A 576,716-nucleotide genomic window follows, 5' to 3' on the forward strand; every position below is an offset into this window, starting at 1 on the left:
GCTCTGTTGTCACACTCTTCCTTTTAAATACATTTTAACCTGTGCAACATTGTTATTTGTTCAGAAATGGGCAATCAATTAGCTTTCAGTGTATTTTTAGAAAAAAGAAAAGAAAAACTTTTAGCGTTTATCCCCATCCGTTGTTGGATCCAAAGTTCCTCATCCCTCCGTGCAGATACCGGTTTCCTTTGTGCTGTGGCTGCTGCCTTGATGACTTAATGTCAAAAAAAAAGTTGATTTGGTTAAATTTCCTGAAATTATTTTCCTTAAACATGCAATTCTCTGGAGAGTTTTGCCTTGGTTTCAGGACTTCTGGATCGTGTTTCTGACCCAAAGGTGATGGCAGCAGTTGCTGCCCCTCATATTACCAAGCTGTCTACGGTTTCAGTTGCCCAGATCATGGACTAAAGCCGTTGTTTTTATCTTAAAGAGAGACTAACAACCTCTCCTCCATTGTCAGTCATGGATGCTCAAGGTGGTATCTTCTCTCAAGTACTTGCTGGGATATTAGGGCTCCGGCTAGGTAGGAGAGACGTGTGAGAACCCTTTGTTGTTATTCATGGTGGCAGATGCCGGGTGCAGGACTTGCGTGGAGATGTCCAGCTCTCTCAGCATATTGTTTATCATGGTTGAAATAGGAAATATCCTTTAGAAGTCATGTTTGAACTGCTTAGTCCCCAGCTGGTGACATTGGGAAAGTTATTGAACCGTTCATCGCTGGGCTTTGGCATTTTATATCTACCTCTACTTTATATTCTCTAATCTCTGCTTCCCGTGTGTGATGAATGGGACCACTCTGCCTCCTGGCTGCCAAGCCAGCCTCATGCTCCTGCTGGCATGCCTTCCCTGCTTTGATGGATTGTACCCTCTCTCCAGGCGGCTGCCTTTGCCATGGTATTCTTTTACGGCATCAGAAGAGTAAGTAGCGTGCTGCTCCCTCCCCACTCTCCCTACTCACTCACTCACTCACTCACTCACTCACTCACTCACTCACTGTACCAGTAGTGGAGGTTTGAATGTCAGGGCATCAGTTCTCCATCATGTCCTTCTTTAACCATCTAGACAGACAGCTAAAAATGCCCAGCTTCCTCATCCATGGGAAGCAGACGATCAACATCATGAACACACGAGGCTTAGAAAAGCAAGGAGCAGCAGAACTCTTGAAAACCACTAACTCCATGAAAGTAGAACATACTATTTGACACTCGTCTTATTTGAGGGTGTCTAGCAATGTCAGCTTTGCTTCAGAATGCAGGAACAAATCTTTTAGTTAGAAATAGGTGCTAGAGCGGTGTAGAGTTTCTGCTTATGGGCTACCAACCTGTTCGCGGTGTGGCACATTCAACTTCTTACTCAGTTATACCACGTATGCTGCCATACCTCCATAAATGTCTCATCCACCCGATGCAGTACACCAGCTCTCAATACTAGACCCCTGCTAGGCAAGTTAGTCAGGGGACAAACTCCGTTGTCCTTGGAAGGAGGCATGGTCTCTGAGTGATTGGTGTTTGATCTGCTCCGTGCTCAGAAATGCCTGTGCAATCTACAGCTGAGCTGTGCTCTTTGAAAACAGGCAGCTCACTGGCCCCCTCTCCTCTGCCCATCGATCTACATAACTTCCAAAGACAAGGCATGTGACACTGGCCGCACAGAGACTGCTTTGATCAGAGGAGAGCGGCTTTCTGCTTATGTTTTTCTGAAGGAAACTTGTATTTTCATGTTGTTATTTACTCAACAGCATAGAGTTCGATGCCTCCTCTTGTCCAGTAGGTGCCATAAGAAAGCCCTGTCTGGAGTCCTCCTCTTCCCTGATCTCTCATGTCCCATGCTATGTCAGCCCCCTGCCCTGTACTCCTGCTGCCCCATCCAGTGCTCCTTTAAACTACTGCCCATTTTTCTGAGACAGGATTTCACTTTGTAGTTCAGATTTAGGCCTGAAATTCACTCTGTAGCCAAGACTTATCTCTGGACTCTGACTCCTCCCATACCAACCTTGTTTTGATTTTATGTGTATTTTATATGGTTACTTGATTTTTTTTTTTTTGATGAATAGAGAGTAGTGACTTCAAGTCTTACACTTCTGTGGTTCTGTTTGTCCATTGATAGCCTCTCTGGCAGTTGCTTTATGAATTTGATGCCATATTATTTGATGCATATGGACCCATCATAGCTAGACCGTCTTCCATATTGTACCCTTTATCACTGGGAAGCAACCTTCATATCAAGTAGTACGTCTTGGTGACATTTCTGCATATTTGGAAAACTTCTTTTAGATTAAAAATAATTGTTGAAAGAAACAAAATAAAAAATGTCACAATCAGCTGAGAGACGTTCAGATATCAATTGTATTCTTTCAGCTTCTCGGAGTGCCTAAAAAACGTCAAGCTGAAAAGCGAGGATGTGTTGGGATAGCAATGTGAAAGCCACCCAGAGTTTATAGTCACATGTGGGTGTAGTTTGTGGGACAGAAAGTGAACAATTTTAGTCGCAAAAGACAGATTTAAACCCAGGACCAACGGCTAGAAAGATGCCTCAGCGTGAAGAGCACTTGCTGCTCTTGCACTGGATCCAGGCTTGTTTTCCAGGACAGGCACTGAGTGGTCCCAGTCACCTGGAACTGCAGCTCCAGGGGACTGCGACTCCAGTTCCCTGTGATGAAATCGTAGCAAACAAACTCAAGAGATTGTTGCAAGGCATTGCAGCAACATGTCGAAATGGGAGACATGTAGGGAGTGCTTGGCCCAAGTGTCATTTGCATCTTAGGATGCTACCAAGAATGTTCAATTGGTATTTTTATACTCAAAGCCAAGTTCTTAGGACTTACTAAGCTATCTCAGGCAAATCACTTGATCTTCTGGGTCTGTTCTTTTTTTTTTAATTTGTGAAATAATATATGTCTTGGAAATTGTTATAATTAGAGTTACTAATAATATGTGAAGTGATTAACAGTATAAGTTTAATTTAAAATCTCACTCTCATTATAGAATGCCAGTGTTACGTATTTATCACTTACTGAAAGCCAGATATTATTCTAAGCACTTTTCAGATATCAAATAGATTAATTCTCATAACAATCTTATGGGATCTCTACAACTAGAGATCTCAGTTTAACTTGTGAGGAAATAGGCACAAAGAGATAATCACTTTGCCCAAAGTCACACAGTTGGTATGTAGGAGAGGTTGGATCCAACTCCAGACCGTCTGGCTCCAAAATCCTTACTTTCATCTGTAACATTGTCTCAATATAAATATTAAAAAGACAGTTTTCTATTATTGGGAGGTTGCTAATTTGATTGGCTGCAATCATTTTGATATAATCTAAAAGTATATATTAGATTTTTCCAAATATTCCATCTGTGATTTAGCTCTCTAGAAGTTTTACTGAATAAGTACATAGAGTAAATAAATCTAGTCTCAAATAAAACAACACAATCAAATAAATAGCAGCAATAAGATCTGCCTGGTAGGTGAAAATCTGCATAAAATGCAGCTAAATATTATCTGCCTAAATTTTAATTGGGTAGAAATTTTCGGGTGGTAAAGACCTTAACAGATTCATCTGTCAGCATGTTGGAATGGGTCTTTGATAGGCAGGGAAGAGACTATTATAGATTCAAGCAAAAGAATCCTCTCTATGAATCATCTCCCATGGTCTCAGGTGAAGTGTGTTGGACAGAAAGCAAGCACCACTGTGATGTTCGCTCTCCCCTAAGGAGAAGAGATACCATATACTCAGAAGTGTCAGTGCATACATGCTGATAAACTGTCCATCTATTGATTTGTCTTGATTATGTCCTCCAATGTAATGTGTTGGAAGCCTTATCTCCAGTTTTATATGTTCTTGTGTTTGGAAATGGGGCCTCTGAAGTCGTGAGGGTTCAGTTCCCATGATGTCCTTAGTTGCCTTATAAAAATGAGTAAGAGAGACCCAAGTTAGCATCCTTGCTCTGTCTTTCTTTCCATGACAAGTCCCCTGTTACATTACGATGTAGCAAGAAAGGCCCTGCCCAGCAATGGAGCAGATCCCAGGGCCATGCTTTTGTGTTTTCTGTCCTTTAGAACCATGAAAGGAAAGCAATGGTTCCCATTCTTTATAAATTACCCAGTATCATATATATGTGTATGTATGTATATATATATATTCTTTATAAATTAATTACCCAGTATCATATTATGTATGTATGTATGTATAAATATATACACACACATATTTTTTTTTACAGATTAGAACACAGATCCCAAGGATTCTGAAAGAAGGGGATTGGCTGTAACACTAAATAGGAAGAGGCCTTTGAAGATGCAGAGGATGAGGCATTTGGGGTTCCCAGCATCGTGTCACGTCCTGTTAGATGGGAAAACCGCTTTGGCTGCTCACACATGCACTGCCGTTTTAAAAGGTGACAGACTATTTGACCAACAAACACTAAAAAGAGATTTTGAGCTTCTGCGAAGTTAGTATGAGGTCACTCACTGTTAAAATATAATAGGGCAGCTTAGATAATGCCTTCACTGACAGGCACACAAATGACCAGTATCACATATCACCTTTATTTGCAGACAGGCCTGTCCCTTAGCCTGTTCTGGCCAATGTCTGATGTTAGCATTGGGATCAGCTTTAGAAAGACCTGGACTGAGGAGAAGATTCATTGGTTGAAGTATTGAAAGGAAGACAAAAAGATCCAGAGTCTGTAATTTTCCCACCCACATTAAGTTATTTGGATAAAACTCTGCTGTCATAATGGGACTGAACTCACTAAAAATAAAATATGTCTGAGAATACTTTCTCAGGTTTGACTGCTCTCTCTGTGAGAAAGAACAGAGAAGTTTGGGGGCCTCTGCAGAATACAGCCCTGTATCAGAAAGTGTTGGCTTTTGTTGAAATTTATTGCTGGAGATTTATCGACTTGCGAGATAAATATTGACCAAGTCAAAGTCAAGGTTATTACTTATCTTCAGGAATAATAAATCTTAGTGTTTTCAGTGACACAAAGTCAATATGTACTTTGCTGCATAAAGTCCAAATGAAGAGTTTCATCGAAACATCTGTAAATCTCTCCATCGTGACCACAATGGTAGCTTTAAAATTTTTATTTTTAAAGAAAGAATGGTCTAGAGACCCGGTGGGAAGATCTGTGCGCTGCTAGGGAGGCAGCCAGGTAGCCCCAGTTCTAGTGTGAAGGAACACTGGTTGGCTCCGTGGTTGTTCATTGGCTGTTGTCACTGATGCCAAGTCAGAAGAATCAAAATTTTCTCACCCTGTGTAGGAGGTAGAGTGATCTGTAGATTCCTGACCACTGGTACATTTCAGGATGAACTATTGTAGCTTTTTAATACATGCAGTGAATTGATCCCAGTAAAATTGTTGGAACAAATTAAATGAAAACAGTCTTGACTCATTGGCGACATCTGTTTCTAGCATACATGTTTCTAGCATACATTTACCTTCGCAGTTCACTCCATCCACGTTACTCAGCAGTCATAGGGTAGGTGCTCCGTAAGTCCATCTATAAAAATAGTTGTGGATGCAGAAAAGTTGAAAATCACTAATTCTTGCCTTGGGAAGTTCTGCTCCCGGGAGCTACATATTGGGTGACTAGCTGAAGGATGCCTGTTAAGTCAGGGATGCAATTACAATAGGCTGTCTTCGCCTGAGTCCTCCAGGTACATGGGGGGTCCAACTGCGTAGCTCTGTCTTATGCTTGGCTTCCCCTGGAGGTGCTCAGCCTGAAAATGGGAGTCCAGCTCCGCGATGTTGCTTACTGCCATCTCTCTTCTGTACTCTCCCGAATGGGTTGGGCTGTTCTTTAGTTCCTATTATTGTTTATTTTCAGGGATGGTGATCAAGCTCATAGCCCTTGTGAATATGAGGCAGAGATCTCACCGCTGAGCGACACTTTAGCCAGCCCTTGCAGTCAACTTTCAACCTAGTAGCCATAGTTTCTTCCACAGTTTCAGCCAGACATACTTCTGTTTCAACCCTTGAGGGTGACTTATGTGTTAGTTTCTTAGGGGGCTAAGACAAATTATAGTATGCCTTTTGTATCTACAGATTCCATGCCTACAGATTCAACTACTGTGGCTTAGAAATATTTGAAACTAATTCTAGAAATTCTCTTTTATTGACTGATTGAGTTAGTGTGTGTGTTCCTTTAAGTTCTGAATCAACAGGGCGCTGGAACCAATGCTTCACAGATGACAAGGAATAACCCTCACACAAGCTGGGGTGTTCTTAAAACAATAATAATATTTTTTTGAGGTATCAGGGGTGTGAGTCTCAAATCAAGAAATCTTCATGACCATGCTCCTGTGGAGATCTTTCCCTGTCTTGTCCAGTTTCCAGTGGTTGTGCAAACGCTTGGCATTTTGTGGTGTGTAGCTGCATCGCTCTTATCTCGGCTTCTGTTGTTTCATAGCGCTTGTCCCTGTGAGAATCTGTTATGTACTCTCTTCTTTCAAGGACACCAGCCATTGGATTATGGCCCATGATAATGCAGTAGGCCTTCATCTCAGCTTAATGATACTCTTAAAAGATCTCCCCTTCACTGCCTGATGTGGTGGCACACATCTTTAATCCCAGCAATCCAGAGACAGGCAGATCTCTCTCTGTGAGTTCGAGGCCAGCCTGCTCTACAAAGCAACAAGTTCCAGTACAGCCAGGGCTACATACAGAGAAACCATCTCTAACCACTCCCGAGAGAGGGAGAGGGACGGAGGGAGGAAGGGAGAGAGAGACAGAGACAGAGACAGAGACAGAGAGACAGAGAGAGAGAGACAGAGAGAGAGACAGAGAGAGACAGAGAGAGACATAGAGACATAGAGACAGAGGGAGGGAGGGAGAGGAAGGGAGATGCCTGCACCTCAATAAACTCCCGCTCAAGGGCACCAAATGTTAGGCCTCAGTCTATCTTTTGGGAGACACCGTTCCACCTACCACCTCTACCCAAGAATGAAATTAGATCAACAGCCTTTTGACCACAAAGGTCTCACCTCCTCTGGTTCCTTCCTGCTGCCCTACACCAGCTCTAGCACTCTCTTATCTCTTCTGTTCCTCAGACACTTCTGAATCTGTACTAAGTCTTTCCCCACCGGTCTTCCCTCTGCTTGGAATCTGTTCCTTTGAGGTACACTCACTTTCCTTCAAAGCGCCACTCCGAGAGAGAGCCTTCTTTGGTCACTTGGTGCAAGTCTACTAACCTTTGCCGTGGTTTGTGTTCGCCTCCTAGACTCATCACTGTGTTGGATTGTCTCCTGCATGATGATGTCAGTTGCTGAAGAACAGCACCTTCCCTGTCTTGTGTGTGCCTTGTGTGTACTTGCTGGGACAGAGTGGACCCTTACCTGAGATTAGCTGATGAACAAATATTAAGTTTCTTCTGGCACAGCCCTGCAGAAAGTCAGCCATGTGCTACCTGGGGATTCGTCCCTAACACTTGGTGACATTCCCTTGCTTTTTTTAAAACCTGCTACACACCTAGCCTATGTCTACACACCAGATAGGTTCAGCCTCTCTGGATTGTTATTCCTTGCAGGCTTTCGGGAAACTGGGAAGAACTTTACACACATGTATCTTGACGTTAAATTTGTGTTTTTATATTGAAAGGGAAATGTGGCTTTAACTAGCCTTTTACTTATGACAGTTTAAGAGATTATTTCGCTTAATGCTTCTATGAGCCCTATGCCTTCCTGGAGTTTTCATGCTTCCAATTATACCATAAAAAGACCCAGGATCTACAGCAACTCAGTGAAGCAAAAAAGGCTTTCCTGGATCTCATTTCTTTGGGACACATTGCAGAGTACTTGGGGTTGGAAGGATACACCTTTAGAAGAACAGAAGCATTATGTGCTCACTGTCAATTTATCCTCAGCACAGACCAGAATGACATTGAAGCCAATGACATCCAACTGCTTCTTCTTCCCAGAAGCAGGAGTGTGAACACTCTAGGAGCAGCTTGGTTAACACTCTCTTTTGGGTCCTTACAAGTAAGTGAAATTTTCAGTCCCTCTGGCCCTTGTGATCTTTGCTCATACCTGGGGTGCTATAATTGGGGGTATGTTCGGTCTCCTGTGAGACTATTGTTAGGATTTGATTGGATTCTCCTTTAGGGGATGATTAGCTCATTAGGAGGGATCAATGCTTTCTCACTGGGTGTGATTTTGTGACAATAGACTGCTATCAAGCAAGGCTGCTCCTTGCGTTATTGCAGCCCCCCTGCACCTGTTTGCTCTTTTAACATCTGCACACTGTGAAGCAGCAGAAAACCAGCACCAGTTATAGGTCTTGGTCTTGGAATTCCAAACCTTCAGAACTGTGATTCCAAAGAGACTTCCTTCCTTTTCTTTATAAATCATTGACTTGGGACTTGGGTACCCTTCTGCAGTGATGAGGGAGTCCTACGTAAAAAATGAGGTAGTGTATTTTCAGTTTTCCTTGCTACACAGATGCAGTTATCAGAGTCAAACAAACTGGAGATCACATGCAAGTGAATGGGCAGAGCCATCTTCCAATAAAACTTTATGGATACCAAAATTAGAAATAGGCCTAATTTTCATATGTCACTCAATATTCTTTTTTTTATATTCTACACCATTTAAGTATATAATGATAGTTCTTAGCACACGTGCCATACGAAAGCAGGTGTTAGGCAAGTTTGGCCTGTGAGCTTGCTCTGTGGGAGGTATAGAGGCACCAGTCCCAGAGTCATTATGGGAATTGGTGGGCATATGCTGTAGCTAGTGCACGGGGCTTAACCCCATGGTGCTTATTCAACAGTGGTATTCATGCATCCCTATGCCAAAGGGAAACAGACTTATCTATTCATAAAGCAGGAACTGGAGGCTGAGTGACCACTTAGTTATAACTGGAGATCTGCTGCTTTTGCGTCCTCCCTCCCTCCCCTCCCCCCCAGGCTCCTGGCAGTTTTCTCTCAGCCACTGATCGAATACCCCGATGGCAAGGCATCTACAGTCATTTTATCTCCTCTTTAGCCTAGTTTTGTTTCACGTTCTCTTCTCCCTCCTCCAGTTCTCCCTTTCCCAGGACTCCTGCATTTCTTCTCTGTAAACTGGAAGATTTCGAGAGGCTAGGTCACCAGAGAGTAGGATGAACTGGAAGGAAAGCCCTACTCTCAGAATGACTTCTGCAAGGGGAAGTGTGGAAGAGAAGCAGTCTAAGAGACCAGAACAGGATACTGTCTGAGTACATGGGGGAGGGGAAAGACATGGCGGTCATTTTCCCTCCACGGAAATCCGCTATATAGAGTTCAAGGCGTAGACACAAGCTCTGGAATCTGCTCTAAGAATACCAGAGTGATATAACTAAAGGGTCTTCCCACCTCTTGCACCTGATAGTCATGGTACATGGCTCTTAATAGTGTGGACATCACAATGTTATTAAAGTGTCTTAAGTAGTGCATGCACACACACACAAAAAAAACTAGTGCATGCACAGCTCTTGGCTACATACCTAGTCTGAAATATTTGACAAATGTTAGCTTCTGTCTCTAATCCCACGACAGAGCTAGAACCCAGGACCTACTGCATAGAGGCAAACATTCTAAAACTGAGCCACGCCAACACCCACAAATGACAGAACTTCATTCTTTATGACTGCAAAAGACTCCGTTGTGTATATACATTGCATTCTCCCCTTCTCTGATTGTGAACACATAGGTTGTTCTACAATATCACCTTTGTAAACAGTGCTGCAATGAACAGTTATGTGCGAATATCTGTGATATGTCGAGTTAGTGTCCTCCCAGTAAGTATCAGTGGTGTTATTTCTGGATCTGGTAGGTCTATTTGTAGGTTTTGGTTGTTTGCTTTTAGAAACATCCATACTGATTCCTACTAGCAATGTTAAGCTCATCAAGTACTTGGCTTGTGTGAAAAGCCCAGGAAGAGAAGCAAACCCTTTGCTAATCTCTCCCTTCATAGAATTTGCACTCCACCTACTTATTAAAACTAAATCCTAGTTCTCACGCCTGCCTGTCTATGAACATAAATATTCCACAGACCATGGAGAACAAGTTTTAGTGCACTCCAAGGTAGAATGAAATGGATAATACTATCCAATACTTGTGAACATGTGGTAGGGTATGTACATTTACATATTACTAGTAACAGTGAAAGTTATCAGAACAACATCTGTAAAAGTGATGGACAATTTAGTCCATTAATATCAATTGGGGATATAACATGAGGAACTAATTCAAAACAGATAAAATCATAAGCATAGAAAAGATCCCTGGAGAGATGATTAACATTTCATTATTTAAAATAAAATGTGAGAGTATAAATTTCAGTTGTCTAAGGCATATAATCCATGACACTTCGTTATGGAAGCCGGAGCAGACTAATTCAGGGGCAGAGAGAAATGAGCTCAGCATATGTTTTGAAATAGAGAATTGACAAACAGCAGTGATATCTACTTATAGAGAATGAAATGAAACCCCGAAAGAAACAGAGTAGCAGGATGTCTGTCAGGTATTCTGAGCATCATTTTCACTTCTCTGTTTCTAACTTTTATGCTATACCTAAAAATGTTTTATATAATATATTGAACTATAATTAATGTCCTGTGTTAGTAACTCATTATTACTGTTACAAAATACCTGACAAAATAAAATTAAAAAAGGAAGGGCTTACTTTGTCTTCTATTTCCTGGATACATAGTCTATCATGGCATAGAAGGTATGGCAACAGGAGCATGAGGCAACTTGTCACAGTATGTCACACTGTGGTCAGTCGGATAACTGCTTGCAACCAACTTGACTTCTCTTTTTTATTCAATTTGGGTACCCATAGAATGGTACTGCTCATGTTTAGGGTGGATCTTCCCTCCTCAATTAGCCTAACCTAAATGACCCCTCACCAGCATGTCCAGAAATCTATTCCATGGTGATTCTAAATGCCATCAAGATTAGCCATCATCTCTTCCCTTGTCAACCTGACACCCAAATGCATCACCTTGAACCCATATATTTCTATCTCTTGCCCCCACAGGCTCATGACAATCTCAAATGCATTCAATCAGACTTCAAAAAAACCTCACAGTCTTTTAAGAAACAATTTAAACATTATTTAAAAGTCCAAAATCTAAGTCTTATCTGAAACTCTAAGCAGTCTCTTACCTGTGTGCTCCTATGAAGTAAAAAAACAAGTTGCATATCTTCAACATACGATGACTCAGAGTAAATATTCTCATGCTAAAGAATAAAGAGGTCATTTCATTCTAAGACCAAACTCCACAGGGAAACACCAAGCCCTACAGTTCCATGTCCATTTGGGGGACTTGCGATGAAATCACTGGGCTCGAAAGGGCTTAGGTATGCCTACTCTCCAGTCCTGCTGCCTCCAGCACACACAGCCACTCTCTTGGCCAGCACACTTCCGTGTCAGCAGTTTTGTCCCATGGTCCTGGCATCTCCTAAATCCAGAGTCGCCCTTGCGGCTTAGGCTTTTCTTTCAAAGCTTTCTACAGTGGTCTCAAAGGTCTTCTTGGCAGGAACACCAACCATGCCATACATTGCCCGACTTCAGTCCTCTTTGGAAAAATGGTGTAAGACTTCATGACTCCAAAACCAATATTATGTGGACAGGGCTACAGTGTTCTCCCGTCAGCTCAAGATGGAGTCTATCTCCTTGGGCCATAATTGCATTGGCCCTTGTGTGCTGACCCTGGGGAAACAGTTTATTAGAAAGTTGTTTTGAGAGAGAGAGAGAGAGAGAGAGAGAGAGAGAGAGAGAGAGAGAGAGAGAGAGAGAGAGAGAGAAAGAGAGAACATGTTCACTTGCTTTTCACTACATGTGGAGGTCAGAGGACAATTAGTGTGAAATAGTTTTCTCCTTCAATCATGTGGGTTGTGGGATTGAACTCAAGGCATGAGGCTTAAGGTCAAGTATCTTTATCCACTAAGCTGTTTGGCCTTAGGTGTTCTCCTTTTACATGAATTTGTATTTTCACGAGGTGAAAATTAGACAGGTGTGACCTCCTTTCCTATTATCGCAGTTTTAACAATTACAGACACATTATTGTTTACATTCTCTTCGGCCCAAACTTGTGATTTAATCTTGTGTCTTTCCTTACTGCGAACTTCATATTTTTCTTTCTTTCTGGTCTCCATTTTGATCTTTGTCCCTGTAGACCTAAAAGCAAGCAGCAGTACCCACAACACAATCTGAAAGCTAACTTGTCTTGAAAATTTCTTCACCAAATAAGTTTGTTTTAAGTTTAACTTCTCTCAAGTTCTCTGGACGTGGCGGAATGTAGCCAGATCCTTTGACAGAAACAGGCCTGGTTTATAAACTTGTTTGCCTCTGAAGCCCCATGAGCTTCGACTGCACTGTTTGAGTTTATCTCAGAATTCTCGACTTCCAGATCTCTGCTAGAATGACCCGTTAAGCTCTATTTACAAAATTCAAGGGCTTTTCTAGCCGAAGCTTACAAACTTTTCCATATCCCTCCCATAAATCAGTTCTAATGGCATAAGAACTACATGGTCAGGTTTGACACAACAATGGACCATACTTTTTTCTTTTTTGTTTTTTAACAAATACTTCTCCACAGTAATCTTTTCTTTTTTTTTTTTAATTTTTTTCTTCAGACAAAAGTAACTAAACTAAGGGTTTTTTTTTATCTCCCAAATTTCCAGGTGGATGTAGGCTGCTGTGACAGGGAAGGCCTGATAACAGGAGAAGGAGGGAGCAGATGATGACATTGGTTCCATGCTCAGAAAATACAGAGCAATGAATCTTTATGATCAGGTCCATGTCTCCTTTATATTTGGGTTGGAACTCCCCACCCACCCACCCACATGAAATGGTACCACTCACCTTTAAGGTAGGTCTTTCTACCTTTATTACCTAATTGAGAGACAATCTTTTGAACACATACCCAGAAATTTGTTTCCATGTCGACTCTAAATGCCATCAAGTTGATTCCCCATAACACATACTTTAAAACTCACGCCCCACAGTCTTTAGCATATTTACAAAGCAGGTCAACCTTTGTCATAGTTGGTTTTTACAGCATGGGTCATCGCTTTCAAAGACACATGTATTAGCAGGTGTTATCCATTCTTTCAGCCCATGGACACTTCTCATGTACTTTTGCCCTCTTTGGGTTTGACTACTCTGGATATTTCATATAAATGGAAGTATACAACTCTCTGTCCTTGTTGAAGTGGGAGTGGCTTAGGTCCTTCCTCATCGCCAGCTCCTGGAGGCTCTGTTAAGGCAGGGGGCAATTTCAGGGCTCACCTGGGTTGTTTCTTGACTTTTGGTGACCACTGACTTCCATTGAGTGGTATTCAATATCTTTAAAACTGATTTTCTTTAAATTTTGTTAACATTGCCTTTTAGTCTCTCTCCCTGCTCTGTGCGTGCACGTGTGTGTGCATACATGTGTGTGCATGCACATGTGTGTGTTTGTGTATGTGTGTGTGTGTGGTGTTTCACATGACAGTTTGAATAACATGCTCTGTAGATGAAAGAAAGGTTGCTCAGTGATGAGTGGAAGGGAATGAGGGGAGCAAAGACCTAGATTTCATTGGGTAAAGTCTATGCCAGAAAGCAAAGTTGAGGCTTCTCAGAACACCAATCCCTCTTCAAACTGGTTTACTTTAGAAACACTTCCTGTGTGGACTCTTCCTCAAAACGCCTCTTAGACTTTCTTCAACCTTTATACCACCATTTCATTCTACCTTGATACGTGATGGTCATTTATTTTCACTTGCATTGTAATTATTTTTATCCTCATCATTCTCTTATCAAAACTCAGAGACCAGAAGAACTTGTTACGGCCTTGTTCTGTAGATTTATCATAATACCTAGCTCCTAAGTGTTTTAAAAAATATTTGTTGCAATAAATAGATTTTTATAAATATCTTAATTTATAAAGTCCACAATATTATAAACTATCTTCCTCTTTCAGTAGAGAGGAAAAAGAAAGCTACAGTATATCAGATCTTTTGCCAGAGGTGTGTGGTGAAGGCATCTGAAGCAGGCACTGGGACCCAGATGCTCTGAGCTTTGCCTCTGTTCGGCTTCTTGATTTGCTCTTGAATAGCACGGAGCCATAGATCCTTCTGTGTTGATGGAAAGTTCCCTATCGGGGCTGCTCAGTGTGGTTGCTTCTAGTCATAGGTGGACAATGAGCACTTGACCATGAGACTGGGGTGTCTAGTATTTGATAGAAACCAATTTGCATGTAAAGGCAAATTGATACCTGTGACCATCGCCACCCATATTGGATGGCACAGCTCTCGGTCATTAAAGTGAGAGTTATTCTATTTTTCAGCCTCTGAACTGTACATGCTCAGTAGAGCGTGCAGAGGGGTTTTGTAGTTGTCTTCTGAAGAATGAAGGAATTATGATAAACCTTTCAGTCAATGTTCTTGCCAAAAAAGAAAAAGGAAACTGTCTAAAGTAAAAGTACAAGTCTGAAATGAAGGGGAAAAGTAAAGCAATAATATCATATCCCAATAACATGGCTGCCTAAACAAGACCTTAAAATGACAACACAGCACACATGGAAACATGGAAGGGGGTATCTCTGGAGGCCCCACCCCTAAACGAAGATGATAGGTATGACTGCTCAGTGAGGAGGAATTAGTCTTTCTCAAGGATGATTCCCCTACTTGGTTATCCAAAATAAAGTGATCTTCCCCCAAATCATATATATACGAACAACACTAAACAGACTCAGCAGGTTGTATTTCTGTATGTATATATGTATGTATGTATATGTGTGTGTGTGCGTGCGTGTATGTATGTCACAATAATAATCAAAGACAAAGAGATCATTAATTTAAGAAGGAGTAAAGTAGGGTCATGGAAAGAGTTGGAGGGAGGAAAGGAAAGCAGGGGAAATATTACAATTACATATTAATTAAGACAAAAATCTAGTTGTAAAAAAAGCAGCAATAAAAATGGTCAAATGAAAATTCAGAAGGAGAGGGTTTCTTAAAAAGCAATCACTTGTACTTACGAGAAACAGTTCGACCAAGGGTCTGTATTTCTTTCTGTCTTGGTAAGTGTATGTAAACAGTTATTCTCACTTCTCTTATGTGTGTGTGTATGTAAATAGAACATAGCCATACATAATTGTGCTATTCAGACTTTTTAAAACTCAACTTTATTCTGCAAGGAGGAATGTCTTCCAGGTCAGCAACCATTCATGTTGTTGGCGAACTTGAATTCTATGACCGTGACCCTGTCATTCTAAACTCTCTCCATGTTAGGGTCACTTGAAAAATCTCCCTCAACCTGCCCAGCTTGTCTCACCATTTTTTTTTAGTAAAAGAAAGTGTGTTAGTTCCTTGGGTTTGCTGTCAGCAACATCGTACAGGGACAGGAACTCTAAAGTCGGGCGGTCAGCAGTGATAGTTCCTTCTGGAGGCTATGGAGGAGCCTAGTGGGTGCAGCTGGGTGTGAAGTTTCTTGGCTGATATCTGACTTCATAGTTACATGGCGTAAGAAAGGAGACAAGGGTGGGGCAGTCCCTATGCATTGAGGATGTCCAAGTGATCCACACTCTTCACCACGCAAAGATGGGCTCTGTGTATATGACCCCTGTCCTCTGTGCCAGTCTGATTCCTTGGAGACTGAGGCATGTGCAGTAGGCATTTAGAAAAGATAGATATGCTGGATAGTTTCTCATCAGTGTGACACAAGCTAGTGTCATTTGGGAAAAGGGACCAAGAAAATTCCTGGGCATGTTGGGTTCTAGAAGAGGCAGACTGAGAAAGCCATAGCAAGTAAGCCAGTAGGCAGCATCCCTCAACAGACTGTTTCAGGTCCCACCTCCAGGTTCCTACTTTGAGTATTTGCCTTGACTTCCCCCAGTGGTGGCATGTGATCCAGAGTTGTACAAGGAAATAAACCCTTTCATTCCCATATGGCTTTGGCCATGTTTTTTTTATCACTGCAATAGAAAGCAAACTAATAAAATAGAATAGGGTACTCTACATCTGTGGACTAGATGGTGAGGCGTAGTACCAGGTATGGTTTTACTTGGGTGCTGAGTGACAGGAGTATCACTTATCCATCCTGCTCTCCATTTCCCAGGTCACCTTCTACCTGAAGTTTACCCTGTGTCTTTCCTTGAAGATGCTGTGGGAACTCAATGCCATTTATTTTTTTCTTGACAGAAGTCGTATAAGAAGAATTGATGTCTCACAACTGAAGTTTTGACTGGAATTCAGAAAATGAATGGGATTAAAGGGAAAGATGGGTTATGGGTGAGGTACACCATGTGTAGTGAGCACCAGCTCAGAGCTTGGGGTCACACTGAAGTTGTGAGAAGGGCGCTTTATACTGTGTCCCCCTAAAAGCAGAAGGTACTGCCCAAAGAACAGGTATTGCTACACAACTCCCACAGCCCAGCTCCAATGAGTAAGACAGGCTTTGTTTATCACCGCCTCCCCACCCAAACCACACTCAAATAAGCAGCGCCAACCTCCAGACCTTAGTCATCAGGCGAGGTAAATTACAAACTTCTAAGAGTGTGGCTTCTCCGAGATACCACATTTTCCTCGTATAATGAGCCTGCAGTTTGTGGCAAAGAATGACTTAAGAACAAGTGAACTCACTGTCTAAAAAGAGAGTTTTTATCACTATCAATTGCTCCCTGACTGACAGGACTGTTATTTCTTTCAGTAGGAGAAAGGGCTAAAATACAGAGAGAAAACCTAGAAATAAACACAGCCTGCATAATGGCAAGGTTTTGTGTTGCCAACGTCAAAAGAGCAAGTTCCTGGGCAAGAGACCTCGCTTACTCCTGTTACAGTGACTTCGTTTGCTTCTGAGTCCTTTAAAGCAGCGGCCACAGCCAGTTTGCCATCAGAAAGCGGTACCCCTGTAAACCTGGAGCTCAGTTGAGCAAGAAGAGGCTGGTGCACGAGGCGTTAGGAATCCACACGCAGAGACTTGAGGTGGAAATTCTGTGGCAGCGTACACGGAAGGCTCCAGGGGATTCATCCTTTGGGGGAGTGTCCCTCAAGGTTTCCCACAAATGACACTGAGGTAGATATGGCACGATGTGTAGGAATAGCCACAGAGAGGGGAGGAAAGTTGTTCTTCTCGGCAGTAACACGGAGGTAAGTTCAGCCAGTGACCCAGAATTTGACTTGGCTGGAATGTAGAGCCCCGCAGGGAGGCAAGAGTAAGGATGAGACAGGCTCAGGGAGCGTGCCGATGCGTGACAGCTGGAGAGGAAATGCCTTGCAGGGTTGTTACCTAGAGGCTGATGTAGCCAGATCTAGGATGTAGTTAATCACTGGCAGAATGTCAAAGGTGTGTGAGGTACGCAGGATACCACATCATCCAGTAGCAAGTTATTCTGGGAATCTAGGTGAAGTAACTTGACGTGACATTGAGGCATGGTCTGAGTTTCAGGAGCGTCAGTAACTTTCCTTTTTTTATAATGTTTGCCCAACTGTTAATTTTGTATTGTTACTAGAAAATTTCTTAGAGGCAGCAGCAGAAGGCACATTGCAGATGGCAGAAATATTTTTCACAGCTTTTGTGGTGGATAACAATATACTTGACATTTTTCTCATTAAATGTGAGCTTTGCTGTATGATTAAACTCGCTAGGCATCTGTGATCTAAAATTACAAATGTGAAAAGCAACAGCTCAAATGTTTCAGTCAATAAATACACAGGAGACAGTCAACATGTAACAACTCCATCATATGCTCTCTTCAAGGGGCTGCTCCGCTGCTCCGCTGACACTGACAATGTTTTTGGCAATGGCCTCACCTTCACACCAACAGGAATAAAAAAACCAAAGTCCCAGACTGCTAATTACAGCCTGGGAGTCCAATAGGAGTGAGTGGTTTCCATTAGGAAATCTCAAGGCTGAAGGCAGACAGAGCTGGGAGAAAAGAGAGGCTTTATTGAGGCAATTAGGGAATTACCAAGAGGGTCCCCAGGGCAATAGAACTACACTGAGCAATTCACCATAATGTAAAAGCATGGGAGATCAGTGGATAAGTCCAGTGAACAGCAGACTGTATACATGTGTATCTGCTGAGGTAAATCTGTGTGTGTATGTGTGTGTTTGTGTCTGGTTCACACTTTGCTAAAGGAAAGATGCCTCTGGGAATTATTCTTGTATACAAATTAGCTACTGAGCCAGAGCCCTGGATCCCCAGTGACATCTGCCACATGTGGAGAATCACAAGTAGAGTGTGGCTGCTGTCATGACCATGACACAGAAAACAAATTGGCACATGCAAGTCCTAACAGGCTAAAGGGAATGCACACCTGGGAGTGACAGTTGAGGGGATGACCCAGCTAAAACAAAGCTTGAAGAAGAAGGATGTATTCTACGGGGCACATCTGCGTGTTCTGGGGACAAGGCATGACATGCACAACGTGTAAAATGAGGGGACCAGATGTGCTACAGAGAGTCAGGATGAAGGAGACAGAGGAATGTGACAAGGTGGTAGAGATGGGCAGCTGGACCAGTGGAAAAGGTCAGCAAGAATATTGGCCACCAGAACACAATTAGATAAAGGAATTTACAACCTGTCCACAGTGCAGCCCCTTTCCTGAGTGATGTTGATAGTAGAGTTTGTCTATTTGGAGCTTTAGAGCTAGGCTGTTGCTTAGAAGCCCAGCCTTGCCAGTGCCATTGTTAAGGTACCTGTATGTGGTGCTCAGGTTTCCATAGCAAAACCCCTCACCTGAGCAACTAGCATACAGGCATTGATTTTCTCATGGACATAGAGGCTGTACATATAAGATCTGGGTGCAGGCAGAGTGGGCTTTTCCTTAAATCTGTCTCCACTCTGTGTTCTCACCTGTTCTCTCTATTGGCTATATTCTAAACAATTCTTAAAGATGTCAGATATTGGGAAAAGATCTTCACCAACCCCACATCAGACAGAGGGCTGATCTACAAAATATACAAAGAACTCAAGAAACTGGTCATTTAAAGAACAAATAATCCAATAAAAAATGGGGTACAGACCTAAATAGAGAACTCTCAACAGATGATCCCCAAATGACTGAAAGACACTTAAGGAAATGCTCAACATCCTTAGCCATCAGAGAAATGCAAATCAAAACAACCCGGAGATTCCATCTTACACCTGTAAGAATGGCCAAGATCAAAAACACTGATGACAGCTTATGCTGGAGAGGATGTGGGGTAAAGAGAACACTCCTGCACTGCTGGTGGGAATGCAATCTGGTACAGCTGCTTTGGAAATCAGTATTGCAATTCCTCAGAAAATTAGGAAACAACCTATCTCATGACCCAGAAATACCACTTTGGGGTATATACCCAAATGATGCTCAATCATACCACAAGGACATGTGCTCAGCTATGTTCATAGCAGCTTTATTTGCCATAGCCAGAACCTGAAAATACTCTAAATGCCCCTTGACCAAAGAATGGATAAAGAAGATGTGGTACATTTACATAATGGAGTACTACACAGCAGAAAAAATAATAACATCTTGAAATTTGTAGGCAAAAGGATAAATCTAGAAAACATCATATTGAGTGAGGTAACCCAGACTTAGAAAGACAATTTTTTTTATGTACTCATAAGTGACTTTTAGACATAAAACCAGCCTATAATTTACAATTCCAGAGACTCTAGACAACAAAGAGGATTCTAAGAGATACATACATGGATCAGTCTATGTGGGAAGTAGAAAAAGACAAGATCTCCTGGGTAAATTGGGAGTGTGGGGATTATGGGAGAGGGTAGGAAGGGAGAGGGAGGGAGGGGAGTGGAGAAAAATATATAGATAGCTCAATAAAAGCAATAAAAAAGATGTCAGCTATATTAGAGTCCCCCCTGACCTCAGTTTAATTTAACAACCTCTTAAATGACCTTGTTGCCAAATGCAGTTCTGAGATACCAGGTGTTAAAATTTTAACACACAAATCAATGGAGCATAATTTAGGTCTTAATCAGTGACACAATGGTACATACCTGTAATCTCATCACTAAGGGGACTAAGGCAGAATCATGGATTTAAAGCTAGTCTGGACTATAAAATGAGAGCCTGTTGATAGAGTTAAGAGATGGGGGAGGGGTGGAGAAGGAGGAAAAGAGAGAAATTGGGGTTGAAAGTTTTTGGTTGGGGATGTAGATCAGTGAGAGTGTTTGACTGCATGTGTAGGACCTAGGTTTGGATCTTGGTACCATACTGAAAATAAGACCCTAGAGACCCCAGCTTCCACACTCTGTGGTTTATTCAAGATGTCCCAGTCATCATTTTTTTTTTTTTAGTTATTCTATAATCTAAGAGATCAGAGCTTAAATCCAAGAGTTCTGAAAATCTCTCCATTTCTTCAAGGGCTGACAGGATGTGGTTGACTCTCAAGACTTTGGGAAATCAGCAAGTAGGAGAGAAATATGTTGTCTAGACCTATAGTTAAAGCTATCAGGGGAAAGAGGATGGGAATGGTCCAAGTATCCTTTTTTCCCCTTGTAATATATATGGAATGTTAAAAAGGAGTGGACTCTCCTAGATATGCTAGGAGTTAAGTGACAAAGATATATTCCTCCCACCAGACCTCACCCATGCTACCTACCCTCAAGTAATTTATCAGAGGCAAAGTCTGGCTCCTCTTCCTGCATTTTCTCATGCCGCCTGAGTAGGAAAAGAGTAACGATGAGACACGCACATCCTTTCAGGCATGTTTTTATTGGGTTAACGTTTCTTATGAGCAGCCCCACCTTTATCTTGTGGTTAGCTCACAGAGGTAGGGTTTAATTTAGCTTGTGACCAAATGAGTAATCGTGGGTTTTTCAGCTCTTGAAGACTTGGGCTGCAGGCTCAGCTGGGAAGCACCGTTATGCCCTCTAGGCGGGTGTTCAAGGGAGCCCAGTTTTTCCCTATCGGAGGGAATACTTTATGGCGTGTTGTCCCAGGATAGGAAGAGTTGTCAGGGATGGAATGTGGAGGTCAACACCTGTCGCTGGCTTTCTGGTCCTTCTGTTGGGAGCCTTTCCTATGTTACCGCGACAAAACAAATCAGGTTAGCGTGTCAAGTGCTATGAACTTACCTCTTACAGAAAGCAGATGCCAACTGTTCTTTCCTTTCCTATCCACATGCAGTTCCATTTGCTTCAGTGGGCCTTTCTCACTGCTTTCTTTGGAAGAGAGATTTCCAGTAGCAGCAAGTTCAAGCTCAAAGAAAAGAAAAGAAAAGGACTTGGCCACGCTTTAGGCATCTGTGATAGAAGACCAGGTAAAAGGACATGGGGATTGAAGAGGTGGGCTGGTCCCTAACGGTCTTGTCCGTGTTCATTCTACTCACATTCAGAATGGGCTGTTGAGATATTAAGTTTAGCATGGTTTTATCCATTGAAAGTTCTCTGAAGACCTGTGTTTAAACTGGATGGATACCAAGAGGTCTTTGCAATGGCCATATGTGTCTCACTCTAACATGTCCTTGACCTATAACTCTGCCTTCTACTTCTCTTCATATTTTCCCGGGTGTACTAGGCGAACTCCCATAGCTGCCCTGGGTATGCCTGCATGCTCCCATAGCCTCCCCTCAACATTGGCTTCTTCCTCAACTCCAGAGATGATGGCTGCTAATTCTCTTATTACCTGTGGGTCTACACGCAGGTGCTACCTCCTCAGTAGCTCTTCCCATCTTCCTTTCTTATTTTACATACTTAGTATCGACTACTATTTTCTATAGTTCTCATATAATTTGCTTATTCTGTGTTTTGTAATTTCTTGTCTTTCTTCTTCCCCATTCATGATCTTCTTTCTAGTTTAAAGACATGTATGCAAATATGCATATCATATCCATATATAAATACACATATATAATTTAAAATTTCATTTCTGCATACAAGAGAGAACATGATTTATTTATCTTTCTTGAGTCTGGCTGATTTCACTTCCAGTTCATTTTTTGCATGTTTTAGTAACTTCTTATGGCATGAAAATAAACTTCATGATGGTAAGGATTTTTGACATTTTTGAATATCTTTTTTACTTATTCCCTGGTATTTCTGTTATTTAAGTAGCAACCACAGATAGAGTGAGTTGCATTTCTGAATGTTCTCAGACAGAAGAGGCCATCAATCCTGATCTGCCCTTGCTGGTCCAACGGTTTAACTGCAGCCGAATCTAAGACCATTATCTCACCCCCATACCTCTGTGAAATTGCCTCAATTACAGGAAAAAGGACTGTGGGCAAAATAAGAAGAGCTGCTTCCTGGGACATAGTAGTGGATATCATTGTTCTGTAAAGGTTTTAGGAGCTATTTGATGTGTTCTCGTGGACATGGGTTGGGAACAAGCGAAAGGAACAATAGGTCCAGTTGAAGATTGCTGAATGTGTGTTTAAGGCAAAGAAATCCGTGAGATTAAAAAATGGCAACACAGAAACAAGATTCTATCTAAAACACAAAACTTTAGCTTCCTGTGGGACGAAAGAACTTGGGTCATCAAGAACAAAGAAAATGGAGCTTGTTGGTAGAAAGCCGGTGGAGTGAGACGTAAAGCATTCTCCTCTTTTCTTTGCATCTGGTGCCAGGCCTAGTCCCTCAGAATGGCACGTCTAACCCATAAGAGTGTGTGTGAGAGGAAATTGGGCAGCGACTTAACCAGTGCATAGGAAAGATGGCTCCATTAAGGCAATAACCAAATCTGTCCTTGACGACTATATTCCCTCTGCTGGCTCAAAGCCTGGAATGTCATAGGTGTTTAATCATTGCTTCTAGAATGAGTTCATGCTGCAAAATTAGACTCCAATGCCATTTTTTTTCTTTGCTAGGCTTTTTTTTTTTCTCAAAAAACTGTAATGTAGAGGCTTGAGGCTTGTAGCTAGACATTAGGTGACAATCTAAAGTACATGTGTGTGAACACAGGTAAGAGTCTGCAGGGGGCTGTGGTTCATTTTTTAAGTATCTGTGTTTCTGGTTTGCTTGGTGGCGTTTTGCCTACGTCACTACTTCCTTTCGTCAGTAAGAAAGGAATAGTCCTTGTGCCTTTGGAAATAAGCAGCACAGGTTCAGATTTCAGCTCAATCTTCCTACCATGTCATCTCAGGGAAGTTACTACATTGCCCCGAGCCTCAGTTTCCCCATTTGTAAAGGAGTACTTTCTGGTTTTACTATCACTGAGTTTGGAATTAAGAGAGACAATCCAGGAAAGGTCCATCGTGCTGTGCTACCGGTGGGAGGTGCTTAATGAGGAGTTGATTATTTTTGTGCTCTGTGCATCAGGTTAAAGGTGTGTAGAACGAATTCTTCACCTCCTCCATGGGGGCAGGAACGAAAAACCAGGTCTTGTCTTTCTAGGCTGGAACTGGAGTTGGTCAGCCTTGGTCTTATCTGGGAGCAGGAGGATGGTATGAAGTTATTCCTGAGGATTTTAAGTGCTGAAGAAATGAGCCGAGGGAATCTACAACATCCCAGTTCCAAATATGAAAGGTATGTTCCAAAGATCCAGACGTACCTTGTAAGAGCTAGGTGATGAGCTCCAAGTCCAGGAGCAAATAGAAGCAAGGAAAAGACTAGGACCAAAAAGGTAGTAGAAGGAAAGACTGGCCCTGCGATACTGCCTAGAATATTGTCACCTACAGATTCCTTGCTGGCTTGCCTTGAGTCAGAATTACTTAAAAGGTCAGAGTCAGGGCATACAATGAGAGAAAGCAGCGAGGCTGGACCCAGGAACTCTCTGGTGAGCTCAGATTTAAATGGCACATGAATAAAACATAGAAAAATGGCATGGCATAATATTCTATGGGGAATATGAGGGAAGTGTGAGTTTGCAACATAGCTTTAGGAATACTAAAGACTGATATGCCCTAAGGACAAAGACTTTCTAAAAGCTACAAAAGAGGCTTAGACAAAGAGCAAAGTGTGGTGGTGGGTGCCGGCTTGATCCTCACACAGTGATACTGATGGCAGAAATGACTGATAAAACCAAATATTAAAAGCAGCAGCAGCAACAACAATAACAACAAAAATCTCTTTGGCCCTAAGTGAAGAAGCCAGTAGTAGTATACTAACATGGGCAAAAAATGAAGCAACATTTTTTTGTTTTAGGGGAAGGATCATGGAGAAAGTTCCAATCCATGTCATTGGTGGATAGAACCTCAAATTTAATGTATAACCCCCAAATTTAGAAATATACATATTTCTTTCTAAAACTCTTCTATTTTCTTACACTATTAAATGGTTTGATATTGTTGGACGCTTAGCACTGGGTCATGAAATCTGAGGTGCTGCTGACTTTGGTCAGGAATCTCTAGTTTCCCAGAGTCTCCCTCCCTCCCCTGTCCACTACTTGGCTCCTATAGACATTTGAGTTTGTGACCCCTTACGTAAGTGCTGGAAGTCTATCCAAGTCCCTGGCTCAGATCCCAGGGGCCCGTGAGACCTTATAAACACTGAACCTCTGTGGGTGATCTTAAAGGAATCCTGGAAAACTGAATTGATGTTATGAAATGAAAATGGGTGGCATCACTGCAATGTTCAAAAAGCAACGGAGTAGAAAATATCCCTGGGTAAACAGGGAGATGCACTAAGCACAAATTCAATTTTTCATAAGCACCAGAGAGAATATCTAGAATATGCCAGAAAACCCATCTTCTTACTTGTCCAGTGATTTGTATGAGAATAAGGGACAGCTATCAAACCATGCATATAACACAAAGCTAGGAAGGATATTCAAGTCACTCCTAGCGAAACCCCATTGCAGCACTGTAGACTCAATCCCACTGACTTTGCAGAGCAGCATAGTGAGAGGAATGTAAGGTTGGATTTTGATCAGAGTAGATCAATAGGGCTTAAGAATTGACTGCCAAAGATGCCAGTGTGATCTCTGACTTCTAGACTAAAATTGAAATATCTAGAACCAGGAGAAAGAGTTCCAGTCTACCGCAGATGTCTTGCAAATGTGGCATGCATTCAGACATTTCTAAGAGCTAAAGATATCCTTGGGTTCTAGAGCATTTACCTAGTGTGTGCAAGACCCTGGGTTCCATCCCCAGCCTTCCAAATGTTAGGTCAGGTTGATGAAGGTGACATGGAAATAAAAGTAAAGCAGAGCGGCATCTCCAGAAGCAGAATATAATTGCTCTTTTAATCAGAACAACTGAAGGACCACAGTCTCTCTGTGGGAGGGAGAGCATGGCGTGAGGGTCTTGGAATTTTAGAGGACAGAAAAAGGGGCAGTTTGGTGTTGTGGAATATTACTTTAACTAGGGAAAGGTGTGTTACATTTGTTTATGCTGCAGGATACTACTTTGTGTAAATGTGTGTCACATTGTTTATGTTGTATTTTCGTAATTATGTAAATATGTGTTGCATTTGTTTCACTTTGCCTGTCTAAGGCATCTGATTGGTCTAATAAAAAGCTGAATAGCCAATAGCTAGGCAAGAGAGGATAGGCAGGGCTGGCAGGCAGAGAAAATAAATAGGTGGAGAAATTGAGACTCAAGAGAGAAGAATGAGAGAAGAGAATGAAGGAGAAAGAGAGGGACATGCCTGGGGTCTTCCAGGCAGCCACCTGCTAGCTAGATGGAGTAGGACAGAAAGGAAGGAAGGAAGGAAGGAAGGAAGGAAGGAAGGAAGGAAGGAAGGAAGGAAGGAAGGAAGGAAGGAAGGAAGAAAAACCCCAGGACAAAACGTGGATGTAGAGAAACAGGATAATTTAAATTATGAGAGCTAGCAAAAAAATGCATAAGTTAAGGTCAAGCATATAATAAGTCTCCATGTCTTGATTAGGGAGCTGGTTGGTGCCTACCCCTCCCAAAAAAGCCTGGTGCAGTTTGGGAAGAGGAATGGATTATCTGCAGGTCAGCTCCCCTGCAGTCTAGAAGTGGAAGATCCCAGCAGGTTTGGTATGTAGCTCTCCTTTCCAGATGTTTCCATAGGAATTATTCAACACTTCAATGTCCAGAGCATCTCAAGCCCCCTGAGGCTTTTAAGTCATTAACCCTTCACCAACAAAGAGGCATTTCTATACTGTTTCGTGTCCCAGTATTTTATTATGAAAAATAGCAGGCTTATAGAGAAGTTGGAACTGTACCATGATGAAAGGTGGCTGTCCATCATTTGCTTATTTTAACAAGTTGCCACATGGATTTATTCATTCATGTACTTGTATATGATTATGCATATCTACATACATGTCTGTATTTAGATGTTTATGTCTGTACATGTTGTTCTTAAATATTTGAAAAGAGTTCACAGGCATCAGAGCACTCATCCCTGCATTTTCTAAAAAGGATGACGTCTAAATAACCACTGTTCTGCCAATACACGGGAGAAAGTGGACAATGATTCCTGAGCACAAATACTATCTAGCCCATACGTTATGGGTAGGTCAGAAACCTTGTCAATACTAGGTAAGAAAGCAAACTCCTGCCTCCTTCCATTTCTTATTGCTTTTAGGGGAAAATACATTTTCTAACATTGAAAGTATTTCTCTCTCTCTCTCTCCTCTCTCTCTCTCTCTCTCTCTCTCTCTCTCTCTCTCTCTCTCAACTCTCTTTTAAAAATTAGATCTTTGACTTCTGGGTAAATTGGGAATGTGGGTGTCATGGGAGAGAATAGAAGGGGGGTAGGGAGGAAAGGAGGGAAGTTGAGATAAATGTATAGCTCAATAAAAACAATATATATATATATATGTATCAACAAACCAAAAAAATTAGATCTTTGAGAGTTTTAGACAGCGAATTTTGATCATGTTTATTCTTTGCCAGGCTCCTCCCAAATCCACCCCCCCTTTTTTTTTGCTCACCCAAATTTGTAACCTGGGAGTTTCATCCTATGAGCTAGCTCTCATAGTGTCTGAAGGTGCTATGCATGCTGCGAAAGGAGAAACATCATCATCAGCCTTACCTAGCTGTGAGGCCTGAGCTACATAATGAGTGACCTAGCAAGACATCTCCACTGCTGCAACGTTGGTTTGAACATCAGGTTCGAACCACTTTCTGATTGGATTTCAGTATCATTCCATAAAATGAAGCCCATACCTGGTGCCATTTTTGCACCAACAAAACAAAACCAAACAAAAAAACCCCGATATCTAGACAGATCATAGAATCTAGGGGCAGAACCTACTATGCTTACTTTGCTAAATGGACATCCCATTAAATTGATTCTTAATGAGTCAATGTTACACCCATAATGCATCTCTCGCCTGTCATCAGAGACGCTTCTATTTTTAGTAGATAATGATCAACACAGGGACCTAAAACTGGTCAAGATGCAGAGAACTGGGACTGGAATGTTAGCCTTAAATAGAGCATTTCCTGTAAAGGCTCAGGGATCGTTGTGGAAGAGCAGATGGAAAGAGTCTACGAATCAGAGGTGGTGGGTGACGTAACGACAGGGAAATGTGCTTTCTAGACATAGTAGGACAGCTACACATATGAAGTCACAGTGGTTGTGACAGCATGCACAATTCCCGTGAACCTCAAGCCAGACCAAATCCCAGCATGGGAAAGGAAGGTGTAAATGAAGCCTCACCTTTAGCTGAGGAGGTATAAGCAATTGAGGAAGGTGTAAATGAAGCCCCACCTTTAGCTGAGGAGGTATAAGCAATTGATACCTGCTGGGAGAGGAAGCACCTGTTTCTTTGGAGTGTTGCCATTGGCAGGTCAAACATTTTCTAGTAGAAGACCACACATGAACATATGGGCAGCACAAATTGCTTTGATGTGTGAAAAAAAAACTCCATAATAGTTTATATTCAAAAGGTTATACTCTTGTCTTGTAGTGTTTTATGTTTTTTCCAGTATTTTCATAGTTTGAGGTTTTATATCTTTAATTCATACTGAGTTGAGTGCATACATATGTATAGATATTCAATTTTCTCTATGCCATTTGTTGGCAAGGCTATCATTTCTCCAGTGCAGGTTTTTGGCTTCGTTGTTAAAGACCAATTGACTTTAGATGTGTGAATTTATTTCTGAAGTTTCCATTCTCTTCTATTGGTCTCAGTACCTAGTTTCATGCTATAGTCATATCATGCTGTTTTACTCACTATAGCTTTGCTGTATGTTTTGAGATAAGATATTGTGATACTCTAGCTTTGTTCATTTGCTTGAGGTTGCTTTAGCTATTTTGTCTATTTGTATATTCTTGTTTTCTTACTGTAGTCCTCATGAGTTTTAGGGTTGTTCTTTCTGTTTCTGTGAAGAATGCCATTGGTATTTTGATAGGAATTATAGTGAATCCTAAATCACACTGTGTAGAACAAGCATTTTAATAACATAAATCTTTCCAATTACTTATCATGGGTTGTTCTTTTATTTTTTAGTGTCCTCTTCTATTTCTTTAATCAAGCTCATGTGTTTTTTTTTCTTGTGAAAATAAGCAACTTCCTTGGTTAAATTTATTCTTAAATTTATGTATGTGCATGCATGCATGTCTGTTATAAATGGAAGCTTTAAAAACTTATTTTATGATAACTTATTTTATAATAACTTATTTTATAATAAGTTTTTAAAGGGATTTAAAAATAGTTATCACTACATGTTGGATGCACATACTGTAACTATTGTGTTTATCACTTCTAGCAGTTTTTTTTAATGATACACTTAGGTTTGACTCTATATAAATCATGCTGTCTGTATACATCCACAGTTTGTCTCCTTTCTCTTTTCATCTATAAGATGAAGGATGTTGATAGGCATCCTTGTCATGATCCTAATTTTTACAGGAAATTTTCAGTGTTTCTCAAACACATCGGCTGTGATTCTGACAGGCAGTCCATACTGTTTTGAAGTACTTAATTCAATGTTAAATTTTATCCAATGGTTTTTCTGTATTTGTTGAGATGATCCCAATTTTTGTACATCTGCTGATCTCATGTATTTGTTTCCAATCATGTGCATTCTTGGGATGAAGTCTATCTGATCATAGGGTATAATTTTTTAATGGACTGTAAGGTTTTGTTCATTAGTATTTTGTTGAGAGGTTTTGCATCTGTCTTCATCAGGGATGCTGTAGCTTTGTTTTGTTGCTGTCACCTTCTCTGATTTTGATGTTTCAGTGGTACTAAACTAGAAGGAGTTTTGAAGGACGCCTCCTTTTTCAGTCTTCAGCAGTAGACGGAGAATAATTGGCATAGGTTTTCTTTCCAAATTTGGTCAAGTAAGCAGTTAGGCCATCTGGTCCTAGTCTGTGGTAGTTTGAATGTAATTGGCCCCCATAATCTCATAGGTAGTGGCACTAATAGGAGGGGTGGTTTTGTTGGAGTGGGATGGTCTTGTTGGAGGAAGTGTTTGACTGTGGGGGTGGACTTTGAAGTTTCCTATGCTCAGGAAACGCCCAGTATCTCAGTTGACTTCCTGTTGCCTCCAAGATGTTGAACTCTCAGAGATTCCTCCAGCACCATGGCTGCCTGCATGCTGTCATGCTCCCTGCCATGATGATAATGGACTGAACCTCTGAAACTATAAGTGAGCCTCCTCAATTAACTGTTTTCCTCATAAGAGTTCTGGTGGCCAGAGTGTCCCTTCACAGCAATAGAAACCCTAATGAAGGCATAGGCTTTCCTTTGTTAGGAGATTTGGGTTCTGCTACTGATTCCATTTTACTGTTTATTGATTAGTTGAGATTTTCCATGTCCTCATGGTTATTTTTTGTTGACTATATCTAGAAAATTGTACATTTATTTTAGGTTTTCCAATTTATATTAGTCCTTGATGATCATTAGTAGTTCAATGATATTGGTCATAATATCTCTTTTTTTCAGTTGGGGTATAATATATTTGAATATTTTCCTTTACTTGTTAAACTTGTAAATGGCTTGTTGATTTTCTTTATCATTTCAAGAAATATTTGTATCACTATTATTTTGTAGCTTTCTAATATCTCAGTTTTGCTATTTTTTGCCCTTCTACTAATTTTGAGTTTTGTTTGTTCTTGCTTTTTTTAGTTGTTTAAATTGTATCCTTAGTTGCTCATTTGAAGCTCCCCTACCCCCTAGTTGTTATTATAAACTTGTTCTTCAATGCTGCTTTTACTGTAGCCTGTAAGTTTTGGTATATTGTGTTTCAATTTTTATTTGTTTCTATACATTTTAAATTTCTCTTTTGATTTCTCATTGATCAATCAAGATAATGTTGTTTAACATCCATGTATTTGTATTTTTAAAGTTTGTTGGTTATAGTTTAACTTGATTTTTGTAGAAAAGATACTAAATTGTATTTTGAAAAAAATGTTGACAAGCATTTTGTACTCTAAAATATCTATCTTGGAAAATGTTTTCATCCACTGATGAGAGGAATGTGGATTCTGCTGCAGCTGGACCAAGTGTTCTGTAAGTGCCTGGTTGATCTATTTGATATACAGCATTGTTTAGCTCTGAACTTTTTCATCTGGCTGATCTGTGCTTTGATGGAAGGGTGTGCTGAAGTCCCCTGAAAGCATAGATTATTAATATTTATACCAGCAAGTATAATGAGACTTTATGCAATAAGTGAGTATGAATCAAATGAATGAGAAGAGGTTGCAGTGTGATAAATTCACTGAGAATTTAATTTAAGGGACTCCTCCTGTGGATGGATCTTGTCCCTCAAAAGTGCTTTTGTTTCGTTTCTGTTGAGACAGGGTTTTGCTATGTTGCTCAGGCTGGCTTCAAACTTATGACTTGAAGTGATACTTTTTTTCTAGATCTCTCAAATAGCTGGAACTGCAGGCATGTACCACCAAGGCAGCTTCTCCAATAGTATTTTGATAAAAGCATAGTTTGGTGTACATGCAAAGCAACTGAACTTTTTATGTCTTAACTCAGCTGAAAAATAAAGCCTGAAAGAAAAAGGGAAAAAAGAAGCACCCAGCATTTACAGTTCTTCTCAATAATCACAGACCTTATTTCTTGGCTATCTTGCTTCATAGTTGTCTTTGTGGTTAATAAATGTCTCTTAAGACCTAAGAGACCACAGAACCAAAGAAAATGGCTCACAATCCTTTGTCCTTAAAAATAATTTTAAAATTACTTTCTTGGTTTTATTAAGCAAATTAAGTCTAATTTTATAAGAATGCACAGCTCACTTCTGGGTGTTTATAAGAAAGCACAGCTCACATGCAGGGTTTTTAATTTTATTTTATTTTCGCCTGTAATTGTGAAGAAAGAGCAGAAAAGGGCGAAATAGCAAAGCTGTGTTTTCTCACACTGACCCAAGAAGAGTTTAATCTCTGTGGACTTCAATGCGTCAAGTGTGGGCTTTTATAATAATGTTAATATAAAAATCCAACTTATGCCATAGTTGCTAAGATTCCCAAAATTTCTAAGTTTTGCCAACTGGAAGCTTTAAAAATGCATTCCCTTTTCTATTTTGTTTGAACTGGAAGTTACTTGTAAAACCTGGTTTTGATCCTTGAGTACTTTCTCCTAGACATTCTGGCCAACAAAGGGGACACTTTCCCTGAGAAACTAGGAAATTCCATGAGGTGTTTTCCTGCCGCCTCCTTCATGCCAGCGAGTGGGAGCTGTCTGGTAAGCAAACACAGACAGCCCTCATGTAAACCCATCAGAGGTTTCCCTTTGCAGTGGAGGATGGGAAACATTGCAGAAGGAGATTTTAATCATGGGGTTGACTCTTTCTGGTCTGGGTATGTGGCTCGATCTGCAACCACCCCATCTTGACCCAGGGAGTAGGTGGAGTGGAAAGTCTGATTACAGCTTCCGGTCCCCAGTCATCACTCCCATTGCTTCTTCCAAGGTGTCAGTTTCGCCAACTCCAATTAATTGAACGACATTAAAACTAAGCCATTAAAGAGTGCACAACCCATAGGACGTGACCTGGAAAATACCCATTCGTCTGTATTTATTGGAAAGCATTACTGTCTCTTCCCTGTGTGCTAGTTGTGTGAAGATGCGTGCAGTGGACTCGTTCCCAGGGTGATGGAGGCTAGGTGAGATTGTCGCTGCGAAGAAGAAGCATTATGTCACTGGGGTGTAGTAGGATGGTGATCTCTGTCGAGTGCATTAGTGAAGCAAAGAAGACACCGAGCACTTTAGTAGCTGTGGTCAGGGAAAGCCGCAGGGAGGAGGTGATATATATAAGCTGGGATAGACACGTTATGAGTAGCACATGGGAAAAAGAATCTTGAAGCGAGTTTCTCAAGTCTGAGGACACAGCAGAACAAAATAAAAGTAAAAAGCCAAAATCAAAAAACAAAAAACAGATATTCTGTGTTGGGATAGTGAGCTATAGCCTCCCATGAATACGGGGAAGAAGTACTGTACAGGCTTGTGTGTCCCACACTGGCATGTGTCAGTGTGTGTGCAGGAGTGTATGTGTGTGTGTGTGTCTGGAGTATGGTATACTTAACGTTCCCCTTATCTGTTGGAAATTCTTCAAAGGAAATTGATTATCATCAGGGAGACAGACAGACCATTGTCCGTCTGTCCAAATGCAGTTTTGCTGATACTTGGACCCCTCTTACCCAACTGTGTTGGATTGTTCCATGTATATGGGGCGAAGCTGAGAATTTTCCAGAATCTCTTTCCTTGAGTAGTTCTGGGCTAGGTGTGGTCAAAGGACAAGTTGGCAGAGGTCTGAAAGCGGGAGTGAGGTGGCGCCATGGCACTGAGGCTGCAGTGCTCTGTTAGGACAGAAGCCTGAGCGTCCCGCGCATCCTCACTCTGTGCTGCACCCACTTTAACATTTTGGTAACAGCAGTTGTTGGCCAACAGTGGCCTGAACCTCATTAACAGAGACCTGTGTGGACCAGGGCAGTAGCTATCAAAGGCACCAACTTCTCAGAGACCTGCATGAGCCCCCTTTGTGATCCCGATTATTGCCTGGACGTGGTAGATTTTCAATTTCCCTACAAGTTCCCACATGCTAATCCTAATGCTAATTAGGAAACGGGTAGTGAAAGCTTGTCCAACTTTCACTTCCAGCTTCTTGCATCCTGGGTGAGTCTTAAATCCAGTATCATGTTAATGACTGCTTCCTCCCACTCCCCCACCCTGGATTGTAAGTGGGAGGCTTATGCTTCTGTGTTAGAGAATCAGGCCTGTCTCCAACCACTGGTCTGGGTTTAATAACAATCTCTGGTCTAGACTTTCTAGCCTATGGTAAAATCTTCTGGCTTGGCCCAGCTGCCACATCCTCCTAAGTTTCTCTCAAGATCCTGATGCAGAGGGTTTCTGGAGGGGGACAAGGAATCTGAATTTTATAACCAGCTATTTTGGCTAATCCTGGTTGTCAACTTGGCTACATCTGAAATAACCTGAAACGCAAGCTGCTGGGTGTTCTTGAGTGATTGTCTTGACAGATTACTTGAAGCAGGAAGTTTTACTCTAAATGTGGGCTGTACCTTCTGCGGGCACCCTGATAAAGACATAGAAGAAGGCACCGACCTCACTTTTACCTGCTTGCCGTCACTCTTGCTGGCAAATCTCTCTGCCGTTCCGCTGTGGCACTCCTTTGCTGATATTAGCACCAACTTCTTTGGGCTTCCCATTTAGAGTGACATCTCAAGCCTTTTCAGGAATCCTTCAAGCCTTCAGCACCAGACTGGGACAGCAGAGGAGTTCTGCCGCATGTACTGAACAGCCACCAGGTTCTCTGCCTCTCCTGTGGGAGACAGCCATTGTCACAGTATCCAGACCATACCATGTAAGCCAACCTAAACTCTCAGCCTCTCTCTCTCCCTCCTTCTCTTTCTCTCCTCCCTCTCCCTCCCTCTCTTCTCCCCTTCCCTGTTCCCTCCTTCTCCTCTCTCTGTCCTATTCCTTTGGAGAGCCCTCATACACCAGGCTCCTTATCTTTCACCACCGGATGATTCTGCCACAATATGCTGGCATGTTCTAAATTGCTCTAAGGCCCTTATTTTATTTTCATCATTGCAGACAAGGGTGCTATGCAGTATCCTCTTGTTCTTGTGTCTGTATTGAGCTGTGTTCACGTCTTGTCAGTCCCTTTTCATGATAAACCTATTTTGTCATTGCTGCTTTTGCTGTTGTTTAGGTGTTTTGACACATGTGCTTACTAAGTAGCCTTGATGGACTGGAGCTTGGATCTGCTTGCCTTTGTGGCACCTCTATAACTTAGAGCATGGTTGCTGGCATCTTCGAGTTGCTACATGATCAATACAAGAAAGACCTTGAAGAAGGAAAAAAGGACAGTTATAGAGTAGGTGTCACCTTAGGGTGCACCCGTGAGGAGGAGGGAGGGAAAGAGGACAACCTTGGGGCTGGACCACTTACCTGAGGTCAGCATCAGCTGCAGAAGGACTCAGCTGCCTTCTCCATCTGCAATCCAGGAAGTATGCCTTCATCTGTGTAGGAAGAAAGAATTTCCAGTTGCTTTCGCTCCTTACCAATCCCAGGAGCTGGAGCCCTCTGAGTATCCAAATGGGACTGGGGTAGCCTACATCGGGGCAGCCTGCCCTAGGATAGTCACAGACTCTGGAGCAAGACAAGTAGTAAAGCTGATATTATCGTAGTACCTCTATGACAAGGGAGGGTTTGAAGGGGGTGACAGGGCCAAGCACAATGCCTGGTACATGCCAGGTCATTCACATTTAACACATCTGTCCATAACCCCTCTAGTGCTGGCCAAGAATACATCTTGAGCTGCTCGACTGCACACATTTGAAACCTATTTCATGTGCACCTTGGTCTCTCAGCTAGCTTCTTGCTTGGGTCTGACTGCTCTTCCTGTCTTTTACATGGGGTACTGGTAGATAGTGGACTGTGGCTTGAAATAGTTTCCATGTACGGAAAAAAATCAGGGTCAGTGTTATCAGGGAGATCTGTGTGGCTGTGTGGTATTCACACTGATCAGATCTTCCTGGGAGTGACTAAGACGTGATTGGTATTATCTGAGTGTGAGCATTCTTCTCTGAAGATTGTGGACTTGTAAAGAATCTCAGTGATAGAGCATTTGCCTGGTTTGTGCAAGGCCCTGGGTTTGATCCCAATTCTTCAAAACCAAAACCCAAACTTTTACATGAACAATCATCACAGGGCTTTCAGACTGACATTGTCTCCTCTGAGCAGATATTCCTTCTCTCTACAGACTCCTGCTGATGGTGAAATAAGGTTGGCACCTTCCTGAAAGACACAGTATCCCACATAGAAGTTTCTGAGGATTCTTCCTGTCTGGGAACCTGAGGGAAAGAGCCATGATCACAAGAATCATAATCCCCTTCAAGCTCCATAAGACAGCAGGTATGTGACAAGGTCCAGGTGGCCTTTAGGAGTGGACAGCTAGCAGAAACAGTGATTGCTACAGCCCATAGCTGTCTCCAGGGCTTCTTTGTCTTTTCTTTCATCTCCACTTTCGGTCCCTGAGATGTTTTCCAGCTTCAGTCTGCAGAAGTCCCATCCCTCTGCATTAGAGCATGCAGCTCTGCACAGCTATGAGCTTGCTCTGGTAGCCTCTGAGGACCGACCCAAGCCTCCTCAGTGCTCAGCTCAATCCTTTCTCTGGAAGAGAGATTCTCATTTGCCTACTCACAAATGCGCAGACTCCTCACCCTGCACCTCCAAATGTTTCTTCCAGGGGAAGAGTTGGGCTATGAGAATCCATCAGGACAGCAAGTACTGGCAGTGGCCATGCCATTATTGTGGGCTGAGGCTCCCATGTATCAGACAGGTGATGTTCAGGTGAGCTTCTCTGTACATTTTCCCTTGGAGGTGGGATCTAGGTCAATGAGGCTTTGGAAATCTCGGGCATCTGTTTATATTGAAGCATCCGTGGACATGCCACGTTGTATCATAGCATCATGTGTTAACTATACAGCTACAAGAGCGGCTACCTGTAGACCTGAATACCAACCTGACATGTACTGAGGTCCAGTCTCATTTTACAGATGCAGCTGTGACCACAATCAAGTTTGTTGTGGCCATAAATATGTAAATAAGCCTTAACCCAAGAACTCTGCCACTTCCCAGAAATGAAGTAGGTCCTTTTTGACATACAACCTTGCATTGTTTTGGATATTTCTGGAGTGTTTACCTCTACTTCCAAATGAATTCTGGTTGTAGAAGTTGAGATGGAATCAGCACTAGGTAGCTTTGGAGAACTGCAAACCCCAGATATTCCCGGGAGAATCAGGGCCTATGTCTTCCTATCTTCATTTGTACTCCCAGCGGATGCTGACTAAGCTGGTTGCACTGGGAGGGGTTTCTACAGACTCCTGCAGTCTTCAAGTCATCCAGTCTAAATCTTCCAAACAGCAATGGCTCATGTGAGTAAGAGATAGGACTGTCATCCTTCCTGGTTCCTCAGCACTCCAGAGTTCCTGTCTCTTCTGAAAACCACAAGAGTGATGATGTTGCCTGCTCATGCTCAGCAGCCATGATGTATGTCTTGAATGCAGGGTGAGTTCCCAAATCAGGCACCTCCTATCCTGCATTCACTGTGGCCACATACAAATACCAGAGCTTTTGGAAGCAACCAGAGAAAGTCTTTTTAAAGGCAACCTAAGTTGTTGTCATGAAGCAGAGAAGAGATCTCAGATCCATTTGCTCTTGCTTTTTAGTGAACCACCAGAAACTTGATGGTATAATCTAATCACTTCATTGTGCTTATGAATTCAGGGATCGGGAATAAGACAGGGCCCAGACCAGGCTCTTTGCTCTTTATGGTGACAGATCTCTGCTAGGAAGTCAGGAATGACATGACTGGAACATCCCTTCTGATGACTTCCTCCTGCACTATCTGCTAACTGGGCCAGGATGGCTAATGTGAGGCTCACCCGGGACCAGAGCATTCATGTAGGGCTATGATTTGAATCGGAAATGTCTCCCACAGGCTCATATTTTAACTGTTACTATTTTGGGATACTATAGGCCCTTTAGGGGGAGCAGAATAGCTGGCAGAAGTGGGTCACTGGGAACAGGTGTTTGAAGGTTAAAAGCCTGTTTCCTTTCCCTGGTCTGCCACAAGTGAACAGTCACTACCACATGCTTTAACCGTTGTCTATGTATTCCTGACAATGAGGGATTGAGACACCCTGAAATCATGAGCCCAAAGAAGCCTTCATTTTCTTGTTTCTTCCAGGTATTGTGGTCACAACAGTACAGAATTAACCAATATGTGTGGCTCCTGTGTGTAGCTCAGGCTTCTCAGAGCATGTCAGCTTGGCCATGAGTAAGAATGTCCAGAGAGGGCATTCTAGGAACAGTCAGTACAAGGGAGATGCACGGACTTTTCTGCCATAGCAAGGAACATCTTTAGAAGCAAAGGAAAGGATACAGACCTAACTGAGATGCTCAAGTTTGAAGGAAAGCATTGGTGTGACAAATATTTTCATGCCTTCTTTGGAAAATTAACCCACATGTATTCTGGACCTAACAATTCTTTCTGATCTCTAGACTACAGGGTTCAACCCAACCTAAGAGGCTATAAGGAGTAGTAGTTTTATAGCACAGATGTGCTGTCTTATTCAGTACAAAGGATGGCCTAGCTGCTTTCTTGTTTTCCATTCTGTAGTAGTATCAATGAGATGTCCTCCATAGTCTTGAGTACTTAAAAATTTGGTCCCCAATTAGTGGCACTGTTTTGGTAAGTTTCTGAGGTATGGCCTGCTGGAAGAAGTATGTCACTGGAGAGTGGAATTTGAAGTTTCAAAGCCCCACACCCTTTGAGTTCACTCTGTGCTTTGTATTTTAGGATCACAATGTGAGCTCTCAGCTTATGTTCCTGCCACCATATTTTTAAGCCACCATTGTGGACTCTAATCCTCCAGAACTGTAAGTCCAAATAAACTCTTTTTTCTGTAAATTGCCTTGGCCATGATGTTTTGTCACAGCAATAGAAAAAAGTAACTACTATATATCTCAGTCTCTTTTTCAAAGATATAAGGTTTATAGGCCCCCCATGTCAGTTTTGCGTGTCCAGAGACTGACAAGGGCTAAGGTTTTAAAGACTAGTATGATAGTTAATGTTGATTATCAACTCTACAAGATTGAGATTCTCCTTCAACATGGCTCTCTGGGTTTATCTAGATTAGTGCTAATCTGTGGGCATGACTGTGAGGGATTAATTTGATGAGGTAAATTAAGGTGGAAAAGTATATCTCCTGTGGATGGCACCATTTCCTGGGGTTGACTTTTCGACTTCTGGACTGCATACAAGAAAGACAGCTGGCATCATATTTTTCCACTTCTTAACTGTGGATAAAACATGACCAGCTTTTGCCACCAAAACTGCCCCACCATGACAGACTGCTCTTCTGAACCGAAACAAACCCTTGCATGTTGAGATTTGCTGAGTGAGGGTCATGGAGAAATGGAAGCTCAGCCTCAACGTATTATTGCAGAGCTGTGTCTTACTAAATAGCTCACAGCCATCTCTGTCAGAACTGGAGTGCACCGGAATTCCATGAGAAGCTTTAGGGCATTATCAGTTGACAAATGGAGCCTGGAAGTAGTTGGGGACTTTGGCTTCTGGGAAGAGACAAGGAGGCATTATGTGTAGAGCCAAAGTGGTTGTCTTAAAGAGATGTCATTCTCAAGGATGTCATAAGCATCTAATTCTCTAGATCCACCCAACTCTCCTCTACCCCTGTGTTGTGCTCCAAGAGGCCAAACAGTGTGAGTTAGCAGTCTGTGTTTCCTTGGCATCATAGTTTGTCTGACTTCTAAAGAAAACAAGGGAGGAAGGAGAGAGAAACCAGAAGTGGCCCCCTTGACATAATCCTCATTATGCACTCATTTGGGTATACATAAGTGTGGAAGCTGTATATCAATACCAGGTTTCTCTGGTTACTCTATAATTTTTGAGACAGGGTCTCTCTCTGAACTTGGAACTTACCATTTCAGTTAAATTGACTAGACAGAGAACCTACAGGATCCCCCTATTTGTTCCTTTAGAACTTGGGGTTGCAGGTATTTGCTGCCACTCCTGGCTTTTATGTGGGTAATAAATATCCAAAGGTACTCATAATTATTCAACAGGCACTTTGCATCTCCTAGGTCCCAAGTTTACCTTCTTTCTATAAGACTTGGCACTAATATTGTTTGTTGTATAAAACCCTAATGCTGTTCATCAAGAGAGAAGAAAGAAAATATAAATGTGCAGGTTTCTGTTGCTCATTAGTCAAGGGTAATGTCATGTACTGAAATCTGCTGTGAAATTTGGGAGATTAGTAAAAGAAAAGTATTTTTATTAATCATTTGAGAATTTCCTATATTTGTTTTATGTTCACCCACACATATTCCTTCACCTATTTAGATCTACCTCACCTCCTTACTCCCTAACAAATTTGTGTACTCTTGTGTTGGTTTTTTTTGTTTTTGTTTTTGTTTTGTTTTTGTTTAGATAGCTCACAGAGTCCACTTAGCACCACTTGTAACATTTTTGCCACTATTGAGCCCATGGGCATCATCTAGCCCTACTGATCATTGAAGTTCATGGGGCTCAGATGAGATGGTTGATGATCTTTTCTCCCCAGAAGCCTGCCTAGTGCTTTCTGGTACTGTGAAAGCTAGCCAGCATGGAGAAAGCTTCTTGATATGAACCACCTTGATCTCTCCACATCCTGTGAGCAAAGTGTGTGGTGTCTTCAGCAATAGGGTCTCACTAAGAAGTTCTGGCAGGCAACCAAGAACAATAGAAACAACATATATTCTTCTGAGGGGTCTCTACCAGAGGTAACTCACATCTGACATTGGACCTTTTACTTGGCAATATATGTTTTCTGGAGAGAGCATTATCCCTGTGAAGGTTAACTCGATTAAACTTTTTATGTGAATATATAGATATTGAGGAAGCTTATAACATAGTAATTTTGCACATGGCTTTTCCAACTATCATTGGTATTAATTATCCCCCCACAACCTTTGCAGCCCTATTCTCTCATCCTTCTTCCAACTTAAGCCTCCATTATCATTATTCTCCCTTTCTCCTTCATATCACCTCCTCTAGGGGATATTTTTCAAATACTGGTTCCATTCCATCGATTGTTACAGATTCTTAAAAATTATGTACCTCATCTTGTTTAGCTGTGATAGATCAGGTACACTTAGAAATGTATCATTATTTTATATTTTCCAGTTGCACGAAATATAAAGTTAAAGTATACCTTATGATTCTTAAAATTTTCTAAGTGTTGGTTATAATTTTGAAAAAGATATCTACCTTTAACTTCTAGTTTGTTAATTTTAATCCTCTTTCTGTCAAGTTCACTAAAGTTTTGTCAAACTTGTTAATCTTTTTATGGATTCAAGTCATCAATTAATAGATGTTTCAATTCCTTTTTTGCTTGTTTGAGATCAGAAAAATGATCTCATCTATTGTAACCTCTAAAATATCTCAGAATAATCTACCAAAAGTAAAAGGCTTATATAATGCAAAGTTTAATACACTAAAGAATGAAATAAGATACCAGAAGATGCAAAGATCTCCTACACTCATTGGTTGGTAGGATTAATACTTGAAAATGGCCATAATACCTAAAGCAATCTACTGAGTCAATACTTTTCACACCAAAATTCTAACACTATTATTCACAGAAACTGAAAATACAATTTCAAAATTTATATGAAAGTACAAAAATATCCTATAGCCAAAACAACTCAACATTTGAAACAAAAAACTCAGGAAATTAAAGAAGAGCTCATAAGAAAGTTTTACTGACAAAGTAGGTCAAATGACAGAGAGACTATTAGGTCTCAAATAGAAGGTAGAGAACTTGGATCACACAGCCAATGAAAATATTAGTGTCAACATCAATAGACCAAAACATAGAACTATCAGGAACTCTGGAATAGTATAAAAAGACAAAAACCCCAAATCATAGGTGTAGAAGAAAAATAAGAAATCCAGATCAAAGGCAGAGAAAATATTTTTAACAAAGATCATAGAAGAAAAATTTCCAAAGCTAAAGAGATTTCTGTTGAGATGTAAGAGGAACACCAAATAGAAACAGAAAAGAAATTACCCATATCACATAATAATTAAACCCCTACATGTACAGAAATAAAAAGATCAAAAGTTGTAAGAAAGATAAAGTCAACTATAATGGCAGATCCATCAGAATATAACTTTTCAAAACAAACTTAGGTAGGCAGAATGATTTGGACAGATGTTCTACAGGTTCTGACATAACACAGATGATAACCTAGATTCCCCACATGACAACTATTATACCCCACAAAACTATTAGTCATAATTGAAGGAAAAAATCCACAAGAACAATAGGCTAAAGATATTTATGACCATTAAGACAGCTCTTCAAAGGCTGCTATGAGGTATACTTCAACTTGAAAAGAAGATTAAACACACCCAAGTGTGTTTATCACCAAAAGTAATAAGCAATTCCAGCACAGTTGATCAATGGAGGAATAAGAAAATACCACCATTGGAGTCAGTGACTTCCACAGGAGCCTGCCTGAGCCAGAGACTTCTGCCAAGCGGGCCTGAGGCCGCTATCTCCACAGGAGCAGGTACAAGAGGGAGACTGCTGAGGGAGCAGGCCTGAGTCAGAGACCTTGGTGGGGCCAGTCTCAAACCAGCGACCTCTGCCAGAGCAGGTACAAAGGAGCAACCTCCATGAGAGCAGGACTGAATGAATTGCAGAGTGACCCCTGGGACCAGGGTGAATAGAACTGTGATTCTGACTGCTCCATGAGGAAGAAGCATCTGAGCCTTGGATCCACTGGCACCTGGAAGATTGATCACCAGAGACACAGCCCCAACTATACCAATCAGAGGAAAAGATGGGTAGACAAGGTAAGAACACATTCAACACCACAAAGAGCAATACGACATCAACAAAAACTAGTGATCCTACAACAGCGAGACTTGAACACCCAAATATAGGTGAAGCAGAAGAAAATGACCTAAAAAATAACTTTAGGGGAATGTTTGATGCCCTTAAGGAGGAAATGAAAAATTCCTTAAAAAGAAATGGAGGAAAAGACAAACAAAATATTGGAAGAAATCAACAAATTCCTTAAAAACATCAGAAAAGAGCAATCAAACATATGAAAGAAACTATTTAAGACTTGAAAACTGAAATATAGATAATAAAGAAAACACAAACCAAGGGAATTATAGAAATAAAAATTATGAGAAAATGATCAGGAACTACAAATGCAAGCATAAACAGCAGAATACAAGAGATGAAAGAGAGAATCTTAAGCACTGAAGAAACAATAGAGGAAACAGACTCATTGGTCAAAGAAAACATTACATCTAACAAAAGCTTAACACAAAATATTCAGGAAATATGAGACACCATGAAAAGACCAAATCTAAGACTAATAGTGATAGAAGAAGTCCAACTCAAAAGCACAGAAAATTTATTCAACAAAATTAGAAGAAAACTTTCCCAAACTAAAGAAAGATATGCCTATGAAGATACAAGAAGCTTATAGAACACCAGATAGAGTGGATAAAAAAGAAAAGTCCCCTCGCCACATAATAATCAAAACACTAAACATACAGAGTAAAGAAATAATGTTAAGAGCTGCAAAGGAAAAAGGCAAAGTAACATATAAAGGTAGACCTATCTGAATTACACCTGACTTCTCAATAGAAACAATGAAAGCCAGAAGGTCATGGTCAAACATTATGCAAATCCAAACAACTCTGAGATTCCATCTTACGCCTGTAAGAATGGCCAAATCATAAACACTGATGACAGCTTATGCTGGCAAGGATGTGGGGTAAAGAGACCACTCCTCCATTGCTGGTGGGAGTGCAAACTGGTACAGCTTCTTTGGATATCGGTATGGAGTTTTCTTATAAAATTAGGAAACCACCTACCTCATGATCCAGCAATACCACTTTTGGGTATATACCCGAATGATGCTCAATCATACCTCAAGGACATATGTTCAACTATGTTCATAGAAGCATTCTTTGTCATAACCAGAACCTGGAAACAACCTAAATGCCCCTCAACCGAAGAATGAATAAGGAAAATAAGGGACATTTACATAATGGAGTACTACACATCAGAAAAAATAAGGACATCTTGAAATTTCTGGGCAAATGGATGGATCTAGAAAACATCATATTGAGTGAGGTAACAGAAAGACAAATATCATATGTACTCAGACCTAGACCCAGACCCAGAAAGACAAATATCATACGTAAGTGACTTTATACATAAAGCAAAGAAAAACCAGCCTACAATTCACAATCCTAGAAAACCCAGACAACAAAAAGGACCCTAAGAGAGACATACATGGATCTAATCTACATAGGAAGTAGTAAAATACAAAATCTTCTGAGTAAATTGGGAGCATGGGGACCATGGGGGAAGAAAGAAGAAGAGAGGAAAGTGGAGAAAAAAAATATAGCTCAATAAAAACATTTAAAAATGAAGGGGGAAAAAAGAAAAAATTCCATCACAAAAATAAGAGGAATTACAAATATTGTTCAACAATACTTTCAATATCAACAGTTTGCATTAGCAGATTGGGTTAGGAATGGGATTCATCATTTTGTTGCTCCTAAAAAGCACACTCCATCATCAACAATAGACAGTACCTTAGAGTAAAAGAATGGAAAAATAAATGGTTGTTGTGGGAGGGCCCATCCCACTGTGGTAAGTGCCACTCCTGGGCAAGTGTAAATATTTAACTGTCTGACAAAATAGACTTTAAAGTAGAGCTACCAAGAAAATAATTGGGAAGGACATTTCCTACTCATAAAGGAAACACCACGAAGTGGGTATTATAATTTTAAACATTCACACACCGAACGTGGAGGTATCCAGTATAGTAGAAGAAATAATATTAGACCTAAAACCAGAGACTGAGCCCCAAACAGTGATGCGAGTAATTTTGATACCTCGCTCTCACTAATAGACATGTCATCCAGTCAAAAATTAACAGAAAAAACCTGTAGTTAATGATATCATAAATCAAATTCCTAACAAATATCTACCCGTATACCAGAGATACATATTATATTCATCAGCCCATGAAACATTCCTCCAAATTAGCTATATATTAGGACACAAAGCAAGTCTCAGGAAATTTAGGAGAATTGAAATAGTATCCTTCCTTCTTTATGATCATCAGTGAATGAAGATGGATATCAGCAGCAATAGTTCAGATAGTGCACAGCCCTGTATAAATAAAACAGCACAGATGTCCTAGTTGGCTTCACTATTGTGGTAAAATACTGGCAGAAACTAACTTGGAGGTGAAGGTTGATTTGGATTACACAGTTTAATCAGCAGTCCATCACCGAGTGACATCAGGGAACCATGAAGGAAATCTCCTTACTGACTTACTTTCCATGATTTGCTTAGCTAGCTTCCCTATATAAGCAAGGGCCACTTGCCCAGGAGTGGCACTTACCACAGTGGGATGGGCCCTCCCACAACAACCATTAATTAAGAAAATGACCCACAGACATTCCTCATGCCCACCATATGAAGGCACTTCCTAAATTGAGGTTTCCTCTTTTATGGTGACTAAGTTTGTCTTAAGTTGATGAAAGCTAACCAACACAATACTACTGAATAAAAATTGTGTCAAGTGAGGAAAAAAGAATGCAATTAAAAATTCCTAGAAATGAGTGAAAATGAAACACAACATACCAAAACTAAGGAATATAATGAATAAAGTCCTAAGAAGAACATTTATTAAGTTTTGAAAGAAACTTTTACATGTAACAGTGGCTGGTCTAGATCTTATTATGTAAGAGCAGGCTGGCCTCAACCTCCACTTGTTAGGATTAAATATGTGCCCCGCCTTAACCACCTTCTAAGAGGAAAGTTTATAACACTAAGTGCTTACATTAAAAACTCAAGTGATCCCATCTTAATAACTTGGTAATACACCCAGTGGCCTTGGAAAAGCAGCAATAACACCCCAAAACCATAGACAGACAAATATCATCAAATCACATCTAAAATTAATGAAATAGAAATAAAAATAGTACAACAAATCAGTGAAATGAGTTGAGTATTTGAAAAGATTATGAGGACAGACAAGTCTTTTGCAAAGTTAACTGAATGAAAGAGGACCCATGTAAATTTTGTCAAAGACAAAACCAGAAACATTACATCATATGCTGAAGAAATACAGCACAGCAAATCAAAAAGATATATTTTAAAACTTTACACTTGACTAAATTTGAAAAATATAAATGAAATTTTATATTTCTAGAAATATATGATCAACTAAAATTAAATCAAGATAAAAGAAATAATTTAAATTGACTCATAACAACTGTTGAAGTCTCTCAACTAAAACAAAAGAAAACAAAAACAAAAACCCTCAGGGTTAAATAGACTGAACATGGAATTCTGCCTGCTCTTCAAAGAAGAACTGATACCAATACTACTTAAATTATTGCATAAAATTTAAAAGGAATGGACATTTCCAAATTCTTCTTCTGAGGCCAGAGTTACCTGATACAACTAGACAAAGATACAATAACAGAAGAAAAAAATCTTTCTGACAGTCATACACAAAACTTCTCTGTAAAATACTTACAACCAAAGTCAAGACTACATTAAAAGGGACCACCATGATAAAGTCATTTTTATCTTGGAGATGAGGTATTGTTCAACTTATGCAAGACAAGTGAATATGATAAGGGGGGTACAAATAGGAAAAGAAGTCAAAATTGCTTTCTTTTCAGTTGGTAATGTTCTACACATAAAAGGCCCTAAAGTTTCCCTCAGAAATCTACTACAGTTGCTAAATATATCCAGAAAGCAGAAAGGTACAAGACTAACACACAAACCCAGCAGCCTTCCTAAATACCAACAACAAACAAAGTAAGAAATTAGAGAAATAAGTCCATCCATGATAGCCTTAAAAAAGAGAGGCTATCTACTCTCCATTTTCCAGCCCTACCTCACTGGGCTTCACCAAGTCTTAAGTATATTTGGTAGGGACTGTCCACTCCTCTTGGCCCATCTCCTCTTTCTGGAACTTGCCTGATCCCAGCCAGCTGGCTACAGGGGACTCTAAACAGAATTCATGGTGCAGATACCCAGATAGGCTACTTAAACTTCCTTTCCCTCAGCCCCTCACCATTGGATTGTCCAAGTCCCATTTTTGCTTGCTAGGTTAACTCCCCTTGGGGGCTCACCTGATCCCAACACCAGGGCACTTTCTAGCCACTAAAAGTGACCCAGAGACCCATATACTTGCCTGATGACTTGGATCCTCTACCTGCCCTCTATGGCCTTGAGACCCAGGAGCATTCTACAATAGCAGGGGAAACTTGTTCAAAGCTCTCTTAACAGATTGATGAAGGAACAAGAGTGTAGCAGAGAAACTGAAGACCTTTGATAGACACTCCAATCCCATATACTACGCAAAGGAAAATGAGGTCCCAATCCTGCTACAAATTAGCTCCCTCTGAACATTGTAAACTGCTCTTCTAAAAGAGTAAAGGTGATCTGAACAAAAAAGAAAATAAGTCAACCAACAAACTGACTCTAGATGCACAAATACCAATGCAGAAATAAAAAGAAAAAAACATGAAACCTAAAGAAAACCAAACAAATGCTGGAATGAACAATTCAATAAGCCATTTAAAAACTCAGTGAGTAGTCCCACAAATATTAGATTGAAAACAGAGAGTCGTGAATGATAGGAAAAAGTAGAGAAATTGATTCACTTAGTAAAGGACAATGGGAAATTTAAAAATATATATATGAGAATATAAGAGAGTTTTTGGACACAATGAAAAGAGCTAGCCTCCAAGTTATGGGCTAGAAAACCACACCAGTGACATAGAGACTATCTTCAGTAAAGTCATTGAAAAGAATTTCTCAAGCTTAGAGAAAGAGATACCCATCCAGATAAAAGGTTTATAGAACACCTAATAGATAAGACCAGTTCCTAATAGACAAGTCCATTCCCTGTGGAGGGATACCTTGCTCAGCCATGATACAGGGGGGAGGGAATTGTTCCTGCCTCAACTTGATATGCCAGACTTTGTTGATTTCGCATGGGAGACCTTATCCTTTTTGAGGAATGGATTGTGGGGGGAGGGGGGTTGAGTTAGGGGAAGCATCCTAAAAATATGCTTACACATGTATGAAAGGAGTTTTCAATGCCTTCCACAAATACTGTATCCTGTCAAATAAAATGTCCAGTGCCTGGTATGGGTTATCCATTTTGAGCTTTTGGTCACTGGGGTCTCTTAGACCCCCTAAATAATACTATTACTTTCTAGACATGATAGTAAGACCCTATTATTGAAAATACCACATTCTCGAGTCATGGGACATGGGGAAATGAAGCTGGTACTGGCCTAAAAGCTTCGTTTCTACTGCTTAGCTTTCATAATACAGGAAGGTGCTATGTATGCTACTAGGAAGAAGAATAATCAGTCCCTTACCTGTGAACCCAGCAAGCTACAATAATGAGTGGCTTGACAAATATGCTGGTCAGTGCACTAGTGTTTTGTAGGGAGCGGTGGGCTGCGTTCTTGTCGCCCTGGCTCCCGGCTGCCTGGCTAGCTTATGCCCCAAAATAATTACATGGGAACTGTATTCTTTTGAACACTGCCTGGCCCATTAGTTCCATCTAATTGGCTAACTCTCACATCTCGATTAACCCATTTTTAACAATCTGTGTAGCCCCACGAGGTGTGGCTTACAGGGAAAGATCTTAACCTGCATCTGTGTTGGGTGGGAGAATCATGGCAACTGATTGACTCGGCTTCTTTCTCCCAGCATTCTGTCTGTCTACTCCGCCCACCTAATTTTCTGTCCTATTAAAGGGCCAAGGCAGTTTCTTTATTAACCGATGAAATCAACACAAAACAGAAGACTCTCCCACATCATTCCCCCTTTTCTGTTTAAACAAAAAAGAAAGGCTTTCACTTTAACATAGTAAGATTACATATAACAAAACAGTTATCAAGCAAGAATTACAGTTACAATAGTTATATCTATTTTATCCTTTATCATAACTAAGGAAAACTATAACTATAACTAACCATTCTTCAATTCCATCAAAGACTCCAGAAGGATATAATATTACCTAAGCAAACAAGAAGTCCAAAGCTCTAGAAATGACAGAGACATCTCACTGTCTGGACAGTCACCCAAAGTTCTTTAGTACTGTTGGGACATCCATCTTCAGCCTACAGGCCCATAGTATCCAGCAGACTTTTCCATGAAGCAGGAAATTTCAAAGACAGTTCAGTCACTTTTTGCTGTGTCCTGCAGAATATCTCACAGACTCTTTCATGAGTCATGAACCCCAAAAGACCGTCTCACCTTTAGGCAAGTTCAGCAGTCCTCTCTCTGAGGGTTCTCTGTTTCCAGTTTATGCATCAGTCCAGGCCAGAGCAGTTTCTTGCCCAAATGGCTAACCAACTCCATAAGGATCCTCTTCAATGCCCATCTTCCTCTCAAAGTAGATTGGTGTTGCTAGGAGCAGACGTGTCTCATTGTCATGAAAAGCCCTAAGTTATTAAAACATTAAATGCCATGTTCTGTAGTCTTTGAAAGATATGAAGAATGCCTATCTAATTGAAATATATCTCTATATATCTAGAAAATCTAATTAACATGACTACAAGCTTGACTATTTATGATTATCCATCAACAACCTATATTTCCTAATTATACATTACATTTTAAAAATGAACTACACAATTACAATACCTTAATCAAGATCAGAAATACATATAACAAAATTGACCTTAAAATCCATACAGATGCAAATTATTCATATCTATATTATATCCCCCTTTAAATGTAAAAGAACATTTATAAACAATATTTGGGAATATGGGCACAGTTATTTCTCTCCAAACTGCTTCCTGCTGAATGGGGGCGCTGTTAATTATATCTTTCATGGGGTAACCTGTGTTCCAGGTTCGTCTCAGTCGGCAGTTGAGTGAAGTAATTTTTTTTAAATTTATTTATTTATTAAGGATTTCTGCCTCCTTCCCGCCACCGCCTCCCATTTCCCTCCCCCTCCCCCGATCAAGTCCCCCTCCCTCATCAGCTCAAAGAGCAGTCAGGGTTCCCTGACCTGTGGGAAGCCCAAGGACCGCCCACCTCCATCCAGGTCTAGTAAGATGAGCATCCAAACTGCCTAGGCTCTCCCAAAGCCAGTACGTGCAGTATGATAAAAAACCCACTGCCATTGTTCTTGAGTTCTCAGTAGTCCTCATTGTCCGCTATGTTCAGCTGAGTGAAGTAATTTTTTGAAGGTGTTCACAGCAACCTTTCAGGAGGGTGTGGTCTATCATACCATATTGGGATAGAAGCGATCCACATGGTCTCATCCTCTGTGAAAATAAAAGAAGACCCTCTCCAAAGCATCATATCCTTAGACCCAAATTCTGAAGTCATAATACCCTTATGATATCCATTCTGGTTCCACTTGGCAGCCCATATAATGAAATGTCTCTCTGTACTTAGCTCCTTCACAGTCAAAAATTTTAAAGAAAACACAGTAATACAAAGAATCCAGACTCTCTGTGAATTTTCCATTTTTACGTGGCTTATTTTTCTTTATTTCTCTTAATCTATAACTATCTGTACTCTGTCTCTTTAAAGACTTTACCCTTTTTCCTTAAACCATTAACTTTATTCTCTATATTCTTTTTCTTCTCTCTCTCAAGCCTACGTACATTCATCCAATACTGTGATCCAACTAGAGGTCCTCCATGTCTGAATCTGTCCCATTGTGAATCTGTAATTCTTTACTGTCCAGGAGCACTTTTGATTTGTGCCTTTAAGTCTCTAAGCACTCAGGAATCTAAGCTGTGACATTCTTAGGTCAAAAACAGGTACTGCCTGCTTGTCCCGCCCAGTCCAACATGGCGGAGCAGCTCATGACTGAATCAGTTGTGTCTCTGAGCAGCAGAGCAGAGGGCTGCTGTGAATGTTGGCTCCACCTCTCTCCAATATCAAAATGGAGGACTACCATTTTCTACTAGCTCTGGGGCTGCCGGGTAGGAGCCACACTCAGCACTTTAACTCTGAGACTGAGTGTGCGGCACAGAAAGTCTTTTCATCCAAGTTACAGCCAAATCTGACACACAGAGCACTGCGCAGAAGTACAGCTTTCCACTCCAGAATGGCAATTGCCACTTACGTGGACACAATTTAGTGTGTGAGTCTTGAATTTAGGGCCTTTGATCCTGTCTCAGCTAGAAGGTGTCAGAGTTGTCAATTGGAGGATTACTTATTATGTGTGGGATAGAACCCAGAACCCATGCCTTTGCTCAAAAAAAAAGTCTATGCTATTAGAGTACAGGAAAAAACAATATGCCTTCCTGAGAGACTGACATTGCAGATACCAGATAGCTTAGACAATTATTTTCTCCTCATTCTGGATTCTTGGAGAAGTATGATTGAGGATGGAAGATACTGCCTGAATTGGCAGCACAATTTCATGGATTGGGGTCCTAGACTGAATAAAAAAGAGAAAGCAGTAAGTGCTAACATTAATAACTGCTTCCTGACTGTGGCTGCAGTGTGTGACAAGCTGTCTCGCTCTCCTCCTGTCATACTTTCCCCACCATGATGGGCAGACCTTCAAACTGTGAGCCAGAATAGATGCTTTCTTCCTTTAGCTGAGTTTGTTAAATATTTTATCATACCAACAAGAAAAGTAACCAATGCAAGTCCCTATTTCCAAACAATCCCAACAGACGCTAGAGATGGCACTTATCAATGGACACAAAAAAACCCATAAAAATAAGCTTGAGAATGTTTCAGTTCCCAAATTATAACACACCAGGTATGTTTGTGTGTTTGTGTGTGTGTGTGTGTGTGGTTGTACTCATTTATTATATATCAAAATTAGATAATAGTTTATATCAAAGTTTGTAGATGACATACAGCCAGCATGGATTTCATTTTGGCTTTTCCAAGATGTCCTATCATTTAATTGTATCCTACTTACTATCTTGAATTGGGACTCCCTCCTCTCCCATTGTTTATAGCTTCATACTGCCCAGAGAAGTGAGTCTTGAAAACAAACATCATATATCATATGTGTCAGAATGAATAGAAGCCTAAGAATTTTCGATTTAGGGTACCATGAGTGCTGAGTGGGGTTGGAAGCAGGTGGCAATCCAGGATAGCACAGAGACACATGAACAAGTGTCTGTTTTTGCATAAGTTGAGTAAGCCACTTGGAAACTGTTGGGTTTGGGCAGCGCGTTTCTCACAGAATGCTAGCTGCCATTATTATTTTTGCCAGTGTTTTGTTGGTTAAGGAAATAACAAGGAAGCAAATGCTGGAATTGGACACAGGATTGGTCAGTGTACTGTGCGTATTGGCAGGTGCACAGCTGAGACTTTCCAAGGGCTCTTTTCCATAGGCTCACTTGCCAACAAAACCTCTGCATAGGATGTGTCCTGAGGGAATGTTTCCAGATCCTCAGAGAGCAGTCCTGGTAGATCTAGCGCATGAGAACCTGATTCCACCCTTTAAGACAGTTGTTTTGAATTAGACCTGAGCTAACATGCCAACAAGATACTAATAACCATGATTTCTCTGTATTTCTGTTGCTATTTTATTTCCAGAAACTGAATCCAAATCTTTTTAGTTGTTTGGTTTTCCACTGCAATTTACTGATGTTGTCTGCTGGCCAAATTGCTTTTTGGTTAGGTTACAGTGACTAACTTCCTAGCTCTCAAGAGCCCTGCTCTTATTGCAGAAACCTATAGAATGAAGGGCTTAGGTTCCTGTTGGGAAATGTAAGGCAGGAAACTTGAGCTTTCCTGGTGATACTGGTTTTGTGAGTGTCAGGCACTGTTGTGCTCACTGAGGTCATGTATGTGTTTATTAATTTAGGAGTAGTCATTGCCTGGCTTTACAACCAACCCTTTGTCATCCTTTGTCTTTGCCACCCCTCATTTCTGTAAGTGGCATAAGCCATAGTGATTTTTAAATTCTTTATAGCGGAATATATGTTTTATTGTTATTTTTGACCAATTTCTGAATAATATTCTCATAAACTACCATATAAATGAATTGCCAAAGAAATGGAGTAAGGCATAAAAATGATATACACCAACTTTTCATTATTAGATTCAACAGACATAAAATTACATTTAAATATGTATAATAAGAACAAATACAACATGATTGCATTGAAAGTTTCTGAACATTCTCAGTATTCATCTTAATTGTAGCTTGGAAGCAGCAGGTCCTGGATCATGGTGTGCATAGATCATGCCTGAGATCTTTCTATGGACTTCCCATTTTAGGAAAAAGTATTTATGACACAACCAAGATCCTTATTGCCAGTTTAGGCAATTTTTTTTTCTAGGTAGTGTTTGGTTGGAATTAGGAAACAAGTTAGGAAGCTGTTCAGTTGTTAATCGAGTCCTGGCTATTTGGTGCTGTTTGTTGCATTGATTGTGCTTGGCTTCCATGACTGATTGCTTAGCAAGAGTAGACTGGCCTTCAGCTCTGTTTTCTGCAACACAGTATTTTGGTATGTATGCTCTGTCCATTTTTTCATATTTAGCATCTCAGCAGGAATTAGAGTAGGGACCAATAAAGGCCATAGATTCGAGCTGCAGTTGTCTCAAAAATAAAATAAAATCTCATATAGAGGTTGTATAAATGAACAAATGAAGTCATATGCAGAAGGAGTCCAGTAGCAGCTGCTATAACACTGTTGGGAAGAAGAGGCTATGGAGATGAATGACTCTAAGAAGCATCTTTTTCTAAAAACATGATCTAGACAGAGAGTCCAGATCTGTAAGTCGATGGCGATGGGGTTGGGGCAGTGATCATCAGGTCCTGGCCTGTGTTCTGATAGGGAACTGAGGCAGAAGGTTCAGGGAAGGCAGCCAGGCTGGAGTGATGAACAGTATGGAAGTGCATCCTTTTGGGCAAGACTTGTCTTTGATGTTGGTACTTCTTTTATAAGACAAAGGGTTTCATGATGTGAGTCAAAGTTCTATCTTTCCTTCCTTATGGGGAAAAGTGCTCATTGTCTGTTGGGTTATAATATGAAAACTGGAATTATTGCAGGATGGATTCTGTAAGCCCTCACAGACACTTTCTGGGGATGGTGAAAACATTACCAGGTCCCTGCAGGGGAGAGGAATACATCTAATCTGGCTTACAATGTTGTGAGTCAAGGAGGGAGCAAGATGCCAAGGAAAGTGATGGGAATTTGCTACTTCCAAAAGAAGTAGAGGGGGCCAACAAAGGTTTCAAGGCATCTCAGATTAACCCTCTTCTTAAAAAGAAACGGAGATAATTACTATACCTACACAGCCAACATAGACCTAAGCAGAATATGCAACTTGCTAGAGAAACAAAACTCCTTATAAAGACACCAAACACAGCACGATCATAAAAATTAATTTTTATCTCTCTAAAAAAGCTTTGAAAATAACCAAGCTTAGTACTTTAATAACAAATAACAAAGCTACACAAAGACAAATACAATATTTTAAAAATTACTTTTATACTTTATGTACATTAGCCTTTGCTTTAATTTGGTATTGCTTAATTAGAATCAACACTAAAGAACACAGGTTGTAGACTCTCATTTACCTGGATGTCAAAGCAGCCAGCCTCAGGAAAACTCTAGTGTCTCTTCCTGATAATGAGAGGAATAATAGGACTTGGTGCTTAGGGCTCTTGTGAGGTCACATGAGGTAATGTGCCTTGTGTACCTTACATGCCCAGCACATTTTAGCTTTTATTATTATTGAGGATAAAACCACAAAGCGAAGTTTATACCCTGTAGGACATTTGATGGCTTTTGAGGACCAAGTCTTGATCTTGCTAATATCTCTTTGACCACTTATAAAAGAGGTGTGTCTAAATCTGAGTGTCATCATTATGAAAACATGGCTCACAGTGGATCGTGTGGGTGGTAGCCAGACACTGCGTCTTTGTTTGGTCATTTAGTGATGTAACCCTTGAAAAATCCTCTCTCAGATAATTCTGTTGGGAACAGTTTCCAAGCCATTAAAATATTATTCTTGCAAGTCCTCCTGCATGGGCAACAGGAGTGGAGACAAAATGCGATGTCATTTGGGCTTTGCCTAAAATTAATTGAACCCTTTCTAGTGTGTGAAATTGATAATAAATTTTCTGAAATCAGAGCTATGGCTGGCTGATGTTAATGTCAAGGGTGCAGGTAGAGGAAAAGCTCATTAGCACAATCTTCATGAATTTGGAAGTACAAATAATTTCAACAGCAGTCTGGAAGAGATTACTGATTCAGGGACCAGTACTGGAGGAGGAGTTCCCTAAGAAATTGGTACCTATTGATAGAAATATTTCATAAGATACATTTACCTTGGAGCATGAAGCATTTGCAGGATATCCATTTACATGGAGGTAGCTGCTAATTAGTTACAAATAATCCTTATCTGTTTTTCAAAGCAATTTCTCTAGGGAGAAATCCTGAATGGATTATAAAAGGTTATTCTATGCATAAGATGAAGTTTTCCAGCCAGAAGAATAAATTAAACCAACTTTCTAATTCTTTATGCAGTAGGAGTCAGGGAAGTGGGGGCTAGCCTGCCAGCGTTGCTGCAGTGCTGACAGACAGAAGCCTGGAGCAGGAAGGGAATAGAGGCTTCTCTTCTGACCCTGATAAATGTATTGGAAAAGGGTTCATAGACAACTGTGAACAAAGGACCCTGACATCATCCAGGAGCATGAGGGTCCTGGTCCCTGCAGCACTAATTACCTCTAGCCCCATGTCAAACTTACTTCTAATTTTAACTCCTGGACGATCATACTAATGAGCTATTTATCTATCTGCATCCTACCAAGAGAGGGCATTTATGGACCACTGTCTAAATGACCAATTTGGCACACTGAGTTTATTTTGGCTCATGACTTTGGGGATAGATATAGTCATCATAGAGAGGCATCTGAAGACGTTCTGTCAAAAAGTTCAGCTCCACATTTGTTATATACCAACTCCATTACTGATGTGTTGCAGCTAGAAATTCACAGTTGAGTATAATTATATTTTCTCAGAGCTTCAATTTTATTGGTGGTAGATAACTTATAAGACCCACTTTCTGTTAATAGAAATGAAACCTTGGATTTGATCCCCAATACTACATAAATTGAGCATGGTGGTACATGCCTGTCATCCCAGTACTTAGGGGCTAGAGGTGGAAGGATTAGAAGGTCAAGATCATCTTCAGCTACATAATGAGTTCAAGGCCAGTTTGGGATACAAGAGACCAAACAACAACAACAACAACAAAATAAGAATACACACAAAGACACATGCACACACTGTTTTTAGAATAGTGTTACTAGTGCATAGAATCCTAGTTTGACTTGTGGGGATGGATATCATTCAGCTACTTATATTATTCTGCACTGGCTTTAAAGTGTATCAGCCAGTCTATAATAGCCCAGATATGAAAGCAGGACAAGAAAGTCAGTTGAGCATTATTTGTTTAGAGTGCTCGTCTCCCTCCAGGGATTTGGTTATATGAATTTACACTTTCAAAAGGAATATTCTGTATGTTGATCCAAAGCTGCAACATTGAACATTGACACTGAAAACAGCAGAAAAGGATGGAAGCAGCCTGTCCACTGCTAACTATAAAAATGTTTGTACAAAATCATCTAGATCCTCCACTTTTCTCTAAGCAAGAATACCTGGAGTATACAATGACAGTTAAGAATAGACTGAAAACTCTTTGAGACCTACTTGTGTAGATATTGGAACTCACATTGGAAAGGTTGTCAAGGGAATACCTGCTTAATTTTATTGAAATGATACCTTTTCCTAACCAGAAGTGTGAGTGATTTTGCTCAGCTGGCTCAGAGCTTTCTTACTAGCACCAGTGACAGAACTGAGTGTAGGGGTGGCTGAGTTACTTGCCTCATTGCTACAACAAAAAACTTCCCACAACAACATCTTAAGAAGAAATGGCTGATTTAGCTTCACAGTCCCACAGTCTAGTTCAGTATGGCAGGGGAGTCATGGGAGTAGGAGTTGACCAGTCATATTGTGTCTACAATTAAGAAACATAAAGAGATGAATGGGAGTGTTCAGCCACCTTTTTCCTTTTTATGAAGCCCAGGGCACCAGACCAGGGAATGATGCTGTCCACAATTAGGGTGGGGCTACCCATCTCATTTAACCTACTTTAGATAATCTCTCATAGGCATTACCAGAGACTTGTCTTTTGGGTTATTCCAGGTCTTGCCAATTTGATAATCAATTTTAAGTATCACATGGATTTTTACAAAAACCGTAGGACGAAAGGTATTGTTGAAATTGACGTGAAGATGGTAAACTGTCTTCTTCTATGTTCTTGGGAAATGGGGAGATCCTTAAACACTGAGATGTAGTTCAGACAGCCTATTGGTCTTCAAAAAATTGAATTGATTCCTTATCTGGCTTCAAGAGGACTCCATTTGGGGATAATAATAATCTCAAAGGGAGTCTTACTGCTTTAGGTTATCACAGGAAGATTGGGTTATTAGATTTTGTGCTGCTTTTTTTAAATGTTAACTGGACAAGATGTAGAATCAACTTGGAGACAAATCTTATGACATCTATGAAGGATTTTTACAAATTAAGCTAATTGCTGAGCTCAAAAAATGAAAGAGCAGGCTGAGCAGTCATTGCTCTTTGCTTCTTGACTTTTTGTGGACAAAATGTGATCAGGTTCCTCCAGCTTCTGCTAATGTGGCATCTTCCACAATGATAAATTGCACCCTTGAACTATGAGCCCAAATCAACCCCTTCTTCTGTAATTGTTTTTTGTCACAGCAATGAGAGAGGTAACAAATATAGAGAATTGATAGCTAGGAATGTGATTGTTGCTGAGTATGGGGTACCTAGCCTTCAGAATTGTTTTGTAGGAAGGAGCTAGAAGAGTTTGCAACTGGGGTACAAAAGCCCTAGAATGCTACAATTAGAGTTAAAGGGGTCTCTCTGGTTGGAGTGTGGAAGAATAACAGTGTTGAGATTGATATGTAGGCAGTGGAGATCTGGCTCCTGATGTTTTAGTGGGGGGAGGACTCTATTAGAAATTGGGGTAAGGTCTAAGTATGTAACACGCTGGAAGAGAATCTGGGTACATTCTACATATGTTCTGAGAGTTTGAATAAGGTTAAATTTAAGGCTTAATCTTGTGAAAATGAAATTCATTTGGGAGGAAAGTCTAAACTGAGAGCACCATGGAAAGGGTTCCCTGACTCTCAGAAGTAATTTCACAAGGAAGTATTAACCCAGACTCTAACTGTGCCCCAAAGATTCCAAGTTTTATCTAGAGCTAGCAGCAGAATTTGGTAGCATTGACCACATGGTACTGGTTTTGCAGGCTTTAAGTTGTTTTGGGTTAGGACTGTCCTAAATACCCCAAACTTCCAGTCTCATCCCTTGACTGTGAGAGGTACGAGACTTTACCCATACCATGACTATAAGAAGAAGCTGGTATCTTAAAGATGGTCTTACACCTGTCAGAATGGCTAAAATCAAAAACACCAATGATAGCCTTTGCTGGAGAGGTTGTGGGGAAAGGGGTACACTCATCCATTGCTGGTGGGAATGCAAACTTGAGCAACCACTTTGGAAAGCAGTGTGGCGGTTTCTCAGGAAATTCGGGATCAACTTACCCCTGGACCCAGCAATACCACTCTTGGGAATATACCCAAGAGAGGTCTTATCATACAACAAAAGTATATGCTCTACTATGTTCATAGCAGTATTGCTTGTAATAGCCAGAACCTGGAAACAACCTAGATGCCCTTCAATGGAAGAATGGATGAAGAAAGTACGGAATATATACATATTAGAGTACTACTCAGCAGTAAAAAACAAGGGCTTCTTGAATTTTGCATGCAAATGGATGGAAATAGAAAACACTATCCTGAGTGAGGTAAGCCAGACCCAAAAAGAGGAGCATGGGATGTACTCACTCATATTTGGTTTCTAGCCATAAACATGGGACATTGAGCCTATAATTAATGACCCTAGAGAAGCTAAATAAGGAGAACCCAAAGAAAAACATATAGGCATCCTCCTGAATATTAACCTTCATCAGGCAATGAAAGGAGACAGAGACAGAGACCCACATTGGAGCACCGGACAGAAATCTCAAGGTCCAAATCAGGAGCAGAAGGAGAGAGAGCACGAGCAAGGAACTCAGGACCGCAAGGGGTGCACCCACACAATGAGACAATGGGGATGTTCTATTGGGAACTCACCAAGGCCAGCTGGCCTGGGTCTGAAAAAGTCTGGGATAAAACCGGACTCGCTGAACATAGTGGACAATAGAACTCAGTAGTCATAGAGGACTACTGAGAACTCAAGAACAATGGCAATGGGTTTCTGATCCTACTACACGTACTGGCTTTGTAGGAGCCTAGGTAGTTTGGATGCTCACCTTACTAGACATGGATGGAGGTGGGGGTTCCTTGGACTTCCCACAGGTCAGGGAACCCTGACTGGTCTTTGGGCTGAGGAGGGAGGGGGACTTGATTGGGGGAGGGGGAGGGAAATGGGAGGCGGTGGCGGGGAAGAGACAGAAATCTTTAATAAATAAATAAATTTAATAAAAAAAGAAGAAGAAGCTGAAAAGAAGAATTAGAAAGTTTGAATAATATGGGCTAGGATACATCTCATTTGGTAAAGTACTTTCCTCGCACTCACATAACCCTGGTTTGATCCCCAGGACTTCATAAACCGGGTATGGAGCTGCACACCTCTAATCTTAGTACTCAGGAGAGGGCTGCACAAGGCTCAGGATATCACTGTCATCTTTGGCCAAGTAGTAAGATAAACCATGGGATGCAGAAGATCCTGACTGGGTACAAACTAAACAAAATGCATGATTATTAAGCTGGTGAATATACACTCCTTTCCCAGCAACTAATCCCCCCAAAAAAAAGAGATGCTTCAGTACTATACACCAAATATTTTCTTCATTTTTGTCTTTTTGCTTTTTTGAAACAAGGTTTTTCTTTGTAGCCCTAGTTGTCCTGGAACTTGCTCTGTAGACCAGACAGGACTTGAACTCACAGAGATCCACCTGCCTTTGCTCCCTAAGCGCTGTGATTAAATGCATTTGCCACCACCACCTTACTCTAAATGACTCCAAATAATTTTTTTTTAAAAAATAAGATTTGATGCGTATTTCCTTGCTCAACCCAGACTCTTCCCGACCCCCTTAGGGATTCTGACTGATACAGACTGAGGTCAGCAATCTTCAGCCTAGTTCTGATATTCGTTCAACCATCTCCAGGCTACTACTGGGCCTGAGGGACACTGACTGACCAGTGTGAGATCAGAAACCTGTAAACAGTGACCCTGTGTCCAACTACATAATCCTGCTGAAACCCAAAGGGTCTCTGATGGCCAGTGGGAGTTCAGGGACCCATGAACTGTGACCTTCCCCTCACACATCTCCGCATGCCTGCGGGACTCACAAGGACTCTGATCTACCCTGTGTGAGATCGGATGAGGTCAGTGACTTAGACCTCTATTCCCTCTACCAGCTCCAGGCTCATGCCAGGACTTCCAGGCACTCTGCATAGTCTTATGTGAGGTCACAGATACCTAACCTCAGACATCGTGAACCCTGTCCCTAGAGATCACTAACTTTGCCATCTGATTCCAACATTGGCATATCCTGTGGACCCCTTTTGAGAGATCAGAGAGTGTGGGGATGGCCTCAGTTACTCATCTATGAATCAGCACTGAGTATTTCCACAACTGAACTCCAAGCATCTTCCAGCCTAATCAAGACCAAGTAAACTGAGGAAATATAAGATACCAATCCAACTGGTGTACTAGAAAAGCTCTGCCAGTGAACTAACTCCTGATGTATAAACCCCAACACAGTAACACTACTAACAGCTGTCCGACCAGAGTCCATGCCATTATCAGAGGGCTTTCTCTGGCAGCTGATGAACGTGGAAGCAGAGATCCACACAAAACATTAGGCAGAGAGAGAGCCTAAATAGAGACCTCCATAGGGTCCCTCCCCTCAGAGTTTGGGGAACCCAATAGAAGAAGAAAAGGAGCAATTATAGGAGCCAGAGGGGCCAAGGACACCAGGAAAAATGGCCAACAGAATCAATTAAACAGTGCTCATAGGGGCTCACAGAGACTGAAATAGCTATCACAGAGCTTAAATGGGTCTGTGTTAAGTCCTCTGCAAATACGTTATGATTGATAGTTTGCTGTTTTTGTGGGACCCCCTAACAGTGGGGATGGGGGCTATCTCTGACTCAGACTCTTGCCTGCTCTTAGGACCATTTTTCTCCTACTGGGTTGCTTCACCCAGCCCTGATATGAGGGTTTGTGTCTAATCTTACTATAACTTGTTATGCTATGTTCAGTTGATGGCCCTGGGTGGCCTGTTCTTTTCTGAAGGGAAATGGAGGAGTGAACCTGGGGGAGAGGAGAGAAGGGGGTTGGAAGGAGTAGAAGGAGGGGAAACTGTGGTTGGGATGTTGTATAAGAGAAGAATATAAAACAAAACAAAATGAAACAAATAAAAATAAACAAACAAATAACACAACTAATAGAAAAATGTTGATGGGATTCAAAGAGGACATGAATAAACACCAAAATGAATTTAAATAGGTCAAGTGTGTGCTCCTGAACAAATTCCAATTGAACAGAAGCAAAGAACTAAATGAAATTAGAAAATCAATTCAGGACACAAAAATAGAATTCAATAAAATAGTAGAAATACTAAGATAAGCCAAACTGAAGTGAAGCTGGAAATAAAACGTCTAATAATTCAACTAAAATCCTTAGTGGAAAGCTTGCCAGTAGAACAGATCATGTGGAAGATGGAGTACCAGGGTCTGAGGACAAGGTAAAGGAACTGGAGCATTCAAGTGAAGAAAATGACACATTAAAAAATGTCAATGGAATATACAAAAATTTTGGAATACCATGAAAAGACTAAACCTTTGAATTGTAGGCATAGAAGAAGAAGCAAAAGGGAAGAATCACAGACCAAAGGCTCAGTTTTTAATAAAATCATAAAAGAGGAATTTGCAAAGTAGGAAAAGAGATGATCACCCAGGAATAAGAGTTATATAAAACATCAAAATGATATAAGTAGAAAACAAGTTTCCCACACCAGGTTATAGTCAAAACACTGAATAAACAGCTCAAAGAACATATATTCTAAGCTGCAAAGGAAAAGGGCAGGGTCACATATAAAGGAAGTCTCATGAGATTAACAACTGATTTTCTACCCCTCTTCAGCACAATTCCCTGATTTTGGGCTAATGTTTGGCTGTGGGTCTCTGCATCCGTTTCTGTCAGTTACTGGGCAAAAGCTCTCTGATGATAATTATGGTAGTCACCATTCTATGAATATAACAGAATATTGATAGGCATCATTGTATTGACATTTTTTCCTCCAGTCATGTTTGATTCTACCAAAGATCAGAAAAATAACTTGATGATGCCCCTTAAGTCCTTAAAAACAACAAGAAGAAAAAACCCCAAAGGCATTGCCATAAAGAACATTAAAGATCAGGGCATGAATCAGTGACATAAAAAGAAAGAAAATAATAAACACAATCAATGAAATAAAGAGTTGGCTCTCTGAAAACATAAACAGGACTGATAAGTGCTTAGCCAAATTAACAAGAGATAAAAGGCCCAAGTCAGTGAGATCAGAGATGACAAGAGAAACAACATAACACCAATGAAATTCACAAAATCATAAGAACATGCCTTAAAACCTATATTCTACCAAATTGCAAAATTTGAGAGAAATGAATTTCCAAAGGCATACAACATATCAAAGTTAAGACAAGATGACACAATTTTTAAACAACAAAACATAAGAAAGTAAAATAAGATAAAACAAAAGCCATCATATCAGAGTTGGACTAAGACAAACCAACAAAAGGAAAAGAGTCCAAGGGAAAGTATAAGAACCAGGGATCCATTCATTTGCATTCACACACACAGGAATCCCATAAAAATACTAAACTGATTTCTGCCATGGGACTGTCATTGTATCCAGTTGTGTATCTACTGACTAGGCACTGGACTCTAATGGATATAGTTCCAAACCTCGTGGTGAGTCAGGCTACAGAGTATGATCCCTACCCCTAAACTTTAATGAGCATTGATTGTGCACACACACACACACACTCGCATAAACACTCAGAGAGACAGACAAAGACACAAAGAGAGACAGAGAACAGAGAGAAGACAGACAGACAGGAAGACATGGGGTAGGAGCAGTGCCAGTTTGGAAGAAGGGAGTCAGCCACATTGGGAAGGGACAGGAGAGGGTAATGCAGGTTGACTATGATCATGATACTTTCTATATATATGTGTGTAAATTTTAAAAATGAAATAATTTTAAAAAGAGAGGATAAAGATACATGGCAGCAAAAGACATGATAATTCCAAGTTGAATCTTTAGCCCAATAAATGTTATTTTTATTATTGGAAACATGATCATGATAACTGGTGAAATTTGAATAATACCTGTAGACATAAACAATAAAATATTTTTTCTTCTTATATGACATTTTAATATTAGGCTCAAAAAGAAAAACATAAACCGATGAGGAAGAAACAAATTGAAATAGCTTACAAAATGATGCACATTCATGCTTTTCATGAAGGCGGAAGGTGGACCAGATAGGGTGTCCTCAAGGCTGTAGCATCCTTCTTTATTCCAGCTTGCACTCCATATTCTACAACTCACAGTTCTGATAGTTTTCCTCATTTCTTCTTCCTCACATGTACCTTTTCCTACTACTCCCTCCTCCTTCTCTCTTTCCTTCTCCTCCCCTCCTCTTTCCTTTCTACTCTTCTCCTCCTCCTACCTCTCCCTCCTCCTCTCCTTCCCTCCTCCTTCCTCTTTCTCCTTCTCTTTTATCTTTTGTAACTTCTTCCGTAAAGTTTAACAAAGATTTTAAAATTATACACTCAGATAAAATGTGACTAGTTTCAAGGTCTTCCACTCCAAGGGTTTCTTCAGGCACAGTATATAGCTCTCTTGTTCTCAGGAATTTTAGGACCAGAAAACAAAACAAAACAAAAAGTCACAAAGAAAAAGGAGTCAGGATTATTTGGTTCCGACACCATTGTGTATGTCTTTGTTAACTCTTCATTTGTGAAATATTTAATGGGCTCAACGTGAAGCTCAAATTAAGCACAGGTTAAGAACTTCATTGTCTACCAGATGCTTCAGAAAAAGTTTATCATATTCTGGGACCTTGTCACTGCACAAGTTGCCATTCTTAAAAACAAACAAAAAATTCGTAAATTCTTTTAGGATCATTTTTTTTCCATCAGCCTTGATATTTATTCAGTTCCCCCAGAATTTCTCCCCCCCCCCCAGCTTTTATTAGTTCCTAAGGAGTTCCATACAATATATTTTGGTCATATTCATCCCCTTCCACAACTCGCAGATCCACCCCTCCTTCCAAAACCACCGAAGTGTGTCCTCATTTAATTTGAAACCCATCAAATTCTATTTGTGCTGCTCATATACTCTTGGATGTGTGACTTTCACTGAAGCATGATCAGCCCACCAGGGGCTCCACCCTTAAAGAAAGCTGACTGTCCCGCTGCCAGAAGCTATTAATTCCCACTAGCTCCTTAGCTGGGGATGGGACTTCTTTCCCACCTCCCCTCCTCCATGCTGGGAATTTGTCTGGATGCAGCTTGTGGAGGTTTGTGTACACTGTCACTCCGACGGTGAGTTCATATGTGCAAATGCCTGGCCATTTCCAGAAAACACTGGTCTGGTCTGATACCTCTGAGTCATAGAATCTTTTTGCCCCCTCTTCTGTGATGATTTCTGAGCCTTGGGAGGAGGGAGGCTGATATAGATGTGTTGTATACTGATGAGCATTCTGCCATCTCTTATTTTCTGCACCTTGACCAATTGTTGGTTTCTAAGTTAATTACCACCGACAACAACATAACAAAAGCCTCTTTAATAAGGGTTGAGAGGTATATCAATCTATGGGCATAATGATAAATCCTTATGAGTCATTTTAACAGTATGTCCATTTAGCAGAATAATCGTGGACTTCTCCTTTAGGGTCCATGATCCATCTAGTCACAGGTTCTTGGCCCCTCTAACAGTGCCAACTATAGCATTCAACTTGTGGGGTGGGCCTTAAATCTGATCAGAAAGTAGTTGGTTAGTCCCGTGAAATTTGTTCCACTATTTTACTAGTGGCTAAGTCTTAATTGACCATTTTGTAGATCACATAATTTACATTTGGATAAGATTGCTGAATCCTTTTTTCTTTTGATAACATGCACAGCACCTTCCAGAACTTTCGAAACTATCCAGTAGGAATGAAAGCTAGCCAGTGAGGACCAACTTCATGCCCCATATTCTGTGGCCTAAGTCTGTGGTGTCTTCAGCAATAGCATCATACCATCCAGTTCTGGATGGTGACCAATATTATTGGTAATAGCTTGTAATATTGGGGGAGGGGTGTCTATGGGACCTGACTGACTGACCATAAACTCCAAAAGCTTGCCTAAAACTCAGAAATTCATTTTCTTAATGTTTCTATTCATATTCTACTATTGGTTACTATTCTGCATTAATGATCTCAAATGACTTGTCTAATGATGACAGAATCAGAATAATATGCAGCCTTTCAAGACTGTGGACTTCCCCATAGAATCTGGCTTCTGTCTGTGCCCATTTGATTTGAATATGTATGAAGGATCTTAACTACCCGATACAAGAATTTTATGTATCCTGTTGCTGTTTCTATCAGACCATCAAGCCTTTCTTGAAGGGCTTGGAGAACCTGATGGTTTTGCAGTGTCTAAATGGCCAACTGGTACACTGTGATTTTTCCTCATTATTTTAAAATGCTTTTTAAAAAACCATACAAGATCTTGATAGACTTCAAACTGTTCCTCATTGTCAACATCCACCATCTTGTAAGAACTTTCTGTGGCTAGTACAGGATCCAGGAATCTAGAATTGAACAGGTCACATGGGCCATGAGAAGATGTTATGCCAACATGAGCAGTAGGCACTAAGAAAGACCTGAGAGCCTACCCTGTTGCTCGTATACAAAATTTTCCATTTTTCCAGTTATATTTCAGGTACATAGATTGTCCATCTGTTGGCAGTGGTTTAATGAAACATACATCATAGCATTTAGGGAAAGCAAATATGTATTCTCAAATGGTTCAAAAATAGAAAGCAATACATCAGTATAATAAAATATTAACAACAGGGTAATCTAGATAAAGGCTGTTGTGATTTGAATGTGGAATGTCCCCATAGTCTTGGCTACTTATTTGTGCATTTGTTCCCCAGTGATGGCTCTGTCTGGGGAGGTTTTAGAGATATAGCCTTGTCACCGGGGGCTGGAATTTAAAGTCTTGCTTCCACCCCAGTTCTTTTTCTCTGCTTCTGGCATGCGTTTGAAAATGTGGTCTCTCGCCTTCCTATTATGAGTCCCTACTGTCACACCTCCCCTACCAGTATGGACTTTTTTCTTCTAGAAACAGAAGCCAAACTAAGTAAGTTGCCTTTGGACATTGTGCTTTATCACAACAATAGAAAAATAACTAATACAGCTGTTGTGAGAGCTCTCTCTGCTGTTGTGAACTTGCTGTAAATTTGAAATGATTTCAAATGGAGACGTTTTTTAAATGTCTGAAAGTGAAAGATACCATTAAGATAGCATCCCGTAGAAGATGATATTTGCAGTGTGGAAAGCTGACAAAGAACCCATAGCTACAAAGTCTAAGGAACACTTGCGCATCAAACACCAAGACAGGACAGGGATTACAGCTCGGTGCTTTAGTACCTGTATGGAATGTCTAACTTCCTAAATTCAATCATTGCACATCTATTCATTATTGCACACACACGTGCGTGCATACACACAGACATGTACACTTATGCAAACCCACCACAGTATTAAAGAAAAGGACAAGAATACAAGAAAATTTGAGGCACTTCATAAAAGTGGATATTCAAGCAGCTAGTAAATAAATGGGAAAAAACCTCCATCTCACTAACAATGAAAGAAATGAAAATTAGGATCATTTGAGATGACACTATTCACCCACAAAATGACCCCCATTTTAAGTTCTGGAAAAAATGTATTGGTAAAAATGCAGAGCAATGAGAATTCACAGATATTGTTAGTGGCAGTGAATGTTACCATAGTGATCTTTATAATAAAACTGACAATGCCTATGAAAAATCAACAAACTATACATTATTTTATAAAACTATATTTATTCATCTAAGTAATTTACTTGGGGTTACCCTACACAAGGGATAGTGTTCCTCTTAGATATCGTAGGTTACCCAATAAAAAAACCTAATGCCAGCTGTGGAATACATCACTGCAAGTTATTGGTAAAGGGTGTCCCAGAGGCCCTCTAAACAGTACAGGATACTGCTATTGCTCTTGATTGGCTACTGGACCTGATGGTAAGAACCCGTGGTTGTCAACATCATGCACTTTTGTCATAGGACATGGAAAAATCAAGTTGGTGCTGCCAGGAAGCTTCCTCCCTTGAAAGCTACTTCATAGTGCCAGAAAGTGCTATGTCAGTTGTTTTGAGGAAAAGTCCTTGTCTATGAACCCTGTAGACTAGAGCCATGATCAGTGTGGCAAACTGTGCCCATGGGTTCAAAGTTCAAGACTGGCAATCATTTGAGATTTTGGAAATGATTTATAATGCTGATTGGAAGATTAACACCACTATGCTCTTCTTTTTTGGTCATCTATACTCTTCATGGGTTAATTGAACACATGTTCTTAATGTTTTGATATTTCATAAACATGTATGGCTTGTTTTGTTTTCATTAACCATATTAAACCAAGAGTCATTTTTTTGAGTGGTCAGATTATTTCTACAAATTTAGAAATTCTCTGCTACTATTTTGTGAAATATGTTTCCTGTTACTCATGTTACCATTTTAATGATATTCCTAACAATATATTACAGTCTCTAAATCTATCCTGCATGTCTTTTTTTTTAAAAAAAAATTATGTGTATATTTGTGTGTGCCTGCCTGAGTTTGTTTATACCTCCAGCTTGCAAACTCCCATAGAGGTCAGACAGCACTGAAGTATATGGAGTTGGCATTATAGGTGGCTGTGAGCCATCTGATGTGGGTGCTGGAAACCAGAATCCTTTGCAAGAGCAGCAAGTGTTCTCAGCCACTGAGCAGTCTCTCCAACCCTGACTTCTTTATTTCTTCTGTATCTCTTTAGTCTGAGTTCTAGATATATCATTCATTACTAACTTCCAGCTTTCTAGTCTCTTTTGGCAAACACTTTAGAATTTATTCAACAAAAGTTCATTTGAATTTTAAATGTGTATACTTTTTTACTTCTAAGATGTTTTGTTTGTTTTTATATGTACCATTAGTTTTTTTTCCCCCAGTTTTTCTTTAGTTTACTGAAGTATAGTTTATATAAGTCATTTCAGTTTATGGTTTGATACGCTTTTGGCAATTGTTGAGTCTTCTGACCACCACCACCACCACCAAAATACCCCTTTGCAGTCACTCCGTTTCCCAGACTCAGCCTACAGAATAACAGCTGCAATTTCCATTACTGAAGTTTTTCCCATTTAAGGACTGAAGATAGAAAAAAATCATATAGTATAGATCATCTTTTGCTTTTAATTTCTTTTCCTTTGAAAAATGCTCTCATTATTTATTATTTTTTGCATGTACCTTTTTTATAATTTAAATTAAAATGTTTTTGATAGTCTTACAGACAAGGACTGATTTATACCATCTTCACTCCTCTCTCTCACTATCCAGTTCCTTCCCTACTCACTCTAAAATTCATATACTCATCTTTAATTACCAATGCTACAAATATATGTGTGGTGTGTGTACAACCTATTGAGTCTGTTTAGTGTACATATAGACACACACATATATGCATCTCTTATATGTTCATAAGCTACTGAGTTCATTTTGTGTTGTCATGCTTACATGTGTTTAAGGCTCTCTACTTGGGACTGGATAGTCTTTTAGGGAGTTCACCCCTGGAGAAAACTGAACCTCCCTCTCTCAAAAGTCACTGTTCTTTCATCTAAGGGTGGTACTTCTGAAAGTCCCCTCATCCATGTAGGCATCTCAACTGTTGTGTTCAACATGCAGGCTGGTTTTAGGCAACTGACTTGTTGAGATTTCCTCGGTATAACTTCTCTCTCATATCTAGACATCATGCATTTATGCTTATCAGCGCTATTGATCTGTAGTTTTCTTTGTTGTTTTTAACTGGCTTGGGTATGAGAGCGAAGGACTTTCAGAGTGCTTCTTCTGTTTCTTTGTTTTTCATCTTTGAATAATTTAAGAAGTACTGATTGTAGATATCCATTGAAAGCCTAGTAGAATTTTGCTGAGAATCACCTGGGCTCTTTTGGTTATTGGAAGGCTTTTCATTTCTGTTTGATCTTATTCATTATGTGTCTTATAAATTGTTGATCTTTTCTTGATTTGACTTTGGTAGTTTGGATCTTGTCCACTTCTTTAAAATTTTCTAATTTAATGTAGGATATGCTTTAAAATTATTCCCTTATAATATTCTGATTTTTGCTATTCATTGTAATGTTGCCTCTTTCATTTCTGGTTTTGTTAATTTGGGTCATTCTTTTCATCAGTTGGGCGAATATGCTGTTTATTTCAATCTTTTTTGCTTCAAATGTTGAGATTTGTAATATAATTACATCATTTTTCTCTTCCTTTTCCTCTCTCTAAACCCTCCCATACACCGCTTTTTCAAATTGATGTCTTAAAAAAAAAAACACGTCTTAGATTCATTGATCCTTTTTATGGTTTCTTTTGTTTCTGTTTCATTAGTTTTAATGCTTAATTTTTAAGAAAATATTTTCTTTTTAAAATCTATTTTTAAAATATTTAAAAATATTTTCTTTCTGTCTACTGGAGTTGGGTTTTGTCTGTTCTTGTTTTTCCAAATTCTTGAGCTGCGTGATTAAGTCATTTATTTGTGCTCTTTCTAATTTTTTAGAGCTATATATTTTCCTCTCCGTGTGGCTTTTAGTGTGTCCCAGAGGTTTTGTTGTGCAGTATTTTAATTTTCATTTAAAATGAGGAATTTTAATTTTTCTTGATTTCCCTTTTAACTCATTCATTATTTAGTATTGTGTTGTTTAATCTCCATAACTTTGGTAGTTACTGGAGATTTGTTTGTTGTTGATTTAAAGCTTTGTTGCATTGTGGTCAGATAGGACACACAGATTTATTTCAATTTCCAGAGTTGGTTAATATTTGCTTTGTGTCACAGGTTGTGATCTTCTTTATAGAAACTTCCATGGGAAACTGAGTAGAATGTATGCTCTTTGGTGTTTGGCTGGCATATTTACTAAATCTCTTAGGTCCACTTGATAAATGTCACCACTCCACTCTCGCACTTCTCTGTTTAGGCTTTGTTCAGATGACCTGTCTATTGGAGAAAATGAAACCCTGAAATCACCTATCATGGCGGAGTTTATCTGTATCTTTAAGTCCCATAGTATGCTTTTTATGGAATTGTGGATGCCAGAGTTTGGTGCATGTATATTTAGGGTTAGGTGTCTTCCTTCCTTGACTGGATCTTTATCTTTGTCTCCTCTGGCTTGTTTTTGTTTGAATCTATTTTGTAAGAAGTAGGAGAGTGACACTACCTGCCTCCTGGTCCCATTTACTTGGAATATCTTTTTCCATCTTTCATCCTTTCACTCTAAGGTGGCTTGTGACTTTGAAGGGATGATGACTTTTTTTTTGGTTTCTTAATCCATTTAATGAACTTGTGACTTTTAGATTAGGGAGTTGGGGTCATTAATACTTAAAGTTATTATTGAAAAGTATGTACTGATTATTGTCTCTTTTTTGCTATTTTGTGCTTCAATGAAATATAGCTTTATTTGTATTCTTTCTATAATCTCTAAGCTATGCTTATTCCTTTCTTCAGTCTGAAGTATTGCTTCCAGTAGTCCCAATAGTGTTGACTTAGTGGACATAAATCCTTTTTAGTCTGTTTATATCCTGGAAAGATTTTTTTCTCTCTCAAGTACTGCAGATTATTTTCCTGGATACAATTGTCTAGGCTGCCGTTAAAGGGATACAGAATTATATACCACTAATCCCTTGTATTCTATGTGATCACAATGGGATAAAAGAGTTCTTAAAAGATGGAATGCAAATGGCTGAGAAACACTTGTTAAATTGTTCAACATCCTTTGTGATTACGGAAATGTAAATTTAAAGTACTTTGAGATTTCAGCTGACCCCAATCAGAATGGTTAAGATAAAAACAAACCTAAAGATATCAAATAATGGAGTAGATGTTGAGAAAAAGGAACACTTAATCACTGCTGGTAGGAGTACAAGCTGGTACAGTCAATCTCTATGGCAATCAGTATGGGGGTTCCATAAAAATTTGGAAATAGATCTCCCTCATGATCAAGCTATAGCGCTCATGGGCCAAAGGGATCTACATCCTACCAAAGAGATACTTGCTCATCCATGTTCATTGTTTTCTGTTCACAACAGCCAGAAAATGAAACAGCCTAGATATCATCAAGTGCTGAATGAAAAATGAAAATGTTCTATATTTATAGACAACAGAATATTACTCACTTATTAAGAAAAATGGAATTACAGATGAAAGTATGGAGCTGGAAATTATCATTCTGAATAAGGTAAACAAAGAAAAACACCTTTCTTTCATTTGTGGACATTAGCCTCTAATTTTTGAATGTATTCATTTCATTTGGAATATCTACAGAAATCAGGATATTACTAAGAGCTCTTGGAGAGGAGTTTTCAGGGGAGGGAGATAGAAAACTCTAGTATATATGGTTTAAAGGTAATTATGCACAGGAAGGCTGAAATTGGGTTGGGCAGGGTAAAGCAGAGTACAATAAGGGAAACTTGGAGGGATAGATAATACTAGAGACTTTTCAAAAAGTTCATATGTAAGCCTATTGTAGTAGAAGCTTCTACATCTACACACACACACATATAAAAAAGAGTTAAAAATGGATTCTCTTTTAACAAAGAAGCATTGTCTTTAATAAATTCCAGAGGCTAATAAATAAAATGCCCAGGACCAGGAATGGTAACTTATTTTGGAGTTTTGGCTAGAAGGGACCCAAAGGCTCCCAGACACAGGCTATTAAAAGCCCTCTGATTACACCCCAGAACTGGAGAGTAGGGCCATATTGCTGAAGCCATCACATACATGAGTCATAGGACATAGAAAAATCAAGCTGGTATAGAGCTGGAAACTTCATTCATACTGGCTTCCTTTCATAGTGCTGGAAGTTGCTCTTTATGCTACCAGAGGAGAAAGGTCATCAGTCATACTCAGATGGAATCTTTGCAGGCCATAATAATGACTGGCTTGCAAGACATGCCCACTTCTGAAATAGTGGCATAAATGTTTTGGGAGTAAGCAATACTTAATGATTGCATTTAGGACCCACTCCCCAAGATGAAAGCTGCACCTGGCATCATTATTGGGCTGAGAACCTATGGCTAGTTGGGTCACAGGCCCTAGGAGAGAATCTATTGTTATTATTCTGATAAATGGATATAATGCTTTACCAGTATACCTATAAATTAAGGCACCCCTCAACCATTATCAGAGAAGCTTCTGTTTGTAGTGGATGATGATCAACACAGAGACCCACAGTTGACCAAGGTGTGGAGAATAAACCAATAGAGAATGTTCACCATAAAGGGAACATATGTGCCAACCATGGTTCTCCAAATGCTCAGGAAACATTGAGGAATAGGAGGTTGGCAGGGTCTAAGAACCAGAGGTTGTGATGACTACAAGGGAAAGGTCTTCTGGACACAGTAGGTTGGCTGCACTTGTGAACTCCTAGTGGTTGTGACAGGATGGACAAGCCCTGTGCCAGCCTAGCCCAGACTAGATTTCAGAATAGAGAGAAGTGTGAGACCTGAAGTTCCACCCCTAATGATGGAGATACTGATAATTTTTAGCTTTTGGGAAAGGAGGAGTGTTGGAGGAAGGCTGCTTGTTGGTTCCCAACCACCGGGCTAGCTTAGACCCAAAATAATCACACAGAAACTGCATTAGAAACCGTATTAGTTAAATCACTGCTTGGCCCATTAGCTCTAGCTTCTTATTGGCTAATCTTTTACATATTAATTTAACCCATTTCTAGTAATCTGAAGTCAAGATACCTTTAGAATATATATGCTGGTTTAGTTTAGCAGCCCATACAATGAAATGTCTCTCTGTATTTAGCTTATTCACAATCAAAAAATTTCAAAGATAACAGAATAATATACATAATCCAGACTCTCTGTGAATTTTTCAGTTTTACATGGCTTATTTTTCTTTACTCCTTTTAATCTATGACTATCTGTATTCTGTCTTTTTAAAGACTTTATCCTTTTTTAAAATAAAGCATTAACTTTATTTTTTGACTCTCTATACTCTTTTTCTTCTCTCTTCCAAGGCTATGTACATTTATCCAATACTATGACTCATCTGGATTTGTCTTTATTGCATATCTGTAATTCTTTACTGTCCACAAGCACTTTTTAAAATGCTAAGCACTTCTTAAAACTTAAGCTGTGTCATTACTATGGTATATATAGTACTTCCTGCTTGCCTGCCCAGTCTAAAACTTAAGCTGCACCATTACTATGATATATACAGAATTACCTGCTTGACCCAGCCAGTCCAGCATGGTGGAGCCACTTGCACCTCTGAGCCGTGTACACCGACCCACTTCCAGGCACACAGCCAGTCCAAGTTGCCACCAATGAAGCTGAAGCACACTGCTCACAAACCCCGGCCAAATGCTCAGCTTTCTGAAAAGAGTTCATGCTAGCAGCATGGTCCATGGCTAGGAAGCTGCCATTTTGAAACCATGTGTCTGCTACTGCTGAATCAGTAAGACCTCTCTTAAAGGAACCATGCCTCTGTTTGCTTCTGGCAAACAGAACCCACCCAAGAAAATGTTGCTACCAAATCATGCTAACTCTGTTCTTTTGTGTCTAGGATTCATTTCTAAGCTTTCTCAGGTTTTACATGGATTTAGTTCACCATGTTGGCACCAATTTGTTGGAGAAGAGAGCCTCTTGTCGGTCCCAGCTGCCCGGCTAGCTTAGACCCCAAATAATCACACAGAAACTGTATTAATTAAAACACTGCTTGGCCCATTAGCTCTAGCTTCTTATTGGCTAACGCTTACATCTTAATTTAACCCATTTCTAGTAATCTATGTATCATCACATAGCTGTGGCTTATTGGGTAAAGTTCCCAGTGTCTCTCTCCAATGGGCTACATGGTGTCTTCTCTCTGACTTCACTCTTCTTTCTCCCAGCATTCAGCCTAGCTTTCCCTGCCTACCTAAGTTCTGCCTTCCTATAGGTCCAAAGCAGTTTTGTTATTCATCAATGGTAATCACAGCACACAGAAGGGACTCCCACATCAGAGGGGCTTTTATTTTGTTTTGTTTTTAGAATGTAGCCACTGTTGTTTCAACCTCACTCCAGTAGAAGACCATGCATCTGGTATATAGGCAGTACAATCTTGATCTTGATGGGGGGAAAATATACAAAGTTGGGTGGGAAGAGAAGGGGGTGGGTCTTAAAGAGTTTGTGGAAGGAGTGTAGACATGATCAGAACTCATTATATAAAATACTTAACTAATAAAATGATAAATAAGTAAGTTTAGAAGACTGCAAATCAACCCTAAGAGAAACCTTAGCACAGTTACAATCACATAATGATTAAACAACACACTACTGATGATTTGTCTGATCAAAATCAACCTGTAAATAAATTCACACCTAAAATTGAATGAAAATGGAAACACAACATACAAAACTTAAGGAATAAAACTTATGAGAACAGTCCTAAGATGGGTGCCCATAGTTTTTAATGCCTACATAAGAAAACAGAGATCTCAAGTAAATAACTTCTTGATACTTACTGCCCATAGTTCCGGAGAAAGAAGAACAAGCCAAACCACAAGTCAGTTCATGGGAAGAAATCATCAAGATCGTGGTAGAAAAGTAATAAAATTGAAACAGACATGAAAGACAGTACAAAGAATAAAAGAGTTGGTTATCTGAAAAAATAGAAAGAATGACAAAACATTTAGCCCAAGAACCCAGAAGAGAGATAAGACCCAAACTGATAATAATTAGACATGAAAAGAGAACCATAACAACAGCTGCCAGTGGAAGTTTAAAAATCATCAGTTCTTATCTTGAAAGCATATTCCGCTAAGTGGGAAAAGCTAAAGGAAATAAAGAAATTGTACATACTTATGACTTACCAAAATTCAGCCACAATGAGGTAAGCGATTTAAATAGATATACAGTGGAAAATAAAACTGACACTAATTAAATACCTCCCAACTAACAAAAGTCTAGGTTGAATTTTGCCAGACTTACAGGAAGAACGAATGCTAGTGCTTCTTAGATCACTCTGTAAAATAAAGAAGTAAAGGGAAGGGAGAAATGATGTAATTATATTATAATCTCAAAAATAAAAGAAAAAACAAAAATAATGCTGCCAACCTCTTTTTATGGAACTAGTATTATCTTTATGCCAAAAGTGCATAACACAACAAAAAGCAAAATAATAGCTTCCATGACGAACTTAGGCCCAAAATGTCTCAATGAAATACTTGCAAACTGCATCGAAGAATGCAACAAAATATCATGCATCATGATCAAGTTGAATTTATTCTGGCAATTCAAGGATGGTCCAACATACATAAATCAATAAAGGATACAAATTACATGAATGAACTCATGGACAGAAATCACATAGTTATCTCAATAGGCACAGAACTATTTCTGACAAAATCCATTATCCTTTTATATAAAAAAATGTCTTAAGAAATTCAGAATATATTTCAACATAATAAAGGTTATATATGACAATTCTATCACCAACATTATATTAATTGGGGAAAATTTCAGAATATTTCCACTAAAATCAGTAACAAGGCAAGGGTGTTCACTATCTTCACCTTCATTTAAGTCTTAACTCAAGCAACAAGACAAGAGAAAAGAGATCATGTAGATACAAATAGGAAAGGAAGAAATCAATCTACCTCTATTTGCAGATGGTAAGATTCTATATATAAAAGACTCTCAAGAATATAATAAAAATTTAGAACACTGAAGAAAGATACTGAGTGTGATACTAGAAGCTAGAAAGACTTCCCATGCTCATGGGTTGGAAGGATCAGTATTGTAAAATGGCTTTTTAAGTAGCTTAGAAGATTTACTTGTTTTTATTTTATATGTATGTGTGTTTTGCCTGCATGTGTGTCTGTGCTCCACAGGTATACCGTGCCTCTGGACCCCAGTAGATCTGCCGGAGCTGGGATTACAGATGGCTGTGAGCTACTCTGTGGGTTCTGGGAACTGAATCTTTACAAGAGAGTAAAGTGCTGTTAACCATTGAGCCATTTCTCCAGCTAGAAAATGACTACTGAAGAACAATCTACATTTTCATGCCATCCTAATCTAGACACCAGGTCTTTCTACACAAAATCGATATGGAAACACGAAGGACTTGAGTTAGCCAATGTGAGCCTGAGGAAGAGGGGGAACACTAGAGGTATCACCACACTTGATTTCAAGTTATACTAGAGAGACACAGTAATTAAAGCAGCATAGCACTAGTACATAATAGTCCATGTCAGTGGAATAGGATAGAGGACCCAGTAACAAAACCATACAGATACAGTCAGTTGGATTTTAATCCAGATGTTAAAAACATACACTGGAGAAAACAATCTTTTACAAATGCAACTGGTAAAACTGGATATTTATATCAGAATGAAACCTATTCCATATCTCTCAACCTACACAAAAATTAACTCCAAATGAAGTAAGAACTTCAGCATAAGACCTGAAACTTGGTAAAAAAAAAATAAGAGTATGCTTCAAGATATAGCTGAATTCTGAATTAGTCTCTGACTGCTTATGAGAAAAGGCTAATAATCAATAAATGAAATCTCATGAAGTGAAAAATCATCAGTTTACTAAAGTAAACTGTCAAGACACAGCTGCATATCTGACAGCTGATTAGAATCAAACATATCCAAAGAACCCAAGAAACTAAACATCAGAACCCCCAAGCACCCTAACTTAAAATTCGAGCCATGAATCTGAACAGAGAGCCCTCAGAAAGGAAGATGGCTTGAATGAGAAATGTTCCCCATAGGTTCTCGTATTCAAACACTTGGTTCCCTGTTGGTGGTGCTATTTGGCAAGGTACAAGGTGGTGTGACCTTGTAGGAGAAAAAATGTCATTGGGGAATAGGATTTGGGATTATGTAGGCATACCTTACTTCCTGTTCACTCTTTCTGTTTGGTGCCTGTGACTAAAGATGTGTTCCTTTAGCTTCTTGCTCCTGTTGTCATGCCTGTTTGTTGACATGACTCCTACCATGATGGACTCTTGTCCCTATGGATCCATAAACCCAGATAAACTCTTTCTTCTCAATTCCCTGCCTTCCTTACTATCAACTCAGTTCATCAGAGTGGTTACTAATAACAAAAGATAAGCTGCCTTGATACTTCATTCTCAACCAAGATCAGATATAACCCTTGGTATTGTGTATTTCGTTAGTTTTGATACTTTTTTAATGGGATGTGGACATCATGATCATATAGGCTAGTTAACACCTCTAGGAAGTCATTGCATTCTGCTTACTCTTTTGGCTGGCTCCATGATTTTGCCAGAATGTTATTTGGTTAGAATCACATGGTTGGTTGTCTTTTCAGATTGGCTTCTTTTATTCAGTAATAAACATAATCGTTTTCTCCTTCTCTTTTCACAGCTTGGTAACTCAGTTCTTTTTAGTGGTAAGCGATGTTCCATTTTCCAGCTTTGACAGGTTGTCCATCTATTATTAAAAGTAATCTTTCTGTCTTTTAGATTTTGACAGTTACAAATAAAGCTGCTCTAACGATCATATGCAGGTTTGTGGGTGGACATAAAATTTCAATTCATCTGGTTAATTACCAGAGAGTGCAGATGCTGAATGAAATGGTGAGAGTAATGTGTTCTATAAGAAATGAACAGACTATCTTCAAAAGTGACCACTCTTGCTTTCTCACCAAAAGCATTATCAGTATTCTATGCGGTCAGTCTCAGGTTGTGACATTCTGGCAGAGATGTACTAGTGTGGGCTTCTGTTTAGTTGCAATCTCCCAATAATAGTGCTTGCCAATTTTTAAAAGTAGGAGACTTGCTCTCTCTAATTTCTTTTATATGTATACACATCCATTTATAAATGTGGGTGTGCAAGTGTGCCTATATATCTGTGCACAATCATGTGGAGGTCCAAGGTCAAACTTGGGTTTTATTCGTCAGGTTCTATCCACTGAAATTTTTTTCTAGACTCTGAGTGTTACTCCAGTGATCTTCTAGTTTGTTCTTATGCAAGTTTCACATTATCTTTTAAAATATCTTTGACAGTTTTACATATGTGAACAATACATCTAACCATACCCATCTCCAACTCCACTGTCCCACTTCTCCAAAGCAACCCTAACATGTCAGCTCTCCTATTTCATGGCCTCTTCTTTTATTCTATAATCTTCTGGGTCCAATTAGGGCCTTATGTTGGAACATTTACTGATCATGTTCGCTTGGTCTTGTGAAGGTCCTGTCCAGGTAATCATAACTGCAGTGAGTTTATGGGTTTGCTAGCCATGTCCATGCCATTTAACGGAACTCTCCCTAATCTCTGCCCCTTAAATTCTTTTTGCCCCTTATTTCACTATGTTCCTTGAGCCCTGGGGAGGAGGAATGTTGGTGTATAAGCCTCATTTAGGGCTGAGCACTTAGTAGACACTTATTCTCAGACCTTGTATCAGTTATGAGTCTCTACATTGACTGCTGGCCACTGCAAAAGACTTGCATCTTTGGCCAAGTTTGCTATCACTGATCTTTTGGATACAAAAACAAATTTGATAAGGTAGGTTATGAGCATGTCAATTTTTCAAGACAACAGTTGTAGGCTCCACATTAAGAATTATGACCTCCTGAGCTATGGACTTTGACCAAATTTATACTATCAGGGTTAAATATTCTTAGGGAGCAAGCCTCAAAAGCAAGCCCAAAGTGGTTGGTTACCCATATAACCTTTGTGACACTTTAGCACTAGTGGTCACATCTTGTTTGGCAGGTTGGTATTATAGTATTCATTGTTCGCTGCTTGGCAATACCTTTGATGTCTTCCCACCCCAGTAGCCTCCCTAACACCTTCTAGTGCCTTGAAATCTAGCCCGTAGGGAGGAGGTTTCCCAGTTTTTTTGAGATTGATTTCCCTGTTCTGCAATCAAAATGTGTAATTTTTCAGCAATATGGTATTACAATGTTATTGTAGTGTGCAACCAAGAGAAACACCAATAGCCTGGATAGAACACCTTTCGCTATCACTTGATAGCACACTCAAGCTCCGATCAGAAACTTACCTACCCCCTTCATTTTTTGTGTTGTTTCACTTTCAATTTTATTATTCTTTTATCTATTTAATGCGTGAGCGTGCATGAATGTAGGTGCACATGCTACATAATACTGGTGAGCTCAAAGGATCACCTGCAGGAGTTGGTGCTCTTCCTTTAACATGTAGGTTATCAGCCTTGGCAGCAAGTGCCTTTATCTGCTGAGCCATCTCACCAGCCCCATTTACTTATTTTAAACCTAACTGACTCCCCAGATCAACTATTCTAAATATATTTCTGACAATCAGTTTTGGCATTGGTATTTTTTGACATATTTTTCCATGGCTTTTTCCTTTAGAGGAAAAAGCACGCTGCTATGGCTCTGTGGATTCCATTCTAGGTTTCGCTTCTTATTTGCTACATGGATTTGTAAAAATGTTCAGTGTTTTTGACCCCCAGGTTCCTTTCCTGCAATGTGGCTATCAGAATGATAGTTGACTGCCTGCTTCTGCTAGGTCAAGTGTAAAAGCTAGGGATCACAAATGTTGAATAACCTTTGAAAATGGTGAGACTGTTCAAAATATCACATGTCACGTAGCAAAATCCTATTATTTAAGCTTTATAATTTAGAGATTGATATTCAGAGAGGCCTATCACGTAGGTAAATGAGTCTGAGCCTAATTAAAAGGCAATGTTCCACTCTCTGAACTTCTCTGCCACTCCAATCAGAAAGGCAGGTTTCTCCATTGGCATTCTTGGCTCAGCTCTGAGAGCTGTGTTTATGCTGCATGCCACTCGGGACAGTCTCAAAGACACAGTATCATGGGAACTGAACTGGATGACTGGAACATGTGATGGTAGGAAAATAGACAAGCCCAATTTTTCCAGTTTTATTTGCCCCTCTTTTGCCCCTTAGATTGAGTCAGAAATTAGTGAATGTGAAGTTCATGTTTGGACCACGTGATTTATTTTTGAAATAGCATTATCTCAAGTAACATCACACAACTCCTTATGCATAGCATTTAAAAGCATTGCTTTTGTCTCTTCTGAGGTGAAGGCCAAGGAAGTGTTGCCACATTGGTAGGCGTGGTGTTTCCAGCTAAGAGCTGGCCACATCTCCAAGCTTCTCTTCTATGAGACTGAAAAACGACAAAGTCAGTGCTTCTATATTTTTCTCTTATTTTCTTGGCACTTCACATTTCAATCTGTTTAAGACAATATCTTCAGTTTGTTGCACTTCATTTTTCTGGCAACTGGCACGCTTAGCAAAACACATGGCCCAACTCATCTTCAGGTTTAGTCTAGGTAGTAATTTTTACCTATGCCATTCTGCCAACATTTCTGGAGACATGGCCTCTGTTTATCATGTTTTCCTTATGTGTACAATACTCCATCTCTAAAGCAAGAATGAATGGAAACCTGATGGGGAAAGAATTTGCAACCGCTGTACTGAAGCCTCAGAGAAAATAGTGGGAGAGTTCTCATAAATATTCATTATGCTCACTGAGAAGGCGGAATGCTGAATAGGATGACAAATGAGACTTCCCATCTTAAATGGATAATAAGCAGTTCTACAAAATGACTTTCAACCAGTCCTTACTTGGTAGAAATGCTGAACACTGCCCCAGGAATTCTAATGAGATGTGTGTCCATATTTTTGCTCAAAACCAGGTGATGTGCCACATAAAAGACATTCTTACCTGCATGTATGGTTCTCCTTCAGAATGTTCACAGGTTTTCTGATGCTAAGAAGCAGAATTTTTGGATCCAGATTTTTGGTTCTCATCTGAGACTTGGGCATTTGATATGGGAGTACTGGAAGTCCAGAGCCTCAGGGTGAGTTTTGGTGATGGTGTTCTTGCTGGTGGACTCCTAAGGCTGAGCAAGGAATGCCAAGTATGCAGGTTACGTCCTTTCCTTATGCAGCAAAGAGAATTCAGTCACAGAGACCATACTCTAATAACCTGATGTAATTTTCATTGCTTCCCCAAAGTCCAACTCTAAGCACACGACCAGATCAAGCGTCCATGCTCTTAACACCTCACGCTAAGGATTAAATGTCAACATGAGTCTTCAGAGGGGAAACACCGTATGTAAGACATAGAGCCCACCAAGCCATACTTGTCAGATTCCACCTCTCGCAGGGGGCAGCACAGTGTTCAGGTGCAGTACACATGGGTTCCAGTGCTCTCAGCTCCTAGGCGTCATTCCTGGAGTCACACATACTTCCGAGGTGATCTGTATTAACTCTTGTCCTTGTTCATAAGGACTGGATGAGATGTTGGCTTTGCGGTGCTATCAATTCTGTTAATAGTCTCCTGACAAGAGCATCTTCTTTGAGCATTTTGTACTTCCATCTCTAGTGTTACTACATACAGGAGCTGTGATCCCTTGCCCCCATTTTCCCTGATCTTTTCTATCTTCATATCTAAAGCCATTCACATCACTTTCCAACTTGTCACCTGTTTCCATTTCTAGTCCCCAAAGCAGTGAATAACTCTGTATGTACTCTTGTGCTTAGGATATATGATATAGACACATGCCCCTCTATATGGGCATTTCTTAGACAGAAAATTGTTTATTTTTTTTCCTTGTTCAAAATCAGGTAGATCCTTTCTGAAGTCATTCTTCACCTACTTTTCTGAATCTCTCACTGAACCTGGAATCACTTTTTTAGCAAGGCTGACTAATCAGGGAGCATAAGGGATCTGTCTGTCTCTTCCTCTCCAGCACTAGGACACTACCACCTGGGTTTTTCATATGAACAACGAGGGTCTGATCTAAGGTCTTCAAACTTGTATGACAAGCACTCTTCAAGCTGAGCCATATCCCTAGCCCTGGAAGAACTTTGTATGAAGTCACATAACATTTTAGATTGAGCAAGTGGTCTTCTTGATCCAATTTGTACAAACTAGAAGCAGTTATACGAGGGACTATCTTTGTCCTTCTTGATTTAGTTCTGTAATCTTCCCTAATCTAAAGGTTCAGTTTCTGTAATTTCAGCTACCACACTCAATCATAGTATAAAAATAACTATCTTGGAAATTTAAAAAAATTCTTTCTTGAAAAACACTCAAACAATTCCTAGGTTTTAAGTTTCACATGGTTCTAAGTATTGGATGCAATCACACAGCATCCCTCTGCCTCTAGTACGGGATATGATCATTCACTTGGGGTATCTACACTGTATATGCTACCGGTTCATTTGCCACTTAGTAGCTTACATGACTGTGTAACAGACTGGTGTGATACCACAGCCCTTTCATTCAAGCAACCCTAATTATACTTAATAATGACCCCCAAATGAAACAATGAAAAATGCTTGTAGTTTAGATATGCCCAAGAGAAGTCACTAACACTTCTCCTTTCAATAAAGAGGTGAAAAAGAAAAAAAAAGACAGCATGTAAAGTATTGATTTATGTAAGATTCCCCTTTGTATGCTATGAATATGTTTTCATTACCATTGGTTAATAAAGAAGCTGCTTTGTCCTATGTCAGGGCAGAATATAGCCAGGCAGGAAATCTGAACAAAGATATAGAAAGGGAGTAGGCAGAGTCAAGGAGATGCCATGTAGCTGTGGAAAGAGAGAGACACCAAACAGAACCTTACCTGGCAAGCCACAGCCTTGTGTCAATACACAAATTAATAGAAATTGGTTAATTTAAGAAAAGAGCTAGGTAACAATATGCTTAAGTCACTGGTCAAACTGTTGTAATTAATATAGTTTCTGTGTGATTATCAGGGTCTGGGAAATGAACTAGTGGCCTCGGCATACAAGTGTCACCAATGTGTGCCAACTAAAACCTGAGAGAGCTTGGGAAGAAATTCTAGACATGAAAGAATAGAGTTAAGCACAACTTCTTGGTAGCAGCATTTTCTTGGGTGGGCTTTGTTTGGTAGAGGCAAGCAGTGGCTCGATTCCTTTAAGAGAATGTAGTAACAGCAAAAGCTGTACAGCTCCTTTAAGAAAGCTTCCTGGTTTGTGCTAGTTACATGAATGTCTCTGGTTCTTTTGGGAGGTCCTGAATTTAAATGGGGCTTGTGAGCAGCATGCTATTTGTTGTTTAATTGCCACATAGACCTGCTGCAACTCTGGAACTTGGGTAGTGAGCATGGCTTGCAGAGCTGGCAGTGAACATACCTCTGCCATGTTGGACAAGGTAGAATCATTTAGTCCTAGCCATGCTGCTTAGCATTTTAAGAATTAAGAAGTGCTCCTGGTCAGCAAATGATTACAGATATACAATAAAGACAGTTTCAGACAGAAATAAACTTCTGAATGGGTCATCATGTGTTTAAATAATGTACGGAGACTTGAGAGAGAGACAAGAAAGAGTATAGACAGTTAAAAAAGAAATAAATAGTTTTAAAAAGAAAACAAAGTCTTCAAAGAGACAGTAAAATAATATAAAAAAGTAAGACAGTCATAGATTAAAGAAGTAAAAAAATAAGCCATATAAAGATGGAATATACACAGAGAGTCTGGATTATTCATACTATTGTGCTTGCTTTGAATTTTTTGACACGTTTCTGAGGGCTGCTAGCTAAACCAACATATATATTTTAAAGGTATCTTGACTTCAGAATTTGGGTTTAAGGATAAGTTACTTTGGAAAACAGGTTCTGCTTTTGTTTCCATAGAGGATGGAAACCTGTGGATTCCTTCCGGGCTAATGTGGTTAGATGAAACAAGACCCCCTGAAAGGTCTTTGTGAACCCTAAAAATACTTCACCCAACACTCAGAAGTAAGCAGATTGGAGAAAACTATGCCCAAATTCCCAAAATGATTGTTTATAAATGTTTGTTTTCATTTAAAGGGGAATATGATATAGAAATAAACCACTTTGCATTGGTGTGGATCTTGGCCTATTGTTACAGATTTAAAGATAATTTTGTTATATTATGTATATGTATGTTTCTACTCTTAGTTAAAGTATTATATTTATACAGCTCATTTAAAAGTGTAATGTGTAATTAAAAATTATGGATTAGTAATAGTCATCTATTACTAATAGTCAAACTGCAGTCATGTAAGTTATATAGTTAGATTTTCTAGATGTACAGAGATATGTTTCAGATGGATAGGTATTCTTCAGACTTTTCAAAGACCTACATAATATGGCATTTAAAATGTTTTAAGAACTTAGGTTTTTCCCAATAGTGAGACATAACCAATTATTTCAGAGAGGTTGATGGTAATTGAAGAAGCTTGTTAGGGAATTTGCCTTCAATGTGACAAGGCTGGCCATTTGGGTAAAAAAACTGCTCTTTCATGGAATGCTTGATGGTATGCCCTATGAACTGGATATGCAGGAGCCACAGAAAAGAGCATTCCAGAAGACAGGATGGTTCTTCAGGGTGCCTGCTTCACAGAAGAAACCTCCAGACATTCTTCAGGGTACAGAGAAAGTGACTGACAAACTGCCAAGATAGGTAAAACAACCTTTCAAATTTCCTGCTTCATGGAAAAGTTTGCCAGATACCATGGACCTGTAGGTTGAAGATGGATGCCCCAGTGTTACAGAAGGACTTTGGGTGACAGTCCAGGCAGCAAGCTGTCTCTGTCAATTCTAAAGTTTTGGAAGTTGCTTACAATGTACTTCCTGTTTACTTAGGTAATATTATATCTTTCTGGGGTCTTTGAAGACAGATAGTTATAGTTTTCCTTAGTTATGATAAAAGATAAATTAGATATGAAACTTTAAAGTCCCAAAGAAATATTATAACTGTAATTCTTGCTTAATATCTATTTTGTTATATGTAATTTTACTATGTTAAAGTAAAACCTTTCTTTTCATTTAGACAGAAAAGGGGAGATGATGTAGGATTTCTCTCCATATATTATAAATGTGTTTTATTACTATTGGTTAATGAGGATGCTGCTTTGGCCTATTACAGGGCAGAATAAAGCCAGGAGGTAAATCCAGACAGAGATATAGAGAGAGAGTAGGCAGAGTCATGGAAATGCCATGTAGCTGCAGAAGGAGAAATACACCAGAACAGAACCTTACTTGGTAAGCCACAGCTTCCTGGCGATACACAGGTCAATATAAATGGGTTAATATAAGAAAAAAGCTATCTAGGAATATGCTTAAGTCACTGGCTGAACAGTGTTGTAATTAATATATTTTCTGTGTGATTTTCGTGTCTATACATTCGGGAAGCAAAGAGCAGTCTCTTTTTACAAATTGGCTACTAGAGAAGGTCTTATACATCTGTAAGAGGTCTTAGAATGGTTGCCCATACATGCGGTAGTGATGGGGCTAATGTAATTTAGTGCTATTATTTAAAAGAAGCCTTTAAGTCGTGATTGAGGAGCCGGATGCCTGCAGGTGTTGCATGGTATTTGGATCTACTCATCTAGGAATGTATGACACCATAAACAAGCAGAACACTAGGGCCACCAGCTACCAGAAGAAGTCTTTCTTCAGGCAACCCCCCTCAATGTGATCCACATGCTGTACAAGGTATCGGCCCTGTCCAGAATTTGCCTTTTGGACTAGCTGTAAGTAATATTACATTTACAAGGGTGGCACTGTCTGAACCTTATTCTATACTGACATGTCCCAGGCTCTCTTTTAAATCTCCCAGACTCCATGAGCCAGAGGTGATATAAAAATCAACTACAGGTACTGAATTCTGAGCACCTGCCTTGGCTTGATGTGGCCTTTGGGTGCTTTGCACAGTCGTGCTTTTACTTCTGCAATGACATCATTGACAGTTATTCTACTTTGTGATTGAGAAAATTGAGGCTGCAGGTGATCAGTAAATGACCCCGTGCACCACAGTGGTTGGCAACTCTCAGCTCTGCCTTGGCAGCTCCTGACCTCCCGTGCATTCACACTGTTTGGGCAGATGCTTTATAGAACTCTGCCTTGGTACTTGCAGCCTTGATCTCAGTGTATGGGGGTGAGGCAGAGATAGGAAGCTGGTGTTTGATCTGGACTGAGAGGTGCTGGCTTGGTGTGCCCTTCCCTGCCCACCATGGCTGCTGTTGCATTTTGCTTAGCACCTTGCTCTAGCCTCATCTAATACTGAGCCCAAGGAAAGGGTAAGCCCTCTTTCTGCTGCCTGTTATCAGAGCCCGTTGGCTCAGCCAGGGACAGTCAGCTAGCAGGAACTGGGGTGCCTGCTGGAAAGAAAGCCACCCCCTAATTTTCTGAGACACCTCTATCCCATTTGCAAGTGCTCTTACATTTTTTTTCCAATTTTTTTTCTTTTCTGTATTTTACAAGGTAATTGACCTTTCTCTAACCCATCTGTGGTTCACCCTCCATTATGCATTCAAGCTTTATCTTTTCAGAACTTAGCTTACTCTTTCATGAAACAACACAAGCCTCATTTTCATTAAATATTAATATCAGTGTAATAAAACTGAACCATCAGAGTTTTTAATCATCCCACTTTCAATCATTAAATCTCATTTGAGTTATTGATGATATCAGTACAATGACATGTATAATGTATGTTGCTGGAGTTTTAGCATCACAAAAAATTACATTCTGCTATGATTCCATCTTGTGAGTTCTACATGTTTACCTATGACACAAAAAATAGATCAGAATATAGATTTTTACACAAAATTCTATTGTGAGAATGTGCACAAATCTACATTTGCAAACCAGTACCAGTTATAAGACACAGTATGCTGGGTCCAGCGGTAGGTCGATCCTGAATTTCCTGAGAAACCGCCACACTGCTTTTCAAAGTGGTTGCACAAGTTTGCATTCCCATCAGCAATGGATGAGTATACCCCTTTCTCCACAACCTCTCCAGCAAAGGCTGTCATTGGTGTTTTTGATTTTAGCCATTCTGACAAGTGTAAGATGGTATCTTAAAGTTGTCTTGATTTGCATTTCCCTGATCACTAAGGAAGCTGAGCATGACCTTAAGTGTCTTTTGGCCATTTGAACTTCTTCTGTTGAGAATTCTCTGTTCAGCTCAGTGCCCCATTTTATAATTGGGTTGATTAGCCTTTTACGGTCTCGTTTCTTGAGTTTTTTATATATTTTGGATATCAGACCTTCAATGGAAGAATGGATGAAGAAAGTATGGAATATATACATATTAGAGTACTACTCAGCAGTAAAAAACAAGGACTTCTTGAATTTTGCATGCAAATGGATGGAAATAGAAAACACTATCGTGAGTGAGGTAAGCCAGACCCAAAAAGAGGAACATGGGATGTATTCATTCATATTTGGTTTCTAGCCATAAACAAAAACATTGAGCCTATAATTAGTGATCCTAGAGAAGCTAAATAAGGAGAACCCAAAGAAAAACATATAGGCATCCTCCTGAATATTAACCTTCATCAGGCAATGAAAGGAGACAGAGACAGAGACCCACATTGGAGCACGGGACAGAAATCTCAAGGTCCAAATCAGGAGCAGAAGGAGAGAGAGCACGAGCAAGGAACTCAGGACCGCAAGGGGTGCACCCACACACTGAGACAATGGGGATGTTCTATTGGGAACTCACCAAGGCCAGCTGGCCTGGGTCTGAAAAAGCCTAGGATAAAACCGGACTCACTGAACAATAAGGACTACTGAGAACTCAAGAACAATGGCAATGGGTTTTTGGTCCTACTGCATGTACTGGCTTTGTGGGAGCCTAGGCAGTTTGGATGCTCACCATACTAGACCTGGATGGAGGTGTGTTGTAATAGAAGCGGTGGGGCTGCGTCCCTAGCACCCCGACTGCCTGGCTAGCTTATGCCCAGAAATAACAACACACCAACTGTATTCATTAAACACTGCTTGGCCCATTAGCTCTAGCCCTTACTGGCTAATTCTGACATCCCCAATCAATCCATCTCTAATAAACTGTGTAGCACTGGTCTTACCAGGGAAAGATTCAGCATGTCTGACCTGGCGGCTTGCTTCATCGAGTGCGTCTGCCCGGGAGAGGGGAGCATGGCGTCTCTGAGCTCACTTCCTCTCCCTCCCAGCATTCTGTCCTGTTTACTCCACCCACCTATGTTCTAACCAATAAAATGGGCCAAGGCAGTTTCTTTATTTTTTAACCAATGACCTTCTTCACTCAGAGGTGGGTGGTCCTTGGACTTCCCACAGGGCAGGGAACCCTGATCGCTCTTTGGGCTGAGGAGGGAGAGGGACTTGATTGGAGGAGGGGGAGGGAAATGGGAGGCGGTGGCAGGGAAGAGACAGAAATTTTTAATAAATAAATAAATGGGGGAAAATTTTTTTAAAAAAAGACACAGTATGTTTGTATCTGGTAAAAGCAAGTGTTCACTCATTTCTCCACACTCAGGGTAATGGTGTTACCAAGTATCCAGAATAAACATGTTATGAGGAAGAAAGGTGTGTTTGGGTTTCAGAGGTTTTGATCCACAGTCACTTTACCCTACCACATTTGGTTTTTTGATAAGGTAGAACATGAAGTCAGAACAAAGTTGCTCACCTCATGGTGCCTGGGGAGTAAATAGAGGAAGGAATTTACATCTAAAAACCCACTCCAAGGGCATGCTCCAGTGACCTAGCTCACTTCCTCTAAGCCATATACCCCAAAGGGTCCAACCCTTCATGGTTCCATAGCCTAGAAGCAAACCTTTAATAACTGGGATAGTCCAAGATCTATATATAGCACTAGTTTTCCATTATGGCTGGTGCCTGAATTGGGAACTCCCGAGGCCTTCACACTAGGAGATATATGAGAAAGAACAAAAGTAAAGAGGAGAGGAAAGACAAAAATGTTGCGGTTAAAGTAAAAACACAGATCATACACCTCAGTGCTGGGGAATCTTGTTGGAGTTTCAACAGCAATTAATGCTTGCAGCTTAAATGTTTTTCAGCAGTAGTGTTCCCCTGTCACAGATGGATCTATCTGGGTCCTATTTATGCTATAAAAGTAACTGTGTGTTTCCAGAGTACACACCAAGATGGCTGGAGTTCTACAGAAAGCTCAGGCAGTAAATCACAGCCCAAAGCTCTGACCAACAAATGACTTTAACCCCGAACTGCCATATGGGCAACACTAATGGGGCGCAGTGGGTTTCGTGTTTTTTTAAGAAGAAGGAAGAAAGAAGAAGAGAGGAGAAGGGGAGCAGGAAGACTCAGAACCGAGAGGGGGCCATGTTGGGGGATTCCAGGAAGGGTTGAAGGGAGAAAAATGGGGAATGAATATAATCATAACACATTGTGTGCGTGTATGAAATTCCCAGAGAATAAATATAAAGTATTTTTTAAGATGACAAAAATCCCAAACAAACCCAAACCTCCAGCTGCCTGGCCACCCGGCTGCCTGGCTGTGAGGTGAGATAGGGAGCTGCAGTTTATACACTGCAGAGTGTGAGGATTTGAAGGGATAAAAATGTTTAAATACCTTAACTGATGAGATGCAAATACCAGGTGCCCTGGCTGGGCTGTTTCCAGAAATTTTCTATGGATAATTCAAGGCTTCAAATGCCTTCAAAGCCAAAGTGCTTCTTTGGGGATTAGAACAGGAGTAAAGCAAAGTAAATCCAGGATGGCAATCTCATGACAAATTGATGCCAGCTTTTAAACTTGATAAAGATCCACCTGCCAAAGGATAAGAAAAAATGAATTTGTTATTTACTCTGTAAATACATGTTCCTTTTAAACTTTATCACTGCTGGAAATGTTCATTGAGTGCCAACCGCATTCTGGATACTAAGGGCGCTAAGTAACACACAAAAGTTAACATGCTGAATTAGATAAAGATGGTGTCTGCTTCTTGTCACTCATACTGGGCAGACAGACATCAGTCGAAACTAAGAATTTAGGATCCCTGAGTTCTGTTTTTGATAATTGCTTAGGACTAACTTGGTTTCTTGACCAAGTTAGGCTTAGACATAGAAGTTCTCTTGCAGAGAGTCATTGTTTGCCCAAATGCAAAGAGAGTGATTAGTGCTAGGAGCTGTCATAGCTGTTGGTTGGTGGAACAAGACTGGCTGGGATTTTCCCATAGGATTTTCTCCTATGGATTAAGTACAGTGGTATATGGAGGAGCAGGAAGGAATGCCAGAAAGTCAATGATCGCAGAGGACAGTTGTACTAACGGTGAGAGGACAGACGTTCTGCAGTGGCGTGCCTTCGTACATGAACCTGCATGCTTGGTAGTTCTTTTACACGGGTCTCTGTGCCTGACAGAAAAATTTAAAAGTTATAAGCAGCCAGTGTGGAGGCTGGAATTAGCTTTGGGCTAATCGGCTCTGGGACCCAACTTTTAATTACAGATGTAAAAGAAGGCTTGTCCATTCTTGAGAGAGAACCGACCACAGTCAAGTCACATGAACGACAGCCTCGTGATGGCCAACTGTGAGATTTAAAGACAAGCTTTGGGCATTTAAAGAGTTTTTAGTAATTGCTTTTAATTGTACAAATTTATGGGGTATGTGGTGATGCCGACTAATGTCTCAGTGTGCAGTGATAAATCAGAGCAGCCGATGTTGCCATCCTCTTAGGCAGTTTGAGAAATTTTTGATTGTCACATAGTTCCTCATTTATGAAGCTGAATGTGATATTTTAGCGCACTCACACTATGTGCTGATCAAATCATGGTAATTAGCATTTACATACTCTTACCACTTTTTTTTTAGCTCCTCTCCTCTCATTATTTATAAAATGTCTGATACATTATTATGATTTCTAGCTCTCCTATTTTGTAGAATACTAGAACCTAGCACTTTATTCTACACTTATTTTTAGTTTTGTTGGCTTTTAAAGTTATTTCCTTGGGATTATTTGTATGAAAACACTACTTTGCAAAGTGAAATACTGGTTTAACTAAGCGTTCAGTGAGTAAGGAGGAGAACGTTTGCTATCTGTTAATGGCTATACTCAGCCCTTCACATCTGGGGCTTGGAATTCTCCAGTCCAACCAACCTCAAGTTGAAAGCATACAGATAAACAAGTATGCTTTTCCCTTGTCATTTTGTCCTAAAGAGATAAAATTATTCTTGCAGAATTTATGTTTTACTAGATGAATGATCAAGACAGTACTGAAAACATATGAGAGATATTGTGCACCTCTTGTTATGCATAAATATTAGGTCACTTCACATATGGAATTTGTGTAGCCAAAGATTTTCGTATCCAGAAAGATCCTGGTTGCGACTTCATGCAAAAACTGAAAGATGATTGAGCATAAGTTGGAACTCAGGGCTTTCAGGGCTGTATGATTCCTCAGCCTCAATCACAGCAAGGGGGCATGTGGTATGGTGTGTGTGTGTGTGTGTGTGTGTGTGTGTGTGTGTGTGTGTGTGTAAAATACAGTTGTTTCCCATGAATTGAAAACAAATCTTGGGTTCCCTTGTGATTTGATACTTAGAATGCAGTTGGAATGTATTCAGATGATGGTGAGAAACCTGGCTCCCATATCCCACGGTCTGCTATTGCTAAATCCTAGAATACACAGATATAATTCAGAACTGCTGACCCACAATAAACTTCCTACCTAGAGTTCAATATTTATTCACACTTCCTTCTTTAGCCTGGGGTTATATAGTCACAAGAGCTTGGTCTCAGGATACCCTTCCCCACTGTACCCAGACTGCAGAAGCTCATGACTCTTACATGAATGGTGCAGCATTTGCATGGCCCCTGTGTATGGCTTATATATTCTGGATCACTCCTAAGGAAATGCTTTTTAAAATTGTTACCATTCTTTTCATAGCAGACCTCCATTTATAAGTAATAATTGTATGTTTCCAGCTTGGGATATTATCTATTAACTATTATTTATTAATGCCCTACTACATGAGATGTTACAACACCTAAAACATCATAGGTATCATGCAAGCAGCTGTGCTACATTATTTAGGGAATATGACAAAAAAGTCTGTGTTCAATCTAGACACAGTTTTTGAAACTAAGAAAATTTGAAATTAAAATATAATCACTCTGTTTTCCCTTTTCTTATGCTATCCTTCTCATGCATCCCTTAGTCTCTCTTAAATTCATGACCTCTATCTCTTTAATTGATGATATATAGATATAGATGATATATAGATATTTAGGTGTGTGTTTACATAAATATATTTCCTAAATATGTAAATACAGCCTCTCAGTCTGTATAATGTTTTTTGCATGTATATGATTTCAAGGTTGACCACTTGGTATTGTATAATCAATTTGGGGGTTCATCCTTGGGGAAGATTATTTTCTCCCTTTGATCTTAGCATTCCTTAGTTGCCTTTAATCCTTTACCTAGAGCGGAGACCCCAGGAGATTTCTCCCTTCCATTCAACGTGTCTATTGGTGTCATCATTGCTCAGGCCTTTCTTGGCCATTTAATGAGGCTTCATGGGTATAGCTCTCTAACACGGGTAGGAGACAGAATCTCACAGCAAACCCCCTGTCCTGCTGTTCTTCATAGTCTTCCTGCCCCCTCTTCATCTGTGATCCCTGAGCCCTAGATTCAGGAATTGGGTTGTAGGTGTATCAGTTGGGGCTGGACACCACATGGCCTCTGTTCTTGGCATTTGATGAGTTGTGGCTTTCTGTAATGATCTCCATCTGTTACAAGTAGATGTTTCTTTGATGAGGGTGAGACCTATACTTATCTGTTGGTATACAGATAAATATTTAGAATGTTGTTAGGAATTATGCTAGTTTAGTAAAGTGGTGGTTGTAGGTTCTCCTTCAAGATCTATGACTTCACTAGCCTTGGGTAGTTGGTCAGGCTTCCAGTACCAGGCATGATATCCATTTTGTTGAGTGGGTCTTCAGTACAATTAGAGACCTCTTGGTTATCACTAAGGTATGTGTGCCACTAATTCATCCTTAGAATTATTGAGCCGTGCTGGTCATTGTTGTGGTCCATAGGCATCAATGCTGAGTGGGACTATTGGTTGCCTCCCTCCTTTGGAAGCTTGCTTGGTATCTCTGGTACTATGACAGCTAGTTGTCAGAGTGGAGACATTCAGGTTAGTTCCAGCTCAGGGGCCTCTGTTTCTGAAGTGCTTCTTCAGCCATAGGGGCTTACCTTCCACATTTGAAGTCAACCATGGACAAAAGACTCCATGTCTGGGGAGTCCCTTGGACAGCCATGAACAACAGCTCAAAAGAGGGCTTCTCAGGTCTGGTATCGGGGTTTTGTTAGGTGATATTTGGCTCATGGAGGGAGCAATTGTCAGCCCAAATGGGAAAAAATCATTAAGACTATATATGCATATTTATACATGGTATTATGTGTATTTTATTTTTTAAATAGTTAATAGTATAATTTCTAATGACTTTTTCAGACATCATTATTGTTATTTTACCTCTTCCCCCTTCTATATTTACCTTCCACTTTCATAAAGAGCCCCCATTTTCCCATTTCCCTGATCAGATCATTTGCTGTTCCCCTGTTTATTGCCCCCAATCCCCCCCTATACCCCATTAATGGATCCTTTTTACTTTTCTAGTTTCTGTAGTTGCTCCAGGACGTGTACTCACATTTGAAGATTTGGAGCTAGAAGCTTCTGATAAGAGAGACCATTTGATGTTTGTCTCTCTGAGTTTGAGTTATCTCACTCAATATAATCTTTTCTAATTTCATCCTTTTAACTGCGAAGTTCATGGTTCCACTTTTTTCATAGCTGAGTAGTATTCCACAGTGTATATGTATCACATTTTCATTATCCATTTGTCAGTTGAAGAGCAGTTAGGTTGTTTCCATTTTTCCTGTTATGAATACAGAATCAGTGAATATGGCTAAGCAAGTATCTGTGGAGTGTGATGCCAGGTCCTTTGGGCATATGCCAAAGAATTGTATAGTTGGGTCATATTGTAGACTGAGCTTTAGCTTTTTGAGAATTCTTCACATTGATTTGCACAGTGGCTCCAGTCTCCAGTTCTACCAACAGTAAATGAGGGTCTCCTTCCCTCTTACCACCATCATGTCTCCAGCATTTATTGTCAGTTGTTTTAGTAATCTTTGCCATTTGGACTGGGTTAAGATGAAATCTCAAAGTTGTTTTGACTTTCATTTCTCTAATTGCTATGGATGATGATCTTTTTAAATTTTTTTAGATATTTCTTGGCCATTCTTCTTCTTTTTCTGAGAAGTCTTTGTTTCATTCCCAGGCCCATTTTAGAACAATTCAAATGACTTGTTTTTATTTATGTATACTTGGGCATATTTTATATGGTGTGTGGGTCAACTGGAGCTGGATTACATGTGGGTGAGAGCTACCTGGTATGGGTGCTGGAAACTAAACCTGAGTCCTCTTGAAGAACAGCAGCTGTTTGAACTGCTGAGCTGCCTTTACATCTTCAGGTCTGTCTCTTGACTGGGGGAATGAAAACCATTCCTATTCAAGGCTATCGTTGAAAGGCTTCCCCTTTTCCGTTGATTATCACGAATAAGCTGCAGGGTATAGTAATCTGGGTTAGCAGTTAAGCAGATCGAGTATAAAATTATGTACTCTCCAGAATTTTAGGTTTTATGTTGAAAAAAACTGGTATGATTCAGATAGATTTATCTTTACATGTGGCTCGGTGTTCATTCTTGGCACTGGTAGTATTTTTCTTGTTCTTCATGTTTCATGTGTTGACTGCAATATGGTGTATGAAGCTTCTGTTCTTGTTTTATTTGCCTAGTGTTCTAAATGCATTCTGAACCTTGAAAGGGAACGCAACAAATGAAGGGGAGCACAAAGTAATCCCACACTCACTCCGAATAGGGTATAATAAAGGGTTCTTTATTTAAAAAGGAACTCACAAATCACAATGGGGAAGAGGAATGGAATCTAGCATCCAGGTTTGACAGGGGAGGGAGGGAGGGAGGGAGGGAGGGAGGGAGGGAGGGAGGGAGGGAGGGAGGGAGGGAGGGAGAGAGGAGAGGAGAGGGAGACACACACACACACACAGAGAGAGAAACAGTGGGCATGCACCTTTTGATACCCAAAGTAATGCCCAACCTGGTCCAGCCTCTCAAAGGCCATTGACTGAAGGAAGTTCCCCATCAGAGCCTGGCTGGTCATCTCTTTTCTTAGATCTGGGAAATGTTTTTATGCTTTTAGCTTAAAGTTTTTCTTCTGTTGGCTTGATTTATAAGTTGATCATTTAATATTGTCTCATAGATCTTGTATGTTATAGTTACAGCTTCTTGTCTTTGTAGATGTCTGAATGTTATAATTATTCTGTCTTGTCTTTGATCTCTTTCTGAGGCTTTCTGCTGTGCTTTTTACTTGAATTGATTTCTAAAGTTTTTATTTTATATTTCTCTAGTATTTTTATCTCTTTCTTAAATTTCTCTTGATATTTGATCCTCTTATTACATTCAGCTGTTTATGTGTGTTTTCTTTTAATTCATTTGGGAGTGTATTTGCATTTTCTTTGATTTAGTTGAGCAATCATAAGTATTCTTTTGAACTCTTTGTCTGGACTTTTATCTAATTCATTCACATTGTAATTCATTGCTGTGGAATTTATTATTTTGGAGGGTCATAAAACCTTTGTTTTTCTTCTTTCTTATATTTCTGCATTGCTACTTACACACTTGGAGTTCTTCTAATGGTTTTAAAATAAGTTATAATCTTCCAGTAGAGGCACTTGCAATATCTAGGTGGGAATGGTTTGTAGTAAGATCAACACTACAGTCTAGTAGCTAAATTCATACTCCACATGCTCAAAGTTCATGTGGAGTATGAGTATTCCCTCCACAGTTTTAGGAATATATTATATATAATATATGTAATTAATATATAGTATTAATTACAAAAGCAACCACAGCCACTGGATAGGCCCACTATGCAAAATTATAGCTGGTTAAAACAGTCACCCTTATAACCTTATTACTATCGAGATCAAGGGAGGATAATATGATCTAGACTCAGATATTACTAAGTCAGGAATGGAAGGGCAGTAGCTTGACTAGGGTTAGAGAGTAGTGTTAGATCATCTGAGAAAGAGCCAGGCGATGGTGGCACATGCTTTTAATCCAAGAACTTGGAGGTAGAGTCAGGTAGATCTCTGTGAGTTCAAGGCCAGCCAGAGCTATTACACAGAGAAACCCTGTCTTGAAAAAACAAACAACCCCCCCCCAAACACTCCCCCCAAAAAACAAAAAACAAGCTAGAAAAATATTACACAGAGAAAAGCAGATGGAAATGGGAATTTGGGATAGTGTTTGGATAAACAAATTTCAAACCTAATCAAAACTCTGGAAGGTTATAGTCAAGAAATCAAAAAGGTCAATGGGGTGGGAATAAATGAAAAAGGACATGTATGTACAGGAAAAATAAGGTATAAACAATAGAGTGGGTGCAGAAATATGAAGAACATACACCGAACAATAGAAAAAGTAGAACCAGATCATTTGTTAAGAGCTGTTTATGAAGAAGTGATTAAAGAAAAAACACAGTAATGTAAAGCAATAACATGAAAAATACAAAGTACAAATGAGATGCCCCTGCTTTGAAATTTTTGGTCAGTATATAGAAGAGATGTTGATTTTTAGTTTATTTTATATCCTGCTATATTGCTGAAATTGTTTACTAATGCTCAGAACTTTCTGGTGGCTATTTATGGTCTTTTAAATTCAAAATCATGTCTTTTACAAATAGTAAAATCTTACAAATTTTACTTTTTAAAACCAAGTTTACTTTTTTTTTTTAAAAAAAAGGATTTATTTTACATAGGGGCACACTCTATGCATGCAGACCTGCAGACACCATTAAGTGGTGTTAGATACCCCAGAACTGGAGTGACCAGAGTTATAAGCCTCTTGATGTGGGTGCTGGAACTCACTGGGTCCTCTGCAAGAGCATCAAGTGCCCTTTAACCACCTCACTAGCCCCAACTTATTTTTCTCTTATTTGTAGCCCTTAATTTTTTTCTTTTGCCTTATTACTTCATCTAAGACTTCAAGTACTGTGTTGAATAGTAGAGGCAATGCTGTCCAGGCTTCTTCATTTGCTGTAACATTTTCTATGGATTTTCTGTATAAACATTTTTATTATGTTGAGGTGTGGTCTCCATTTTCATAGTTTATTCAAGGCTTTCATCTTCAATGGGTGTTCAAAGGTCTTTCCTGTATCTATGGAGATGAACACGTGAGTTCTGTTCTGAAGTCCATTAATTGACTGCATTGCATTTGTTGATTTGGATATGTTGAACCATCTTTTCATCGTTGGAATAAAATCACCTTGTAATGGCTTAAGCTGGAATCTTTGTTTTAATATACTGTTGAAATATTTATTAATAGCCTTTACTTGCGTTTTTTTGCTTATCAGTATTGCCACATGATTATCAGTTACATTTTTTTTTAATTCTTTATTTTCTCAGTACCCACTCTTAGCCATGTTGGAGCCTGGAATTTTCTTTGAGTTTTCTGTGTTCCTATTTATCTTGAGACAGACATTAGACCAGTGGTTTTCAATATGGCTTCTTAGCGTCTCTCTTTGTGTGTGTGTTCTAGGACTACCAATATGCCATTAAAAACTGACGTAGGTGGTGCAATGTAGGAAAAATACAAACATTTCTTGTAAACTTTCCCCTCTTCACTTGTCCTTAGTTAACCTCCAAGCACGTTGCTGGTAGAAATCCCCAGACTCTATCCCCAGCGAGGTGCCTTAGAGCCTGGGGTCTCCTGTGTCCTCTAATGACAAGTGGATAAAGTCTCCTTTAGAAAACGTGTCTGATGGTGGTTGTCATTCCACTCAGGGAGAAAAACTAGCTGGTTTAGCAGCAGCAATATCCTACATGTTATGAAACATCATTCTAATTATACTTTCTAATTTCTCTTTGACTTCTTTTTAAGAAGTGCATTATAAAGAGGAGTACTGCATCACCACAGGTATTTGGGGACTTTCCTGGTTATTGTTCCATTTTCAGATTTTTCTACCGTATTTTTAAAGTGGTCAGAGAAACAGTTTCAGAGGTATCTCAGACTTTCTAATTGTACTATTACTCTGTCTTTTTTTGTTTTATATAGCTTAGGTCCTGTTAGATTTTATTGCCTTAAATGTTCTTTCTTAATTCTTTGTTAAAATTAGTTTTTATTTTTAGTTATGTGTATTTGTGTGGATATGTGCATGTAAATGCTGTTGCCTATGGAGACCTCGGATCCCCTGGAGCTGTATTTACAGACTGTTGTGAGTCACCTGACCCCAGGCCTCTGCAGGAGCTTGTGAACTAGCCCCCGGGACCATCTCTCCAGTCCCCTCTTCGACTGTTAAGCATAGATGGATTTGGAGTCTGCATAGCATGGACTTGGTGTTGCCTTGTTTGGCTTGTGTTTGTTCAATTTACCCTGTTATCATTTTACTTTGAACTTTTGGTATCTTTATAAATGAGAAGTCTCACAATTCTGTAAGTGTTGAAAATTCAGTTTGATAACTTATTATTTAACTTGGTAACAGTTGTTATGCTTATATTTACTGTAATTAATGATACATTAGTATCAGTAACCAGGAATTTAGCGGCAGCTTACTACTTAGTATTTCTTTTCTGTCTCACCCCTACTTTCCATATTTCACTCTCTTTCTTTTGGATTAATCGTGTTATTTGCTAGGTATCTTGAATATCACAATAAATATCACAATAAATCCAATCCTGTTACTCTTCTTTTGTAGTTTTTATGGCTCTTAGATGCAGGTGATTTTTTAAAAATCATAATGTGTATATTGGTTTGTACTTTAAGAATTGAAATCTTATTCAAATACACACATCTATATCAGGAGTGGTGATGTCCATCTGAGGCCCCAGCACTTGGGAGGTAGAGGCAAGAGGATCAGGAGTTCAAGTCCAACCTTGACACACAAGCCCGAGGCCAACCTAGGCTGTATAAGACCATGTGTTAAGAACAAACAAAATAAGGAAACCTGAGAAAATTACTTAAAACCACTTATTCTTCTATCCATATTTGATGTTGATATTTCAGTGTTAAATGTTCCTTGGATTACTGAATAATTTTATATTCATTCTACTTGCTAGATTGTAACCCACTCACATGATGTTTTCTTCCTGTATTCCCATGCTGCCATGGAGATCCATTTCTGTCTGGGTTTCTGTATTTCCTGGAGAACACATTGTCTCAGGTTGGATCATTGGTAGGAAATTTTTTCCAGTGTTTTTTTTTTTTTTAAACAACTTCCTTATCTCTTGGTTTCCATAGTTTTTCTCTGGCTGCTTAGATGGTTTGTTCTGCCACCTTAGCAGTGGTTTTGTGTTTGCACGGTTTTCTCTTTAACTATGATGCATGTGTGTGCATGTGTATGGATGTGTTCATGCATTTGTGCATCTTGGTGTTCATGGTGGTTGGAATTTTGCAAATTTATAAATTCTGCAGCTTAATTTTCTCGGCAAGTTTTTGAAAACTGTTGTTGGTAGCTCTTTAAGTCTTCCTACCCTTTCTTTCTTTTGTTTCTTTACAAGATATCAGGTATGCATGCATTAAATGTATTTCTTATGTGCCTTATATTTTGCATGTATTGTCAACTCATTGTTTTTTTCCATTGTTCAACTTGAAACTATCTACTGAGCTTCCTTGAGTTCCAAGAATGTTTCCATCTTGTGTTTATGTGATATCTAACTCCACTGAAATGAAAAGAACATCCGTTTTATTGATCTTCATAGTTTTTCTAGGAGGAGCTTCAGTTTTATTTAAACTTGCAATTACAGTTGTTGTTATTTTAAATTCTATGGCTCATCTCACAACTGTTGCTTGCAATTGTCATCAAATATTAGACATTATTTACAAAGGGTTGTTGCGGAGCCAGATGTGGTGGTGCACACCTGTAATCCCAGAGACTGGAGAGGCTGAGACAGGAGGATTGTACATTTACATCCAGTCTGGGTTACATAATGAGACCTTTTCTAATAATAACACTGTAAATAGGAACAGCAATAATAAAGGCAGAGAGTTGCTGAGGCTCTGGAAACAGTAGCTTCAGGAAGGGAAGACGTACTGTCTTCTACTTCACAGATAATGAGCAGGAACACTTTGAAGCTGTATGCTTTTCTCTGTTCTGATCTGAACTCAGTATGTTATCTGCCCTTGGGTTTTATGGAAATATTAGAAATATAAGAGCAGTGTTCCTTTTCCTTGCTGGGTCTTGGAATCTGATTTTTCTCCTGAGCACCACAGGACCTGCAAATTTCTTGCATAGGACTAGTAGCATGGCCTGGTATCATCTCAGAGTTCATAGCCTAGAAGCTATAAACATACCTTTGATGGAAATTACATGCAGAATGTCAGGTTCAGTTTTAAAAATAAAGGGATGTAGCAATAACAAGACTCCCAAAGACATTCCGCTATGCTCATAGACCAGTGTTTTGCTCAGCCATCATCAGAGATGCTTCCTGCTGCAGCAGACGGGAGCAAATGCAGAGACCCACAGACGGGCAATGTACAGAGAGTACAAGAATCTGGAAACTCCATCATAAATGGGATGTCACCATCACATCTCTCTTTTCAGAGTTCAGGGACTCTGCAGAAGAGGAGACACAGGTTGTAAGAGCCAGTGGGGACAGAGGACACCAAGACCAAGGAAGCAAAGCCTCCTAGGCAAAGCAAGACTACTACACGTATGAACTCACAGACTGTGGCACCATGTACAGGGCCTACAAAGGTCTAACTCAGATGGGGTTCCAACACAGAGAGGGGAAGTAGACTCAGCTCGCATCTGTGGAAACCTCTCACAAAAAAAGAGTAGTTTTCTCGAAGGAATTCTCACTGGGCATACAAACCACACTTAAGGGCAGGGCTCATGCCCAGTAGTAGATGACCAATACAAAACAAACTCAGTGGTAGTTTTGGAAGTTTTTTGTTTCATAATGCTTTGACTGGGCATTGTTTTTCTTTATTTTTTTAACCTTTAAAGTCTTTTGCTTATATATTATGATTTCCAATTTTGTGTTCTTATGGGATGTCTGTCTCTGTCTGTCTCTGTCTCTCTCTGTCTCTGTCTCTCTCTCTCTCTCTCTCTCTCTCTCTCTCTCTCTCTCTCTCTCTCTGTGTGTGTGTATGAGAAAGAAACAGACAGACAGAGAGAATATGTTTGTCTATGTGTCTATATGTGTTTCTTGTGCTTTTTCTTTGACTTTTTTTTGTGTTTTGCTCTATTTTGTTTTGTTTTTATTTTATCATCCTCATCATCATCTGATTGCTTGTTTTCTGATGAGAGAAAGGTTGCGGATTTGGGTGGGTGGGGAGGTAGGGAAAATCTGGTAGGAACTGGGGGAAGGGAAACTATAATCAAAATATATAAAAATAATCTACTTTTAGTAAAAAAAATGCCCCTAGTCTATCAACTTGCTCCCTAAAGTTGGATGGGCATGAAGCAAGTTCTAAGACACATTTTTTTTGTTTGTGCTTTTGTTTTCTTGAAACAAGCACTTACTTTATAGCCTAGGCAGGCCTTTAACTCACAATTTTCCTGCCCCAGCTTTCCAACTGAGTGCTGGGCTCTCAGAGGTATATCATCATGCTTGGTTTAAGACGCCATTATTTTTAATGTGTCTTGAAAATTAATTTATCTATTGACAATTTTGTATATGTGTATAATAATTCTGTTCACCTTCATCCCTCTACTTACATTTACCCTCTTCCCATTCCCACCAAATCCCCATTCTAATTTCATGTCTTTTTGTTTTGTGGACCATAGGGATTCAGCAGGGTTACCCCTGTGGGCAGGAGCATGACTAACTCACCAGTGGCCCCATCACTGAAGACAATGACTTCTCTCTCCTGCAGCCTTCCACTGCCATTAGCTCCAGTGGGTAGAGAGGGCCCCGTGAATCCATCCCTGTCTATGCATGTAGCCCAGCAGTTGTGAATTCATGAGTACTGTGGCCATGTGAGATGTTGGATTGGTTTTTTTTTTTTAATTATTTTATTTTGTTTTTTGCTAAGACCCTTCCCTGAACCGAGTGGGAACTGCTTTGCCAAATGAGGCTCACATCAATATTTTTTCTTGTTGTAAAGATCCTGCTTTTCCAGATCTCCTCTGTTTTCCCCAGAACCATTGCTCTTCTCTGACAGCAGTATACGTGGTGGGTAGTGGGCTTCACTCCAATGTGCAGATACAGGTGTGTGCCAAATGAATTTCCCATAGTGAGTCTCTGCTGCTGCTGGTAAGAAGTCAATGTCCTTTTGTTTCATTTTTAATGAACACAGTTTTAATTTAGAACATTTCCAAGTTGTTTTTTTTTGTTTGATAATATAATGGTTCTAACTGTTTTGGAGAGAAAAATGATAAAATGTCCAACTATGATTGTGGATGTGTCTATTTGGTCGCTTCTGTGGTACCATGAATTTAAAAACCCTCATTAGGTGCATATATAGCTAAGATGCCTCTTTCTTTGTGATGGATTGATCCCTTATCATCATGCCCCTGCTTGACTCATCCTAATACCTAGTTTTAAAATCCACAGTATAGATACAGTTACTCCCAGGTCTCATGACTAACCATCTTTTTTACTTTTACCAAACCTGGATTTCAATCATCAAAATATATTTCGTAAGTTAATAATTATCTACTTCTTTTCTCCTTGACTTCCTGAAAATGTATAATTGACAAAGCTGTAATGAGAGGTTTTATATATATATAGTGCATAGTAAGGTAACTAGCTGAAGTAATATAACATCAGGATTTTTAAATTTTTGTTTTTGTATCCAAACCAAAGTATCTCCTCCCTCCCTTTTCCCAATTCCTCTCCCCCGACTTTCCCTCTACCCCACCTTTCCTTCTGCACTGTTTCGCTTCAGATACATATGAGCCTTCCATGGTTATAGCCAGTCATGGTATATCAAGTCACAGTAAAACTAGACACCACCTCTTCTATTAAGGCAAACCAGTAAGAGGAATGGGTCCCCAAGGCAGGCAGCACAGTCAGAGCCAGCCCCTGCTCCCACTGTTAGGAGTCTGATAAAAAGACCACATTATGAAACTATAATATATATGCAGAGGCCCCAAGTCAGTCCTATTTAGCTCCCTGGTTGTCACAGTCTCTCTGAGTCCCTATGAGCCCAGGCTAACAATATCAGGATTTTTAATCTCATGGACAACTTCTGACTTTGTAGACACAGAAATTCTTGGGTCATACTCTGGACCTGTTGAACTGGGATATTATAGCGATTTTAGTTTATGCTACAGTTTGAGGAAAAACTGCTTCCAAGACAGTCACAGATGTGCTTGTGATGTCATAGTCTACTTTCAAGCATGCCACTTGTTATTTCATTCGTGATGTGAGACTTGCCACACTGGAATCTGTTGCCTTCTTCCTCTATGCTGTGCCTTTGCTTCCAGATGTTCTAAAGCTCAGAAGATATTGCCGCGCTTTGCTTTAAGTGGTCTATTGACTATTAAATGGTGTGTGTGGCAGTGTGTATGTTTGAGTATATGTACGTGTTTACGCGTGTGTGTATCTGTATGTGTGCGTTTCAGCTGGGTATCAAATTCAGGGATTTGCACAGTTTTGCATTCCATTTCTCCACATTAAAAAAAATTTTCTTCTGAGATAAAGTCTAGCTAATAACCAGACCCTGGCTTCATACCCACAACGCTCCTGCCTCAGGCCCTTAAGTGCTAGGATTAAAAGAAGAAGAAAAAAGCCCTGAAAGATCAAATGCTTAGAATAAATATTTAAGATAGGCCTGTCTTTCTAGCTTCTATCATTTTCATTCTGTCTGAAGAATTTCCCTTCAAAGCAGTGTTAATCTCTAAGGGAGCAGAATCCAGTTTTGTTTACCATCTTTATTTTACCGTTACATTTTGAACATATTTCCATTAAATGTTGTATTGTATGTTGATAGCTCTTTCTCTTTAAATATTTAAAGAGGACAACAATTCATCTTCTGACCTATTTTGCTACCACCTTACCTGCTCCTGCTGTAAAATACCCCGACAGATGCAGCTTTAAGAGAGAAGTAGTTCATTAGGCTCACTGTTCTAGGGGATAGCCCATTACGGGGGGACATAAGGCAGGAACCTGAAACCACAGGTCACATCTGCCACCAGGGACAGAGAGTGAAGGTTCCCTCACCACTCAGCTCAGCTCCCCTACGTTTGTACAGTCTGGGACCCAAAGCCAGGGAACGGAGCTGCTGCTGGGTTCTCTACATTGGTTAAGATCATCAGGACAGTCCCCACAGACCACATTATCCAGGCAGCCTCCCAGATGTGTCCAGTTAACACTTTACATCCTCACAGCTGCCGACGAGACCTGTTATCCTTCTTCTAGTTCATCTCTGTATATGTGCTTCTGTCTTTCTCATTAGTGCTAAGTTTTTAGTTTAGTTTTGCTTTGCTAGATTAATTTATAAATGACTTGGTGTCCCTGATCTGAAGGGCCTGAGACCCCGAGGCTGGAACTCCTAGGCAAGAGTTGATCTTATTCATAGGGGACCTTCTTCTATAGAGAGCCTCTATTCTGCTCTTAGTGCCTTCTACAGACTTGATCAGACTCACTCAACCCGCCTAGGGCAATTCTTTACTAAGCATTAACTGCAGTTCTGAGGGGTTTATACCAATGATTTCAAGAGGTGTGTGTGTTCATCTAGCTTTTTAGTTTGTTTACTTGGACCCACGGCAGCTATTATTAAACTGAGAAAATTGGGGCCATATTTTTTTTCAAAATTGTTGTGTATTCCTTCCTTCCTTTCTCCTCCTTACTTCCACATCTTTTTAAAATTCCGAAAGATACAGCCATGAGTAGAGTCTTTGATGTTGTTCTACTGGTCACTGAAGCTTTTCTCTCCTTTCTCTTTCTCTCATTGCTTTTAGTTGGTTTGTTTTGTTTTTGATGTTGTTTTTGGAGATAGGGTTTCTCTGTGTAGCAGCCTTAGCTGTCCTGGAACTCACTTTGTAGACCAGGCTGGCCTCAAACTCACAGAGATCCGCCTGCCTCTGCCTTCCAAGCGCTGGGATTAAAGGCGTGTGCCACCACCTCCTGGCTGGTTTTTTACTCTTTGCTTTAGCTTAGGTCATTTCTGTTATTATGCCTCAAGGGTCACACATCTCTGTTTCTTAAGTGTTTGACTTTAATCATTTAGTGATTTTTCTACTATTTATTTTACAAAATTTGCTTCTTTATCTTATTATTTTGAAATTATTTGCAAGTATTTTGAGCTTTTGAGCACATATGTAAAAACTTATAATAATTGTGTAAGGAGTCTTGTCTGTTAATTCCTGTGTGTGGACTTGAGGGTATGTACGTATGTATATGTACCTGGATATACATATGCATGTGCCTGCGTGTATATGTGCTGTGTATATTTGTATGTGTATATGCGTATGAATATGCATGCATATGTGTTTATGTATATTGTGTACAGTGTATATGTGTTGTGTAAGTGTGTAGGTGTGTATATGTGTGTGCTGTATAAATGTGAGTCTGTGTATATCTATGTGTGTGTGGTTGTATCTGTGGATATGTGTGCATATGTATGTGTGTATATTTTTGTGCACATGTGTATATGCGTCCAAATGTGTGTATATATGTGCACATGTGTGTAAGTGTATGAATATGTGCATATTTGCATGTGTATTCATGTGCATATGGATATATGAATGTATGTGCATATGTGTGTATGTTATGCATCTGCCCATGTGTGCATATGTGTATGTGCATATGTGTGCTTGTGTTTATATGTCTGTCTGTATATATGTGCATGTGTATGTATATATGAGTGCATATATATGTATGTGTGATATATGTGTGTGTGCATGTGTATTTGAATGCATATGTGTGTATGTATACCTCTATGTATATGTAGGTGTGTATATAGGAGTACATATGTGCATGTCTGTGTGTATGTGTGTGTATGTGGTTTCTTGTCTACTGACTAGGTTTGTGCATGTTTGCTTTACTGCTTCATCTGTCTACTAATTTTGTTTTGATTCTAGATAAAGGAACCTTTAAGGGCCACTTCTCAATGTCTATGAATACAACCGGCCATCCTCCTTCTGTTGACAGAACTGGAGCTGTTTGACTGGCTGCTCCCCGATCCTTCCATGTGGTTATTCTGTACTGGCATCCTGGTGTATTCCCTGGGTGCACCTGATAGCATCTGCATTCAGGGGTGCACACCTGCACAGGGCTTTGCTACTTCTCTGTCTAGCTTTCCTCTCTCTCACCCTGCCCTGCAAATTCTAGCAGAGTTGACAGAGCTTGGTCCTTTCTTCTGCCCAGCAAGACAGCTGGGTTCTTTTAATAATAATATTGGAGTCTAAGAATTCCCTTCCCATAGGAAAACAGAATTACCATGGATTTACCTTCTTTCTACCTCTCCTTCCAGGCATCGTGGTTCTACGCAGCTCAGGTCTGACTCCCTCGGAAAATATTTCGTGTGTTTTTTCACTCGTCCGTTTATACTGGGAGGGTAATCAGACAGTCTTATCTGTGATGGTGGAAAGCATACCGCGCTTTTGTTGACATTAGTGTGTTAACTTGTGTCAGAATCTGTAAAAAGCAAAAAGTCTGCCATTGCTGTATTTTCAGCCAATTTTGGAGGGAGATCTGTACAAGGCTTGTATGCTTCCAGATTTAAATTCCTTCAGAGTCATTGGCCCAGTCTTTCTAAGACACTGTCCTAGGTGTTACTCTGACTGCGGACTCAGGGCACACATTTCTACTTTTTCTTAATAATAGTTACTGTCACCTGACAGGAAAAGCTTACAAGACAAAAGAACTCTTGGATCCATTTTAGAGAATGGTCGATTCTCGGTCCATTTGGGAATGGAAGGCACACTGACGGCAGTGAAAGTATATGTCTGATCCTCCCCCTGTGGTAGCTAAGAAGCAGAGAAGGTGCCAGAATTAGGGATCAGACAGTAACCTTCAGAAGTACGTACCTAGTGACCTATTTCTACCAGCTAGGCACCACCGCAGCCTCAAGGTTCTTGCTTCCCCAAACAGGGTAGCTGGCTGGGGATCAAGTGTTCAAAGCATGAGCCCATAGAGAAGACTTCTGTTAGACCATATCACTTTCAAAGCCTCTAGTGCCCATGGGATTGTTTTACTCTGATAGGCCCAAGGCTGGCCAAGGCCCCCCCACACACATCCATCGTAGAGGGCATGGAGTGAGAGCAGAGCAAGAGAGGGACTCGAGGAAAACAAACGTAATGTTATTTGAAGAGGACAGGTGAGGAGCAAACCCGCACACATCCCAGCCTGTGGTGAGGGGAGCCCAGACAGTCCTGGCCTCCTTGTTTGCAAAACATTTTAAACAATATTGTGCTTTCTGGAGTCTCTGTCTCTTGAGTTTTCATCTAAGGGTTTTCTCTCAGACCCATTTATGGTTGGATATCTTTCGTGTTCTTGAGATTAACACCCGATCTGTAAGCTCTTCTATGTGCCTTAGAGAAAATGGTCATTCTCACCATCCTGCATCTCCTTCCCCTTGTATCCCTAAGCACTGCCCTCAGAGCCTTGTTGGGGGCCTTCTGAGGCGTAGTGGTTTCCCATGTAGGGCCTTGCATTCACTCCTGCACCCAGGCCACCTCTCCTTCCCTTCTGTCTGCCCAGCAAGGGGCAGCTGCAGGTTAAATGTCATCTTGATGAGAAGGTTGCCTGACAGTCCAGGTGGCCGAGACAAAACCCTCTAAGGAATTACAAAGCTTCACAAGGGATGGAATTCTTGGGCGTGATTCACAAATGTAACTGGGACCTGTCAGTGTTCTTTGCACATACAGCCTGGGTGCTTGGAGAATAGCTAACCTCTGAGCCGATTGCCACATTAGACAAATTCCAGTACAGTTCAAAAGCTAAGTACACAGACTACGTGCTCTTCAGCAGAGCTATTCCAGAGCTGCACAACATGGCCGGAATATCCAGGCCTTTTATGCCTCAGTTTCCCCCTTTGAAAAGCAGAGAGGTACTGCATGTCATGAAGCATTTAAGGGCTGAGCATAGCACCTTCTTCCCATGTCCTTTGTCAACAGGCTTTGGCCATCATGGTTAGCTGTACACAACAGACAGTGAGAGCTGGCAGGAGCCTGTGGCGTCTCGTGTCACATGGTTCTTGTTGTCTTCTATGTCATACACACGCTGTATGCTTTGGTGAGGACACATGAAGAGCATGTCCCTAACAGTGGGTTGGCCTGGTGCGTTATGAAATAGAAAGGTGGTCATTTATTCTACCTCCTGTTCATCGCTCCACTTCTCACGTGTGTGACTTTCAACTGGGATGACAGACGGTGTGAACATGGCCTTTGCCTTAGGTTCAGTGGGATAAATGGACAGGCCCCAGAATCCACTCCTTCAGGTTAGGAGAATGAGTGTCCTCAAGGCTCCTGGGGCCCTAAGCGCTTACTCACCCCCAGTTCTGGAAAACAAAACCTCACAGTTCTTTTTTAACTATTAAAATTAATTGAAGTTAGAGCCTTTTCTCTAACTAATGAATTTTGATATTTTTTAGCCTTTTCTCAAAAGGCTAAATAGCAAGAGTACAATTAGATATTACCCAGCTATGTGCACTTTTGAAATTTTGATGGTTGAGCCTCTTGGCCACACATACTTACCTAAAACCTATCTCATCTTTCTTTCTTAACAATTAGAGAACAATCTCACCATCAAGACTTCACATATCTGTCTTGTCTCTAAACTAGAAGCTTCCCAAAGCACGGTCTGATTTAACCGTGTCCTTTAAAGGCAGTTTTGATAACTGCCCTGCTCTTGCATTGGTTATCAGATTTATAGAACAGCTTGGCCCTTGGCTTGGGAGTGATAGCTAATAGACACTCGCTTTGCAGATACATGAGAGGATAAATTAGATTGTTAGGGACTAATCTGATTTTAAACTCATTCTTATACTAGTATAAATAATGAAGGATGCTAAGATGCTTCCATATATTAGGTTGGATATAATTAAAATCCCAAAGGTTGTGGTTTTTAAAAGCTGCATTTGCCTGTTGCCTGCTGGGAGTTGGAGGTCCTGGAAAACGAGGGGGTTTCTGTCTTAGTCTTTCCTCCGCCTTTCCTGCTCTGCTCTCCTTCTCTCACTTGGTGCTCTGTCCTTCTATTAATGTGCTAATTAAGTGTGCAGTCCATAACCTTGAGAGCCGAGAAGGGCAATGAGGTGACTCCTGCTCCCAAAGAGCTGAGTTAGGGAGCAGCCAGATGAGAGAACTGACTGAATAGAACATGGTAAGTGACAGATGAGGCAGGATGCCACAGTCTCTGTGAGGGTGCTTAGCCCCGCTAGGTAGGATAAGGAGTCAGAAAGGCATTCTGGGAGAGGATCCAGCTCAGTTCATGGGAGGCCAAGTCAGCTTTTTGGGAATTCTCTTCAAAGATAATCTCTCTCTCTCTCTCTCTCTCTCTCTCTCTCTCTCTCTCTCTCCCTCTCCCTCTCCCTCTCCCTCTCCCTCTCCCTCTCCCTCCCTCTCCCTCTCCCTCTCTCTCTCTCTCTCCCTCTCTCTCTCCGTCCCTCCCTCCCTCCCTCCCTCCCTCCCTCCCTCCCTCCCTCCCTCCCTCAAAAGTTTATCTTGTAAACAGCAATGTCATCTCACTGTTCCTTTTCATACTAAATTCTGTCTCTCTGTAATCCCAAATATCCATTCACTCTTCCTCTAGGTCTCCACCAACACTGAGAAGGAGGAACAGCTCATACTCAAATGTAAACAGTGCTAAGATTTGTTTTTTCTTTGGTGTACTTTTACAGGTGAGAAAGACACCTAAGTTATATGAAAATATCTTTTGTTAAGAGAAGGCTGTCTCAAAAGCCAGGACATAGTCCTACAACTGAAGAGAAAGAGATACCAGGAGAGCTGTGTCTACCATCATCATAAAACTGTTAGGGCCCTGGCATCTCTGTATAGGTATCAGAATTCTGTAATTAAAAAGTGATTTGAGGAAAGCTCAAATCAAGAACATCAAAGCAACTGAGGCAAGCTTACGTTCAAAGTTGAGGTCTCTTTGAACCCTAGGAAGGGTCTAGTATGAAAAGGGATGATTTCATCAGAAGTATCTCATGCTAGCCATGCCTGAAAAAAGCAGGCTAACTATAATATATGTAGTTCTAGACCGTGTTTATTTCAAATGTTCTTTACCTTAACATATCTTTGCATTTTTTCCAGCCAGCTAATGCAAGTACACATCTGACTTTATCGAGCTCCAGTAACCTGACTAGCATTTTGGCCTTTTTTAAAATTGTTGGGCAAATAATATGATTTACAAGCAAAACCCAATAGAAACATTCCCCTAGGAATGAGCCCTCAGAAGCTAGATTTTCTTCTAAATGTTGGGGTTTCGGTCTTCTTCTTCAAGTTCTCTGATCTTGGAGGTTTTTTTTCCCTTCTAATTTTAAAAGAAATGATCACCCACTCCATTTCAGAAGGCAAGCCACCAATCCTTTGTTTAGAAATTCTGAAAAGAGAACGGCAAGTCTGAGGATGGAGGGCAACAGGGCCATCCTCTTGGTGACACCTCCGAGCACCTGGAAAGATGGAGTTTCGCACAGGGAACCCATGTGAAGTGTGGAATAAAACATAATACCGTTGCTTTGTATGATAACTTCTCTAAAACAAAATACACACACCACTTTGAGCTTCAGGAGTTGTGAAGAACAAGTCGCTCACTTCTCTCCCCTCCCATGGTGACAGCCCCTCTCATTCAAACTTGCTCCTCAGTGTCAGTTCACGGCCACCATATCAGTGTCCCTGCCTCACTGAGAGTATCAGGTACAGTCCTCAGAGTTGGGGGAAGGGCTGAATCTCTTCCCTTGGAATGCCCACATCCATGTTAGAAAAACCAGGTGCTTCACAGTGTCGGCGTGTATGTGCATTTGAAAATAGTCTCATAGTCTCGCCAGCCACCATGTATCCTGCAGACTTGCTGTCCCCTCCCCGCGCCAACACACACACACAGAGAATTGAAATATGGTTCTGAGTAGGAATGTGTCATTTGACTGCTAACCATGTCTTGATTCTTTTTTGTTTGTTTTTTCCAAGACATGGTTTCTCTGTGTAGCCCTGGCTATCCTGGAACTTTCTCTGTAGACCAGGCTGGCCTTGAACTCAGAGATCATTCTGCCTCTGTCTCCCGAGTGCTGGGATTAAAGCCATATGCCACCACAGCTGGATCATGTCTCGACTATTAGTGTGGGCAAAGCCAATGGCAGGTCTTGTTTAGAAGTCCGAGAGGACGATGGCCGGCCCAAGAACCTGCATGGGAAAGTCTGCTGTCAACCTCTGCTCCGTGATAGAGATTCTGCGTGAACAGAGGGTGAAGACTCTCAGCACCCAAAGATGCTCTCCATTTCAAATGTGTTACCCATGCATGCGGAGTTTCACCTCGATCATCTGTCACAACCACAACAAAGTAGTCAGTACTTCCATCACGTCACACGTTACCATTTCTACATCCTGGGGGCCTTCAGACTTCTCTGGTGATGTGCAGTATGCACACTAGCTGCAGATGACTGGAGACTGTGGTCACCTGCACTGTAGAACTTTAGACCCAACTCTTCTTGCCTGTAGCCGTCTGCTCTGAATTTGCCTGTTGATCTAGAACGGATGCAATCAGAACCTAGTGGAAGTTAAAGTTCCAGACTCCCCTGTGCTCCTGGTGGTGTGCTGTGTGTATTTCTGTGCATTACATTTGCAAAGACAGCAATGGCTTCTTTAGGCTCTGACCCATCTCCCACCCCCAGCCCGCAGTTTGCTTGTGACGAGGGTGCACTCGGGAGACATGTGAGCACAGGCGTGGCGAGGCATAAGTTTAGTTCCCCATGGCTCAGTGGTGTGCTAGCTGTTGTGCAGGAGTAGAAGACACTTCCAACTCATCTGGCTTCAGCTGGGTTCTCTGCTGAGGAAGCCAGGAGTCCTGCCCACTTTCTTCCAGGATTCTTTGGCTTCTTTTCCTTTGTTTTAGGGACAGCATGCCTCTAGACCAGTGACAATCTCAGGGAGTCCAGCTCCCTCTTCTGACAAAGAGAAGCCTTCCAGGCATTTGCACACTGTAGCGAAGCAAGCGATAGAGAGTCCACATGGTTGTTTTATCTTTGGGTTTAGGAGTGTGACCACCTGTTCAGTAGCTCTGGAGATGCAAGAGCCTTATTTTATCAGGATTCCATCTTTCTGTCTTCAAGTACAGGCCGTTGGAGAGGCAAGAATCTGGCAGGGCCATCTGGCTCCCTTGGGGCAAACCAAGGTTCTGAAAAGTACACAAGCTCTTTGCTCCAGGTGTGGTCATGTACTTCTGTATCCCTATTTCTTGATTTATGAGGACAAGCCCATTTCAGACCATAGAGGATGAGTTCAGTATAAAACTTGCAACACTCACTCATGGTCCTTTTTCTCCCTCTATAAGGATGTGATACATGGTTCCCAGCGCTGTTACTCTTGTTCAGGGAAGAAGACAGATGACTGGTTAAATTTTCACAGTGGGCAGCACACTGCTGCCCAGTGGTGCCGGAGCCATTGAGATGATGGGAGCAGAGGAGGCTGCAGTAGCTGAGGCTGCAGTAGCAACTCTACCTTCTGTGGGTGACTGCTTTGTGATGCCATGGTAGATAGTGCATGTGTGCAGACACTTGGCTCCGTCAGCTGGCAGGTGAATGTGCCAATTGCTATTGGCTTCTATCCACTCCTCTACTCACTGGATGTTACTAAATGCTTAGTCTTGGTCAGGCTCCAGGAATATAGCAATGGACAAGACAAAGTCTTAGCTCTACAGAAGAAATTGGAAACTAAACAACAGAGCAGAGAAGCAGTTCAGGTAATAGCGATAGCTGTAATAACCGTAGCACAGGATGAGGGATGGCCATCACTGTACTGGGGAGCAGGAACACTAGGAGACTGCAGGAGGGCCAATGGAAAGGGTATTTGACAAGGGCTCCACGTGGCTCAATGGAAGAAGAATGATGAATTTATGGGCAGCCCTTCAGACCAAGGAGATAGGGACCACCAATCCCAAGTAACTGAACTCCTGTTGATACTAACATGATACCAACAACTTCCATTTGTTCCAGGGCCTGCGGTCCTACTTCTCCCTCCTGTCTACCCTTTACTCAGCCTTCATTTGTTGCAATTCACATCAATTCTCTGTGGGGATTCTATAGCTAGCTACAATTTAATTAACCAATGAGGCTGAAAAAAAGAATTTCAATCGCTGGTCTCTTCTGACTCCTGTAGAAGAAACTAAAAGTGGAGGGGTAAGGCCACAGAATAGCCCAGGGTAGCTTTGAATTTGCAACCCTCCCGCCTTGGCTTTCTAAGTGCTGTTATAGATTAAGTGCACAAGACTTGGCCTATGAGAGAAAATGTTGAGCCTGTAACATAGGTAAAAAATACTGTTAAATTTTACAGTGTTAATTACATTATGGCTATGTGGCCAGAGATCAACCATTGGTTTCTGTTTATAGAAATTTTAAAGCTAAGGAGAGATGCAAAGACCAAGGGTGAAATAGGAAATTATGTTGAAAGGGATAAGAGTATTGAGCCATGCCCGCCAGGCTCCTCAAATGTATAATATAATTAAATTCACAGTTTTGGCTTAAGGTAGTCATATTGGGAGCTCACTTGTTTTCTCTCTGTCTCTTTTTCTTTCTCCTTTCTCTGGTATAGGAGGTTCTTCTGTCTATGTGTTGCTTTCATTGGTTGCATAAAGAAACTGCCTTAGCCTTTTGATAGGGTAACACTTAGGTAGGCAGAGTAGACAGAACTGAATGCTGGAAAGAAGAGCAGAGAGATAGCTGCCATGGAGATGCCAAGTCAGACATGCTGAATCTTTCCCAGTAAGCTACGACCTCAGATTAATAGAAATGGGTTAGATCAAGATGTGAGAGTTAGCCAATAGGAGGCCAAAGCTAATGGCCAAGCAGTGTTTTAATTAATACAGTTTCTGTGTGATTATTTCAGGTGTAAGATAGCGGGGTAGCTGGGCCGACAAGCAAGCCCTCTCTCCTTACAACATCCCTCTCTCTCTCCTCTCTCTCTTTCTCTTTCATTTGTAATCTTGCTTGATATTGATGGCTAAAGAGTTATTAAGACATTATTCTTAGGAAGGAAAAAGCCATAACAAAAAGTATGGTTACTAATATCTTAGTTAACAAGATGATACTGAAGCTAACCAGGTAGGGAAAGGAGGAAACTAAATTCCGAAATAATAATCTTGGTTATTTATCAGTGTGAACAAAGAATTTTGTCTTAGGGGTTGTTAAAATATAACACGTAAGCATAGAACCAGAGTCAAGATTGACAAATTTGGTTGGAAAATGATCTAATGACATTTCTTCTATAAAACAAAATCCTAAATTCAGTATCATCAAAAAAGTTGAAAACGGAAATGAAAAAAGATAATTTTAAAAGTGAAATTTAGCTACATGGCTAAAAAAAAGTCCTTTCTAAAGTATCATAGGGCTGTACAGATGGCTAATGAGTAAGGGCCTGGTTGCTTTTCCAGAAGACTTGGGTTGTAGTTCAGCATCCACAACTGCAGGTAACTCTAGTTCCAAAGAACCGAGGAATCCAATTCCTCTCCTAGCCTCTGCAGACCCTACATAAACAGGGTACACAGACCATGCAGACAAAGCACCCATACACACATAGTAAAAATAAAGGTTTAAAAAAAGAGTATCACATAGATCAAGGTATCTCCTATTGATAAAAAAATGACATCCCATCAAATACACACCAATATAACCAGCTAACAAGAAACACTGACATTAACATTACTCAGACAAAATACGGTTCTATAAAATTTGACATATCATACTCTGGTGTGGGAAGTCCTTCTGTATGTATGTTGCTTTTATTGGTTAATGAATAAAGAAGCTGGCTTGTCTGGGTCTTCACGAACGTCTCCTTGGGCATCCGTCTGCCTGTGTTGCATTCTGATCGGGAGCCTGGGATTCTCTTTTCAGCTCATGTAATTGTGAGTAAAACTCAAGTCCAGCCTTCTGCACCTGTGTGACTAAGTCCCTGTCTTCCTGCTGGCTCTAAGCCAGAAGCTGCTGACAGTTCTCAGAGGCTATGTATGTGTCCATGCTTGCTTGCTGTGTGGCTGCTTGCTTCCTCAAGCTGTGAATCAAATTTTAGACACGATTCCAGTCTCTCGTTTCCTTTTGAATAGGTAGGAGTGCTCTCTAGGAGTGCACGTGCACACCTTTGTTCCTGTGCCAGCGTCTTTTATTGCCGAGGATGCGGTCTAGAGCACCGTTCCTCTAAGGGATGACTCACCTGTGAGTCTGCTCTCATTTTCATTTCACCACCTCTAGGTTGTCATGATGTGGTCTCCCGACTCCAGTAGGTTCACTGTATCTCTTCCTCATCCTACACAAACAGAGGTTTTCTGCTGTTACCTTGTCAGTTATAACTATTCTGTTTCCTCTCACTACGTTTCCTCTTTTTTCTTTCCCTTGGTATCTTATGCACACACAGTTTATACGTTCTCTACTTCTCAGACATTTTGACTTTTCCATTCTTCTTTCCTTCAGGACTCCAGTTGCATGTATGCCCTAATATTTGATATGTTCTGAAAATCCTGGAAGTTGTAGTTAGTTTTTCAATCAGATTTAAAGTCATCTATTAAAAAGTCACATGACTCCTTTTGCTATAATCATTATTTGACTTTAAATTTTATCCCATGGTGTTTTTATTTCAAATGTTGCGTATTTTTTAATTATAAAGGTACCATTTTTTTATTTTTTTATTTTTATTTTTTGGTTTTTTGAGACAGGGTTTCTCTGTAGCTTTGGTGCCCGTCCCGGAACTAGCTCTTGTAGACCAGGCTGGCCTCGAACTCCCAGAGATCCGCCTGCCTCTGCCTCCCGAGTGCTGGGATTAAAGCCGTGCGCCACCACCACCCGGCCGCTAAAGGTACCATACTCACCCATAATTTTTCTGTCTTTGCTGTGATCTGCTTGTTCATAAATTACAACCATATTTTCATTAGGCTACTGGGAACAGATGTCGTATCTACTTTGATGTCCTCATCCACTTAATCAACATCTGGATCATTATGAACTGAATTCTGTTAGCTGTATTTTTTAATTCATTGCATATTGAATAATTTTGTATTATAGTCAGATATTGTGAATTTTATGATATGAAAACCTGGAATTTCATTATATCCTTCCAAAGAAGATTAGCTTTGTTTAGAATGCAAATAACTTGGCTAGACCCATGTTGCCAACTACCTCTTGAGAGGGAACTTAAATCTCAGATCCGTTTTTAGGACTTCATGGGGTTCAGGACACAGCCAGAGCTGCTGTCCAGGATTTGGATTCCTTTGTCTGGCTCTGTCCTTCATAGAATAGCCTCTCATTTTGCAAAGACCGAGATAATCCTAAATTATACACTTTAATCCACCCAAAAACTGGCATGGAGGTTTTCTGTTAGAGGTTCAGCCATCCTGTAACATGGAGGTAGATGCCACCTGCATGCCAGAATCCTGTAGCTGAGAAACACACTCAGGGCCAATCCATTGTTCTCCCTGTCAAATCCCTTCCAAAACTTGCCACTGTTTATTCTCCACAACTTCAAATAACTGCTTAGTAGATTCAGCCAGACATAAAATTATTATTATCCACAAGGTCAGTCTGACAGCCACCTAGCTACCCCAAAGAACATTCTTCCTTACTTCCTGAAAATTTAAAGATTTAAACATTTATTGTTAGCAGGTATAAATACATAACTATTTCATTATATATTAAAATTTTATATATTTTATTATAAATTCAGTATATTGAACTGTTTTATGTAATTTTTATTGTAAATAAAATGTGATTTAACCTGTATATTTATTAAAGTTGATTTTATTTCTTCACAACATAGCTACTTCATCATACATTTTTAAAGAAGTTACATTAGTAGATTACATTGTTAGAAATCATAATTTGCACAGTAGAAATAGCAGGGTGAATATATAAAATCCTTATTTTAGTTCTTTTTACATTTAATGGTGTGTGTGTGTCCCCTTCCATGCATGTTTGGGGTTCAAACTCAGATTATCAGGCCTGGCAGCAACTGCCTTTACTCACTAAGTCATCTCATTAGCCCCTAAAATAGTTACTTTAGAAAGGATTATGGGTGGGCATGCTAGAGTTGAGCAGCTCATCAAGAGACTGTGCTAATAACCAAGAGATTATGTCCTGACTTCCAAACAGAGGTTGAGCCACTGGGGAGAGGTGTGGTGGCAGACCAGTGCAGAGCAGTGACAGAGAAAGAGGGGGGGGGAGGGAGGGAGGGAGGGAGGGAGGGAGGGAAAGAAGAGAGAGAGAGAGAGAGAGCGCTCCCCAATTCAAAACGTGTACTGAAATTCAACCCAGGAGGTTCTGCAAGACTCTGATGCTGGAAGGTCCTATTACCCAGATCTCCATGGCCAAACTAGACTGGACAGAGTAACAATAATACAACAGCAGACTAACCTGGCAAACTCACTGGCATGGGGTTTTAGAACTGGTTAGAGTCATGGATGCTATCTGTAACTATTAATAATACCAAGTAGAAATGATAACAAACAATAGTGCGGGCAAAAGTCAGAGAGCTCGCAAGTGGACAATGGGTCCCTGAAACTTTTGTGTTGACAAGAGATTTGCAAGTCACACATTTGCTGGACTCTCTCCACAGCTCCTCTGCCTCTGACCAAGGGCCCCAGGCAGACAGGCAGAAACAGCAAGGAAGACATTCCCTCCAAAGACCCTTCTGATTCATTTCTTTCTAGAAAGATCTCTAGATAAGAAGGAGTCTATGAAACTGTAACTATCACTAATTTCTTCCTTGGTGTGAGTAGCTAGGCTGCATACCAAAGCAAACCATTATCCTGGTCAGAGAATTTGTTCTAATGGCCAATGGTCCTTTCCTGAGACTCTTGTGCAGGAGCGGGACCGCGGTGGAATGTGTTTCGTGTGGGAAACATGCTTTGGGTTTGGCTCATGTGGGCTTGCTCCCAACTTTCTGCTGTGCTTGCACCTCTGTGGGCATGATGCCTGCACTAAGTGTTTCCTCGTGTCCTGGATGAGGGCAGACCGTGTGCACTTGTCTCGCAGAGACACTGTGGATGGATAGATGGAGGAGTGTGAAAAGCCTTCCTTTGCCAAGGCCACGCAGCTCCCTCTCACTATGACATCGAGCTGGGATGCCTTGGACATCACCACCTGCTTAAGCCTTTTTAAAAGAACAGTTGAGCCAGCGTTGTTCATTCTTTTGCTTGGCTGCTTAATCCATTCTTGCCAAGGACTCCCCAAGGTAGGCAGAGCCAATGAGCCTGAGAAGATGCCAGCTGGAAAAAGACATCCCTTCTCCCTACCCCCACTCTCTCCACTTTGCTGTTATTTGTGTTTTGATAATTCCACGTTTATGCTACCGGTTTCCACTTCATTAAAAACTGTTCTACTGAGCAAAGCAGTCATGCACAGTTGGATGTCTGACTTTGGAAAGCTAGAGTTGCTGCAGGTTGACCCAGACATGGGTACCTGCTCAGTCAGTGGCAGCCAAAGCAGGCCTGGCGCCTGCTCCTTATTGTGAACCTATGCGAATCCGTAGGAAACTTTTGAGGCACTCTCGTGTTAGGAACCTCCACGTTTTAATTACCAGTAAGCTGCCGCAGCAACACATCCTTTCTTGGCAGCCTGTGAAAAACATACTTTTACAAACTGGAATGCCGACTGCTGGTTTAACATTTCTTTGAAAAGAAGCTCTACGGTGCCCAGAGGGAAACACCGCTTTAAGCTTCCCACAATGTACCACGTTGCATAGCAGGGCATTCCTGTAGGCTCTATAGCTCGCAGGCACTGAGACCTTCAAAACATAGGGTGAAAAGTCGGAGATGTCTCGAAATCTTTCAGGAAGAAAGTGTTTGAACTGACATCTTGGGGCAAGGAGGAGAAGGAGGAGAATTCTAAGAATCCCTTGGACTCCCTTTCCCAGTTCGTGTGGTGGGATACAGGCAGGGTTTCTTTCCCTGCTTCCCGCTGTCTTCATCAAGAACTTTATTGGCAGGATTGTCTCTCCGACTCAACCTGGGACTGCCAGGACACCCCCAATCAGTGAGAGCTTTGACACTTGCCTTGCAGAGACAACATAAATAAAACCTTTTCCAAAGCAGACGCTCGGGTGATTCTTTGAAAACATTCCATCCAGGGTGTTCCAGTGAACTGTTGCGTGCAGGGGAAGAAGGCTGCAGGCGCCAGACAACATCCAAGTCTTCAGGAGTGAGTCGAGGCAGATTAAACCGCTGCGTCACAGTGATGACCAGTGGAGGCCCACAGAGCATCAACCCAGGGAAGCTCCACGGTGGGGGAAAAAGTGTTCAGCTGGACCAGGTGTCTCTGACCTGCTGTGCGTGCTCAGCAGATGTGGCTGGAGACTGGAAACATCTGCTAGAGTTGACAGGGTATTTGGAATGATTTGGAGACCAATATAAAAATAAAAACAAGGCAGGCACCAACCTGAAGCATAATTAATAAAAACTCAGAGAGAGAAACTGGAGTTCACCCTGAAGACCCAAAAAGCAAAGCAGTCAGCTACTGGGTATTACCTCAACCTCAGTCCGAAATGGCCATCCTGCCTCCAGGAATCCAGAATGAGAGCTGTTTCCTCCCACCGTATGTATAATCCTCTCTAGAGCTGGAATAAAGGCATGCACCACTAGGATTAAAGGCAAGCACTGCCCAGTTTCTATGGCAACCAGTGTGGCTACTGGGATTAAAGGTGTGTGTTACCACTGCCTGACTGTAAGACTGACCCGTGTGGCTGTTTGACTCTCCTGATCCCCAGGGAAGCTTTATTTATTAAAATACAATTGAAATGCCACTACACCAACCCTCCCGTAAGGATTAGATTATGTACGTATACATGTATGCTTATGACTGTACGTGTGTTTAGGTATGTTCCCTGTGCATGTTGCTCTCTGGTAACTCTGTTGATCGCTTGCCACTTTATTATTATTGTTATTGTTGTTATTATTTAGATAAGGTCTCTCATATTCTTGTTGTTTTTATTTAGATAAGGTCTCTCACTGAACCTGGAACGCATTGTTCCAGCTAGGCTGGGTGGCATGCTAAGAAGTTCAATAAAAAGGACATCCTGAAGGAGATCAGCGTGGCTCAGGGGGCCAGGAAGCCTGCGAGGGCCAGTCTCTAGGTCATCTTTTAATGGGTGACCAAGCTACACTTCATATTAAAGTTGACATAGCTCATTGGAACCCTTCTCCTTCTCCAAAACTGGCTCTGGTTATGAACCTAAGACCAGTCCCCTCTTTGCCTTCTCCTGTGCCAGGTGAGATAGCTCACCCTGCATGATGAAGCGGTCTCTTCCCTGATACTTTCCAGTTAATTTTATACTGGGTTTTACGGAGGATATTAGTTGCTCTCGTTGAAGAACACCTTCCTGATTTTATTCTCACATCAGCTAGAAAAAAATGATCCTTCGCTCTCCTTGATAGAAAGAACATTTCAACCTCGAAACCTCTGCGGACCTTCTGTGAGTAATGAAGGTTGTGGTATCATCTGGGGACAAACAGGCACCTTAATGAGGTGGGAGCCCTGGTCAAGCAGGAAGAACACGGCCTGGGCATCAGATGCTCGCAGCTCTTTGCTCACTGGCTGAAGGATGCTCTCAGTCTCCCTTCCCTCATTCATAAAACATGAGTTGCAACAATAGTCCCGTTTTCAGGTCATTAGCGGAAGAACTGACAGCAGTGGAGCTTGCTACAGTTCCTGGACCTTATTGATGTAGCTCTGTTAACAGCACTGGTGACAATATAATATTATATTAATATTCCCATATTAATAAAAATATTAATATTCTCATGGCCAGAGACATTCAGTCGTAATAAATACCCGAATCTGAGAATTCTAGAAGCAAATTCTGAGAACTGGAATGGCCAGGAGTCAAGGAGCCTGCCGATAAGAACAGGAAGGTGAAGGTCTGGTCTAGGCAAGACAGAGAGGCAACAAGGGAAACAGATACTTCCATTGTGATCCTCACCCAGCCACAAGGAAGCTGGAGTCACCCGGAACTTCAGTTATACCCTTGTCGTGAGTGCCTGTGTGCCCCAATGAGAAGGGTAGGCAGAAAGGTCAGAAGGTTTGGGGTCCTTCTAGGCTAACCTAATGAATAGGCGTCTGCTTGGAGTCTAGAAGGAGAAATCTCAAAGTATTCAGGCCCTAGGACAGTGGAGCCAACCCTAGCAGAGAGGGAGGTGGAGCTGCCCACAGCAAAGGGAGTATGTGGAAAGAACTAACTAATGGCACACATCAATGGCATTAGCTAACCTGGTTACAACTCACATGTGAGACAAGGAAAGACTGTGACGCGTGACTTCTCAAGGCTAAGAGAATCAGTGAGCCTAACCTCCGCATAACAAGGAATATTGGCAGAAGATGCACTGCTCCTCCTTGTGCAACAAGAACAGAGTCAATGGCAGAGGGAGGAAATGTCAGCATCCATCGAGGATGACTACAGACATGTGGGAAAAGGGTAATATAACAGAAGCAACGGCATGAAGCTTCTGCACGAGGCAACCTCCTTGAGCAGGATGGGGCTGGGATTGTGTCTGTCTTGGTCGTGAGTCTGCATCCTGAATCCAGAAGTGGAGAAGGCCATTCCTGTCTTGGTGCTCATAGTACAGGGACTTGGGATGTTCAGAACCAGAGAAACTGGGGAACTTCCACAGCAAGGAAGATCAGAAGGGACTGAGTCTCAGAGCACAGGGTAGTCAGGAACCAGCATCTGTAGTCACCGAGTCTAGAACACAGAGAAGCCTGTGTTCCCCAGGTGTGTTCTTGTCACACCAGGGCATTGGTATGCCTAACGAGTCTGTCCTTTCTCATCTTTTCAATCTTGAGTGCTCAGGTTTCAGCCTTTCCCCCAAGTGAGGGGAAACAGGATAGACCTGTCTTTGCCTGCACATTTCTCAGAGTTGGGCAATACTGCCCTGGAGGTTGTAGACTTTTTGCTTTAGGTAAATATAATAATAATTTTGCTCAACTTCATTTTAAATTTATTATTATTATTATTATTATTATTATTGTGTGGGTGTGTGGGTGTGTGTACATGCAGAGGCCAGAAGATGTTGGCATTCACTCCTCTCTACCAAAAGTTCTGAAGATCAAACTCAGGTCCCGGGCTTCTGTGGCAAATGCTTTTCCCACTTAGCCATCTTGCTGGTTCTTAGTCTTTGTCTCCTTAAGATGAGGAGATGAACATTGTCCATTTGTCAAAGGAGTCATGGGGTCACATTGTTCCAGGTCCTGGTGGTGCAGTTTCAGGGAGGGTTTGTTTTGTTTTCACCTCAGAAAGTGAGATGTTTGGACTGGGAGTGGGTGGAATTCTTGACTAGCATTCATCAAATCCTGGGTTTAATTCTCAACACCCCATGTTCTAGGTACGATAGCACCTGCCAGCAATCCCAGTACCTGAGAGAGGTCGAGACAGGAGACTCAAAAGTTCAATGTCATCCTCAGCTATAAGTCCGAGACCAGACAGCTGGATTTTTCCACTCCGCTTTAACTTGTTTTCAAATTTTCACACTTCAATTGGTGACTTTGGCGTTTGCTCCCTGACAGCTCTCTACATACTTTCCTTTTGTTTTCTTCAGTTTCATGATTTCCTGAAATGAATACTATTTTTAATACTATTTTTAAAAATATTGTTTTCCCGCTGGAGGTTTGCAAGGATTCTGAAATGGGGAAATGGATCTCTATACTGAATAGGACAGACTTGCTTCCACAAAACTCCACATTCACCTGGAGAATCGTGACGATGACTTGGTTTGTAAACTAATCCCTCTTCCAATTTGGTTGATTGACAGAAAATAATTTTACAGTGAGCTCAACAGCAATATTTTGGGGAAACTAAAATGTGTTAGCCACGCTTTGGAAACTGACCTGAGTTTATTTCCAAGCAGAGCAGCGGAGGTACGGGAGGTTTTCTCCTGTTGCCCAGCAGAGAGAGTGGGAGAATAAAGGAGGAAACTCAAGGAAGAATCTGCTAACCAAAAAAAAAAATTAAAAAAAAAAACACGTCAAGCTGTCTGAGAACCCGCAGGCGTTAGGAGTTGGCAAAATGGACATCTTTCCTCAAGATTTACAAGAGCTAGATGCCTGTAGATGCACCGACTTCGGATCTCCAGCATCCAAATATGTGACCATGTTGTTTGAAGTAAAAAAAAAATATGATAATTTATTATGGAAACCAATACAGTGTATCAGAAAGCCTACCATCCTTTATCTCTTCAGAAGGGGGTCCCGTTTCCCTTCCTCGCTCCTGTTGGGATGTTAGTCGGGCTGAGCTGCCCTTCATCATAACAGAGTTTGAGTTTCCTCTGCTCACAGGTGTACCACAGGAATGAGTTCTTCCTCCTCAGGTTACAGATCCTGTCCATGGTGAATCTTACACACTCTTAAACCTATTGAACTTTTTGCTTTGTTTATTCTAAGTTGTGTTGAGAGCCTGTTTGTTTTGGTTTTGGTTTAATCCCAAGTCTGTTCTGGCATCATACTGCCCCACTTCCCATGTGCAGATGCCAAGTCCATCCGCTAAAGCTGTAAGCATAATTGGTGGTAGGTTTTAGCATGCAGCAATTTCTTCGGCAGGTTGACTGTAGCTGGGATATGGGGTGTTTTACCTAGATCCTGTATTGAAGGCTTGGCCTCCAGCTTGACACTGTTAGGATGCAATAAAAAAAGAAAATCCTTAACACGTGGAGCCAAGGGGAGTTTAAGGCTGTTGCATAATGAGCCATTGGAGGAAGCTACCCAACACCGGTTCCCCCCTCTTTACCTGTTCTCCTCCCAGCTGTCCTGAAGTGGGCAGCCTGCTCTTTCATGCCCTCCCCATCATGACGTGCTTTTGTCTCATCACAGGCCCAAAGCAACGGGGCTGATCCATCATGGACTGAAACCAGGAGCCCAAACAAGCCATCCTTTTTTAAGCATCTCAAACGGGTTGTCATGGAAAGCTGACTGGCAGTCTTTGAAGTTTTCTCTAGATTGTTTTCTTCTGTTGTCTCATGCAATCCAGTTTCCATCTATGGCTGGTTATCTTCCATGTTTATAAGTGTATTTTCAAAATAATTAATAGAAGGTATAGCATGAAAGCAGCTCTCTCAGAAAATGTCCCATGCCAGGGGACTTGGGGACATCGCTAACCAAAAACCGCCATTTATCAGAGGGAAAGCTCTGAATGACTAGACTCCCTAAGTGATTGAAAGCTGTTTTATACTTTCCACCTGGTCCTCTGATGGCATCCACCACTCTCAGGGTGACCCTTAGGGGCTTCACTCAATTCAGACACCTCCCATTAGACTCCCAGCCTAGTGTGCACATACGACAGACTCGTAGTCCTGTGTTCCGTAAGAACCTTGACAGCTAAAGTATTGTTTGAGGAAACTGATCCAGGACCAGAGGAGTTTCCCTGAAGGGACAGTGCTTCCTCATTACTTCCAGGTCTTGCTTGTTTCTTGTTGCTTCCTTGTTTCTTGGTGTGAGGGGTAATTCTGTCTATGTGTTGCTTTTATTGGTTAATGAATAAAGGATTGCTTTGGACCTATAGCAAGGCAGAACTTAGGTAGGCAGGGAAGATGGAACTGAATGCTGGGAGGAAGAAGGCAGAGTTAGAGAGACACCATGGAGATGCCAGTGTGAGACATGCCAAATCTTTGCCAGTAAGCCACTGCCACGTGGCTATATACAGATTAATAGAAATTAATATAAGAATTAGCCAATAAGAAGCTAGAGCTAATGAGACAAATGGTGATTTAAATAAAATAGTTTCTGTTTGATTATTTCATGTCTAAGCTAGCCAGGGTGGCCGGGAAGAGCAAGCAACCTTCTCCAACAGTTTCTAGGAAGAATGGCTTTCAAGTGTCCTAGGGTTTACTCTGAGAAGCAGTAGGGCCACTGCAGGATCGAGTCCTCAGCTCTCCACACCTCTGTGTGCAGAGCATCAGCCTTGGAGTCAGCTCTGCAGTGGAAGCCTCTCTAAGCCGTGCTGGTCTCTGTACGTTGACAAGGATGTTCAAGCTTCCTGGCAGGAAAGAGTGAAAGAGACCCTTGGCCTCCTTATTAGCTATGTGAACAACAGATTCCAAGCATTTGGGGATTCTCACCCTAGGAGAAGGAAAAGACTGAAGCCTGCCACCAGCCTGAGGACTTACCTCTCAGGAAAAACCTCACAAGGTTCTGAGCACTTTGCAGAAGAGAGTGGAGCAGAGCCAAGAAGGGGTCAATGATGGGAAGACAATCATGGCCGGCACAGCTTAGTTACCTGTATGTCTGGCCCTCTACTTAAACGCAAGCCTCCTGTTAGCACTCCAAAGGTGGACTCATGTCACTGAACTTCTGTGTTACTCTTCTCATAGTGACCACATTGAAAAAAATTCTCCTCTCTCCCCTTCACCATCACCGGACTCTTGAATTGGTCTGCTGAGTACAGCCCAGCTGCCAGAACCCATGCTTTGACCCTAAAACCTTCAGCTGATGGAAGGAAGTCCCTCAAGGTTCAACACCGCTTCCTCTCCTTCAACAATACACAGGACAACCAGAACGCAATTTCTAATTTTACCAAATTCTTCTCACGTGAGTGATAATATCCTTTCTTTACAATAATTCAGAAACCCTTGAGACTTTCCTGACTTATGTAGAACATGGGTGTCTCCCGCGAACCTTTTCTTCATCTGTGTTCTACTGCTGTAGCGGGAGTGCCAAGACTCACTAATTGATTACGAATATCAAGGTTTATTTTAGCTTGTCATTTCGGAGGCTTGGAAATCTAATAGCATGGAGCCAGCAATTGACAAATGGGATCTCACTAAATTAAAACACTTCTCTGGAGCAAAAGAAACTGTCAATCAAGTAAGGACCCAAAATGAAAGACCATATTTGCCAGTTTTACATCTGATGAAAGGTTAGTGTCTACAATACACAAAACACTGGGAAAAAACCCAACTGAACACCAAGAAAACAAACAACCCAATTAAAAATGGCTATGAATCTGAGCAAAAGTTCTCCAAAGAAGAAATCCCAAATTCAGGGTAAGCTGGCAGACTAGAAACCACATTGAAATGAGTGGCTGGTTATTATGTGAGAAAGTAAGGGGACTGGGATACTTTTTGTTGTTGTTTTTGTTTTTTTGGGACAGGGTTTCTCGGTGTAACAGCTCTAGCTGTCCTGGAACTAGCTCTTGTAGACCAGACTGGCCTCGAGCTCACAGAGTTCTGCCTCTACCTCTCGAGTGCTGGGATTAAAGCTGTGAGCCACCACTGCCCAGGCGGAACTGGAATACTTTATCACCTCATTGACTACTTCTCCAGTCTCTGAATTGATTTCTTCAGTACCTACAATAAACCTCTTCTACCAATGGACTCATTTACTTTCTTTACTATCAGACTGGATTCAAGGCTGTGAAGGGTGCCAATACAGGTAGTGTGTGGCTGGCCTTTAGCCTACATAAAAGACTTATATCAGGGGATTTACAGAAACTGCATCAGCAGGAATTTCACTGAAAGGGTTCCAGCAACTTCTACCAAGATACCCTCTATGCTCCATCAAGGAATGTGAAGCTCTGGGACTTAAGCACAAGCTTTAAACTCCGGGCACTGATCAGCCACCAGACACTGGTTCCTATCAGAGGACAGCAACCGCTGATGGAGTTTGCCTTATCTATTCATGGCTGACAGAGCAGAGTCAGAAAAACTCCCCAAACAAGAAGAGCTGGGAGGTCACTAGAGAAGAACAGGACCACTAAAAATCAACAGAGCCAAGGAGAAAAATCAGTGGCTCTGCCAAGGGGGATGAAAAAAACATCCAGGCCAGCAATCTCATTTTCTGGTATCTCCACCCTGTTTTCCTTCCCCACTACAACTAATCCTTATCGTCTAGTGGTTCCATTATCTCACATCTCCACCCACCTCCCCACCCTCTCCTACAGCTAGTTCTTATTTATATAGTCCAGCAGGTCATTGTTGCAGGCCAACACTGTCCCCTGCTGTCCCAGACCTTTTACCCTTTTACTCTCTTTTTCTTTCTTTCTTTCTTTCTTTCTTTCTTTCTTTCTTTCTTTCTTTCTTTCTTCCTTCCTTCCTTCCTTCCTTCCTTCCTTTCTTTCTTTCTTTCTTCCTCCCTTTCTCTCACTTTCTTTCTTTCTCTCTCTTTTCCTTCCTTCCTTCTTTCTTTCTTTCCTTCCTTCCTTTCTCTTCTGTTTCCTTTTTCTTTTTTCTGAATCCATTCCTCTTACTGTCACATCTTGCAAATCCCAGAGGCTGACCTGGTTTATGATATCTGTACCCATCCATTTAGTCTACTGTAAACCAGATCCCCCACACAGCCGCGCCACTTTCTCCTTTGCTTCAACTATTTTCAACTATTCCCACTCTTGCATGTCTTCCTCTTTAGCAACTGGATACACGTCTTTATCACTAGTCTCACCCAGACTGCTCACCTCTTCTCTTCCTCTCCACTCACACTAACTTATCAGCACACACAGGACTATCAGGGTCCTTAACTCTCTAAACAAATTGGTACTTGACAAGTGTTTATTTGTATTCACCTGCTATTCTTTTATCACAGGATGTTGAGTACTAAATAGTGACCATTGCTATAGATAGTACTTAGCCTGTGTGGACAGAGTCTGGTGCCTGAAACACCACAGAAGAAAACATCCTAGTTCTACTACAGCCTAGTCTTTTCCGAGCACTACAGACACGTTCTCTGAACAAAGAGAGTCAACCTGAATTAAATCACCTCAACCAACAGGCTAACCCCCTATGTGCAGATACCAGCTCAAAAATATGAGCAACAAGAACACTCAAGACAGACTGTTTCCTCTAGAATTTACCAATCTCATAATAACAACTCCAGGTAGAAGTAACACAGACAACATGCCAGACACAGAATTCAAAATATCAGTTATAAGCATTATAAAACAACTCAAAGAGGACTCAGATATTTTCCAAGAGAACACAGACACATAAATAAATGAAATAAGGAAGCCCACTCACAATCTGAAAATATAATTTAATTTAAGAGACAGAAATGCTGAAGAACACCTAAACTGAAGTGCTGGAAATGAAAACACAATATAAAGAAAAATTTCCAAATCTAGGGAGAGAGAAGCCATTCATGCATGAGAGAAGACAGATCACCAAACAGACAGGACCACAAAAGACACTCTTCATGTCATAGTCAAAAATACTAAGTGGACAGAACAAAGAACGTATATTGAAGGCCACAAAAAAGAAGAGCCAAGTTACCTGCCTACAAAGGCAGGCCCATAAGAATGATTACTGACTTTTTTTTTTTAAAGAAATCTAAACCATGAATGCAAGAAGGGCTTGGATTGATGTCTCTTAAACTCTAAACATCATATTTGTCAAGCAGTCTAACATACCTAGAAAAACTGTCTAGTATAATTGAAGGTGAAAGACAACCTTTCTGTGATGACAGCATGGTAAAGAAACGTACAGCCACCAAGACAGCTCTACAGAGGACGGAGAAAGGACACTTCAGTCCAAAGAGGAAGGCAGGAATACGTAAGAGAGTATATAGGAAGAAAAAAATAAATGATGTCAACCGCTTATTAAACAAAAGAAGACTGAGAAAGTCTAAAGCACAGCAATATGAAAGGGAGTAAGTCCTACCTTTCAATAATAACTCTGAATAACTCAGTGGTCTCAACTCATTCTAAAGAGACGTGGTGGGTTAGCAAACAAAATCCCTCTTTGTGCTGCCTCTGGGGAAACACGCCCTATCACCAAACATGTACACTATCTTAAGGTAATAGGGTGGAAAAGCATTACAAGCAAATGGAACTATGAAACAAGCAGGTGTAGCCACTCTAATATCTGAACAAGCAGAGGTCAAACCAAATCTTTTTTTAGAAAAAAAAAATGAGGAGGGTTACTTCTTACTAATCAAGGGAAAGATCCAGAAAGAGAAAATTACAATTGTGAATATATTGGCTCATCTAATTTTATAAAGCAATTACTACAGATTTACAATTATAGATTGACCCCAACACAGGTATATTGGGTGACTTCAATATCCTTAACACTTAATGTTAAACAGATTCACTCTACAAAGAATTAAATAAGGTGGAACAAAGAAACAACTAGAGTCAGGGGGACCTAACACATATCTACAGAGTATTCCACCCAAATGCTTAAGAATGCACATTTTTCTCAGAAGCCCATAGAACCTTCTCTAAAATAGATTACATATTAGAACACAATGTGAGTCTCCATAAATATAAGACAACTCTCAATGGAGGAATTGATAAAGAAAATGTGGTACATTTGCACAGTAGAGTATTATTGGCCTTTAAAAAAACAAAATGAAACTGGGCGGTGGTGGCGCATGCTTTTAATCCCAGCACTCAGGAGGCAAGAGCAGGTGGATCTCTGTGAGTTTGAGGCCAGCCTGGTCTACAAGAGCTATTTTCCAGGACAGGCTCCAAAACTACAGAGAAATCCTATCTCGAAAAACCAAACCAAACGAAACCAAAAACAAAATCAAGAAATTCACAGGAAAATGGATAGAACACTAGAAAAAAGTTATCCTGAGTGAAGTATCCTAGACTCAGAAAGGCAAATGCAGTATTAAGTCGATGATAATCAAACTACAAATATAGAACCACAAAAGTTAGGTATAGAGGAAGTGACTAGAACGCAGATAGAGCTCATTAGGAAAGGGACATAGAATAGATAGATATGGATGGATGGGGTGCCTGGAATGAAAGGATCAAGTGAGGAGAGGGAAGGAGAGGGCAAGGGAGGGAATGTGGGGAGAGACATATAATTAATGGCTATTTGAAGGGTTTTTGATCGAAGTAGAGAGCCAGACATACAGGTAACTAAGCTGTGTGGGCCATGATTGTCTTCCCATCACTGACCCCTTCTTGGCTCTGCTCCACTCTCTTTGGCAAAGTGCTCAGAACCCTGTGAGGTTTTTCCTGAGAGGTAAGTCCTCTGGCTGGCAGCAGACTTCAGTCTTCTCCTAGCCTGAGATTCCTAAGGAAACCCAAATGCTTGTAATCTGTTGTTCACATATTTAAATGGAGGCCCAGTGTCTCTTTTTAGCCTCACTCTATTCTTGCCAGGAAGTTTGAACATCCTTGTCATTGTACAGAGACCAGCACAGCTTAGAGAGGCTTCCACTGCAGAGCTGACTCCAAGGCTGATGCTCTGCACACAGAGGTATGGAGAGCTGAGGACTCCATCCTGTAGGTCACCTGCAGTAGCCCTACTGCTTCTCAGAGTAAACCCTGGGACACTTGAAAGTCAGTTTTCCTAGAAACAAGCAAGATCTAGTAGTAGCGAGGAAGCGCCATCCCTTCAGGGAAACTCCTCTGGTCCTGGATCCATTTCCTCAAACAATACTTTAGCTGTCAAGGTTCTTATGGAACACAGGACTACGAGTCTGTCGTATGTGCACACTAGGTCGGGAGTCTAATGGGAGGTGTCTGAATTGAGTGAAGCCCCTAAGGGTCACCCTGAGAGTGGTGGATGCCATCAGAGGACCAGGTGGAAAGTATAAAACAATTTTCAATCACTTGGGGAGTCTAGTCATTCAGAGCTTTCCCTCTGATAAATGGTGGTTTTTGGTTAGCGATGTCCCCAAGTTCCCTTGCATGGGACATTTTCTGAGAGAGCTGCTTTCATGCTATACCTTCTATTAATTATTTTGAAAATACACTTATAAACATGGAAGATAACCAGCCATAGATGGAAACTGGATTGCAGGAGACAACAGAAGAAAACAATCTAGAGAAAACTTCAAAGACTGCCAGTCAGCTTTCCATGACAACCCGTTTGAGATGCTTAAAAAAGGATGGCTTGTTTGGGCTCCTGGTTTCAGTCCATGATGGATCAGCCCCGTTGCTTCGGGCCTGTGATGAGACAAAAGCACGCCATGATGGGGAGGGCATGAAAGAGCAGGCTGCTCACTTCAGGACAGCTGGGAGGAGAACAGGTAAAGAAGGGGGGAACCGGTGTTGGGTAGCTTCCTCCAATGGCTCATTATGCAACAGCCTTAAACTCCCCTTGGCTCCACGTGTTAAGGATTTTCTTTTTTTATTGCATCCTAACAGTGTCAAGCTGGAGGCCAAGCCTTCAAAACAGGATCTAGGTAAAACACCCCATATCCCAACTACAGTCAACCTGCCGAAGAAATTGCCACATGCTAAAACCTACCACCAATTATGCTTACAGCTTTAGCGGATGGACTTGGCATCTGCACATGGGAAGTGGGGCAGTATGATGCCAGAACAGACTTGGGATTAAACCAAAACCAAAACAAACAGGCTCTCAACACAACTTAGAATAAACAAAGCAAAAAGTTCAATAGGTTTAAGAGTGTGTAAGATTCACCATGGACAGGTTCTGTAACCTGAGGAGGAAGAGCTCATTCATGTGGCACACCTGTAAGTGGACAACACTTAAAGTCTGATACAATGTGGGGCAGCTCAGCCTAACATCCAACAAGAGAGAGGAAGGGAAACGGGATCCCCTTCTCAAGAGATAAAGGATGGTATGCTTTCTGATGCAATGTATTGGTTTCCATAATTTACATGGATATCAAGAATCTAAAAAGAAATAGATGAGGTTCTAAATGCACACAACTACAAAAGCTAAACCAAAATGAAGTAAATAATTTAAACACATAGATAACCACCAATAGGATTAGCAGCATTAATTTAGAAAATCTCCCATTTAAAGAAAAGAAAACCAAGACTAAAAGAATTCAATGAAGAATCCTACCAGATTTTCAAAGGGAGGTCCTTCTGTCTATGTGTTGCTTTTATTGGTTAATGGATAAAGAACCTGCCTTGGGCTGTTGATAGGGCAGAACCTAGGTAGGCAGGAAAAACTGGACTGAAGGCTTGGTGAAGGAAGGCGGAGAGGGAGAAGCAATGGAGCTTCCACCAGAGTCAGACATGCCAAAACTTTGCCGGTAAGCCACTGTCACGTGGCAATACACAGATTAATAGAAATGGGTTAAATTAATATGTAAGAGTTAGCCAATAAGAAGCTAGAGCTAATGGGCCAAGCAGTGATTTAATTAATAGAGTTTCTGTGTGATTATTTCAGGGCTAAGCAGCTGTGAACCAACAAGTGGCTCTCTCTCCCCTCCTCCAACACTAAGCCAATACTAATCAGATTATTACATAAAGTAGAAAAGGGAAACTTCACAATTCTTCCCATTAAGCCAGTATAACCTTAATACTAAACTGGGCAATGAATTGTCATAGAGAGTAGCACAAGTGTATGGAAGTAACCAACGTCTTAATGATTAGATTTAAGGGCCGTTTCACAGGAAGAACCACACATCTGACAGAGAACCCATGTTGGGAGCTCATGGTCTCCAGGGGTAAGTCTACTGCTATTATTGTTCTAACTGGACATAGTATCAATCTGCTCTCTAAATTCATATCTCTGTTCCCATATAGAGTTCAGCTCTCAGACCTCATCGGAGACGTTTTTGTTCAGTGAGCCACAGTTAATGCAGAAACTCACTCCTGGTTAGAGCACAGAGAATGTCTGTGGAGTTTTCAGCCAAAATGGACCACCTGTACCACACCTTTTTCTCCCATGGCAGGTAATGTTATGGAAAGGGTGCAGAGTGATGGTGAGAGCCAGTGGTAAAGGACACCCTGAGTGAAACAGTGTCATCTAGATAGGACTGGCCTGCTATACTCCTGGATACACAGCATCTATGGTTGACTGTGCAAGATCAGGCTAGGCACAAGGTCCTCTGCCTGTATGTTATGGCTGTTAGCTTGGTGTTTCTGTGGGACTCCTGACAGTGGGAGCTGGTGCATCTCTGCCTCTTTTGCCTGCTTTTAATCTCTTTTCCTCCCATTGGGTTGCCTTGTCTAGCCTCCATGCGAGGGCTTTTTACCTTGTCTTATTGCATCTTCCTTCTTTCTTTTTTGGCTGTTGCTTCCTGGAGATCTGCTCTTTTCTGAAGAGGAAATGGAGAAAGAGTGACTCTGGTGGGGAGAAGAGGTGTGGAGAAGCACTAGGCTGAGTGGAGGGAAGGGAAACTGGTTGGATGTACTCTATGAGAGAAGAGTCTATTTTCAGTTTTAGAAAGGAGAATACAACTAAAGATGTCATTTCTCCCTGAGACCTCACATGGTGTTTCCTTCATGAGCCTTTATATATTGATCTCTTATCATAAGGATAACATGATGCTTTATATAAGAAATATTTTTCTTAAGCAAGGGCTGCAAGGTTGCAGACACTCTAAGATAAGGCAAGAATCTCCTCATTGAGGAATGCTATCACTGTGGAGAGAGAGAGAGAGAGAGAGAGAGAGAGAGAGAGAGAGAGAGAGAGAGGGAGGGAGGGAGGGAGGGAGGGAGGGAGGGAGGGAGGGAGGGAGGGAGGGAGAGAGAGAGAGAGAGAGAGAGAGAGAGAGAGAGAGAGAGAGAGAGTTTAGTTTGGGGCAAACTAGTTCAAAGCAGGGCAAAGGACCAGGAGGAGACTAGATTGAAGGAAAAGTACAAGTTGCCTTGAAGGGACTTGTCCCCTTGGCGTGATTTTCACAATTTGAGAAGGTTCCTTAGTAATCTGGGGACTCACAATAGCAGTAGGAGTTCCCTCTTGGAAATAAAAGCATTAAGATGAAATATCAATGTTTTACAACATCCCATTGAAGTGTAGACATATGGGTGAAGTAACAGTGAGCTTCCTTCAGCTATCATCCTAATGCCCATGTAATTAGTTCCATTTCTCTTCTTGAGCAAAATTCACTGTGGTGAGCTTGAGTGAGAGGCTCCAGAGATCATCCAGGATTAGAATCTGTCCACAGTGGCCCAGACTGAGAATGGGTCTGCCACTCATATAAGCAGTAGGCTTTTGTCCTTTTTTATTTTTAATCTTTGTTATGACAACTGTATTTCTATGTGTGACACGCATGTCAGATGCTCCAGTTCAGCACTCAGAGGAGGAGTTTAGGGAGAAAGAATGGGATAAGTTTTAAATTTATATAAGCATGCAAAAATAAGGGCACACAAAGAATGCTAGATTGTCTTTTTCCGGATAGTAACCACTGCATTTGTAATATATGCAATCTACATGATGCCAATAGTATAATGCCTAGTATAATGAAGATGATTGAACAAAACTTTGCCTAATATCATCCTCAGCCCATTTCTACTGTTTGCTTACCCTCTATGTGTTTATTCATTTGTCCTTCCTTTCTCCCTTTCCTTCCTTCCTTCCTTCCTTCCTTCCTTCCTTCCTTCCTTCCTTCCTTCCTTCCTTCCTTTCTTCCTTCCTTCCTTCCTTTTTTCCTTCCTTCCTCTCTCTTTTTCCTTCCTTCCTTCCTTCCTTCCTTCCTTCCTTCCTTCCTTCCTTCATCGTTTACTTCCTTCCTTTTTCTAAACTAAGTTCTAACAGAAAATCATTAAGTTGTGATGTTAATATAGTTCAGTGGTAAATCATTTCACTAGTATGTACAATGCCCTGGGTTTTCAATCCCCCAGTTTCAGGGAAAAAAGAGAAATGAAAAGGAAAGTAAAACTAGTGAAGTTGAGAGGAAGCTATCACACATCTCAACACAAATCCCTGTGGTGTGAAGCCTTGATATCTCCTCAGGACAAGAGAAGTTCTCTCATGTGATCACAATACACAACACAGCATCAATACCAGATACCTAAGTCCATATGGTATTTGCCTTCCATCTGTAGGCCAGTTTTGCACTTAACTCAGTAATGTTTGAGAATTTTCTCTTGAGCTGGAGAGATGGCTCAGTGGTTAAGAGCAGTGCCTGCTCTTCTAAAGGTCCTGAGTTCAATTCCCAGCAACCACATGGTAGCTCACAACCACCTGTAATGAGTTCTGGTGCTCTCTTGAGGAAGAGAGCTGGTCAGTTGCCCTCATCAACTTAAGCCATAAAACATAACATGGGCAAACTCAATAGAACCGCCATATATGGGTTGCCCATGCATGTTTCAGCATTGCCAGGGCATAAATTTTTAATTTCAGTCTTGGGTTGAGCACTGCATTCGTGGATCTGTCTCTCTAACCCTAAGTCAAGCTCATTTCCAGCCTTCCCTCATCTTTCATCCAGTTGACATATGTGAACCTCTTTTCTATCCATTTTTGAATGACATTTATGTATTTACTTATTTTACTCTGTGTGTATGTATATATGTGAGTGTTTATGTGTGTGTATATGTATGTGTGTGTGTGTGTGTGTGTGTGTGTGTGTGTGTGTGTGTCTGCTTGTCCATAAAGCACTCATAGAAGTCATAAGACAATTTATGAAATCAGTTTCTCTTTCAAGCATACGGGTCCTCATGTTGGTGTCAAGTGTCTACCTACTGAGCCATCTCACCAGCCCTTTTTTACTCCTTCCAATAGTATAGTTTTTATTTTGGTTGTTTCCTCTGATCAGAATCAAATTGTGTGTTTCTCCATACTCATCTTAGGCTTTCAGCATTAAGAGTCCTCCAATAATGAAGTAATTGATAAACTATAGATTTATCATTAGGGGAATGTTTTTGCATTTCCATTTCCCTGGTGGTTTATAATGCATTACTGCGCGTGATTGGATGCACAGATCAATGAATGCATTTGGCCAGCAGGAGCCCCTTCTGGCTGGATTCCACATCTGGGCTACACTTTGGTTTGAGGACACTTTCTTTCTGGTCTATCACCACTAACTGATTTTGACTCAGCCTACCTTTCTTTATCCTGAAACTGACTATTTCTCCAAAGTAGACTTAAACTTAGAGGCCAAGTTTGGGCTCCAGTGATGCTAGACTCTTCTCAACTTTTTGGTAGACTGCTAAAGGACCTACAATTATAATCCACAGCCTTGGGGGTCTTTATTGCCTCTCCCATTTCATATCTTAATGCTATTCTTCCACAGTGAGGCTGTGATCCCTATCAACCTGGGGTACTCACCTGTTGTTTATCCTGTAGCTATGGACCTGGGTTTAGTGTTGGTTTGCCCTCGCCACCACTATAGCCCATGAAAGTTCAGCATAGCTTTGCAAACCTTCATTCTGTGACATTTGCTCAACCAGAGGGAGAGATTGAAGTTACTAGAATTCATGTAAGATATGATTGTTGCTCTAGAACCATTTTGCTATGATGTCAACTTCCAGGAAAAGGAGGACCCCAAACTGGACAGTGGCAGAGGAGGATATGTGATGTAATCTTATGTGGGTCATGGACGAGGCACATGACAGCACAGTTAGGCACCGAGTATCTTATGGGCTATGCAGGAATGATCCAATGTGCAAATAATCTTGATTGTTCACAAAAACCACTGGCGTAAAATTTTATATCAACCCCACAGAAGGCGTTGAGTGGAATGGCTCACACAGACTTTTCTAATGGAAAGCTGCTACATTGCTTTGTTCCTCCACCCATCTCTCCATCTTTCTCCTTAAATAACATGTCTAGTTTGAGCCTGAAAGGACCGTAGCACAGATAGAATGCTGAGGAACAGAGTGTGAGCACTGAGGGCTTTAAGGCGGTAGCGTATTGGGACATCTATCTCACTCCAGGTCAGGAAAGGCAGGAATGGTGATGATTTCATTAAAAATGCTGTTTAGGCAAGACATCATGGTGGAGTGAAGACTTTCAGTCACTCAACAGGAAGAGTGTTTCAGGAAGGGAACAGTGTGTGTCCAGGTCCTGAGGTAGGAACAAGCTGCATGACCAAGGTGTTGGGTGTGGGCTGAGGTCAGCACATTACACGAGGAGAAGGGGATGAGGATTTGCCTGCCAGGAACAAGCACTTCCAAGTTCACCCTCCTCCACCATTAGAAGAAGCAGAAAGCTCTGAGGGAATTTCAAGCAGGGGGCTTCTGAGATGGAGATGCCCTGTTGACAGTAGATGGAGGTGGGATGGGCTGTGGCAAGAAAAGGAAGCAGAAACGCCAGGCAGGAACCAGCCAGCATTTGTGGCTATGGATGGGTTTGTGCCTCAGTCCCAACAGATGAGGTGGAGAAACAGCTGAGCCTTGGTTCTTCTTCTGCTAGCCTCCACTGGAGCCTCAGTGATGCTTGGGAATCCAGTCTGAATGAACTCGCATTTAATATGCTTGTTTCTGGTGCCAGAGCTAGCTGTATACTTACTATGGTATTTTCATGTATATTCAGTTGTTATCCACTGGAAACTGGCTCAGTTCTTATCTCATATCAAAATATAGGGAGACCCAAATCTCCTGTGCAACATGGCATAGCATGAGTGTGACATGCGCACATGCTTCTCTAACTTCAAGTCATCTTTGGATTACTTATTTACCTAAAACCCCGTGAAAATTATTACTATGGAATATTGTTTAGGAACCAGTGCCGAGAGGGGAAAGTCTGTATGTTCCTCACAGACACAATTTTTGAAAATATCAAAACTGCAGTGAGCTGGGGACAGGGAATCTATGGATACAGGGAACCTATTATTGTTCGTGTAATGCTTGTAGCAACCCTGTGAGGGATGTATGAGTGTTGTCCTTACTTTTCCACAAGTGGGTGCTAAGAGTTAAAAAGGTGACGTATCCCTGGCAAGGGGATTCTACTGTCATTGGCAGCATTGTCTCTAGAGCCCTGTTCTTGATGGAGTCATACCCTCTTTCCCTCCCCACACTAGGAGCAGAGACTTATGGTGTGCACCCCAAAAAATATACTAAAGTTCCAACCTTCAGAACCTCAAGATGAGGCTGGATTTAGAGCCAGCATCTACAAATGTGATTAAAGTAAAATGCAGTCATTTATGTGGAAGCAATGCCATGTGGCTATGGTCTTTAAGACAAAGGGACAGGGCAGAAATATTGATATATGTGTGCCCAGAGAAAAGACAGCATTCTAGAAGCCAAAGAGAAAGTCTCAGAGACTAACATCTTGAAATGGGATGCTCTAGCTTCCAGGATGATGAGAAAATAGATTCTGCTGTTGCAGTTGGCCACTTTGGGGTATTTGTTCTCAAACCTCTTGGACACTAACATGTCACCCCTTTGATCTTTAGCATTTCTACCTCACAGGGCCACAGGTATCCCACCAGCTCCTAAACCTCTCTGTGAGTTAATTGTGGTATCTCTTTCCCTGAAAGGAAGTGCCAAAGGCTTTGTTTGAAATTCTATTTTCACAACAAACATGGTATTGTAGTGTTTATTTGGGGTGGATTGAAGAGACTTGTAGAGAGATTTGGGAGCCAAGAAGCCTGTGGCTGTTGACATAAGCTCTTCCTGAGCACAGGTGCGCGTGCGTGCGTGCGTGCGTGTGTGTGTGTGTGTGTGTGTGTGTGTGTGTGTGTGTGTGTTAGGGGATAGGAATGCCACAGAGTAGTTATCACTACAGCCTTGGCCATACAAGTTTCCCACAGCCATCCCAGAACAGGAATCCAATGAGTAGGATCCCAATTCCAAGTTTTAATAGCATGCCTTATGGATTAATGTAGCAAAGCCAAGTTGAGCACGAAGACTTGAGATGCTACGATATACTTCTCCCTGCTTTCCCATCCCCAGTCTCTCTGGTGAGATCTTACTTTTCCAGATCGAGGGGCCAAAGTCTTAGAGATATATTTTCCAAACTGTCATCATGTGCCTCTTGACTCTTTATGACTTTTCACTATGATTTTTGACATTTATCCCACATAAAAATATGACTTCACTTCCTAGGAGCCCCTCAAAGACTCATTCCATTCCAGCCTCAGGTTAAGGTTGAGGAACAGATCTCACCTCCATCAAGTTGACATGTAGGTGAGGTTCCCTGAATTGAGCTCCTTATGCATTATCCTCCCAAACTGAAAACCCATTAAGTCTGAGTCGACACATGATCTGTACCTCCCACTTGACGAACATGTAATTGTGGGGATGGACTACATTAACTGCCTTTAGTTAGGTGGTTGGTGTCCCTAAAATATACATGGCAGTCCTAAATGCTAGAAACCATGGTTGTGATTTTATTGTAAAGAGGGTTTTTGCAAATGTCAGCCAAAGATTTCAATATAGGACCATCCTGAATTTAAGGATGTTTCCAAATTTGGTAAGTAGGTTCTTAGAAGACAGTGTCTTACGAGTCCTGCACCATGGAGAACCTGATGGCACCAGAAGCCAGAGCAGACAAGAGAAGTTTCTCATTTGTCGCCCTCAGAGGGAGTGCATTCCAGCCAATACCTTGGCTTTTCTCTCTGGCCTCCAAACTCTGAGAGAATCTGTCTGATTGTTTAATGGCACTTCACTCAATAGAATTTGTTATAGAAAATTAGAAAACAAATAGGCCACTATTAGAGTTCTCACAAAAATGAGGTGCTGTGTGATGGCTGGTCTTGTCAACTTGATTAGACTGAGAGTCATTTGGGTCAGCTGGAGCTCGCCGATGGGGTGTATCTTGGGAGTTCTCAGGAGGAATAACAAGTGGGACCCTGACTGGGGAAGAGAACTCTCCTTCATGTGGCAGTACTGTCGAATAGGCCAGGCTACTGGAAACGCATTGGAGGAAGAGGAAGCAGTGCAAGCTCTTTCTTCCTAAGCAACTGTGTCTGTCATGGTTATTGTGCGCAGTTATCAAACACAAGATTCTTTGGCTTTCAACCTGGATCTTTTCACACTGTGACATGACACCGTTATCTACAAATGTGGTGGACCACATTCAGAGCTATCCTGGGACACTTGTGGCCTGTGGCTGCAGATTTGACACACTGGAAATATTTACTCTCCAGACTTCTCTAGAAGAAGTTTCCCCCACCTCCCTTCATTTAAGAGTCAAGCCTCAATCGACTGTTAGGCCTATAAATAACCACTGTATCAGAGCTGAAACTGTATCTGGTTAGGGATGTGGTTCCCTGACTCACCAGTGAGGGGACTTGAAGGCTTCTGTGGTGGGAGATTTGGGTAGAGCATTAACAACTGGAACCGTAGGGTGATGGTAGCTCCTTCCTTGTCTTGAAAGTTTTGTTTTGTTGCTGTTTTTTTTTTATTGTTTTCAGTGTTGCGGGTCGACTACAGGGCCTCATGCATGCCAGAGAAGTGTTTTAAAACTGAACAACATCTCCAGGACAATTGGTGGTTTGTTCAATGAAAGCAGGATGTTTGCAGAAACTACAACATGGGACTTGGAAAACAAAACAGGAACACTGAACACCACACATAAACAGAAACCCACACTCAACACTCACACATAGAAACACATATATACACAGACACACATGCCTACATACACACACTTACACATACAAAGACACACATGTGCACACACACAAAGCCAAGAAGGACTTCAGGGTTATACAGTCATCAGGATGAAGTACCTGTTCCCCATAGAGTAGGTATGTTCACAAATCTGTGGAATTTTATTCACAATCTTCCTATCGTGATCCAGCACCATGTTCTAATACAATATTGAGCTTGATCCCAATGTCCTAGTTGGTTTTATTTTCAACTTGACACAACTTAGACACACTTGCGAAGAGGAAGCCACAATGGAGAATTGCCTCCATCAGGTTGCTGTGTGGGCTTGCATGCCTGTGGGGCATTTTCTTGATTTCTAACTGATGTACAAGAGACCACACGACTGGAACATTCCTAGGCACATGATCCTGGGTTATGCAGAGAGCTTGCTAAGCGAATCAAGCAAGCCAGCCGATAAGCAGCCTTCCTCCACCAGCTCTGATGCAAGCTTTTGCCTTGAGTCCCTGCTCCAATTTCCCCCGGTGAGGGATGGTTACCTGGAAATGCACAATGAGATAAATTCTTTCCTCCCAAAGTTACTGTTGATTAGTGCTTATTATAATAAGTTAGAACACCTGTATGGGTTTGAGAAACACATAAGCACAACTGATTTTTTTTTTTTTTTTGGAATCAGGTGACTAGAACCTACTTCAGGGCCATTGTCAATAAGGCTGGAATTTTTCATTCCTATGGCTTTTCTGTTGCCAGGAGAGCTGAGGCATCACACCTGGTACAAATGATATCATTGTCAGATCTAAAGTGAAGGCAAAGTCAATAAAGACCGCAAATGGGGGACGGGATCAGCATCTAGGATCCAATCCTACACTGTTCCTTGGAACCTATGAAGTACAGCCTCTGGGCTTTTATCATATTGACCTTGAAATGGCCATGAAAGAGCAGCATCAAGGCATCCTCGGGGCTAAATGCTATCTACTTTGCAGTTCCTCTGAAGATCTAGAACTCCTACACACAGGCTATCGGCAGAGTTAGCTGGTAACCAATTCAAACAGTTTCACTAAGGAAACTATTTAGTTAAGTGAATTGGAGTCTTCCAATACACACATTTTCTAATTTCCCTTTGCATTTACTATAGTTTCTTGTAAACATTCAACAACATTTCAACTGGCCAGGGCCTCGCTTTGTATAGATAACTTATAAATTTTTTTTTTATAAATTCCCTGTTTTCAACATTTCCTAGTTCATTTATCTTCATGGTTTTGTTTCATTTGCACAGAATTCTGGGAATATGAATTACTACACAGGAGTTATGCCCATTTTAACATGGAAATGCATTTTTAAATTGTTCAGTTAAAGCACGGTAACAATCCATATTTTCAATAGTAAGTGTCTGAGATAATACTAATCTCTGAATATGTTCTATAACACATACTATTTTGCTTTCATTTGTTTTAATTTGTATTTTAACAAATTCTCCCACAATACTCATTCTGTGATCCTACAGTCATAGCCACCTAGGATTTCCATGAGAGGCTGCCTTCTGTCAACTGTCCTGTAATTGGTAACCTTCAGGTGTCACTAAACTCCTGGTCCAGCCCTGAGACTTCCAGGTCCCTAAGAATGGCCGGATCTGGACAGCATTAACTTTGTGTCCCTACTCCACATGTGACCTAGGTCTGCCAGAATCTGCTTTCTCCCCTGGCTCTCAGCTCTAAATCTTCTGGCTCTTCCTGACATACAATTTCCTTGCCTGCTGCTGCACCCAGCATGGGGTCATTTTCACATATCTCTTGTATCAAGGAGAGTCCAAATCCCGGCTAGGCCCTGTCTTCGTCCTCTGTCTGTCACCAGTTACTTAATGTTCCAATGAGTGATCCCCATTATTGTCAAAATTTCTGTAAAATAAAACCCGAAACTGTTAAGTTTTTAAAAATTACATTCTCCTATTTCTTCTCAAACGTATAATAATGGGCTAGACTTCTCTTTTAGTGATTCTAGTGATGTTATGTATCCAACTGTCCCCCAAAGACTCTACAGTTTGGGGTACAGAGGTATGTGTTCTGTCCTTCCCACTTGCCAGTGGCGACACTTCTCTTTCCTGTGTCTTAATTTCTCCATTTTTAAATGTCGTCACTCAGAGTACTGATTTGTTGTTGTTGTTGTTGTTGTCCCTTCTTTTGGTGGAGAGGATGGGACCTACAGCAGGCTAGCTGGTGATCACTAGATTCTATCTCTCCTGCTTCTCTGGGTACTTGTGAGCATCAAATGCTCGCATTGGTGATCGTCTCCTGCACTACTCACAAGAGAAACAACCGTATCTCTCTGTGCCTTCTTCATTTATTATTATCACAACCAGATTCTCTCTGAACAGTCTAGGTGCTCATTATTACATAGTAGGAGATGGCCCGTCATTATTCTGCATGTGTTCTCTCTACTCTACTTCTTCCTTAAAGCTGCTTCCAGGACCAGGACCCTGCCAGCGACCATAGCTTACAGCAAAGCTAAGAAGCAACATCAGGCAGACAGAGGTGCGTCCTTCTATAGGTGCCCAAGATGCTAGGCAATGACAACAGCATCTGAAGTCAAGTTTAAAGGAGGGAGTTCTGCATCTACAGCTCCCGTACATCTGTGGGAGTAACTGGGGCTGTCACAACCTTCTTTTCTGCAAACAGCCCCTGACACCCAGACACCAAAAAGCAGGAGCCTTCCAGTGACTCTGCTGTGGCAAGATAGAGGCATGCTGGACAACAAAACCCCGTCTAGCAACTGTGAAAGGTAATTTTACATGGCATCTTGTAGCCACAAGGTGCCAGATACCTGGCTAAATATTATTTCTGGATATGTCTATGAGGAAATTTCCAGAGGACACTGAAGTTTAGATGAAAGATTGAGTAAAGCGGATCAACCTCCTTGATGTAGTTGGATCTCATCCAATCTGTTAAGGGTCTAAATAGAATAAAAGACTAAGGAAGTATTTTTTCTCTGCCCCTCTTTAACCTAGGCATCACTTTATGAGATCATGCCTTCAGACTCAAACTCCAAATGGGTTTTATACCATTGGCTTTTCTGAGTCTCTAATTCTCAGCCTCCATGATGACATGGCCAATTCCTAATAGTATCTCATCTCTCTCTCTCTCTCTCTCTCTCTCTCTCTCTCTCTCTCTCTCTCACACACACACACACACACTATACAAACATATCCTCTTGACTCTTCTTTGGCAGACCCCAACTGATACTTATCTCCTTAATTATCTCCTTAATAATGGAAAATCTTATAAAAGAAAAAAAAACGAAATGAAAATAGGGGAAGGACTACTTGAGAGAAGAAAGATCATGGGGGGGGCAGTAAAAGGTTTAAGAGAGGGTAATGAGGAAGTGAATTTGATCAAAGTATATTATACCCATGTATGAAAACGTCATAATATGATCAATTATTGATACAATGACTATATACTAATAAAATAATGGAAATAGATATGTATTTGACAAGTAAATTTAAGCAATATTATATAAAAATGCAGTTCATATAAGTATAGACTTCAATAAGCGAAGTCATATTGCATTAGAAAAAAAATGAGAAATCCATGGGATCATAAGAAACATATTTACCCTTCATAAGCTCAGTGTCTTCTTCTGTATGATGAAACTTTCATTACACGGAGACACGCTAAAGGGTTAAGTCATAATTAGCACTTGTGTTGGTCCCTGGTAGGAGCCCAGGAAAGCAGGGCTTTTCAGAGGCTCCAGAAGCACATTAGAATGCACAGAGCATTTCAGGGGCCGAGACCTCATTGGATCCGTGACTTAGAAAATCTCCACCTCCTGCCACTGGATGACTTGGGTCCCACTGACGAAGAGCTGCTGGCTCAATCCCTCGTGTGTGCTCCCTTCCACGTCCGTGGCAGAGTTACCTGTGCACTTACACGTAGAATAACTATGCACATTTTTTAGTCCCACCCCCTACTGGCTGAATCAGAACGCTCTGGCCAGGAGCCAGGGAATTTGCATTTTTAACAAGCTCCCCCTGGGTGACTCCTAATGCAATTAAAGTCTGAGAGCCGCTGCCTTGTGTCCTGCTGAGTCCCCTCACTCCACACAGACATAATTAAGCTTCTTAATTACACTTTTTGCCAAGAATTAACAGCATCTTAATTATCTGAGAACACTGATTGACAATAAAAGGCACGGGGTAGTTTGGTGTGATTCAAACTGAAGGCAAAATCTGAACATCCAGGGCAGTAGCATCTCCTGGTAGAAATGGAGGTTCCTTGGCAGGACACTGGTCATTCCGGGTGGCTCACTCCAGTCTAGGTAGATAGGTCCTTGGGGGATAAGCTGTGGTTGCTCGGGACAAGTCTACAGACCCTTAAGATACTTTCTGAGCAGTGTTGTTATCTCTCTGTTTTTTCAAACTGACACGTCATACGTCATCCCTAAAATCGTTCCCATTCTGATGTCTGCAGATCTACCCGAGTATATTGTCAGTATCTAACACTGTGGCCTATAGGTAGGTCTAACTGTTAACCATTTAAGGAGGCTTTTGTAACCAAGACAGCTTTCCCCAGTCGCTTCTTCAAAGAACAGAGGAGTGGGCCACTGTGTCCTCTGCATCTGCCTGGTGGGGAGAATGGAGATGCTCTGTTAGTTATTTCACAGGGGAGACTGAAGGTTGCATAAGCCTTACTGTGAGGCTCACAGGGACGTTCAGCTCCTTAATTTCCACTGTTGTTTTTATCTGCTCATCTTTGCTCCAGGCTTTGAGGCCTGGCTGGTTTAGAGGTTAGAAGCAGGGAAACTGGGCTCCTAGGTCTGGCTCTACACATATCCCGTGAAATACCTCACTGCCCATGTTGACTCGCCATCTACAGCCCGTGGTGACTGTCTCCTGTATCATTTGGTTATGATTGATGCTTCTGGCCTTGGGAGAATTGCAGACACCCCGGGGAACCTAAGTACCATGAGCTATAGGGTTCTATTCTTCTTAAATTGCACTTAGGTTCATCATTTATATTGAATCAATAAATCACTATAGAAGCCTCTTAACGAATGGGGCAGGGATAGAATCATTTAGATGGGAGTCAGGGAGAAGAGAAAGGTATAGGGCTTTGTGGGCACAATCGCTGGCTGAAGCCAGGGTGAAAATGAACCACCCCGCAGCTCATAGACCTCCTGAGAGCCACCTTGGGCTTCACCCTGATTCCTCTTACCAAGCAAGCCTGCCTGCCTGGGGTCACTGCAATCAGAGGTTCTCACTCCTGAGTTCTGGGTCTATTATCTTTTCCTTCAGATTCTCAGTGACTGCTGTAGTTTGAGTAACTATCAAAACTCACGCGAAGACTTACTTCTCACTTGTGAGGTTGGACCACAAGGGAACTTTAAGAGATGGATATGTGCATTTGTGCTGGGCAAATACCGGACTAATTCACTCATGGGCCAAAGGGATAGAGAACTGAAGATTCCTCCTAGTCGGACGCTGGTAGAGAGAGCTCCTGCAGAGCTCTGGCCTCTCTGTATCCTTGTCCTGGGGCACCAGATGCCCCCTTCTCCTTGTACTTACATCCGTCGGCACTCCATGCTCTACCGTGCTCCCTGTCCCAACATCTCATCCCGGACAGTCTCCCAGAGCAAGAAGCAGAGCAGCTGCAACACTTACCCGCTTGTTTTCCTTCGATAAGGATTACTCACAGCTCGTTGTGGTTTAGTGTCTAGAAAGCCACCGCTGCATGTGTCAGTTTTCTGTTCTTTCCGGCAGGAGGAAAACCCGTTTCTTATAACAACATCTTGATTAGAAGTTTGCATGTGAATTGAAAAGATGTAGAAATATGTGACTTACTGTCATTCTGCTAAGTGTAATAAATCAGGCATAAAAAAACAAATGACTGCACAATTCTACTCACGCACACAGTACGCTGACCTAGTAACACTGACAGCACACACTGTAGAGTCTGTCTGTCTCTGTAAATGTGTAACAGCAAAGGAGAAAGACTGTTTGGGAAGAAGAGGTCCATCAGGAGCAAGGAGAAAAAACAAGAGGTTTGGGGTGAACAGGACTGACGTGCACGATATACATGTTTGAAACTTCATAATGCAATCCATTGTTTTGTACAACTCTACATGTATAAAAACAGACCAAGAGCAGAATGGTGGTTGCTAGAGTCTGGGAAACGTAGAAAGAAAAGGGGTGAGGGTAAGTTGATAATGGCACCAAGAAATAGGACTAGGAAGGTCGGGGGGGTGCTACAAGTCACGATAATGTACTGAGTGTTTGAAAATGCTTGAATAAAGGGTTTTGAATATTTGGGCCATAAGGAAATGTTGTATATGCCTTTTATTCCAGCATTTTAGAGGCAGAAACAGGAGGATTTCTATGAGTTCAAGGCCAACCTCATCTACATAGTGAGTTCGAGGCTAGCCAGGGCTACATAGTGAGACTTTGTCTCCAAAAGGATCAAAAAAAAGGCAAATAATTGAAGAGACAGATAGTTATTTACCCTGAGCTAAACATTTTATAATGTATAAGTACACCGAAACACCACATTGTACCTCATAAATATGGAAATTTTCTATGTTGTGTTTTTAATCACTTAAAAAATTTAAAAGCAGTCAGATATGATTGCATATGCCTTTGGTCCCAGCACTTGAGAGGCAGAGGCAGGCAGATCTCTGTGAGTTCAAGGCCAGCCTGTTCTACATATCTAGTTCCAGGAGAGTCAGGGATACACAGTGAAGCCCTGTCTCAAGAATCTTTTTAGCACATAATGAAATATGACATGAATAATATGAATGACCAAACATTAAAAAATTAACAATTAATAAACCCAAGATGATTCAAGTATCTTGATAATAGAAGAAATCAGATGGATAAACAAAGCAAAATGCAACTCTATTTGGAAGACATAGCTGCAATGAACATAATCCAAGTGAAAGTCTTGGCCACCATGCTGAGTGAAGAAAAGCAACATGCCAGCAGGGCTCATTCTCTTGGTAGCTGGAACTGATACATAAGGCCTGTTCACATCACCGAATAGCCTTCCTTTGCACATACTGACCCCACAACTCCCCGCTCTGGCACCTCATGTCTTTGCACGAATTTCCTGGGCAGCCAGCATCTTCTTTGGCCATCACGTGATAGTGTGGATTTGCTGGAGAATTAATATCCCTGGGAGTAGTCCTCAACCGTGATAATTGGTTTGGAGCATGCAAGAGCACAGCTTCCTCGCTCTTGGACAGGAAAAGCTCTCAGCATACACGGTATGCCAACAGCTGGTGTCCTAGGTCCATGTGCTCCATAGTGTTAACACAACCCATTTACTTGCTTCCTACCCTGCTCTGACTTAGCTTCCCTCTCTCGCATGCACCATTGTGTTCTCCACTTACCACCTCAGCCACTTGCATCTCAATCTTTGTTGCAAGTTCTTACTCAGAGAAACCCAGCAGGTACATTGAATACCAGAGCAGTGACTTTTGTGAAGTAGAAACTGGAGGGGACATAAGGGGAAGCAGATCAAACACAGAAATTGCCCTCAGTTTGAGAGAGATCAGGTAGACAAGACATTTCTTAAGGCACCAAAATATGTGAGCCACCAAGTAGTAGATTACATTTTGTCAATACAGCATAAGAATCCTGAATTAGACAGGGAACACACCTTCTTCCAAGACCAAGTGGAGTTTTCAATAAAGTTGCTTACATTTTTCACACATACAAAAACTTCAAGTTGCTCAAACAAAAACAAACAAAACTTTGTTGATAATAGATAATTATGGCCATAATATAACAATGTGAAAATTAGTAACATTTTAAAGGTCCAAGAGCAATGTAAATATAAACCTAAAGCAGTTAGAAATTAATTGTTAAGGTTTGCTCCCTTTTTCTTCCAGTGGCCATTTCATCAAGCAAGTGTTAGTAAGTAGATAACTCTTTGCACAAAGGGAAAGATAAAACTAAATCTTAGAACTTCTAGAAAATAACTGTAATGGAAATACAGTTTATCAGAATCTAAACTGCACAGCAGCAAATACTTATTTCAGTAAAATGAAGACAGACATTTTGCCAATTCAAAATACTAGAAAAAAATATCAATAAGAGAAAGTGGAAAACAAAATAAAACAAAACAAAAAAAGGCAAAGAAAAGGTCACTAACTAAAGGCAGATTTAAGAGGGGGAGAACTCAGAGCCCAGGAAAGAATATGAAGGACAGAACACACAAGCACACGACATAAGAGCTGGGAAGAAAGCAAGCAACAGAAGAGAAGAAGTCGGGTTAAAGTAACACAGAGACTCGAGTGCAATCTCTAGAAGTCTTGTTTAAACAGGTGGGCATGGAGGTGCCCGCTCGTAATCCTGCCAGAGTTCAGAGGATTCCTAAGCTCGCTGGCCAGCCAGCCAAGGCTACTCTGCAAACTCCAGGCCAATCAGAGCCAGGCTGAAGAGAGATGCGGTTTCAGAACTCCGGGTGGATGGCTCTGAGGAGGTACCTGAGGCTGACCGAGCTGCAGGTGCACTGCACTGAACACACGTGCAGACCTAAACACATGAATAGTTTTTAAAAGAAAGTGATAACAGAGAAGGAAATAAAACCATGCACTTAGTATAATATTCTACAGATGCCCTTAACATCTAGATAACAATGCACATTTTTGGAAAAATTGTATTTCCTCAGGCTTGACCCTAGTAGAGATGAAAAGTTTCCTCGGGACTAAAGAGAGAAATTTTTTAAAATGGGTCTTTTCAAGTCCCATGGTTAGAAGCTTGCCTGCCTACCTGCCTTCCCTCCCTCTCTTTTCCCCTTCTCTTTGATTGTTAGTCTGTTTTGACTTTGGTTGGGGATGGAACCCAGGGCGAATGCTCTACCACTGAGCTATATCCTCTATCTGACCAGATGTTTTCTTAGCAGAAGTCTGACACCACTATCAAAGAACTGCAGTGCTACTTAAAAGAGTCTACCATTTCAAAAAGGGAAGATAGGACGTATGTATAACCTGGATTCTAAAGCCTATAGACGTAGTATGCAAAAAATAGCGATAAGACAGCTATTCATTCACTTCTATCAAGACAAAATGTGTTTTACAATGGCGAGTAGAATCCAGCATTTCATTTCAATATGAGCTCACTGGGACTCCATGGCACTTCCTGTAGGAAGAAAACGGTGATGCAAGGTGAAGGAAGAGTGGCCACAGTGGCCCACAACTGTAACCCCAGTGCTCTTGGCAGCTGAGGGAGGAGGGTGTTAAGTTTGAGGCTAGCCTGGCTGTGGAGTAAAACTCACAGATTCTCCCAACCCAAACAAAACCAACCCCAAAACCAAGGCTTGGAAAATACAGGGGTCCATATGGCTGCATATGCACATGGACCCATGTATATCATGTGTCTTTTGTATATATATTATAATTTAGTGCTCACTCAATCAAAATTCCTATTTTTTTCATTGAAGCTCAATAACTTTATTTCAAAATTTATCTACAAGAATAAGAGATCTCACTTTGCAAGGAAATTCTGAAGATAAAGGACTATTTTGGAGGCCTTGCCCTCCAAATATGGAGAGATAATAAGAAGCTGTAACCAAAACATGTCTAATGAAATATTTACAAACTATTCACATGATTACTGCTTATTGACTTATCAACATAAATACCTCTCAAGCTGATTGAAATTTCTGGTAAAAATGGGCCAAACATTTGAATAGTACTTTAACGATGGTTAGTGGTCAATACGCTCTTAAAATACCCAGCCGTGGCTTTGCAGACGTTGCCATCCCCTCTTGCCGCTTGGTGCTGCCATGGTCAACCCCACCGTGTTCTTGAACATCTTCACCGATGGCTAGCCCTTGGCTGCGTCTCCTTCGAGCAATTTGCATACAAAGTTACAAAGACAGCTGAAAACTTTCGTGTTCTGAGCACTGTAAAGGATTTGGATATAAGGGTTCTTCCTTTCCCAGATTTATTCCAGGATTCGTGTGCCAGGGTGGTGACTTCACACACCATAATGGCACTGGCGGCAGATTCACTTACAGAGGAGAATTTGAGCCTGAGAACTTCATCCTGAAGCATCCACGTCCTGACATCTTGTCCATGGCAAATGCTGGACCAAACACAAATGGTTCCCAGTTTTTTATCTGCACCACCAAGACTGAGTGGCTGGATGGCAAACACGTGGTCTTTGAGAACGTAAAAAAGGCATAGACATTGTGGAAGCCATGGAGCGTTTTGGGTCCAGGAATGGCAAGACCAGCAAGAAGATCACCATTTCCGACTGTGGACAACTCTAATTCTTTTGACTTGCGGGCTTCTTACCCACCAGACCATTCCTTCTGTAGCTCAGGAGAGCAGCCCAGCCCCATCTGCTCGCAGTACCCTGTAATCTCTGCTCTCACTGAAGTCCTTTGGGTTCCATATTCTCCTCATTCCCCTTCAAGTCTAGCTGGATTGCAGAGTTACGTTTATGATTATGAATAAAAACTAAGTAAAAACCAAAACCCCAGCATTATTAAATATGAAAATGTGAATTAAAACAAAATTGAGATACTACCATCTACCCATTAAAATCTCTAATTCTTTAAAAGTTTAAGTCTAAAACTTTAAAAAGTTTAATAGTTAATTTTATATGGCAGTGTGGTCAAACATTATTCTAGAGCAGTGGTTCTCAACGTTCCTAATACTGTGACCCTTTCATACAGTTCCTCATGTTGTGGTGGCCCCCAGCCATAGAATTATTTTGTTGCTATTCCATAACTGTAATTTTGCTACTGATATGAACTGTAATGTAACTATCTGCCATGCAGGATAGCTGATGGGTCGTGACCCACACCTTGAAAACTACTGTTTCAGCTGCTCCTTTGAGAATACTTTTGTTTGAGATAAGCGCATAAATTGGTGGATGCTGAGAAAGGCAGATTCTCCTCTGCAGTGTGGGTGGCCGTCATCTAATCGGCAGAAGGCCTGAACAGCACAAAGGCCCAAACTGCCCCGTTAGCAGAGGTGACCCTACGGAGGAAAGCCAGAAGCACAGACAATTGCATATGGACATCTGGAGACAAATGGTCAAAAATGAAGTTCTTTGTTTTTATAGCACAAAAGGAAGCACTTAAATGGAAGGCTAGTGATGGGGACTGGAGAGAAGGGTGGGGTTCCCGAGTTCTCCTCGGGTTTCTGACTCACGAGATGACGTGGGTGCTTGTACTCTATAATTCTCACTTTTAGTGTTCCCTGGAATACAGCAAGTTAGGGAAAGTGATTTTAAAATATAGCAAACTGTAACAAATATCAACACAATTTAATTGGTAATGGTGTTGCTTTCGTGTGGATGATGGGACGTGTGGCGTGGTGTATAGTAGTTTACTTCATTTATGGTGCAGACTTTCTTGATCGTGGACAGCATTTCCCGGTGAGCTGACATCTGCATTCCCCTTCTAACACTTTCTGGGTTGTGCTGCATGAGCCCAGCTGGGTTAGCCTGGCAGCCTGCTCACCTTTATGGGAGACCACCTGATAATTCCCATCTCCCCTCACTGCTTGGCCAGCTGGGGACCGCTTCCTTGGTCTGCTTTTATGCTTGATCCAGTGACACTCACCCAGCGTTGTTGGCAGAATGAGAATTCAAAATGAATCCTGTTACTCCCTCTGGAAACGTTCTGTGACTTCTACTGCACATCAAGATGATGTCAAAGTCTACGACTTGAAAGTGCTGAATCTTCCATCATCCTCTTCAAATGTGGTATTGGGAACCTTCACACTGACTCTAGCTTACTCTGGCCTTTCAGAGCAAAGAGTGACCTGCTGGAATCTGGAACCGCTCATTCTTTGGTCCACTGAGCTGTCAGCCTGCTGAGGACCTTTCTTGACACTGTTAACAAGAGTTTGGAGTGTGTATCTCAGGTGTCTGTCTCACTTGCACTTACTGACACACCTTTGCACTTGTCTCCACTCCCAACTGCCTGTGAAGAATTGCAGCTTTGGCATTTTATGACCAGTGTGTGCACTTGACAGCCTTCAGTGAGATGAGGGGCATTGTAGTAGGAAGGCCACTTCTTTGTTCCCTGGCTGCCCAGACTCCCAAAATAATCACACAAAACTATATTAATTAAATCACTGTTTGGCTTATTAGCTCTAGCTTCTTATTGGCTAGCTCTTACATATTAATTTAACCCATTTCTATTAATCTGTATATCGCCACGTGGCAGTGGCTTACTGAAAAGTTTCAGCATGTTTGTCTCTGGCAGTAGCTCCATGGCTTCTCTCTAACTCAACCTTCTTTCTCCCAGCATTTAGTTTGGTTTTACCCACCTAGCTCTATTCTACCCTATCACAGGCTCAAGACAGTTTCTTTATTAACTAATGTGGTATTCACAGCATACAGAGGGGAATCCCACATCACCTCCCTTTTCTGTTTAAATAAAAAAGAAGATTTTAACTCTAACATAGTAAAATTACATATAACAAGAGAGTTATCAAGCAAGAATTATAGTTACAATATTTATATTTTCTTTATCTCTTATCATAACTAAGGAAAGCTATAACTATAAGGTCTTCTGTTGTGTGGGCTTCAGGCTGCTTCCCACCACCTGGCTAGCTTTACCGAAAAAAATTACATGGAAACTGTATTCTTTTAAACACTGCCTGGCCCATTAGTTTTAACCTCTTATTGGCTAGCTCTTACATATTGATCTAACCCATTTCTAATATTCTGTGTAGCACTACGAGCTGGATTACCGGGAAAGATCTTAACCTACATTTGTCTGGAGTGGGAGAATCATGGTGACTGCCTGACTCGGCTTCTTTCTCCCAGCATTCTGTTCTGTCTACTCCGCCTACCTAATTTTCTGTCCTATTAGGGCCAAGGCAGTCTCTTTATTTTACCAATGAAATTAATACAAAACAGAAGACTCTCCCCCATCATTTCCCCTTTTTCTGTTTAAACAAAAAAGAAAGGCTTTCACTTTAACATAGTAAGATTACATATGACAAAACAGTTATCAAGTAAGAATTACAGTTACAATATTCATATCTATTTTATCTTTTATCATATCTAAGGAAAACTATAATTATCTATCCATTTCTTCAACTCCATCAAAGACTCCAGAAGGATATAATATTACCTAAGCAAACAAGAAGTCCAAAGCTCTAGAAATGACAGAGACATCTCCCTGTCTGGACAGTCACCCAAAGTTCTTTTGTACCATTGGGACATTCATCTTCAGCCTACAGGCCCATAGTATCCAGCAGACTCTTCCATGAAGCAGGAAATTTCAAAAACTGTTCAGTCACTTTTTGCTGTGTCCTGCAGAATGTCTCCCAGACTCTTTCATGAGTCATGAACCCCGAAAGACCGTCTCACCTTTAGGCAAGTTCAGCAGTCCTCTCTCTGTGGGTTCTGTGTCCAGTTTATGCAGTAGTCCAAGCAAGAGCAGTTTCTTGCCCAAATGACTAACCAACTCCATAATGAGCCTCTTCGATGCCCATCTTCCTCTTGAAGTAGATTGGTGCTGCCAGGAGCAGACGTGTCTCATTGTCATGAAAAGCCCTAAATTATTAAAACATTTAAATGCCATATTCTGTAGCCTTTGAAAGATATGAAGAATGCCTATCTAATTGAAATATATCTCTATATATCTAGAAAATCTAACTAACATGACTACAAGCTTTACTATTATCAATGATTATCCATTAGCAATCTATATTTCCTAATTATACATTATACTTTTAAAATGAATTATACAATCACAATACCTTAATCAAGATCAGAAATACATATACATATAACAAAATTGGCCTTAAAATCCATACCAATGCAAATTATTCATATCTATATCATATCCCCCTTTAAATGTAAAAGAACATTTATAAACAATATTTGGGAACATGGGCTCAGTTTTTTCTCTCCAAACTGCTTCCTGCTGAATGGGGGCACTGTTAATCATATCTTTCATGGGGTAACCTGTGTGCCAGGTTCATCTCAGTTGGCAGTTGAATGAAGTAATTTTCTGAAGGTGTTCACAGCAACCTTTCAGGAGGTTGTGGTCTATCATACCATATTGGGATAGAAGCGATCCACAGGTTCTCATCCTCTGTGAATACAAAAGAAGACCCTCTCCAAAGCATCATATCCTTAGGCCCAAATTTTGAAATCATAATACCCTTATGATATCCATTCTGGTTCCACTTGGCAGCCCATATAATGAAAAGTCTCTCTGCACTTAGCTCCTTCACAGTCAAAAATTTTAAAGAAAACACAATGTACATAATCCAGACTCTGAATTTTCCATTTTTAGGTGGATTATTTTTTTTATTTCTTTTAATCTATAACTATCTGTACTCTGTCTCTTTAAAGACTTTACCGTTTTTTTAAAAAACCATTAACTTTATTCTCTATATTCTTTTTCTTCTCTCTCTCAGGACTACGTACATTCATCTAACACTGTGATCCATTTATAGGTCTTCTATGTCTGAAATCTGTTATATTGTGAATCTGTAATTTTTTTTAGTATCCAGGAGCATTTCTTTTTTTTTTTTTTGGTTTTGATTTTTTTTTATTGAGAAAAGGAAAAAAAAAACAAGTTTCTGCCTCCTCCCAGCCTCCCATTTCCCTCCCCTTCCTCCCACCCTTCTCCCCCTCCTCCCACCCTTCTACCCCTTTCCCCCCACTCCTCTCCCCCTCCCTCTCCAGTCCAAAGAGCAGTCAGGGTTCCCTGCCCTGTGGTAAGTCCTAGGTCTTCCCCCCTCCTTCCATATCTAGGAAGGTGAACATCCAAACTGGCTAGGCTCCCACAAAGCCAGCACATTAAGTAGGATCAAAACCCAGTGCCATTGTCCTTGGCTTCTCATCAGCCCTCATTGTTCGCCATGTTCAGAGAGTCCGGTTTTATCCCATGCTTTTTCAGTCACAGTCCACCTGGCCTTGCTGAGCTCCCAATAGATCAGCTCCACTGTCTCAGTGGGTGGGTGCACCCCTCGTGGTCCCGACTTCTTTGCTCATGTTCTCCCTCCTTCAGCTCCTCATTGGGACCTTGGGAGCTCAGTCCAGTGCTTCCAGGAGCATTTCCTAAAATGTTAAGCAGTTCTTAAAAACTTAAGTTGCATCATGTACAAGTAATACGGTACCACCTGTGTCCTGCCCCGTCTAAACCTTAACTGTGCTGTTATTACAGTAATTATGGTAGTTCCTGCCTGAGACCAGCACAGTTCAGCATGGTGGAGCTGAGCCACTCCTGCCTCAGAGCCATTTGGTGACCCTGAGCCATGCACAGTTCCAGGTACACAGCAGTCCATATTGCCATCAAGCAAGCCGTAGCACTTTACTCCAAATGCTCCATTCAAAAGCTCTGTCTCCCGTAGGAGCCATACAGAGATCGCAATGGCAGCACAGCCCAGAAAGCCGGCATTTTAAAACAGCCAGTTTTTTCCTGCTGCTGAGTCAGGAAACTTTCTTTGCAGCAGCCACCCACAAACAGCCAAATGCTGTGTTAAACTTCTCTCTCTTCCTTTTTTTTTTTTAAAGCCCTCTCAGGTTTTTTAGTGGATTTAGTCCATCACGTTGGAGCGCCACTCTGTTGTGTGGGCTGCAGGTTGCTTCCCACCACCTGGCTAGCTTTACCTGAAATAATTACAGGGAAACTGTATTCTTTTAAACACTGCCTGGCCCATTAGTTTTAACCTCTTATTGGCTAGCTCTTACATATTGATCTAATATTCTGTGTAACACCACGAGCTGGATTACCGGGAAAGATCTTAACCTGCATTTGTCTGGAGTGGGAGAATCATGGCAACTGCCTGACTTGGCTTCTTTCTTCCAGCATTCTGTTCTGTCTACTCTGCCTACCTAATTTTCTGTCCTGTTAGGGCCAAGGCAATCTCTTTATTTAACCAATGAAATTAATACAAAACAGAAGACTCTCCCCCATCAGTCTTCAACGCCATCAAAGAATTCAGAAGGATGTAATATTACCTAGGTAAACAGGAAGTACATTGTAAGGTACTTCCAGAACTCTAGAATTGACAGAGACATCTCACTGCCTGGACAGTCACCCAAAGTTCTTCTTTTCTTAGAGCATCCATCTTCAGCCTTCAGGCCCATAATATCCCAGACTTTCCCACAAAGCAGGAAATTTCAAAGATAGTTCCTACTATATTAGCAGTTTGTCAGTCACTTTCTTCAGTGTCCTGCAGAATGTCTGGCAGACTCTTTCATGAAGCAGGAACCCCAAACGACTGTCTCACTTTTTGGCAAGTTCAGCAGTCATCTCTTTGTGGGTTCTGCATGCCCAGTTCACACAGCATAATATCAAGATGTCCAGGCAAGAGCAGTTTCTTGCCCAAATGGCTAACAAACTTCATGAGGAGCCTCTTTGATGCCCATCTTCCTCTTGAAGTAATTGGTGCTGCCAGGAGCAGATGTGTCTCACTGTCATGAAAAGTCCTAAGTTCTTAAAACATTTTAAATGCCATATTCTGAAGGTCTCTGAAAGATCTGAAGAATACCTATCTAACTAAAATATAACTCTATACACCTAGAAAATCTAACTAACATGACCACAAGCTTGACTATTATAGATGATTATCTATTAACCTATATTTCTTAATTATACATCACATTTTCAAATGAGCTGCAGAAACACAATACCTTAATCAAGAGCAGAAATATACATATTACAAAATTGACCTTAAATTTATATCAATAAAGCAAGATCCATTCTAATGCAAAGTATCCATCTCTATAGCATATACCCCTTTAAATGTAAAAAACATTTATAAACAATATTTGGGAATTTGGGCATTGTTCTCTCTAAACTACTTCCTGCAGTTTATTGGGCGAAGTAATTTCTGGGAATGTTTAGGGTGACCTTTTGGGTGGGGTCTTGGTCTATTAAACCACATTAGTCTGGAAGGATTCTACAGGTTCTCATCTTCTGTGGAAACAAAAGCAGAACCTCTTTTCCAAAGCAACAAATCCTTAGACCCAAATTTTGAAGACAAGATACCTTTAGAGTATATATGCTGGTTTAGTTTAACAGTCGGTACAATGAAATGTGTCTCTGTACTTAGCTCATTCACAGTCAAAAATTCAAAGAAAACACAATAGTATACATAATCCAGACTCTCTGTGTGCTTTTCATCTTTACGTGGCTTATTTTTCTTGCTCTATCACTTTTTCTACAAGTTTACTCTGTCTCTTTTAAGATTTTATTTTTTATAGACCATTTACTTCCTTTTATAACTCTCTATACTCTTTTTCTTCTCTCTCCCAAGCCTACATACATTTATCCAATACTGTGACCCCTTGAGAGGTTTTTTCCATCTGTATTTGTCTTTATTGCATATCTGTAATCCTTTTCTAACCAGAATGGCTTTTTTAAAATGCTAGGTGGACATGGCTAGGGACAATGTGACCCTGCCTGCTTGTTCTGCCCAATCCAATATGCCTGAGGCAAGTTTGTTGCCTCTGAAAGCAAAGCACATTGCCCCATTTTTAGGCACACAGTGGGTCTATGTCTCCATTAAGCAAGTTGTAGATCTCTGCTCACAGATCCCATTTAAATGCTTGGTCTCCTGAAAGAGTCAGAGTTTGTACTGGCAGCACGGCTCAAGAAACCACTGTTTTGAAACCTCATGGATTTTTTTCTGCTACCCCTGAATTAGGAAGACCTCTCTTAAAGGAGCTGTGGCGTGCCACCAGCAAAGAGCAAGAAGCTGTGTTAAACTTTTTTATGTGTGTGTCTAGAATTCCTTTTCAAGCTCTCTCAGATTTTATGTGGATTTAGTGAGCACACGTTGGAGTGCCAGTTTGTAGTAGGAAGGCCACTTGTTTGTTTCCCAGCTGCCCAGACTCTTGAAATCATCACACAGAAAACCATATTAATTAAATCACTGCTTGGCCTTTTAGCTCTAGGTTCTTATTGGCTAGCTCTTACATATTAATTTAACCCATTTCTATTAATCTTTATATCGCCACGTGGCAGTGGCTTACAAGCAAACTTTCGGCATGTCTGTCTCTGGCAGCGGTGGCCCCATGGCTTCTCCCCAACTCAGCCTTCTTTCTCTCAGCTCTACTCTATCCTATCACAGGCTCAAGACAGTTTCTTTATTAACCAATGGCATTCACAGCATACAAAGGGGAATCCCACATCAGGGCACAACCTAGTTTTGCCTACTAACAGTTGACTTTTCTCCAGGCATAGTCTCTTCTTTCATTATCAACAGCTCCATGAAAAGACTATTTGGAAATTTCTGGTCCTTGCCTGGTAGATTCTAGCCTTGTGGCTGAAAATTCCACTTTGCTCCTTGATGTGGGAGGTCATTCTGTCTGTGTGTTGCTTTTCTTGGTTATTGAATAAAGAAACTGCCTTGGCCTGTTGATAGGGCAAAACTTAGGTAGGCAGGGAGATGAAACTAAATGCTGGGAGAAAGAAGGGTGGAGTCAGAGATGCCATGGATCTGCCACCAGAGATAGATGTGCTGAGACTTCGCTGGCAGGCCACGACCTCGTGGTCATATACAGATGAATAAAAATGGGTTAAATTAATATGTAAAGAGTTAGCCAATAAGAAGCTAGAGATAATGGGCCAAGCAGTGATTTAATTAATACAGTTTTTGTGTGATTATGTTGGTTCTGGGCAGCCAGGACAAGCAAGCGGCCTTCCTGTTACAGCTCCTGAATTGCTTCCCTTTGTAATCAATGTGTAAGCAGTTCATCAATATTGTCTAATTTCTTAAATATTTTTCTCTTGGAATTTGGGTCTTGCCAAGCCCCAAGCCTAGACTAACTTGTTGAAACATCACTAAACATCCGATTCTCCCTCCAACCTTCCCATTCAAGTAAGCAGGATAAAGTGGGATAAAGCTAGAGTTATTCTGGGTTTTTGGTCATGTGCCTTATTAATTAGGTAGGGAAGTGAATTCATGATTACTCTGAGTGAATGATTACTATGGATATGGAAATTTGTAACTGGTACATGAAAACGATTAAACTCAGTTTTGCACTGAAAGGGGCAAATTCACACTGAGTTCAGAGTTTACTTGTTTATTCAAAACCACCCTTTGTACCTTAAAACCCCACTCTTACCAAAGTGAAGCACTGAAGCATTGTTTACTTTGCCTTACCCTAATTAGGCACTAGGTAGAGTATTATATGTGCCCATCTAGAACTTATTTCTATCCTCTACTGTCTACCTGGAGAATGACTCTTATGGATCCAGGAGGTTGACCACCATGGAACCTACAGACTGACCATTGTGGAACCTACAGACTGACCATTGTGGAACCTACAGACTGACCACCATGGATCCTACAGACTGACAACCATGGAACCTACAGACTGACCACCATGGAACCTACAGACTGATCACCATGGATCCTACAGACTACCATGGAATATATAGACTGACCACTATGGAACCTATAGGCTGACCACCATGGAATTTATAGACTGACCACCATGGAATCCACAGACTAACCACCATGGAACCTACAGACTGACCACCATAGAACCTATAGACTGACGACCATGGAACCTACAGACTGACCATTGTGGAACCTACAGGCTGACCACCATGGAACCTACAGACTTACCACCATGGAACCTACAGACTGACCACCATGGGACCTACAGACTGACTACCATGGAACCTATAGACTGACCACCATGAAACCTACAGACTGATCACCATGGGACCTACAGACTGACCACCATGGAAGCTGCAGGCTGACCATCACAGAACCTGGAGGTTGACCATCATGGAACCCACAGACTGACCACCTTGGAACCTGAAGACTGACAATTGTGGGACCTAGAGGCTGACTATCATGGGACTTGGAGGTTGATCATTGTGGGTCCTAAAGGCTGGTCATTGGGGTTGACTGTCATGGACTCTATAGGCTAACCATCATGGACATAGGAATCTAACCATCATGGACATAGGAAACTGACCATCATGGACCTTGGAGAATGATTACTGTATATTGCACTGACCATTTCCCGTCTTGTCAATTCTAGTTGGGTCTGGAAGGAAAGTACTAAAAGGGCCAAGGAACTAACAAGCCAAAGCACTTCCTGTCCAGCCAGGTTGAGGTGGTCAGCGACTGATTCTCTAAACACACAAGCCTATCTCCTTTTCGAAGAGTTGCTGAGCACAGAACCCTTGTCAGGCTATGGTGACTGTCCCTTCCCTTGCCTTTTACTCCAGGACCCACAACTAGACTGGTTTGTTACACTCATCCTTCTGAGAGCAGTTTTGGAATTTGTCTTCCCAAGTCATGCACCTAAATGAAGGTGTTTCTGGATCTTGGTGGATACAGTATGAATTCTAGAACACCAGGGCTCTAGAGAGGCCTTGGCGAGCACTGTAAACTCCTCATGCTGTGAAGAAGCTCACTAAGAAGAGGTGCTTGTCACACTCTACAGATCCTACTGCCAGAAAACCCATGGCCAAAGCCCAGGGCTTAAGTCTTCTTGTCACATGAGCACTCAGAATGATCCCAAACAGCATGAGTCAGATAGCTGGGCACTCCTGCCTTTCTGTCTTCACTCTCTCATCAGGGGAGGTTGTGAGGCCGTGAGTGAATTCACTCATCACCTTCTGGTCTCCAGATCTTCCAGCGATACAGGTGAGGAAACCCAGTGCCTAAACTGCATCATCAACCACATGGCCTGGGGAATGCGTGACAGGCGGGGCTGCTTCTCACCTGGATCTAACAACAGAGCTATATTTGAACTGTGTTGCCACTGGCTCAGCCCAATCCCATCATGTGGGCTAATCTAAAATCAAAGTAGAGTTCCGGAGGCCAGACCAAATGGCAAAGGGTGTCTTGACTATGATAGCTATACAAGGGCAGAAAGTAAGGTATGAGGTCACCAGACTATGGCTTACATAGATTGCTTCATTAAAATTAAGCCAGAGGCTATCTTTCTCTTGGAGGAGACCCTGGGGAAATGGGCCAAGTGCTGATAGTTGGAGCTGCTCTCACGACTTCCTGAGCAATGTTCACAGGCAGCCCTAAGGTCCAGGATCATGCTGAAGTCCAGACTCAGAACTGGGAAGTTGTTAAGTTCACTGGAACTATTGTCCCATAAAGTCAGGGGCATCTGGGTATGACTGTACCAAGATCTGGCCTTCCAACCCAGGGAAGCTCAAAGAATTATTTGCATACAGGTACTCTGACAGCCTCCTGTAGCCAGGATGTAGCATGAATGCCTACCTAAGCAATTCTGCCAGCGGAGGCCCTGCAAAAACATTCATCACCTTTAGGGAAATGCAAATCCAAACCACAATGACATATCATCCGACCCCGGGGAAGGGGCTGTAACTGAAGACTCAGAAGATAACACATTCTGTGTGAGAAAGCCTTCAGTAGAGCTCTGTTAGAGAAATGGACAGTCAGAGCTGCTATGGAAACCACAGAACACAAGTAGATCCAGTATGTGATCTATAGATCCCATTACTGAGAGAATGGTCAACAGAAATAAACAAACTCAGTACTTCTGTGTTTATTACATTACTGTTCATAATGGCCAATATATGGGATCTACGGGTGTTCATCCATGGATGAATGGTTAAAGAAAATGTCACACACACACACACACACACACACACACACACAGAGGAATAGTATAGTATTCAGTTATAAAATGAAGTCCTTTCATTTGCAGCATCCAGATCCATGGATTAATCTAGAGGACGTCATGTTAAGCCGGGCACAGAAAGACAGATGCTGCGTGATCTCTTTTACATGTGGAAAGAAAAAAAAATGCCACTGTTTTTTTTTCCCAGAAGTAGAGAGAATAGTGGCCACTAGAGGCTCGGGAGGGCGGGAGGAATAGAGACAAAGAGATGAATATAATCAGTACCACAGTAGAGTTCACCACGAGGGTTAAATTCCAGGGCTGTGCAGCACAGCAGGGTGACAGCATTCTATAATTTATTATACGTTTTATAAAGAACGAGGAGACAGGGTTTGAAGGTTTCTAACATAAAGCAATGCTAATTAACCTAATCGGATCATTTTACACTGTACTTATGTAATGAATGCTCAAATTACATTCCATAAATATCTCTGATTAGAAAAATAAAATGAACCTGGGAGTGGTGGTGGCACATTCCTTTAGTGCCAATCTTTAGGAAACAGAGGCGGGTGGATCTCTGTGCGTTTGAAGCCAGCATGGGCTGTACAATGAGTTCCAGGTCAGTGTCAGGGGGGCTATGGAGTGACATTGTATCTAAGATCTAAGAGAAAAAAAGATCCCTGAGCAGTGGCAAGCGTTGGGAGTCCTGGCTGCTCAGGAAACTAAGGCAGAAGATCACATGAGCTTCAGAGTTCAAGCAAGTGTAGCAAGCAGCCAGGGCCTGGCTGAAAAAAAGCAGTCATGATTTTAAGTGACAAAAGTTTTCAGGAATTCTGCATAGCCATGCTTCTTGCCTATTGTCCATAGGATAAAATCACTGCTTGCTTAATAAAGAAAAAGCTGGAAGTAGTGGCATAAAGAAAAGGAACCTTTCGGGCATGTTGCCACGCCGTCCACCACAGGGGACAGTCTGGGACAGCTATGTCTGGAGGAGAGATGGCTGTCTTCCCTGTGTCTGGCAGAGAGTCCATCAAGGAAGCCCTGCCACATCCCACTGGGGCTCACACCCACAGCCGGGCTTGCTGCCTGTTGGTCCCTGAAGATCCCGGAAGCAAAAGGGGACCAGACACTGACTCGCAGCCAGCACACTTGGCCTTCACTCAGTTCGGTTGCTGGTGGTGCCCTCTGAGGCGAACCGTGCTGTTTCTCTCATCTGTAAGGGAAGAGGCAGACTGACCAGATCAGCTCCGCGTTTCCCAGGATGCTCTGTCTTGTGGCTGAGTGTCTGCTTGGGGAGAAAGCTGAGAAAGCACACGCGTGTGAAGAGAGCTGGGTGCTCAGCCTCTCCCCCTGCTCAGCCTCACCTCAGGCCTTGCAGTCACATGATATTGGTAGTGGCTTCTTGGCCTCAGGTTTGAGAGTCACAAGTACCAGGCAAGCAGAGTCAGAAGGCCCTTGTGGGGGACTCTAGGCCTGATGGCACCTGGAAAACTTCCTCCCAGGCCATACTTGGCACCTCCCCTTGGGTATCCTTTAGGTTTTCGTTTCAAATGCTCTCAGGAATGTATATGCTGGGGTCTATGCTGAACTCTCTTTTCTTGTTCTCAGGTGAGATCTATAAAAAGTTAGGTCCTTACAGCTCAAATGCACCCAAAGATGCAAGGATCAACCAAGGGCCCAGCAGTCTTGACTCGATGCTGCTTGGGTGTTAGGAAGTCTTAGTGAGGAACGATGGCCCCCCATGAAGTTCCTGGTTCAGGAATCCTGGTAACAGAGGGCCTGCCTACCCTCTTCAGCTGTGAGACAAACTCATATACACATATACACATTGATCAGGTGCAGCTTCGAGTACATGAGTCCAGCCAATGAGAAGCATTCATTTCTCCTGAGACTGGAGCTCTTCCTAGGGTACAGTGGATGGGGAGAGACTCAGATTTGGGGCTTAGGCCAATGTCAGGGTGAACTCAAGTGTGACCATCAGCAAGTCACTAGATATCTCTCTGCTTCGGTTGGTAGGAAGAGAGATCTGACAAGGCCAGGGTTTGGCTTTCTGAGATAGATCCAGGAAACACTTGTGATCTCCACATTGCTGAATCAGGGCAATGCTTAAGAGGCCCCAAGATGCTTGGTCTGTTAATTACTCCTTTTTGTCTAAAGAGGAGAAAGGAGCAAAGCAAATGAAAGAAGAGGGGAGTGGTGGGCCCTGTCAGCTGACCCCTTAACTCCTGTGTGGTCAAAGATGTCACAGGGCTTTGGTAGCATCCCCCACCCCAACTCATAAGAAGGGGCCTTAAAAGCCCACTCAGAAAATGGCACTGTTTTGGTCAGTATCCATGATGTTACTCAAGAAGATCTGGGATGGTAAATGTCACGGTGCCATCGCAGGACGACTTTGGTTCTGTGAAAGTCCTTTACCCCAAGGCATACTCCAGTCTGCTTTCTAAGCTGAGCCTTAGTCATGTGTGACTCACTCGCTGACTCCCAGCAGCTTCCTCATTCACACAGCCGGATTCGGAGTGGCTTGTGGCCATCTTGTTCTAAGCCCCACCTCAGCCAACTCCTCATCCCCAGTGCCAGTGGCTTTCTGCCCAACCTGGGGCTTGGCCAGCTGTACCCTTGAGTTGGAAACCTGCCAGCAAGCCCATTCTTTGTCCCGTCCCTGGCCACTGCTATCCCTGCAGGCTGGAGTCTTTCCAAGGCCTCTGAGCCGCCCTGCAGGAACACTGCAGCCTCCTTCTCTTGGGCATCTGCCCACTAGCCACTGGCCAAGCAGGTCGTCAGGAGTTTTGTATTCAGAATGTGCTGCCAGTCTGGTTGGGGCAGACTCTGCACCATCCATTCAGCGAATGCCCATGGCATCAGTCCTGTGTTCTCAGACTTGACACTCCCACATGAATGGGGCCCACAGAGTTCCGGGTCACAGACGCCAATAGACTCCATTGAGAAATGGCCATAGTAACAAGAAGCATGGCATTCCACAGGGGACTAAGTGGTTATAAGAGGCTTTCCTTGGGAGGTGGTTGGGTTCTGGAGGATCAGTTGGCGTTCTGATAAAGCATGGTAGAATGAGCCCACATGGTATTTTCAGAGACATCAAAGCTGCTGAGGTTTAAGAGGGGCAGAAACTGAGGAGCAGCAGGAAATCTGAAAGGCCACAACCGAGTGGAGGGGCACCAGCCGAGCTCAGCCTTGAGCAAGCAAGGCCAGGCGCACTCTGGTCACAGAGTCTGGGTACGAGAGTGTTGGCAGGGCTTAACGCTGCTGCTCTCAGAGATCCGGTAGAGGCGAGGGGGAGAGCCATGTGTGGTCCCACCTGGACCGACAAACAATTTTTTTCTCCTTCGTGCGTTTCCAGCCTCTGCATCTAGAGGAAGGGTCTGCGATGCAACTCCAGAACGCACAGTGCATGGCTCCTCAGGAGGAGTATGCCAGGCGGTATGAGGCAAGCTGCTGCCACCTGCGCTCACTCGGCGCACACCCCAGTTGGGAACACGGCCAAACCACTCATGAGCAGGTGCCAGCATGGTTAATCGCTTCTTGATCTTTCCGCTTTGAACACATTTGTATTTCTAGTGGAACACAGGAGTGGGTGGCAGCAGCCTCAGCCCCAGGAATGTCTGCAGTGGAACAGAGCCCCGGTGCAGAACCTCTAGTCTGAGTCCTCCGCCGCGGCCCTGGCTTCCCCGGGCCCTCTGGCTATGCCCTGCTCTATTAACCTGCAAAGGAGCCTTTCTCTTGATGCTCCTGTGAGGGGCTTCCACCGCAGCCACCCACCAGGAAGAGCCTCCAATCTTTGCCCCACTTCTCTTCTCCCCCAGGATACTTGTTACACTCTTGATTGGCATTTCCATGTGGCTACTTGCCAGCAGGCTTACTGGAAGGCAGAGACACTAATTTGTAATTGTTTCAGGCACCCATCGGGGATTCCAACTGAGAGAAGCTCTTCTAGTATTAGATGGGAAGAGAGAAGGGAGAGGAAAGGAATGAACCAAGGAAGGAAAGAAAGGAGGGAGGGATGATGGATGGAAGGAAGGAAGGAATGAGGGATGGGGGAAGACTGAGAGGAGGAAGGGAAAAGGAGAAGGAAGAAAAAGGGGAGGAAGGAGAGAGGAAAGAAGGGGCAATGGGTGTGCCAAATGTCTCTGTACCCTTGGGTTGGGGGATTGATCCTGAGAACAGAGCCTCAAGATGAGGCGGAGCGGACAGAGGCACAGCACGGTGGTGATTTGGGCTACCTGCTTTCTCCACCTGCTCTTCTTCCCTCCCTGCCTCAAGAACATCTGTCATGCTAGCCGTCAGCCTCCTGGATCTCTGCAATCACCCGCCCTTGGCCTTCTGGCCCTCTTCTTCCTGGTTTATGGACCAATCCCCCTTTTGCTGACAGTGCAGTTCTCTGTTATAACAAACAAAGAGTTATCAGGAAAAATACATCACTCTGATGGAGTATTAGAGGAAATGCCGGGATCAGTCGGTACCCGGATCCTCTGAGTCCAGAAACAAACATGTTTTTGCCCACCATGGTGGTCCCTGAAAGAGTACTTTCAGCGAGCCCTAAGGATCTCAACTTGTACTTCTGATGGCTTCTGGTCCTGGAGAACATCCCAGCCCTTTCAGGAACCAGGATGTTTTGAGGAGAGGAGAGATGTCCCCTGGCTCAATCCTCTACTGAAGAAGAAAGTGACACCATGGTAGGTTCCAGAACTGCCCTCAGGCCAATCGCTAGTGTGTGCTCCTGTGCACTGAGCTTACCTGCTCCTCTAGTCAGAGTGGAGGGATGTGGCCGCACCCAGGCATAAGCTGGGGTAGGAAACACTTATTTTCTTCCTCTTTCTGAGCCATGTCCATGGGATGAAAAAGGACAATGGAGCCATTGATCCTACTAATTTGGGAAGTGACTCTATTTGTTGGGCTCTTTTCTTCCTTTGTGTTTCTGTGATGGAGAAATAATGCCACACTCTTGTCTAAATATTTTGGGTTCCAAACCAATGGGTATGTGTCCCAGAAGTAAACACGATGAACCACACACAGCACAGTTGCTAGCCGCGAGAGTCAGCCCGACCAGCAGGCACTGTGAAGCTGCTGTTGAGCCCAGGGGTCAGAATGCTGGCTCCATATAGGCCTGGAGGTCTAAGGAAGGTGCTGTAGGTAGAGGCTGGACCTTCAGGAAGCTGGTGTAAGGGGAGCCATGGAAAAGCAGCAATGGGACAGATACCCACAGTTATGGAAGGAGAAAAATCACAGAATTCAGTGATTAGCAAATGTTTCCTTGTCTTTCTGACTTGGAAACCACTGAAGTGAGCCACTCAGGAGGCGCAGGCACAAGGCCCAGACACACACACGACAAAGTGGGGTCATGGTCAAGTGAGGCGAGTTGGCAGGACACACAAGCCAGCAGCCTTCCAGATCGGGAGCTGAGCTGAAGGGCTTTCCAGAGGCCTAGAAAGGGACTCTATTTGTGTAGTAGAGATGCTCATAGCAGGACTTCTGGGATCCGTCACTGAAGAGGCCGCTTGGAAAGCAGAATGTGTTAGGCAAGCTGTCAATGGCCTGCCTTCTGAATCAGAGTCACAAACAACCTCCTTCTTGAGAGTCCATCAGCAGGTTTTAGAAGTTAGATCCATCAGGAAAGAGAGGCCAGGGTTTTTTTTTTGTTTGTTTGTTTTTGTTTTTGTTTTGCCAGGCTACTAGCCCTGCAGGGGTGCCTGTAAGGACTTCTTTCAGGAGGCTTTCTGGCCATAACTTGCCACACAGAGGCGGCAAACAAAGCAGACAAACCTCAGGCAAGAGGTGAGCCTGAGCTCTGATCTCCTCCACTCATCTGGGCTTTCCTAGGAGATCTGAGGCATTCGCTAAACCTTTACTGCACTGTGTGGGCCAGACTCTGGCAATAGATGTCATGGATTTTATGAGCTACATTGGGATATTCTGGGACTGTGTTTCCTAATTAGCCGGGCAATGACTGGAGCCAAGCCACTTACTTCCTGTTTGAGATCGCTCACCTTTTGCTCTCTGCCTCTGTGTTGTGCAACACGGCTGGAAGGGAGTGGCTAGATGTCTTCACAGGCTTCCCGCCAGGACGATGACCTGAGGCTTAACCTCTGTTGAGGTTTCCCTGGATGAACTAAGTCTTTCCTGCTCCGTGCCTGGAGGCTCACCTAGCGCACAGCGGATGGAGGCTGAGAGGAGACACGGTGGGAGCATGGAGGTGTGAGCATGCTGGAGAGTTGTCTAGGACAAGGCTGGAGGCTCCAGCTGGAGGGGATGGCTAGTGGAGGATTCTGGGCATAGCAGGCAGGGGAAAATGATATATATATATATATATATATATATATATATATATATATATATATATATATCTCAAAATACATACGGTCTCAGGATCTCTCAGAAAAAGAGTGGTTGGATGTGGACAAAGGGAACGGTGGAAAGGCTGTTTGGACGCAACGGTAAAAGGCCTGCTTTCTAAAATCAGAGCGTCACGAACAGCTTCCTTCTTGAGGGCTGATCAGCAGGTTTTAGAGGAGGAGAGATAGAACCTATGAGTCTGGTGGGCTAACGAGAGAATTCAGATTTAACTCTGGGCAACAGGAGTCCCAGAAGGTTGCTGCAAGAATGTGAACCACATGATAGACCTGTCTAGTCATCTTAGCCTCCAGTTTGCTCATCCGGAAGTTGGTGCTTTGAGATTTGGGTTTATTAAGAAGAGGAGACAAAAGTAACTATGACAACACTGAGAAGAGACCGCAGCATGAACCGGGAGGCTGTGATTATTCTCTGTCACCTCAAAACCCGAAGGCTTATGTCCTTGGAGGAGCAGAACACAAGCACACACAGCTTCACACTGATCCACATGAACAAAATTAACTAGAGAAGGGGGCCCCTGTGCTCCCCAAGGACCATCTCTGGACCTCTCAGGTTTGGCCGGGGAACACGGCTTCAGTGAAAAGGGTTCCAGACAGTTCACAAAGACCTGTAGGGGTTGGGCCTGAAAGGTGCTCATTCGCACTGTTCTTCCATCTTCTACAACAGCCTCTTCCCCACTCCTCTCCCCTAGGATGTGCCTCCAGAGACCTTGTACTCGCTCTTCTCCCTGCCTTATTTATATCTTTTCATTCAGTAATTTTCTCAAACCAAGGCCTTTCCCCATCACCTCCCTTTGAGTCTGCTGTCCCCTTTTCCTGATGAGTTTTCTCTCTTCTATAATCTAACCTATATGATTATGATGGCTTTGTCTATTGTATTTGCTGGGACTCAGGAATCCAGAAAGATTCAGTATAGTTTTGACTTTGAAAGGCCCCCAAAGGCCTGTGCATTAAAAGGTTGGTCACCAGCCTGTGGCACGATTGAGAGGGAACCTTCAGGAGATGAGGCATAGCGGAAGTTAAGTAAATGTGGTTACACATCCGAGATATCTGGGAGAGAGAGAGAGAGAGAGAGAGAGAGAGAGAGAGATCCCAGCCCCTCCCCTGCCTTCCGTATCATGCCACTATAAGGTGAGCTACAGCACTCACGTCTGTCAGGGTGTGTTGTGTTGCCAGAGGGGCAGCAATGGGGCCAACATCTCTAAAACCAGGAGCCAAAATAAACCCTCTTAAACTGTTTACCTCAGGTGTTTGGTCACCGCGATGGAACACTGATTAACACAGCAGCCAACGTATCTGTTGGCAGAATAAATTAACTCCTCCGTTTTGCAGGCAGGACAATACACTGTAGCATGAAATCCACACGACAGTTACAGGATTGGATTTGCATTTATTTGTGGCACTAAGAGAAAGAGCAGACAGCTGTGACTAAGAGCAATTGGCTGGCAGCTCTTGCCTCACTGAGAAAGTTTAGCAATGGTAATCATACAGTACCAAGTCCCCATTCTGCCCGGCACCTAGATTTGAAACAGGGTGAACCAACAAAATGATTTCATGTATATATATATTTTCACTAAGGCAGAAATTTTGTATCATGAACTGCTTTTGACTTCTATTGCTGTCATGGTTTTCTCCATATAAGAAAAGGTTTAAGAGACACATGAAAAAAAAGAAAGAAAGAAAACCACAAAACTTCCTGCTGAGCATAAATTCTTTAAAGATGGTGTCTACACACCATGTGCTAAGACGGTCAGATAATACCAGAGCAGCTGCTGGACCATGCTGAAGTGTGTCAGGATAAAATGTAAGTCACAGAATACGCAGCACAATCTGGAGTGCTCTTGGTGACATGTAAGCACCCAACCCCGTGCTCCTTGGCCCTCTGCAGGATCTCTGAAGGCTAGTGGTGAAGTCTCAGGCTCCATGCAAGGCTCCTTCAGAGTGGCCTGCTGCACTTCATAGCCTGCTGGGGCACTGGGGACAGCTATACAAGTGGGACACAAGCCTTAAGAAAAGGGACAACCCTTCCAGTGTTTTGATCTTTGCTTCCCATCATCTCGTAAGGAGGCAGGAATGTCCTGCTCACAAAGTCAAGGAGGGCTCCTAGTCTGGGCAACACTAGTTGAGTGTTAAAAGCTTAGTTGGTCAGATCATGGTCTAAGATCTTCTGTGGTGTGAGGATTCACTGTGTGAGGAATAGAACTCTTATGCTTGACTATCCTGCAAAAGCCATCCCGTGGCAGCCTTCCTCCATCACTCTTCATACTCCAGAAACTGAGTTTCATGTAGCATGTGATAAAATCTAACTGTTTCTGTTGATTTATGCTTTTATCCACCTAGAATTGAAAAGATCTTAAACAAGTGATTTTAACCACGGGTATGTGGTCAAAGTCTCAAAGACACAAAAATCAGTGTAAGGCATTATTCCTTGTGCCCATAACTATACTCAAGTATGAGTGTTGAATTTCAGCCTGTGTGTTCCCATTACTCTGCCAACAAGAGCAGTTTATTGGCAACTGTGAGCATTCAGAGGCAGATCGCATGTCCTTGGCACACAAGCCCCACAGCAAAGCACCATCTCCCCTTGGATTATTATGCAGGAACACCGAAAAATCCACTGTGGGCATTGGCCTGGAGACAGGGAAGTACCACTTCTTGATGGTTTCATTTCCTGTCGCGTGGATTCCTTTAGTGATGATCCTGGGAGCTGTACAGGTGGTTTCTGCAGCCGAAGGACCTCACACGAGCAAGGGGACCTGCAGTGAAGATGGGGAGAGTCACTGTCTCTGTGGACAAGTGTACAGAAGAGAGATGTGCATGTGTTGGAGAACCGAAGTCTTGAGGAATGGCCATGCTGCTTACTGTCCCAAAGAGCCTTTACAAAATACAAATATACTGTAATCTTCCAATGACTTGTGAGGAAAGAAAAAGCATTGTGGTGTCCATAGATATTTGTTTGTAGGTCTCTCCCCCAGAACTATACTCATTGCTTCTTGTGTTGGAGTGAGGAACCCTAGCAGGCTTACTCACTGCCACATATGTGAAGTGCACGCCCAGTCTGTGATGTGGATGAAGGAGCAGGGAAGTTCATCCTCTGTTTAGCAGGAAAGGCCACAAAGCTTCTGCTGGCTCAGTTCTCTCCTGACAGACCAACAACAGGAAATCCTGGTCTAGGGGACCATCTCTAGTGCCTCTGATCACGTTTTACAGAAATGGATTTCCTATGAAGTAACCACTGTCTTTCTCCTAGAGCATCAAACTGGGAAACAGTTTGGACGGTGCCGGATAGAGAATTCAGCATCGTGCTCTACCTTTTTAGTTTATCCACCAAAGCAAATACTCAAAAGACACAGATTCCTTCAGAACTAACACAAGCACACTGGGTCGACAGTACCCAACTTAAGTCCAGTGTATCTGCTGTGTGCCGGGTACCACGTGTACTGCACTGGTCTACCTGCTGTGTGCCGGGTACCACGTGTACTGCACTGGTCTACCTGCTGTGAGCCGGGTACCACGTGTACTGCACTGGTCTACCTGCTGTGTGCCGGGTACCACGTGTACTGCACTGGTCTACCTGCTGTGAGCCGGGTACCACGTGTACTGCACTGGTCTACCTGCTGTGTGCCGGGTACCACGTGTACTGCACTGGTCTACCTGCTGTGTGCCGGGTACCACGTGTACTGCACTGGTCTACCTGCTGTGTGCCGGGTACCACGTGTACTGCACTGGTCTACCTGCTGTGTGCCGGGTACCACGTGTACTGCACTGGTCTACCTGCTGTGAGCCGGGTACCACGTGTACTGCACTGGTCTACCTGCTGTGAGCCAAGTACCACGTGTACTGCACTGGTCTACCTGCTGTGAGCCGAGTACCACGTGTACTGCACTGGTCTACCTGCTGTGAGCCGGGTACCACGTGTACTGCACTGGTCTACCTGCTGTGTGCCGGGTACCACGTGTACTGCACTGGTCTACCTGCTGTGAGCCGGGTACCACGTGTACTGCACTGGTCTACCTGCTGTGAGCCGGGTACCACGTGTACTGCACTGGTCTACCTGCTGTGTGCCGAGTACCACATGTACTGCACTGGTCTACCTCCTGTGAGCCGGGTACCACGTGTACTGCACTGGTCTACCTCCTGTGAGCCGGGTACCACGTGTACTGCACTGGTCTACCTGCTGTGAGCCGAGTACCACGTGTACTGCACTGGTCTACCTGCTCTGTGCCGGGTACCACGTGTACTGCACTGGTCTACCTGCTGTGTGCCGAGTACCACGTGTACTGCACTGGTCTACCTGCTGTGTGCCGGGTACCACGTGTACTGCACTGGTCTACCTGCTGTGTGCCGAGTACCACGTGTACTGCACTGGTCTACCTGCTCTGTGCCGGGTACCACGTGTACTGCACTGGTCTACCTGCTGTGAGCCGAGTACCACGTGTACTGCACTGGTCTACCTGCTCTGTGCCGGGTACCACGTGTACTGCACTGGTCTACCTGCTGTGTGCCGAGTACCACGTGTACTGCACTGGTCTACCTGCTGTGAGCCGAGTACCACGTGTACTGTGCAAGTCTTAGCTCATCTGCATGTCAGCTCAAGGTAGAAGTGACATACTGTCACCGTCATTAGGAGTTTTGCCTCTCATATAAAGGCAAGGTGAACTGTGCTTCAAGTCAAGTGCTCACATATACTTTTTTCTTAGCACAGGTCTTCTGTCCACGGGCATATACAGCTCTAATTTCTTTTGTTTTTTTTCACAAGCACCAGTAATCCATCCCCTGCAATCCGGGACACTGGACATTGTCCTCATGGGCTTGCCATCTGGGAGAAGTCACCATATGCAGTTCCTTCAGCTATTTGCCTGTGGCCTCGTCTCTCAGCAACAGACATGGTGGGAGATACTGCCAGCACCATCAGCCCCAGAGCTGACCTAACACGTGTGGCATGTGCGGATGAAGGGGGTGGTGTGGCCCTCTGCTTCCACCTGGGATGCAGCAATGGGGGCAATGTGTGAGTGATGACCCTGTGGGGGGATGGCAGCGCAACAGGTGAGGTGGATATACCAGCTTTGCAGTCAAATGAATACTTTCTGTATAGTGACATTCGATCAGAGACCTGTGGTACAGACACAAAGCACGTTCAGCTGGGAGCCTCTGGGTCAAACGCTCACATGCAGCTAGCTCAGTGAGTCCTACCCAGAGCACAGGTCCTCTGACCCCTTGCACGTACCGCTCAATTCCTGTTGTCTTCATGTGGGCCCAGTAATACCTTCCTAGCTCTTTCAGCATTCTCTGACCTCTGGTGCCTCCACATTCTGGGTCGGCCTTCCTGGTGAAGCTTGGGAGCAAGGAGATGGAGGTGGCAGCCCTATTAACACTACCAAGTATGCAGCTGTTCAGTGTCCCATAAAGATATAAGCCACAAAGGAAGCTGAGAGGGGCTATGAGTTAGGAAGAAGCTGAAGAGGCAGCTCCAAAGGCCATGGATGGGCAAGGGTAACACCTCATGAAGGATTCTGGCATAGCCAGGAGGACAGGCCAGCAGGCAGGCAGAGATCTATAGGCTTAGAGAGTAGGGAGCCCATTCTTTATAACAGTGCTTTCCTCCCAACTCCCGAGCCTGCCCTCCGTGCTCCTCTAGCCAGGTTTCGGTTGTTAATCCAAACCCACAGAATAAATTCAGAGTCTAGAACATCAAGAAGCCAGGAAAACTGGGTCCAGAGGGTCGAGAGAAACACAGGGGGACACTTCTTTAAAAAGTGCCCAGTAAACTGCTCAAAAGAGTTTCTCTGATTCCCTGTGGTGAAAGCCTGTAGGGTGAGAAGCATCCATTAGCTTTGTGGTGACCACTGGGGTAAGCGGGGAAGGGTCCTAGGAAGAAGAAAGTCCGGAGAAGACGGGTACTACCAGGGCAAGAGGGCATGCCAGTGGGGAAGGAGAGTGTGGTTATAAAGAAATGACGACTGTAGTGACAACTGAAATATGACACATCATCTCTCTCAGAGATAGATGGTAGACAGAATGTGTGCACACGCACACACACAAACACACGCACACACATTCACACACATTGAAGACAAAGTCTCAGTATGTTCTTGGCTGGCCTGGAACTCCTTATCTAGACCAGGCTGGACTATTACTTATAAACAGTTCGGGGGCCTCTGCTGCCCCTAGTGTTGGGATTAAGTTGTTATGTTTTAATAACACATGGACTGCTGGCACCACAGCCACAATCAAGATCACAACAGTACTCTCAAGATTTCCTTAAAGTCCCTTCAGTCCTCAAATGCCACCAATAATCCAGCACTACAAAGGAGTTTATAGTTTCCAGAATTTTATAGCAATCAAACGATATGGCATGTGCTAAGTTTTATGGCCAGGTTGTTTTCAGCGCAATTGTCTTGACGTTCATCTGTATTGCTGCAGTCATCCACGTTGCTGTTATTGCTGTAATTACAGTAGCTAACTGTATGGACACAGCGTATCTGATGATTGCTTGCTGATAGGCAGCTTTTCACAACTTTGAGGCAGTTAGAAACGAAGCTGCTGCAAGCATCGTATGCCAATGCCAATGCACCCATCTCCATGCCCTCCTCTTTTGTTTTCCTCCACAAGCGGTGAAGAAAGTCAGATAGAACAGGCGCTTTCTGACTTTTTCATGTTCTACTGTCACGTATGGGCTAGCTGCCACTTTTCACTGATGGCCTTTATCAGTTTGAGGAAATTCCTTTCTTCCTGTTTTACGGAATTTTCATGAGAAATGAAGTATACTGTCAAATGCTTCAAAGGAATCTATTAGGATGACTTAAAAGAATGGTTCATATGGGAATAGACTCTAAATGTTAGCGAGCCTTGCACTCCTGGGACACATTTCTCTGGGCCACCATACAGCATCATTTTCATGTTGTTTTTTCTTACCTGTCTTTGTCTGATAGTGGAATCTTAGGGGATTCATAGGATAAGTTGGGACCTGCTCTCCTCTTCAGCTTTTGGGATGAATTTGTTTAAAGGTCTTGTATTGGGGAAGATATCTAGGAAGTTTGAAAGTACGTATGTAGGTGTGTGTCTGTGCACGCACACAAGCGTGTATATGTGTGCTCGAGTGTGTGAAGGTTTTTAGTAAAAGCCTTATTATTTAGTTTCTTTACCAGACCTGGAGCTGTTCAACTTATGTATTTCTTTTGGAGTTCTACATTTGTATTTTTGTAGTTTGAAGCTGGATGTGTTTAAAGTAACATACCCATGGCATGAAGTCGTGTATGATACTCCCTTTGGATAATAGTCTCTTACAATGTATGCAGAATCCATGTGATGATATAAATGTCTCCTTCCCAAAACTGACAAAGAATCTTTTTCTCTTGATATATCCTATGCCAGTCTTACCCATGTGCTTTCAAAATCAGTTTTCTCTTTTATTTTATTGGTTCCTGCTTTGATCTTTACTTTTTCCTGCTAACTTTAGACTTTAGTTTCGCTCTTTTTTTTTTTTCTAGTTTCAGAGTGAAGAACATAACCCAGCTACAGAATAGCAAAGCACCATGGAATTCTCTGGAAAGCACACCGCTTAGCAGCATCTATACTTCCAATTCACAATCACCTCAAACTACTTCCTCATTCTTTTTTGTCTTTTGCCCATGGGTTATTTAATTTAGAACTATATTATTTCAATACTTGAGATTTCCCTGAGGCCATTTTGTTATTAATTTATAATTTAATCCTGTTATGGTCATGAATCACTGTTTTCTAGTATCTAGGTTTGTTACGGGGCATGTCTGAGCCATCCTCAGTGGCTAATACTGCAGGCTGGCTTTCCATTTGTTACCTGATCAGCTTTGCTTGGACGCCAGACAGTGCTAATTTTGCCTCGAGTGTTAAATGATTTCACATTCATATGTATATCCTTAAGCTTTGTTCTGAGATGTGGTCCTGTGGAGTTACTTTGACCCCTGTTGGAAAGATTTGGGGACAGTACGGGACCATGTAAACTGTTGCCCAATGCTGAGTCCAGCTTCGGAAGACTCGAAGGCCCTATTCTCTGCCTACGAGCGCTCCAGATTCTCCTCTCCCAGTCTTTCTTGGTGGTTCTGTTTGCAGCCTCCCTTGTATGGGCTCGATACTCCAGCAGATCCTACAGGTCTCTGGACTTCTGTGTCACAATCTCTTCAGTACTGGCTGTGCATGCCAACTGCCTTGGTGTCCTGGGACTGCAGCTTTGCATCTCAAACAAGGAGTTCATGGGTGTGCTGGATAGTTTTCTGTCAACTTGACACACGCTATAGTCCCCTGAGAGGAGGGAACCTCAATTGAGAAGACGTATCCATAAATTCAGACTTGCAAATTAAGCAAGCTTGTAAAGTATTTTCTTAATTGGTAACTAATTAGCAATGTGGTAGGGTCCAGCCCATTGTGGGTGTTGCCACACCTGGAACGGTGGTCCTGGATTTTATAAGAAAACAGTCTGAACAAGCCACGAGGAGTAAGCCAGTAAACAGCACTCCTCTGCAGCCTCTGCATCAGCTCCTGCCACCCAGGCTCCTGCCCTGCTTGAGTTCCTGTCCTAGCTTCCATCAATGATGAACAGGGATGTGAAAGTGTAAGCCAAATAAACCCCTTCCTCCCCAACGTGCTTCTGGTCACTGCATTTCATCACAGTAGCAAGAACAATGGGCCTGGGTCAACACCATTTCTACATTACAGCTGGGGAAGGAGATATTGGATGTAGGCCTCACTATCTGCTATGATGTCTCTCAAAGACCACGGACCTTGTGACTTAATGGTTATTTATTTTGAAGTCACAGTTTCCTAAATGTTTAGCTGCTTCAGGAAGGCTGATAAATCCAATCCCTGAAATTACCTTCTGTATTGTCATAGCTCCCAGAGACCCATTGAGTCTACTTAAAAAGCTGTGTCTTCCCTCCTGCAATTTGATTCTACTGGCCCACCTCCCCTGTTCCAGGTTAGCAGTCTCCCAACTATACCAGATTGTTTTGCCCTCCCCACTCAGCCTACACAAAATATGCGAAGGCAGAAGCAGGCAGTATGAACAGCTATAAATTACACACACACACACACACACACACACACACACACACACACACACACATGCATATCCTGGCACACCTGTAAGCTCTATGCTTCTTGAGATTCTTATAAAAAAACTAATCTCAAGATGGTTAGGATGGAGTCCCACTAAAATGACCCGTGAGCTCCTTAAATGTGTGCATAGCACCCTATGTATATGTTCACCTGAAAAACAACTGTACAAAGCAAACTCCAGTAACATGCAGGTGAAGTCACCCAGGAGTCAAGTATGCTAATGTTTTCAATATACTTCCACTGCACACAAGTAAAATCCTCAGCCAGGTGTGATGGTCACACGCCTGCAATCCAGCATTCTGAAGATGAGACAGGAAGATCTTGAGCTCAGTGCTAGCCTGGGCCACACAGCGAGAGCTTGTTTCAACAACAGAAGAAACAGTGTGTGCAGGTAGGCAGCGGGGTAGAGAGTGAAGATGGACACGGTGTGAGATAAAACTGATATAGCAAGCTGTCATCAAAAGCTTTGGGGGCTAGACACGGGGATGTTTGCTGCACAATTATCTCAACGTTTAACATGTTCAAAATCTTTCCTATAAAAAAGGATAAAAACTATCTCTCATGCAAAAACAAAGAAATGGAGCTTGCTCAACTGCATTTTATAGAAGTCAGAGTAAGGAATGGCTGTGACGCCTACGCAGGCTGTCAAGAAAATCCTCCAGCCAGTTTTGAGATAGTTTTCATTTTAGAAAAATCCCACAATGTAAAACAACAATGTGTGTGAGTGTCAGGAGCACACACTGTGGACTGTGGACTTGTACCTTGGCTGGGGGAAGCTCTGAGAGAAGCTCACACCCTTGTCACCCCTGTGTCTTCCACTGGTATGATGAGAGCGAGGTCTCTGTTATAGCGTTGTCAGGTGGCCAAGATCATTCCACAGGGTGCCCAGCACAATGGGATGGCCAGCATACCTGCTCACTCTGTGGTTCCGGGGCACTTCTATGTTGGCATGCTTCCCCACACATTGCAATGGGCTGCTGTGGCTCTTGGTTTTGGAGGTCTCAGCCCATAACTGGGTCAGCCCAAGGTTTTAGGTCTATGGAAGCACATCCGAGAGGCAGCATAGGATAGGTAGGGCATGTGCGGCAGGGTACATGCGTTCCTTTCACAGGAGAGAAGCAGAGAGCAGAAGGAGCTGGCCAACAATGACTAGAACTCCCATTAGGCTTCTCTTTTGGCATATGGGCTTCGGGAGAACATGACAGGCACAGACTACATCACCCCCCAGGGCCAGGGTTAGTGATCTGTAATGAGGGTTTGGCATGGAGCCACAGGCTGAGCGAGCACTCCCAGAGTGCTAATGCTAGGATACTTGAGCATTTTTCCTGGGGTATGATGATACCTTACCTAGGAGAATCTCTCAGGACACACGAGGATAAGTGGGAATGGGGCAAGCTGGTGTGACAGAAGGAGAAGGCAGACAGAGGAGGCAGGGCAGCTGCCCATCCTTGGCTCTCACAGACAGTGTAGAGGGTCTGGAGGTCATGTCCACCATGATGATGCAGCATGGGTTGGAACAGTTCTCAGTATGTTAGGAAAAAATTTGGAGGAGGGAGTAATGCTCATACTTTCTATTTTTTGCATATATAAAAAGAAAACTGCAAAGGAGAGCATGGGAAAGATCTAGCTAGACTGTCACCGAAGCAAGTTTAGGGAGGCAGGTACCTGTCAATGAAGCCTGAGTTTCTACTGACAGTGAATGATGACAGCTCAGGCTTCAGCTACACCGCTGAGTTACTGCCATCTAGATGGGCGCCAGGGATGGTCCACTGTTGAGAGTCTGCTTCTGTGGCCAGCAGGCAGCAGTAGCCTGGGAGACAAGTGTGTGTGCACGGAGGAGAGAGGCGGTGCCAACAGAGATCAGTTCGGATGCCACACGCTAGAACCTCCTCCAAGACTCATGCTTCCTAAAAGGGTATCGTATTATTTTGTTTAGACAAGAAGAAAAGTTCTTCAGGGGTCACTAGAGAATACGGGAAGCTACTTTTACTCTTCTTCCTTACCTGCTACTACCTGCCAAGGAGATGGAAAAAGGTGAAGTGAACAGTGCTTCTGGGAATTCTGGGAATGCTGTTGCTGGAGAATGAAGTGTGTGTGTGTGTGTGTGTGTGTGTGTGTGTGTGTGTGTGTGTGTGTTTTGTAGAAAGAAATCACCAAGAGAGCAGGAAATTCTCTAATTAAGTGCTTTTCTTCCAGGTTGGGTGGACAGACTCTAGGCGCTGAGGAGTCTAGGGGAGACAGCAGCTGACTGACAGCTGAGGGTGCAAACAGGCCAGCAAGGAAGACTGGAGATGTCCTAAGGTCATTTCATTTCCCCCAAGGAAAGGAAGGTGTGAACTTCCAATTTGAATCGGATATCTGGCAAGATTTCCTACTGATTCTCATGGGCAGTGACCTCTTGGTGTATGGACAACAGGATGCAACAGGAGGGCTGAGATTTGCAGAACACCATGAATGAGGCACAGTCTTCCAGTTCCCTTTTCAGCTCGTGACCAAGTGCCCACTCTATGCCAGCAGCTGCTGATGGGGCTGCGGATACAATGAGGGGTGATCCTGGTTGTGTAAGGCCATGCTGTGCAAGCAGAGGCCCGTATCCAACAGGACTCACACTAGTTCTCAGGAACTCGGAACTGTGACCTGCATTATGAAGGGAAAATGACATAGTGACAAGGTGGGAGAACAGAGCCAGCCTGGGGACTGAAGGAGCCTTCTGGAGAGTTTAGAGTGTGTACGAAAACAGGAAGGATGAGTGCACCGGGTAGTTGCCTGACACGCTTTACTCCAGCTCCACTTTTAGAGACAACAGGTAGTGTGGGGGAGCTGTCACAGGAACATCTTGACTGCCTGTCTTGAGGCCATTCCAATCTAACTACACATAGCTACGCTTACACATGAACAACCTGGGCCCAGTGTTCAAAGCAGCTGACTTAGAAGTCAGGTCTGTGCTGACACAGGCTTCTGTTCCCTAGTCCCTGGAACATAGCGTTCCCTTCAGATGCAAAGGAAGAGGTTTGTTTTTCTCCTCCCTAGCTTGGGACCTCCTGATTACGTCATATGTCTAATCAGTTCTTGGGGCTTCCTGTTGAGGTCAAGAGGCATGACATGCATGTGTCTGCATCTGTGATTCCTCTAGTGGGAAAGAGGGCACCTGTGCTGTGTGAGCTCAGCGTGGCTCGTGGGCCTTTGCCAAGGCGGCCAGGAGCTGATAAGATGTCTGGGCATTGCAAAGGTGCTGACCTAGGAATGCTTTGCCAGGAAAACTCGCAGGATATCAGCACCCCACTTGCCTATTTATCAAATGGAAGCCACAGCCTTTCCTCCCAGGGGAACAGAGCGGGAGCCGGCCATGTCCTCTCTGTGCGGTGGGGTGGGGCTTCTAACCACGTTTTTCAGTGAGTCTGAAAAGTTATTTCTCTCGTTTTGTGTCTCTGACACAGTGCTCTCTGTAGGCACAGCGAGGCTCCATTCAGCTGTCCCTGTGCCAGCATCCTGGAAGGTGCCGCTGAAGGCTTACGGGATGAAGCACTGCCATGAGCATGTTTACATCTACACACAGACAAGAAGAAACGGTGTGCGTGCGCTCCAGGCCCCCTGACACAATTCCTTTAGCACACACAGATCTGCTGAAGCAGATGGGTGCAGAAGGCTGTTTTACCTTCACTGTGAGTGAAGGACTGAAAGGAGAAGGAGGAAGCTACCGCGGGGATGAGGTTGTGCACTGAAACCTATCTTTGGGAAAAGGGGGCATCCTAGGAAGAAACCTGAGTGGTTACAGCGGCGCTGCATGTGTCCTCGTATGGAACGAGAAGCAAATCAGGCAGCTGGGAGCTGCACTGGTAGCTGTCAATAGCCAGAGATCTGGGCCACTCCCACCATGCAGGCAACTGTGAACGCTGAGAAACAATGATGTCATCTTTAAGATATTTATTCTTTCTCCATCAAGCTGACCTTTTTGGATCACGGGCAGCATCTTCCCAAGGAGCCCGGCATCACAGTAGGGTGAACAACCATCTCACTTTGCCTGACATGGTCAGTTTCTTTGTTCTTAAAGTTCTAAACGTTGGGGAAGTCTCCACTCCAGGATCTGAGCTGAGAAAGGGCTTTCTCGGTGGCAAAAAGCATCCTGCCGTGTGGACTGCAGCCTTTTACAAAGTCCTGGAGAGCTAGATTCAAGGACCCATTTGATCAGGAGCTTACACAGATCACCCAGGCGTGAAGAGCTACACAGATGCCTAACTGTAGAGAGCTCAGTCCAGGCTGCAAAAGTCACAATCTTTCTGGATTTTCCTCAAGGTCAGTTGGATCAAAGAGGGGAAGAAAGTGAAGAAAACAGTAAGAGAGAAAGCCCGTGTGTTTCACACTCCAGAGCCATCAAAGCCTGTGGTCCACACAGCAAGAAATCAGCACCTATCAGCTTTCCGAACCCATTACCCTAACTGTGAGCATTTTTCCTGATGCCCAGACCTAGTGCTCTACAGAAAGCTGCAGGGGGAAGGCAAACCAGTGCCCCTAACGACCCAGCACCTGCCCAGGAGATGGCTTTGTAGCCTACGAGCACCTGCACTCCCTCCCCACCAAAGGGGCTGCTGGGGGCTGCTCAGAAGGGTATGTCATCCCATCCTGGCTTCCTAAGTCACATCCTGCAGCAGGTGGCAGAGGTCATCTGGGCACAGTAGTGACAAGAACCTGTTCACTGTCATCTTGCCCCACATCACCCAAGACCCAGCTTCAAGTGAATTCATCAAGGTTGTGGTCCTTTGGGTTTCCCATGTTTATGGAACTGGTACACTTCTGAACCTCTATCATGAATGGCTCAGATGGAATCATGGGAGTCAGATGAAGAACTTCCCATATCCAAGAGGCCTGGGCAACCACAGAAGTCAGTGATTTCACAGGATAGTCCCGAGCTCAAACAGAGCTTGGAAGCCAGGTGGAACTGTTCCTGCTTTGGAGGCCATTGTTTTTTTTTTACAGGGTCTCCGTGGGAAATAGATATGCAGGCTTGTATTAGACCGCACAAAAAGAGACACGGGGGTAGAAAAAAGTGTCTGCTCCGCTGGGAGACTCTGAATTCGCTATGAGCCCCCAAAGCACCTTGTAAACAAAGAGGCCTTATAAATCCTTAAACATTTACTGACCCACACTTTCCAGAGCGAATAAGGGGAACCCAAGAGCTAAGTCAACCCAAGGAATAATCAAAACCTGGTCTTGTGAATTCCATTTAAGCAGCTGACCGAAAGCTGAGATCATGTGAGAACTGGCAGCTGTGGCTCCTGCCCCGGCGAGAACATTTTAGCTGTCCTGACTTTTCCTGCAGGCATGCCTGGGGTGCACGCTGGCCAACTCCCTCCTCACCTCCAAACCTCCAGGTGCTTGTCAGTGCAGACCTCCTCATTCCGTGTCCTTCACGTCTACCCCTAACCTCCTTAACCACTTAGTTTCTTCTTTCCGACTGTTTCAGCCTTGCTTTTTTTTTACCTCTCTGCAAAGCAGAGAAAATCGGTCTCAGAGAAAGCAAACCTGAGTTTTAAAATTGTACACTTATTATCTGTACAACCTTGGCTTCCAGCTCCTCTTGACCCAGTGTCCTTTGCATGACCGCAGGAGAAAGTAGCAGCTATTGTGAAAAGCTTCAACTATCAGCCGGTGAAACACTGAGAACAAGTGTGTGCGCGCGCAGCCTTCACGTCAGCAGTTCCCTCTCCATAGCTTCCCCCGGGGGCTTACAACTGTAGCATGTACCAGAGTCTAAGTGCTGTGCTTTCAACTAGACCCACACATCTCTGAGTATGAGACGTTTGTATCACACATTAGCACCGGGAGACATTGAGAGCTATAATTCTAGTACCCATTTGCTATAAGGAAAGTTAGCTATAATTCATCAATTGTTATTCCTGGAAATTTCTACTTAATAGTTTCAAACCATGGTTGACTAGCTCACTGATAAGGCAGGAAGGGAAGCCTCAGGTAGGTTATACTTGGTGGTTTTTTTTTTAGCATATTATTAGAGCAGTGAACAAGACACATAATTACCCCAAACCTTAGAGCAAAATCCCTTGTAGACAGTTTAACTCAGCTGACACATGGGTTCTAACTTCTGAGAAGTAGGATTCAGGACTCAGGTGTTGCATATAGCCTTTCGGGTGAAAAACATGATTTTGGGAGCTCAGAAACAAAGACTGGTGACGGTTCTCACTCAATTACTGAGGACTTCCCCAAAGAGGCCCAGAACTACCAGCTTGGGAACGGGGCTCTGCAAAACAGCTGTCAGGGGCCCAAGGGGCCTCGGAGCTGTGCTCACCTTTATCTTCCTCCGACTCCCAGAATTCCATCTCAGCCATTCACGATATAAGTTCAGAAATACACCAATTCCATAGGCATGGGAAACTCAAAGCGCCCTGAATGAAGCCCCTATTCCCCTTCCTGAGGAGCCTGCTTGATGTGTGTCAGTCTCCAGTGCTGCTGGAAAGAAGACTGAAGTGGGCTATGCCTCCAGTGAAGATGGACTACATCCTTTCATCTTTCTATCTGTTGTTTCATTGGTTAAGTAATAAAGAAACTGCTTGGCCTCTGATAGGACAGAAAATTAGGTAGGCAGAGTAGATAGAACAGAATGCTGGGAGAAAGAAGCTGAGTCAGGCAGTCACCATGATTCTCCCACTCCAGACAGAAGCAGGTTAAGATCTTCCCTGGTAAGCCACCTCATGGGCTACACAGATTATTAGAAATGGGTTAGATCAATATGTAAGAGCTAGCCAATAAGAGGCCGGAACTAATGGGCCAGGCAATGTTTAAAAGAATACAGTTTCCGTGTAATTATTTTGGGGTATAAGCTAGCCATACGGGCGGCCGGGTGCCGGGGATGCAGCCCGCCGCTCCCTATTACAATAATCCTTGATAAGAAAGGTCACACCTGTACATCCATGGCTGTCCTCAAAACGGGACAAGCCCAGGGAGGTGGGGGCTAGCCAGGGAACTGAGCCTAGTAGATTCTGAGGGAGCTTGGAAAAGTGCAACTCAGGGGTACCTGTGAGACTCTGGCAGAGCAAAAGAGCTGGTGGCCTGTGAGTGTCGATGGAGCTGTGCCGAGGGAAGAACAGATTTTTCACAGCCACATGTCCTAGGGACTGTTCCTCTCCTCTAAGGAGATCTGTCTGTCTGATTCATGACAATAGCAGCCTTATATGAAAGTAGCCCAGCCTCCGCTTCACGGGTAACCTGCTTTCCTTAGAGGATACAGCCTGGGCAGCAAGTACCTTTTGTGCTCAGTGCAGTCCCTGTGTGACTAAGCCAAGGGACTCCGGTTCTCTAGCCTTGTACATTTCACATATGAAGTGAAGATTAACTTTCTACCGACCTCTTCAGGGACAGCACACTTCAGGATGCAGAAATGATCTTTTAGAAAACCTAAAATTCCCTAGCTCTCTTGTTATTAGCATAACTTCCCATATCCAGGAGGCCTGTGCAACCACAGAAGTCAGTGATTTCATAGCGCAGGTCTGGCCTGAAACAGCCTGGAAGCCAGGTGGAACTGTTCCTGCTTCAGGGCCTCTAGTTTTCTGCAGTGTCTAGGTGGGAATTATGCCGGCCTGCATTAGACCGCACAAAAAGAGACCCAAGGGCAGAAAAAAAGTGTGTGCTCTTCTGCGAGACTTTGAAGTCCCTAAGGGCTATGCATTATGCTGGCAGAAAAAGGCAGACAAAGGTGGGTAAGGGAGGCTAGGTGATGCCATTGCAGCCTACGGTGCCGCTTTCCTAGTAGAAACTCTAGGAAGCACACAGTACATCCTCAGCCTGTCCCTTCCTCTAGCACTGATTTTGGGTTAGGAGGGGTACAGAAGTGGGTTTAGCCTAAAAGTTGTCACACGGGCAGCAGTTAGTATGGAGAGCTGGCTTTCTCCTCAGTCAGTTCCTTTATTGCCCTTCCCTCCGTGGTGCCCTCCAGAAGCTGGGCTGCACAATCATTTTCCATTTCAGCTACCCATACCAACACCCACCTTTCTCAGTCTTGCAGCTCCTGTGCCTGAGCGAATGGCATCCATCAAGGCTTGCCTGGCATCCACTGTGTTGCTGAGGGTGCCGGTGCTGAACCTAGAAACCGTTACGGAGGCTGAGGGAGGCTGGGAGGCTGCAGAGGGTGGTGGGGGCAGGACAGGTGGAGGTGGAGGACCATGGTCTTCTTGTTGAGCTTTGTCTAGACCTGGGGCCAAGAGTGCAGCATCTCGGAAGCTCTGGAGCTCCTCAGAGGCAAGGGATGACACCTAAGGAGACAGTTACGAGGTTACTAGAGTTGAGTGCTCCTGCACCCCGTCTCATCTGTGACACCCCATGGTGATGACACTGGGTGACAAGATCATGAATATGGAACTCCCATGAACAGAATCAGTACCCTATAAAAGAGACCCCAGAGAGTTCCTTGAACCTTCTGTCATGTGAAGCCTTGGTGTGAAGGTACATTGAGCCAGAATTGTTCAGACAACCCCCTGAATCACCAGTTCTGTGGCTGCCATGATCTTTGACTTCTAGCTTTCAGAGCTGTAGGAAATAAACCTCTGTTGTTCCTAAGCCACCCAGCATACAGTGCTCTGTTACAGCAGCCTGCCCGACTCAGAGAGTTACAATCTGTGTAGAGGTCCTTTCCAAGAATACAGCACACCCATGTCACAGTGACCTGCAAACGGCTCCTTAATGATGAACTACAGGAAGCAGACATCTGTCTGCTGATGACTCACACATATCCCTGCGCTCTCCCAAAGCATGCTCAGAGGCACCAAGTGCGGCAAGAGTACTCTCTAACTTCCCTTCAAACGTGAGGGCAGAAACAGAAGCCAGGCACACAAACTTGACTAACTGGGGGTGGGAGTGACACCCACTGAAACCATAGGGGAAATGCGCAAGTCACATCAATTCCTTAAATCCCATGCGTGACAGCCACAGGTGCACTATCTGGCTCAATTAATATTCTGCCTATAGTACATGTTCAGGGCTGGCTTCACACAGCTGCCTCATTCTGTGGATTTGGGTGCCAACGTGCCAAGCGAGTGGAGTTTGCAGCTCTGATGGTGGCTGCCATCTAGTCAGAGTAATGAAAACTTGGCGGTACTGGCCTAGATTGCTGGGGAGAAGGGTAGGCAGGATTCTAAATAAGTTATGTATGGGAGGTCCTTTTCCTCACCTTCCTCAGGCTGAGAGTCCCACTGTGGCCCCGGATGGCTGCCAGAAGGGCAGATCGCTCGCTCTCTGTCTCCATGTAGGACGGTTTCTTTGGCCTTCCTTCTGAGGTGTGTTCTGCAGTCTAGAATATTAATGAAGTCAACATATTTCGTTCAGACAATAAGGAAAGGCTAACTCCATATCAGCCGAGGCCTACAGCATCAACTCCACTCAATCTGTCTGCTTAAAGGTCTGTTTAGAAGGTCCCAGAAGAGCTTTCTGCTCAGCCACAGTATCAAAGCACATGCACACACTGATTTTCTTTTCTAGTTTCAGCATAGTATTAAAAAAACTATACTGAGTCATTCAACACATTTGTAGAGCAGGGTTTGCACAAACGTAGGTTGATATAAATGTTCTGGGCACATGCAGGGAGGTGGGACTAAGGCAGCTGAGCTCAGTGCATTAAGGCTTTTCAACTTAGGGTATCTTCAACTTTCTATGACTACCATGACATAATCCTGTAGTAAGTTGAGGGGCAGCTATCTGAGGATCAAAGGCTATAGGTTTGGGGTTGCAGCCAATGTTGTCTTTTACTATGAAACTCTTCCTGCTATTCTCCCAGCTTTCCCTAGCTGACATGTTGTAAATCTACGGAAATCTTGTAAACCTGGATGAGAAGGTTAGTGGGTGACATTGGGCCAGACCACTTAGACTCTTCCTACCTTGTTTTCACTGAAAAATAGAAGAAACAACTCTTCATTATTAGCACTGGGTTAGTAATAATATTTTGATGTATTAAATGAGGCCGATAGTGGAGAAGGTCCACAAAATTCTTGCTTTTTTACTGTAGAATGACAATGGCATGCCTTCACATAATGTTTCAGTCAATAATAACCACACTGATGGGAGGAGACTCACAAGTCTGGAAAGACATGAACAATTCCTGTCTCCCGGTGACACTGGAACCTTACTACTGTCCTACTGCAATGAACTTTGGGGGTATTTGGGGTGATGCTGGTGTAGACAAGCCTATGCTCCATACTGGTAGACGACACACAGTTACATGCAGTTGTCACTCTGAGTTATGACACAGGTGACTTTGTTACTGTATAATGCACTAACTATACGATCGGTCCTATGCTTATGCTGGCATGAACAACTACTTTTAGGAAACGCTTTTATTCCTTTATCTTCCTCCAAAATGATGAGGCCTGCTACGCCAGCAGCATCCTTGTCATCTGTTCTTGATGTCATTTGATGTAACAAGAAGTTCCTGCTGACTGCTGGCCTGTTGCCATGTAGGCTTGTGTGACACTCCATGACATTCACACAACAATGAAACCAAATGCCATGCAGTTCTCAGAATGTGTAGCTGTGTGTATCAATACATGGCTGTACAGAAGCAGTAGCCATGATTGAGTCTTACTATCTCAAAATGTCAAGATGCTCTCCAGAAGCTCATGAGGCATAGTCCTCAGCCTGTCACCATTAGGAGCTGGGGGAGACTTTAGGAGGTGGTACCTAGTGGGAGGTCCAAGGTCACCGGAAGGAGATCTTTGAAGGGGATGGTGGGACACTTGTCTCTTCCACCTCCCTGGTTATGAGGTGAGTATGTGACTTGCCATGTGTTCTCACTATACTATGTTGCTTTGGTATAAGCTCAAAAGCAATAAGCTAACTGATCATGAACTAAATCCTCCAAACCTAGAGCCAAGATAAATCTTTTCTTTTTCTAAGGTTTTCAGATATTTTGTTATAATAACACAAAGTAGACAGAGTGTTTCTGGACCAGAGTAGACAGTCCCACACCCTGACCTCACTGCTACTCTGTCCCAGTGGATGGAGGTTTATTGATTGACAACTTTTCTGTTACACTTCTGGGCTCTGACAAGCTAAAGCTCATCAGCCTCTCTAGTGTCTTTCTTCAAATGCCTTAAAAGAAAAAGACAGAATGCAGTTAAAATGAAACCCACAAACTTGCAGCTCTGGCTTTGCAGTCTTCCCTCCCATCCCATTCTCAAGATCTGTGACAGGGATGAAAGCCCTGCTCAGGGAGCTCCCTGCACCCAACCCCTGATGCCCACCACGTTTACCTTGCGGAGCTTGTCCCTCCCTCCTGATGAGTGGATAGCTTCCATTAGGGCACTATGCAGAGATGTGTCTTTTGGAACTGGCCTTTGAACCACAGGCTTGAATTTTTTCTTTGGCCCAAAAATGCTGGATGATGGAGCATCCTCTGTGTCTTGAACATCTGTAGTTAATGGACTAGGCTTTTCCTCTGTCTGCAAGATGATGTAGCTGGTAGGGCTAGACTCTTTTGGACCGTGAGGAGGCTCACAATTTCCTGAGGCCCGTGCAGAACCATTCATCAGTATCCTCCCAGAGTTACGGGCCTCTGCCAAGAGCAGAGGGGGCGGGGGCGTCCTTTCCGGTGCCTGTGTGGGGTTAGATGGTAAGCTCGTCTTTTGGTTACTTGTAGTTTGCTTTCCATTGAGACCACAGCTTGGTCCCACAGAAACACGATCCCTCTGGGAAGATCTGACTGGGAGGAAATTGGAGTTTCTGTGGACAGCAGCCGGACAGTCCTGAGTCGATGACTTTCCATATGAGCTGCTGACCCTGGGATGGTCCCCTGCGGGCATCTGCACACCAGCGTTGCTGGAAAGGCAGACAGAGCCCTGGTCTGAACCATGCTCAAGCTGTCGCACCTCTGAGCACAGGTTGGGAGCATCACTGTCTTTCCCCATGGGAGGTGGTCTAACCGGCTTTGGTTCTTCGTGACCCTTTTCAGCAGTCTGCTTATGTGGTCTCACCACATCAGCATAGACTTTTGGAGGCCCCATCTTCTTGGCAATAGCAGAGGCCACGTACTGGCTGGACGTTCTTCTCTGAGGCTTGAGGAATGTAACTTCTGTGGGGTGAGCTGCTGGCACTTTCACGTGACAAGAGCCTGCTGGGCGTGGCTGGCTGCTCTCTTCCTCCTGGTGTGCCCCATGTTCCTCTGGGGCAGGCTGCTGCTGGGGAGTGGGCAGCATGAAGGCTGCCTTCAGTACGTTATCCTGCTGCGGTCTCACTGGTGTGGCAGTGGTAGTGATGGAGGGGGGCCTTTTGGCTCTACACTCTGCCGGCCCATTGAGGCATTTTTCCACTGAGTTGAGCCTCCAGAACTCTTTGACTTTTCCAATAGGCTGTGCGTCTGTTTCGACAACTGCGGATGAATGGGATATGGTCCTGCTCCCATTCATGTGAGGACTCACCAGATTCCCCAGTTCGTCGATCTTAATGGCACCAGTGGAGAGGGACACATCCCTGTCATAATACCTCATCTCTGATTTGGGAGGAACAATTTTGTATGTAGTCAAGCCATGCCTGAGTCCATAGCTTCCCCCTGAGGTCTGACCATGATGAGACCATGGTGGTAGTGCTGACTTGGAGCTTTCATGGTCACTGTCTTTTTGATTGACTGGTAGTGAATTTACCCTGTGGCCTGCCTGTGTCTTCTCGCTCTGAGTAGAACCATTCACCTTGCCTTTATCCTTCACTTTTAGACCATCTATACAAAGCTTTGAAACATATGAAGTAACTCTGGGGTCTTTTTCAACTGGATTCTCGTCTTCAGATGTGCTGGCGAAGGCTGAAGACTGATTTCTCTTTCTGATCTCTTGGGAAGGAGGGGAGGGGTCAGGCTCTTTTGTGCTTGTCCTTACATATGGCTGGTTATGCTCCGTCTGAAATGGGGACAGGCGAGATCTGTGGTTGGCCATGTCTCCTATGGTAAAGGCAGCAGCACTGTTGCTTCTGCTGGAGAACAGTGCCGAGTCAACAGGCTCATCGGGAACTTCCCCGATAAATGTAACGGGGATGTCATCCACGCCATTATCAGGGATTGCAGCTTCTTGCAGGCTGTGGTTAGACACACCATTTGTAGAGCTGGTTAGGGAGCTTGTATCTGTTTCATAATTGTCTTCCATTCCTACAGAGAAAGACAAACGTCAAGTGACCAATTGGTGCCCCTTGTAGTATTTCCAGTGAGTTAAAGCGAGCACAGCCAATACTTTGATTTCCCCAGGTATTATTACTGTGTTTTTTTTAAAAGCATGTATGCTAAATGTTATCTTGATTATAATCTCTATCTGCTTGAGACCAGAATCGCAACTTTCACCATACAGCAGAGAGCCATTTGCAGGCCATGACATTTAGTCACCACGTCTTGCCAAGTCATCCAATTATAAAACAAATTCCTACATTTGATACTCTGGAAAATGTTCTCAAGTGCCCTGAGATTTTACCCTTCCTATTTCTCGTGCCCACTAGAAGCAAGATATGGAGAATGACTTGTCCTAGCTTTCTTTCTCCAAGAGAGAATAAGTGAGCTTTGATGTCTTCAGTACCACACTGACTCCTCACAGCACTAAAGGACGCAGTGGGTCATGTGGTCACAACGTGTGGGAGACTACACAGCCGCTACAGATTCCCAGCTGTGTCATCCGAATACCGATGAGAAGAGACAGAAAATCGAATTAAACGAACTCAGGGTCGGTTTGAATGCCTGATTTTCATCCCTGTCTTGTTTCTCTAGTTTATTTTTGAGTAGGAAAAAAAGAGTAGTGCAGCTTTCTTTGTCTAAAGGAGTTCCCACTACTTACTGAAGTCCACCGCATCAGCCTTTAACTTATAGTGTTATTTTCCAAGGAACATATTAAAGGAGCAGCAGGGCCACGGGGTGCTCCTTGCTAAGGCTGCTTATCATGGACAGAAGATTGTGTATTTTACCAAGTACGGAAGAGTTAGACGTTTTAATAAAGACAGCTGCTTCTCTTTGTGCCATCTTGTGTCTCTCTATGTCATTTTGGCACCCTGGATATTTCTGTCTTCAATGTGTGTAGACTACTACAGAACACACAAAAGCAGTATTGCGAGTCACATATTTTGAAAACTACTGAGACACTTCCTTAATACTGCAAAAAGTAGACATCAAGAAGAGCCCTCACCCAAGAGAGGAGTTCAGCCCTTACATACAGGCAAAACACATCCGAACCAGGCTGCAATCCCGAGACTTCTTCCTTGTGCAGTCACACCAAACTACTCAAAAAAATGACTGCCTAGAAGGTCATATGGGAGGCTAGTGAAGTAGGAGGCTTGTGGCTGTTACCTTCCAGGTTTTTATCAAGCTCTGCCAGGGTTTGATGGAAGTGTCCGGTAATGAATAGGTCTTCATCATCATTTGGAGGCATGGTGACTTTCTCGTTTCTGAGGAAGACCAAAGAGAAAGGAAGAGTGCTTAATTTCCTACTATGATTAGTGCGTAGTACTCCATTCCAGAAACTTCAGTTCATATTCAAAATTAAGTAGTCCCCACATTCACCGGGCCACCGCTGTCTTTGTCTACACAGACAGATATTTGCATGAGTGATGTTTATATACATGTGTATTGTATAAGACATGCAAGCTATGTGTGTCACAGATGATATATTTGGAGTGTTATGTTAATATTAGCCCCCAAAATGTTATCAGTGCCTGAACCCCATGTATTTGTAATGTAGTCCACATGTCTCCATTCTGCTATTCCAGCCAAGTAAACATGCTGGTAGGTTTCATGTACATATTTAAGTTGCACCACACCTGGAATTCTAAGAAGTGAGGCACCTGATGACCAGCTGTATGTCATGATGCCAGGGCTGTGTCTCCCTGCTAGACTTTAAAGGGTCAGCCTGTTTCTGAACATGTGCATTTTACCAGTGTTCCTCGGGCTGCAGTCACGTGGGCTTCAGCTCTGGCACAGGACACTTTTGAACTTCCTGTGCTGCCAGAGAGACTCTCAGAGAGGAGCACATGGGGCTGTATGAAAAGTATCAGAAGGCCTTCAATTTTGCAAGCCCAGTGCCCCTCTGCAGCAATCCACCTATAAGATTTGGAAAGGGAGGAACAAGCCATTCCTCTACAATCAGGGACTCTCAAACTGTCTGGTGTGTCTCTTTTTCTTCATATTATTGCATCTTAATTCCTGCACTGTGCATAAGATGGGAATTATGAGGACTTGGGAAACCTGATTGTGCCACCCACAGAGGTGAACTACTTTTAGATTTTTTTTTTTGTAACCATAAAGACCATGGCAAGATAGACAGAAAACATTTTGCCCACTGTAACAAGAAATTGGTCATCAAAAGAACAAATAATCCAATAAAAAATGGGGTACAGACCTAAACAGAGAACTGTCAACAGAGGAATCTAAAATGGCTGAAAGACACTTAAGGATCATTTGATCAACATCCTTAGCCATAAGAGAAAGGCAAATCAAAACAACTCTGAGATTCCATCTTACACCTTAGAATGATCAAGATCAAAAACACTGATGACAACTTATGCTAGAGAGGATATGGGGTAAAGGGAACGCTTCTCCATTGTTGGTGGGAGTGCAAACTGGTACAGCTTCTTTGGATATCAGTATAGTGATTTCTAAGAAAATTAGGAAACAACCTAGCTCATGACCCAGTAATACCACTTTTGGGTATACACCCAAAAGATGTTCAGTCATACCACAAAGACAGGTGCTCAACTATGTTCATAGCCAGAACCTGGAAACAACCTAAATGCCCTTTGGCCAAAGAATGGATAAGGAAAATGTGGTACATTTACACAATGGAGTACTACACAGTGGAAAAAATAATGCCATATTGAAATTTTCAGGCAAATAGGTGGATCTAGAAAATATCATATTGAGTGAGGTAACCCAAATATCATCTGTACTCACTCATAAGTGGCTTTAAGACATAAGGCAAAGAAAAACCAGGCTACAATTCACAATCCCAGAGAACCTAAACAACAAAGAGGACCCTAAAATACATGGATCTAATCTACACAGGAGGTATAAAAAGACAAGAACTCCTGAGTAAATTGGGAGCATGGGGACCTTGGGAAAGGGTATAAAGAGAGGGGAGAGGAAGGGAGGGGAGTGGATAAAAATATATAGCTCAATAAAAACAATTTAAAAAATACTAAAAAAAAAAAAGCTACCATTCCTGGCCATCCTTGTGGCTTCCTTCTTGGAGGCCTTTCATAGGAAGCTCCAGAAGATGGCAAACCTCTGTGTTAGAGGAGCAACTGTTGCCTGCTGGACCCTGAATAGAGATTGTTTGCATGAATCACCTTATTACAACCCTCAGAAATGATTTATAAGGTAAATCGCATTGTCATTGCCATTGTTCAGACAGGAAACTTTCCAGAGAGACCAACCGACACGTGCAAGGTCACACAGCATTCAAAGCCAGGTGCACCTGCTCCAAAGCCTGAGTAAGGATCGGCTGCCTTGACCAGGTGGCCCAGCCATGTCTAGGGTCAAGAGGGACAATGTGGCCCCCTGTGGCATGGGGCATCCTAAGATATGTCATCCTGCTGCTCAGGAGAGGGAGGTCATGATTTATTTGCGTCACGGGGACAATGGCATATGTGAGACAACCGCTGCCAAAACAATTTGAAAGCCGCCTCCATGAGGGCCTTTGCATCTCTTTTCCTATTGTGCAGAAAACACAGACATGTCTATGGCCATTGTCTGTCTTCAGTGAAAGCTGAAGGTTCCTTTCCGCTGATTGTTAGAATCGAGGACCAATTTCCATCGTTGCTAATCAGGCCCAGATAATGATGCATGAAATGTGCCTTGTACAGTCCTCACTTACGCAGCAAAATTTTTATTCGAATAAATGAGTCTTTCTTTCTTAGTGACTATGTCCGTTTGGGAGCCAGGAGGTAGCTTCAGGATCCGTCTCGGCTAATGCTCTCCGACAGGCTAGACAAAAGGGGCTGGTCGGAGATGTGTGTGCATGCAGACCAGTTAATAAGGACGGCAAGAGGTGCCCAATTGTCCTTCCCATGGCTTTGCTTTGGGCCTGTAATTGTTTCAGTGCGGTTTACTAAAGCTGTTTCTCTTTCAGGGAATGTGATGGAAAAAAAATACATTCAAATATTTACTAGACTATATGGCAGAGAAATAAAATATGGAAATTTCTAGGCAAAATGGTATTCAACATGTAAAGCAGATCACTTTTTAGATTTTTACTTGTAGTTTAGAATGCTTAAAGTCCAGCCAAAGAATATTATATATAATAAGGATATATATTCTTCTATATCAAAATATTTGTCTTTGAAGAATGTCTGGCTCTATCACTCAGGAGACAGTGAAGAGAAGGTTCTCGGGAAGAATTAAAACTAAATTCCACCAATTTATTCTAAATGTTAAATTAGAAAAGAAATCACATGAAACTTCAATGAATAACACACACACACACACACACCTGCTGTTGATTCTAAATGAAAAAAATATGAAATCATATATCTTTATCTTGGTAAGGAAATAATTCAGTGGGAGGGGAAAATATCACGACAACAGTATTCATTGTGTTCTGTGAAGAAATCTAAACTATTCAGCAGCAAAGAGAGCTGCCTACGTTGTAAAGGGCAATACGATCAGTAATTCTGACATCAGTGAGCCTGTGGAAAAATACAGTCCAATCAGTAACCATGACAATCAGAGAGCCTATGGAGAAATACAGGCTAACGCTGCTTCTAGCACAATGCATGAAAAAAGCCCAGACACAGCACTCTATGTAGGGTAACTGGGATGGCATGAGAACACCACAGACACCTGTGAACAGGGCAAGCAAGGCGTGCGCCTGTGTGCTTCACTGAGGAGGGTTTATGGAGGCTGTTTACCATAAAGCACCTTGTATGATAAAGCTGCTTTTAAAAAGGGCATGCTTACATATCTCAGCGCTTTTATGTGCATGAGTGTGAAAGTCTGGGAGACTGGACCTCTCTCTAGAGTTTTCCATGTAGGCTAGACTGTCTGGTCAGCGAGCTATGGGGATCCTCCTGTCACGCCTCCATTGTGCTAGAAATAAAGACACATGTCATCACACTGGGCTTTTTTTTTTTTTAAGATGCAGGTTCTGGCGATTGGGCTCAGTTCTTCATGATCATATGACTGGCACTTTACTGACCTGTTTCCCAGGACTGATGAGCCTACTTTAGTGAGCAGATTTTACACTGCTTTCAGACTCTAGTTAAACATTTTTTGTTGTAAATGAGATGAAATGTTTCCCACAAAACTGGTATGTAAGGTCTTCTTTCCTACAGGAGCCTCCTGGCCATCCGTGAGGGAGAAGGCTACAGTCGGTTTTGAGTAGGCTCTGTGATCATCACACTCCCCCCCCCTGCTAGGATCAGTCCCAACTACTCTAGCCATTAGAAACTCAGCTCTAGGTGTGTGGGCTTTCCCCGCTGGTTTCTTCTCTGCATCCAGACCAAATGTCTTGCTCAAGTCTGAGGTTCCAAGCTGCTAAAGCTATCCCTTCACCCATGCCCTCTTGCCCTTGACCAGTGCTTTTCCTCTTACTGCCTCATATAGACTCACAGACTTCCTTTTCCACTCACTGATGTTGGCACCCAGTCTCAGACCCTGTCAGCACACCCCTATCCTCCATGGTCCTGGCCTTGCTCTCTGACACTTGGATGGGATTTGTGTTCTAGGGTCAGAGTTATTTGGGAAGAAGTAGACATATGCCAGTAGGAGCCAACCTGGGTGCCTTATGGAGCTCACCAAAGTCTAACCCTTGCCAGGCCCTTGGCTGAGTCCCTACACTCTCTGAACATGGTAGCTGTGGGTCTCACTGCTTCTTCAGCTTGTCTGAGTTTTGGTGTACCTCAAGGATTGCTATTTCCTGGGCCTGAGCATTTGCATGGAGGGCTATCTAGTCAAGGTCAATGTCCATGTCAATCTACCAATTTTGTTTTCCTAGCTAAGGTTTCTGGGGGGCGGGTAGGGATCTAGTGGTGTTTGCTTTTCCTCCATACCCAACTCCATTGTTGCAAAGGGTTACACCAAAGCACGGTATTGCCATTCCTCTTTTAATCTTACCTGGACTTAATCACGGGGCCTAAAGAGTAGCTTCCTGGGCTTCCAGGAGAGCACAAGGCATGTAGCACTGAGCAGGGTATACTGGGCAGAAGGCAATGCATCTGCTGACATAAAGCCAATGTGCACGGATGTTTCTTTCCCAGGCTTCCTCCCCCCACGCCCAGCAATGAGCAAATCTTTAGATACAGTTCTCATTGGCAGTTTATTGTGGCTAAGGACCAAGAAAACAGAAAGCCAACAAACATTGAGTGGGCATTTTGCTATCAGCCTTCCCATGTTAAATAAACACAGCCGGAGCTGTTTTCTCACACAGATCTGGAGGTGATGGCTGCAGAGCCTTGTTCATGCCACTGCTGCGTAAGGCATGAGGGACAAGCCAAGAGCACTGGGGACTTCCAAACCCATCTGTCTGGGAGGCTCATCTGCCTCCTCTGCCTCCCCTTTGGGAACTCAGAGTGGAGAGAGAGGGTGTGCCTCTTATCCAGCTGGGGCAGCTTTCGCCCAGCTTGGTCTCAGCATTTGTTTGTGTGGCTCCAGGCAGATGAGAGGAGGAAATTGTCCCGTCTATTCAGTGCTAGGACAAATAGGAGCGTGGTGAGTTTTTCTTTCCATTTGCTATTGGGAAGAAAAGGTGAAGAGCATGATGAATAGCACTGTTCTGACTCATCTCGAATCCTAAGAAATCCACAGCGCATTGTTGTGTTTGCTTTTGATTCGGCCGAGCCTCGCTAAGAAATGTATACGATTGTGGAAAATGTCAAAGAGGAAAATCACGATGTTTTCAGAGAGGAGCTTAATTTGCTTATGGAGACCAAAGCAACCCTGCTACTGCAGAATGATAAGGGCAGCCCCAGAGCAGGCAGCCCGAGAGCAGGCAGCCTGGGAAACTGGATGATTGCTGCATATGCTGACCCCTCGTTGCAGCTGTAAGCATTCCCCAGCGATAAGGCTTCGGAGTCTGACACTGGTGTTTAACACATCGGGGGTGGGGGGGGTCATATGTGTAATTTTACATCTTCTTGCAATCCTGTTTTAAATGAGAGAAGTGAATGCAATTTTCATTACTTTAGTTTTAGCTTTATTTATACATGTGATTAAAACATTTGTTTACTGGGTACTAGATTTGTTTCTTTTCTACACATACAAATTATTTCAGCTTGGATGGTCATGTTTAGCAGCTAGTATGATTAGGGGCTACAGTCGGGTACAGCACTCCACAATTTTTTCTGTAGTGTTGGTGATCAAATCAGGGCCTCATGTAAACAAAGCAAGGACTCTACCAAATGAGTGTTGTCCCCAAGGCTTTCCACATTCGTGTGTATTCTAATTCTCCATTGACAGACTCTACAATATATAACATGCCTCTAACTGCTCCTGACGCTACCGAGTGCGGATGGTGATGAACGCTCAGGGGTCTACATGGTCATGGTGCAGTTTATAAATGCTCCTGTGGCCCCATGGTTTCTAGACTCTAGGTATCATGGTCTGTGCTACATGAATGACTCCTGACACTTCTGTGACCACCGCTCCTGGAGTTCTGGTTTAAGGATCCAGAGGCTGGATGAGGTAGAATCCAGGGTCCAAGTCCCACTCTAGTCTCTGTCTACATGCAAGGCTGCTTGGAACCACGTGCCCTGCAAGGAGGGGAAGAATTTCTCTCAGACTGCAACTATGAACCTCAGTCCTACCATCCTACATTTACCAACAAGCTGGAGCTAGGAAGACCCTTAAAGGGTTGCCAGCTAGAGTACAGACAATGGATGGGATGGGAGAGGGGTCCTTCCTCACCACAGAAACAAAAACTATACTTCTCTTCACACATATACACTACTTTTAAGTCCTCTGAAAATTCCATACATTTTGACCGTTTTTACCCCATTCCCTACTCTCATCCTCCTGATACTTCTGCTGATTCCTTCTTCCCAAGTCACCTCCACTCTTAAATATTTTGTTTTTGTTATTATTTGTGACCCACTGAGTTTAATTAGTTTAATTAGTATGAATATGGATGGGGGTTGTTTATTAGAATATTAATAACATATCAGTAGCCACAGCACCGAGGAAAGTGAGCATCACCACCTGTCAATAACTCCTGACAAAGTGAGAGGTATGAGGTTTCATGACCCCTCCTGTAAGCACGTGGATGGTGGACAGGCTCCATTTGGTGCAAGTCTTTTGTAGGTAATTACAGCTGCTGTGAGTTCATGGGTACAATGGCCGTGTCATGCATAGCAGACAGTGTTTCCCAATACTCCTCCTCATCCTCTGGCTCTTACATTCTTTCCACCACCTTTTGTGAGGCTGAAGCGATAATGTATTTTCTACTTTGAGAGGCTCTGCATGTGACTGGATTTGGCTCCACCATTAAGAAAAACCCAAACCCACAGAGTCATCTCTCTTAGTCACACTTTACAGCATTTTGCCTTACTGAAGTTCCCCCCAAACACCTTAGAACTCAGTTTCGTGATGCTGAATAGAGACAGACTGCCTGATGACAGCCAGATTGTTCTGGGGATCCACTGCTTAGAAACATTGCTAGCTCCACTCTTGGTCCTCTCAGGGGGGGGGCAGCATCCCTTTTGCTCCTCCCTTCTCTCCCTATTATTTCTATTTAGACAAAGATGTGATAGCTGGAAGAGGAGGCAGGCAAGCAGAGCTAGAAATGATCGCAAGGACTATCCAAAGAATCCTGCTTCTATTACTCCCCTAGGACCTGTAAACAAAAGCAAGAACAACAAGAACAGCATCGCTCACCGCTTTTGAAGGCTAGCAAGCCATATGCCGGCACCATTCTAAGAGGAAATGTCACGTATCTCAACTTTACTGAGGAAGAAATGGAAGGGGGAAGTGAATTTGCAGGCTAAAGACACACATTTGCCAAGCTATCCTGTAAGAATAAAGAATGTTGGCCCGGGTCGTCTACAACAGACAGGTGTAAGAGATTTATAAGTCCATCCAGAATGAATTATTGAGCATTTTCCTAGGGCAAAGGTACTGATGAAGCTCAGAGTGGCACTCCTGGGTGTTCCCAGAACAAGGGACCACCGCCATATGCATATACCACTTTAGGCCAGAATTCCTCTTGGGAATTTATTTTGGGTACCTGGTTTAGAGGAAGACAAGAGAAAGGTGATGTACCAATTTTAGGGTAGAGTTTGAATTCAGGACAATGAAAACTTTGCCACTGGATCTCATCAATTGAGCTGATGGAGAAGTACCCCCTTTTCAAACTGTATCACATACAATAAACTGGAATTATGGCCAACCATCCCCACTTGCTTTATTGTTTCAGAAGACCGAGTTTTACTACTGATGTTCTTCAACTTAAAACCTAGGCTCCAAGGATGCCAGGTGCTATTCAGCAATACAAGCAGCAATGAGGAAGCAGTCCCAGTGGCAATGAGCTAAGTTTCTACCCTCAGCCATATCAAATCAGAGCAGTAAGTCTACCACATGACTGCACAGTAGGAAAAACAAACCATAGCTAGTAGCAGAGGATGGCTCTCAAAATATTCTTGGATGGGTGCTTGGGAGGAAATAATATTTGTACCTAAGATTTAAATATCTAAACCCAGGCAATCCTATACCCCAAATACACATGCTATTGGCTACAAAAGAAAGGAGATACCTGAGAAAAGTGGACCTTTTGGGCTTTTATGGGCCACGATTCGTCTTTACATGATGTTTAAACAACATTTAGTGACTTTCTGAGTATTGGAGGTGCGGCAACAGAAGACCTTGTGCTAGTAAAGTGGAAACCACGGGTAGTCCTTATGCCCCTAGTGACTGATCCCATACTGGAGACTTTCTGCACAGTGAGGTATCCGTGGCAACTTACTGGAATCTACTCTCATCCTAGAGTCCTGACGTTGCTTGTTATGGCAAAGGGTAACCTCTGATGCCCCTACATCCTAGAGTCTGGCAACAGAGGTGACAGGAGGGACATAATATAGCCTGGTCTCATACCATCATTATGTCTCATAATGGGAACACAAATAGACATATTAATATTAGTTGCAGAAACTAGGCATTGGTTTGGAATTATGCTGGGTAGAGGCAGGAGTTTGGAATGAGAGACAAAACATTAGCCACCCAGAGCAGAGTTCATGCCCTTTGGGTACATACTCAGGTATAAACACAGTGGGGGGAAAAGTACTACGAGGGGCAAGAAGCATGCCTCCCGAGGAGGTTGCCAGGAAACATATTCCTTATTACTTTCATCGACCACTATTTTCTGTTCTTTATTATCTTTCTCCCTGTCTAAATGGCCAAGGTTAAGGCTACAGTCCTGTGAGTTCTGTTACTTCACAATGTTACCTCGATTCTGGGCCACTATCCTTTGGAATGGGCTGTAACTTCCCTAATTCTGGCCCCTCCCAGCTTTGGTATCTGGAAGATGCCTGCTCCACCAGGCCCCACCTGCATTCTGCTGAGAAGTCAGCTTACTACAGTTTGTGGGACCCTCAATCCTGCCCTTCCTCTTTACAACCCAAGTTTTCGGTGTGGTATTCTGTGGAACTGAACACAAAACCCATCATGGTTTTTAAGGAGTTTATTTCATGTGTATGAGTGTTTGACTACATGTATGTATGTGTACATACTTACACATACAAGCCTGGTGCCTGTAAAGGTGAGAAGACTGTATCAACTTGCTCAGATTATAGTTATAGATAGTTGCTAGCCACCATGTGAGCACTGCGAACTGCAATCATGTCCTCTGTAAGATCAATAAGAGTTCTTAACCATCGAGCCAACCTCCCAGCCCCAGAGCCACCGTTTCCATTAAGAGAGCCATTTTCTCTCTAGCCATGTGACTCATGCACCTGCATCTTCACTAAGTGTGAATCCCAGCAGGAAGGTGACACCGAAGAGTTTCCAAACAGTGATTAAGGGAGCACTCATCCTAAAGACCACATGGAGGCCTTTCGTAGAGGGATGTTTAAACCCGTGGCCTTGTCTGCAAGGTCTTCAAGAGCTTGCAGAGATTCACAGCTAAGCTCTGGGATGAGTTCCGCATGTCCAGGTGAAGAGAGGGAGGAGGGATTATAGGTGCAAAGGGGAGGGTTAGATCATGATAGGGGAATCCACAGAGACAGTTGACTGGAGCTTATGGGAGCTCACAGCCTCTGGACCGACAGCTGGAGAGCCTGCATAGGATCAGACTAGGCCCTCTGCATGTGGGCGACAGTTGTGTGACTTGGTCTGTTTGTGGGGCCCCTGCCAGTGGGACCAGGATCTATCCCTGGTACATGAGCTGGCTTTTTGGAGCCCACTCCCTAAGGTTCGGGATGCCTTACTCAGCCTTGATGTAGAGGGGAAAGCCTTGGTCCTACCTCAGCTTGATGTGCCAGGCTTTGTTGATTCCTGTGGGAGGCCTTATCCTTTCTGAGGAGTGGATATGAGGTGGGATGGGTAGGGGGACTTGGGGTAGGAGGCGGGAGGAGGAGAGTGGGGGGAAACTGTGGTTGGTATGTAAAATGAATTAAAAAAATTAAGAAAAAGATGTTCTAAAAACCCACTGGGGCTAAGAGGAGAATATGGTGACTTCCCAAATATATTTATACATGTACTTATTGACGTGCTATAGCACAGGAAATATCTGAATAGTATCTGAAAGTTTACAGATAGGCATTCAGGTAAAAGTGCTTCTATAAGAATCACATAATAGTGAAGGCATCCCTATATACTTACTGAAGGGCATACCTGAGGGCTGACCACAACTACACATCTGTTTAGTCTGACTGTGGATGCTCAGATCACTTAACAGCATTTTAAATTTGTGAGATGTGAAATACCAATCTAGATGTCTGGTACATTTCAGATACTGTCCACAAAAGGTCTGTATCCTCCTTGCTAGGTTATGTCCAGAAAAGGGCTGCTATCTTCAGGTGAAGCCTGCAGGTACTTCACCCACACTGTCTGCTCCCTTAATGATGCTCTTTGGCCTCACCCCACGCCAGTTCCAGCACTTGAGTTTCAACCCCTTCTGACACTACAGACATTGCTTACAAGTTACATGGCAATGCTCTGTATTTCATATTCAGAAACACACACACGGTATACCGTGGTCTGAGACAGAATGATGTTTCAGCTGACAAAGTTCTGCCAAAAACCTTCTCCGACCTATTTCCTGAAAGGAGAGACTTGCGGGAGGCCATCTCTTCAGGGGATAACTTAGTGTATCAGTCAGGATTAGAGATCACAGATACTTTTCTTCTTCACCCAGCTGACAAGGTGAACAAGGTCAGAGGATGGCGATAGGAACTAGTGCAAAGCAGTCCAGGGTGATGTAATACCGAAACTTGCCAAGTGGATCCTGTTTAAAAACCAGTCTCTTTTCACACCATGCCTGAAAATGAACCACGGGTAGAGGAGCACCCTGGTGTAAGCTAGCATTAGTGTTTCAGCCAATTAAGTCCTTAGGTAATAGGAACAATCCCTTACATATGCAGAGACTGTAGCAGTTGGAAGGCAAGGACACAACCAACCATATGACATAAGGCAATTGTTGTACAATTTAAAATAACAAAGTTTAATTTAAACTTCAGACTTAGAAACTCCTCATGGTTAAAAAGCCAATGAAGAAGTTACCAATTTAAAAATGGCAAAGCACATAATTTTAAAAAAGGATAAAGTCCACAAAAACAATACATAAAAAGTAAGATTAAATAATAAACAAATTGTATAGTCATTTTTACTACCCAAGGACTATGAATTGAAGATACTTGAGATGCCATTTGACACCCATGGGATCAGCAAAGCTTAGATGTCTACTAACCACAAACACTAGTGTAGACATGGAATGACAGGGTACCATAGATACACAGAGCATCTATTTGATGATATTCCATGTAGCTGATGAATTTTCTGATGATCTAATTTCTCCTCTGGAAAATTCTCATTATTAAACAAAAACATATATGTAGTTTACTTATTATTTCCAGTCCTGAAAATCTGGAATAACCTAAGCCCATTAATATGAAAAAGGATAAATACATGAATGGACAGTATATGAGTTATCACGGGTGACTTTTAACATCGTTGAGTAGAAAAGTATGCCACAAGTACAGTGCCTTTGGATCCGGTGTCAAGGCACACTAAGCATTCTGATGCATGGCTTACAAACATATTCATGTCTACACGCAGCATGAAGATAGGACTGGAGTTAACAAATTGCTAACTCCAGGGTAGGACACATCCATGGAAGGCACATAGCACATGATCATTATTTGGATCACCCTGAAAATTAGGAGCTATTCCACGACTCACCTTGGAATGGAGTTCCCAGAGCCATTTTTCCCCCACGATGGGCTCTTTTGGGGACCAAGTTCTGGAGTTCCAGCTAGGTCCTGGTCGCTGCAGTCCTCCTGGTCGGTGGACCATTTGTCCTTAGATCTCACGCTGTCTTGCTGCGAGTCCAGAGAGATGACATCTGAGGGAGAGCTCATCACCCCTGAGTCCTCGGTTGTATCCTCTGACGCAAAACAGCTGCCCACAGATGCTGTCTCCTCAGCCTCTGGTGGCACCTGTGAGACTCCACCCATACTGCAGTGGCTGCCAGGCCCCAGGGGCAGGCTCACTGGAGAGGACACATAAAGACAGGTCAACACAAGCCACTCAGGGTGTCATGCTTCCTAACACAGGCAATATCCCTTTGACCTATCTGAAATGTGTGATTCAGGGAGATTTAAGTAAGGAAGACTCTCTGCCAAACCCATAGCACCCTCTGGAAACATATTAACTCTGAAAAGGCCTTATGCATATGCATAATTGAATGCAAACTTTCCCATAAAAACTGGGCACTTGATTAATTAGTCTTTTTGTTTATTTATCTTTGTGGTGCTGGGGATTTAACCAGGGCATTGCACATGCTAGGCAAGTGCCCAACCAAGGAGCTACATCTTCAAACCCTTAATTAGCCCTTTAAACATGCATCCTCCAGGCAATTATGGTGATTAAATATTCACACTAGTGATAATGAATGCAATTGTTTGTAGTCTGATTATTGACTTAAAATGACTTCATATATATGCACACACATATACACATATAAGTATATAACAACAATAAATGGAAAAAACAGGGCTATGCACTTGAAAAAGAGTAAGGAGGGGTATATAGCAGTGTTTGGAGGGAGGAAAGGAAAGAGAGAAATGAAGTAATTATAATTTCAAAAATTAAAGAAATAATATAAAAATGACTGCCTTCCACAAGCAAACAAAAACATTAAGAATAAACAGAAGTAAACCATTCTGGTCTGGGGGCCTTCTGACCTGCAGCTTCACAGAATGATGCTGGAAATGTGGTCTACATGGTCTGCATGCTCATGGCATTCCTCTTCAACATTTGGCCCTGTCTTCATTTGTAACTTGAGATAATATAAGCTTTTGTGTGAGAGATGAGCTTGGAAGGGAAGGTAAAATTAAAAGGTATCAGAACCCAAGTATGAGTGGTTGATTGATGCCTGTGAGCATTACGAAGAAATACACAGGGAGATGATGTGCAGAGTTGTGTATGACCTTCAGCTGACTTTAGAGTTTGTCTCTGTTGAGACCTGGTAGGGAACACCGCCGTCATCCCACTAACTGGAGACATGTTAACTATCCATAGTGAGGATGTCAGAAGACTCCATGCATAGAGCTGGAGACTGTAGGACTGCAGTTCACCACTCTAGACTAGCTGTACTCTAGGGCTGCAGTTGATTTACAGGTTCTAGATTTAGAGATTCAAGGCTAGAACCAGACTCTGTGTTCCAAAGTCAATCCCTTTCCCTTATATAGCCCCTGGACTTGTGATGTTGGTGTAGGCTGTAGGTGTGTGCAAGTGCACACTCCAATGATACTACTGTGTGTTAATATGAATCGCACTCTGCATCTCTAGACATCCTATCTCAACAACAACTAACAGCCAACAAACCGGAGGAAAATCTCTTCATGTGTTACTTTATGTGAGTTTTGAACAACAAAAAACATGAAAAAATAAACACTTATAAGAATATAAATTTCACAAAAGAGCTCGAAGCAAGTGGGAACTACAGAAGGAGTGGAAGAGACACAAATGCAGAAGGCAATGCACTAAATTTCAGAGCACCGCTGAACAAAAGTTGTTCTGATTCCTTTTAAGGCTAGTCTGGAACTCAGCATCCTCCTGCCTCTGCCTCTTCAGTGCTGGGATTGCTGGTGTGCAGCACTATGCCAAGCTGCAAAGCTTAGCAGACTGAAGACTAAACAGTATCTGTACCCCAGTGGCTAATGTAAACTTGACAGGACCCAGTATCTTCTAGGAGACAACTCAGGGCATATCCGTGAAGATCTCTAGACTGGGTTAAGAGCAATAATTGAGGCAGGCAGACCCACTTTAACTGTAGGTGACATTACTCCATGGGTCAAGGTGCTAGACTGGATAATAAAATCACAACCTGAGTACCAATGTCCATTTCTCTTTTCTGAGTCCTGAAGTGAAAAGTTCAGATATTTCATGCTACTGCTGCCATGTTTCCCCCATCACAATGGGCTATACCCTAAAACTGTAAGCCAAAACCAACCAATCCTCCCTTCATCCCTCCCTGCTGCCTTTTCAGGAATTTCACCACATGAGAAAAGTAATTAACACACACTGACGTACATAGCCTGCAATTCTTCCTGCCCGTGAGTTGGTAACAAGCTTTATGATTCTTCTCTGCTCTTACCATGCAGCCCTTCAATTAGCTCTATGTCACTTACTCCATACAACAATCCCCACTTGGAACTCTGATTCTCTGAAGCTATCCAGTCAGACTCCAGGGAAGAGTCGGCCAGCTGCCATTCATTTCTCCCTTACCCTGACTTTCTTGTTGCTCTTTTTGGTCCAAGGACTCAAACTCAGGTCCTCATGCTTGTGTAACAAACATTTTACTGATTAACTGAACTTTTTTTTAATTATTTGACATTTTAAATACATGTACAAATGATGAAAATGCATGTATAAAATCATCAACCAAAATACATGTATAAAAATTAGACCATTACTCTTAGTCCTTTACTTGTCTTGTTCATTTATATATAACTTTCGCAGAGTCATTGGGGAAAAATATCAAACCCTATATATCAATTTCTTCAATCCTTAATTGCTGATGATTCAGTTTATACATTTTTTTCAAATCTAGTATGGTACAAAAATGACAAACATTCATTTGGAATGACATTTTGAATCTCAATCACTGTTGGGGGTCCCTGCTGTGGTCCACGGCTCTCTTGTGATGTTGCATAGCAACACTGAATAGCAGCTCCCAGTTAGTCACAGGCTATGGAAGTAAACCATGGATACTCAGCATCAAATGGTGTTAGACAAGCTAGAAGGCTTGAAGGTCAGACTTAACAAACCCATTTCTACTTCTAATACTTCAAATTTCCTTATGTTCCTCAAGATGAAATACCATCCATCAAGAAGAATCTAAACTTACAATGGATTCATTTTTTTCATTGTTTGATCAATAAAGGGAAAATGTTACATAATATTCTTTTGTCACTAGTCATCAAGAAAGGAGAGTCCTCAAGAGTTGATTTCACAATTGATGTTTGTCCTTCATTTCAACCTACATTGTCTTAGTTCTTTGTGCTGTATGTCCTGGGAACAAAGATAAAATAAGGCAAGTGCTTCTGACAGAGCGATGAAAATTCACACGATGCTTTTCAAAATGTTTTTTTATGTATCTTCAGAATAATTCTAAACAACCACGCTCCTCTTTCCTTTTGAAAGCAACACTTGAAAATTACCATCTTGAATTGAAGGGATTACAACAAGTTGCAGCAATTCCACTGGATTATAAACATCAGTGCTTTCATAAAAATGTTTCACTAATTAAAAATTGCAACCCAAAGACTCAAGAGGCTACTAACTATGTTTTCATGATCAGCACCTTCTGTAGAAACATGAACAAAAATTTTTTCCTCTAATAGGAAAGGCTTTAGGCCACATCTATTCCTCCTTGAATTAATTCCTACTGTATAGCCCAATAAAATCTACTTTAGCTGAATATACTTTTTGCTCAAGATATATTTTAAATACATTTTCTGTAAAATATGCTCATAAATGAAAGATATATTTTATATCTTTTCACTGTAAGGCAATGCTATTCAATTATTTTTTTGTCTACTGAGATATTGCTTCAGTGATTAGCAGTCAGGAAAAGCAGCATAACTACCTCTTTTTTTTCCTGTAATGCTGGGCATCAACTTCAGGGTCTTTTATATTTTAGAGAGGCAATCTACCACTGGCGCACACCCCCAGCTACACAAACACACTAAAAATGCTGACATTTATTAAAACAAAATGATAAAATGCTGCAAATGGATCAAAATTGAGGCTTTTTCTCTCCCATTCATTGCTTAGAAATATCTGGAGTCCTTACTGTTAAAATGAGGCATTTTAGCATAAATTCAATTCATAACTTTCATTTTTATCAGAGACAAGGGCCAAAAAAAAAAGCAGAGGTGAAAGAAGAAAATTATCTGATGGCTACATCATTCCACTCAATTTTAAAAAGCTCTTCTTATGTTATATGCCAAAAATAATGGACCTGTCACAAAAATTATGCTTAATGATCTATAATTGGGCAGCATTGTTATCATATCATCATAGTCCTTTATAAATCTGGTGGGAGAGGAGAACTGGAAAATGCCTGATATTCAGAAGGATTTGTCATCACTAGTGTTCTATATCTGCTCAACCATATGTCAGTATCTCCACTGGCTTAGTTAGGTCCTGAGGGAAAGACTTGTCTCCTGCACCCTAGTGAGGTTCTCAGTGGCTAAGGAGCACGTCTGTAATATAAAGAAGAAGAGCCTTTGCAATGCCTGGATCTGGGAAGGAGACATGGAATGATGCTAGAGTTTTCAATACAGCAGTTCTCGAAAAGGTAGAGAACACCTAGAGAAGGCTCCTATGGAAGTCCTGGAGATCTCCAGGGGAAACACATAACTGGTTAAAGCTACATCTAAGCACAGGGCTGTAGCTGAAGATCTGAGGTGATGAAGTCCATGGTTCTCTATGTCAGGAAATGTAGTGAATGGAACAGTCATTCTAGATGGGGAAGTCATGAAGCTGACTACTGAAGCAGGTTTTGGAACAAGCTTGTTGGAAGGTAGAGATGAGTTGTCTGATGAGAAGTGGACAAACCACAGGCATCTTGGGAAGTGCTGGGTGCTGCTGAGTGGCCAGGGTTGCAGTGTCTCATGTATACAGGGCTCAGCATACATGGCTGCATGCGCACAAATGAGCAAATATTCTGGGGAGGCTAAAGGAGGTGGGTTTAAGATTAATCTCTGAGATACCCTCTGCTATCAGTGCTACATGGAAAGTGTTGTGCTCTCTTTCTTTCTCACTAATTCTCACAGTTCTCATGAAGTCAAGTTGACCTATTACTCTTCAAAATCATATCCTCTTTATTTTGATAGAAACTGTTTAGTATCTTATCTTATTGTCCTTGTCAATTAATTCATCCAGGCCTCTGAAGACCATCCCATGGTGAAGGTAGCAAGTATAGGAAACTCAGCATAGACTATGGCTATGTTGAGGAAGAAAAGATGATGAAGACTTGGAAAGCATAAAAGAACCAAAAAAAATAGAGCTGGTTATATTGAGTCAAGTATCTTTTTCTTTGCACCAATCTATCCTTATTCCTTCAGAGCATGAAATATGTCTAGCCCTAGAATCCTAATGTACCTATTAGAATATCAGCCTGAGGAAGCACAGACTCACTTCATTATAAATCAGAGCTTAGTTTTCACTGATGCGAACATTTTGTAACCTAGTTTTCATTTTCTGGGTGAGTCCATTGCTCCCATCCTACCCTAGTCACAGAAGGTGGTAAGAGATGAAACACACGTGGCTAACGTGAAAAGAGTGACTAGTCCAGTGATGTATGTGTGTTTGAAATTGGGTGTATCAAAATCTTCTCAAAACCTCTCCATCAGAGCTCTTAAGGAAGCTGGTTCCATTCATCCAGGACAAATGGACTGGGAGTGAGTTCTAGATAAGTGTTGGCCGTGTTAACTGGCACATGGTTTCCCCACTAGTTGGAAACAAGCATAGACTAAGAAAAATTTCACTTCATGCATGGAGCTATCATACATATGATAAAGACTGATCTAATAGAATTTCAAGTGATATAAGCTAAACATACATAGACACTTTCTGATTAAGTCATTCAAAATATAGCTGTTTCTTAGAATGACAGACTTCTATCTAATAAACGTTTACTTTTATCTGACTGAAGAAACACATATTCTTCATGATGATGCTTCTACTGAAGAAAGCTTTATTTTCAAAGTCTCCTGACTCATGCCTTACATTTCCTAGACTTATTCATTTGTATCACACATGAGTATAATCCAATTTAGGATGTGCTTGAGTAAACCTGGAGAACATTTTGGCAGCCTTCCTTTGTCAGACAGTGAGTTCACTGACTCATTACCTCAACTCTGTGTATGGAGCAATCGCAGTATGACCTAGAGGCAAATCTTCCTTCCTGGCTTCTCACTTTTTAGCACCTTGCCCAGTACATAAGAACCTGTGTGCTAATATGATTTGTTTATACAATCTACATGTAGAAGGTTGTAAAATTTTCCTTCTTAACATGTGGGCATCAAAACTTTGACCAAAAGGTTTCTATGTGTATATGTTTTGAAGGATGGATATATAATTACTATGAATGTTTTTTAAAATTTATTTTAAACTTTATTGTAAAAATAAGAAGGTGAACCCAAAGAAAAATATATAGTTATCCTCCTGGATATTGGAAGTAGAGAAGATTGCCAGGCAAAAATTGGGAGCTTGGGGGTGGGGGTGGGGTGGGAGTAAGGGGAGATGGGGAGAGAGAAGGGAGAAGGGGAGGATGGGGAGAGCTTGGGGGAATGGGATGGCTGGGATGGAGGAAGGGTGGATATGGGAGCAGGGAAGTATATATCTTAATTAAGGGAGCCATTTTAGGGTTGGCAAGGGACTTGACTCTAGAGGGGTTCCCAGGTGTCCAAGGAGATGTCCCCAGCTTGTTCCTTGGGCAGCTGAGGAGAGGGTGCCTGAACTCGCCCTATCCTATAGCCATACTGATGAATATCTTGCATATCACCACAGACCCTTCATCTGCCGATGGATGGGGATAGAGACAGAGACCCACACTGGAGCACTGGACTGAGCTCCCAAGGTCCAAATGAGGAGCAGAAGGAGTGAGAACATTAGCAAGGAAGTCAGGACCGCCAGGGGTGTGCCCACCCACTGAGACGGCAGGGACTGAGATGGCAGGGCTGATCTAATGGGAGCTCACCTAGGCCAGCTGGACTGGGACTGATGGAGCATGTGATCAAACTGGACTCTCTAAACGTGGCTGACAATGAGGGCTGACCGAGAAGCCAAGGACAATGGCACTGGGTTTTGATTCTACTGCATGTACTGGCTTTGTGGGAGCCTTGTCTGTTTGAATGCTCACCTTCCTAGACCTGAATGGAGGGGGGAGGACCTTGGACTTCCCACAGGGCAGGGAACCCTGACTGCTCTTTTGACTGGAGAGGGAGGGGAAGGGGGAATAGGGGGAAGGTAGAGGGAAATGGGAGGAGGTGGAAATTTTTAATTAAAAAAATAAAATAAAGAAAAAAAAGAACTACAAATAAAATGGTCCTGTGACTCTTGGCTGTCTTTTACATGCTTCAGTGAGGGTGGCGGCATGGGAGGAAGTGGGTTTCCTTGGTACTCAAGAATTTCAGTGTTTCCTTACTTTGGTACAAAACGTCTAAAGACAGCAGTCCTAGATGTGGCACATGAACCCACGTTGGACTAACTAGACTTCTACTGTGCTGAAAGACAGTTTGACTTCTTGAGGTGAACAATGCATTGATAGAGGTAGCTGGGTTTCTAACTACAGTAGCCACAGTGTTGGTGTTGGTAGCCGGTGCTTGAAGGCAGTTCTCATTAAAGTAAGGCTCCATTTTCTGTTTACAAGCTGTCCTTGTTGGTTTTTTTTTCCCTTTGTTTTGTCAACTAGACACAAGCTGAGTTTTCTGTGAAGAACCTCATTTGAGAAAATGCTTCCATCAGAGTGCCTAACTGCAAGTCAGCCTTGCATTTTCTTGGTTAATGATTGATGTGGGTGATGCCATCCCTAGGCTGATGACCCTGTGTTATATAAGAAGACAGGGTAAGCAAACCATGAGGATCCAGCTAGTAAGAGCATTCTTCCACGGTTTCTGCTTCAGTTCCTGTTTCCAGAGTCCTGCCTTGAATCCCTGCCATGACACACTTCAGTGATAGAGCGTGACATGAGAATTGTAGGATGAAATAAACCTTTGCCTCCTCAAGTTGCTTTAGATTATAGTATTTTATCAAAGCAATAGAAAACCTAACTAAGACACATATCTTCTTTAGCACATAGCCAAGCAGGATTCCTTTTTGGTGGTAATGCCATGGCTTTGAGAGTCACCTACAATATTTGAGTATTGACTAATTACTATGAGGGAGAGGCCAGGTCAAGACATATATTTCAAAGCTTCATCATAGAACTGAACCTTTGCACTCTGTATTGTTCAAGTGGCTGGCACTTATCTATCTTCTGTTTAATTCTCATGATACTTCCAGTGCAGACACCATGATTCCAATTCTGCAAATTGCACAAGAAGCTCAGAGCTAGAGAGATGGATCAGCAGGTAAAGACACATGCTGTCAAGCCTGAGAACCTTAGTTTGACTCCCAAGACCTGCATAATAGAAGGAGAGAACTGACTCTCGAAGCTTTCCCCAGACCTCTTCAAGTGTGCTATGGCATGCAGCCCCTACTCACATGCAAACAGAGAAAATAACTAAATGGATACAACATTTTAAAAGTTCCATCAACAAATTATTTTATCTACCCTCGAGGGTACATGTAACAGGTACACTCTGCTAGGCTCAGAAAAGGGGCAAGCACATTTAAAAAAAAATCACAAAAGTTTACTTAGGCAAGTTTTCAATCAAGCAAGGTTCTTCTTTCACCAAGAAAATATACTCAGAACTTTACCAGAATATTTGAATTTAATTTTTTAAAGCTGAATGATCTTTTAAATTCAATGAACAAATTCTAGTCACAAATAGCCAAGATTTCCAAAGTATTTGAAAGTATTTTTTAATAAAAATGTTTCAACTCCTTAAGTACTTTTGTGGCCTCGCCTCTGAATGGAACAGGAAGACTGGGAGTGGAGGGCAGTTGCTGCTGCCAAGAACCAAAGGAAGCCTTCGCTTCCACTGTCAAAATAGAAACCCTGTCTCCAGGTCACCTAGTGTATGAAAACTACGTGACTTTTATTTAATCAACACCTCAGAAAATGGACCTTTGGGACTTGCCAAGTTGCTAAGGGATTCAATTTGGAAGTAAGTGACTGGGACTCGGGTTTGTCACAGAGCAGGTGAGTCATCCGGCCAAGGACAAGGCAATCTATGAAAAACATCACCCACTGCACTTTAAGTTTCTCCATGGTCTATCTCTCTTCATTAGGCCTTGAGGGATAGTGTTTGGGGCCCAGTTCTGCATAGTTTCCCATAATACACCACAGAACTACCACTTCTGACCTCAATTTAATATAAAATCAGCCAAATAGAGAATATTTTTGCATGTTATATTGAACTGTTAAAATATTCCTATCCAAGATTTTTCTAGGCTTGAATAATAGTTATAATTCCTTTTAACATCCACTGCTATTTAGAAATAAAACAGATTTTCCCAATAGAAAAAGAGGAGTCAGACAACCCTCTCACAAACATTATGCACCTTTGGGTGTCCTCTCAAGCATCCTTGCCTGTCCTCTGAGATGGAAGGTCTAGAACTGTAAAAACAAGGGCACCGCACCTGGGGGCTGGGTACCCCTAGTGAGGAGGCCTCTTTCTACTGCCGCACCATGAGCCTTAAGTTTATGATGAAACAAAGAGTAATTGACACGTTCAGTAAGTGGAATGCATACTATTGGTTAAAATGTGAGAGTCTGGACATCAAAACCTAATCTTCTGCATGACTAAGGACATAGAGTGCTGTGAGTCACCTCACACAGCTCAGGAAAGATGACAAGTAACCTGCAATGTCACTGTGAAATGGACATCTCAGAGGCTCCCATCCATGGGTCTACGTGGCCTCTCATGTTCCTGAGAGTCCCATCTGGCATCAGGCCAGTCATCCCCTCATCTCCACACCCCCACCCCCCCTTTTAGTTGTACTGAGAGTGAAGGCCAATCATTACAGATGAATCTGCCCCTGTATATCTTTAACAAAACCCTTCATTTGGTTTTTCAAAAACAAATTAAAAATGCAAGGTGACGGCTGTTTTCTTTTAACATAGATTACATTTTTTTTTACCTGTTCCTTTTATTTTCATATTGATGGCTTCTTAAGTATTACTATTTATAAGTCTATCAAATGCAAGGAGCTTTCAAGCTGTTCAGTAGAGTAAGTACAAGATGTTCTAGCTCCTGTCTTGGATTCGGACCACATTATAAACCTTATACTGAACAGAGCCATGTGGTGGGCTCTTGCCACCTGAGTGAAGATGCATAAGGGGCTGAGAAGTTCCAGATCAATTAAGATTATTACATTGCTTTTTTTCTTCTTTTGACTGGCTGGCCTAGATGTGAGTGACTTCCTGAATTCTGGTCTCCATGGCATTCTCCTGATCTAGTGGCGGATTGTCCTTGCTCTAGCTCTAGAATCTCTTGAGGTCCCTTCCCCTGCTGCCTGAGTGGCTCTGGCTCTGCACCCCATCACAGACCCCTAGGTAATGGAGACAGGCTTTACCCTCGAGGAGCCCAAGGGATATCAACATCCATATCCTTTCTCATGTTTTCCTCTTCTTTTCACCAGACGCATTAGAAGCAAAATGGAACTTACCCTTTCCTTAAAACTTTCCATTTCCAGCTATCAGCCCACTATAGGTGTCAGTGTGGGGCCTACCAACACTTTGATTTTGGATATCTGTCCTCAAGGTCTTAGAGGCAATGCATGTTCATTATTCTACCCCTTCCCTCAAAATACGTTGCCATGGTGGTGTCATGAAGAGACATATAAGAGCAAGCAGGCTGCAGGGAGATTAAGGGATGCTGAATGGCTGTTACAGCCTAGGTCTCTGGGGATTACCCATAGCACATCACCGCCCACAGCTGCAGCCTCATCAGCTTAGCTGGCCAGCTCATTATTTTGCCTTCTTTTTTGTGTACATCGCCTAAAGTTTGGGACACACAGACTAGCACAAACTGTGAACATGACTTATTCAGACTGCTGCCTGGGTCTGTGCTCATGCATAAAAGCATATGTATTAAATATGGAAAACCACTTTGACAGGTGTTGTTTCAAGACAAGTTCCCTCCAAAACAGCATCACAGATCCCCAAAATAAAAATATACCATAAAATATGCAAAGAAAATCTAAGTGACTAATATTTATGCTCATATAATGTGTTCTTCTATAACACAATATACCCTGCAAAATTACCATCCCAGGGCCACGCAATCCCAGAGAGTGGTTAGCGTACAGACCATGAAAAGTCACACCGTGATTTTCCCACGGAGCCCTCTTGCCACTCCAGCAGGTTTGGTGATGTGTATCTGCTTGTAACGGCGACAAGATCAGCATCTGAGCCCATCATTTGGGGAAACTTGTATAGAATTGTTTCTAGCTCTATCCAAAGTCAACAGACTGCACAGCCAGTAAATTAAACGTTTCATACACAAACCACCTGTCTAACACACAATTATGGTGGACCAAAATAACTCAGCTTTATTGGTCAGAAAACACTCACCTCAGCAAAACTACCAATCCCCAAAAATAACCTGCATGGATGCTGAGGTCCAGCCCCAAGTTTTCAAGGTCAGTCCTTAGGACTTGAGGCATCCCTCACTTTCCTGAAAGGAAAGTATGGTGCACTAGCACCAAATTTTACCTGGTATGTTTCTATTCGGATTCTCTCTCTCTTTTTTTTTTTTTTGGTCTTAAAGTAAGTATGTTTCCCCTTTTGATTAGAAACTCAAGAAAATCCTAACAATTGGTGGAGTAAAATCACTCATCTACTCATTCTTAGGATAATCATTGTGATTTATATTTGCTTGCTTTTACTGCTGGCCTGTTTTTTTAAAGGACACATACATAAGAAAATTTTATAGTGTATGAAGAAAATTCGATATATTACCCCACAATTAATATATCCACCTACTCTATATTCAACAGTCTCAAGGCAATATTTTTGCACTATTTTTTGTGTCAGTGATGGACTCAAGCTTCTTGACATCCTGGTAGAACTGTGGTCTTTTGGAGATGCAGATAGCACTGAGGTAAAATATGGTGCTGAGCACACCTCTCCAGCGGCTACATGTATGGGATCAGCATGCTGAGCACAACTCTCCAGCGGCTACATGTATGGGATCAGCATCCAATCCATGATGCTCTCCTCCCCCAAGCTGGGACTCAGAGGGTGGAACTGAAGTGGTATCATCTACCATCATCCCCGAATTACCCACTAACAAAATTTCTGCTTCCTTCTCTCTCACCCCTTTGCTCTGCAGGCTTAAGGTTCTTCACCCTAGAGTTCTATGAGTAGACACAACAGTGATTTCACTGAACTGAAATTTAAGACTTCTCACACCATCACTTTGACTCTTCAGATCATTGAAGGCTAAGAAACAGTGAGAATAATGGCTTGTGTAACTAATCCAGACTGCCCACGGAAAACTGGACTGTACCTCATAAGAAAAGTAGGAGACAAAATCTCTCTAGAACACAGGCTGTCCCTTAGGGCAATTCTCAGAATCACAATGTCCTATGATTAAGGTCAGTGGAAAACTATCCTAATCCATTCCAGGCAGACTACTAATGGCTCAAACCCTTCAAGAATGAAGGTTTGGGTTATTTCACTAAATAATCTGCCAAAACTAGTCTAGGCTCTTAATAAAGGCCAAGAAGGGTTATAGAAAGAAGGTGGATGCTGGAAATACCAGTTCATGCCATGAACAATGTTAGAGAAATGGCTACAATCACACTTCTTAGGAATATGCTTCTAGTCATACACAAATTATATAAAAATGTATTCCTTTCTTCTGGTCTTCTTTCCTTACCATGTACTATCACTGACATTTTATGTCAGTGTATAAGTATTATTAATTTTACTCCAGGAAAGAGTGAGACAGGTCTCAAAGGTGTCGCTGCCCCTAGAGGAAGGGAGGACTAAGGTTTTGATATTGTGCAGTAGAGCTGCATTGTGTTACTTGATTTCATGACCTTGTCTGTATCTATATGTGGAGATCAAGTGTGGTTTAAATATACCCATGTGGTCTGATGAGTCCAAGCATGGGGACTTCCAGGCCTCATCACCTTCAGACAGCAGAGCTCGTGGTTTTAGGCCATTTACACTCAAACTGACTCACATCTCTGGTGTTCTTGAGGCTGTTGCCTGCTGATGGCAGATAGTAGGGTTTTCTGGTCTCCAGTTACACATGAACCAGTCTCTATTTTAATTCAGCTTCTCCTGAAATAATGAGTGTGTAAAATACATGCAGGTATCTCTTTGTGTCACGAATAAAGCATTATTATATTATATTATTAAAGCATTCGAGACTGAACATGTATAGATTGTTTGTCATTTCCTTTAAACAATACAGCCATTCATATGATACTTACATTATATTGAGTATTGTAAGTAATCTAGAGATAATTTAAACTATATATGAGAGGTTGCGTAGGTGACATGTAAATACTATACCACTTCACATAAGGAACCTCGGCATCCAGAGTTCCCTGTGAATACTTGGCGTGACTGCCTAAGTCATTAGGGCTAAACAGTAGTCAGGGTTAACATATCCCTATTTCATAAAAACTGTATTATGCTCCTCACGCTTTGAAATTGTTCAGAAAAAGAATTATACAATTAGCAGTGGTGCGATTCCTCCCAAATCAGCTTTCCCAGGGTGCAACCCTAACTGCATATCCAGCATGGCTGTTTGGAGCAGCCTCCCTCTTTCCCTCCCTTCCTGCCTCTTTCTTCCGTCCCATGAGAGGTACAGGAGTCACAGCCATGGGAACATGCTTGAGGACTCAACTGCCTCTCTGTAGCTTGGGGAATCCTCTACTCTGGCCAGACACTGGTGGACGGTGTAGCAGTAGAGCTGGCTCAGGCTTCACTTTTAGGCTTTGTGACCAGCACTGAGCCTGCCTATAGGGACCGGGAGAGAAGCTTCCAATTAGTGTCAGTTGTGTCTCTGAAGTGGCAAGAAGCGTCCACTCTAGGTATCTCAATTAAACACTGGCTGCAGTGCTCCCAGGGGATACCAGGGCTAATTTATCCCTGTGTTTTGTTGCTGAATAGAAAGACTGGTGCTTGCTCAGGGGCGCTGAGACAGCTGGGAATGTTCTGCAGTACAAAGAAAAGTGGGTACAGACAAGTACCACTCTTCAGCTCCTATCTGCCAAGGACATGCTATCCAGAATTCACAGTCATAGTGGGAGTGGGTGGTGGGACATTAGGTTCTCTGAGAAGTGGCAGGAGCTCCCCAGGTGCAAGGCATTCATTTTGAAGAGCAGTTAAAGATACTTTAAGATTTCTCTCAAAGGAGACATGCAAAGACAACATCTTAAGAAAAAAAGAGAAAAGCAATTTCACCACACATTTCTCAGGAAGGGGTATGAAGAAGAAAATGTTTTATTTGGGCTTACTTCATAATAGGATCAACATTTTTCTTCTGATTTTTTTTTTGTTGTCTAGAGAGAGGACTTGAGTTTCTTACTCTTTCTAGTTTGCAGAAATCTGAGAACAGAACTTAAAGAGATCCTGTGAGTGACAGGCCAAGGGTCAGGAGTGACAGGGCGCAGAGGCTATCCCGAGTGCCAGTAGGCATCTACCAGACACAGGCATTGCTGTACCCTAACACTGTCACAGAGACAAGCTGGTGCTGCCTTGCCCCTTTTTCTCATAAGAAGCAAAAACGTCTAGATTTTAATGTATAATTTCTTGCATCTTGTATTATAGCCATTTTCATACTAAATATGATTTGTTCGGTGCTGATTGTTGTTCTAAATGTCTCTGCATTTATTTGCTTGTGTAATTTTCAAAAGCAGCTTTTTTTTCATAGAAACTCTGGAAGAGAGCAATTCAATTGCTTGAGATTATCCAACAACAGAGTTAAAAGGTTAGTCCAACTAGTATGACTCTAGCCTGCTTGCCTATCTGGAGAGACTCCAGTAGACACAGTTGGGGTTGCTCGGCATCATTTTACCTCTCCTGTTCGGAGAAACAGCCTAGTTTTCCAGCACAGGGATCCTAGTGACCCAATCCAGTCTTACTGTCCTTGTTATTGCTTGGTCACTGCATTCTGGTCTAAAAGAACATCTGCATGGATCAGTCACCCTGACTCTAGATCTCTCATGAGACTTACTTTGGGTTAAGAGAGCTAGCTCCACCTCTAGAGTCAAAGTTCCTGGAAGTGGCTGAGACAAAAGGCATACTGAACGACATTCTAGCAACCCATCTCTGGATCTGTATGACAAGCAATGGAAGCATGCCTCTGAAGAGATAATTGTACATCCATGTTCCCCGGCATTATTCCTGACGAGAAGTGTAAACAAATTAAGTATCTTTAAATGGATGAATGAAGAAAGATAACATGGCATATACAAACAATGGGAGTGGTTGAGTCTTCATAAGGAAGGCAGTTCCGCTTTATGTTACCATATGAACAATTCTTGAGGGTGTTATGCTAAGGGCAATGAGTCATTGGCAGAAAGACAAACACTATGTGGCTCCATTTACATGAAGTACCCCGAGTATCACATTCTTTGAAACAGAAGGTGGGACTGTGGTTGACAGAGGTTGGGGAAAAGGGCAAAACAGAAGTTAATGGATGTAGAATGAAGCTCGGAAGACGGCGAAGACCTGGAGGTCTGCTGCACAGCCCTGTGAATATCTCAACACCATAGGACCATGCACTGGAAAATACCCAATGTTACACATTTTGTGTCATTTCTTAAAGTTATAATTAAGAGCTACTAACTGATTCAGCAGTTTACTCGAACAATTTAAGATGCCTTGCATAGGTCAAGCAAAAACAAGTCTAAGCAAAACATAGAGGCTGCCAGGCCCTGGAGCAGGGTCTCGAGGGCCCTTTTGCCTGCGAAGTCTGCAACACAATCTGTGGCTAATGGTTAATATCTTGGCTCAGTTTCCTCAGAAGTCCTGTTAGCTGGGAGAAAGCGGTGACAGTGTGGTAACCTTTAAGATGGATAGAATTCATTACAGCAGAGGAGTGTGAGTAACTGATTTCAGGAGAACATTTGGAGGTTTATAAATATGAAGCATCTTTACAATGCTCTGCAAAGCACAGGAGAAACAGGAAGTAAAGGTTGAGATAACTATGAAGATAACTATGAGACAACTGTGAAGGGTCAAATGCAACCAAGACCCAAGACAGATTTCAACCGTGGTGTGTGTGTGTGTGTGTGTGTGTGTGTGTGTGTGTGTGTGGTGTGTGTGGTGTGTGTGTGTGTGTGGTGTGGTGTGTATGGTGTGTGTGTGTGTGTGTGTATGTGTGTGTGTGTGGTGTGGTGTGTATGGTGTGTGTGTGTGTGGGTGTGTTGTGTGGTGTGTATGGTGTGTGTGTGTGTGGTGTGGTGTGTATGGTGTGTGTGTGTGTGGTGTGGTGTGTATGGTGTGTGTGTGTGTATGTGTGTGTGTGTGGTGTGGTGTGTATGGTGTGTGTGTGTGTGGTGTATATGGTGTGTGTGTGTGTATGTGTGTGTGTGTGCACCAGCACACAAGTGCGAGTGAATTTACAAATGCTTGAAAGATGCAAATGGAGGCTGAGAAGTACATGGGGGCAATGGGGTGGCACAAGCAGAAGCAGCTTCTGATGTAAGTATGGTGTAGGGTATCCCAGTTCCTGATTGTTTCTGGAAGCTTGTCTTGGGATTGACAGGTTTTTTTTTTTCTGATAGTCAGTGGAGAACTCAGTGTTATCAGAATTGCAGACACTCTATAAACTGTCAAAGAGGATGAAATTAGTCAGAGCAAAGTCAGGAAAATGGCTACTTCAGGGACAGGGCATCATAGGCCATGCATGACAAATGTGGACAAGATCAGCACAGCTAGTATCTGGAGAGTGACAAGGTACTGACACGGAAAAGGGCCCAGGCCCTACAGTCGGGGTCTAGTACTGTTCCAAGATTACACATGGGTATATCATACTCTCTGCAGCCTCTATGATCTCCTTAGCAACCACAGGAAGGTGACAGCAATTGTTATGGTCCAAAATTTGTTCTAAAAACCCACAGCTGCAGCAAATTCAGAATGGGACATTATGTGGAAAAGGTCTTTAAAGGAGTGAATAAAAGTCAGGATAGGCCTCATGGGGTGAGACAGTATGAGTAGCATTCTTAAAAAATGAGGAGACCAGAGCCCAAAACATAGAAGAAAGAGCTATGAGGGCAAAGAGACAAAATGACATCCATGAGCCAATGAGACAGCATCCAGAAGAACCAACCCTATTGACATCCTGATCATAGGCTTCCAGCCTTCAAAGCTGGGGGAGCATGGATGGCTTGAGTTGCCAGTGTGCTATGATGACATAGCAGCTCCAGCAAGGCAGAAGACCATTGGCTCTGGAGACGAATCTAGCCCAATCTCGTCTTGAGAGGTGTCCACATGTGGGAAACTATGTGAGTCTAGTGCCTCGGCTCATTTCTGGACTTGTTCTTGGCTGGAGTTTTAACACAGCGCAGCTGGTGGCGGTGGACTCAAGAGCTTCAAATATGAACACCACCACTGCCCGTAGCTGCCATCCTCTGCATCTAAGAGGGGGCAGTCAGAGTGGATGCACCACACCTGGCCACACACTAGCAGACATAGTAAAGGGGGAAACAGACACAAGCTCAGTGTGTGGGACCTAACTGGCAAGGAACAAGGCTTGGCTTAAGTGGGCGTTAACTTGTTTTTTGGCCCAGACAAGTTACTTATCTTTGTGCCAAAGTTTTCTTATTTGTAAACTGAGGATATTAACAGCAGAGCTGCTTGCTAGGGCTGTGGTAAAGACTAAAGAATTAGCCCATAACCTGTAGCTACTTTTATCTCATACTTTTACTCTATAAAGGGTGAATCCATGGGGCACACTGCTGCCCATTTCCAGCAGGGTTCTTTCTGTAGACCCACTATAGGCCACCCTCTCTGTGTCAGGTGATCCCCAGATACAACACAGCCAACGGATGTAGATATAAAAATGAATGGTGAAATACGCATATCAATATGGCGGCAGGAGATTCTGGCCCCACCCAAAGCTGTATAACTCTCCATTTTAGCCATTTGATCATGTTCTCCTCATTTGTTTTTTTTTTTTTTTTGGATTTTTCGAGACAGGGTTTCTCTGTAGCTTTTGGTTCCTGTCCTGGAACTAGCTCTTGTAGACCAGGCTGGCCTCGAACTCACAGAGATCCGCCTGCTTCTGCCTCCCGAGTCCTGGGATTAAAGGCGTGCGCCACCACCGCCCGGCTCTCCTCAATTTTTAAATCTCCTTTCAGTGGCAAATTAGGAACCATGGTGGTCTGATACAAGACGTAATATTTTCCTACATATTTCAACACATGGTCCCGGGTTCGAGGCGCTCCTTTAAAAACTTATGGCACTTTAGGAGGCTTAGCCTCCCTGGAGGAAACTCTCATTAGGGCTGAGCCTTGGTGTTCTGTAGCTGACTCTGCTTCCTTCCACTCTTCGCATCCTAACCACAGAAGCAATGTGACTAGTGCCTCATGCATGTTCTCTGCCACCATGGACCATCTCCCTCAAAATGTGCTCCAAAATATTGGCTTCCTCTTCTTACCTTCCCTGAGGAGTGGACGAGGGGTGGGGTGGGGGCTAGGTATGGGGAGCTGGATGAGGGGAGGGACTAGGAACTGGGATAGGTATGTAAAATGGGAAACTATTGTTTTAAAAATAAATAAATAAAATAAAATAAAAAATGAAACAAAGGCTTCCTCCCTTAAATGCCTTTTTGTTGAGTATCTGGTCACAGCAGTAAAAAAAAAAAAGGACCTGAGACAGACAATAAAAGAGGCCAACAATGATTTCTGGGAAAGCTAAATGAACAATGTCACAGTTCTTACAACCAAACACAGGTTCATGAATATCGTGTGTGAGGTGAACTGGCATCCACAAGCTAAGAATATCACATACTATACTAACCTTATATACTGACATGTACACATACAATTCACCATGTCTTCTATATGGTTGTATATGTATTATGAATATATATGGATATAGTGTGTCTACAACAATGATGTATACACAGGCATGTATATGGTATGGATACCCATATGTGTTGTGCGTGCATATTCATGTGTTTACAGTGTATACCAGTGTATTTCTACATTATGCATGTGTCTATGTATACATTATACAGAGATACAGCAAATAAACATGTATACCCCCACAATGCACACACACATGTATATATACACACATACATAATGTTCCCAAATACATGATCTATTATTCACCCCAGCAACAGCAGATGGAGACTCTACCAAGCTGAGTACAGGCCTTTCCTTAATTGTGTGATTTTTAGGCAAATCAGTTGATTCTTTTGGCTTCACTTTCTTCTTTGTGTGACTAGAGAAGGATCAGCTTTAAGACTGTAGTCACCAAGCCTGCTTGTTCTGTGCGACTGGCTGCAACATAATACTGGCATAAAAGCAAAGCCCTGGTGTTTAGTTTTTGTATCTTTGTTTCCATTCTGCAGAGCCGTCCATCAATGGGATAACTAGAGCTCCCCCTGGTGGTTATACATATAAGCAGATAAAACCACTTGTTTTCCAAGATACCTTAAATTAAACCAGTCCCTTAGGGACCTGCCAAGCTTGCAAAGAATGAGGGTTGATCAGCAGTTGGTCCACACTGGAGCCTGGAAAGATTCTGCCCTGGCACCAGCTCTACAAACTCCTGAGATGGTCAGAGGGAGACTGGTTGAAGCTAGCGCTATCAGTTGGCTGTCAAGTTGGGTTAGGACAGCAAAGAGGAGGTTGATATATGTATGAGAAATGCACTTATGCTTTCTTGGCAGGAGAAAAATGACACTAATAACACTCTCCTGATTCCTATGGAAACGGACAGGGGGAGAGAAGGCAACATCTTGTGTGCATGCTTACACATCTGCATTTTCATTTAAAATAACATATCCAGATGACTACACAGACTGTAACAAGCCAGACTCGGTTTTCCTTCTCCCAGATCAAGACAACTTTATCATTAAGGACATTAATTTCAACGTGTTATAATCTACACTTCAACAATCTCCTAGTCAGAAGCTTTACTAGGATGGAGCTGTACTTCTTAATTGATTTACAATGTCATTATAAAGTATGTTTTGCTCATTTCCCCATTAGATTTATAATACTGACATAAGGTGATGTATGTAGATATATACATGATGCTTTATTTGTGCACAAAATACACATAATACTTGCAGAGCAAAAATGGCTATGCATAACAGAAAGGGATGTTTGAGGAGCTGTGGTATAGATTAAGAGGAGTTTGCCTATTTACGAGAAGACTAGCTAGAAGAAAGAACGGTGGGGAGAGAGGCTGTCAGTGAGGTGCTTCAGGGTGCAGACAGCATACAGCAAAGAGAAACTGGCCATGAGAACAAAGGTTCTCTATTGCTACCAAGAACCACCCATTCTCCTGTACAAACAGCAGCTCTATTAATAGCATATGCTTAATTTTACACCTCTGTCCACCTACGGTCAGACAGTCAGGAGCCTGATGGTGAGACACAATCACACAGTCACTCTTTAATTCTCTTATTGGAAATGCAGCACCTCAAGAGACCTAGGTGCCAATATGAATGTCGGGGTCAAGGGGACCAGAAGGTTCCCAGCCTGTGCACATGGGCACCTGCTGCCCAGGTTCCCTGGAGGGGCACAAGTCTGTGAGGAAGGCTTCACATACCCTCTAGAGGAACTAGCACTCCACGTTAAAGCAAACTTTAGCACAGGAATAACTGAACAATGAGGCCATGCAATTATACCACATATATGCTTTCTTTACATTCCCAATCTCTTTTGTTTTGTGATTTGTGTGAGGCAGGGGACTTTTACATTTCTCAAGGCTACTTCTTGCTATATCCCATCAGAGGATATATTTGTTCTTTAATCTTGGTCTCTTCTAGGCCCAAGAAGGACGTGTGGCATGCATCAGTTTTCCCAGCTGGACTCAGGTCTGGGTTACTTTTCCCCACTTCTCTTCCTTCACCCAATTTATAAATCTGGATACACTCTATCCAGTCTACACAATCCTCCTCTCTGTGTCCTCTTGCCTTTTCTTTTCTTTTTTACTGGAGAATACTGGCAGTCTCTGACTCCTATGGAGTTTCATGCATTATGATAAAATGCACTATTTACTTAAGAAAGGAGAAGAAAGGGTCAGAAGTCACTGCAGTCACTTACAGATAGAATAAACAAAGAAATAATGATATAAAGGAGACTACTCAGTCAATAGTTACTAACTCCATCCAGCTACTGAAGAGAAATATGACCCCCCCCCCCCGCCTGCCATCCCAAAAGGGACTGCTGAGCTGCATAGTCTCACTATTTAGGTCTTTGGTTTTAGTGAAATGTTTGAAGTTTGCTTGTTGTTTAACCATTGTGACTAATGAGGGGATACTACTTTGAGCAATTTCCCTGATCCACGTTCCTCGGGTCTGAATGATGCTACAGTGTGCGCACGCACATACACCCTCAAGGAGGAGACATCTGTAATAGATGAATTCCAAAGCCTTAACAATGTGTAGCTGATTGTGGTGTCTGAATACACCTTGCATCATTGTGTGGAAGGCCTTTACCTGCCGTTTTCACTTTTGGAAAATATAACCCTGTCCCTATCTCAAAAAGTCTGTTTGGTTATGGGAAATGTTAGGCCTTTGCATAGAAATATTTTGAATCTGATTATATGAACTATAAAAGTTGTGAACGAACTGAATCATATTATAGATCCAAATTAACACGAAAACTGTGAAAATTAGCAGCTGATAAGCACCACAAACACAGATGCAATGTGTGATTGATTATAATGGGTGCGAAAATGAAATACCAGTGAGTAAACAGTTGGAAAATGTCTCCAAATTATTTCAGCTGCAAAATTAGCAGCTTTTACATAAAACGAGAAGATTTCAGAATCAAGAGTGGAAACCCATGCAGTTTCCAGACTCAGTGTGTCCCACTGTCCACTGACAAAACCCGGAGCCTTTCAGCTGATTATAATTTATGAATAATTACAGTTAATTTTCTTTTACCTGAGCATTTGCTGTGGAACACATATTCTCCAGGGTGCTTTCTTTTCCGTGAAAGTGCAAGGGGACAAGCCAGTTACCAGTCTGCTTGATTTGTGGGTCTCCGTTCGGGACATGGGAACTCTCATCTTTTACAGATAGCATGCACAGCATTATGGAGACTAGATATCAACATGTTTTCCCTCCGGCTGGCTTATCAGAAGGCCCGACCCACAAAGTCATGGCTGGGGTCTGGAGTAAGTCAGAAATGCAGATGCTCTGGGGCAAATGAATGTTTCTAATCTGTAAAAGACTCCAGTACAATGCACGGCAGACGCTAATCTGCCTGACTTTAACCGAACGGTTCTGAATAATGTTGTAGAAGACTTTTAGGTAGTCTGTCATAAAGGTAAGTTGGGGATTGTCAGAGATTGCCCATCCATGTCTCAGGTGACTTTATGATCGAGTAAGCGGAGTCTGTGCAGTCAAGTTGTGCTTGTCACGTGCTGAACTCCTCTCCGTTTGTGGGGTGTGTGCACACTCTACTTCCACTCATCTTCAGTATACTTTTCACCCTGCCTCTTTTGCTTTAACCAGTGACTTCATAAGCACTATCACCCTCCCCTTTTGTACTCACGTTTTGTCTTGAGAATCTTTGCTGCCATCTTTCTTAAGCATAATAGCCACTTCTCACACAAATGCTTATTGCTGTAATTATATACAATCTTCTACAAGCTTTAATGTCTGGCTCATAAATCCTGATGCTTTCCCAACATTTTATAAACATTACCTTTTCTTGTTTAGATTTTCTCCACTTAATGATCTGAGGTCAAATGACTGCTACTTATCAGACAACAGTCCTTTATTTCAATGCAACAAAAAAAGAAAAGAAAAAGAAAGAAAGAAAAGGGAAAAATGAAATGAAAAAAGAAAAAGAAAGAAAAGAGAAGGAGAGAAAGCATTTTCTAATGTGCATGTGGGTGTGGAGAGAGACAGAGAGAGAGAGAGAGAGAGAGAGAGAGAGAGAGAGAGAGAGAAAGATTCCTATCATTTTTTGGCTCTTCCAATTCATGGCACTACGTTGGTTTTATGTACTTCTAGCTTGTATTTGTTTTATCACATATACGAGCACCTGTTATGATCGTTCCTGTATTTGTTAGCTAATGTTTACATTACTATCATCAAGAACAATTGCTAGCTAACGTTTTCATTGCGATTGACAAGAGCAATAAAAATTCCTCTAAGCAACAATCTTTTAAAAGATTCGGAGAGAAACACGAAAACCTCTCTAGATCAAATGTGTCTTTGAACACTCATAACACTTAACAAAAGCAGGCAAGGAACCTTTGCCTTTTCTGCTTAACCTTGAACCTTCCAGTATGATGACCCTTACCTACTCTTTCTGGACTGACAGAGGCGACAGGAACAGAAGTATGATGACAGAGTTTGTCAGTTGAGGCATCTCGGACTCCGTAAAAACCCAAAACATTCTGTGTAGACATACTTGTTACACTCTCTGGTACCTTTGGCATCTGTACAAATCTTAGGACTAGTCTTTGTCAAATTGAGCCACTGTTTTTTTTTTCCCTTCCACAGCTAAGTAAAACCCATGTGTTTGGTATCTACTCTTATCTTCTGGATAGCGGGACCATGCCTAGCATCAGGTAAGTGCTTGATGAGTGTCTAGCAGGAAAAGGATGAATGTACAATGAACAGATGAAGAGAGAAACAGCTCCCCTTCTCCCTTTTTTTTTTGGAAACTAGTCAAATGGCAGATGATAGAGTAACAGAAAAACTGGAGACACACCAAGGAGTTGGGCCCATGAATGCCCAAGTGGGGAGGTTTATATCCTAGGTCCTGAGTTCACATGTTCAGCACTTTGTTTTACAAGGTAGATAGACTGTTTCCATCCTTCCCGAATTGAAAATACCAGACAAATCATGTATACAAACCTACTTTTGAGGAAAATGGAGACTAGCTTCTAGAAAAGAACCCCAAAGAAGAAAAGTATGAATCAACAGTAAAGTAATGGACTTCGCAGGAACAGATGCATTTATCAGTGAAGGTCAAATAAGTCAATATTATCAATATTACCAACTTTAAATTTATATCTCAAAGTCTTTCCCTCCTTCAAAAAAATATGAACCTTAAGCAAATCTTTGCCATTTTTTTCATTTATATGTAAATTCTAAAGAAAGTAAAGGGGGTACAAATGAGCTTTTTTTTTTTTTTTGTCCTGAAAGTGGAAGGACGTAGAATGACAGCAGCATCAGAGCCGGGACAGCAGAGACACCAGGAAAAGCCTGAGGCCGGAAGAGGCCTGTCTATCAGGAGCGCTTGCCATGAGCAGGGAACGCAGCACAGCAATAAACTGTAGAGGAAATAGATGGCAGAGTGAATGTCAAGTCCTGGTAGAGCAACCGCCTGCTGACACCATGCACTTCAGCCCCTGGAGATTCAGCACCGCCCACGGAGTGGTGCTGGCCAATTGACGTCAGCATTGTGTGACAGCATTGCTTTTTTTAGTCTTTCCCCGGTTTGTTGTTAGACAGGTCTATTGATCCAGCAGTAGAATTCTGTCTCCAGTGAAGACAGTGTTATAACTACCATTATCGTTCACTGTAGGTCTTTCAGGTCACCAAATAGAACAGGCAATAACACCTATTAGTTGGAAGGAAAAAGCTATACCTCATTTATTTTATTTTAGTTTTTTTATGGTTTAAGAATTTCATACATGCTTATTAAGAGTATTGATCAAATCCATCGTCCCCATTTCATCCTTTTCAACTCCTTCCTCTCCTATTCCCCCACCATTTTTTTTAATTTCAACTTCCTGTATCCTTTAAAAAATACTGTTGGGTTCACTTAGTGCTGCCAGTATGTGCACGGGTATAGGACCATCCACTGGGGGCATGGATAGCCTCCCAGGAGATGCATCCCTGAAGAAAACTCACTCTGTCACTCCCAGCAGTTCTTCATCAATTGTCAATAACTCTTCAGCTAGAAGCAAGACTACCTCTTGGGGGAAAAAATGCCTAAGATACCTGTAGAAATAATGAAAAACAGATTGTATTGTTTTATACTGTTCTTGAGTTCAGATACCCCTTCTTGATGCTGGTGATACTGGGCAGAGAGCAAGCATAGATTCAGAGGTCAGAGTTCACTGAGTTGGAGATAGACATGAGGTGTCGGTGCAGGTTGAGGCAATTTTTGAAAGGTCCTGCTATTTCCTCTAGGACAAGAATGACTTGTGATAGAAATAACAACTAAAGGGAAGTAGTTTGAAGCTTTAAGTCTTATGGTTAGGGACAGAAATCAAGGACTTAAAATTTATACCATTGCACATGGCTCCCTAAGCCATATAGAAATGCCAAGGTTATTGTGGTAGTTTGAATGTAATTGGCCTCCATAATCTCATAAGGAGTGGCACTATTAGGAGGTATGGCTTTGTTGGGTGGGTATGGCCTTGCTGGAGGAAGTGCATCACTGTAGGGGCGGGCTTTGAGGTTTCCTATGCTCAGGATACTGCCCAGTCTCTCAGTCGACCTCCTGTTTCCTGCAAGATGTAGGACTCTCAGCTACTCCAGCACCATGTCTGCCTGTGTGCTGCCATGTTCCGCACCATGAAGATAATAAATTGAACCTCTGAACTGTACACGAGCCGCTCCAAATTTAATGTTTCTTTTATAAAAGTTTCCATGGTCATGATGTCTCTTCGCAGCAACAGAAACCCTAACAAAGATAACCATGGACCTTATTTATTTTTAAATAATAAAAGAAAGCAATATTACTTAATATTTTTCTCACCATTCCTGAAAAACCATATATCCATTTCTTATTTCTTAGAAGGATTTAAATTTATATGAATCCAGAAAGAAGTTCTTATGATACTTCATATTAAAAAAGCTGTATTCCTAACTTAATTTCATTCTTCAAGTTAAGAATTTAAGACACACAACCATAGTTGTAAAGGTATAATTATTGAGCCAACGTGGTGCTTAATTAACTTGTAGAAAATTTAAGATAAACTTGTCTTTAGCTTTCCTAAACAATCTTACTTCTTTTCTCCATCTTATTTATATCTGCCATTTCTTTCTCAAGATATGATGGTAAATAATAACCAGCTGTATAGAAGCAAAAGCATAAACAATTATAAGTTTTGTTAAGGATGGAAAGCACAATATTTATAAGAAATAATGAGATACATAATCCCGCTTTTATAAGTTTTATATAATCAATTGATTCTGATTGAATGCTTTCATTAAGTTTTGTCAAATTCCTTAATTTATAGCAGCCAAAATATAATTTGATTTTTTTTATTCTTTGTATCATGAACAATTGTGTATCTCTGACTTAATCACCATTTATAGCAAAAATAAGCTTCTCTGATTAGGGATGAGAGAGGTACTAATTTGTAGGTATAACAGTAAGTCATACCCACCAATAAGAGTTGGTTTAATATCTTGTGAAATACTGGTAGGTCCTTCTCTAGGACCTAGGCACTGTTTAGCCATAGGCTTTCAATAATGGTGCCAGGTATGGGTTTCATCTTGTGGAGCAGGCCTTAAATCTAAACAGAAAATGATTGGCTCCTCATTTGTGCCACGATTGCAAGTATTGCAGCCCAGTTATTATTGTGGCTTGCAGGAGTCACAGCTGGGTAGTCCTGATAATCACTGTTCTCCTCTGGTGTCATGCATCATGTACCTTCCAGCGCTATGAAAACTAGCTGGTAGAGATGAGGCTTCAAGGTGAGCACCGGCTTGACTTTTCCATGTTCTATAACTCCAATTTGTGATGTCTGCAGCAACAGGATCTTACTATCAAGTTCTTCAGGGAAACCAAGAGCATTGATAACAGCCTGTAATCTGGGGTCTTTGGGGCCGCATTGGCTAACAATTCCAAAAGTAATAACCCATACCTGGCACTAGGCTTCTTATTTGTAAGGATATGATGTCTAGCAATGGAATTGCTGCTCTGTTTCAGAGTAATCCTTTTCAAAATCTTTATATGTGTGTATGTATACATTTTAAGAGGTAGTAGATTTCCTATGACTTCGTTGAAATAGCGTTAGTGTTGTTCTCCTTCTCTATATTCCCTCCTTTACCCTGTTCTTCCATCCCTCACCCCATTAATCCCTTCCTGTTCATTATCCCCCACTATTCTTTTATGCCACGGTGCTCTATACTTTCTCTCTTTATATCTTCTCAGCCCTAAATGGGATATCTACATGACACTGCTTCCTCCCAAAACTCAGGGACCACTGTGGAAGAGAGAACAGAAAGACAGCGAGAGCTAGAGGCAGGGGATAACTAAACGGAAACCGTTTCCAAGACACAGCAGGATGGCTGCACACATGAACTCACAGTGCGCACAAGACATGTGTGAGCGCAAGCCAGGCCACATCCCAGCAGGGAGACAGTGGAGGTGGGCAAAAAGGCCCATCCCTAGCTAAGGAGTTTTCTTGACAACCAAGAGCTGCCAGGAAAGTCAGTTTCCTTTAAGGTGTGTCCCCTGGTAGGTTAACTACATCCCAATGAAAGGCCACAAATCTAATATTATATGGACAGCACAAACTGTACTTGATGGGAATGACCAACAACCAAAAGAGGAAACATTTTGATGGGCACATGGAAGAGGAAGATCTGGGAGGATTGGGGTGGGGGGATAAGATCAAAACCCATTGTATGAAATTCTCAAAGAATTACTAAAAATTTCATCTTTAACAAGCTTCCTTTTTATTAATAATTCTACTTAGCAATTTGCTTACAAAATTACTGAAAATTTAATGTTATATTTTCATGATCTGACACAGGCCCATGCTATTTATTGCACTGGCAATTAATTCTTGAATTCTCTTTCAAATACCTTATAAAGTGCTGAAAATGATAAGCAACAAGAATTGAGCTCCTAAGTTTTTTGTTTTCCCTTACTGCTGTATACAGACTGTAGCTTTCCTTGAGTCTATATTAAAAAGCATCCAATATTAGCTCTAGGTGGGGATAATAATGTCCGAGGTACAAAAATAACAGTCTGAAAATCTAGTCAGGGACAGGCTCTGCTCCCAGAGTCAATAATTTCCTGCTGTTTTACGGAAAAGGCTATTCGTTCATGATCTATTTCCTGTTTTCCTGGATGTTCTGCCTTTTCCCATGGCAGCCGGAGCAGCTGTGTAGCCAGCTCCCTTGCCATGATCAGGAAAGACAGAAATCAATAGGAAAAAGGGGTAAGTGAAGGTTCCTGAGCCAGCTCCAATCTCTACCCACCTGTGGACTTAAGGAGCTTTTCAATGAATGGATTTGTTTTTAAAAGCAGAAGGATTTTGTATTTAGTAGTGGGAATGGGTGGATTTTGGAACAAGAGAATAGGTGACTTAGGACCACTGATCCAAATTTAATAACATCTACCAAAGTCTTGCTTCATCTCACCAGTTTTGGGCTCTATGTCACCAGCCAGCAGCCCTCTGGGAGCATCTGTTCCCAAAGTGCAGTTAGATTAGAGGCAGGCATCTACAAACTACCACAGTGTGCTCCGAATCTCTCTGTGCTTAGCTCCTCTGCTGAGTCACTTGCCTGGAGTATGAATTGTTATTGTTAATTCTGCATCAATCAAATTCAAATTACCAACTTGTAATTCAAAATGGTAATTCCTTTCTCTAAATTCTCCTCCACATCCTCCTCCCAGTTCAGAATTTCCATAATGTGTTTTAGAACAGGGCTTCTATTCAAATTTAAAGGAGGATTCTACACATGATCTTAACCAAAAGACCCAGAAGTGATTGCAATTTAAAATCAAAATGCTAGAAATAACACGAAGGTGACTGCCACTGCTGAGAACAGGGGAATGACCTATTTTTTCCTGCGCCGTTACAATTCTTTGCCAATTCTCTTGTAAACATACGTTCAGAGAAAGACTTACTTCCCCCAAGCTATGCACAAGAAAATGTATATGAAAAAGATAGTCATTTTAAATTTACTAAAAAATAAAATATTTAAAACAATGCTTCATTATAAAAGCTTTATGTGCTCTATCTTCAAATCCCCAGGGCCTTCTAACTGGAATTTGTAATTGAAGAGCCATTAATAGCCCAATTATGATTGTACTGTAAATCCTGAAAACAAACAATTCAGTGCAACTCACGGGATGATTCCACAAAAGTGATTCAGAGAGCAGATTCAAATGTTAGCAGAACGGAAGCTAGTTAGAAAGCTAGGGAGCAAAATCCAAATGCACACGTTATTATTGGTTTAGACATGCATTCAAAGAGCTTGCATGTGCAAGTGGTGTAAGTAGATACCTAATGGGGAATATAAAAGCATTGCTATGAATAAGATTAAAGAATACAGAGCAGAGACCTATTAGTCTCCTGCTCTTACAATTATGTTAAGAACCATTCACACGCAGCCATGTTGGAGATGAACTTGGTAACATGAGGCTTTGGGAGGCTATACAGAGCTTAATCACATTTCTTCCACACACACACAGCCATGTTGGAGATGAACTTGGTGACATGAGTGAGGCTTTGGGCAGCTACAGAGCCTAATCACTTTTCTTCCTGCGTCATCCATCCCTGCGGAATCTGAAAGATGTTTTGACCATGAAGGGGCTGACTGCAAGGCTCATTGAGAAGGAACCTTATCTGTACGTACAACAATGGCTGGTAGAGGGGAGAACTTATTCTCTGGCAGAGACAACTTCACATGTGCCTTCTGTTGGCTTTTCAAAGGCTGCGTTTTGATTATAGTAAATTTATTTAGGAATAGGAAAGAATGTTTTCTAAAGCAGGAAGTAATTTTAAATGACACTCAACATTCTTAGGACTCATGAGTTCGACACACACCCTAACCAATACTACTTTTCTATTTTCTTACTACTAAGATTTTCTAGAAGGCAAACACTTTAGTCTCTGGATACCGAAAAGGCATACAGTAGCCTCCTCCATCCATAAGGAACGTGTTTTAAAGCCCCCACCAGATGCCAGAAACTCCTGAGAATATTGAAGTACTTACTCGGACATAGATATATACATGTGCATGTTGCATTTATTTTACCATAGATCTTAGCAATTTCAGCATATGGTTTACTTTTCTCTTTCACTTAAAGGGAGCACCACTCCACTCCCACTTTGGGGACATCGTTAAGGAAAATAAGGATTACTTGCACTTGGGTGCTGCAGTATCCTGACAATCAACCTTAAAACGCTGCCAAGTGACACTAATGACTAGGTAGTAGCAACAGTGTGGACACAGAGACAAAGGCGTGATTCAGGTCCTGGGCAGGATAGAGACGAATGGTATGAGATTTCATCACAAGGTTTAGGAGAGTATGTCATTTGCAATGTATGAATTATGTCTGGAATCTTCCAGTTCATTCAGATAATGCAGCTGAAACTATGCCACAGATTAGTGCAGGTGAGGAAGGATGTCTACATTCTGATGCCAGGAGGTCTATCAGTATTTCCTCTGCTCTGTAAAAGCCAAAAATGAGATATACAGGTAGATGCCAAGTCTGAGGTTCCTTGTCTTGCATGACTGTTGCTCCTCAGGAGGACTGTTCCTGGTGATTTGGGGCTTTCAGGTTCTTGGATGTGATGCCGTTGAGACTACCCTTTCATGTGTCCTTTACCAATAGACAGCACCTTCTCTTTACACCCACTCACAGCATACCTTATGCACACAACAACCAAACTGAAGGCTTCTAACAAGCATGGCGGATACCACTGACTGTATATGCAATGTTAACCACATTACCCCCCTCGCCACTCATCAATTTCCACATCCCTCAAGGAGAGCTGGTTCAAACCCCTCTGTCTATATGAGCTTGGTTCATTTAAGGTGATATCATTTGAGCCAGACATTGGGGCACTGCATTTTCCAGTGTGATCAAAGAGATGGATAAATCCTTCTGAATTTGCTTCCTCCTACAGAGGTGATTAAGAGAGATAGTCATCTCCTTCTGAAGAGTCTGGTGTCATGATGTATCCTAGGAAAGAACCACAGACCTCTTCTTGAGGCCTGAGAAGGAAATCACCCCAAAAGTAACAAAGAAGGGGCAGAAAGAACCTGGATCTCTGGTTTGGGCCAATCTTGGACACTCCTGCTCTGTGACATGACTTTCCCTCACTGGGTGGCACCAGCCCTTGAAGATAGGCTTCATTTCCTTGCCAATTGTCTTGGGTATCCATTGCTACTGCACAAACTGCCCCAGCATTCAGAAGCTCAAGGCAATGACATTTCTTTCTTCATTGCTTTGTGGTAGGCCTGGAAACCAGGCACATGTAGTTGGGTGACTGTGGTGTAAGATCTCCCACAAGAGATACATCATGAGGCTGGGGACTCACATGCAGGCTCTACCAGCAAGATATCTTCCTTCACATTGACCGAGTGGGGCTGCTGGCAGGATTTATTCTTGTGTTCAGTGGACACAGGGCTTCAGTTTTTGTCCAAAGTAGCTTGCCTATGGCAGCCAGGTCTCTCCAGAAGGAAGGAATAAGGGATGTCCAAGATTAAAGCCATAGCCATCCTCTATGTTCATTTTAGAAGTGACAAGAGTCTCCCTACTACTTTGTCACATTCTCTTCATTGGGAATCACTGGGGCCAGGAAAGGAGATTAATAAGTAGGACATTACTAAGGACCATTCTAGAAGTATTCACTACATCTGAAGGACTAGCTCCAAGTAAAGAAAAAATAAGCAAGCAGAAATTGGTGTACTAAACTCTGCTGAGATGGTCAATCTTTCTTAAGTAAAATAGACAAGGTCTTTTATGACCGTGGACTCACTGAGGATATCCTAAGATACAACTAGGATGGTGTTCATGAATTCTCTCTACTTTCAAGTGATTTTCACTTTAATGAAGCTGAATGGAAGAATGGTTTCTACTACATTAAGCACCAAGTTGAAAAATGAAAAAAAATGTAAGACAACAGCCTCCAGCTACCTGAGGCGCATACCAGATACACGGAAAATAGGAACTGAAAGGGTGAGCACATAGAAACAACAAGAAAAACTCAAGCTAGAAGGCTGGCAGTGTTGTTCCTAGACAGCAGGGTGCACACAGAGAGTGCTGTCTGTCTGACACTCTGGAATGTACAGAGTTCATATGCATCTGGATCTAGGCTGGGATCATCTAATTTGGGTTAGAGAACAGGCAATGACAGAGGGGTCCTTAAAGCAGAACTCATACATTAACATATGGCTACTTTCTCTTGCTTCTGGAGCCCTTGATTCCAAATACATTCAAAAGTCCCAAATCTGTGTGAGAGCAAACACATGGATACTGTCTTTCCATTTTCCCCATTACAGGTTAGTGTGGTTTCATGGCCATAGATCAAATATTTATAAAGGCTAAGGAGGAAGTGAGGGAAAAGCTGAAACAGAAAGATAGAATGGGAGCTATCAAGACACAGGACAGAGTTAGAGAACCTATCTCGTGTCTTCCCATTGCCTCCCCACATCTGCATACCCATCCATCACCTACTAGCTTTGGAAATGTTCTCAAGCTTAGGAAGGGCAGTTGAGCTTACTGTTTCCAAGAAAGGCTAACACCTAAGTGATATATACCTCTGTTACACAAATCACAGAGGGTAGTCTAAAGTCAAAGGTGTCCCATAGATGATTTCAGCACAATGAGAGAAAAGAGCAGGGGACAGACAAAGCGAGAGAGGGTCTGAGACACGATAGCGAGAAAGTTCATTGCATTACTCAAGGCATTCGAGCTCAGTTCTCTATGGTGGCAGAGCTAGGGGAAAGTCCGCATGAGACCTTGTACATGAAGGACCATCAAGCCCTCAGAGATTCTCAAGGTAAATTCCCAGTGAGGGTAGGGGAATTCCTTTAAAAGAAATGAAGTTTTGAGAACTGAAAGCAGGAGAAGATACAGAAGAGCTTGAAGCTAGCATGGCGATGTCTCTACTGAGCATTCATGTAGCTCCCAAGAGCCAGAAGTCTGATTGGGAGAGCAGGTGAGAAGCATATGATATGGACATAAATTAATACCAGACACTTTATACGCTCACCACTTTTGCCTTTCTTGAGACAGGTGGGAGGAGTAACTAGATATCTGCTTTATGGAAAGAAACAGAAAAATACAAAGGTTTTATTTTCTCTCATTTTTTGAATCCCAAATCAAAGAAGGCAAGTTGTAGTCTGCCTGGTTGGGCAGGTGATCCCAGTTTTCAATGTCATAAACATTAGGCAGACCAGTTTTGCTAGTTAAGCTCTGCATTGGATGCCTGAGATTCTGGTGCACATACAGTCAGGAGAGAGGCGTGGCCTCAGGCTTCCTCCAAAGGGTTGGACTGAACTGAGGGCCAAGGGTGACTGAACAAAGTGGCATTTGTTGACTCTCATCTAATGGATTCTGGGGCCTCTATCTTGGTCTATTCTTCACTCTGTTATGTGAATCTCTGTGGGTAAGGAAGGGTGGAGGAAAGGTGATTTATGATGTGGAGGGCTAAGGAAATGCCATCCTTGTAGAAGGAATCTCAAAGTCAGATGGCAGTGACCAAAGGATGAGAAGTAGAGCCACAAGGCCAGAAGAAATCAAGTCTGATGCTTTGCTCCACACCCTTCAGACCGCCTAGGAAGTCTCAGGGCAGGCTGGGGAATGTCTTCATAGTGCCACCAATGAAGGAGGAAGTTCTGTAAGGGCTTCTGTAAGCTCATCCCAGATCCTGTGTGCCTAAAGCCTCAACCTGCCTGCTGGATGTGGCTGAAGAAAAGCAAGCAGGGGAGAGGACCTGGGTTTTTACCTGGCTCTCCCACCCTTTGTAGAACACTCCACTGCAGATCTTGTGGGTGTTCCTTCTTGACAACATGAGCTCTACTGTGCTCATCAGCTATTCTTGTCCACTTGTCCCCACAAGGAGATGTGAATCAGGAAAACAGTCACGGAAGTGGCCTCTGAAATCATTGTGTGCCTTGGTGTGAGGGGGGGCGAGAATACCCCTCTCTTCAGAGATGCCACCATAGTCATTTCACTGACTGGTGTCTAGTCGATCTTTTAAAAGATTTATTTTTAAATGTATGAGTAGTTGACTTGCATGCTGATATATGCACCATGTGCTTGCCTGGTGTCCATGGAGGCCAGAAGAAGGTATCAGATAGTTGTGAGCCCCTGTGTAGGTGCTGGAAACTGGGTCCTCTACAAGAGCAAGATTGCTTTTAACCATTGAGTCATCTCTCTAGCATCTCTAGTTGATTCTTTTTTATTTCCTTCTTTGTTTTTCAAGACAGGGTTTCTTAATGTCGTCTTGTCTGTCCTTGAACTAGTTCTATAGACCAGGCTGGCCTGGCACTCACAGAGATCCACCTGCCTCTACCCCCTGAGTGCTGGGATTAAACGTGTGCACTGCCACCAGCTGGTGCTAGTTGATTATTAATTATCAAATACCTTATAACAACTAATTCGTATGAAGAAGTATGTGCAACATAAAGAAGATGAAAATAATTGGTGCGCACAAGAACTATTTGTGGAGAAAGGTAAACTGAGTCACCATTACTTTGGCTAAAGAAAGGAGGTAAGATAGTGAGCCGGCAATTGCCATTTCCAAAGTCAGAAAGAGGAAAATGCGATGGTGGAAGAGCACACACTTCCTACGGAGCACAGTTATACGGAGGGTGGCAGTTGGGCTGGTTCGGAGTGACACGGCTCCACTGGAGTACGCGGGCTGTGATGTAGGCTGCACTGTCACAGGCCTGGCATGAAGGTGATGCCTTCCTTCCAATCGTGTATAGCACGTTAGTCTCTTATCCATCTCAAGGGGGAAGTGCTATACATATTTATTAACGTTTATTGAAAGAATCCCAAGAGGCTGTGAGTGTAGATGATGCAGGCGCAATAGAACTCTAGTTCTGACGATGACTAGACAGAAGCTGCTTCCTCTCTGGGTTTCTCATTTTTTTTTTTTTTACTACAGAGAAGCATTCCAGTGCCTGCCCATTGGCCACGAGTTTCACAGTTGACTTACAAGTGGTGTCCTCCCAGTTCCTGAGCACTGACTGCCCTGATACACATCCATAGCCATCCTGAGAGAGCCTCAGCAGAACGGCAAAGTTTGTTCTGCCAGTGGCTGTTGCTCTCTGAACACATTCTGAGGAAACTCCCAACCCCAAGAGCATCAGCTCCTCCCTAAATGTATACCCACAAGCACATCTTCAGCTAAAGTCTCACAGAAGTAGAAACAACTGCATCATTCTTCCAGGCCACTGTGTGCTATTCACAGTGCCTTCGCTCTGAAGCTAGATGCATTGCATTGAGCATTTGGAAAGAAATTTGGAAAGGAAAGAAAAGTACAGATGTCCAAAAGCAAGAAGGGAATGTCTGGAAACAGATTCATATCAGTAGTGACCAGAAAGACAGATGGGTCAACACACAGCTGGAATGGAAACAAGAGGCACGTACGTTTGGGTCTCAGCTCTGAGGTCTCGGAACCAGCGCCTTCCCCAGGAAAGGTGACAGGCTCTGTCACATCTGTGTCAGGAGGAGGGTAGGGTGGGGGCGGGGGGAGCACTAACTGGGGTGGGCCCCGGGCTGTGCCTCTGGGAGGCTTTTGTGGCACCTGACGTCCAACACCTACATGGAATCAATAGGAAGGATTCAAAGTTAAGCCAAAGGATGTCCTGTCTTTTAACCATTGCTATTGCTCCCCAGATGCGAAACCAGTCACACTCAACACCACAGCCCACATCATTCTGCCCCAAACCAGCCATATGCAACACCAAAATCTAACAACAAAGCAGACACACACAACATCAAATTTTATACCAAAGTGGTCACGCCCAACACCAAATCTAACACTAAACAAATCACATCTAATTAATACCAAGTCAAATACTAAGGCGCCCACATTCAATTTCAAATCCAGCCTCAGTCTGCACCAAACCAGCCACACCCAATGCCAAATCCCAGTTCACGCTACATCAAGCCAGTCATACCCCATATCAAAGTCACTCACCCAACAGTGCACCACAGCCAACCATCCCCATGCTAAAACATTTCATGTACATAGTGTTCAGCTATAATTTGGAAAGATTTGCTTAGTTGGCTGCCATTTGTCTCTTTTAGGCACAATTCCATAAATTTCCTGAAACAACTCAGGAAAGCCTGGAAGGCAGCACAGTCATGTTGAAATGAGACTATTCCTCCCATTGGCCTTTTCCATGCTCACCGATTTCATTCACCTACTATTAACAGACAGTCCAGTGACTTGGGTTATCTCTTAGCCCCACCTCACTATCAACGTCTTTCATTTTTTTAGGACCAAAGTCTTCAATTTTTTTTTTTGAAATGAGATCCAGGTTAGAGAAAGTGTTCGGGGTTCTCAGACCATCTGTACTTTGCATTAAGGATCAGACATTTATAATTTTATGTGAAAATAAACTTATACTAATGATTTTGTGAAAGTCAATAACTTAGGTTCATAAATGACATAAATTATCATATATTCATGATTACTATTGTGTTTTAGAAAATACTTTCTTCAAGATGTACAGTTTAGAATCTTCTAATTATATAGCCTATGGTTTGTGCCTTTCAGCTTCATAACTAAAATATTGAGAAACATCCTCTTCAAACATGTGTATCAATACATATATATATTATATATACATACATATATAATATATATGTATGTGTATGTATGTATGTATTTACTCCTTCTTTGGATATGATTCTCTAGATGTGGGAAAATACTGACTTCTTTATGCTAAAACCATTTCCTCTGCAAGTGTAAATCAGTCTGTGTGGTGCTATTGATGGTCCCTGGTGGGCAGCCTTATGTGGGAAGGAGCACACCTAAGGTAGGACTATGGGAGCAAGGAACACTGGAAGGATGCTCCCCCATTCCAAGATTTATTTGTGATTTCCAATAAATTATACCTTTGACCCAAATGTGGGCAACTGAAATATTGTTTTACTTCATGTTACAAAAACAAGTCTTCCTTTCCAAAATCTAGATGTCTGAGTAGAAAAATCTTCAACTTTGTGTACATGTGTATGTGTGCATACATGTGGTACATGTTTGTGTGTGTGTGTGTGTGAGAAAGAGAGAGAGAGAGAGAAGTTTCTATCTCTCTTCTAACCTGATACCTAGATTTTACTGCTGAGTTTTGTGGGGTGCTGTCAATATCCTCTAAACTCATGGGTTCTTCTGAATGGGAGGGGGTTCAGCTTCTCACTGCCAACAAGACCTTGTCTACCAGTTCCTGCCCTTAAAGGGTAACATTACTTTTTAGTAATAAAGGTTTCTGGCTTCCCTGTATCCACAAAGAAGTTACAGATCAGTTAGGAGGAAGAATGGAAAACTGCCTCTACCCATGTCTTCTCTTTGCACCATCAGTGAAGGGATGTTAGTATAATTCTCAGTTCTAGATACCTACTTTATATCTCTGCTGGCATCTATGGGCACCAGCTGATCTCATGCCCAGCATGAGTCTCAGGTTATTGCATTTATCTGTTTATTTACTTATTTATTGTGTATGTGAGTGTCCACACACATATGCACGCACATGGGTCCGGGCATGAGTGTCATGTGGGTATCAGAGGACAACCTGTGGGAGTGCTCTCCTCCTACATGTGGGTTCCAAGAGTCAAACACAGGGAGCTAGGCTTGGTGGTAGGAACCTTATTTCTGCGCTGTCTCTCCAGTCCTTGTTTTTCATTCTGATATTATATTCCCCTGGGAAATGTGATGAACTGACACAAAATGCAGGTTATTACTTCTTAGGATAATTGATTCTTAGGCTGTGAAATACCAGGCATTAAAAATAAAGTACTGTCAGCAAAAAATGCTGACAAACAGCCAAGTCACCCTTATTAAAATTTCAGAACTTGACAATGTAACCAATTATCTTGGGGAGTATTGTTCCTTTGGGACCACAGACACATTGTCAATAGAGAAGCAATGGTTTGCCTGAGTCAGTGATGGGCACGGTTGCCTCATGGCTTCAGCCAGGGCTCTGATGCTTTTTTAACCATGGGAATCTCAATAATGGGAACAAGTAAATCCAACGCTTCAATTTTTAATCCCTCCTTTACAAGGGCTAGTCGTATTGTTACTACAGTGAAACAGCAGATACTGAAAGATTTTAAAATAAAACGACCCTCCTAAAGTTCATGGACCTGGAAATCAAGCCATTAGCATCTTCCCCCCATGATCTCCAGCATATGAGGGTGGGGTATAATGATTTCACAGGTTACTCCTTGCTTATAGGTGTCAGGACTCCAGCCTAGTTCTTTTGAGTTTTCTTACTCTCAACATGGTGGCTTTCCTAAATGCATAAACTGTATATACATGGGGGTTATTTTCAAATAGGAAATTACAGGTTGATCTCCAAGTGCTCAGAGACAGATGTGTTTTGGATTTCAGATTTTTCTAATTTTAGAGCATTTGCATATACATGATGAGGTATCTTGGGGATGGAACTCAAATCTAAATATGAAATTCATTTATAATTCATATACACCTTATATATAGAAGCTGAAGGTAATTTCATGTAATTTTTAAATAATTTTGTTCCTGAAACCAAGCTCCATGGTGCAGGATTTTCCACTTGCAACATCATGTTGATGCTCAAACACTTTCAGATTTTGAAGAATTTCAGATTTCAGACATCCAAATTAAGAATGCAAAACCTGTATATACCACGAGGAGTCTAAGATGTCTTTCAAATGACAAACACTTTCTAAACAGCCTCTACAGACATCCTTCAGAGACACCTGCCATAGCCACTCACACCACGAGGTCCGTCATCACTCTCTCCTGGGGTCCTGGGCTCTCTAACCACAAGCCACTCTTCCTACTATCCTCGCCTCCTCGACGCCTTTCTCCATATAAATAAGATATTAGGGGAATTCAGAGCTAATCATTTCCAGACTTTCTTTCTTTAGCATACATGCTTTCTGGGTTAATGTAATTAACAAAGAGTCCACTGGCCAGGGTTAACAACAGTGCTAATGAATGACCTGTGTTAAAGCAGGCATCCCAGAGACATGCACACAGCAGGCCACACTCACTTACCCATTGTGCTCTTCCTGTTCTCTTCTTTATCCTCCATACGATTGGGAACCACAGGACTTGGTGGTGGTGGCTGCGGTGGAGGAGGAGCTGGTGCCCGCCTCTTCTTCTTCTGTAGATCAGCCTGTGAGCTGAGTGAGGTCTAGGAAACACAATGAAGGATGAAAAGGATTAGTTCGTCTGTATGAGGTCATACACATGTGCAACACGCCCTTCCGGAGCAGGCTCTGTGTGACATGGCCAGGAAAGGAATGCTGTGTCGCACTGACTGTCCAGGTCTGCTTCTCTCGAGCAGGCTTAGAATACCTGGTGTGGTCCTGAGGTGGCAGAGAGATGCTTTTCAGTTCCCACATTTGTACAAAAAGTGCCCATTTTTTTAGGCATTTCTAGAGAATTATATGAGTGAAAAAAATGACCCCTTGTCCTTCCTAAAGTATCAGAGATAACTTATTCATTTGTAGGAGTGACCAGTGTGGCTCAAGGCTCAGGTCCCTTTCCGCCTCTTCATGTGGACATCCCAGGACCAGCACGAGCCACATTGTGCCCACTCTGCATCTAGCCCCACAGTGAAGCATTTATGTATAGGTTCCTTAGACCAAGATATGGGGGACCAGTCTCATATCCAGAACAGAAGAAACCCTGCTCTGGCTCAGAGATGTGACATTGAAATTCTAACGCTGTCTATCAGCAGCTCGGGAAGGTTTCACAATTGAAAGTAGAAAACGTTTTTGTCTGTAACCCACTGACTACAGTTCTTTGCTCCTGAAGGGCTCTATTCTCTTTCCTCCCTCCTTGCAGTCAAAGTTATCATTAGTTCATTCTCAATTGATTGGAATTCATTAAGAGGAAGGGCCTAGGTGCAGAGGATGACGTCACTCGTATGCCTTCAGTTGTTCATAGCCAAGTCCTGACCAAACATTACTAGACCTTTCCAGGGCTGGAGCCTGATCACACTGCCACCCTCTAGTGCCTTAGGCCCACCGTGGTGCTCTTTGATTTAGTAATTCAAGCATGCTTCATGAGTACTAGAATATAGTATCTATACAGCACCATGGTACAAAAACTAACCCCCTTTTATTGACTAGAAGTGTGTGTGTGTGTGTGTCTGCAAAACAGGTATAAATTTTATCAGTAATATACTTTTATTGCAAAAAGTTTAAAATGTATATAGAAACAAAAAGGAGAAAAAAATAATTTTGTTCAGATAAAGTGCTAACAGTTGACATATCTTTTCTAATTTCTAGTTTTCTCTTTTTAACATGATTCATGATGCATAGTATACTTGTAATATACCACAATAACCTCCTATGGTTTCAAATAGGAGATTTGCATAAAAAGTGGGCCAAACATAAACTCACAACAGCCCTTCAAAGCCTAGTTGTCAGGGGGGTCTTGGTTACCACTTCCACTTCAACAGCACCCACAGCAAACACTTTCCCTTAGAGGAATCCACTAGTTCAGTGGTGTAGAGGAAGGCTCCTATGCTGCTTTGACTTGCATGTGGTAGAGTTCTGCCTTTCTGCTCCAGAAGATGAGGACTTAGTTCTTACACACATGGGAGGAGGTTGACTTTTCTTCTACATTATGCCCCTGAAATTGCAGCCTGAAACTTCGATCTTCATCTAGTTTCTAGCGACTCAGTACTCCGTCCTTACCAACAGGTTCAGTTTCTGTTACCTGAACTCAACTGTAGTCTGAAATTCTTAAGCAGAAAACAAGCAGTTCTTAAGGTTTCCTCTGGGCCCGGCTCTGATGACAAAGCTCACACTGTCCTATTGCCTCCTGCCTGGGACAACTGGCTTGCTACCTAACTCTCTTTTCCTAGCTGAGCTTCCTGAAAATCAACTTTTTTTCTACTCTGTTCATCCCCTGTTTATGGAACAAATTCTACATGAAGAAGATTGTTCAGATTTTGACTCTAAAAGCATCTTTATCCTATTACATTGTACATAGATACAGAGGAGAATAACCAATTGCAAAATACTAGAAACTTAAGGCTGACCACTTTCAGCCTGCTTCTGTGCCCACTGGATGCAAACATCACCAGGGCTCAGTCTTCCCCTGCTTTTGGCTTCCCTGCTGCCGACCTGGAGGGTCCCCTCCACTCTGTGTCCCAATATTCTGTGCACTTTTCATCCTTTCCTGAGGCATTTCTATTCCCGAAACCTGCAGAATTCTCCAGTTGCACCTTTCAGCTTTCCCTTACTTTCATTTTCCCTGTTTTTCCTCTCTGAATTTCAGTGGGTTGAGTACGACAGATTGTGAAGCAATTTGCCTATTTTTCTCTAGTGTTCTTGCCTTCCTCTTGGTAATTTCCTCTACTTGATTGCCCAGCTCTTTTGAGTGTTAAAGTATGCTACGGCATATGTAATTTCCAAGATTTCTACTTATTTTAAAATCAGCATTGTGGTCTTCCTTCTTGGGTATAGTTTTTTTTTTCATTTTTCTCCTTGACAGCAGTATGTCTATAGTATTTTTATTTTTGTTATTTTAAACTACATGTTGCATTTTCCTATAAGTCTCTCTCCCCTACCTCTTCCTCCCTCTCTCCCCTTCCCCACCTCTGTCTGTCCCTGATAATTTCATTTTAACCTGTCTTCATATATCTGTGCTCCTTGGCTGACTGCTTACACTATCTTGTTTTGGAGGGGAAAGTCTATTCACACACTTACAAGATCCCCTAGAGTATCTGGGCCAAAATCTGGTCAGTTGACAGGAAAGAGCCCCACATAGCCACCTGTACAGGGTTCTCTCCTAAGTCAGCCCTTCCCACATAGAATGGTTCTCAGGCATCCTTGCTAAAGGTGCACTCTCAGAGTACGAAGAGGAACAGGATGAGAAGGCCCCAAGCCTCCCTTGCAGCACATGGAGCTCTGACTTAGCCATGTCTGATGTCTGGAGCCACCTTTCAGAAGCTGGAAGTATGGCTGTCTGGGAGAAAGGGTCACATGGTGTTCCTGCGCAGATATGCAACAGTCAGTCACCCGCTCATTCCGTACTCTTGGGTGCAGTGGAGTCTACCCCAGATTCTGTAGCCTAGTGGAGTTCTGGGCCAGCCTGATATCAGTCCTATCCCTAGGAGTCAATATTTAGCTGTTCTCACTAGGCTAGGCGTTTACCACAGGGCCTCCTGAAAACCGCTATTGTTTCAATTCCTATTATTGAAAACTATTTAAGAAATAATTTTTGCTAATTTTAATGGGGTTTTAAAGGAAGAGACATTGATTTGCTTTATAAACCATATCTCCCTTTATTTTCAAGTTTACTGAAGTATAGCTGATAAGTAAACATTACATACAAACTGATGGTTTGATACATGCATACATTATGAAACAATCATACACTACTTAACAAATCTAAACTCTCACATGCTTACTGTTTTCTATGTTCATATTCTCTTTTCCCGTCCCTCCATCCTCTTATCTTGTATGTAAAAATTCCAACATTTTCTCAAGTGCCTGTAACTCAGCAGGCGAGACGAGCCATATGAAACTGAGGCCCTTTGCCTTTAGTCGAATATTAAGAATGTTTGCCTTGATTATTACAAACTGCGTTACTTAGAGCACTCTCGTTTCTTTGCCCAACATTTATCTCGTACTTTCTTCTTCTGAATTTTCATTAAGTCCCATTTATTTATGTTTGACTTCTCAAGATGTGGAGTTCAGAATGAAGACAACAGAGTCCGGAATTACTTATTCCAATTTCAAAATCCTTTGCAGCGACGAGACGGAGGGGCTATGAAGCCCTGGGCCTTGTTCTATACAAGCGATGACTTAGCATCCATCTGCAGCCTGAAAAGCTCTAATGAGACTTCCTGTGATCAGCTAGGCGCAGCAGCACCCAGGCCACTCAAGGGAGAGCGGGCTCATGAACATGAATAAGAAAGCCAATTCACTTCAAGTACCTCATCCCTTCCCCCAAGCCAGCATGGCTCAGATCTCCCTAGGGAGGAGAACAAAGGAATCAGAAGGCCTCCAGCTCTGCAGATTTTAAGAAGGCTTGCGTAGGCAGGGACTGGCTCTGTCCTCGGTTACAGGAGAGCTCTTAGGGAGCTGATGTCATTTAGATGTGGGCAGATGGCAGGAACTGAAGAATAAAAATCAAAGGCTGGCTGCTCCAGCGCTCAGAGACTTGGTGGCAATCCACCAGTGGAGGCTGGTACAGGAGGCACCATCGGGAGTCAGCACCAACTTACGGGTTATCCATCGGAGGATGACAAGAGTGGGAAGGGCATGCGATGCTTCGGCTTTCTGTATAGGTTTGCACGCTTGAAAGGTTTTGGTCATAGCTGACTGGGAGTAAGGAAAGAAGTGATGTATTTCTGATATCTGTTATTTCTATGCTCATATTCTCTTTCCCCTCTCCCTCTACCCTCTTATATGTACAATTTCCAGCATTTTCTTAAGTGATTGCTACTCAGCTGGACAGATGAGTCATATGGAACTAAGACCCCTGGACTTTAGTCGAATATTAAAAATGTTTGTCTTGATTTTTACATACTGCATTTCTTAGAACACTCTCAAGTTTCTTGAAGAAATGATGGAGACCTAGAGTCCGGCCCCAAGGTCAGAGACCTGCAGTACCACAGACAAACACCAGAGGGAGGAAGACATTACAAGCTTCTTGAACAAAAAGAAATTCACAGACAACTCTATCTGGTAATACAATCAGGTTGGGCCAGAGAAGATACAAACACAGACAAAGCTTGAAATGTTCCAAGCTCTGCAGATGGGCTTACTACCCTGATTGACCTATAAAATGTTATGCTCTAAAGTCTGGGACAATGAGCAGTTTTGGATTTTTTGTTTGTTTGTTGTGATTTGTTTTTTTCCCAAATGTACAATTTATAGTAACAAATAAAAATAAAAACTATATTAAAAAGCCGGAAAACTGTTTCCTGAGAAAAATAACAAATTAAATCTCTAGAAAGCAGGCCCAAAAATATGGAGATTGATGACCTTAAAAAATTAGAAGTAACTATCTTAGTAGAGTTTGACAAATTATAAGAGGACAGAGAGATAGATGAACATGCAACATAGTGAAAATTGTATGTGAACAAGTTCAAGGATCAACTCAAAGACAAAAGCTGGGAAAGAGAGAGGGAGAGAGAGAGAACGAATGAGCGCTGGAGCAACCAACGCTGAAAGGCCACTCTAAGGGTTACTTAGTAAACCTGATCAAGCAGAAAAAAGGTTTTGCAAATTTAACATGCCACTAGAAATGACCAAGTCAAGGGGCTTCCTAAGGAAGAAGGAAGATGAGGGATGAGGGTTCTCTCTGAGACTGCGTCACAGGGAGCAATGGATGCATGACAGAAGTCCCAGAAAGAGAAGAAAGAGAAGAAAGGGAAAAGGGTAGCACCTATGTGGAGAAATAATCAAAATCATCCTATCTAACAATTCAGGGAGATCCAAGGATTCAAACTGAAATGAACCCAAACCACACTAAGGACCCCTGGAGACAAGGAAAGTATCCAGAGGCAAAGGCAAAAAGAATCAGTCCAAAGTAGCAAGAAGGGACTGTTAAATGCTGCACTCGAGTATGTTATAGCTTGTTTCTCAGAAGAAACTGTGGAGGCCAGAAGGGATGGGGTGGTATGTTCGGAGTTGTGAGGGGAAACAGAATGACAACCAAGAACACTCTGGCAAAACTATCTGCTAAAAACAGAGATCTTTACCAACAATAACTGCCCACACTAATGTCACCGAGTTTTCTTTGTATATTTTCTTCATATAATTTTATAATTCAGGACTTATACTTCTAGGCTTTTAAAGCCATATTGAGCTAATGTTTGTGCACGGGGTAAGAGAAAAGTCCAATTTCATTCTTCTACATATGAGCGCTCGGTTTTTCCAACACAATTTATTGAAGAAACTCTTACTCATTGGTGACTTTGCTGAAAGTCAGGCGACTGAAAACTGGTGAGTATATTTCCGACCTATCTCATTCGCCACTCATCTATTTTTATGTGATCTTCTGCTGCTGTGATTACAGTAGCTTAATAACACATTATATTGTATGTTGAAATCATGGAGTCTTCTCTCCGGCTGTTTGTTTCATTGGTTTTTACTCAAGGGGTTTGGCTTATTTGGGGGTCTTTTTGCAGTTTCATGTGAACCATAGGATTGTTTCTTCAGCCTGTATGAAAAACAACTTTGGAATTTTGACTGGATTGAACCTGTAGATTGCTTTGGGTGTTATGGATATATTAATAACACTAATACTTTTAATATTTAAACAATGAATATCTTTTCATTTATTTGAGTCTTGTTCAGTTTTTATTACCAATGCTTTGTACTTTTGCACTCTTTGGTTAAATTTATAAGATCCTAAAAGCCAAAAAAAAATATAGTTGCATTGTGAAACCCTATCTTAAACAAACAAAAGCAGTTTTTTTTTGTTGTTTCATATAGCAACAAATATACGAAAACTGGTCAATAATGCAAATCATCACAGAAATGGCAACTAAAACCACACCTTTTACAATGGTTATTATTTTGAAAGATAAGAGAAGCTGGAGAGGATATAGAAAAAAGCAGTATTGCTCACTACTAGAAGAAACTTGAGTTAGTAGTCATTCCCAAGAAAGAGCATGTAGGCTCATGAAATATGAACTAAATGACCTAGGTAGTCCCATTCGAGGTACATTTGCTAAGGAAGGGGCATAAGTGAGCTGAAGGGCTATCTGCTCTCTCAGGTTACTCACAAGAGCCAATACAGAGATAATCTACATGTCTGCCACTGTACAAACATAGAAAGAAGCTGTAGAATACATAGGAGGAGAGAATACAGAGGAGGAGAGAAAGGGAGGTTTAAATCAAAAGATGCCATTTTTCGGCTAAACTGGAATAAATTTTCTTGTTGCCTGGTGGTAACCATGGTTCCTAACACTCTAGTGTACATTACCAAATTACTTAGAAAATAGATGATTAATATTTTTCACCCCCAAAAAGACAAATTGTTGAGGTAACAAGTAAATTGATTAGCTTAACTATTTCTACAATGTATCAAGGGTTACACGGCACGAATAAACACACACAATTGTTATTTATTTAAAATAATCAAATCTTCAAACCGAGGAAGGAATAAAGACCTTGCCGGAAAACAAAAGCTGAGGGCACTCATCATCACCAGACCTCCACTAAAAGATTGTTGAAAGTGCTTTCTTACTTGAGCTGAAAGAATACTAGCTGGATAGTGAGTTTTGTGAGTCTACTGGGGACGTTTGAGTGGTATTTTTGTGTTAAAAATCTGTGGTGTCTGATCATCTGAGATTAAGAATCAGCCATAATTAACAAGAGATTATCACAACTAGAGTAAAATCTTTGTTTTATGGGGACAACTGATTCTGGTCAGCCAAGGCTCAGAAATCAGATGCAATTAAATGGAGGCCAGCATCACTGAGGTGAAATCTTCTGGGAGCATTTCCTCAGGGTCAGCACATAGAAGCTGTGGTATAGAGGGGGACGAGGCTGTAACTCATGCTGCCAGCTGAGCCTGGTATAAGAATCACCAAGGTGGTGCTGGTTTTGAAGGCATGAAGGGGTCATGGAGAGCAGCTGAGGGTTGCCACGGTAAGTGGCCAGGAAAGACTGTGGGAGGAAGCACAGCTTCAATCTCAGCAGGTTCCCGAGAGCTCATGGAGAGAGGTTGAGGTTTCACATCACATAGCAGAGTCAAGTCCCTGAAGAGAGACCAGGAGAAGCTACCAGTGAAGGTACAGCCCAGTTGCAGAGAACCCAGAATTTTGCAGATGGCAATACCATGGGACAACTGCCAAAGGACATCAGCAGCAATGGAGGGGAGCCAGCCTGAGACATGTTTCTGCCTTGAGTTCCAGCCCTGATTTCCTTGTGATGTGGATGTGGAAATAAAATAAAGCTTTTGCTCCCAAGAATCCTTTGGAAATGGTGTTTTATCCCAGCAATTGAAACCCTACCTATAAGACAGTAAGCCACTAGAGAGGGAGAGACAGTAAGGGATTGTAGTTACTGTGAAAGTAGACAATGGGGATACTGGGGGTGGAAGGCCGCAGCAGAAAGGGATGAGGGGCTATAGCAGAATGGGGAGGGGAAAGTTAACACAAAGGAGGGCATATAGAAAACCATATGAAAATCTACAATTTTACAATGCAATTTAAAAATATATGTGGAAGGATAAAGGAATACATGTAGTGAAAAGAAAGAGGCAAAACCGGGAATAAAATAATCAAGTGAGGATGGGGGAACAGGGTTTGGGGAAGAGGAGAAAACAGTGGGTAGATTAGCCAAAACTAAAGATATATGACATCACACTTTGTAGTCACTAGTAAGCTAATTCCAAAATATAACTTAAAAGGGGATGGGTCTGAATGGAATTACCCTGTATAGGTGGATAATACCACTTCCAAAAGACTTAGATTAATGAAAAATTACACTGCAAGGCCTGAGGTACCTTCCTAGAAGTTACTGGTAAGGGAGGCCCCAAAGTTCTCCAAAAAAAACAAAGGCTATTGCCATTGCTCTTACTGTAAGTACTCTATTGATAAGGCTCTATTGCTGAAGACAATGAAAAAAGAAATAAATCTCCAACTGATCTCAAAACACACATGCTAGCCAGCTTTCACAGTGCCGGGGAGTGGGAGACAAAAATGGTCTTACTCAATACCGACCTATCAGGCACGATGTGCCCACTAGTACTATAGTGGCATTGACTTATTGGTTAACTAATCACATGATTGGATTTGAGGCCTGTCCCAGAAAAGACAATGTGTGATACACATAATTCTGATAAGAAACGCCCACAGCTGAGGTAGTAATAGGCCCTAGAGTAAAAACAGCTATTGTTATTTTGGTAAGTAGCCATGGTGTTAAATTGTCCTGTAAATATTCACATTTATATTAATAGACCTGGGCTGCTCTCAACTTCTCAACTTCAGCCTTTGTCAGAGAATATTTTGTTGTTGCTGTTGCAGCAGACAGTAGTCAAGGCTTAGTGGTATAGACAGTCCAAGTACTAAGAAGAGATGACTGAGTTCTCTGTTCTGAATATGACATATTTCTCAACCTACCCCCCAATCACCCACAAGGCACAGGGAACAAGAAGGAAGGGGCAGAAAGAATCTAAGAGCAGGAGGATGGGAAGAAGTGCTTCGAAATGCAAACTTCTGGACTCAAAACAAGTCTACCACACTCAGAAACCTACACCAGCCACACAAGGCCTGCACATGGTCACATGAGCAGCCCAACTAAAATCTGGGAACTGATAGTGGAAGTGCTGTGTGGCCTCATTCTTTACTCAGATGTTATTGGCAGTTGATAGCTGCCAGAGGGAAGAAAAGAATTCATCTTCCTCTTTAATGTATGGCCACTGGTAGGTTTCCCATGCCCCAGTGGATGGCCCCACGCCCATGAACATATGGACAGCACTAATTGGACTTAGCAGGTTATCAACAAAACAAAACATGAGGTTGGGAGCAGGCCATGTTGGATGAGAGGAGTTGAAGGACGGAAATGAGGGAATAAGTGATAATTCTTCATTGTATACACGTACAAAATTCTCAAGAATAGGAAATACTAATACAAAAACAATGCAGTAATTATGAAAAACGTATGTTAGCTCCTCAAATAATTAAAATAGAATTACTATGTAATCCATAATCTTATTTTTGGATATACATTAAGAACTACAAATAAGACTGAAGTAGGATTTGCAATAAATATGTGCATATCCATATTCATTGTATCATTGTTCCAAATAGCCAAGAGTCATGCACAACCTAAATTTCTGATGATTATTAAATATATTATGCAAAGTATGTTCAGCCTCAAGAAATAAGAAACTATAAAGCATGTTACAATATGGGTAAGCCTTTGGAAAATTCTGTTAAGTGAAACATGTCAGTCACAAAATGATAATGCATGATTCCATTCACATGGGATTCCTGTAACAGCCAAAACCCTAAGTCATGGAAGTAGTAGTTGTCAGGGGTATAGGGAATAGGGAAAGAGAGAGATGAAGTAGTTAGAAAGTATAGCTATCTAACATGAAACAGTTTGAGAGATCTGTCCAGGGAGCAGATACAAAGCTACAAAGATTTATCGTTTTCTATTTTTATATGCATGCACCTGCTTGTCTGTATATGCATGATGTTCATGAAGGTACCTGAGGAAGCCAGAAAAGGGTGTAGGATCTACTGGAACTGGAGTTACTTATAGGCAGCTACAGCTACCTGATGTAGGTGCTAGAAATTGATGGTGGGTCCTCACTAATGCACACTTAAGGGTGATGAAGATTCTACTTTCGTGGTTTTGTTTTTATCACATTAATACTATAAAGAACCTTTGCTAGATGGTTAGCTCACACTGAGTTTGTAAAATGCCACCAGCATGTTTTCAAATGAATGGACAGCAAACCTTGCAATGTTTCTTCAGAGATCAACTATGGTACAGTATTCTAACTTCTAAGGCCTGCATGGCATTGCTGTTATGGTGAGTCAGCACCCTGGAGCAGCAACTTGCCTCGTACCCAATTAGTGGGATATTTGTAGGCAAGACTGTTTGGTCTTTGGCAGCAATTCTGTTTTCCACCCACTGAAGTTGTTGCTGCTAACATTGAAAGCCATAAAGCCTTTTGGCCATAAACTTCATCGTCTAGGCTTAACCAAACCCATTCATTAACTGTGGTTATTCAACACCGTGGGTTTTCATATCTACATTACTTTCTAACCCACACATCCTAATATTTATTCATTTTCTTATGTTTTTGTCTTGAAATTTGGGTCCCTCTCTGTAGCTTGGGTTGCCTGGAACTCAGTATATATGAATATTCCTTATTATCCTCCTGCATCAACCTTCTAAGTACTTGGATGACAGAGATGATCAACTACATCCTGCTTCTCAAACACTTCTTCAAATACAGTGAGACTTTGGTACAAGCCATTATTTTATTAACCTCTTCAATTAATCAGCAAGAAGCAGCTGAGTCGTTGTTTCTGTGACTGACTCCACAATAGATCCAATGATACATACAATCTCCAACCTCAACATGTTCAAGGCTAGTGGAGGACGGGTAATTCTGTAAGGTTTATACCATTTCCTGGGATGGAAATGCTACTGCCCTGAACTGTGATTTGGGGGTCTCTGTTTTCTTTTTTTCCCCCTGTAGTCCACACTGGTTAACAGAGGTCTCTACGCTCCCAGTGATGTCTGTATAGCGGTATGTTCTAGAATTTTGCTGCCCATCCGCAGTAGGTTGGAATTAATTAGCAGGGAAGGGGGAAACAATTCAGGCTTACCCGATTTGGAAAAGCAATTTCACCTGCTGAAAGACAGCCACTGCTCCCTCCTCATTACGGATCAGGAGAAGCATTAACATCCGGAGCCCCTGCCAAAGCTGCCTCACGCCACCACTGAAATGCTTCCGCAGAGCCAATCCTTCCCACTCAGCCAGCACTTGTGGAACAGCAGGTGCCTTCCAGCCACAGGACCACTCATAGTAAGCTAATTAAGACAGCGTGCTCGCAAAGGGCTTGGCAGAGTCTGAGGCTCTCCAGTGAAGATAAGTCCTAATGGGAAAGAGCGCTTTCCCGAAGCTTTTGGAGATTTACCATGCTCAAACAAAGGCTTTCAGCAGAAAGGTTTATAGACTTCAAGAAAACACGAACAATGGCACCCACAAACATTTATTAGACATTTATTGGAGTTGTCAAGTGTCTCTCAGAGGACCACCCAAAGACCCTTTCTGAAGAGATAGTTACTCTAACTCTAAAAGTATTCATCATTATTGTGTGTATAGGGGTTCTGTGACACGTGTAGAGGCGTGAGTGTGCCATGCATACAGTGGAGTTGTTTCTCTCTTTCCAGGGTTCTGGGGCGCAAATTCAGGTCATCAGGCTTGGGTCACAGTGTTTTTAACTGCTGATCCATCTCACCAGCCCTTCTCTTTCATTTACAGAGAACAGAAACGGAGGCTTATGGAAGATAAACTCACCCTTGCTTATACAGCTAACAAAGGGCAATGCTGGCATTCAGCCTTTAAAGGACACAGACTTCTTTGGCTATTTCTTTATATTGTCTACCTGGCCAGGGGCGAGTGGCTCAGGGTCAAATACCTGAAGCTTGAATGAAAATATGTCTTCCAGTGATATTGCAAGCTATTATAACCCACTAGAGTTCTTTTTTATGCTATTTTTTAATTATGATTTTTAAATTTATGTGCACTTGTATTTTACCTGCATGTATGTCTATATGAAGATATCAGATCCACACACACTTGAATTACAAAGAGTTTTCAGCTGCCACGTGGGTGCTGGGAATTGACCTGGGTCCTCTGGAAGAGCAGCCAGTACTCTTAACTGCTAAGCCATCTCTAGCCATTCCCACTAGAGTTCTTAATGTCCCATATGGTAAACATCTGCTGAATAGACACCATATAAACCAGTTTGTACTTGAAAATGTTGCTTTAGAAACACTTAAAAAACTTTCATACTCTCATTAGGGTATTCTTTTTGTTTGTTCTTCTCTTATATATCTTGATGGCAATTTCCCCTCCCTTTACTCCTCTCCAACCCCCCTTCCACATGTCTCTTTCCCCCAGCTCCACCGTTTCTTTTTCCCTTCAGAAAAGAGCAGGCCTCAGAGGGATATCAACCAAATATAGCATAATGAGATGCAATAAGACTAGTAATAAACACCATAGCAATGCTGGGTGAAGCAACCCATTAGGAGGAAGAGAATACCAAGAGCAGGTGAGTCAGAGACATCTCCACTCCCACGGTTAGGAGTCCCACAGGAACAACAAGCTGAACAATCATAACATATACGCAGAGAATTGAGTACAGACCCATGCAGACTCTGGGAGCCTCATGAGCCCTGCTTAGTTAATTCTGTGGGCTGTTGTTCTCCTGGGGTCCCTGGCCCCTCTGCTCCTACAGTCCTTCCTCTCCCTCTTCTTAGGGTTCCCTGAGCTCTACCTTCATTAGGGCACTCTTTGAGGAACACAGACTACAAACACCAGTTCAGTTCTTCTGTGGAGCTTGCTTCTGTTCTCTTTCCTCTCTGGAACCAGAAACTGGAGCATCTTGTTAGAAAATGAATGTTTTGCATCTTCCCACCAAGCTCATGCTGAAAACCTCAGCCCTGACATGATGGATGGTATTAGGCTGGTATGCTGTGGGACTGTAGGGATGGTAGGTTGTGCTGGTAGAACCTGTATCGACTGCATCAGAAACCGTATAAAGTTTCAGACCCCGGACCGTCTACCAGTTAAGGACACAGCAAAAATACAGATGTCAGACAATCAGGAAGGGGTCCCTCATCAGATACCAGGTCGGAAGCCCCTGGCACTCAGCCTTTCTAGCTCACACCTTCCAGAATTATGAGAAATGTCTGTGGTCTAAGTAAATTTGCTATGGCAGCCTAGAGAGCATTGGGCTGCTCAGTGATAGAAAGCACTGTTCCCTTGGGCCTCTTTGGTTACTTAGTTTCTTAATCTCATTGTGTCAATTATATGTAGCACCAGACTCAAGTTCCAAAAGCATCTCAGGGGGAGCAGAAGTTAATTAAAAGATGATAAATATGGCTTCTCGCTATGAGACACACAGCGTCATGCTTCTCACCTTGGCCCCTTGCAACTTTGCTAGGGTATGATATTTTATAGGAACTTCATACAAGATGAGTAAATGAACAGATGGCGTCTTCTGTGAGTCTGGATAGCTTTCATCTCTACACAGGTATCGTGGTTTGAATGAGAATTACCCCCATAGGCTGGCAGATTTGAATGCTTAGTCCCGAGGGAGTGGCAGGCACTATGTGAAAGGATTAGGAGCAGTAGCCTTGTTGGAGGATGCCTGTTACTGGAGGTGGGCTTTGAGGTTGTCAAAAGCCCACGTTAGGCCCAGAAGCTCTTCCTTCCTGTTGTCTGCAGGCCCAGATGTAGAACTCTCAGCTACTTCTCTAGTCCCATGCCTGTTTGCATGCCACCATGCTTCTTACCACGATAATGGTCTAAACTTCTGAAACTGTAAGCCGGTCCCAATTAAATGCTTTCTCTTATAAGAGTTGCCTTGCTCATGGTGTCTCTTCACAGCAATATGATACTAAGACAGCAATTATATGTGCATTCTTAAGGAGGATGGAAACATCCCTTTGAGTCTCATGTTTGACACAGCTTTGAAGAACAATGGACCTAAGGGGCCACAAACATTGTGAAGCAGAAGGAACATCATCATACATCCATTTATGTGTTTTCTTATCATTTTATCTATTCATCCATCTGGCCATTCATCCATGCACAAATGTGCTTAGTGCCAAGAAAAACCCAAAGAAGAAGAAGAAAACAGTGAATTTCCTTCTAAAATAGTTTGAATCCACAGACTCAATGTAATGGGGGTTTTTAGGGGCAGATAGGAGAGGGACATGATATGGTTGATAAGTCTAGTTTCATTTATGCAAGATGAAAAGGGCTGGAGATGCTATCATATTTGCACCTGTGGTCACTAACACTATACCATGTGCATGAGGACTTAATATGGGGAGAAATATCTTTTAAAATAAAATTGACTTTAAATGTGACTCAATTTGCCAAATTGAAAGATTGTATGAGTTTTAATCTTCAACAAGTGTTGGCGCCCATTCTTGTTTTTATCAGAATATATGAAAAGCATTATACAGATAATGACCATTGGGATTAGCAATTTTAATAATTACCATATGTTTGTGTGAGCCTAGAAGAAAACTGTTCAAATGCTCATAGAATGACTACTATATATATATATATATAATTTCCTTTAAATACTCTATATTCCTAAGACTATGTCCATAAATACTATGCACCACAATAGCGAGGAAAGACTGAGCAAATGAGGGCCTGGCCTGATGGTAATCATACTACCAGGCTTAGAGGTCTGTATCTACTGGCCACCAACACTGAACAAGCCACTTAACTAGGACAGAAATAGTACCTGGCCGTTCCAGTCCCTATGATGACCAAATGGGAATACAGGAAACACAGAGAATAGGGACCTCTCAGGGAGCTGATGCAGAGTTCTTACTCTCAGACTTGGCTCTTCCCTACCAAGAGCCTGTAGCCTTTGGGAACCTGGACACCCAGAGGACACCTCAGCATCAAATCTGCGCTGCCTTAAGTCAGAGTTCCTAAGGGAACACAGAGTTCTCAGAGAACAATATTTGCCTCTCTATTTTGGTTAACTGAGCTTAAGCACATTGATAATACTATTCTATAGAAAACATGGTTTATATAGCTGTTGTTTTCCGTGATGATCTCCATTTGCTGCAAAGAGAAGTTTCTTTGATGAGGGGTGAGAGTTACACTTATCTGTGGGTATAAAATTTAGAATTTAGATTAGGAGTTATACTGATATAGTCATAGAGCAAAATGGCAGCAGTAGATTCTCTTTTAAACCCATGACGTCACTAGCCCTGGGAAGTTGGTTAGGTCTCTAGTACTAGACAATATTTCTTTTCTGCTGAGTAGGCCGTAAGTCCTATCAGATAGCCTTTGGTCACCATCAATGTGTGCGTGCCACTTGTTACAGCTTTCTGGGTGTCCTAGCATTTCAGCTTCTCTGTAGTGCATAGGCATCACAACTGTGTGGGATTATTAGTTGCTTCCCTCCCTTGGCAGCTTGCAGAATATTTTCTGGTACCATGAAAGCTAAAGGAGCTTATAAAGTTAGAGCAAATTCAAATCATCTAAGTTCTGTGTCCTAAGTGTGTGGTATCTTCAGCAGTAGGAGTTTACCTTCAACCTCTAAGAGGTAAGCAAGAGCAACTGCAATTGTCTATACTGTTTTAGGAGCCACTGAATTACCCTAACCAACCATTAGAAAAGAGGTTTCTACACTCAAGGGCAGGCCCATGTCCAGCGGTAGAAGGCCAATACGAAACAAACTCAATGGTATTTTTTAAGTTTTATTATTTTTTTTTTTGGTTTTTCATTGCTTTGTTTGGACATTTTTTTAACCTTATTTGTCTTTTTGTCTTTGCCTAAATGTTACAGTTTCTTATTTTGTGTTTTAATGTCATTGTTGTTTGTTTGTTTGTGTGTGTGTGTGTGTGTGTGTGAGAGAGAGAGAGAGAGAGATACTATTTGTTTGCATCTATTTATTTAAATTCTGTTCTTATTTGCCAGTTTTCTAAAAGAAAGAGAAGAGGAAGGCATGGAGTTAAATGGGTGGGGAGTTGGGGATGATCTGGGAGGAGTTAAGGGAGGGAAACTGAAATAGGAATATATTGTGTGGGAAAATATTTTCAGTTAAAAAAAGATTTCTTGTGCATGGTTCTATTGCTTTTTTGGTAGTCTATGTTTTTTGTGGGGAACACTGCCAGCCCAGGTGGCATGATTTCCTTTAAGATATACACATTTTCTCTCTCTCTCTCTCTCTCTCTCTCTCTCTCTCTCTCTCTCTCTCTCACACACACACACACACACACACACACACACACACACACACTTCTAGGTGTTATTTGTCCATCCTCCTCCATCCTTTTCTTTTTGAATTGTCCCTCCCAAAATTATAGTCTCACTGTCCTCCCCATTTTCCATTTCCTACTTCATAAGCCTCAATGGGTACATCTCCACTACAGCATATGCATCCACAGTGGAGGGAACATCACAGAAGAGGGGCAGAAAGACTGTAAGAGCTGGAATACAAAGACGTCTGCTGCAAAACAGGCTCTCCTAGAAATGGCTGCATAAACAAGATTATCAATAGACATGCTAATTTGGAAGGGAGGATCTCATCGGGTTCCCTAGAAAAGAACTATAGGCAGGCAACTAATGACTGCTAAGGGAGGAGATTTAGTCTCTCTCTCTCTCAGGGATGAGTTCCTAATTTGTTATAAATACAAAGTGGTCACACAAACAAGAAAAATAGACTCAGAAGGTTGTATTTCTATATTTGTGCACATTCATACACGCACACATGTAACGATAACGAAGAAAGAGAGGCTATCAAATTGAGAGTAAGGAAGAGAAGATATGGAAAGAGTTGGAGAGAGGAGACTTTGAAGGGGTTGGAAAGAGGAAAGGTAAGGGAAAAGTGACATAATTATATTTTAATTAAAAGCATATTTTAAAAAAGAAAAAACCTAAAAGAAAAACAAAGAGCTCCATGTTGGAATCAGCCTACCTGGGCTGTGACCTACTTCTATGTGTCTCGGTTTCCTCATTTTAAATGGGATCATGACAGCACTCACTCCACAAAGCTAATGTAAGAATTAATGAGTCAGAAAGGTCCCTGGCTGCACAGGCTGTTAGAAAATGCTATATGTGTGCATGTTAAATAATTGGGAAGTCAGCTAAATGACTTGAAAGAAACACAGGGTCTCTGAACCAGACATGTATGCTGTGTTTTAAAGGTAAGAGAGACTGAAAGATAGACCAAGGTCACATTATCCACCTAGAATATGAGATTTCTCCCTTCACCAGCCTGTTTTGCAGAGCCATCATCTTGAGGCCTAGATGGCTAATAAGTTTGCCGAGATCCCTCTCTTAGTTAAAATTGTCTTGTAGGAACCAAACTGAAATACTCTTGGGTGAGAATGGTTTTCTTTCCTGGAAAAAGAAAAAGGGGCAGTGCCCTATCATAACTTTGATAATCTTGGAGCATCTCACCTGGCAGGGTTGGGTAAGTACCAGGAAAGACAGGGTATTCACCCTCGTCACTGGTGGTACCTAGCAAGAGATTCTGCAGTCTGAACTTAAGAATTTAATCTTCCTGTCAGAGAATATGCCTACATTTTATTCTTTACACTGTTGTTATATTGCAATTTCCTTCCAATTAAAGTATTACTTCCATGAGACTCAGCAGGTAAACAAAATGTTCATGTCTGGAAGAACAGAAATTTGGAACATCTACTGGGGAGGAGACTTGGCAGCAGAACTACAGAGAGAAGAGATTCTTAGCCTGTCAAGCTGCCTGCAAGTGGTGGGTGCTGAGACCTTCAAGGTGGCAGCTCTCATAAGCTGTCACATGTGCTGGGGTGGGCATTCTGGTGATGCACCTGTTTTTGAGCCATCTCTATTCATTATAATAACCTCTCACCCATATTCCTCATATAACCTAATGAACACTCATTGATCCACCCTACTGGAAACTGGCATACAATCATTACTTTGGTCTGCCCTTGGTCTCTCTCTCTCTCTCTCTTTCTCTCCCCTCCCCGTGTGTGCGTGTGTGCGTGTGTGTGTTTGTGCACTGCGTCTCCCAAGAATGGTCTGTCACACAGTAACTGCAGACAACAGAATAACGATTTGTGTACGTGGACACACGACAGAAATAGAATTCCAGAAGTTTCCATCTAGGAAGATGGATAAGGGATGATTTCTAAATTAACTGATGAAATTATTAACCCTGAAGCAGAAAGTAAGAGGACTTGTGGGACCTGAACACATTATCTACCTATCCCCAGTGTGGGGAAATGAAAGCAAAGAGTTCGATGATCTATTACAAAATGGTTGAAAATGACTGCATTTTCTTCATGCAAAATCTAGGCTCTATGTACTATTTGGGGACTCTGCTTTACTTATAGGTTCCTTTGAAAGGCTGGAAAGAGTCTAAGTAAACAGCAGAGTGCTATCTTGGTTGTCTAAACCACACTTAGAATTTTTATAGGTGGGTGTAGGCATGCTGGCAGGGAAAACCACGTCTATCACCACAGTCTTTGGTAATTCAAGAAAGAAAAACACAGGACATTCTTCACAGAATGTTATGAGAATAACCTAAATGTTAGCGAACCCAGACATCCCAAGAAACCAGCCCTAAGCAAAGAGGACTAGAAGCAAGGCAAGAACACAATTACTGGCTGGGTATCAGAGACAAGAACATAGTCACACAACATGGGCCACACACTAACCAAGCCCCATTTTCCCTCCCACAAGAAGAATAAATCCTGTCATGTAGTGTAAGCCACACATGTTCCATGCCCATCTGTCACATGGCACAGGTAACACATTAAAAAGACCTGCTTCCCAGAAGTGGAAGATCTCTCCTTCCCTAGAAAACCACTGAAGAAGTCACTTTGCTTTGCCTGAAAGGTGTAGGAATGGGTGAGATGAAAGTGTCTACATCAGGTTTTACCTATAGCATCCACTAACTCTCTTGCCTAAAGGGTTTGGCTCAGTTCCCATTCTCCTTTATTGCCTCCTCTTTCTGTTCCCTAAACTACAAAACTGAAGTTGTCTATTAAGTATTTTCTTCTTACATGACTTTAGAAAATGCTTAAGCACAGGATAAAAATGTGTTCTTAGCTCTTAAATGGATATTTAATTCTAAGTTTCCTCCCTACTTCGCATCATAAACCAGGACTGAGGTTTTTTATTTTTATATTCCCTCTCTTTCTCTCTCTCCTTGTCTCCTCCCTTCCTCCCTCCTTCCCATCTTCCTTCCTTCCTTCCTTCCTTCCTTCCTTCCTTCCTTCCTTCCTTCCTTCCTTCATTCCTTCCTTCCTTCCTTCTCTGTACCTCATCTAACATTTACATGGACATATAATAAGAGCATCATCTCTAAGGTTACAATGGCTCTGATATCACACCTTTAATCCCAGCAGAGATTGGGAGGCAGAGGGAGGTGGATCTCTGAGTTGAGGTCACTGTGGTCTACAGTGCAAGTCCCAGGACAGCCAGGGCTACACAGAGAAACCATGTTTTAAACATAGAAACAAGCAAGCAAGCAAACAAAAAAACCACTACCACCACCACCACAACAGCAAAATCTCTGACCTATATATTTGAATACTTGGTTCCAGATAGGCAGAACTGTTTGAGAAGAATTGGGAGCTGTGGACTTTTTGGAGGCGTGTCACTAGGGATGAACATTGAAGTTTCAAAAGATGTCCCATTCTCTGTCTCTCTGTCTCTTTCTCTGTTTTCTACTTGTGGATTAAGATGTGAGTTCTTAGCTGTTTCTGCCCCCGTGCCTTTGCTCCTCAGTCATAGACTCTAACCTTCTGAAGCCACGTGTCCCAAACTAAATGCCTTTCTGAATAGGTTGTCTTTTTCCCTTACTTTATTAACTTTGGTTATCTTGGTCAAGTTGTTTTATCACAATAACAGAAAAAAAAGCAACCCATCATTTTCTTCTCTAATTGTATAGTACTGAATGGGATTTCTTTATGCCCAGAAAATATATGGAATCCTGATTCTCCCAAGTCTGACCTTTGATCTCTATTTGGTCTCTAATGATATTTGGTACATGGGAAAGAGATAATTTTAAGATTCTCTGGAAAAGCCTCCGTATCCTAAATGTCAACATATTTTCAGGGACACGTCTCAGTTTCCTGGGGTCTGCACGAGAAAGCATCTGCAATCCAGGAATGAATACAAAATCTTTTCAACCACCAGAAGTTCACCAGCACTGGCAAAGAATACATCATGTGATTCTCACTGGCTCCTGGCCAACTTCATAAACATAAGCATTTGGCAGGCTGCCAGCTTTCCTTACAATTTTATCTGTCAGCCTTAAACCCAGGAGAATGTTCTGGGAGAGCTGTTTTACTGCTTGCATTCTGACCAACTTTGTGAGTTCTTGAACTGTGAATGGTGGGGTTTCCAGAGGCAGCCGTGACAATTGTGGGTACCTCTGAGCCCTGTTCACCCTCAACCTTAACTACTCTCTTTATTTAAGTTTATTTCCTTTGTCAGCCACAAAACTCAGCCAGCCTTCTTTTGCTTGTGTTTCTTTGATTTTTCTTCCTACTTCATTTGTGACTAATTTATGTCTTTTTATTTAAAACAGGTTCCTTATGATGGTATTTTTTACCTGATCTGACAATCATTTTTTTTTTAAAAATGCAAGTTTTAATCTGTGAACAGTGTAATTGTGAGTATGGGTGGAATCAAGCATTTGGGTATCATTCCTCCTCCTCCATTTTCTCCTCTTTTTGCTCCAATGTTGCTTTTGTATTTAACATTTTGTTCTCTTTCGCTTAGTTGACTAAGCAAGCGTACCACGGATATAATATTATACGCCTTTAAATTCTAATTCCATTCAGATCAAGCATGCTGTAGTAGGTCTGTGACAATTTCCACAAGTCTAGCACTAGTTAGAAGGTCTCCAAATGATTTACATATGTGAAAATATTTTCTAATTTTTAAAGCACTCTTATAGATAAACACATTAGTCCTTCAGTTGATAAAGCCCTTCACTGATAAAGCATGTCTTGTTGATAAACACAAAAGCTCTTTATCATGTAGACAAGCTATTTTACTTCATGGAAACAGAAGTCAGAAATGTTGACTATTAAGTCCTTTTGAATGACTTGTCCAAAGTTGTAAAAAAATGCATGGATGAGAAGAGTACCTCTGAACTATTAAATTTAATTTTAAATTTAATGTCCCTGTATGTATAAGTAATGCATGTATGTATGTGATGTGTATGTATGATGTGTGTGTATGTGTGTGAATTTATGTGCATGAAGATAGGTGTGCAAATGTCACAGCATTTGTGTAGAGGTCAGAGGACAACCTTAAGTGTTAATCCTCACCTTTTGCCTTAAGACAAGGTTCCTTTGTGTTTTTTTTTTCTATTGTACAAACCAGGATAGCTTGTCCTCTAGGTTCTGAATTCTCCTGTCTTCCCCTCCCATATCTCCGAAAAAGTGCTAAGATTACAGATGCTCATGCTATGTACTCAGCTTTTATGGGTGTGTTGGAAATTGAAACGCAGATACTGATGTTTGCACAGCATATCCTTTTATGTACTGAGCCACCTTCCAGCCCACTCTGTCACTTCTCAATTCATTGCAGCTACCTCAGCAAAGATACACTACATGCTTCCAGGGTTCCTGTTCCAATAGGGTTTTTTGGCAACATACACACACACATTTTTGTGTGTGTGTGTGTGCGTGTTTATGTGCATATATATGTATGTATGTTATGCATGTGGAAATGAATACATTAAATACGGGAGTGCAAAAACAGAAAGAGAACAGTAGCTTTTTAAAACTCACATTTATCAAAGAAGGGATCAAAGTTGTGCTGACAAATGTAACAATATACAGAGAGAAAGAGAAAGGTAGGCAAAAAATATACATAAGTTCTTACACTGGAATGTGTACTTCCCAAAAATAAGTAAAAGCATTTTACTGAAGATTATACCTTTTAAAGGAAGTGTTGAAATCATTTAGTTTTATTTGTAAAAACCACACGGGATTTACCATCCTAACCATTTTTACATGAGCAGTAGTGTATGCTATACAATTAGTCCTCAAAACTCAAAACTCTTCTCTCCTTGCAAGACTTGTTCATTCTTCTCTCTCCCCACATATGACAGCCACCACTGCGCTTTCTGCATCTATAACTTGACCACACTGGGTATCTTCTATAAATGGCATCACATTGCATTTATCTTTTAGTGGCTAGCTTACTTCAATTAGCATAACATCTTCAAGGTTCATCCACATTGATCCAGGTATCAGAATTGTTTCTATTTTTAACGTTACTAATTCATGATACAGGTACACTTCATTTTCCTTATTTATTCATCTATCGATGGGTTATTGGAGTCCCTCTCACTTATTGATAACAACTAATATGATGAGTGTCTAATATCTCTTTACACCCATGCTTTCAATTCTTTTGGGTAAATACCAGAAGGAGAACCACAGGACTCAAATTTTGATGTTCAGAGTAACTAACAAGCTCTTCATCACAGAGACTGTGGCATTTCAACTTTTTACCAAACGGATACACAAGTTCCAATCCACCTACATTCTTGGCGTTTTGCTTCTTCCTTTTCTGTTTTTTTTTTTAATATTAGTCATCCCAGTAAGTGTGAGTTCATACTGTGATTTTGATTTGATTTCCCTAATGATTAGTGATACTGAACATCTGTTCACGTGTTTGCTTTCTCTCTATTTTCTTTTGAAAATGTCTATCAGTGCAATTATAAATTTTTACTGCTATTCTGTTTGCTGTTGCTAAATTCTAAATTATCTATAATCTAGATGCTAATCCTTTATTAGATATAATTTTCAAATATCTTCTTGAATTCTCTAGGCTGCTTCTTCATTTCATCAGGCAGGTCCTTTGTTGTAAAAAGTAAACGTCACAGACACTAAAATTTCATGAGATTGGTTGAAGAATAAACCAAAAGTCTCAAAACACAGAGGTGATTTAACTACTCCAAACCCAAAGCAGAGATACCCGAGTCCAGAATGGAAGTTTAATACAAGATAATCCTGGTAACTCAGAACTTGGGTTCAGATTCCAAAACAGACCATGCATCCAAGAAAGAGAGTAAGGTACTTTCACTGCAAGTTTAAAGTGCGGGTTTGTATTCTTCAACTCACTTTTCCTAGTGTTGATTATCAAGGTAGCTGGAAAGAATCATGAAAATACTTAGATCTAAAGAAGCAAGGGGGATGGAGAGATGGCTCAGGGGTATATTGGGCAACACACACCTGCACAGAGCTCCAGCTGCAGGGAATCTGATGACCTCTTTCAGACACTAAAGGAATCTGCACTGACATATACGACCCTTTCCACACACGTATACACACAGTTAAAAAAAATAAGAAAATAAACACGAAAGAAGCAAAATGTGAAGGTAAGAAAGAAAATGAAACCACGATTTCATTTATCTCTCTGTTGAGATGGTTGACAGGCAAAACCAATGACAAAAACGAGAAAGCACAAGCCAAAGAACCACACTGAAACTGCCCTGCTTCCCTTTTCCACCGCCCACGAAACTGTTTCCCACTGGGAAATGGGCATTGCACCTCTCATGTTGGTTTTAGCCGAGGCCTCTCTAGAATGCCACACTTTAATGACAGCTAAAAAGAAGTAAAAATCTAATCTCTTTCAAAGCTACAGTTGTTTCTTTAACAGCAAGTGTCAGAAAGGAAAGAATCCACAAACAAAAGGTAGGTGTCCAGTAGCAAAAATAGCTGCCATTTCCTTCCACAGTGCACTCTCAGTATGGCCGCCCCGTTGTTTCCACTGAGGAACTTCCTCTGTGGCCTCTTTTCCCAGGCTCTGCAGTGGAAGGGAGACGCCCAGGTTCTTAGGGATGTTTACGTTGGAAAAGAGCCCATCTTCCGCCATGCCGCTGAACACAATGCTGTCTGCCCTCACTTTCTCCATCTCCACAGAAGAAGGAAGCCTCCCAAACACCAGAGACATCTCTGCACTTCCACTGACCCAACACTTTTTGCCATGAATGTTGTGTTATATTTCCATATTTTAGATATCAATGGAGCCTCTACTAGGGTATCCATACAAACGGAATCATCACAAATCCAAATAATTAGTTTTGTGCTAGTTTGGTTCATTTCCTAAAAAGAGATAAACTTAACACCTGGGACATTTAAAGATTAATAACATACTTCCTTGTAGAATGTGAACCCAGTGATAGTTAGGCTAGGTCCAAAGAATTCTGCTTCTTTTATTCTGCATTTCTGTCAAGGTTTGTGAAGTTTCTAATACCATATGAGTACATAAACAGACTTGGAAGTTGTGTGGAGTCGTTAAATAAAATGAGCAGTTCAAAAAATACAGAGAACTACATTTCAGCTACTGTAGTAGATATATTAATAATGCATTTGGCTAGCCCTACGGTAATGGCTTTAGAATGTTATGCTTTTAAATGTGAGCACTTTGTGCATATTTCTACATATTCAACTAATTTCACTGAGTTTCACTTTTATATGATGCCTTTTATCTTTCATTAGTTCTCATTACATAAATTGAAATACTCTAATAAAAATAGTTTTAAGAATAATATGAGCTTAAATTCTTAAATTTGTGTAACCTTGAAACCAGTAAGTCAAATATCGTTGGATACATTTATTTAAAACAGTTCTCTCAAGAGTCCAGCATCCTTCATCAGCATTATGCCAGTACGAGCTAATGTTTTGACAAAGGATATACATGGAGGTGAACTGATTTTTATCCTATTTGTACCAAGTGTTCTCCTAGTAAGTTTACTTCTAGGACTAAAGAAATGAGCTACTGAGAAAGTTCATGGCACTGACAGCAGAAAGAAGCTGTTTATGAAAAACTCACGAGTGATGTGAAATGAGGAGTAGAAAGACCATCTTCCTCCAGCGTTTATGGAACGTCCTCATCTTGAGGGTGCTTGACCCTCAGACAGCAAGCACACACTCTCCTTGTCAGGGGTGAGTAAGCAAGCGTTTCCATTTCAAGCATCCCATAACCCTCAGCATCTCCCTGACAGGCAGGTTCATGGGAAGGATATTTACCTCAGAGGTACAATGTTCTTTGTTCTGTCACCTCAACAATGTCAGAGCTGGCAAAGGATGCAGCTCAGACTCACCCCAGCATGTTCCTCACTCAGTCAACTGACAGCTACATATCTCTGTGATGCAACCGGCATTAATTCTAATGGCTCTGTGTAAGAAAGACATCAGGTAATCTATACTGTGTCACTGACTGGCACGGCAGTTGCCCCATGATCTCATTTCTTCTTTCTAAGCTCATTGCCCTTATTGGAAAAATGAAGACAATAACTGTACATTGTTTAAGAAGGAACAACTAGTAGGCTACATGAGATGGTGGGCGTAAAGGTCTTTGGACTGCCACAAAAGATGAATTGTTATTAAACCACCATAATTATGTGTATGAGACCTGGGGCCAGTTAGATGCAGGGGAATTTGCTGCCAAATAGTTACAAGAAAGTACTGCCATTGGACATTTGTATATTTGTGATTTATCTGGCACAGCAACCAGCTTGGACTTTTGGGTTTTAGTTTCCTTTGTACTTCTTATATGATAGACTGAAGATATTAGTGAAGAAAGATACAGATTGCTTTTTCTCCTAAGCCTACATGTTGGGGGCCAAGAGAAAACTGAAATCAAGGGACAGAGCATAGAATGACAAGAGAAGACAGCTGTCTTGGTTTCTCTTCCTGTCACTGTGATCAAAGTTCACCCAACAGCAGCAGCACAAGAGAAACCGTTGATTTCAGCTCCCAGTTCAAGGGTATAATGTGTGAGCTTAGAACAGCTGCTCACATCGTAGCCAGCATCAGGAGCAGAGAGTGATGAACCCAAGGGTCTACTCTCCTGTCCTCTGTTTATGGAGTCCAGAATGACAGCTAGGACATGGTGCCACATAAAGTGGGAGTGTCTGCACACCGCAATTAATGCGAGTTAGATAATTTTCCACAGGCCAAACCAGAAGTCCGCCTCTCCAGTTACTCTGGAGTCTATGAAGTAGATAGCACCAACCATTTCACAGTAGCTGTGCTAGTCCTATTGGCCAAGCTTATAGCGACTCCATAGCAGCAGGATTCTAGAGCCCATCTCAGGCCAAGGTGACCTCTCTGGAGAGCAGACAAAATGTCTTGCTATCAGAGGCGGCCTTGGGAGCCATGCTTGTAGAGTTTTCCCACTAACCCAGCCTACTTTTCTAAAGTCTAACCTTCCCTTCCCCCTTTCTATTCCTTCTCTGAACAGTAGACAAACTATATTACACTGCAGCTCTCCCCTGTACTCTCTCTACCTATACTTTTGTATGTCTTAATCTCTACAACCTCCTTTTAAGGAAGCCATGTCCATATTCTGGGTTTATCTTATCTTTCCTCCACAGTGCCTCTCTTCCTTATGGTCAAGAATACATTAAAATACTGTTATTAAAACCAACTTATGCTTCATAAAGAAAAGAAAATCGGCCTCTAGGGCTAAAGATGTGGAGTTCTTGCTTAGTATGCATAAAGCCCTGAACTGGAATGTGTGGGAGACATGCCAGTAATTATAAAACTCAGGAAGTGAAGACAGAAGGGTCAAGAGTTCAAGGCTACCCTTGACTGGTCCAACATACTGAGTAAACTGGAGGACAGCCTAGGCCATGAGACCCTTTCTCAAACAAGCAAGTAAACAACAAAAAGAAATAGTCTTTAAATTTAATGATAAAATAGACACTTCACTTCTTTATGAAGTATTCCTTCGGAAGTGTCCTCAGCAGTTTTATGATTTTCAACCACTAAATCAAAGAAGTAGAGAAGTTATCAGTCAAGTTTCTGACCTCTAGGATCACTCTGCATCTTCACATAATATGAGATATTGTGTTTCTATGTGCATACCTCATGGAAGCATGAGAACAATAAATGGCAATTCCTGGTCTTAGGGTAGAGCCTTGTATTTCATCAGGATTTACTGAACAAAGAAGCAACACCATCACAGAAAACCTTACTTTGGAAGATATTAATACCTGTTCATAACACAAGCCTTTACATTTTGTTCTTATAGTCAACATTGCTAATTATTTTGAATCCCTATGGCGATGAGCCCAAGATTTCATCCAAAAATCTCTGTCATGCTGGAAGTTTCCAGTGCTGAGCATTAGAATACAACATTTCAAATAATATGATGTAAAAGAAAGTCCCAGTAGCTTTAAAATATTTTCTTTTTTATCATAAAAGAAGAGATATATAGTTTGATGGGTATGGAAGTAGGTACATAATAACTGTATATTTACATAAGAAAGGAATAGTTGTTCGTTATGTATTTGTGTATAATGATAACTGAAATGAGACAACATGATCTAGTAAACTTCCCCTGGTTGTTTCCGATCATTTGATGGAGATAAAACAACAAAATGAACTTCTCTGTGATGTGCACAGCTATGGGGAAATGCAGGTGTCAGCAGACCTTGGGTGGAGGTTGTTGCTGTAGTCTTTACTGGGCAATGAAGCCACCCAGAGAAGAATGTCTTGTTAATAGTATTCTACCCAGCTTGAAGACCAGGACATGGGAGGAAGGGCAACCCTTTTCTTCATAACTCTCTGAAGGTACTGAATAGTGGGTGGTGGGCCTGTCCTTTGTGGTTATGAATCAACCATAAATTATAATAAAAGGCACACATATGTTGAAGATTCATAAGACTGATCAGCTTATGAGAATTTCTAGATAATGGAGAACTAGAATGTTGCAGGTGGAAAGCTGACATTGCCTTGGGCTACAGTAGTGCATCACCCACCCCTATCCGACCTAACATCCTTTTGACAATCAGACAAAGTTTCTGGAATATATTCACTTGGTTTCTCATCAGCATCTTAAAGTTACAGCAAACACTTCCCACTTCACTGTACCCACTTACTCAATGTCATCCCTACCAGTGTATTTGCAGAATGATTATGATTTTTTTGTTTAATGACTCTTTTTTAGAATTTAAAAAATATTTTTGTTTTTTCTTTTTTTATTTTTTAGATTAAAAAATACCAATCCAAGTTCCCACTCCCTCCCCTCCTTCCATTCCCTCCACTCACCCTCCCACCCCACCCTCATCCAATCCTCAGAGAGGTAAGGAACATTGCTTTGGGGAAGGTCCAAGGCCCTCCGTACTATATCTAGGCTGAGCAACGGATACATCCATAGAATAGGATCCCCAAAAGCCAGTACATGCAGTAGGGATAAATCCTGGTGCCACTGCCAGTGGCCCCTCAGTCTGCCCCAGCCATGCAACTGTCAACCACATTCAGACAGACTAATTTGGTCCTATGCTTGTTCCTTCCCAGTCCAGATGGAGTTGGTGAGCTCCCATTAGCTCAGGTAGACTATTTCAGTGGGTGAACACATCATGGTCCTGACCTCTTTGCTCATATTCTCATTCCTCCCTATCTTCAACTGGACCTTGGAAGCTCAGTCCAGTGCTCCGATGTGGGTCTCTGCCTCTGCTTCCACCAGTTGCTGGATGAAGGTTCTATGGTGATGTTTAAGATATTCATCAGTCTGACTACAGGGCAATTCAAGATTGGGTCCCCTTTTCTATTGATTAGGATCTTAGGTGGAGTCATCCTTGTGGATCCCTGGGAATTTCTCTAGAGCCTGGTTTCTGCTAATCCTATAATGGCTCCCTCAATCAAGATATCTCTTTCCTTGCTCTCATCTCTGTTTGTCCTCCATTTTGACTATCCCATTCTCTCAAGTTCTCCTCAACCCTCCCCTTCTCCCCTCCTCTTCCCTTTTTTCCCTCCCTTCTTTCCCAACGCCCCACTCCCCACCCCCGCTCCCAATTTTGGCAGGTGATCTTGTCTGTTTCCAATTCCCAGGTGAGTCTATATATGTTTTTCTTTGGGTTCACCTTATTACTTAGTTTCTCTAGGATCATGAACTATAAGCTCAATGTCCTTTGTTTATAGCTAGTATCCACTTATGAATGAGTTCATACCATATTCATCTTTTTGGGTCTGGATTACCTTACTCAGGATAGTGTTATATAATTACATCCATTTGCATGCAAAATTCAAGATGTCATTGTTTTTTTTACCACTGAGTAGTACTCTAATATGTAAATGTGCCACAATTTTCTTTATTCAGTCTTTGGTTGAGGGGCATCTAGGTTGTTTCCAGGTTCTGGCTATTACAAATAATGCTGGTATGAACATAGTTGAACAAATGCTTTTATAGTATGATTGAGCATCTTTTGGGTATATGCCTATGAGTGGTATTGCTGGATTCCCAGTTTTCCGAGAAACCTCCATACTGATTTCAAAGTGCTTGTACAAGCTTGCATTTCTACCAGCAATGGATGAGTGTTCCCCTTACTCCACATACTCTCCAGCATAAACTATCACTGGTATTTTTTACCTTAGTCATTCTGACAGGTGTAAGATGGTATCTCAGAGCTGTTTTGATTTGTATTTCTCTGATGGCTAAGGATGTTAACATTTCCTTAAGTATCTTTTGGCCATTTGAGATTCTTCTATTGAGAATACTCTGTTTAGTTCTGTACCCCATTTTTTTAATTGGGTTATTTAGAATTTTACTGTTTAATTTCTTGAGTTCTTTATATGTTTTGGAGATCAGTTCTTTGTCTGATGTGGGGGTTGGTGAAGCTCTTTTACCATTCAGTAGGCTGCCTTTTTGTCTTATTGACTGTTTCCTTTGCTTTACAGAAGCTTCTCAGGTTCAAGATGTCCCATTTATTTTTTGTTGCTCACAGTGTCTGTGCAATTGGGGTTATACGTAGGAAGTGGTCTCCTGTGCCCATGCATTGAAGATTACTTTCTACTTTATCTTCTATCAGATTCAGTGTGGTCAGATTTATATTGAGGTCTTTAATCCATTTGGACTTGAATTTTGTGCATGGTGGCTCGTGTAACCGATTTCACAACGAAATGAATAATTTGGGGCAACTAGAAAACATGTTCCCAAGTCATGGTCACTCCTATTTGGTTTAGAACAAACTGCCTTATTTTTTTTTTGTTCCTTTTCTGAAATGACTGTGTTTTACATCAACAAAGCTGAGAAAGGAAAACATCACTAAAAGGGGAAAAGATGCCAGAGTTATTTAGTACATGAATATGTCCCAGGGTGACATTTTAATCATATACCTGGCATTTCATAGCCATAAATATTTGATTTTAAGTATGTTTGGTCTAACTCTGGCTAGACCCCCACATCCCTCTCACGACACCCTTCAATCCTTCAACCTCACCCCCACACAAACTTCTCCTGCACCTCCTTTGTACACTTTGCACCCTTAGGAACACAGGCACACAGGTGCTCTTCCCCCAGGCCCCTCATTCTGACTATTCAAACATGATCCTGCCAACACTGCTTATTGTTTTCATTTTACAGAGGTGGACACTGAGGAACAGAGAGAGAATTAGGGATAGATTTCAGTCGAGCATGTGTCTATGCTCATAATCAATCAATGCTTTGCACAAGACAGCTGTAAACCAAATGGGAAAGCTATGACTAGACAAAAAAGAAAAAAAGTTCTCCCCGGGGCATTGCTGAAGACAGTACTCAAGTTGTAGCCCAAAGACAGGTACAGAAAGCTGAGATCCCATCAGACTCAGAGCTGAGGTTTGGGGACAAGCCATCGCAGCATCAGGCGAGGGGTAGATGAGACATGGATTTCCCAACAAAGAGGTAGGAGAAGGAGAATGGACATTTTCTTTCTGCTTGATGAATATTCTCAGATCCCAGTGTGCACCACTTTTGAATTCTAAAATAAAACTCTAGGTGTCAACTTCTACGGTAGTTTTTACAGGTGTCGCTTGGTATCCATTTTGTATCCACAAGGATACAAAAATCTGCCAGGGTTCAAATCCCTTATTCAGAATGGCAATGTATTTGCATATGACCTATATGCATCTTCCTGTATACTGTAAATTATGTCTAGATTACCCAACAAAACAGAAATGTTACGGAAATAATATTTTTAGGGGACAATAATAAAAAAGAGTGTACGCATTCAGCAGAGACACAATGTTTTCCCAGTTATGCTGGCTCAAGGTTGGTTAAATCTACAGATATGTAATCTATGAGTATGTGAAGCCAATCGTACATAATGATTACTTTAAGGTATTTTATATTTGTTCATGTTGAGATCAATTTTCTGCTGCAGACTTTCTCCCTACATTACACTGATTGGTCAGGATCCTGAGGGGAGACAGTCAGTGGTAGTTTGCAAAGCGCCAGTGTAGAAAAACAGATGTGCTGAGGTGAAAACGCTCAGGTTCCTCCCGGACTTTATGAATGAGAATTCTGGTGTCAGAGCTTAGAACATGTGCTTTCTACCCCACTCTGTGTCTATTCACGTTCGAAAAATACTGACTCAGCACCTAGTGCAGGACCCACATAATATATGACCTCTACCTTAAAGTTCCCCGTAGTACAGCCAATGGGCAACGTACTGGCTTTGTGGGAGTCTAGGCTGTTGGGATGCTCACCTTACTAGACCTGGAAGGAGGTGGGAGGTTCTTGGGCTTCCCACAGGGCAGGGAACCCTGACTGCTCTTCGGGTTGATGAGGGAGGGGGAGTTGGTTGGGGGAGGGGGAGGGAAATGGGAGGCGGTGTCAGTGAGGAGGCAGAAAGCTTTAATAAATAAATAATAATAATAATAAAAAAATACTGTGGCTGAAGCAATGGGCTCTGAAAAGAGGACCCTCTTGAAGGGTGCATGCCTTTGTGCCCACTCATCTCAAATGCTCCTCAGAGAAATTTGCATAAAGGTGGCATTGCTTACTTTCCAGCTCCAACATCTCCAGGGAAATCTCTTGAGAATTACCTTTAGACAGAAATACTGAGAACCAAGTCACAAGTAATTTAACTAAGTAATGAATACATTATAATTATATACTTTTTAAAATTTCAGATAAAATGGAACAACACAAAATTATTCTACCTTTAAGGCACTGTTATGTAAAATTTTAAATTCACCACCTCGTTGATATGAAAAAGAAACACATAAAGATGAAAACCTAAATATTCTCCTAAGCTGGCCAAGTCCTGAAACTAAACATTTTCTCCGTATTCAGGATTTTGGTTTTTGTAGTAGCTACATATAAATAGAGTTTTCAAACAAACAACTTATCTTTAGATGGAAGGAAATTCATTAAAAGGAATTGATGTTCTTCCCAACAACCACAACAACATAGTTTTTTGAGTTCCTTTCTCAGAAACTGGTAAATAACAAAATATATTTCTTTTAAAAAAGAAGCATGTTCATAGGAAAGGTTTCAAGGCAGTCTGTATTTCACCCACACAATTAAAAAAGAAGATGGTTTCCAGCAACCAATTTCCCGACTCAATCTGTGCCAAATAAAACAGATTTCAGTAGAAGCTTTTACTGCTGCAGAGGGAACTCTGTTCATTCTTCAGGGGAGAATGGACTGTTTATTTTCCATTTAAAGTTCCCAATTCTCCAGTTACTATATGTTTTTCTGCTCCAGCAGACTATCCAGTACGAGTAACTAAATTAAATTCAGGAAAACAAAACACAACATCTTTGTATAGAAGACAACGTTGAAATGTCGACGTAACGTCTGTGCTCCATCACATTAAGGTTTCTTATTGAAGAAAAGTGTTTACATAACCCTGATCCCGGAATACATATTTTTTTCATCATAAAAGAAGTATCTATCCAATCCAAAAGGAAAAATGACATCTCAGGGATACCTGGAAATGGCTAATGTTATCAATATACCTATGTGTTTTGAAAAAGTACAGAAACTAACTGATTAAGAGAAGAACTATGGTCATAGGAAGCAGCTTCACATAGGGGTTATATCATCCCACCAAGTGTGGGACAGACTGATGTACCTCGGTGACTAAATTTACTTTAATCAGACAGTGGCTGCAGCATTACAGGAATCTCAAAAGAAATGAGTGTTTGAGACAGAAAACAAATCAGAACATCTTCTCTAAAATGTGCTGTAGTATAGGATTCTGAGATAAACCTCTAGTGACACAAATAATAAGCCTGCCTGTAGAGGTAAGATGTGGTCTCTGATAGGCAAGGTTAAGAAGGCCTCTGAAAAAACAGACACCTATGGACAGGTATACAGACAGGCAGATAAGGATGCTGTGGTGGCTAATCTGCATTGTCAGCCTGATCTCATTTGGAAACCCTCTTCTGGCTATGTCTATGATGTCATTTCCAGAAAGGTTGAGCGGAGGGAAGAACCATGCTGAGTGTGGATGGGATCACCTGATGAACCGAGGGATTGACTGACGAAAAAGGAGAAAGAGCTGAGCATCAGCTCACCTCTCCCTGCTTCTTGATAAAATGTAAATAGAAGTCCATTCTCCTACTGCTATGATTTATCTGCCATGATGGACTGCATCCTCAAACTGCAAACCAAAACGAACCCTTCCCACTTTAGGTTAATATTTGCAGGTATTTTGCCATAGCCATGAACAAAATAACTAACACACATGTTAAGGAAGATGTCAGGACCCCGTCACCGTCATCTGCAGCTGTAATGAAGACCCAAGGCAAGGCCTCAGATCTTGGTGGAATGGACACTGTTTCTAGCATACCTAAGTATATTTTCAGGGAAAGTCATGTAATGACTAATGCAAAAATGGTTCAAAACTAAAGCCTGTCAGTGCTGTTGAGAGTTAGGATGCAGGGACAGAGCAAGGGACACCAAGGCATCAGGCAAGAAGGAGGACATGAAGTCCATCAGGATGCTCAGCGGCCTCATGTGATGCCAGTGTTCAGGGTATGCTTTCTTCCCCTGAAGCTGGGATACAGGGCCAGTTAAAACAAAGCAGTCAATGAAGAAAAAGGCATTCTTGTTTTCAAATTGCACCTTAGCAGATGGATGATGATGCACAGCTTAGAAGAGCCAAAAAGTATGAGCCTCCCTCGGGTACCTCAGAAGTGGTCTCCACACTTCACCCAGTTGAGGATGTGTTTAGAAAAGTAAAATTTCACGTTTTTTTCCCTCTAGTATTTCCTTCAGAGCTTGGAAAAGAGGAGTAGTAGCTAATCCTTGCCACAACACCTACAGAGGACATAGATTTCAGAGATGCCTGAAACCTTAGTACCAAACTACACACACACACACACACACACACACACACACACACACACACAGTGCTTCCACATATATACTTTGAGTGTCTCTTTGGCAAATATCAGTTGCTTCCATGCTTACATTACTATTCTTTGCTCTTGGGCCACAACTAATTCAAAAAAGAATTATATGACTATAACACTGTAATACGATGACAATTAGTCATAAGTGAGGTAGCACTTGGTAACTAATAGACAGGGACTACATACAATATAGACACCCTAGTCAAAGGGATGGCTCATTTCCCAGAAGGGTGGGTTATGGCTCTGAGATTTCATCATGCTACTCAGAGGAGTATGGGAGTTAAATATATAAACTACCTCCAGAACTTTCTATTTAATAATTTTTTGGAGCGTGGTTAGCTGTGAGTAACAGAAATTCAAAAAATGAAATTATAGTTCATATTGTCACATGGGTCCCTACTCCTCGGAAGAGAGGGCTTGACATTTCAGGCATCAGCAGGTAGCTGAAAGAAAGAGGACCACTAGAAACCATGAATCATGGAATTCACTGCTGAGGATGTGATCTTCAGGGCAACATCTAATGACAAAAACCTTAGAAGGCTCTGCACTGCTCTGGAGACATACAGAGAGTGGGCTTCTTAAATATCGGACCAATGAAATAAGCCCTATAACATATTAAAAGCAACACAATACCGAGAAGTTCCTGTTTTTCTGTGAGTCTGAATAATTTGAGGCATCTAGGTTACATACTTTGTCTCTTTCACAAGCTTTAGCTTTCTTGAAGTACCTTTATTTGCGCAATTTCTCATATGCAATCTCTCTGACACCCTCCAAAACTTCAGTGCTAAAATAAAACACACGCCAATCTACAAGCACTGGGTCCTTAAGAACCAAAGACCCGAAAATAGTTTCCTACCTTAGTAAGTGACACAGAGCGATGTCTCACCTTCACTTCTAAATAAAGCTCAGATGCTCACCCTAAACACAGCTCGCTAAAGCCACACGAGTAAAGAATTCAGCATTTTCAAGGATCTGCAGTGGGGTAACTGGGTCAGTGAAGAAATGCTTTGGCCATGAGAGGTGCATCCCCTACCTTTTCTGATGCTTTGTCTTGACCCAGGAGTCCTGGACTCGGAGGAGGAGGGGCTCGGCGCTTCTTCATCTCTGACTTCATAGACACTCCAGAGATGTTGCCCAGTGAGAGGGAGGGACCCAGTGTTAGGGACCGAGAATGCAGAGATGGTGAGTTGGGTGTTGTTATGGAGCCCTGTAGGGAAAGAGACAGACAACACCTCATCAATAAGGTGACTTCTCTCTGTTCAAATGCCCAAACTTTAAACAACCCACTCTAGTTTCTAATGGCATCTAGTTATACTGGTAGACATGAAGGACTGAAGCGAAACACCTATTACTATTCTCCTAGGCAACTTTACAACATTCCAAACCTATGCAGTAGGGTCTACTTCTTTAATTTTACTAATTTTTTTGAGGATTTTATGTGAGCCTATAGTAGTTATATCATTTGTCCCTTCTCTTTCCTCCCTCTAATTTCTTCTGTGTTCCCTCCATACTCCTCAAATTCATGGCATCTCCTTCTTTATTACTGCTACACACACACACATATATATACATATATATGAACATAAATTTACAAATACAGCCTGTTAAGTTCATTTAGTGTTGCTCATATGTATCTGTGCTTAGGGCTGCCTGCTTGGGATTGGATCATCTATCAGAGGTCATCCCAGGAGCAGATAGATTCTCCCTCTCTCAAAAGTCAGTCACTGCCTATAGATTCTCATTACAGGTAGGTCCTTGTGTGATTTCCCCCATTCACATTGGGATGTCAGTTGGTATTATCATTTTCAAGTCTTCTTTAGGCATCCATACTGTCAAGATATCATGGGTATGGCTCAATCATGAAGCAATCAGCAGATCTAAACCTTTAGCAACACGTAGGAGCTAAAATCACTTGACATTTCCATTGAAACTGTAGGCGTAAGTCATCTATCTTAAAACTTTAACATGTCACATTAGCCATCTTAAAACTTTAAGGTGTCACAGGAATGAGCTCTTAGAGATTACAAAGGAGGGACTGCTGAAACAGTGTATTGCATTGGGGAGGAAGGGTAATAGTTTACCAGTGACAAATACTTCACCCGTTTTCACTTTCTTCTAACCTTCAAAAGTTATATAAAATATGACGGTGTATCCTAAGCACTATGCTTTGAAGACTCTCAGACCAATCGCGTAGAACCAGGACGCAGCATGACCAACCTCCCACCTGCGCACCAAGACCAGCACCTGGGGCCATTCTTGTGCTTAGATTCATTAGCAGATTATTTCTTCAGGGATCTGACCTGGCTTTATGCCATGCCTAGCTCACCTAGCTCACGATCTTAGGAGAAAAGAAAAATACTCTAACCAAAAACAAAACAAAACAAAAAACCCAAATTTTAATTTACATACTCTGCAACGTTGCCATAAAGGTTTAGACAGTGTTTGAAAGACCTGCTAGTGTTTGAAAGACCTGCTAATGTCTGAAATGGTAAGGCTGCTCTTGTGATATTAATATTCAGGAAGGACTGGCTAGGCACAGGGCATGGACACAGTGGACATGACTAGCGCTCTAAGGCAGTTGTGAATTTCTGGTTCAGGAAAGAATTTCAGAAGAAGGAGCCATGTCAACTGCAAGGCAAACAAAAGCCGCTCTCTCTGCCACAGTAGAAAGGTGTTTATATCCACAGGCTGTGTAACACTGCTCTGACTTCTACCTTTCAGATGACCCAGGTATTTGGTACTAATCAGATGGAGTCAGTGGCAAGGTTCACCTTCCACCCTTCCCTCCAGCTTCATGAAAAGCTCCTGCCAGCTGCTCCAGCATTTATCCTTGCAGAGGTCACTGATTCTGTATAGAAACCATCTCTCTCCAACATCTTTTTGAGCACACTTGCCAAACCAAAAGCAAGACAAAAAAGGAATAAACCGTGAATTCGTATTTTCAAGGTTCCCCAGGTATTTCTTAGCGCTGTCAAATCACTGCTTTAAGCTTTCTCACTCATCTCTGGACTCCTGGAGTGCTATTTTCTGTTGCTAAGGAGAAGCTGGTGAAGGCCAGAAATATTCTGAAATTGAAAGCAGCTTTGTACACAGGCTAATGGATAGCACTAATGAGCTTGGAGACAGCATCTTCTCCCCTCCTGGAATATGGATGCAGGGCAGACTTGGTGGCCTTGAAGAGACAAAGGATGCAAATGGACTGAGGAGCAATTCTGTTTCTCTGACCTAAAATGGAAATGTTCTGGCTGACCCACCAGGATTCTGCAGCTCAGACCTTCAGCTATGGTTGGACTACAAGATTTTTCAGAATAGACAGGCAGGACCAAGAGAACACAAGATAGAGACCTCATTCCTTGAGGAGCATATTTTTATATATGCTGAAACCCTTAGGGAGCTACTGTAGTTTTGTGCTCATAATACTAAATTCACACACCTGTAGAATTGACTGTGGATTCTAGTTTTGTCCTCTTCTGTGGGTCCTGGAATATAAGGGCCTTACCAACTGATGGAAACAGAGGCAGAGACATGCAGCAGAGCACTGGGCTGAGCTCCCAAAGTCCAGTGGATAAATGAGAGGAGTGAGAATATGAGCAAAGAAGTCAAGACCATGATGGGTACACTCACTGAAACAGTTTACCTGAGCTAATGGGAGCTCACCAACTCCAGCTGGACAGGAAAGGAAACAGCATATGTTCAAACCTCTGAATGCTGGTGAGTTATGGCTGGGGTAGATTGCAGGGCCACTGGCAGTGGCACCAGGATTTATTCCTATTGCTTGTACTGGCTTTTTTGGAACCTATTCTCTTTGGAGGTATACCTTACTCAGCCTAGATATAGTAGGGAGGACTTTGGACCTTCCCCAGAGCAGTGTGTCATGCCCTCTCTGAGGATTGGATGGGGATGGGGTGGGAGAATAGGTGGAGGGGATAGGAGGAGGGGAGGGAGTCGGAACTGGGATTGGCATACAAAATGAAAAAAAAATAGTTTGTTTTCCTTTTAAAAATAAAATAAAGAAAAACTGGTCTTTCTTTCGAGGTTATATTACTATACTTCTTGATATATTACTTTCAATTTGCTAGCAATTAAGTATTATCATTAACAGGAAGCTCAGCACATACTTTTTACATTACACTAGAATGACAGAAAAATCTGAAGGAATTATCTATACTCTGAGACTAAAACATTTGTAAACATTATCCCATCCTACTTATCTGAATAATAATAACTCTTTACTGAGATGCTGCCTGGAACTACATCTTTTTTAATAAAATAAGATGTTGAATATGACTTAGCTTATTGTTGTTCTAACAGCATGTTCAACAAGTTAAAACCATACAGGGAAATCTTTTCTTCCCACAAAGTAAATTAACAAAGAAGCTGCTAAACTCAAACTACTCTTTCCAGTCTTCCATGTTCTTGTCACCAGGAAAGGAAGGGTGAGGGACAGCAGAGGCAGACAGGGGAAGGAGGCCTCAGCAACTTTCGTTCACAGAAGGGTAATGGTGGTTCTGCTAGCTATGCACCCAGCTCCCCTCCCTGCATTTTATTCCAACCTCTGTGCTAAGCTGAATGCTATCATTTTCCAGGCTCTCTTGTAACTGCGCACACCTGTGTTCTAAAACGCTCTCCAATAAAACGGACATGTACTGCATGTTTATCTTCTCCAGAGTAATACCTAGCCATAGTCACTAACCACAGTCACCAAACAGAGCCACCCTGGCCCTGTGTTGTGCTAAAAGGCTGTTGCTCCCGTGTCTACCTCCCACAATTTTTCAATAATGGTGAGTGTGTTAGATCAAAGCCTCTGGATTTTGGAAACTTGCTATAACAGCATCTTTCTCTACGAACATGGCCACTATGAGAGGCTATTTGTATGCCACGGATGTTAGTCTAGAAAAGAAAGCCTGAAGGAGGGCTACGGCACAATTGTAAGTACATCCCTAAGCAGAAATTTGTTGAGGCTGTTCACTGGATCTGAGAACAGACCAGCAACTGTGAGTCACCCGGGATAGACCTCATGGGTAACAAGCAGGTTAGGCCATGAATTAGGCAGGCTTGAGAGCCGCAGAGAGAAGGTGGCACAGTTGTCATTGCAGTGTGCAGTGGAGGAGGTGATATTTTAAAGGGGACAGTAGACCTGGGAGGTGGTATTTAAAAAAATCAATATCCTGGTGATTCAACAAAAACATTAGGCTGAAGCTTTTTCCTCCTCTGCTTCTGCCATATAAATTTTCTGCAGGACATGGGATATCCTTTTCCTCTTGAGAGTCAGCATTCTCAACAATGCAGTGAAACTGGGGTCATCGGCGATATCTGCGCCTGGTCATCCTGACCTCCACCCCCATGGGCTGGAGATGGCGGATCCTGGAGAGGAATGGGCACTCACCATTTTCCACAAACACCCAGTAATAATTGAGTGTACTGCTCTCTCCTTTTAAGGAGGGAGCCTTATTCTAGATCTCAGCATTAAAAGCTGCTTTGCAACTGTGACAGACGTTTTAGCATTAATAAGTTATTTCTTTTTCATGTGCATCATAGCTTTGCTAAAGCACAGTGATCTGCTTTGGTGTAGAATATAAATACTAACAAATTGGAGCAGAAGTCCATTTCGCTGGCTGTACTTTGAACACGGCATTTTTACATGTAACTAATGGCTCTGCTCTACTTTCCAGCTGCTCTGTCTAATGCAACCTGAATTCATAATTGTAAGACTAATAAGAAAAAAATTAGTAAGTGGTACTTGTCCTTTAGAGTTAAAATCATTTATGTGCTACCAAATAACTCCAGTGTTCAAAAAAAGCAGGCTGCAATTGGTTGTTGAAGTTGGAAGAAAACCTCAAACACAGACAGCAGAGGTAGATTTTGACATAGTCAAATCCGTGTAGATGACTGGAAAGAGGAAGTCAGAATCACTGTTTGGCAGTGTCATTAGATATACAGTACATAGACGATAACATTTTAATAGTAGTGACAATGGCTGTATACATAGTTTATGGGAGTTCACGGCTTTTTATCTGCATAGTCCAAACTCCCTTCCTTACCCCAAATTAAAAAATAAATACTCAGGGGAAGATGTCTACAGAGTAGGACATACTAAGTAGGGTCAATACTAGATTTAATGGAGCATAAGCAGACCACCCCCTTTCTAGTAATATTTAAGTCAGCTATTTTACTTGTTTATATTTTACTTGAGGGCGTCTATTCTGTGTCCAATTAAAAAGATGTCTATGGAGGGCAGCCTAAGTCAGTCAGGAATTTTCCAGCATTCAGAGTAGCTCATCTGAATATGACTAAAAGGAAGTAAGAATGGGAGGAACCTCACAACTTGCACACACACACACACACACACACACACACACACACACCGCTTCTAGCCCATCTAAGACAGAAATCCATTATGCTAAAAGAAAACAAATATCAAAGACAACACAGTTATCTTAGGAATTAAGATTAAATATAATAGTTTTACTTCCAAATACTTAGATTAAAAGCCTGAATACATATATTAACAATAAATAACCACTATTTTCAAGTGAGAAAGCCAAACAATTCCTTTCTTACACTTTTAGTTTTCATGTTTTTTCTTCCTTTCAGGAAAAAAAAAACTCCCCAAAATATCATGAAGTTCAAATTTACCATATTAGTTCAGTGCGAAGCTCAATGAATCCCTGAAAGCTTTCCAGAAAGTTCATCCTGGCTCCACCTCAAAAAAAGACTTCCAGCTCCAGGGAGGCCATGGCAGGAAGTGTCACACAGAAGCGTGCAGGTTTATGGGAGGCCAGCCTTCAAAAGAGGCATGCTTTCTAATTACAGGTGCATCGCTTCCCCAACAGCTGGAAGCACTCTTAGCCATGACTAGGGAGTCATTATGACTGTGATGACGTGAAACGTCTTTCTGTACATGTGCTGCTTTTATTGGTTGATAAATAAAGATGTTTCAACCAATAGCTTAGCAGAGTATAGCCAAGTAGGAAATCCAAACAGAAATACATGGAGAGAGTAGGTGGAGTCAGAAAGACACCATGTAGCCTGCCAAAGGAGGCAGATGCCATGTAGCTGCCCAAGAAGCAAGAGGTAACAAATCACAAGTCTCATGGTAGAATACAAAATAATAGATACGGGTTAATTTAAGATATAAGAGCTAGCTAGAAATATGTTTGAGCCATTGGCCAGTATTGTAATTAATGTAGTTTCTGTGTGATTATCTGGGTCTGGACATCTGGGAAACGGACGAGCAGTTTGCATTGTGTAAATGTAAATATAATTTACTGCTTACATTGTGACACGTAAAGAATTACTTCATCCTTCTCACCACACAGTGGAGGTCATATACGAAGCAATAGGTCCTATGTTCAGCCTATCTCTGCATGCTTTCAGTAGGAGCCATTAAAAACCACCCTTTATATACATATGTACATCCCAGGTACATGCTCACACATGGGCACACATGTGTACACCACGGCCAAAGTTAAACACATAGGATGAGCTTGGTAATCACAAAACAATATGGCTGAAGAACTGGACACTTTACGCCAGAGCCTTTCTTCTCCGTTTCCTTTAAACTCTTCTACACTTGAGCTGGAAGCCCAAATATCCCCTTAAGTTGGAGTTTCCCTCAGGATTCTCATGGAATTTCACAGAATAGTTGATCTTACATTTCCAGGCCTTCCTCCTCTCTTACTAAGAGCAACTCACAGCAGTGAGGAAGTGGACGGTCAGCATGTAGGATGGGCTTCCATCAGGGTACCATTACCTCAGGCCCACAGCATCAGGACAGGCTCAGTTTGTGCCAGTGAGGGTCATGCCTGTGTGCTCAGTGCTGCAGGGGGAGCCTGAATGATTTTCTGCTCCTCACTGTTTATCATTTCCTTCAAAGGTTTTCCCATCCTCCCTCCCTCCCGTCCTCCCCGTTTCCATCCTTCCCATCTATTTATCCCCTCCTCCCTCATCTTTCTCCCCATCAATACTAATTGGTCTTATTCCATGAATCAAGACCTGACATAAACCATTACTTCAGAAGAGCTGATTACTTTACATCATGATGATTATATGTTCTATATGCTGGAAAAGTGCTGATGGAAAATATAAAAGGTCTAACTATGAAAAATACGATGTAGCAGAGATATTACCTTTGTTCAGCTATATTATAGGGTGTGTTTGTATGGAAACATTATCTTATACAGAAAAAGTTATATAATTTTCATTTATCAGTTAAATAAAGGAGTCCTTATTTGTTAAATTATATATATATATATCCCTTGTACTGTTTATGGACACCTGTTCAGGAATAAGTGTTTCAAAAGGGTTCTTACCTTGGGTGGGGGAAGGATGCTTCAGAGGGGTCATTACCTCAGGGAGGGGAGCATGAGATGGGCTAGGCTTAGAGGGGCAACAGCATTTGTATTTTCTGTGAGATTAAAATAAATACAAACATAATACAATATAATATAAATATAGCTAAACATTAAGCCCTGTGAGCTTTGCATGAAGGATAGGTGGCTTTGTCCTTGGCAATTCAGTATGAATTAGGGCTAAGAGCATTTCTAAGATGCAAAAGGACCCTCAGGTGCAGAGTGAAGTCCTGAGTGCAGGAACAGGATGCTGAGGACCTTCAAGACTCCCCAGTCATGAGTCCACAGCCATGGTAAGAGACAAGGTCAACAAGAGATTCACTTAAGATGGAAAATCAATAAAACATAATTTAAGCTGGAAGTCACAGCAAAGGCTGGCCAACAGGAAAGGGCATGTAAAACAAATGGAGAAGCAAGGAATTCTGGGTCTTTTCAAAATGCTCCGGGGGTGGAGACAAATATCACAAGATACCTGGTCCAAGGTCCTAAACAACTAGATGTGATCTCATTCCAGGACTGCAAAAAAACAGGGGCGAGATGCTCCCAGGGAGCCCATAACTGCAAGGCCTCACCCATCTGCTTGCTAAGCCCAGGGAGAAAGTAGACAAGAGGGTTGGCACAAGAGCCAACACCTGACAGCTTCAGGAAGAAATAACTCATTGTAGAAAAAAGCACATGAGATCATAAGTATGTGCAAAGCCCAGCTGGCCATGTGCCCACCGGTCAACATTCTCAGGGTACAAACTGAAAATAAATCCAGGGGTTTAGAACAAGGTAGCAAGAGGTCTGAGAGAGCACAGGTGCTCAGCAACGAGTAGAACAAAGACTCTACAATTATTTGAAAGGACATACCCAGGAGGAAATCACAGTCTAGGAAGCCTGTCTCCACACAGATCTAGATCAAGGCACAGCAAATCTGCACAGAAAAGATGAGGCTGAAGAAATGAGGAGGTCCCGGGAAGACTCACACCCTTCTTAGGCAGCCAGACCTCCAGGGCTCAAGGAGGCTGCAGACAGCATCTCTCCAGCTGTTAAAAGGCTGTACCAGGACCACAAACCCCCAAAATCAGGAGGTAGCTGCAAAACTGTGCTGGGAGTTGGGGACATCAGCCTTGGCAAGATGGTGTCACAGAGGTGTGCCACAACATGCTGTTCTGTGGGCTCCCTGAAGGTAGCAGGTGACCTGACAGTGGGTCACAGGTGGAACAGTAGACAAAGGAGGCAAAGAGCATCCTAGCTTTCTGTTTAGGCACAGGGAACACACAACTGCCACTTCCTGGATAGAAATGATCATGGGTTCATTACTCTGCAAGTCGCCCCTCCCTAGCATCTGAAGCAACTTAAGCCAGTCAACATGGAACCAAATGAGAGTCTAGTTTTGTATCCATCTGTTAAAGAATAGGGAGAGAACTAAGGATGTGAGAAACATCAAATCACACGTAGAGGGAACAGAGAGCAAATCAGTGTGTTGAGAGAGACATTTTCTGCCCCCAGCATCCTTACAAATATTGTGTTTTCAAGAAGTTTAATATCTGTGCTTCCAAGCCACTGTCATGTACAAGTAGGGGGCGAAGAGAAGGGAAAGAAAGGGAAAAGCTGAATGATTTGAGCATGATGGGGAAAGGTTGATGTGAAGACTCAAAGGTGAAGGAACACCTGAGTCCATGGTGAAGTCCTGACCCATGTTGCCACTGAGGGCCATGTCTGGGTCCGTGGTCATGAAGCAGCAGGGGTCTGTGTTGATGTCACCACTAAAGGCCATGTGGACATCTCTGGTCTAGACTGTCCCCTGGGACCATGTTGATATCCAAGAGCTGCATAGAGCTGGTCCCACCCCTCACCAGCTGCAGCACTCTGGAGAGTGGGCCCTGTACCTTGCCTGGACACAACAGTAGACGTGGCCCTGGTGGTATGGGTGAGGTGGCCCTGTGGGTTTGAGAACAGGAAAACGGCCCTGCCTCTTGCTGCCTGTGGCACTGAGTGAACTAGCCAGGCCATGCTGGAGAGCTCTCTCTCTGATGGTGAGGATGAGGGAGAGTTGGCAGGCTGACCAGCCCAGCTACCACTCAGGCCTAGAACTAGGGCTATGAGTTGGCTCACCCCAACTCCACCTTATCTATGAACTGTTGGAACATGTGAAGGGGTGGTCCTGCAGACCCAAAGCCCCAGGATCTCCACGACACAGGGCAACAAAGGATACTCAAGATGAGTCCCAGTGAGGGCCCATTATTGATAGTGTAGCAGAAGCCGACGGACTCAAACCAGACGAATGACTCATTGCAATGAACACTCGCAGGTAATGATGTGCGGGTCTACTGTGTGACTCACTGTGTGCTGACTCACTACAGCTTTCAGGACGATATTTTTTTTCTTTTAAAGTTTATTTTGTTTTGTTTGGGGGGGGGTGTTGCAAAGGCAGAGCGTGGATACAAAGAGACAGGAAGATGAATAGGAACAGGGTGCATGATGTGAAACCCACTCAATAAAAAAGAGTTAACGACTGTCAATCAACCTTTCAGGTTCTGTTATGTATTTTAAGCTAAGCATCTGCACTTCCTGGATGTGGAGTATGCCTGAGAGTCCATGACTTCGCTCTTAGAACCTAGTAGGAGATGCTGAAACCTTCAAAATGGGGGACTAATGTAAAGATACTGAAGGAACAGCCTTGATAGGGACATCTGAATCTCATCCTCGTCTTTCTTGGGTTCCTGACCACAAGATGATCCGCCTTCTCTGCCACACACTTCCCTGCAATCTGCAACCTTACCTAAGCCCCAGAGCAACAGGTTAATCAACTATAGATAGAGACCTCCAAAATGTGAGCTAAGATAAACCTTTTTTTATGTGGGGGGTGTAGGGGGACAATGACAGAGACAGTGAGAGAAAGCATGTGTGTGTGGTGTGTTTGTGAAGAAGGCACCCAGGATCATGCACACAGCAGGACACACGGGTGCTCTATCACTAAGCTATATTCCAGAACGACTTAGATACTTTTCTTTCTAACCTTACCGTGCAAATGTGTGGGTTTGCATGCAGAAAATACACATGGATGGCAGGCAGGTATCTTCTTCTATTGCTCTCTGCCTTATTTTGGGGGACCTGGTCTCTCACTGAACTTGGAGTTCAGAGAGTCCCCGGATCCTCCTGTCTCTGCCTTTCGGTGCTGGAATTACAGGCACGCATTGTCACACTTTCTCTTTTTCCTTCTTCTTCCTTTCTAAATGGCTGTTGGCAAGTCTGAACTCAGTTTTTTACGCCTGTGAGGCAGATACTTTCCCCACTGGGCCATCTTCCTAGCCTCATCTTAAGATCCTTTGCTTTGGTAACAGATGCTGATGAACGCAGCATCTCTAATTGGACAATTAGAAATCTAAGAAGCGCTGACATTCCAAATGTTTTGGGTGTTGACATGATGCTTATGTTTCCCATTGTGAAGCCTTTCAGATTTTGAACTTTTGAATTAAGGACTATCAGCTGGAAAACCAAACACAAATGCTGTGGATACTTCTTGTGTCAAGTATTTTGGATAAAGGGCACTAATTTGAACTTTCACTGCAAATGCTTCAGGAGAAAAAGCCCTTGAAGCTTTAAGTATGAATGCCTCTCTGGCAGCTCCCCCATTGGCCCTAGGAAGGGCATAACACGACTATTTTATTTTAACATAATTTTCCGTTTATCTGTTTCATGGGAGGGGACACAGATGTGGAGGTCAGACAGAGGACAATTTGCAGGAGTCGCTTCTTTGTCTATCATGTAGGTCCCAGAAAATGAACTCAAGTCATATACTTGACAGCACGTGCCTTCACATGCTGAGTCATCTCATCAGCCAAACGTGAACATTGTAATTACTCTTTTTTACAAGTACACGAATAAAAAGACTCTCAATTGCATATTGAGGTCTATATACCTCCAATGTATAGGAGTTTTACAACTGAGTCATGGGAAAAAGAAACAAAAAACTGAGCTGATTTGCAATGAATTGGTACTTGTTTCTGGCAGGAACAGGAATGTGCCCTTCTGGGAATCATCGTAGTAACATAGTCTTGCGAAAGCCATAAAGTTCCCATATTCGTTGATTCACTAATTCTGCTAGATTCGTTAAAACAACAGCTGCCTAGTGGTAGTGGTGCACGCCTTTAATACCAGCACTTGGGAGGCAGAGATAGGTGGCTCTCTGTGAGTTCAAGGCCAGTTTGGTCTACAAGAGCTAGTCCCAGGACAGGCTCCAAAGCTTAAAAAAAGAAAGCCAAAAAAAAAAAAAAAGAAAGAAAGAAAAAAATCACAACAACAGCAAAAACAAACGTCCCAGATGGAAACAGTTTTGGAGACAATGGTGGCATAGCAAGAGTGAGACACTAACAGTAACAAGTGACAGATACTTGAGCTTTATCCAGAAATGACCAAGAGCCTGCACCGTGCTGTTTTCTTAAAGATGCTGGGTGGTGGTGATTTTAAATCTGCCCAACACAGGGAAACACAGGGCTTTATGAGGTAGGAGGACGGTAAGTGCTTAAATCACAATCCAAATTCAAACAGACACAACCGAGAGTCATTTTCTTTTCTGTGCTGCAGACAGAACCCAGAGCCTGGCATGCAAGGCAATGGCTTCCCATGGAGCTGGACTCCCAGCTTCCTCAGAGCCTGGCATGCAAGAAAATGGCTTCCCACGAAGCTGGACTCCCAGCTTCTTCAGAGCCTGGCATGCAAGAAAATGGCTTCCCACGGAGCTGGACTCCCAGCTTCCTCAGAGCCTGGCATGCAAGGCAATGGCATCCCACGGAGCTGGACTCCCAGCTTCCTTTTACGGAAATGCATCCAGCCCTTTTCACTATAAAGATAGCAGGGCAAACATTTAAGTATGTAATTTTAAATGGGGGGAGGGGAGAGCAAATCTGCCACTCTCTGTGTGTGTTAGAGTGGCTCTATCACTGAGAGAGAGACCGAGAGAGGCGCGAGGTGACAGGAAACGTTGGAGACTAGAAGCGTTGATGTGATTCCCAGTCTACTCATGCACATATGAGCAGCACCAACTAGACTCAGTGGATAAAAAAAAAAAAAAAAAAACTAAAAAACAAAGGGGAACATTAAGTTGGGGAGAGAGACATGGTGTTGTGATCTTGGAAGAGTGAGAGCAGTGGAAATGATCAGAATATACTGCATACGTGCATGAAATTCCCAAAGAATAAATAAAAATACATTTTAAATTGCCATCTGCTATTCATTTTACAATACTGAATATATAATGTAAAGATACAGACTATACAAAATTGATTTCTAGCAAAAAGTTAGCTCTACCCTAAAAGCACATTGCTCAGCCCTCAGGGTATATTTTCTTATTAGCAATTTGTGAATGTTCCAGAAACAGCCTTCTTGAGCTTTTCCAGGCTAGGGCAAGGCTGATTCCTTGTACTTGTGGGAACACTGACACCCTGTGGTAGAGCCAGCACCGCACACTTGCTTCCAGCAGCCTCTGGGAGCTCATTGTCTTCACCTAGCCCAGTACCAGACGGGAAGGAAGACGGCCACAGAACATAGGAAATGTGACAGGATTTCCTTAAGATGGTATTTCTAGTGTCATTTCCTACGATGTCCTAGTGTCCATGGGCTTCCTTCCTATTTTCTGGAGTCCTAAATGGCTAGGCTTGTGGGCAAAGACTACAGGGAGTTTATGGGGGCTTTGAATATGGAATCCACTGCCAAGCACAGCAAGAGGTTCCTTCTCTCCAGGGGAGTCAACGCCAAGGTACCAGTTTTCCTCACGACCCCTACAGGGCAAGAAAATAAACTGCCTCTAGTTTTAATTTTATGTATTTATGTTTTGATCCCTGATTCTTTAAGTCATTCATCAAAAAGTCTTTGACTTCATAGTAGCAAGACATCAGTATCAATGATAACGAATTTTAGATTGGTGTACTTACAGGAATTTTTTTTTTTAACCAAACGATGGGGCCTATTAAAGGTAGCTTATTTCCTCTGGTAAATGCTAGAAAGGTCAGTATGCCTTGCTTGGTGTACCTTAGCTAATGACATATCCTCTAAAGCACATTCTCTCCACAAATATAGAAAGAGGAGTTTCCTGGAAAATGTGGGATTCCAAGAAAATCATTTGAAGCTATTAGAAAAGTACTGGGTATAGTTAATTTGATTCAAATAACAAAGGAAGCTAAATCTTGGAATAAGGTAAACTTCCGCCTATGGGAACTGAATTTACCTGAGAAGTAGGTTATCTGGACCGTTTGTCTCATAGATACGATAACCTACTTACAGCTTCTCAAGAAAAATAAAAGCAGTCATATCCGCAATCCCTCTGATAAGGCTCTACTCAACTGTGTTCAGCATTTCAGAAGAAAGGCTTCCTGGTGGTGGTGTTAAGTGAGTCATGCAAGGCTAATCCTTACACAGTGCTCTCCTGTTGTAGAGTTGGGGAAGTGAACATGGACAGGCTCCCCTGCTGGGCTGGAATCTAAAGCTCATTTCCTGACCTTGAGGGAGGTACCAGTCCTTGGTCTCACAGAGATTTGACCCAACCCCCTCTGACCTCCACACTTCTGACCTTGAGGTAGGTACTTTTCCTGCGTCTCTCAGAAACTGGCACTCCCCCTGACCCCCACCCCCACTCACTCACACACCTCCAAGCAGTCTACTTCCTGGAGCTGGAAAAGTTATATAAAGGCACAGGGCAGCCTGATGGCAGAGGAGTTCTCAAGAGTCCCAAAGCCACCACCTCCCAGCCCTTGTTCTTAAGGAATGCCGTGTCACTTATACACTTGGCAAGCGAGAGACCATACTAAACACCCACAAAGGATTCAACGAGTTCAACAGATTGGATCAGTAATCCACGGCTGGAAATAGGGTTTCTCTGTGTCTGCAAAAGGAAGAGTAACCTGATCATATCACTAAACTGACCACTGAGGCCACACAGGGCTGAGGTAGCAGCTTAAGTCACCTGTAGTGACAGTCACCATTTTATTACATGTCACCATATCCTAGGACTTGAATTATGTTCTAAAATCAGTGATTGACCTTGCATATCAAGGCTTCGTGTACAGACATTGCTTTACATTAAAAATAATTATGACTATTTTTTTCTAGTGGAAAAATATATATCCCAAAGAACATTCCACATCAGTAGGCAACCATCATTTTCTTACCTTCACAGTTGTGCAGGAAATCATACTGAATCACGGTTGTTGAACCTCTCACTCTGCCACTGAGGGGCCTGTGGGTGTTGTTTAGCTCTTGCTATTACAAATAATGTCATAAGAAATGGCCTCCTATATCACCACAGACTCTAACAAAGGAGATTGTATGATAGATTTCTAAAAGTAGAATTTCTGTGGCAATGAATAATAAATCTACTTATAGTTTGGCTAGATAGTATCAAAACCCCACTTGAAATGCTAAAGCAGTTTGCTTTCTGCTTAGTAACACATTTGAGAGTCCCACAGAGGCCAATGACAGTGGGACCAGGATTTATTCCTAGTGCTTGAATTGGTGTCTAGGAGCACATTCTCTTTGGAAGGATACCTTGCTCAGCCTAGATATAGGCGGGAGGGCCTTGGTTTTGCCTCCAAGTGAAGTGTCAGACTTTGTTGACTTCCCATGGGAAGCTTTACCCTTTCTGATGAGTGGATGGGGGGGGTAGGGAAAGGGTGAGGGTGGGGTATGAGGAGGGGAGGGAGTAGGAACAGGGATAGCTACATAAAATGAGAAAAAAAATGTATTAAATTTATCTTAAAAAGGATAAAAACAAATGTTATATGATACCCCTCCCGAAAAAAAGAGTACCCACAGATTAGCCAGCACAAGTGATGAATAAACTTCCAAAATTTTGCCATCTAATAGGTAATGAGAGTTTGCAGTAAGTGTAATCATGACTAAGCTATGCTCAATAATTTACATACCACATACGCCAGTTTTCTTCCGATATCGTCTATGCATTCCCATCTACACATCAACTTCAGTCTGCCTTCTCTATTCTAAACGCCCTCTCCCATGCAATATGTGGAGTTTTATAGATTTATTACTAGTCTCATATTCATATCGTCTCCCCCCTCTCCCTTTTCTTTCTCCTGGATTGCTTCCTTATGCCTTGATTCTCCATCCTGTCATGCAAGATGTTTTCCCCTACAGTCCAATTTATCGAATTTCTCATTAGCACACCTTGAGTTTGAGCCACAGTTAGAAAATTATTCACGTGTTTTCTGCTGGCCACATGCCTGGTTTCAATACACACACTTAGATTTTGATCTCTGGATTTGCTGTGTATGCTATAAAACATGCACAATTTTAATTTTTCTTCACGGTCATTCCCACCTGCTCAGCTGTTGAGGGCTTGCTGGACTTTATTCCATTCTCCTGTACAGCTGACTCCTTCCTATTGTGTCACTCGACTACCTGTTAGAGTCTTCTTCAGAGCTTCAAACTCTACTTGAAATAATCAAAGGGTTTTTCAGGTTTTCTTGGCTATTCCTGTTTTTTTTCTTATTTTTCCAACTAAACTTTATAATTAACTTAATTAGTTCTAAAACAAAACTTAACTGAAACAATGGTACTGAATCAGTCTGTCCACGAATATGGCCCCTGCTTCCAAATAAACAGTTTTATTGTTACATATATTTGTAGGATCTTAATTTTTTTTCAAAACTGCTTTAGATATTTCAAATGAAGTTTTTCTTAGATTCTGTCACCTATGAGTCAACCATCCATCCTTTATCCACTTATCCACCTTCCTATCTACTAAACCGGCCAGCTAGCCATGGGCATCATGACTAGGCTCTTACGCTTCTAAGCACACAAAATCACTCACCCAAATTAGCAATGCTTACTGCGAAATTAAGCTACCATTCAATGATGTAGAAAGAGTTTCTACTTGGTTACATAATAGCCTCAAACATGTGAGATGCCAAGCCCTTGGATATAATAGGTTCCCCACTCATGTATAAGCAGTTTGTTTATTGAATGTGTGAAATATTAGAAGACTTTTTTTTTTCAACATCTCCGGGATAAAACAAACTGATGAAAGACAAGCTCAAAAGACTAGTGAGTTTATAGGCATCAAAAGCCATCCTCTGTTGATTTAAGTCTGTCTAATAGCAAAACAAACATAATGCCTGGCTGATTTGATTAGTTCAGATAGGAACTTACTTAAGATTACACCAGAAGAGGGTGCCTTAAAATCCTTACAGAATTCTATTCAGGCTGGGCTGATTTGTATGGGAAAAGGCACGAACAAGTGTGTGTCCCTGTTCACTCCGGCTCAGGAGAGTTTCTGGGATTGTATTAAATCCTCAAAACTGCAAACATTCTTACTTGCCAAAGAGAAGTGGCTCCAACAAAGGCGGAAGTCTGGTTTCCACAGCGCATTAATAGGAGGCCATTGAAAGGAGGAAACACTTAAGTTCAGAGCACTAAACTTGCGTTTTCAAGTGCATACACAGAGAATTAGTGCGTCTCAGCACAGCTGTGGTTAGAGGCAGACGTGACATAATTACCTCGGGCACATATTTATTTATTTCCTTGAATTTAAAAAATGTAATCAGGCTTTTGTACTTAAGGTAAATTTGACTTTTTCTTAAGCCAACAATAAGGGCTTCTTGCACCAGTTAATTTAGATAACAGGCATTTCCTACTCTCTGAAAGGGCTAACTTTCACTAACCCCAGTCCTTGACAAAAAAATAAGCCCAAGGTCATTTTCAAATAAAATCCCACATTCTTAACAACAAGAAAGGACTTGCACTTCATGAAAATGCAAGTCATTAAGAATCTGTTTGCAAGAATTAGTAGAAAGTAAGACTATTACAAAGATTTCAAGACTCACAAACATAAGGTTAGAAACTACTCATTGGTAAAAAGTAAAAAAAAAAATTGTGAGTATGACAAGCACTGGATAAATACTGACACAGATTTTTCTTCCTTTACACTTCCCAGGGTGACCACAAATCTGATGGCTCCCAAGTTTTGGCCATGAATAAATTTGGAAGACAAAATTTGTTTACTTGTGCCTTGGGGCGCATTGTCTGGAAAGACATCAAAGAAGTAAAAGGCGCTGATGTGACAGAATCGCTCTACCCTTAGAGACTATTTATAGAAAATGCTCCGCAGTTTGGATCAGTGGATGTGGAAAGATGTGCTCGATTAATACTGAGGCTTTTCTGGGTAAGTGCAATAGGTGAAAGACAATCCATCTTTCACTTTATGAAGAAATGTCTTTGCACTCGGCGGTGCTGGCGCACATCTTTAATCCCAACACTCGGGAGGCAGAGGCAGGTAAATCTCTGTGAGTCTGAGGCCAGCCTGGTCTACAGAGTGAGCACCAGGACAGTCAGGGCTGTTACATAGAGAAATTCTGTCTCAAAAAAAAAAAAGAAGAAAAAAGAAAAGAAAAAGAAAGCAGTGTCTTTGCAAGAAAAATTTACTCCTCATGTTTAATAATTTGTTATCAACAAATGTAATATCATTATATTATCTTGAAAATTTTTAAGTTATAAAAACTTAACCTACAAAAATGTTTTCTAATTAAAAGCTATATAACCCCCGAAATAAAACAAATCTCAGATGGCTATTTCTCCACCAGACTTTACTTCAAGTTGCTATTAAATGTTTTAAAGCATGAAGCACACAAGGGATAGAAGATTTCACATAGTGATCGATGTGGAACTAAGAATGACGATGTAAAATTATTACTCATACAGAAAGTTTGTCCAGGTAATTAGTGTGTGCATGTATGCATGTGTGTATATGTGTGTGCACGTAAGCATGTGTGTGGGAGATAATGAATGTGTTAAGTAGGAGCCGGAGGAGCACACTGGCCGTCCTTTGTCACTGACCATTTTGTTTCTCTGAGACAGTGTCTCTCACTGAACCTGGAAACTTCTATTTCAGCTAGCCTGGCAGGCCAGTGAGCTCCCCGATCCTACTCATTTCTAGCCTCCAATCTGGGGTTACAGGCACACAAAGCAGCCATACCTGGCTTTATGTGGAGGTGCCAGGCACCGAGCCATCTTCCTATGCCCTATCTAGACAAATTTTAGAGGCAAATGTCAGATCTTCACTTAAAAACATTCAACACATAAGCACGTATATGATGCAATGAATTATACTGCTGCAAGTATTTGAAAATTATAAGGAAACCTTCTAGGTGCCGATTATGAAATGTGGGTAAAATGGAGTTTGAGGAGATTCCTTTCCTGGTTCTGTGTACAAAATGTAGTTACAGAGCTCACTAAATGTTAGCTCTGGGTAGCCAGTGGCTATAAACTATCAGCCTACTCCTGGTAGTATGAGTAAAACTTTAGAAAGTGTAGGTTCACCTAACCTAATTCAGGGTTCTCCTGCCCGTGCTCAGTGGAATAGAGAACAGAAGCCTAAATACCGAATATTATCCAAATAAGTACAAGCAACCACCCGCAGCTACTACAGAAACCAAGCAGAGGAGCAAACGGAAGCTGATCTGCAGTTTTGTTATCTGCAGTGAGAAGTCCCACCTGGCTAGCAGAAGCACACACTGGATCAAGTACTCACGTTCAAGTCACCTCCAGACGCTGACTTCAAGGGGTCCTCATCACTATCTGCACCCGACAGCCCGAGATGCTCAGCCTAGAACACAGACATGCACCCCACCATCAACTCCAGGGACAATGAGCTCCAAGGAGAGCAGGCATCCATAGCAGCTATTAAAGCAAAAACACCGGCATGGCAGGGCCAAGCTTCCCAACAATGGAGAGTGTAGAGAACACAGCAATACGGTTCTCTTCACCTTATGAGATGGAATGCTGTCTGAAAATAGCTCCTAACCAAAGCACTCCCTCACTCCAAATTCACACTGTTGAGTCCACAACTCATGGGAACAACGCCACTTTGTCCTTTTTTACTTCCCTGAATGCATTTCTTCACTTTAGAAAATACTTAATTTAAAAACAGTAGGGGCCATGAACTGACAAGTTAGGCCAGCAAATCAACTGATTAACTAGGTCTTGAAGATTTCCCAGTTTTAATCTCTGCACAGTTAATGAACTGAGTGTACACAGAAACCATTTATCACACAGCTAATTCCCTTCCTATCCATAAAAGGCAAACAATAATACATCACCAGCCACACGATCAGGTAGGGAGAGCTAATTAGAAAATTCAATTTCCTGACTGCCTAATGAGAATCAGGGGACATGACCCAAGAATTCACAATTTCGATTATATCTTAAGATGATACTTGGGTATGTTTTGAAAACAACTGGTATAAGAGAATAAATGATGCCAAAGTAATACAAAATTGGTATGCATTAATAATTAAAATGTAAAACACTGGACCAATGTTATTTCCCTCACTTACTTGGACCAAAATTATGTCCCTTTAAGGTATACACTTTATTGACATTTTCTGGACATAACATTCACTCACCAATATACACCTTATTCTTTCTTTCTTAACAGCAACACACTAGAATATAACTTCAGTTTGAATGCTATTCTGTACTGAGACATGTATATGCCTGTCTGTCATCATATCACAGGAGTTTAAGAATCGTTTTAAGGTTACTTCACGTGCTTTTTGTAGATAAGGAAAGTTTTGCTAAGCATTATACAATGTGAATGAGTTATTATCATAAAGGACTTAGAAAGGTGTTCATTTTAACATTTATTAAGCTATAACTGACTGAATTACAAAGGCACAACCATATTGACCTGTATAATGCGATGATAATTCTTCTCTCCCAGGTCTTTAGGGATACTAGGTAAGGAAGTATTTAGCATGCAAAAACCTCCAACTATAACAAGGAGAGAGTCAAAGTGCTAGGAAGTGTAGGCATCAGACAAACACAAATACACACACATATACATACGCAGAGTGGGTAACCCAATAAAGACAGGCTGAGTCAGTGGAGGTCTAGAGCAAAATATATTTAAATAAGGCAGTAATAAATGAAAGATGAGGTATATAGAAAGTGAAAAATGACTTGGAAGTCCAAGACAGAAAAGATGAGGTCCTTATATGAACAGAACAGATTGTACCAGCACTGCCTTTCAGTGACAGTCATGGGTTCCTGGTGTCAGCCCCTTTCTAATTGTCAAAAGTTATATGGCTGTCTCTGAACCTCAAGCTTTGGTGGCTGCCTTACTGGCTAAACCAAGTGTATCTTCTGGGGTTAGCCTCACAGAATGACAGAATTGCAGAATCAGCTAGATCTAAGGTGAGGGATGGGGAATGGTGGTTTCATTATGAACTGATAACCAAAGGAACAGCAGAAAATGCAGTTCCAGCAAGCTCATCTAAACAATACGGGGGACAAAAACACAATTAAGAGCCCTAAAGAATTTTGATTCTTTAATTTCATTTATACTACACATGAGAGGAAAAGAGGCCAGGAAAGGAAGAGGAAGAAAAGGAGTAGGGGAGTGAACTACCCAAGGCTAAAAAGATCTCACTAATGAGACATAGCCTGAGCACACATTCTCAGCTAACACAGAAAAGCATGGTAAGGAGCACAAAAATATACAATTATATACCCCATCATTCACAAATCAGAATGAGAAAACCAGCCCAAGGTGTCACAGGAAGGAGGAAAAGACTGTGAGATCTCTAAAGACATAAGGGTTTTGCTGTTAGGAGTTGGAGTTCTATGTAGCCTATGCTTAGTGGAAGGCATTGGGTGCCTCCACAGCTGGACAGACCCTGGCATCATTCAGGCATATTGGCAAAGCAGGTTATGTTTCTAAGTTTTAGCACCATCACCAGCAACCACAGGGAGAATCATAATTTTAGGGTTGCAGGTTGAAGAAGGAAAGAGCAGGAAATGTCTATGTAGCATAGAGGTACAGGCCTACAAAGTAGAGCTGAAAGTCTTCCTCACTCTTAAAAAGCCTGTGCCAACTGAGAACATGGTATTAATATTAGTTACTTACATTGGTCATTTCTTTAAGGAAAAAAAAAACCCAAAACGGTGTGTGTGTGGGGGGGGTTGGAATATGTGTTTGTTACACACATGTGTCTGGTTTTCTATAAGGAGCTGGGAGCCCAAACTCAGGTCTTCATGCTTGCACAGCAAATAGGCTTACTCACGAAGCCATCACTCTACCCTCAACTTTGAATGTTTGAGTCATAATTATTGGCAAAGAACAGACATTACATGATAGTAAAATACACTTATTAAAAGAAGAGTGTTAGTGTCTTCTTTGCCAAGTAGCTAGGCAGTATTTACATTTTTGAGGCTCTTCTGAGTAGTGAAAAGCAACAAAAACAAACAAAAAGCCCGTCACTTTAACTCTTTGTAGTATGACTTTGTTATTGTACAATATTACATCTATAATACACATATAAAGAGTTATTTAACGAAGAATAAAAAGATCAAAAACAACTTACAGTGTTCAATGATTTCATGTCATGGTAAGAAGGTAGAAAAAAATTTAAAAACTCTAGAAAACGGGCCAGTTCCAGACAAATACAAATGGTCTTGAGTGCAGCCCTCCCAGACTGCCTACTTTAAGTTGGAAGGGAGACTGACCAGGTATATATTTAGTAAGGCCAGACTCACTCATTCATATGCCTATGAGCTGTGTGCTGAGTCTTGCAGCATGCTGTGAGAGTGTGGGCACCCAGCAGGGTGTGGCTCACCTTGATCTGGGGAGTCCAGAGGTTTACCACTCTACCAATGACTAAACATCTTTATCTGAAATAACTGCCTGGAGCACAGAGTGAAGGGTCGGTCAGGACCATTGAACAGAATTCTTTAGAAAACTCTCCAGATAGGCTCACACCTTTCCACCCCAGAGTCACGCGCACTTGGCACTACCTTACTGCCGCTCCTTTTATTGACTTTGAAAAATCCCAGAAACTTTTTCTTCTCTTTATCTGTCTCATCATTGCCAAGTGATGATTTCCTGAACATTTCTGGAGAAGAAGGAGAGAGAAAAAAAAAAGAAGTTGTGTTTTTCAGCATTTGAAAAAGGAGATTAAGTACTTCACTTGTTAAAGCCTTAACGGAATCCTTTAATCTGTTAGTTCTAAGGAGAAAGTCATCACGATTTCATTCAAAGCCTTCGGCGCTACCTCAAAGCCCTCTGGCCCACAAGAAATCACATGGAGTTCTTACACAGGTTTTTAGTATTAGGCGGCATTTTCTCTGAGAGTGGCTTGGTCCTTGTGGAAGATGAAAAGAAGCAAATCAATGGAAGCTCAACGGTGATGCTCTTCAAGAGAAGGCGAAGATGAACTGTGTCATTTTACATTTGCTAGCAGCTGCATTAAAAAAACTTAGCTGTGGTTTTACCTAATCAAAAATAATCAAAATATTACAATTTTTACCACAGTTAATGTGAATGTGACTGATCTTTTACACTTGCTTTGGTACTGAGTCTGCAAAGGCAGTGTTCACCCAAGACTGACAATGATTTTTCTATTTGGACTGACTGCTGAAGTTCTAAGAGCAAGAGGCGGCCTGTTGCTGCTCAATCAAATTATACTGCTGCAAGATTTGTGACATGTGAAAAAAAGAAAAACCAGTCTGCCTTATAAGCTATAAGCAAGGTTTAAAAATGCTAAATAAAACATGAACCCCCCTGTTCTTTCCTAGAACATGGAGGAACAGTGCAAGAGATTTGGGTAGTATTTAAACCAGACCCCCAGGGGTACTGGTTATCATTCTTTCACCATAATCTTTCCTCTATATTCAATTAAAATCCAGTTCATTTTATTTTACATGTATTAATGTTCCCTACAATGTATGCTTGTGTTCTGCATGCAAGTGTGGTGTCCACAAAGGCCCAAAGAGGACGTCAAGTCTCCTGCAACTGGAGTTACAGATGGTTGGGAACAGCCATATAAGTTCTGGGAACCAAACCCAGGTCCTCTGAAAGAGCAGTAAGTGCTCTTTACCACTGAGCCGTCTTCTCTCTAGTTGCAAAATATTTCCTTTTTAAAATTACATTCTCCTATTTGCTTATTTAGGGCATTTACCCTGCCCTTATCTTCCAACACAATGACAGAGTTGGGGAACACGAAAAGCAAACAAAACCCAAAACGAAACAGGTAATTTGTGAAGGGTAGAAAGATCAACTTTCCCAGATCCAATTGCAGGCCAGCCAGACCTCGAGACCACTGGTGGAAATGCTTCCTGGTGGGATTAGACAAACTGCCATGAGTATATCAACCCCAAAACATCCATTAATGTTTGTATGTAATAATGTGTGGTTTCATTATCTAAGTTAAAGAACATAAAAGTCAATGCATTTAATAAATTTGTAATGAAATAATACTCTCCATTCAACAAAGCTAAACCCAGGCCCAGTGATTCTTAAGCCATCCTGCAGGATGCAGGGCCTTTGTCCTATTTGGGCAAGCCAGAACTCTTAATGACATGCTTCTAAGGAGATTAGTGGGCTTTGCATCACACAGCAACCAAAGGACTTGCTCACGTGATGCAGTTGTACAAATACGCATGCACACACATAATTATAAGTTAGTCACATCAAAACCATCACACAGTGTGGAACTAGGAAGAAGAAAATACTTATAGCACAAAGTAATATCATGTTTATGCATTAACATGTACATTTCTAGTTTATACTGTTTTTTACAGTTGAATGGTATATGACAAGGATGCATTAAAACTGATAACACTGTAGAACCCCATAGACAAACAAGAAAGAAAATATGTTGCTGTCATATAGGCCAAACTATAATACCCACAAAAATGATAGATTGTAAACAAGTGGAAGTTTTTGTTTCTTGTCATGAATAGAAAGTGACTGGCCACAGGACTGAGGACACTCCATGAAGAAGGGTCATGTATGGTCCTGGCACTAGAACCACAGTGTTTGGACAGGTGGCATTTCATGCCACTGTCCAACAACTGTATGGTATAGCAGGGCCTCAAAGTTTACACCCACAACCTGGGCCTCAAACTGACGGCGTATTTCTAAAGGCTTTACCTATGGACCTATGAGAGGTTCCTGACACTAGACAAAAACCATAGAAAGGCTAGAGCTGAGCATCAGAGATCTCCACATACCTTGCTGTTCTGCCCGGGCACTGAGCTGTGGACAGACAGCTTTCCCTGGGGAGATGTAGTTTGAAAACTGAAATCATTTGAATGATCATGCGTGTGAACATTGTACTTATTTTCAAGGCTCACACTTAATCTCCAAGAAAGCAATCCCTATTTGGACACGTTAAAGTGAAGGACACATGATAAGAGTGAGCTGAGAAACACAAGAGGAGGAGAAAGTGTAAATGCCCCCGAATCTAATCCAGAGCACCTCTTTGTCTAGATGGGGAAAGTGGAAAGGTGGCAGTTCTATGACCAGAAAAAGGCCACCAAACAAGTCCGTGGAAGAGAGAACACGGGTGAGTTCCCACATGGCCCACGTGGGCATTCTCATCATAGCCTGTCCTTAAGGTGCAGACAAAGGCAGTAAAGGAGGATGCAGTAAGTTTACCTCTCTCCAGTCCCAGTCCACCCAAATCCCCAATCTCCCAGAATGACTAAAGCCTTCACGTGTCACGAGCATTCAGAACAATGGTGTTCCTTAAAGAGAATGCTTGTGCACGAAATCCTGTTGTTGATGAGGAAGGTCAGCTATGGGTTGGCAAAAAGGACACTCAGCCCCTGATATCACTCAGATCACCCATCACAACTTTGGGCTCCACGCAAATGTTGCTTTTCCTTTCATTAAATGCTTTTAAAATAAATCATCATTTATTATCTTTTAATAAATACTTTAGCAAAAATGATAAACTTCCTGCCAAATGCAGAAACTCATCGGAATATTAACTTTTCTAATATGTATGTTCATATGGGAATGCGTACAGTCTAAAAGGCTCATTAAAACCACAATACATATATGTTTATGTTTGTATATGCTTATGCAAATATGCACAAATACATGCATGTAAATATTTGCACTCTCTTCATATATATGAGAATGTACATGTATATACACAGAGACTTTCTAAACAAGTGCCAGACTTGAACTAACCCTTTGCATACCTATATTCCTATGATACACGGGGTTTAATATCAGTCCCATACTGCCACATACACTGCAGCATGGAGGGCGGATCTGGGCAGGAAGCACAAAAGTCAGAACAACAGACAAGCCAAGGCAAAGGGACCTGGTGTCATGTTAGAACTTCCAGCTGAAGTTCTGAGCCACAGGCTTCAACAGTCTCAGCCATTTCTACGAATTAAAGCAACACAGCAAATTCTCACATAGGTACATTCTTGTCTACAACAACTGGGAAACTAAAACCTTAAACCGTAACCTCATGTCAACCCAGCAAGCCTCCATCCCATGCCCAAGGGGCCTCAAGCCAAACTCAGTTCCTCTGGGGAACACACACATCACCTCCGTGCACCCTCCCATCGGCAGCCATGCAGAGTGCAGCCTGTGAGCTCACTGTACCTTGATAGCTCAGGGAAGGCTCGGACTGCGTTTTGGTCAGAAGAACTGGAAAAGGCAGGCAATGAGAGGATGAGAACAGCTTGGAGGTCGGCAGCAGCCCAGACCAAAACTCTAACTACTCCCTCAGCCTTAAGGGTGGGTTACAACGCCCACAAAAGTGACAGGGGCATATTCAGCTGGCCTCTTTCTGCAAGACTGGACTCCTTGCCCCAGCACAGGCTGCTAGACCTGCTGTGAGCACAGGGGGCAGCAGAGCCTTGGGATTCTTCAAGCATGCATCAGAGTCCGGATGGCTGAGGCATTGGCCAACATCATTTAAGCTCTTGCTGCCGTCTCCCCTTTCTCCAGCAGCTGTAGGACTGGAGGAAAAGGGGTTACTACCTGCTCCTCACCCTCTTGCAAAGGCATCCCTAGCAGCCCTGCAGATAAGCTTCAAAAGAGAGAAGGGTCCTCCACGACACCCTCAGGAAAATGCTCCTCTTTTCTAGATGTTTGGGGGTTAGCAGGATGAGATGACAGACATCAAAACAGGCATGGTACTGGTGAAAGGCATACGCTTGGCTTTGGGCTGGGAGGTGTCCCCACCCCAGGGTCAGGAGATAGATTGTCATGGCAGAGAGTGAGGTATTCTGGGTCTTTGGAGTTCTGGTCAAGAGTGGAAAGGCTAAATTGGTGCATTTTATGTTTTGAAGCTCCCCATGGCCCTGCTAGAGCTGTGTTCAGTGTCCTGGCCCTGCTGAAGGTGTCAGCTTCCATGTCTCAGACACCTGTGAGCAGCGGGGCTTCTCCTTAACAGAGAGGCAGACTTAACGGGACTTCGCCAAAAAGCAGCTTGGCATCTATTCTTTAAGATATGTCCAAGTGAAAGTGTGTAATAGAAGTCTAGGTGTTCAAGCCTTTCACTCTTACATTCCTTTCTTTCTTTCTTTCTTTTTTTTTTTAGGATTTTCTTTTCCTTTTATATTAGAAGACACTTCCCCCCTCTAAAACACCCTATAATCTAAGTTTAAAAGTAACCAAACAAACATACCCTCAGCAATTGGATCTATGTTGCTGACATGGGAACACAGAAGCACTCCTGTCTGTGCTTCTGACCTTGGGAGCATTCCTGTCTGTGCTTCTGACCCTGGGAGCACTACTGACTGCTTCTGACACTGGGAGCATTCCTGTCTGTGCTTCTGACCCTGGGAGCACTACTGACTGCTTCTGACACTGGGAGCATTCCTGTCTGTGCTTCTGACCCTGGGAGCACTCCTGTCTGTGCTTCTGACCCTGTGAGCACTCCTGTCTGTGCTGCTGACCCTGGGAGCACTCCTGTCTGTGCTTCTGACCCTGGGAGCACTCCTGTCTGTGCTGCTGACACTGGGAGCACTCCTGTCTGTGCTGCTGACCCTGGGAGCACTCCTGTCTGTGCTTCTGACCCTGGGAGCACTCCTGTCTGTGCTGCTGACACTGGGAGCACTCCTGTCTGTGCTTCTGACCCTGGGAGCACTCCTGTCTGTGCTGCTGACACTGGGAGCACTCATGTCTGTGCTTCTGACCCTGGGAGCACTCCTATCTGTGCTGCTGACACTGGGAGCACTACTGACTGTGATTTTAAAAGATACTGGTTGGAAGCTGATGCATGAGGTCCGGAGTTCAACCTCAAGTACCACAAACGTGCAGCAATAAACTTGATTAGCTACAATGTTCTAATCTTCAGAGTACCTTTTCCAGGAGTCTAACTACTCCATGTACTTTATACTATTTGGAACTAAAACCCTTTCTTCCATGTCAAATGGGGGAATGACCCCAGAATCCCCAGAGAGAGGGTGGATTGAGATAAGGCAAAGTATGGATTGGACCCAAAGAAGACACTATGAGCACTGTTTTCACAATATATTTGCCAATGAAGGAAAACACATTTTTATTAGAATAAATTATCTTAAAAGTTGTATTTGAAAGGCTATAGAAGAACATATAAAAGACCAACTGTCTACTTTTAAAAGTCCAGTCTCTCTGGAGAATAAATAACAAGGGCAGCAGTAGTGTTCTTCCAACCACTATCGTGAGAATCCCCTGCAGGTAATCGCAGCTGCTCTGACTTAATGGTAGCGACAGCTTGGCCTTGACCAAGGGCAGAGCTCCACAGACAATTGAAAGTCCATCTTAAAACTACAACGTTAAGGACTATAAATTCTGTTTTTTCCTGATAGCCATTTAACTAAAACTTCAAACCCTTATGCCAGCTGTAAAAATCTGATTACATATTTCAGTGCCAGCATTACACAGGGGCTGCCACTCATTTACGGCATGATGATCGTGCTACATCTACACCGTAGGTGCAGCCTAGGCAATAAACTGTGTAAAATTTGTCTGTAGGACTGATCACGGGAACCAGAATTGGTTGATTTCAGAAGATAGTCAATGTTCTTAGGGCAAATGATTTTAGATACAAGCAGAGGCTAAAGTCTAGGAGCAATGACAAATGGATCAAAACTCAAGCAATGTTGTAAGTGGTCTCTGAGTGGGAAGGTGTACTTTCCCCTCACCATTTCTTTTTATTTGCTATTACTCAAAGTCAGAAAGCCAAAGTCATTTGCAGAGGTGGGAGGGAGGAACATAGTTAGCATCATAGAATATGGCAAGAAGCCAAATTCCTCTTTTGCCTACTTCACTATTGGCCAAAAACCAAGGTGCCTGAAGCTTCCGATACCCATTTCTAGGTGTTGCTACTGAGAGCTGCAAGAAGAGAATACAGGGTTGTGTTCAAATCTCATGTCCGAGGCACTATGCATCAGGGTATGTACATCATGGTGAGCCTCACCTCTTCTATTGTCCCAGGCATACAGCTCCTTTATCCCTAATTCATTCAGGGACTTGGACAGCTCCAGCTCCTCCCCAGCGACATTGTCCCTGAGCAGAACCACATGATCTGGGTTGACCTCACACTTTGCACAGATGACTGGCAGAATATTCTGCAGTGGCACCTCAGGGCTCACACGCACGACGGCCTTCTGTGTCCTCAGGTAATTCACTACCAGGCGCACGGATTTCTGCAAGAACACACCAGACACAAAACTTCTATGATTGCATCTTTCTGTAATTGCTTTAATTTCTGCTTTAATTCTAGAACTAAGTATGGCAGGACTTTCCCAGCCCCTGGTCATTCTTCCACAGAGTTGGTGGGTTTGGGAGAAAAATAACATAATGAATACTGAAAAATAAATGTATGGAATATTAGATATTTACTAGGTTCTCTCTCATAATTAGCAACTACTAAACAATAGGAGAAACTGACCTCAGCGAGGCATTGAAATTCAAATCCTATATGTGTACAATCTTTTGCAGATTCTGCTTAGACTTGAGCACATGAAAGAAAACACTCTGTAAAAGGTATGAATAGTCTTAAGACTAAGTCTTACAAGACAAAAACGCTTTCTTAAGAAGTCGAAATATCCACATAAACATGTGAATATATGTTTATATATAAAGGCATTATATACACTATTTTAAGCCAGAAATAGGTTTAGTCTTTTTCAAATACCAGATATAATACTCAGAAAAAAACAATTATAAGTACCTACAGTGACACTAAGTGTCCCATCAGGAACCTGTAGGAGTCCAAGCTCCATGTGGACTACTTCAGTTCACGCTCACTGCTCTCCACAGGGTGCAAAGACCTTGCAAAGGTCAAGGTAGCTTGTGAGAAGAGTGACAGATAAAGGTCATGGTCCCTCTGAGCTCTGAGTGGCAGGCTTGGTGGACTTAATGAACTGTAAATTAGGGCAAATATGGGGCACTGCTCCAGCCTGGGTTTCTTTAAGAGGAACCACACACATAATCTGGACTTAACTCTTGGTGGAGTCTAGGCAGTTAAGAAAAGCCAAAGGATATAAAGAGGTCCTTTCTCTATGAAGTACTGCTTTTGTTTGAAGTATAATTGAGATTCTCTCACAGATTTAGTGTGGACAAGCACCAATTAAATGTTACTAATCACTAAAAACTAGAAATTAACTGCCAGTTTTGAAAGCAAGAAAGCTGAGTATATCTTCCAAGAATCTGATCCAGGTAGTACTGCCTTAACTAGAGCCTAAAGACCATCCTTAAAACCATATTACAAAGCACTCTAAGAATTTGGGATTAATTTTACTTGATAATTAATGGCTGCAGTAAAATGACAACTAAGATATTCCCTGAACACAACAGTCTAAATATTCCCAAATTTTCCTAAAACAATCTTTAAATAATATATTTTGATCATATTCTTTTCTTCTCCCCCAGCTCCTGCCAGATCCAATCTACTTCCCTATACACCCAACTTCATGGTCCTGCCCTCTCTCTCCTCTCTCAGAATCAAAAACAAATAGAAAAGAATAAAAATTAAAATTTTCCAAAGGGCCTATCCTTTCTCTCACTCCTAGACAGTAAACTCTTTTATGGAGCTCTGACTCTTAGGGCTAAAAGACATCTAGAAATATGTGTGCCAAGAAAGTGGTCACCAATTAATTAAGTAAAATTCAGCAAAACTGAGAAATCAATTTCTTGATTATACAGCTACATTTCAAGTGCTCAGTTGTGACATAGGACCTGTGACTATCATGCTGGGAAATGCAGATTTAGGAACACTTCCATCTCCAAGGTAGCTCTGACGGATACCTTGCCCTACAACAGTTCCAACTTTATAAGAAGAAACGATCAATATTACAACAATAAGCATTAGTAAATTTGGAAAGTTCTTATTTCCTGTAGCAAATCCAGTCAGTACCTACCTTCACTTGACATAGAAGAAGAAACCTCAATAAAGCACTGTATGTTAGGTACTCAAACCAAGAACAAGCTTGTCCTTGCTAGCACTTCTGCACATTGTGCACAAATCTGTCTATCCTCAGACAACACACATGCACCACTGACCTCAGGCACCTTGGGTTGGCCAGGCTTAATTTTGTCTTCAGGGACTTTTTCTTTCAGAAGTACAGTGTGTACATTCAAGGACCCAATCAAAGTATTTGGCTTAAAACTCAAGGGTTGTTGGGTCTCAGAAGACCAGATCTCCAGGACATGATGAGAAGGATTCAGGTGGTTCTGAAGGCAAAGGTCAACCAGGAGGTCCATCATTGCATGGCTGAAAAGGAGAAGACAAATCATGGTTATCAAGACTGCTGTAGGCTCCTTTCTGTCTAACTGAGTAAGGCAGAACAGACAGACAGTGAATGCATGAGAAAGCCCAGAGAAGAGGAGGAGGAGGAAGAGGAAGAAGACAAGGACGACAGCAGCAATTTAAAAACTTTGAGTTCTTATTCATGGTTACATGATGACGTGTCAACAGTTTCAATGCTAACCAACATTACTAAAAGAAAAATAAAATTTTAACAACCTTTCAAAATCATAAGAGATGAAAATAAGAGTTCCATTTCTAGCTAAATCCATGGATCTGCTAGGTTTACTATCTAAATTCTAGAAGCAAAAACTATACAAGCTATGGTTCTATGGCATTGGTTTTTCAGTTATTTGTAAATATAAAGTATGCAAAGACTAAATTTTAAGTTGAAACAAATTGATAGTACTTTGATGAACAATGAGCTAACAAATAGAAACTGATAGAATCTACCAAGATTGAATCAAAGAGAAATGAGAATGTTGAACATAACAATAACAAATAAAGAGATCGAATCACCTCACCAAGTTAAACCTCACCAAAAAGGAAAACTTAAAACTAAAAGGTACAACAGAAAATTAAACAAAATAATCAAATAACACACCAATGTTTCTTAAACTCGTTAAAAATAGTAACAAAAGAATTAACAATCTCCCTACTACAATATCAGCAAACCACAGGTTGCCATCCAAAACAAACAGGGAGGAAAAAATATCTTCAACAAAATACTAGCAAATATAATTCAATAGCATAGCAAAAAGATTCGTCCCATGAACAAATGGGATTTATTTCTAGAATTCAAGTCTGGTTCAATATATAAGGACAAGTCAATAAATAATGTGATATATCATATCATCAAAATTAACCACAGAAACATATATACATCTCAATTCATATTAAAAATATCTTACAAAATTCAATATCATGATTTAAAAATCTCTAACCATAATAGATACTAAGAACTTACTTCAAAACAATAGAAATCTCTCTCTCTCTCTGTCTCTCTCTCTCTCTCTCTCTCTCTCTCTCACACACACACACAGAGAGAGAGAGAGAGACAGAGACAGAGACAAAGAGTTAAGAAAATGAAGAAGAATGCACAAAGTACATGCTTAATTCAGAAAATATTACAGATGACTAGAACAACACTTCCTGGTCCTCCCTCCTTGGCTCTGAGCAAATACCATATCAAAAGAGTCTCCGAAATTCCCCATTCCGCATTCATTTATTCATCCATTTATTGTACCTAATGAACATCCAGGACATCTGATTGATCCAAAGAAAGACTCAAGACTGTCTCCAGGGCAACACTTACCACATCTTCCTTCTAAGAAGACGCTAACAGCACGCGCCAACCAGTACAACAATAACTCACATGAAGCTGGTACCCTGTGTTCTCCCAGACATTGGGTAGGAGGGACCAGGACACCTTCAGCATTCACACATACACTAAGGAATGAGCAGGATAAGCCGGGCTGTGAATTCTGATTCTTCCAGCTTGGATACACACTCACTGCTCTCCCTACACAGAACTTAAAGTCAAAGGAGAAAACACACTGCCATGTACCATAGCAAAGCCTTCCACAAAAGAAATCTCTTCAAAAAAATACTAAAATAACCATGTATTTTTTTTTTGCTGGTATTTTTCTGAGTTTTCTTTTTTTCAGCCCTGTTCATTTGGATGGCAGTCTGTGGTGTGCTGATATTTGGAGATATCCATTCTTTGTTGCTGTTGTTGAGGAGTTTAAGAAGCATTGGCATGTTATTCTTTTTGTTGTTGTCTGTTTGTTTGTTTTTTCGAGACAGGGTTTCTCTGTGGCTTTGGAGCCTGTCCTGGAACTAGCTCTGTAGACCAGGTTGGTCCCAAACTCACAAAGCTCCACCTGCCTCTGCCTCCCAAGTGCTGGGATTAAAGGCGTGCGCCACCATCGCCCGGCTGGCATGTTATTCTTTGAATGATTTTCTGTTGAATCCTTTGGTGCTAGGGTTTTCTTTTTGGTGGCTCAATAAAATAAAATAAGGTCAGAGGTGAAAGCTCATGGGCACAACTCTTGACTACCCTGAAACTGGCACTGTGGAAAGATAAGCTGTAATGGAACAATACAATGGTGTCATCTTCAGGCTGAAGAGATGGCTCAGTGGTTAGGAGCACTTGCTGCTCTTGTACAGGACCTAGATTCCCAGCATCCCTGTGGTGACTCAACCATTTGTAACTCCAGTTCTAGGACACTCTCTTCTGGCCTTAAATAGCACCAGGAACATATGCAATGCATTTAATAGACGTGCAAGCAAAATGCTTATATACATAAAAATGGAAATAAATCTTTAAAATAATACTAAATTCCCATTCACTGTCTTTCTGGCAGCCTAGGGCTACTTACTATAGATTCACACTTAGTTCTAGTATGAGCAATAGGAAGAGTCATTCTGGGGTTTCTACAAACTGGTAGTGCTGGGACTCAATTTATACCCATGCCGAAGGATACTGATTCCAGCTTTGTCTCAGCTAACCACACTGGGGAATCTATTTACACCATATAAACATATGAATACAAACTATCAAAGAACACAAAAAGCACACAGTCAGTAACTACTGTCATCCAAACATTGATGTCTGAAGAACAGTCAGAGTCCTTAGAAACATATCTGAAATGCAAAGCGCCATAAAAGGGAGCATGCAAGGTTTGGGGCACACCTTTTTGCCTTCACAACACCGGTACATGCCACTCTATGTATTGACAGTGTTTATCAATTAGGTCGAAGCAAATCACTCAGTGTGCAAATCTCAACTTTCTATGACATTCTAATATCACCTGGCCTAATACCTCTGAAATACTGTCTTCCACCCTCCCAAATCACAAAAAAAAAAAAAAAATGTAGTTTTCCCATAGAGTGCTTCATCCTGAGGAAACTGAAACTGCATTCCAGCATTTGAGGGTTGGAGCAGTAATCAACAACCAATAACCCACCTACGTCAACCTATCATTAAGTGGAGGGAGAAGCACAAAAAACCGAAAAACAAACCCTAAACCCACAAAATACAATACACTAGACATGGCTCACTAGGCATGCTACTCAGAGAACACAGAGTCATTACTAACTGTCTTGAGAAGCAAACAGGTTCCCACGCCTTCCTGGTGGCTAGAACCTGTACCCAGCACAGATCAGTTTTTATAGAAAGGTGAGGAGGTTTGGGGGGCAGATAGGACTGAAGTCTTAGTAGCTGCCCACCGCAGTCAACTCCCACTACCACTAGGAGAACCCTGAGGGAGTTTTCTTCTGAGGACTGATTTGGTTGTAATAGGAACCTGGGTGCACATAAGAAAACACAGGATGCGGGGTCAATATACTATGTGTCATGAGGGGGTTGACACTTTGTTTAAAAAGAGGACGCTCACTGGCAGGACTTGTGATTTTACCACTATGTATTTCTCAAAACAGAGTGTGAGTGGAGCCAGGATTTTTCCAGTTTTTAGCACACCTGTTAAACTGCTACTTGGTGGCATTCGAGAAACTCTAAGAAGCTCCTCGGGTCTCTAAAAGCTCCTTTGATCCTCCTGGAGAAACCTGTCCAGGTAGGGAAAGACAGTTCTCTGCATAGGAGCAATGCCTCACAGTGAACAGAGGTACTAGCTGCCTACAGTCCACTACAGATCCATCGGATCCCAGCTTGCCTCCTGTTGTCTATGAACCAAGAACCGATGACTTTGTTAACTGAGTGTTCTGTGTATGCCTCCACACGGTCTTAGTAAGTCCTGTATCTGCACCACAGAGAGTTTTCCAAAGGCAGGCAAGGCTGCTTGGTCACTCATCATTCTCACAACCTGCTGAGTCTGGCCTCTCCTCCTCCCCAAGATGATCTAGAGAAGTCCTGGTGCCTGGTCCACAGCTGTCCTGACATCATCCTCTGGTGGGGGACTGGTGTCTACCATGGCAGCGTTCTTTTCGTGATACTCATATAGTCTGGTTGTGTGGAATCCTAAGATCACTATATGTGGCCTCTCTGACCCAGGGAGACCACCTGCACTGCTTTGTGCCTCAGTTTCCCCACAGGAAGAGCATTAGGCTAGAGTCTGCCTTTAGATGGTTGCTGGAGACTCCACTGAATTAACACCTTCAATACACTAAACATTGTCAGCTCAGATGCAGGCTCCATGCCACGGTTTAAGTAAATGACAACTCACTGTTCTTTTCCATGTGAATTGTATACTGCTCTGGCAGAGGATTACAGGGTATGTGAAAGAGTGCCACCCTGCTCTCAGCAAGTGACATCAGACTCTTGAATTGCAAAACAGTTTTCCCTAACTCCCAAGGAATGAAACTCAGCAATCAGAAAGTCAAAGACAGAGTCAGGAATGTTAGGGAGTTACAAAGTGCTAGAGATCTTGCCCAGGTGATGATGTCATAGGAACACTCAGGAATCTGAATAAAACACAAAATCTCCCTCTGTACCATTTCTTTATCTAATCACCCATCTAAAATTAAGGTGAAGCCACAAGTTTAATAGAAGAGTAAAAGTTCTCACATAAAGCAGGAGCAACCACCTCCCAAAATCAAGTGAGGTGAGCTGGAGGGCTCACTTATAACTTTCAGTCTCTTAATTTTTTTCCTCCCACTGATCCTCCATGGCTTTATTTGCTTTCTGCTGCCCCACACTACCTTTTAATATTCATAACACAGATGAAACTGTTTCTGGGCATTCTAATTATAAACTTGAAAAGTGAACAGAATTTTTACAAACTTCTTCCTCTTAAAAATATTGATTTCTGCTGGGCGGTGATGACACACGCCTTTAATCCCAGCACTTGGGAGGCAGAGGCAGGCGGATCTCTGTGAGTTCGAGACCAGCCTGGTCTACAAGAGCTAGTTCCAGGACAGGCTCCAAAACCACAGAGAAACCCTGTCTCGAAAAAAAACCAAAAAAAAAAAAAAAAAAAAAAAGAAACAAAAAAAAGAAAAAATATTGCTTTCTGCCAGGCAGTGGTGGCCTTTAATTTCAGCACACAGGAAGCAGAGGTTGGCAGATGTCTGAGAGTTTGAGGTCAGCCTGGCCTTCAAAGTGAGTTCCAGGACAGACAGGAAACACTATCTTAGGGGAAAAGAAAAAAAATGTTTTCATATAAATATATGAAATATATTTATTTTTCACACACACGCACACACACATATTTTTTCTAAATGTATACAAAGTTCAAAAATCGATTTTTTTCTGACTCAGTGACTTCAATAAGAAACTGGTCTTCTGCTATAAAGCATATAAAGTCATATAAATGACTGTTTTCAGAGTCCTACTAAGGGACTAAACAAGAAATGAAGGGTCTGTGCCACCACCACCACTATCCCTATGCTGGTGGGTCTCTCAGAGGTCAGCAGACCAAAGCCAGAGGGGCCACAAGTTAACTGCCTTCCTGGACTGAAGGGACTTTCTGTCTAGATCGCAGCCTGCTCTTATACCATTCCCTGAGACAGATGGAAAGGCACTGAAGACGCTCTGTCTGGGAGATAAAGATGATGAGGCCCCTTTATAGACTATATAGACTCCGGTCTCCTTCCTCATGGCATCAGGCCAGGAAGAGCCCAAGTGCACAGTTAGGACACAGTGCCTGGCCAAGGGCACTGCCCAGAGCTTGCTGTCAGCAGATCTCCCGATGAGGATCCTGTCTGAACCTTTAGGACTGTGGAGACACAGTTTGGTAGACCCCACCCATGGCATTCTGATTCAGCCAGGCTTGGGTGGGGCTGAAAAACCTATACTTCTTACCTGTTCCCTGGTGACGTCAATGCCATAGGTGTAGGGGCTGACCTTTAAAATGTCCTGATACTAATATCATGCCATGTACACCTGGGACCTATGCTGAATGAACAGTAACCGGGTGCTAGGCGTGCAAAGTGCTTTCAGGTATATCCCGGCAGTCTTAAAACAAACTGAATTTACAGGCTTGGCCAAATCTCAAACTGTTCCAATGCGCCCTACTTTCTTATATGGACCAAGGCCAGCATGTGGCCCCAAGCTCTGGGCGAGGCATACCACAAGGTCAATAATACAAATCCTGAGAGAAAGTCCAGTTTGACAGGTTCATGCGGCATCAAAGAGGCAAGGCAAAATGTAATCAAGGTCCTTGGCAGACAGTCTGCACTGAGGATTTTCACCGGGACAAGACACAGAAACAGTTAAGAACAAGATAGGAGATCACAAAGAGGCACATCAATAGGGAGGTCGGATGGCCAGAGGCAGGATTTCAGATTGAGGCTGGAATCTCTAGCAAGAATGCAGTTTTGTGAAAGCCTGGGTCCTGGTTAACAAAGGCTAGAGACAGAACAATGGAGTAAAATTCCGGAGACTTATCTCTCGGGGCCATACAGCTGCTGCCTGGCCATAAAAGGTCTAATAATTTGGGATTAGAGAGAGGTGCAAGTTGCTATCTGGATAGAGCCTGTCTTCTTAAGGCAACTGAACTAGAAAACCATCTGAAAGCAATGTTGACTGGACTCTTTCATCTGAAGAGAGGAGATAAGCTGGGAATGCTGGGAAGCCTGGTGTGTGTCCTGTCCAGAAGCGATCCCATATGATGTGGGTTATGGGAGCAGGTGTGGACAGGTTCTGCCCCAAAGGTATCCCTTTTCTGACCGCAGTAGCTCTTGTCCTTTCTTAACTCTGTCCTCCTGTTTTTCACCCGTGTGTTACAAGTTACCTTTCTTCAGAGCCTAGAGCAGTGGTTATCAACCTTCCTAATGCTGTGATTCTTTAATTAATTTGTGGAGACTTTCAGTGGTTCTTAGCCTTCCTAACAATGTGATCCTTTAATACAGTTCCTTATGTTGTGGTGACCCCCAACCATAAAACTATTGCATTGCTACTTCATAATTGTAATTTTGCTGTTATAAATCATAATGTCAATATCTGATATGTAGCAGTATATAGATATGAGACCCCCGTGAAAAGGTCATTTCAACCCCAAAGTGACTGAGACCCACAGGTGGAGTACCATTGGTCTTTTGCATTCTGTGTCCAGCTTATAGGAGAGGCATGTGTCTTCTATATGATCTTCATTCAGAGGATATACTGTGGCCGACCTGGACACAAACTACCCTCAGAATAAGGAATTCTGGTTGTCTTAGAAATTCATCTATAGTCTACTTGCCACTCAGCATGTTTGTTGTTCCTGGGGTTTGAAGAAAACTGGCGCTGCAAAGTCAGATTTCTTATAATCTGTGTAGGCTGCAGAATAAGCACTGCATGGCCTGGCAGGCAGTTTAGACTCTGTAACATGGACCTTCCTTATGTGGGCTGCTCAGCAAACGTTCCACTTTCCCCTGTGGGCTGAGAAACTCTCTTCCCAGAGACTCGCATGAGTTTGCAATTCCTTATTTATTTTGCTTGATGGATAATTGAACATTTTAATATTTAGTAACCTATCAGGAGCCCACAAAATGATACTTCCCTTCAGGAGGGCTGGAATAGGACCACCGTCCAAACAAGCCCAGTACCCTCTGCAGACTATCAAGCTGTGTGTTTGTGAAAACACTCCTCCTTTCCCAGGACAGCATGCTCCTTGCAGTTTAAATCTCAGACCCTCAATCTTGCTACTTCCTCACAGAAAAGACAGTGTCCTTTATTTAAAAGGAAGGGGAGGCGGGAAGGAAGAAGGGAGGAGGAGGGGGAAACTGCGTATGGAAACTCCTTTCATAATGATGTTCTTTAATAGCCTCTGCCATAAGCTTAATAACTAGGAAGTGGAAGTCCTTCCACCGCTTTACAAGGCTCGTGACCTGGAATTCCCTGCACACGTATAAACTTGTTTATTCTGTGTTGTTTAGGGTATAATCGTTCTTAGGGGTGGAATCACAGGACTCAACACTGGGAGCAATTCCCTCCGCTCTGAAGAAAGAAACATTGCCTTTCCCTGCCAGAGGTCCCTTAGCCGTGTGAACCATGTGGATGTGACTAATTTTCTACACAAAAATGACACAGCCCAACACTGTCAACACTTAAGAGCCTTTTATGAAGCTCCCCCGGGGCTGAGGGTACTGTGTCTTCAAAGATATTCTCTTCACTTGTGCTCCCAATTAAAGCAATGGGGCTGCTGGCTCCCTTCCCACCTGCCATGCAGGGAGCTGGCAGCCGCACTCCTAAAGGCCTGCCAGGCCTTCTCCCTTAGTCAGGAACTGTTCCAAATCCCATCCGTATGTCTTAATATTTAAGAACAGATAGGGACTTTTACGTGCGGTTTTAAATTCCAAAGCAGCTCAAAAAAAAAAATTGAAAACTATAATTTGCAGAATGGGGTCATAGGCAGTCAGTCACTAGCTTGTTTTCTCTAGTAGATTCCTGTCCATCAGGAAATACAAGGTTCACGGCTGGCTATGTTTTGTAAGCTGCTGTTTAGGGCATCATGAGCATGCTCTTTGCTAAAGCCATTGCTGAAGCAGATGAGAAAAAAAAATGTAACAAAAAAGCCAACAAGAGTGAGGAATCTGGCATCCAGTGAAACATGCTTTCACCTGTAGCACCCAGAGGGTGGCCCAGGGACAGAGGCCTCCAGGCCGAGGCTGGCTCTTCCTGACTCTAAGTTTCTCTATTTAAAGAAGAGAACGTTATCTGAATCATTTATAAGGATCTTCCTAGACTCCACAGCAATCTTACAAACTGTAATGGTGATAACTGTTGCTCTAAAGGGAAGAAGAAACTGAAGGTACAGGGAGCACAATGCATCCACTTGAAAGGATTTTCAGAAATATTTCTACTCTCTGGAAGGAACCCCACCTTTCCTTGTGTTTATCAAAGAAGATTCATTGAATTACTACCCATCTGCCACAAGCTAAGAGAAGAAAAAGCAGTAACTATCAACTTGGAGAAAATATAAACGTGGTAAATGTATATTTACTGGCAGAATAGCATGCACTCTAAAATAGTGTTTAAACTATGATATGACAGTACAACAAACTCCTTACTTTGTAGGAAATGTGTGCTGAAGATTATGACTGCTTTATAAAACAACTAGACACACATAGAAACTCTTACAACTCAGTCTCTGAGCTGGGCCTGGGGAAATGCCACCAAAGGTATCAGTCTCAAGTCCAAGAACCTTCTTTGAAGCTAATGTGAAGATCTTCCTACACCTGTGACAATGGCTGCAAAGAGAAATCCTACTGAAAAATATCTTCTTACACTGTGCTGGCATTAAGAGCTTCAAAAACAACGTGATATTACCTATTACAACTAAAGGCATGCTATCTTAGAACACAAGAATTCCAGCCGTGGATAGATATTGAGGCTGGAACCAATACTCATCAAGATTTTGTTTAATTATCACATAAAATAAATTGTAAAATGTATGTATCTCTACACTTTTCTCTGAGCCCAAACTCTACTGGGATGGGCTTTTAGCTCTGAGTCCCCTAAAGATTCCAGAGAGCCTGCCTGGGTCAGTCGGGCCACACTTTCCAGTGGGACTTCTGGATCTGGGAGGCTCTGATCTTGGACCAATTCATAGCAGGCATTTTAACCTGAATCAAATTCAACATGGAACTAAATAGGACATGCCCACACCATTCTTCTTTCTCTTCCCACATATGTGAAGAGGTACACAGGAACTCTCACCCAGGTACCAGAATCTTACCTTCCACTGACCACGCTCTGTTTCTCCAGTCCACTGGGCAGAACCACAGTGATGTCCAAGGTGCTGTTCTGTAGTGACTCCTTCATTTGGACCAGGCTGTGCTGGGAACCCAGTGTAGAATCATGAGGCAGTTTCTGGTCACTGTGGACATTCTGGGAAGCAGGCTTTCCAGGAGGTGGTGGAGCACGGGCCTTCATCTTCTTTCTTGAAAATGATAACACAGAAACACTAGGTGAAGGTTTTATGCTTGGCTCCAGATGATTCATCCTTAAAAGCATTCATGGCTTGCTTCAGAAACACCTTGAAAGCTATGGAGACCTTTCAAAGCAGTTATGCCAGCAGTCTCCAGTACTAACAGATAATATCTTCCACAAGCAAGTAAAAACAAAGCACTCTCAAAGAAACAGTATGATAAGCATTTTTGAAAGTGTTTCTGTAAAAGAAACATCCTAAGAATGTGGTACCCATCTGTAAGCAACATGTCTTATTTTCTACCCATCCTGGTCAAGGTATAGGTGTGTGCAGCTGAGTTTGTTGGTCTGACCCTTTCTGGATTATACATGCTGGCTCATCACTAGTAAGGAGGTGGTCATCCCTAATTTTCTGCAAAGCTCCTTCCTTTCCAGGAATTAGGATGAGATCTAAGCGCGTGGATCTATGAATCTATAATACTGGATGCCCTGAGACCAAATTGAGCCATCTAATATTATTCAGAAAACTCTAGTCCAGTACCACCAATACAACTGCTGGCATGGATGTGGCTGTGGGTAGCAAAGGGATGTAAGTGGTAGTACCCCAACACACAACCCCATTGTTTTTCTTTTCACCTTATTTTGAACTGTGGCTGGAATTCTTACTTAACCTCGGAGGAAATTCCCAGTCCCTGTCAACAAGACACTCCATATAGTGAGAAAGGCTGCTCGCAATTCACTTCAAATATTGAATATATGATAATGTGTAAACATCATGTGTACATGCATATACGTTTATATAGAAAAATGTGTTTAGAATTGAAGATCCAGATATTAATCGACACACACCTATGAATACTTGATTTTTGACAAAGAAGAAAAAACTAAAAAATGGAAAAAAGAAAGCACATTTAACAAATGGTGCTGGCATAACTGGATATCAACATGTAGAGGAATGAAAATAGATCCATATCTATCACCATGCACAAAACTCAAGTCCAAATGGATCAAAGACCTCAACATAAAGCCAACTGCACTGAACTTCATAGAAGAGAAAGAGGGAAGTACATTTAAATGCATTGGCACAGGAGACCACTTCCTAAATATAACCCCAGTAGCACAGACACTGAGAGAAACAATTAATAAATGGGACCTCCTGAAACTGAGAAACTTCCGTAAAGCAAAGGACACGGTCAATGAGACAAAACGGCAGCCTACAGAATGGGAAAATATCTTCACCAACCCCACAGCAGACAGAGGACTGACTGATCTCTAAAATATACCAAGAACTCAAGAAATTGGTCATCAAAAGAACAAATAATCCAATAAAAAATGGAGTACAGACCTAAGCAGAGAACTCTCAACAGAAAAATCTAAAATGGCTAAAAGACACTTAAAGGAAATGCTTAACATCCTTAGCCATAAGAGAAATGCAAATCTAAACAGCTCTGAGATTTCATCTTACACATGTAAGAATGGACAAGATCAAAAACACTGATGACAACTTATGCTGGAGAGGTTGTGGGGTAAAGGGAACACTCCTCCATTGCTGGTAGGAGTGAAAACTGGTACAGCTGCTTTGGATATCAGTATGGCGATTTCTCAAAAAATTAGTAAACAACCTTCCTCAAGACCCAGTAATACCACTTCTGGGTATATATCCAAAGGAAGCTCAATTGTACCACAAGGACATGTGCCCAACTATGTTCACAGCAGCATTGTTTATTATAGCTAGAATCTGGAAACAACCTGAATGCCCCTCAGCTGAAAAATGGATAAGGAAAATATGGTACATTGACACAATGAAGTACTACACAGCAGAAAAAAATAATGACATCTTGAAATTTGCAGGCAAATAGATAGATCTAGAAAACATCATATTGAGTGAGGTAACCCAGACCCAGAAAGACAAATATCATATGTACTCACTCATAAGTGGCTTTCAGACATAAAGCAAAAAAAAAAAAAAAAAACCAGCCTACAATTCACAATCCTAGAGAACCTAGAAAACAATGAGACCCTAAGAGAGACATACATGGATCTAATCTATATGGGAAGTAGAAAAAGACAAGATTTCCTGTGTAAATTGGGAGCATGGGGACCAGAGGAAAGGGTTGAAGGGGAGGGGAGAGGAAGAGAGGGGGAGCAGAGAAAAATGTATAGCTCAATATAATCAATAAAAATGTGTTTATAAGCATATATAAAACTATGTACATATCTTTGCAAATGCACAGGCATTAATTTATATACAGGAGTCTTAATTCATAAAGACCCTGTGTGTTTTATAATAACTGTAGCCACAATTTACTCAGCACTTCTCATTTGGGGGATGCTTTATAATAACCTTCACAATTTATTTAATAACTATCTATTTATTCAAAAATCACTTTCCAGATTCAAAATATTTTGCAGCCCAGTTTGATTTGGAGCTCACTTAAAGACCCACAATCACTCAGGATCAGGCAGAGGCAGGAACCCCAGTGCTCCTACTGCTTGCTTCTTCCCCACCCGGCACAGCCCTAACCACAAAATCCATACAGAGGTCATGAAAGCCCTCCACCCATCCTGAGGTCTATTACCCAAATGACCTTTGTAGGCATTTTAGCATGAGGTTTCAAAGATAGCCAGATAGGCTTCTAGAAATTTTTTTTTTTTTTAGAAATTCTTTCTCAAGAAGTTTGTGAGACTATCCTATGAGATATGCTGTCATAATTTCTAATGGTGGACAAACAATCTAACCACATACCAACCAATAAATTAAATAACTAATAGAACATATCAATAAAAATTAATAAATGATTTTATAATAGTATATTGGCACCAGCATTTAAAAATCTAAAATTAAAGGAACAATAACATTTTAAAGTAATTTTTTAAAAATTAAAAATTTCAAAATATTTGCTTAGGAGAACATGTTTAGAGAGAGCTACATTCTAGTAATAGCCTCTATGACAGTCTAAAAAGACCAGTGGTGGCGTCTGGGCGATGCCAGATATGACATGTGCTTTGCTACTGCAATGTGTGTTACTTGTAAAACATGAGCCATCATTTAGAAATGTGAACAAGCAGTAAATGGGATCCAGAAGTGGCTGTAAGCTTCCAGATGTCCCCACCCTAGTTAACAACACTGAGGAATGGCACTCTCTGCTGTGGTATGTAAGTAGTTATAAATTTACTTAAAAAATAAAAACATAAGATTTATATAATAGTTGTATGTTATGCTATATTTTAATTGCTATTGCTTATTTCTTTTCATCCCTAGACATGAAAGTAAAAAACATTCAGAAATAGTGGCACATTCATATAACCTCAACAATCAAGAGGCTTAGGTAGGAAGGTAGCAAGTTCCAGGCCAGCCTGAGCTACACAGTGAGTCTCATGCCAAATCTGGGCTATATAATACAATGAAAAAACAATTTAAAATAAAAAATAAAGTAAAATCATGAGTATCAGAGAGCCCATTATTTCTTAAGTCATATTTCTACCTGTGGCACTTTTAAGGGACAGACTTTTCCTATGGTACAGACAATAAAGGGGCACATTTCCGCAGCGTGACAAAGACGTAGAGCTATGCTACCCTCAAACCCACATAATTTTCACAGTGTCCGAAATTTTAACCACTACATTATTGAGTCTCTTTGAAGGACAGTTGTTAATCCCATCTTGGAGATTAAAAAGATGAGCACAAAGAAACATTCACAAATTAGCCAACTTCAAGACAGAAGTCCGGCAAATGAATTACCTCCCACAGGGGCTTACACAAAAACAATTTTGTTTATTTTGTAACTTTCAGAAAAGAAATACCTTTTCCAATTTAGCAGAGCCGAGTCAAGCAGGAATTATCTCAGTGGTCTGTGCTATCACAGGAGCACAGTCCTACCGTGAGGTAATGGGTTTCAACCGTTCCTTTACTCATCGCAAAAGCAATCCACCACCGTCTTCTAGATACCTGCGATACCGCTGTATCCACCCGATTGTGCTCATGAGCCCAGTTGCCCAGAACCTCACAACCTCCAGTCACATAACCAGCTTCCCTTCCAGTCATTTACACCACCCTAAGATTTTTTCCACAGCATTTAGGGAACATGATCTGAGGGCTGTTCCTCACAGCATACCCCACAAACTACCTGGCAGAACCCACTGACTACAGCCTGATACAACTTGGAAGGTTATAAGTACTCAGTAGAGCTATTTGCTCAGGACAGTGGTGTATGTGTGTGTGTATATATGTATACATATATACACAATATGTATACACATGTAATAGAACATTTCAAAACCACAATATCATTTCTAGTTATTTCTGTTAAAGAAGAAACACCACAATGCACTGAACACACTCCCAGCAAAGGCAGCTGTGTCCATTCAAGAGACTGAGGGAGTTTCCATCTCAGTGACATCAGCCATCCTTGTCCCAGCAGACTATACTGATAACCACACCTTTGGATTCTTGGTCTTCAGCCTCTCTCCTGGCTCTCCCAGGGTCAGCAGTTTTGTCAAACAGCTAGTCGGCAGTTTGGAGCAGCCCCATCTGTATGAACCTCACAGCACTCTGCCCTCGCCCTTCTCTTTGACTTGTTCACATCTCTTGAAGACCACAGTTTCCGAGTGCTCACCTCTGGGAGAGACAGGCCTGGGAAAAGACCCATGACCTAGATAAAGAGTCTCCACATCTCTAGACTCGACCTGAAACCCCATAGGGAGCTGAAAATGCCCTGTGCCTGTCACTGACCAGTTAAGTCCTAACAGCTGAAGTGTATGGATTGTAATCAAATGTTGAAATAGCATTATTACAGCAACAACTTTTATTTCATTTGGCAAAAGCAATTAGTATACTATAGAGATGGAACACCCGCGCACTGCTACTAGGGCTCTGAAGTAGCACAGACACTACAGGATACAGGAAAATGACTCCTTAAAATTAGGTGCAATTATCACATGACTAGCGAGTCCTTCTAAATATAGATGCCAAATAACTGATAAAAGAGGCTTGACTAGGTATATTTGTTCATCTATGTTCATAGCAGGTCTGATGAGCAGCCTATCTGATGAAGCAAGGGTGCTAAGCCTGAAGAGGAAGAGGGGAGAGATTTTAAACTCTTATGAGGTCAGAGGTAGCATGAGTTCCCCAGGAGGGATCCTGACGGAAGGGGTGGCGGGTGTCTCAATCCTGGCTCCCTCCTGATCCATCTTCCATAAGGGACAATGTACTGTTGCAGATAATTTTGTAGTCAGGCTTGTCAAGGATGTGTGCATTAGGGAGAAGATATTTCTAGTGTGGGTGAAGTACACAGCCTTAGGACAAATTTGACTTTCCCTTCTCCATGTTTGCAGGCATGTATTCTCTGAATGGCCTCAACAGCATGTAGTCCTAGCTTGGCGTGGTGGCCACGATTTTAATCCCAGCAGTTAGAAGACAGAGGCAGGTGAATCTCTGCATTCAAGATTTGCCTGGCCTACAGATGGAGTTCCAGGACAGCCAGGGCTACACAGAGAAACCCTGTCTCGAAAAGCAAGCAAGCAAACAAAAAAGCACACAGTCACAATGATAAAGAGCCTCCTACACTTTTGAATGGCACAGAGAGAATCACTGCAGTTGAGACAGAGAGCTGTGAACAACCATGAACTCCACCAAGTAGGAGGCTCTTTCAGATCTATGCAAACTGTCCATGTGCTGAAGCTAAGAGTCAAGGGTGTGGGGCACAGGACAGGGTCAAGTTTCTGCCCAAGTGCCACCAAGTCCTAAGGGTTAGGGCCTTGCCTGGCTCCTCCTGGGCACACCCAGGACAGGTGCTGATCAGCTGTCACCAGGTAGGTCCCGCCAGGGCTCTTCAAGGGATGAATCACTAGCACACAACTCAACTCCTTCCCAGCTCTCCATTAAAATGGTGGGTGTGCCTGGCAGGAACTGTTTACAAGGTGGAAAGTATATTACATAAGACAACATTTCTGGCATTGCCAAGTCATCGACTGTGGCTTCATATGATGTGGGACCATCATACAACCCAGCTCCTGAGTACTGACTAATTTTCTCATCGGTCCATGGCTCCCAGCTGGGTTTTATTTCAATGTAGAAAAGAGTGCGTGGAAACTGTCCCCTGAAAGCTAGAGGACCTATGAAGACATGGCCTAAATGGTCCAGAAGCTGCAAATTTCAGGATCTCTGCAGACAGATGAATTAAACCCAAATTCCACAGGAGATGAAAGGCCGTCACTCAGACTACAGGAGGCCCAGGATGAGGGAGTTCAGGATCTGTAGACTTAACATGGAAAATTCATGCCTCTCCCAGCTCTCTGTAGCCCCAAGGCCAGCATCTAAAGGGTATCTACTTTCGTATTTCTCCTGTCTCTCCATCAGAGACACCAACTGAAGACATAGAGTCATAAAATTTCTTGAGATACCCAGGATCCATGGACATAGAAGTTAAAGGTTTGCTGACACTAATTCCCCCAGAAAAACACCAAATACGTGATTCCTGCAATTTACCAAGCCAGATATCCTGCCTAGCTGATGCTAAATAGCACATGCTCATATAACATTTTAGTGGAACCAGGTAGAGCTGCCTGCCTGCCAATCACAAGAAGCAAATCAGCATCTGTTTATGGTGCAGCCACAGGGGAGCTTCCGTTCTCTCCTGAAGGTCTCTCTGAATTCCTGTCTTTGCTTCCTCCTGGAGGTGAGCCTTTGAGTGCAAAATGAGCTGTCTCTGTTCTGTTTGGGTGTCAGTTACTAGCCATAGCTCTAGATAGCAATTCCAAGAAAATAAAGACTTCAATATTCTGGTTTCTCATTGACAAGCAAAGTGCTAAGTCCAGGGAAGACTGCTCAGAAACCACTGTGCCAAAGAGCGGCTATAGGAATAAATCCTCTGTGATCAGCTGTCTTGTGCTCAACTTTACACAAAGGGTTTCAGGAACCCCACTCTCACCCCAAGTACAGTCAGGTGCCAAGAAGTTAAGAGGCATCCTAATGTCTGGCACCAACTCCTGCATCTACAATCCATTAACAGCCTGTTTACTAGCTACCATTTCCCTGAAATTTATGAATTCATCATCAAACTGAACATTGCTTCTTTCTTTCTTTTTTTCTTTCTTTCTTCCTTTCTTCCTTCTTTTCTTTTCTTTCTTTTTTTCTTTTTTTGGTTTTTTCAAGACAGGGTTTCTCAATAGCTTTGGGAACCTGTCCTGGAACTAGCTCTGTAGACCAGGCTGGCCTTGAACTTACAGAGATCTCCCTGCCTCTGCATCCTGAGTGCTGGGATTAATGGCATGTGCCACCACCACCCAGCTAAACATTGTATGTTTCCAATCCTCACAGCAATTTCATGTGACAAGTTCTTTCTCTCCAATCTGATAAGGCCCTTAAGGACCCAATAGATTAGTCAATGTTCTGACAAGCACACAGCTAGAATAACAGAATTCCAGATGCAGTGTTTCTGAACCTTGGGTGGTGCCCTTCTGTATTTGTGTTGCTTTCACTGGTTATTAAAGAAGCTGCCTTGGCCTAGTTGATAGGGCGAAACTCCCGTAGGTGGGGAAGACAGAACAGAATTCTGGGAGGAAGAAAGTAGAGACAGGCAGTTGCCATGAATCTCCGGCCTGAGATAGATGTAGGTTAGAATCTTGCCGGTAAGCCACAGTCACGTGGTGATACACAGATTTAATAGAAATGGGTTAATCAAGATGTGAGAGTTAGCCAATAAGAGGCTAGAGCTAATGGGCCAGGCAGTAATTTAATTAATACATTTTCTGTGTGATTATTTCAGGTGTAAACTAGCCAGGCGGGACAGAACAAAGGGGCCCCACGCTCTTCATAACACTTGGGCATTGCACTAGCTGCTATGTACACTACACTGCCTCAAATAGTTTTCAAAACCAAACAACCCTCAGCTAATGTAGAAATGCAGGCCTTCTTCCCTGTCTTAGGTTACTGGGACCCTGCAGGGAAAGGGATTGGATTAGGGCCACCCTTTGACAAGGTTTCCAGCAAACAATCAGATACATCCTCTTTAATAAAGGCTATGGCCAAACATTGTAAACAGAATTGGGGTTCCCTGAGAACTATACCCACTGTGAAAGCTCCATGTGGCTCAGACATAATGTCAGGATCTTGTGTCTCCTCACGATGGAGAAATGAATGGACTTGCAGAGATGGAGATACGTGCCCTAGGCTGATGACTGGCAATTGAGCTGAGGCAGGCCCCAGTTAGTCCCGAGGGTTCCTCAATGCCTCTAGGGACAAAACCTTCACTGAATATATAACCAAAGCCGTGAAACTTCTTGAAAACAAGATATATCAAATCTTCTTCCTGTAAACATGGTTTTTATAAAAACAGGTTGTCTCTCGGGGACCTCCAAATAAGAAATCCTGTTAGACCTTCTCTCAGGGCTCAGCAATCCCAAAACACAAGGTATTGCTCCTATGACAGGATTGTCTTCTAATGCTAGAAAAGACAAATCAGAAAACTACTACCAAAGCTTTCACAACTGTTCTTGCCTTTCAAAACAGAACCCAAGTCTAAGAAGACATCCAAGATCCAGATAAACAAAGCCTAGAGTGTGTCTGTATGAAACAGACAGGCTAAGAGACCACATTTAAACTACAGCTTGCAAATGAGCTGTTTAGAGGTGCTGTCTAGCACACTGCTCACTGAACGCAGGGATATAAGTACACCCATAGAAATACCTCATATCAGGGCAACAGAAGGGGACTCTCTTTTAGAAATCAGCCCCAGGATACCCTCTTGTAAGTGCAAATCAAGTACTGGGCATGGCTCCCTGCTCAGGAGTCACTAAGTCTGTCAGGTCAGACCCAGCAAAGTCTCTGACGTACTGTGCATCCTCCAGCAGGTGGCTGTATTTGGAGAAACCATTGTAATGTGTAGGCCTGAGTAGAGCTGAATAGAGAACATGGAGGTTTACCAGGTACTGTTTGCATGAGGATTATATGAGATGACTCCTATGGGAACCCAGGTAATGATCAATGACCACTACTTGACCACAAGTATTTTTACTCTTTGAAATGGAAGGAAAAACCTTTTATCAGTGTAAGAGTAGAACATTAGCCTATTCTTCCAGACACAATGAAAGCTCACTTACGCAGTAAACACACTGAAAACTAAGAAATGCTATTCACAATAAAATTTTAGTTTTGACCTAGGGTGGAGGAAGCTTTCAGTAACTCACCATAAAAAGATGGACTCTCCTGATAGGATTCTCTGCAACACAGTAACAAAAGCTTGGAGCCCCTACCAGCCTCTGAGCTCCGGGACCAGTATATACAGGAATGTTGGTATCTCACCAGATATCAGGTAAGTATTCACAGAGGAACATTTGAGAGCTGGCTCTCATAGCTATTACTGAACTCTCTAGCAAGTTAAGAAAGCCGGTAGTGTGCATGAGTGAGCTATCAGCAAACTCTCTACTCTGGGGTTGAGGATCGGATAGAAACTAGAGTTGCTGTATTGTGGAGTGTTACAGAAAAGGAGTAACTACTTTCCAAAACTGCTCAATACTAGTTTACAGAGGTTTGAACATCCTTAGCAAACAAAATGAAGTAAACTGGGAGAAAACTCATCGACTCCCAAACCATTAGCCCATACATGCATACATCTCAGGCTGTCCCTTGCCCAGGCCGGGCGACTTGCTCATCTTACTTACAGGTGAGCATGTGCTTTCTTTGGTAGTCAGTGCAGTCTCAGCAGATAAAGGAAAGCTCCACTGGGCTCAATCAGGCCTGGTGGAGGAGCACAGTGACATTTTTATGAGTGCCACCTGATGTGGTACTTCACAGATGAGGAGGCTGCTGCTGCCTGTGTTCCCAGCAAAAAGCTAACAAGGCCTTTTGCAGAATGACATCACTGGAATTGTGTCCCATCCCCCGCCCCCCGACACCCTGTTTAGACCCATAAAAGCATGAAGGAGAATACAGGAGTTATGCAGGAGAAAGGGCAGAGTCCCTATGGGATGAGGATGTCTGGTAGCACCTGCTTCTTCCTCCCAAAGCGTGTGCAAACCTCTGGGAGTTGGCAGTGTGGGCTCATAGGTGTTCCCACGGGGAAGATTCCTAAGTATTCTTAGAGAGATGACTCAGCTCTCCTAACACTGCCAGCAGGACTCATGTGCTTAAGCTTTGTTGAATTTGCATAGAGAAATTCTTCCCATAATCTTCTCAGCTATGATGTAGAACGGTCTCCTGAAGGAGTTTTGGCTTTTCTTCTTTCTAAAGCTATACAACCAGAAGCTCGTTATTTCTTTGTAGTCTGTCCTTAAGGGACGGTGCATTTTTTTCAAGCCCGAAAGATACATTTTGTTCTACGCACAGTCCTGTCCCAGAATCACAGGGACTGCTGCTGATCCAAAGAACACATGCAAGCAGGTATGCCTGTGAGCCTGGTGAACTCTCAGATCTCCTGTGGTCAAGGGTTCAAGGATCCCAGTGAATGCACAGCAGGTTTCAGGATCTGGGCATCTGGCCATCCTCTCCAGCTCTCCTCTACCTCTGATTGTCACCTCATCTCTTTGTCTAGTGCTGTGTAACCAGAATCAATGGCATACCTGGCTGACAACCTTCACAGCTGTGATCAGCCTCTCTCATCCCCTAGGGACCTAGGGAAGTACAGAGTAGACCTCTAGCATCTCCTCTAATCTTCCTCATAACAAACACCCAGGACACCAAAGCACCCCCTGGCCCTGCATATACATGCACCATGAGGATCCAAGTCTGTAGCACCCTAGCCCCTAATGATATCCAGACAAGGACTTCCTTTTAGTCCTGCCTCTTGTCTCTTCAAGTGTTTCATCATCTGCTCAGGGTTCAACCTCACACACTCTCCTCCATTTTCCCCTTATATCCCCCAACATGCTTCCATTCCTTTCCCTGGGTCCAAGTTGCCAAGGCACTTTCCCTGTCTCTAAAGTCACAGATGCTCTAACTTTCACCTTCAGACTCTAAGGGTAGACCCTACAAAATCTCCACCGTCTGCCTCACCAATTCCTGAGTCCCATCTCAAGCCAAAGATGGATCGTCTCTAGAAAATCTTTGTCCATCTATCCTCCATGATAGAAATGTCTCAGTCTCCACTCCCTATGTGGTCCAGATGGGTCTGTCTTGTAAGATTCCAATATTATTTCCATCATTCTCTGCATCATTCATGACAAGAACCTTGGTGGTTCTATACACAGATGGGTTTGGGGATTCAAGATCTGTCGATCTTTGCCAATCCCTTCTAGCCTCCACAGAGTCAGTGGAAAACAGAGTCACAGGATGGACTGTAAAAGTGTTCCACAGTGAGAGATGAAAAGGGAAATCAGACCCCGAGGAAGTGACAGGGGAAAGGTTAACATGGATTGGGCTCTAATCTCAGCACCATCAGGAAATGCATGGTCTAACACCATATCCTATGATGGTCTCTCTTTCCCCTCTGTATGATGGGGATGATGGCCACTCCTTCACCCTGGGATCAAATAGTGACTGCAAAAGTCTAATCTTCAAAGTCCATGGCCAAAGTCCAGTTCCTGATGCCTAAACCTTTAGAAATGACCCTGCAACACAGTGCAAAAGTGAAGGAGCAGTCTGTGTTACACACTTGCTGAAACCTACAAGCTGACTCAGAATCCCATAATCAGAAGCTAGGAATGTGCTTGCATGGGGAGCCCTGGAAAGCAGCAGCAAGAGGCCCGTTCTTTTCTAGCATACTACAGAGAAGATAGGACACCAGACCGCCCTTCTCACTTGGTGCTTCTCCAATTAACCCACAAACAAGTGGGATTCCTGGTGACCTAGTTAGGGCTGGGCAGGAAGGGGCCAGCAGACAGGACACCTTTAGGCTTGGAGCATCAGCTTGGTGACAAAGGCCTCTGGGATTCAGGAGTGCAAACAATACACAAACACCACACATTATTTTCAAAAACCATTCTACAACATCCCTTCTTCCTCTCTCTACCTTCTCTACTGTAACAAGCCTGGGAAGCCCGGCACATCTCACAGAACCATGCCTAGTGCTCTAGTGCTCGGTGAAATGATCAGTCAACCCTGATGATGTAAGTACTGTCTCATTGGGCAATCATCACACTGTTTTCAAGGTTTGTTTTTGCTTTTGCTGTTGTTAGTGGTCATTGCTTAGACTTCTTGTTGCAGATGTTATCTGGGAAGTGGGTGAGGAGAGCTGGAGCCCAAGGTCTGGTATCTCCCAAGGTTCTGAGCCCTGGGGGTGGGTTGCAGGAATTCTGAGGCGGTGGAAAAAGAGCCAGAGAGGCTGTGTTGCCTGTTCCCGCAGAGCCTGTTGGGCTACTGAGCTCAGGTTTCACCAGCCCAGACATCTGCTGTGAGGCCCAGTCTCTATTTTGAGAAACAGCCACAGTGAGGTTATCAAGTGTCATATTTTGAACAGAGAATTAAAAGGTACCCAGTCTTTGGCTCTTGGTTCAGAAAATGTGCACAGGGAATCAGAGTGACTCTGGGTTGCTGTGTTTTCACACTGTCTTTCCCTTTGCTCTGATGCTTTTGCTGGGGGTATCTTGGATTATAGCATGTCCCTGCCCCCCATGTTGTGTCTATTTTAAGTAGTGGAAGCACTGTTTGAAACAACAGCAGAAATAAGACTGGGTGGTGATTTGATTAAATTGTAGGTACGTTTATACACAAGTCTAGCTGTTTTTGGACTAATTACATAAAAGCTAGCATATGGCAATGTATATCAGAGTGCTGGTCTAGAAACAAGGACGGTCCGTAAGACACGGATGTGGACCATGTGGACACTTGTTTCTTTGACCCAGGGTTATTATATGAGTCTCTAACCCCAGGCGCAGGGAGCTGGCTTCATTTTCCTGAGAACTTCTCTGAGCTCTGTTCCGTTCCCATCAGTTTCTAGTTGTGTGGAAAGCTGTGTAGTCAGATTTCCCTGCTTTTCAGTTATTTACAAAAGTAAATAGAAAAAGAGCTGGCTTATCAGTGGGGAACCACAATATGTTTCAGAGTATATGGCTTCCTATTTAACTCTTGGCTCTGACATCTTTATCTTAAGATTCCCACTCCACTTGGTTCTTTCCTTTCACGCTTTGTTAGAAGGAATTTAATACAGCTCTGTTATTTTTTTTCTGCACTGATTGGGGGAAGAGTGGATCTTCACCGTGTGGCTTATTGAAAACAAATGACTATTTTTAATATTTTCCTGATGTATGGGCGTGACAATCTGTTCTTTCTGAGACATAAGAAGAACTGACTTTTGCCCTCACTAGCTCTGTGAATGGATATACATTAAAACTGTTGATTTTACTGTAGAATTTTAGATCTAAAATGAGTGCCAATTCAGCCCACATATCTCCTCTGGGACCAATGTGATGATAAGAAGTAATTAGAAATTGGCCATGCTTCCAAAATTTGATGAATTTTATTTTAGTTAGGTTTGTAAACATTCGTTCTGGTACATTCAATAACTTAATTGCTGTTTATATTTATTTTTGCCAATCCCTCTTGTGGCTTGTTTTCCATTTTTATAGTTATATGTTGTACAGTTTACTTCTGGTGGTTTCCTAATTACCTACTATTGAACACTACAATGCCTTGGTGGTTCCAGAGGATGCGGCTGGCAGTGGTCAAAGTAGCCTGGGAGGAAACTGGATAAGTGTTCAGGAGGACATCATTTCAAACTGGCTTGTTAGGCAGCATACCTTGCTACCCAGACTTCAGCTCTGGGGGCAGTGGGTTTACTTTTGGAAACTGGAGAAGGAGCCGGGCGGTGGTGGCGCACGCCTTTAATCCCAGCAGTCGGGAGGCAGAGGCAGGCAGATCTCTGTGAGTTCGAGACCAGCCTGGTCTACAAGAGCTAGGTCCAGGACAGGATCCAAAGCCACAGAGAAACCCTGTCTCAAAATACCAAAAAAAAGGGAAACTGGAGGAGGGAACCCTGCTGCATTATGGAGGGCTGGACTACAGGACTAACGGTTATGTCTGTCACTCTTCTCTCCCGGAAGATGTCTGGGCAGGTTCTGTGTACTACCAAAATAGCCCCATTTCTCAGAAGGTGAACATGCAGCCTGGGCTGCTCCCACCATAAACTCCACAGTTGCAGCTCCTGCTCTTGGCCTCCTCCCCTCGGAGTTCTATCTCCATGGCCCAGGGGGGACATGGAACAGGGGGTATCCTTGGCTGATGGTTTCTGTATTTCTCTTGCTGGTAGTCTGGCTGGTGCCCTGCCATGTGGGAACACCAGGAGCTTTGTTAATGGAGCTTCCCGCCAGCCATTTCCTGCAGGATGTTTGTAAACCTATGATTTGATGTTGCTGCCGTTCAGCTATTATTCGTTATTTTACTTGGAAGTTCTATCTCTCTGCTTTGTCAGGGTGTCTGCCAGTAACTATAAACGGCAGCCTCAACAGGCCTTCCCCAAATGATTTTTGCTGGATACTTAGAATATGATTTGATGATTGCTTGCTATCTCTTACCTGCGATCTCTTACCATATATTCTTTTGCTTGGACTTGTTTATGTACTTAATAAATTCACTCACTTAAAGGCCAAACTATGAGCACCATGGATCATTCTCTAGACCTTACCAAACACTCAGTTCTCCCTCACCTCCACATGCATGCTTCCCAGAGCTGTCTGTGAATTAAAAAGGGCAGCTTTCTTCAATGCAGCAGAACCGCTTTCAGCTCAGGGGCACAGGACGAGCTGCACTCCCCCGCTAGAACCTCCAAACCAGCTGTCATTTGAGAAAATGAGCCAAAGACTTGGTTCAACAGCGAGATGGGGAAGAGTTGGCTTGTTTTTTTTTCTATACCAGGAAAAGTACACACTCTTCTTACCCAGCTCCCTCCACTTTCCCCCAGCACAGTCCAGTAACGGCCCTCACCCAGCCCCAATCCAGTCTTTCACTCTCTCTCTCTACTCTTCCAATAGACAGAACACTTCAGTATGCTGGGCCCCCTTGTTATATAGGAAAAGTGGAAGCGGTTAAGTTTTCAAGTGTGTTCCCACCCTTATATAAGTAGAGGCTTAGCCGCACCTTACTTGGTCCTCTAAGACTTCAGAAAAGTAGCATTTCTGTGAACTAGCATTCCAGTCTTCTGTGGCAACCCACACGGGAACTGTCACCTTACTTAACAGATAGGAAAACAGAGGTTTGCTGTTTTCACAGGGATGGTGGGAAGCTCTAAAAATAGGGAAATCTACTTCCTGTCTGCAAGTGACTTAAAATAGATTGGGGATTCAGACCTGGAGCAATTATGGTACAGAACAGTAGATACCAGACAAAACACGTGAAATCTTTCAAGAAACAAAAGAAGAGACAATCCAAATGCTCTCTCCGGAATTAACAGAAGCATGAAGGATTTATCATACAGTCTTCTGGGCGGTTGAGGGATAATTCTGGGAGACCTTTCCTATATGTTAAAGATAAACAGAAAACTCCATAAGGCCCTTACATCTGGGCAGGGATGGAACCCTACAGCTACAAAAGACCATTTTTTCAGGGAGAAAATCACTAAAACCTCATACCGGAGACTGAGGGCTTACAAGTTTCGCTGGAAGAATGACCCTTAGAACCAATGGCTTGATCCCAATGAAAAAGAAAAGATAAGATCCTATCCCGGGAAAGACTATTGGTTATATTTCATTAGCATGTCTAAGAGTTCCTTTCAGTGTGGTTAGATACTCTCACCAATCAGGTGGGGGCCTTCCCTCAGGACAGAGGCCTCTGAGGTTTAATTCAAACCTTAATTCATGAAACATCTCAAGATCTGGACAGCTATGTAGTATTTTACCACTGTCCATGGCAGTCAAACTGACAAAGAAGTGTAATTATCATGGTGTAATGATGAGACATGAAGCTCATGGATGCAAGAGATTATGATTACTAGAGGAAAAAAATGAAACTTCATAAGCAGGAGAGGTGGCAAGAAAGGACAATGACAAGTGGCAGGGGCTGTATATTCGGAAATAGGCACATAACTGAGAGCATACTGGAGCGGTGGGTAGAATAGTGACTTGTCTTCTCCAGGCGTACAAGATGACTGATTTCTTACTAGCAAACCGAGTGCTCCCTTTCACAAGCAATAGGTCAGGTCTCATGGGGCCTAGCCTCTCTTAAAGCCACTTGCTTCTGTTCCCCGTGTGGCCTAGTGCCAAACCCTGCGCTCCCTTTGCTTTCTCCCTGGCTCTCTGCAGGGCACTGTGGGAAGAAATGGGATCTCCTTCCAAATGCACACTTAATGACTTCCAAAGACAAGCGAGGTCCCCTGACTGCTCCTTCCTTTTGCTGCCAAACCTCTTACTGACCACTAAAGCTCTGCCAAGATCCTCTCCTGAGCTCTAACCCCCACGCTCTCATCAACAGAGCTTAGCAATTTCATGCAGGGAGTGCAGAGCCCAGGAAGGAAAAAGAAAAAAGCCCTTTACTTGTTCAGCATCTCTAAAAGTCAGACTTCTATCTCTCCACCTTGACTGGTCGGATAGCTGACAATGGCCAATCTGTAAGAAGTGATCAGGGTTACATACATTGTCCCCTCCCAAGATGGCCTCTCTTCCCCATTCCTCCTGAGAGTCTGTCTCTCACACCTCTTATAGAGTGCAACAAAAACAGTAGCTAGCCCTAAAACACCACCTCATATTTTTTAACCCTCACCTCCTCTTCATTTCCACCCACTCCTGTGAGAACGAGAAGCCATTTCTGCAACCTTCCAACTAGGATACCAGTTCTGAGCTTCTCAACACTTTCCTCAGAACTCTGCAATGTGTGCTCTGACCAACTCGGTCCCAGGTAGCATAAGCTTTGCCTTCTCACCAAGTTCTGCACCAATCAGAAGAGTCAAGAGTAGCTAGCTGAAAATACAAGCTCAAGGCAGAACTGCCAAGTGAATTAATTACACCCATAGAAATGGCATGCAAAGAGCAGAAAATTCATAAACATGGAAAGCTGGCTTTCTGAATATGGGTGCGCGACATCCATGAGTTAATCAAATACAGAGTGAAAACATTTTCTTTTTTAAAATTACAGCTGGGTGTGATGGGGCCTGACTGGAACCAATCCCATCACTTAGTAGGAAGAGGCAGGAGGACTCAAGTTCAAGTCCACCTGGACTACATAGCAGACCCTTTCTCAAAATAAAAATAGCATCTGTACGGAACAACAAGCATTTCCCTTATCAAAATTATTTAAATAATGAACACCTACATACATAGAATTTACACTGTCATAGGCATTACAAGTCATATAGAGATTACTTAAGCTTTATAGGAGCACTGTATAGGTTCTGTGCAAAGACTGTCTCATTGTATGCAAGGGCCTGGGCATCTGTAGACTGGTATTTTGGGGGCTCCTGGAACAAATGCCTTATGAATGTGGAGGGATAACTCTTTAGGACTTTGTTATTTATGGACAGCCTGTGATGCAAATGTTGTATTGTTCCAGATGTTTTGGAAGCCAACAGTCTATTGGAGATGATAAGAAAACACACTTTAGTTTTAAACTGGAAGAAAGCATGCAATTAAGTGATATGAAGTAAGGAAGGCAGCAGTAAGCCATACGGCAGGATTCAAATGTGAACATTTAAAAGAAATTATTATTAGTATTAAATTATGCAAAAGAAAGTTAGATGAAAAAACAAAGCTTGCCTGCAGACTAACTTACAATTTTGCAAGATAATTATTTTGACATAAAGACACATTACCCAGAGGGTTAATTCTCAGTATAACAAATATCACTGCAAATATAAAATAAGGTATCTATCAGTTATATCACATACTACCATGTGCTATTAACTTTAAGTGAAAATATTTAGTAGCACTTAAAGAAAAACTCTATCATTCTATGAATTTGAAACAAGGAAAGAAAACTCAAATACCCTATCCTCACAGAAAATAATCTAAGTTATCTAAATTCTCTATTTGAAACAAAGGGGCTATATTCAGAATACAGGCATTTCATTGCATAATCTGGATGAAAGTGATAGATAATCTACACTCTGTCTAGGCAGGAGCTACAACAGCAATGATGGCTCTTCTCTGCCAGCTTGGGATCTCATGGTAACTGTGGCTACAGGGCACCAAATATGTCCACTCCTCCATGCTCCCTGATAGCCTTCACTGGTCATCTTCCACCATGAGTCACTGCACAAAGCTATGTGAGTGAACTGAGTCTCAGCACACATCTCAGGCATTATCTCGGCCCCACCCTTGCATACTTTGGCCCAGCTCTGAGTTCTAGCAATGATGGGGACAGACTCCTATCTGTACATAACACAGTCCAGCACAAGGTGTGGCATTGGATCCAATAAAACACACTGAATGCTGATTAATATATCATTAAAGTGTTTATGATATAAAAGTTATCATGGTTGTTATTCTAGATCGTTCTTGACTTGTTCAGATACCCAATAGACAAAAATCACAGGATTTGAGACTTCAACACCACCAGCCAACAAGTCCTTCAAATTACTCCCTGACTGGAACTGACTCTAGAAATACAGTAAACTTGGGATTCAGTTCCTTCAGAGCCATTTGCCTTCTTGCTAGCATTGAATTATCCTGATACTTGCAGGCTGTGGGGATCATGTACTCTTCTTTCTCTCAAAGACTCCCACCCCCACTGGACTTTGGTATGAGACTGCTTGAGGCTCTTGATCTCTGGGTATAAAGGGTAAATAAAGCTATTCCTCCTTTAGGAGAGCTGCTATAAAGAAGGGAAGATTCATTTTTGTCAGTTTTAAACTTGAGACAGTACTAGACAGCTAGATGGAAGATGGTATGTGTGTGTGTGCATGAATATGTGTGTCTGTGTGTGTGTATGTGACTGTGTGTATATATGTATGTTGAAAGGTATATGTGTGTGTTAAAAGAAATGCATATATATTATACATGTGTGTCTCTGTGTGTGTATTTATCTTGAAGGAAATGTATTTTTTTTTCTTGCCGAAGTTAAAGAGATCTTATACAAGAAAGGTCAATTAAAAGAATAACTCAACTTTGACCAAGTTGATTAAGAAGAAGCTCAATGGCCTGAGTTTTCTAATATACAGTAGAATACTAGATTGATTATGATTCCTAAGTATGCCCTTCGCTAAAGTTGGCTGCCTATTTATCTAAGTTCACCTCTATCCTCACCCAGTAAATTTAAATGAGACATCTTTCCAACCAAGTTGTATGCCTCTCATTTGTCTTGGGCTCTTTGTGACCCACAGGATTAAGAGTATGTTGAGAGAAAGGCTCTATTTCTAGAAGACAACCAAAGAAAAACATGAATACTGTATCCTGGAATGGAATCTGTAATAGAGAAAAGAATACATGAAAACCACAAACTAGCACAGGAAAAGCTTAAGCCTGCACAGGGCCTTCCTGGACATATACTCTCATCATGTGCTCCACAGAACAAAACCCTAGAAAGAAAGCATAACACAAGTCCATTTTTATATAATAAATTATACTTTCAATAAGGGCAGAACACAGAATCCAGAAAAGACTTCCTTAAATTCTTCAAGAGTAGATCATCTGAATTCTATAAAGATAACAATGTTACTCCCTTTACATTTTTCTTAATGAAATACATTTTGCAATGTCATTTCTTCAAGCAAGATACATCCACATTTCTGTCACAGCTTTTATTGTTACTTGATATATTCCTCTCTTTTAACTTTTGTTTATCAGTGAAGGCTCTTGTTGCAGGGGGCCACTTGTTTGGTTCCCAGCCCACCCGGATAGCTTACACCCAAAATACACAGAAACTCTATTAATTAAAACATTGCTTGGCCCATTAGCTCTAACTTCTTATTGGCTGACTCTTACATCTTAGTTTAACCCATTTTTAGACATTGTGGCTTACCAGCAAAGTTTCATCACATCTATCTCTGGCAGCGGCACCATGGCATCGTCTCTGACTCTGCTTTCTTCCTCACAGAATTCAGATCTGTCCTCATCACCTACCTAAGTTCTGCCCTATCAACAGGCCAGGGCAGTTTCTTTATTCATTAACCAATGAAAGCTGAACATAGACAGAAGGACCTCCCACACCAGACTCTGATTTCTTTTTGCACCTTTGATATCCTGCAGGTTTTCATTCATCAGAGTAGTGGAACCAGCAGACCTAGCCCTAAGAGGAATCCCATGCTCTCTGCACAGGGTTGGGTCTGACTGGGAGCTCCAGCTCTATCGAATGAAGTGCAGAATGGGCATTCTCTTGACCAAAGTCCACATGCAGCAGGCCTATAATCATGGCTTCTTGTCTCGAGTGAGCAAAACCAAAGTCCCTTCAATCCATCACACCCAATATAATAGCTGACTATTATAATTGATAAAGCAGAACAGGTTGTGTGTACACGTTCATCACCACCAGCTGTCCATGTGAGCAATTATGTAATTTAATTAAATATCAGGTAAAGTAATGAGATTTATGTTTAACAACTCTGTTAATTGACTTTTCCATCACATGGGCAAAATAATACATACACACACACACACACACACACACACACACACACTAGTTTTCCTAGCTGGCTTTCCATTGCTGTGATAAACATGACCCAAAGCAACTTGGGGGAAGAAAGAATTTTTTTTGGCTTACTCTTTGACTAAGGGAAGTCAGGATAGGAATTCAAGCAGAAACCTGGAGACAGAATCTTGAAGCAGAGACCACGAAGGAATAGTTCTTACTGATTTGCTCCTTCTGGCTTACTCAGCTTCCTTTCTTAAAATAATCCAAGCCCTGCCTAGGGATGGAACCACCCACAGTAGACTGGACCCTACTACATAAATTAGCAATTAAGAAAAAGTCCCTAAAGATCTGCCCACAGACCAGTGCCATGGAGGTAATTACTTAAATGACCCTCCCTCTTCCCGGCTATGTTGTCAACTGAAACTGTGACAGCAAGGCAATGAACGACAGGGTTTATCTATTTCACAGTTTCAGAGATTTCACCTTGTGGCTGCAGGGCTCTGTTGCTTTGAGCCTATGATGGCACAGTTCTTAATGGTAGAAGCTGGTGATTGAGGACCTCATGATAGTCAGGAAGCAAGAGGAAAACCACAGGGTGCGGAGTCTTCATAGCCACTTGAAAGGTGTGCCTTTAACAGCATACCTTCCTTCCACTGGATTCTACCACCCTCAAACACCACTCTGAGGACCAAGTCTTTAACCATGGGTCTGGGGGACATTCCAGACCCAATCTATAGCAACAACAAAACTGATAGTTGTCTGTAAGATACTGTGGACAAATCTGACAATCATTATCTTTATCTTTAAAATATTCTTCCTAGAAGTCATCAAACAAACTACAAAAGAATGAGAATTACTGAAGTGAAAAGTCATTCCCTGCTGATTCTGTCGAAATGCTTTTTACTGTCCTTGTCCCTTGTGAAACTAAGAAGACAATCTCAAGTTCTTGCATTAATAAAATTGCTTAAAAGATGCTCTTGAACCTTAAATAGTAAATCCCATGACAACTAAAGGGGACTTGATGTAATACAGGAGAAGGAGTCATTCTCCATGCCAACACCACAGGCATACACAACCGTAAGCAGAGATACCTGCCCTAGTAGCTGGGCACTCTGAGAATTCTGAAGATGAGAGCCATTAAAAATTCCATGCACACTTGGAGAAAGGGCCTTACTCCTGCTGTGGTTTGAAGATTGATTGTCCCCTCCAAAATGCATGTTAAATTCCTGCATGTAAGAACTTGTAAGAAGTGAACAGACCATCAGGATGGATGCAGTGTTTTCAGGATGGGATTAGTCACCACAAGGACTAATGATTAGTGAATACTGGTAAGAGCAAGGCCATGCTAGCACTGTGTTTTGTTCCACATGCTCACATGTCTCAGTTTTCTATTGGGTTATGATGCAGTATGAGATCACCATCAGGTACAGATGTTGATTTTGGACTTCTATACTCCAGAGCTGTGAGCCAAAATAAACCTCATTTTTTTTTCTTTTTGAGACAGGGTTTCTCTGTGTAACAACTTTAGCTGTCTTGAGACTCACTTTGTAGACCAGGCCTCCAACTCCCAGAGATCTGCCTGCACCTGGCTCCTGAGTGCTGGGAATAAAGACGAGCACTAGCACTGCCCCCCCCCCCATTCTTTATAAACTGACAATCCTCATGAATTCTGTTACAACAACTGAAAGACAATCCTATTCTGAAGAATTTACCAATAAATATATTCTACATATTTTGTTAAAATAAAAATACATATGTGTGGTATTTCTTACTTTAGGTGACTTTTTGAAGCAGCTGGCCAAGTATTGGCATTGCTGAAGATGATTTTTTGAGCACTGTTAAAACTCCTCAATGGCAGTGATAGTATTGCAGTATATATTCAAATTTTAAAAGATTAACAACATCTTAAGCAGTAACCACCCTATAAATGGCACGCGAGTGGTAGAGGACCAGAGATAAGCATGCAAATTGAGACAAATGCCATAAATGAAAGAATAGGCAGCCCCAAGAAAACGTATTAGACACATCAGATATCTTATTTTCCCGTGTGCTTCATACCTCTGTTCTCTAGGAATTCCAAGCACACAATACATTCAACAGTTCTTTCTCTCACGCCATTGCAGGGGTAAGAGTAGAATGTTAACATGGGAAACTGCTGGAAATAAGCGGCTCTGCATCCCTACTTCAGGATGCTACCAACTATGTGAAGGAGCACTTAAATCAGTTATATGCAATCTTTCTTGAAGCAAGCATCTCTCAGGCGTGGAGAAGAACCCTAGTCAATTCCATGACCCTTTCAGACCTAAGCAAACAATACTTACTGCTCAATTTAAACTCAAGATTCTCAATTGTGCCCAAGCAATTCTTTGGAGATATTTTTTTCAGTCTAAAGCACAGTCAAGTTTCAGGCTCTGTGTTTTATTGCTAGACCCTATTTAAATTAGAACATTCTCCCCTCTGTCTTTATTTTGTGCTGTAGTTCTAGCATTGAATTTTTAAAAGCAGCTTTATTGATATATACATATGATATGATTTTCCCACTGACATTGTACCAATTCAATGTTTCATAAATTCACAGCAAACAATTTTAAATTTTTATCAACCCCAAAGAAACCTATATGTCTTAGTAACCAAACCCCTTGCTCCTTCCAATTCCTTAGATCTAAGCAACTATTGGTCTGCTTTTTTTCTGGATTTGTCTATTATGGGAATTTCATATAGATGGAACCATACGCCTCATGGTCTTTGTGGCTAGCTTCTATCATATAGCATATATTTTCAAATTGTCTGATCATTACTGCACCATGTGTCAGCGCTTGGTCATTCTGAATGCTGCAAGATATCCCATTGTATGAACAGGTCACGCTATATTTATGAATTCTGTAGTTAGTAGACATTTCAGTTGAACAAGTTTTTGTGTGGACATGCATTTTCAGGTTTCTGTTTAGGTATAAATTGCTGTGCCATGTGGCCAACCCATGTTTAATAATTAGAGGAATTGACAAACCATTTTTCAAAGTCACTGCACATTCCCACGAGCAATGCATGAGGATTCTAGCTGCTCCACATTCCTGCTGGCATCTGTTACTGACTTTCCTATTACTGCCATTTTAATGGGTTTTCAGGGGGGGTTCACATGCTTTCATTTGAATGGACTCAATCACTAACAGAAGCAGGCATGTCTCATGTGTTTATTGATGATATGGATATCTCCTTTGGTGAAATATCTGCTGAAACCTTTTTTGGCAATTTTCTAACCAGGTTGCCGTTTTACAACAGAGATAAAAAGAGTTCTTTACAGATCCCAGAATCAAGTGCTTGTAAAGAAATGGGCAAATATTTTAATGCATTCCATAGATTATATTTGTACTTTCTTTATGGAATTCTAAGAAGCACAAATGTTTGTATATCTAACTTAACCATGTTTGCTTTGGCCTACAGTGTACTTGCTGTTAGACTTAAAAATCTTTTCCTAATTCAATATCTCAAAAATTTACTCTTGCTTTCTTCTAAGAATTTTCTCATTTTTAACTCTTAGATAATGGTCTGTGATCTTGGGCCAGCAAGCAACATGGTAAAGGTGCTTGTTGCGAAAGCCTAGCAACCCGAGTTCAATTCTTGGAATCCATGTAAAAGTGGAAGAAGAGAACTGACTCCACAAAGTAGTTCCAACCTCCACCACATACCCATACTCAACTGCATGTGTGCATGCATAAGGTAATGGTAGTAATACTAATAAATTTAAATCAAAGTGTGTGATCCACTGCACGTCTGTATAACACAAATACTGACTCCAACTTCATTTTTGTATGTGGGTCTACAGCTGTCCTGGCAGCACTGGTTGCCTGGCAACACTGCTTGACTGGCAGCCCTGGTGGGAAGGCTCTTCTTGCTTCCACTGAAATCAGGTATGACAAGTCTTGGCATGCTGTCTGCTGCTCTTTCTCGGGTTTGCTTTGGCTGTCCTGGGTCTCCTGCATCTTCACAGGACTTAGGATCATGACTCCGAGTGTTATGAAAGGGCTTCACTGCAGCTCTGCTGAACAGTCGCAACTGTGTTATAAGTTTCATACATTCAGACTGCAGTTTTGATTTTTCAACCTCATGATTCACTCCAACTTTGGCACTGTCTTGTTTTCTGAATATGTAAAACACCTTATATCTCAAGATCAAAATTATATGAAGAGGAATGTTTGAGAAATTCTCACTTCTATTTTCTTGAGACATTCTTTTCCAACAGGCATCTACATTTCCCTTTATATGTTTTTTCCCCAAAGAAAAATAATATGTGTTTATCCCATTTTCCCCTCAATTCTTGCTCCAAAGACATACATCAAGCAGCATCTGAATGCTTTTTTCTCTGGCAGTGACTATTAGAAATCACTCTGGGTTAACCGGCAATGATTTTTGTCTTTATTGTTACGGCTTCTACAAAGTCCTTTAGAAAGCGAGCTAAGACTTGGTATGAAAGAATAGAAAAAGCAGCATCTGCCCTCTGATAATTAAACGTGGTACTGTCACTGTAGAATGAGGTGTTATTTGTATTTAATTGGATCCTAAATTCAAAGCAAATGGGAAAATGCATTATCTATTTACAAGTAGGCAAAAACATGTTTTCAACATTGAATTGTGAATTGAACTAAATCATAGAAGAACAGCTAAATCCTATCATCCACACAGAGCTCTGTATTCACCTTCTTATGTTCATTTTGAATTCCTTTTCCATTCACCTCCATTAGGGTAGTCAAGTGGCCTATTAAAGGCTCTCCAAGAATCCTCCAGATCAAATATTAGAGCTGTGAGTAAATAGAATTCTCTAGACAGGGGTCTACTAGTTCTTGGGTTAATGTGAAGGCATGGTCTTGTATCCCATGGGACCTGCTTTATTTTAGGCTCCCTGTAGTCTTGCTCAGACCTCAGCACAGTGCTAGATGAGCGTTTGCTTCAGTGGTATCTTATTTCTCAGTGATAATATAGAGGTCCCGCCTACATTGAAAAAGTATTGACATGTCCTATCTTGGACTTAAATATCTATGGATTCTTACTCACTTAACTAAAAGTACTTTGTCAAGCTGTCAGCCAAACATTTATTTCCCAAAATTACTAATAAGAAACTCAACCACAGGATTTCTGTAAAGCCTGAATTAATCTGAATATCTTATGCTATTTCTGAGCCTGCTGTTTAGAACATGCCATATTCCTTTGTCTAAAAATAAGGATTTTAAATGCACATTCTAATTAAAAGAGGGATCATCCCAGCTATCTCACATGGCTGCTACTGTGAGAACAAAGTGAGGAAATGTCTTTAAGAGTGTCTGGGGTACTTCTGGGTGCACAGTGACATTCAGCCCGTCTATGAGAGCTTTTCTTCGTCTTTCTCTGGGAAAAGAGCCAAGCAGTCACACTGAAGCCTTTGCCAAGTCTCCTCTGAACAAACTTATTGATGGCCAAACCTCAGACACTATAGGAAATGGCATCATCTGGGCCTTAATTATTGCCTGGTAGACCAGTTGCCTTGTACTTGTGGCATGTGCATTCATAGGAGGTTCACAATGACTCATGACCAGAGCTCTGTTGTCTCATATCATAAAAGACTACAGTTAAAGGAGAACTGTCAAGCTACCAACACAAGGGCAATTCAGTCTCTAGAGGTGGCCTTACCCCTCACAGTTGCTCAGCTGACCCGCAGGAAATCTAGCCCCAGTCTGTTTTATTCCCTAAGCTCCTGCACAGCTGGATGCTCACCTCCTATCAGCAAGTCTACAATACCCTGACAATGGCCTCAGACCCAGGGCCAGCATTTAGCTACCTTTCTATACAGGGCTAAAAGCTAGTTTTATCCACTACACTAACATTATTATTCTTGGTTAGGATTTCTCAAATGTACTCTGGAAAGCCACGAGCAGGATTTTGATGTCGTGTCAGTTGCCAGGACAAAGGCAGTGTTCCTATGCAGTAACAGAGCTACCTGGAATTTAAACTGGCCCTGTATCATCCTGCTTTGGGTACTTCATCTTAAAAGAACAAATTAGTATTCTCCCTTGATATATACTTGAGAAGTGAGCTAAATAAAAAGCTGAAGCCAAAGGTACAAAGATGCAGTCACAAAATTTGTGCAGGGGCCACTCCAACTGCTCTTCCCCAGGATCTTTTGAAATCAAGCTTGCAGGGATACAAAACAGCCTTTGTGCACCAGAAAAGCCCACTGTTGGCATGCATAGTCACTGGGAGGCAGAACCCAATCTTAGAACATGACGGAGATTCAAGAACTGCATCAACATTGTTTTGAGTTGGAATCCCGAAGCCAGAATCTCTGGGGAAAAGTATCATGGGAGCTGCCTGCCAGTGGTGTCATTATTGGAGCGCATATCTCTCCTCTAGCCAGCCTACTTTTACGTATTCTTTCTAGTACATAGACAGTTCGAGGTATAGTCTACTCAAAATGAGCCCATAAGGAGGCAGACTGAGCATCACTATTATTACCAATAACAGGAAATACAAGCCTAGATGAAGAAGCTAGGAGGCTTGATTAAAGTGGCCAACTAGTTCACAGATGATAGGTACACCACAGAGAAGTTGTATTACCTCATAGTTGTTTGGCTTAAAATCATTTCCTGCCTGACAACCCGCTTCCCTGAATTACTGCTGTAGGTAAAGAAGCCACATGTTTCCTGGACTGGGATTTTACCATTACTATCTTCATAATTTGTCCACTATGTTGTACCTAAAACAGACAAGGGTGTGAAAGGCCCCACAATGCCACAAATTCTTCAGTCTCTACAGAAGTAGACAGGACTCCTAAGCACTCACAACAAAAACATCACAGCCAGAGTCGAGATGGAAAATCCAGTGCCCTGCAGAAGCATACTGCAGAAGGCCCTTGTAAGAGGGAAGACATGGTGAGATAGAGGGAATCCCAACCCCAGTAGCATGCCAAACAGAGAAGATACCTAACTCCACAAGAGCTCAAGATAACAGAGTGAACATTTGCTGCCTAAGGAAGAGAATGTGGTCCCTGGCAAAAATCTGGAGGTGCTGGTTGATCACCTGGGGAGAAGGGTGTGAAAAGAGGAAAAGATGGGAAACAGCTAGACATATGAACAACTGAGCTTACATGTTTGGCTTCAACTTAGAATGCAGAATGAACAGCCAGACCACTAGGGAAGAGACTCTGGAAGCAGAGACATAGTTAGGAGGTTAACCTAGAGGTTGTGGAAAACCCTTGGAAGACAACAGTAAGACTGTATTAGCATTTAGTGCTGACTTCCCTGGAGGATGTCGCTGCAAGGTTCAGAGCACATTCTACGCTTTTCCTTAGACTCTCCTGGAGGTATCTCCTAAGCTTTAGAAACTATCTACATCTATTCCTATACCATTTCTCCCGTTTCCTACCTCAACTTCCATTATTTCTCCTGTGGCTCAATTCCACGTCCAAGCTCCTGGCTTTCCTAGTCTTAAGTAGACCTACCAAACTCAACTGCACCCCAGAGCATTGACTACTCTGCACACAATAACGGCTCTTGGAAAATCTCTGTAGACAGTCTACTCAAACAAAACCCTACAACCTCTTTTCCATTTTCATATGTTACATCAGTATATCTTAATACCTGTTTCCCCCACTAGAATAGATGGAGATGTCAGGTTTAAAAGAGACTTTGACATAGTATCTATGGCGGTCTTCCCAGGTGTTAAGTTTGGGTGAGCAATGGATCCACAATGACTATCTACTAGATGAATGAACAACACAAGTGTGAAAGGCCAAGGCACTCACAGTGACTTTGAGCATGCATAAGTGTACTGACTGAATAAAAGAGTGAAACCTAAGACAATACAGAAATCCAAGATGACTCTGGCACCTCTTCTTGCCTGCAGGAAAAGGAGGGGGCCAGGGATAGAGATGGGTAAGAATTCCAGACTCAATGTAGCCAAGTTTGGTTCTTGTGTGGCGCCATCTGGGAACATATAGAGAGCAAGTCTGCTTAGAAAACAGCTGAAGGGGGAAATGAGAGATGAGAGGGGGGAGCTGGGGAAGCCACGTGGCTGTGCTTCTAGACTACAATGTATGTGCTGTGATGTATCAAGGTGTCTAATTGAGAGGTGTACAAGGCTTTTTCTTTGGGGCCAACAATCAGCTCCAAAATCACAACATGGAAACCTCTTATTAGTTATAAGTGGTTGGACCAGCTTAGGCTTGTTTGTGTCTGGCTCTCTTAAGTCACCTGTTCCTCTTTATCTGCCTTTTGGTTCAGGGATTTTTACTTTTCTTTCCTTCTGTATATCTTACTTTCACTGCTTCTTGTGTCTGCTGGTCAGCATCTGCCTGGCTTCTGGCCCTGGGCATCTCTCTCATTCTCTCCTCTCTTCTTCTCTTGTTCCTCTCTCAAGCCTAGAGTTCTCCTATTTATTCTTTGCCCACAAGTCCCACCCATCCCATCCCTCTTCTGCCTAGCTATTGGCTGTTCAGCTCTTTATTAGACCAATCAGATGCCTTAAACAGGCAAGGCAAAATAACTGCAATACATCTTTGCATAATTAAACACACATCTTAACGTTGTTAAACAAATGGAGTATAAACAAATGTAACACACCTTTATGCAGCGGAAGTGATATTCCACATTATAAACAAACGGAACACATCTTTTCCCAATTACAATACTATTCCACAACAGAGAGGCCTTGTCCCAGAAACAGCAGGAAGAGCTACAGAACATTGACCTTTGTGTTCTCAGAAGGTCACATCCCCGGGGACTAATGTAAGAAAGAAAAACTGTGTTTTCTTTTTTCAAGAGTTTTGAGAAAAGAATGAAGAAGGTTTTACCCTACAGAGTGAGGCCACAAACATGGAAAATTCCAGCCGAAAGTTATACAGGACAGAACACTGAAAAGCCCTTCAAGAAGTTGGGGGAAAAGGATCTCAGATGAAAGAGTCCCAGGCCATGTGTATACGGAGCAACTCAGCATTGCCCTGAGCAAAACAAGATGAAGGCAGCAACAGGAGGGGCTCAGGGCTCACATCAGTGGCAACAATTAAGATAATAAATAGCAGTAGGGTGACAGCGTATAGAGTGATTACTAATTCACTGGACACTTCCCAAACCCAGAGAGTGGCCCTGGGATGGAGTCCTATTTGAGAAATCACTTGTCACTTTCATCCCCACTGGGGCAAGGGAAGAGAAGCATGCTTCCCCTCAGGCTCTGGTGAGCATGGACCACACGACATGAGAAGCTCTGAACTGGACCCTAGGACCCTTCTCGGATGTTACATTTGAGTGGAGCACTTACACTGTTGAAAAGGAGGGGAGATGAGAAGGGTGTGCTTCAGGAACTCTTCTAGCAAATAGAAGATGGGTGAGAAAGTTGGAGCTTGAAGCAAGAAAGTCTCAGAAACCCAAGGAGGAACTGAGAGCCAGGGCTGCACAAACCTTACAAAGAGAATAAGATCACGGAATAGGGAAATGCTGGAGGAGACCACAATGAAAGGGATGAGTGGATGAGCAGAGGGGCTGGGACTTAAGGAGGCCACGGCCACTATCGGCATTTTCCTCTCCCTACATTATCTGGGTCACAACAACCATGGCAACCCCACACACTGCCCCATGTCACTTCCCTACCTGGGCAGAGTAGATTTCCACGGTCCCTCCAAATCCAGGCTTGGATCCTCACCCGCTGCAGATTCCGAACATGCCTTAGGATCCACACCCTGTGTGGAGCCAGGGCTTCTCGGGAGACAGACCGAGGTCAGCCACCCCAACTAGGGTCTGAAATTAGTCAGCACTCCACAGACTACTCAGGGACAAATTCTGCCAGAGGGGAAAAGTTCACAGCTGGATCTATAACTTCTTCCTGAACAAAAAGGGGTGTGTGTGTGTGTGTGTGTGTGTGTGTGTGTGTGTGTGTAACTAGCAGGCGACCTGCTCATGCAGCAGGCAGAAGGCTCTGCTTTAGGGTACATTGCAAGAGGCACACATTGACTCTTAGATGAATCTTAACCATCCTTTAAGCAGAAATTTCAAAAGCCACAAGGATAAGAACGCCCAGACACGGCTGTGAGGCTCGGGCTTCAGTTCTGCCAGCCTGGCTCTAAGCTCCAGGACTCTGGTTGAAGCCTGGGAGAGAGAACCAGCCAGACTGGTCTTGTTAGATTGTCCCTCTGATGGTGACACAAGACTAATGTCACCAAACACCTTTTTGGCGACTTCTGAACATTTCGTAATCATTTCTATGCAGAAGTATCTGGCCTTGTAGAGTTACCCTCTTTTCAAAAGAGGGAGAGGAGATAACTAATACGGATGGAATGCTCGCGCTCACTCTGAGATAGTCCCGAGATTGGCGCCCAGACACATAGTCTCCTTAGGTTTTCACGCCAACCCATCAGAGAGGGGTCACTTCCCATTTTTTATAGATGAAACCAAGACTGGGATTAAGTAACTGTCAAAACACAAGATAGCTAGCAAGGGATGGAGCCATAACTCCAGCTCAGGTCTATCTCAGCTCAGTCATCGGGGGATGCTCACTGCCAAACAATGGCGCATGATAAGCGTAATCCTAACATCTGAGGCAAGAGGAAGCAGACAGGTTCACTTTCCTTAAGCTGGTGGCATCAAAACACACTAGCTGGGGTGGGATAAATGTGGATAAAGTCAAACACACTTGTTAAAGGATGCACAACAGGCTGATCACACTGCACACACACACACACACACACACACACACATGTATGCGTATGCACATGCCGTGAAACTAGATCATATAACTGTAGCAAATGTGTCATAAATTATCTGAAGCAATCCGAGCGTTCGGGAAACCTCGTCTCTTACATCAATCATACTCTTGCATCTCTAGTGTCCCTCATAAAGGGTTACTTGATAGTGGCCTTAAACCTTCTACATAAAAGAGTCCAACTAGGAAGAGAAGTCGCAGGCAGAACCTCAGAGGTAGGGACATTCTTACTCTTCCGTCACATTCTCAGCATCCTGTTTCAGCATCCCTTGGTTGCTCAAGGCTAGGGGTATTTGTATCCTGCACCCTCTAGAGTTCAGGATACAGAGTCAGTGCAGAACTTCAGAGGGGATGGTCCCCAACCACCGACTCCTGCCCGTTTCTGCCCCACAGATGACCACTACCAACATTAGGGCAGAATGCTCATCCGCTAGTGGCTGGAGGGCACAGCTGTCATCCGGCTCTAGCAAGGACACAGATGAGGAAGACGGAAGGGGAAACTGCAACCCAGCCAGGACCAGCTCTGGATGGAATCCTGTTCTCTTAGTAGTCTAGTGGAGGCTCCTACTGCTCAGGGCAGGAGGATAGGAATGAAGGCTGGCACTTACAGCTGAGGGGGCACAGCTTTGTTCTTATTTTTGTTCTAAGTTCCCTTCCTACTATGGTTCTCAATGAGCTCAAAAATTTATTGGTAGAGTCTATGTGGACTAGCAATTTTTTTAACCATATGTTAAAATGTCCACTAATACAACCTAAGTATCTCTATACCTATAATTAAAAACTAGGTCCACACGGGATTTAGTCTACCCATTATTCCATCTATATTTTGACTCGTGGTTTCTTTCACAGTAATTTATAATCTTGCAAGCCATCTTGAGTTAATATAATACCTAGTATTTGATATTCTCCAGACACCAGAACAAACTGTAGCATTTCAAGCACCTAATGACACATGCTGTGGAAATACTTCAATTCGGTAGTTAATAAACCTTGTATATGAACAAATTAATTGCAAAATGATAATTATCATTTTCTGCAACAGAAAGCAAATGTGTAGTTAGTACAGATTGATATTTAATTTTTCATTATAAGCTTTGGCTTTTGTTTGTTTGTTTTTTTTTAAAGGTCAACTAGTATGACTTTACAGGACAAAGTCAGAAGAGGTTTTTCTACTGGCTGCTTGCCAGCCCTTTTGCGCATGTGACTCCGGTGCAAGGATACCTCCATTCTCCAAATACAAATGGATGGACTGTTGGGCAAAGCACAAATATATTCCTGTTTTATGACTTGCTTCTGGGTGCTGTGGAGTGTACACTATGGAGAATTGTGGTTTTATTCAGAAAAAGTAACTCACTTGCCTTGGGAGGTATATGGAAAGGGAAATTTGCAAACAGAGTACCGTTTTAATCTGCCCTGTTCACACCATTGTAACCCGTATTCATTCGTCTTTTCAGTTTCAACCAGGGATTTATTACACAGCTAAATTAACTACAAAATAACTACAAAAGCAAAACCATTTTAACTTGGGCCGTGGTTAAGTTTCCTAATGAGTTTGGGATAAACCTCAAAGGAGTCAAAGATGTCCTCTCAATTTATCAATCTTCCTTCTGGAACACTGACTCTTCATATAAACAGGGGTGTGTTAGTAGGAAAACCAATAAAAAACTTTATCCCAAGGTGGGCAAGGAGGTGCACACTTTTGATGCCAGTTCTAAAGACACAAAAGCAGGAGTATCTCTGTGAACTTAAGGCAAAACTGGTCTACATGATGAGTGCCAAGCCAGATGGGATTACAAAGTGAGTCTCAAAAATAACAATGATAATCGTTATCCTCATCATCCTTTTATTTTCTTAAATTTGACTTTTCATGCCAATTCTGATACAGTAAATAGCCTGTCTACTTAGGTAAGTTCTCTGATCTGAAGGGTTGTTGGCCCTTTTCCACATACTAGCTGGAGACAAAACAACCCCAGGGGTCCAATCCAAGGACAAAATCCATTCCTTCTGGTCACCAAGCAAGGTCCACATTATGACTGCATCTGAAAAGGCTTTATGCCACTACCTCCATTTCTGTACATTTGATTACTTATAAACCATAGGCACATTATTAGTATACTGTGAGCATTACAAAAATCACACAAAATAGATCTTTGGAAAAATAAGATAAATACTTTGTGAACAAAACCCAGTTGGATCACAAGGCACAGGCAAGGATGCTATACTAACACTCGGGAGAGCACAACTCTAACAAATAAAAAGTAAGAAACCAATGCTTGGGTCTTATGGTGGAATGATAAGGAACTTTCTTCTCCCTTCTTGCCAAGGACAGGAAATGAGTGTTTCAGAGCCAGGAGTTCAAGAAGCAGCAGCCTGAAAGGCAAATGCATCCCTTCAGGCATGTTCCAGAAGGCTGCTGGGTCTCTAGGCAACCCACAGCTGGAGGGCTGCTCTAAGGTCATATATTCAGTGGCTGCAGGAAAGGAGAGTGCTGTGTGGTACTACAAGGACCTGCTTGTTACAGTTCTGTAAGTAACAGAAGGAACGGGATGCAGCCACCACCCAGGGCCCCTGGCTGGCCCAGTTTGCAGGAATGTGAGGCATGTATTCAAGTCTGGGTGTTGCCTTACCATACAGGGCGGGGAAGCACTCAGGAAAGAGCCCCACGTCCGCCTCACCCCACTCCTTCGGCTTAGCTCTTCCATGGAGGATTCCAAGTAAGCGGACAAAACCTGCTCAGTTTAAGGCAAGGAACAATAAATGCAGGCTTCTTGGTCTCATCATAATTCTTTCCTCTGAGACAGTCAGAGGCAGGAAAGGGAAACCACTTTTCTGTGGGTTCTTTATCAACCTCTTCTATGTCTGTGCATCTTTTTAATTAGAAAAATCAATGTTCAGTTATATCAACACTCGCCATGGAACAGACAAGGACAAACACAACAAAACAAAGAAAATCCCAAGATAGTCGAGATAGTCGAAGGTTGTCCTGAAAAGGGGTAGAGAACACTCATGGGCAGCTTCTCCTCCCTTAGGGCTAAGCTTCAGTTAGCAGAATGAAAATACGCTGGTGCCCAAGCCTTTCTGAAGTGCTGGGTTCTGTCTGGAGTCTACTAACACAGCCAGCTTCCAACATGAGCACAGACATAGCCTTGTATGAATGCACCTGTGGTCACGCAAATGTTTCCACCAAGCAGAACCTGCAAAGGAAGCATATTCGGAGCACCTCACAAAGCACACAGGGTTGAGCTGAAACAAGATGAAAAGCATCGTTTTCGGAAGGGAGGAGAAATTTGAAGTTTCTTCCTTCAGCTGAAAGAAAGCAAAACTCTGAGCCAGGACCAGTTCCGAGGTGGTGAGAAGCAGCAGGCCCATTCAGAACAACTTCAAAATGGGGCTCCTTCCAAACTCGGATTCCCGAATTCAGTTCCAAATTTCCTCAATATGCTCATTCATTCCCATTTAATATGTGCTTACTGGGTGCCAAGCACGGCTTTCAGGAGACGTGTGGCAAAGTGAGGGTAAGAAAGCAAAGCCTGAATTCTGGCAGAGGGCAAACACATCTGGCTTGCTTACACTTCGGATACTATTAAAGGAGACAGTGCCTTTTGCTGGACAAACTTAATCATGCAAACACAAATATCCCTAGGAGGCATGGCACACAAACATAAATTTAATAACTTACTGTCAGATTTCAATCTTTAGAATGGAATTTAATAGACTATTTCTATAGAATATGGGAGTGTGAACAGAACAGAGAATAAATATGGAGACTAAGGTTTCATAAAAGGCGGGCTGAAAGATTCAAACACCCATTCACCTCAATGCTGTCTTAATTAATAGTAGTTTACTAGAGAATGACCAAGCATACAAAACACACGTAACTATTAAGACAAGATTGTAAGATTTTATAAATGTTAAGCTGGCAAGGAAGATAGCTCAGCCAGGAAAGTGCCTCCTGCACAAGCACGGGCATCGAAATTTAACCTCCGCAACCTCCGACAAAAGCCAGGCATGGTAGTACACCTCATAATCCCAAAACCGGGGAGCAGAGGCAGGGAGATCCTGGGGCTGGCTAGACAGCTAACCTAGTCCACTTGGTAAGCTCCAGGCGAATGAAAGACTCTAAGGTGTGTGTGGGGGGTGGGGTGGGGAGGGAACATCTCCAGAGGAATGAGACCCAAGGTTGACCTCTGCCTTCCACACACACATGTACATATGTCCACATGCACCCACACGGCCATGCATGCACACATATACACAAAGAGAAGTAGATCTGCTCCCAGCACACAGGGCTGAAATCTTAGCCATTTCTTAAATGTATACATGTGTACACGACATGTGGCAGGGCATTAGCTGGGGAGTGCGACCAGGCTGGCCATCCTATGCAGCAAGAACGGGGCTCCCGTGCATCCTTCCCAGTCAAAGACGACCTGCTGCTGCCAGGCCTCAGCACAGGCACGATCAGCCCCGAGCACCTCGACCAACAGGGCCGGCACACGGGCTCACAAACTTTGGTCTGTTCCCTGTGGTAGCCGCAGACCTTACAAAGAGCAGGTTTGCCAGCACATTGGACTCTGAATGTCTAAAGAGCAACCTTGTTAATGCAGTGCCTGCTTGAGAACCACTAGGAAGCAGGTTTGAAGGAATAAACAGACTATCTCTATATCATAGGTCTAACCTCTACCTTCTTTCTCTAACACTTAACAGACATTTCCCTAAAGAAGATAAAGGGGTGTCTCAGATCGCGAGGCGAGGAAAGGTCTTTGAGATCTGAGTTCCATTCCTGGGACCCATGTAAAAGTGGAAGAGAACCAGCTTCAGAAAGATGTCCTCTTATCTTCACATGGACAACATAGCACCCCCCCCCCACACACATCTTACATACATGCACACAGAGTAAAGAAAATTTTAAAGAAAGAAGATATACACATGATAGACGTATAAGAGACATCCAAGACATTTCCCACTCACCAACATGCAACTGATCTAAAAATGACTTGGACGTTTTTAAAATGCGTTGGTGAGAAAACAAGAGAACAATATTTCCTGTTACACATTTCAAGAAATTCAAGTTCCTCTGCCTATCAACAAATCATCCCTGGAACCCAGCCACAACTCATTTATGAACTGCTCAGTGGCCATGGATGTCATGGCAGAGCCAAGGAGTCCTGCAGAGACAGATGGCCCACAGAGCTGGAATCATTTACCACCTGACCCTCTGCCAAAGTGCTTGCTGACTCCTGCCCCGCTGCGTAGAGCACGCAAGGCTTTCCAAGACATGGACTGTCCTCTTCCTGCCACTCTCGTGAACCACTTCCTCAGCTCTGTCTGTCAAAGAGCTCCAACCAGGCTCCTTCTGCGGCAAGACTGTGAGGTGGGGACATACCACTAAAAGCCAACTCTGACATTCCCAAACAGCTCAGGCCAGCAATGGAATAGCTAGTCACACTATTTAAATAATTTTTGCAGTGAATAATATCTGTAAAGAGGCAGTAGAAGTATTTTTACAAAAGTTCCATTTGAATGTTTAAGGAAAACCTAGGCGAGCTGCTAAAATGATAAACAAGTAGAGAGATGTTTACCAAGGTCGCAGAGAAGGAGCTGAAAGACTGAGGACCGATTCTCAGACTCTGCCATGTGGCTTGCCGTTCTTAGGTGACATCAGAAACCCACAGAAATATATGCTGGGCATAGCCCTCTATGAAAGGACCGCCACATCCACTGTAAATGAGCTCATGTAAGTGAGTTCTTGCTAGCACAGAGAGGGCCTAAGCTCCCTGCTGTTTCAGGTGTGCATGGCTCACTCAAGCTGGGACTTCTTCCACTGGGGTAGATTTTGTTCCCCTTTTGCACCTTGATTATGGGTTTAGCCTGACACAGTCTCACAGCTCAGAGGCAGCACCTTTAATCACAGGCAACCTGATCTGATACAGCATCCTTTTCTTCAAGTCTCTATTACTTGCACTCTGAAGAAACCCAAATCACATTTTTTTACAGATAAGAATTAGAAATATTTAGCCCGTTGAGCCCTCTACCACAGGGGGGGGGGGACCAACTTGCTTTAGTTTGAAACTTCGAAAAGAAAATTCTGATTACTAAGAACAAATTAATTCAGGAGATGATTAATTCAAGGGTCACTAAATTCTAGTCTACATCCTAAAATATCAGTGAATATTTTTCCAGTCGTCTAAAACATTCAAGTATGCATACACTGTACAAGCTCACAGATCAAGGGGAGCCCAGTACGCACACGAACGCTGTCTAGGGCAGCAGCAGCTGTCCCTGGAGTCCCAAGATGTCCAAACAAAAGGCCACAGCAGGCATGTGAGCTCAGAAAACTATTCACAATCCACTGCCTATGGGAAAGAGGAGATGCCACAGGACAGACCCCTTTCCTCACTGTGTGCTTCCATTAAGGAATGTCACACGAGCAGCAGCAGAAACAACAACCCAAACAGTGCCTTTTCCTGTTTTAGAATAAATCCAATGAAAACCAATCGAAAAGCCATCTCAAAACACAAACCTATCTCCAGCTTATGAAGGCGCTGGAAAGGTGTCTGCTGCAACGCGAGGAATGGCCCTATCTAAGATTCTAGTTAAATTTATCATAAAGGCAGCTGGTACCTACAGCGACATTTCTGAGGAAATTCTTGCAGATGACAAACTGGATCAGGCTTACTTCCTGCCACAGTCCTCCGCTTTATACGCTTTAAACTGTCCCTCCATCCTCAGCTCGTCCTGTCTGAGGGCTGGGCAGCCCATCCGCTGCATATTTATAGCGGCCTGGTCGAGCTGGCTTTTAACAGTCAAGATTCTAAATCAGAATGTCAGGCTTCGCCAGAAGAGACAAACTAATTTTACCGCTTTGAAAATAGTTAACTTGCCTAAATTGTTTGATAATCAAAACCAATTCCTAAAATACTTGATCACTTCAGTGGCCTTGGAATCCCAACATCTCATAAAACCTATTTTAGATGTTTATTTTGAAGTGTCACCGAACCCATCCCAGCTCCAGCATCCAGCAGTACTTTCTCTGGTGACACCAGCTCCACCTATTTGTGATTGGGATTTGTGCCAGTCAGCTGTTTTTTCTCATTTTATTTTTTATTCTTTGTTTCTGGTGTACATGACACAAGTTACAGTCATCTGGCAAGAAAAACAAAACCAAAAAAAAAGCAAAAACACCAGTTAAAGAATTGCCTACATCAGACTGGCCTATAGGCCAGTCTGTGGAGCATTTTCTTGGTTAATAGTCAATGTTGGAGAACCCAGACCACTGTCGGTGGTGACACCCCTGGACCTGTGGTCCTCCATGGCCTCTTTCGGTTCCTGCCCCCACATTCATGCTTTCCTCTCCCTCAACGATGAACCTGCAAACTAAAACCCTTTACTCCCCAGTGTTTTTCTTGGTCATGGTGTTTATCAGAGGAGCAGGAAAGCAAGCAAAAGCTAGGACAGGCCTGTGTTCCTTGTGAAAATGCAGTCGTCCTCGGCCACTTGTTCACAGTTCTCGTCCTTTTCCTTGTGTCAAGGACACAGTGGCCTCCTTCACAGTGGCATCTTTACTACACTGTGAGATGGCCTTCCTCTCTTCTCCAGGAAGGCCTTCATTTTGCCGGAAATGCACTGTCATGTTGTGCCTTGCACTCAACTGCCCCTCCAATATAAACAGACTTCTAATTCTTACCAAATGTTATTTTAATGCCTTCCCTAGCAAATAAATACAATCCTCAACTCCATCACTGTGCCTCAGATAAGGGACACCCTTGAGCAATTACCCTGGCTCACCCTCATATCTAAGTCCCCCAGGCCTGAGGACGGCATTGACTGCAAGACCTATTAACACGTGCTTTTCGGCCCATGCAATAGCTTCCACGCCCTCAAATTCCATGCCCTTTTTATCTGCTTGCTTTACTGTAATAGTGGGCTCCAAACTGCCTTCCACTTCTTACTTCCTTGCTTTCAAACAAAGGAACCAAGTTGAGAGCATTAATTATCTGGGAAAGAAGAACAGAAATAAGCCACAAAGAAGACTCTTACATCTGCATGGTGACTTACTCTGGAAAGCTCAACCTACAAAGCCCCACTGAAATCTGTCCCTTGGCAGGCTTCTCTGCACAGGCTCAACACAATCTCTGTCTTGCACAGCAGAGGAGGACCGGTAAAAGTAAATAACGTTCCTGTAAGAATTCCAAGGTCAGGGACTCCTGCCTCCAACATCAGAGTCATTTTAGAAAACACTAGTTTAAATCTCTGTTATTTAGTCATATGTTGAAATGCAAGGCAGTGTTTTGACACGTTGTTAATAAAAAGAATTCTTCTCTGACACCAATAATTTGATTTGATTTGAAGATCTGCATGCTCCTTATGAGACTCTGAAAGGAGAAACACCCATGGTGACAACAACTTAAAAATATAAACAATCTGGCCTGAGCTCTTGGCTGCCTGAGAGTCCATCTCATCAGGGACTGAACCATGAGAAGAAATGTGCACAGGGCTGAAGAGAGAGAATGGCAGAGACAGGGTTGACAGGACTGGTAAACAGCTGGAATAGTTACAGAGATGACTACACCCCGCCAGACACTTGAGAGCAACAGCAGAGGCAGCTCACAAAGAGAGGGGGCACGAGGGTTGCTTCAGGAAGGGCCTTGCCTGAAAGGTAGACTCCTTGGGACATTATGTATATATAAATGAAGCAACAAACATTTCACCCTCTAGGTTTTTTTCTTTTTCTTTCTTTTTCACATTCAGCACACTCCTGCTTCCAGATGTGGCAGGGCCGCCCACACAGAGACATCATATGGAGGGTTCTGGCCCTGTTCTCCAACTAGAGAGATCATGTACTGTTCAAGGATTCTGGCCTCTGCAGTTCAAGAGGCCAGAATCCTTTATAGAGCACATTGGCCAGGAAAGAGAGGCTGAGGATGAGACCCCACCACGGCAAGAGGTACCTTCAAGAATGGAGAAAAGACTTTATGGAGGAAACACACAAAGAAAAAGATATCCAAGCACGCCTGCCACACAATGCAGACTGGATCGAGAGCCACAAGTGTCCTCAGCCTCGGCATCTATTAGTCACCAAGAAACTTTCCGAAGCTACAGATGCCCAGGGCACCAGGCAACCACAGACACGGACCCCATGGTCAGTGGCTAGTGCTCAGAAGAAACTGTACCATCCCACTTGGCTGTGCAAGGGCACAAATGCAATTACACATCGCTCCTGAGAACGCTAACAACCGCAGCTTCCGCCTCTCAGTGGGAACCCAAACCTGTTCTCAAAGCTTGACAAACACTGCAGCCCTGTTCTTCACATCTTTCCCTCTTCCTTTAACCTTCCAGTTGAGATCGGAAGTGTCTACTTTAATATAGAAGAAATTGTCCTTTTTACTCCCTCTTGAGTAACAATCAGCCCCCATTCTTTTCTCTACAAATTAATCTTTGCTTTCTCCAAATAAAAAGTATACTTTATACTTTGGAGAATCTACTATAAAGACAGGCTTCAAGGCCACTCAGTACCTTTTTGTTAGGGTAAGAGAGGAAGTATAAGGAATCTCTTTCCATTGGTGCTCAGCCCCTGCACATCCTCTGAGCCTATGCAAGAAGGTCTCGGACCCCATCAAGTCTTTGTTTTGTAGAACATGAGGCATGGGACTCCTTGACTAGCTACAACTTCTAGACAACTCTGGGCTCTGAAGCCTATGGGAATGGTGAGGATGACGCAAACTTCTGGGAAAGGAGACACTACCCATAGTAGCGGCTGGGTCAGGGTGGCCCCTGCTTGGTGATGTCATACACTCAGCCACAGATAGTCTGGCTTGACTTCAGGGATAGTCCATGCTGGACTTTCTCAGCAACCTTGCCAGCAGCGGCTCTTCTTGTTTTGTCAGAAGACTTCAAAGAACACCAGCAGAAAGCCAGAGACCACACAGGGCAAGGAGGCCCCAGGAGTACATACTGTCCTAAAGGCTGTGGTGGAGCCTGAGAATGAGCATAGAGGCTAGGGGTCAAGTGGGCTGAGCAAGGGCGTAGGCAGTTGGGAAGGAAGATGCCTCCAGAGCAGGGAGGGAAAACTTCAGGTCACTGTTGGCAAACAGGAGGGGAAGGCTGGACACATGTCAGCCAAGCCTAAGTGCACCTGGGCCCAATACCCAAGAAAGAACTTGGATTTTACCATAGCAGGGAGAGGAGTCATCTGAAGCCACTGCTTATACATAAGCCAATAGGAATTGACCAGTGAGAGTTATGAGATACAGCACAGGAAACCAAAGGTAAGGAATGCCCTGAACCTCCAATGAGCACACATGGAGACCCTGAGGTAGATATTGTTCATGCCCTCCTGGTTCTGGCCTGTCACCAGCCTGTACAAAGGCAGCAGCCAGGCAACAGGACCCCCACTATGAAATAGTATCTCACTTCAATGCAGGGTGAGATACTATTGTCAAGGCCCAGGAATGCAAGCCTACGGCTTCTACCAAGGCCGCAGATGCTCTGGAGTCCAAGTCCATGTCATGCTGAATACAAAAGTGCCAGTTGTGCTCTTAAAAAGCTGGGGTCAGTCAGCCAAGAACAGATCCTACCCCTGCACTTTCCCACTGTTTGAATGATGCAATGATATTTAATTTGGCAGCACCGGGTCTTAATTGTGAGCCCAGATTTGTCTATCTGTGGGTAAGCCAGCAGATACCTGCACACAGTCACTCCCCATCGGGCAGCTGTATGAGGGCACAAGGATCTGCCTTCTCTACATTTTCTACAGATAACATCAAGAGCAAGAATTCTGTAAGAGTTTTGCTGCCCTAGGGAAGCTGGTGATGAGAGGGGGTGAGTAATTGATAATGATGTGTCTCTGGCCTCTATTTATCCCGATATTTTTATGTCTAAAATATTGGGAATATATGTATGGGTTGCATGGCAATGTAAGGTACAGAGATCAACAACATCATCAATGTTTTAATTATTAAAACCAGAATATAAGATTTCTAACCATTAAAAGTCCAATGTTCCAAAGCACATTTTCAAAACTCTGTAGAACTTTCACATATCAGTACAATCACTGTTTGGGGGAAGAAAGCATCCTTCTCCTAGAGGAATCTCCTCCATTCATACCTCTGTTCTCCCTTCTTTGAGGAGCACTGGTTTAGAGGTTAAAGGGAAGGTAGGTCTGCAAAAGGGCTAAACACGTACAGGGGACTGAGAAAACTATGCAATTCTATGGAAAGGACTAGGAGCCGTCCTCTCAGTGCCAGGGAATGAGTTATAAATATGGAGTGTGGGAAGGCTGGGAGGGACAGTGTTAGACTGAGACATAAGGGTCAGCGCTTGAATTAGTATATCACGCTCCGAGATAAAAGTGAGTATGTGTGCATGTGTTACACACGTGAACCAATTCATGTGCAATGAGGAGCAGAAGAGAGAGGAACAGAGAACATTATATCCACGTGAACATCAGGAATATATGTAGGGAGAGTGCATCAAGATTCTCTCTGTCTCTCTGTCTCTCTCTTTTGTTTTTTTGAGACAGGATTTCTCTGTGTAGCCCTGGCTATCCTAGAACTCATTCTATAGACCAGGCTTTCCTTGAACTCAGAAATCTGTCTCTGCCTCCTGAGTGCTGAGATTAAAGGTATGTGCCACCACTGCCTGGCTCTGTTTAAGATTCTTGAATCACACAACTTCCGACAAATTTGATATTATTCTAAAAATATAAAGCAAGAAAAGGGAAATTAGATTGTTGATCCACAAATATAATTTCTGTTTATCAACATACACATGTGCACATGAACCTTGCTAACCTCTCCCTTCAGACCACTTTTTCGCACTCTCATTAGCGCTCCATACCAGCTTTGGCCTCAATCCTCTCTGCCATCTGTCTTAATTATGCTTGATTTGAAGCAATTTAATTATCTTCCATAGAAGAAGTTTTAGTCATATTTTAAAATTTTAACTGTGTGGTGAGTATGTTGTTGTTGTTTTTTTCATTTTTTTCTCTGGGTAAAATAATGATTGCTGATATATATGTATGTGTGCGTGCATGTGCGTGTGTGTGTGCGTGTGTGTGTGTGTGTGTGTGCATGTGTTTTATTCTCATGAGTTGGTCCTCCTTAATTACAATAAGATTATGTAATCATGGCTAATATTTCTCAGATGCCTACTGTATCTAACCATTGATAATCAACACAGTAGAGGGGAAACAAGGCTAATGGAACAGAACATCCTATCTCCTGCAAAGTTCTGAAGGCCAAATGCAGGTGGAAAGATCATAACCTAAGTGTACACAGGCTTGCACCACTAACCAAGAAGCTATCTGCAAAGGAAAAATTAGTCTTATCCAATAGAGTCTCAGTGAATATATTCACAACACTTCATGGAAAGGCTCATGCCCAGCAGTATATGGCCCACACAAAGTAGATTGTTTTATTTAGAGTTTTCATTGCTGTGAAGAGACACCATGACCATGGCAACTCTTATAAAGTAAAACATTTGAGTGACTTACGGTTTCAAGGTTTAGTCCATTATCATCATGTGGGACATGGTGGCAGACTTGGTGCTGGAGAAGGAGCTGAAGAGTTCTATGTCTTGATCCATAGGCCAAAGGAAGTAAACTGAGTCATTGGGCATATCTTGAGCATAGGAGACCTCAAAGCCTACCCCACAGTGACACACTTCCTCCAACAAGACCACACACACACCTACTCCAACAAAGCCATACCTCCTATTAGTGCAACTTCTTTTGGGGGGGTCATGTTTTTCAAACCACAACACTCTATCTCATATAGCTTTGTTAGGGCTTATTTTTGTCTTATTGGTTTACTGTTTGTATATTCTGGTTATGATTGTGTATGTGTGTATGCTGTTTGTTCTTTAAAGAGAGAGAGAAAGTGAGTAGAACTGGGCAGATAGGGATGCAGGGAGAATCTGGGAGAAGCTGAGAGAGGAAGAAAGCATGATCTGAATACATTGTATGAAATTTTTTTTTTCAACAAAGAGGGGAGGCTGTTGCAGAAAATTGCACTGCAGTCACCAAGGAGGCAGCATGCAGAGAATGATCAATACTAACTTCAGATGGGGAGACAGGGAATCCAGCCCAGCATGGGCTCTCAAATGCATCCTGAAGTCTCAACAATATTCTAGGGTCCCTTCTTAGCATGCAGGAAGTGAAGGAGCTGTCTGTGATGCAGGCAGCTCAGTCTGACATTTATGAAGGAGCTGTGTCTCTGATGCAGGCAGCTCAGTCTGACATTTATGAAGGAGCTGTGTCTCTGATGCAGGCAGCTCAGTCTGACATTTATGAAGGAGCTGTGTCTCTGATGCAGGCAGCTCAGTCTGACATTTATGAAGGAGCTGTGTCTGTGATGTAGTTAGTTCAGTCTGACATGTATGAAGGAGCTGTGTCTCTGATGCAGGCAGCTCAGTCTGACATTTATGAAGGAGCTGTGTCTATGATGTAGTTAGTTCAGTCTGACATGTATGAAGGAGCTGTGTCTGTGATGTAGTTAGTTCAGTCTGACATTTATGAAGGAGCTGTGTCTGTGATGTAGTTAGTTCAGTCTGACATGTATGAAGGAGCTGTGTCTGTGATGTAGTTAGTTCAGTCTGACATTTATGAAGGAGCTGTGTCTGTGATGTAGGCAGCTCAGTCTGACATGTATGAAGGAGCTGTGTCTGTGATGCAGGCAGCTCAGTCTGACATTTATGAAGGAGCTGTGTCTGTGATGTAGTTAGTTCAGTCTGACATGTATGAAGGAGCTGTGTCTATGATGTAGTTAGTTCAGTCTGACATGTATGAAGGAGCAGCTGTGTCTGTGATGTAGTTAGTTCAGTCTGACATGTATGAAGGAGCTGTGTCTATGATGTAGTTAGTTCAGTCTGACATGTATGAAGGAGCTGTGTCTATGATGTAGTTAGTTCAGTCTGACATGTATGAAGGAGCTGTGTCTGTGATGTAGGTAGTTCAGTCCGGCACACATCTCTGAACTGCACCAGAAGAAAAACATGTCTGATAATCCTAATTGTACTAAAACAGCAGCAGCCTACAGTATTCAAATACAAGAACATAAATTTCTTATCGAATGACAAGGACATGTAGTAATTCCCCAGGTACAGACTCATACACGCCCACCAAAAGGGCCATATCTGATCAGGTGAGTAGAACCAAGAAACAGGCCAGGCAAGGGAGGGAGGGAGGGTGGGCCTCCTCCCAGGCCAGGGGACAGAGCACCCAGTGGACAGTCACTCCATGGCCCCTTCTCTGGCACTAGAGACAGCAGGGTTATATTTAGACAAGTCCCTGACTCTCACCTTCCAAGTCAGTGGGTTACAGCCTCTTCATGATTCATCTTTTCCAAAAGCAAAAAAAAAAAAAAAAAAAAAAAACCAGAAAAAAAACCCAGCCCACAAACCAACAACAAAACTATAATAACAATGTGAAAATGACAATAGAGAACAGGGATGGGAATGGTGAGCCTGTCTCTTAATGTGCACTGTTTGGTTTTGTTTAGTTTTTCTGTTTGGTTTTTTGTTTTGGTTTTGTTTGGTTTTTTTTTTTTGAGATTTCAATTTGGAAAGAAGTGGTCATTACAGGCTCTACACGGCTACTGCACGCCCTGCCTGTGACTGTCCCAGGGCTGTGTGTGATGACTAATTGCAGCGCCCACGCAGCCTCAGGGCAGGCGACAGGGAAATGCTCTCCTCAGAGACACTTGTGTCCTATAAGGAACGGTACAGCTGTTATCATTCTCAAATTACTACCAAGCCCCACCCTGTGTGCCAGCCCAGCAGTGAGAGATGAATAAACTGTCTTAGCTCTTAAAACCCAGTGATTCACCAGGGCAGCATTTGGCAAAGTGAAGATCTAGCATGTTCAAAATTATCTCTTAGATTCTGGAAATTCCAATAAGACACATAAAAGCAGCCCACAGTCATATCACGGCACCTGAAGAGGAAAGGGGACAGGCTACATTATGCTTCCAAAAAACACATACTTCTTTTTTTTTGTTGATAAATTTAATGTGCTTTAAAGCGAATGAACTGAAGATTTCAACTACAATTCCTAGGCATTCCAATATTTTACTATGCAATCTTTGATGTACGTATTAATTTTAAAAAAAAAACATAAATGGTTTAGGAGTTTTAGGTTTGCAATGAGTTTGGAAAGGAGGTGCAGAGGTCACATATGCTCGCTTCCCTCGCACACGCACAGCCGTTCCCACCATTGACACTCTCCTTTATAGTCCTGCATTGTTAAAACTGCAGACTGTAACAGACATCACTATTACCAACAACTATGGGACCACTACATTTCACTCTCAGTGCTGGACGTTCAGTAGGCTGTACAGCAAACAAAGAGGCAACAGCGTAAGTCACCACTAGTGTCCTACGAGTGATTTTACTGTCCTACAAATCCCTTATAAGGTGCAAGTTTGTCCACTTTCCATCTCCTTAATCCTGGGACCCCCCCCCCAATCTTTTTTCCTTCTCCATTATCTTCTTCTTTCCAGAAGTAGTTGGAAGGATACAGTCTGTAGCTTTTTGAGACTGATGTCTTTAGTTCAGGAATACCCACAGTTAACAGTCCCTCAAAAGTTCTGTCCTAGCTTGACTCATTATTTCTTCTTAGTGATGAATAAAGTTTTATTGTCTGGAAATGAAGGGCACATGAATTTTCAAAGAAAAAGAAGAGTGAGTGGCTCAAATACAAGGAATGTACTACTTGTTCAGTGCAGCTATAGAAGCCGCTCAGGGTACAGAGCCACTACATGAGCTGTGGAAAATGAACAATGGTAGATGATCTGAGAACAAAATCCAGAATTCAAAGTACCACCAGCTGAGTTTGCCACTTCTTTTCCCAGTCCTGGACTCAGCACACCATGAAACCTGGGGCAGGCAAGGCTGGAACAAGGACATCTGGAGAAGTACCACACAGCCACCACCTGCCCTCCCCCAGACCTGGCAGAAAGACTGCTCTTCCAGAGGACCCAGGGTTCAGTTCCCATCACCCACATGGCAGGTCACAGCTGTCTGTAACATCAGTTCCAGGGAACCCCAATATACCAATGGCAAAACACCAATACACATAAAATAAAAATAAATTAAAAAATTTTAAAAAGACATCTATAAAGCATCTACAGCTGTTTTTCTTTTGTTGTTGTTAAAAGACTGAATGTTTTCCCACTGAGATTAGGAACAAGATAAAGATGACTCTGTCAGTACTCTTACTCAACCTAAACACTGGGCAATAGGAAGCAGAAAGGATTAAAAGCAATAAAGCTTAGACCAGGGGCGTGAATCCATGCCTGTTTTCTAGCTAGTCATATAAATTCCAAAGAACCTTCAAATAATATAAGCCCACAGAATTAATAAATTTAGCAAAGGAACAGAACAAGGTTCACATGCAAAATCAATTGAATTCCTAGACTGTCAATCAACAATTTCAAACTCAAATTTTAAAATATCACTGATACTTTTGATTCCTAAAGAAAAAAAATGTTTAGGTATAATCCTCCTGAGCACTGATAAAATTGACAGACCATGCCGGTGGGAGAAATGGAGGGGACTTAGAAAAATTGTGGCAGATATTCATGTATTGGGAGACTGAAATTGCTTTACAGAGTTTGCATAATTGCAGACATTGTCAATTTGATGATTTTGTAGCTATGGATAAACTTATTTAATAATTTGTATGGAGAAGCAAAGGAAAACCAGTCAAAATGGTTTTGAAAAACCATTTTGTATTAAACTACACCATTTTAATCACTACTATGAAGTTGTAACAGTCAAGCAGTATAGCACTTGTGAGGAGCAGCTATGAGTCATTAAACCAATTAATCAAGAAATAGATCCACACAAATATGGCCAGGTGATTTTTTGACAAAAGTATGAAGTAATTATGTAAAATCAATCAATCAAACAAAAATGGTTTTTTCAATCGGTGGTGATAGAATGGCTGAACCCTGTGTTAAAAGGAGAAAGTGGAGAAAAAAACAGAACTTTGACCCAAATCCCACATCTTATTTTTTTAAAAAGATCACAAAATGAGATGCATGTAAGGAAGCATAAAACAAAATCTTCTGGTTTAGGAGTAGGCAAGAGTTCATAGGCATGGTGCCTACATATGGCGAAGATATAAAGTTCAAAGGAAAGAAATGTCTTCAGTTAAAACTTCTATTCTTCAGAAAACAATGATTTAAAAAATGAAAATACAAGCTATAGACTGGGAAAACAAATCACATACAGGGCCTAGAAATGACTCACATTAAATAAAGAAACCTCAAAAGCCATACTTTAAAAAAAAACAGGCAAAAGACTTAGACATTCTTTTACTAAGTAGATGCATGGATGGCAAAGAAATGAAGCTATGAGTCATCAGGTAAATGCAAGAGTAAACACATTCACCCTAGCAACACAACACCGGACAGTGCACACAAACACATACCTGCGAGAATGCTGACAATGGCTCTACAGCACAGGCACAACACTGGACCAATGAGGGATGGGTGAACAGATTAGTGGACCCACACACATGACAGACGAGTGCTGAGCGACAGAGAAGAAAAAAACTGACACACACAATCACAAATGGTAAGGGAAGGCTCAAAGGAATACACCATGTTGCCTAGCTTTCTATCAACTAGAAACAAGCTAGAGTCATCTGAGAGGAGGGAGCCTCAAATGAGAAAACTGGCTGCAGGCTGTAGACTTGCTTACAGCCAATTTTCTCAATTCTTAATTAGCAGTGAACATGGCTGCATGGAGAAGGAAGGGCACAGGATCCCCTTAAACCTGTCAGTGCTACTGACAACTGATGACCGCCCATGAAGAGCTAGCTTTCTTTAAGAATATGGCCCCTAGTAAGTCTACCATTCTCCAATGGATGGCCCAATGGAGTATACTGATATCACAAACTGAACTCAGTGGTGGTAATTTTTAAAACTGTGGGAGAGGCATGAAATTGTAAGGGGACTTAGGGGCAGAGGTAAACCTGGAAGGAAATGGAGGTAGGGACTGTGCATGCATCATAGGCACGTTTGATAGAAAAGGGCACATAACAGTCACTGCATCTCTTCCAAGTTTGCCAACTGCATCTGTGGTTCAGAACTGGATGAACCATGAACAGACACCACGACGGTGCTTTTTCTTTTAGCTGTCTAGAATTTGGGGCCATCCATGTGGGAACAGTGCTTTTAAGACTACACCTGTTTCTCCTCTGTCCTCACTTCACACATGTTTCCTCAGAGACTTACAGTTGGAGAACACCACGTTCCATCTCAGAAGAGAACGGCAGATTTCACAGACTGCAGTAACAGCACTGTAACCTGAACTATGAAAAGTCAATGTTTATGTTCCCCTCAAAGTCCTCTATTGAAACCTAATGCCCAAGATGAAGATGTTTGAAGGTAGAGCCTAAGTAGGATCATAGGCCATGAGTGGAGAGTCTAAAAAGTGTGATCAGTACACTGTAAGAACAGACACCAGAGGGGTGGTTCTTTCTCTGGCTTTTTGTCTCTGTCTCCCTTTGCCGGTGTTTCCCTCTCTCTCACTTCAGGACATTAAGAAGGATGCCATCTGTAAGCATTATTGAGGTGATTTGAATGAAAAAGGCCCCCATAAGCTCACAAGGAGTGGCACTTTTAGAGGGTGTGGTCTTGTTGGAGTAGATATGGCCTTTTTGGAAGAAGTATGCCACTGGGGGTTGCTTTGAGGTTTCAGAAGCTCAAGCCAGGCCTAGTGGCTCATTGTATCTTCCTGCTGCCTGTGGATCCAGACGGAGAATTCCCAGGTACCTCTCCAGCACTCTGTCTGCCTGCACCCTGCCATGCTTCCCACCGTGACAATAATCCACTAAGCCTCTGAACTGTAAGCCAGCCCAAATTAAATGTTTTCCTTCATATGAGTCACCATGATCATGGTGTCTCTTCACAGCAACAAAGCCCTAACTGAGACAGGAAGAAAGCTCTCACCAGGAATCAGAGCCAACCATGTAGGCACTGTGATCCGGGGTTTCATGGTATCCAGAAATTGTGAGAATAAATGTTTGGTGTTTAAATTGTTTCGTCTATGATATTTTTAGCTTATAGTGGCAGAAAACTGAGTCAAATACATGATAGGACATAAAGCAAAAACTTAAGATGCCTCATTCAATGTGGACTTCAGATAAACAATGAAGAGTTAGGATATGTTTTTAATTCTTAGTTACCTGGGCTTCCTGAAAGTTGAGAAGCCCAGGATATGGATGTGGGGTGTGTGTGTGTGTGTGTGTGTAACTTGTGTGGGCTGCAAATGTAGGTGTATGTGATGTGTGTGGCGGTCAGAACTTGATATCAGGTATCTCTCTCTATCCCTCTCCCCTTTCTTTTTTCACACAGGATCTCTCACTGAACATGAAACTCACTGATGATGCTTAACTGGCTAAGCAGCTAGCTCCTGAGGTTCTCCTCTTTATATTCTGCCTTCCCTTTCAGTAAATGGGTCACACACCTATGACCAGTTTACTATGTGGGTTCTAGAGATCCAACCTCAAGTTTTCACATTTGTGCAGCAGCCCTTTACCTACTGAGAGATTGCCTTAGCTTCCAGGCCCTGGGAAAATTCTTAATCCTCCATGTCACAGTATCCTTAGGGAAGAGGAAGGTGAGACCTACCAGATAGACAGGCGATAAAAACGAGACAGACAGTGTCAGTTTCCACTGTGGCTTTAGCAACCTTTAATCAGAGTTAGTCTCTGGCCCACTGGGCGATCTCCAAGGTCCTTCAGGAGCATGGACACCCTGTAGGCACCCAGGCACTACTGAGCACTCCAGACAGGCCTTGCTCCCCAGAAATCCATTGCATTCTCAGTCCACATGAAAGCTGGTACTTTGATCCTTACCCCAAACTGATGGCTGAAATTACAAACCTGCTTTGACAACCACTATGGCCCAGGATGTTGGCAGCTCCTGCTCTAGGCTGGCCTCCACCACTATGGCATTGTGACTCAGCATGAGTCTCGAGGAAGTGAGGTTGAACTGGACCTGCCCTATCCTCTGAAGAAGATCATATATGGTGATACTATCACGCTTGCAAAGGCATTTACAAAGAGGTCTTAAAATTATTCTCATGGGCTCATGACCAACCAAGTCATAACATGCAGAACTCAAAAGTCCTTTTCCTTCCCTAATTTGCACCTGCAGTGGGTCTTGCTCCATCAATGACAGGCATCCTGAATCCCCTCACAATTCACAACCTCCTTCCTGGGGCAGCTCAGAACCTCTGTATCCTCCCTCTATGCCACCACTGCCATAGCCCAAGTCCTTGTCTCCCAGCATCCCTGACTGCTACCAGAGCTAGTTTTCTAAGATGGAATCCAATGATCCCTCAAGTTCTTCCAATGCCTCTGGCCAAGGCTGTTGATGGGCTATAGAGCTGTGTGGCCTCAATGAGGGATTCTGCCCAAATATTCTTTCTGCTGGCCTCCCTTCATGCAATGCCAACTTTCTTGCCAATCTCATCAGATGCCTCTGTCCCTTGCTTCAGTTACGTTACTCTGCCTTTTCTATTGGAAGTTTCACCATGACAGGCACTGAGCTCAACACAGGCAGTCTCACGCTCCCGACTCTGATACTCAATGGAGCCCTGTGCCCATAGCAGTTTGTTCCACAAACACTTACCCTGCACCATCAATCACTTATTGCACTCCACACGCAGTAGGTGTACTTAGAGAATCTGGAAATTCTGAGTAAACCTTTCCATCAAGCCACAGAATGGATGGGAGCACAGTGACCTAAACAAACAACTGCAAATAATTGGCTTTTAGTGCCAGGAAAAGTTATGTCCTACTTTCAATAATTGGAATAATGACAATTATTGTTTCTCTTATGCTCAGCCTGTCAGAAATACCAAGACAAAACTGATGCTCAGTCAGGGCACACTGCTTTGTGTTCAGAGTTGAAGGCTCTCTTCACTGTTTGTTTGTTTGACTTGATCTGCTATTTTTATTACCGTCCTTGCATATGGACCCTATTCAAGCCTTGGGGAAACAGATGGCGTATAGAAGAAAATAGCAGCACAGAACAAAGAGCATGGTCTTGGGAGGCACCCATTCAGAAGGGGCTGGGAATGAGCAGCATCGGCCTCACCTCAGAGTGGCTGGAGATCCGTCTCAAGTGGAGAAGCAATGTTTGCTCAAAGCACACCCTTACACTGAAAAAACACAGTCAAACACAAACAGCAACACGAAAGAAGGCCAAGTCACAATGTCGTTATATATGTCATGGGCTGTTGACTACCAGGAGACAAAGGAACATTTCTTGTCCTTGGAAATCTGGTTATTGATCTCTGGGACACATTGGTTCCAAGGGACTAAGCAGACTAGAACACACCCACCCCAACCCCCATCACTAGGATCTTCCCAGCAGAGATCATGTGAATTACAAAATGTCACAGTTCAAGGAGCCTGTTTTAGAATAAAATAAAATAAAAACCTGTCAACATAATTGAAAGATTTGTGTTCAGTCTTGCTTGAAATCCTGTCTTAAGCAAAAAGCTGAACTGTTCCTTCACCCATACAGATAAGGATAAATCCAAAGAGAAAGGGCACTGAGGAGTGTGCATGCCGGCTGTCTTCCTGAAGCTAAACTAAAGCTCGTCCTCAGCCAGCCGGATCCTCTGGGGGCTCCCCTACCATCCTAGACTACTCCCCAGTAACACTCCTCACAATCAGCCTTTTCTTCTCTTTTTACATTTCAGGAGGACAGAATTACCAAAATAATAACACTAACCATTAATATGTGAATGGCACTTTCCTATAGCTACTGCCCTGACTGTCTGCTGACAGGCACATACCACTCCCCTATTCCCAACTCCGCAAGTGTACACTAACCTTCTGAGGAAGCCCTGGGACACTTCCCCTAGCAGAGGCCTTCCCTGAGGTTTGACTACCTGTCCCTCTGGACACATCTCACCAGCGTCAACAGCACAGAACCTGCATGACTACAACCATGTCTTTCTTCTAAAGAGCCAAGGCACCAACATCTAATACTGAATCCAGGCAGAGCAGAGGCTAGGATAATGTCCAGTGTGTGTGAATCATCAGCTAGATGACCAGCACAAGGAATACTAGAAACTGGGAAGAAGAAACCTTGACTCAAGGAATCAAGCCACTTGAGAATTAGAGCCACAAAGTAAGACTGATACTTGACTCTATATGTGGGAGGAGAGGGCTAAGTCTCACACACTTTTGTCACACAGCCCATGCTTGGGAATGAGGTGCCCTTCTAAGCAAGACTACCGTCTTTCCAAAGAAAGCTACCAAACATACATCACATCTCAAATCAAAACACATGTAAAATGCAATAGGTTTCATATACATTCAAATAGGGGAGAAACTGCTCAGCAAATATCATTCCTGTGTATAGTTGTGGACTGTATAATAGCCTAGAAGCTTTTTTAAAATGTTTTTTAAAACATTCAAGGCACATCGACCATGTGCCCCAGCCCTTGCTCTCCCAAGTATTCACCCAAAAGGAGGGAATATGTGTCAAATGAAGCCTGTATGTGAATGGTCACAGTAGTCGCACCTATAATATGAAATCTGGAAATCATCCAAACGTCTGTCAACTGGAGAATGGTTGGACAAACTTCGACAAGTTCGCGCATGGATGAGTGCCTGTCAATAAAGAGTGTGAAGCCAAGAAGTACCACATGAGAGTGCACAGCAAAACCATTGTGTTCAGTAAAAGGGCATAACAAAAACAGAGTCCTGTTACACAAAATGCTACATACACACACCCACATATAAATTGGCAGGAGCACTGGACAGAGGAACGGGGGAGGAGGGAGAGCAGAGGTGCATACCTGAATTTCTGGCTGCAAGATGAAACACTCTACACGGTGACCATGAGATGAAACACACATCAAATTTCCTAAGATGGCCTTTCACAAACCTAAACTGGATGTATCTGGGTCCTACACTTCCAGCAGAACTGGTCCTCTAACCATGAGTAGTCTTGAAGCCCTTTGCACTCCCCCAACTCGCAGTCCTGGTCTTAACAGCCATGCATACACCTCAGTGCCCTTTTTCTTTGGATTTATGCGTATCTTTGTGAGTGAGGGAGCAGTTCGACTTTCTGCTTAAGACAAGATGTAAAGGAAGACTGGACATTGGATACTTCAACAGCACTGGGAGATTCTCTCTCACTTCTATATTTTCGGCTTAGTCAGGATAAGAACATCCAAAGTGCAACATTTAGATCCAAAGCAACAATTGCTTTACAAATAATCATGATCCAATTACTAAGTAGTTTTTAAAATCATAAACATTAGTTAAAATGGATCATTTCTTTGTTAAGCCTTTATAATATTCAAAGAAACCTGACCAAACAAAAACAAAACCCACTAAGACAGAGACAATCAAACAGACATGACTGAAATTTAAAATTCATCTTAAGATGTAAGATGACTGATCAAATAATGGCAATCCAAACAAATTTAGGGATTCTATTGCTGTGATAAATCACCATGACCCAAACCAACTCAAGTATAAAGAGTTTATTTCATCAATTTGTGTTTCATTATCCGGAGAGGTAAGCAGTAGGAACTTGAGACAGGAACCGATGCAAAAGCCGTGGAGAAGCACTGCTCACTGATTTCTCTGGCTTGTTCATTCCCACCTGCCTAGGAATGGCACCATTTACAGTAGGCAAGGCCCTCTCATGTCAGTCATCAATTAAGATAATGTCCTACCGCCTACAGGCAATCTAATAGAAACATTTTCTTAGCTAAGCTTCCTCTTCAAAGATATCTCTAGCTAGTGTCAAGCTGACCAAAAATGAAGCAGTATGGGGGTGTAGCTCCATAGGAGCATTGGCTCTTGTCATATATGAGGTTTTGGGCTCCATCCCCAACACTACTGACCCAAAGCTTTTAAAGATTGTCTTTACTTATTTTGTCTTTTTTCTTGTTTGTATTTATCTGAATTTTATTCTATTTTGTTTTGCTTTATAACTGAAATATTATTTTATACAAATTACTTATCCCATGACTTTTTTTGACTTAGGAAAACTTTGTTTACAGACAAACAATTCTACAGGAAAAGAATTACCTAATTGCCATGGAAGTATTTTTACACAATTCTTGTTTCATGCTGGCCACACAAAACAGAGGTGCAAAGGCTTTATACCTATTTTATACCTATTTTCATATTGCTGATTATCTAGAGAGTGTTGACCCTATCAAAAGCTTGGCAACTGCCTTTTCTCTAAGCAACAGGAATGAAGCATGTGAAATGCATTAAAAATTACAGCAAAATGAACACTATTTGGAACGACATGTGGGTAACAAGCATAAACGGACTGTCCCAAACTGATATACGTGGTCACTTTTCAATATCTGAGGGTTCTGTTGTCCTTTGTTATTAACAGTAGCAAGCTTTCACCATTTTGAGAACGTTTATGTTAAAAACAACATATATTCATGTAAAGAATATTATCATATGCAGTTCTCTGTACACAGAGAAAACAACTATCAGAATGCCTTGTGCCAGTCCCATCACAAGTGGGATTTGGTTATAAAAGTCTCCTCTTTGGACCCCTGATGGAAGTTATTAATGGATTATCAATAGGGTCTTGACAGAGTTGCTTTGGAGAAAGGCAATCCAGCTGATTGCCCCATGAAATTCCAAATCAGGTGTTCTATAGTAACTGCCCCAAAAAACACCCCCTGGCCTGGTTTGAACTTAGTAATTTGTTTGTAACCAATAGAATTCAGAGCTATCATGTGTAATTTCAGAGGCGAGGTCACAAAAGGCCTTACAGCTTCCTCCTTCATTCCCCCAAGTCATTTATTCATCTGCAGGTGTCAGGTACTAGGTGTGAGGACATCGAAGCATATGGAGAAAGATGACCACATGGCAAAGAGCTCAGATATCCCACTGAAAGTTAGCAAAGATGGAGCCATCTCCTAGATGTTTTATATGAATGACTACATGTAGCTGCTACAATGTGGGAGCTTATATAACATTTAGAAAAGTGTTCCTGGTGCCAGCTGCACAGCTCTAGGACACAGACACGAAATGATGGATCACTACTATCTGTAGTCTTAAACGCAGTCACTTTCCTTTGTGATCAGATATGATTTCATCACAGCAAGCAGCAACCATCTACACATACAAGCTGCCTCCCTAGAGCCAGCTCCAAGGTGCTCCACAACCCAGCACAAAGGCAGATATCTCAGCAATGTGATTACTTCATCACTCTTGATCCATCTGATGTTTATTAGTTTGGAGATGGGATCTTCCTCTGTAATCCAGACTGCCCTGGAAACTCACTGTGTAGGACAATCTGGCCTTGAACTCAGCCCTTCCCAGTGCTATAAAAAACCAGATGTGAATCATAATAGCTGGCCTCCTTTGCTGTCATTAGTCAGTACATTGGCCATTCTCCATCTGGAAAGTAGAGAATGAAATGCCTTTCTGAAGAGTCATGAGCTTTATGAAAGTCAAGTGAAATGTGTCAAGTACCATTAAATAGACCCCCGTAGTAATAGTAACAACCCGAATCACTAGGTCAGAGAGCATCCTGTACAGTAGTCAAGACCCCAGACAATCCACACCTGTAAGCAAGCTTGGCCTGGATTGGTTGTGTAGAATCCGGTAGACTCTAGTGCTCCAATCCAGTCAACTCTTCCCAGTATAATGACTCATTTCTGTCATTTCAGATCTCCTACACTTACCCCTAAAGACCCCCCTCCAAGACTCTCCCACCACAGTCAGAGTTCCTGTAGTCGGGAAGAACCACCTGAATAGAGTCGCTTATGGAACAAAGGGTGTGGCCAAGACAAGACAGCTAGAGGCAGGCACTGCTGAAGAGCATGTTTTATTCTGCTCCTGCCTAAGGCCTCAAGCTTATATAACACAGCTGTCAGGAGCCAATTTCCTCCTAAAATCATTACAGGAACCATCACCCTGGGGAGTCTGCAGAGAACCCCACACCCCTAATTGTGTTAAGAATGGTTCTATTGACAGAGCCTACCCCACACCCAAATTGGTTGTTAATGAGAGCTATCTGTTAGCGGAACCCACCCCACATTCCAAACTATCTAGGGAGCTAGGTGAGCCAGGCCTACTGTGACTTGACCGAAGATAACCTCCTGCCTACGTGACCAACTCGGACCATGTGACCAACGTGAACCACGCGGCAAGAGCCCAGAACCCTGTGCCCATCCCCCCAACTCCTTACCCTATAAAAGGTTGTATCTCGTCCCTAATAAACGGAGGCTCTGACAAACTTTGCATAGCCTTCTTCCTCTTTCTTAGCCCATTATCTTCCAGGTAGTGCCTCTCCGTGACCCTGGAATAACTGACCTGCCAGGCGGGCTACTAACCCTAGACTAAGTGGCCCGCCAAGGCAATCGACACACAGCCCCTCAAAGACCAGTCAACACAACCTTAACTACAGCTCGGCTACATTACTGCATTTCTCAGTATCTTAAGAATGCTGAGTCCCGTGAGAGGTCTGCACACACACACACACACACACACACACACAGCACACTTCTAACAGACCTCACTACCTGGCTTCCTAGAAGGTATAACGGTATAATGTTTTCTGTAAGAAAGCATTACATTCTCCAAGGACACAGCATCTTCCAGATACCAGAGTGCTGATGCATATATGACCTCAGTGAGACTGTGATGGCATGTATAAGACCTGTATGAGTTCAAGCCAGATGACATCCCAGCATGGCTAAGAGGAAGTAGGCACAAAGTCTGGGTATGAGGAAAACGTGATCAAAATGTATTGAATACAAAACACTTCTAAAAGCTAAGATTTTTTTTTCAAAAAAAGATATTTTGCTGTGACTTTGCTGTGGAACCAAAAAGAATAATCATCAAAGATCAAATAATCTAGATTTTACTCATCGTTTTCTGTCTGTTCCTATTTCTTCCCAAAGTGATAAGCTTAAAACCCCTGCAGCACTAATGAATCCCGGCACCCGAGCATTGGTTTCAGGGGTACAAACCTGTGGCTTCCCCAAGCACTGCACATAAGGATGGGGCTTATGGCTCTGGGTCAGTGGAGGTTGGTGATCCCCTTCAGAGGACAGACAGTATTAGCAACACAAATGCTGCCCAAGGACGGAGCATGGGACTGCTTCCATGTTACCCAAACTAGTGCTCAGTCTCTCTGAGTCGGTATGTTCAGCTCCAAAATGGGGAGGGTAATGGTCCTGCATTCAGATCTACTGAGATGGATGAGGGACAAAATCCAAGAAAAGCACTCGATGACTCAGGTGGCCTGCTCCGGGTCTAGAAGACCAAAGATGTATGTATCCTTCTCAAGGAAGCAGCTTAACCTTATGGTGCGCCTGGGTGTCTCCACATCTCTGCCTGGAAGCCCACTAGCTTCCATTCATGCTGGCTTTATTTACACATGTGTTCACGCTTGCTTTAAGTTTCAGACACCCTGCTTCTCAGAGAGCAGGCTGCACAGTGTACTAGAATAAACAGTGCACACTCACATTCCTTGGTCTATGTCCCTGAGCCTGTCACCACATGACTCATTTCTGTCATTTTAAATATCCAACACTTACCCCTAAAGACCCCTATCCAAGACTCTCCCACCACAGTCAGAGTTCCTGTAGTCGGGAAGAACCACCTGAATAGAGTCCCTTATGGTACAAAGGGTGTGGCCAAGAAAAGACAGCTAGAGGCAGACACCACTGAAGAGCATGTTGCCTTATTCTGCTCCTTCCTAAGGCCACAAGCTTATATGACACAGCCCCTCAAAGACCAGCTACTGTGTGCTGCAGTAACAGGAGGTAAACGGGATAGATACCTTCTCGGAGGAATGAAAGAATAAACTAATAAACTCCAAGACAACCATGCAAGGACCAAGCATTGCCTAATCAGACCCAGCCTTACCCCCAGGTCATCTGCCTTCCAAGGACCTGAGTGAGCTGCCACTGCTCTTCCCTCATCTCCTGCTTTCCCCTCCGACTGCAGCACGTTATCCATGAACATCCGAGCAGGGCAAGAGATTACATCAACATAATTAATAGGCGAACGTATCAAGTTAGCTATCCTTGGTCACGAGAGTTAACTCTGTGTTTTGCAGTCCTCAATTTTAATATAGGATTAGAACCAACCCCACAAGGCGTTTGTGAGGGGTAAAGGTGAGAACACATACGAAGACGTTGTATATCATATACCCCCACCATGCTATCCCCTGGAGCAGCTGTCCCTGACCCCATGGCCAATAATAAAGTTTATCAATCCTCAAGGAAATAGAGGCACCTGCTGATAGTCACAACTGATGAATATTAATCCTGTGGTCAGAATACAATACACTTATTCCCACCATAGTGGAATGAATGAAGCTTTTCAGAGCCTGTGCTTCTGCCCAGTTCCCATTATGTGATCTTCCCAAGACACCACCACCACCACCGTTAAGGTTTTAACCCTCCCAAATACATACACTCCCTCCACCATGGCTGTGGAACAGGGCAACACCCTACCACCAGTGACTCATCAGACTAGGGCCACTTCAGGATACCAACCCTATTATTAATGAGACAACAGGATCAAACCATTGTCACCACGACTCAGCTAACTCCACCTTTATTCTCCCCACTCTCTCTCTGGAATCATGAAATATTCTAAGAACATCCTTTGTCCATTACTATCCTGTTGTACTCAAAATGCTGGCCCGATTCCCAGCTCATCAAGATAAAGCCACGCTCTGCATCGCCCACCTGCTGACCCCCCACAATGCATTCCTGATGCAGACATCCAAGTCATGGTATCTGCAGCACACTACCGACCTATGCACTCATGGTGGTGACTATAGCCCAGGCTTTCATCTGCCCTGTGGCTGCTATTCACGCCAGTTACAACCCTTCTGCAATCCCTCTAGCTGTACTTTATCTGATTTTTGAGCTCCAGCTCAAACCCTTACAAGCTCTAACACCCCTCCTAGCTCCACAGAGGCATCATTTCTTAGTAATAATAGCCAGGCCTTGCCTTTGATTGCCTTTACTGCTCTTAACTGCCTCAACCTCCCCTCACTAATATTCCATTCCTATATTCTCTCTCAGGACACTAACTGTGCCTTGTGCTAAAAGGGCCCTTATGAAAAAACTTTAGAACACGGGTAAAGACCTGGCCTCACTCTCTGCAGAGGAAGTTTGGAAGAAACCAGTGAAGAAAGCAAAAGCGTCCTTCCTAGTGCTGAACCCTGACAAGAAGCTCCGCTCTCAGACAGTGTTATTGTAGTAACCAAATGCCACAGATTAGGAAATTTACAAAGAATAGAGATTCCCTAACCCCATGATCCTGGAGACAGAGAAGCCCAGAGCATGGCACCCCACATTTGCTTAGCATCTGATACAGCTGTGCCCTGCTTTATTGTGCAATAAAGCAAAGTTTGTGGGTTAACTGGGTTCTTGCTACCTTTTCTGAAAAGCCACTGCTGCAAGCATGGAGTCACCACCCCTATGATCTTAAATTCCCATTACCTCCCAAATACCTCTCCACTAAGATAAGAATTTGATAATTTTAAATTTTCAACCTATAATGATTGGAGGACACTTTCAAGCTATAGCCACATTCTACTGCTATATAAACTGATAAAGGTATCTCCCCCTAAAGTATCAGAAATGTGTTGATAATTAATCATGCTTTCAAACTATATATAGGGCCCTAATGTGGGCTCATTCCACCTCTTGATTATTAATTTCTACTGCCAGTTTGCATCTATCTTTAAAAGGAGCATCACATAGAGCACCAAGCATGATTATTAGAGTTGACAAAGACACCTGAAAGGCAGCAGGGGAACCAGGTTTTGGCACATCACTAGTTCAGTAGTTCCAATGTAATGCTAAAACTCTGATAACATATACCATTCACAGACCTGCATTTTCAAATGAGCTATTGCTTCCATCACTGCCATATAACCTACACTGTATAAAATAGGATAGTTAAAATACTACAATAGACTGATGTTTTTTTAAGCCTCCTTACAGGGTTAATGCATAACACTATAATTTCAGAGTCAGGCTCTGATATTCATTTGCAGAGGGCAAAGATATGGATAAATGCTTTTTACCCTCTATAAAATCTGAGGAATGAGAAAGGAAAAGTTCACTATCTAAAACCATACAATCAAGTCACTGTGCTGTACCAAGGTGGCACCATCCCTGGTGGAGAGGACACCCTGTCGCATCTGGACAGTGTGGAGCCTTAGAAAGAAAAAGGAAAGGGCATCTTATTGATGACTCTTAGATGTTCTATGTGACAAGAACAGATGCAGAACTACTGTTCACAGATTAGCTTAGTTATTAGTCCAACTCCCAACAAGACACGTGCAAATATCCTCTGGAAACACCTATACTCATGTGTAGTATTTTACCTAATACTCGCACACTGATGTTTAGGTAAACCATCCTGATCCTTGGTGCTTCTTTTCAGAACATTACTGCAGACCCATCTATTCTATTCTATTCTATTCTATTCTATTCTATTCTATTCTATTCTATTCTATTCTATTCTAAGTCTTTGGTTTCCTATGTCAGTAGCATTGGCTCTGTCTCTCCTGTGTGCAGACAATGGGAACTGTAGAGGATGTCTCCTTACAGACATGCTCAGGGACAGGGTGCCATATTAGTGCCTCAAGTCTGTTCCTTTGTTTGGCCTGATGGCTTGCTGGTACAAAAGAACAACAGAGGGTAAAAAAGGAACCACCATATGGCAGGCACTCCACGGGGTCCTTTTATCCTTGTCAAATTATCTCATGAATTCTACAACCCGGGCCAGCAAGATGGCTCAGGGATAATCACTTACCACATAAACCTGATGGCCTGCGTTTGAGTGCCCAGCCTTACAGTAGAAGGGAAGAAACAACTCTGGAGAATCATTTTCTTACTTCCACATGCACTGGTGCATGCGTGCGTGCGTGTGCACGCACACACACACACACACACACACACACACACACACACACACCTGCATACACCTGCACACACACACACTAATAATAATAAATAAAAATGTAAAACTTTTTAAGAATCTATAATTTATGTAATTCCCCCAAAATTAAGAGGACCTGGGAGCCAAGGAAACTAGCCAACTGGTTCAAGTTACACACGTCTCAGTGGCAGAGGATGGTTTGGAAGATCTTACTTTTCCACCCCACAAGCTCTGCAATTTGACATGTTCAGCATGAAAGAAACCAGAACTGCAAACCGCAGCCACAGCTCTGCAGCAACATACCCCATTCTCCCAATGCCTGAAAGCACCCACAGAGCAAGGCTCTATCCCTTCTATCACTAACAAAAGAAAGAGGGATTGGTGGGAAAAATCTTTCAGAAAAGTCATATAACACTTAGACACTTTTAAAACAAATAAACAAAAGACAGATGTTTTCAAGCCAATAATTTTTTTCATTACAGAAACACTGCCTTTCCTAAATAAAAATGTTATGCAAATGAGTGTATAGCCCTCCTCTCAGGGCACAGGAGTTTATTATGAAGGCTAACTTCATTTAAAGGCAAACAATCTATTACTTCCCACTAAGCTCCATGTTAAACAGACATCGCTGCCCTAAGAAACCTACATAGTTTTGATAAATCAGCGCCAAGAAAACATCTCAAGCATACAATTTTCCTCCGAGGTTGTTGCTCAGATGTCCTGTCTAAGGAGAAGGGTTTCCCACAGGCCAACAGTTCAAACAGAGTCAGGGGTACACTCTTCCTGCTTCGCTTGTCTGTCTATAGCAACTGGTTAACACCGAAACAAGGGTTCTGCTCGTGCTTATTGATCCAATATCACCACAATAAACAATTCTGCTCAAAAAGATAGGATGAGGGATGTTCCATGTGCACAGACCCGCGCATGTAATCTGAAAAGGAGATTCAACACAAAAACAACTCAGGCTAGGTGCCGAATGCATTAACCATGAAGAGAGCATGGTTTTCCACTTTTGTGTCTCTTAGTGGGCAATGTAATGTTCGGATATGGAGAGTCTCAAAGTCTGGTATTTTAATGGCTTGGTCTTGAACCTGGTGTTACTGGGGCATGGCATAATTTTAAGGAGATGAGCCTAGATGGTGAAAGTTATATCACTGGCAACCCTGCCCTTTTGGTCTCTGCTTCCCAACCAGGATGATCTGAGCAGCTTCCTCCACTGCATGTCCTACCGTGACGTACTGCCACAGGTCCAAAGGCAACAGAAGCAAAAGACCATGGACTAAAGCCACTGAAAACCATAGCCACAAGAAATCTTTCCTCTTGATAAGTTAATTGTCTTAGGTAATTGTCACATTAATAAGAAACTGACTAATAAAAATAAGAATCAGGGAACTGTAGGAACGTACACAGAAGCAGGAACAAACCAGCAAGAGCCACACCCAAAAGCCATACACTATCCTTCCCTGTCTAGCACGTCCATGCAGGACACCAGCCCTTAGAAGCCCTAATAAGTGCCAAGTACACTCTGTCAGTGAAGCCCACTTACCAACAACAAAGGGGCTATTAGAATCACCCAGCTCTCACTGAATGTTACCTCAAGTTATACACAAGAAAACACAACTAACAAATTTACAAGTTAAGGTTCTCCAAGCTTCTACATTGAAGGAAGTACATTTACTGAACAAAGCAGAATTCTGTACCTCTATCAAATGTATCATCACAAGACACAGAGAGCCAAGTCATATCAGTACAAAGGAAGGCTTTTCATGTTTATTAATTCATTAGCCAGGATCAAGGCAGAAGCACTTGCAAGATGGGAGGCAGAGACTGGGCCCAATTTTTATTAATTCAGCCATGTTGCAAATGCATCCACCAACTTCTGAGTGAGGTCGTCTCCTGCCACACATGCATACTTCTTTCAAAGCATTAAAGTCCCATTGAAGAGTCCCAGGGGGTGTGCTTCCTGGAAATGCAGCAGGACAGATGCATCCACCAGGTGACGGATTTCAAGAGGCTTCATGCGGATGCCTGTGGGAGACTGTTTCTTTAGCAAAAGGCTGCTGAGAAGTTATAGCACACCACGGATATCATATCATCCTGCAGGTAGCAGAAGAAGCCCCAGCCGAGGGGACTTCGGAACCTCAGTTCTGTGTTTCCAGAGAGTGCAGCAGTGTAACCAAGGGATGAGGAGTAGGGGCCATAAGCCAGGCTGGGAATTCACAGGGCAGGAGAAAATGACTATTGTCTTTCTGATCGGGGCTAGCCTGAAGAGTCAAGCCTTCACAGAGCATCCAAAGACTCAACATAACCTAGAGTACATCGCCAAGATGGTAACACCTAACTGATAGCTTGTAAACACTTCTGTTTCCCTCTCAAAACAAAAAACATCAAAAACCTCTCATTCCAAAAAAATGTGAAATTCTAGGTAAACTGAAAAATAGTAAGAAAATTTCTCAAATTGAAGTGTCGCTTCCAAATTAGTCTACTTTACAAACTAGACTTCATTACCCCCATCTCATATGTGTGTGTGTGTGCACGTGTGTGCGTATGTGTGCATGTGTGTGTGCGTGTGTGTGTGTGTGTGTGTGTGTGTGTAGATGTGTGGGGGAATACTGTCATTTGTGTGAGTGTCATTCTGTGTGTGTAGAAGCCAACGATCCATGTGAGGTGTCCTCCTCTACCACTTCCCACCTTCTTTTTTTTTTCACTTCCCACCTTCTTACTTGGTTTAGGGTGTCTCACTGAACCCCCAGCTCAATATTTCAGTTTAAGTCTAGCTGCTAGACTGACAGAGCATCAACTCCCAGGGATCAGCCTGTCTCTGTCTCTGACACTATAGTTTACAGATCCATGGCCACCACACCCAGCTTTGACTTGGGCACTGGGAATTGCGAACTCAGGTTCCCATTGTCTATATAGCGAACACTTTACCCAGGGAGCCATCATTCCAGCCTCTCATTATGGTTCTTGATGTTGTGAAATTTGCACGTGATCCTCATTTGGAGCATTTTCTTTGAAAATGAATCACTCCGTGAACACCAGTCAAAAACATCTCAGAAGTAACTATGGATAGGAATTCAGAGGGCTGGTGTAGCATGAGAAACACTGAGCTTTCTATAGCCCAAATAACACTCTTGAAAAGATGTCATACGATATGGTAAGGGCCAAAAGAGATCTCTAATTCATTCTCCATACAAACAATGCTGTTAGAGAATAAATGACCACTACAACATAGTAAGTGATGTAGGCGCTGAGTAGAATGGACAAGGTTTTACTTCTACCTTAAAGCTGAGTCAACAGAAAACTATAGGCAAGAAGACGAATGATCAGACAAATGGGGACCTTGACAAGGAACTATTTGCTGTGGTCAATGTCTAGATTCTGCCTACAACACACCAGCCTTTTTCAAGATAACCATTTGTTTAGTGACTATTAGTAAGTTTTGTTCTTAATTATTAAGGCTCTAGTCACCTGAAAAAAAAAAGTGTTCACATTTCTGAATTAGCACTCCCAGACAAGCCTATTTTTAAACAACTCCCAAACTATTAAGTTTGGGGAGACCCTGCAAGGACTGATTGAGGAAGCTATTTAAGTATTTAATTGCTCAGATTACGTACTCAAAAACTGCGTAATCAGTTAACTGGTTACAACTCAGTTTTAGTTCTCCAACTCTTCCAGCCACTCATAGTTTTTAACATGATGAACTTTCTAGACAACCCCCATCACTGGAGAATAGGTACTCTTCGCTTAGCCTGCCTTCTCTCAGGAGCAAGGCAAGAGGCTCCCCAACTTTCTCAGACACAGCTAGCCTATGGCTGTGGCTAGGAAATTCTCTTCCAATCTGCTCAGGTTTAAAGTGCTTCACACCATGAACAAAAAGTAGTTGGAGTTGGGCAATGGTGGCACATGCCTTTAATCCTAGCACTCGGGAGCCAGAGGCAGGCAGATCTCTGTGAGTTCGAGGCCAGACGGGTCTACAAGAGCTAGTTCCAGGACAGCCAGAACTATTACACAGAGAAACCCTCTCTCAAAAAGGGGGGGGAGGAGAAGGAGGAAGATTAGGAGGAGGAAGAGGAGGAGAAGGAGATAAGGGAAACGAGAATCATAAAAGTTAAAGCATGCCAGTGCCCTGGCCTCTGACAGCCAGAAAGGTCTGGTTGCTTCTGTCCTTTTGGGTGACTGTCTAAATGTCAGTTCCTCTTGGGGATGGACAGGGAACTCCTGTGCTCTGGGTCTGTAAGATCCTGGAGAGATGGCAGGGTGAAGGGTCTGCATTTTTTTGAACACCCAGGACTGATGTGGAGACTAGCATCAGAAGCAGCAGCTGCAAGAGGCCTGAATTGGGCTGATATATAACCAGTCAGTGAAGCTCAGGCCCACTTACCACCAATTATAAGCTGAGCAAAATAAGGATACATTTCTCAGAACAGTCTAGAAACCATCGCCACACTCCCTGACAGTTGACTTCTGAGGCCCCTACTAGGAGGCAGAAGAGTCACATGGGCATTAAGATCACCTGCCCCCATCAGTCTAACGTATCAAGCTCCTCCCATCCCTCGCAGACCATGGTCAGGGACTGTGTCCCACTATGTCATGTCTCCTCTTAATGACTGTATGATGGGAGTTGGGCCAAGACCATGTGTATAAGAGGAAACATGTACAACTTGTGTCACAAAGGAAAGGGCAGGTGATTCTCCTGTGTCCTGCTAGAACATGGGGAAGCCACATATTGGCCATGACAAAGCAGCAAGGCAGGGAAGGAGCTTTGTGGTAAGCTGGGACCACAACCCCAGCCCAACCCACTGGACAGTCAGTTAAAAAAGGATACATTGTCCCAAAGCCACCATTTCTCCTTGTTCCTCAATAAGGCATTTGACACCTCTCAAGTCACTGAAGAACAGGGGACACATGGCTGGCAAGCTTCTCCAGAGCAGAGAACCTTCAGTGCCAGCTGATCTGTCTGTTCACACACAGTCTGGCAGAAGTAAAGGTAAGCGAAAATTTAAGAAAATGTTATTTTTTATTTTCAGAGAGAGAGAGAGGCATCCAGGACATTCTGGATTACTGAATCATATAACACTGGGCCCCTTTGAGTTCTAAGGCTATCTGACCCAGCCACAAATGGTAAGGGGAGCTGGTTTACTGGGTGACAGCTGTCTCCTGTGCTACAGGCAGATGATACTAACACAGAGGAGGGTGTTTACCTCTGGGGAGCTCTGACTTCAGTGGGAAAGAGATTAGCAAGCTAAAATCACAGTTCCTACAAGGGTTCTGACAGGGGAAAGTGTGGAGATGCGGAAGGAAATGCCAGTGAACTAACTTTTGTAAAGTCACTGGAGGCCTTGGATGGAAAGCCCACATAGCCTATGGGCTGCCAGGAACCGTCTTGGGATAGAAGACAAGGCTTCCGGGGCCAGGTGATGGGGAAAGAGTGCAACAGTGGCAGAGCTACAGGGAAGATGCTGCAGTGGTCACCAGAGACTGAGAAACCACAGTCAATAACCTGGCCAGTTTCCTGAGACTTCCAAGCCACACAGAGTAGATTTAGAATGAATTGGAAGGACAGATGAAGAACTCTGTCGATCAGGTGCCCTGATGGCTCACACAGGGCTGCCTTGCTGGAGGGCAGTCACTCTCTCAATTCATACAGAGCCGTGTCAGGAAGGCTGCAGACTATGCTATCAAAGGTTTATGTTACCACCAGCACCTAAATCTCATTCCAGTCTTCTCTCTGCTTCCCACAGGAGAATAGAAGTAAGAAGCAAAAGTCCTGGTCACCTCAATGGTATCCACTAGCCCCAACCTTCTCTTAATGCAGAAAGGGGAATGGGTACCCTTGCTGCCTTGTGTCTGGAGCAACACGGGGCTTTCCCTAGAATAATGGCCCCTTCACTGGGTTCTAGAACAGGAGACTGGGTAAGAACGATGTTGGGAATAAGGTAAGGCAGAGGAGTAGGACTTCTGAGTTCAGTGACTTACAGTTGGAAAACTTCAAAGGGATAAGGGTTTATCTTTTTAAAATAGAATTCTCTAAATCAATTCAAGGCAGTCTTTTGTCGTTGTGTGCTGGGTTTGTTCGTTTGATTGGTTTTAGGTTCTGGAGGGTCAGGGTGGGGAGTTAAATCACTGAGTAAGGATTCTAAGAGATCATCTTAGGCCACATTTCCACCTTTCCTTTTCACTTCAAGGAAGAGTCTAAGTTGCCCAGGCTGGCCTTGAACTCACTCTGGAACCCAAGAAGACACTGGACTCAGTCTATAGCTCAGACTGGCCTAGAACTTGGGATCCTCCAACCTCAGTTTTCCAAGTAGCTGATATTGCAGGCTGTACCACCATGCCCAGCTTCAGCTGCAGTCCATAAAATGAATCACTTGGTTTGGTGTGGGTGGCAACTGGATCGTCAAGCCCATTTATGTGAAAGCACCTGTGACCTGGGGATGCATCTCATCAAATGACTCTAAGTACAATATATTTTGACAGTTGATCTTAAAGCTTCTTCTTTGATTTTTTTAATAGAAATATGTTTGGCTAAGGAATTTATTTTAATTGGACTTGGCCTCTGGAAGACATCATCCTAGCCAGGAGCAATTTACCTCCTGTTCAGGAGGGACTAGACAGAAGAATCTAAAATCCTAAATCACCAAAGGGTGCTGTTGGCTGGGGGAAAAGATTATCTTATAAAGGGACTTGCTGAGAACCATGGGAAAGGTCCTGGGGCTAGCCTATGGGGAGCACACACACTCTTGGGGAAACACTGTCATTTGCTACTGGAAAGTGCATACCCATGTGGGTCTGGAGTGACGGGGACAGTCTTGAAAGGAACCACCATTCTTAGCTTTATAAAAGGCAACTGACCCCTTATCAAGCCTATATCATGTTCTCCTAGCAAGAGAAAAGTTGGAAATATAGAAGAGTGGAAGTAGGGAAGGCAAAGGAAACCCGTTCAGAGGCCTTTAACAATACATGGGCAAGACAGAAGGAAGACAGCACACACGGACCACGGGAAGGGTAAAGGCTAAAATGGACAACTCATTTCTATAAATGAAAAATCATTTTAGAAGATACATTATCTATATCAACAATACAAGTCAATATGAAAGAGATAAAGCACAGGAAAGTACAAATAGGAGAAGATATCTAAGTTTTCAGTGGGTCATGCAATATAAGAGCTGTGCTCTATTGCAGCACAGAGGAAAACACATCACTAAACTTAGATGATAGATAAAACCCACAAACCCCAGAGTTCCGTGTGGATGGGGCCAAAAAGACACATAACAAATACACTGTCTATTTAATGTGTTTACTTAGTTCAAGTCTAAATAAAGCCATGTTTGTGTATTTCAAATCTCATTTGACAGTAAATATTTCTGATCAGCTTTTAAAACTGTTGATGAGTTGCAAAAGCAAATATAATTGTAAACCTAATCACAAAGTTCAAAAGGCCTAGTATCTTAAGCCAGTTATTATGGGATACAGATACATCCTATAATCACTGTTTTCTTAATAATTATAGACATATGATTGGGTGCACACAAGTCACGACCTCATTTTTGCAAGTCGCAAATTAAAGAGGCCACAGAATTCAAGCCTGCATAAATGGGGATTGTTACATTTTCAAGGTCACAGTGCCACCCAATAATAATCTAATATGCCCCTGCATGGACGATCATGAGAGAAAAAAAAAAACAAAGGACGGTCTGCATTCTAGAATCCCAGAGATAGGAGTGATTCAACAGTTTGCAAATATCTCTGAAGCAATACTCATGGCCATTCAGATCCATCATCTGAACACAGCTATTCAGACGCAAGGGAAATGACTTGTGATTATTTGACACTACAAAAAGTAAAATCCCAAGGAGTAATCTCCACATCCAGAATCTTAACATTATTTAAGTGGGTGGATGGAATAAAGACGAGCTCAGAGTAATATCTTTAAGAATGTAGCTCGTTTAGTGTTGAGGTTTTGTAACAGATAATCCTTATTCTCTCCTTCATAAGGATCTAGACACTCTCCAACACATTATCGAAAAGCGAATCTAAATGTCTTATGATATATATTTCCTTATGATCAGAACACTTATGGTTTGGTGATATTCTCATCAAAAGAGATAAGCACTCTTTTGTGATACTGTGTTGGTTGCTGACAGATAAGAGGGTCTCACATTGTCTACTTTGAGCTGGGCATAGTGATACATGCCTGTCATCCTAGAGGTCTGAGGCAGGAAGATCACAAGTTCAAGGCCAGCCTGGGCTACGCAGAGCTGTAGCCTGGTTGCAATGGGCAAGGGCTTGAACGTTATAAAGTTTGGATTAGTGAAGGGACAGATGGGTTCTGTAGTTCTGTGTTGGGCCCAAAGCAACAACAACAAGACACCCACTTCATTTTTTCAAATCGTTTCTTGTTCTAGTAAGTCATTAAAATAAATATACACATACAAGTAGCAAACCTACATCCTTGTGAAGTCCACTGATTTGTATTAATGACTCAGCCTTTGCTCAGGTGTACCCAGCTTTGAGAGTTCATGTCAATGGATACTAATTCCACACAATTATGCATTTCTCAATAGAAAAAAAAAACCCTCAATATCCACCATCTGCCAAATGCCAAACACTCTCTCCCTTATGCCCATGGTGTTCAGTACAGAACTCAGTCTATAACAACCAACTTCTAAGATGGATCCCATATACTCAAACAGATACACCAAAATACATTAAGTACGGGCTTAACTATATTTTCAAACTTTACCAAAAGGCAATTTGCCTAAATCTGTATTCTAAAATATTCCACCAGCTATCAGTTCTGACTAGTCAAAACCTGAGGCGGGAACTGACTTCCAGGTTGTCTTCTAGTCTCCACATATGCACCACAGCGTGTGTGCAGCCAGTCACATATACCAACGTTCGCGCATGCGTGCGCGCACACACAGACACACAAACACATTTAAAAATGAGTTCTGGAATTACCTAAGCAACACATCAAGTCTACACACAATCTCCTTCCTAAAAGAAGGCCTTCCCCAGACAGACACTTGTCACAGTCGCTGCTTTAATGGAATTACTAAGAAAAATATGACTTCCAGTAAAATTACCATCTGTGTTCTTAACAAAGAAAACACTCTTAGCGGATGGTTTTCCATCAACAAGCCCATCCGTGCCTTTACTAATCCATGCTTTATAACGTTCAACCGCGTGCTCAGTGCAACCAGGCTGCACAGCACAAGGATGACTGAGGAGCTTTTAATCAATAATAACAAACTCATCCTGCCAGGTGACCGCTGTCACATGGGAAAATGATAGTTTACACAAAGTTTAATCTTATAACTAGCCTCTTTGGTATCAGATAGAAAACAAACTTGACTCGAGCACACCGCAAACACCGATGATTCTCAAGAGATAAAGAAAACAGTAATTTCAAAGACAAGCCAAGAAAACCTAATTGCCACCGATAACACCGTGAAGCCCAACTATGTCACAATCCTTTCTGAGAAGCAACCAATACAACTAAACAGTATAAAATATCCGAAATCTAAGTGCCATTTGCTTCTTCGAATTAAAAAAAAAATACTCTGAACACCAAATAGTTAACATTGAACTTGTAATTTTTGTTGAAAAATAAAGCCTATTCATTCTTTCTTGGTGTTTCTTTACTCAGAGTATAAACAAGTGACAAATGGCAATAACAGACGTTACAAAAATAGATTGACATGTCTTGGACAGAGAGGTTGAAGCAGGCAATATATTTGGGGGTACAGGGGCTTCAAGCCTCCTAAACTCTGCTAGCACACCTATGGTGCAAGTCCTTGGTTTTCCTTTGTGACCAGCAGTAAGGAAGGCAGACCTGGGTTGGCTGAAGAAGGTGGTTTCACTATTACCAGACTCCTTCACTGGTTTCTTCAGAGACTCTAGGAAATTTTTCAGGCCTCCTAAATAGTCCCTGCATATTTATTTATATGAAAATGTGATAAAAAATAATTCAATTCCCTTTAATAGACTTATGAAATAATCCAGAAAAGCCTCGCATTTAAAAGCAATTTTGTTTACAACTCCCGGGTCACTTTGGGCTTTCCGGTTACTGAGAAAAAAGTATTCCTGTATTTATTTTCTTTAAGGAGCATCTATTTAGTCAAAGAAATTATATAACTACACCTAAGTGTAGTGGGGTTAAAGTCTTTTTTTTAAAAGAAACATTCCTTGGCTTGAGTTATAAGTTACTAATGTAGCTTACTTTTTTGGAAACCTCCAGGGGAGATTTTAAGAAATAATAAAGAGCTGCTTTAGAAGGGTTTTATAAACACTTGGGCAGCAACATCCATGGGCAAAGGACAGGGTGAGTCAGTGGGACATAACTGCAAAAGAAAAGAGATTTGTTGTCCCCAATGCTGCCTCCGAAAACCCAGTTGCTCAAGTGGAAAGTGGGCCATTCCAGGAGCAGGTGCGGGCCCAGCCCACCTCATTCCATTCGCTACACTCATGACCAATTTGCTCCAGAGAGCAGAGGTCAAAGGTCGGTCCCATGGCACTCTCTAAAATCTACCTAGTCCACAAAGGTTGCCAAGTGTCCAGACATGGATGGACACGGATGAGCACGATTCTGGGGGTGGGATTAAAGGGCAAGATTGTTTGACCCTGACCCGTGTTGGGCAAGTTTCTCTGTCCGCAAGTAAAATCCTCAATGTGACAGGAAATCTCTGCCGACAAGGTGTGGGAACAGCAAAAAGAAACTAAAAAGGTTGGGAATTTGAGAATACTAGAAGACAGGGGTGACAGCTCTGTTTTCCTGGTCCAATGAAGGTGTCTTCTTCACATTTTCGGGTCCCGATACAGCCAAGGGAGGCCCCAGCAGGAAGAACAGTGTTCATGAAGTCCCTTCCACATGACCATGAAGTCCCTCCCAAGATCGCCTGGCCACATGGGCCTCCCCAGTCCCAGTGCCCTCCTGTCATGAGGCAGGGAGCAAGTCGGCCACAGGGCCTGCCAGGGGGTAGCTGGAGGAACCCACACACTGGACCAGATGGGCACGCTGGAGTCCGAGGCCCGGAGTTCTGTTGTCCCCTCGACTTGCAGTGGCCACCATCGCAAGGGACAGGAGGCAGCTCCAAGTTGAGGTTCTGCACGGAGGGACCCCCACCCCCCACGCCCGGGACACGGACACACACACACACACACACCAACACCGCCCGCGGAAAGTACTCCCGGGTCAGGCCTGCCACGGTTACCGGTGCAATCACCCTGGCGCCCCAAGTCCTCAGCACCTCACGGAGACCCGTGCCCGCCCTTCAGCAGCACCCGCTTACCCGCTGGGGGGCTTGGCCGCCAGTGCGCGCGTCGCGTCCATGGAGCCGGCGGGCTGCGCGCGGGGCTCTGCCGGCCGAGTGAGGCGCTGGCTGGCGGCGTCGCCGTCCTCATTCACTTTTTCCGCGCTGACCCATCGTCCTCCCACGCGGGCCTGGTGAGGACAGCGACCGTGCCGAGAGAGGACGGAAGCGACCGGAGGCGTCCGGCCGGGCGGGGGCGCGGGGAGGGACCGACGCGGCCGGCCCGGGCGCGGGGAGCAAGGTGCGCCGCGCCCCCGCCGAGCTGGCTCAGCCGCGCCCACCGCGGCACCGCCCCGCGCCCGCGCGCCGCTCCCCAGCGCCCGCCTCCCCGCGCGCCCCCGCCGCCCGAGCGCACCTGGGCGGGGCGCGCACCCCGCGGTGGGCACCGGGTCGCCTGCTGGGGCGCGCTGTCAGATCAGGGCAGGGGAACACCTTGCCACCTGTGGCTATGTGGGGCGAGGCGGGCCGACTAGCTGGTGAGAACTGAGTTGAAGGAACAGACAGAGGAGTGCCTGGGGTCCCCATTTCTGCCCTGGAACCTAAAAGAACCTTTGTCAGTGCCACAGAGCTACTGCATGGGGCGGACAAAGTGATCCATGAGGTTCTTGATGTGTGCAGCACCGGCGACTGGAGAGGGATGCAGTTTGGGGTACAGGTACACGTTTCTGAGAAGTCAGAAAACCGTAGGGTTGGCTGCTTGCCAGCATGGTTGGCTGGATAGGAATGGACATTATTGTGGTGATTCCCCGTGCCGACTGGTGGGCAAAACAACCAGCAGAGGCAGCAGGTGCTGAGGCCACCGGGCAAGTCAACCTGAAGGCCCAGATCCACCATACCTCACCGCTCCACTCTGCTAATTGACCTCAGAGGAACAGGAAAAGAACCTGGTTCTGTGAAGTTCAGCCCTACAAATACAGCAGTTGTGCTAGGTTCTTAGGATTGGAATAAAAGACTAGTAACAAGATTTTGTGACTGAAGTTGCTATTCAGAAGCCAGCCTAAGCCTTTCTTCCTCGGAGCCCCAACTTTTTGTTTAAGGAAAGCGGGAAGACCAGACTTTGTGCAAAATCTAAGTCCTGCAGTGGCTGCCAGGCCTTGGGGCCCCAGCCCCTGTGTCTACTCAGAACAGGTGAACCCTTGCACACTTCCAGCAGAGTCAGGCCTCGATCTGAGTGCAAATACTCAGATCACTTTCCCACCCAAGGGCCTCAAGGCTCTGTATGTATCCTCTTGGCTCTGCTCAAATACCTCCTCATCCAGGGGGTCTTTTCTGATCCGAGGTGTTAAAGCACACCCCCATTGTCAGTTCCCATGTGCTGCTTGTCCAGTGTCTTGAATTTTGTTTGGCATTCTTGCTCATTGTCTTGATGGATGTTTATTTATCATTTTAGTGTGTGTGTGTATGTCTCTGTGTATGTGTGTGTGTCTATGTGTATGTGTGTGTATGTCTGTGTGTGTATGTGTGTGTGCCTTTTGTGTCTGTTTATAAAGTGCTTCCTTGTATATGCGTATAAATTTTATCTTTATATAAATATAGGCATATGAATCATATATACATGGAATATAAATATATGCATATGTCCATACCATATTGGATATGGTTTTTGTTAGTTTCTATGTGTTTGACATGACTCAGTGAAGAGTGGATCTTGTTGATTATTTTCATTACTCTCAACATTTGGGACAGGCAGTGAGGGTGGATTAGGGCTCACTATAAAAAGAGAACATTGAGTGGATGAGTTTCTAGGCCTCTTTCCAGGTCTGGGTGTGGCTATCAGAAGCTCTGTCCTAGAATCTCTAAGATCTCTCCATGCTCCGGACACCATTGAGGGAAAGGGTAGCCTGGAAGAGTCCAGGAAGTAGGAACCTAAGCCCCAGGGAATATCCCAAGAAACAGCAGTGGCTCAGATGGCAGGCAGAGATAGCAGCTAGACATCATGAGCACTAATTGCAGTTGGTTCTCAGAGAGAGAATACCACACCAAAAGATTTAGCGGAAGGCAGACACTGTCCACCTCAAGACTGACCTTCCTATTTCTGTTCTAAGAAAAAAGGCCTGGTAGTGTTAGACTTGGACAACCTCCAGTTCTAAGGAAGCCACTAAACCTCACAATGTGAGAAACCAAAAAGGGAAATGGAGTGGGTGGAAGAACTGGGAAGACTTATCAAAATGAAGCAAAAGGCAAGGTTGGGGCTTAACACCCGTAGGAGGGTCTAAGCTCCCAACGCCTCTGCTTGGAGCATAAATAAGCCAGCCCTGACAATCAGGAACTGCTTCCCTTATGGAAAGCATCCCAACAGATTCATCTCTGTACAGTTGTTTACGAAAGCAGAGCATCCAACAGATAGATATATGAAGAACTAGACAGGGAAAACAGAAATAACAGGCAGAAGGCAGAGCTCTTCCAGACAAAGACTGAAACAAAGGTCTGAGGGGGACTGTGCACAGGATCATGTGCCAAGATCACTTGACCTTTGTGGTCACTTTGTGGTGATACTTTCACGTACTCCTTGATCTAAGTAGAACAAATAATATCATGGCATGTAAGGACACTGATTTCAGGAAGATGATTCCCCCATTCATACACTTTAGAATGTCTGGCAACAAGCCAGCATTCTCTCAAATATTGACCATCACAAAATATTTTATAGAAATCCAAGATGTCCTAATAGATATCTGTAACTGCTGGGGTGGGTGAGGATGTAGCATTTGCCAGTTTGCATGGTGTGTCTAGTCCATAAGACTGATGATGGCAGGCTCCCATCAAGGTTTCCAACCAGGTGCCACTTCTTCAGAGCTCAACGTCCCATATGCCACACAAAGGCTGCACCTCTGTCCCGTTCATCAGTGAGCACAGCTAAGCACCTGCTGTGCATCTCATGGCTGTCACTGGTGACCCTGGCTACCTCACTGAGCTCTTGACTCAGGGGAAAGAGCTAGCACCAGAGTACAGATCACTTGAGGGACTTCCTTGTCATCGTCTTCTGTCCCAATCCTCCATTTTCCTTCTACCTCTTCTCTCAAGTCTTACTTTTTCTCTAGTAGGGATGCCTGGGACCTCAGAGACCCTACTAGTGTACAAGGTGCCCAGGATCACATCAAGGACACATAAATATGGGGAAGAGGACAATCTGGCTGTGTCAGTGCCTCCTGAATTTGAATGTGTAAAGAATGCCGAGTCTTATCCAGTCAGTGGTGCACTTGAGAACTCAGGGCTGCAAAATTTGCTGGCCCAGGACTGAAGGTCACACATAGTAGCTTCTGGATTGATCTTGTACTGACTGGTAGTGTTGCCAGCAGCAAATCCCTTCTCTCTGAACATTCATTTCCTTCTGTGCACTGTCAGAGCAATCTAAACAGATCCAGGTTTTGTGGAGTCTCCATCTTTTTTACATATAATAACATGGTTGATATAAACTGTGATTATAAGGTGGTTATTTATTATATGGATTGAATTTTGGTGCCTTCTAAAAATAATCAAGTCCCGGTTTATAATGCACAGTATTTGCAGAAAGGCTCTAGGGACATAAGATAAAACAATAGCATACCGTTGAATCTCTAATCCCATATGGTAATGTCCTATAGAAAAAGGAGAAATACCAGCATTCTTTGAGTATGTGCAACAAAGGCCACCTGAGGACTCAGAGAGAGGGTGGAGGTGTGCAACCCAGGAAGGAAGCCCTCACCAGAAAACAAGCCCAGCAGCGTATCAATCATGTCTGTTTCAGCCTTCAGAGCCATAAGAAAATTAATTTCTATTTTTTTAAGCTACCTGTTTTCATGGCATTTTTGTTATGACAGTCTGAAGAGACTGACAAAGATTTAGAAAATAAACCATTAAAATAATTATTCAAAGTCGACACAGCACTACAGGCAGGGAGGTTGGTAGCATATCAATAAGTCAGCCGCCAAGGGTAAGGATAAAGAGTAATATTTATCTCACAGGTTTGGGTAAGCATTAAAGAAGATATCACGTATCAACTGCTTAAGGTAGCACCTGGCAATTGTAAGAAATCAATCCACTTTAATTCTGATTGGACCGATAAGATATTCGTTTTTTTTTTTTTTTGTGTGTGTGTGTGTGTTTTTTAGGTACATAGTTTCCTTCAAAAAATGTGAGACCAGACTTCCAGCCCCTTGAACCATTGCTAGGACACAAACAAAAGTCACACCCCAGTCATTTGGCTTTGGTAGGTGGCCAGAACTGGGCGGTGACCAAAAGGTTATATTGGCAGTAAACATTGCCGGAGTGGGGATGCCTTTCTCCTTATGTGAACGAAGGTGAAAGAAGTGACTCGAGCCTGAAGTCTTTTCTTCAGTCCTCTTGCTTGGGTGCTTAAAGTCGTAGAAACCACTTTCCTGGGGAAAGTGTGAGTTCTACAGCTGACACTGCTTGGTATTTCTGTTCAGCTTGTGGTCCCCGGGGGTTGGGGGTGTCTTCAACAAGGGGTCCTATATTTAGGCCCAAGGTCTCTTGAGAAGAGACCTGATGACCCACGTCCTGACATCCACTTTGTTATCGCTTTCTCAACTCTGCTTCAAGGAGAGGGTTGAGTTGCTTTCTCTTTGGGATGGCGTCTTCGATGATAAATTTTGTGTGTCAATTTGATTGGATTGGGAAATGCCTAGGGGATCAGTAAAATGCATCTCTGGGCGTGTCTGTGTGGACATTTCCAGGGAAGGAAAGTTAACTGAGTGGGGAAGACCTGCTTTGAATTCACTGTCTTTGTGAATTAAATAAATTGTGAAAAGGAGAAAGTCAACTAAGGCTGATGACATTCTGTCTCTATAGGTGCTACAGTGGGGTTTGTTCTGTTCATCACATCCTCTCCACCACAGGGAATGGTGCATCGGAAATCCTCCTTCCCTTAAATTATGTCATGCATTCTGTCACAGCAACTCAAAGGCCAGCTAGCACAGTGTGACTTAGCTGGTTTTGTGTGTCCTATAACAATACTTGATACTAAGCAATGTGTAAAAAACAGAGGTTTGTTTATCTGTCACAGCAACTCAAAGGGCCAGCTAGCACAGTTTGTCTTAGCTGGTTTTGTGTGTCCTATAACAATACTTGATACTAAGTAATGTATAAAAAACAGAGGTTTGTTTATTTCATAACTTTGGAAGCTAAAATTCCAGGATTATGTCACCTAATCCCAGAAGGCTGGCTATATCATAATGGATAGCATTACAGAGGAGCAGAGAGATGAAGGTGGGAAATGAAGAAAAAGAGGGGCCAGACTAACACTTTTATAACACTGTACTCTAAGTAGGATAAACCTGGTCATCCTAAAGGAACTACATAACTCCTTTCTGAAGCTGGTATTCCATGAACTGATTAACTTTTAAAGGTTCCAGTATGTCAACACCATTGCACTAGGGACAAAGCTTCCACCACATTAATTTTTGGTGGCAAATCATATCCAAAGTATAGCAGAATCAAGTTATTTAAATGACCTATTTTACATGGTATCATCAGTTAATGATGGCCTAAATATGTATATAGATTGCTTTACTTGGATAGAGAATATCGTTTATATTCCATGAAAGGCATCCCTTTTCATGTATACAGTTTGGGACTGGTGAAACAGGTCAGTTGGGAATGTGCTTGCCAGACAAACATGAGAAACTGGGCTTGATCACCAGAACCTAGGCAAAAAAAAAAAACCAGCATGGACAGGCATGCTCATAATCCCATCACTGGAGAACAGAAATGAGCAAATCTTTGAGGCTTGTTGACCAGCCAGTCTAGCGGAATTGGTGAGTTCCAAGCCATGTGAAAAGTCTTGCCTGGAGAAAACAATGGAGTGCAACTAAGGAGTGACATACAAGGCTGGCCTCTAGCCTCCAGGTGCACACACACACAGCAAAAAAAAAATAAAGAAAGAAATAAAGAATATAGTTCAGTAGGTATGTGTACGTACATAGGCCTATGTAACAACCATCACCATCAGGGCTGGAGAGATGGCTCAAAGGTTAAGAGCACTGACTGCTCTTCCAGAGGTCCTGAGTTCAATTCCCAGCAACCACATGGTGGCCCACAGCCATCTATAATGAGATCTGGTGCCCTCCTCTGGCATGCAAGCATACATGGAAGGAATGCTGTATACATAATAAATAAATCTTAAAAAAAAACAAAAAAACAACCATTACCATCTAATCTCAGAACATTATATTCACCCCCCAAATAAGTCCTGTATCTGTTGGCACTCATTGGGACCATTAATCGCTCTTATTAATTTGCCTATCCCAGAAAACTTATATAAATGATACCTTACACCACATGGTCTTTAATGACTAAATTATTTTACTTAGGATAATATCCTCAAGATGTATCCACATTGTAGCATTGTGTTAACCTATCTTTTAATACTCAAATACTACTCTAGTGCACGGACAAACTACATTAAGTTTAACTGTTGATCAGTTGACAAATATTGATTGCATTTCCACTTTGGACATTATAAATGCTGCTGTCATGCTATACATATCGAAAATTTTGTGTGGATGTATATTTTGGTTTATTTTGGGTATAGGCTTAAGAGGCATTGCCAGACCAATAGGTAACCCCATGCTTTTTCCTTCCAGGGTTCCCTTGAGGAAGCGCAAAGCTGTTTCCAAAATGGTTGCACTATTTTACAAACCCTTTAGCATCCATCGGATGAGGCTTAGTGGAAGAGTTCCTAACTTACTCTACTTTAAAATCAGTGTGTGAGCTGAAATCCACGTCTCCACTTTGCATTATATTTCCTTTGAACCGCACCCCCCAGCAATTAAACAGACACTCATTTGTCTCTTCCTTTCTTTGAGAAATAATTATAATAATTTCATGTACCCAGTGAAAAATACCCAGTGTTTCTTTTTTTTCTTCTTTTTTCTTTCTTTCTTTTCTTTTTTTTTTTTTTGTTTTTTTGTTTTTTTGTTTTTCAAGACAGGGTTTCTCTGTGGTTTTTGGAGCCTGTCCTGGAACTAGCTATTGTAGACCAGGCTGGTCTCGAACTCACAGAGATCCGCCTGCCTCTGCCTCCCGAGTGCTGGGATTAAAACCCAGTGTTTCTTGAACCGTAGCAAACATTAACATTTAGAATCAGTGGCTCTCGGGGCTGGTGGTGAACATTGTGAGGTCCAGCATGTGAGTGAGATTCAGCATACAACACTGCAAAAAGTAAAACAAAATCAAGTTATATGTTAATTTGTTAACTAATCCTAATCACTTAATGTTTAAAGTGACCCCAAAGGGGCTTCAATATAGCTCAGTGAAGGGTGCTCATCCGGGTTCTACCCCCAGCATTGACCCCTAAGGGAATTCACCACAAAGCATAGGTCCTATTGTTGTCACCATTTTACAGTTGGGAAGAATCAAGAGTTGGGGAGCCTCACAAAGTCCCTCATGTTTGCACACAGCACGGGCTTGATCCCCTGGAATCTGACCCTGCACACAAGGCTCTTCACCAGCCCCAAACCATGCTTGCCCTCATGTATGCCGACCGCCCAGCTCTTCTGATGATGATTCAACACACAAGTAGCGCCAACACTTCGAGTTTGTCGGAAAGTGTGTGCTGCACTTGCTGCCAAACAGCAAATGGAGAGAATGTGTAGGTGTGGTTCTCCTGCCACGTTGTCGTCACGAAGCTTTATTTAAGCCACCAGCTGTCATCATTTGTCTACTGATGAGATCATTCTGGGAGCCCTGCTTCTGGTTGAGGGAAGCATCGCCTGGCCGTTCTGCCTTGACGTGCATGTAGTCTGGGTGAACTTATATAACATCGCACCTCCACCCTCAGCCCACACGAGGATTATGCAACCGCGTGTAGGATTCCTTGCAGGGTTTTCCAGAAATATGAGGCCGCACAGAAAAGCCATCAAGCAGTTCTGACTAAAATGGATTTTCCAACCTGGGCCTGTGTGTATTCTGTCTCTGTGAAGTATTTTGCTTCAGAGAACTTGTCTGGTTAAAAGTCAGTGGAAAGCAAATATCAGTAATCAACAGATAAGTATGTTCCCTTTGATAGCTTTGTTCTGTTCCATTTTAATGTTATTCTGAAAACCAAGGCTGGATTTATCAATGTTCCATCTTATTCATCTCCTTCATTGCCACAAAGTCTCCTATTTACCAACCCCTTCATTCTTGATCAAGTTAGGAAAGGAACTACATTCCAAATGTTATTTATAGTTTTTGAATACTGGTGGTGGTTTGTACCAAACCATGAGATTCTAACCTAAATGAAAAATGCCATCTTTCTAGTAAGCCAAAACTCTACATTTACACAAAGAAGAAAGAAGAAGGAGTTGTTTCTGACTTCCTGCATTCTTGAGTATTTAATATTTAACAGGGATCCCAGACAGCACCTCTACTTTGGCCTCAGGCTGGATCAGGCATACCAAACAAAAGAAGGAGTTGGGTTGTCAAGACACACATGTCGTCAGGAGAAGCTGGGGAACCTTCTAGAAGGAGCTAATGTCCAGGGTTGACGGAGGAGGAGGACAGGGGAAGTTCATGGACAGCTGGTGCTCTCAGCATCAAGGGTGGGGATGTGAAAGCACAGACCGTATCAAACACATTGTTATTTGCACCAGTCTTTCCTAGTTCCAGCAGGGGTGGGGCAGATCAACATCCGAGCATCATCATCTTATGGTGCAGCTGTGGAGGGAATCCCTAGCATAGGGTTTCATCAGAGGCACCAGCATCAAGGACAGTCATTGACTAAATGAGAGTCTCCTGGGAAGCCACCACTTGTGGCAGGAACACTGGTCTGTGAAGTATGGAGCAAGCATCTAAAAGGGAGTTTTGGAGATGTGGGTGCTTTGGATTTCCTTAAGAAGACTAGGAGAGAGAGGCAGAGACATTCCCCTATGGTACGCTAGTTGGGCAACATTTTCACCCATTACCTAGGGCAGCCAAGAAAACCTCAGTTGTGAAATGAACAATTTCTCCAGGAATATTTTTTTAAAGGCCTTCAAGACTCTGCAGATTCATAATGACAGTGATGGAGGGTCTCAGCCTCCTTCAGAACAACACTGCAAGGGAAGAGGGCTCTCTAACATGTGTGCAAGCTTTCCCCAAAAAAGTTCACTGTGGAGCTGGCAAGCCTTCAAGCACAAACAACAGGCAGAACTGAAAGTGGTTTTTTTTTTTTTTTTACTGTAAAAGCAGCTATGCTCGCTAAGTCAGAAATGTCATGGCTGAAGTCCCTGGAGATGATGGTGTGTGTCAACAGCTGAGGGCTTCCCCTGGTGCACATCTCATCCCTGCCTGGGTGGAATCACACTTTCCATCTTAACTAGATCTTCTGGGATTTTTAAAAAATGAAAAGGCAGGCTTTGGAATCTCGGTTCAGGAAATGTCACAGCCTATTATGCTCAGCTTCTAATCCAGTGTTTTCCTTTGTTTCACTCATTAAAAGGCAGAGCGTTCTCATGGAGGGCATGCCAACATCAGCATGCTAGGCTGCAGAAATAGCTGTTTCACACACTTCCAGATGAAAACGTATCCCAAGAGAAGAGATCTTAAATGCAGGCAGCTCTGTGGTATTTGCTCTTCAAAATGTATTACTTTTATTTTTCCAACTAATCACATGAACATCACAGGCCCTTTTGGACAAAGTCAAGTTTCTTGTTGTGAGGGTCCAGCCCCTTTTGAATGTTCCAAGCACCCTGATAGAAAAAACCTTGCTTAGTTAGCATCAGCCTCCGAGGGAGCTGCAGATCAGTGATGAAGTGATATATCCCCATCAAGCAGTGCAGAGATGGGTCCTGGGGATCCTGTGCATCTGGGTCTTCAAAAGCCGGCTGTTGACTGATGGTACCAGGACTTCTACGGCAGACTCATGAAGATGCTTATGTTTATACTTCTAGGTGAACAGTTAATGTTAAAGATGTTCCCAGGGTACATATTTAGCCTTCCAAAGCCAGAAGAGAAAATGAAGGGATGGGATCAATTCTTGAATTCTGGAAAGGAAAGACCTAAGATCATTTCTCTGTCCATCCTCATCTCTCCTCCAACCAGGGTGTCATAAGAATTACAGCCGCTCAAAAGCACAGTCCTGATAGTGCTGTTTCTCCGAGGTCAAAGGCACCTGATGTCCTACATCTGCACAACTAATGAAGCCATTGATATAATGCTGAGAAGAATGAGACAGCTAATTCTCAGTGACTCCATACCTCTGTTTGGGTCATACTGCCGCTGCCACCCTTTAAAAAGCAGAAGGTAACAAAGCTGCTTCTGGTCACCCAAGGGATAGTGATTGATTTTGTTGTCACTAGTATAAAAGTGGGATCATGACTTTATCATTGTTGTCTAGGGACCGGGGAAGCAAGGCAATGACAGGGGCTCTGGATCAGATGTTCAGGGTCTTGAATCTGCAGTGTAAGTGATAGAAGCTAACATGGAAAGGCAACAATAGCAAGGATTTACTGACTACATGTCAGCTTTTTATCATTGCGACAAAATAAATAAAATAATCAACTCATGAAGTAGAATGTTTACCTGGGATTTCAGAGGTTATGAGGACCTCTTGTCTTGGGCATATGGCAACACAGTGTATCGTGAGAGCAAATGGCATAGGAGGCTACTCACATCATGACGACTGGAAAGCAAAGACAGACAAAAAGAAGCCAGAATCTCAATGATCCCTTTAAAAGCACGCCTTGAAGAATCTACGTTCCTTCTGCTAGTCCTGAGCTCCTAAATGTTCTACCATTTTGCACAAGAGACATGAGTTATGAGCCAAAATTTCAATACATGGCCTTTGTGGACTTTTTCACAAAATGTGACCTTAAAATTTCATACTTCATTTATTTTAAATTGTGTTTTTTTTTTAAAAAAAAACAAAAGATGGTCGGTATCTTCATTTATTGATTGATTTCCTTATTTTATACTATGAATATGGATATGGATGTTTTATCTGTGTGTATGTTTGGGTACCATGTGCCTGCAGTGCCCACAGAGCCCAGAGAGGGCATCAAATCCCCTGGGACTGGATTCCAGCCACATGAGAGCAACCGTGCAGGTACTAGGAAACAAACCTGGGTCCTCTAGAACAGCCAGTGCTCAGATCACTGAGCCGTCTCTTCAGCCTCTGAGGCTGAAATGGTCACAATTTATTTGTACTTTTGTTTCACACTGGTGATTGCCAGTGGAACACCTTTGTAGGAACCTCACCTCTTCTTCAAGGATCACCAAATATCATCATCCAATTTCAGGGAGGTCAGGAGTAGGGCCTCCCTGAAGCTTAGTCTAAAATGAAACATGGCCCATTCCCAATATTTGGACAGGAACATTGAAGGTTCTGAAAGTAAAAGCTTTTTCTTTTCTTTTCTGTATGATTTCTCTGAACTTGTCATAATGATTTCTACTTGTTCATTGTCATCCCTAGTGAAGAACATTCTGAAACTTTAAATCCTGAACATGAAGTTTTCTTTTGATCATTCTATTGTATAATGGTGCTTTTAAATGAAAAGAAAGACAGGGACAGGAGAGATGGTTCAGCAGTTAAGAGCACTGACTGCTCTTGCAGAGGCCCCACATTCAGTTCCTAGTATTCACATGGTGGCTCTCAATTATCTGTAACCCCAGCTTCAGGGGTTCCTATGCCTCTTATGCCCTTTTCAGACTCCTACATGCATATGGTACACATAAATGCACATAAGCATGAACACACAAATACAAAAGTTAAAAGACAAATTGTCTTTAATTTATATTGGGCCCACCAAAATGACACAGCATATATTTTATAGCTTTCATGTTTCTTGTTCATGCCAGAACTTGCTAAAACTTCAGAAAACTAACTTAACTGCTTTCATTTCATTTCTGTCAATGACTGTATGAGGGAAGACTAAATGAAAAAGAAGTTATGAGTTGTCTTCATTTCCCCCTTTCCTTCTTTGTCAATATCTTCAGCTTTGAGTGGCATACGTACTCCAGCAAATGCAATGAGCAGAAATTCCAGAAAAGAAAAAAAATCTCATGATTTCAACACTGCTCAGCACGGTTTAGATATTATCAACTAATCCAGTTACTGTACTAACCAAAGAAATAATGTGTATGTGTGTGTGTGTGGTGTTTATGTGTGTCTGTGCTTGTGTGAATGTGTGTATTTGAGAATGTGTGTATGTGGGTATATATATTTGTGTGTATATGTATGTGTGTATACATGTGTAAATGTGTTTCTGTGTGTGACTGTTCTTCCCACCACACTCACCCAGAAGTGGAAGAGCGTATGATAGTTCCTAATTTGTTCAGGGACATCAGAATTGTTCTGATATCAAAACCATAGAGAGATATAACTCAGAGAGAGACAACAACCAACACTATCATGAATAAACTATGCAACCATAGATGTACAATCAGTAACTGAAGATTCTCTTGAAAAAGAGAATCAATAAGGAAGAGGGGGTATTTAAAATAATTGCTTGGCTTACATGATTACGGAGTCATGAAATGACCATGTACCATCTGCAAGTTGGAGGGCAGGGAAAGTCACTAACACAGTTTCAGTGCACACCTCAGCATGTGGAAACCAGAGGAGTCAATAATGTAAGTCCTTGTCTTGATCCAAAGGTTCCCCAAATCAGAAACAGAATAATGGATTCTCCAGAATAAACAAAGGAAGGGATTTGTCTTTCTCCTCCTGTTTCTATCCAAAGCCTCAATGGATTGAATGATACCCACATGCATTAAGGAGAGAAATCTCCTTTACTCTGCCATCTCATTTCAATGTTAATTTCTTTCCCAAGCTCTCTCCCAGACTCTCTAAGAACACATCTTTTGGATGAAGGGATGGCTCAGCAGTTAAGAGCACTTATTGTATCCATCAAAGCGCAATTCCTCAAGCTCCTTCTTTCCCTCCAGGCCTGGCAGCTACCATTCCTCTTTCCATGAATTTGATGATGGAGTGAAAGTTAAATCATCTAGCGCCGCTCTTTTTGTGAGTGGGTCATTGCACATAGCCTAGCATCCTCCGTTTATGTGTATTGCAGCACGTGTCAGTATACCCTATTTTAAGCTGAAAGGACTCCGTTGTGAATATCTGCTGCATGGATTACTGCCGTTACTTTGCTATTGTGCATAATCTTGTCAACACAGGTATAGCTCTCCCTTTAAGATCTTACTTTTAGGAGCCACCAAGCCTGATGACTTGAATTCAATCCCAGAGCCCCACAGGGTGAAAAGTGAGAACCCATTCCTATAAACGATCTTCTCACTTCCACTCAACTACTATGGTGCACCACTCAACCCACAAAATAAATAAATAAATTTTTAAAAGGCTAGTTCAGGTGCAATCAGTAATGTGGGGGTGGGGAAACAGAGAGGAACACCTGATACTCTTCCATACGACCATAGTTCAGAACCCTGCACACATTGTACAATTCATTGTCATCTGTTACTCCAGCTCTAGGGAGTCTGGTGACCTCTTCTGACCTCCAGGGGCACTAGCACACATATGTGCATGTGTGTACACTTGTATGCATAGCATACGTACATACACATAGAAGTGAAACAACCATAAACATATCATAGTTTGCCAGATATAAAGACAAACAGCTTACTGAAATAGTCACATAAAGGAAACAATCTAAAGCTTACCTCTTATGAACTTGGAACATATTCACATCACTCTAATTCAAGTTAAACCTCCAAATAAAGACAATTATAAAGTTATAGCTAGACCCAACATAACCCAACTGCCCCATATCCAACCAAAACTGACTAATGCCTTCCCGGAATCAACAGTAAAGACCTTGAGTAATGTTTACTCTTCTCCTGACAGTCTATAACGTTAGTGCTATGATGGAAAACTGGCAACACTTAAATGTTGACTTATATAAAATAAGTACATTTTCCCTTCATGTTACTGGAATAAGACGGGAGCAAAACCAAAGAGGCTTGCTAACTAAATGTACATGAGCATGTTCTCAAATAAATAAGGCTATTAGAATCCTCATTTCTATAACTGGTCACATGGTCACAGCTGACATTTTTACTCTTCTATCAGCAAGTAACTTTTTTCTTTACCTGGTGGAATAGCTCAGAGTTGCATTCTTGAAGGGTTGTCAGATATCCCGCCTGGATTGAGAAGTTGCAGTTTTCCATTGACCTTAATCACAGGGCATTGTAATTCTGAGCAGTGTTCTCAGAAATGGCCTGTGCTTCAGAAACATGTCTTCCACAGCTCCATTGTGAAATAGCAGAACCGTTTCCCCCTTGGCAGTCCAGATCAATCACCCTAGCCAACATAGCAACTCCCTTCTCAGTCTATTGACTCAGAGACACAACGAGCCCAAAGTGGCCAGGTGGCAGTGTCAACTTCGAGTTCAATGGACTCATTGTTTTGTTACCTGGTGGAATAATTCTTTGATCTGTAACCAAGAACCTTAGACCAACAGAGCATAAGTCTGTGGGAACAGGAAACAAACATTTTTGCTAGCAGGTTAATAGCGGTGATGGTGTGTGGTGCCCCTCCCAGTCCCACCCCTTCATCTCCGGCTCCATGAGTGTCAGCTATGAGAAAAACAACACCATAAAATAGGACGTGATTTGCATGCAAAATTCGAGAAGTCATTGTTTTTTACCGCAGCGTAGTACTCTAGTGTGTATATATTCCATACTTTCTTCATCCATTCTTCCATTGAAGGGCATCTAGGTTGTTTCCAGGTTCTGGCTATTACAAATAATACTGCTATGAACATAGTTGAACAAATGCTTTTGACATGTGATAGAGCATCTCTTGGGTAAATTCCCAAGAGTGGTATTGCTGGGTCCAGGGGTAGGTTGATCCCGAATTTCCTGAGAAACCGAAACACTGACTTCCACAGTGGTTGCACAAGATTGCATTCCCACCAGCAATGGATGAGGGTACTGAGTGAGGTATCCCAGACCCAAAAAGAAGAACATGGGATGTACTCACTCATAATTGGTTTCTAGCCATAAATAGGGGTCACAGAATCTACAATTGGCGAACCTAAAGAAGCTAAGTAAGAAGGTGAACCCAAGGAAAAACATATCGTTATCCTCTTGGATAAGAACTTTCATCTGGCGATGGATGGAGATAGAGACAGAGACCCACACTGAAGCACTGGACTGAGCTCCCAAGGTCCCAATGAGGAGCAGAAGGAGGGAGAACATGAGCAAAGAAGTCGGGACCACGAGGGGTGCACCCACCCACTGAGACAGTGGAGCTGATCTACTGGGAGCTCACCAAGGCCAGCTGGACTATTACCAAAAAAAGCATGGGATAAAACTGAACTCTCTGATCATGACGAACAATGAGGGCTGATGAGACGCCAAGGACAATGGCACGCAGTTTTGATCCTACGCAATCTTCTGGCTTGGTGGGAGCCTAGCCAGTTTGGATGTTCACCTTCCTAGATATGGACGGAGGGGGGAGGACCTAGGACTTACCACAGGGCAGGGAACCCTGACTGCTCTTTGGACTGGAGAGGGAGGGGGAGAGGAGTGGGGGGAAGGGGAGAGGGGTGGGAGGAGGGGGAGAAGAGTGGGAGGAGGGGGAGAAGAGTGGGAGGAGGGGGAGGGAAAGGGGAGGTTGGGAGGAGGTGGAAATTTGTTTTTTTTTCTTTATTCTTCTTTTATCAATAAAAAAAAAAGAAAAAAAAATAGGACGTGATTCAGAACATAAGCAGCCTTCTAAAGACCTGTGTCCAGTTTGCAAGACACGCCACAGAGCAAGTGTTATTATCCTCGGAAGCCATCCACTGTTCTGCAGATTAGTTACTTCAGGGTGCTAAAGTTCTTATTAAAATTCCATGAGTATGACACCGATGCTATACTTTCATGGCTGTGAAAAGAGATTTATGATCAGAGCTAATACTGTGTAGCACATCGTGTTTGATAAGGCTTTCTATAACTCTAAGGATGGCAGTTAAAAAAAAAGGCAACGTAGGCAGAAAAGTCAAATCCAGGTTTTAATAATATTTAGTAAGAATGAAATGATATTTCTCCCACTAAGGAAGTGATATAGTATCTTCAAACAAATTCAGATACTGTCTGCTCACCACACGGAATAACATCATGCCAGGGAAAATGATGTGGCTGGAATTAGTTGGTCATTGCACACCAGATGATGATGGAGGTGTCTAGGGAAAGAGGCTGACACTGGGGTCCACAGAATGGGTCACCTTATACACCTGATTGATAAAATCCTCCTTTGATGAGCGTTGACATGGATGCACCAACACCTTCTTGTCCCCCGTTCATGAAAAAGAACTATAATCATAGATCTTTTCTCCAAATTTCTTTGCCACCAATTTTCAATCACTTTCTTATTAATTTTGTTCAGCCAAACCAATGAACTGAATTAAGCTCCTGAATATATCCAAATATCTTACCATTTTTCTCCTAAGCATGTATATTGCTCTAGGGTCTTGTTATGTGGAGGGCTTCCCTCTACCACCTTGCCTTAGAGATGTGACAGAGGGGTGTAGTGCTGCAGACGTGTACTTAAGGTAGAGAAGCTGCATACCACAAGGAGCCCTTTGCAAACAGGCTTCAGTTCTCTCTTAGTCTGTCAAAGTCAAATCTATATCCCTGCTTGTAGGGAATCCTTAACAAGGTGTAGAGTGAAAGACAGAAAGCAGTGTATCCAAGTAGGAACCGGGGTATTTGTTTTACTTCCCCATAGCTTAATTATACCTTCCGAGCCTGATCATTTACATACCACTCCATTGATGATGGAATATTTCTGTGAATGTCAAAATTTATAGCTCGATGATTCAGATAATACCCAGTTTACCGAGGACAGTTGCATAGGAACTTGGCGGCCCATGATTATGATTCTGTTTTCAGTAAGGCACCATAGGAGGTCAATCATTCTAAGAAGATATCTTAGGTGATGGCAGGGCCTTTTTCCAAAATCATAAGGCTCTGTGTTACTATAGATGGCTCTGTGTTCAACTAGAAAGGCTTGCAAATGTTCCAAATCCCTTCTATATCGCCAGTGACAGTTCACAGCCATTGGATCTGTCATAACACTTGGCCCAAACAGCTGATTAACTCATTGGCAGCAAGGACTTATGCAATACCTCTGCAAGTTCTGGAACCCATTCAAAAATAGCAACTTTTGTGTTTATCTGTTATATGGAAACAGAGAGTAGTCCGGCCATATGTGAGATGCATTACCTACACTGTTCCATGTGGCCCACTGTGCAATGAGCCCCCTTTTCAATTGTAAGAAAGGATAGCTACAGAATGGATGTCTCTCCCTGCTACAGGAATCCCGAGTATTTGTAGAAGGCTCCTGAATTTTAATAAAATATGTCCAACCCTGGGATATGCATTATCAACACATCTTGAGTAGCTTCTTTTCCTTGATTATTAATAGAAAACACCATGGTACCATAGCAGGAATGTACCATGGCGAATATTATAGAGGAGAAAGGGAGCTAAAGTTCCCTTAGAACTAAATGCAACAGAATTGTAGTGTTAAGAGAGAGAAAGTACACTGCTAACCTTTTCAGCTCAAACTAAACTTTTGGAAGTCTTGCATAATGTATATAGAAAGAGCATTTGTCAGATCAGTAGCCGCACACCAGGGATGTGTTAATTTGTTCAAGCAATGAAATCACACCTTGTACACAAAATAAGATCCCAGAAGTAAGTCTACACACATCCGGGCAACTGACTTTTAGTAAAGGGTAAATTTAATATAGAAAGAACACACCTATCAACAACTAGTACTATAATAAGAAAACATTCATATTTTTAAATATTGATGTGGATTCTAATTTTTGAAATATACAAAATTTATCTCAAAATTGCATAAGAAACTTTGAGGAAATAACACATAAGAAAAATTTGTGCTTGGGGTAAAATTTATTAGCTATAACAATAAAAATACCAATAAGAGAAAAAAATAAAAATTGAATTCTACCAGAATTTAAAATTCTGCTCTTGAAAGATGGAAAAAATCCTCCAGAATGTAAGAAAACATTGGCAATGCACCTCTCTGTCTTTATCTCTGTCTCTGTCTGTCTCTCTTTTTCTTACACACACACACACACACACGCCAAAGACAACCTAACTGAAGCATTGGTGGGAGATTTGAAACGCATATCACAAAGAAAGATGCATAGGTTTATAATAAAATATTAAAGATGCTCAAAACCTGTTAGCCACAGAAGACTCAACAAAACAATACAATGTGGGAATTAAAATAGCAAAAGAACAGAGATTGATTTTACTGGTAGTGCTGGGATAATAATGAACTGGCACTCTCAGTGACTTCTAGGAGTGTGGAATGATGCCAGCTTAATACAAACCTAGGGCCACCAGGGAAGAGGAAAGTTCAGTAGAGGAACTGTCTCCATCCCTCAGCCTGTGGGCAGGTTCGCGGTGAGTTTTATTAGTTGTTCATTAATGTAGGAGGGCCTCAAGCACAGTGGGTAGTGTCATCTCTGTGCTGGGTAAGTAAGGTAGCTGAACTTGAGCCTGGGAGCAAACCAGGAAGCAGCATTTCTCTGTGGCCTCTGCTTCTGTTTCTGCCTCCAGATTCCTGTCCTAAATTCCTGCCCTGGCTTCCCTTGATAATGGAATATAACTTTAATTTGGATCTGTGTTTTGTCACAGAAACAGAAAGCAAATTCGAGTAGATTCTACCTGGAAGACAGTCGAGAAGTGGCATATGTTTACCACGTGACCTAGCCATTCTGCTTCTAGGTATTTGCCCAACAGAGATGGAAACATATCTATATTATATATAGACCAGGGTTCTAAGGAGTTTTATTTGTCATACTCTCAAGCTGGGAACAACTTATGTACACAACAGGCAAATGGAAAAACTCATAATGTTCTACACCATTTTATGTTACTTGTCATTCAAAACAGTCTGAAGACTAAACCTAACATACTTTCTAACCAAATATATAACAAGCTGCTAACTTCAGTCTCTGAGAAAAAGGAATGATGGAGGTAGCAGGTTTCCATGTTCAAGGTTATTACTCTTCTCAGTATTAGCCCAACCATATCACCTTTCAGTGTAAGGCCTGGCTGGAAGTCTGAATCTAATCAAAGTGTGTGATGTATGGTGTGGTAGTGATGGTGGTGATTATGTGTGTGTGTGTGTGTGTGTGTGTGTGCGCGCGCGCATGAGCGTGTGTGCGTGTGCAAATATAATCTCCTTTTGACTCCCTGCCACGTTTCTTGGACTTGTTCTCACAATGATCGCTGATAAAGGAAGAACTGAAACCCTTGATACAAATACATATTAAGTTTAACCTATATCCTGTTTTTTGAAGAACGTAAAAGGAGGTTTCTTAACCAAGTCCAGACATGCCTCCTCCATGGTCCATTCCTTATCTCAGTTGGCAGCAAACTCATGCTTCCTTTGGTTTTTCGTGTATACTTCACTCAGCATTTATCATGATAGCCTTCCCATGCTGTGTACTAAGAACAGACGCATCTACAATTAGATCTGAGGAAGCTTGTTAGTGGCCCTGGGTGCAGCATCCTCAGGCATAAAGGGAGCGCCGTATCTCTGGATCACATAAAAACAAGCAAAGAAAGAAAGAAAGAAACAATAAGGTGGGAAAGGAGTTATTTCCCACTGTACAGGAATTAACACTTTTTAGCAATTCACCAAGTAAATGGGATGCCTACTGGTTTTCCAGTCATGATAAGTTTAAACTTTTGTATAAATTTAAAGGAGAAATGAGAACCCGTTCCATGTGTAATTGTCTAGAAGAAGCGAACTCGGGGATTACAAGGCTAGTAAAAGGGCCTAGCTAAGGCTCACACTGTATTCTACCCAACTTTGCTGATCTCTTTTGCCAGGGCTCCATGTTTAAACTGCCACAGAATCCAATACCTTAGGATTTATGCCCTCTGCTAAGGCATATGTATTTGATTATACATTGGAAATACGTATCAAAAGGTTGCATTACGCCCTGGAAATTTGTAGAAATGTCCTAGTCCACTAAAATACAAAATAAAATGAAGAAGTAATTGGAAGACAATACCATAATTTAAAAAAAAAACAGGAGGATTTATGATTCAGTAAATTCTTGTTGGAGATGTCAAAATTTAATTATGTCCGCTTAGAATAGAACACCAAAGGAAACACACTTACTAAGGAAGGAAGTGCAATAAACAGAGCCTGGGTGACAGGGTGAGTCAGTACAACCTTCAACCTTTCTCATCCTTACCTGTGTGCGTGTGCAGAGATTCCAATGATTACAGGCTATGGCATCTGATTTGCATGGTTGTTAAGACATGGGAGGGAATGTTGTTTTAAGTGTTTCCACTAAACAAACAAACTGGAAGCCATCAAGCTTTTTCTCTTGAGACCCACCAGTTATATTAAATTATGTTACATGAAATTCTCAGCTGACTTCATGGCGAACTGTGGGAGCCATTCCTATGAGTCCCCGTCCGTTCTTATCTTCTCCACCTGCTTCTCACCGCAGCAAAAGCGCGGTTCTGCGCTTTGTTCAAAGAAATTGGATGTGGTGGCCGTAAAATACACTGTAAGGGAGAGTGAAGTCATTTAAGCCCATGGCCTCTCACCTGAAGGGAGTCCAGGAACTGCTCCGTGATTGCATCTCCCCAGTGATGTCACTGGTCCACCTTTCATGACACCATCTGATGTCTTTTGAAATTTCCTACGACCTCTGCACTTCTCTGATCCTTATTGTTCATTGCTCTGATAGTTAGTTATATGTTTTGACATGACTAAGGGATATCTAGATATTATGTATTTGCCTATATAGTCAATACAGACAAATAATTTTTCTCATACTTTTAAAAATATTTCTTTATTTTTATTGTATGTATATGGGTGGTTTGTCTGCATCTAAAGTCTGTGCACCTTGTGCAAACCTGGACCCGTTGGAGTCCAGAAGATGGCTTTGAAATTCTGCAGCTGGAGTTACAGACCATTATGAACTGCTTGTGTTGCTAAGAACTAAACCAAGTCCTCTGTAACAGCAGCAAATGCTCTAAACCACTTAGGAATCTCTTAAGCCTTGTTTCCTCTACTTTTGACCCAATGAGTTGAGTTCATGGATGCAGAAGCCGAGGATGTAGAGACCTAAATGGACTAAATGGACACGTGTATCTGCCTCTTTCTGTTCTAGCTCTATGAAAGTTCTGACTAATAGAGCTACCTACCTCGGTGATTACAACGTAAGTACAGTTACTCCTAGCTGGGGATGAGTTATGCATTGACAAACCTATCATTACCTTCAAGATACTATAATCAGAAAACGCATTTACTATATCTGATGCTTCACATCCTTGCTTAACACCAGGGCATAACAGAGTTTTGGTTAATAAGCCACACTCTGGAGAAGCTGACTGAAGTTATGGATCTCTGCCTTACTCTGCACCCTGAGGGAGTATAAGCCAAACAAATCACCATGTTGAAAAATGTCAACATCCAACATCAAGGAACCATCTCTGTTGCATGCATGCTGTTTTCATAACATCATGGAGTCAGGCCACTAGAAGACAAAGAATGCCTGCTATCAGAAAAGCCTTGCATTCTCTTCCTAACCATATGGTGACTTGCCTAAGCACCTATCTGCTGCCCTCTCACCTTGCGAATGGCCTCAAAGTCCTAACTCCTAAGGCTACCTACCTCTCTTTAACTTAGGGCTTTGCTCCCCCAACCTTTACAAAGCCATACTCACCTTTTTGTTTTTTATTTTCTATTTTTGGATCACTCCGGTCACCAAGCCCATGTTTCAGCAGAGTCCATTGTAAATGTCCACAGCTGCTGGTGTTTTGGTCCCCTTTCATTGCTGGCTTTCAAGATCAATTCCTCTGAGAGCACTTTCCATGTTTACCACTGCCTGCTCCCACCCATCTCCTCTTCAGGCCTGTGCGAACCCCATTTCCCTGCCATAATTATGGGTACTGCATCCTGCATGCCCCCAAAGCCAATGGCCAGTGTTTGGTCTTTTCCTTTCATGCTACCCTCTTTAAATCGCACCTGTTGACAATCATAAAACTACAAACGAAGGCTTCAAGAGCCAAGAGGAAATTTAAAATTGTTTTAAAAACACGTAGACTTTTTAAAGAACTGAATTGAAATGAGTGAGGTTTTAACATTAAAAGTAACATTTCAAATGTTTCTAAATAATTTTAGACTTATTAACAATTCTCAAAACAGTACAGAAAGTCCACAGGTGCCCTCAATCAATTTCCCTAGTTAATATCTTATGTAACAATGGCATCATTATCCAAACCAGGAACTGACATTGGCGTAAGGCTATTTATTAACCTACTGCAGTTATTTAAAACTTGCCAGTCTCTCTATTATTCTTTTGCTATCCCGAAATCTACTCTGGGGTCCCAGGAAGCATTTAGTAGTGACTTTGCCAGAGCTCTCTACAACTTAAGATGGGTCTTTAGTTAAACTTTGATGTTTTCTGACTGATGCAGTATTTTTGTCTTTACTGAAAACATAATATTTTATTGATTCTTGGGAAATTTCATACCATGTACCCCAATCCTGCTCATTTCCCAGTTTCTCCATATCTGTCCCTGACCCCTGTAGGTTCCCTCTCCCCAAAAATTTTAAAAATAGGAATTGAAAACACAACAAAAAAATGAAAAATAAACCCACACCGCTTTGCTTCTGTCTTTTCCACCTCTTCTATACCCTTTTGTCCACTCAGGTTTACTTGCAAATGTTCATTGCAATGACTTCTTGTTCTGGTTCAAGGCCTCTTTCAATACTGGACCCTCACCAAAACTTCTCTTGGATAGTCTGCTGTTGCCCTGAGTCAAGGAGATCCTGTCACTATGGGTCTTCAGGACCAGTCCCTTCACCTTTTCGGGCAGGTCATGGGTAGGGTAGATGTTGGGGTGGACCAACACAAAGCCCTTGAAGATAGCTGATTTCGTCAATTCTGGCCATTGGGACTGTCTCCCTCAGGTATGGGGCAGGGCCAGCTCTTCTATGCCCTGGTCATGGGGGCTAGCTCTCTCATGCCTGTGGTGAGGCATGGAACCATTTCTTCTGAGTGTGTGTAGGGCATCTCTCCCGTGAGGGTTGGGGCCTGGTCTTCTTCTGCAGTGGCCAGGAAGGAGCAGGGGCAGCACTCCCAGGGTCAGCAAAGGGCAATGCCAGCTCATCGTGGCCTTTAGATTCAACATGCATGGTTTCTATGGCCCCTGTGGTAACATGGGCCATGGAGATCGATACAGACTCCAGCTGCAGCAGGACCACAGACCCAGACATGGCCCTTGGCAGGCCCATGGTCCTGATGTCATCACGGTCCCAGTAAAAAGCATATAGGTTGAGGAAACATAATCTGAAAATCTGAAATCTAAAACTTTTTGAGTAACAACGTGACCTCAGAAGCCATAAATTGCACCCCTTGAAGTTTTAACACACAAAATTACTTAAAATATTATGTAGACTAAATTTGGGTTGTATAAATAAAATGTAGTATTCATATATAAATTATAAATATGAATAAATATGCATATATTTATTAATAAATTTACCATCTATAAATTAATCCTACATTTAGATACTCCTAAGTATCTCAGTATGTATATGATGATAATACTCCCAATTTTTTTCTTAAATCCTGAGGAAACACTTCTCATCTCAACCATTTTAGATAAGACACACACACCCTTTAGATTTATAGATTTGCTTTTAAGGTGACTGACAATATCCTTAGTGTTTTCAAAAATATATTAATCAGCTGGGCGATGGACACCTTTAGTCCCAGCACTCAGGAGGCAGAGGCAGCCTGATCTACAGAGCAAGTTCCAGGTCAGCCAGGGCAACACAGAAAAACCCTGTCCTGAAAAACCAAAAGAATAAAAATTTTAAAGTACTTAAAATTCTCAAACTAATCTTTTTCATTTAGTTTTACAAATGAAAAAAAAAACCTATGAAATTAAACAGCTGCCCAATCACTACATAGCACGTTTATTAAAGGACAATGTGGGGGCATATGCCCCTGCTATGTTCCAATTGCCTGTGTATGTCTTACCGATGACTGGTTACAAAAGTGGATGGGAATCTAGTAATTTAGTGTTGAACAAGAGAAGGAAGAAACTGCTTTACAACGCTTTTTTTTTTTTAAATCATCTGTGTGCGTGGTGGCAATAGTAAGTGTGCTTTTGACACTGAGTTTCATTACGCAGCTCTGGCTGACTGAACTGGCTGTGTAAACTGGCTAGCCTGGTTCTTCTGTTCCTGCCTCCCTAGTGCTGGAACTGAACTTTTGCACCAATATGTATGGTCAATCTAGAGAGGAGAAACTTCTAACACCACCACTAAAAGCGGGGCCAAGACATCTGTAAAGTCCCTGAAAGCCCTGGAAAGGAAGATCTTCAAAACATCACTTGACATGTCGAGTTCAGTCAGCTGTGTGAATTGATGAGCAAGGAAAATGAAACTCCCTGCTTTTTCTGCTTTCTTTTTTCCCTTTCAAGATTGCAGGCTATACGCAGACACAACCTCAGAGACTCTCCAGGGAATAATCAGGTGAAGGCTGAAAACTAGTTATCAGAGAAGCAGCAAACACTTTCAACAGATGGGGGGGGGGGGGATGCACATCCAGTGCAGCAGGCGTTAATAGAAAAGACACCGGGAAAAGCCTTCTCCCACAGAGCAGAGGCAGGACGCCATTTTAAAACCACTTCTGCAGCTGTGGCTCTTGACAGCCCAAGACTCTCTGTGAACCATACTCCCAGGAAGTGTTTTAGGACTGTTGCTGGAACCCGAGCAAGAAAATACAGAGCAACCGAGGGAAGGAGGAAGGGGAAGAAAGAGATCAGGTCTGTACTGCATTCAGCGAATTTAAAATCTGGTGGTAGCCAAACTGTACAGGGTCCTTCATACAGACAAGCAGTGCACAGGCCAATGTAAGAGCTGCACAGGGGCAAAGACAATGTGCCCTAAGGAATTTGCAGAGATGCACCACTATCTGAGACTCCACCTGTGAGGCACTGCCCATGGATCACGTGACAGCATCAGGACTCCCACCATCCAGAGGAAGATTAAAGTGTCAAAGGAACCACTTCATCAAAGAGGAACTCCCAGACATGAGACCCGCATCTGGGAGCCAGGGAAGGAATCTGAGAGACTCCAGAAGGAATTCAGCTACCAGGCCAATGAGTTTCAGTTCCTACATCCTCACCTGGCTCTCTTTCTGTCTACACGTTTCATCTTTGTTTAACACCCAATGTTTATCTAGCAGGCCAGCTATGCTCTTGCCTTATATGGCCCCCCCCATTCTTCCCTTTTTCTTTTTCCTGGCCTGGTTTTATGTGTCTCAGTGCCTTAGCTTCCAAGAGAGGAGATTACTCTATTCCATAAAAAAAAGAGATTACATCTTTTTTCAAGTCTTTCCTTTAGCCAGACTTCACTTCATATCTTGCAGCTTGTGCATGTGTGTGTGTGCGTGTGTATATATGCGTGTATGAGTATGCATGTGTGTGCATGTGTGTGTGCCTCTGATCTGACAGTTCCCCATTTCATTTGTGTTCCCTCTTCTACTATCCCAACACTAATCACTAGTCTTGCCACGTTTTGCTTTCTTTCTTCCCCTTCTCGTCTATAATAACTAAGACATTGGCACATGCAGTACAAGTGGTGAACCTTTACTCTATAAAATTGTTGATGCTTTAGGAGAAGTTGTTTTGCAGTTGATTATTACTCTGGTTTCTGAGTGGAACCCTCCCTGCTGAGTAACAGCTATTACAGAGCACAGTCTATGATCAGTGAAGGATGAGGGCTAGAGCCTAGTGCCCTGGATAACAGCTTAGTAGAGGAAATGACACTTCAACCCTACTACAAATTAATCCCTCTTGAAAACGGCAAGCTTTTTCACTGAGAGAAGAAAAATAACTTAAATAAAAGAATTCAACCAACAATCTAACTCCTGGTGTGCAGGCCCTTATGTAAAAACACAAGTAATATGAAAAACCAAGACTACAGGACTCAACAAAAGCCCACAAATCCCAGCATAAAGGCTGCTAATGCAAATGACTTTGATGAAATTATGGACAATGAATTCAAAGGAGTGATTATAATAATTTCAAAGAAATAAAAGAGGGCATGAATGGACTCATGAATAAAGTATAATGAAACAAATAGCTAAATGAGATAAGAAACTCAACATAGGATAAGTAAAAAGTATTCAGTAAAAGATTTAAGTACTGAAAAATAAACCAACTAGAAATTTGAAAGTGAGAAATTCAGTAAGTAAAATACAAAACTTCACTACAGAATAGACCAGTTGAAAGATTCAGTCAAAGACAACAAATATATGAGTGGAATATGCAGGATCTTTAGTGCACCATAAAAAGACTGCATCTATGAATTGTTTTTATAGAAGAAGAATTCCTATCAAAGGCATATAAAATATTTTTCATTAAAACCATTACAGTAACTTTCTAAAATGTAGGAAAAGGCCCATGCAGGTATAACTATTAAACAGAGCACCAAACAGACATAATGGGAAAAAAGTTTCATGTGCCATATTATAGTTAAAACTAGACACATGGAACAAAGATAACACATTGAAATCTGCAAACGAGAAACATTGCGTAGCTCACAAAGGCCAAGTCCGTCAGAAGAGCAGATGAGTTCTTAAGCAAACTTTGAAAGATGAGAAGTCTTAGAATGATGTTATTTCAGTTCTGAAAGATGACAGCTTCTGTAGTGGTTTGAATGAGAAAGACCTCCATAGGATCATAAGTTTGCAAATGTAGTCCCAACCTGGTGAAACTATTTGGAAAGGATTAGGAGATGTGACCATGTTAAAGGAGGTGTGTCATTGGGGAGGGAGTTTTGGGGTTTAAAAAGACTCATGTCATTCCAGTGTGCCCTCTCTGCCCTCTACTTGTGGTTCAAGATGTGATTTCTCAGCTGTTCCTGCCACCATGCCTTTGCTCTTCCATCATGGACTCTTGTGCTCTGAAACTATCAGCCCAACTGAACATGTTCTTTTATTAATTGCATTCATCATGGTGTTTTATCACAATAATGGGAACCATAACTAACCAGGAGGTGATACTAGGATACCAGAAGGCAGCTCTTGCTGTGACAGACTTGACTTTTTTTTTAACTTTAGTGCTGTAAGTGAAGCCTCTCAGTAGGTGCCATGAAGACTGCGGAGGCCAAGTTGATGAGGTTTCAGAGGCAAACCCGATTAGCAAGTGGGCTAGAGACTACTCTTGTGAAACCTTGGCAAAGAAAGTGACTGTCTTCTGCCCTTGGCCTAAGGATTTTCTTAAGGCTACATTGAAAAGTACTGTGCTAATTTCTTTGGTAGAGGAGATTTTGGGACAGCCTAGAATTGGTTCTTTTTGCATTGTTCCCAATATAAGGCTTGCGTAGGTCTACAATGAAAAAGTAGAAGTGGGACAAAAAGAAATACAAAATATATTATTTGAAGAGAAAAAGAGCACCAGGAAAGTTGATGTTGGAGTCACGCTTGTTCTGGAAATGATAAAGAGATTAAAGAGAGGCCTGATCCACAATTGGTTAGAGAGGAGTGCCCTTGGAGAAGACCCCACCTAGTTAATCTTCCAACTTGTGAAAGGAAAAAGTCTAAGAAATTTTATGCTCTTAAAACACCATAACAAATAAAAGTTGCTACAAATGTGATCTGGGGAGGGGAGAGGTTCCATCACAAGCAAGTAACTGAACTTGCGATCCTGTCATAGAAGATGCATGACTGAAGGAGCGGTGGAATCTTCCTCCATGGTGAAGAACTGGTAATGTCTGGCAATGTATGACTAGCCAGTTCCTATATAAAGACACTGAAATGTCATTGCATAAGGCTGTGAAAGTGAAGCCAGGATTGCACTGGAAACCCTAAGATGTTCAGAGGGCCAGAGTCATGAAGTAACTGCCAAAGAGAGCTCCACACAGGTAGTGGAACCAGCCCAAGAGATGTCTGTTGGAAGCGTCGGAGCTGAAAGAACAGAACCATCTAATTTCTTTAAATCAGATACAGAGCTAAAGAATATGAGTTTTATCTGCTAGATTTTTGTCTTGCCTTTGTTCTGTATTTTTTTTCTCCATGCCCTAATTCTTCCCTTTTGTATTGGTAATTTATATTCAGTGCGATTGTATGTTGGAAGTATATAATATGGTTTTTATAGGGGATTATGATGTGGGATTCACCTCTGTATGCTGTGAATATCATTGGTTAATAAAGAAACTGGCTTGGCCTGATAGGGTAGAGTAGAGCTAGGGTAGGAAAACTAAACTGAAAGCTGGGAGAAGAAAGGCAGAGTCAGTGTAGCCCCTTTGGAGACAGATGTTGGAAGTTTACCCATTAAGCCACAGCCTTGTGGCCATACACAGATTAATGGAGATAGGTTAATTTAAGATATGAGTTAGCCAGAATATGCTTAAGCTATTGACCAAACTGTATTGCAAATAATATGGTTTCTGTGTGATTATTTCGGGGCTGAGCAACTGGGAACAAACAAGCAGCCATCCTACAACAGGATTATAATTAAAAGAGTTCGTCAATTCTCAGAGCAAACTTTGAACTTTGGACTTCTAAATTGTTTATATTGAAATACTATGGGGACTTTTGAAATTGGACTAAATTAATTTTGCATTATGATATGGATATGAGCCTATGGGGGCAGAGAGTGGAATGTTACAGTTTGAATGAGAATGGTCCCTACAAGCTCATTTTGAGCACTGGAACTCCAGTTGATCAAATTATTTGGAAAGGATTAGGAGATGTGGCTTTGTTGAAAGAGGTTTATCACTAGGGGTGAGCTTTGAGATTTAAAAAGTTCATGTCATTCCCAGTGTGATCTGCCTTCCTCCTACTTGTGGTTCAAGATGTGAATTCTTAGCAGGGCTCTTGACATGCCTTCATCATGGACTTCAACTGTCTAAACCCATAAGCCCAATTAAATTATTTTTTCTTTTCTTTTTTTTGCAGCGAATATTTATTTTTACGTTATTTTTTATTGACTTTATTGAGCTATATAGTTTTCTCTGTTCCTCTCTCTTCCTCTTACCACCCTACAACCCTCTCCCATGGTGCCCAATTTGCTCAGGAGATTTTGTCTTTTTCTATTTCCATATAGATTAGATCCATGTATGACTCTGTTAAGGTCCTCATTGTTGTCTAAATTCTTTGAGATTGTGAATTGTAGTCTAATTTTCTTTGCTTTATGTCTAAAAACCACTTATGAGTGAGTACATATGATATTTGTTTTTCTGGGTCTGGATTGCCTCAGTCAATATTATGCTTTTCATATTTATCCACTCGCTTACAAATTTCAAGAGTCTATCATTTTTCTCTGCTGTATAGTACTCCACTGTATAAATGTACCACATTTTCCTTATCCATTCTTTGGTCGAGGGGCATTTAGGTTGTTTCCAGGCTATGGCTATGAAAAACAATGCTGTTATGAACATAGTTGAGCACATGTTCTTGTGTCATGATTGAGCATCCTTTGGATATATACCCCAAAGTGGTATTGCTGGGTCTTGAGTTAGGTTGTTTCCTAATTTCCTGAGAAATCACCATACTGATATCCAAAGTGGCTCTACCAGCTTGCACTACCACTAGCAATGCAGGAGTGTTCCTTTTACCCCACAACCTCTCCAGCATAAGTTGTCATCAGTGTTTTTTAGCTTGGCCTTTCTTACAGGTATAAGATGGAATCTCAGAGTTGTTTTGGTTTGCATTTCTCTGATGACTAAGGATGTTGAGCATTTCCTTAAGTGTCTTTTAGCCATTTTAGATTCCTCTGTTGAGAGTTCTCTCTTTAGGTCTGTACTTTTTTTTTATTGAATTATTTGTTCTTTTGATGACCAATTTCTTGAGTTCTTTGTATATTTTGGAAATTAGTCCTCTGTCTGATGTGTGGTTGGTGAATATCTTTTCCCATTTAGTAGGCTATTGTTTTGTCTTGTTGACAGTGTTCTTTGCTTTACAGAAGCTTCTCAGTTTCAGAAGGTCCCATTTATTAATTCCTTCTTTCAGTGTCTGTGCTGCTGGGATTATATTTGGAAAGTGGTCTCCTGTGCCAATGTGTTCAAGTGTACTTCCCACTTTCTCTTCTATAAGGTTCAGTGTAGTTGGCTATATGTTGAGGTCTTTGATCCATTTGGACTTGAGTTTTTGCATGGTGATAGATATGGATTTATATTCATTCTTATACATGTTGATATCCAGTTATGCCAGTACCATTTGTTAAATATCCTTTCTTTTTTCCATTTGATATTTTTTGCTTCTTTGTCAAAAATCAGGTGTTCAGAGGTGTGTGGATTAATACCTGGGTCTTTTATTTTGCTTCCATTGGCTCTCCTGTCTGTTCTTATGCCAGTACCAGGCTGTTTTCAGTACTGTAGCTCTGTAGTAGTGTTTGAAGTCAGGGATTGTGATGCCTCTCCAGAAGATCCTTTATTGTACAGGATTGTTTTGGCTATCCTGGGATTTTTGCTTTTCCATATAAAGTTGAGTAATTTTCTTTTAATGTCTGTGAACAATTTTGCTGGGCATTGAATTGACTCTGTAGATTGCTTTTGGTAAGATTGCCATTTTTACTATGTTAATTCTACATACTCAAGAGCATGGGAGATCTTTTTATTTTCTGGTGTCTTCTTCAATTTCTTTCTTCAAATATTTAAATTTCTTGTCATACAGGTCTTCATTTGTTTGGTTAGAGTTACTCCGAGATAGTTTATGCTATTTGTGGCTATTGTGAAGGGAGATGTTTCTCTGATTTCTTTCTCAGTCATTTATCATCTGTGTACAGGAGGACTACTGATTTTTTTAAATTAGTCTTGTATCCTGTTACACTACTGAAAGTGTTTATGAGTTGTAGAAATTCCTTGGTAGAATTTTTGGGGTCTTTTATGTAAACTATCATATCATTAGCAAATAGTGAGAGGTTGACGTCTTCTTTTCGTATTTGTATCCCCACTATCTTCTTTTGTTGTCTTATTGCTCTAGCTAGGACCTCAAGAACTACATTGAATAGATTTGGAGAGAGTAGACAACCTTGTCTTGTTCCTGATTTCAGTGGAATCTCTGGGAGTTCCTCTCCATTTAGTTTTTTGTTGGCTGTTGGCTTTCTGTATATTGCCTTTATTATGTTTAGGTATGTTCCTTATATCCTTGCTCTCTCCAAGACCTTTATCATGAAGGGATGTTGCATTTTGTCAAAGGTTTTTGCTAGCATATAATGAGATGATCGTGTGGTTTTTATTTTTCAGTTTGTTTATATGGTGAATCACATTGACAGATTTTCATATGTTGAATCATCCTTGCATCTCTGGGATGAAGCCATCTTGATCATGGTGGATGATGTTTCTGATGTGTTATTGAATTCGATTTGCCAGTATTTTATTGAGTATTTTTGCATCCATGTTCATGAGTGAGATTGGTCTGTTTTCTTTTGTAGTAATGTCTTTATGTGGTTTGAGTATCAGGGTAATTGTAGCCTCATAAAAAGAGTTTGACAATATTCTTTCTGTTTTTATTGTGTGGAACAATTTGAGGAGTATTGGTGTTAGTTCTTTTTTAAAATCTTGTTGAATTCTGAGCTGAAATCATCTGGTCCTGGGCTTTTTTTGTTGGGAGACTTTTGATGACTGTTTCTATTTCTTTAGCAGTCATAAATCTATTTAATTTGCTTATCTGGTCTTGATTTAATTTTGGTAAGTTATATTTATCTAGAAGGTTGTCCATTTTCTTTAAGTTTTCCAATTTTGTGGAGTATAGATTTTCAAAATATGACCTAATGATTCTATGTATTTCTTCTGTGTCTGTTGTTATGTCCCCCTTTCCATTTCTGATTTTGTTAATTTGAATATTCTCTCTCCACATTTTGATTAGTTTGGATAAAAATTTGTTTCTTTTGTTGATTTTCTCTAAGAACAAACTCTTTGTCTTGTTGATTCTTTGTATTGCTTTCTTTGTTTCTATTTTGTCGATTTTAGGTCTCAATTTGATTATTTCTTGCCATCTAGTTCTCCTGGGTGACTTTGTTTCTTTTTGTTCTAGAGTTTTTAAATGTTCTACTAGTCAATTCACTATTGTGGGATTTTTCCAGCTTCTTTATGTAGGCATTTAGTGTTACAAACTTTTCTCTTAACACTGCTTTCATTGTGTCTCATAAATTTGGGTATGCTATGTGGTCCTTTTCATTGAATTTTAGGAAGTCTTCAATTCCTTCCTTAAAATCTTGATGTTTCCGGTAGAATTTTTTAATTTTCATGTGTTTGTGGACTTTGTGGAATTAATGTTCCTGTTGAATTCTAATTTTAAGCCATGGTGAATTGATAAGATACATGGGATATTGCAATTTTTTGTATCTGTTTTTATGAAGCTAGGATCACTGTGATATCAAATCATATCAAAAAACAAATTTACAGATTAATATCTCCAATGAACCTAGATGCAAGACTTCTCAATAAAATACTCAAAAACTGAATTCAAGAGTAAATCTAAAATATCATTCACCATGATCAGGTTGACTTAATATAAGAGATGCAGAGATGATTCAATATTTACAAATGAATAAATGCAATATGTCACATAAATGGAGTGATGGACAGAAAATCACACAATCATTTTTTCTTCAGAAAAGGCCATTGGCAAAATTTAGAATGAAATTCTGAAGAGACAAGAAATGAGGGGAACATATCTTAACACAGTAATGACTTCATATGACAAGCTTAGAGCCAGCATCATGCAACATCGAGGAGGATAATAAAATATTTAAATTAAAATGAGGAATGCTGTGGGACAATGGTCTTTTATCCTGTCACTTATATTATTTTTAATAAAGTGCTTATTGGCCAGTAGCTCAGCAGGAAGTATAGGTGGGGCAATGGCGGCCAGGCAGTAAGTAGAGGTGTGGCAATGAGAATTATGGGAAGAGGAAAGTTTCAGTCTGCAGTCATCACCCAGACAGAGAGGAATCCAGACAAGGAATCCAGGCAAGGAAGATGTGACTGCCTCACCGTAAAAGGCACCAAGCAACATGGTTAACACAGACAAGAATTATGAGATAATATAAGTTATAAGAGTTAATAAGAAGCCTGAGGTACTAGGCCAATCAGTTTGTAACTAATGTAGACCTATGTGTGATTTCTTTGGGGCTTAACGACTGTGGGACTTCATGGAACAGAAACCTTGGACAATACAGGAACATGATGAGGGCATCTATTCTTCTACTCTCCTATCCATGATGGTGATTAAAGTCTTAGCTAGAGCCATAATGGCCATAAAACAAAAGAAAGAAATGAACGGGCTAAAAATAAGAAAGGAAGAAGTCAGTTTCTTTACTATAGGTGATGATCAGCTCTTTGTGAAGAGTCCACTAGAAACTCTATGTCCAACTTAACATCCCTATGACTATTGGGTCAATCCTTTGAAATGTAGAAACAAACCACTAGGTTCTACCAACCAACAGTCTTAAAATGGCTTGAGACAGCATCTAGGTCAAATATCTGAGTTTCCCCCATTTTTCTGTAACCTGCTCATCTGACATTTCTACCAATGTATGTGAAAAGCATTATGATTTATGACTTTCTTTATTCTGTTACTAAAAAATTTCTATGAAACTGTTTCTATATGTGAGCATAGAATTTGGGGTAACTTGAATCTCTCTTCTCGGGCCATTGCTATTCATATTTGTTTCCAGGATAAATTGACTCTTACTCACTTGGAGGTAAGAGTTGTGCTTTTGTGTTGTTAATAGTCTTGCTCAGCTGTGGACTCTTCTGTAATACTACTTACTTGTCAGCAAAATATAGCCACTGTTCAATAGCTTCGTGTCTATTATGGGGATAACTAGCTACTTTCAGATTGGAGATGAGTTCTATTGCATGGGAAGGAACTTACATTTGGTACAGTAAACTCAACCAGAAGTCTGTGGGTCCAGAAGGCATAGGCCTTAGTCAAGAACCTAGTAGTCTAATTTTCATGTGATCTTACCATCAAACTGCATTTTAAATAATTGTGTTTATAGGACAGATTAGTGGCGGCGTAGCTTTGGTCAAAGAAGCTTCCTTTTCAGAGCATAGCAGTTGACATGATATCAACCAGTTGGCATAACCAGTGACAGTTGAATGTCAGCTGTAAATGGAGCATCTATATTATCCAATGTAAGACTCAGGAAACATTGCAGAAAAGAGCAGAAAGGACGTCAGAGCTGGGGGAAGGAGTCATGTTTTGACTGCTATCATCTATGCTCAATGTAAGCATTCTACTAATGAATTCACCGCAGCTGTGATTACCTGCACAAGAATTCCATGAGTTGGCCACCGTTGATATTCTGTCATAGAGGAGAGAAGAACCCGCGAGGCCCCACTCTCATGGTTATACACAGTTAATGGTTGGCTAGGCCCAGAGACTTCTTCAGCCACTAGCAAAGTACATTATTATATGTAATTAATATGTGCTAAGGGAAGTTATCTAAGCCCAAATAACTTATTTCAGTATGTTGTTAAAATTTTCTGTTCATTATTATAATTTTCTACTTCTAGTTATTATTCATTCCATCTTGTGCCTACACATAAACCATCATGGGTAAATACTTTATTTGTAAGGAATCTTCAGATGAAATTGTCTAAGGTTTCTTCATTCTTGAGCTCTAACTCTTTAAGGTGTGCTTCTCTTGCATCTTACTTTTTTCTTAAGATATACTTATGACCTAGTATGATTTCACTGAGTTACAAGCTGCTAGATAAGAAAATAAAGGCTGGAGATATGGCTTAGTTGCTAAGAGTGTGTGCTGTTCTTGCAGAAGACCTGAGTGCAGCTCCCAGCACGTATGCTTTGCAGCTCACATGTACTGTAACTCCAACCCTGGGACTATTTGCTGTCCCTGGACTCCTCAGTGACACCTGCATTCAAGTGCACATGTCTACACACAGATATACAAATACTCCTAACCAAAGGTAATAAAAATAAATCTTAATAAAATGAAGAATATTCTTTCTAAGGGGAAAAATACAACTAGGATGAGACTGTTATAAAACCCATCAACTCTGTGCCATTCCTGAAAATTAATCAGAATGTACTTGTTAGGGATATTCTGTCAACAGTTCCTGGAGCTTGTTCTCCAGCATAGAGCAAAGGCTACTTACTCAGCAGTGCCCCCTTATGCAACCGTTAGTTATTTTACTTTCTTTTGCATAGAAGACACAGTAATAAACACTCTTTTATGCATAAAATGATTAATTATCATATTAAATATTAATCTACAATGATAATTGTGCATGGATATTGGCAGATCACTGTTTCCAGATCACAAAATTCACCAGGTGGAAAATGCACCTCCCACATTACAGGTTGACTGGTCAGGGGTCAGTACTGGGAGTGGCTATCACCTATCAGTGATACCTGGAACTAGAGAGCAGGTGTTCGCCCAGCCTGGGTCCGGCATTCCTTAACAGCTTTATCAATGACCTGGTGAGATGTCATGGGAATCATGACTTCCTATATTTGCAGAGGATGCAGAGCCACACGGGGACAAAGAGGGCTCTGGAAGGGATGGCTGTAATTCATATTGGCAAAAATAACTATCACTATTTAGGGCAGCAGTGAGTGTGATACAACATCTACGAAAGAAAGACGTAGGCAGGCAACACTCCCCCAAAGCAAGAGACACCTGTAAGTGTACAGTGGACAGTATCTCTTCACAGCTCCCTGGTGGAAAGGTGAAGTGGCTGAGTTGGGCAGGGGAAATGGGCCAGGTGTGAGGGACTTGATAGGCAAATAGGAACTCAAGGGTATCTGTGAGAAGGTGGCCCACTGCAGAGGGCCGTGGCTTGATTAAAAATAAATCGGGAAGAAAGAGAAAATTCCAAGCTGTGTGCGAGTGAGTGTTAAAAACTTCCAATAGGAATTGTGACTTGTGAGAGCACTGGAAATCTTGCAGCTGGGGAAGGCAGAGCGGCAAACATCTGTTTTGCTGTGAGTTGGTCTTTATGTTATATACATTGCGCCTAATATGAAAGTTCAGCAAGCAAGAAAACACACACAAACTTACAAGAATGCTTTTATAAGTAAGGTTACACATAGTGGGATTCCCTTTGGTACTTGTCCATTGAAATTTAATTTGTGTATCTTAACATTCACCCCCTTTAATGTCTCTCTTTGTGTGCATGTGCGTGCGTGTGTGTGCACGCGCGTGCGCACACACACACTCACACACAGATTGGAGTGCACTACCTAAGATGATAAACCCAATTTGTTTAGCAGGAAAACTATACCTCTCCACCTTATGGAGAAGGTGTGATTTGGAACAACACTGTTCTTAACAGAGGCCATGAAAGTCCCCTTTCATGGGTGTCATTTGGCTCTCCTAAGTCAGTTCTCTGTGTTGTGTTGAGAGGCGTAACTTAGAGATAGTCCATAAATAGGAAATCAGCAGTCATTAGCCATGTGGGCTACTGCGTCCTGTAAATGTTTTCTCTGATTGTACAAAATAACCAAACGAGCAGCTGCAGCCTCTCCTGCTCATCAATGGACAGCGATGCTCCGCGGTGGCGTTTGCTTCAGCCTCTCCTGTTCATCAATGGACAGCGATGCTCCGCGGTGGCGTTTGCTTCAGCTGTCACAATGAAACCAGATGGCATGCGCCAGTGCAAGCAAAATACCAACTCTTTTGCCAGTGGACTGAGAAGTGAGCTGCTGTCAATCTCTAATAACCAGAGAGATGATGAGTATCTTCCCATCTTTGTCCTCACTCATTGCAATGGGCTCCTAGCCCTGGTGTCATGCCCTGCAATCTGACTACACAGAGGCTACTCTTCAACTCTGTAAAGAAACCTCTATGTTGCATCATAACCATTTGAGAATTTTTCTATAGTTCTGGTATTTTGAAGTCATGAATACAAGGCAATCATGCTTATTGGACATTTCTAAAGGATATTGGGCTATTTCCTTTCAATTTAACAATTGCTCCTTGATTAGCCTTTAATATCTGATGTATCTAATCAAATTCTTTCAAAGAACTGCAGACAGCAGGTGGTTGTAATACGTTATTAAGAGCCCAGTAATACATTTCCATAAGAGAGTTTGCATATGCCACTAGATGAAATATGATGTTAATATTAAAATACGATTACTGCTCAGGTATCTTAACTATGCAGTTTTTGCACATAAAGTTTTTTGTAAATGTGTTTTAATGGAATGATGTTCATTATCTTTTTTTATAGCTCAGATACTATCACATCTGTGTGCCCACAAATACTTGAAGTGCCATGAGCATTAAGAATGATTATTTCTGTTGGAATTTGTTGTAATTTTATGTCTATACAAACATGTAATTCCATACATACGGTATATATGAATTCTTATAAAATTAATTTAAAACAGAACTTAAAAGTATTAACTAAGATTCAGGCCCATTTTAAATGTAGAGCAGTAAGTAAATCTCTCAGTATTCACATCCTGGTAGCCATACCCACATAAAAGCATGCTTTATTATAAAAATTCAAATTCCTCAGTCCTTCCTAGTGCTGGAGATTGAACTCAGAGCTCCTTACATGCTAGGCAAGTACTCTACAACTTTCGTTATACCTTTGTCTTAATTTGGCTTTCATTTTACATCTGCATTTGTGAATGGGCACATTACCAATTCTCTTCCCCTGGATTGAAGGGAACTGGAGCAGATAAGAGGACATGAGATCTCTGGCTTCTTTGGCCCAAGATATAGTAATTAAATTCCATTTCACTTTCTCATGTAGATTCAGGAATATCTCCGAAGAAAAGAAGAATTGAGTTGATTGGACAGAAGCAGTTCTTGATTGACGAATCAGTTTTTATTGATGGATCATAAAAGAGAGAGTCTTCACAGCTTCCCACTGCTTCAGCTGTGGTCACAATTACAGTTTGCGGGTATCAGAGCGTCAGCCTGTACGCTGAAACATATTCAGTCCACTGCTATCTAAGCCAGAGACTCCTGAGCAGAGTCTCCCAGAACGAATGCACGAACACCTAGCGCGCCTGGGCCCTGACGTTCCCAGGACATACAATACAGCCTGTACAGCAGCCGGGCTGCTTGGGTTTCAAGTTAGTGTGGTGAGAGTCCCTTCCAAATAGGGAAGAGGATCGGTTGGCCGTGTGCTGTGAAGGCAGGCGTTGGGTTTCAGTCCAGGAGGAAGAGTGTATGGGATCCCTGGTGTCAGGTTGGCCCTGGCATCTTTCCCTTCTTTGCCTTCCGGAAACTTCAGACACTCACGGCAGTGCCTAAATTCTCTGTTTCCAATGTTTTCCTAGTGTGCAGAACTCATATTTCTGGGATACAAGGGTAGAGCATATACAAAGTTCTGTTTTAGGCTTTTGTGTGTGTGTGTGTGTTTATCTAGATTGCTATCCTTCCTGACTGTGTCAACCAAATGCAAAGTGTTATAAAAACATATTGGGCTAAGATTGTCTATAACTGTGAAAAGACTAGTATAACAAATTTGAAGTTAGAATCCCCATGATTCTAACACATGACAAACAGCTTGTAGTTGTCAGGAATGGAAAGCTAGGACATATCGCTTCAATCTGAACTGATATTTAATCTATAAAATAAGGGTAATACCATTAATTAGAAGTTTAGGTTAATTAGAAGTTATGGTTGTTAAGAATTGACAAAATCCACGCTCTTGCTTCATGTTTGCAGTTTGCTGGCCTCTGACCATTGGCTCAGATAGTGAAACACCCTTAGGCCACTGGTTTTCAAGCCCAACCGATCTAAGAAACCACTGTATGGCAAATGATATGCAATGTAGCTGATGGCTAAGAGAGAGTCTCAACAGAAGACCCTTAGGAATCTTGCAAGAAGAGACGAGCCATATCTGTACATACAGTGGTGTCTGTACATATCCTTGCTCTGCTTTATGGAAGTATGTAAATTTTAAGCTTATTTCTTCTTGAAACCATAAACTTCAGGCTGAAAGAATTCTCGAATAGACATCTTCTCTAGTCTTCCCTATGTGCTTAAAATGTACAGATTCCATAGCTTGCTTGGAAAAGGTCAATTGCTTGGCTTGAGACCAAGAGCTATTTAGTGTTGGAATAAAGAGACAATTGTGGGCAGTGTACATGTTATTGTTTCGCGAGGCACTCTTAAGAACTTGGACATCAAGAGAGTCCAGCAGATAGTATTGATGAATAATTGAGGGGCCTCAGAGCTTATAGAAACTGCCACAAAGGATGTACAGGTCTAAAAGGTGTAAAACTCTGTCTTGTGTAAACTGTTTTCTGTGCAGACTTTCCCACAGAAGCAAGAAGCCCTCTGAGTGTAATTACTATCACTTCTTAAGATCGACATGTCTTCGTCACAATTTATCAAGTGGCTGTCCTATCCCTCTATTGTTCTCTTGTGTATTTGGTTAATGGGATTCTTTTTTTTCTGAAACAAATTGGTATTAAGTTCACATACACAGGAAAATTTTCCCGTTGAAGGCTATAGACTCTTAAGATCCTGAATTTCAAGGATTTGGCAATGCTGAAGAACCATAAGCTGTCAATCACGCACCGCCTTCACAGGCACCATCCTGCAGCTTCGTCAGAACCACACTACCAAACTCTAATGTAGGATCCCAATGTTTGCATTCCAAGAAGAGCTGTGGTAGCACTAAATCTTCTCCTTTCTCCCATTTCTCTTCCGATAACACTAACCTCTTCTGCTGTGTGTTTCCCTGAGCCTAGGGGTGGCCTACTCAGGTAGACGCTGCCAGACTGTGAAGTCGGCATGAAAAACAAATCATAGCCACACAAATGCACTCAGAGGTGGCTGATGAGCCTGAAGGCACAGGTCTTGGAGTTTCCATACCTGGAGACTGAGTGAGAGTTTCGAGAACCTGTTGCCAGCCCTATTCTACCTCTGTACATGACAGTCACCCTGACGTTCTTTGGATGATCATATAGATGTGGTTGCTGGTGTTTTATGATTTGACGGCTGCAGCCCGAGAAAACAGACATATGTGCTTGTTTTTGTTTATATGTGTTTTTAGTTTGTAACAGCCTGTGAAGACAAGTCTCTCAGTCCATTGGATGACAGTGTTCTTGAGTGGGATGCCATTTCTCAGAGTAGCAGTATATGGGAAAACTTCACTGGGGTTCATTCTACCTGTTCTGTGTTACGTGAGTCTTTTTTAACAATAGATTGAAACTGCTAGACCGTGAGGTCACTTTCTAGTTTCTATACTTTCCCTGCAAGGCAGGTTTCACTGGGCTGGAGAAGTTTGACAAAGGCAGCTTTTATTATCTTCTGTGGGAGTTTCAGGTTACTGTTGTTTCTTTGGGGACTCCTGAAACTTTGGACCCAATCCAGAATTTCTTAATTGAATTCATTCCAAGTTTAGAAGGCTTCCCAAATGTATCAGATTTATACAAATTGAAACAAGTTGCAATGGAGCCTTGGTTCTACCTCAAATATAAACTCCTTGAAAATTAAAGAAATATTTGTCATGAGAGAGCATGCTGAAAAAGCATCATTTTGCTGTTTCATCTGTTGGTTTAAACTAACTTCTGTGTTATTGGATAAATACTTGCAGATTAATTCTATTTTTTAATTACCAATGTTTTATTGTATGCCTACTGTTTTCCAGGAAAAGTGTCTAAGCCCAGGGTTAGACTGCTGCATAGATTTGAAATAGTCTCTTCCTCTCTCTCTCTGTCTCTCTCTCTGTCTCTCTCTGTCTCTCTCTCTGTCTCTCTCTGTCTCTCTCTGTCTCTCTCTCTCTCTCTCTCTGTCTCTCTCTCTCTTTTCTGAGAGACGGGGCTTCTGCTCTTTAGGAAATTTTCATGATTCATCTCTTTAGGGTCTGATATCCTGTTTTCAAAGGAAATGGGTCCTGTTTGTGTGATAACATTTTAATTTTCCTTGCCGAACTCCACTCAACATCCACTTAAATTCTTTCAGTTTTGCTGTTTGTTATTTGCCATGCTCGCCGTCCGTGCTCTGTTGTTGTAGATGTATAGTTCCCTAATCTTCCAAAGTATATGCTTCTGTGTTATCACCCTGAAAGGCAGGATAGAGAACAAAGAATATTTTTAGGATGTCTGATGTTCCTTTCCTGTGTGAGCAGCCAAAGGAAAGGCTATGTGTTCTTGTGTGGCTTTTTCTGACCATGAACTTTGTCTCTGGAGCTGCATGGCTAGCTGTTTGCTCTGCATGTTCCATTGCATGAATACATTTGAATTCATTTGTCAAATATAGTAGTAATTCACATATGAGTTGCCTTTTTTTTTTACTATAAGATTCTCTGTCCATTCTAGTGCACGTACTTGTATGGAATTGTATAACTGCTCCCCTTAGTGTCTTATCTAGGAAATGAATTGTTGAATCATGGGGAAGGCACCTGCTCAACTTTAGATGCTACTTTTAGGTTCCCAAGGTGGACATGCCAATTTAAAGTCTCACCAATGAATTGTGAACTAGTGCTTATTCCTGAAGAAGCAGTATAAAAACACAGGGCAAAGTAAGAGGACATGGGAGGGGAAATGAACCATTACCCTGGAACCTGATTTAAGTCTCTTGCTGGCTGAGATTCAAGAATTTCAAATACAATGAGCAAGAACAAACTCCCTTGTGTTGATCACCTATGTAGACACAATCTTCCTTTCTCTTTGAGAGGTATTTCGAATAAGAATGTTAAAATAGCAACGAACCATGTCTATAGTAAAAACATACGACCTGACTTCTTTGTAGGGTAAGAATACCTTTTACACTTTTGATCTATGCTTCCTTTTTATTGGCCCATAAACTTGTGCAATTAGGTTCTATTCTAATCTTATTTATTGTGCAATTAGGTTATATTCTAATCTTATTTATTATGGTGCACTTTATTAAGCATCTTTGCCAACACTCATGCTTATATCCACCTTGAATCTGTTTTCTTAATAAGCTTCAACTTTGTCTTATTCTGGCTTGCCCTGATGCTCTTCTTTCCTGTGGTTTAATTTAAAAATCCTAGCTTCATCTGAGTAGGTTTCTGACGAGAGTTCCTTAGATTGTGCCGCTGGCAACACTGAGCGGGGTTTCCTGCTAGCATAGATACCAATCCTTGGAATGGCAACTCTTTTCTACTGCAGCTCTGATGGCTTGTATGAACAGAGATCTCACTGCAGATTTCATTCCGTTCCCTGATGATGTCTGCTCATCACAATTAAGGCAAAGCCCAGTCTAATTTCTACATGCGACTCTTGTAAATTCAGTTAATGCAAATCATTGTCTTTGATCAAATCTGTGGCAGGCCATATTTGACATGCTGAGAATAAGACCTTGGACTCAGATAATAGTAAGGCATCTGTGAGAGGGCCTATGCAAATGGCTATGACCTCTATCACAGACAAAGATTATACTTACTAGAACTATATGCTTGTCAACTGTCTATTTGAATCTTAATTCCCTCCTTTTGTTGACCAATTTCTTCACCAGGCATTGTCTAGATACTGGATTTGCTGTGGTATCCTTGTCTACTTAAAGTCCTACTATATTGGTCATTCATTTCTTTATGTGCGTGTGTGTGTTTATATGTGTGTGTGTGTGATCATAGTTTTTATTATAAAGAAGCATATTTTACACGTCTCTTCTGTGGTAATTGGTTTTGATTAAGTGTTCCATTTCTTTTGGGATCAGTTTTAGGGAAATATGTATTTATTTAAAAATTCAAGTTATATCTAATTATAAAAACTATAACTAATAGAACATAGACTAATGCATAAGTTTTACATTTCTCTTTCTTATTATTTTATTTTCAAATGCTTGTGTACATATAGTGTGTGATCACAGGGGTTTACATGGGGAGCCAAAGGTCAACTTCAGATGTTGCTCTGGGGACATTTACATCTCTTTCTCAGCCAGGGTCTCTCCTTGACCTGAAGCTCACTCTAGGTTGGCTGGCTATTAATTCTTAAGTATCTACCGGTTTTGCACATCTAGTGCTAGGATTACAAATGAGTGTCCTGGAACCTGGCTTTTCTTTTGCCATGGCTTCTGGGGATCAAGTTCAGGTCCTCAACTGTTTGGCAAGTACTTGACTGAGTTATCTCTTCAACCGTTCTCTGTCTATTTGAACATGAAACAAAGACACGCAATGGGGCCAAGTGACCTTGGTTGAAATTCTCAAGGCTGCCCGTTTCCCTTTGGCCTTGAGTACTCCATGCTCTTGCTCCTAGAGGAACAGCGGTACAGGAAGCAGTCTTCCCACACCAGCACGTACCTAGCCTTTGTTGGCATTTGAGTCACCACTGAATCTTGAAGCTTCAGCTTTGCTTCTGCATTTTCTTCATCTATACAAATGATGAAAGGATTCAGCGTTTAATGTCTATCATTGACGCTTAGGATGATAACTATTAAAACTGAACTGAAATAAATCCTGAGATGGATCTAAAACATTTATCTAATTCTACAAGATTCAGTATTAATTTCAACACCCGAAACACCAGTACTCCAGATGTAGCTTAGTGGCAGAGTGCTTGCCTACCACATGCGTAATCGTGAAGGGCATATAATGCTATGTAAGTACGCTATTCTCTCCTCACCCATGTTTTTTTCCCCCCTCTGGTTTCAGTAAGCCATAGTCTTACTGACTAAGTAGGTATTTTCATACTATAGGTATTTGGAACATTATAGAAATAATCTATATAGGTTTGAAATACTTTCTTTTGGCGAAGAATTAAACTATTTGTTTTATTTTATTATTATTATTGTCATAAATATTTTTACTGTGCCAAATGTATAAATTACACCTTTTAATAGATATGAATATATAGTCAGCCTTTCAGACTTGCAAGTTCTGTATCCACAGATTCAGCCAACCATAGGTAGAAAATACTTGCAAAAAAAATGTCATCCATACTAAACACGTACTGACTTCTCTCCTGTCAATATTCTCTAAGAGTAAGATTAACAGCTGCTTACACGTGATCGTCGGTGTTGTAAGCCATCTACAGATGATTCGGAGGACGTAGCACGATACTGGTGGCTTACAAGCAAATACTCTGCAGTTTGATGAAAGGGACTTAAGCATCTTCTGACTTTGGTCACCGTCGGGTACTCTATAGCCAGTGACCCTCAGAAACCAATTGACAACTACAGAGGGACAAAACAGCCAGTAGAAACCTTAGCAAATCTGAGGTCTCAGACATCCCCTGAGGTTTGAACACAACCTCTGCAAACAAAAACCGGTGACTGTACTCCATGTATAGATCATCTCTGCCTTGCGGAATGCTGGAAATTTCCACCTGGCTGAAGGGCATCCCGGGAGAGGCTGCACCAAGCTACAGGTTTCTAATTGGACGTGGACGTGAGAGGATTTGTGGGAAGCGGAAGCGCAGCTGGGGAGTAGATCAAGGTCAAGTGTTCAGAGTACAAGGGAAATGTCTGTCTCTGAGCCTCCAGGGGAAAGCAAACAAACATAAATGGTTCGTTTTCATGCTCTCACCGGGGTCTTTGAAGTGTTCAAGAAAATAAGGTTTAATTTGTCTGCTAGAGTCTTTGATTTCTGTATATTTTATCACTCTCTAAGCTCAGGTCTTATTGCTGGAGGGAATGCATGGTCCGCTTTCGCCTGGTTTTCATCTTGTCCCGTGCAGATGTCAGCCCCCCAGGTCACTAGAACAAGGGTGGGGGTCTCTATCTGGGTGTGAGGCTGCCTTGCCCTTTCCATTCACTGTGAAAATAAACACAGGTGCTGGTGTCGGGAGGCCCCTGCTGCACAGATCAGTATGGAGACACGTGAGCAGGGCCTGCTCCCTAAGGCTGCAGGACTATGTCTCGGGAGGAGAGGGGCCTAGCTGCTGGCCACTCCCTGGCTCAGAAAATTGCTCGTGGCCCAGGATCTTGCATAAATCAGTTTCTTTTCTTTATTCATGAATGATCAATCAAAATGTAATTGTGAGATTTTCTCGTTTGCTTTTGTCCCTTTCTCACCCATGTTTAACTTGTCATTTCATATTATGCCTTTTTGTTCGCTCCTTCCATGTGACCTCAGAGGGGATGCGGCTGTGGAAATTTGTTCCTCTTATCTTCTCTAAATGTCCTTTGTAATGGATTATATCAGGGTGCAGAAAGCTCCAGAAGGTGTCAGGGGCCTTCGTCATACTGTGACCTTGCTCTGTTTTTTTCTCAAACGATAGAAAGATCATGCTTGACCATGTTCTCGTAGAATTTGCACAAAGGCACTCAACTCCTGGAGAAACAATAGGATATACTTTGCCTATCATTTGAGCAAACACAATAAGTAAATGGTGGCGCAAATGGCAAGTAAAGAACAACCTTTCCACTCTGAACACAGGATTTCTAATCTCCCTATTTGCTTGGCCTGCTGTGACTGTTCCTAAGGGCAAATGCTGACGCCATCAGAGTCAGGCTCTCACATACCATTCTTAGAAGAGCCCCGACTCTTCAGCATGATCATCTTCAGTATTTTATCAGACTTGTCTTATTTGACTGGTAAGTAGAAGAAAATTTGTTTGCCTGTGGTGATTAATGATGACAAATACTTCATTACTGAAGTGTTTGCTGATATCAAGCTAGTTAAAATCCCATTGTTTTTCTCCTACACACGAGTGAGGGATACTTTGTGTTAGAAACAGAAAGCTTGTCTGGGTAGATCTTCTAAAACTGAAGGTATGTTTTTATGTAAATACCTACTATGAGGGTCTATGGGATTTGTTTCAAGATTGGATTCTCTATCAGGAGCCGGCTTTGTAGGTGGTGTCCTGTCTAACCCTCTTGTGAGTAGTTCAGCGCATGTCCTTGCTGTCACCTTTGACTTAGCCCTGCCTGTTCGTATGCCCCCACTTCATGTTGGTACCCCCACTTTAATGTAAGCCTTTAAAGTAGTCCCAGCACTAGGGAAGCTGAGAAAGTAACTTGAGAATCCGAGACCAGTCTGCCTACCTTTGGGACACAGAGAAGATCCTCTGCTCCATGGCTGTACCCCTTTCTGTTCTACTCTAAATTATCTTCTCTGTAACTTTATTTCCTGTAACCACCTTATTGGAGAGACCTATTACCAATATATATATAAAATTGTATTTCCTAATTCTTTGCCCTTACTTTATTTCCCCTTGTATTTATCATCACTTTATATAACAGTAGTGCATTATTATCATTGTTATGGGCTGTTATTAATGTTATAAACTTGATATAGCATTAATGCTATAGAACGTTATTAATGTTATGAACTGATTGTGCTCCCTATGATTAATATGATAAAGTCATAATCCTTAGTTATGTAATCCTCAATATAGTATTGTAATGTGACCAGGTGTATAAAGAAGGAATTCAGCTAAGTTAAATTGGTCGTATCGTTGTTGCTATGGTTTAAATGTCCGTGTCCCTCTAGAACTCATACATTGAAACCTACAACCCAGTGAGATGGTTTTTGGAGTTAAGTTCACATGAATGGGATTACCGTAACAAAGGTACCTTAACATGTGAAGACATAGCTAGACCACACCCATATGCAAACCAGGAAATAAATAGATCCTTATCCTATGCCCAGGGATTACAGGCAAGATATGATGAAGATGCACTAACCACCACTTAGCTGGACATCCCCTTTCTCTAGCGCAGGGATGGCCCTCTGATATAGACTGTCTACTAGATGATTACAACCTCCAATGTGTACTTACCATCTGAGACAGGCCTTGTCTAGCCTCTAACTCTTGTTCTACCTCCTTAGTGTGCAGGCATTTACGAAGTTAAGCATTAGTGCAAACCAATTATGCTTGCAGAAGTGGCAAATGCAGGAGACGTCTGCCAGGCATGCCTGTTCTGTCTGTCTGTCTGTATGAGGAACAACAGCTCTTCAGCCTCCTTAGGCAAATATACTGATTGCACTTGGCCCTTATCCCAACTAGGCAAGAGTATGTCCTTTACTCAGAAGACTCCAGAATATTCTGAAATCACCTGCATTTAATCTTCTTTCCACATTTGCCTTGGAATCCAATCTCCTTAAAGAGGAAAGAATACTTTCTTTCCTTTTTTTGGGGGGGGGGGCTTATAATAGGTCTGAAGATTTTGCCTAACCAGTGGATTCATATTGTTTTATGGTTTGCATATGAAGTGTTCCCTCTAATATTTCTTAAGTTTTGAAGGCTTGGTCCCTGCTACAAGGAGTGTTCATAGTGACTTTGGGGAAGATGGGCTCATGAGGGCTCTGATTTGCTGAATGGATTAATCCCTTGATGAATTCCTAACATGACATTACTGGTGTCTAACTGGAGGGAGCAAACCACTTGGAGTGTGCCCCGGAAAGATGTACCCTATCCCATGCCCTTCTCCCTTTTCTCTGGCGTGTTCTCCCGCTTTGATGGTCCCACCATAGACCCAGAAACACGAAACCAGTTGACCATTCAATAAAGCTTCTGAAACTGAGCCACGGTGAATCCTTCTTGTCTTGAATCAAATGAATTCTTCTTGGAAGTCGGTTTACTTGGATGTTGTCACTGACAGAAATCTTACCGACAACATATTACTTGTGCCTTTTGCAGTACAGAATGATTCTGTACTTTCCTGGTATTCACTGTTCTCTAAGTGAAGGCTTCCCCTTCCAAGTCTGCTTTTTTGGGACCTTTATATCTCTCTCTGTCTCTTTCTCTGTCCCTCTCTTACGCAAACACACACACAAACACACACACATCCATTAAACCATCTGGGTGAGAATAGTAATATCTTACCATTAGAGGGTCCCATTTTATTGACAGCCACTGCCACTGTGACAGACCCTGAAATTCTGTTCCTATCAGACCAGGGCAAGTAGGGGGTCATTTTGTGTCTTATTTTGTACGTTTTGTGAATGTATAAAATCTGGCGAAGTCCTCCTCTAGATGTCCTTCCACTGAGTGGGACATCCTCAGTGATAGTAGTGGCAGTGTATCTGGGGCTTTGGGAGGAGTGAAACTGAAAGAAACACGGTATGGGAAAGCATCAGCTATGAGTCTGGTTGGGGAGGCTCATGTTCAGGAACTGAACCTTGCTCATTTTATTGAGTGACTCTGTGTGACATTCCTTTGCAATATTTGTGTTCTGTGGAAATAATAGGGTGGGAGGCCATGAAATATTACACCGAATCCAGGATTCTGTATTCAATTTCTAACCCCATTTCCCTCCTCTTCCCACCATAGACACAATAATAAGAGGGTACTGTTCTGTAGCTGACTTACTGTCTCCCTAGTGTATCATGGGCACTACATCCTTGAACAATGCTGTCTCTGGTGTGTGTGTAGGAGAGTGTACAGATACAGATACATAGCCTTTGGATACTGTTTGCTTTCCTACAGTATTTTAGCATCCGATCTCATTATCTATTTGAGAACTGGAATGTTTTTTTCCTAGACTCAATACCTCAGTTGTGAATATTTCATTGTGTATTGTGTTATTTTAACCTTGGTTGCAATTCTCACCTCACCCATCTCAGTCTGGTTTCAGATAGAAGATGAGATTTTTTTTTTTGATCCAATGATAGGGTGCAGCATAAGAGTGCTGCCGAGTGTGTCTGTGTTTTTAGACAGGACTTCTTTCCCAGCGGAGACTTGTAGAAATTGAGAAAACATGTCTGCACTGGTCCAAACACTCAGAGAAATTCATGGTGTCCTGAGGAAGTAATGCAGACTTTGGTTATACAGTTTCTAACTTACCATACTTTCTTAAACTCATATTTGTTGGTGATGGACACTTCAGAATATCTGTTTGCCTGCCCAGTAGGTACCAAGTATGCTCAAAATATTAAATGGAACACATTCACTTTTGCTTTCAAAGACTCTAACATCTTTTTTCTTCTTATACTTTGTTATCCTATAATGAGAACACCCCTACTGAGACTCAGCAAACTCCTTTCTAACTAGTTGTAACAACTTATTCGTAGTGTTGGTAGCTTTGATAGTGCCATGGCCCTCTTGATATTGACTGGGATTCTTTTCTCATAAATGAGCCATGGGTGCTCCTCTAGGGCACTCACTATGGGGACAGCGTACTGCTCAGATGTGAATTCTGAGAATTAAGTATATTTAATCATAGGGTACACTTACAGTGCTTTATGGTAAGTCTTCAGCAGATACCACGAATTGCCTACCATCACTGTCACCATTTTCACACCATCACGGCCATTATAATATCTCCTGCATTATTAGGAAGCTTACTATCACCAACACCATCATTGCTATCATCACCTTCGCCAATGTCATCTCTGTTGAGGTTTGTTTTCTAAGAACCATGGGTTGGAGGCATGACTCATAGATGTTTTGGTAATAGGACTATACATAGATAGCTTATAGTAAGTGATCCTTAGATTGACTGGGGAAGAATACTGTGACCCCCAGACTCCCTCTGGTGTCTTGTTTTGCATCTCTTCCTAATATGCACAGCCTTGCGTGATGTCACATAGCCAAGAAAACCTTTGTGAGAGCTGTGCAGGAGTCAGTTGCATGCTCTTGATCCTCCAAGACTATAAGCTAAACAATTTCTTTATAAGGCTAGCCTGACTGAGGGGGATAGTGTACTACTCTAAGCCCCACAACCATTTCCACTATTACCACAACCACCTCCGCAACGCTAACACTATTGACAGTCACCGTCATCACCACCACTGCCTGCTATTTCCTTTATAAGCATACATATGCCTTTTTGCTTTCTTGTGCCTTATATGATCCCCACTGGGCAACTGAAGTCTAGTTGGGCCTCCGTGGCCTGCCCTGTCCATAGGCGGTGAATGGGGGCTGGAGGCTAGAACAGGGAGGTCATCTCTGAAGCTCCAGGGTGGTCCCTGGGAAAGCAGTGTTTGCAGGGGCTGGGTGGGAAAAAAAAACGAGGAATGGAGGAAACCCACATCTCTGTGAACTCCCGCTGAGTGAGCAGAGTCCCTTGCCTGTGCCATGGGAGGAACAGGGGGATGGGGCTGTGCAAACAACTATGTAGTCCAGCAGACCCACCGCAGCACGTCCGCTAAGGCCCTCTAAGAAGAATTGCTTTTCTTCATCATCATCACAGACTCTCCCTTTCCCTTGGGCTCTTCTCAGTAGGTTGACCTGGTGTGAAAATTCAATCCTTCTTGTGTCAGCTTTTGTCCTCACCGATTCTGACCCTTCTTCCCCTTTCCAGGTCTCATTCTGCTTCTTCCCCTTTGACCCTTCTTCACAGATGTACCCAGCTGTGTTTACCACCACCCAGCTGTGTTTACCTCCTCTGTTGCCCGACGCACAGGCCCCTAGAGTTACAGGTCAATTGGGAATAAATGTAAAAGACTAACATCAATTAAGGCCCAAACAGAACGTCCTGAATTGACATTTATTTCTTCCAACAACGGTGAAATAGTGACCCCATGGAACTCCTGGGAGTAATGGTGTATCGTATTGGCCTCAAATAGTTTTTGAACTCAGATGTTTAGGCAAATGAACCAAAAATATAATTATATTTAAATTTTTTATATTGAAGAATCAAGAAGCAATTGTTCTGGATCTAATAGGAATCTTTGATTTCCACAGATGTCACAGGATATAATCATTTCATTTTCACAGGATGCAATCAGTCATATTAGAATAGAAGGATGCAAAGGCATTCACACTTGTTCTCGTGTGATTACTTTTTGCTGCTCTTGATCATGCTACTTTGTGTCCCGTGGCTGTGATAAATAACATGACCAAAACCAACTCGGGAACTAGCTTACCAGTTAGTGTCATTCATCAGGGGAAGACAGCATATGTGCTCAGAGCAGGAACCTGGAGGCAGGAACTGAAGCAGAGAGCACAGGGGAATTCTGCTTACCTTCCTTCCTTTGTGTGGTTTGCTAGCTACATATATTATACAGGCCAGGTCCACCTGCACGGGCGGGGGGGTTGCTGCCCACATGGGGCTGGGCCCTCTCACATCAACCAGAAATTAAGAAAATGCCCCACAGACAGATATACCCACAATCTGAGCTGATGCAAACTACTCTTTGGCTGAGTATGTCAAGTTTGTATCAAGTTGATTTAAACTATGACAGGGATTGACTGTGAGGTTTCAGACATGCTAAGCACATAGAGCCTAATCCCTGCCTATGTAGTTTTACCAAATAATTATGAATCACACAAAGCCTGGACTCAATGATTGAGTCACAGAAACTGTATGGTTGGAAGATAGTAGTCAATACTACTGCAGATGTATATCTCTAGCGAAGTGCAGGGCTCAGGCAATAGGAAAAATGACTCTGTTCCTTCAACAAATCTATTTATGGGAAAGAAAGATGGAGAGAGGTCTTTTATATTAAAAGAGACCTTTGGAAATCATTATCACCAAGCTCTAACATAGCTCTTATTTGAAAAATAAACACAGAAATAAGATACAGTCAGATAAACCCTGAACATTGGATAGTATTAGGAATAATAGATAAATTAGTTTTGGAGTGACTGTATGTGCTGCAAAAGTGGGTGACTGTAAGGAACCACATCCTTTTCTTCAGGTTCTCTGATCTGCAGGAGATGTATTAAAAGTTTATCTGGGAAGAGAGATACCGTGACTGAGACGTTCGTTTTCCCAGGGTTAGGTCAATTCTACTGCACTTTTGCTGATCCCTGTGGCAAAAGCGCTAATGTGGAAGATTCAGTTGCATAAGTTTCAGTAATGGAGGACATTGTCTGTGCAGGAACTAAAATAACGACAGTAAAATGGACAGGCTAAAAAGAACAAAAGAGTAGCTAGGGAAGACACCCACAGCCTAACGGAAGAGGGCCTGTAATCCAGGAACTGAAGACAAGCCAAATCAAGAAGTGGGATGTTTGTGCTATTCAAATGAGGAGCTATCAGACATTGATGACCAGTACTCAGAGGAGGATTTACATGGTTTCTTAACTTCTAAATAATAGAATTTATTCGCATTAAATGGCTTTCGCTTATAAATAATGGGTTGTATGGCTTACAAATGTGAAAAACCAGTGAGAGCTGAGCTTTAAGTGCAAAGACAGAGACTTGCCTTTTGCCCTCTCCATCCCCATGAAGGACACACAGCGTTGCTACTGCTCCCCTGGAGTTTCTCGTTGACTACTTCACGATTGTCATCATACTTCTCACTCAGACATCTGTCCCTTCCTGGGACTGTATACCTTTAGTTTTCCCACCACTTCTCTCTGTTTCTAAGCTTAGTATGTGCACCTACTAAATTGAGTGATTTAAATGGATGATTGTCTTAAAAGGACACACTGAAAATGTGTCTAAACTGTTCTGGTGGAGAACTACTTACTTGCCTGCGTTTTTTTGATGAAGCTGTCATCAGAAACACATTTATAAAAGCAGAGGTGATGGAACCACTTTCAGATGACAGAAATTGGAGTTTTATTTCAGCTCAGGGGAAGTGCTCTTAGGTTGGGGTAGCCAGTCACTGGTTTCAAGTACTGTCTGATGTATTAATGAGGCCACTTGGGCTCGGCGAAGAGCTACTACTAATGCCTGCTATGGGCACAAAACACACAACCCCTATTTTCAGCACCAATCAAATAAGTGTACAGACGCATAGAACAGCATTTTCAAGTGTGGACTCAGTAGGAGAGGCATAGTTGGTCCATGACTGTGTAAAAATCGAAGAAGATCTGCATATATAACTGAGGGGTAAAGCATTTGTCTAGTGTGTGCAAGGCCCTAAGTTCAATACCCAGTAATACACCACACACACACACACACACACACACACACGAATTAGCCTTAAAATCTCAGCTCTGTCCTTTCTATAGTGGACTGGGCTTCAGGAGTTGTCCCCTCCAGGAGCAATGTCGAACCAGGCTCAAAGATATGAACCCTGGCCAAGGTCAGACAGCCGATAATGGACAGTCAGACAGATAATGAACGGGGTAAGAAAGGTAACTGGGAAGCCAAAAGGGATATTGGGAGTTGGCAGCTAGAGGGAAAGACATGAAGTCTATGAGGTTTAAAAAGAGCCTAAAGCTGGAGGTGAGATTATGTGGGAGGTTATCTTCCTGGACAAATTTTTGCCTGCACTGGCTCAGGTAGGCCTTGTCCCAGGAAGTCAAGCCCAAACCTCAAGGCCATCAGGATCCGCACCGACTTCAGAGGGTTTCTGAGGGGCAGCATGCTATTCTGTGTGGGCAGCACCATTGGAATAGTATGGTTCTGATAGTGGGGGATGGTTGCTTGCTGTTTGCTCCTGAGCTTCATTTCCAGGATGGCATTCTCCGGCGGGGGTGGGGTGGAGGAAAAGGCTGAGCCTCTGAGTGGTTGTTCTGCAAGGCTCCATCCAATCGTCGGAGAGAAGCCAGCAGGGTTCCCTAGGCAGCTCGCCAGCCTGCCCGAGTTTGAGCCAGTAAAAAAAAAAAAAAAAAAAAAAAAAAGGCTTGCCTCAGAACCCTCGGAAACAAATCTGCGGAAACCACTTCCATCTAGTGGTAACTAAGATAAAATACAGCCCACAAATGGCAATGATTGCTTAAGGAAGAAGCCGCAAACCTAGTAGAGAGCGAGCTTTATTGTCCACCTTCACCGCCCACTCCCCCGCTCCCGCCCCAAGGGCGAATCACCGTCCAGATCAGCAGCCTGGCCCCGAAATGAAAGCTGTCTGTCACCTTCACCTAAATTGTGAAATACTTGGGGGATTCACAGATTCTGGGGCTAGCTGACAGACCGCTTTAAGTAGCCACTTCCTGCACCTAAGGAGAGGCAAAGAGTCTACTCAAATGTTTCCCTAGAAACGCGAAGCTATGCAAAGAGTTATAGCCTGGATAAATAGAGAAGAGAAAGACAAACAAATGAATTAATAGATCGTGGCAGGCAACTATTCGGAATTAAGCAGTAAATGAGGCCTAAGTAATATAGCCAAATCTGTTGCATACGCAGTGCTTTGCTTCCATTTCTCAGTCTTTTCATTGCTTTGGGTAAAGCCAGTATTTCCTGATTATTTGGCCAAGATGACATCAGAATAATAATGCTTCCCATTCTAGCCAAGACTGGGTCGTGGAGGCAGAGTCACAGGCTCATAGAGCAAGCATTCTTCAGATTATCTGCAAAGCAAGCCTGCTTCTCTGGGCTTCATCTTTCCTCTTTCTCCAAAGGAAGGCATTCTGTGCTGTTCATTTCCCCCTTTTCTTTCTTAGATTATTTATTTTCCAATTAACAACAGCTATCATCTTTCTCCCAAACACCTAACACCCACCCACAAGTCACCAAAATTTGGACCCCAAAGGGCACCTTTTTGTCACCATCTCAACACAACAATGAGTCACCATTGAGACTTTTGGACAAGAGGCACCCTAACTGAATAGTGGTTTTGACTACTATAGCATTATTTTATGGAATCATGAGTGTCTTAGACTACTCACCCACTGGCTTGCTCATGCTCCCATTTCTTCTTGTGATTAGTCATTGCTGATCCGATTTCATCAGGATGTAGTCTTCCTTGTCTCATCTAAATGGAGGGAATGCCACTGTTCACACTCCCGTACAGTCCTTTGTTTCTGTTTTGTTTCATTTTAGCATTTAGCTATGTCCAGTCACTTAATCTAGTTTTGAAGACCCATTTTATTCATTCTTCAAGCAAATCACTATTAACAAACAATCACACTACCCAACTCTTTTCCTGCTGATGTATCAAAGTGCCTAAGACTAGATAGTTTTATTAAACAGATATTATTCTTCAAAGTTGTGCATTGTTTTTGAGGTCCAAGGTACCAGCAGATTTAGAGTCTGGTCAGTATAGAGTATCTCTGCTTTCAAGAATGGCATCATGATGCTGTATGTTCTGGAGTAGGCAAATGGTGCTCAGGTGGCAGAAAGCATGGATGGACATGGCAGTTTTCTGAAATCTCTCTTAAAAGAGCACTGATCCAGTCCATGAAAGAAGAACCCATTGCCTCTGTGATTAGATTTCAGCATATGTGTTTTGGAGGGACATGTATCAAAACCATTAGCATCTTCACACAGATAGAATTACTTTCAAAATCGAAACAATTGTCATAAGCGACTTCTATACATTTTATTCTGTATTTGAAATAACTGACATTCCTCCATTGCTTTTATGTAAGATGCAACTTTATCTGTGTTTTCATGGGAGCCCATGCAGACTTCTTCTGCATGGAGGTAGTGGGAAATTTGATGTTAGGAGCTGATAGTGCCTTTTCTTCAGTTGGCAAATGGGCCTTTACTACCCATAGAATACTCTCGTGCTATGTCACATTTCTTAGCCTCTTTGTACTCGGGCATAGGTAGTGAATGTATGTATTCTGGCCAATGGCCTGATATTGGAGTTAATGTGTTTTATGCAGATGGAGTCATGTAATACCTAGCAATGCACTCTCAAGGTGTTTTTAATCCTGTATGTTGGTTACCTTGGTGACTATGTGTTGAAATAAATCATTAGTAGTGAGCTGATAAATGTAAATCCACATGTTGCTATCTCCCAACGTTATGTTAATATGTACTATCATGGAGTGTAGAGGTGGGAGGAGATACTAAGACCTGGCAGTGGCAAGCCAGCATGAGCTGACATTGGAAACAAATCAAAGTTACCCAGATACAAAGTTACAACATGGAACAACCATGAGAGTTGCTTTGCTAAGAGCAGATGTTGTATGTGTGAAAGCAAATTTTTAAGTACTAAACTTCCAGAATTATATTTGTTGTTGAAGATCAAACAGAGCTTATTGATTATGATCTCAATATTTGGTACAAGATGTGAGATTCCCAGTATCCTGAAAGACTAGAGAACATCTCATCAAATTCTTGCTCTAGAAGTGGTTTTGTCTGGTGTAAAACAAATACTGAAAAACTATGTCATGGTCTAGGAGTGCAGCTCAGAAGTAGAGCTCATGCTGACCGTTCACATGGTCTTAGGTTTATTTTCCAATAACATGCACACCACACCACACCACACATGTGCACACACACACACACACACACACACACACACACACACAGAGAGAGAGAGAGAGAGAGAGAGAGAGAGAGAGAGAGAGAGAGAGAGATTTTCCTTATCCCCTCCATACTTGTAATTGTTCTTTGAACTAACTGAAGGAGGCAGGAGACCTGAAGAAGAAAGACAGAATTTTGTTGACTACTCATAGACCATTGGTTCCCTCAAAAACTAAAGCTCCAGATGCTATACTTGAGAGGCACAGGGCAGAAAGAATGTGCTTGACCCCAGACTCAGGAGAGCCGCAGCTTTTACATGTGTAGGCCTGGAGCGGAGGGACACTGTGGAGGTCTGATGGAGAAAGTGCACCCCTCCGGCTTTCACCATGGAGGTCAGGCACCTCCAAGACACTCGTGACTGGATGTCGATACAGAAATGCCAACACCTGACCTGTCTGCCCAACCTCATTTCCAATGCTACTGATGCTGTAGATCTGGGGTCGCTCAGAGATCCACGAATCTGACAATGAATAATATTTTAACAGGAAGAGCCTTTTTCTTTAGATATTGGCTCCTGGACTAATGGGTGCTAGGACTGCCTTTGAGCATGCTCTGCAGAGGCAGCACTAGACTGTGTCAACCCAGTGGGGCCCGTGAAGGCAAATCCCAGAAGACTGCATGTATCTATCTGCCTACGTGTAGGCAGGGGCTTATTTCAACAAATATCTCCTGATGGTGTCCTAGCTACCTTTCGAGCAGAGTAAACAAGCTTGATTATAAAAGCAGAAGCTGTGGCTAACCTTTTGACCTACTGTCTTCCAAGGCCAGCAAAGGTTACAAGGTCAGTCAATTTGAAGAATGGTCTTCAACATCTGGAGAGAAAAGGTAATATGGCTGCTAGGGTACATCTTGTATAGGCGAGGGGCTGTCTACATGATTTCTTCTTACATTTCTGCTCATTGGTTTCTCAAGCTCGGTAAGTTTAATCGTTAAGCATGACGTTCACCATCACACTGAAAAGGTGCCTGAAAATTAAATGAAAATTTAGGGAAGAGACAGGAAGTCTGAAATGACTCAGGCTTAATTTAAACAGTTTGTCATTTTGCTTTAGCAAGGGAAATGGTACCTTAGACAGAGATTAAGTTAGCAAGGATACACTTCTGTGCATCAGAGTTTCATAAAAATGAAAGCAGGGCCCCCCGCCATAATGGCAGAGTATTACTCACTGCTTATATTTGTTTTCTACTGCTGTGTGACCAATTGCTATAATTTAGCAGTTTAAATAGCAGACATTTGTTATGTCATCGTGTCCGTGGGTCAGAGAAGGGAGAGTGGCTTAGCTATTTCCTATGCTTAGGATGTCAGAAGGCTACAATTAAGATTCTGGCTGAGGCATCTCCTCTGAGGCACCGGGCTCTCTTCCACATGTGCATGGTTGTTGGCAGAATTCATTTCTTAACAGCTTAATCAACAAATCAAAGTATAAGCAACGGACGCAAAGGTGTCTACATCCCCGGAGACTGATGGTTGGAACACGGCGTGGGGAGAGAGCAGATGGCAGGGGCAATATAATTTATGCTAAAATGTCCTCGAATCTTTGATTCTGCAATGGAAAAAACGAAAGGAAAGGCTCCTGAAATTCTGATGAGTGAGATATGAAGTCTTAATATTCTCCATCCCTTTGAAAGCCCCCTTCCATGAATTCCCTATACAGTATTCATTGTACCGTTTCTTTAAGCAAGCTAACTATCTAGATTGGGAACCAAAGATAGCTGAAATCCCACATCTCATACATAGACTCTGGGAGAAGGGGAAGATACTGGAATCAAGTAGATTAACACGGAGACAGCATGGAAAACACACAGCTGTGTCCTGCTACTAAAGGGCCATAAAGTTGTGTTTCTGCACTCTGAGGTCAGGCACCCAGTGGAAGAGCTGGTGAAGAGACCGGCTAGTACTGTGAGCTTTGGGCACTACAGTGAACATAGGAATGTGTTAGCTCCATCCCTTCTTTTAAGGCCCATCTCTGGTCTCTGGTGCATGGTCTCCCCCTCGGTAGAGTGAGAATTCCAGGCCTGTTCCTTGATCAGACATCCTTGCTTCCCATCTGGAGTCTGGTTCTGCATACACACTCATGTCCACTTTTGGCAGGATATTAGCCTGGAAAACAGGCAGGAAGAGCGTGCTAGAGAGGAGAAGGAGAGGGCTGAAATTATAGGGTCATGATAGCATTGATGGGGAGGTTGTCATTAACAATAGCCCAGAACACCATGTGACCTTGGGGGTGAGTAGCCATGGCTGGTAGAAGAAGGATTGCCTCCATTAGATTCCTGTGGGAATGATTGTGGGTTGTTTTTTTCTTTTGGTTAATTGATTTGAGAAGACCCTTCCTACTGTGAGTGATACCATTCCTTAGGCAGCAGGTGGGAGGGGGAATTAAGACAAACACAAGAAAACCACATACATGCATACATTTCTCTCTCTCTCTCTGTTCTTGACTGTGGATGTGATGTAACTAGCTACTTCAATTTCCTGCATTGATGCTCCCCTTATGGAAAGCAACCTCAAATTGTAAGCCAAAATAAACCTGTTCTACCTGAGGTTGCCTTTTGTCAGGGTATTGTTTTACAATAGCAATAGAAACAAAACTAGAATTTACATCATTGAGGGAAATGGAGCAAAGCATCTCATGTGTGGTCATAGTATGTGTAGTAAAGTCTGAACATTTGTTTCTTAGCCTTTCTGCTATGCAATATTTTCTTTGTTTTGTTTTTTGGGTGGTTTCTATTTCTTCTGGGAGCATCACTTATTTTAAAAGAAGTTTATTAATTGTGATAAAAATACATCTACAAACAGAAGTTTCTACCTGTGATAGGTAACTTTGTGTGTCAACTTGATAGTGTCAGGTAGGGCTTACATATTTGGTCTATGTTTCTGTCAGAGTGTTTTTAGGTGAGATGGGTATTTTAGTTAGTAATGAGAGACCTTTATGCTCCTTCTTGATTGTACGTAGAATATCACCTAATCAGCTGAAAGGCAGAAGAGAACACAAGGCTTCCCCTGCTCTCCAAAAATAGAATTCTTCCTGCCTGATGATATATGAATAGAAACATTGGCTTTTCTTAGGTCTGAAGCCTGTAGCCTTTGGGTTAGAATTTGCACCATCAGCCCTCAGCTTGCTAACCTCAGATCTTAGAACTTGTGTATAACTCCATGTATGTGTGGCTCTCCTTGATCACACAAGCACACAATTGACCCTCTTTCTTCAGAGGAGAACATCCGACATCCAACACAGCATTGCATTTATTCTGAAACATGCATGTCACTGACATTAAGAGCGTTTGCATAGTTGTGTGGATTACCATCAACATGATTGGTACACTAAACTTTTCACCTTGCAAAAATTAAATTCTATTCCTGTGGTGGTTTAGAGGAGGAATGTTTCCTATAATCTTGGGCATTTGGACACTTGGTTCCCCCTTGGTAACACTACAGGGTGAGGTTTCGGTGGTGTGCAATCCCTGCAGGAAGTAGGTCACTGTCGGAGGGTTTGAGGTTAAAAGTCTGATGACATTCTTGTTTTCTCTTTTTGCTTTTAACTTGTGATTAAGATATAAGCATTCGATTTTCTGTTCCTGTTGTCATAACCACTGCTTTGTCTTTCTCCCATAATCGACTTTTAGCCTCCTGGACCTGTAAGTCAAAATATGCTCTTTCATCCTTAAGTTGCCTTTGGTAACGGTGTCTTATCACAGCTACAGAAAAGTAATTAATGCAATACCCTGAAACAATAACTCTTCTTCCTCCTATCGCTCAGCTGCTGGTCCTTATCATCTGCCTTCTGCCTCTAGACAATTGACTGATCTAGACCCTTGAATTAAGTAAGATGATATGATTTTTGTTCCGTTATTGGCTTATTTTAATTAGCCTTTTGTCCCCCAATAGCTCCATGGGGTAGTATCACTGTCAGTTTGCCTTGTCAGTATTTTCTTCCTTTGAAGGCTAAACATTTAAAATTGCAAATTGTATAATAGAAAAAAATTTCTATTTGTCCTTTAATAAACACCCGGTGCTTTCATTGTCCGGTTATTATGAATAGAGTTGCTGTGTGTGTATATTAATATCTTTGTAAGTTCTTGCTTTTAATTGTTTTAGAAGTACAAATTGAAGTAACATACTATCACATGGTTAGGAGCAAGGTCATTTTTTATTTCCTCAAGCAGTAAACAAAAGTTCTATTTTTTATTTCCAATATTTCTGGTCCTTTAATTGTGTAATCCCAGGAACCAGCATCTTCAAAAATGTTTTCTAGCATGCCACTCTCCCCAAACTGGGAGGAGCTAGAGACTCTTGAGTTTCCACGCATTCTGCGGGAAAAGTTCTAATTTTTATCATCCTTGCCTATGTATATCATTTTATTTCATTTTTCTTAAATGACAGCTGTTAATGGATGCAAGGGTAGAATATTTAACTTACATTTTTTTTCACATGGACTTTATGACTAAATTCTTCCTTCTACTTAAGCCCAATTACTTCATTTATCTGATTAATGTTGCCACAATGTATGTGATGAATTCCTTGGGTTCAGGCTTCGAGGGGATTAAAATTCTTTCACAGTGAGAAGCAAGTCCAGTTCTCCAAGCACGTGCCCCCTTTGCTCGGTGTGGCCCTGCTGTCACACTCTGGTCTCCTTTGGGTTCCAATCTCAAGAGGCTGGCCACTTGCCACTGGCAGTGACTATAGGGCATGGATCCCTTGTCTCGTGCTGCTAGAGAGGACCCGTGTGGTGAGGGGGGAGAGCTCTCCGCATTCACACCCTGGTGGCTTACAGTCATCACGTGGCACTGGCACTGAGGCTGCGGCCTTGGAGGATTGCCAAGGCCACCCGCCAGTTTCCTACAGATGAGAGTGTCACCCTGGTGCCTGCATTTTCTTTGAATACCAAACACTTTTGGGACACTTCATATATGATGTTAAGATGTAGCAAGAAGTGACAGTTGACTTAATTTGGAGATTTCTCTTTCTACCTCCCCTGCTGAGCACATCTAGAAGATGAACTTCTTTCTCCTCGGCTTTGTTTATATTTAAAAAAACTCTCAATACTTTTGTTCCCTCTATTGACAACCCCAGTCTTTTCTGCCAGTCTTTGAAATCCATATTTAATTATGACATAGGCTAGGCTACTATTTTTTTTTCATTATTTTCAAACTTTATCTATATCTTTTATAAATACATTTATCCTCTTAAAACAAAGTCTATTTATTTTATTCTCCAAGTTATAACAATTCAATGTATCTATAATCAAGTACAGTTTTAAATATGAATTTAAATACTGTAAATACTATAAAGGCGATGGCTATCAGGAAAATGTGGAGTACTCAAATAATGTTTGAGTTAATTTGGGCCATTCTTCCTTCCTAGGATGATGATGCTAAAATCCCAAATTATTGACTTTGAGTCAGTCTAAGAAGAGGGAGTATGAAGTGGCTATTTCTGGCTCCTTAAGGAGCATATGCAAGGATTCTGAGGCCACAGGATTTGTGGGGAGGGGCAGGACTGCTGGAGGTGGAGCAGAACAGAGAGTGGGGAGATGATGGACAGCATCAAGTACTGGAAAAAGTGGAGGGAGGAACAGGCTGTAATTAAGATATAGACGGCCCTAAAGACGGAGGTTCGTCTTCTATTTTGAAACTCCCTGAGGGCAAACTATGGTAGCCCTACTGAAGAACAAGTAGAGAGGTCAGGCAGCAAACTATTGACATCAACAGTGACTCCAACCACCTTAGAACATCACCAGGAGAGCACCCTAGGTGTGCGCATGTCCTTGACAGAGAGGCAGAGCACAGGGACCTTAGAACATCACTAGGAGAGCACTTGGGTGTGCGCATGTCCTTGGCAGAGTGGTAGAGCATAGGGAACTTAGAACATCACTAAGAGAGCACCTGGGTGTGCGCATGTCCTTGGCAGAGAGGCAGAGCACAGGGAACTTAGAATATCACTAAGAGAGCACCTAGGTGTGTGCATGTTCTTGGCAGAGAGGCAGAGCACAGGGACCTGAGAACATCACCAGGAGAGCATTCTAGGGACAGGCATGTCCTTGGCAGAGGGGAAGGGCACAGGGACTTTGCCTTCTTGGTTTATGCTTGTGGGTTGTGAACTTGCTCCAGTTGATAGCCAAGGACCAAGCTCTTTACCATAATCTTGTCTTTTGCTCTCAGCTTTTTCAAACCCTGAGGAATAAGTGTGTCTTATTGCCCAGATTGTTTTTTTGCTTCATCCACATGGTATTGTTGTTGTTGTTCTCATATAACATTACAGGGGGAGGGAGCTGCAGGAAGGTCTTTCCCATCTCTGGGTGCACCAGGCTGAGTTTTTAAGGAGACTGAGGCTTCACCTTAATTTCACAGGCAAGAAGTAACCTCATTGCTTCCACCTACACCTTTCTTGCCTTGCCATGTCTTTTATATCCCCATATAAACCCAGCGGGATATACATTGCTCTACGTGCTGAACTTGAAAGATCACAGGCCATCAATCTTAACCATTTTAAAACATCTTAATTGCTAAATTCACCATGCATCACATTTAGCTTAACGGCTTGTTATTTCTCTTTTGTGACTGTGAAAGTGTTCTTATTGGTGCCACCCTGTGGCAAAGAGAAATCATTGAGCATATTTATTCAAACAAAGGGCCTGGTCAGGCAAGTGTTAGACAGTGCTTTGTTTGGCTGCATTGAAGGGAAGGCCTGGGCTTAGGGAGGGGGAATGTGAAGGCCTTTGAGAGTGGCATGTGAAGGCCATCCAGGGTGCTAAGGTAACGCCTACAGTGCCACCGAGACTGCCGGGAAGATCAAGGAGATAGATTTAGCAAACCCTGTTAAATGTCTTAATACCAAAGAAAAGGATAGATTCAACAAAGGCAAACCTTTGACAAATATATTTCCTGGGAAAATCTCTCAGATGAACAGAAGTGAAATTAAAAAAAAAGGTTTTCATAATTAATTATGAAATATGAAATAGTGTCTAGCAAAAATCAAGCGATGAAGCAACATTAAAACTGTGATGCATTACCAAATGATCTCAGTGTTATCTGCCCCACCTTTATCTCCCCAGTTAGAGCCTCTGCCCTGATTTTCCCCTTCCCCCTTTCATAACACTTATATTCTGTTATTCCCCCTCAACTCCCTGCCCCTGGCTCCTTTATACTTTCCTGGTTTCTGTGTTAGTCATACACTCACATCTGAAGATTTGGAGCTAGGAACTGCAGCTGAGAGAGACAAGATAATTCCTTATCTAAATTCTACATCTTAGCCTTATACCCACAGCTAAGTGTAGCTATTACCCCTCATCAAAGCAGCTTCTCTCTGCAGAAGGCTGAAATCATGACGGAAAATCACAACTGGATATAAGGCAACTATCAATAGATTGTGGGAAGCACAACCCCAGTGGATATGTCTGTATCACAGCGACTACATCCAAGGCTCGGGTAACATAGAAGAGGGGACAGGAGGATTGTCAGGACTTGAATAGTAAGAAGTCTGCTTTAAGTAGCGTCTCCTAGGAGTGCCTGCAAAACCAAGACTGGAACAATGATCATATCAACGGGCAAGTTAATGTAGAAGGAGAGAAATTTCATGACGTTCTTCCCTTAGTCAAAGAACCACAGGTAGCTAACGACTGCTGGAAAAAGGAGAATTAGCCCATGTCAGGGAAGAAACGCATTATTGATTGTCCAGTGCAGAATAGCCAGCCTTGAAAACACAAACATGCACACAAATCAGCAAACAAAAAATCCAGACTCTGCAAGTTGTGTGCGTGTGTGCATACACATACACACATACATACACATATCTGTAACAACAATACTCTAAGTAGTGGCATGAAAGGGACTGGAGGGAGGAGGAGCGCAAAGTGATGCAATTCTGTTCAACTAAAATAAAGAAAAATATAACTACATTACTTCCCTCTTTTATTCCCTCCAAAGCCCCCACAACTCTCAACTTGATAGCTTTTATATTTGATTATTATTGGTGCATTATATACACAAATATATAAACATATCCTTCTGAGTCTATTTTTTTCATTTGTTTTCATAGCTGACTCCTCCCTTTTGGATAACCAACCAGTGGACTCATCCATGGGAGAGGCTAATTCTCTCTCTCAGCCTTTATTAATTGCCTACGCTTTTTTGTCTATGGCTGGGACCCCGTCAAACTTCCTTCCTTCCATGTTAGTATATCTATTGATATTTTCATTGTTCAGGTTCTTGTCTATCCAACCATTTCTAAGGGAAGTGGCCACACAGCTGACTTCCTTCATGTTGGACCCCTTTCCTAAAGAAGACAGGCCCATCAGTTATCCTTCCTGAGCAATGACCACCTCATGGACTCTTTGTTCATGCAATCAAAGTTGCGCTGAGAGTTACTGCCCTGGATATTTTCCTCAAGACAGAAGAAACACACATGCACACATTCATTGATCTGAGCTGGGAATGCTGGCTTATCTGCACATGAGTTACTATTTTCACTATCCTGGAGAATGAGATATCCAAATGAAGACATCTTCTGAAGGCTCATTGGTCCTTTGGTTATTGGTAATTAGGATGTACTTCTGGATTCTAAATCTCTTTAATAAAGTAATTTAAAAATTATTCAAAGAAGCCACAGTACGGTAAATTTTGATAGAAAAATCAAAAGATAGGCAAAAGCTGCAAATCCTGGCACCTGCCTGTAGGAGAGGAGACGAAAACAAACAAAACATAACAAACTATGTTTATTAAGCAAGGCATAGAGTCATAAATCATTGCTAATGTCCAGGGTGTCAGGGAAGTATCCAAAATGGAGACGAAGAAAAAGAGAAAGAAAAATCTGTTTAGTGCTGACTGACCTCAAGATCTGAGTTCAGGAACACACAATTTCAGGCTCTTGGGACCAAGGACAAAGGAATGCCCTGGGGAGACATGGTTAGAAATGCAAACAGATTATTTGTCCAAAAGGAAAAGAATCTCACCCAATGGAAGTGATCTAGTGAACCAAGGAAAGAGCCTCAAACACAGCGTCAAGAGGCTTACAGCCCTTTATTGGACACTTACACAATGCGTGTCCATCCTGTTTGTGTTCTGCAGGCTCTCCTAGAGCTTGCTCTGTTCATTACAAAACACGCAGGTGAGAAAGAACTTCCAGTCTTCTGCAACCTGGCTTTTTCCATGTGATTCTTAAGAAAAACTTAAAACAAAGTCTGTTGCAAGATCTTGTCTTCTAGAAAGACACACGTGAAACCTCAGCAACAACTCTGCATAAGATCTGTCTCCTAGGAAGACACACACGATACCTCAACAACATGTCTGCATAAGATCTGAACAATGACAACCCAATAGATAGGATACATGGAAGGCAGAATTCTCACTGGTTTCCAGCCCTAGACAAAGAGCTATTAGTAATCAGGCATTTAGCAACTGATGAGAGAAGAATTAGTCCTCCACAGGGATGAGGCTCCTAATTGGTTATCCAGTACCAAGTGCTGATATCCTATACATTCAAGTAACACCAAACATACTCAGCAGATTGTCTTTGTTTGTTTATGTTTATATATGTAGCAATAATAAAGAAAAAGAAGCCACAGATTTGAAAGGAAGCAGGATAAGAAGGATGATGGGGGTGCTGGAGGGAGGAGATGGAGGGAGAAATGGTGTGATTATATTTTACTATGTTTATCTTATATATTCACTTAAGTGCTTAATATTTATTCACTCATAATGACCCTTTAATATGGGCTTCTTGCCCCCATAAGGAATCAAATCAATGTCATTGTACTACCATACGTTAATGTGTTCTTCACTCTTGATACAAGCGACTAATAGATTTATAGAACATTGACAAGGAACTTTCATCCTGAGATGATCAACACACCAAAGTCCACGGACAGAGCTTAGGGTTAAAGAGAACATTTAAATGGAGAAATGGAGTATTTATTTATTTGACAAAATCTCAGGTCTCCCAACATGGCCTTCACTCCATTATGTAGTGAAGTGCAATCCCCTGCCTCTAACTTCCAAGGGTTGAGATGACAATACTTGTACCACCAGGTCTGGTTTATGAGGTGCCAGGGATCAAGTCCACGACTTACCGTGCGCTAGGCAAGCACTCTGCCAACTGAGTTATATCCCTGCTCTGGGCTTGGTTACAATGGACTTAATTTTTAGTTAGAGTTTGGAAAAGATGACATCCATACATAATGCTTCCTCATGCGATGGACTTGTGGACTTGGTGAAACATTATGATTATGTCAGAGAGAGAGAGAGAGAGAGAGAGAGAGAGAGAGAGAGAGAGAGAGAGAGAGAGAGAGAGAAGAAAGAAATACTTAGACTTAAAACTATGAACATCTTTGCATTGTAATTACTTATTAGTTTCCTTAAAATATTGACCATATAATTTAAAAAAAACTCATTTTGTGAGGTAATTTTTTCCATTTTTCTGTCATTAGTGTATTACCTTTATGTTCTGTCATTTCTATAGTCTGTGCTAATTTTGTTAATACTTTAAAAATGTTTCAAAGGTGGCACAGGAGGCTGGACACACCCAAACACTTCCGGGGCCCCCATAGCCCAGGGTAGACAGGTGACATCACAGTGAAAACAATACGTGATGGAGAAGATGGAAAAACTGAGTGGTGTGTGAGCTAGGGAGAGAGGTGTGGTGGGAAAGAGGGCTGAGGTGGACACGCTGTCTTTGCCCAGAGGGGTTGGTGGGACGGTGTACAACAGCCTAGTGCTTCTGCAGACACAGACTCAGTCCTGAACCTGCCACCTGGCTGCAGGATTTCCCTGGCTCTGGGCATCCATGGAGGCCCAAAGTAGGAAACTTTCACTTTCTGGATTGGACCTTCTAATGGGGTGCGGACGGCGGACCTGGGAAGACTGGGAGGTAACCACAATTGGGGTGTATGATTTGAGATTCGGAAACAATCCATTAAAAATGTTTTACATCTTTTTACTTAAGTACATTTATTTGTTAAGAAAAATATGTGTGGCCATCTACCTGGGAATCCAGGGGCGGTTTTGTGAGCGATTTATCAGAGTAGGTACAGGTTTTGTGAGGGTGTTAGAGTAGATAGAGGCTTTGTGTGGCTGTGAGGTGAGAAAAAAGTCAATAGCAGAGTCCCAAGAAATGCTGGAACTGTAAAAGTCTCTTGGTTTTATCACTGGATCAGTATGTGGTTCAAAACCTCACAGAGACCAACTGGTGTTTCAGGATGCGCCTGACGACCACGAGCTATTATTTAATATTTCTCTGAGCATCTCCCCAAATAGACTTCACATGGAAATCCTGGAGCATGCTACACATGGTACAAGCTTCAAAGTCTGTGTACAAGGCACTGACTTGATCTCCCCGTCCTCTGACCCTTGAACTTGAATGCTTCAGTGAAAGGCAGTGCAGTACAGGAAAAGAAGTGTGTCTACTCTTGAGTGGCTAATCTTGCTTGCCAATTTGACACACCTGAAAGGAAAGAACCTCAGCTGAAGAATTGTCTCCATCTTCAGAAACACCCGTGGGAACATTTTCCCGATTGCTATTTAAGGCAGGTGGGCTCAGTTCACTGTGGGTGGTCCTATTCCTAGGCTGTTGGGTCTGGGCTGTATAAAAGAGGATCCTGTGAGCAGTCCAGTAAACAGAGGTCCTTTATGGTTCTGCTTTAACTGAGCCTCCCCCATTGATGATGTAGCTGTAGATGAAAGAGAGCCCCTTATTACCAAGTTGCTTTCGGTCATAGTGTTTATCACAGCAACAGGAAACAAATTAGAACACGGTCCTAATGCTGGGAAGATGTTTTGCCTTCTGAATCTGTTCCTGTTCTGTTTAGCAGTGGTTTGCAACCTGTGGATCATGAACGACCCTTTTACGGGTTGCCCAAGACTCTCTGCTTATCTGATATTTACATTATGATTCATAACAGTAGCAAAGCTACCGTTATTAAGTAGCAATGAAAATAATCTTATGGTTGGTGGTCACCACAACATGAAGAACTGTATTAAGGGGTCTCAGCATTAGGAAGGTTGAGAACCACAGTGTTAGTGCTCTTCTTGGTGGCTAATCCTAGTGCAACCTTTCCTAGATTACACAGTTTATTTTCAATGTCACAAATTGTGAGTTGGCCCCTGCACCTTCCCCTAACTTCTCTAGGGGTGTTCTGAATTCTTCAGTCATGTTTGCGCGTGAATAATTCTGTTTAGGATGGTCCAGATGCAGGCCTTCCACCCTTTGTCTATTTTCTTGCGAGTTTAAATTATAATTTGAGAGTCTGGAGATTGGGTAAGCATGCTAGCTTGCCACCGTATTTTATTTAAAGCAGATGTGAACGTGCTTTCTCTGAATCCTGTTAGCTATCAGCATCTGACTGTGGTCAGTACTCCACGAGCAGTCCCCAGAGACACGTCATCTCTAGCAGTACACCCTCCGCCCCTATCCGAAGCCGCCCAGAGCCCCAGAACAGGTGCACGGATGCTCCAGAAGCTCTCATCTATTAATTAGCCTCCTCTGCGGGGTTCTTCAGTTGTTTATTAGTTTTCCTGTGCATAAATTCTAGTCATCAACGTGGCCGCTCTTGATGGTTGTTTGCATCTATGTTTTTAATCAAATGTCAAGATGTGCGAGGAGCAGGGAATGAGGGATGCACCGAAGCAGACATGAAACAATGAGTTCCTCCTGCCATCTAGTGGCCATACTGTATATTGCCGAAGCAAAAATGACAGGTTGAAAAGAAGGCATGAAAAAACAAGACCGACAAACTGGGAACAGAATCACCAAGAGTGGAGGGGAAAGAGGAGGGAAAAGTGGATGAATTTTATTAAAATGCATTAGATGCATATATGAAAAATTCCACAATGAAACCAGTTACTGTTTACTTTAGATATATATCTAAATATATATGTATATTATATATCTTGAGAAAAGAAAAGGACAGACTGATGTACTATCCTACAAGAGTCTTGACTTGTCTGTTGGATTGCACTTGCCATGCTGTGCAGGCGACACTTCTTAGGAGGCGACACTAATGGAGACTGTAGCTGTCTGGGTACAATCTTGTTGGTGGTCCTCCAGTTAATAGAACGCAGGCCTAGGGTCCCACTGAGCCAGCTTTTGATGGGAGCAAAAACTGGTGTGTGATGAAAGGAGTCCGGAGGACAGCTGCACCTTGGTGTTGAGTCAGGAGTTTACCAGAAGGGCTCATGTGGGTCTAGGGGGTGGCAATGACACTCCAGGTACCACAACAGAGGCCTGGGTTGTAGAGTCTGAGCATTGGTCAGAACGCTCCAGATGACACACGTTAAATCACTTGTGTGGTGGGGGGACGGACGGCACAGCTCAGTCATAAAGTGCTGAGGTACAAACACACGGACCTGAATTCTGTCGCCTATCACCAGAAACCACCTAAGAAAACACTGCACAGCAGGCTGCCTGGGGTGCGGAGTGCAGGGTGTGGGGTGTGAGTGGGTGGCAGAGCCAGCTGGATGATTTGGACTTGCAGGGCAGTAAGAGAGACACTCTGTCTCCAGAACCAAAGTGGACAGCTTCTGAGGAATGACCTCTGGCCTCCACTTGCACACGTATGTGCACACACACACACACACACACACACACAGAATATTTTTCATTACATGTGCGTTTTATTCCCAAAATAAAATGTTGCAGAGAGAACAACTCATGCTTGAGCCTTACACTTAAAAAGAACACAGTTTCATCAATGGATGGGTACGGCAGGCGCATGTGTATTGTTTGGAATCCAGTGTAGTGCAAAATAATTGTGGAAGTGAGATGTCACGTGAACGTAGGAAAATGTTTTCAGTGTTAGAGAATGTTTGCAGTGTAATATCAGAAAGCAATTCCCAGTTGAATACTGGGTATTTTGAATTTGCTCTTATTGTCATTAATCGCTATATGTAAAGATATGTCAGGAGCAGGGCCCGTGAGTGGACTCAGCTGGTAAAGACACTCGCTACCAAGCTGGACATCTTGAGTTCCATACCCAGAACCCACAGGGTTGAAAGCGATTTGACTCCACACACACTCCCTGGCAGGCATGTCCTGGCATGCACGTGTGCATGCACCCCCTGGCACTGTTAAAACATTAAAGCCATCAGGAACCACGATGTCTGAGGAAGCTGACCAACTACACAAGCAACAAACAATAGAGCTTCCATTGACATCCGGGTCGCTAGGTTCCATCACAACATTCGCCTTTCACTCATTAGGAAGCACAGTGTATTCTGAGCGTTGTGAAGAACTGCGGTGGGAAACACCTAACTACTGCTGGCGAAGCAAACATCTAAGCTCCGGCAGTGATCGAAGGCTGTCTTTCCTATGCCAAGCACAGATTATCACAGAACAAGAAAGCAGCCCGAGAGAGTCTCCAGCACGGCTCTGGATTTGCTTCATACCCACAGCCTCTCCTTTGATTTTAGCATCAGAACAAGTTCTTTCTAGCACTTGACTTTATCTCCAATTAATTGAATGGATAGAACGTCGCTAGTTCTGACTATTGCAGCTTTAATATCAGAGTCTTTAAAAACACATAGAGATGAAAAGTATATTCTTATTCATTTTTCTTGTTCATTCTTTGGTGACAGTATCTGATTATGTAGCCCCAGGCTGGCTTCTTGAGATCTTCCTGCCTCTGCCTCCCAGTTCTTTTTATTCTTACCTTGCCCCATATATTTCTTTATGGACTGTCACCTAGGTCATCATGTGTTTATTGACGTTTTGGTAGAGAATGATGACCCAGGAGGGGAGTAGTGCACACCTTTATCCAAGCTACAAAGCCATTGGCTGTGGGTTTGTGGGTATTGTGCAGCTTTGCTTAGACTTAGGTGCGTCTGTAAAGTGAAAGGTGCTGTCTCCGAGGTCTGGTCCAGCAAGGACTAACTTGTCATCCAGATGATCTTGTCTCTGTGGCTACTACTCTGTGGATGCTACTGAGGACATGCTATTAAAATAGTTCTTGCTTCCTCCTTGTTAGTAACTGGGTTGGACTGGAAGGTCCTTTTACCCCCTGGGTGACCTTGGTGGTGTTAGGTCAGAAGTTGTCTGAGCTGCCCCCGTGTATTGTTATCCGTTCTGTGGATGTCCACTTTCTTCTCACGAGGAATTTCCCACACTGTGATGTGGGACACTTCGTGGTCCATTTTTCCTGGTGCACTGTCACAAGGTGAAGGAGAGCGTTTTCACGCGGAAACGATTTAACCACGGGGTGGCGCTGCTGAACCGCAGAAACTGAGCGAAGGCGCCCCCAAGATGAAAAACATAATGCTTATGTTTTCAAAAACGTTTTCACTTGGAAATACTTAATCACTTGTTCAACAGAGACAGCCTTTCCTAAACCATGGCATGGGAAGTCCCATCATGACATGAAGCTCCAGCGCTTGTATGCTCCCGACTCTTAGGTCTGTGTATCTTCTACTAAGCAGACAGAGGTTGAAAACCAGTGTTGTCCTGGAGGTGCTTTGGCAGGGGGAAATATAGAGAGGACAGTGATTATTTTGTGGCCATCAGACCAAACCTTACTTATTGTCAGGGTTAAAAACCCCTAACGGCTTTAAATGGTAGCCACTAATAATCCTTTAAGAGCAAATCCCTTATGGACTTCTTTGTTCTTTTTCTGACTCACTGTGAGGCACTCAGTCCCACTCCAGACATTGCATGTGTGCATGCATGCATATGTGTGTGTATGTGTGTGTGCATGTGGGTGTGGGTGTTTGTGCACGCATGTGTATACTTCACATATCTGGGGTTGAATTAATTCAAAAGAAATGAAAAAGGGATTGGAAACAACAGGAGACATCGATGCTTTGGAAAATGGTAGTTCCTTGAGAGAATCCACTTAAATGAAGATCAAAAAATACACAAATGCAAAATGAATATTCAGATCCATACAGTTAGTATTTTCCCTAAAATGACACATGAGAAAAATATCCATATGCCCTCAAAATAAAAGACTATTTCATTCATCCAGCGTTAATCCCCAAACCTCCTAATCACAAGCCAGCACATTTGCTCTCTGGACATGGATGTGGACAATATTAACAGAGGCACAAAAGGAAGTCACGACCTGAAAAAAATGACTCGTCAAGTTCATTTGAAAAATGCGCATTCAGGTTAAACCCTTTCCCTGCACAAAGGGGGATGCCGAGGATTATGCGGAGATGAGAGGAAAGAAAATCCCCTGCGTTATTATTTTCATTTTAATATTTTCAGATAAGGAGTGAGAGACTGTAAATCAATACATCTGTAATGAATACACGAATGTAGGCTGGAGGCATCTGGTATTGTGCACAGCATCCCCTCACAGCGGTCCAAAGAAGGAATTCTCCCAGGTCTAAATGTCAGCATCAGTCATGTTTCTTGTCTTGCAGACCCTGGGATCTTAGAATGGATTGTTTTCTATCCTTGTACCAAAGGAGAAACAGCCGTTATGTGTGGAAGATGAGAGCCATGTATCCGGACAACTGTCAGGGAGAAGCAAGTAACTCACTGGCTGTTCCATTGTTTCTTTCCGACTTCTCAAACCTTACCCTCTGGTGTTTGTTTGTTTGTGAAAGGATCTTGCTGTATATAGCTCAGGCTGACTTTGGGCTCTTGATCATCTGGACGCAGTGTTGGGATAACGGATACAGACTACCGACTTAAAAATTTCACCCATTTTATCTGTTTTTATCTTATTTCCTGGAGAAATTGTTACAAACAGTGCTGGCGAATTCCTGAATATGTCTTTTTATTTATGCATCTGTGGTATATGCCTATCATCTAGGTAAGGGGTATAAAAAGAAATGTGAACATAAAAGAGATATGAGGTACAGAGAGAGCTATTGACTTAGTCATAGTATAGCTTAGAAATGCCCATGCTTGGGTCTCAGGTCAAGCAAAGTACAGCTTCTCAGAAGTGGGTATGTGCCCTTTTCTCATGGCCTTGGCAAGCAAGCAGAAGGTAATAGAAGACTGTTGTGTTTATCTGCTGGGTAGTCACCATGCAGAGGGCCACTGTGAAGAAATGCAGTCAGCCCCTGGCAAGTGACGGCATTCTCCAGCCCAGTCAGACAATCAGGTGTGTGCTGTGGCAGGACTCAGCCCCGTCTGTAGGAAGCCTCTGGCCGGTTATGAAGGTGCTGCCGTGTTGCACAGCCCCACAGACCTTCTCCAGGCTCAGGGAGGTTATGGAAGCTGAACAGGACCAGACAGCTATTCCATGGAGGCAAATGTGCTGGAGTGAGACAGTCAGACATTAGGCTCTTTGCTCTGCACGGTGTCAGGTGCTGCTGAGAACAAAGCGACGGGCAGAATGGATGTAGAAAAGAGGACAGGCATCCAAAGAAAGCCGGGATGCTAGAATAAGAATAGAACAAAAGATAGAGAACACAGGCTGAAAAGACTCAAACTGTCTCAAGTGATAATTATGCAATTACAGTGGCAGAACACTTGTTAAATCAGGATTGCACATTAAGGGAATTCAGAAGGGTTTCATAAGCCCATTGCATGAGACATTAATCATAAAACAATCTGCAATAAATACAAAGGGAAACACAGTAGGGACCAGTAGACCACACTAAGAATATGAGATAATACTGGGACTCTTTTGACTCTGTGTCTCAATATATAGTTATTCCTCGGGATGACTATATATCCTCGGGGATGACTATGTATAACTATGTATGAATAGGAACCCTCAGTTAAAACTGAACTGAACACTATATATAATTATTCAAAATGCTAACTCCAGCTAATGCATGCCTGTAATCCTACCACCAGGGAGGTAGAGGCAGGAGATCACAAGTTCTAAATAAGTCTGGGCTACATAGCAAGGTCCTGTCAAAACCCCAGACACACCGAAGCCATGAATGTGGGAATTCTAAATTGTACAGTTGTATCCTTGAAAGGCAGGAAGCATCCACTCGTCAGTGCATGAACCAGTGAGTGAATAAATTGGGTACTTAGGACCAGCAACGCCATGCAGCAGCACCAGAAGGAGTGACACTTCATCCAGATGAGGCTTGTGTGTGGGCCACTGCTCCTGAGGATGCTGTGTGCCATGTGATGGGTTCTGAGGGTGCCCATCCAGTTAGGCTGCAGTCTCCAAAGACCCACTGTCTATAGAAAGGATTGGAAGAATAGGAATGAGCCATCCTTATTAAGACCCCCTGTCTTCTGGAGCAGTAGAATATGACTGAGGGTGGAGGAAATGGGGACAGAGGGAAACACCGAGGGGGCTATGAACATGCTATTGAGAGTCTGCGCCAGCTTGTACATGTTGCATGAAGGCCACAGAGAAGTGAGGAGACAGTGGAGAAGTGAAGCAAACGGGCACCAGGCTGTGCAAGGGGTAAGAGGAGGCCAGGCCTATACTCGTTAAAATCTGAAGAGGTCAGTGATGGCTAAGGATAATTCTCAGTGACTAGGAATGCTAATGTGCTTTGTAGATACTTTGGGGGTTGGATGTCTGGTATAATCCAACCCTGCTTAACACCACACTTGCAACAGTAGGTTTGCAGCTGCACTGAAAATACACATATACTCCGAGGCATGCCAATCAGTGCACATCCAATCTTACTCCGACATTGACTGTTAAACTGGTCTTGCCTGGACAGTACTCTTTAAGCGTCTAGTTTTTGTCTGTAAACTGAGTCAACATAGCATCACCTTCACAGAGCCACAGAGAGAATGGCACCAGTTGCCTCTGGGAAGGATCTCAGTAGGTTCTCAGCTCTTTCTTGGTGGCATCTCTGAAAAGGGATACAAAGTAGATTTGAGAAGATGTTGCAGATTCCCAAAGAGAGAAAGTATGGTTTTCTTAGGTACTAGAATAGAGATTTTCTAGTCATCAGGATGTTTGGAAAGCCTCAGCTACACAGTAGAGGAATGTGGTGCTATGTCCTTACAGTCTTGGGACTCAGGAGGCTGAGCCAGGATGAATGGGAATTCAAAGTCAGCTTGGGCTACATAGCCAGGCCATGTCATAAAACAAAGCAAATAAAACTAGACAATAGCTAACCAGACTCCTAAGGAAGATGAATATTAGAGTTAGAGAGAGAGAGAGAGAGAGAGAGAGAGAGAGAGAGAGAGAGAGAGAGAGAGAGAGAAGAGAGAGACCTTGGCTCTGACCCTCTGAGCAGGCTCAGCATTTCTGAATCAGGAGGCCAGGGCAGAACCCAGGACTTTGAGTTTTTAGATAATGTAATGATGATGTTAGCATTGGGCGTCTACAAGTTGAGAGTCAGAGTCTCACAGAGGGAAGGCTTTGAAGGATTCTGTCCTACAGCACCCCTTAAAGGGGATGGAATATGAGGTTCTCTAATAACACGACACTGGTCTGATGGACATCTGTCTATTGGTTAATAAAGAAACTGCCTTGGCCCTTTGATAGGACAGAAAATTAGGTAGGCGGAGTAGACAGAGCAGAATGCTAGGAGAAAGAAGCAGAGTCAGGCAGTCGCCATGATTCTCCCACTGGACACAGACGCAGGTTAAGACTCTCCCTGGTAAGCCACCAGCTCGTGGTGCTACACAGATTGTTAGAAATGGGTTAAAGCAAGATGTGAGAATTAGCCAATAAGAGGCTGGAACTAATGGGCCAGGCAGTGTTCAAAAGAATACAGTTTCCATGTAATTATTTCGGGTAAAGCTAGCCATTGCGGGAGCCAGGCGGCGGGAAGCAGACCGCTGCTTCTATTACTACACTGGTCCGTGTGAGAATCCATTTCCCTATGGCTTCCCCAAGACATCCACATGGAAAACCAGAAATGTATTTTCCCTTAATAGCTTTAGCCAGACATGGTCCACAGAAAGGCACCTGCTTTCTCAGGAGCTGAGGGTCTGCCATCTAGGATGAAAACACTCTGGTGGGGCTGTAGGAGGGCAGGAGAAGGACCAGCAAGGGGCTGGCTAACTGCAGAGCTAACTTCCGTCAGTGTCCTCTGCAGCTTTGTACTATGGACTCACGGCCAGGCCAGAGACGACAGCACCTTTACTCACAGCTGCGGGACATAATGGAGGTGTGCGTGGGATGGAATTGCTAGCATTGGCAAAGCGGCTGACTGCGTTAGTAATATATCAAATTGGGACCACGGATCAGAGTGGCAGAGGCAATTCCACCGCATCTTATCTCTGGGCTGGAGGGTCATGCTGCTAAAACTGCTGGAAATTGCAAAGCCCAGCAGCCTGGAGAATATAGGTGGTGAGGACTGGTAATCAGTAAAGAACCTCCTTTGGGAGGGCCAGGGACTTATCGTGTACCAAGCCCCGGTGGCCCTGACCTGGGGATGGGGTGACTCACACACGATGTCATCTCATTACATCTCACAGCAGTCCCCGCGACGTGCTAATAGCTTCACTTTGGTGATGGGGAAATAGGCTGAGAAAGCTAATCTAACTTTCCCGCTACCACAGGGCAGCAGATGGGAGTCTTTCCCTAACCATTTTGAGGACTTGAACATTCATGAGGACAATTTAGCACTGAAAGTTGTAACAGCCTTTTGCCCCTGACTCTCCCTAGCCTGTGGCAGAATTGATTGTAATTGTCTCAAGAATGAAGAATGCACTGGCTAGGACCTGGCACCTTTTTAAAATTTATTTATTTTTATTTTTTATTTTTTTATTCAAGCAACATTTATTTCTAGAACAATGCATGAATGGGCATACACACGTGGGAAATTGTACAAACACACATCAGGTAGGCGTCACGGTCCCTGAGGTGCTTTGGTGGATCAGCCTGGATGCAGTTTGGGTGCTGCAGGGAAATTGTTTATTGCCAAGGCTTTATTTGCAGTGACAAGAGTATTTGAGAGACTGAGGAGGGGGCAATAGTTGAATTGGGATTTTAAAAAGGGCATGTTTCCATTGTGGTTGGTGAAAACAAAGACAAGCTCGGTAGATGTTACCTAGGCGGTAGCCCAGGGATGCTGCTTACTCCTATAGCTCAGCTGCAGAGTATAGCGACCGTCCAAAAAGCAATCAAAATAAACCAGGTGCTTTCCCACACAAAGAGTGCGGGAATTCAAGGAAAGCAAATTTAACCTCCCTGTAAGTCCTTAAAACACACATCACACCCGTATAAATGTGTTATTGGCAGGCTGAGGGTGTCATACAGAGTAGACGTTTGCCATGACTGGTTTTGGGCAATAGTCAATGTGAGGGGCCTGAATCCTGAAGGGCCGAGTGTCTCACTGCACACAGCCTTTCTCTATGTCTGCCACAAATCTCTGCCTTCCTCTACTCCACATTCTACTTGTGAGATTCTGGTCAGGGCAGAGAGATCACCAGTGGGAGAAGAAGAGGCGTACTGCCCTGGGAGTTCATGGACGCTTGGTCAGGTTAGAACCTAATACAAGGCCCTGGGTTTCCAATGGCTTTGCTGCAAGCTTACCTACTGAGAGAGAACGGCATAGCTCATGGTACAGTCTAAGGGTTGTGGCTTGTGTTTAAGAAGGTGGGAGCCTTTCCTTTGGTCCATCCAAGCCACAAGGCAATTTCTGTAGTTTACGCAGGATTTCTAATTTGTGAAGTTCACTGCAGAATGAAAATGCCGGGTCTCCTGCTAAAGGCGACAAGAAAACGGTTAGAACTATGACAGCCAATAAAATATCTCCTCAGTGCTGCCCCTGGTTACCGGCATATAGCTTTGAAGACCCCTGTGATTTTCTGTGTGGGCAGAGTTGAGAGGTACACCTTTGGTTATTTGTAATAACCCCCCCCCTTGATTCTACCTGGTTGAGGCAAGTGGGAAAATCTTGGGGCCTAGGAGCTGGTTGCCATATCATGTGTAATTGTTCTTAGTCGGTTTTCCACACACGAATGAGTGCCTGAGGTAAGTGACAAAGAGAAAGACTTTACTTCGGGATATGGATGCAGGGGTTTCGATCTTAGCCGGGTTCACGGCTTCTTCTGGTCCTGTCGCATATCGTGGCGTGGAGCACACTGTGGAACAAAGCTGCTGGCCTCTCAAAAGCCAAGAAGCAAAGAGAGAAAAAGAGCGGCGGGCCTAGGTCACACTTCCTCTACTCGGCCTCACTTGGTTCTAGGTTCCAGCACCTCCCGATGGTGCCAGCAGTTAGTGATCGAGTTTCATTCAACACATGGCCTTTGAGGGACACTTTTGTAGCACAGCAGAAACCAGCACGGAGGCTGGAGCTGAGTGGCGGTGCACTGGCACCCTCCTCGTGCACCTGAGAAGCTCCCTCCCCCACCCTGCCCCCATAATCTCCTCCATTTGTTTGCCCTGGAGCTGTGCCCTCTATCATAAACCAGCCACAGTGAGTGTCATAATCGGTTTCAGCTGTCAAGTTGGCACGCGCCTACAGTCACCTGGGAAGCGGGAACCTCCACTGAAAAATTGCCTCAATCAGATTGGCCTGTGGCCATGTCTGTGAGGCGTTTTCTTAACGGCTAATTGATGCAGATGGACCCAGCCCCTTGCGAACGGTGCCATCCGTAGGCAGGTGAGCCTGAGCTGTAGAAGAAAACAATCTGGGCAAGTAGGGGGAGGAAGTCAGTGAAGTCGAAAGGAAATCCAGCTCCGGGTGGGCACCTGAATCGGGGGCAGTCTGGCAAGTCCGGCCTTCCACTGTAGGGTTGGTGCCCAGGCTCCAACTCTGCCAGAGTTGGATTAAATGGTAAGACAGCAAGTTGATGTCTGTAGAATTGTCATAAACAAAACCGGGTGACACAGCCCATGCCTGTAAGAACAACACTTGTGTGATAAAAGTCAGGGCAATCAGAAATTCTAGGTTGTCCGCAGCTACATAGAGAGTTCAAGGCTAGCCTAGGCTAAGGAGGAAACACCATCTCTAATAGCCTTTTACTGACTTGGTCTCTTTCACTTGTATATATAACAGAAAGGATTTTTTCTCCTCTCTTAAAGGTTAAAAAAAATGAAGTTTTCTCTTTTTTCCACAAGGTTTGTCTTCTCATGTGCATATTCTGTTTTCCCAGCAGATTTCACTTGGAGGAAAGATAGGTTCAAGAGAGGATTAAGAAGTCGAAGACAGAGCGTGGGACTGTGAGACTGGGCCACTAGTGAAGAGGGCAGAGGGCAGCAGTGGCGGTGGGTGGAGTACCGAGTGACTGGTCAAGTCCAAGGTAAGAGGTTTGGTTCATGTAAGTCTGAATGAAGGAATGCACTTGTACTGTCACTTGCTTGTCACCATGAGCAGAACATTCCCTTAGGCTGGGTTACGGCAATTCTAAATGCTGGCTCTAGACATTTCTGTTTCTTGTTTGCATGGCTTATCATCACTGAGGTGGCAAGGGTGTAAGACAACTTCATCTGAAGTCTGCTGTAACCTGCTGAACAGCAGTCTGGGTGCACTGTGCTGAATGAGGTCAATGTAATAGCACAGGAAAAGAAAGCACACTGATGGTGATGCAAGGCATCCTTGGAGTGCTTCATTGGTGCCCTGTGTTAGGGAGTGGAACTGGGTTAGGACCAATGGATGAAGGAATTAAGGCCACAGTATTCGGAACAGTCACCTACCCTGCTGAGCTCCATCAGGGACTCTCCAAGTCTGTTACTCTTCAAGGGTACTCACTGTAGATAACCAATTGGTTGCTTTCCCTGCCTGGGAACAAAAGCACCAACCATGATGGGAATCAGGGAACTCGGGATGGAACCTGTTCTTATGCAAAGGTTGCATACTGGGGACCTGTAAGATTTGACCTGGATTTGAGTTTGCTTTGGCCCAAGGATGACCTGAAAATGAATTAAAAATTGATATTAGCACTAAAAACATTTGGAGACTCCCTGTAGACAATTTAATTTCTTGTTTATCTTGAAAATTCAGCAGAACCGACCACCCTGATCTGAAGGCCCAGGTACTTGCACCGTAAAGAGTTTGTGACTCAGATAGGAGCTTGCATAGGTCCAGGACTCTCCAGCCCAGGTAGAACCTGCCTGAGAGTACCAGCTGACTCCTGGCTTGAAGCTCTTCCCCTGTCTGTCTTTTCTATGACTCTGTTCCTGCAGCCCAGGGCCCTGTCTCCCAGCTTCCTGCCAAATAAGATGTCAATGAGAATAATTGCTTTTTAAATTGGGCACCTAATTCTTTGAAACATATCACGATCAATTTTTTCCCCTCTATGGCAGTGGAATATCATTTCAAGGAAATTCTTAAACGTGTGTGAGAACCGTGATTGATAAGAAAATAAAATTACCTTATAAATACAAATAATTACTCTAGCAGAAAGAGAACCTAAATATATGCTGTGGAGGACCGGCAAATGATTGGTTCCAGACTAAAGAGCCATTTTATTTTATTGTTTGGATTCCTGCTAGAGCAGGCATTTAGGTGCAGTAAGAGTGGGAGGGTCCGGGTGACCTTGAGCAACACTGACACCCTTCTGCCTCCTGTCTTTACCACCTGCAAAGCAGCCTTGAAGTGCCCACTCCTGCTGTATTACGTCGGTAAATTAGACCTTGTGTGCAAGCACGGGGAGTTATTCTGTAGACACAGGGAGCACATTGCTGATCTTGATATTGAGGATTGGAACAGAGACTAAAGCATTATTTATTCAGAAAACCTGAGGTTATTATTTCCTTGGCAGCTGAATGACCCCTTTAACAAGTGCCTATTTTCTTACGAGGCTGGGAAAGAATAGAATGAGCCTCTCTCACTTGGCACAAATGCATAATTTTAAATGTTTGTAATGCCTGGCAACCATTCTGCCCTGATCACTTTGAATCGTGCTAGTCATAGCCATAATGTAATAAGGACTTGTCTTTTTCTCCTATTGCGTTCTTCCAAAAGAATGCAGAATAGATGGGGGTTATTAAAAAGGATTAAATTGTCCTTTGCTATGTCAAATACATGCTGTTCTTATTTTTTTTCTTTCTGTTTTCTCTACTGGCACCCATTTGAAATGTACCCACACAAAGTTTATATTCATTTCCACAGAATCCTATATTTTGGTCGTAAGGCAATTTTTTTTCCTTTTCACTTCTTTAAAGTAAAATGCTTGCAAATCATAGAGACCAATGCCTCATTCTGCCTCTTAAAAGTTGGTCAATGGGCCCAGGCCCACCCTCAAGACCCCCATCCACCACCTACTCCACATTCTGGAGATGGTTTCATGCCTGTGGGAGGATTTTCAAGAAACATAGAATCAATAGGATCGATACATCTGTGTATATTTGGGATTTATTAAGGGTATTGTGTGTGTTGTCTTGGTGAAGGGGAAGTCCTGCAATAGGCTATCGATAGGTAGAGGATTTGGGATCCTGACAATGTGTCCTAGTTCAAGACAGATGGCCTCAGAACTGGGAGATCTCATAGTATAACCTGTCCAAGGTCTACGACATGAGAACCCAGGGACTGCCAGTTAAGTCCTGGAGTCCATAGTCAGGAAGCTTTTAAAATCCCCGGTAGAAGGGAGAAGAAAGGGCTTTCTTCAGGTAAAGACTAAGACGTAAACTCATTTGTCTTTGGAAGACATTTCAGGTCTCAGATGGAGCAGTGAGGAGCTGGATAGATGGCTCAGCAATTACAAGCCTCTATTATTTTTGCAGAGAACCTGAATTCAGTTCCCAGCACCCATACTAGGTGACTCATAGTCACTTGTACCTCCAACTCCAGGGGATCTGATGAGGGTTTTTTTTTTTTTTTGCCTCTTCAGGTACCTACATCCACAATGTAAACATAAATTTACACAAGTGCACACACACACGTGCATGAACATGTGTGTGCACACACATGTGTTAAATAGTAAAATACATTTAATAAGAAAAGATACATGGTAGAAAAATGGCTTGCAGTTTAAGAGTGTTTGCTGGACTCATATCAAGTGACTTATAACCACGTGCCACCCCAGTTCAAGAGGATTCCACGCCCTCTGGCCTCTGTGGGAAATCACATGCATGTGGTTCACATAAATCAACACTGGCAAAATATATAACAAAATACATCTTTATAAAAATTGTACCAGTGAGGAAAGATATTTCCTTTTCTCTACAAGCTTTTCCCACTTAGATGGTTCCTGCCTGAGCTATGCTTCCCTCAAGTGGCATGTCAAGTAAAGTCACGGCAGCCTCGGTACACCTCCCCATTCCTTCCACCAGAGTTCTCATGTCAATATCTGTATGATTTACCTCCATCTGACTATCTCATCTTCTCCACCAGTACCCACATCATACAGGACATCTGGGTCACTTCGTCAGGGCTTTTATCCATTGCAAGCATATGCACAGCCTTTCAAAAACACAACATGGCTCTATTTGATCCAGGGCTCAATCAAGTGTTTCTTTCACCTCTGAATAAAATCAGGCTGTGGAGGGGAGCAGTGAGGTTTTCTTTATATTTATCTATTGCAATCTTGTTTCCATGAATTTTTGCCCATATGTAAATATGTGGACTATGCGTTTGCTGATGCCTGTAGATGTCAGACGAGAGCATCAGATTCTGTGGAACTGGAGGTTTGGATGGTTGTGAGCCCTGGGTATGTGCTGGAAACTTAACCCACGTGTTTCACAGGAGCACTCTTAACCACTGAGCTATCTCCTCTGATCTCTGCGTTTTGTTTTTATAACAAAAGTCAGAGAATGAAATATGATTCCATAGGAAGTGGAAAGAATGTTTAGTTAGGAAAAAAATCAGCGAAGACTGTAGTAAAGAATGCTTTGTCTATCAGGAAATTAATTGATCTTTCAATTTTCTATACTGGTAGACTTAGTGGAGAAGAGAACATGAGTAAGGGCTGGAGAGATAGCTCAGTGGTTAAAAGCAAGTACTGTTCTTGCAGAGGACCCAAGTTTGAATCTCAAAGCTTACATTTGGTTGCTCAACACCACCTGCAAATCTAGACCCAGGGGAACTCAATGCTTCTGGCCTCTGTGTACACTCACTTTCATGTTCACCAGCACCCATACACAGAGAAAGTGGAGGGAGGGAGAGAGAAACACATACACACACAAACACACGCACACACCTTAAAAATAATAAAAATAAATCCAAACGGAGACTATGAATCAAGGCAACTCAGGGTGAGCTGCAACTGGTATACCCTTGGCATAGAAAGTCACTGAAGGCATGAACTGTGTTCTGCATTTTGGTCGGGCTTGGTCAGATTTCTATTACTGTATCTAAACCCTAAAGATAATCCAAACCTTGTTTCTTTAGATATCAACATAGTGCTGAATTGCTCATTGCTTCTGAGACAGTGGTGTGCTAAGACATTGTGACATGAATGAGTATTGGAGGGATTTGCTCATCTCATAACAGGTACAAACAAAGAGAGAAGAAGAAAGGACAGGATCCTAATTCCTCCATGAATCTCTCTCAAGGGTGTGTATCTATCTACCTAAATTCCTAACCCAAGACCTCATTTATTTTTAAAGAATATTTGCATTTATTAACTGACAATTCCATACACTCATGCCCTTTTCAGATCCACCCACAGCTTCCCTCCAACACCTTCGTGTCCTCTTTGGGCACGAAATGCATTTAGTGTTGAGTGCACGCACATGGGCATGGTGCCACCCACTGGAGCATGGGCAACTCACTAGCCGTCACACTCCTGAAGAACAGACGAGTCTCCCTCTTCCAGCAGCAATCACTTGCCAGTTGCTCCTTAGCTAGGAGTGGAGGTTCACGAGTTCTTTCCCCACCCATATAAGAATGCTGACTGCCTTGATCCTGTGCAGGTTAAGGTGAGCTTCTGTGACTTCCTGAATGCAATAGTCATGTCATATCCATAGGACAGAATTCACAGCACTGCTCCCCATTCTCTGGCTCATACATGTTTTTCTGTACCCCTTTTTATGTGACCTTTTGAGGATCATTCAACCTCCAAATAGTCCTGGCAGAATTCCTGCATCCCCCCAGAATCACTTGCCGGTTCTGAAAAGGGATTTAGTGTGGGGTATGTGTAGCAGACATTAAGGCAAGAGCATTGCCACTGGGACCTGAACGTAAGTGTTGTGTAGCAGTTTCCTCTGAAATGGAAATGTCGCATCCTGCAGCTCCTTATGATAGAAAGTAGACAACTCAAAATAGCTTCAGGAAGTCCCTGAAACTGAACAGATTCACTAAGTATCTTCCTCCCAACAGTAAACAGTAAAGACTGTTGAGACACTAGCTTTCTGCCTCCTAACAGTAAACAGTAATAACTGTTGAGAGTCACTCTCAGACAAGCTAAGCTGCAAAGAAGGGAGAGCAGCCAAGAGAGCAGCTGAGCAATCTGGAAGAAGCAAAGAACGAGTGGGCCACCTGGAAAGGCTCATCTTCAGCCTGTTGAGTGAGCTGCCTACAGTTTACATGGTGTGCTCCAGGATTTTGTCACCAAGGCTGTGGTAGACTTTGATGATACAGCTTCTGTCTTTGGATCATTTCTGCTCCTATAAGTCACCCCTCACCTTTGTGGAAGGTCCTTGTGTAGGAAAATCTATTCAAATGTGACACAGGACAATAAAAATACAGTGATAGCTGAGAGAATTTTGGATCTAGAAATGCTGAATAGAAGACAGTGCAAATCATTAGGAGACAATGAGCTTGGTCTTGTGGCTCAAGTCCAAAATTTCTCATCTTTAGAATGAAGATTGTAATGCCTGTATTTCTTAAGTCTCTGAGCAGCATTTGAGGTGTACTGTCAAACAATAGCCTGCTGGTTGCTAATTCTTGTAAAAAAAATGGGATTGCTGATCCAGGCACCCAGGAAAGACTGAGCTAGATGAAGAGGCATAATTATCCATCTGCCTATGCTTGGGTTTCTTAGAGATTGTAATCAGCTCTCAAACTTTCTGGATTTCTCTCAGCTAATCTCATACATGTGTTTGTAAATTTTACTTTTTCTGCAACCTATTTCCCTCTTTCTGGCACCTTTTCCTGAAGAGCATTTCATAGAACTCAGTTTGGAAAATGCAACCTTAAAGCAGAAAAAGAGGAACCTCAAAAAGTTTGTGCCTGCTTGCTTTCTTCTATGTCAGACAGTGTCTTGCTTATGATCCTAACATTGCATAGCGCGAATACGGTCACCTTTCTGAAGGTGTTCTGAAGCAACTTGGCAGATAACACTATGTAGGATAAAAAGAAAAGCCCTTAATAAAAATCATGGATGCAGAAATGCATTCTTGTGTGGGCCTGGGTACCTTGTGTGCTGACTTCTGGAGTGTAATGTGGCTTCTTATCAAGCTTAATAGCCAGGTGGGAAGGAGACAGGATCCTCAAGATTACTGCTCTGCTGAAGATGTAGCCCAGATTCCCGAGACACACCACAGTGCCTGTATTTGACACAAAAACCATTTTATTACACTTTAAAAAGCTGAGGGAAAGAATCAGAGAACAAAACCAAATTGGTGCATTTTTAACAATTATGTAAAGTACTTGGTTGCATTCAACTTTTTTTTTTTTTTGGCTAACAATGGCATTTATTTGATGGAAGTGGGGATGTAAGAATGTGACGGTCCCTTACCTAGTGCAGTGGCCCTTGCAAGGCTCTTGTGTAAGGGAGCTGGTTTACCACATATCAGGTCTATGATTTATTATCAAAGAAAATGTAATTTAAAAGATTTTTTGAACTCTAGTTTCTTTATCTGTGGATTGAGAACAATTTTTAAAAAAAGTTGAACATTTCTTTTCTTCCATTTGGGTAACCTTTTTATTTGGATAATCTTTTAGACCAAGCTTAAAGGCAGAGTTGCCATTGCTGAGGTTTTGGAAACAAATGATTTAATATTGAGAGGAGAGGCTGCCATGTGCTCCATGGGACATTTGGCAGTCTCTCTGGCCCCTGGTGTCTGCAGCACTTGCTCTTTAGCTGTGACAACCAAAAGTGTCTGCAGATTATAAAACACTCCATGGAGGGAGAATCATCCTGTATCATGGTATTTATTAGAATTAGAATTTCAAAAGCAATTAGTTAAAGGGGTGGGGTGGGAGGGGAGAAGATGACCCAGAGCTGGAGCTGTAAGGGGAAAAGGGGCAGGTCTTTTGACCATGAGCTTTTCTTTAATAAGGATGTCTTGAACGGTTGTAAACATGGTCAATCCTCAGTATCCCTAGTAGGTGCCTCGGTGGACTCTGGAATCTACACGTGCTCGTATCTTTTTGTGAAACAGTGTAGTATTTGCACAAAATCCATACAGATTTCCTGCATACTTTAAGCCATCTCTCATCTCCAAACACCAATAATGCCTACTGTAATATAGATGCTTTTTGAAGAGCCATTGACTGTCATATTTAACAAACCTAAGAGAGTGTATCACATTCATTATTGGTATCATTTGTTTGCTTGGAATATTTTTAATCTGTGGGTAATTTAATAGATGGAATTAGGATCCCATGGCTGCAGAATCCATCGATATGGAGAGTTAACACATACCAAAATGTCACTGAGTAAACAACATGGAATACCACCTAGCTTTTGAATGAGAAAATGTCTTCTCTTTCTGATGCTTCTGAGATCCTTGTTAGGATAAATGTCCCACTTCTACCTAAAAAAGTAAAGAAGAAAGCTTGTAAAGAAAGTGGTTTTGTGGCTGGATCAGAAATGGCTCTGTTGTAATGTTACTGGTGGTGACAGTTTCTATGGTGCTCACTCTTATTATGTGGTTCTGTAGTGGATAACTCTATAATGCTACTCATATCCTCATTATATTCATTCTACTGTAACTAATTCCAGGTAAAAACATCTGTGGACCACAAGCATTCTGTGGTTTCTATCTATCTGGTTGCATCTTCTTCCATTCAGGTTACTGCACGAACTTCTATTCTGGTTCTTCTGTTTCAGTCTTTGACCAAGGTGTTCCACTCCCCCCTTTTAGCAAGTCTGGCTGTTTGAATGTTATTAGCTCCCATAAGCTCATAGGGAGTGACACTATTAGGAGGTGTGGTTTTGTTGGAGTGGAGACAGCCTTATTAGAGGAAGTGTGTCTCTGTGGGGGCGGGCTTTGAGGTTTCCTATGCTCAGGATACTGCCCAGTGTCTCAGTCAACTTCCTGTTGCATTCAAGATGTCAGACTCCTAGCTCCTTCTCCAGCACCATGTCTGCTCACATTCCACGATGTCACATCACGAAGATAATAGACTAAAGCTCTGAAACTGTAAGCAAGCCACCCCAAGTAAATGTTTTCATTGATAAGAGTTGCCATGGCCATGCTGTCTCTTCACAGCAGTGAAAACCCAAGATAGCAAGGATGGTCTTCCTCAACTGTAGTCCTTCATTAGCCCTCGCTGTAACCCCCCCATTACTATATATCACTTTCTTTTTTTATTTTTTAAATTTATTTATTTTTAATTAAAAATTTCAACCTCCTCCCCTCCTCCCATTTCCCTTCCCCTCCCCCCATCCCCCTACCCCTCCCTCTTTAGTCCAAAGAGCAGTCAGGGTTTCCTACCCTGTGGGAAGTCCAAGGTCCTCCCCACTCCATCCAGATCTAGGAAATTTCCATAGTGAGGGGCTTAGAAAACTCTGTATGGTCTGTACTCAGTTGCATCTGTTATCTCTTTTTGCTTCAAAGTAGTTGCTTTATCAAGCCTTAACTACTAGTAATTTAAACATACTCTTCCACTTTTCAAAAAATGTATTATTTCCATCAAAAATGTTCTCTCCTTTCCCTTCTTTCTGTTCTAATTCTTGCTCCCTCATGAGGTATTAGCATACACGTGGTTTCTTTAAGAAAGCTTCCACTTACTTCCCAATAAGATAGGATATATATACATATATATATATATATATATATATATATATATATATATATATATACTTGTCTTATTGTTTTGTTGTTGTGAAGAGACACAATGACCAAGACAATCATTAAAAAAGAAAGCATTTAATTTGGGGCTCGCTTGCAGTTTCAGAGGGTTAGTCCATGAATATTTTTGGTGAGGAGCAGGCCAGCATGGTGTTGAAGACACAGCTGAGAACTTTTACATCTAGATTCAGAGGCAGCAATGGAAGAGACAGAGATAGAGAGAGAGAAAGAGAGAGAGAGAGAGAGAGAGAGAGAGAGAGAGAGAGAGAGAGACTTAGATAAGTGTGAACTTTTTGAAACCTCACAGCCCATTCCCAGTGATACACCTACTCCAACAAGGCCATATCTTCTAATCCTTTCCTAATGAGTCCATCAATTAGGGACTAGACATTCAAATATGTGAGCCTATGGGGGCCATTCTCATTTAAACTGCCACATTCTACTTCGTGGCCTCCAAAGACTTATAGTCATATTATAATACAAAATACATTCAGTCTCCAACTTCAAAAGTCCCCATAGTCTTTCATATTTTCAAGAGTGCTTCAAAGTTTAAAGTCCATGTCTCTTCTGAGATTCAAGGAAATCTCCTAACCCTAACCCCATGTAAAAAAGCAACAGCAAAAAGCAAATCACATACTCCCAACATCCAGTGGCTTATAATAACATTGTCATTCCAAAAGGGAGGAAAAGGAGCATAGTGAAGAAATACTGGACCATAACAAGACTGAAATCCATCAGAGCAAATTCCGAATTCTGTATTCTGTATTATACAGTGGCTCTTCCCTTCCAGTTTTTGTGAGTGCAACACACTTCTCTGTCTTAGGCTGGCCTCACACCTTGGCTCTGGCATCTTCACTCTTTGGGGGTCTCCAAATCCAAACTTCACCTTCACAGTTTGAAGCAATGAAGTCTTTGGGCCTTCATGCTGAGACTCATCTATTACTTACATGCCTGGTCTCAGTGGCTTTCTTCAACCTCTGAGGAAGATTTCATAATTCCTTTCCTTGAAAGCCAGAACTTTGCCAAAGCTGCCAAGTTTTTCAGCTGGCTAAGATTGGAATCTGGCTACCTCCTTGAAATATATTTGTATAAGCTTTGACTTGCTGATGGTCTAGGCTGAGGAAATCCTTCAAGCTCATTCCTTTCATGGGTTTCAAGATTAGTTGGGCGGTGTCGTGGAGTACCACCTCTTATTTTATTTAGCATCAAGCCTTTCTTTAAACTTTATCAACTTGAGCACAGGACTTGGCTCCGACATTACATTTCCTGGTGCTCTATTTTCCCCCAAACTGTACGTTTTCTATTTCTGTTTGTCCCATTTGCTTTTTTTTCATATAGATCCACACAAGAGCAATCACTAAGGACAGCATCAGTACTAGGCTGTCATGAAATGTCCTTTGCCAAAGCCATTAATCCTAAACTCTTCCATTTAACTTTCAGCATAATTTTTGGACAAGGGCAGCAGGGTAGCATGGTGCTGGGAAAGTAGCTGAGAGCTTTTATATTCTGATCTGCAGATAGCAGGTTGAGAGAGATATTGGACCTGGTGAGGGCTCTTTGAGTCTCAAAGACCACCTCCAGTTACTTATCCCCTTCAGCAAGGCCATATCTCTTAATACTTTCCTAAACAGTATACCAACTAGGGGCTAGACATTAAAATATGGGAGCCTATTAGAGCTATTTTCATTCAAACCACCACAAATATCCAACAAAAATATGCTTAAAAGAAAAGAAAAAAATTATAAACAGAACTAAGAACCAACTAGTCCCAGAAATCTTTGCAGTTCAGAGGTCTAATGGGGGGGAGGAATAACCAGTGATACTAAGTATGACTAAAGAGCAATAAAGAACAGATATAAGAACAAAGATACTGTACTTGCTAATGGGAGCCATTTTAGAAGGATGGCCTGTCTAGGTTTTAGAGGGAGCTCATGTGATAGAACACTGATTTAAGACTGTCAGTGGAGGAATTATTGTTAGTAAAAGCTACCTTAAGTTTGCTTAAGTTAATATAACAGATCCTTATTCTAGAAAAAATATATAAATAATTGACTTTCCTCTCTTCTCAGTTTTAAAGGCTGAGAATCCCAAGCTTAAAGTGATGGCAGATTTGATGTCTATCTAGTGAAGGCCTGTTTCCAAAATGATACCTTATCTGTGTTCTTATCTAGTAGGAGAGGAAAAGCAATTGCCTTCAACCTTTTTTGAGGACACTGGTCTCGCATGTGGATGCAATTTTCAAGACTTAGTTGCTTCCTAAGATCCTCAGCTGGTAATATTACCACCCCATGCTGATAGGAGTATTGATACTCAGATCTTGGTATTAATTTTCTTTATTACAGAATGAAGAGATGGCAGGATACAAAAGAAAGAAAATACAAAGGGGGCACAGAGGGAAGAGTTAGGGATGTATAAAGTGATACACGGAGGAAGTGGAATGATGTCATTGACTGTGTAATCATTTCCTTAGGAACTCGGCTTGTTATTATTTGACTAACAATGAATGAAGAAGGCAAATGCTACCAATATGATTTTCATAAAAGATAGAGGAATGAGGAATAGAGAAATGGATAAGGGCAAGCCTAGCAATGCAACATGTGGTAGGCATGGTTTCCCTTGATGCACCACTGTAGGCCTTGGCTTCATTAATTACCTTTTTACATCTCGACCAATCTTTCCATTGTTCTCAATAGCATTTCAATTGGATTTGTTGGAATTTTTTTGTGGTAGGTAAACAAAACTTTCTTCTGAAGGGTTTGATTGTCTTGGTACTTGTGTTCAAAGTGCTATTCTTTTCTTTTAATGTCCTTTGTAGTGTAGCGTTAGGGAATGTTATAGACCCTCTTAGATATGAAGTAGTTCCTCTTTGATTCCCAGATTTACAGGGGATATTGTAGACTTTTGTTTTGGCACAACACCAATCCCTAGTGTCACAGGTTTTTAAGCCAGTAGTTCTCAACCTGTGGGTTGTAAATCTTTGGCAAACTTCTGTCTTCAGAAATATTTACATTACAATTCATACAAAATTATAGTTATGAAGTAGCAATGAAATAATATTATTGTTGGGGTTCACTGATGGGGGATTCCCCTCTGAATGCTGTGAATACCATTGGTTAATAAAGAAGCTGCTTTTGGCCTATTGCAGCACAAAATACAGAAAGGCAGGAATTCCAAGCAGATAGAGGAGGAGAGAGTAGGCAGAGTCAGAGAGAAGCCATGTAGAGACCAAAGGAGGCAGATGCCCAGGAACTTTACCAGTAAACTCCAAGCCTCATGGTAAAATATAACATTAAGGAAGTGGGTTGATTTGGGATATAAGAGCTAGCAATGCACTTAAATGATTGGCCACACAGTGTTTTGATTGATACAGTTTCTGTTGTGATTATTTCGGGTCTGGGCAGCCAGGAATGAACAAGCAATCTCTGACTACAGGTCACCACAACATGAGGAACTATATCAAAGTGTCACAGTATTAGGGAGGTGGAAAAACACTGTTTTGAGAAATTTCAGCCTCTGTTTTGATGGAATTCATTGGTGGATTAAAACATTCTTCTCCTCTATACCAAGATGTCCAGACTAGCAGAGATCAGAATTAAAACATCAGGAAAGGGCCCAAAGGAGCTAAATTCAAAGACCATTTCCATCCTTACCTCCTGATACAAGACCTATATTTACTGAGCCAATGAAAGGCTGAGGAGTTACCCTGGATGCTTTTTTCATGGAAAGTTCTTTCTAGTAGATTGGATGCAGGCATATTCTGATATGCCTGTAGTAGTATCAGTACAGCCCAGTTTCCAACCATCTCTAAATTGTCTATCTCTCTTATCACAGAACCTAGATATGTTTGAAGAATAATATTCCTTTGGGAAAGGCTAAGAAGAACCATGGTGCCGTGATACTTTGCCAAACTGGTTTCAGAACCCAAAGAAAAGAATTTGTCGATGTTCACCTCCCTTCTATGAAAATGGCTTAGCATTTGCGCACTATGTTTGCATAGGCTCCCATCGTTTTAAATCACCACTGGCCTGTTTTCTTCACCTGTACTGCGTTATGCTGTAGTGTTTAGGAGTTAATGAGTCCATCCACGTTCCATATAGAAACAGTTTCCCCAGCAAATATTTCGAATCTTCAGTTGGTTGAATTTGGACATTCATAATCCATATGTATTCATGGTCAACTGCATCGATCAGTAGGAATTTCACTGGCTCTCAATCACACAGGTTCCCTTCTAAAGAGTTCTGGATTTGCTTGAAAGAGACAGAGAATTGCTCACCATCTTCTCCTTCCTTCGGTATATATCTTGTCAATTAGAAAATATTTGACCATGGAGGAAATGCTTTCCATTTAGATAGGAGGGCCAAAAATTTATGGTGTTCCTGTACCCTGTGTTACTCACTTTCCCGTTATTAAAATGCCATGATTAAAAGCACCTGCTAGAAGAGTTAATTTTTAAAAACCTTTTTATTGATTCTTTGTGGTTTTCACATCATATATCCCAATCTCATCCATCTTCCTATCCCTTCTTATTAGCTCTCTGCTCCTGTAACCTCACCCCCACCAAATAATATAAAATTTAAAAGAAAAACAAAAAATTAAAAGCAAATGCAAAACCAAACAAGCAAAAGTGTGGAAGCTATAGTGTGATGTAGTGAGTCACACAGTATACCCCTTAGTCCATACATCTTAACTTGTAACTCTTAAATTGTTCATTGCAAGGAGTCATTGGTCTGGTTTGAGGCTTCTGGCTTCTTTTACCTTTGATACTGGGCCCTTACTCGGGCTCCTCTTGCATATTCTGTTGCTGCTTTGTATCGTGGAGACCCTACAGCTTTGGATCTGTACGTCTGGTCCCTTCACATGCTCCAGAACTTCATAAATGATGTGGATGTTGGGGTGAGCCAACTCATAGCCCAGATTTTGGCCCTAGGTGGTAGCTGGGTTGGTCAGCCTGCGAGCTCTCCCTCATTGTCTCCACCAGGGAAAACTCTCCAGCACTGCCCTGGCTATCTAAAGAAGGGTTTTTTTTTTTGGCTTAGAGTTCTAGAGCCCATCATGACAGCAAGCAGAGAAAGCAGGAAGATGAGAAATCATATCCCAATTACACAGAGGAAGTGGAAAGAACAATCAGGAAGTGAGGCAAAGTTATGAATTCTCAAACCTTGTACCCCATGAAATACTTCCTTTGGCCAGGCTGCATCTCCTAAAGATTCTATAACATTTCTAAACAGTACACAAACTGGTAACCAGGTATTCAAATACATGAACCCAATGGGGACATTTCTTATCAAATTTGTCACATGGGCAGTGTGAATGGAGGAGATATGGCTTTGTTGGAGGAAGTATGTCACTAGAGTGTGGGCTTTGAGCTTTCAAAAGTCTGGTCTGTTTTCGAGTTAGCTTTCTCTGCCTTCTACTTGTAGATAAGGAAATAAACTTTTAGCTACTGCTCAGCACTTTGCTTGCCTGCCTGCCTGCTTTCTGCCATGCTCCCCGCCATGATGGTCATGAATTTGAACCCTCTGGTACTGTAAGCTCCACTAAATTCTTTCTTCTTTAAGTTATCTTGGTTGTTGTATCACTTAAGAGCAATAGAAAGAGTAACTAAGACACAGCCTAACTTGTTGTAACTGAAACAATCAATAAACTGTCTCAGATGGAAGAACTGAGTCAAAGATTATGGGCATGCAAGTCAAATCTGGATTTGACTTGCTTCTTAATCATATACAATAGACTCCTTCATTTGCCATCAAAGTGGTTTCAGGTTCTAAGGAAAGTAATTTGAAAATATGAAATTGGAAATTATATAAATAAGTTATAAGTACAGAACTGAGCATCATCCTGAATAGTATGATGGAATCTTAGCCCGCCACACTCTATCTCACCTTGTATATAAATCATCCCTTCTCCAGGGGAACTTAGAATTTGTCCGTTAGTTACTTAACCTTTTTGGTTTTCAGACTGTCACCACATTGAAGTGATTGTGCTCCAATAACCTTTATTTCACTCAGCAATGGTCCCTGTACTAATTTACTTTCTGTTACTGTGATAAACACCGTGACCAAAAGCAATGTAGGGAGGAAAGAATTCATTTCAGCTTATAGGTTATCGTCCATCCATGAGGACAAGCAGGGCAGGTGGCGAAGCGGGTACTTAAGCAGAAACACAAGAGGAACACTGCATACTGGCTTACCAACTCATTTCCAGCTATTTTTCTTATATAGTAGGACCTCCTGCTGGGTATTTTACAGTCATGGTGGATTTAGACTTTGTACATCAATTAGCAATCTAGAAAATTCATCCCAGAGGCCAATCTGATTGAGAAAACTCTTAAATTGAGGTTCTCTTCTTCCCTTTGTCATGTTGATTAGCCATCACAGCCCCAAAGCACAATTGTAGTAGTCTAATAATTCAGTTCTGCCAAAGGAAAGTTGTAATGTGTGTCCTCCAAGTATCAGCTTACATCATCATAAGAAGAGAAAGGTGAACACAGAATAAGACTTTTTAGGTGGGGGCAAGCACATTCATATAGTTTGTATGATAGCATATTGCTATATGATAGTTATAGCTTATGACTAGCTCCTCTGTTAGTCTCTGGGGCAAAGTGCCTGAGCAAAATAAATTAGAAGATGAAAGATGCGTTTTGCTTCACAGTTTTATTCCATCCCCATTGGTAGGGTGCAGGAGATAATAGTTTCCAGAAGGCAGAGAGACTGTCTATAGCAGAAAACTTTATCTGTCTTCCTCTCTCCTCCTCCTGGCCCTTATGCAAGAGGATGGTACCTACCACTTTCCTCCATGTTCATGTAGGTCTCCTTTCTTAGTTAAACCTCTGAGGAAATGCCTTCACAAACATGCCAGAATTGTGTTGCGCTGACCTTCTGGGTAGGCATTTTTGAATCCAATTAAGTTAATAGCTAAGATTAGCTACGACAAGCCCATTCCTTATCAACTTGATATCCAATATCTCTATACTTATAAAATTATACTACTGGCCCCACCGAACGGTCCATGTCCATTTTATAATGCTAAACACACACAGTCCTTCTCCAAGCTGTAAGACTCATAGTTGTATCAGTTCAAGCATTATTCCAAAGGCCAAGTTCAAATTTTCTTTTGAGGTTTAAGGCAAACTTCTGAAGTTATAATCCTGTAAACCGAACAAGTTAAGTGCTTCTTATATATAGTGGGAAGAAGTGAGCAGTTTCATTCCCAAGGGGAATGATAGGGATACAGAAAAGAGGGTTGGGACAAAGAAGGATTGGAACCCAGGGCAATATGCATTAAATCCTATAGCTCCATGCCTCCATGGCACTTGGAGGTTTGATCTTAGGTCCACCTCTATGGAATTGCTGGTTGCAGCCTGTATGACCTCTCTATCGCATTAGCTTGGCTTACCACTTGCATTTTCCCCTGGCAAATGTTTTATGCTTCAGGCATCTCAAACTTCCCAGGTTGTCCATGCCTACTTTGGCTTCCCTTTCATCCTTCCATGCCTACTTTTGAGGAGCTTCCAAGTATCCTGACCCTGCTATCCATTGTCTGTCCCCACCAGGCCATCTTGTTATTGATCTTATTGCACAGTAATTATCACTCATTTTAATAGTGCTGATCATAAAACACATCTTTCTTAGCCACAACTTTACATAGACATCTGGCTAAATTACTTTTCCAAATCCTGTTTCTCATAGTTATTCTCATAAACTTGGCTTAAAATAGCCAGCAATAGCAATACCCGTAATATAAGGAGAATGATAGACTGCCTTGACCTTCACTCTGCCAAACGTGTCTGGCACTTTTAACCTTACCATCCCCAAAGTCTCCTAATGTGGAGAAAATTTAGGCAAGTTCTTTGCTACAATGCAACACGAATAGATTCCCTTCTATATCCCCAGAGTCCTGGTTACCATCTTAAACTGGATGAGTTTAACCTTCTCTCTCTATGTTCCTATTAACATTTGGCCTTCTGAGCTCCCTCTAGACTCTCCCATCAAGTTCTACATATATCATTCCAAGGATTCTCTAGCACAATATTGAAAATTCTCCTAATTACTCCCACAAATTATCTCAAGGGCGTTTGAACCATGAAATCTTGTCATCATGGTGATTCTCTCATGTTTTTGTGCTCATCTTCTGTTAGTAAGATTTTTGTCACCATGACAAAATATCATAGCAAAACAACTTAAGGAAAGAAGGACTTAGTTCATGGTTTCAGAGGTCTCACTCCATTATGCTTGGAAGGCACAAAGGTAGGCAAGAGGAGTTTACCTCATGCTAAATTTTCTGTCTACATTCACAGGCTTTGTGTGACTTCTCTGTTTATCCCATCCAAGGTCCTAGACAATTGGATAGTGTTACCCACATTCAGGCTGGTTCTTCTGTCCTTGGATAATCATTTTTTGGAAGTGTCTTCACATGCACATCTAGAAATGTGTTTTACTAATTCCAGTCTAACTAAGTTGACAAGATTAACCACCACAGGTATTTTTGGTTGTAAGCCTAGCTTTTAATAGCTGAGCCATCTCTCTAGCACAGCCAAAAGAGTTATTTTTCATCTGTGATTTGCTATGTCATTAAACTTTATTACAGTACATATACACAGGAGCAAAGAACATATAAAGCCCAGTACTATTGGTGGAATTAGGCATTTACTGAGGCTCTTAGAATATACCCCACAAATAAAATGAAAATATTATTCACCAAGACTGATGCTACTTTAGTCTTACAATGCCCTTCTCTTTGTTTCTGGGACCATATTCAATCATTCTCAGCCTCTGCCAAGTATCTTTACGCTGTTGTTTCTGAGCTCCATCCCAATTTGGCTGCCCAGGACAGTAACAATGCCATCTTTCCTCTGGTTTCCAAGCTCATGTCAGCCATAGAAATGATAATCTTTACCAAGAACAGATATACTCAAGAGTAAGTTATCAACTGCTCACTCCTGACCTTTGGAGGACTCTTTGGTTTCAAATTGGGGTTGTTTTGTGTCCACTGCTCTTTTTCGTGCAGTGGAGTTGGGGAAAGATAAAGGCCACTATGATAAAAAGCAAAACAAAGTCAATTTTCTGCACTTCTGTTTCCCAATGACTAGGATGTCTTTTTTTACTTTTTAAAAATTATTATACCTGGAAACCCTTAGTATTTTTTCTTACTTAGTATGACAGATTTTCAGTTCTAATTTTAGTCAATCAACCTATCAAATATACTATGCCACCCCCAGCTGCTGGGTTTCAGGCTTCAAATTCAAATGATCAGGCAAGTGGCTTCCTATAAATAAATTTATCTATATATAAAAATCGCATAACTCTTCCCATACTCAACAGTTTCCAGATTCCAGTTTGCATTTAAGTTGTGGATTTTTATTTATTTATTTTTATTTATTTTATTTTTTATTTTTTTACAAACGCCCAATATAAAATTACACCAGCTTGAGGTTTTAGGAAGTTTTGAGGTTTGCCTTTGGACTCAGAATATAGGTGAGTATCTTTGGCCAAGATCTAGAGGTTTCTTTTCAGAGCAGACTCCATAGGAAAAGTAAATAGGCTGTCTGGCTGGGAAGTGGTGGTGCAGGCCTTTAATTCCAGCACTTGGGAGCCAGAGGCAGGCAGATCTCTGTGAGTTCAAGGACAACCTGGTCTAAGGAGCGAGTTCTAGGACAGATTCCAAAAAAGCTACAGAGAAACACTGTCTTGAACCCCCCTCCCCAAAAAAATGAAAAAGAAAAAAAGAATAAAAAAAGAATAAAAATAGACTGTCTGTTCATTAACTCATGGGAAACAACCCTAAACAATGGAGGCAGGGCCGCATCTACTATTGTAGCATAGAGGACAGGCTCTAGGGAGTGCTAGGAACTTTGTCACTCTCGATCACCTGTACTTTCATCTGAGGGACACATAGAAGCTAGAACTTCAGTTCAGCCCTATGAAGTTTATATCAATAACAAAACACTATATGAACCCTGTTGTTAAGAGGCTAATGCTTGGGAGAGGTCAGCCCTTCTGATTTTGACGAGCAATGCCATGTACACTCCAGTCAATAGCAGAAATCTTTATAGTGATTTTATTCTCAGTGTCGAGTCTACTACTTTTGATTTATTGCTACCACTTCCGTCCATTTCACTCCATTCCTCTTGTTAGCAACACAGAACATTCCCACATTCAATCTATGGGAATCAGGTCTCCTCGTGTGGTGGTTCGAATGAGAAATGTACCCTGTAGGCTCTTAGGCTCGGACATGTGAACATTGGGTACCCAGTTGGTGACCCCACTTGGGGAGGTATAGGAGGCATGGGATTAATTGAGGAATTATTATACTGGGGTAGGCTTCCAGATTATATAGCCTCTCGCTACTTCAGTTCATGTTCCACGTCATGATTTATTAAAAGCTGTGATACCTCATGCTGCTGCTACCATGCCTGATGCTTGCTGTCATACTTCTCTGCCATGATGGACTCCTATTCTGTTGGAATCGTAAGCTCTCCAAAACTCTCCAATAATTTTTTTTTGCTATTGTGCTTTATCACAGAAAAAAAAGTAACTAACATACTGTCATTGAGTATTCTGGGGGCTTTTTATTTTGTGTCCATATGTCACGGCAGCATGAGGGCATATAGGTGATGGTTCATTTGGCAAGATTGTGTCCTGAATCCATTGGGAGGCATATACCATCCACCCACGCTTGAAATCACATGGGTTCTATTTGGCTTTGGGTTTTATGTAAATCTGGTTCCATTACATAATGGTTTCTACTAATACTTGATACAAGTGTTTACTTTTTTGTTCATACATGTATATTTTTATATAAATGTATCAGTGTTGCTAATAAAAAGCTGGTTAATGTAGTGTGATCATTCTTCTTGTAATGATGCTATGTTTACTGAGGTTTCTGGGTCAAAAATAATTTGTTTTAAGTCACTTAAAATAATTCTTCACAGTATTTTCATAAAACTAAACTGAAGAGTTAGCTTTCAATTGCTTCCAATTTTTAAGGTTTAACTATTTAGTTTTAGTTTTATTTCTTGATTTTTCTAAAATATTCATAAGATTAAAAAAACCTTTAACTTGGCACACTAATTTTCTTCTTTCTCATATCTGTGTTCTCCCACTGTCACAAACCAACCTCCATTTGTTCTGTCTTTTAATTTATATACCCATTGTTTTAAAGTACATAAACTGAGCTTGGCAGTGATGTTCACCTTTAATCTCAGCACTCAGGAGGCAGAGGCAGGCGGATCTCTACTCAGGAAGCAGAGACAGGCAGATCTCTGAGTTCAAGTCCAGCCTGATCTACAGAGTGAGTTCCAGGACAGCTGGGCTACACAAAGAAACCCTGTCTTGAAAATAAATAAATAAAAGGTGTGAACAGTAGCACAAGTGACATATTGCACAGATATCTGAGCATGTCTTGCACACAGTTGAGCCAGGGCATACAAATTGCCCAATATCCTGCACTTTTTACTGCTTTACATTATCTTTTGTGAAATTCATCCATGGATAACATTGTGATAATATTCTTTCAATGGTATCATAATGCATAAGGTGGGCATAGTTATCTAACTCATACTCGGAGGAGAAAGTTTTGATTGTTTGCATATACGCATCATGTTGTGATGCCTTACTCAAAGCAAGCATCAGGTCAAACTCTATAAGGTTCTATTAAGATATGTCTCTAGAAGGAGGAATGCTGATTTAACGGGTTTGTTGTGTATATGTAACTGTCCTGGATAGGGGACCTGTTGCTTTGAGATTGCCCTTGGATTTCTGTTTCTCTTAGATGAGCTCTTTTCCAATGTGCTTCTCAGGCTGTAGGTTCATCTAACCAATACTTTTATGTAAATTCATATAATAGATTTAATATATGTATGATATATACATACACATATGTATATAATTACATGTATATATTTGTCCATCTACATGTATTTGTTTATGCATGTATGCACACACACTTACGTATGTTTAAAATCTTTCTATAAACAGCCTCATGATTACATTTAAACATAACTGAATCCTAAGACAGACATAGGCTCAGTTTGAAAACTAACGGCGCTTGCTTTCTTAAATTCAGAACATTAAGAATATGATGATTAAATTTAAAAAATTATTCCTTTCTTTTCTTTTTTCCTAGACAATGATTAGAAACTGTAATCCGGAAGGCAGTTTTCAGATGCACAGAAACAGGAAAGCAGTCAGTCACTGGTGATGGAACTGTGGCAGAGCTCATCTTTGGATACAATACCCCTTTCACTTTCTCTATAGGCACAGAGAAAGGTCTGAGATCCAGGTTATGGCAACAGTAATATAGAGAAAGACTTTACAAGTCCTCAGTGACGGAATTGTATTCCTAGTCATGGGCATCTTTGTTGTATAGCTTCCAAATTCCTCAGATGTCATTTCATCCAAACAAACATGGCCAAGGATGGGAATTTCCACATCATGTGTTTAGTGAGAATAACCAGATCTCCTTCCCCGGTGATGGGAGAGTTGCATTGTTGTTCTTGGTGCTAGAGATTAATCATTCATGACTGACAGGCCTTTCTCTTCCACAGCCAGAGCAATCAGTCCTTGGGGTATATGTGGTATTCTAGCAGATGCTTGCTAGGACAACAGACTGTTTCATTAATGAAGGTAAAGACAATGCAATTGGAATGTTCCATCTCCATCTCACTAAACAGAATACCCTAGAAACCATTTTTTTAAATTTCTGCAGCAAGAAATTAATGCATTAATTTTTATAATAATATTAAGAAGAATCTATTGTGAGTAGTTTGGGTCATGTAAATTTTCTTGGACCACAGTGAAGTCTGACCTGGAAAGGTTCAATTCATTTTCACTGTGCACCTTTGTGAGGCTGACTCCATGCCCTGTAGAAACACATCTTCTTCAGAAACGGGAGTGGGAAGAAGGAACCTTAACCAGTTCTTGAGACATGGGGCAGGTGCTTTAGTAGAGTCCAAGCTGTCATGGGAACATAGAACGAGGGTACATTGCATTTAAATTATAAGTGAATTGGTTAATTAAGAAGTAAAGTTACCAGCTGTGATAAGGGCATGACGGGAAGCTGGTAACTGATGGGAGATCTGGAAGAGGAGAGTACAGGTTATTCCCCTAAATGAGAAAATACTAATGAGCTTACTTAGCCCTCATTTGTTCTAAATGCCAGTGATTTTTTTTAAAAAGAGACTTTCTATGTAACCAGAATTAGATGTAAATTTTTTTCTTTTTTTAATTATTTTAATTAATATTTTTTTGCAATCTTTTCTCGTTTACACACCAATCCCAGTTCCTTCTCCCTCTGCTCCTCCTGCTCCCCCCACTTTCCACCCCCCATCCACTCCTCAGAGAGGGTAGGCTTCCCATGGGGAGTCAGCAAAGTCTGGCACATTATTTTGAAGCTGGATCAGGGCCCTCCCCCAAACATCTAGGCTGAGCAAGGTACCCATCCAAAGAGAATGGGATCCAAAAAGCCAGTTCAAGCACTAGGGATAAATTCTGGTTCCACTCTCAGTGGTGCCTCAGTCTGCCCAAGTCACACAACTGTCAACCCTTTTAGAGGGGCTAGTTTGGGGCTGTACAGGTTCCCCTGCTGTCAGTCCAGAGTTAGTGAGCTCCCATTAGATCAGATCAGTTGTTTCTGTAGGTTTCCCCATCATGGCCTTGACACCTTTGCTTATATTATCACTCCTCCCTCTCTTTGACTGGACTCTGGGAGCTCAGCCCAGTGCTGGCTGTGGATCTCTGCATCTGCTTCCATCAGCTGCTGGATGAAGTTTCTAAGATGACAATTATGGTAGCCGTCAATCTGATTACAGGGAAGGTCAGTTCAGGTACTCTCTCCACTATTGCTTAGAGTCTTAGCTGGGATCATCCTTAGCGGGGGATTCTTGGTAATTCCCTACTGCCAGGTTTCTAACTAGCCCCATAATGACTCCCTCAATCACGATATCTCTTTCCTTGCTCTCCCTCTCTGTCCGTCCCCCATCTCGACCCTCCCATTCCCTCATGTTCTCCTCCCCTTGTCCCTTTTCCTTTCCCCCTCACTTTATGCCATCCCTTCTACCCCCCATGCTCCCAGTTTCCTCAGAGAATATTGTCTATTTCCCCTTCCCAGGGGAGACCCATGTATGTCTCTTTTAGGGTTCTCCTAGTTACCTAGCTTCTCTAGGGTCATAAACCATAAGCTAATTATCCTTTGTTTTACATCTAATATACAATTATGAGTGAGGACATACCACATTTGTCATTCTAGGTCTGGTTTACCTCTCTCAGGATTGTTTTTCTAGTTCCATCCATTTGCCTATAAACTTCAAGACGTCATTTTTTTCTTTTCTTTTCTTTCTTTCTTTTTTTTTTTTTACCACTAAGTACTGTTCTTCATTGTGTAAATGTACTACATTTTCTTCATCCATTCTTTGGTTGAGAGATATCCAGATGATTTCCAGGTTCTGGCTCTTTTGAATAATGGTGCTATGAACATAGCTGAGCAAATTCCTTTTAGTATGAATGTGCATCCTTTGGTTATATGCCCAAGAGTGGTATTGCTGGGTCTTGAAGTAGGTTGATTCCCAATTTTTTTCTGAGAAACTGTCATACTGATTTCCAAACTGGCTGGACAAGCTTGCAATCCCACTAGCAATGGAGGAATGTTTCCCTTATTCCGTATCCTTTCCAGTATAAGCTATCATTAGCCATTAGTGTTTTTGAATTTAGTCATTCTGACTGGTGTACGATGGTATCTCAGAATCATTTTGATTTGCATTTCTCTGATGGCTAAGGATATTGAGCAATTCCTTGCGTGCCTTTTGGCCATTTGAGATTCTTTTGTTGAGAATTCTCTGTTTAGATCTGTATATCATTTTTAATAGGATTATTTGGTATTTTGATGTATAGTTTCTTGAGTTCTTTATATATTTTGGAGATCAGTCCTCTGTCCGACATGGGGTTGCTAAAGATGTTTTCCTATTCAGTTGTCTGCTGTTTTGTCTTATTGACTGTGTTCTTTGCCTTACAGAAGTTTCTCAGTTTCAGGAGGTCCCATTCATTTATTGTTGTCCTCAGTGTCTGTACTACTGGTGTTATATTTAGGAAGTATTCTCCTGTGCCCATGCATTCATAGCCTCTTTCCACTTTCTATTCTATGAGGCTCAGTGTGGCTAGATTTGTGTTGAGGTCTTTGATCCATTTGGACTTGAATTTTGTGCATAGTAATAGATACAGATTTATTTGCATTCTTCTACATGTTGATGTCCAGTTATGCCAACACTATTTGTTGAAGATGCTTTCTTTTTTTTCCACTGTATAATTTTAACTTCTTTGTCAAAAATCAGGTGTTTGTGGGTGTGTGGATAAATACCCAGGTCTTTGATTTGATTCCATTGGTCCACCTGTCTGTTTTTGTGCTAATACCAAGCTGTTTTCAGGACCGTAGCTCTGTAATAGAGTTTGATATCAGGAATGGTGATGCCTCTGGAAGTTCTTCTATTGTACAGGATTGTTTTGGCTATCCTGGAATTTTTTTCTCATATGAAGTTGAAGTTCTTTTGAGGTCTATGAAGAATTGAGTTGGGATTTTGATGGGAATTGCATTGAATCTATAGATTGCTTTTGGTAGGATTGTCATTTTTATTATGTTGATCCTACCTATCCAAGAGAATGGGAGATCTTTCTATTTTCTGATATCTTCTTTAAATTCTTTCTTCAAATACTTGAAATCCTTGTTGTACAGGTCTTTCAATTCTTTGGTTAGTATTACTCCATGATATTTTATGTTGTTTGTGGCTACTCTATAGGGTGATGTTTCTCTGATTTCTATCTCAGTCCTTTTATCACTTGTATATAGGAGGGCTACTGAAGATTTTGAATTGATCTTGTATCCTGCCACATTACTGAAGGTATTTATCTGCTGTAGGATTTCCCTGGTAGAATTTTTGGTGTCACTTATGTATACTATCATATCATCTGCAAGTAATGAAATTTTGTCTTCTTCCTTTCCAATTTGTATTCCCTTGATTTCCTTTTATTGTCTTATTGCTCTAGCTCAAACTTTGAGTACTATATTGCATAGCTATGGAGAGAGTGGAGAGCCTTGACTTGTTCCTGATTTTAGTGGAATTGCTTAGAGTTTCTCTCCATTTAATTTGATGTTGGCTGTTGCCTTCTTGTATATTTATTTTTGTTAATTTTAGATATGTTCCTTACATCCCTGATATCTTCAAGATCTTTATTATGAATGAGTATTGGATTTTTCAGTATCTATTGAGTTGATCATATGGTTATTTATTTCAGTTTATATGGTGGATTACACTGACAGATTTTCACATGTTGAACCATCCTTGCATCTCTGGGATGAAGTCAACTTGGTCATGATGGATGATTTTTATGTATTTTTGGGTTTAGTTTGACAGTATTTTATTGAGTATTTTTGCAGTAAAGTTCATGAGGGAGGATGGTCTGTAGTTATCTTTCTTAGTTGAGTCTTTGTGTAGTTTGGGTATGAAGGTAATTGTAGCCTCATAAAAACAGTTTGACAATGTTCCTTCTGTTTCTATTGTGTGGAACAATTTGAAGAGTGTAGGTATTAGTTCTTCTTTGAAACTCTGGTAGAATTCTGTGTTGAAACATCTGGCCCTGGAGGTTTTTTTGGTTAGGAGACTTTTGACGATTGCTTCTATTTACTTAGGAGTTATAAGTGTATTTAAGTTGTTCATCTGATCTTAATTTAATTTTGGTATATGGTACCTAGCCAAAAAATGGTCCATTTCTTTTAGATTTTCCAATTTTGTGGAGTACAGGTTTTCAAAGATTTCCTCAGTGTCTGTTGTTATGTTCCTTTTTCATTTATAATTTTGTTGATTTAGATGTTCTCTCTGCCTTTTGGTTACTTTGGAGAGGGTTTGTCTATCTTGTTGATTTTCTCAAAGAACAAGCTCTCTGTTTCATTGATTCTTTGTATTGTTTTCTTTATTTCTATTTTATTGATTTCAAGTCCTCAATTTGATTATTTCCTGTCTTCTACTCCTCCTGGGTGAGTCTCCTCTTTTTGTTCTAGAGTTTTCAGGTATGCTGTTAAGTTGCTTGTGTAAGATTTTTCCACTTTATTTTTTTAATTGATTTTATTGTGCTATACATTTTTATCTTCTCCCAACCCTTCCTCTCCCCTCCTCTTCAACCCTCTCTCATGATCCCCATGCTCCCAATTTACTCAGAAGATATTGTTTTTTACTACTTCCAAGGTAGATTAGATCCATACATGTCTCTCTTGGGGTCCTCGTTGTCTAGGTTCTCTGGGATTGTTATTTGTAGGCTGGTTTTCTTTGCTTTATGTTTAAAAATTACTTATGAGCGAGCACATATGATAATTATCTTTCTGGATCTGGGTTACCTCACTCAATATGATGTTTTCTAGCTCCATTTGCTTGCAAATTTCAAGATGCCATTAATTTTCTCTGCTGTGTAGTACTCCATTGTGTAAATGTACCATATTTTCTTTATCCAATCTTCGGTTCAGGGGCATTTATGTTGTTTCCAGGTTCTGGCTATGAAAAACAATGCTGCTATGAGCATAGTTGAGCACATGTCCTTGTGATATGATTGAGCATCCTTTGGATATATTCCCAAAAGTGGTATTACTGGGTCTTGAGGAAGGTTGTTTCCTAATTTTCTGAAAAATTGCCATACAGATGTCCAAAGGGTCTGTACCAACTTTCACTTCCACCAGCAATGCAGGAGTGTTCTCTTTTCCCCACAATCTCTCCAGCATAAGTTGTCATTAGTGTTTTTGATCTTGGCCATGCTTATGGGCTTAAGATGGAATCTCTGATGACTAAGGATGTTGAACATTTCCTTAAGTGTCTTTCAGCCATTTTAGATTCCTCTGTTGACAGTTCTCTGTTTAGGTCTGTACTCCATTTTTTTATTGGGTTATTTGGTTTTTTTTTGATGAACAATTTCTTAAGTTCTTTGTATATTTTGGAAATCAGTCCTCCGTCTGATGTGAGGTTGGTAAAGATCTTTTCCCATTCTTTAGGCTGAAGATTTGTCTTCCTGACCATGTTCTTTGTTTTACAGAAGTTTTTCAGTTTTAGGAGGTCCCATTTATTAATTTTTTCTCTCAGTGTCCGTGTTACTGAGATTATATTTAGGAAGTGGTTTCCTGTGCCAATGCGTTCAAGTGTCCTTCCCACTTTCTCTTTTTTGAGGTTCAGCGTGGCTGACTTTATGTTGACGTCTTTAGTAATGTAGCAAGATTTAAGATTAACTAAAAAAATTAGTAGCCCTCCTGTACACATATGATAAATGGGCTGAGAAAGATATCAGAGAAACATCACCCTTCACAATAGCCACAAATAGCATAAAATAGCTTGAAGTAACTCTAACAAAACAAGTGGAAGACTTGTATGACAAAAACTTTAAATCTTTGAAGAACGAATTGAAGAAGACACCAGAAAATGGAAAGATCTCTTATGCTCTTGAGTAGGTAGAATTAACATAGTAAAAATGGCAATTTTACCAAAAACAATCTATAGATTCAATGCAATGCCAATCAAAATCCCAGTGAAATTCTTCACAGACCTTGAAAGAATGGTACTCAACTTCATATGGAAAAGCAAAAAACCCAGAATAGCTAAAACAATCCTGTACAATAAAAGAATTTATGAAGGCATCACAACTCCTGACTTCAAACTACTACTACAGAGCTACAGTACTGGCATAAGAACAGACAGGAGGACCAATGGAACTGAATCAAAAACCCAAATGTTAATCCACACACCTACGAACACCTGATTATTGACAAAGAAACAAAAAATATAAAATGGAAAAAAGAAAGTATATTTAACAAATGATGTTGACATTTGCATACCAATGTGTAGAAGAAAGAAAATAGATCCACATCTATCACCAATTTCTTTATGTAGGCACTTAGTGCTATGAACTATCCTCTTAGCACTGCTTTAATAGTGTTATAATTCTAGGAAGTCTTTAATTTTTTTATTTCTTCTTTGACCCAGGAAGAAATTGAGCATTGTCCGATGTCCATGAGTTTGTCTGCAATTAGTGTTGTTGTTGAATTCTAACTCTAATCCATGGTGATCCGATCAGATACAGGGGTTATTCTAACTTTTTTGTAACTATTGAGGTTTTCTTTGCTACCAAGTATGTGGTTAATTTTAAAGAAGGTTCAAGTAGGTGCTGAGAAGAAGGTATATTATTTTGTATTTTGGTGAAATCTTTAGATGTCTGTTAAGCCCATTTGAATCATAACATCTGTTAGTTCTCTTATTTCTCTGTTAAGTTTCTGTCTGACACACCTGTCCATTGGTGAGAGTCAGGTGGGTGTTGAAGCCTCCTACTATTAGTGCGTGGGGTTTGATTGCAATTTAAAATTTAGTAGTGTTTCTTTTACATATGCGGATGGTCTTATCTTTAGAGCATAGATGTTGAGAATTGAGACTTAATCTTGATGGATTTTTATACATCCCCATACACAAAACTTAAGTCCAAATAGATCAAAGGCCTCAACATAAATCTAGTCACACTGAACCTCATAGAATAGAAAGTGAGAAGTTGTCTTGAAGTAATGGACACTACTTCCTAAATATAACTCAAGTATCACAGGCACTGAGAGAAACAATAAATAAATGGGACCTCCTGAAACTGAGAAGCTTCTGTAAAGCAAAGGACACAGTCAATAAGACAAAACGGCTGCCAACTTAATGGGAAAAGATCTTCACCAACTCCACATAAGACAGACGACTTCTCTTTGCAACGGACAGAGATCACTATAGAAAACCACAACTTATCAAAATACATTATTGTGGAACCCAGTCCCAACATACACATCTATAAAAGATTTCTATACCTAAGGTTCAGGGAATATTGCAAAAGAGGAGGTAGAAAGATTGTAAGAGACAGAAAATTATGGAATTTGCTGTGAGGTTGTTTCTCCTAGTAATATCAGAAGGTACACCCATAAAGTCTCACCAACATGACTTTCCAAACATGGGCTGAACAATGATGATACCAATAGATAGGACAAAACAGATGGGAAAAAGCCCACACGGCCTCAGCCCTACATAAAGAATTATAGGCAACTGAAGAAAGTTGGGAGTGGGACAGGTGATCTTCCCCAGGGAAGAGAACATCAATTGGTTGTTTGGTGCCAAATGGTTCGTCCTGAAAACATACAAGCAACACTATACAGACCAAGCAGGTCTTATTTAGGAATATATATGTATATACATATACATAAATGTATGCAATAACAATGAACAAAGGCCATGCATTTGAAGGAGTACGTGGGAGGTTTTGGAGGGAGGAAAGTGGAGGAAAAATGTGGTAATTACATTATAATCTCAAAAAGTAAAAAAAGAAGATAAAATAAAAAAAGAAAAAACTTAAAATCCATGAAACTGTGCTCAATACAAAAGAAAGTTATTTAATTATAATATATAATGGTGCAGAATAGAAATGCCCATCTAATCTCTTTTCATAATGTTTTCATTTGAAAGTTCTTTACAATAAAGTTTAATAAAAATAGATGTGTAATTAAAATGTCTATTCTAAAAAGAAATAATGGGAAGACAGTAAAGAAAGATTGGACTAATGCAAAAGCAAAACCCAGCAGGGCAAAATCAAACCATGTGGGTCCATGTGATAGATAGTATTAATTGTCAACTGGACAATTAGGAGGCAAGCCTCCAGGAGCACCTGTGAAGAATTGTCTAGATTAAAGCTAGCCTCTGAGAATGTCAATGAGGGATTGTATTGGGTAATTTAATTGATAAAGGAAGATCTACTTTAATTGTGAACAGTATCATTCTCTGGGTGGGGGAGCTTGGGATGTCTAAAGTGGAGAAGGTGAGCTGAATTGCTCTGCTCTGACCGGGGACATAATGCGACCAGCTTTCACATGCTCCTGCTGCCTTGACTTCCCCGCACGATAGACTATAACTATGAAGTGTGAACTAAAACCCAATTTTTTTAAGTTGATTTTGTCCAAGTATTTTATTACAGCCTGAGAAAGGAAACTAAGGCGATCTGTGTCTGGCATCTGGACACCAGGGTGGCTTCTGTGCTCCAGAGTGTTCAGGTAGCCCGGTCTACCTGTGCTGTGACTACATATATCCATAGCCTCTCTTTTGGCCTCACTTTGCTTGGTGCCTATAGCTTTTCTTGCCGGACTCCCCATTTTCCTTATATCTCCACAATGGAGTCTCCATTGCAGCTTAGGCTCCACTTCGGCTTGCCGCAGCATTCCATTCTAGGAACCTGGCTCTATTAGGATTAAACGCTTGGGCTTGTGGGCTTTTTTCTAGAGCCTTAAATCACGCTGCTGTGACTCTACAAATCTTGTGTTTTGCATGCCCACTGAACACCACCCCAGGAAGGATGCAAGTTTTGCTGCAAGGCTCCTCTTCTGTTGTCCCGGTGCTGCGAGCAGTGTTTCTGTTAAATTGTGTTGAGCTCTTTAAAATTTTAGTTGCTTTGTCTGTGCCTGCTTTGTCTGCAATTTCCTTCATCCCTACACTTTGAGACTGCATGCTTTTCACATCTTTATCCTTGGATTCCTGCTCCCTTATATAAATACAGCTAAAATCGGAGAGACTTAATCATGTCACACTCTGAATGCTATGCAGTCTCTCGAAATTTCCTCTGCAAATAAATCAGTCCATTACTTTTGAATTCAGTCTCAATCAGATTCTCTGGACTCAGTCACAATGTAGCCAGATTCTTTACCATAATGTTGCCCAAATGACTTCTAATCCGATTCTTTGTTACTCTCTGAAACCTTGTGAGTACTGCCTTAAAAAAAAAAAAGAGAGAACATAACTGTTGATTGATTCTTTGGGAATTTCTTATCATGTACTCTAATCCCGCTCATTTTCCAGTCCCTCCATATTTACCCCTCACCCCTGTAAAGTTACCGCCAAGAGAAACCTCCAAGAAGAAAAACATTAATTAAAAACAAAACAAACAAACAAACAGAAAAACCTACCTTGCTCCTCTGTCTTTCCAGCATCTCTTCATTCATCCTGGTGGCATTGGAGCTGTGGTGTCACTCAATGTATCCTTTTGTTCTATCAGCCCCACCCATAAAATGTTCATTGCAATGGACATTTTTGTTCAACGCCTCTGGCATGCCATCATCACTGGACGCTTACTGAAATTCCTCTCAGATATCCTGTTCTTGCCCAAGTAGTGGAGATCCATAGGTCCAGTCCCTTCAAGCACTCCAGCAGGTCAAAGACTGGGTAGATATTAGGGTAGGCCAACCTAAGGCCAGGATATGGGTCTGGGTGGTGGTTCAGCTGATCATTCTGGGCCACTGGGATTGCCCATATTAGCTGAGGGGCAGAGCCTGCTCTGCTAGGCCCATGTCCTTGAGGCCAGCTCTCTTATGCCTACAGGGAGGCATAGGGCCATTTCTTTTGAGTGTGGGGTCCAGCTCACCCATGAAGGGCAGGACCATCTCTCTTGTTACTGAGTCCAGCAAGGGTCAGGGTCAGCTATCCCAGGGTCAGTGTGGAATATGGCTCTCGAATTTTAATACACATGTTTCCTGTGACACTCTGTGGTAACATGGACCATGGGCATCAACACAGAGCTTCACTGCAGCAGAAAAAAGGTCCCAGACATAGATCATGATAGCAGCTTGGGTCTGGATATCACCATGGCTCTGGTGGCAGTACAGGCCATCAGTATAAAGCTATCAGTATGGCCCCAGTGAAGTATGGCCCTCAGACCCGCATAACCTCAGGTGGTAGCTCAGACCCCTGACTTCTGTATGGCTGTCAATGGTATCAGGAGCCACAGACACCTGACTGTCCTAAGGCCATGGACCCAGACATGACCCTCAATTACAGCCCATGCCTGGATGTCACCATGGTCCTGACTAGAAACACAGGCCACCCAGATTAACACGGCCCCAGCAGCAGCAGAGCTCTTTGATCCCAACATGGACTCAGGTGTTTGACCAGACTCTAGTCATCTGCATGGCCTTCAGTGGTTACTGAAACCATGGACGTCAATACAGACCCTGGCTGCTGCAGAGTCACAGACCTAGACATGTTCAGGTCCAAATGTCTTTATGTCTCCTGGGGGCAGCACGAGCCACTCAGATCAGCTTAGCTCCAGCAGCAGCATGGCCCTTGAATACCAAAATGGCCATAGGTAGCAGCCCTGACACCGGGCATCCCCAAGGTCCTTAGTGGCAGCATGGGTCATGAATGTCAACACAGACCCTGGCTGCAGGAGGATCACCAACCCAGGACTGAATGTTACCCTGGTGCCTGGTGGCAAACAGACAACCAATACCAGTCCATTCTTCATGGCCTTCGTTTCTTCAGATCTGCCTCTTACCACAACCCACAAACTGTTTTGCTTCTCTTTCTCTTCTGTTTCTCCAACATATACCTGCTTATCATAATGGCACCCACCATAAGGCACCATGCATGCTTGCTGATACTTTCAGCCAGCCTGGACTGGCCCATAGGTGTCTTTTACCCAGCTGAGAAGTGCAGTACCTGAAAGAGCTGTGGATGCCTTCAGCCACCCTAGATGATAGCACAGCTTTGATTCTGAGACTTGATCCATGTTCTTATTTTCTGTGTTTCGCTATAATGGTCCCAAATGGCTGCTTCAGAACTCTAGGGATTGTCTCTCCTGGAACTCTGAATTTCTAGTCTCCTCCCACAAGCCAGCTCTGAAGGTTTAAGAATCACGAAAGTGTGGGCTCATTGCAGTGACAATCCCACTCCTGTTATCTATTTCATGTATTGGTTACTTCTCTTATTGATATCAAAATACTTGACAGAAGCTACTAGAGGGAGGAAATGTTTGTTTGGGGTTTCAGTTTCAGTCCATCATGATAAAGACATGATGGAACTCAGGGTGGCAGGAGTGTGTGTGTGTGTGTGTGTGTGTGTGTGTGTGTGTGTGTGTGTATGTGTTTGTGTGAGAGAGGGGGAGAAAGAGAGAGAGAGAGAGAGAGAGAGAGAGAGAGAGAGAGAGAGAGAGAGAGAGGAGAGGAGAGAGAGGATCACAAATTTTGGATCAGGAAACAGAATAGGTCTAGAAACAGGAAATAGGAAGGGAATCAAGAACCAAACTGCAAAGGTGGAGAGCTTGGGAATGCTGTGAGAAAGGTGGTGGTCTGGGAGAAATTCCTAGAATGAACTGCAGGAAATTAGAGAGGGTTAATTCCCCACAGAGCTGGAGAAGTACATATTTTACCTTTCCAAGGAAAAAAAAAAACATTTAACACTGAACAAAATAAAACCCGAATCTCCAGATTCTCACTTACACAAAATCTTGTTGGCAGACCTCATAATGCAATGGGTAAACTGTCCTCATTTTCCCTCCGGGACTTCACAGTCATGAGTCATACCCAGGGTCATAGATATCTGGACTGTGTCTAGGGAGAGGGAGGAGTCTGAAGCCATGGGGATGTGGGAGCTATAGTGACCGGATACTAGTTGGGTTGTGGAAGTCTCCATCCACTCTTGTCTTACTTTCCATGCCCCACCTGGCCCCCCGGAAGCCCCATTCTACAGGGAGCTTTGCTTTTCTGATCTTGCCCTTCAGATTGGAAACCAGGTCATAGATGCCCAACATGGAAGCAAGACTCCCTTCCTTTGTGTGGGTACCACACATCTAGTTATGGGTTTGAATAGGTGTGAGAAAGAGGGACCCATCCTGCTTAGCCCTGGATGATATATTACAGTGTCAGGGACCTGGAGATACATGGCATATGCACCCAGCTGTCAAGTGCAATAGAAATAGATTACTAACAACTGTCAAGGCCACCCTCGACCCGCAAGGATGACCCGACCACCGGAGCTCTTCTCACTGCAGCTTTATTCCAGGACCTTTATTCACTCTCTCTCTCTTCCCCTCTCTCTTTGACCTCTCTCTCCTTCCACTCTCCTTGACCTCTCTCTTTTTTTCCTCTCTCTTTGACCTCTCTCTTTTCCCTCTCTCTTTGACCTCTCTCCCTGGGCAAACCTCTCCCAGCCCTTAAGTAGGCATGGGCTGCCAATCCCGGATTGCCAGGTGGGCACTGCCCGTAGGTTCATGCATATGCAGGCAGCTGATAATCATTGCGTGATCATAGCATAGGTCAGGCTTTAGCCATCTCAGGAGTTGATTATACATCTCCATCAGGTGTGATTCCACGCAGCTAGCTACAAACAACAGTTCCTGATTCTGGAAGGCTGGGACTGAGGTGCCAGCAGGGCAGCTATCTTCTGATGTATTTTTCCTTAACTTGCAGACAGCTGTGCCTCCCCGACTCTTTGCATGATCTCTCTTTATGTTCTTGGACTGCTTATCCCTTATTATATAGGCCACCAGTCAGAATGCATTAGCACTCTTGAGGCCTCAACAGGCCAATTCCCTCATTACTGTTCCCTTCTCAAAATACAGTCACATTCTGAGATTCTGGGAAATGAGGACTTCACACCAGCAGGTGTCAGAGATATCTGTGCGCGTTCGCGGTACTGGGTGATGAAGTGGACACAATGAAGAGTGAAAGGCACTTGCTCCCTCCCTAGCACCGGGCAGCTTCACTGGAGCAATGGGATGACAGGACTGCTTTCCCAATGACAGAACAGGGCAGACACTAATGAAGAGATCCACCCTTGGGCTCAGGAGAGGGGGCTCATTCCTCTTTGTAATGGTGACAAGACTCTCCTTGACATAACTTCATCAGTCTATCTTGGGTCCTTCCTGAGTGAACCTGACCTTAGACTTCATTCTATGTTCTGGTGGAATCCAATTTTATCTCGAGTCTCACTGTATCAGTTCAGCAAAACGCCTCTATCCTGAGTGTCTGCCCATGCTGAGTGTATTAGCACTCTGACCTGCCCTCCGGTGAGACTGCTGTTGCATTTGTGTAATGAGCGTCCTCTTTACTCTGCAGGTTTCCTCTAAATAGCTTTCTAACCACTGACCCCGGATTGTTTATAAATCCCCACTTGACCTTAAGTCAGAATTGAGCTCCGCATTTCATGTAGAACTATGTTTTAGACCTTCCCCCCCCCCCTAAATAAAGCAAATTTTAAGGTTGGCAAGGCCAATCTCTCTTGTCCCCTGAAAGGATCTTTTGAAATTCCATCTCACCTTGGTCAGAAATGGTGTCATCAAGAAAACAAACAGGAAGTATTAGGATGGAGAGTTGGGAGAAAGGAGCCTTAGGTGGGAATGTAGATTAGTAAGTACTGTGGAAATCAGGAGAGCAGCTTTGCAAAATCTTAACATTAGAGATACCATGTGATCTGTCTGTTACCTCTCTGGATGAAGCTGCTTACACTTGCTCACTGCAAGTCTCTCCACGTGTTTCAGGTCTAACTGAGAAAGCACCAATTTCTATTCTCTCAGCCCCCAACCAATACAGCTCTGAAAGACTGCCATTGCTGAGTCTGCCTGTTTTCCTGACCTCTGACTCAAGAAGCAAGACTTTTTTTCTCATTCGCTTTCATTTCTCTTCTCCCAGCATCTATCCGACGCTACTACATGATGCTATCAAGAACTACTGCAGCTTGCCTCATATGGAATTCTCCTTCGCTTTCCTTCTAAGTCCATCTTTTAACTTGCAAACGTGACTCTATGTTCTCGGGTGTAATATACGTTCCTGATTTGGTAGACCTGGAGGAAAACAGAGAATTTGCATTTTTTTAAAAAACAGGTTCTGCTTAGGCGAGCATGCTCGGAAGAACTAGACAACCAGGAGAGGAATTGAGAATAGTGAAGACACTTCACCCTGACAATGGAATAGTTTTTGCCTAAAAGACTAAAAAGGGAGAAATATGCTGAAATTTAATTTAGTGTACTAGCTTATGAAAACTCCCGGGATGTTTAGGAGAAGATGGCTGTAAATAGACACCTTTGCATTTTTTCCCCTGTCATTTATACAGCTACATTTTCAAACTCCAACCATCATTTTGTTTCTAGGTTGTTTGCTGGATTAGATTCAGGACTTGATGGGTGTGAAGTGAGGGATATGGTAGATATTTCAGATTTTGGCCACTCTCAGAGTTCTGTGGGAACCTCCTGAGGGGCTCCAGGTTCTTGTGTCTCGGCAAAAGTAATTGGACAGAGAATAACTTATTAGAAAAGATGCACTTTGAAGCTGGAGAAAGTTTAGAAGCTCAGTGGCAACAATGTGCAAAGAAAAAAATACTTTGATGCCACATTTTGTGGGTTGTTTAGCTCATGGGCATAATGGTGTTTTCCACGGACTGGGGTGAGTCCAGTGTTCCTCTCTGGCAACAGCTTTCATTGCATGCTAATTTCACAGCCCTTACAAAAAGTCTTGCCCACCCTGCTCCTCTCCCTGCTTCCTCTCCTCTCTGCTAGTAGCCCTCCTTAGGAGCTAGAGGCTAGGATTTAGTACCATCATGGTCTCCATTAGGAGCAGGTCTGCAGTCTGGGCTGGATGTTTTTCCAGAAGAACCAGGGCTGTCCTATTTTCCCAGCCTTACCGTATTTTCAGCCCTAAGCAGTGACAGGCCATCAATAAAGTGCTTTCCTGGGGACATACACATTTGCAAATACAGACACACACAAAGACACAAAACCAAAACCAAAAATCACAATATGTAAATAAAAGAGCTGTAAGATTTTTTTTTTAAAGAAAAAAACCAGACTAATCAATGTGAGACAACGAACTTCTCAAAATACCATCAAGTTTGTTTTGTGTTGTCCACCGACTCCTGAGCAAAGGACCACCTGCCCTTCAGTGTGGTTTGTATAGCCAGTGAGATTCTGTTGGAGAAAGCCAATTTTTCTTTTGAGACAGCTTCTGGGTTAGGGGTGGGGGCATGTGTCCACTTCCCTCTCTGTGCCAGGACCCCATCTGGATTAGTCCTGTGCAGTCCCTTGCATGCTGCCTCTGTCTGTGAATTTATATGTGTGCCAGTTGTGCTGTGTCTAGAAGGCCTTGTTTCATTGGTGTCTTCCCCCTACCCTCCGAGCTCTTAAAATCTTTTTGCCTTCGCTTCTACATAGTTCTCTGAGCTCTGAGTGGAGGGTTTGATGAAGACATCCAGTTTAGGGCTGATTGTTCCAAGGTTTCCTACTCTCTGCACAATGTGCTAACAGGAATCCAAAGCAGAACATTTATAGATAGTTCTTCACTGTGACAGTAGAGCTCTCTGTCACCCACAAAATGGTATCAAGATAATCACCTGTGAGTGGCATGGGCATATGTGCGGCTATATATGCATTCCAGACTATACATGTTGATTGTGAAAGTGTGTTTAGGTAAGAACATTTGTTTGCAAAATCTATTTCTGTGTAATTTTTTGTGTGGGTGTATGATAGTGTCTACTTTGAGTATGCAGCACACCTGTTATGAGGAGGTAGAGACTGTGCACAGAACTGGAACCTCCTGTTATCCTCAGATACCTGGGCCTATACTGGAGTCTTTTCAGAGTAAGTATGTAAGATGAACCCCTGATTCTCCCTTTCTAGTTGCCCTATGACATAACCTTCTTTCCTTTCCTCCTTCTTCTGTCCTTCCTCTTTCCTTGATTCCTTTCTTTATTTGACTCTTCTAGCCCATTCCCCACTTCCCCTTCCTTTTTCTTCCTTACCAACAGAACTTTAATGTTCAAACCAAAGGGGAAAGAAAAGATAGATGCATGGTTGTTTCATTGAGGTTTACTTTTATTGGTGTTTATTATTTGTATGCAAGAGTGGATTGCATTGTAACATTTTTGTGTATGGATGTAACATTTGTTGATAATAGCCATTCTCTTTATTAGTGTGCTTAAGATTTCTAGGCTCTGCTCCTGTCAGGCAGCTTTCTGCACATAGAGTGCTGGTGGCCTTTGCTGACAAATATGAACAAGTATGACAAACAGGCTTCATGTCTGCAGGCGATAAAAGGGCTGCCTTTGGAAGCTGCTAATACTGGCATAGTTGCTTAGTCACAAGTAGCTGAGGGAGTCAGCTTCACGAGAGGTGATTGGAGTTGAAGGACAGGGTACAGATTCTTTGTATTTCCCATCTTGGAACACGGAGGTTGATAAGATGTTCACATGTGATGGCTCTTCTCATCACTCTTTATTTGTCTGTAGAGCTATAAACACTGGAGCCATACTTAGAATTTTTAAAAATTTGTTATTCACTTAAATGAAAACTTAACTATGTGTCCGGTGTCCTCATTTGCTAAATCTGATGTTTCAGCTGAGGAATCAACTGTCTAATATGTCATGGGATGCCCTTTGAAACTCGCATGCTCTTCCCTTTGCTTTGGAAGTTTAGATTTTAAGGAGTAATGAACCTTATTGTTCTCTTTGTAGCTAAGTGAACCTCTTCCCTATCATGGAAGCTATAAGGATGACATACTATAGTCAGGGAGCAGCTTCAGTAAGAGGATAAGCTGAGTTTGAGGCAAGAGTCCATTGCCAATGAATTATTGTTTGCAATATAAATTTATTACTTTTTTAGTTTAATGGGACTAAGTTAAAGCACAGATGATCACGATACCTATTCAGATAGTTCCTATATAGTGGAAGATTTGAATACAGCAATCACATGGCCCTTTGCTCTGAGTTCACCTATCTCCTCAGTGGGCTATAGGGAGGTCAAAGGTTATAATGTGTTGTATGAAGAAAGTGATTCTGTGTTTCTATTCTGTTTTATAACTCTGAACACACACTAAGAATGTTGCCATTCACTTATGAACGACAATGACAGAGCAGAAAGATATTCCCACTAGTGGCTCTCATAGCCTGTTTAGTTGGACTTAAGACCTGCTCAACAGGAGAGAAGTCATGTCTGGTGCTGGAAACCTAGCTGCCTTTCTGGGGCTAGTGAGGTCATGGACTGTAGAGAAGAATCCACAACCTCCACTTTTCTAAGTCCGTATAATACCTATCTGCATGCTAAATACTTATCCTTATACCTGCAGAGAAGCAAAGCTTCAATGAAGAAGCTTCTATTTTCAACAGCTGGAGACAGGCAAAGAAAACTGCAGGTGGTCAAGATGCAGAGAAAAATGATAGTGGGGTGTCCAGCTCCAGTGAATACAGCTACAGTGCAACTCATACATCTATGGCTCAGGGGTAACAGTATGGAAGTGGGGGGGGTGAAAAGAGTATAAGGGGCAGACCAGGATATCTGCTGTGAGATACTATTTCCGAGGAATGACCCACAGTGGTTTAAAGATATGGCTACATAAACAAGACCTGATCAAAGAAAGCATCAATAAACATTCTAACACTGAAGGAGGAAATCTCAGGAGAAGGATGTCCCAGCTCTAGACAAGAAATCACAGACAACTAAGGAATGCTTAGAGCAGGAGAGTAAGTTTGCCCTAGTGATGAGCCTCCTAACTGGTTATCCAGTACCAAGGGATCAGCCTTAAAAATCATATACATCCAAGTAGCAGTAAAAAAATAAGCTTAGATAGTTATATTTGTGTGTGTAACCATAATGATTAAAGGAAAAAAAACCATGAATTCGAAAGGGTAGGGTATAGTAAGTAGGCTGCTTATTCATCTCCCAGCTGTCCAGACTTCCAAAATAATCACACAGAAACCGTATTTTTTGAATCACTGCTTGGCCCGCTAGCTCTAGCTTCTTATTGACTAACTATTACATCTTAATTTAACCCATCTCCATTAACCTGTGCATCACCATGAGGTCATGGCCTATATGCAAAGTTTTGGCATATCTGTCTCCAGTGGCAGATCCATGGCTTCTCTCTGCCTCTGCTTCCTTTCTTTCAGCATTCAGTTTAGCTTTCCCTCATCTACCTAAGTTCTGCCCTATCAACAGGCCAAGATAGTTTCTTTATTCACCAATGGTATTCACATCATAAAGAGGAAAATCCCACATCACCTCCCCTTTTGTGTTTAAATGAAAAGAAAGGTTTTAACTTTAACATAGTAAAATTACATATAACAAAACAGGTATCAAGCAAGAATTACAGTTACAATACTTATATCTACTTTATCTTTTATCTTAACTAAGGAAAACTATATTATTACTATCTATTCTTCAACTCCATCAAAGACTCCAGAAGGATATTATATTGCCTAAATAAACAGGAAATGCATTATAAGCAGCTTCTAAAACTCTAGAACGGATATCTCACTGCCTGGACAGTCATCCAAAGTTCTTTTGTACTGTTGGGGCATCCATCTTCAGCCTATAGACCCATAGTATCCATCAGACTTTTCCATGAGGCAGGAAATTTCAAAAACAGTTTCACTTATACTGGCAGCTTGTTATTCACTTTCTTCTGTGTACTGCAGAATGTCTGGCAGACTCTTTCATCAAGCAGGAACTCTGAAGGAACATTTCACCTTTAGGCAAGTTCAGCAGTCATTTCTCTATGGGTCCTGCATGTCCAGTTCATACAGCATAACAACAAGCAGTCCAGGCAACAGCAGTTTCTTGCCCAAATAGCTATTCAACTCCATAAAGAACCTCTTTAATGCCTGTCATCCTCTTGAAGTAGATTGGTGCTGCCAGGAGCAGATGTGTCTCATTGCCATGAAAAGTCCTAAGTTCTTAAACATTTTAAATGCCATATTATATAGTCTTTGAAACATTTGAAGAGTACCTATCTAACTGAAATATATCTCTATGTATCTAGAAAACCTAACATGACTACAAACTTGACTATTATATATGATTATCTATTGACCCATATTTCTTAATTATACATTACATTTTTAAATGAGTGATACAAACACAATACCTTAATCAAGAACAGAAATATACATATAACAAAACTGACTTAAAATTTGTATCAATAAACCAAGATCCATTCCATTGCAAAGTATTCATCTCTATAGCATATCCCCCTTTAAATGCAAACAAACGTTTATAAACAATTTTTGGGAATAAGGGCTTAGTTCTCTCTAACCTGCTTCCTGCTGTTTTTTGGAAAAGTAATTTTTTTGAGGGGTGTTCAAGGTGACCTTTCCAGGGGTGTTGGTCAATCAAACCACATTAGTCTGGAAAGATTCCACAAGTTCTCATCCTCTGTGGAAACAAAAAAAGAATCTCTTTTCAAAAGCAACTTATCTTTAGACTCATGTTTTGAAATCAAGATACCTTTAGAGTATATATTCTGGTTTAGTTTAATAGTGTGTACAATGAAATACCTCTCTGTTCTTAGCTCATTCACAGTAAAAAATTCATAGAAAACACAACAATAATCATAATCTAGAATCTCTGTGTATTTTCCATCCTTACATAGCTTATTTTTCTTTACTCTTTTAAATCTATGACTGCCTGTACTCTGTCTCTTTAAAGACTTTGTTTTATACACCAATGATAACCTATGCTGGAGAGGATGTGGAGTAAGGAGAACACTCATCCCTTGCTGGTGGGAATGTGAACTTGTGCAACCACTTTGGAAATCAGTGTGGTGGTTTCTCAGGAAACTGGGAGTCAACTTACCTCAGGAACCAGCAATACCACTCTTGGGAATATACCCAAGAGATTCCCAATCATACTACAGAAGCATTTGTTCAACTATGCTCATAGTAGCATTATTTGTAATAGCCAGAACCTGGAAACAACCTAGATGCCCCTCAATGGAAGAATGGATAAAGAAAGTATGGCACATATACACATTAGAGTACTACTCAGTGGTAAAAAACAATGACATCTTGAATATTGCATGCAAATGGATGGAAATAGAAAACACTATCCTAAGTGAGATTAACCCAGACCCCAAAAGATGAATATGGCATGTACTCACTCATTAGTGGATTCTAGTCATAGACAAAGGACATTGAGCCTATAGTTTGTGATCCTAGAGAAGCTAAATAATAAGGTGAATCCAAAGAAAAACATGTATATATCCTCCTGGAAATTAGAAGCAGACAATATCGCCAGGCAAAACTTGGGAGCATTGGGGTAGTGGTGGGGTGGGGGGAAGGGGAGAGGGAGAGAGAGAAGGGAGAAGGGGAAGATTGGGGAGAGCTTGAGGGATTGGGATGGTTGAGATGGAGGAAGGGCGGATATGGGAGCATGGAAGATCATATCTTAATTAAGGGAGCCATTTTAGGGTTGGTAAGAGACTTGGCTCTAGAGGGGATCCCAGGTGTCCATAGGGATATCCCCAGCTAGGTCCTTGGGCAGCAGAGAAGAGGGTGCCTGAACTGGCCTTGTCCCATAGTCACACTGATGAATATCTCGAATATCACCATAGAACCTTCATCTGGTGATGGATGGAAATAGAGACAGAGACCCACATTGGAGCACTGGACTGAGCTCCCAAGGTCCAGATGAAGAGCAGAAAGAGGGTGAAGATGAGCAAGGAGGTCAGGACCGTGAGGGGTTGGTCCACCCACTGAGATGATGTCACTGATCTAATGGGAGCTCACCAAGGCCAGCAGGACTGGGACTGAAGGAACACGTGATCAAACTGGACTCTCTGAATGTTGCTGACAATGGGGGCTGACTGAGAAGCCAATGATAATGGCACTGGGATTTGATTCTACTGCATGTACTGGCTTTTTGGGATCCTAGTCTGTTTGGATGCACACTTTCCTAGGCCTGGATGGGGGGGAGGGCCTTGGATTGGAGGGGGAGTGGGGAGGGTGAGTCTGGGAGCAGGAGGAAAATGGGAGGAGGTGGAAATTTTGAATGGTATTATTTATAAAGCAATATAAAATCTAAGAAAACCTTTGTTTTATTATCATTTTTTAAATGATTTACTTCTTTTCCAACTCTCTATACTCTTTTGCTTTATATTCTGTAACACTCGACTCCGTGTTACACCCTCAGTACAGTTTGCGAGCCACTGTACTGTACGTGAGTAGGGCAAGGGCCTGGAGATTGAAAGAACACACAAAGAGACCTGGGTCATTCGAAAGGAGATCAGCCAAATGCCCTTTATTCAACCTTGGGAAAATCCTTATAGACCTAGCTGCTGCACAAGGATTTCTGCCCAGGCATGTGGGAAATTACCACACCAAAGATGGAGTCAACAATGCCGTACAGCTAATCACCAGGCGGGGTAGGGGGAGTACAGGAACAAACAGAATGCTTTAGTTAGCTGACCAGAAACTGTCCTCAAGATGAACCCCAGGAACAAGGGTAGACCCGGGCCCTACAATATTCCCAAGCCTACATATATTTATCCAATACTGTGGCCCATTTAGAGGTCTTTTTCATCTGAAGTTGTCTGTATTGTGTATCTGTAATTCTTTTCTGACCAGAAGTGCTTTTTAAAATGTTATGCCCTTCTTATGAACATGAGCAGTGGCATTGCTAGGAGAAATATGGTACTGCCTACTTGCCCCACCTTGTCCTGCATGGTGAAGCTGTTTGTTGCCTCTGAGAGCCATGTACATTGCCCCATTTTTAGGCACACAGCCAGTGTACGTTGCCATTGTGCATGTTGTAGCACCCTGTTTACAGGTCCTATTAAAATGCTCTGTAGCTGGAACTCATCAGAGGCATAGCCCAAGAAACCACAGTCATTTCAAAATTGTGCAGCTTTTTTTATGCTACTGATGAATCAGGAAAACCTCTCTTAAAGGAACCATGCCTCTGCTTGCTTCTAACAAACAGAGCCCACACAAGAAAATGCTGCTACCAAACCATGCTTAACTCTGTTCTTTTGTGTCTAGGATTCCTTTTTAAGCTTTCTCAGGTTTTATGTGGATTTAGTTGACCACATTTGCATGCCAATCTGTAGGAAGAAGGCTATTTGTTCATTTCCTGACCACCCAGATTCCCAAAATAATTACACAGAAACCATATTATTTAAATCACTGCTTGGCCCATTAGCTCTAGTTTCTTATTGGCTAACTCTTATATCTTAATTGAACCAATCTCCATTAATCTGTGCACCACCACGAGGTCATGGCCTACCAGCAAAGTTTTGGCATGTCTCCAGCAGCAGCTCCACGGCTTCTCTCTGCCTCTGCCTCCTTTCTCCCAGCATTCAGTTTAGTTTTCCCCATCTATATAAGTTATTCCCCTATCAACAGGCCAAAGCAGTTTCTTTACTCACCAACGGTATTCACAGCATTCAGAGGAGAATACCACATCAGTAGGGGGCCAACATGGGAATTGTTGGAGGGAGGAAATGGAAGTCAGGAAATGATGTGATTGTAATTTAATTTTAAAAACTGACAAAAAATGTTATCTTTGGGCATGTGTCTTGGTTGCTTGTTGCATTGCTATGATAAAATATTCTGATGACTTAGAGAAGAAAGTGCTAGTTGTGACCCACAGCTCCAGTGTGTAGTCTGTTATGGTGGGGAACTGACAACAGGAGGAGTTTGGGGCATTTGGTCATGCTGCATCAGCAGTCAGTGAAGAATTTATCACAGTGATACATGCTTATTATGCTCAGCCCACTGTTTCCTTCTTATTTATCCCGGGATTCCAGTCCGGGGAATGCAGCCACTCAAAGTGTCGTGGGTAGGTATTCTCACTGCGATTAATCTAATTGGTATGACTCCACAGGGGCAGGTAGGTGTCTAACTCTCCATCACGTAAAGTGGGCAGTTGAGATGAACTAGCACTACTCCCTGGCATCATCTTGGGACAAGCAGCTCCTTCTTTTCAGTCATGTGTCTCCCCTGGTTCCCTGTAGCCTCTTCAGCAGCTCCCATGATGCAGGACACACATCCAGTACATTTCATGACATTTTCTCTGGGAGTCAAGAACAAAGCTTTGGGACAAAGTTGTTCAACGACTGTTGAATCATCCCCACGATCATTGCACAACAAAGCAGCCTTCTTTACGTACTAGTGTCAACTACTCAGGCACAGGAACTTTTCAAGTGACATCCTTATCTTGGAGATACCTAGGTCTGAAAAGCATGCAAGAACCTCAGAAGCTGCAAAATCCAGGATTATATGGCAGAAATGTCTAATCCCTCTTGGCTGAGACTTGAAAAAAAATCATCCATCCCTCAATTTAAAGACAGTGAGAATTATTACTTTTTCTTTCCTGGTTATAGAAAGAGGTGGAGATGTTCATAAAAAAGACCATGAAAATCGCTTCAGTGTTTTGTTGTCTAGAAGTCTGAAACGATCCTAATGTGAGGCACCAGCAGGCTGGTTCTTACATAGATGGCAATCTACTAGTTGTTCCAATCCTGAGTCAGTGCAGATGCAGAGATTTTGGCAAACTGGTTTTTATGTGATAGTGTGAAATTGTCTCCTAAATATATAACCAGCTGTTTCAGATTATTGTGTGAATTACAGTAATTTTGGTAATTAGGACAAAATACTCAAATATTTTCTTTGGCAAAACATTTTAATAGCTGATACCTTCTGACCTTGAAGGGAAGATCTTTGTCCCATCAGCAGATAACTCAGAAGGTGATTAATGAAGTCCAATTAGTACAGTCATTTCTATGATGGTGATTTGGACAGCTCATTAATGAAAATGTTGGAAGGATATAATAATTGGTCCTTCCTGTTTTCTTATCAAAATTGAAAGCAGAGTGTGGTAGAGGATTTCCCCTGGTTTTCAGTGACATAAATGTGAGTATACTGAGCAGTCCATTCTGGTACTAAACTTGAGACTAGAATTCTCTGTGAGCTTCCCACATGCAGCCAGACCCAATTGTGGGGTGAGGCTTTTGAATTTAATGTCATTGAAAAGCAAAGAGTCCTGCCAACATCTTGAATCTTTTATTCTCATCTCACTACTTAGCTTTGACAAACCCCTATTTCAAATAGCAGGCTTCATCTTGTTAAAGTCTCCTGTTTTCTCCTCTCCCCTTCCAATGACCTTCCAAGAACCTTTGAACTTCCTAAAGAAGTTTGCCCATGTTTTTAAGAGCTACCAAAAATAAAGTAAAATAATTAAAAAATATGTGTACACCATATTCTGAGGCATACATGTGTTTTGTGAACTTTTATGTGTTTGTTTGTCTGCTGTTGGGGTCAGTACAGGATCCTGTACATGCTAAGGATGTGCTGCACACTGAGGGGTATGCCCAACTGTTGTTCTGTGAACCTGATGGTATTGAGCACACCATGACCTTCCTATCTAGTACTAGTGTTAAGACCAACTGTCCTTCAAGTATAGCTCTGTCTTGTCCTTGGTGAAGGAGAGAAAAATATGTGCAACTGTAGCTGTGATAAAAAGATGTAAATTGAATTATTTGCATGCCAGAAAAGGCTGCAGCTACTACATTTTCTAAGTTTAGTAGTTTCTAAATTCAGATTTCTCAAGATAAATTAAAGTCAATGGATGTGGACCTGATAGGAACATCTTGATTCAAATCCAGTCATTAAGGGCTGAATTTCTTAAAGTTTATTTGCACATTGCCGATGGAATGCTATTTGCAAAGGCAGGAGGTAGAACTGAATTTATTTCTTTTGAGGTTAAAACTCCTTCTATGGGATTTCAGGTAGACCAATTTATTATCACAATGGCTGCCCATCCCCATGTATGAAGGGCAGAGCAATTTCAATAATTTTACTCTAGGGTCTTTGATTTATAGTTTCATTTTTTTCTGACTCTGGGAAGTCGTACCTTCATGTATTCATGCTGACATTTGGTAATAATTCCAGTGCCATCCTGCTGAGTATTTACAGCTCCTACAATGTCCCAGGAGCCACAGGGGCCACCCTGTCACCAGACACATTTATACATCCCACTTTGAGTTGTAGCACACTCTTGCAAGAGGAAAAATGAGGCATCCCTGTGGAGGATGAGCACAGAATGGTCCACAAGGAAAGATTCCATTGTATTGTATTTGAGAGTGCTAGGAAGAAGCTTAAGTGATGGAGTGTCTTTTTAAAAAGTCATTTCATGAAGCGGTATTCATGAGCTGCTTTTTTTTCAGCTAAGATCCTGACCCAGAATTAATATAACAAGCAGTAATAATTTTTACTGTTTTTGCGATATTTGGCATATATTATAACACATTTTCATAAGACCTCTATAAAGTCGATATTATCCCTATTTCATTAAATGAGTAAATGAGGTTGGCATGCATTACATAAAATTCAAAAAGTTAAAATTAATTCATTTATTGGAATATATTCATATCAAGGTCTGTCTGACCTTAAAACTATATGCCAGTCCTAGTTCCTGTGTCGATCTTCTTTAGAAGTATCCTCTCTCTTGGATATTAGGTAATGAACTGAAGATGACTAGGAGAATTCATTGAGTTCACAGTACCTAAAACAAGCCCAGTGTGAAGCTACGACTGCCTCAAGGCCAGTCTGGAGGAGCTAAAACTGTATGAGAATTTATAGTTTAGCCACCTTCTCCTCTGCACTTTGCCCTCTAACATAACTTCAAGTTTTAGGTCAGTATTATAACCACATCCAGGTCATCTTTAGCATCAGGGTGCATTGTTGACAAATGGGAGGACGAAGCCCACTGGCAGGGTCTTGTTTTTGTTACCAAGAGACAAAGGGGCCCTGTGTGTGTGTGTGTGTATGTGTGTGTGTGTGTTTCTTAGTTTTGTAGATAAGGGAATTTTAAAATGGACTCAAGGGAACTAGAAAACAAGTTTATTGGATTTTGAGAATAAAATATTAGGACAGGGCAGCAGTAACCTAGGCAGCTACCAGGAAGAGGGGGATGTATAAGCACCCAAGCATTCCAAGCATTTCATTTCTTTCTCTTTTTACAGATTTCAAGGGCAATTGCAGAATGTGCCCTTTCTTAAAATTTGTATGTTATCAAGGAAACAAAATGTAGAGGCCAAAGCTGATTTTGAAGGGGAGAGGCCTACCTTCAGTGACTTCTAAGCTTGATCATTATCAGACTAGCTACCTAATATTTTCACTATAAGTTTGAAAATCTTTGGGGTTCATAATAAATTATCAGTTCTTTTCGTTAATTCTTGATGTTTTGTGACACACGGGGAAATTGTTATCTTATAGGGCCTCCTATTAAGGTTATTGATTAGACCAGGATGCCAATCAAGAGGACATATCACACTCACTCTGGGGAGATTTCTCTAGAGATACATTCTCAAATGTGTTTATAAGCTTATCTAGCACATTTAAATTTTTTTTAAATTGAAATAGAATTATATCACTTCTACCCTACTCCCCCCACTCCCTCCATGCTACTCTCCTTTGAATACCTCCCATGTCCTCCCTCAAGTTACTAGCATCTCTTTTTGATTATTATTGTTACATATATATGTATATGAGTATATACCAATATATATAATAAAACCTGCTGAGTTTATTTTTATTGTATATGTATATATGGTTTCAAGACTGGTTATAGTTAATCTTCGGTTAAAGCTTTCCTTCTAGTACCTTTGGTAGATCTGAAATCATGGATAGGTATTGTTTAAATTTGACTTTATCACAGAATATTTTGCTTTTTCCATCTAGGGTGATTGAAAGTTTTGCTGGGTATAGTAGTCTGGGTTGGCATCTGTGGTCTCTTGGTACCTGTAGGGCATCTGTCCAGGACCTTTGAGAAGTCAGGTATAATTCTAAGAGGTCTGACTTTATATGCTACTTGGTCTTTTTCCCTTGAAGCTTTCAATAGTCTTACTTTGTTCTGTATGTTTAATATTTTTATTAGTATATGATTATTGAACATTTTTAAGGTCCAATCAATTTGGTGTTCTGTATGCTTCTTGTGCCTTTATAGGCATCTCTTTCTTCTGCATGGAAAAAATTTTCTTCTATGATTTTGTTGAAAACATTCTCTGGGACTTTGGGCTGGGTTTCCTCTCTTATTTTTCTATTCCTATTATTTTTAGAAATGTTCTTTTCATAGTGTCCCAGATTTCCTCAATATTTTGTGTCAGGAATATTTCAGATTTAACATTTTCATTCATTCATGAAACCATTTCTTCGATCATACTTTCAATGGCTGAGAGTCTCTCTTTGATCACTTGTATTCTTTTGGTGATATAGTTCATGTTTGCTTACCTAGATTTTACGTTTCCGGAATTCCCTCAGTTTGTGTTTTCTTTCTTGCTTTTATTTCCATTTTAAGGTCTTGACCAGTTTTCTTTGTTTCTTTTAATTGTCTCTTCCCTATCTCTTGGTTTTCTTTAAGGGATTTATTTATTTCCTCTAATTGTTTGTCTTTTATCAATTTCAGGAAAAGATTTTTTTCATTTCCTTATTAAAGACCTCAATCATCTTCATAAAGTTTTAAGGCCTTTTTCTTATGTTTCAGCTGTATTGGAATACTCATGGCTTGCTGTAGTAGGTTAGCTGGGCTCTATTTCCTTGGCTATTGTTGATTGTGTTCCTATGCGGGTGTCAAGGCATTTGGGGTTGGAATGATTATAGGTCTAGGTTCTGATTTCTGTGTTTGTCTTTATTGGGTGGATATTTTGTTCCTCAGTTTCAGCTACCTTTCTGATCTTCTGATTGCTGTGGCCTGTGGTTGAGGAGAGGGTCTCCACCAGAGTTGGGGACTGAACTTTTTGGTGACTATCATGGTTGAGCAGGGGTTCTCTGCCCAAGTTGGGAGCTATGATATCATGAAATGGAGGGAGTGGGGATTTGAGATAGCATGGGGAGGGTGTACTAAGAGTGTGGAAAGGACTACAGGTGGGGAGATCTACCTGGATTTCTTGTGGCCAGTGTGGTCTCTAGTAGAGCAGAGAATCTTTGCCCAAGTTGGTGATGTGGATTTAGCAACTGATGAGAGGTATTTTCAAGTCTATATTTAGAAGAGAACCAGAGGAAATTTAAAATATTTTGCTGTGACTGATAATAGTAGTCAGTGCTTTACCAACTTATCAGAACATCATTTAATTAATGCTAAAATTGTGAATTTTTAAAATCTTAGTCTAACAATGACATAGAGTAATGTCTATATATGGATCTTAGGTCATCTTTTTAGGTCTTCATAATTTACTTAGATTTTTATTTCCTCAGAAATAAAAAAAAGTAATTTGAATTACTTTTTGACTTTTATAAACCTTAAACATTTTTATCCAATTATTTACCATTCGACATACATAAGTGGTTGATTGCTGGGAGTATGTTTTGCAAAGCTAGTTCTTTTAAATAGTAAAAGTTACACCTGAAACCTTTTCATTCTTTAGTTTGAAGCCTTTTAGTAAGATAAACCTGTCTCTGAGTTTTTCTTATTCAAGTGACCTAAAAGCTCTACAAATGTAAGGCCTCATTTTTATAAATAAAATGCATTGACCAGGAAGCTGCTGCTAAAATGATAAAACTACAGTTAGCGGTCTACACTGTCAGCGATCTGAGAAAGATAAATTATGGTAAAAAGAGTAACCAAATGACCTCTGTATTGATTAAAATGACGGAGACTTACCAGCTCTCTGGATGGTTACCCTACCATCATATTTAGGCTTTCTATTGCTGTGAATTACACCATGACCACACCAGCTCTTATCAAGTAGAACATTTATCTGGGGGCTGGCTTATAGCTTCAGAGGATGTATCTGTTATCTTCCTGGTGGGACATGGTAGCATGCAGGCAGACTCGGTGCTGGAGAAGCTGAGAGTTCTACATCTTGATCCACAGGCAACAAGGTGTGAACCGTGTGTCACACTGAGTGTAGTCTGAACAAAGGAGACCTCAAAGCCTGCCCCCACAGTGACACACTTCCTCCAACACGGCCACACCTACTCCAATAAAGCCACGCCTCCTAATAGTGCCACTCCCTTTGGGGGCCATTTTCTTTCAAACCACCACACCTAGGCTCCCGTGGAGGTCCCAATGGTTTCACTGGGGACAGAGGTCATAGGTCCTCAGCTGTAATACAGTACTACATTACATTTTCAGCTTCTGCACAGATCAGCACCAGTCTTTAGCTTGCCAGACCCAGAAGGTCAGAGAGACTTTCCTGTGGAGAAGGGAAAACTGACCTCATATTGATGAGGCAGAATATGGCAGTTAACCCAATGGGGTCCATGGTTTGGGTAGAGCTGTGGTGGCAGAAAAAGCATAGGACAGTTTTGCCTAGTGGTTAGCGTGTTATTACAACTCAGGTGGTTTTGTTGATGCCCCATTGTCTTCTTTGGATACCTTAGGATTGCCTCTAGGATCTGGCCTTTCTGGCTATTACAGGAAACTTTTCTCATTAAACATTTTAAATGCCATGTTTAGGTCTCTGAAGATTTTTGAGGGTCATTTATTAAGTATATTTGAGCTAAATAAACTTGACTTGTTTTTAGTTACTTGTTTTAGGTTTAACCTTGAAAACATAGCCAGGAAGCTAAATAAAGCTTGCCCCCAGAAGTGAATTACATCTTTAAGGAATCTGGTCATTTATAAGGTGGTTATTAATCTGCCTGTCTTAATTTTCTTGAACAGTTTACGAAAAGCCAGTAATTTTTATAAGACTGGGATTTTACAGTTTTATCCTTGTTAAATTTAGTCTTAAAAGTTTACAATTCTTCAGCTGAAGCGCTTTTAGTATAAATCATGACTGTAGCCCACGGGGAGACCCATGGTTTTCCTTTCATAGTGCCCATTGCAGAATATCACCATTTCTAGTATGAGTCAGTTTATCAAAAGAGCTAAAACTTAACAAAGTTAGCAAAGTCAGTCTCTGTGTGCCTGGATAGACCTTAGGTAAGGACAGGCATTTTATAGGTTCTTTGTCAGCCAGCTTAGCACATTGCCTTGTTGCATCATAAGGTAGGAATATCAGCTGGCAATTCTACTGGGTGTTTAAGTTTTGGGTTGACATATTTCTTTTAACAAGACTAGTTTGTCAGAAGTGGAACTATGGGGTTCAAAAGCAAAGTTAGTATATTTGGAAATTTTTCCAGAACTATGGACTGTGATGGATTGGGTCTTTGCGTTTTGGCTGGTGGTGCTGTCTATGTGCTGAGTTTTACAGCCTAAATGATAAGATTACCTACATAACTTTCTAATTATTAACCCATGTGCTGTAAGTTTTAAGTTAATTTTTGTTACAGATTCTACAGACTTTTAACTATATTCAATGAAAGTATAAATCTGGAGGCACAGGAAGTTCAGATGACAGTCTTACAAACCTTGGAGTAAGGTTTATATCTTAGCAAAGCTTTAAGGCAGTTAAATGAAACCAATAGTTTAATTTTTTTTTAAACTACACTGCCTTGTTCTTTATTTTTATCTGCCACAAAGTCAGGTGGCTCTCCTGACATAGGACAGAAACTTCCAATTCCCAAGCCAGCTTTTCAATACAGTAGTGCAGAACAAAACAGTATTTCAACATTATCCTCACCCAGAAGACATTTGAATCCCTACTAGACTGAATCCAATGACCGTAAAGAAAATTGGAGGCTTGGCTAATGATGTAGCTGCAGCAAGTGACACCAAGGATTTGTGCTTGGGTACGGGGAGTGCGACCCAGGGTGGTATGCTGGGGAGGGGGTGCCCTCATTGCTCCAGCCAGGCAGCATTGAAGTGGTAGCAGCTAGAACACGGTCTGGTTCCCATCTCACATTTAACTTAAAAAGACAGATGGGGGCACAGACACACACTCAAGAGACGGAGACAGCAAAATCGAAACCAATACACAGAATACAGTAGAAGACGGTCCAGTTACGAACCCTACAACTCATGTCCTCTGTTTAAGTTACCTGGAATTAGAACATACAAAGTCAGGCAAAACACAAGACAGAACAGAGCAAAAATAATAACAGAACAGTTGGGGCTCAGTTTGACCAAAGAAGTTTTTTGTTTTTATTTGTTTGTTTGTTTTTAAACAAATACGAGGCTTTTTCTCAGCTGCCTCCTTGCACAACCCAGGCAGTCAGAACTCACAAGAGGCTTCTTAAATGTCAGGTTTTCCTAACTCAATTAGGTCAGACATCTTACCTGACATCCCACACTAAGGCTATACAATCTCTTGGCTCCCAGTATCCGGGAACATCCTCAGGATTCCTTGGCTCTATTGTATAGACTAGATATTGAAATTCTGCCAGTGCGTGTGTGCTCAGGTTCCTGGCCTCTCTTACTTCTCAGCTCCCAATTTTACCAGGGAATTCCCAGGGTCCCAAGGTAGGTAATAAAAACAAACAAACAAACACCCCCATAAGAAAATAGAGCAGAACAAAACAAAACAAAAACGGCGGCTCTGGCTGAACTTTCAGGTAGCTAGATGGGCAACTGCAACATCTCCACTGTTGCCCTAGGAGGGAGAACATTGGATCTCACCAGAACCTCCCTACCACTGCCCCAGATCAGGATCCCACAGGACCAGAACAGAACCAGATATCACAGAAGAATGTCTGTGACTTACCAGAGGAGGCCTCCTCCCCACCTCCCATTTCTCTCTCACTCCCCTCTTCCCTCCTCCTCCCTCTCCAGTCCTAAGAGCAGTCAGGGTTCCCTGCCCCATGAAAAGTCCAAGGTCCTCCCCCCTGCATCCAGGTCTAGGAAGGTGAGCATCCAAATAAACCAGGCTCCCATAAAGCCAGGCCATGCAGTAGAATCAAAACCCAGTGCCATTGTTCTTAGCAATGGGATGGTTGGGATGGAGGAAGGGTGGATATGGGAGCAGGGAAGTAGATATCTTAATTAAGGGAGCCATTTTAGGGTTGGCAAGAGACTTGACTCTAGAGGGGTTCCCAGGTCCAAGGAGATGTCCCCAGCTTGTTCCTTGGGCAGCAGAGGAGAGGGTGCCTGAATTGGCCTTGTCCCATAGCCACACTGATGAATATCTTGCATATCCCCATAGAACCTTCATAGGGCGATGGATGAAGATAGAGACAGAGACCCACATTGGAGCACTGGACTGAGATCCTAAGGTCCAAATGAGGTGCAGAAGGAGGGAGAACATGAACAAGGAAGTCAGGACTGCGAGGGGTGAGTCCACCCACTGAAATGGTGGGATTGATCTAATGGGAGTTCACCAAGGCCAGCTGGACTGGGACTGATGGAACATGTGATCAACTGGACTCTTTGAATGTGGCTGTCAATGAGGGCTGACTGAGAAGCCAAAACAGTTTTTTTTTTATTATTGGTGAACACAGGCTGCCTCCTCTTAAAGAAAGTGTTCAAGAGATCAACATTAGATATGAGTAAGGCAAGGACTTTTATAGTCTAAAAGTAGGGGGTTTTCAAAATGAGTATTTGGCAGGGAAATAGGTGGGGTTACAGAAAAAGAACAAAAGCATAGCAAGTTGGTCATAACAACCTCCTGAAAAGAGACATGATTGCAAAGTAGTCATAACAACAGGTGATTATAGCAAGGTAGTCACCTTTTGAAACAAAGACATGGTTAATGTTCCCGGGAACAGGCAGTGCAGAACTATTTATAGTAAAAGTACAGGTGGTGTATAGCACAATCCTTGAGAAAAAGAGGTTTAATCATAGACAGGGATGAGACTAATTTGACTTTCCTATAAGATGGTCATCTAGCCCAAGATGGAGGCAGTTTGTCATGGTCTGGCTACAAAAGAACAAAAAGAGCAAGGTGTCAAGGGTTGCAGTGATCTTTTATGGGTCATTTACATAGTACCTATCTCTCCCAAGTTCATAGAGTGACTGTAAGGGATTTCCAAGCATACTCCATTGTTGAGTGGAGCTCAGATAGCCTGAGGATGCCAGTCTTTCCATTGCTGTTGCCTTTTGCCTGCCAGTCTCTGGCATTCCCTCCCCTCTTGCTATATCCCAGTTCTGCTGAAGGCTGTGGCTCAGTCACCCTGTTAGATAAGTTTTAGAAGATGTTCTAGGCAGAATGCAAGGTGCTGTGACTTTGACTTTCAGAAGGGCTTCAGCAGGAGAGTTAGAGCATGGTGCTACAGATAGCATGGTGGGGTCCTGAGGGAGGCTATATTCAATTCAGGAGAACAGAATTTCTTGGTTATATACATTCCCACGCAGCAGCAGGGAGAATTTCAAGCTATGTGGCCTAGTCTATATGCTGGGAGACGGGTAAGCAGTGCTGAGAACTAGGGATGGTGGATATAAATTCATGAAAAGAAGACATATCTGCTTAATCATAGGATTAATTATGACTTCAATAGTTGTGGAGAGGTTGGAATGTTTTAGGTCTAGGGCCTAATTATAAATTGTCTTGGGCTTTCTTAGGCCCTTAATAGCCATTATTTGTATGTGTTCTAATGTTTTCGTGATCACTAAATATATTTTTTGGATTATACAAATGGACCACTAGTTTCCTCCAAACAAAAAAACTAAGAGTGCTGTCAGATAGCATCTGGCATGTATAGCAGGGTTCCCCTCATTTTTCTATCCTGGTTAGGGTTACTATTGATGTGAGGAAATACTATGGCCAAAAGCAACTTGAGGAAAAAGGAGTTTATTTCGCTTATATGTCCTGAATCACAAGGGACTGAAGGGAAGCCAAGGCATTCAGTGTCTGTATTTGGAAACCTGCAGGCAGTAGCTGAGTCAGAGGCCATGGAGGAGGGCTGCTTACTGGCTTGTTCCTCATTGTTTGCTTAGCCTGTGTTCTTATAGAACCCATAACAACCATCTCAGGAGTATTCTCCTTGACCTGGGTCCTCCCACATCAATACTTAATTAAGAAAATGCCCTATAGACTCGCCTACGGTACAATCTTATGGAGGCATTTTATTCAATTGATATTCTCTTCTCTCAAATGAAGCTTGTGTCAAGTTGACATTAAACAAACTAGGGTGCCTGCCTACCTGACATTTCTACTACTATATTTTAAAAGTATCTCGACTTATGATTTTTCTTTGTTCAGTTACTATTAAAAACTCCATGAATCTGTTACCACATTGAATCATGCAATTTTGGGTAGCATGAACCTGAGTTTCTGAGTCCTGGTCACTCATATTTTGCTGCAGAATAAACTATTTTTTATCATGTTAGAGGACAGAGACATGGTTTTTGCATAAACAGACTCAAACCTCAAGATTATTTTTGGTCTAGGTTGGGGTTGTAAATGAGGCTATGCTTTCTTGAAGCTGCAAGGGAATGGAGAGGGACAGCTTGGCCATAACTGGTATTGCTATCAGCTCTCTGGAGAGAGGCTGGGAGGGGTGTGACCTGATATTTAGGAGAGCAAACAGCATCTAAAGAGTCAGGGATTATAATATACCTGTCTGCAATAAGCCCAACTAGAAAGCCCAACTAACAGTGAGAAAGAGAGAAAAGGAGATATAACCAACGAGGATACATTGGTTAACTGGACATTGGGAAACTGGACAAAGAGACACAGGGACCCCTTCTGCTAGTCCATCTTTGGAGTCCTAGCAAAATAAGGGGAAAAAATCGTAATTGAACAGCATAGCCATGTGCTTCCCTATTAACCAATGTCTCTCAGCTCCAGTATCTCCTTCAACACCATCTGAATAGGCGAAAATCTTTCTTGGAGACAAGGTCTGGTTCAGGGTGTCAGCATTTTTCTTTTCTCATCATGAGAGTCATGAGAAAACTCCAAATCTTAGGGTGTCATTAAACAATGGAATAATTTGGTAGCCAAAAGTAGGTAGCGTTGTATCTCTGTAGAATCTCCTCATTCCTGTCAGGCTGGTTACACCACCATATACTTGTGGAGGTCAAGCGGACCTCATGCTGAGTACCAGGTACAAGTTTGTATCTGGGGCTCAACTAAGGCCAAGCCATTGTCAGAGTGAGATCTTAACAATTACTGATATTTCTCAGACTACAATAATATGCTTATTTGTCATTAAGATAAAAATTCACTTTTGAACATTCTTAGCTAAGGTCAGATTGACCTAAGTAGGAATTTGGTGAATAAATTGTAAGAAATCAACAATTCACCAGTTCACTGAGGTGAAAAGCAACTTGCCTAAGAAAAGGTTTGATTTTCTCACTTACCAAGCTGCTGAGAGGCACTTTTAAAAGCCCAATACCACCCTGTCCCCCAACTGTGTTAGAAATTGACATTTGAATGCACTCTTCATGCAGTGCCAGCAATAGGCAGCCGAACAGCTGGGACTGGGGGTGTGAGGTGCCATTCTGGGTCTTTCACCCCTCATGGGCCCTTCTAGTCCATTTCCTGATTGTGAAGCACTCAGGTTCCTAGTCAATAGGCAGTTTCCTGACTCAATAAATCCTCTACTAAGAAGCCAAAACTATATGAATAAGCCAAAGTCAAATCTTGATTTAAAAATGGTAACTCTATGCCTGATTATACTCAACCAGAAACACACACAATTTTAGAATTTATTGAACAACAGTAATTTCACAAACTTCTCTGTAGAGACCATGACAACAGTTTGCCATATAATCATGACTAGCTTGGAAATAGAGGTAAAGGCAGGGGTAGTGGAGAAGTTCTCTGCTTACTGGTCCTTCATGAACATGCAAGTTATCAGATCATAATTTATTTTGGGGCCACACCATCACAGTGCTAGGTCACCATCATTGTATAGTATACATCATCACTGTATAGTACTCAGGCAAAGAAGTTACAGGATTTTTCCTGAGTCTGGAGTGTCTGATAAGCGATGAAACAACCTGCCTCCATTTTAGGCTTGAAAGCCATATTATAGTAAAGACAAATTGGGTTCATTTCTGATTAAATCTGCTTATCAAGGATTGGGCTGTGTTCCACCTGTAACTTTAGCTACAAATGGCTCTGTACTGCCTGTTTAGGGAAACAGCATATGCGCCTTTGCTATGGGACAATGGTTTTGTACTCTGTAAAGATTTTGCACTTGTATTGCTTTGATAAAATGTTTATTGGCCAGCAGTCAGGCAGGAAGTATAGGTGAGGCAACCAGAACAGGAGAATTCTGGGAAGAGGAAAGGGCCAGGCTGCAGTTGTCACCCAGACTAAAAGGAAGCAAGATGCCTCACTGATAAAAGGTACCGAGCCATGTGGCTAATCCAGACAAGAATTGTGGGTTAATGTAAGATGTAAGAGTTAGTTAATAAGAAAGCCTAAGCTACTAGGCCAACTCATTTTATAATTAATGTAGCCCTCTGTGTGTTTCTTTGGGACTGTACAACTATGGGACCGGGTGGGACAGAAACCTCTATCAACATACCTTTGTGTCAAAAGATCGCTATGGTCACCTGTTATTATGACCACCTGTTGTTATGACTACTTTGTGACTACTTGACAATCATGTTTTTGTTTCAAAAGGTTCTTATTATTACCTTGCTATGACCACTTGCAATCATGTCTTTGTTGTAGGAGGTCATTATAATGAACTTGCTATGCTTGTGTTCTGTTCCTGCAACTCCACCTATTTTGCCTGCCAAATCCCCCATTTGGTAATCCTCTACCCCTGAGCCATGAAACTCTTGTCTTCCTCATGTCCAATTCTGACCTTTTGAACCTTGACTTAGGGGAGGCAGATAATGTACACAAATAAAAAAGCTTGCTTTCGTTGCTTGCTTTAACTAATTTGGTAATGATGATTTAGGTTGGTGCTTTATCTTTGGGATTAAGAATAAGATCTTGTTTCTCGTTTCCTCGATATAATCTAGCCTCATCATCTCAATTTATTCTTATAAATATATGGGGTAGCTCCCTTTGTATACTATGGTATAAGTCATTTAGCAGTCTGTGCTAGATGGTGGTACCTGATGGATGGTACAGTTGCTGAATCTACTCAGGGACTGACTGGAATCATTATTCTCCTTTTAAGAGAAGCTAAAAGTTGCTTGTAAAAGGGAATCTCCTGGGCATATATAAGACTGAAAAGCAAGTTTTATGCAATATGTAGTAATTTAGAGTTAGAAATGCCTGATGTCAATACTGTTTCTGATTTCTTGAAGATACACCTTAGCATCTTCAATCCAGAGGCAGGCCAGAGCTCTCCCTTATCCTTCACCTAGATATGTTCCTGACCAGAAAGTCCTCCTGATTATCAGTGATCTCATAAAATGGCAGGTTTTCAAGTCTCTTGCATTTGCTTTTACTGAATGTCCTTCACCAGCAAAAATCTGTCATTCTTTGTGGCCTGGATGGAATGCCATCTTTTTGTGAGACATTTCTATTGCTACTTCACAAAATAGTTAGTTATAAATTGTTGTGTACTTTTTACTAAATGCTAAGCCCCTTAAGACTTATCACAGTGTTTTGGCTTATCACTTACCAATTTAGTGGACATCTAATCAGTGTTCATTTCATTAGTGAAGCTTCAATGATGGGGGTTAGACTAAGGATGATGAAGTGTAGCCTGGCCATGATGATCCCCACCTGACCTCAAGAGCTGAATAACTGTCACCAGCATCTCAGCCCTAGGCAGGTATCTTCTCATGCTTTATCATCTTCAGAAACTGTGATTAAAAACAATTTTCTCTAAGCTGAAATGTTACCAGATGCTATGGCATTGTCTAAAACAAAATCAGCACAATTTAGTCTAAAGATCTTAATTGGTTTTATTTAAGATTCTAGAATTTTGCATGTCTTTATTTTATAAAGTAGAGTAAATGCTTCAATGAACTAAGCAGACCAGGTTGGGTTTATTGACAGAAAGAGTTAAACGCAAACAGATCAGCCACTTCAAAGTTACTTTCTGTGCGAGGCAGGGCCAGGAAGAAAGAATAGAAAAATAATGGATTGGTTAACAAGTTGTGGTGTGTGTGTGTGTGTGTGTGTGTGTGTGTGTGTAAGGATTAAGGCAGAGGGAAACTTATTACCATGTCGATTGAAACTGGCCTCTTTGGGAACTGTGGCTGTTATCTCTCTAATCCTGATTTCTGGTAAGGGTAGATAAACAGCTTAGTTTCAGCTCGGTGATGTGGAACTTCAGCATGAGTGACTCCATTTTGATTTTTAGTTTAAGCTGGTGTGGCAAGTATGGAAGCTTAGTCCCATACAATGTACTTCTGTAATTTCTATTTAGCAATCCCTGACTATTATGACTGCTCTCAGGTATCTGTGACAGACTCTTTAGTCAGAGGTGAATCTCATGCATTCAAACAGGGGCGATGAAATCAGAACTTGAAGATGACCTCCAAAGAAAAGATACACACCTCCCCTCTACATCTATCAAAGGACCCTGGAATCAAAGCCCTCTTCCAGGACAGAATGAGGAGGGCTCTACACCCACTATCACAGAGACCGTAAGATGCCTTTTCCTTTCTGAACATAAGGTCCTAGATGTCTGCTCCAGTTTTCTCAGGCATTAAATTGAACCCAAAACTGTCTCTGTGACTGTATAGGTCTTATATATGTAGCAGACCCTCTGTGATGAGGGTAAGGGCAACCCGCTGAGAACAGAGACTGCAGAGACAACCGGAGGGGCTTCCCTACAGGAAAAGCCTGCTTAAATTATCTGTCAGCAAAGTCCACATAACTTCTGGATTTTGTTTATGAACTATGACTTGTAAGGCTGCTATTACTGGGGTTTGAGATGGGGACTGGATCCTATTTGGTTTGCTGCATGGTTCTAGGGTAATCAAGGCCTCCCTTTAGGATTCATTCTTGGACTCATTAATAAAATCACTTAAGAATGGACTAAAACAGGAGTTTGAAAGCATTTTATTAGAGCTTAAAATAAACAGCCCAGAACTGACAAGCTGTAATCTCAATATCAACCCGTGGGAGGAGAATGGAAGAGAGAAGGGAAAAACAATCCATTGCATTTAAGCCAACATGGATATCAGGAGCATGAAGGACAAGCTGCCTCATAATGGGGGAGGGGATGGGGGCTTAGAGTAAGAGTAAGGAAGCCCAGAGTGTCAGGAAAAGCATGCTGGGAGCAGAGGTGGAAAGAACAACAAAAGTTGTGCTTTTCTCACTAATTCAGTAAAAGGATCCCATTAAAGAAAAAAATGATTTCACTTAACTCTTTAGCAAGATTTAAGGTGATTTTGCCTGCCGAGGCGTTGGTTCTTGATCAGGTGATTGTCAGTCTCCACCTAGACCTTAGAGGACTGAAACTGTATTCTTTTTGCTGGACAGAGATTTTTCTTAATTGAGCATCATTGCTACAGTAACACAGCCACAGAAACGGGTGGGGGAGAAATTAGAATCCTTTGGAGTCCTTATGAACTGCCTACCCCGTTTGGCAAAACTGTATGTAAATAAAACCTGCTACTTCCTAAGTTCTCTTGGAGTACATGGAAAATGAGAAGGCATGTTGTAGACTGAAATATCTAGAGAAGTTCTCACAGTCGAAATGTCATGAATGATAACCTGCATCACCACATCGTGTCTTCATAGTGAGCTGGTTCTTACCATAGACTCTTGCTGTCTAGTCTACAGTCTCACTGCTGTGACCAAGTGCGTGAAGCAGTTTTATGGAAGAGGGGCTTACTTTAACTTCTGGCTTGGAGCTCTCCAGTCTATATGGTAGAGATGAAATGATGAGTGGAGCATGAAGTTGCTGGTCATACTATATATACAGCTGGACTGCAGAGAGAGGAGTTCTGGCGTTTAGTGGGCTGTCCTATCTTGTTTCTCTTCATCCATCTGTCCATATTTCAGGTGGGTGCTCTCTCCTGTGTTAAACTCAGAGCTTATTCTCCCAGGTGATTCTACAGTACATTCCAATGGACAGTGAGGATTAACCATTGCAGTATGCAAACCAATCGTCAAGTAGTTGATGTTCATCTTGAAAAATTCCTGTGAATCATGTGTTATAGGAAAATAATTTATTCCTTTGGTCAAATAGCTCTTCTCTCAGCCTCTCCTGGCAAACATTTTACTTACCAAATGATAGTTTATTTAGAGAACAAGTTTGAAATGTTCCCTCATCTCACAGGGCTTCTCACCCTACATCCTAAATTACTATACCACTTTAAAAAGTGTGTGTGTGTCTGTGTGCACATGTGTCTGTGCAAACCTGTGGAGGCCAGAAGAGGATGTCAGATCCCTTGGAGCTAGAATTCAGGTGGTTGTGAGTTGACTTGGGTGCTAGGAACCAAACCTGGTGCTCTGCAAGAATAACAACTTATTAAACCATTTTTATAGCCCTAACAACACCCGTTTCTGGTCAGTTCCCCACATAAGAAGGCCAGAGATCAGAACAACAGATTCTGTCAATATTTTCTTCTCATTTCGTCCTCCGAGTCAATCCTTTTGACTTATTCCTGGCCCATCGGCCTCTGCAGTGGCTTTAGTAAACTTAGTTCACAAACTGCTCATTCTGAGGGCTTTTTAAAAAAGTGAGTTAACAAATGTTGTGTGACAAAACCAGCGTTGTGGAAAAATAAGATTTCGTACAGGGCATTTGGGTCTAAATGTTAAACAGCAAGCTAGAAATGAGCAGTCTTGAAGATCATTATCTCTCATGATCAAATTTAGACAGGGCCTCTTCTGTTCTGGCTAACACATTAATTTTAAAGAGATAGAAAGCATAACAATATGCCCGTTCTTAGAATATGAAATAGGGGGAGATGCATAAATGCGCTTCCTGAAGACTTAAAATACCATATGAAAGTGAGGAAGGCACAGGACTTTGTTCATGCTCATTAAAGCAAGGCCACTTCTTCCTGTCAATCATGGCTATTTTAAAAATTTATTTCTTTTTCTCTTTATTTAATTTAATCCTATTCAGTTATATGAATTTTAGACAAAACAATAGGATCTGAGTTGTATCTCTGGTCTGGATGGAGACTTTAAACTGCCCCAAAAGGTCCTAAGATCACTATCTATGGATGCTTGCTGGTAAAGGAGAAAGACACATTATAGTTTTGTGCTAACCCAATGGGCCTGTCAATCATATGGACGGGAAGATGGTCCTTAGAACATATTTCAATCCTAGAGACTTTAGAAAGGATCACACAGCCTACCTGCACACACAGATTGGCAAAGGTCTTGGCACGTTGACTTGCAACTCCTCTTTGAGGAGCTGCCACCATCTTCTTGGATGCCTTTCGCTTTCTTCTTGAGTGTCTCTTTCCTATTGATAAGTACAGGAGAAAAAAAAAACTTGTCACTCAATTTGGGGTGGGTACCTAAAAGAGCCAATAATCCTGCCACTTACCCTTGCAAACTATTATCCTTTTGGTCAGATGCAGGTGATATCCTTAGTTCTCTTGGCAGCCTTTTCCTTGCTGGGGGCCAGAAATACCAGAAATGCTGGACCATTGCCTTGTTTCTTTTCTTCTTCTCCAATTATAGAGCAACTCTAGCGAAAAGAGCCACCTAAGAGGTATGCTTCATCAGAGAGTGCCTGAAAAGCCACAAACCAGGAAAGGTACATTAATACTCGGTGAACAGGAAAACAGGACTGACCAGCTCACCACCCTCCCTCGAATTCCTCAGCTCAGTAACACTGGATTAGTCCCTAGAGGGAGACCCTTGACAGCAAACCTTTCCTAGATCTGCTCTTGCTGTATAGGAACCTTTATTAAGTTCTCACATACAATCCTTTCTCAGACTCACCCTCCCATGGACCATGAAGTCCATTTTTCAGATTTGTGAGACAGAGGACTAGAAAGGCCCTGGTAGCTAGTCATTGCTTGGGGCTCTATCCCTGTTCACTTGAGGCAAGGAAGCCTTAGAGATGCAATGTGCTTCCTCGGAACCCCAGTCTCATTATTGACTAATGAGGAAGGCTTAATGGGATGCTTGGTCCTCAGTTAGCTTTGCTCTTTTATCGGTGTAGACTCACTTTCCCTATGTTTTCCTGGGCAGCTGGAAGATACAGGTAAGAGGGAAAGAAATGCAATTCCTCAGTTGCTACTGATTTCACCACTTTGGATAGGACATTTACTTCCTTACAAAGGTCTTTAAAACAAAAACAGCACTCTCTCAAAATGATTTTATAAAAATATTTCTAATGATATGCTTGGTTTTCTTAAAGCAGAGGACATTAACTTACTTTTTTTTAGAACTGTGACATAGGATGCTGAGGAAAACCTCAGGAAATGCTTGCATCAGAGACCAGGGGATATTTTCAGTATCATTTATATTGATGAAAATCATTAAGAACATCTTGGATGGATACAAAAACCCAGAATTCACAGTCATCTACATAAACTCTGTAGATGAAGTAGATGAAAAGTAAGAACAAGAAAATGTTTATTATACAGCAAGTACATATAGAATAAATACATTTTTTCTATCAGTTCATATATTATTTTTACAAAGATAGCATAAACTATGGCTCTCTGGAAGTGATTTATGCATTTCCACTTTGCGTTTCTCTACAGTTTTCAGATTTTCAACAATGACAATGTATCATTTTAAAAATAAAAATCAGAAAATAATACTGAAGTGGAAATCCACAAGGCAAAGCAGGGCCCAGCACTCTTTTGTCACAAAAGCAAGGGACTAAAAGGTCACAGCTATGGCAGCAGGAAGAAGAGAGGACTCAGAGCTCAGGCTTATTCCCAGCTCAGGAGGGTGAGGCTGCAGGGACAGGGGTTAGGACATCAAGTCTTGGCATAGGGATGGAGGGAAAACAAATCAGGGGCAGTGCGGTCAGCAGAAAGCTGACTTTGTGACAAGCCCACTGTCACTGAATTCTGATAGAGGGACATTTTGAACAGCTCCTGCACTAGCATGCTCTTGGCATTAGGCTTGGTCCACTGCTTTTGTGATGGATTGTTTCCTGAATTTTTCTTAGTGTGCCACGTGTTTCTCTCTGCTCACCCTTAATCTCCACCTCATTTGTCACAATTATGCTCATGGACATTTCTCAGTATCTCTTCAGGCAGTGATCTTTTGGAATCTCCCTCATTCGTGCAATTCTCTACCTACACTCTCAACTTTCTGAACTCGCTTATATGGTACAGACAAACTTAAACACCTTCCCCAGATCCCATCGGTCCTGCCACATTCCCATCCAGTGCAGCATTCACCAAGATGCTCTTCACATTTGTCTCTGTCAGCCTTCCCACATGTTAGCAAGCTTAGAGGAGGACTGTTTCTCCACTGAAGTGCTGGGCTTTCCCTTCAAACACCAAGGGTGTATGTGTGTGTGTGTCTTCTGGAGCTCTCTAATGGTACAATATGAGACTCCTAGAGAAGATAAAATTATGATTATGAATGGAAAATTGACAAGCTATTAGGAGTCTATTCATAGTCATTAAACCAAAGTCTTACTGTGGCTTATGCCCTTAACTATAAGTACTTTACAGTTTATTTCCTATAACACATGGTATTATCTTTTATGATCAATTGTGGAGTTATAGACAGATAAATAGCTTATTGAGGTTTACCCAGCTGGTAAATAGTGAACACAGTATTTGGATGAAGATTCTGTTATCAAAACCACCCTCTTGTCTTTGATACCATGCTACTTCTTAATAGTGTTTAGTAGTGACACAAAATATGTGTTAAGCAAGCAGTCATGGACAGGGCACATAAACTTCCATATGCCAATTTTTGGTAGCTGGATACATCAAGGCTTCCACCCACATCAAAAGTAAAGCACTTGCTGGTCTTTAGGTACAGATAATATACAGATGAGCTGGATGTTTTAAAACTTGTTCCTCTATTTAAATGCCCCAAGTCTCCCACAATACATCAAATCAGTAAGTAAATAACATAAAATACCCTTCCTCCTGAGGGACAAAAGGGACCTTCATTCTGAAAAAAGAAATATGCTTTCTGCAGATTTTCTTTACCTACTGAGTATGACAGGTTTTACCCATGCTTGGGACACAATGTCTGTGGTTATGTCACCGTTTTTATGATCATTGTGTTACCTACCCAGTCTTCAAAATGCCCACATATAATTTAATATTATCATTACTCTATTTTAGAAATAAAATGCACCACAGGAAGGAAATAACTTGAGTATGGGCACATGTGCAGTAATTGGATCCTGAGCAGTGAATAGTCTATGGGTTGACCAACTTTTTCCTGAATGATGACCATAGTGATGGTAAATTGATGTTAGAAGGGTCTCTTTTCACACGGTAAGAGAATGAATGTGAAGACAAGATTTGTGGCATATAGAATAAAAAAACAATGCCTTTCAGTCCACAGTCTGGGAGGTCCAGCCTCAAGCTGATTCAGTTTTACAGCTTAGCACTCAGGCACTGGAAGAAATGAACTTTTAGAAAAATAGAGATGGAAAGCAGAGGTTGAAGTGATAGAACTTTTCTTAAGGATGCTGTGTGGTAGGTATTTAATACTTCTGGCACCCTTCCCCTATTTTGAGGAACCTGGGGGAGTCCTCACTCTGACTTTGAAAGAGCACAGGAGTTAACTGTCTGCAAAGGATTGCCTCCATGGAATCATGTACTGAAAATACCGAGAAAAAGCGCTGTAGCATTATGAAAAAAATGACTTCCCAATTAGAATCTTAGATCCAACTTTGATATTAATGTTAACATGGGAATTGATTAAGGTATGTGCATGTCCAAAATTTTAGCTTTCACATTTTCTTAGTAAGTTTCTAGATCCTGGAAGAATACAAGCATGTTATAGACTCCAAAGAAATAGGTAGGGGCTATGGTAGTCTCTATACACTCACAAAAGTTTGCTCTGTCAATCAGTTTATGAAGTGATAAAACGTAATTGCTGTTGTAAAGGTAGCCCTGATATGAAGAATTTGGAATTTATTTATAAATGTAAACCCATATGGTGATGAGATTATTAAATCAGAACTACAAAATAAAGTACCATAGACAGGGTAGCTGAAATGACGCTGGCTTATTTTCTCATTGTTCTGGTCTTTGGAAGAAGGCCAAGCAGAATTAGTGTCTGGCCCAAGCTCCCTTTCCTGAGCAGACCGGATTTAATGATACAGGTGTTGCTGTGTCAACGACTGGCTGGCTGCCATCTAGCTTGTCTACACATTGCCTTTCTTTATGGTGTGTGCAATCAGAAAAAGAGAGAACACTCTAGTGGTTTCTTCTATATGGACACTAACCTGTAGAATCAGGGCCCCATCCCTATTGTCCCACTTTTCGTGAATTACTTTTTTCTTCCAAATGTAGTAATGGGATGTGTTGTGTGGAAGCACTGTTAGATCATTTCACTGTTAGGTGAACATCACAGAATGTACTTACATTGACTGGACCTTCTTCTGTGTCTCATTTTCAATCCAGATCAGTAAAGTTCCCATATCTGATATAGGCACCAACTTTCCTTCAGTGAAACGAATCTTTAGCAGCTCTTGTTCCTTTTCCCCTCATCTTTAATTAAGATAGTTGCTAGGCTGAAATGGGGGTGTGCCTGGTAGTGAGCAATAATTAGTTCTGATTTTATAGCCACATATCACTTTTAATTTTGTTTCCAGGTCAATCACTCTACATGACTCTTACTTGCCATACTAGTAGAAGACTCTGTATACTTTGAGACCACATTAAATAAAACAATGCTTTGAAAAATAGAAAATGATGTAATCTTGAAACATCAAGGGAAGGACTCAGGCCACTGTTTATCTAGGGCCTGGTCACACAGGGCATGCGTGTATGAAGGCACAACCACATTGGGGTTTAAGCTTAACAAATTGATTTGGGTCACAAAAAGTTTATACACCATGCTCCTAGCCTGCCCAAATACTTATTTCTATTTGCACATAAAATACTTTACAGCTCCCAAAATCTTACCTCTTTCTAGCATTGATTCTCAAACTGAAAATCTTCCAAATGCTAAGTAAGTTTGAAACTCTAGGTACAATTCATTACAAAAACAAATTTCATTACTGTTGTAAACCCATGAAACCAGGTCCGTTACATGCTCCCCAAACAATCACGAGACAGGCAGATAAAGGATACTCCAGCTCCAGAAGGGAGACAGTGGAAGAAGGGAGGAGTGACATCTCCAGACAAACGCAAAGTTAGGGAAGAATCCAAACAGGTCTTAAAGGCCAGGCCAGATCTTCCTTTCTGGCTTGCTGCTTTATGCACCAGGCCCACCGGGTGGCGATATTACCCGAATTGATTTGCAGGGTGGTCTTGCTCCCGTCCCAGTCCCCGTGTTGCATAGTTGCATACCTGATTTGTAAAGACTCTATGGTTTAAAACAGAGAAGGTGGGACTAGTACTGCCGGGTCCAGGTGGCTCTGAGGCTCTCCTGAACCTCCATTTATTTGGTCATTCACAGTTTTGAAGGAGAATACCTGTTCACATCAGGATAGCTCATTTTATCTCGTGAAGGCTAGAGATATGACAGTATTTTTCCATTCTCTGTATTTTATCTGCCTAATTTCACTCCAGTTGGCAATGGGGTATAATCCAGTGTCTCTTCTGGACTTCTCCTGAGATGCTTGCTTGTTTAAACTATGGTTCACATACCTGGTTGATGACTATTCTTGGTTGTCGACTTGACTTCATCTGGAATTAACTAAAACCCAAGTGCCTGGGTACATCTGTGAGGGATTTATTTTTATAATCAAATATATGAAGTGAGAATATCTACTTTTAATCCACATCGTTGAGGTGGGGGATTCACCTTTAATCTAAGCCACACCTTTTGCTGGTAGTTTATGTAAAGGATGCAACAGATGGAGGCTTGTTCTCTGTCTTTGCCTGCTTGCTTTCATGATCTCTGCAAGTCCATCCCTTCACTGTTATTAGAACCTAAATCTTCAGGATTTCAGTGTATATTGAAAGCCGACTGAGACATCTACTCATGTGGACTGAACTACTACTTGATTCTTGAAACTTCCATTGGTATAGCCATTGTTGAACTAGCTGGACCACAGCCTGCAAGCCACTCTGATCAATTCCATATATTATGTATATATGTATATGTACACACATATACACACATATATGTATATATTCGTGTATATACGTATATATATGCACATATACAAATAAATACATGCAATGTATTTGATATATACATAAGTTATATTCATATAAGAACGCACACATATATGTTTGATGGAGGAAGGTCATTGGTTAAATTAAAAGAAACTGCTTGGCTCTCCTTGGTTAGGAGATAGGTGGGAGGAGTAAACAGAACAGAACTCTGGGAGGAAGAGGAAGTGAGGTCAGACCCTACAGCTCTCCTCTCGGGAGCAGACGCCTCAGCAGAGATGCCAGGCCCCGGTCCCAGGCAGACACACGTGATGAAGCTCCGACCTAGAATCTTCCCGGTAAGACCGGTGCTCACAGATTATTAGAGATGGGTTGATTTGGATATCAGAATTAGCCAGTAAGGGCTACAGCTAAGGGCCAAGCAGTGATTAAAAGAATACAGTGTCTGTGTAATTATTTCGGGGCATAAGCTAGCCGGGCAGGCGGTCGGGGTGCTGGGGACGCAGCCCCGCCGCTCATATTACTACAAATGACGCCCAGACGTGTGGCTAACTGAGTCCACAAAAAGCCTGAGAAAGCTTGGAAAAGAATAGAGTAAAGCATGTTTCTTGTGGCAATCTCTTGGGTCTACTCTGCTTGCCAGAGGCAAGCAAGAGCCTCATCTAAGAGAGGCTTCCTGACTCAGCTTTAGCTGCAAAGCCTGCAGCTCATTAAGAGGTCCTGCCACGAAACACTTAAACGGTGTTGACTAAAAGCTGAACGCATGCTTTTCGGTTTTCAGCCATAGCAGGAAAAAAAACTGCGTGTTTAAAAATGCCTGCTTTCTGGGCCATCCTGCCAGGGCAAACTCTGACTGTTTGAGGCAGGAGGGCCGGCTACCGAGAGAGGACTTGAGTGTTGTCTGTTGTAGCTCGCTGGCGGGCAGGGACCTTGAAACGCCATAGAGGTGTGGCCGTAAACATGGCTACAGCCAGTACCTCAGCCATGAGGCTGGAAAGCTAAGGAATGGACTGGATCTAGCTGGCAAAGCCATGGCTTTAATTCTACTGATATTGCTTGCTAAATTAAGGACTCATGTGGTCAGAAAAAGAGAGATATACAGTAAAGAGAGATTCAAAGACAATGAAAATTTCTAAATGGTTTACTGTGTGTTAAAAATATATGCAGACTAAAAGTTAAAATTCTTAAAGTAAACCTCTGTGACTTCAAGGTGTGGTAGCACACGCCTTTAATCCCAGTGCCTAGAAGGCAGAGACGAACAGATCTCTGTGAGTTCAAGGTGTAGTAGCAAACACCTTTAATCCCAATGCCTGGGAGGCAGGGACAGGCGGATCTCTGAGAGTTCAAAGACAGCCTGGTCTACAGATGTACGCTCAAAAAGCAAAAAGTTAACCTAGGAATGTCACAGCTTAGATTCTTAAGCGTCTAGTGATTTAAAGGCATAAATCAAAAGTGCTCCTGGATAGTAAAAAATTGTAGATTCACAATAGGACAGATTCAGACCACTAAATGAGTCACACTGTTGGATGAATGTACGTAGGCTTGGGAGAGAGGAGAAAAAGAATATAGAGAATAAAGTTAATGGTTTTTAAAAAAAAGTAAAGTCTTTAAAGAGACAGAGTACAGATAGTTAAGAGATTAAAAGAAATAAAGAAAAATAAGCCGCGTAAAAATGAAAAATTCACAGAGAGTCTGGATTATGTACATTGTGTTTTCTTTAAATTTTTTGACTGTGAAGGAGCTAAGTACAGAGAGACATTTCATTACATGGGCTGCCAAGCTAAACCAGAATGGATATAAGGGTATTACGATTTCAGAATTTGGGTCTAAGGATATGATGCTTTGGAGAGAGTCTTCTTTTGTTTTCACAGAGGATGAGACCCTGTTCATTTCTTCTATTCTGATTTGGTATGATGGACCACGTCCCCCTGAGGGGTTGCTGTGAACATCTTCAGAAAATTGCTTTGCTCAACTGCCAACTGTGATGACCCTGGCACACAGGTTATACCATGAAAGACCTAATTAACGACGCCCCCATTCAGCAGGAAGCAGTTTGGAGAGAAAAAACTGCGCCCATGTTCTCAAATATGGTTTATAAATGTTCTGTTACATTTAAAGGGGGATATGATATAGAAATGAATAATTTGCATTAGTATAGATTTTGCTTTATTGATAGAGATTTACGGTCAATTTTGTTATATGTATAAATGTTTCTGATGTAACTTTTACTTGATAACTGTTTTGTTATATGTAATTTTGCTATGTTAAAGTTAAAGCCTTTTTTTGTTTAAACCGAAAAAGGGGAAATGATGGACGAAGGTCATTGGTTAAATTAAAAGAAACTGCTTGGCTCTCCTTGGTTAGGAGATAGGTGGGAGGAGTAAACAGAACAGAACTCTGGGAGGAAGAGGAAGTGAGGTCAGACCCTACAGCTCTCCTCTCGGGAGCAGACGCCTCAGCAGAGACGCCAGGCCCCGGTCCCAGGCAGACACACGTGATGAAGCTCCGACCTAGAATCTTCCTGGTAAGACCGGTGCTCACAGATTATTAGAGATGGGTTGATTTGGATATCAGAATTAGCCAGTAAGGGCTACAGCTAAGGGCCAAGCAGTGATTAAAAGAATACAGTGTCTGTGTAATTATTTCGGGGCATAAGCTAGCCGGGCAGGCGGTCGGGGTGCTGGGGACGCAGCCCCGCTGCTCATATTACTACATATGTTCATAGCTTCATATATAGGTATTAATTCTATAAGTTCTTTTCCTTTCGAGAACCCTGACTAATACACATAGCAAAGTGCATATCAAATGGCCACTCAGCTATATAACCTAGTCTTTTCTCAGAATAAGTTTCCTTATTTTTTATAGGACAAGTAGTCTGAGAGTTTGAAAAATCAATAATTTTGATTCGTATTTTTATTAATAATTCCTTTAATGTATCTCTTTCTTCTCCCTTTTACTATAAATTTCAAGACTGACTTAGGCTGCTGTTTCAATGCCTTTCTTAGAAATCTCCTTAGCCCCATGCTCAGTTTTATTTCTGCCTACCACCAGGCACCAGGAAATGGCACAAGCAAAGCTTGCTGACATTTTAACAGTATTGTGTGTCCTCAGTGTGCTTCTCATGTCTGTCTGAGATTCACCAGGACGGCCCTTTTCATGCATATTTCTACCCAGTCTGGTAATGATTAATGATATATTCTCTGAGATCACAGAGGTTTCTCTATAGTTCTTACTTTGTTTTGGGGCAGACAGCAGAGTCTCTAATGTCCCCATTTATAGAAACACCCTCTGCAAGACAACTTGAACTTTGCCTGGCACAGACCCCAACATCTTTACAGCTTCTCCTCAGGACTCAGTCCCAAGCCATGTTTCTGGGTGTTTGGCAAAGTGGACTCTGACACTTCTGTGAAGTCAGTATAACTCTGAGTGGGAAACACTAACAAGACATTAAATAGTGTCTAATGAATAACAGAAGTTAGTTCTGGAGGTAGCATTCTCATATCCAGGTCAATGAGGGGACAATCTCTGGCATAGGCTTTATTCCTGACTTTTAGATAACTGAGTAGTTTAGGAGACATGATTACTTGCCCCTAGAAAAAACAAAGTTGTTGGAACAAGCATATTCATGCATTATTGTTTGATATTAACTAATAATGTATTGTAGGTAAGCTATGGATTGAGTTGGCTACAGGTTTTGACATAACTGTACTGAGAGACATGCTAAAAGCACACCATGTTAGCATTTGACAAAGGTGTATCATGTTAATGAAATATTGGAGAGATAGGTCCTCAACATACACGTAGAACACACACATGCATGCACGTACGTACATACTATGTATGCAATCCACATATGTATGTGTGCACAAACATATAACTTTGCTAAAAAGAAATGAGCAAATATAAAAATATATTATAAGTGGTCTGGCTATTAAGGGTCAAGACAGGAAGTCCATCTGAGGCTGGCTTTTCTCCTGCCTTCATTGTATTTCTTTTAAGCACTTCCTTATCGTGCCTCCTACGTCATCCCTTTCTTGTATTGTGGTGGTTGTCATTCTCTCAAAATCTCACTCTTTCTCATCCTCCAATTTCTAGTTATTTTCCCAAACAAGAAAGTTTGTTTTTATACTGACTAGGCTAGAAAGGCTCCAGACAAACAGAAGTTTGTACACAGCAACAGCATTTTGAGCTTTGCAGCAGATTCTCTCAAAGTCCAGAGTCCCAAACGCTGCCCAAAGAATTTTGAGTGACTCTTGTATTTTCTAACAGGCACACACTTCCCTTGATAATGAACCTGTCTTCTACCCAAGCTTCAGTGAAAAAAAAAAAAGAAAAAACGTATATATAATGTACATGTCTTGACTTTTCACTGGCTTACTGTGTGGGACCATAACTTGTAATTGTGCCGTTCAGTCTTATTTTTCTAAAGGAAATTCAGAGTGAATACATGGCAACTTTTTGCCTTCCTTGTTCATTTAATTTCCTCTGGTTTAGAATGAGTCATCATGGAAAAGAGTTTGATAAAATCTCTTTTATTAAAAATTGCCTCGAAGGTCAAGGCTCATCGAAAACTACCCCGACATTGGCATTGATGCCTATGTGGGGGTTTTAATTTGCTGCTCAGAACCACTAGAGGCCTCAGATTACCACCTGCTACCCAGGGGTGGGCGGGTGAAACCCAGGCCCAGACAGCCAGGAAGGATCACTTAATTGTTCGAAGGCTCTGGCTTCTGGTAGGGGTTCTAACTACATATTTTCTCCATGGTTTCTGGAGGCTGCTGTGGCCCAGACAGCAAGGATGGCAGGCTCTAGCCGTCCCCATTGTTTAATTAAAATGTCTAACTTCTAAAATGTTATTGTGAAGGCTCCAGACTCTTATCCAGGTTTTGATTAATAGGAAATTTCTGTCAAATTACTGCGAATATTTTTCATCATAATTGTTTTAAAAAAAATATCACTGAGTTCATTTTGTGTTGGCCTGAGCATGGGACCTGCCTTAAGCGTGGTTAATGTACTTAATGAGGCTTTATTGGAGAAAACTAAGTTTTCCTTTGCCCGTGGTAATCCATTGCAGATGGCTTCTTGATTAGGAGTAGGAGCCAATGTCCACTTCCCCTTCTGAGTGCTGGAATCTCACATGGCTTAGACCTGTGCATGTTGCCGCACACAGTCTTTGTGAATTCGTATGTGTATCAATCCTTGAAGACACTGTTCCTTTGGAGTCACCTGTCCTCATTTGACTCCTACAGTCTTTCTGTTCCTTCATCTCCAAAGTTTCCTGAGACTTGTGGGGGAGGGGATTAATTTGAAGAGGTCCTGTTTAAGACTGATTGTTCCAAAGACACTCACTCACTGCACACTGTCCGGTTGTGGGTCCTTCTTTTAGTTCCCATATACTACAAAAATTAGCTTCTCTGGTGATGGTTGAACAAAGATTTGGTCTACGAGTATAGCAGAATGTTTTCAGGAATCATTTTATTGCTATGTTTCTTTAGCTTCAGAACAATAGTATTTGGTTTTCTCCTAGGTCCATGGCTTATCCAGTCTCAGGATTTTGGCCATTCTTGTAGTGTCAGGAATGAGTTCCAACTCATGAAGAGGGCTGTGAATCCAGTCTCAGAGTGGTTGGTTTCTCTCACAATGGTTGTATCACTACTACTCAGCATGTCCTGCAGTCAGGTTGCAGGTTGCAGAGTTTGCAGTCGGACTGATGATTACCCTTCTCCTCTGATAGTGTGCAGAGTATCTCCTTTTCAGTACCATGAATGGTTATCAGTAGAAGTGAAGCATCTAGTTAGGTGTCAGCTCGACTTCTCTGTGTGTAATGAGATTCTGACCTTAGTTTGCGGTGAGCAACCAATGCATTGCCTTGGGGATAACCTATAATGGGAGTGGACATGCACAATGGGGCCTTTTTGGCCAGTGACTACACAAAATTTAACACATTCCTAATCAAGAAGCTAATCCTGCAACGGATTACCACAGGCAAAGGAAGATTTAGTTTTTTCCAGTAGAGTCTCATTGAGTCATGGCACTGGAGGTTTAATTGGTGATTCAAGGTATCTAGTTGGGGCATACTCTCCCCATTACTGCTGACTCCATTTAGATTCCTTTAATATATGTATATATTCTACAAGGTGGTTGTCACATATCCTCTCAAATGACCCTTAGTGTCAGTTGTCACTCCTTCTATTCCCTCCCTTACACCTATCTTCCATCCCTCCCCATGTAATCCCCCCATTCTTCTCTCCCTGTCTCTCAATAACAACATATTCTTTCTTAAAAATTTAGTTTATTTATTTTGCATCCTGACCGAAGTTTTCTTTCCTTCTCTCCTCCCATCCTCCTATCTGCCCTCCACCCCCTCAATCCACTTCTCTGTTTCTGTTCAGAAAGGGGCAGGCAACCCATGGGTATTAACAAAGCATGACATATCAAGTTGCACAAGACTAACCACCTCTCTTGTATTTAGGCTAGGCAAGACAATCCAGTATGATGAATAGGTTCCCCAGGAGCCAGGTAAAGCATTAGGGACAGCCCTTTCACCCATAATTAGGAGTTTGACAAATAGACCAATCTACACAACTGCCACATATATCTATTTGCCTTTCCTTGAGAGATCCTCTCCTGCCAGACAGTCCTTTATTAGGTCCCTAACCTCTGTAGTTAAATGGATAATAGCATGCATATTGAAGGTCTGTCATAGGTATGCCTATATTCTGGTGAACTATTAGGCTTTAGAGCCGCTTGCTCTTCTCAGTTTTCCATTTTCATTTCTATTTTATCAGTCAGGTAAGAAAGAGAAGATGTACAACGCTGGACGAACGAGGAAATGGGTAAGGGAAAGCAGTATGCTCACAAGAGGGCAGAGGAAGAGGATGAGTAGGGGGAAGACAGGATGCATAAAGAGTCTGTAAGAAACCAAGGAATGTGTGAAAAGTGAGATGGGAAAATGGAATGATTGGAAGGTACGCACCGAGAAAAATGATAAAACTAACGCAGAAAAAAAATAATTGGATACTATGGAGATAGAGAGAAAGGGCATCATTTTCTTCAGTCCTACAAATGTTCTGTTTCCATCACAGCGTCTAATTCATGAACGCTAACAAGAATGCCAATTTCATGTGGGTCTGCTGTTTTGGGCGGTTCATTTTGAATTCTTCCTAAACTCATTTTCTGCCTCTTGAGTCTCACAATCAATGGTTAAGTCATTTATGTCTATTTATACTAGGTAATGCATATAAGAAAATAATCTTGTGAGAGTTTCTCTGAGGATACATGAATTAAAACCTATTTACCCAAGATAGGGCAGTGATACCAGATCGAAGAAATGATTCCATTCAGTGAACTCAGTGACCCAATGAGTCAGGAATGGAACTGTCCTTCACATATGAGTTGTGTGGCTTTGCTTGTGACTGTAAACAACATACATGAATTTTGCCATTTTGCTACATTAATAGGATAGTGTATATACCTATCACTACTTAAAATTACTCTATGCCTAGACCAAAATTTTACTTACCTTTTTCCTGTTGAAGAGTATTTTTATTTCTTATTCTCCGTCTTGGTTTCTCTGTCCAGGCCTCTCAATTTTAACTTAGTTACTGTTACTCTTGATATTAACTTGTACATGTACCAAACATTATTTTAGAATAAGATCTGGCAGTGGATGTATAATGTAAAAGCTATGTTCAACTTTTGCTGAAGTAATTTCAGATTTTCAGCAGGGTAATCAAAATGATGGCAATAATTTACTCTCTTTCAAGCATGCTTTCTACATATTATCTCTAGCATGTGACCAGATTTTCAGAATTTTGTTAAAGCCATTAAGATAAATGTACTTATTTTTAAAGTTTGTTTTCTCTGAGTTTGAACATTTTTTTCAGGTTTATTAACCAGTTACTTTTCTTCTTTTCTCGATTATATGTTAGAATTACTTCGTATTTTTTGAAATTTGAATTTTTTGGAGAACTTCATTCGTAAGTCTTATATTTACTGGTTACTTAACATATAATTCCTTTTATTTTTATTTATTTTTATTTTTTTAAATTTATTTATTTATTTATTAAAGATTTCTGCCTCCTCCCTGCCACCGCCTCCCATTTCCTTCTCCCTCCCCCAATCAAGTCCCCCTCCCTCGTCAGCCCAAAGAGCAATCAGGGTTCCCTGCCCTGTGGGAAGTCCAAGGACCACCCACCTCCATCCAGGTCTAGTAAGGTGAGCATCCAAACTGCCTAGGCTCCCACAAAGCCAGTATGTGCAGTAGGGTCAAAAACCCATTGCCATTGTTCTTGAGTTCTCAGTAGTCCTCATTGTCCACTATGTTCAGCGAGTCCGGTTTTATCCCAGGCTTTTTCAGACCCAGGCCAGCTGGCCTTGGTGAGTTCCTAATAGAACATCCCCGTTGTCTCAGTGTGTGGGTGCACCCCTCACGGTCCTGAGTTCCTTGCTCTTGCTCTCTCTCTCCTGCTCCTGATTTGGACCTTGAGATTTCAGTCCGGTGCTCCAATGTGGGTCTCTGTCTCTGTCTCCTTTCATCGCCAGATGAAGGTTAATATTCAAGAGGATGCCTATATGTTTTTCTTTGGGTTCTCCTTATTTAGCTTTTCTAGGATCATGAATTATAGACTCAATGTCCTTTATTTATGGCTAGAAACCAAATATGAGAGAGTAGATCCCATGTTCCTCTTTTTGGGTCTGGCTTACCTCACTCAGGATAGTGTTTTCTATTTCCATCCATTTGCATGCAAAATTCAAGAAGTCATTGTTTTTTATTGCTGAGTAGTACTCTAATATGTATATATTCCATACTTTCTTCATCCATTCTTCCATTGAGGGGCATCTAGGTTGTTTCCAGGTTCTGGCTATTACAAACAATGCTTCTATGAACATAGTTGAGCATATACTTTTGTTGTATGATAGGGTATCTCTTGGGCATATTCCCAAGAGTGGTATTGCTGGGTCCAGGGGTAAGTTGATCCCGAATTTCCTGAGAAACCGCCACACTGTTTTCCAAAGTGGTTGCACAAGTTTGCATTCCCACGAGCAATCGATGAGGGTACCCCTTTCTCCACAACCTCTCCAGCAAAGGCTATCCTTGGTGTTTTTTATTTTAGCCATTCTGACAAGTGTAAGATGGTATCTTAAAGTTGTCTTGATTTGCATTTCCCTGATCGCTAAGGAAGTTGAGCATGACCTTAAGTTTTTTTTCGCCATTTGAACTTCTTCTGTTGAGAATTCTCTGTTCAGCTCAGTGGCCCATTTTATAATTGTGTTGATTAGCCTTTTACGGTCTAGTTTCTTGAGTTCTTTATATATTTTGGAGATCGGACCTTTGTCACTTACATGTTCTATTTTTTAAAGTCATTGTTTATCTTTTCCTTTTCCCTTTTTCTTCACAGACATTTAATTTTGAAGTACTTTTTATTGTGTACTTATTTATGTGCTTGAGTGTGTCTTCAAACCATGGTGGTCAGGGACAACTTGAAGAGGTCAGTTCTGTCCTTCCATTGTGTGTTCCATGAACACACACCTTCAGGCTTACAGCACATGCCTTTGCCTACTGACCTGTCTCACCAGCCTGGAGCAAACATTTTCAAATGTAACACAACATGTGTCAATATTTTGTTTTTTTTTCTGGATCTTGCTTAAAAATTCTGTTTATTTTTTAATGTTTTATTTTTTAATTGATCTCTACATTTTTCTCTGTTCCCCTCCCTGCCTCTCCCTCATTTACTCAGGAGATCTTGTTGTTTTCTACTTCCCATGTAGATTAGATCTATGTATGTCTTTCTTAGGGCCCTCATTGTTGTCTAGGTTCTCTGGGATTGTGATTTGTGGGCTGTTTTTTTTTTTGCTTTATGTTTAAAAACCACTTATGAGTGGGTACATGTGATAATTTTCTTCTGGGTTACTTCACTCAAAATGATGTTTTCTAGCTCCATCCATTTGCCTGCAAAATTCAAGATGTTGTTATTTTTTCTGCTGTGTAGTACTCCATTGTGTAAATGTATCCTAACAAAGCAAAACAAACAAACAAACAAACAAACAAACAAACAAACAAACAAAATCCCCTGAAAACCAGGAGAGCCATCTAGAGCAATAGTGGACATTTTGCTTTCAAAGTTAACAGACTCCAAAACACCAGAGCCAAGAAAATCCAAGAATAGTAGGTAGGATAAATGCCAAAAGAACTATGCATGGTAATATCTACCTCAAACTTCTGAAAACCAAGTCAGCAAGATGGCTTAGTGGAAAGTGTGCTTGCTGCCAGGCTCTATGATCTGACTTCAATCTCCAGAACCCGCATGCTAGAAAGAGAGAAGCAACTCCCACAATATGTCCTTTGATCTCCATACTTGTGCTATAATGTTCATAAAGCCATACACACACATGCACTATGTGCATACGTATAGATACATATATTATGTACGATTGTGTATGTATGTACCTACACACATGCCTATGAATACACATTTACATATGTTGCCGGAGAATTGTTCACACTGCCACTCTTCTGTGCCCATAAAGCCACCTTGAATTAAAAAAAGAAAAACTCAAGGTCCAAATCAGGATCAGAAGGAGAGAGAATACGAGCAAGGAACTCAGGACCGCGAGGGGTGCACCCACACACTGAGACAATGGGGATGTTCTATTGGGAACTCACCAAGACCAGCTGGCCTGGATCTGAAAAAGCCTGGGATAAAAACGGACTCACTGAACATAGTGGACAATGAGGACTACTGAGAACTCAAGAACAATGGCAATGGGTTTTTGACCCTACTGCACATACTGGCTTTGTGGGAGCCTAGGCAGTTTGGATGCTCACCTTACTAGACCTGGATGGAGGTGGGTGGTCCTTGGACTTCCCACAGGGCAGGGAACCCTGATTGCTCTTTGGGCTGACGAGGGAGGGGGACTTGATTGGGGGAGGGGGAGGGAAATGGGAGGCGGTAGCGGGGAAGAGACAGAAACCTTTAATAAATAAATAAATTAAAAAAACTCAATAAAGAGTTTCACCTCTTTATTGTTTGTAGTTTTTATCTTCATTTTTTAATGTGTAAGACTATCTTCTCTCTGAAATCTTTTAAAACACTGTACACTGTACATTACTACATTTTTTTTTCTAGTGAAATAATGAAATGTCCCTAACATTGTTTCTCAACATGTTGGCCTACTCTTATTGCTTTGTGATATTTTATTTTTCATCTTTAACTATATCTTTAATGTTTTGAGGGAAATAGCTGTTATGCTTTGGATAATTCATATTTCTTCCAAAGTTCGTGTTTCAAAAGAATTCCTCAATAAATTATGATGAGGCAAGGCCTTTAGAAGCTGACTAGGCCACCACAGTGGTCCTCAGAGAAGCGGGGAGGCCTGAACTCTGCCTTTCCATCTTGGCCAAGTGAAGATGCAACAGCAGGTGTCATCTTCCCAGCACAGAGTCCCTACTAGTCACCAGATCTGCAATGCCTTGATCATGGACTTTACTGCCTCTGAACCGTGAAATGTGGATGTCTGTTGTTTATGAATAACCCAGTCTAGGGCATTTCATTATAACAGCCTAAGACAGAAAAGATCATATCTGGTAAGGAAAGCTTAGCCTCATTGTGAGCTTTCTTCAGAACTGCCTGCCTACTCCTGCCTTTTTACTCATTATGTATTTCAGCTGGTCAAGTTCCAAAAATTGCCTCATTGGATGTTGATCACAGTTTCAATTAATTTAGAGATAAATTGGGGAAAATGATTATGTCATCATTGTATTTAATGTTTTCACTAATTGTACCTCTTTATATGTATTTCTGCCATCCCTCTCTAGCTCTATATCCATCTCTGTGGGTGTCTGCATCTATGTATGCATATGCATACCTCTGTAATTTCACTGGCACTTGCAAGGATGTATCCACATTAACACTGTTACACATTTCAGGTTTCAGCCAGAAATTATTTGCGATTTTAACATTAAAATTCTAAGCATATAGAAGTATTCTAAATGCCTTGGGTTTCTGATTGCTATTATAAAAAAGAATTGCATTTTATAATTTGACTGTTGTTTTAAAGTTGTCTGTATATAGAAATATTACCGAGTCTTGTAAGCTGATCTATTATCTAAGCATCCTTTAATTTTTAGAGAAGAGCCTTTAATAGATTAATCATTGACTGTCTAGAAGATGTTATATTATTTGCAGATGTATTTTTTTTGATAAAAGTGGGTTCTTTGTCTTTTCCTTTTCTCATTTGTATGTGTCTGAGATGTGTGTGTGTGTGTGTGTGTATGTATTCTTATGAGCACAGGTGTGTGTGTGTGTGTGTGTGTGTGTGTGTGTGTGTGTGTAGGATAAAGGCAGATATTGGGAATTTTCTTTGATTGCTTTCCATCTTATTTACTAAAGCATGGTCTGTCGATCAAACCTACGGCTCTGCCAAAACGCTAGGCTTGAGCAATTGTCTATGTCTTCTGAGGTCATAATTGTTGGGGGGGGGGCAGTGTCACATCCACCTGTGAGTTCTGGGGAGTCAGTTTTCAGGCCTTCTCGATTCCTCACAAAACGCTTTAGTTATCTTGATTTTTCAGGCCTTCTCGCTTGCTCAGAAAACACTTTAGTCACGTAGTTATCTTGATTTCCAGCTCAGTTTGATTTTTTTAAAATCTCTTTTCCTTCTTCTTTATTTGAGATAAGGTCTCATGTAGCTTAGGCTGGCCTCAAACTTGCTATGTAGGTATGAACATTGGAGCCTCCTGCCTCCGCTTCTGAAGTGCTGAGATGACGGGCATGTACCACCATACCCACTAGATACAGATGGCGGTAGAGATCACGACTCGCAAGCGCTGTAGCAATGAAGCTGGATCCTTAGCTCCTTTTCCTTCTTACATTTTAAGGGTAAAAATATCTCCTAACAGTTGAATCCCTGGTGCAGTGTTGAACAGGACTGGTGGGAATTTGTACTCTTCACTGGTTTTGTTTCTAAATTTAATTCCCGTGTTCCACCATTAGCTGTAGTGTTCGTTCAGAGTCTGGTGTGCTGCGGCTTAGCAGCCTGTGAAAACCATGTTGACTCCCAGCTAGCTAAGAGCAGTTTTAATCACAAATAACATTTGCTTTTCCCATTTTTTTGGTGTCATTTGAAATAGATTTTTTTCTTCTTTGATCTGCAAATATAGAACATTATAGAAATTGATTTTTGATGTGGAAGCCTCTGTGTTCTTCAGGGAAGTGCCACTCCAGTCTGCATACACTGTGGAAAGGAACGTGTAGGCATTTTTATTTCATGAGATTTCTTGTAGTATTCTATTCTAGTTCAGGTATCAGGCTTCCAGTACTAAATAAATGACAGGACCTTGTCATCATTTTTCAAATTTCTTACTCCATTTTGTATAAGGAAGAAGCCCTTTCCTAATCCCTTGTGTGTTCTTAGATGAATGTTTAGGCCTATATGAGCAGACCTTAGAATATTATTTCAACTTAATTACTTTATTAATTATTCCATTATTTTGCCTGTTTCTTCTTGGGAAAGTTTACATTAATTCATATTTCTACAAAATTTTTCCCCCGACTGAGTTTTGAATCTATTAGCAGTATGTGGATGGTTCTAAGAATTTATTTATTTCCTGTAATGCACTGGTTCTTTGCACTTTATTTTTCAGTTTCTGGGTAAAGCATTTATCTACTCGACTTCTTTTTGAGCCTTCCCCGTATCTCAGAGATGAGGATTGCTATTTCCATTTGCCGATGGAGAATGAAGGCGAAGATGTGTTAACTTCCCTTTTCAAGTCTCCTTAGCTGCTCACACCCGAGTAGAGAGGATTCAAGCTCTGTCTCGGCTTCTCCTGTCACTCTTTTCAACTAGTGCCGTGCTTTTGGCGGAAATCTCTCTCATCATTTTTGCTCTTTCTCACCGTTCGCCTTCATTTGGGCCTGAGAATTGATTTTATTGGAAGGTTTATAACTGTGAGCAGGTCACCGTTCACCATCTCCCCCACTCCATCTAGGCAGTTTCCTGGGCCTGTCTTGAGTTGAATAAATAGATCTGGTTTATTCTGGGGCTTAGTGGATCTAAAATGCATTCACTGGTTTTTATACTGATGATCTCACCTCCGACTAAGGGAAACATTGTAAACAGGGAAGCTATCCAAGGGAATACTGCTATCTCATGCATTCAAATGAAGTAATTCAAGCCCGGCTCTCTTAGGAATCTTTAGACCTTGATGAGATTATATTTGCATTAATGCTGCTATGAAATTCAAATGTTTAGGCCAGTACAAGGGTGTTGGGAGGGTAATGAGATGGATTAAGGAAAGAAACATTTAGTCTGATCAGGTAAATCTCTTAATGAGCTCTCTTAGATGGCAAAATTAGGAGAGGAAAAAAATGGTGTGGGCTGGACAAATAAAATAAAGGTCCTGAGAGATGGAGAACAAAGATCTTATGCCCAATTCAAGGTTATATGATCCTTCATAACTTTTTTTGCTTCTGAGATTATTACAATGTTCTTCTGTTTATGAATTCTATCTACACATAAAAGAAGCCATTTAGTCTATTAAATGCAAAGTTTTTTTTGAGTGCCTACTCTGTCATAGACACTTTATCACATAATTTAATTTTACAATCATGACTTTCTACAAGAACATTAAGTGTTATCGTGTCTAACACTTTGTTTTTAATTGCTTGTTTAATAGCCTATTTTCTTAATTATAATCTAAGTTCTAAGTTCTATGAGGCAGAAACTTTCTTACAGGGCCTTTCTGTAGTGTTGGTTTTTGAGATATGAGTGTTAATCAGTGTACTATTATCATGGTAAATACAGTAGATGAGTGACACACAAGGCTATTGGCTCACAGTTTTGGAGGTTCTGGGCAATAATTTATATAGTTTGTGTCAGTGGTGAGAGCACATCATGGCAGGAATACATGGTGAACCCAAACCAGTTAAATAATGAACAAAGGGAAGAAGAAAGACGCCGGGGCTCACAATCCTTTGTGTTCCCAGGACTAGGACCTCCCACAAGGTTCCTCTGAGAGGTCCCAATAGCACTTTGGACCAAGTCTTTAACATGTAGGCCATTGGGAGATGCTGAATTTCCAAACTAGCAAGGAGACACTCAACATTAGATGTGGTGAAGGAATGAGGGCCTCACTCAGAGCTCATGCTCTGCATTCTGAAACCTGGAACACCAGGTAACTTCATATTATTCAATCTGTTCAGCAACTTGTTTTGCCTTCCTACATAGTCCAATAGTATTTATTTCATTTATGATTGAATCCTATGTTACCCTCTATGATACCTGCTCTCTTTGAATGTTAATGCTCTCTTGTCTCTATTTCTAGTTCTTAGTACTTGCCAATTCCATGAAAGATCAATGTGAATACTACAAAGGAAGAAGGCAAGTCTGAAAAATGTTGGGCAGGGGTTCCTGCATCCACTAGGTACCATAACTGGAAGTGTTGTAAGAACTCCGCCAGCCAATAGCCTTTTAGATACCTGCCCATTTGGGGCATGGTCTGAGGTACTATAAGGGCAGATGAAAAGCATGCATGGGCCCCTTTTCTGATGAATTTGGTTCCCAGCTTCCAGTGTCCACAAAGGACTGCGGATCTGTAGTCTGTGAGACTTAACCCCAAATAGACAAACCTTTGTTATAGTCCATTCTGGGCCATTGTGAACCGCTTTAATATGCCTACATGGAAGGTACTTAATACTTCATCTTGTTCCAAGTTCTCATTCAGCTTTTGGAAACCCAGTCAGTATAACATACCTTTTCATTGAGGCATTAAGTCACACTTCTTATTAGTATCTTGTGTCTGACATATATATATATTTGATTTTTACATTATTTTAAAAGTTGCTCTGTGTCATAGGTCTGATATTTATGTTAGTGTTCTCATAAATTCTTGTTAAATCTCAAATAAATATTGGAGTCCAATCTTTTCAGTTTAAGCCTGTAGCAAAGCGAAGGGGGGTAGTCTTTCATCATTATGATTAGATGAAGGTTATTATTGCCATAATAATGGATACTTCCTCAAGGCATCCTGAAAGTTACAGAACAATCACATCCTGACAATCATTATAAGATTTTCCTATGCTTTAGACATTAGGGACAGGAAGCCTTATGTCTTTTATGACCATTCATTGGTGAATTTTGAATACTAAAAAAATAAAATCATCTACTTCAAAATTTAATCTTTCCGGAAAGTATATGTTCTCCTGATTCTGAATATTTCCAGCAGTTACAGAAACATATTTGTTTCAAATGCTATAATTGGCTATTATAGAGTAACCTCGGGACAGACGTTTAGAGGAACAATAATGATCTAAGAATTTTCATTCTAACCTACAATAGGGAATCTTCTAATATACATACTGATCACTCACTGGCACTGACTTCACTTTTGAATGTCACCCCTATGTGTCCGACAGTGGCAGATGGAAAGACTGTCTTCCTGTTGTTTTTATCTTTATTGGTTTTTCATCTTAGTAAGCAAAGTATGTAAAGGACAGAAGTAAGGATTACACACAGAGACTTTGAATTGTGGCATCTGATCTCCGGATCAGGACCTCTTTCTGAAGCAAATTGCTTGCTCTTGCTCTCTGCTTGTCACCTAGCATTGAGACACTGCAGGATACAGAATAAGGAGTTACTATGTGTTGAGTTGAGGCCACCTTTAACATATATGGTGATGTCTTACCCTTTTCCCCTGCAACTGTAAATGTGACCTAATGTTCAGACTGGATCTTCACAGAGGAGACAAAGTGAAATGAGGTCAAAGAGGGACCTTCATCCAATAAGGCTCATGTTCTCATGGATGGAGATATGAACATAGACATTTGCAGGTGAAATGCAGCGAGGGAGAGAGGAGACTGCCTCTGCAAGTCTAAGAGGGAGTCATCTCAGAGCAGATTTTTTTCCCTTATAGACTTGTGAAGAGGCTAATTCTGCCAATACTGCAATCTCCAACTTTCCATTCCAGACACACATTTCTGTTGCTTAAGTTACACAGCCTGTAGTATTTGTTATGACAGGTTGAATAAAATAAGATAGGGATGCATTGTAGATGTCCCTTTCAGTGCTGGCGGATGGTGATTTTCAAGTTTATTCTGGCTGTCTTCTGCATGTCTCCTAACCTTTCACAATACTGTGATGATTTGCTTTGGCCGAGTCATTGTGGTCTTGTCAGGTGTGTGGCTTCTCTATCACCTGGCAACAAATCACCCCAATATAAGGCAGAGAGCAGCGAACGTGTGTCTCACCCAGCCTTTGAGCATCAGCATCTCAGAGCAGCATCATTTGGGTGGATCTTGCTTAGGTTGGCTCAGGAGGCCATAGTAAAAGCTGGCTGTGGTGGACGACCATCCTTCAAGTTTTTGTATGTGGGTATTGGTAGGGGGAAATGGTGCTTTAAATGCTAGGTCTCCCCTTAAGGATACTTAGATACTTACAGTGTGGATTCCCCATGTTTCCAGAGAGTGTCCAGGAATGTAAGGGATGGAAAGCAACAATGTCTTTTGTAACCTATGATTGCCAACTGGTCAACTTCTGTCACCAGCTATTTGTGGGAAGAGACCATTTAAGATTTGAATTTCCGGAGGAAGAGATGGTGCAATTGCTGGCTATTATGGATGCTGGCTATTATGAGGGGGAAGAACATATTCTTTTGTGGCATAGTTATATTTTGCACAAAATTTATTACCTTTAAATAAAATTGTGAAGCAGACTCTGTTCATTTGCCTTTACTTCTAGTGAAGCAGGACGAACTATGCTAACTACTAGACATCTAAAATCACTCCATGTTCTTTGAAAAATACTTTTGACAATTAGTGAGAAGCAAAACAAAACAAAGAAAACACTTCTTGGCTGGAAAAATGGTTCAGTGGGCAAAGTGTTTGTTCTATAAGCGTGAGAATCCAATTCCAAATACCTAGATCTCTCATATTATATCCCATATTCCTATTGTGAAATAGAAGGCAGTAGCTAGAGAAACCATAGAAGCTCAGGGGCCAGAAAGACTGACATATGCAACTGCAAATAGCAAGATACCCAGTCTCAAGGAAAAGAGAAATTAGAAATATCTTCTGACATAAGCACATATATCATGGCACATTGGTGGCCATATATATATATATATATATATATATATATATATATATATATATATATATATATACACACACACATACATGTATGCAATGCATGCACACAAATGCACAGACATCATACATGGGCGACCAGACTCACACGCATGCAAACATATACATACATACAAATACACAGATATCATACACATGAATGCACATACAAATAAAAACAGTAACAACAAAAATAGCAATCCTCTACAATATTTTTTTCAAAAAGTAAAAGAAATGACATATAAAACACTCCCTCTTCATCACCCTCACAGTTTACTTTCTATTTCTGATCTTTTCCATGTAGGCCCCACCCCCTTGGGCTTGAGTGCTTCCTTAGAAACATTAGCTCCTTCAAGGAGGGAAGGGAGGAAAGAGGGGAGGGGGAAGGAGGAGAGGGGGTAAGAATAAGGAGGGGTTGTTCCTCTGGAAAACAGCCTCACCCCATATGAGTCTGACGTGTTTTGTTTACCCTGCTGTTCAAAAGAAAGCAAAGAGCACCTGCCATGTGGGGCCCATGCTGGTCTCTTCTCCCAATTTCTCCCAATTGAGGTACTACCCACTAGCTTTCTCCCTTCAGTCCAAAATACAGAAACAAGTTTACATTACTGGGGATGCCCAAAGGCAGGGGCAAGAACTTCATAAGCAAAACTAACTATTTAGTTGACATCCATTGATAGTCAATCCCAGCCATGTTTTCTCCATTGACTGGAAAATATACCAGTCCTCTTTAAACAATGCCAAATATTTACTCCTTTGTGTTTCAGGTTATTGGCAAAGGTAACATATTAGGAGAATGATTTTCTGTCATTGGTCAGGAGTTGGAAACAGCATTTTCAGCGAGTGTTTCCTAGTAGCTTCACAAAATTACTTCACCTGTTTTGGAAGGACAATGAAAGACTCGGAATCAAATGAAATGTGCAGGCAGGGGGCTCTGTGTCTCATTTTCAGAGATATCAGTGGAGCCCCTAACTATTGGCCCTGGCTCTGTGTAACAATGGCCCTCCTCTCCCCCGTTACCATTCAACAACAAGATGGTTATTTCTGAGATGCACTTGTGCATTCATTCAGATTTGAGAATCACACTAAACCCGTTATTGTGTAGGTCTGCTTTCTTCTGCTCATAATAATTCATCAGGATCAATGTATGAACATAAGCTGCCTTTTCTAGACTGTCTGGGCTTTGTTATGGAAAGGGAAACCATTGTTAGAAAGGAAGATCTGTGATGCCATAGGGCATTTCCACAAGTAGAGCAGAAAGAGTGATGAGGTTTTCGTACAGGGTGTTATAGGATGGAGGTAAACCAAGGCCTCTCACAAAGAGACTGGCAGCTTTCCTGGGAAGGCAGAGACAGGAAGCATATGTATTCAGGCTGGGAACATTAGGCCCTGAATGACTAATACATAATTAACCATTTGTTTCATTTAATATAAAAACAAATTTAGAGACAGTTTGGCTTGGATAGAGCTACTACTTTACAAGAGAAACAGGGACTGTACAGGGCTAGAAAAGAAAATGGGCCCAGAAGTCTCCTTATCTCCAGTTCCCTAGTGCAAGGTCTATATCCTGAATTATAAAAACAAATCACTTCCATTTGTGAGTGTCAAGCACGCCAACACCCAATCAGGCTCCGGGAAGCTGCAGTCGGATCCATGACCTCTGTGAATGGACTAAGGGATTCACCCCCAAATGTTTTTGAAAATTTTTTTGCTTTAATAATGGATTATGAATTAACATATGAAGATATAGATTGGCATGGTGGTGCATGTCTGCAGTCTCAGCATGTGGGAAGCTGAGACAGGAGGATTACAAACTTAAGAATAGCCTGGACTTTACAGTGAGGCCATGCTGAAAAACAGGTGGCAGTTGAGGAGGAGTGTGCTAAGATTAATGTATTTAAGATGGGAAGTGCCCATTTTTTGTCTCTTACTGGAAGCCTTGAGTGGTCGGTCCCTGCTAAGTAGCTGAGTGTTCCACAGCATTAGTGCTGCCACCTAGAGGACAGACATCGTCAGTGATTCACTGCTGGGCTCTTGAATTAAGATTCTCATGGGCCCACGTTTTTTAGTTTCCCAGCCTTCAGAGAGGTTTCTCAGACTGCTTTTAGGAAACCTTGGAGGAATTGCTCCTGATGGAGCCCTCAGAAGTTCCAAGATGGAAGATGGAATGGCAATGGTGCCCGTCTATCAGTGGCTGGAAAGGAAGACTATAGACGATGTCCGCAAGATTGAGGCGGTGATCTGGGACCCAACTGATTCCATTGCAACTGTTTTCACAACAGGGCAGCATCAATTCCAGGAAAACCCAAGGACCCTGCTAGAAGAACAAAATCATCTGCAAGACCCTGATCCATAATTCTTCCCAACTCCCGATCCTCCCTGGGAGCAGAGTCACACCCATGATTTAGTGTTGTGGGAGACATGAGGGAGTTCCTACAATGAAGCAGACAGTACTGATTTTTATCTGTTAAGTGGGAAAAAAAGTGCTCTAAGATGAGAGATGTCCATTTCGGGAGAAAGTGCGATTTCAGTATGCTCCTCCCTGAGTTAACTTCTGATGTCAACGAAGGGACATAACTTGCAGGATGGTTCTGAAATGCCCCTCACGTCTATTAGACACTCAGCAAATGGCAGTTATTCTCAGAGAATTGGATTCGAAAGTCTCTGAGGTAATTTTCTCTTCCATTTACCCTTCTGCCTATATTGGCTCATATTGAACTTCATTCCCTTCATATTTAGCAAAAGCATGCTTCATCTTCTATGTAATGTTCTAAACCAGTATGGCCAATGGCACCCATTTCTCCCGAGCTCATCGATGTGTGGGTTGTAGGTGCTGCTATGAGTCAAGTCTTATTCTTAAGCCCAGCTTTTTGGTTGTTTTAATTTAGAGACTGCTCAGATGCTGAATGTTTTGAAGAGTCCACGGGAGGCACAAAACCACATTTGTACACAGAGTAACGCTGAACAAAGACATAAAACAACTTATCTCGGGAAAGCAGATAAGCACAGAGCTTCCTTCTGTCAGCATGGCGGAATTCACAAGCCTCAGTAAGAAACAGAGTGATCTGCTTGTATTTCACTTTTCCTTGATTTGCATTTGGGGAGAATTGCTCATGTTTTATGGCCAGCCAGCGTCCACCGAATGTCTGTCATTATGCATGCAGTCCTGTAATTGGTGCTTTAACGTTTTGTTAGTGCTCTCTTGCATCCAGAGAGAGGCTGGAATTGTTTCCCATGATGTCTGTGAAGAAACTGAGACCCTGAGAAGTGAAAATACTGCATTTATAAAGAAACAATTCTGAATGTTTTGAACATGTAACTTTTCGTTGTTCCCCTTTGGGCATTTGGTGTTTGATTGCAGATGTATTTCAAGAGTGGAATGGGAGCGCCCATCATCCATCTCATTTGGATTCACTGTGTTAATGTCTTGCCATATTTATTTTCTTAATCTACTCTATCATCTGTCAATCTGTGTATCTTCACCTATGTATCCATGAATTTCCCTCCCTTCCTTTCAGTCATTGTCTATCAATTGTCTATCAACCGTCTAAATCATCTGTTGTTATCTATCCTTCGAGTCTAAATCATTTGACTATTAATTACATATCTTATATAATAAATATTCTTAAAGTACTTCTATGTGTTTCCTGAGAGAAAAGATGTTCTTCAATATCTCCATAATATGGCTACATATTCAGTAACTTTAGCATCAACATTGTATTCATATGAAATTAAAACTCACCTTCTAGTTTCTCAGATGTTCCAGAATACCTTTTATATTATTTAATTTCTGGTCCAAGGTCCAGCCCTTGTTGTAATATGGTGGCGGCAGGGCTGCGACCCCAAAAACCCCAGCTGCCTGCTCGGCTCGGCTAGCTTATGCCCCGAAATAATTACACAGACACTGTATTCTTTTAAACACTGCTCTGGCCCATTTCTAATAATCTATGTAGCGCCCCTAGGTGCGCTTACCGGGAAGATTCTAGCCTAAGTCCATCCTGGGTCGGAGCTGGGGCATGGTGTGCGTCTTCCCTGGAGCAGGTAGCATGGCGTCTCTCTGAAGGCGTCTGCTCCGGAGAGGAGAGCTGTGGAGTCTGACCTCACTTCCTCTTCCTCCCAGAGTTCTGTTCTGTTTACTCCACCCACCTAAGGGTGGGCCTATCAAATGGGCCTAGCAGTTTCTTTATTGCTTAGTCAAAGAAATCAACAGATTGATATATGAAACTCCCACATCACTTCCCCTTTTTCTGTTTAAACAAAAAAGGAAGGCTTTAACCTTAACATAGCAAAATTACATATAACAAAACAGTTATCAAGTAAAAGTTACATCAGAAACATTTATACATATAACAAAATTGACCGTAAATCTCTATCAATAAAGCAAAATCTATACTAATGCAAATTATTCATGTCTATATCATATCCCCCTTTAAATGTAAAAGAACATTTATAAACAATAATTTGGGAACATGGGTGAAGTTTTTTCTCTCCAAACTGCTTCCTGCTGAATGGGGGCGTCGTTAATTAGGTCTTTCATGGTATAACCTGTGTGCTAGTTTCATCTCAGTTGGCAGTTGAGCAAAGCAATTTTCTGAAGATGTTCACAGCAAACCTTCAGGAGGACGTGGTCCATCATACCAAATTGGAATAGAAGAAATGAACAGGGTCTCATCCTCTGTGAAAACAAAATAAGAAACTCCTTTCCAAAGCATCATGTCCTTAGATCCAAATTTCGAAATCGTAATACCCTTATATCCATTCTGGTTTAGCTTGGCAGCCCATGTAATGAAATGTCTCTTTGTACTTAGCTCCTTCACAGTCAAAAATTTTAAAGAAAACACAATAATACAAAGAATCCAGACTCTCTGTGAATTTTTCATCTTTACGCGGCTTATTTTTCTTTATTTCTTTTAATCTCTTAACTATCTGTACTCTGTCTCTTTAAAGACTTTACCTTTTTTTTTTAAACCATTAACTTTATTTTCTATATTCTTTTTCTTCTCTCTCCCAAGCCTACGTACATCCATGCAACAGTGTGACTCGTTTAGCGGTCTGAATCTGTCCTATTGTGAATCTGCAATTTTTTACTATCCAGGAGCACCTTTGATTTGCGCCTTTAAATCACTAGGCGCTTAAGAATCTAAGCTGTGACATTCCTAAGTTAACATTTTGCCTTTTGAGCGTACATCTGTAGACCAGGCTGTCTTTGAACTCTCAGAGATCTGCCTGTCTCTGCCTCCCAGGCATTGGGATTAAAGGCGTACACTACTACTCCTTGAACTCACAGAGATCTGTTAGTCTCTGCCTTCTAGGCACTGGGATTAAAGGCGTGTGCTACCACACCTTGAAGTCACAGAGGTTTACTTTAAGAAATATAACTTTTAGTCTGCATATATTTTTAACACACTTTAAACCATTCAGAAATTTTCTTTGTCTTTGAATCTCTCTTTTTCTGACCACATGAGTCTTTAATTTACCAAGCAATATCAGTAGGACTAAAGGCGTGGCTTTGCCAGCTAGATCCAGTCCATTCCTTAGCTTTCCAGCCTCACGGCGGATATACAGGCTGCAGCCATGTTTATAGCCACAACTGGCATTTCAAGGTACCTGCCAGCCAGAGAGCTACAACAGACAACACTCAAAATCTCTCTCGGTAGCCGGCCCTCCTGCCTCAAACAGTCAGAGTTTGCCCTGGCAGGATGGCCCAGAAAGCCGGCATTTTTAAACGGCGCAGCTTTTTTTCCTGCTACAGCTGAAAACCGAAAGCATGTGTTCAGCTTTTCATCAACACTGTTTAAGTGTTTTGTGGCAGGACCTCTTAATGAGCCACAGGGTTTTGCAGCTAAAGCTGAGTCAGGAAGCCTCTTGGGGCTACCAGGTAGGAGCGGCACTCAGCACTTTAATTCTGAGACTGAGCATGCAGCACAGAAATTCTTTTCATCCAAGTTACATCCAAATCTGACATGCAGAGCACTGTGCAGTCTGAAAACACGTCCCTGTATGGCGGCAGGAATCCGCCATGCTCTTCCGCCTGCCTAAGCCTGATTCTGCCTTCTTCCCAGGAGCAGGCGGGGAGCTCTGAGTCATCGTCACGGTCTCAGAGCACTCTCCTTCCGATCCCAAGCGGGAACACAAACATAAAGCCAGAGTTTGCACTGGGGGCACAGCCCCAGGAAGCCACGCTTTGAAATGACACAGCGTTTTTTCTGCTGCTGTTGCCGAATCAGGAAATCTCTCTACAGCACACCACCAACAAACAGCAAAAATCTGTGTTAAACTCTCTCTCCCTTATTTTTAAGCCTTCTCAGGTTTTCTGTGGACTCAGTTAGCCCCACGTTGGGCGCCATTTGTTGTAATATGGTGGCGGCAGGGCTGCGACCCCAAAAACCCCAGCTGCCTGCTCGGCTCGGCTAGCTTATGCCCCGAAATAATTACACAGACACTGTATTCTTTTAAACACTGCTCTGGCCCATTTCTAATAATCTATGTAGCGCCCCTAGGTGCGCTTACCGGGAAGATTCTAGCCTAAGTCCATCCTGGGTCGGAGCTGGGGCATGGTGTGCGTCTTCCCTGGAGCAGGTAGCATGGCGTCTCTCTGAAGGCGTCTGCTCCGGAGAGGAGAGCTGTGGAGTCTGACCTCACTTCCTCTTCCTCCCAGAGTTCTGTTCTGTTTACTCCACCCACCTAAGGGTGGGCCTATCAAATGGGCCTAGCAGTTTCTTTATTGCTTAGTCAAAGAAATCAACAGATTGATATATGACACTCCCACATCAAGCCCTGGAACATGCATTGTACTTTCTTGCTGTGTTTTTTCAATTGCCAGGTTAAGATTAGTGAGATGGCTCAGTGGGGAAAAACGTTTTCTCCCAAGGGTGAGTGATCTGAATCTGAGTCCCAAGCCCACAGGATACAAGAAGAAGACCAATTTCTGCAGATTGTCTTCTGACTCCCACCAGTTCACTGTGGCACACACACATATACACACACACCACATGCTACAATACACACACCATACACACACACCACACCACACACACCACACACATACACCACATACACACACACCACACACACCACACACACACCACATATACATACCACACAACTCCACACATCACATACACATCACACACATACCACATACTCTCCACACATCACACACACATACACACACACACACCACACATCACATACACACACACACCACATACACACACCACACCACACATACACCACACACACACACACCACATACACACACCATGTCACACATCACACCACATATACATACCACACACACTCCACACATCACATACACATCACACACATACCACATACTCTCCACACATCACATACACACACACACACATACACATCACATACACACACCACACCACACATACACCACACACACACACCACATACACACACCACACCATGTCACACATCACACACACCACACACACACGACATACCATACACACCACACACACCCCCCTTACAAACCACACATACACACCCATGTGTACACATATATTCAATAAACAAACAAACAAATAAATGTTATGAGATGAAACAAAACAAAAAAACCAATTACTTTCAAATATTCCTTCAGTTTGGGTTTGTCCTTGTGTTTCAAATCAGGATCTTGTGTCTCTCCTGACATGCTGTATCATAAGAACTTGGTTTGCCCCAATATTGGTAATGTTATCTTTGATCTAGTTTTTCTACGATGGAGTCACCTCTTACTTTTATTTAATGAATCAATATTCGGTTAAAGGTCTTTTGAGGCTGTGTAGTTTATTCCTCACTGAAGATTTTTTGAAGCACATTGTCTCTTTTGTGTTTAATTAATTAATTATTTGATCAATGCTGGTATAACTTTCTTATAAGGAATGGAGGTATTCTAAAGAGACGCCTGGGACTTTTCTTTATGACTATCAGACTATTGGAATGATGGTTCTCCAAGAAATGAGATTTTCTCAGGAATTTCATAGTGAGAGAAAAGGAAGACTGAAATTTGAGCCACCTGGTAGAGTCCCTTGTCTCTCAGAAGGAGATAAAGGCAGTATTGACTTCTCAGAAAACCCTGCAGGAGAGACCAGAGACAGGAGCCCAGACAAGGATGAGTCAGCCTTGACCAGAACTGCTTAGTTACACATGCCTCTTTCTTTTCAACTTAAGTCTCACATCAGGAACCCACAGGCAGACAGAGTTCCACCTGATCCCTTTACTTGATGCTCTTTCTTAGTGGTTATGTTGAAAACAGTGAATAAACCTTTTTCCTTAGTTTCCACTAAAGCTGATCTATTTAATTGGCCAGTTGAGGATGGGAGGGGTTGGGAAAACCTGGTTTGTTAGAGTTGCAAGGGCCCAGGCTCTGATCTTAAAGATTCCAGAAACAATGTTGATTACAAAAGGCCATTTCCACGCAAGTATATAATAACTTTGAGCGTATTCTAACTCAAATTTGCACTCTCAGCCCTTTCTATCCTCCCCCATGTCCTTGGTTTTCCTTGTTCCTTTAGATATCCCTTTCCTCCTGCTTTTTTGTAATCTGGACACATGATCTCATGCATCTGAATAAAAACAACTTATTTTAGTTTAGTTTTGACTAATGTTTTTCCTTGACATTTTAGTATAAAGAGTTATTTATAATTTATATTTATAAATTAGGAATAATGTGCCCTTTACTGACAAGTAATCTGCTTGCCACAAAGCAAGTGATGACGTCCATCTTTGAACTTAGGATGTATAGTTAAGAAAAAAATCGTGTCTGTTTTTTTTTTAACAGAGGTTATTTTTTTTCTAAAATTTGCCTTTTCTTTATTTAAAAACAATCTTTTCAATTTTGCATACCAATCCCAATCCCCCTTCCTCCCCTCCTATTGTTCCTCCCACCGTGCCCTCACCTCATCCCCCATTCCACTTCTTAGAGAGGCTAAGTCCTCCTATGGAGAGTCAACAAAGTCTGACACATCAAGTTGGGGCAGGGCCAAGAACCTACCCCCAATATCTAGGCTGAGCAAGGAATCCCTCCATAAGGGAATGGGCTCCATAAAGCTGGTTCATGGACTAGGGATAAATTCAGGTTTCACTGCCAGTGGCCCCACAGACTGCCCAAGCCACACAAGTGTCACTCACATTCAGAGGACCTAGTTTGGTTCTATGCAGGTTCCCCAGCTGTCAGTACAGAGTCAGTGAGCTCCCACTAGCTCAGGTCAGCTGTCACAGAGGCTATTTCTAATTGATTGTGACTTGGGTGCTTTTTCTGGTTTTAGAGTCAGCATTAACAATTCCTGCCCAGGTGGTCTGTTGTGGCAAATGGCGTTGCTTAAGGCAGTGCGGCGCACCAGCTTTCTCTTCTTCCTCAGGCAGTGTGTGTCGCTAACTGACAACCATATGTGCCAAGTCTACCAGCTGACATGCAGTAGGTCTTGCACAGCTGAAATTATGGTTCAACACTTGTCTGAAACGAAGCACTGTTGTTGGATTCAGCCTAGGGGAAAACATTTGAGAGCTCAAAGCTTCAACAATTCATGATGTGCGCAACTTGAGCTTTCTGGGGATGATTTCTTCCACAGTGGGCGGAGGTTTCATTCCAACTGCATCCCAGACACTGCGCTCTACCACAGCCGCACACTGTTGGGACAGCGTTCTCATGTGTGTCTGTGAGTTCAGCTCAGAAAGAACTGATCTGCTGGTGGAAGCAGGAGGAAGTGTTCCCACTCCCACCTCCCCTCGCCTTAGTTTTCACCAGAGAACCATCTAGGAATGGAGACAAATGTTGTCTGTTGGTGGGAGGGAAAGTCAAAGTTTTGGATCTGGAGGCCAGGGGACAGGAATGTAAAATGAGCGCGTTGTGAGAAGAAAGCACTAAAGCCAGAAGTAAGCACTCTTTCAACCTATGCGGAACTAGGAACAAGGCTGAGCACTTGTCTTTGGTGCAAATTGGTCTCAGTTGTGCTGGCTGTGGCAAGGAATTGACTTTAAGAGGAGGCATGAAGGCGGAATGGCAGGGTGAGACCAGGGCTGAGAGAGCACTCCGGGGCTTCCTCTGGAAGCAGGTTACTCTGTGATAGAAATTTTGTTGGCTCCATAATTGGCAAAGATGAACTAAGTGCTTGTCTTTGTTTTGCTGTCAAGAGAAAACTAAGGGCAAATGCTATTTAAAAGAGGGAGACGTAGTCTGGGTTCCATTTAAGTCCCTGTTTTAACCATTGCTCCTTCTTTCCTTCCGTTCTCTAAAGTGCAAGTGATCCAGGGATGTGTTAGAGAGGTTAAGAAGCAGCTGGTTACCTGAAAGGCAGCCCAGCGATTCAGCTATCCTGGAGTCGTCCTCCACCTGATATATAGTAAAACTTCAAAGTTACGTAGCTGCTTTCAAGTCACCCTCCTCAAACTCCTGTAAGAAATCCCTCACGTGTGTTTCATCGGGAGGCCCAATACTCTTGTTAGTTTGCTGAGCTAGACTTGGGGTGGTGGATTTTTACTTGGTCAGTATTCTTTTCTGGGTTGCCTAGACATCTGCCTGAATCTTCCCAGGAAAAAGACAACACAAGATACATCTGGTGAGGCCTTGCTTTAAAAATAGACAAAAAGAAGAGAGAAAGGGAGGGATTGTAGAGGACATTATTAGTTCTACACATAGCCACAAGGCCAGAAAGATTCCTCTGAGGGTTTGCTTCTTTTTCTCACATTTCCTCCAAAATCCTTATAGTGCTATCCTACGAATAAGAACCGGTGGAACATTACTCTCAAAGAATAAATGATATTCTATTATTAATTGGCCTGTAGTGGTGGTTCTTTCTGCAGGCATTATTCCAACAGAAGGTATATCTCTATTTCATAAATTCAAGAAAGTTCTAACTAAGCAGATTTCTTCCACGCAAGGCTCCTTAACTCTCTTACCTCGCAATTGTGCAAGGTGGCTCTGTGAGAGATAAACTGTAGCTCCTTTCCCCTGTAGTCCACTGTTGTTTGATTTCCTACCTCTGTCTGCTCCTTCCATTAATTTCAAGTATCTGTGGAAACTAGTACACCCAGTATCAAAACAAACAGATGAATTGTTGTCAAAGATCAAGGTAACATTATTTTTCTGGTGGTGAAATGGTTTCAGCGTGCCGTATCCAGCGAAAACAATTTTATCAAACAAATGCTTTAGAAAGTTATCATCTAAATGATGGGGGTAGTGATGTGGGGAAGATAGGAACTGAGTGGCAGGAGAGGAAGCAGTTATTCGCTGACATTCCTTCTCCCGCGCCCCCCACCCCGGGAAATTAACGCCTTGTGGACTATCAGTGAACTCACAACAAAACAAATCAGAACAACCCAAACCAAAACCTGAATACTGAGACAAAGTCCGTTTTTATACTCTCCTTTGTGGCAAAGTTTGAGGAGCACAGGTGCTTTGGCGAAGCATGGGTGTGGCCATGTAAGCCTGTCTTCAGTTTCCAGAGTGGATGCTGTGACTGCTGAATAGGGCCTGAGGGTTCCATGGCCTGTTTCTTCACAGCTGTGCCTTGGTGGTGATCTGAAGGGCTTATTCTTCTCAACACCACCCTGTTCTGACTCCCAAGGCCTAAGAACCAGTGTGAAGAGGAGAGCTCTGCTTGTTTCGAACTACACTGCAAAGGCAGGAGTCCTGAGGCGGCAGAGCTGGCATATCCACTTTCCGTTTCAGGCCATTCTGAAGGCTTGCGACTGGGAATGTTGTCCTGAGAAGCATGAATTCGTGGTTTCCCTTTGAACTCAGGCTTCCAGGAGAAGTGGAATATTTGAGAAAGGAACTGTCTTGCTGGGACCTGCCTGGTCTTCTGAGATGGCAAAAAGGTGAGAGAAGATCAGGTCATGCAAGTTCCCTGTGCCTGCTGGGGATACTCAGGGAAAACCAGAAGGAGAAGAAAAAGGGTCCCTTCCATGGCACCCTCATTTTCTAAGCACCAATCAGGAAGGATGTAAATTATGATCTAATTAAGAGATTAATTTTACTTTGGTTAAAGACCAATGGAAAACCTTGTGGAGAACTTGGATTTCCTTCTAGTGACTGTGTTGTTACCCTTACTTTCTCAACAGTTTTATAATAGTGTCAAAACTAATAGGATTGCATTGATGAGAGCAGCCTTAATCCGGCATCCACCCTTTGTTAGATGTTTTCTACGAGGACAGTCTAGTCCTAGTACTTGCTCAGCTGTGTTGGCACTGAAGAGACCAGGCTAGTGTCACTTTAGCACTGTGACTGCTTTGTACTGAGTATAGTTAAAAAGTAGTTCAAAAGAGCCTTTCGTCATGACTCTCTGGCCAAGAAACTCTCTTTTCTCTACCCCATGTAGAGGATAGTAGATTGATGTGGGAATGATTTCTTATTAATAAAGAAACTGCCTAGACCCATTTGATAGGCCAACCCTTAGGTAGGCGGGGTAAACAGAACGGAATGCTGGGAGAAAGAAGCTGAGTCAAGGAGTCGCCATGGTTCTCCCACTCCAGACAGACGCAGGTTAAGATCATTCCTGATAAGCCAACTCATGGGCTACACAAATTAATAGAAATGGGTTAGATCAATATGTAAAAGATAGCCAATAAGAAACTGAAACTAATGGGTCAGGCAATGTTTAAAAGAATACAATTTCCATGTAATTATTTCGGGGCATAAGCTAAAGCTAGCCATGCAGGCGGCAGGGATGCCGGGGACACAGCCCCACCGCTCAAACTACAACAGTAGATAAACAACTATTACCGTTGGTAGGAGAAGGTCAGTATAGAGAGAGGTTTGTATAAGTCTTGTTCATATTTTTTTCACCAGATTAGCCCAGTATGTGTTGTGGGAGCTCCTTCCATTCCTTCAGCCAATAGCTGCTGAGATACCAGTCCATTGGGGCGTAGTCTCTCTTTCTTTAAAAAATCAGCAACTGCCCTTGCTCACTCTCTCTGGCTTCCGGCTCCGCTTCAGGCGACTAGGCTCCTTTTCTGATTGTGCAGAGGGCTGTTGTCTGGGACGGTGATCTGTAAGTTTTCCCCTTTAAATAAATAACCATTCTATTAATCATAATTTCAAACTGGTGTGGGATTGTTTGTGACTTATGCCTTCAAGTATGAAACTTTTAAAAAGATTCATTTTTATTATCTTTATTTACTTGCTTGTGTGTGTATGTATATGTGTGTGCAAGCACACACGTGTGTGTGAGTGTGTGTAAGCCACATGTGTGTTGGTGCAGGGGCTTACAGACTCCAAAAGAAGGAACCACATCTCTTATGGTTGAAGGTAGAGGTCATTGTGAGTCTGGAAACTGAACTTTGATGCTCTGGAAGGGCAGCAAGTACTCTCAACTGCTGAGCCATTTCTTCAGTCCTACTCCATCCCCTGTGAGCCTCCTACAAGTTACTGCCTTTAAAAATACAAAGGCCATTTCTTGTGTCTTTCTATTTATCACCCTTTGTTAGAATGTCACATTCATCTATCAGACTTACCTGCCTGAAAGTCACCTTAAATATGAAAATTAAACTGCTAACTCCATAGGAAACTTTGATCAATATCAATCGCCACTTTATTTATAGTCAAAATACAACAAAAGTTTTGTTTGTTTGCCTTCCTTACTGTACCCTTGTTTCATGGTTAAGGGAACTGGATGCATCTAGGGACTGGAAGAGATTCTAACCTAATTTTTCATGGTCCTGAAACCTGTGCACACCCATGACCATTTTTAGTAATACACAGAAGCAGTTACCTACACAGAGTTGCATGCCAGGCTAAATCTGCAAGTGCAGGACCTGCATTCATTAAATAAAAGTTTGAACACTTGTATATGGAAGTCGGTATGACCTAAGAAGGTGGGCAAAAACTCTCTTCTCATTTTCTTTCTTCTCATTTTCATGTGGGATGATGAGTGGCCCGATGTGGGCGATAGAATTAGACAGGAGTTGAATCTAAGCTTTCACACTTATTAGTTGTTTTATTGCTTTGTTTTGTTAGTACGGTGCCTCCCATGAAGCCCAGATTGGCTTGGAACTTGTGATCTTCACGTCTCAGCCTTCCCAGTAATGAGATTATGAGTGTGTACTGCCATGCCAACCTACTCATTAGGTTTTGAGTTAAGATAAACAATCTGACTCTGAAAAGATATTTCTTTATCCAGAAAAAAATGACGCAGATTCTCACCTCAGAGAGTATTGGAATAACTACAACATATTTCGAAGGGCATCATATTCATCACAATAACGAATATCTTTCTGTGTTTTCCTGGGCCACAAGGCACTTCAGAGTGAATTTGCTTGTTCGTCTATAACAGTGGTTGGTATAGGTGCATGATAGGTACTGGATGTCCGCATTATGAGTGATGTGAGTGCCGTTAGATGTCACATTCCCCAAGTTTCAGCTGATGCAATAGTTAGTGGTCAATTAGAAAAACATAGGTACAATGGATGGTGAGGTGGGGTTAGTGGTACAAACAAATATGGTGAACTAAACTAATTGTTATTCAGCCAACGGACTGAGGATTTTTCAGTTATTCTGTTTCCTCTCATTTTTTTTTTTTTTTGTGCAAGGCTTTGTGAATAAATTTGACTGGGTACCTGCAGGCAGCTGAAAAGTCACTTATTATTATTTTTATTATTTACCTCTTGGTAATTGTAACAATAACTTTCTCTTCTTTGGCGCTATGTGCCTCTAAATAATTAAACCTCGGGAGCCTAAAATATTAATCAGCCCCTGTACTGGTTCGTTTTTTGTCAGTCTGATACAAGTTGGGTCATCTGGCAAGCAGGAATCTCAGTCTAGAAGATGCTATTGAGCGTTTCTTGATTCATGGTTGATGTGAGCAGGCCTAGCACACTGGAGACAGTGGCGGATGTCTACTGGGTTGTAGAAGAAAACATAAAAACTGAGAAAGTCATAAGCAAGCCAGTCAATGCTTCCTTCATGGTCCTACTTCAGTTCCCTTTCTAGGTTTCTACTTGATTCCTGTTCTGGTTTTCATCAATAATGTATATGATCAGGATTTGTAGGTCAGATAAACACTTTTCTCTCCAAGTTACATTAGATCATGGTGTTTTATCACAGCTGTAGAAAGCAAACTAGACAGATCCTAGGAGTTTACTTCCACCAATTATGAATAAAGTCTTTCCTTTCCCCACATCATAGGCAGCATTTGTTGTTAATTGTTTTCTAGAAGGCAGCCATTTTGAGTGCCTTCAGATGTAATCACAAAGTAGCTTTTCGTTGCAAAACTCAAAAGATATTTATTGTTCATTTGTATTTTTTTCTTTTGAGATCTCCTGTTCAGTTCCTCAGTCCTATTTTTTTTTTAAAGTAGAGGTGTTTTCTGCTTGCTGGGCACTTACTCAGTTTGTTGTATAGTCTAGTTATTAACCTTTGTCAGTTTTACAGCTGGCAAACATTTTCTCCCATTCTGCAGGCTACCTCTCCACTCAGTTGGCATTCTGCCATAAGTAGCCTTTTCCCATCACAAGGGCGGTTGGTTGATTGTTGACCTTATTTCCTGAGTGCCTAGAGGAGTCCTATTCAGAGAATTCTTACACTGCATCTTGCCGTGTATGTTGTGCTTTTTCCTCTGGAAGTTTCAGGCTTTCTAGTCTTGTGCTGAGTTCCTTGATCCATTGGGAATTAGCTTTTCTACAGGGTGAGAGGTAAGGATCATTATTTTCTACACTACATGTCCACTTTTCCTAGCATATTGGTTAAAGAGCTGAGTTCTTTTCAGTATATATTTTTAAAAACTTCATTCAAAATCAGCATGTACAGCTCCAGGAGTTTATATCTGAATCTTCTGTTCTGCTCTGTTGACCTATGTGTCTGCTTTGTAGTAACATCATCCTGGTTTTACTATGGCTCTGTAATATAACTTGAAGTAAGTTATTGTGATGTGTTCAGGACTGCTTGGAATAACTGAACCCTTTTTGTTTCCAAATAAGCTTTAATATATATTATATAATATCATGTATATATGTACATTAAATATGTCCATAAGTATACATACACACATATACATATTATATGTGTGTGTATATATATATATATATATATATATATATATATATATATATAATGTTTAAAAAGATTTTTGGGGGGATTTCATTGAATCTGTAGACTACCTTTAGTAAGACAGTCTTTTTTTTTTTAATGGTATTGTTTTTTTCAGTTCTGGACAATTAGAGGGATTTCCATCGTCTAGTGTCATTTTCACTTTTTTTTTTTGAGTTCTATACTGTTTGATAGAGAATTTTCACTTCCTGGATTAGATTTATTTCATTGTTTGCTTGTTTCTTTTGGCAGCTGTAAACAGTTGTGAATGGGATTATTTTCCGAAATTCTTCCTCAGAATGTTTGTTATTAGTATGTAGAAAAGTTACTGAGTTCCATATGTTTATTTTTTATCTTTCCATTTTGCCAAAAGTGCTTATCTGTTTTAAGAGTTCTCTGGCTGAGTGTGATATACCGAGAAACATCACCTACAAATAAGGATATTTTGGCCTCATCCTGTCTGACTCCCTTTCCTTGCTTCTCTTGTCATGTTGTTCTCAGTATTTTGGTACTATCTCGAGTAAGAGTGGTAAACGCTGATACCTTGTCTTCTTCCTGATTTTAATGGAAATGATTTGAGTTTTTCTCAGTTTGGTATAGCTTTGACCAAACATTTGTTGTTTGTTATTCCCAACGCTTTTGCTTACATGTGTATGTATGTGTGTGGTTACGTGCGTGTGGATACACAGATGTATTCATGTGTACGCATGTGGAGGCTGGTGGTTGATGTTGAATGTCTTCCTTAATTTTTCCCCACTTAATTTCCTGAGGCAGAGTTTCTCACCAAGCCTGGAGCTTGGCAATTTATCTAGCCTAGTGAGCCATCCATGTTCATTTTTCCCTTTGCTCTGCCTGCCAAGTGTTGAGGTTTACAGGTGAGCTAATATTTCTGATGGATGCAATCTCCATGATCTGAACTTTGCTGCTTACACTTGTGCGGTAAGTACTTTAATCCTTGAGCAACCTTCTACCCCACCTCCAGATTTTACTCTGAGAATCTTTATCATGAATTGATGCTAACATTTGACAAATGCCTTTTCTACATCTGTTGGGATGATCATGTGATTTATGTCCTTGAGACATTTACATGACACAGTATATTTATTGATATATGTAGGTTGAAATCATACCTGTATCTCTAGAATGAAGAAAGCTTAATCATGGCAAATAAACATATTGTAGTATTCTTGAATTATGTCACCAATGACTTTAAACTTTTTTTCATATATTTGAATTATTTCTCTTATCTTGGTTTATTTTTTGCATCCTATGTATTTAGCCATTCATCTGTTTATTTTAAAATTTTTTGAAATACATTATTGTGGTTATACCCTGATGATTTTCTAATTTCATTGGTGTCTGCTGTATAGGGAGGGCTGGCTTTTATCTCTCCTTTTATTTGGTTGTATCTTCTCCCTATTTCTTTAGTTAATGGGGCTAAGTGTTTAACAATCTTGTTTATCTTTTCAATAAACCCACTTTTTGTTTCATGATGTTTTTTTTCAAGACAGGGTTTCTCTGGTTATCCTGGAACTTACTCTGTAGATCAAGCTGACCTCAAATCATAGAGTTCTGTTTGTCACTGGCCTCCTGAGTGCTGGGATCAAAGGTGTGTGCCACTATGCCCAACTCATTTTTATCATTAATTTCTTTGCGGATCTTAATTATTTCTTTGTGTTTTCTGATTCAGGCTTGGACTATTTTTGCTTTCCCAAGGCCTTCCTGTATATCATTAAGCTATTTATTTGAGAACACCCTAATTTCTTAGGGTGAGTGCTAGATTTTAACCTCCCCCTTTGGAATGCTTTCTATGTTACCGTAGATTTTGTCATGCTGTGTTTTCATTTTCTGTCGGTTCTAGTAATCTTTAATTTCATTCTGGTTTCTCCAAATACCCATCTATTATTCATTAGAGTGCTTTTAAGCCTGAATGAGTTTATATATATTCTAGGCTTTCTCTTGCTTATTATTGCTTCATTGTGACTGGACAGAATGCAAGGAATTATTTTAATTTTCCTGTCTTTGTTAAAACTTGCTTTGTATCCTAATATAGGATCTATTTTAGAGGAAATTGTATAGGCTCCCAAAAAGAATGTGCAATTTACAGTGTTTCTATAGCACATTCTGTAGATTTTATTAAGTCTGTTAGTTGTAAGATGGCATTCAATATTTTTGTTTTTTTTAATTGATTAACCTGTCAATTAGTAGGAATGTGGCATTGTATTCACCCACTTCCATTGTTCTGGTAATGGTATCACTGTACCATTCCTTCATCTGTGCTTTCCTATGTAGTAGTATTTGTTTTATGAAGTTAGTTGCCTCTGCATTTGGCATGCATGGCTAGAATTGTAATGTTCTTCTGATGGGTTGTGTCCTCAATCAGTATAAAGTGTGGTGGGATAATCTTTTTGCACACTTTAAAGATGTATTTCTGCCAAAGCTACCTTCTGATTGATTTTAATAAAGAGCTGAATGGCCAGTAGCTAGACAGGGAGAGAGGACTCGAGGAAGAAGAGAGGTGTAGATGTCAGTGATATGCAGAGCCAGTTGGACATACAGAATGGAAGAGAGGTAAAAAGTCATGTGGCAAAACATAGATTAATAAAGGCAGGATAATTTAACTTACACAACTTAGTAGGATAAGCCTAAGCTAAAGACCAAACTTTCATAATTAATAATTATGTAATAATTAAGTCTCCATGCCATTATATAGGGACTGGTGATTCAAAGATAGTCTGACAAGAAATCTTGCTACAAATGGTGCCTAATACATGTCACATAAACCCAAATAAGGCCCGAGAAAACTGAAAAAAGTTTTAAATGCAGAGTTGGACACAGCTTCCTGGGAACTGAGGTATCTCAGGGAGGCTCTATGCTCTTGGTCCTTAGAGGACCTGCTGTGCAGTTCAGAACTTGAACCTAGCACTGGGTACAAATGACTGCCACAGGAAGACAGGACACAGCAGCTTCCCAGAGCTGTGATGGTTAGGCATGGCTGAGATAGGTACAGATTGGACAGTTAGGAGTGGCTCCCACATTGCCTGAAGTCCTGAAAGGGACAAAGACAGTTGCCAGGATGATGTGCTAATCTAGTCATGGGGAAGACCGCCTAGTAAAAAGGTTTGACTCACAGGATCAAAGAAGGTTGCAGATGCACATAAAGTCAGGACCAGATAGAAATATACTCTGAATAGTTGCAATGTATTTAAGGGCTGAAAATGTGGTTAAGGGCTGAAAAAAGAAATAAATGGGTAAAGATAGTCACAGAAAAAATAGTTTAAAATAATAAGGTATTTAAAGAAAGAATAAAGTAGTATAAGGAGAATAAATCACATAAAGATGGAAAATATATAGGGAGTCTTAGTCCTGTATGGTGTTTTGTTGTCTTTGAATTTTTAAAATGCTAATGAACAAAAATTGGCAGCTGCTGAGTGATATATGATTGTGGGAAAATTACTGAATTAAACCAGACACCCCAAAGCCACCATTTTTACTGAATCTGTACAGTCTTTACTCATATAGGAGCCTTGAGAGTCCATCAAAAAATGTGGTTAAACTTTTTTTTCTCTGTGTGTCTAGAATTCCTTTTTAATCTTTTTCAGGTTTTATGTGGATTCAGATGGGACACATTAGTGCACCAATTTGTTGGTGTAGGCTAGTTGTTTGTTCCCTGGCTGCTCAGACCTGAAATAATCACTAAAAAATTATATTATTTGCAATACTGTTTGGTCAATAGCTTACAAGTATTTCTGGCTAACTCTTATAAATGATAGGTTAAAAAGGTTGGTTATTGAATCTACTTTTAAACTAAAAAGCAACTATTAGTCTCAACTATTTTATACTGGTAAATATTTTTGCATATGAATAATATAATTTTATGGTTATTTTAGTTATAACATATTGTGTATATATTTCTACTCTTGTTTAAGGTATTGTGCCTTTGCAATTCATTTAAAACATATTGTAAAATTCTAGTCTTTGAAAGCAATTGTTAGAAGCTATTTAGGATAATTAAGAAATACAGGTTATTAGTCATCTATAACAATCAAACTTACAATCAGGTATGTTTTCAAGGTTAAGCAGAGATATATTTTAGACAGACAAGTTGTCTTCAAATACTTCAGAGGCCTACAAAATGTGGCATTTAAGATGTTTTAATAACATATGTTTTTTCATGTGAGTGAGACATGTCAGCTCCTGGCAGTACCAATTTACTTGAAAAAGGATGATGGGCAGTGAAGAAGAATCTCCATATGGAGATTACTTTCTTTGTGGCAAAACTAGCCACTTATCTTGACTGCTGATAGTATGCTGTCCAGATTAGATAGCAGGACACCAAAAGAAGGTGATTGCCAAACTTTGCAAAGGCAAAGAAAGACAGTCTTTTAAAAATTCCCACTTCACAGAAAAGTCTGTCAGATATTCTAGGCCTGTAGAATAAAGATGAATGCAGAGGAATCTTGGGTGACTGCTCAGGCACACAAATGTCTCTGTTGTATGTATAGTTTTGGAAGTTGTTTGCTATGTACTTTTTATTTCCTTAGGTAATGTTACATCATTTTGGGGATTGAGGACTAGATAGTTATAATTTTCCTTCTTAATAAATTCAGAAAATAAACTCACAAAAGAAATATAAAGTCTATAAGGTTGAG

General features: G+C 41.8%; 1 protein-coding gene and 1 non-coding gene across 8 annotated transcripts; one reads left to right on the plus strand and one right to left on the minus strand.

The window, feature by feature from the left end:
* Window positions 1-168,524: 168,524 nt before the first annotated feature.
* On the minus strand, window positions 168,525-391,301 carry Cobl (cordon-bleu WH2 repeat protein). Of its 7 annotated transcripts, XM_075944373.1 has the most exons (16): window positions 390,991-391,300; window positions 317,431-317,634; window positions 307,567-307,777; window positions 305,480-305,708; window positions 302,674-302,718; window positions 299,064-299,161; window positions 295,801-295,875; window positions 276,959-277,132; window positions 241,628-241,766; window positions 238,012-238,182; window positions 202,594-202,903; window positions 190,567-190,664; window positions 187,508-189,387; window positions 185,434-185,553; window positions 184,256-184,519; window positions 168,526-169,921 (listed from the first exon to the last, which is right to left on the minus strand). In XM_075944373.1, the coding sequence occupies exons 1-16, from the start codon at window positions 391,029-391,031 to the stop codon at window positions 169,904-169,906; spliced, it is 4,077 nt and encodes a 1,358-aa protein (XP_075800488.1). In that variant the 5' UTR covers window positions 391,032-391,300; the 3' UTR covers window positions 168,526-169,903. The 7 variants fall into 7 exon arrangements, with proteins under 7 accessions (XP_075800492.1, XP_075800488.1, XP_075800489.1 ...); XM_075944374.1 differs by lacking the exon at window positions 302,674-302,718 and having other exon boundaries at window positions 390,991-391,301; XM_075944376.1 differs by lacking the exon at window positions 295,801-295,875 and having other exon boundaries at window positions 390,991-391,301.
* Window positions 391,302-542,468: 151,167 nt separating this feature from the next.
* On the plus strand, window positions 542,469-542,603 carry LOC142833218 (small nucleolar RNA ACA64). The gene has a single exon (XR_012907355.1). It is a non-coding gene; the product is annotated as a small nucleolar RNA ACA64 (small nucleolar RNA).
* Window positions 542,604-576,716: the final 34,113 nt, after the last annotated feature.

The sequence above is a fragment of the Microtus pennsylvanicus genome, chromosome 12 (assembly GCF_037038515.1).
Source record: "Microtus pennsylvanicus isolate mMicPen1 chromosome 12, mMicPen1.hap1, whole genome shotgun sequence".
NCBI lineage: Eukaryota > Metazoa > Chordata > Mammalia > Rodentia > Cricetidae > Microtus > Microtus pennsylvanicus.

What these genes read in the sequence shown, in the direction of transcription:
- Cobl (XM_075944373.1), bottom strand. Translation starts at nt 391,031, where the DNA reads ATGGACGCGACGCGCGCACTGGCGGCCAAGCCCCCCAGCGG. An exon ending in CGTCTGGAGGTGACTTGAAC is followed by an intron (nt 277,133 to 295,800) that starts GTGAGTACTTGA and finishes CTTTCCCTACAG; the next exon opens with GGCTCCATAACAACACCCAA. An exon ending in AAGACAAAGCATCAGAAAAG is followed by an intron (nt 241,767 to 276,958) that starts GTAGGGGATGCA and finishes TGTGTTTCCTAG; the next exon opens with ACCTCACTCAGCTCACAGGC.